The 460,940-nt window shown below is 38.9% G+C and overlaps 2 protein-coding genes and 3 long non-coding RNA genes across 9 annotated transcripts; 2 read left to right on the top strand and 3 right to left on the bottom strand.

Annotated features, from left to right (window-relative positions):
• Positions 1-113,231: 113,231 nt before the first annotated feature.
• On the bottom strand, positions 113,232-126,584 carry AQP4 (aquaporin 4). 2 transcript variants are annotated; one of them, XM_025429257.3, is made up of 5 exons: positions 126,433-126,584; positions 122,695-123,109; positions 121,637-121,801; positions 121,274-121,354; positions 113,232-117,613 (listed from the first exon to the last, which is right to left on the bottom strand). In XM_025429257.3, the coding sequence occupies exons 1-5, from the start codon at positions 126,462-126,464 to the stop codon at positions 117,335-117,337; spliced, it is 972 nt and encodes a 323-aa protein (XP_025285042.1). In that variant the 5' UTR covers positions 126,465-126,584; the 3' UTR covers positions 113,232-117,334. The 2 variants fall into 2 exon arrangements, with proteins under 2 accessions (XP_025285042.1, XP_025285044.1); XM_025429259.3 differs by lacking the exon at positions 126,433-126,584 and adding an exon at positions 125,917-126,068.
• Positions 126,585-168,686: 42,102 nt separating this feature from the next.
• CHST9 (carbohydrate sulfotransferase 9) lies at positions 168,687-410,542 on the bottom strand. Of its 3 annotated transcripts, none has more exons than XM_025429254.3 (6): positions 410,417-410,542; positions 369,990-370,197; positions 302,380-302,418; positions 279,120-279,161; positions 204,427-204,464; positions 168,687-178,579 (listed from the first exon to the last, which is right to left on the bottom strand). In XM_025429254.3, exons 2-6 carry the CDS (start codon positions 370,108-370,110, stop codon positions 177,491-177,493), a joined length of 1,329 nt encoding a protein of 442 aa, XP_025285039.1. In that variant the 5' UTR covers positions 370,111-370,197; positions 410,417-410,542; the 3' UTR covers positions 168,687-177,490. The 3 variants fall into 3 exon arrangements, with proteins under 3 accessions (XP_025285039.1, XP_025285041.1, XP_048968771.1); XM_025429256.3 differs by lacking the exon at positions 410,417-410,542 and adding an exon at positions 231,679-231,725 and having other exon boundaries at positions 369,990-370,016; XM_049112814.1 differs by lacking the exons at positions 302,380-302,418; positions 410,417-410,542 and having other exon boundaries at positions 369,990-370,312.
• Positions 361,835-365,779, bottom strand: LOC112647936 (uncharacterized). Of its 2 annotated transcripts, none has more exons than XR_003128577.3 (3): positions 365,548-365,779; positions 365,000-365,055; positions 361,835-361,934 (listed from the first exon to the last, which is right to left on the bottom strand). It is a non-coding gene; the product is annotated as an uncharacterized LOC112647936 (long non-coding RNA). The 2 variants fall into 2 exon arrangements; XR_007412094.1 differs by having other exon boundaries at positions 365,642-365,779.
• LOC125752099 (uncharacterized) lies at positions 365,741-370,607 on the top strand. The gene is made up of 2 exons (XR_004817694.2): positions 365,741-366,273; positions 370,013-370,607. It is a non-coding gene; the product is annotated as an uncharacterized LOC125752099 (long non-coding RNA).
• Positions 374,091-381,420, top strand: LOC112647933 (uncharacterized). Its single transcript, XR_003128574.3, has 3 exons — positions 374,091-374,741; positions 377,687-377,878; positions 380,745-381,420. It is a non-coding gene; the product is annotated as an uncharacterized LOC112647933 (long non-coding RNA).
• Positions 410,543-460,940: the final 50,398 nt, after the last annotated feature.

Below are 460,940 nucleotides of genomic sequence, written 5' to 3'. Positions count from 1 at the left end.
GCACTGCTTTTGGCCCAGGGCATGATCCTAGAGATCCGGGATTAAGTCCCACATTGGGCTCTCTGCATGGAGCCTACTTCTCCCTCTGCCTGTGTCTCTGCCTCTCTGTCTCTCTGTGTGTCTCTCCTGAATAAATAAATTTTAAAAATGTAAAATAATAATAATAATAATAATAATAATAAAGTAGTTCAGGGACATTCCCATCCTGTGCCGCAAAGAACACTGGCCCACAGCACAAAGGACAGCTCTGGCCTGTATAAAGTTGTCATTTGACCGATGAAATATTTAGAACAATACCAGGGGCTTGTGAGTGGACTTTACTCACAGAACTTTGGGTGCCTGGGACACAAATACTCACATTCCCATGAAAATGTGACTTTCAAGACAAACTGAGTTTTATTTATTTATTTATTTATTTATTTATTTATTTATTTATTTAAATATTTTATTTATTTATTTGAGAGAAAAAAAGAGAAAAAGAGAGAACAGAAGAGTGAGGGGAGGGAGAATCAGACTCCCTGCTGAGCAGAGAGCCCAATACAGGGATCCATCCCAGGACATCGGGATGATGACCTGAGCTAAAGGCAGTTGCCCAACCAACTGAGCCACCCAGGGACCCCCTGAGTTTTATTTAAACTCTGAATTCTGAAATAAGCACCAGTTCCAAATGCAAAAAGAGTGATTGGAGGGGAAAACAAAAACTTATTTGCCCTATAATTTCCTCCCTATCAATTTATCTCTGTACCAGAGATGACCAATATTTGTAGCCATTACTTTGGTTTGAGGCTCTCTAGAAGGTCCTTATTAAAATGCAAATGTGCTACTCATCAATTCATTTGCACCTTCACTTGGATTAGTTTATCAGATGAAGGAAAGAGATTAGGGCCCCAAGGAATGGGAGATAGGAGGTCGAGTTTGATTGGAAAGGAACAGGGGAAAAAAGTATTTTCAATAGGTCCTCTGCTGTCCTGACCCTGGACCTTTGTGAATGTATACTCTGTTGCTTTAAATGCACTCTTGCTGACATTGAAATTCAACTCTACCTCAACTGGCCACTTCAATTCTTATCTCTCTCCTGCATTTTCTAAGTTATCTGAGAAGGCATTACCTGTATCACTCTTTTGTCAAATCTTGCCTTTGTGGTAGTTTTTTTTTTTTTTTTTTCCAACCACACACAGCCTGTTTGGTGGCGTGGGCTCTCGGAGTGCTCAGGAACCGGGCTAGTGACCTACAGGAACAGAGGGAGTGGGAAGCAGTGACTGCTGCTTGTCCACATAACACCCTGGGTTCTCTCAGGATGCTTTTCCCCTGGATTCCCCTCTGGGCCTCTTCACTTTGGATCGATGACTTCCTGGTTTGGGTTCTGGTTTTATTGTCCAGATAGTCCTCAATCTTTTTTTTTTTTTTTTTTTTAAGATTTTATTTATTTGACAGAGAGAGAGAGTGAGAGCACAAGCAGGAGGAGTGGAGGAGCAGAGGGAGAGGGAGAAGCAGGCTCCCCACTGAACAAGGAGCCTGACATGGGGCTCAATCTCAGGATGCTGGGATCATGACCTGGGCCAAAGGCAGCGGCTTAACCGACTGAGCCATCCAGGTGTCCTGGTCCTCAATCTTTTGATGCAGAGGCCACACAAGGTGTTACTCATCAAGCGCTGCATCACTGCAGGGCTGTTCAGCTGGGATAGCTGCTCTGGTGGACAGGTCTGTGCGAAAGGATAGAGGTACCAGGACTACCCTGCAAGCCCCTATGGCTCTGGATCCTTGGTCATAAAGTGACACGTTCTGGTTCTGGCAGGGTACTAGGTGCCAGGTTCTGGCCTCCAGATTGGGGCCCTGCTAGAATCAGGTCACTGGAAAGTGGTCTGTGGGTAGCAAGTCTAGCTACCAAACCAATTTAAGACCTGGTATGGAGGGTATGGTCAGTAAAATTCTAGGATGATCTTCATGACCCATACCTTTATATATAATTTCTTCCCTTTGGATGGGAATAGGATCCATATGTGTTTCTGGCCAACAGAGAATGGCAAAAGTGATTGTGTATCATCCAGTGATTGTGTTACCTTGTATGGCAAAGGAGAACAAAATTTTGCAGGTGTAACTAAGGTCCCTACTCAATTGACTATGAATTCATCAAAAGGGAGATTATCTTGGGTGAGCCTGACCTGGTCAGATGAACCCTTTTCAAGACAGAAGAGGGCTTCCCTGAGGTCAGAAAAATTCTCATACGAGTCATGAAAAAAAGCAAGTCTTAATGAGTTTTACAGATGAAAGGAAGTGAATACTTTCAACAATTATGGGGTCTTAGAAGAGGGTCCTGATCCTCAGATGAGACCCAAGTCCTGGCCAGTACCTTGACTGTGTAGAGGGTCCAGCTAAACCCAAACTCCTGACTAGCAGAGCTGTGAGACAGTAATTATAATTTGTTTTAAGCTCTGAGTTTTGTAGTAATTTTTTATACAACAATAGGCAAAGAGGGATGCCTGGGTGGCTCAGCGGTTAAGTGTCTGCCTTCGGCTCAGGGCGTGATCCTGGAGTCCAGGGATCGAGTCCCACATTCGACTCCCTGCTTCTTCCTCTGCCTATGTCTCTGCCTCTCTCTGTGTCTCTCATGAAAAAATAAATAAAATTAAAAAAAAAAAAAAGAAAAAGAATACACCTTGACAGTTGTCCCACCTTTAGCCACCCTCTACTGATATTTATGTTGACCATGATGTCAAGAGAATGATGTTCTGATTTATGACACCATTGAGTGCGCCAAATTATTGTTAATAGCTAACACTCTGAAGCCAGACTAGCCATGTGATGGGGCAGGTTACTTAACATCTCTAAGCCTCAGGTTTCTCAGTGTAAAATGGGAATAATAATAGCACCCGGCTCATTGTAAGTGTGAGATTAAAAGAGATGATACGGATACAGACTATAGAAAAGGGAGTATCTTGTACATGGTAAGAATTCAGTAAATGTTACCTAATACTGTTTTTGAGAAAGTAGTCAGAAATTCCTATCTGGCTTGACACTAGCAGGTGGAAATCTTTTGTTGGCAGTTTCTTCCCCTGGTTGGTCCTTTATCAGTTTAAGTTTATGCTTGAGGTCTTTATACTGGCCAAGTGTGGTACTAACCCTATTCTCATTAACAATGAGATATGCAGGGAAATCCACAGCCGAAAGTCCATAGAATGAATCTGGACCAGAAGTCTGGATAACATCTCCTCAGTCCCTTGAAATTTAGCCCACGGTGTCAACGGAATATACGACAGAGGACACGGAAATGAGGGATGACAGGGGTTGGAGAGTGAGGAATACAGCTGGGTTATGGATTTGGAAATTAGTTCTGTTTCAGGAGATGTGGCCATACAGCCTGGTATTCTTTTTGGTGAGTTGCAAAGATTGTAGCTATGTTATTTGGAGCAAGTTGGGATGATGAATATAAATTGTTTAGCACATAATACGTGCTCCACAAATAAATGGTAGCTGTGATTATGCTGGTGGTGGTTTTGCTGAAGGTATTGGATAGAGAAGTCCCATAGGTGAGTTCCTTCATGTGTCAGGAAGTTATGTTGCAAGGGCTTGGAGCAGGAATCCTGGGAGATAGACAAGATGAGATGGAATTGGTGGTGATCCAGGGAGGATACTAACTCTACAATGATTGAGGTTTTAGTGCATCAGGGCTCATGTGGAGGAAGCTTGTGTTAACATCGAAGGGAAAGAAGGAAAGTTGAAAATCTGCTGTCCACTAGGGAAAGCCATTTCAAAAATTCTATGGGACAGAGTTTTCAGAGGAAACTAATGAATGAGGGTAATGGAAGAGCAGGCAAGGGAGTGCCATATAATCAGTGTGGAGCTCTAAGAGCTAAGAAAGAGAAGGGAGCGTAGAGAGACCATGTGGCAGCAGGATCAGCCAGCTGGTGACAGATTTCTAGGAAGCAGTGAGCTCTGCCAGGAAGCTTGTGTTGTCTATGGCTCCTTGTAAAATTTCTTACCTGGGTCATATAGCCTCTCCTTGGCTGGTTATGTACTAGATTGCTGATACTTTCCATGTCTTCGTATCTTGCTATATCAGTTAGACTCTTAGATTGAAAATCAGAGAAAATGGTGTAAGCAGATCTAACTAAAGAGATCATTTCGTGGCTTAGGTCAATAGAAAGTCTAGGGATGAAAATTTAGGTGCAGCTCAATCCAGTCCTCCTCACATGATGCTCTTAGGATCATTTCTCTCTCATTTTCAATTCTTTTTTCTGGCTTAGTTTCCTTCCCAGGCCTAAGGATGGACTCTGTCAGTGTCAAGGTTCTATGGTTCTTATGGCATAGGATCACGTAGCAGAAGAAAAATACTCTCTCTGTCTCAGCCTTAATAGCCATCCCTAAGAGGGATCCTGATTGGTCTCATTTGGGTCACATAGTCATCCATCTGTCCTGTCCAGCCTGAGTGACAGGTTCGCTCATTTGCTAGGGGAAGTATTTTCCCTTGATTGATAGCCCCTGTAAGAATTGCATAGAGTAAGGAAGAGGCAGGTCCCCAAGGAAAGTGATACAGGGCATCTAAAAAAGTAGCAGATGTCCAACTCATCCCATATGTGATTTCACATTATAGGTGTTCTACTAATATTTGTTGATAACGATGATGGAGTGTCTCCAGGAGAGAGGAGACTTGTGCTCTAAAGAGGGGGATTCTGGGCATCCTGAATGCAACATGAGGAAATTAGTACAGGTATGGGAATGGTCAAGTCTACTGAAAGGTGAGAAAAGCTTTGCTCCAAAGGGAGATAGGGGTGTCACCAGTAGTGAGGATCCAACTTCTCCTACTTCACAGTTTGCCTGGGGCTGACCTTGACTCACACAGATGTATTTGCCAAACCAAATGACTCTATAAAAATAATGTGCTTTCCAGCAATTTCCTCTTATGGGGGGGGGGGGAGGGTTGGTGACATGGCACACTTTCTGGCTTTGATGAATCATCCCAGATAGCAGGAGGCTTTAGTCTGTTTTCATACTAGATCAATTTCAAGGTCTCAAACTGTGTATATAATTAGCAATGCAGACCTCCAGAGAATAATCTCTTAGTCTAAAGAAAATATTGAGTGGACTTCAACGAGAATTCATGTAAGCAGTTTTTCCTCTTGATGTGTTTTTGGTGTCCAAGCTGAGTAAGAAAGCCCCTCTTCAAAAGGCAAGGTTTGACACTGAGATTATCTTTATTAATAAATAGACGTTAAATGGTAGGCGAATTCTCTTCGGTGAGTAATGACCCTGTATTAATTAGTCTGTAGTATCACAGAGAGAATGAAAATACAGCAATATTTTTAAGGAAGAAGGGAAGAATCTTTGTTGGGCTGATCTGAGGCATTGAGACGTAATTCTCAGACTTTTGTTTGAGCTCTCAGGGAAATGGATGCTTACTCTTCTGGTCTTGAAGGTTGAGAGTGTGTAAATTCTGGAATGAGGTGAGTGTCCATGAGCATGGAGCCAATAAGGAGGATATCAGAGTCAAGACATAAAGACAGGGACACCGAATCTTTGGTGACATTTTAGAAACCTAGATCAAGACTTGCCTAAAGTCTACTTGTGTGTACTAATAGATTTCCTTTTTTCATCAGCTAGTTTGAGGTGAATTTTCTCTCAATTTCAATCAAGAGTTCTAAATTACACACAAAATCACCTTAATTCATGAAACAGATGCTTGATAGTGAAGAATAGTTTCACGAGTTAAGACTCTTCCAGTTAAGATAAGGAGTTTCAGGGGCAGCATTTACTTTCCCCTAAAAGATGCTCTTTACCTTTTCTTGATTTTCATATAATTAGGGTCCTTCTCTGTTTGGACGTGCAAACAAGCCCTGAATGAGTAAAATCTCATGTCCGGGCTACAGTGAGTTCAGAGAGCAGTGGGATAGACGCAGGTGTTAGGACAAATGTATTTTGGTCACCTTGGGTCCAGGATTTCAACAGATAAGAGACAAGTCTATAGAAGTCGTGTGCTGGGTTAAAGAGAGCCCTGGGCAGGCGGCAGGAGAGAATGGGGTTGTGCCTCTATTAGCTTGTGACTTGGGGATAAGGAATGTAAGCGCCCAGGGCTCAGCTTTCTCATTTATAAAATGAGGAACCTAAACTAAATGAGCTGGAAGACTGTTCCAGCTCTGAAGATCTATGACTTAATGAATTGAAGCACCCAGCCAGCCCTTCCGGGACAGCGTGAGTTTCTCCGCCTCCCCGATGGAGGTGCATTTCCTTGGAAGGCTATTTCCAGGGGTGCAGCTGTCCACCTTAGAACTGGCAGGTTGAGTGCTAATTGGCTTTGCATTTACATCTGGTGGCTGTTTGCTTGATTTTTAATATTACCCAAGGTTAAGTGGACAGTCTGGCATCATATGAGAAGAGGAAAAAAAATGGATACGGATGAGTCCTGTCCACCCCATTCATTTATTGAAGGCAAAAAGTCTGACGAATTAGCCTATTTGAAAGAGCACTAAGACTTTTCTGAAGTCAAAAGGCAAGTTACTGGCCTGGCTGAGATTCGGGCTTCCTGACAAGAGGCCCAGGGCCAGCTTAGGGAAAGGACAGCTGGGAGCTGGGGAGACACATGTCACCTGCTTCCCAGGTCTGCCAAGTGCTGCCCTCTCAGCTTCTCTGCATCGGGGATGGGGGTGCCTGGCAGACTGACTTCTGCTCCCTCCTGGGAGCAGCTGAAATGGCAGGAGCTGGGGAAGCATCCTTCAGTGAAGCTCTCCCTGGGTCATGAGTTAGAGGGGAAGGGGTGCAGAATCCTCACTGTCATCTTCACTCATGGGGGCCCACTCAACCCACTCTTGTTTCAAATTGACATATCCATTGCATATCATAGAAATCACCATTTAAAGGGTACAGTTCAGTGGGTTTTGGTATCTTCACGAGGTTGTGCCACCATCACCACAGTTTAATTCTAGAACATTGTCATCACCCCCAAAGGAAACCGCATGCCTATTAGCTGTCACTGTCTCTTACACCCTCTGTCCAGCCCCCCACAACCATCCATCTACATTCTGGCCCTGTGGATGATTTGCCTATTCCGGACGGACATTTCATGTAAATGGAATCCCACAACACATGGCCTTTTGTGGCTGGCTTCCTTCACTTTGCATAATGTTCTCAAGGCTTATCCACCTCGGAGGATATATCAGTACTTTATTCCTTTTTATGGTTGAATAGTATTCCATTGTATGGATTTGCCACTTTTTGTCTATTCATTCATCATTTTTTTAAAAAAAGATTATTTATTTGAGAGAGAAAGAGACTGGGGGAGGGACAGAGGGAGAGGGAGAGAGAAAAAGAATCTTTAAATAGACTCTGTGCTGAGCACAGAGCCCAATATGGGGCTGGATCCCAGGACCCTGAGATCATGACCTGAGCCGAAATCAAGAGTCAGATGCTTAACCGATTGAGCTGCCCAGGTGCCCCTCCATTCATCATTTGATGAAGATTTGGGTTGTTTTCATTTTGGGGCTGCTATGAATAATTCTGCTATAAACATTCATGTCCGTATGTTTGTATAAAGAAATGTTTTCATTTCTCTGGGTATATCCCTACAAGTGGGATTGCTGAGTCATTTGATAATGATGTTTAACTTTTGGGGCAACTGCCAAACTCTTTTCTATGTTGCTCATCTCTTTAAACACAGGTGCACAAAGAAAAATAGAAATGACTGTCATCTTTGGACGGAAAGGATGGTGCCATGATGTTATTCTCTATGTATCTTTCTTATAGTGCATCCTTTCCTCTTGAGTTATCGTCATTAGTCAGCAAGAAGGAATTTCAGCTTTGGAATTAGAAAGGCCTGCAATGGTGCCTTCAATTTTCTGGGTCCTTAGTTTCCTCCTCTGGAAACTGAGGCCAGGATTGCCATGAGTCTTGAATGGGACAATGGCCATAGAGCTTTTGGCAAGGGCCTCGCACAAAGCAGCCACCGACTCAGCACTAATGCCCCTTGACCTTCTTCTGGAGAGGGACAGTGTCTTCATTTTCTGTATGCCTGGCACCTGGCAAGGCTTCTGACCTCAAAGAATTGCTCAGTACTTAGTTGTTCAATGAGTCTACACACGATGAGGGAATGAGGGAATGCATCTATGGGTAGCATAACACCTGCATGTAGTTGTTCAATAAATGTCAAGTGATGGAATGAAAGAATAAAAGGAAAGGAAAGAGCATTACAACTTCAGGAAACATGCTCTTCTTAAAAAAAGTTCCCCACAGAAGTATTTTTCCTGGCATTTGGGAGACTGCCTAAGATCACTCATAGACAACATATGTGCATCTGTCTCTTCCCCTTTGAAATTAATAGGTCTGAGCTCAGGCCACTGTCTATCTCTCTGTTGGGGGAGCAGCCTTATTATTTTTAGAGCAATGATCACATGACATTTTCCTGTCCATCATCACTGGGATCCCAGTAGTGGGAGAGCCAGAGAAAGCCTGTCTGTCCTACTCGAATGCTCCTCTTTGTTGCTTTTATGTGCTGGCATCCCAGGCCAGGCTGAGACGCGGTGCTGGACATGCCAGGAACAGCCTGGCACACACCGAGATAAGACAGCTGAGTTGAACGCAAACTGAATGATTCCAGCCTCAAGTCCCAATCAGAGAGATTTACTATGTTTTTAAAAAGGCACTGATGTTGACTCGACTAGGGAAAAGATGCATGGAGGACGCACTGGGCAAGAAGCCTTAATGTGAACCATGAAATAAATGTGGGTACCGATGATGGCCTGGGCATATAAATCAACCCTGTACTCTGAGAGCAAGATATGCTCTCCAGAGAGCTGTTTGTGTGTGTGTGTGTGTGTGTGTGTGTGTGTGTGTGTGTCTGTGTGTTTTAAGAATGGTGCAAGTTTTTGTTAAAAGACTTTAAAATGCACAGAAGACGTATGGACAAGAATCTGACGAAATGCCTGTTCATGAACAGGACTGATTTTTCCCTGCCATTCTACAGAAAGCCAGGCAAAGTGCAGTGCAGTTATTTAGAGAACTCAACCAGCAAAATCCTGTTGAGGGGAGGGTGGGAAGGAATAGAGGGTCGTATATTCTCACAGATGGTCTGTCTTTATTGATCAGATTCAGATGCCTGCCTCTCCATTTCTTTTTCCCCGGGCAGGTGGGATCCTATAAATTTACCACAAAATACATAGTACGGGCTGGGTATGCGTGCCCCCAACGGCAAGGCGCTGGAAGCAGGGCAGATGGTGAGAGTAAGTTGTCTTTGGAGGGGCTTGCAGGCTGTGCTGGATGGTCTGTGTGTTGTAATCCCTCGGGGGATCCCATTGGCTGTGTGAGTGAACTCAGAGCTAAAGGTGAACCGAATTGCTCTTTGTCCAAGTAGGTCACTGCCCTTTTGCTAGAAATGTTTCAGAGTCCATGGGGTCCGTATGGGACGCCTGCCTGGCAGCAGGAGAGGGAGATGAGGCTTTTTCCCCGGGGGCTCTGTTCCTTCTACATAATGAGAGCATCGCTAATCAGTGTTTTCTGAAAGGCACTCCGAGGAGAGCTAGAATTCCTCCGAGAGCCCTCCTGGGGTGTCCTGGAGCAGGGCATGGAGACAGGGGGGCCAGGCTCTGGGCCCCAAATCTCTCCTTCGGAAGTGTTTTGCTCTTCCTACCCCAAACATTGGTGCTCACTCAAAGGTGTTACTTGCAAATGAGATGGGCTATTCAAACACTGAGAAACCACCCAGCTTGCGTGTCCCTTAGGATCCCTTCTTGTTTAAAATCTGGAGCCCTGTGTTTCCAGCCGTTCCCAGCCACTGGGCTCCTTTCTCTGTGCTGGGACCAGGGAACAGCCAAGATGAGTCTTAGCTCAGTGTTATTGTGAGGGTCCAATTCTACGATTCACAACCCGCTACGGATTCACATGGTCTAAACCCATGGAACGAGGCCTGAGAAACGTGCGGGCAAGAACCATAGATCCCACACGCTCTGATGACCTCATTTAGGGACAGGCGAGCTTCTGTGTCTGTGTCTCACTCCTAAGTGGCACAAACCCAGAAACTTGTCATTCTTTTAGGGCTTCCTAGAACACTTCTGCCTGTCTCCCAAAACGGGCATCCGGGGTGGCCTGAGAAGGTTCTTCTTTGCTTAAAACACACTGCCTGCTAGCCCAAAGGCTTGCGCAGGGGGAGGGGTTGATAGGCAGCTCAGCGCCCTGTAACAGGCTGCCTGGTGTATATGCTAATGAAATGGCCATCTGCGTCAAATAATTATAAGTGGTCTCCCCTGACTGCTCTCCATGTGCTGGCACAGACCGAGGGGAGGCACCCCCTTTACAGCCACTGCAGCCTGGGGAGGAGAGGCCGGGGAGGAATCCTGCCTACTCCTCCACTTGAAGGCACACAACCTGCTGAGCGGACAGGTGCTGGTGATGTGATGTCCACGGGCAGTGAAGCCAGCCTGTCCTAGGAGCTGACATCTATATCTCCGTCCCGCTGGATTTTGAAACTGACACGACAGAGGGAATGTCACTCTCTATTACTCGCTATTCACATGCGTCTCCATCGCACGGAAGCCCTGTGAGCAAGCGACTCGGGGACAAGCGCCCTCTGCTTCGGCCTGACCTGCTGCACCCGGGCGCTGGGGCACCGGCGCGAGGGACTGACCGTGCCCGGGCTCCTGGCTGCGGGTGCTGCCCACGCTCCGCTGGCAGGTGGACACGATTAGCCAGTTGGTTTTTGTGTTTGGTGACTCTGGCCAAGTTCAGTGTTTCCTTTGTTAGCTCAATATAGTTGGCATTTAGGCCTGATATCTGTAGGCTTCTGAGCAGGACACGGTTTACCCGGGAAGGTTTTAGATGGTTAGCGTCCCTTTGGAACCCAGACTTGAGCTCGGGGCAAGTGCAACGCGGGTCTGCCCACCCAAGCCGTGTCTCGGTGTCCACGGGCTCTGCCGGCGGCTCGCGGCCTGTTCTTTCTCCTCTGGCACTTTCTGTTGTCCTGAGAAAACCTCTGGCCGGGCAGCTTCAGGCCCGGCTGAGCACAGTATCAGGTGAGTGTTTGTGCTGCAATTTCGTGTAATTAGGGGCAGAGAACCTCCTTCCATTTGCTGAGAGAAGCTAAAGAGTCTTCTGAAAATTTCAAGTATGTGTTGTATGACAGAGAAAAGACAACACATGCACTTTCTTTTGTGTTTGGAGGCAGAATTTTAGACGACCGCTCCAGGGGAGGATTCGCTTATATACTGGACTTCAGCTTCATCACTTCTAAATAAAGATATCTATAAGTATATGTAATATTCCTTTAAAAAACATTAGAAACACAAAACAACTTTTTCCTTTCTATCATCTGTATGTCTGTTATCTATCATCTATCTATCATCTATCTATCATCTATCTATCATCTATCGTCATAATCATCTCTCATCTATTTCTCATTCTAAAAATCCAGCACTAATTTAATTTGTCTTTGTGGATAAATGAACGTTTGGAATTTCCTGGAAGAGTGGGAGGCCTCAACTAGGACATATACAGATGAGAAAAATTTATTAGTGAATGAGTTAAGTTCTTAATGAGAAATCTCATATTTGGCTTTTAACTCATTCTAGAGAACACGTTGGCTTTTAATTATAGGCCTTTTATCCGGTTTCCTTTTTATTTTATTTTTTAAGATATTATTTATTTATTTGAGAGAGAGAGAGAGAGCAAGCTTGAGCAGGGAGAGGGGCAGAGGGAGAGGGAGAGGGAGGAAGCAGACTCCCTGCTTAGCAGGGAGCCCGACGCCGGGCTGGATCCCAAGGATCCTGGGATCATGATCTGAGCCAGAGGCAGATGCTTAACTGACCAAGTCACCCAGCGCTCCTCGGTTTCCCTTTTAGACAGTTCTTTTACATCATGATGCTTCGTGGTTCTTCCAACAACCTTGAGAAGAGAAGACTGTAATTTTTAGATGAGGAAACTGAGCTCTGAGAGAAACAAGAATGTGGACTAAGGACACAGTGTTCTGTCCCAAGACCTTGAAAATAACAGAACATACACACACACAAACACACTCACACACACACAAGTGGAGGCATTTTCCCAGTGGAAAGATCTTCATAGAAACTATGAAGAACCCTGGAAAGATTGAAGAAGGAAATCCCTATCTGAAATACAGAGAATACTTTTTGCAGAGGATGGGAGAGGTGCCAAGGGAATTGGCAGATACTTGAGGCGGGGGACACTTAGGGGCAACTGAGTGAGCATACCGCAGACCCGTCTGCTGGTAGGTAGGTGATGGTTCCAGGAGTGAAACCCAAGTCTTTTCTCTCTAATGCCTATGTTCCTATCCATTCTCGAGTAGGCACATAAGATTTTGGACTTGGCCAGGTCTACACAGCACAAAGTGAATAGAGATTTGGGGGCATCTTGTTAATTTGAGCACTGTGCATCAGTAAAGTGCACAATTCAGGGTTATTCATGATTGTTTTCCCTACTTGATCTCAACTTTTTTGTTTTATTTCCTTGGAAGTTAACTTTATTGCAGTATAATTTAAATGCAATAAAACTAATTTTAAGTGTATGACTTTTTAGGTTCTGACAAATATATACAGTGTATAACCATCTTGCAATCATGATATAGATATAGTTACTCAAAGTAAGCATAGAGTTAGTTATTATACAACCCAACAATTCTACTCCTGGGGATACACCCAAAAGAAATGAAAGCATATATTCATGCAAAAATTTCAATACAGTTGTCTATAGCAGCAAATTTAATCACCCCAAAAGTTCCCTTGTGTCCTTGTAGGCATTTTCCTCTTCCCCCCTCTTGTCAAACATGACAAGCACTGATTCGCCTTTTGTTTTTTCTAGTTTGGTCTCTTCTAGAGTTTCACATAAACACAAAGTATGCAGTCTTTTGTGATTAGTTTCTCTTGTTTACCATAAGTTTTTGAGATTCATCCATATTATTTATTATGTATCATTAGTTTATTCCTTTTTATTGCTGAATAGCATTCCATTGAATGAATATATTGAAATTTGTTTATCCATTAAACAATTGATGGACACTTATATGATTCTAGTTTTTAGTTATTATGAATAAAACTGCTATGAACATTTGAGTACAAGATTTTATAAATGTATATTTTAAATTTCTTTTTAATAAATACCTTAGAGGAGTTGAGAGTCATATGGTATGTGTATTTTTAACTTTATAAAAAACTGCCAGGGGCACCTGGGTGGCTCAGCTGGTTGGGCTTCTGACTCTTGAATTCAGCACAGGTCTTGGTCTCAGGTTGTGGGTTCGAGCCCCCCCCACCGGGCATGGAGCCTGCTTAAAAAACCAAACCAAACCAAACCAAACCAAACCAAACCAAACAAAACCAAACAAAACCACCAAACTGTTTTCCAGTAGAGCTTTACCATTTTGTGTCCCACCAGCAGTGAAGAAAGTTCTGCTATATCCTTGTCAGCATACTGGTCAGCATAGTTTTTAAAATTTTAGCCATCCTAGGGGTGTGCAATGGTTCTCATTGTGGTTTTAATGTGTATTTCCTTAAAGACTAATGATATTAAGCATTTTCTTCTATGTTCGCCATTTGTATATCTTTTTTGAGTAAAGTGTTTAACTTAATTTTTTGTCCTGTCTTTTAACTGGTTTCTTTTTCTTACTATTGAAGTTTCAAGATACATGTCCTTTATCCAATATGTTTTGCAATATTTTCTCCCAGTCTGTGAGAGAAAGAAGTCTACCTTATTGCTGATTTTAGGGTGGAAACATTTCACCATTAAGTATAATGTTTGCTCTAGGGTTTTGTAGCTGCTCTTTATCAGCTGAAGTAGTTTCTTTCTATTCCTAGTTTGTTAAGAGCTTTTATTGTGAGTGGATGTTAAATCTTATCAAGTGCCGTTTCCAAATCTATTGAGATGAACTTGTAATTTCTCTTTGAGTTTGTTAAGATGGTGAATTACATCAATTGGTCTTAAATATTAAACCAATCTTGCATTCCTGGGATGAATTCCACTTGGTCATAAGGTATTATCCTTTTTATGTATGACTGGATTTGATTTTCTAAAACTTTGTTAAGATTTTAATGTTTATGTTTATGAGGGAAATTGGTTCATAATTATTTTTTTGTTGTAATTCTTGTTTGGTTCTGGTCTCAAGGTAAGGTTAGTTTATGAGATAAGAAGTGTTCACTCCTCTTTTATGAAAAAAATTTGGCCTAGGATTTGTATTGTTTATTCTTTATATATTTAGAAGAATTCAAATTTTATGGAGTTTTTTCCATGTGAAGGTTTTAAACTCTGGGTTAAAATTTTTTTAAAATTATACATAAGGCTACTTAGGTTATCTGTTTCTTCTAGAAAGAGCTTTGATTGTGTCTTTCAAATTATTTTATCATTCCATCTAAGTTACCAAATTTATTGGCATCAAATTCAAAATATTATCTTATTATCTTTTAAAACAACTGTAAGATCTATAATAATATCCTATCTTTCATTCTTGCTATTGGTGATTTATGTCTTCTCTCCTTTATTTTTCACCAGTCAGGCTAGAGGGTTATCAATTTTTTTAATCTTTTCAAAGTCCAAACTTTTATTTTCATAATTTTTCTGTTTTCGGTTTTATTAATTTATACACACACACACACACACACACACACAATATGGCCACAGTATATCTATCTTGGTGACTGTTCTAGGTGCTATTGAGTGGAATGTTCTATAAATGTCCATTAGGCCAATTTCATTGATGAGTTTGTTTAAATTATCTGTATCTGTGCCGATTTTCTATTTGTTCTATCAATTACTGAGAGAAGAGTATTGATTGAACTTTCCAATTGTAATTGTGAATTTGTCTATTTTTCTTATGAATTCTATCAATTTTGCTTCATATGTTTTGAAACTCTGTTATCTGTTACATAGCTTAAGATTGTTACATCCTCTTGATGAATTGACTCCTTTACAATAAAATCTCTCTCTTTATCTCAGGTAATATTCTGTGTTCTAAAATCTACCTTGTTTAATATAGCCACTCCAACTTTTTTTTAATTAGTATTTTTTATGTATATAATTTTCCATTCTTTTATTTTTAACGTATCCATGTCTTTATTTTTTTTATTTTTATTTTTATTTTTTAAATTTTTTAATTTATTTATGATAGGCACACAGTGAGAGAGAGAGAGGCAGAGACATAGGCAGAGGGAGAAGCAGGCTCCATGCACCGGGAGCCCGACGTGGGATTCGATCCTGGGTCTCCAGGATCGCGCCCTGGGCCAAAGGCAGGCGCCAAACCGCTGCGCCACCCAGGGATCCCTATCCATGTCTTTATATTTCAAGTAGGTTTTTTGATACATACAGTTGGATTTTGTTTTTAATCCAATCTGAGAATCTCTGTATTTTATTTTTATTATTATTTTTAAAATATTTAATTTATTCATGAGAGACACAGAGAGAGAGGCAGAGACACATGCAGAGGGAGAAGCAGGCTCCCTTCAAAGAGCCTGATGTGGAACTTGATCCTGGGACCCCAGGATCATGCCCTGAGCCAAAGGCAGATGCTCAACCACTGAGCCACCCAGGCATCCCAGAATCTCTGTGTTTTAATTTTGGTGTTTGGACAATTTACACTTAATGTGATTTACTGTTTGATTGACTTTAAAACTTCCATCTTATTTGCTTTCTATTTCTTCCATTTCTTCTTTGTTCCTTTTATCTTCATCCTCTGCCTACATTTTTTTTAAAGATTTTATTTATTTATTCATGACAGACACACAGAGAGAGAGAGAGAGAGAGAGAGAGAGACGCACAGACATAGGCAGAGGGAGAAGCAGACTCCATTTAGGAAGCCCATGTGGGACTGGATCCTGGGACCTTGGGTTCACACCTTGAGCTGAAGGCAGATGCTCAACCACTGAACCACCCAGGCGAACCCATCCTCTCTGCCTACTTTTATTTATTTTATCTTTTTTAATGATTTTATTTATTTATCCATGAAAGACACACAGAGAGAGAGAGAGGAGCAGAGACACAGGCAGAGGGAAAAGCAGACTTCATGCAGGGAGCCTGGTGTGGGACTCGATTCCGGGTCTCCAGGATCACGCCCTGGGCTGAAGGCGACGCTAAACCACTGAGCCACCTGGGCTGCCCTCTGCCTACTTTTAGATAAATTTTTTTATAGTTTCATCTTTACTTTTTATCTATATTTTTCCATTTTATTTAATTTTTAAGTTGGTTTTTAACATCCTTATTGGTTTAGTCCCATCATCTCTGTTATTTCTTGTTTTGTTTCCATTTATTGACTCTTCTCTTGTTATAGAACATGTTTTCTCTCTTCTTTTCATATCATTATTTTTTTATTAGGCACTACATATTATGAATTGTTATTTGCTGGATTTTTTTTTAACTTTGTTGTGTTTTTAAAAATATTGTTGAATTTTGTTCTGGTACATCGTTAAGTGACTTGGAATCAGCTTGTCTTTTTGATTTGCTGATAAGCTTTGTTAGGGCAGATCCAGAGCAGTTTTTAGTCTAGGTCTAATTTTATCTCTTACTAAGGTAATACCCCTTCGTGGATTCTACATGATGCCCCCCCTATAACAATGTCTTTCCACCTTGTCTGGGGTGGGAGGCCTAGATTACCCCCAGCCCTGTGTGAGCTTTGGACATTATTGTTTGTATCTATATCTGATGATTCTTTTTCTCAACTCTGATGATTTCTTCTCTTGCATTTGAAGGTCAGTATTCAGCCAAGGACTTGAGGGGACCTTTCTACAGACAAATAGAGCACTCTCATTATATAGTTCCCCTACCCCTGATTCTCTTTCTTTTTCCAATTTCAGCTACCTTGGCTTCTCTGGACTCTGATCTCTCCCTCCTCAACTTAAGAGGACTGCTAGCCTCTGTACAGGTTCTCCTTCCCTGCCCTGTGGCCTGAACACTGCTTTCATCAACTGTAGTCAGTCACCATTCTTTCAAGGATCACAGTTCCATACTGCCTACTGTTAAATGTCTGAAAACTGGTCATAAGTTTTGTCCTGTTTTGTTATTGTTATTGTTGTTTAAGGCAGGAGGATAAATTCAGTTTCTGTTATGCCATCTATAAGCAGAAGTCTTGTCTTATGTGTTGTTTCCTCTTGTCAAAAGCATTTTAGGGGATCCCTGGGTGGCTGAGTGGTTTAGCACCTGCCTTTGGCCCAGGGCGTGATCCTGGAGTCCCGGGATCAAGTCCCATGTCAGGCTCCCAGCATGGAGCCTGCTTCTTCCTCCTCCTGTGTCTCTGCCTCTCTCTCTCTATGTCTATCATAAATAAATAAATAAATAAATAAATAAATAAATAAATAAATAAATAAATCTTTAAAAAAAAGGCATTTTAAAGTCAGAAAATAACAAGTTTGGAGGAAACTCAAGGGAAAAACTCTTATCTTCTATCTCTTGGCTTCCAAACAGGATCTCCAGTATAAACCCATTGGCCTCACAGAACTCCAGCACCTTTTGAACTCAGTTTTATTGACTAGTAGACTGAGAATAAAAAAAGATAGGATAAGTATATTTATTACACACTGAGTATTTAGGGTATGTGCTATTTGTCTCCAGAAACATCCCATAACACAGCCTGATACTTCTGAGGACCTCACAGAATTGGTTATCATCTTTGGTTTGACCTATCTGCATTTGTTTTTTAGAAGAATGAAAGTTAGCCTGTTCTCCCTGTGACTTCATAAGGATCCTCTCTGAGGATCTGTCTTTTGAAACACTTGACTTACAAGTACCACTGGTAGTATCAGAAGGATCCAGGAAATTAAGTTCTCAAGAACTTACACCAAAGAACCCTTAAGGGCAAAGGGAAGTGAGTATGTTCCCTCGAGCAGGATAAATCGAAGCAGCAAACTACAAACATTTTGTTGAAATCTGATATTTTATTTTATTTTTTTAAAGATTTTATTTATTTATTCATGAGAGACATAGAGAGAGAGGCAGAGACACAGGCAGAGAGAGAAGCAGGATCCCTGTAGGTAGCCTGATGTGGGACTCGATCCCAGGATTCCAGGACCTCGATCCCAGGACCCTGGGACCTTGGACCTGAGCCAAAGTCAGACGCTCAACCACTGAGCCACCCAGGTGGCCCGAAATCTGATATTTTATATTCAAAATCCATGTATTTAATTCCATATGTTTCACATTTTGAGGTAGTGTATTCTTCATATTCAGTGTTCTGGATGCAACGCAATACCCTGCTTCTCTACTATCATACAACAAACTTCAAGAGCTGGCCTGTGCAGTACCCCACGATACTTTCTCCACTTTTTGTCAACTACATGTCAGATTAGGCATTGTCTTTGTTCTCTCCCCCTTCTATCTTTAGAACTACAGTGAGACAGGAATAGACAATTTGTTATCCCATTTTTCAAAGGTTGCCCACACCTACTCTGCTGGCTTCATGAATGATGTCTTCTCTATGGCAAGATAATAAACAATGTGTGATGATTATGTCTGGAGGTCTCTTGCCTTGCTTTCAGAGGCTAGTATCATTCTAGAGACAGAAAAGACACTGAGAACTTAATGGCTTATAAAGTTAGATCAAGTTAGCTAAGAGTTCTGAGTTTTCATGAAACCATTAAGGATGAGTTGATTTCAGTTCACTATTTTCTCATTGAGTCTTACTGTACAGACCTCCCTTCTACCTCTCTGCCTCTTTTTTAAGTTGGATGGGTGATAGGAGGAGGAATAGGAGTAGGGGATAGAATGAGTAGTCAAGTCTGTTTCCTGTGTGGCTATGACAGTGGAATGAACTAAACTCTTATTTCTGCTAGCCACCCAAATGTCTTTGTGTTGAAGAGAAAGGCTAGAGTTATTACGCTGAATTTATTAATGGGAAACAGAGGCCCAGAGGGGTTAAGTGATCTGTCCACGGTTACTTGGGTGGAATTGAGAGATGAAGAAGAAGGCTGCTCTCCTAATCCTGCTTTCCTTACCATTATGCTTCCTGTGTGGTCCAAAAACTCAACTAAGTGACATCTGCTTTTTAAAACAATATAGATTTGCCTTTCTGAAGTGAATACATTTCATGGAGTGGATAAATTAAGATATTTTGTCAAATCAAAGAATGGGGCATTAGTCCTCGAGCACAACACAATAGTTGTTTACAGTAGCTTCCTCATTCTCCATGGCCACTACCTCTTACTGGAATGTTCTCTCTTTGGGGGAAAAAAAATCTCAAAGTGCATTTATCCCAGAGCAATAAATAATTAGTTTTTGTAAGCATTTATTACTGGAATTAGAAATGAAAAGAGTTAACCTTTATTTTGTTAGCAGTTTGAAGGTGTCACTTTGAAAATTACATATACAATCTCCAGTGCAAAATAAACTACTGTGGTTGTGTAGACATGCCATTTCATACACAGAAGCATTTTCCTAATGGGGCCTTGGAAACCCAAGAAGCACCCTGTGTGGTGTTTTATGATTTTTTAAAAGTATTTTGTCATTTAGCAAAAGGCAGGAAACAGTAGCTAAATCCCAGAAAAGACCCTTTGATTCAAGACTCCTCACATAGCTAATCTTTTCCATGCCATACTCAGCTGGCAATTAGTTGAGGTGTGTGCCTTTGAAGACTTCAATGGTCTACACTCAACATCTGGCAACTAGTAGCAAATGGGAGATTAAATTGCTTCCTCTCAGACTGTACATCTTTCTGTTTTGTAAGCCTACTATGGGACAAACACTTCTCATTGCCAGGCCAATCAGAAACTTTTAAATAGAGGCCAATGTTTAAATAAAGGTTATTATTGTAGCCTACAAAAGTATAGAGCTTGATCAGGATTAGGGGAATGGTTTGAACTCATTTGTTTGGGGGAAGTTCTATTCCTGTTGTTTTGACAATTCGTCTCAATTATTACATTCAAGAAAATACAGGGAGTTTGTGCTTTGCAGCTGACTTGTCCAGTCCAGAAGCCATTAACAGCCAGTGGCTACACAGCACTTCAATGTGGCTCATCCACATTGAGAGACAGGATTACTTTAGACTTTCTTCTGTATTTACTTGTCATCAACAGAAAAAGCAAGAATGGAAAGGAAGAGGTCAGCTGCACCAGATGCAAAGCACTTTTTGTGGTGTGTGGGTACAAGAGGGGACTGAGGTAAATAAGTATAGGTACACCCTGAAGTTTTTGAGTTTGGCCATCAGGGTGTTGGTGAACTTGGCAAACACCTCACCTTTGGTGATCTTTGGGTTATCTCTGTGTCTTTATCCTCTAGATGAACATTGTCTAACAGGAATATAAGTGAATCACATATATAATTAAAAATTTTCCTATAACCACATTAAAAAGGGAAAAAGAAACAAGTTAATTTTAATGATATATTTTATATAACTCAACATATACAAATATTGTCATTTTAAAATGCAATCAATACAAAATTATTAATGAGATATTTTGCTTTTTTGGGGTACTAAGTCTTTGAAATCTAATATATAATTTCTACTCACAGCACACTTCAAGTAGCACAAGTCACTTTCCAAGTGTTCAATAACCACATGCAGTTACTCTATAGGATGGCATGGACTTCTTGGCTTTAGTCAAGTAGGCAAGGGGAAGAGATAAACTGGAGTCTAGGATAGAGGTAAAATATTTTGCAGTTATGCTCAAGTCTATTACAGATCATATTAAAATGTAAGTATGGACTTCTCAGAACTTTATAAACAGGAATTGATGTTTATCTCTAGAACTATCACTAGAGGTAAAAGGGGAAAGAACCTCTATCATTGACCACCTAAAATGTACCAGGAACTGTGCTAGGTGCTTTCCATATACATCATTCATTAAATCCTCAAAGCAACACTGTGGACCTTACTCTTGGCCCATCGAAAGTTAATGAAACTGAGGCACATGGGATTAGGAAACTTGCACAAAGAAACACAGCGATGAGTCAACAGTGGAGCTGGAATTGCACCCTATCCCACATTGCCTAACTAGTTGACTGAGCTTCATTCATCCTGAGATCTTAGATCACCCTATACTGGAGATATTTAAGCTTAACATTTGTCAAGACACCTTGACCACAAAGCCTTCTAGCATAGATCGAGAAATCTTATGCACTACACAACTTCCAACAGCAGTCATTATCTTCTAATTTCTATGGCCTTTGTTGTACATCCAGGATAAAGGGTGAAGAAAAATAGAGATACCTACACATCTTGTAAATAGGTGCATAGGTTTGCGATAAATAGACTATATTTTGTAGATAGGAAATATTGTGCACACAACCACCTATAGCCTAGGTGTTGTCCTTGGATGACAACAACTAGGCAAGCTTGTCATTTATCTTCCAAAGTCTCCCTAGCTCTTGGTCAATTAATCTTTTCATTGAACACTTTTAGAGTTTTTTGTCTGTTTATTGACTATGGAACCTCTTTCTAACCATTAAAACAATAAAGAGTCTAGGAAACACAGCCATGGAGTTTGACCGTGGTTTGTTTGTTAGGTCTCTGAACCTGGCTTTCTTTTCCAGATGGCTTGCTTGGTTTCTTGCACACTGATCAGGGTCATTTTCCTAGCTGGAAATGCCCGAGTATGATGTGTCAAGGCAAACTGGCATGGTGTGTGGCTTTGTAGGGGAGAGCACGGTGACTGAGAACCTCCAGTCTTTGATGGGCTTGGGAAGGGGGCAGAGGCTTCAGAGAGAACACTACAAATCAAACACATCGAAAATAACATACAAATGAGCACCAGGTCACTTGGCGACGGAAGGTCAGGTACTGTAAGTGGTGAGCAGACATGCCTTAATTAGTTCAAGATCTTCAAAGAACAGCACAAGCTATACATCTACAACCTAACCCTGCAGGCTCTCTTACTAATTCAGAGAGCAACTTCATCCAAAGTGCCTTCCCCAGTACTTCCCCCCAAATTCAAAGGATGCAAAGATTAAAAGCCCTGGCTACATTTGGAAATTAAATATAAAGAAATGCAAACTGTTTTTCCTGGTTACAGAAAGCGTCATTATGAATCACAGTGGTCAGGTTGGACTGCTCACTCCTAGAGAGATGAATGAACCCATCCTAGAGACTTTCCACATGTGAAAGACTAAAATAATTCAAACTGCTGTGTGGTTTTTGAAGATAGCACGTTTAACTCCAAGACTGGGTGGAGGAAGACCATTCAGTGTGCCCCGTATATTTTTTTAATGTCTTAAAAATTGAGGGGGAATAATCAAAATACAGCTGAGGGCTGGTTAGTCTAACCAAGATGGATGGCAACAGACGGCGGGACATACTTATTTGTTCTAGAGGTGGTTATTGTTTTTGTATTGTGAAGTCCTTGCTGCTCTTGTAAATAAGGTCTTTCACAAGGAAAGAATAAAAACCTAGACAGACTGACCCCTCATTTGAACCAAACTGCCATGGTGTTTTGGTGTGTAAGTGGAATTACGTGCTTCACAGCAGTGATTTTTAGTCACGTGCTCTGCGTTAGATTGATTGTCAAATTTGGGGAAAGGAAAGAATTTCCCTTTGGGGTGTACTGGCAATTATTTTTCAGTTGTTTTTGCCCTGCCCTGGAGCATGGAGCCAATATCATTTTTAGGATCAGGTGAGTTTATCCAACATGATCAATTTCCTGTGATTGTCTGCTGCTGTCACTGCGGGGAGGGGAAAGCAGCTCTCCTTGATCACTTTGACACTAAGAGCTGTCACTTGGAAATTGACCAGGACATAAAACTCTGAGCCCCTAATGACAACCACAAAAAGATCAAGAGACTAATGGAGTCATGGAGAGAGTTGGGATAGTACAAAGCGGGTTACCCCTCGCCCATGCCTTTCCTGCTCCCTCTAATGAGGCGCAGCACTGGGTAACTGGTGTCAAGTAATAAAGCATCACGCCTCTAGAGTGTTGTCAGGACCTGAAGAGTAACGTGACATGACAGACACACTGGAAGATAATGAGTCAAATTCTCCCTGCTGCGGAACGTTGCCAGATAGGAATCACAGGCGCTGAAGAAGGCTGAGTGATCACCCTTTGGAGGAGCAAATGTGCTCCATGGGCACATCCAGACAGGGAGGCTTATTTGACAATTTCTTGGGTTTACTGGGAACTGGGCCAAATCCCATGGGTGAAATTGTCCTCTTGCTAATTCCAAGAGCTTTTTATCTACCCCCTGGAGTGTTACTCTTTGGTTCTATTTCTGTCCTACGGACATTTCTGCTTACTGGTGCCTTCCTTTCATCTTCCCAATTTAACTCAAGCCAAGAAACACTTACTGAGAATTTATTAGGAGCCTTCTAACTGTTGCCCATGGTCCTGCTCTCAGATCTGTGTGGTCCACTTTTCACCGATAGCCCGAGTGACCTGTAAAGACATCAGGTAAAAGCATGTTGATCACCTGCTTTAAACCTCAAAGTCTCCCCAATCCTTCCCCTCACCTAACAGGTCTTACATGATGCCATGTCCCCTTGAGTTCCAACCTCGTGTCATCCCACTTTTACATCACTCAGTACATTCCAGGTACACTGATTTCCTTTCCACTCCTTGAATATGCCTTTCTCATCTCTGCTTCGGTTCAAGAGGGTTGGGAATCATGGATGTTAAGAGAAGAGTGTTTCTAGGAGGACACAACCAACATTGTTGAGAATTATTAGAATTTGAGTACGTTGTTTAATCAGCCACACACTAACCTGGGAAAATGGTTAGAGCCTCTGACAACAGTTTTCTCTGGTGGGAGTGGAAGCTTCATCATAGCTGGTGGAGAGGAGAAAAGGAGGCAAGGAAGAGAAGGATGTCATTGGAGGCAACTTTTCCGAGGTGTTTTGCTCTGAAGGAAAATGGAGAAATGGGGCAGTAGTTGGAGGGGGGATGAGGTAAAGGACAAGTTATTTCATTTATTATAGATGGTAGATAACACAACATGCTTCTGTCCTTGATGGGCTGCCGTGGTGGAGTCTTTGAGATGCAAGGGAGAAGTGGTTGTTTAGGACAAACTCCTCCAGAAGGAAGGGGGATGTGGAGGAGAGTTTGTGCACAATATACTACGAAGAACAGGAGACTCCTTTGGTAACATGAGGCAAAGTCAACAGTTGTGACAGAATAGATGAGATGGGGTTGCTGGACATTCAAGTAGAATGAAAAAGGAATGAAGTCACCTTCTGGGATAGTGGGAGAGTGAACTAAATAAGGTAGCAGGATTTCTTAGCAGAGTTGAGCACCCACTGAGATCTGTGCTCATGTAAATTCATGAGGAAACAAGAACATATGCCTCCTGGTGACATTCAGCAGTTGGGAGCAGGCCTGGAGTAGCCTGAGTGAGAACTGGGTTTGAATCCTGACTGTTTCTCAATAGCTAATGGATTTTTTTGAAAATTCCTTAATATTCCTCAACATTCGTTTCCTTACATATAAACTGGAAATAATTTCTTGTATTATTTACATCCAGAGTGACTGACATTAGTACTTAGAAACTTGACACCGGCATTTACTACTTTTCTTAATGAATGCTAGCTGTTGGTATCTCAAGGGTAATGGGGGGAGGATGGTTCTGAAAGTGCACTGCAGAAAAACCCAGTAATGTTCCCTAGCCTTTTACACACTAGAAATTGCAGAACTAATGTTTTACCAGCTATACAGAGGACTTAGGGAGATCTTAGGCTAAATGGTGGGCAAGGGGTTTTTCCAGTGTTAAAGAGCAGTAGTAAACAGTAAGTGTCTTAGAAAGTAAAAAATAATCCAGTGTTTGACTACAAGCTCCACCCGCAAAACGACATGTTTAAATGACTTCCTTTTGGATTGCTACCTACTTTGGTTCTCTTTATTTGCATTCCATCTGATTCTTTTCCCCATAAGTGAAAGAGAAAGATGTAAAGCTGTGGAAGGAGATCCTAAGGTAGTTCACTTAAAAGCAAGAGAATTAAGGGGTGTCTGGGTGGCTCAGTCAGTTAAATGTCTGAGTTTACGCCTCTTGTTGGCTCCACACTGAGCTAGGAGCCTACTTAAAAAAAGAAAAAGCAGGAGAATTAAGTACCTTAGTTTGCAAAAGAAATGTGAAGAGCTGTTCTCTCCAGAAAAACATCCTTGTGCTACAAGGCAAGTTAGGAATACTCTCCAGTATTTTATACTGAAGAGCTTCAATCATAATATAAAAGTAGACCTTATTTGTATCATTCAGACCCCATATGCCCATCATCCAAATTCCACACCTGCTTCCTCTACTTCAGTATATTTAACAAAATGTCAGGCATTATAGAATTTTATTTGAAAATATTTTTTGTATGCTTTTCTTTGTGTATGCTTTTCTGAAAGACAAAGACTGCTTTAAAAAGCACAGTTATATTGGGCAACCCAGGTGGCTCAGTGGTTCAGTGCCTGCCTTCAGCCCAGGGCGTGGTCCTGGAGTCCCGGGATCGAGTTGTGCATCGGACTCCCTGCATGGAGCCTGCTTCTCCCTCTGCCTGTGTCTCTGCCTCTCTCTCTCTCTCTCTCTCTCTCTGTCTGTCTCTCATGATTAAATAAATAAAAAATAAAAAAAAGAAAGTATAAAAGAAACACAGTTGTAATATTCTCATCATACTTAAGAAATTTAGCCTTGATTAATTAATACTACTAAATAGCCAGTCAGTGTTTATATTTCTGTCTTGTAGTGTCTTTTTTGTAGTCCTTTTGTGTATACCGAGTTAATATGACTACATCCAATTTAGATTTAGACCCACAAGAGTTTTTACTTAACCTCTTTGATCTATTTCCTTCTGCCATTATTCTTTATGATAGAAGTTGTGGTTTGTTTTTTTTTTTTTTGTACGATAGAAGTGTTAAAATGGAATATGAAGAAGAATAGTCTACTCTAAATGCCATCTTTTGGGTGATGTGAACTTTTTGATGATGCCAGGGATTCATGGAATTAAAGTCTTGATGACTGAGACCGAGATTTCATGGTTCATGGAATAAAATTATGTGAAAGGGAAATATACCATTGACACAAGGAAACAAAATGTATTCTAAGAGCACTGGAAAGTTGTATTTTAGCTAATTTGTAGTTTTACACAATTCCACATTTTTGGAGAATGGGAAATCAATGTATCAATAAAGACAAAAAGTACCTCTGTAGTCATGTGAATCGACTCTTTTTCAATCTGTTAATGTGGTTTTGAGTATTGATGTTATTTAGTTTTAGTATTTAGTCATTTGTATGGAGAATTCCAACAAAGGTCAAAACAATTTCTAAGTAACTTTTTAGCAAGGTTGAAATCAATACATAAAGGATATTTACAAAGGGAAAAAATAGATTTTTGGAAATAATCTGCTTCTGATCTTAATTGACTCCATTGCTAAGGTTATTCAAAAATTATCAGACTATCCCATCAGTTTTAATCAGACTTCAGGAATGCACGGTGGTTCATTTAGCCTCTGTTGGTACCGTGACTCGAATGAACAATTACACAGAAGTTTAGAAATATGAAGAGATTAAAGGACATTGCGTATCTACCTGGTTTCTATTCTTCACATTCCCTCTCTCTTGGCTGTTAAGACTCCAAACTGCAGACCTGACCTCAACCTGGTCTTTAGTAGTCATACAGAACTCATACTCATAGGAGTTAGTGCTCAGAAGTGCTCATGTGTGCTTAGCCTGGAGGTGGTCAAGAAATTGCAGCCCAGCACTCTTAGATCCAGTTGGAGAGAACCTGGCATAGCACCTTTTGCCATGTTTGTACTCAAAGTCCACTAACTATGAACTTGAATATACTATTAGTGCCAGGATTTGGCTTGAAATTAGATAACTAGAACTCATTGAATAGTCTGGGGTGTGTGCCAGGTTGTATAGGGGATCTGATGATGTAGAACAGAGTGTTCCTGCCATTCTGCTCCTGATTCTCAAGTTCTATAATCCCCTGAAAAAATCTTTGTCTTTAGGGCTACTGTCTTGCTTCGTTTTTCCAGTTCCTTTTTCAGGGATAAGGGTTTTACTCTTGAATCCCAACCCAGTATCTGAGTTCCTGGGACCCTCCCTCTCCGGGGACCCTCCCAAGATTTCTCCACTGGCCTCTGATCAGAGCATTTTCTACTTCTGAGGCCTTTTGCCCTGCTCTGGGAACTCTGGGCTTCTTGAATATTAACAGGCATCCACGGACCTCCTGCCACTGTATGCCCCTCCTGGTTCTTGTGACAGTGCTCTGACTCCTCCAGCTGCAGGCAAGCACAGTATGGTCAGCCATGGCTTGAGCTATGCCAACAATGTGGAGGAGGCAAAATATTTGGGGATCTTGCCAAGAACCTGACATCTTTGAACTCAGTTCTCTAGCTTTCTGATATAGATATTACCAAAAGATATCTGCATAATGGTTTTAAAATTCTGATATAAAAATAAATAAATAAATAAAATTCTGATATAGAGTTTGATCTACTTGAGGTCAAATAATGGAAATATGGAGGCTCTACTTGGCTCTACCACTGGCTGGCTCTACCACTTGCTCTGTACACTGGCAGTATGACTTTTGGCAAATTATTCAACCTTTCTATACCTGCCAGTTCTCGTCTGTAAAGTGAAGATGATAATAGTTTTTGTCTCCCAGGATTGCAGTGAGGATTTATCCACATAAAGTGCTTAGAAAAGTGGCTGGGACATGGCAAATTGTAGCTCAAGAATGTAGCTACTATTGTTGTCATCATTCTTATTAGTTGAATTATTAGATGGATTTGTTTCCTTTAGCTATTTGGCATTCATTCAGAGCAGCTGAATGTCTCTAAAATACAAGCTTTTGGAAAAGAACACAAAAGATCAGCAGTGCTGATATTGAAGTAAGAAGAGAACTGACATTTGAGCAATGGATTTGGCAACACAGAAGTCATTTGTGACCTTCACAAGAGTAGTTTTGGTGGAACGATGGGGATTTTAGCCTGATTAGAATGAAACCCAAGAAAGAAAGAGCCAGAGCTCGCAGAGTTCTGTGCAGAGTCAGAGACTACTCCAGCCAATTGTCATCTTGTCTTCATGTAGCCCAGTCATGGCTTGCACCGTGTCTCTCCACGGGGCATAGGTTTAGGCCGTGTGGCTGGACAGATGAAGTATCCTCATGCCATCTTTCTATAATTCCTTCCCTTTTCCTTCTCTTCTTTGGTACCTTCTCTTCTTCTAGGTGCCCATTCAGAAAACATCTTGTAGAAAGTTTCCCTCTGTTTAGCTCAAGTCAATTTGTGCAGATAGTTGCCTGGAGATAAATTTGCCAGTTATGTCCAGACAAGTACCACCTTTACTGGAATCAGAAATTCCTATTAGTATTGTTGACTCAAAACTTTCTGAACAGAAGTCTCCCAGTAGGTGAAAAATAATCAGTGATTATAGACAGTGATTGGTTGCCTCCATAGGATTCACTCTCCACAAGTTTGTCTAGAAGCAGCTAGATCTTTGTTTAGGTTTTCCTGCTAAATCAGTCAGGGTCACATCAAGAAAGGTGATATATACTTGTTATTTCAAACAGAGGGCGATTTAATATCAGAGATTGGTTATATTCATGTTCATAGTTTGAAAGAGCAAGAAGGGGACATTCAGCTAAAATGTGAGATCAGGAATTGCTGAAAGAAGCCACTATGTCCAAGGCTGGAGCATAAAAGGGAACAAGTGAGGTTACCAAGAACCTAAGAGCTCATAGGACAGCCCAAATGATAATCAAGAGACATTAAAATATAAGCTTCTGCTAGAACCTATGCTTTAAGAGAGCAGAAAGTTTTGTTTTCTTTTCTGGTGAATCCCAAGTACCTGCCATATAGTAGATCCTCAATATTTGTTAGATGAATAAATCAATGAAAGAAGAAGAGATATTTCCTTGGCCATTCTGAGGGAAAAATCTCCTCATTCTTCTGAGACAGGTATCAGAAAAGACTGTGTCTTTCTTCTGGCTACTGTCTCATATCATCGTGAAGCCTGGAACTGTTGCCATTTTGCCACCATAAGAAAGTTGTTTTTTGTTTTTTTTTTTTTTCATAAGAAAGTTTTGAGTTGAAGTTGTCTGTCCTGTGGAGGCTGAGTGGAGGCATGGGAAGGACTGGATTCTTGCTTAATATTTTTGAGTTGCTTAATGAAACAGACTCCCATATCTATCTTTCCACTTACATTCCAAATATAAGAGCCAACACATTCCATGATTATTTAAAACAATGTCCTGATAAAGTGGCCTAGATCCCATTCTTCTACAGCTGATTTGGCTTCCATTCAAGTTTGAGGGTAAGTCATTAGTTTGAGAATGAATCTTGTCATGATTTAACCTTGGCTGATCAAATTTTTAAATTTTTAAATTTAAATTCCAGTTAGTCAACATACAGTGTAATATTAGTTTCAGGTGTACAATATAGTGATTCAAAACTTCCATACATCACCATCTATTCATCACAATAAGTACACTCCTTAATTCCTATCACCTAGTTAACTCGTCCCCCAACCCATTTCTCCTCTTATAACCATTGCTTTGTTCTCTACAGTTAAGAGTCTGTTTCATGGTTTATCCCTCTCTCTCTTTTTTTTCCCCTTTGCAGATTTATTGTTGTTTTTTTAAAATATTTTATTTATTTATTCATGAGAGACACAGAGAGAGAGGCAGAGACAGAGCAGGCTTCCTGCAGGGAGCCTGATTCGGGACTCAGTCCCAGGACCCCAGCATCATGACCTGAGCAAAAGGCAGATGCCCAATCACAGAGCCACTTATGCATATGAGTGAAATCATATGACTTTTGCTGATTGACTTATTTCCCTTAGCATAATACTCTAATACTCTCTAGCTCGATCCATGTCATTGCAAATGGCAAGATTTCATTCTCTTTTATGGCTAAGTAATATTCCACTGTGTGTATATGAATATATATGAGATATATGTATATATACATATATATGAGACATACATATATGTATATGAATATGTATCACACATCTTCTTTACCCATACATCAGTCGATGGACATTTGGGCTGTTTCCTTAATTTGGCTATTGCTATAAATATATTAGGGTGCATATATCCCTTTGAATTAGTATTTTTGTATTCTTTGGGTAAATGCTTAGTAGTGCGATTGCTAGATTGTAGGGTAGTTCTATTTTTAACTTTTTGAGGAACTTCCATACTGTTTTCCAGAGTGGCTGCATCAGTTTGCATTTCTACCAACAGTGCAGGTGGGTCCCCTTTCTCCACATCCTCACCAATACCTACTCTTTCTTGTGTTGTTGATTTTAGCCTTTCTGACAGGTGTGGGATGATATCTCATTATAGTTTTGATTTGCATTTCCCTGATGATGAGTGGTGTTGAGTGCCTTCATATGTCTGTTGGCCATCTATATGTCTTCTTTGGAAAAGTGTCTATTCATGTCTTCTGCCCATTTTTTAATTTGATTTTTTTTTTAGATGTTGAGTTTTGTGAGTTCTTTGTATATTTTGGAGATTAACCCTTTATCTTATATGTAATTTACAAATATCTTCTCCTATTCCATAGGATGCCTTTTAGTTTTGTTGATTGCTTACTTTGCTATGCAGAAGGTTTTTATTTTGATATATTTCTGATAATTTATTTTTGCTTTTATTTCCCTTGCCTCAGAAGACACATCTAGATAGAGGTTGCTATGGCCAACATCAAAGTAGTTACTGCCTGTGTTCTCTTTAGGATTTTTATGGTTTCGGGTATCATATTTAGGTCTTTCATCCATTTTGGATTTATTTTTGTGTATGGTGTAAGAAAGTGGTCCAGTTTCATACTTAAGCATATTGCTGTCCAATTTTTCCAGCCCTTTTTGTTGAAGAGACAGTCTTTTTCCTATTGGATATTCTTTCCTGCTTTGTTGAAGAGTAAATTGACCATATAATTGTGGGTTCGTTTCTGGGCTTTCTCTTCTGTTCTTTTGATCTACATGTCTATTTTTGTGCCAGTACCGTACTGTTTTGATGACTATTACCTTGTAATATAGCTTGAAGTCTGGAATTGTGATGCCTCTAGCTTTGCCTTTCTTTTTTATCGTTGCTTCAGATATTCAAGGTCTTTTGTGGTTCCATACAAATGTTAGGATTGTTTGTTCTAGCTCTGTGAAAAATGCTATTCATATTTTGATAGGGATTGTATTAAATGTGTAGATTGCTTTGGTTAGCATAGACATTTTACAATATTCATTCTTCCAATCCATGAGCATGGAATGTCTTCCCATTTGTTTGTGTCATCTTCAATTTCTTTCATCAGTGTTTTGTAGTTTTCAAAGGTTAGGTCTTTCACCTCTTTGGTCAGATTTATTCCTCAGTATTTTATCATTTTTGGTGTAATTGTAAATGAGATTGATTCCTTAATTTCTCTTTCTGCTATATTATTATTGTTGTACAGGAGTGCAACAAATTCCTATACACTGATTTTGTATCCTGAGACTTTACTGAATTTGTGTATTAGTTCTAGCATTTTTTTTTTTTTTTGTGGAGTCCTTTTTTTTTTGAGAGAGAGAGTAAGGGGTGGGGGAGGGGAGGGGCAGAAGGAGAAGCTGATTCCCTGCTGAACACAGAGCCTGACATTGGTGTTCAATCCCAGGACCCTGAGATCATGACCTGAGCCAGTCAGCCACTTAACTAACTGAGCCACTCAGCCTGCCCATTTTTGGTGGAGTCTTTTGGGTGTTCCGCATAGAATATCATGTCATCTGCAAATAGTGGAAGTTTTACTTCTTCCTTGCTGATTTGGATGCCTTTTATTTCTTTTTGTTCTCTGATTGCTGAGGCTAGGACTTCTAGGACTATGTTGAACAACAATGGTAAGAGTAGACATCCCTGTCTTATTCCTGACCGTAGAGGAAAAGCTCTCAGTTTTTCCCCATTTAGGAAAATGATAGCCGTGAATTTTTCATATATGGCCTTTATTATGTTGAGATATGGTACCTCTAAACCTACTTTGTTGAAGGTTTTTATCATGAATGGATAATGTACTTTGTCACATGCTTTTTCTACCTCTATTGAAATGATAAGAAAAGTTCTTATCCTTTCTTTTATTAATGTGATGTATCATTTTGATTGATTTGCAAATATTGAACCATCTTTGCATCGGAGGAATAAATCCTGCATGATGATGGTGAATGATTTTTTTAAAATGTACTGCTGGATTTGGTTTGCTATTATTTTATTGAGAATTTTTGCCTCTATGTTCATTAGGAATATTGGCCTCTTATTCTCTTTTTTAGTTGGGTCTTTATCTGGTTGTGCTATCAGGGTAATGCTGTCTTCATAAAATGAATTTGGGAGTTTTTCCTTCCTTTTCTATTTCCATTACTTTGTAATTTGAGAAGAATAAGTATTAACTCTTCTTTAAATGTTTGGTGGAATTTGTGAAACTTTCTGGTCCTAGACTTTTGTTTGTGGGAGGTTTTTGATTACTGATTCCATTTCTTTGCTGGTGATTGGTCTGTTCAAGTTTATGATTTCTTTCAGTTTCAGTTTTGGTAATTTATATGTTTTTAGGAATTTATCCATTTCTTCTAGGTTGTTCAATTTGCTGGCATATAGTTTTTCATAATATTCTCTTATGATTGTATTTCTGTGGTATTGTTACTTCTCTCTCATTTATGATTTTCTTTATTTGGTTTCTTTCTCCTCTGGTTAGAGGTTTATCACTTTTAATAATTTTTTAGAGAGGCAGCCCCTGGTTTCATCGATCTGTTCTGTTGTTTTTTTAGTTTCTATATCATTTATCATTCATTTCTGCTCTTATCTTCATTATTTCCTTTCTTCTGCTGGGTTTCAGGTTTATTTGCTATTCCTTTTCTGGCTCCTTTAGATGTCAGGTTAGGTTGCTTATTTGAGGTTTGTCTTGCTTCTTGAGGTAGGCTTGTAGTGTTATATACTTCCCTCTTAGGACCACTATTGCTGCATCCTAAAGGCTTTGGTCTGTTAGTGTTTTCATTTTCATTTATTCCCATGTATTTTTTTATTGCATCTTTAATTTTCTGGTTAACCCATTCATTGTTTAGTAGCATGCAATGACCCTCCATGTATTTGTAGTCTCTCCAGATTTTTTCTTGTGGTTGACTTCTAGTTTTATAGTGTTGTGGTCAGAAAAGGTACGTGCTATGACTTCAATTTTTTTTTTTAATATTTATTGAGGCCTGTTTTGTGATCTAATATGTGATCTGTTCTGGAGAATGTTCTGTATGTACTTCAAAAGGATATGTATTCTATCATTTTAGGATAAAAAGTTCTGAATGTATCATTAAGTCCATCTGCCCCAGTGTGTCATTCAAAGCCATTGTTTCCTTGTTGATTTTCTGTTGAGATGATCTGTCCATTGATATACATGGGGTATTAAAGTCTCCTACTGGGCAGCTGGGGTGGCTCAGTGGTTTAGCACTGCCTTCAGCTCAGGATGTGGCACCACCTTTAGCCCAGGGCATGATCCTGGAGACCCGGGATGAGTCCCACATCGGGCTCCCTGCATGGAACCTGCTTCTGCCTCTGCCTGTGTCTGTGCCTCTCTCTGTGTGTGTGTCTCATGAATAGATTAATAAAATCTTTAAAAATAAATAAAGTCTCCTACTATTATTGTATTATTATCAATAAATTCCTTTATGTTTGTTATTATTTTATATATTTGAGTGCATAAATATTTATAATTGTTGTATCTTCTTGTTGGATCATCTCCTTTATTATTATATAGTGCCATTCTTTGTCTCTTGTTGCAGTCTTTGTTTTAAAGTCTAGTTTGTCTGATATAAATATTGCTACTCTGGCTTTCTTTTGGCACCCATTTGCATGATAAACATTTCTCTATCCCCTCACTTTTAATTTGCAGGCTTTTTTAGGTCTAAAATGAGTCTCTTGTAGACAGCATATAATTTTTTTAATCCATTATATCACCCTATGTCTTTTGACACTTAATCCATTGATATTCAAAGTAATTATTGATAGATATGTATTTATTGCCATTTTATTACTTGTTTTGTCATTGTTTTTGGAGATCTTCTCTGATCCTTTATTGTCTTTCTCTCTTTCATGTTTTTCTGATTTTCTTTAGTGAAATACTTGGATTTCTTTCTCTTTATTCTTTGCATAAGGTTTCTGATATATGTTTACCATTAGGTTCATATGAAACCTCTTCTGCAAATTTGGCTGACCCATTATATAGGCAAACCTAAAGCAGTTATGCCGTTTGACAAAGAACTGAGGTTGTTCTTCAAGGTCTGTAACTTATTGGTTAAAGTCTCTTACCCCAACTGTCTCATGATAGAAGTAAAGTACCTGACACAATGTCCATTAAATATTAATTTCCTTTTTCCTCCTATCCATAGCCTTAGATTTGGAGTAATCGCTGCAATTTGAGAACTAGGGCCAATTTTCAGGATAGTTTATGCCATAAATCTCATTTTACTGTCAAAGTTGCCCCCCTCACCATGTCCCCACCCTTTATTACATTTGTTTGTCACTAGAAAGATACCATTCTTGCATTTCTTAGTATTTTCATTTAGGGGGCCACCATTAAAGGCATGAAAACATTTTGGTTAGTATAAACCTTGGAATTTATTTGTTTTATTTATTAAAAATACACCCTAGCCTGAGGGTCTCAGGGCGTGCATATGGAATACTTCAATTAGATTCAAACCAGCAGCTAAAATTTCCTGTTAAGAAATTGAAATATCCACAAACCTATCCAATATGGAACGCAGCAAAAGTAGGATGGGCCTGGTGCCATTTCTTCAAGGTCAACAAGCTGGCAGGCTGGTGACCAGGAATGGGAGGAAGTTGCCAAACAGGACTGGCCTCATGTGAGCCAAGTGTTTGTTCCATGAACTTGTAATTTAAACGAAACTGGCCATCCACTCCTCAAACTCACCATCAAAAATACAAACAAATAAACATGTATATTTTATTTTCACACTGTGTTTGAAACCTGTCTAAATAGAGTTCTTTGGGGTGAAAAATCACCTTTAAAATAAAATCATACAACCAGGGCTAATTAAAGAAGAAAGCTGTTAGTCATTAGTATTTTTTTAATTAAAAAAATTTATTTATATATTTAAATTCAATTTGCCAACAAATTGCATAATACCCAGTCATTAGTATTTTAATTACAAATTAGTCCATAGTTATCTCCAATTACTTAGTTGAGACCAATCTTCTGAGTAAATGGACATTTTATTGGAGGGAGTGGTGGGGGGCAGATTTTGAATCATGAGGCATCATGGGAAAGATAGGCCTGAGTGGGGCCATCTGGTGAATTTGAGTGGGTATACTATAGAAGAGGGTGTTGGGTACCAGGGAACCTGGGAGGCAGGGGACCAGTGCCAAGTGTGGGAGAAAAGGACAAAAATCCCTTTATTCACTTACTGGTTTTGTTTACCTTAGATTTAAAGGCCCTTCCTTTTTTTTTTTTTTTTTTTTTAAGATTTTATTTATTTATTCATGAGAGACACAGAGAGAGTGGCAGAGACATAGGCAGAGGGAGAAGGAGGCTCCCTGAGGGGAGCGTGATTCGGACTTGATCCCAGGATCCCAGGATCATGCTGTGAGCCAAAGGCAGATGCTCAAACACAGAGCCACCCAGGTGTCCCTAAGGCCCTTCCAAAGAAGCTGTGTTGGTTTGTTGCAGATTTAGTTAGGAGACAATCATAGGAAAGCTTTAGTTTCTTTTTATTGTTGTTATATTTCAGATGATGAGAGCTAATATCTAATAATCCTTAATACTCAGAATAAAATAGGATTCAGGGGCAAAGCAAAGCGAGATGGGATGACATATGCAGTAGAGCAATGGTTCTCCAGCCAGAATCTCCTAGAACACTTGCTCAAACAGTTTCTAACTTTAGTTGATCTGAGTGGGAGTATTTGCATTGCTCACAAGTTCCCTGCTGATGCTTATGCTGCTGGTCCAGAGATGGTACTTTGAGAATCCCTGCAGTAGGGAAATTTACTTGGAGGCTAGCCTCCAGCACAGAGTATTGCTGAGGAAGACAAAGCAGAGGTTGGCTTTTAGAAATTAGGTAATAATCTTTTTTTTTTTTTTAAGATTTTATCTGTTTTTTCATGAAAGACACAAGGAGAGAGGCAGAGACACAGGCAGAGGGAGAAGCAGGCTCCCTGCAGGGAGCCCAATGTGGGACTCCATCCCGGGTCTCCAGGATCACGCCCTGAGCCAAAGGCAGATGCATTTAACCAGTAAGCCACCCAGGCATCCCAAAAAAGAGAAAAAAATCTTACACTGAAGTGGAGAACACATGCACATTAGTTTTCCAGGACTGTGGTAACAGGTATCCAAAACGGGATGGCTTAAAAGAACAGAAACATTATCTCACAGTTCTAGAGACTAGAAGTCTGTGATCAAGGTGTCAGAGGAGCTATATATATATATACATATATTTTTTTTTTTTGATGGCTCTAGAAGACAATCCTTCCTTGCCTCTTCTATTTCCCGTGTTTGTGGACACTCCTTGGCGTCACTTAGTTTGTAGAGCCATCCCTCCAGTCACGTGGCTTTCTTTTCTCCGTGTCTCTTCACAGCACCTTTCCTGGTGGGTGTCTATGTCCAGTCTATGCATTTTTAGAGGGACACTGGTCATATTGGGTTAGAGCCCCTCAAACCATGTCATTTTCACCTGATTCCTTCTGTAAAGACCCTATTTCCAAATGAGATTGCATTCTGGGACTTAGGACTTCACCATATCCTTCTTCTTTTTTTTTTTTTTTTTTAACCATATCCTTCTTTAGGGGAATGCAATTCGGCTCATAACTATGTGTTTAACCATTTCCCAGTATTAAAATAATACACCGATTACATATCCATTTGGTACTCAGCAGAATAAATTAATTAGATGCAGAGATGTAATACCTAAGGTAGTCTTTGCTGATGGTAGAAAAATATGTTAGAAACACATATACAATTGAAAGAATACGGCCGGATAACCAAACCTCCAAGTTTCCTTTGGTTCTGTCTGAAATGGTTAATTGCTACTTCTGTGTGATACCACAGCACTTTCCACATATTTTACTATCAAAGTGATTACCTTCCATCATAGCTACTTATTTATGTTAATCTCTCTAAATTATGAGCTGCTTTCTGAAGGTTGGACCTGTGTTTAAATCCCTTATTTACATTCACAGGAACTGGCACATAGTAGGTATTCAATTTGGCGAAACTGGAATTTGGAGAAATTGATATTAAATTAAGAGCAGACTGGGATTTTGGCAGGTGTTTTCCTGTGTCTCTGCTCACCCTTCAGGTAGAGGAAAGTGGGCATGTACAAGTGGAGAGATCTGGTGCTGCCAGAAGCCACCCTCGACAGATGCTGAACTTCTTTGAAGTCTCATTTTCATTTAAAAAATTAATGTGGATTTTGCATTCTACTCCACAGCGCATCCGTGTTTGTTTTAATACAAAAATGTTTCAAATTACTTAGATAAAACCCTTAATTCTTTCCCCCTTATTCGATCCATCTTCATTTTGAGAAAAATTGGCACTGCTAGGAGACATGTTGTGTTTTACCTTCTGAACGGACTTACCTCCTGGCATTCTAGTAGGCACCCACTTTTTTAAAAAAGCCAAGGAATAGGGAAATCCAGTGGGTGGAGGTGAGATGGGACCATCACGGGGCACAAGGACATATGTGACTAGGTTGCAAAAGCTCTTGGGGAATCGAGGAGGGAAGTGAAGAAGACAGAAAGGATTCAGGAACTACTTGCCTTTGGAGAGGGCTAGGCAGGCATAAACATTGCTGGTGTGAGTTTAGTGTGGCTTAAGTGTGACTGCTGGGGCCCTGCATACCTTTCTTTTTTGTCCTTTTTTTCGGAGGGTGGGCGGGAGGGGTAGCAGGAGCAGAGGATAAGCAAAGGAAGTGGGGAGACAAGGGAAGGAAAGCCATTGAGGGGGTGTCCCTGGAGGGGCTTTGATATGTGGAGTATTTTGGTTATAGAATCTTTATAGAAATTTAAGGGCAGCCGGGTGGCTCAGTGGTTTAGCGCCACCTTCAGCCCAGGGCATGATCCTGGGATAGAGTCCCACATCGGGCTTCCTGCATGGAGCCTGCTTCTCCCTCTGCCTGTGTCTCTGCTTCTCTCTCTCTGTGTCTCTCATAAATAAATAAATAAAGTCTTAAAAAAATAAATTTAAGGCCCAATTTCTTGAAGGAGAGAGCAGGTCTTGATGTCTAGGGCAATGGGAAATGAATGTGTGGGGAGTTGCAAACAGTGGCCAAGAGAGCCTTTGGCAGTGACACCGCGAATCTAGGGGAGAAGAAAGTTGTAAGGGTCCAGGTAAGGGGTGAACAGTGGGCACAGCCTCTGCAGGGGTTGGGGTGCAGGAAGGTGGGGTGGGGGCCCAACCCTGTCCCGAAAGACCTTGTCCCTTCCAGCACAAGCTCTAAGCACTTCTCCCACCCATTAACATCACCTGGCTTATAACGTCTGCCCCGCCAAAAGGAATGTGCTTCTGTGTATCCATGAAACATTTACATGCTGTAATTAATTCAAGGTTTTGGTTCTAACTGCTCTGTTCCTGAAAATCAAGGAATAACATTTACACATTGGTTTATAATCAGCTGTTTAGCTATTGCCCTGGACAATCCCTTAAAAAAGAAAAAAAAAATTTTTTAAATAATTGTTTTCAGAAAAGGCAATGACGGTACTTGCAGTTTTGCTCTGCAAATTTGGCACAAGCAATTTGATTTTCCCTAATATTTGAGATGGGTTCTCAGAAAGTATCATTCCACCCCTTTAAGGCAGCCATGCAAATCAGCATAGGTCTCCAGGCTCAGAATTCAAAAGCAATCAGTCTAGTTCGAAAAGAAACCACAATATGAGGAAGAGTGAGAATTAACCAGAAATTTGGAACTTGTCACGTGACCTCTGCTGGCAGCCGCAGCTCAGGCTGTTCAATGGGATTCTGACACTGCTCGGTGGCAAGAGCTGGTTAGAACTTAAAGTATTTTATGGGTCATGAGACTTTGTGGCTCTATCTACAAAGCTGCCCTAAGGAATTGTCTTTTTATGCCTTAACTGTTCCTTCCAAAGCTCACTTTTCACTCCGAGTGGGCAACCGGAGAGGTCTTTGTCCAAATACATTACATAATCCCTGCAGGAAATGCCGTGACAGTGTACAGTTGGTGAAATGGAAACCCTGGCACAGTGACCTTTCTCCCAGATATCCTAGGACACACTCTACGCTTCACTGGGCAAACATGCCTCCTTCCAAATGGATTCAGTTCTAAAGATTTCTTCCCCGACTGGGGGCCAGGAGACACTATAGGTTCCAGAAGGAGTGAACAGGCTTTTTTTTTTTTCTTTTTTCGTTTAATATAATTGTCTACTATTTCTCCAAGCTGGAAATGCACATGTATCGCAGGGTTAAATAGGATTGTGCCCCAAATAATAACCTAGTCCTTGCCCCCAAGAGTTGAGGGAATAAATGATGCCATTTAAGAAAAGGTGGTGGGTGTCCTCCCATCGTGTTACTCTGTCTTGATTCTTGTTTTCTGTTGATATACTAGTTAAGAAAGGTACGTATTCTGATTTTCTGAAAATTACTTTTACTTTTTTTTTTTTTTTTTGCCTAGGTGTCCAATGTGTTATACTTGTGAACTTCCTTTTGTGAGAGCCATATAAAATGTATGATCTCATTCATGCAAAATTTATTTAAGCATGTTAACTTTGTGTGTATTTACCTATGAAGCCTCAGGGTTGATCAGAAGCACTAGGAAAAAAAAAAAAAACAAAAAAAACAACAACAAAACCTTCTCGCTTCTAGGGACTGTTACTTTAAGAGTAATTATCCTGCTAGTAACTGATGACAATGACTCCAGCATGAGTGCTTACTTTGAAATGACAGTGGAATCTATGTGTCCTTGAAATTTTTAATTCCTGTTAGAGTCGTCCAAAATAGATAAACCAAGATCCTGGGCGTAGTTGTTTACTTGTGGCTAATTAGTGAACTATATTCTCTCCTAAGCACAAAGGAGACAAGCTGTCTCTAGCAGATTAAAGGGTCAGAAAGTTCTAAGCCAATTTTTTCTCACACTTGGGCAATGCACCTGCTCATTTAGAGGGCAAAAAATGATTTCAGCTCTACAATATTGACTTAAATTATTTTGTGTTACAGTATTACTCAAATTTATACAATTAAAAAGAAAGTGTATTTAAAAAATTTTTTTGAGTGCGGGATTGCACATGTGCCCATTAGCTAAACATTGTCAATTATATTGTTCAATTATTTTATATATTTTTATTATTTTCTTGTCTGCTTGATCTGCCAACTACTGAGAGAGGTGTATATATAGGTTTCAGGGCTACCGTAACAAATTCTCAAAAATTTGGTAGCTTAAAGCAACAGACACCGATCCTCTTACTGTTCTGGAGGCCAGAAGTCTGAAATCAAGGTGATGGCAGGCCTGCGAGCTCTCCAAAGGCTCTAGGGGAGAATCCTCCCTTCCTCTTTCAGCTTCTGGTGACTCCAGATTTTACTTGGCTTGTGGCTGTGTCACTAATTGCTGCCTCTGTCTTCACATGGCCCTCTCTGTGTCTGTGTCTTCTCTTTTGTCTTTTATAAGAACACTTGTCATTGGAATTTGGGCCCATCCAAATAACCCGGGAGGGTCTCATCTAGAGATCCTTAAATTAATTACATCTACAAAGACCTGTTTTTTCTAAATAAGTTTACATTTACAAGTTTTGAGGGTCAGGAAGGGCATTTATCTTTTGGAAGTCACCATTCAACCCTCTGTAGTATATTAAAATTTCCCACTATACCTGTCAATTTTCAAGTCTTCATACTTCTGCCAATATTTATTTTTTGTATTTTGGAGGTGATGTTATTAGGTACATCCCACCCCCAATTGTTTCTTTTATTCATTATGGAATTAACTTCTTTGTGTTCCCCCAAGTTTTTGTTTATTTGCTTTAGGATCTAGTTGTCTGATGTGAATATAAGTTTCAAGCTTTCTTTGGTGGGTGTTTATATGTTACATCATTTTCTATTATTGTATGCTAAATTTTTGGGTTCTATATCTTTTAGAGGTGTTTTTAGAAAACAGCTTATAGTTGTACTAAAATCCTCTAAAAAGTTACTCAAAAGTAGAGAGTATAGTGCAATGAACCCCCAAACATCCATTAACCAAAATCACCATTTTCAAGATTTTACCACCTTTGCTTTTCCTAACCCTTTAGAAAGTTTCTTTCTGTTTTGTTTTCTCTGCAGAAATATTTTAAAGCACTTCCCAGATATCCTGTCATTTTACCCTATGTATTTCATATGTATCTCTACATAATATGAACATTTCCTGTTTTGTATAGCAAAATACCATTACTACATCCAACAAAAGTAATAATAATCCTTTGGTACCATATAATACTCAATATATAATTTAATTCCCTCAGTTTCTCTTGCTTTCTTACAGTTGGTAATTTGAACCAAGATCTAAACAAGGTCAACATGTCTAATTTGGTTGTTAGGTGTCTTTGGTCTCTTAGTATACAATAGTTCCCCTTTCTTTCATGCTATTGGCATATTTCAGAAACAAATTAATTCCTATAGAATGCTCTATATTTTGCCTTTTTTTTTTTTTTTTTCAGAGAGAGAGAGAGAGTACATACATGCATGCGGCAGGGGAAGGGGATGAGGGGCAAAGGGAGAAGGAGAAAGAATCTTAAGCAAGCTTCACCTGAGATCATGACCTGAGCCAAAGATGCTTAACTGACTGAGCCACCCACTTTTGCATTTTGAAGTGTGTTTTCCTTATGACATCATTTATCTTGTTCTACAATCCCCTGGGTTTCCTTTGCATAGAAATTGTTCAGTCTGGGCAGCCTGGGTGGCTCAGCAGTTTAGCGCCGCCTTCAGCCCAGGACGTGATCCTGGAAACCTGGGATTGAGTCGCATGTTGGGCTCCCTGCATGGAGCCTGCTTCTCCCTCTGCCTGTGTCTCTGCCTCTCTCTCTCTGTGTCTCTCATGAATAAATAAATAAAATCTTAAAAAAAAAAAGAAAAAGAAATTGTTCAGTTTGAGAGTTTCTGTCTTTTAACTAGTGAATTTGATTAACTTATGTTAAGAATACTAATATTTAAAATTTATTTCTACCTTCTCCTTTTGTACTTTCTGTTTACTTTTTATTCCTTTTTACCAGCTCCTTTACTTTTTTAAAAAGATTTTATTTATTTATTCATGAGAGACACACACACAGAGAAGCAGAGACACAGGCAGAGGGAGAAGCTGGTCCATGCAAGAAGCCCAATGTGGGACTTGAACCCTAGGAATCTGGGATCATGCCCTGAGACAAAGGCAGATGCTCAACTGCTGAGCCACCCAGGTGTCCCTACTTTACTTTTTTCTTTCTCCTTTTATCCTCTGTTAAACATTTGGTTTTTCTTTTTATTTATTTTGTGGTTATTCTTAGTTTTTAAAATGACCATTTGACCAGACCAAATCTATAAGTAATCAATATCTTTATCATATTCTCTAAAATCTCTCCTTCCTTCCTATCTTCCTCCCTTCTTTCCTTTCTTTTTTCTTCTTTCAAAGCTCAACTATTCAATTTTCACATAGTATTTCTAAGTGTCTGTAGGTAAAATATTTCTATACTAGTTTATTTACTACTATTTTCTAGACTTATTAAAATATCAAAATCTTTTAAAAAAATCCATGTGAATAAATTTGTGTGTGTGTGTTTATTTGCATGTACCTCTGCTTTCCTTAATCTAACTATGGCCAATCTAGTATAGGGTATGCCATGTAGTGTCTAGGTTCTCTCATCATATCATTTGTAGATCCTGTTTTAATCATTTTTTGCAAACTTTTCATAGATGTAAATATAACTGGTGATGCTAAAATTGCAGAAAGTAGTCTATTATTGTGTAATTATCCAAGTTATACTAAGTATATTTTTGAAATATTTATAAAGATTATCAAAATGGAAACATAAAATTGAAAATGATTCTTGTAGCGATCTATGGAATCCAGAATATTTGTGTGGTCGATAGAAACTGTTTTTTTTTAATTAAAAATTTTTTTTAAAGATTATTTATTTATTCATGAAAGACACAGAAACGAGAGCAAAAGAGAGAGAGAGAGAGAGAGAGAGAGAGAGGCAGAGACCTAGGTAGAGGGAGAAGCAGGCTCCATGCAAGGAGCCTGACGTGGCACTCGATCCTGGATCCCGGGATCACATCCTGAGCCAAAGGCAGACAGTCAACTGCTGAGCCACCCAGGCATCCCAGAAACTGATTGTAGAAATATTGCCCCTTGGTTTAGTCTCTAGGCAGATTTATAACTAACTGGTTTTAGAAAGTATTCTAATCTGTAGATCCAACTTAATTCTAGTTCTTCTGTGACACCTTTTATGATTTTGAGGGGGATAAAAAAAAAATTAAGCCTGTTGTATTAGTCAGGGTTCTCCAGAGGAAGGGGGAGAAAGAGGGAGGGAGAGAGAGAGAGAGAGATTGATTTATTGTAAGCAATTGATTCACAATTTTGGATGGCTGATAGCTACAAAATCTGTGGGGTAGGCTGACAGGCTGAAGACTCAAAGGACTTGCAGTTTGAATCCAAACACTATCAGTTTGCAGACTTCCTACTTGCTTGGGGAAGTCACTCTTTTTTCTATTAAGGACTTCACCTGACTGGGTGAGGCTCACCCATTATGGAGCACACATTATGGAGAGTAATCTGCTTTATTCAAAATCAATTGATTTAAATATTAATTACACCCCCCCCCCCAAAAAAAATACCTTCATAGAAACATCCAGAAAAATGTTTGAATAAATATCTGGGCACTGTGGCCCAGTTCTAGTTGACACATAAAAGTAACCACCACATTTACTTTATAGCTTTTGTTACTTGGTTATTCATGTGTTTTTTTTTGTTTTTTTTTTTTTTTTTGAGAGAGAGAGTCAGAGCCTGAGTGAGCACCAGTGGGTAGGGGAGGAGGGAGGGCAGAAAATCTTAAGCAGGCTCCACACTCATTGCAGAGCCCAGTGCAGGGCTTGATCTCAGGGACTAACTCACTGAGCCACCCAGGAGCCCCTGTTACCCATGTGTTGTTTTTTTTTTTTAATTTAATATATTTATTCATGAGAGACAGAGAGAGGGAGAGAGAATGAGAGAGAGGCAAAGACACAGGCAGAGGTAGAAGCAGGCTCCATGCGGGGAGCCCAACATGGGACTCGATCCCAGGTCTCCAAGATCACACCCTGGGCTGAAGGCAGCACTAAACTGCTGAGCCACCTGGGCTGCCCTACCCATGTGCTTTTATGTCTGCCTCACCTTGGCTGTGACCACCTCCAGGGTAGACACTCTCTTCAGTATGTATGGTTCCTGGAATTTGGTAGATGCTGGATATGTGTTTATTTAATAATTTAACAATAAAAGGGGAAATAGGGAAGGAAAATGAAATGCATTTCAGTCATCTGATCCTGAGAAAGCATAGATTTTCTGAGTTCTTAAAAGTTTATTTGCAATATTTATGAGCTTTGGTTACAAAGCCCATACTTGTTTCAAACCAGATACTTATGATACCATTAACTTTTACTGACAGGTGCTACTACATGCCAGGTACTGTTAGGTACCATCTTTTTTCTCATGGGCCATAAGGAATATCTATATGGGGGCACCTGGCTGGCTTAGTCAGTAGAGCATGTGACTCCTGATCTTGGGGTTTTGAATTTGAGCTCCATGTTGGGGCATAGATATTACTAAAAAAAATAAATAAAATAATAATAATAATTATTTTTTTTAAAGAAGCTATCTGTATAGATCAACAAACTCTTATCTCCTTTTCCTGGGCGAGAATGGAACATGATTCTTTGTGGCTCTGTTTAGTTCTGAAACTCTCTAACATAATTTCAGGGATTGATTTAGGCCTTTTTGGTGGAGGAGTAGGGGAAGCAGAGCTCTTAAATTTGTCCATCTCAAATGCATGTAACTATTAGCTCTGTGTGGCAGATAGCATTGTTTTAAAGAACTCACAGGCAGTTCTTTAACTATACCTGTCTTTGATTCTTTTTCTTCCATGCAGTAGTCCCTGTTGGGGATATTTGCATATTTAGCTCTTGTTACAGGCTGAATTGCAGCCCTTCCAAATTCTGAGGTTGAAGACCTAACCCCTAGCACTTTAGAATGTGACTGCATTTGAAGATGGAGCCTTTACAGGGTAATTAGTTAAAATGAGATCACAGGGCAGGCCCTAATCTAATATGATGACCTCATAAGAAGAGGAGACTACGACACAGACACGCACTGAGGGAAGACCATGCAAAGACACAGGGAGAAGAGAGGCAACTACAAGCCAAGGAAAGCTGGCTCAGAAGAAACCAACGCTGTGGACACCTGGATCTCAGACTTCTAGCCACTAGAAATGTAAGAAATCAGTTTCTGTGTGTTTAGGCATACTGTCTGTGTTATGGCAGCCCTAGCAAACAATACAACTGTGGATTTTTATGTAAATTTTTTCTTATCGCAATCAGATATTTCCTTATTTTTATTCCTTTTGCAGCCCAAACTTGATCCCACCTGGGCTCTCCAGTCAGTGCCCTCATAGCACTTTGCAATTTGGAGCTGAAAATAAAAGATTGAAATAACTCAAAGTCAGATGAATTTTGGCTTCAGATCTTTTCTTACCACTGTAAATGACTACAGGGTTTAGGCTAAACTATTTAAGAAGGACCTGGCACTAGTTTGCATTTGATCAGCAAAAAAACCACACGAGACAGAGGGGATATCCTGCTCAGTTTTGCTGGATGACTCTGGTGTAATTAAAAATACCTATGAAAATCTGATGGTTTGGATCTGGGCAGGTGCCAGTTAGCTGTGCTCTCCATCAGTAGATTGTACTCAATTTTTGCAGTTGCTCTTGGAAAAAGTACCATGGGCAAGTAAAGGCGGTTCCATTGCCTTTGCTGGAAACCTAAAAGCAAATAGGTTGGTATCTTGGGTGCTACCAAGTTTAATACTTTCTTTTAGTGTTAGTAATTTAATGTGAACTATGATAGGCTCCCTTTCTTCTTTCTCTATGGACTCTATCTTGTACTTTAGCAAACATGCAAAAATGTATAATCTTGTATTTTGTTTAAGAATATATAATTTTGTTTCCTTTTGATACTTAAACACGAAAAAAAAAAAAACCTTCCATCTTCAAACACTGAGGCCTTCCATATTTTAGATGATTAGAGAATGAATACGTTATATGAAGAGTGTTATGTGCTCACTCCTGAAATTCTCATGTATAGTCCTTAGTGTACTTTCTGCAAGCTTTTTTAACTTCTTGGCTCCTCTTAAACTTCAATGAGAATGTATCTCTTTCTATCCTTGATCAAACAGCTTAATCTTCTCCTGCCTACGATTTTCAATTATACTGGCTTTGAAAGGTCTGAGGACGTTGTCTGTATTAAAGACAGTGCAAACAGTCTAGCATTATTGTAAGCTGTGCAGGCTCAAATCCCCCTGGAAACCTAGATCTCAATTTATCATAACCCTGGGGCATGTCTACATTTTCTATAAACAAATTGGAATTATTTCCCCTTTTGATCTGGATACACTAAAAAAGAAATTTCTCATTTTGGGATAAAAATATGGCTTTTTTTTTTTGAAAGTTAAGGGGGTTTGTTTTTCATACAATGGAGGGATTGGGGGCCTACCAATCCTTGTTCAAGTTTTCCATCTCTCCTTTTAGCTGATGGGGGAAATACAGACATCTAACCCTAGGCCTCTCTCAGCTTAAATTCCATGGACATTGCCCATGATGGTAGGGGTAGGAGATGAGAAGAGAGAGAAGCAGCAGTATTAAGTGGTACCTCGAGGGCCCTCATCTGGTGAGGAGAACATGTTCTCTTTAGGTTCTTCCGTCCATCTCTGAGACCCATCAAGCACCTCCCCCCCCCCCCCCCCCCCCCCGCTAGTTGCTGGCAGAGGAATGTGCAAATGATGGAGTTCCGTAAGTGTTTCTGTGCCTTTCCCTTGGTACCAAAGCTTGTTTATGTTTCAGCATCTTTCACATCTAAGGTGAACACGAACTATTAGGCAGTGCTCATAAAACAATTGTTCAGTTCGATATATGAATTCTCTCACATTTTTGCAGGACTGATTTTCTCCATTTAGAACACAAAAATTTGCTGTTCAATACATTTTCTTCTCTTCCCCTGTACAGCAAAGGAAGGATTCTTGGTTATTTAGCCAAAGGTTTGCCACCCTCAAAGAGAGTACTAGGTTGAGGTGATACTCCAAAGGGAGCAGCTTTGATACAAACGAGCAACATGTTTTTGTTTCCTAGGTTTGTAAAAAGCTACCTTCTTTAGATCAGAGCCTGGTGCATGCACATTCTAAACACAAAACCTGGAATTAAAACAGGCAAACCTTTTTTACTGAATAGAATTCTCTGTACAGGTCAAGGAAATGCCAAACTTAACAGATGTCTTACACTGTGCCCTGAAGGTCAATAAATTAGAGTTTTGTTGAACCAGGAAGAGGAAGGAATTCCAGAACTTCAGGTCCCCCAATGGAAATGCCCCTTAGGACAAGTCTAAACTAGGGAAATAGCACTGGAGCTCTTCCAAGTGAGTTGGCCCAGTGTAGTGTAACTCATTTCTGGGCCCCCTGAAGCTGTTTGTTCAACTCTGGCGTCTACAACCCGACAGTGTCAAAGGGAGTTAATCATTAGCAAGTGTGAATAATGTCAGTGTAACAAGGCATGATTGCAGTTCTCTCTGTTTTGACAAAATTTTAAGCATTTGTCAGGATAAAAAAAAATAAAAATAAAAACAAAAACAAAAACATGACCCCAGAATGTTAAAGTAGCATGGGATTTTGGGAACAGTTAACTCACTTTCTAGTGCTTTAAATCACCATTCTCATGTTTTCCTAGAAAAGAAGATGGTGTGATACTCTCCAGATGATGTAGGGTTACTGGCTGGCTTGGGGTAGTCTAATCTGGCTCAAGGCAACTTGTCTCCAGAGAACCCGTCTTTGGAGAACGATCTAAAGGTTTGAGTGTAGGGCCTTAAGCCTTTCCATTCTCCTCTATCAGAGCTACCAAGTACTGCTGTACAAATAATGTAGACCCAGCTGTGATCCAGAGCCTAATGGGCCTCCTGCTTGTCCCTTGGGTAGGGGATTACAGTGAGTCCAAGACTTCTCTTTGGATGATGAGAATCACAGGAGGCCTGAGTTCTGGAACTCTGAGGGTGGGGACAGGAGGTAAAGTAACATTCCAGCAGTGTTGAAGGATGAATTTTTCTTGGGCTTATCTGTGTTCTGGTTGAAAAAAAAAAGGTGATCCCCCAAGAACACAATCAAGACTTCCAGCAGCCACCCCAAATGGCTCTGAGGTTTGAGAGTCAAGGGAATGTGGGGGAACTCAGCCAAGCTCCATGGTGGCAGTTGAGTCCTCAACACTGAGGTGTCTCTAAAATTCAGTAATGTATTGAAGTTCTTTCACGAGGTACACAGACTTCATCTTTTCCTGGGACCAGCACCCCTCAGATGTGCGCTCCTTCCATTAGTGCAACACTAGTCAACTACCTTGCTGTGCAAGTGAGAAGTCAGGGCACTCTTAATCAGCTACCCAATCCTATCTCCTACGCTCTCCAATGACCCTTCTCCTCTCTCTTTTGCTGCCATTTGCTTAGTGATCTTGTGTGATTTTCTCTCCTCCTAACTACTGTTGGGGATCTTTAAAGTCAGGCATGATGTTATTAGAGTCACCTCTTCTAAATCAGGAATCAATCTCAGTGCTGTCCTGCCTGTTTTGGGTGTCCCTTTCCAATGGATAAAGCTCGGCTGTTGGGAATGGCCTGCCATTTGCTTCCCAACCAGGGTTTTGCCTTCCACTCTGGCCCCATATCCATACTTTCCATGTTTATACCACACTTTACAGTTTTATGCATCATGGATTTTCACACCTCCTGGCTCTTTCAAGCTGTTCCCTTTACCTAAAATACCTCCATGCATGACCAACTTGAAAATGCCATTTAACTGTCCTTAAGAAGGCTGTTTTTTTTATTTTTTAAAAAGATTTTATTTATTTATTCATGATAGACACACAGAGAGAGGCAGAGACATAGGTAGAGGGAGAAGCAGGCTCCCTGTAGGGAGCCTGAAGTGGTACTCAATCCCAAGACCCTGGGATCATGTCCTGAGCCAAAGGCAGATGCTCAACCGCTGAGCCACCCAGGTGCCTCTGATACTTGCATTTGATAATAATTGTCATGATGTAAGAGGACAACCAAGACTTACCACTCTGTGCAGACAAAAATCCTCATCTGCGAGGGAATCTGAGGGAGGGGAACCAACAGAAGGATTCCTCCTTTCATACTGGACAAGATGCTCAAGTGGCAACCTGACATTAGTAGTTTATTGGTGAAGTCATTGCAGTGATGTTGTATTCCCTGTCAGTATGTCCCACAGAACTCTTGAGAGTTTCCCTTGAAGTAGGAGAGAAGGAGGAGAAACAAACACTGTCCTTTACACTTTGCTCTAAGAAAGAGAGAGGAGATGTCGCTACTTGTGGGTCTGGCTTATATCCATCCATCTCCACCCCTAATTTATTACACTCATACCAGAACACTTGAAGGCAGCAAATGAGACAGGCTGACTTTCACAATACAAATTTCAAAGAAGCAGTGCATAGGGCACAGAGTATGGTTTACTTAAACAGTAGGGATAACAAGACAAAATGCAGATATAAGTATTCCTTTGAATTTTGTATTTTCTCCAGGCTCAGTTGTTGATGATAACATTTAAGAATGGCAAGTACATATGTGGCCTTTTAAATCGTGAAAAGTTGATGTGACATAGGCTTTTTTAGGTGGAACCTACTGCTGTTGGTTTAAGGAGGTAGCTGGTTTCAGTCCCCTGATGGCTTTGAAAAGTGTCTTGGACTCTGTCATTTTCAAATCAAATGTTTCCTTTTCTAGCAGTGCAGTGAAGTCTTTCCATTCTCTTACATCTAGTAAGTGCTTTATGTAGTCAAGTCATAGGGGTGGCTCTTACTAAACTTGAATGAATGCCATTTTTAAAATACTTATGTTTGCTTTTTTGTGTGTTTAAACATTGTGGTAGGTCACTTCTAGGATGGCCTCCAATGACATCTGTCTCCTGATATTCACTGCCTTGTGTAATCTCGTCTCCTTGAGTAACTTGCTTCTATTGAATACAGTATCTAAAGGGGATTCTGATTCTGTGATCAAATTACAAGAGATTATGACTTTTATCTTGGTAGCAAACACTCTTCCTTGCAGGCTTGCTACAACGATTTGACACGTTTGGGAAGTCCACAGGGCAAGGATCTGAGGGTGACTTCCAGCCAATAGCCAGCTAGAAACTGATTCCCTCAGTCCAACAACCCAAAAGGGAATTGAATGCTGTCAGCTACCACATAAGTAAACTGAGAAGCAGATTCTTCCCCAACTGAGCTTTCAGATGAGACCCCAACCCTACCTGGCTCTTTAAAAAAATTTTTTTTAACCGATTTTATTTATTTATTTGAGAGAGAGAATGAGAGTGAGAGAGCACAAGCAGGAGAAGCAGCAGGGGGAGGGTGGGGAGAGGAAGAAGCAGGCTCCCCGCTGAGCAGGAAGCCCGATATGGGGCTCGATCCCAGGATCCTGAGATCATGACTTGAGCTGAAGGCAGGTGCTTAACCGACTGAGCCACCCACGTATCCCTCTAGCTGGCTCTTTGATTGCAGCTTTCTGAGAGATCCTGAGTCAGACAACCCAGGTTATAGTGTGCCTAGATTTCTGACCCACAAAAACTATGAGATAATGTGTTGTTTTAAGTGGTTAACTTTGTGGCAATTTGTTATCTAGTGGCAGATAACTATTATAAATATTTGAAAACATTATGCTATCATATACAATCCCCCCCCCCCCCACTTTTCTAAAGTTAAGTATGGTTGACATACAATGTTACATTAATTTCAGGTGTACAAATTAGTAATTTGACAAGTTTATATCATATACAATTCTTCTGTTGTTATAGTTGTTTGGGTTCATCTTACCTCTACAAAAACATAATTCTAGAGAAGAGAAATGGTTTCTTATATGCCTTGGCAACCTCCTCCAAGTATTTAGTGAAGGATTTGCATAGAGTAAATGCCCATTAAATGCTTATTAAATGAATGAACAAAGGTATGTTTGTTCTTGATATTTTCTTTTTGTACCAGTGTTGATATTTTCAAAAAGTAACTTGGATTCATGCCTTCTAATATTTGGCATCTGTGATTCTGCTATGTTTGTGTAGTTAAAAGATTCATGTTTATTTTTTCTCAGTTAATAAAGAAAAATTGATTTTTTTCAACAAAACACTAAAGTTATTTTTTCTAGGAATTTGGAGAATGAGCAGTGCTACATTTTGTAGGTTTAATGAAGAGCCAAATTGGAAGTACTGTAGCAAATGGGGTAAAATATATTTAGACTACAAATTTTGGGTCCTGATTATTTTCTGTCTGTCTCTGTCCACATTTTTCATACTACTCATTCCAAATGGCCATCATTTAGCTGGTTACCTAAGAAGAAGATGCATTTGTAGGATGTTAGATCTTTAGCTCCTCAAGTAGAAGAATGTTCTAGTCTTTTTTTTTTTCTTGCTATTGATATCTTTGTTAAGAAAGACATGCATCAATCATTTACCACCATAATCTAAACAACAGGAAAAAATCTGTGAAAATGTCAATATCAAACCAGTAAGTCTTATTATAATTAATAACTCATTTGCTTTTTTTCTCATCCCTCAGCCTTTTGGTGCATCTACTCCAGTTACAGAGGCCCCGGAAATGCAGATTAAAGGTAGCATTCCCATTGTTCTTTAGTGGAAGTAATCTTTGCCTTTATCTTTCCTTTATAGTGCAAGATGCCTTCATAAGATAACATCACTTCTCTGAATAGCTTCCCCATTCCTGCTTCATTGTAGTAGCATTTTGGGTTTGGACTTCCAACCTTGTAGCTGCTTGTGTTCTCACTCTGGCAAAAAGACATCCTCTCCCTCGGGCACCTTACTGTGTAACTCACTGCTTTGAACTACAGCCATATGGGTGTGTGATCAATCTGTCCTCCTCAAGAAATCCAGACAGGGGAATCCATCTGGATCCTCTGTGGCTCTCAGAGAAGTGTGGGAGAGCCTGTCAATTCTGAGCAGGCAGTAATTCTTTCCAGGTGTAGGCAGAGACCCCTCTTTAGTCTAGAAAGCTCAGGACACACTATCCTAAACCTTGTTCTATGGCCAGTTCTTTTCTGATGGGAAAATGGGGGTAAAGTTAATGGTGGTCCCATCCTCACAGGAGTGTTTCCAGTTCCAAACTATGTGCTTCCTGTAAGCATGGTACAGAAACTACAAGGACAAACAAATTCCCGAATTTCAGCAAGGCAGTTGGCAAATTCTTTTGTGAATCTGAGGGAACATGTGGGTTGGATGATCCTGTGTTTAGGCAGTATTGATGCAACCACCCGTTCTTGGGGATTGCTGATGAAAGGACATTGTCAACCTGGAAGATGTTTGAAGACAGTCTGTCTTTAATCTGTACTGTTCAGTATTTGTTATCAGTGACTTGGATGAAATCATTCATGACACACCGATCACCTTGACACACTGATTATGGGAAGCAGGGTTAGGTTAGCAAATAAACTCAAAGACAGAATAAAAATCCGGAAATAATGAAACAGTGGGTGAAATCTAACAAGACAGACTTCAACAGGGGTAAATGTAAAGTTCTACAATTCAGTATAACACACATGCTCACACGCATACACACACACATACACACCCAAGACAAGAACTAGCTGTTCTTGTCTCCTGGATAGGGAGGGTTGTCTTCTGACACCTGGATTTGAGGGTAGGGATGAAGGTGCAGAGGGCAGGGTGTCAATTTTGGGGACATGTTGAATCAAAAGCTGGTCAGACTGATCAATAGAGTAACCCAAAGAGGTTAGCTTGGAAGGAGGGAACAACTGGGCAAGCAAGCCAGCTAGATAGAGATCTGTGACAGAGAAGTCAGAAGAAGAGGGTGCAGGCAGGAGGTTGAAGGCAGAGCCTGGGGCAGTTCCTGTGCTTTACTGTTTCAATCTGTTGCAATAGCCTGAGGCATGGGCGGGGAGGGAACAGTTAAAGGCACCAGCCAGGTGTGGACAAGCATAAATACAAAAAGGGGAAACTTTGTCTAGGAGTAGCACTAGGAAAAAGGGTCAGGGAAGTGGGTTGAAAGCGACATGGGAGTTAAGATTAGAGTGTGGTTGCCAAGAGAGCTCATTTGATCTCTGGCTGCATTGATAGATGTCACTAATATTTGCAATGACTCTTGGGCTGATATCACCTAGTGTACTGATCCAGTACTGGGTAATATATTTAATAAGGATCATTGACACACCAGAAGGTAGCCAGAAGAGAGGTTTCATTCATTCTTTTATTTACCAAATATTTACTGAACACCTACGAAGTGCAGCTATTTTTCTAGACACTAGGGATTTAGCCACAAATACGACAGAAAAGGTCTGGGTTCCTAGTAAGCTCACATTGTAGTGGGGAGAGATAGGGAGTGAAATAAATAAATAATTATATATAGCAATAGGTCTTATGGAAAATTAAATGGGGTGACATGCTGGGAAGTGACTTAAGTGAAAGGAGGAGTTTGCTCATATAGAGTGATCAGAGAAAGCCTCTCTGGAGAGCTGAAATCTAAAGGATGAGTAAGAGGCATGCATAGGAAGATCCAGGAAAATAATTCTGCATATGAAAGGAGAAGCCTAGTACAAAGGCCCGAAGGTAGGAAGAAGCTGGGAGCTTAGAAAGAGGACCAGTGTGTCTGGGAAGAAATGAGCAAGGATGAAAGTAGTATGAATTAAGGTCAAAACGGCAGGAAGGGTTGGTGGTAGTTAGGGGATGCAAGCTGATCCCATTGTTTTATTATTTTGAACAATTTTGTATATAGCACTGACTATGTACCAGGTAATATTCTAACGTGCTTCACAAATATTAACTCATCAATCTTCATAAAAATGTTGGTGATTTGTAATTAAATTAAATTATAGTTCAAAATGCTTTCACAACTCTTATTTCATTTGTAACATTAGAAAAAAATTAATTAAATAGGACTTTTTAACATAGTGGCTTTATAGACCTTGAATGTGAAGCATACAGAGATTAACTGACTTGCTCATGGACCATATCCTGTGCTGTTCTCATTCTTGATGCTCTGTCTTTGAGTAATAATTGGTGAAACAGGAAATGTTTAACCCAGAGAAGGCAAACCTTAGAGATGGACACCGTGGCCATGTTTCAAGATTTGATGGGCTCTGCTCAGTGAGGTATCATCCTTGACTAGAGACCCTGTAAGTCTCCTCTTCACATGGAGTCAGGTCTAATATTTGCCATATTGATCTTTTTGACTTACTGTTATTCTTTCTTGTTTCATGAAAACCACAGTGTAGGGGCACCTGGGTGGCTCAGTTGGTTGAACAACCCACTCTTGATTTCAACTCAGGTCATAATCTCAGGGTCATGAGATTGAGCCCCACACTGGGCTTCATACTTAGCGTGGAGTCTGCTGGAGATTCTCTCCTTCCCCCTTTGTGCCTCCCCCTGCTCACATGCATGCTCTTTCCCTCTCTAAAATGAATGAATGAATGAATGAATGAATGAATGAAATCTTAAAAAACAAAATAAAACAAACCTCAGTGTACTTGAGGAATGTTTTAAATCATTCCAGTTTATGGTTTTCATCTATTGATTAGGGAAGAAGAAGTATAACATCAACATATACAAGCCTGATGCTGCTCTCATTTATCTGTTCAGTTAACAAATTTTGTTTTTTTAAAAATTTATTTATTCATGAGAGACATACAGAGAGACATAGAGACACAGACAAAGGGAGAAGGAGGCTCCCTATGGGGAGCCTGATGTGGGACTTGATTCCAGGACCCTGGGATCAGATCACGACCTGAGCCAAAAGCAGATGTTCAACCCACATGCCACTAGTTAACAAATCTTTTATTGAGTATCCCTCCTAGGAAAGACACTTCCTGGTGCTGGGTATAGAGAGGTAATGAAACAGGACAGTTCCTGTCCTTACACAGCTTATGCTCCATGAAAGAGACAGACAATAAATGATAAAAACAAATATCCATGTATTTTCAAGTTTTACTCAATACTAAGGAAGCAGTGAAATGTGTTATTGTTATTTTTGATGCATAATTCATCCTGAAATGTTGTAGCTTCAAATAATCACAGCCATTGGTTTTGCTAACTGATCTGCCATTTGGGAGGGCTCAGTGTGAATAGCTTATCTCTGCTTCACACAGCACCACCTGAGGTGGCTTGACAAGGGGGGAAAGATCTACTTCCAAGGTGATCGGCACATATTTGCCACTGCTTGTCATTTGGGAGCTCAGCTGGGGTCGTGGCTGAGGGGCTTCATTCCCTTTCTCCTTGATCCTGTCCATGCGGCTGCTTGGGCTTCCTCACAGCATGGTGGTTAAGTGCCAAGAAATTGTCAGCCTTTTTAAGCCCTGGGTCCGGGAATGGAATCAGAGTCACGTTTGCCATACACCAACGATCAAGCAGTCACGTCCACCTATATTTCAAGAGAATCTAGGCCAAGAATGGTCATAAGCCCAACTCTTGGTGGGAAGACTACAAAAATTGTGGTCATCTTCGATCACAACTTGTCATTTCATAGGTTTCTGTCTTTTAAGCCCAGTGCCTTAGAGAGTGTTTTTGTTTTGTTTTGTTTTGTTTTGTTTTGTTTTGTTTTGTTTCGTTTTTTTGCCGGCAGTTTTTTTCCTACAAGTAGGAAGTGTTGACACTGGTTTATAGGCACTGACTTAGGTGTGATTTATGGTCTGACTGATGAGGATTATGAACAAATGATTGTACTTCTCCTTGGATTATTTTCTTTAAAAAACAACCCCTTTGTTAAATATATAAAAATAATAGAGCAAGATATCAAATATAATCTCTTTGTAAGGTTAAATTTGAATTCTTACACTAAAAAATTAAAAAAAAAAATCAATAGTTCCTTAATTGGCCTTGGTTTTGTCATAAGGTTCTGAATCTTATGGGGTGTTTATATGTCCTACATTATCACAGTCATGCTAGGCTTCATGATCAGAGCCCCTCAGAGTGCTTGCTGGACTACCAGTAGTTGTCAAAGGCATATTAAGAAAATGTAGGCTTCATTTGCTTGGTTATTAACTAAGGAGCAGATTTCCTTTCTGACTCTCTCCCATTTCAGCTTTCCTCCCCCTGCTGGGTGAAGGTGGAAACACCTGGTTTAATTCCACCTCTACCACTTTCTGTGGATCACTGGTAACTTACGTTTCTGGGATTCAGTTTCTATAACCCGAAAACAGAGATAACAATACCAACTTGAAAGGTGTGTTGGAAGATTTAATAAGCTACCTTCAATGAATCATCGGGGCACCCATCAAGTGCTCCATACAAGTCAGTTTCCTTTCTCTTCTCCAGGCTCAGCCCCATTTGTGTCTTTCTGGCCTTGAGGCAAAGTTGTGGAGAGAGCAATAGCATATTTTTAACCGTCCTCCAGGCATCACTGTCTTCTCTTAATCCCCAACTAACTTTGAAACCTTTGGGGCTAAAACATGGTATTACTGATTTAAAAAAAAAAAAGAAAAACAGGCATGCCTGCATGCACACACACATTGTATTATTTCTCTTTGCTCACTTAGCAGTGAAACTAGCTCATTGAAAAACTTGTCTCTGAGTCCTGTTACAATAAAAACTAACTTCACAAAAATTTGAACAGAAATAACAGATTTTGAAACACACAGATTGTTTTGTTCACAGCAGCCAACATTTCCTTCAATTTCTTCTTTCCACTGGCCAGCTCATCTTTTTCAACCTTGCTTTCCACCCTGCCCAAGGGAAGGCATCAGAGGCAGGGAGGGGCAGCCCCCCTCCACAATCAGACTCTGACCCCTGCAGACCCTTCCCACAGACACTGCAGAGCAGCCAAGTCTATCCATTCCGGAAGGTTTGTTTATTCCGTGGATACATTCTGTTTGCAACTGGCAGATCAGGAGAGAGGAGAGGAAGGAATTACCTCGGATGGCTGGAGCGGAGAACTCATGAAGGGAAGGCTCCAGGGCTTTGCCAATGGGGCATCTGGCTGGAAAATCTGTGGATGAATCAGCATAAGTGGATGCTCGCTGTTACAAAAATGACCAAAATCGCATATTCTAGTGATCATTGCTGATGGTACCTTGGTAAGGTGAAGAAGGATCGCTGTGGAAGATTATTGGTGAGTGAGATGTAGGAATCCTGAGACTTTGCACTGAGTCCTTTGAAAGCAAGAGGCCAGTCTCCAGACTTTAAAGTCAGCATCCAGACTTTCAAATCTTAGGCTATCTCCATGTGCTATTATAAATTGATGCCATTATAAAGATGTTAATACCCATCTTTTCTCCTGGAATCATGAGAAAGACTAGCCTTAATATAGAATTGGATATTAAAAGCAGTTTCTTATCCATGTGTCCTAAAGCAATCAGTGACATCCATGATTAATTAGTGCAGGGGTGATTCCTGGAATGCTAATTGTCATTCCATGGTACAAAAATCACAACCTAGGTTCGTTCTTTCTTTCTTTCTTTCTTTCTTTCTTTCTTTCTTTCTTTCTTTCTTTCTTTCTTTCTGTGACTGTGCATCCAAATCTAAATATCATTTGCTGTAGATGATTAACATAGTCCTACCTGGCAAGTAAAACTGCCAAGGATTTTATATTTTTGTGTAGCCAAATGGCAATTCAAAGTCATATTTAAAGGGTGCAAACAGTTATAAATACATCATCACTATAGGTTACACAATTCCTCATCATTGTTTTTCTTTACAGAGAAGCCTTTGTGGTCAAAAGACTTTATTACCCTAACTTTTTAGCACTCGGTGAATACTAAGCTTTTAAAAAAGCTATTATGGTAAATATATATATAACAAAATTCGCCATTTTGACCATTTTAAGCATACTGTTCGGTGACATTAAGCACATTCACAGTATTGTGCAGACATATCCACCATCCATCTGCAGAACTCTTTGATCTTTCCCAACTGAAATTCTGGACCCTCCTGCCCCACCCCCCACTCCCCCCAGCAACCACCATTCTACTTTCTATCCCTGTAAATTTGATTAGATACTTAATAGAAGTAGAATTATACAACATTTGTTCTTTTGTGATTGGTTTATTTCACATAGCATAATGTCCTCGTTGGTCATCCATGTTATAGTATGGGTCAGAAATTTTTTTTCTCTTTTAGGACCGAGTAATATTCTCTTCTGTATATATACTACATTTGTGTATGCATCTGTTGATGGGCACTCAGGTTGCTTCCACCTTTTGGCTATTGTGAATAATGCTGCTATGAGCATGGACATATAGTATTTACACTATTGTAGATGGTAGTTGCTCACTTAACTCTCAGGTTAGTTCTTTTTACAGAAGAGTTAGTGCTGGCCACCATCCTGAAGTGATATATTTTTGTTTCTTGTTACATGAGTTATTTACATGAGTCTCTGTTTACAGGGACTGGTGTCCATGGCAGGAACCAGAGATGGTGATCCATCTCTGTTCCAGTCACTTTTAGGGAACTACTTGAGAAGAATCCCTACCTTTTAAGGTTAAAGCTTGGAACCTGCCTACTTGGGTTGGATTTGCCCAAAAAAGAAAAATATGAAAAACGAGACAAACTCCAATAAGCCACAGTGTTACTTGAGTCAGATACATCCTGTTAATATCGCTTCCACCACCCGTGCCAGGCTACACAGCACCATGTGCACTGGTATGAAACTTCCACATTGTTGATAAGAAGGGCTCTGGCGCATTGACTTTATGACTCAGAGTGCATATGGCAACCCCGGTGTTGTTATAAAGGATTCAGACATCCCAGAATCAATTTAAAAAAAAAATCTGAAAACCAGGGTTCCTTTGAGGTATTTAGTCCCAGGCACTAGTGTCTGCAGACGTGTGGCTGCTCCAGAGAAGCAATGATGTCTGCACTTCCTCATGTCGCTCCACCTCCCCAGCAGCGTGAGCCTTCTCTCCTCCTGCTGGCGAGACCTGGGAAATCTTTCTAACCTTTTGAGAAGAAGCCAAATTATCCATCTTTTGACTCTAGTGGGGCCTGTGGAGTCATCTTTTTTTTTTTTTGTGCATTTGTGCATTTGCTTTTGACCTTCAGTAGTTCTTACTGACAAAGCCAAAACAAAGCTGAAGAAAGAAAACACACAAGTTGCAGAGCACAACGAAGGAAAGACTTTAGTCATTTCCAGGTATGAGCATGCCAGTGGTAACAGGGCTCTCTGCTTACGGGGTGGTGTGCTGTGAGGAACCAGCTGAGTTCTACATATCTTATACAGTCATCTGTCACACGTTATAACATGTGAGGTGTATCATAACACACACGGCAAGCTTCAGACACCTACTATGCTTTTCTCCTAGCCTCCTCCCCTCCTCCATTTCAACTTGGGTAGCCTAAGGGACAGGCAGTGTGAACACAGGGCTGGTGGGGGCCCAGGAGTCCTTGGGCAGCCCATCTGTGGTGCTCGAGCTCAGTGTGAGGGGAAGGGGGCCCAGAGAGGAAATTCGCACCTGGCCTAGCAGAGCCCCTCAATACATGGTTATTGGAAGAATAAATGAGTGAAGGAGAAGCATCCCAGTGACCAGAGACACAAACAGGCAATCGCAATCTATTAGTAATTCCACTTTGCAGATGGAGAGACTGAGTTATGGAGAGATTAATTGATTTACATGGGCTCAGCCATCTAGCTACTTAATGTCAGGAACAAGACCAGACTTTATGTTTCCAGGCTCAGGGCCGAAAGTGTTTGTACTAGATTTATGCACTTGCTGACCGGTTCCTGCTGATGGCCACTTTGATAAATCATCTCAATTAGAAGCAGATGTTATCATGGTATACACAGAGACGCGTCTTCCCGAGGTTCCAAATGGTTGAGGTCGCTTTTCCACGGTTTCCTGTGTGTGTGTGGGTGGGTCTGTGTTTGTACAACCCTCACAAACACACAAATAAGCAGGCCATGGCAGCAGCAACAGAATGACCACAACGAGACTAACTGTGGGAGTGTCACAGTTTTCAGGAAAATTTAAGTATTAAGTCACATGTATTTCCCTAGAGATCCTGGCCAGCCTTGCCTGGAAAATAAGCTGTAAAACGAAGAGCTTGGTTTGTTGTAGAGAGTAATCGGAAATCACTCACACAGCAATGGAAGTTTCTGGGAATCTCGATCTGGAAAACAATAATTATAACAATCCTTCGTGTCTTTATGACATCTGGTATTAACCATAGCATTCTGGGAATCTTCATTTGCATGTAGAGACTCTCTTAAATCATTTCTTTTTCATTTAGTATCCGTATGGATTTTATTTTCTCATAATAATTTCCTTTTTTTTCATTCTAAACTGAATATATGTAAATTTTGCAAGAATTTGGGGGAAGATGTGTAAAGGTATAAAGATAAAATAAATTGCTTGTAATTCATTACCCAGAAAGAACCATTATTTTTTATTTTTTATGTTTTTTTTTTTTAAGATTTTCACTTATTTATTCATGAGAGACACAGAGAGGCAGAGACATAGGCAGAGGGACAAGCAGACTCCCTGTGGGGAGCCTGAGGTGGGACTTGATCCCAGGACCCCAGGATCACACCCTGAGCTGAAGGCAGATGCTCAATCACTGAGCCACCCAGGCATTCCGAGAGAGCCATTGTTAACATTCTGGAATATATACTCTTCCATCCTTTCATATTTACTGACACATACATTTTGTTGTACAACGTGCTTTCTCTTTTCGCATAAGGGTATATTGTGAGAATTTCCCCCTGCAATTAAATATTCTTCTAAAACATGGTTTTATAAGGTGGCACAGTTTTCCACCATATAGATGTACCATATTTACTTAATTGTTTCCTTGTGGTGAGTTTCAACCAACTTCTGACTTTTATTGTTCATATGCATGTGGAAAATACAGCATCTATTTTTATACCTACAGACTTTGTCTCAGAAATACATTTGCTTTGGGCAGTCAAGTACTCGATCTTAGTTTTGAATCACTCTTTCCTCCTGGGAGCTTGAAATTAGAGCAAAAATGGGAAAAGAAACAAGATAATGACTGAAGTCAAGACAAGTTATTGTTAATTGAGCTGTAAGAGCTCTTCCTTCCTTCCTCCTTTCTCCCTCCCTCATCCTTTCTTCTCTCTGTCCCTTGCTTTAACGAATGCCTACTGTGTGTCAGGCACAGTGAAGCCTGGAATAACAGGAGACAAGCTCTTGGCCCCGCTCTAATCAATGCAGAGGGTGGGGGCTGAGATGTGTAGAGGAGATTATGGGAGGGGAATGGAGGCACTGGCTACCAGAGATTGTTAGTCTCTTGGGAAAGGTGGAACAGGAGATTGCTGATTGCTGACCTGGAGGGTTTTGTGGGCACTGCTGAAGGCAGCATGGGTGCATGGGTGTGAGTGTATGCATGTGTATGTGTGTGTGTGCGTATACACATTTTAATGGGTGGCTGAGGGCCCATGGTGGAGAGAGGGGGTTGGATGAGTTGAGTGCTCTCTGCTTATGAATTTGGGACAGCTTCAGTGCTTTAATTCCTAGCTCATCCCTGAAAATAATAAGAACATAAAATTCACACTTTGCAGACCTCAGAGTTTCTTTAAAGCCACATGGCAGTTTATTCTTGGCCCTGGCTATTGCATAATGTTGCACACTTTTACCTCATTTGTCCACATGTATATCAACCAAATTGCAAACTCTTATTAGCAGACAAGTCAATAAAAAACAAGAAGGATTGCCACCAGCTGCCTTTCAATATCCTGCTTCTGTTCTCAGACCAGATTCTATTCTCCCCTGAGCATGCTGCCTCTTGGGATGGAGGTGGCTGATGTCTAGACAAAACCAGATCACATCCTGTCATGATTGTATCTCCGCCAACAGAAAGTCACAGGGACAGACTGGATCTCAGGGCGTTGTCTGATCGGGCAGGCTGCACCTGCTGTTGTGGTCTGGTCTTGGTGTCCTGACTGGAATGCAGTTCTTTTGTAGTACCGACCTCTCCCTCTCCTCCACACCCCATCCCCAGGCTCCTACCGGAACCAGACAAGCTTTCCGCTGCCCCGCAGTCGTCCATCACCACAATGGAGACTTCTTTCTTGTTGACTTGTTACTCATAAGATCTCACCAAAGGCCCATTCGGTAATGGAGCAACTGATAATCTGGTGTAGGGTGACATGGCTTAGTCTCATACTTGAGAGACAGAAACATTTCTGCTGTCATGACTTGAAGTATCCAGTACAATGACATTTTTTATTCCAGTGGTCAAAACAAACACTCCACACAAATGAAGAACTTGGTACTTAAACACATTGACCATGTTCTTTAGCAAATTTCCCATAAGCCAGTAAAGCAATTATTTTGAGACAGAGCTTTATACATGTTAATAGAAAACTGTTATAATTATCTTTATGAATCTTAAAGTGTCTTAAAAGAATGCTTTTTTAAAATTATGACTTTTTGAGCAGTTAGAATGTGCCATACACTGTGAGTTAAATTTTAAATTTCTGATTAATATATTTTTAGAAATTTTATTTATTTGAGAGAAAGAGAGAGAACATGAACAGGGGAGAGAGGGAGAAGCAGACTCCACTGAGCAGGGAGCCTGACGCATGGGGCTCTCTGGATCCCAGGACCCTGGGATCATGACCTGAGCTGAAGGCAGATGCTTAACTGTCTGAGCCACCCAGGTGTCCCTCTATTTAATATTTGAAAAAAACTGGGGCTTAGAGAAATTAAGTGACTTGTTCAGGGTTATACAACCAGTAAGTTCAAAAGGTAAAACTGGAACTGTAGCATTCACTATGAACTAGTTTGCATCTTCTAAAGATACTATTTTGCACATGAGTATGTCATGTTATTTTACTGAATCCTCATCTTAATCTTTTGAGATATCATTCTCCTTTTACTAGCAGGGAAACTGAGGCCCAAAGAGATCAAGAGAATTGCTCAATATACATGGTCATCATGTGGCAGATGAAGAACCCAACTATAAGTCTGTGTAGCCCCAGAACCTAGGAAATTTCAGTATATCGTTATTTCTTGTGGAGACTGCATGGTCTGAAATATTTTTGGTTTCTCAAAACAAGCCTACTTCCACCTCCATTAGTTTCTCAGACTTGAAGTGGAAATAAGTTGGGTTTGGATTGGGAGGGAGGAAAGGAACCAGAAGAAATCTTGGCAGAGGCAGAGAAAGGGGAATTTTTTTCTCTAGCCCAATTTGCAAATTGCTTTTGAATCACTTTTTTTCTTTCAATCAAATTCAGAGCATGCTCCATTTATTTTCAAACCTGGCTGGTAAAATTTTGTCCCAGCGATCCACCTTTTCATAATCTTCACTTAAGATCCCCAAATGCGTTTGCACAGTGTTTTGAATAGGAGGCCAGCCAGCCTGGAGTTCTCTCTCCGGTGAGGGTGGGAGGTGGTCGGGTGCTGTTCTCCCAAAGGATAGAGAAACGGAGCCATAGGAGCTCTGACACAGGAGAAGATCCAGAAAAGTAGGACGCCCTGGAGGGTATTTGGCATGTAATGAGGTTGAGTTAGATCCCAAACGAAGCAAAATCCAAGCAGCCTGGCCTCATGCTGGAGACGGGAGTCTGCTTGGAGCTGACAAAGCCCAGGCTATGGAGGGGCTTACTGACAGGAAAGGAAATGAAGACATTCTTGAGCTCTCCACCCTTCTTTTCCCCAGACTCAAAGAAACTCTATCGAATCTCAGGCAAGGTGGAAGGAACACAGATGCTGCCTGCACATGCCTCTGTCCACAGGTCATTTTGGCCCTGCCTAAAGTCCACACTTTCAATGCATCCTCAAAGGAAATCCTAAAGGAAATCTCTCCCCGGGCAAAATACATGTGTGTGCAGAGCATGTCGACGAGCATTCTGGAGACAAGGAAGCCTTGAAGGAGAAGTTTTGTTCAGAGTGCCCAAAAAGCTCCTGGCCACGAGACCTGAGAGAGAGAATCTGCGTGTGTGAGCAAAGTCCTTGCCAACTGGTTGCTGTGGGGAACTGAAAATGCTTCCTGGCCCAGAGTAGAATCTTCCAGCCAGCTCAGGCAGGGCTGGCCAAGGTTTTATATGGGAGTTTGCATTCTTCAGGCAGGCAAAGTAGTTGGCACCTAAGCAACAAAAGCATTGCCTGGTGGGACGCTACATCTTTCACTTCTCTGATGTATGCCTATGTCCAGGCTGCCCCAGATTTTATTAGGGGAGGCAATTCTGTAAACACAAGCAAGACAAACAAAAGAACAAAAATGCTGAGGAAACATGTTAATGCATAAAACACATGTGCGAGTGCACACACACACCTATCCACTTAATATTCTAATAACTTCTTAAGATGGTCTTTGCATTCAGGAATATTTTTTTACCCTTAACTAATCACATTTTGAAATTACTCTTCATAGAAACCAGTGACTCACAGCCTGGGAAGCACCCAGGGCCTCACATTTAGATTTAATTAGGATTTAATGGTTCTGGAGCAGATCTGGGGCTTGCGTGTTCTTTATTGGTTCCTAGCATGGCTCTGACATTGAGGCAGGGCTGAGAACCCCCGACATCTGCGGAGAAGCACTACAGGCCGTTCCTCACCGGCCTCATGGATCATTCCTGCACTTCCCGGAGAAGAGGATGACAGCAGAAGCCTGGGTTTAAGCCAGATTGTAATACACTCAATATTGTATTTCAAGTCGATTTCTTGTATATTTTACTGCAATGCCTTTTAGATACAGGAAATCCTTTTGACCTATTGATTTTGGGGAGCAGTTCTCCAGAAGCGTTACAACGTTCCCACGTCCCATGTGACCACATGGTAATCTTTGGGTTTAGCAGACCATACCAGCCTCCAGCTGTAACATCCGCAGGAACTCGCCTGGCAGGAGACACACATCTGAGAGAATACGTCCTCATCTTTTCATTCATTCACCTGTAAAATGAGGGGAAAAACCATCTATAATCAATGTTCAGATGGATTTCACACTCCATCAGATAGTGTCCCAGTGGTCATTAATTAGCCTTTTTAAGTTACAGTGATTATATTGTGCTTCCTGTATATTAGTTGAGAAAGTGAAAGTATGTATGTAACTTGGCCAAAGTTGTCCAGTTAGGATTGGACCAGCCTGTTACAGTTCCGGACTACAGTGAATGCATTTCCCTCCTATAGCATGGCTTTCTGTTGAAGCCTCAGGAGAAATGCGTTTTCACATAAACGACTAAGAAAACCCAAAATGTTTTTAGAACTTAGTGCATTATTGTCAGCTCATTTGTAATATCCCAGGAGTCTGAATAAAAAGAATTTATGAAGGTATGTTGCATAATATAGGAAGAATCTCACATTTAAAAAAAAAGATTTTATTTAAATATTTGAGAGAACAAGAGAGAGCATGAGCTGTGGGAGAGGCAGAGAGAGACGGAGAAGCAGACTCCCTGCTGAACAGGGAGCCCAATGTGGGGCTGGATCCCAGGACCCCGGCTGGGATCATGACCTGAGTTGAAGGCAGATGCTTAACCGACTGAGCCACCCAGACTCCCAGAATCCCTTATTTCTAAAGTATATGTTCATGACATACATATTTTATAAAACAAAATAAAAATACACCTTTCATACAATTAGTAAGGAGATAATCACATTGAATATATTATCTGGGTCCTATGAAGTTCTTACAAATTGGAGAAAAATCAATACGCATTTGTCCTAAGACATTCTAAAAAACATCCGTAGTACAGTTTTGGGCATTTTAGCCTAGGTAAGCATCATTGAATTTTATTTTAATATATTATTTTCTGGTTTTCAGATATTCACATAGTTCAATATTCAAAAAGAGCAAATGATTGGCTGTGAAAAGAATTTCCTCCCAGCTCTCTCCCAGCTACCCAGTCCCCCTTCCTTGATTCAAACGGGGCTACTAGTCTCTTGAATAGAGAACTTTTATTGATGCTATATGTAGGTAGACTTGAAGGAATCAGTAGATTATTCATTCAGAAAATAAAATTTTTATGGAAAATGGAGGAAGAAAGTGGCATCCCCTTCGAATATGCAGTGCAGCGATACTTGCTGCCAAATTACTCTTCAAAATCAATCTCTACCCATTGCTGTGCAAGCCTGGTGTCTTCTCATTAAATGCTGGATAAATATTTGCATATTTAATTAGCTGTTGATGGAATGCGCCATCCTTCCTGTGAACCTACTTCTGTTTTCCTAGCCTCTGTGAGGACCTCCTTTACCTTGGCTTCCCCTGTCTCCCCTGGCCAGCCCCTTACCTCCCCGAGCCTGGCTTGGAAACTCTACAGGTCCCCGCCTGCACCGACCCACGTGTGCAGTTCAGGTGCCGCCTCGGAGCTCCAGGTCACATTTGGTGATGCTGAGAAACTTGGAGCACTTCCTCCTGAGATGTGGGGCAGGAGAGGGCTGAGGCGCTCCTCCTGCTGCGTTAAGAGTTGCCTCCTACTTTCCCAGCAGGAAAGAAAGCCCAGGTGGGGCGAGGAAGCAGTTCTTCGGCTACAGCTGCATGTCAAATAGGGCTTCCTATTGTTTTGTTTACCTTCTCGGCTAATTCTATGATTTTTAGTTCCAGGAGGGGTTGGCCAGGTGGCAAATATTCCAGGTGACTGGGAAGGAGCATTGCAAGGAGAAAACGGCACAGGGCTCTGCTTGGACCAGTACAATCCTGACTTTTATTCTCTATGATCTTTTCCCTCTTTGATATCCTTCTTTTCAAAAAACCCAGAAGAATATGTGAAACAGGCTGTACTGGACAGGTTGAGGCTAAGAAAGCAGTTACCTTAGCAACTGCAACCATATGAAAGGCTGGCAAGTTTTCCTTGTCTCATTTTTCATTTCATTTTCTGCAGTTCCTGAAAGGAGGTCAGATGCTCTGTGTTAAGTTCACAAAGCAGTTTTGCTTGTGGTACCTTCTGTCTCAGGGCTGAGGAAAGGTAGATCATCGTGCAACTTACCGACTGCTTTTGTTTATTTCAATTAGAAATGAGCACATCTACGCAGTCACAGCTGACAGTCGGCTCTCAAAGAATCACAGAATATTCATTTTTTTGGTGAGCAGCTCAGAAAGGAAAGCGTAAAAGCGAAGGACAGCATCGGCCACACTCATATTGGCAGGTCATCGGTCTTTAATGAGAATGATTTTGGTTTGAAAGTCATACCAGAATATTTTTTTGGTAACGGCAAATAACACTGCTTTTTTTTTTTTTTAAATTCAGATTAGTCCTCTACTAATAAGATTCCTTTTCTAAAATTGTATGCAAGATCTGAAATTGAAGTTTATGGTCAATTTCAAGTTTCCAAGTTCAATTCAACAATATTTATTGCATCTCCGATTCACTAAGAACTGCAGGGGATAAGCAGATGTGATAAGATGGTCTGTGCCCTCAAGGAGTTTCAAATTTAGTAGTGGGAATAAGACAAATACGGTGTAATTACAACTACAAGGAAGAAAGTGATAAATGGTACAACGCTGTGGTTATCGACCTTGACTGCATATTGGAATCACCTGGGGAGCTATAAAAATACCAGAGGTTCTTCCCCAGAGGTTCTGATTTAATTGATCTGGGGTGCGGCCTGGGGCCTGGGATTTCAGAAAAGCTTTTCAGGTGATTCAAATGCATGGTCAAGGTGAAGAACCATTGCCAAAGAGCATCCAAGAAATGTCCAAGAGACACTTTGGATTCTTTGGGATCAGAAAAGGCTGAATTCGAGGCAGCATTGCAAAGTGGGTGTGATTCCAGTAGACAAAAGAATTTGGGAGTGAGAGGAGGTGCTTGAGAGGAGGGAGAGAGAGAAAAGCCACAGAGGTGTGAAGCTGCGGGGTGGATATTTAAGATTCATGAGCAGACCACCTCCATGTGAGCTGGAGTATGGAGTGTCCTGGAGAAGACAAAGGTAGGAAGCAGATTGAGAAATGCTGAGGTGGGGTAAGGTATGAAGAACCCCGAGCTGGAGGCAGGATCTGGTTCCATTTGAATGGTTCTGTGTTTAGCTGGGCCTGGAGATCTCTGGGGTTTCAGTCTACTTCGATTGGGAGGAGTCAAGCAGAAAACAAGAACAGGAGCTTATTATAGGACAAGAGTAAGTTCAACACCTGATGAAATTGCCATATTATCATCCCCTTGGAGATAATTCCGTTAAGCTCCTTTGTTTTCCAGTTGAGGAGGCCTAAAGGAACTGCCCTATGATGGTTATGTGCCCAGTTAGTGGGCTGCTGCCACTCTCAGGTCAGCAGGGCATCCAGGTGGGGATGTCCAGCAGGCAGTTTACAAGCAGGTCTGAGGCTGAGGAGCCAGGTCAGGAAAAGACATGCAATTCTGAGCATAATTTTCAGTAAAGTAATTAGGGCTTGAGGGCAGGGAGGAATATGGAAGGAAAAGGGAGAGTGATATTTAGATGAAAAGAGGGGAATGTGAAGCCAACAAAAGGGGCATAGAATTAGCATCAGGGAAATAGGAGAATCAGAAGAATTCAGTGATGCAGACACAGAGGAGAGTCCCACGGAGGACTCCTCTGTGGGAGGAGGGGTCCACCTGCAGAATGCTCCCTCTCCCGGGGCGGGCTGAGTGTGAAGCCTGAGGAGAGACCCCCGGAGTGTGGCTCTTCTGTAACCTGTGCCTCCTCCTCTTGCTGATGCAGTAGTGGCGCAGTGGCGGTGCATCACGAATGAATGGCGAGCTCTCCCCCTGAGCTGGGCAGTGCTCTAGGTCTGGCTTTATAGTCCCTGTTCATCCATCAACACAGAAAATAATCGCAGTGGAAAGCAGATAAGACTGGTTTGCTTTCTGAAGAGGAGGAAAAAAAAAGCTTCCAATTCTAAAATTTCAAGTGAGACTAATGAAAAGAAATAACATTCCATAATATGACCTTGAAAAAATAAAATCAGTAGCTTTAAATAAGGCCATAAGTAGTAATCTTTCCATTTGTTTAATCTGAGTCATTTACAAATAAGTACCAATAGTGATATTGAGGATAGTGAGGTGTAAGCAGTATGTAGATTATACCTATCGTTTTTGATATTACAGATGGGGAAAGGGGATGAATGAGGTGTTGTGGGCAGGGTGGGTGGTGGTGGTGGTGGTGGTGGGTGGCGAAGGAGAACACTCTGTATTTTCCATTTGGGTAGTGGAGACAGTATGCTTTAGCTGTTTAGTGGCTCTGCTCAGCAGTAAGAATACCCAAAAGCATCACACCTTCCAGAAACCCCCTTGGCTGCCCAGAAAGAGAGAGTTAATGAACAGGGACAGACGCTACCAACAAAAGAAGAAATGCTTTATTTATTATTCACTAATCTCCAGGTCCCTGTGCTACTCAGAATTAACAAGCTCTCTGGAATAAAGGTTTAACACCTTCTGGTTTGACATGGCTGTGCTTCCCCAAGTGAGCACAGTGCCCAGGCCCTCCTGGCCCTCAGAAAGAAGAATGGAGCCCCCTACTCTTCCAGGCTATGGAGGTCATCAGGTACCACCCCCAACCCAATGTAGGAACTAGCTCACCCCATTCCTGACAAGAGTTGCCTTGTCTCCCATGTTGGTAGTGATGGAGGCTCATCACCTAATAAGGTAGCCCCGTTCTGTGATCTGATTTTAGGACCTTTGGCAAGTTTTTCCATGCATTGAATTTTCCTTTCTACAGCATCTATCATACCTGGTCCTAGGTCTTATTTCTTTTAGATTCCATCATCCTCTTCAAGCTCTTTCTCTGTTGACTATCGAATTTGTTTTCTTTTACTGTGGTCAACATTTTCATGTGCTTTGTAAAATGAAAAGAGAAAAAAACTGAAAAAAAAATCATAGCTTATGTATTCAAGCTAAAATTTTTTGGTATGACATCCAGGTCCATTGGAGGTCCTTCAATCCCTTTAAAAAGTCCTTGAAAATCACCACAACATGGATAATTTTGTTTGCTCATTAATCTTAACAGAGTTTAGACTGCCCTTACTAGTTTTCCTGAATCGAATGCTCTATCCTGTGTCTTTCTATGCAGCGTCTTCCTTTGCTGTCTGCTGGACCTGTTGAGTGGAGCTGGTCTACAGCGTAGATGCAAAGGCATCAGTTTTTTCCCAGTGGTGAGCTTGAGTAATATCTGAGTTATCAGAAAATATAACACTTATCATTTACAGAGGCGTATTGACATCCAAATCTCAAAAATTTTTTTCATTACTGTCTTAGAGATGGGACTGTGCCAAATATTTTTTCAAGATAGCAAAGTACTATAGCAGTCTAGTACTATTTCGTAAATTCCTGCTGAGTTGACTTGAATGGAATCTGCTTCATCTTCCCCTCTTTCCCCTACATTAATGTTTTCCTGTGAGGATATTAGTGCCATTCCCATTCCTACTCATTAAACATGACAGGCATCTTTTGATAAGTTCTACTTCTGTGAAGTGTGTGTGGATTCTGTAGCACTTCTTTGCAAGACTAGGTCAAGAATTCTGTTAGCTATGAATTTTCTTTTAATTGATAAGACAGAGAAAAAAGGTAGTATAATCAGCTAATCAGTAGGCAGATTGGAGCAGGAATCTGTGTTAGAGTGTTCTACAGGGAAGCAGAAATCCCTACAGTCCAATATCTCCAATATCCAAAATGCTTACCTTTTTTATCTGGGTTCTTTGGAGTCTTTAGGATACCTTGATGTGATGATGGTTTTCAGTTACATTCCTTCATCAGGGAATTAATGTTGTTATTATTTTTTTTTGTCTCCAATGACTAAGAAATAATGCAAATCTGTTACAAACTATTTTTGTCCAGGCATAGTTATTCAGGGTATTTTTCCTGATTTTTCTTACATAAGTTTGAATATAGTGTGACTTGAGATGACACCAAATTTAAAGGAAACACTGTTTGCTTCATTTCATCAAATGCCCTTATCATATCCAGCTCAATTACTTCCACCCTGACAGGCAGTTCATGCTAGTGCCGCTTGGCTGGTGTGGATTCATGAATTATACTTGGGTCCCTGGGTACCCAATGCATTGGTAAGTCCCTCTCTGTCCATTCTCTGTAACCAGTCTGTCAATCTACTTAATGATTGTTCCTCTTGGCCTGTTTAGTAGGCATTTATGTACATTAACAGTAGAGGGTTTTATGTACAAATAAAATTTGACATATTTTTTAAGTGTTGGATTGGCATTTAGTGGCTACTTTAGTGCTTCCTCTGTAAATTGGAGGGCTGTTAATTTTACTGGAAGGCCAATCCTTGGAAACAAAGCCAATGGCAAAGCACCTCTCTTGTCCTCCTTAACTCTTCTGTTGAGGCACAACTTTTCCTACCATTTTAATGAAAGGACAGCTCAGTAGAACTAGTAGTCATCCAGATGCCAGGGTATCTGGAGGGGTGAACATAAGGAAAGATTGCAAAAATAGTAAGCAAGTAGTTTAAACAGAAGATGTCTGGAAGTTTTCATTGTGTAAGAGGAAAGGAGATAGGTTTGGAAAGCTATCTGACCTTTTTAGATAAGTTTAGGTGTTTTTTCTCTCTCTCTGTCAGATTTTGTGGGGGATACTTCTTGCCTCTGGTGGGATGTAACATCTTGTAGGATCCAGATGTTCTTGAATCTTCACATGTCGATTCTGATGGGTTTTGGTGAGAGCCAAAGGCCATCTTTCAAGGCCTATTTCCAATGTCATTTTTCCACAAGGTGTTCTCTGATTCCCCCAAAGATGGACTTTCTTTCTCCATGGATCTCCTAGAGCATTCAGTGCCTCGTTTTTGCCTCAAAATTTGTTCCTCATGTCCCTTGCTGAACTCTGCACTTCCTGAGGGTGGGGCTGCCTTTGGTCAACTGTGTGTCTCCTGCTGCAAGAATGCAGAGGGTCCTCTCCAAATGTGCAGTGGAGCTGGAAAGACTGGAATTGAAAGGGTGAGAGAAAGCAGGCAGGCTTTGAAAGCCTCTTACATTTCAAGAGCTGGAGCTCCACTTTAGAGGCCACCTGAGGGAAGAAACTGGCCCCGTGTCATGATGTGTGGAAGCTGCCTTTTTTGGTGGAGGGGATGGCAGTGAAACCCCACCAGGGCATTTTTTCTGTGGATGTCTTTTCAGAATCCTCAGTGCTCTCGGGCACAGCTAGGCACTGACGAAGAAGCAGACTCTGTCGGGTCATCAGCAAACATTTAACCTCAAAGTGCTGGGGTAAGGAGCGGAAGGCCTGGAGGACGAGGCCAGCTCAGGGTAACCAGGAAAATAGGTCAGAATTCTGAGGGGCATCTTGCATGTCTGATGACTCTGACATCATTCTCTGGGTGAAGGCTCCTAGATGTAGTGGGTGATATTTTCTCTTCTCTTTTATTTCAAACACACTGATCTTTGGAGTCCTTCAATAAAGGTTTTTAAAAAATTAAAAAACAATTTAGTTCTTGTATGGTTACAGTGTTATATTAGTTTCAGGTGAGACAATACAGTGATTCAACACTTCCATACATCACCTGGTGCTCATCATGACAAGTGCATTCCTAAATCCCCATCACCTATTTCACCTATCCTCCCACTCCCCTTCCCTTTGGTGACCATCAGTTTGTTCTCTTGAGTTAAGTCTGTTTGGGGCACCTGGGTGGCTCAGTTGGTTGGGCGTTTGACTCTTGTTTTGGCTCAGGTCACGATCTTGAGATTGAGCCCTACATCGGGCTCCACACTCAGTGTGCAGTCTGCTTGAGATTCTGTAAAGAAAAGAAGAGTCTGTTTCTTGCTTTGTCTCTCTCTTTTCCCTTCGCTCATTTTGTTTTCTAAAATTCCACATATGAGTGAAATGATATGGTATCTGTCTTTCTCTGATTGACTTACATCTCTTAGCTCTAGCTCCAACCCTGTTGTTGCAAATGACAAGATTTCATTCTTTTTTTTAAAATTATTTATTTATTTATTTATTTATTTATTTATTTATTTATTTATTTATTTATGATAGTCACACACACAGAGAGAGAGGCAGAGACATAGGCAGAGGGAGAAGCAGGCTCCACGCACCGGGAGCCCAACGTGGGATTCATTCCCAGGTCTCCAGGATTGCGCCCTGGGCCAAAGGCAGGCACCAAACCACTGCGCCACCCAGGGATCCCCTCTTTTTTTTTTTTTTTATGGCTCAGCAATATTCTGCTGTATATATGTACCACATCTTCTTTATCTACTCATCTATTATGGACACTTGGGCTGCTTCCGTAATTTGGCTATTATAAATAATGCTGCTATAAACATAGGGGTGCATGGATCCCTTTGAATGAGTGCTTTTGTATTCTTTGGGTAAATATCCAGTAGTGTGATTCCTGGATTGTGGGGTACTTCTATTTTTAACTTTTGAGGAAACGCTATGCTATTTTCCAAAGCAGCTGTACCGGTTTGCATTCCTATCAACAGTGTACAAGGGTTCCTTTTTCTCCACATCCTCACCAACACCTGTTGTCTTTTGTCTTGTTGATTTTAGCTATTCTGACTGATGTGAGGTGATATCTCCTTGTAGTTCAATAAAGGGGTTTTATCTCATTCATCTCTGGGCTTAGTTCAGGACCTGACACTGAATATGTGTTCCAACACTCCTGCGTGCCTGCCTCAGGTGGTTGACACAGACATGTTTTCCTTAACTTGACCAAACTTTGTAATGGAACCAATGGAGCCTATAAAATTTTAGTGTCTATATTCACATATATTCTAAAGACTCTAAGCATTGTAGTTTAAAAAAATACCAATTATTAAGATGATCAATTACCAATAATTTTGCTTAAATTGAATAAAGGATAAGGTATAACATTGCAAGCACAAAATATGTTGCAGGTTTGCCTTTTCAAGTACACATACCTTCTCAGCCCCACAGTTCCCATTCATAACATTTTTTTAAAAATAAAAAAAACATAGTATCCACTGAACATGTGGTGTACAAACATTGATGTGCAAATATTAGTTTGCAAACTAATAAATACAAGTAATAGTAATATTCTCCTTCTACTGAATCTCAATATTAGCTTTTGGGTTCAGGTGTTCTATAGTCACTCTGATGGGCAAAATGATTCTAACCTTGTGTGCAATTTTGGGATTCTGCTATACCATATGAATAAGAACCCAGTTGTATTTAGCCGGGCTGATATTTCCATTGTCAAACCAGTAACCAAAGCCAAGTTGTAACAGCATTTTTTGATACTCCTCTTAGGGACTGTATAAATAAATAAATAAATAAATAAATAAATTTATATTTATATATATAAAAATATATAAAAATATATATTTGTTTACTTATTTAATGTGACATATCTTTCAGCGGCTATATTTTTCATTTCTGGCTTTAATACGAAATCTTTCTTTTGTACATTGAGTAATAAATAAAAGAGGAAAAAAAACCACCCAAACCCATTTCTTGGATATTTTAACCACTGTATCTCACTTAAAATGTCTCTTTTAACCTGTAATGGATATATGAAAATAGGCTCCACCAAATTTCTTGGGGCCTTCCACTTAGAATCCCTTGAGGAGCATCGTCTTCGGTGATGTTGGATGTGTTCTCAGGGTGACCTCTCCTGTTCCTAATTCTCTCTTTTTATTTATAAAATATCAGGTGCTATCATGCAGACACTTCTATCCCCAGCTGGATCATTGACCTCCCCGTATCCTTGAGTACCCCGGCTTTGGAAACTCCATTTGGCCATGGCAATCCCCTCCCTTCTTTTCACATGCGACCTTTCTCTTGCCCCTCTTTCCAATGATCTGTCAGACGCTCACGATTTTTCTTTGCTGGCAATGTACTGTTACCAGTAATTGCAGAAACCATTAATAAAATGGGAGGGAGGGGGCGAGGGGGAGAGGGAAGCGAGACACAAAGGGAGTAAGTATTGTACATAGCCCACAGGCTTTTCCCTCCCACACATATGATTCACTGTTGTTCTCCTCTCACGTGGGAAAATGTTGTCCTGCTGAAAATACACCTTAAAGGCAGCTCTGCCTCAAAGATATCACATATGCATATTAATAACACACACTTTGTAGTGCCTAGAGTTGTTTTTAACGAAGCCAGCTGAAATATACCAGCAACTTTCTCATCTCCTCCTTCGTGCCGCAGAGGATCCCCAAGTGTGGCGCTGGCCCCCAGAAGAGAGATGAAAGAGGCACAGTGAGTCATTCTTTCTGACAGAGACAAGGAGAGAAGGAAGCTTCGCTGGATGAAATTAGCCCATCTTCTAGGAAGACCAAAGTGTTATTAAGAGTTGCAGCACAGGAAATGGTCACAAATGTCAGTCAAAGGGTAAGCAAATGCAGCACCCATGAGAGCAGGACCAGGGAAGGGACACCAGAGATGGATGTGGGAATGTTTGCGAGAGGGTCTTTGAAGACTCACGAGAATTTCTTGAACCCTGAGATGACTTTTTTCCCCCTCTGTCTTGTCTGCTGCTCTCCAATTGTCCTACAGGGCTTAACAGCTTGCTTATTTGAGAACAGATCGCCTCTGTTAGCTGGGCCAAATGTAAGCTTGAATTTCTTGGCACAATATGGTGTATTTTACCTATCAAGTTTGCCCTCCGTGGGGCCCATTACTCTGCTTCTAGAGAATAGCTGATGTTTGGAGGCTTGGCAATGAGCAGCCCCGGCTAGGGAATATCTGGCTTCCCTTTTGTTAGACCAGCCCGAGATACAGGTGTGATCTTTCTCAAACCCTAGTTGGCTCAGTTGCTTAGAACGTGATGCTAATGAGGCCAAAGCAAATGTTTTTTTTTTGTTTGTTTGTTTGTTTTAAGCAAATGTTTTTGATATCTCATTGTTCAACTTTACGTGGGAGAAAATCTCTTCCATGCTTACAGAATTTATTCATGAAGAGGAATAGAACTGACTGACCAAGAATGAGCCATCATCAGCACTGGGAGGACACGGCGGGGCCTAAGCTCTTCCTTGCTTCTCACAGCCATCTCTTCACTCCATTTTGGGAGGAAAGGCCCCTGGGACTTGTCACAGCTTACATCAGTGGTCTACGATTCTCAGTGTTTTTGTCTTCCCAGCCTTTAAAGAGTCTTGCACACTGAGGCCAGGTATAGCTCTCCTCATTCAAGTTTTATCAATGGGCCTGAAATTGAAACCGATTCTTTTTATCTCCAGTCTTCTGGGTTTGATCACAGATATTCCTTGTAATTTTGACTCCTAATCTTCCATATCACTCAATGTTTCAGTCAAACTGGATAATCTATTAGCCCTCAAATTCTTTTCTTTTTTTTTAAATCTCTGTATGTGTTCTTCTGATGTTACTTCTAGCTGGAATATATTTCCCCTACGTCTGTCTCTCAGAATTCTTTGATTTCAAGGCACTGTTCAAATGTCATCAGTTCTATGAAAAATGTTCCGTTCTCACAATGAAGACGCCCTCCATCCTCTGAGTGTCTCCTGTACTTAGTATGTATCTCTTTTAGGGCATGTGTGGCTTTTTCATATAGTCATTTATTCCTTCAACAAATACTAAGTACCTTAAAGTGCTAAACATTGTGGCACATGGGAGATTGAATATGAACATACATAACCTCCTTAAATTAGGTAAGATTATGCTAGCTGTGCTAAGAAAGAAAACCCACAACTTTTGGTAGTTTAACATGATAGTCAAACATGGGATTCCTGTTTGGTTGGAGGCTGTTCTCCACATATTGATTCAAGGACTTTATTAATTTTACCCATATATTTTATCTATTAGTTACATATTGCTGCATAACAGATTAACCCAAAACTTACTTACTTAAAAACAATTACTATGTCACAATTTATGTGGGTCAGAGATTTGAGAGAGTTTCAGCTAGGTGGTTCTGACTTTAGGGTTTCTCATGAAGTTGCAGTTAAGCTGTTGGCCAGGGTTACCTGAAGGCTTGGCTGGGGCTGGCAGGCTCACTTGCAAGATGACTCACTCGCAGTACCTCTTCACCTGTCCATTGAGTGTCCCTGTGGCAGAGCAGCTGGCTTTCCCCAGAGCAAGAGATCCAAGAAGGAGCAAGATGGAGCCTGTCTTTTATGACTTATACTCAGAAGCCACTGTCTGTCATTATTTTTACATTCTATGTGTTAGATAGAAGTGAGTCACCAAGTCTAGTTCATAATGAAAGGAAGCTCCAACTTCTGAGGGAAGAGTATCAAAGAATTTGTGGACCTATTTAAAAACCACCACGGCATGAGACCCATACTCTTTCCATGTTGTGGGGGCTCTGCCATCAACTAGGGCCTAGATTCTTTAACTTCTAACAGATGGAAGCTGAAAGCATGGAGAAGGTGCACCAATTTCATAAAAACATGATCTGAAAAGGAGACAGATGGCGTCCATTCTCATTCAATGATAAGTATCACAGGTGGCCACCCTGGATCCAAGGTGTGGCTGGGAAGTGTAGTCTCTGATTGGGCAGCCACTTCCCAGTGACAACACACTGTACCCCCACTCACCCCAAATGTCAGCTTCTTCAGGGCAGGGACCATTGTCCTGTGTATCTCCCATTATTCGCATAGCACAGGACTTGTGTAGAAGAGGTGCTCTTTAAATATTTTGTGAAAAAATGAATACATGAATGATGGTAGCATTATTTTTCTGTATATTTCAAAAGGTAAACCTAGGTTTGCTGCTTAATTGCAATACATGCCAACTACATTACTTAAATCCTATTTACCAGTCAGCTGTGGCATATGTGTGTATCTATGCTCAGAACTACCTAGGCATGATGGTTCTCTTGTTATTTCTTATGAATTATTTATTTTCTCCCCTCTGAACTTTCTTCAAATGGCACATACCAAAGGACTAGTTCTTACTAAAGAATATTATATAAAGGCAAGAATGTTCAAAGCTTCTCTGCATCACTACACAAACAATTCAAGTAAAATGCTGCCAAATGCTAAAGTGATGGGATCACAGGGTAGCAGAGATAAGAAATAAATTGTCATAGCAACCAGAAGACCTCAGTTGGAATGACTGTACTTCAACTGAAAGGTGTTTCTGGGAGCTTAAATACACACAAAGAAATGGCTAATTTTATAAAGATGTCATTTAAATACAAGAGAATCTCTAAACTTTTTCTGAGTGAATATAATTTGGAAGCACTGTTATGTGGGAAAATACCAAATGAGAGCATTAGTGAAGCTTCATCATAATGTTTAATAAGAACAATAATTTATATTCATTGGTAAGCACTCATTTTTTTATTTTAGAAAAAACAAGTTATTGTTCATTTGCGGATTATAATGGCAATGTACGCTTAGCATAGAAAAATTGGAAAATGCAGAAAATATAAGAAAAAATAAGAAAAAATAATACAATAAAAAAATAATTCTACCACCCAGAGTAAAGTAATTTAAAAAACATTTTTAGTGTGTATACACACTTGAAAGATAGGCTTGAAAGAGGTGGAATAAGAGAATTAGACCCAATCATTTAAAATTGAATGTCTCAGCCTTGGCTACACAACAGTTATTATCTGGGGAGATTAAGAAAAATACTCGTGTTTGGATTGCACCCTTGACAATGAAGAGACATATATATGTATATATCTTTTAAAATTGTATGTATATTAAACAAAATTGAGACTGCTTATGTATTTTCATTTAGTATGTTGATTTTTAAATTTACATTATCTTATAAACATTTCTCCATATCTTTAATATTTTTCAAAACATTACTTCTTACTGTATAATATTCCATAATTGAATAAATTATAAAATAGTTATAAATTATAAATAGGATAATTATAGAATAGTAGAATAATGATAAATTATAAATTGAGTACATCTACAAATTTATCTAAACATTCCTATAATGTTTGACATCTTGATTGTTCCCATACTTCTGGCATCATAAATAATTTTGTAACCAACATTGGGATTTAAAGAGACCCTGTCACATAGTAGGTACACAATGAATATTGATGAATAAGTTAGGAGACATAAATCTTTCTGCACATCTTTGATTATTGATATTATGTTCCTAAAAATGACTTATTATGGATTATTTGAGTATTGGGAATGAACTTGACTTCTAACGCCTGTCCTATCAACTGTTTTATATGATGTAGGAGTAATAGTTTGTAATACATGTGGGGGAGCCAGAGGATCCCTTGTGTGGCCTCTGATAAGTTACCAGAATATGTTCCCAGGGGACCTTATCCATTGCCCTATAGTAAAACATTCCCTGTGTAAGGGGCTTCACATCTGATAACACCCTCTTATATCATTAGCTGAGTTCGGTTCTCACAACCGCCCTGTAAGGGCAGTAGGCCAACTTTATTTTCCCCATACTACAACAGAGGAAAGGAAACTCGGCTTGTGACATCAAAGTTCAACCCCAGGATCTGAAGCCTCACCTGGCTTGTTTGTCTCCAGAACACACGCAAAAGCCTGGAGACCCTCTTGCATTGGCTCCCGCTTCTCAAGGCATTCCTTCAAAAATAAATTTAAGCAGCATGGAAAGCTGATAATGTTAGTTGTGGGGCCAATTTCCTATTATTAAGAGTTTCAAGGGACTTGACTTCATATTATTAACACAGTAAGGTTTTTATTGTGTCAGTAGAAGCTGTAGTTGCCACCCTAAAAACCCTTTGGGAATGATTGTGACACCAGCTTGCTGTTCTTCTGCTTTCAGGATGAGAGGAACATGGATGTAGCAAACAGTTCAAAACTTCTTTTAAAATTTTGCCTTAATGGAAAATAGACCAAATGTTATAAAATGATACGGAAACATGTTAACGTAATGAAGTCTCTAATGTTTTAAGAGACGCTCCCTCTTCTGCTAGCCATGCCACGTGTAAGCCTCAGCAGAGACTTGTGGCCACTCAGAGATTCACTTGAGGGGAGAACAGGTCTCTCTTCACCATTAATAACAGCTACTGAAACCTCAGGTTGGGCTCAAAAGACGTCAAGTGCATATGTGAATTAGTCATGACCCAGTCATTTAAAATTAGATGTCTCAGCCCTGACTACACAATAGATACATCTGGGAAGATTAAGAAAAATATTGATGTTTGGATGCCATCTTTGACAATTAAATCAGAATTTCTTGGGATGAGAGCAAGCATTGATAGTTTGTAGGAGCTCCAGGGGCCCTTAATTGAGAAACTAAGTTGAAGTCCTCTTATTGAACTTCAGTGAGCGTCTTCCGAGGGTGAATAGAGGAGTGGGCAAGAGGGGGTTCAATAGGAGAAGGGGATGGGAAGCCAATGAGTGACAACAACTCCCCATGTTACTGGGGACTATGGATTTTAAAATTTATATGTTAAAAAACTTAAAGAGCTAGGATCTGCAATCCAAGGGCAATGCAAACTTTTATATGAGGAAGAAGGTGTGAGTGTCCCTGTTGAAAATGTGTATGAGACTTTGGGGAGGCTCCTCTGAACTGCTGACCTCCTTGTCTAAGTTTCAGAGGTTCTGCTAGACAATCCACCTTGTGTTGTCATTAGCTCTTTTCCAACAAAAAAGCTTTTTACTGATGATAATTATCACATCATAATGAGTGTACCAAGGACCAAAAAGGCCCAAAATCTAAGGAAAAGCAATGAAGGGCTGAAAAGGCAAATATGAGGGCACCTGGGTGGCTCAGTTTGGTTAGGCATCTGCCTTCAGCTCAGGTCATGATCTCTGGGTCCTGGGATCAAGCCCCACACCGGGCTCCCTGCTTAACGGGAGCCTACTTCTTCCTTTCCTACTCCCCCTGCTTGTGCTCTCTCTCTGTCAAATAAAATAAATAAAATCTTTTTTAAAAAGGCAAATATTTCCAAGCTAGATCGCAAGAGCAACCTTTGAGGCAATTGATAATTCTTAAAATTCTCAAAAATGTCTTCATGGGATAAAGTCCCAAGTAAGTCCAGATTGCAGCTTGATCACCATGAGGTCCAGGGCCACAGACAAAGGCTTCTTGAGCTTATGGAAGACCATCTTAGGCTCTGACAGCCTGCTTTTCATATCTGGAAGGGCAGGAAAATAAGCTGTAACTTGGAGCAGCACCCGGTGGTGCGGCAGCTGGCCATTTGCAGCAGCTCCTCGCCAAAGCCTCTGGGGTTCAGCACGGACCCTTGCAGCCTAGCGCTGTTTCTGGAAGTTGGATGACAAATTCAATCTGTGCACCTGGCCGCAGAAAGTCACACAGCATTCCCTTCCCTTCTCCCCACGCCCCTCCCCGCCCCCTACTGGCCTTAGTTTCCTTACTTACTGGATTCATCATAATTTTCAACCAAGGCTCTGTTTTCCTTAAAAACCATTTCTCTTGCCTCTAGGGATATTGCACACAAATTTTTTAACGAGACTGTTGTGTGATGTCATTGTAAATCTCGCACATATGGGATGATTTGCTTAGCTTACAAGACACCCAGAATCTACAAAATGACTGGCAATGATTTGAGCAGTTAGCATGTACCAGTGTGGCAAGACATAGATGAAATTGCAAGGATGGAAACCCAACTTATTGTTGAGTCGCTTGCTTTTTAAGTGTCTTATGACCTCATTGCTGCAACACACTGAGGCACCAAACTTCAAGTCATTGCAGTTGCTGTTAAAGCAATTGTACAGGGATGCCTGGTGGCTCAGTGGTTGAGCTTCTGCCTTTGACCCAGGGCATGATCCCGGATTCCTGGGATAGAGTCCCGTGTCAGGCTCCTTGCATGGAGCCTGCTTCTCCTCCCTCTGCCTGTGTCTCTGCCTCTCTTCCTGTGTCTCTCATGAATAAATAAATAAATTCTTAAAAAAAAAATAAAGCAATTGTACAGAAAATCCTAAAACGAAAGGAAAAATAATTGTCTCCTTTCGTGGTTTTGCTATGGTGATCCCTTTGCCAGGAAGCAGGGCCACCATCTCTTTAATCATATTCTATTTCCCAAAACTTAAATTTTTACACACACACACACACACACACACACACACACACGGCTAATGAATATTAAAAAAAAAATCAGGGTGGCTGATTCAGAAATCATTTACTTTCAACACCTGCCAAGGGGTGGAGCTGCAGACTTGCAGACCACTGGTGGTCCTGCATTTTCCATCCTGTTCGTACTGCGTTTATCTGAGATTCAAGCTTCAGGCTTTTATACTTTTTCTGTATTTAGTATTGGGTTCTTAGCCCTTTTCTTTCCAGTTAATTTTACTCTGGTGATAAATATGATGTAAATCCCTGTGCAAGTCACCCCTTGATAGAGGAACGGAATGGGGACAGCGTGCTCAAAGAAGGAGTCCTCAAAGAATGGATCTTGATAAGGTGTGTGCATAAAATGTAAAGAAGAAAGAACTGACCAGAGAAAATAATGATGCAGAAAATGTGTTTCTTAGGGAAAGACTCTTAGCTTTAACAAGTTTGGCTTTAAAACTTTGTGTACGACTGCCACTTAGTTAAAATGTAGAACTGATGGAGAAAATAAAGATGTGGGGAAATGTAGCCTAAAACCCCTGGATTTGCAGAAATGCAGTAAGGAAGCCCAGCCCTTTTTGTTTTTTGAATTCATTAAGCCTAACAATGTACTTATACATTTTTTTTAGCTGTCATCACATCTAGTTGAATTTAATCCGAATCTTAATACTTAGAAGCAAGCATACTCAACATCTTCATTAGAGTCATAAAAACTGAAATGTAAAGCAGGGCTACTGTTTGTAACTGTCACAGAACTATGCTCTTATCATTTCACTTAGAGTGAGAAGGGAAGCTTCAGATTTTTAAAAAGTGCAACCACCCTCTTAAATCAGAAGCAACTGGTGTCACCATTAGGTGGCACACTGCAGCCACCGATCACTAAGGCTGGGTGGAAGCAAGCTGTGCCACTAAGGCAGGAATACCTGGGCCCTTTCCTCGACCTTTCTTTTAACCTCAAATTTAAGATTGCAGAAGACAGCATGCAGGCAAACCAGCAGCAGGAGTTTTTCTGTGCCTCTGACACTCTTTGTTTTAACATTTGGTCTTTAGCTGCATCTGCTGCTCATTCAGATCTTCCTTGCCCCCCTGTGGTTTCTGAGCCGCCTGCCCCCTGCTGCTTTAGCTCTTCCTTTCAGCAACAAGATTTTCATTGGCAGCTACACCCTACATGTCAGAACCTGCACCCAATTTGGACTGAAGTCTCTCTCTTTTTTGTATTTGCTACATGTGCAGTGGGTCAAGAGAGTGAGTCTAATGGGATGCTGTGTTTTGTGGCAATTGCTATTCGAGAATCCTATCCCTGCCTTTCAACATTGGGCAAACGTAGAAAAGAATAGTCGAGAAATGAAATCATGGTAATTACTGGGACTCTCAGCATCTGCTAATGTAACACTTTTCCTTTAATCATGTCCTATAACGCGTGACCTTTGCTTTCCCGGGTCACACTGGCTACGAGGACAAATGCCAAAGTGCAGTCAGCAATAATAAGGTGGCCGTCATCACCTTTGGCTCCAGGTCCTCCACCCAGTAGAATCTTAGGCCCCAAAGCCCCCGAATTGCCTGCCCTACACCTGGCAGCTTCTCACGGTGCAGACACTTCTCCTGGGAGGCCAGTATGGTTTCTTTTCACCTGGCACTCCCCTTTCTCACTCGGGGAAGAGATATGGATGTCTCTGCTGCCTGCAGTGATGTGCCACTCCCATTGTCACTTCTTCCATCTATTGCTCATATCTCAGGAGGTGCTCCCATGGTTCCCACAATGCTAAGCCTGGGCTTTCTGGATTTTTACTGTGCTTACCCTGGGGACTTGGAATGCATTCCCCTGAAGCTGCACTGGAGCTGATTTCAAGGGCAGCACCAATAATCCAACCTGCAAGTATTCCTTGCCACCAGCAAGCATGCCATTTTCTAGAATCAAACCTTAGCCCTTTGAGTCATGTGCCATGGCCTCTTCTTCCTCTAGCTGTATGGTCTGACTTCAAATCATGGCCTTTCTGCTTCCTGGCATGCCATCTTGGGTGAGTTGCCTAACTTCTCTCTGTCTCAGTCTCCTTGTAGATAATCACAGGATCACCCTCCTGTAGCTGTTGTGAGGATTGAATGATTCAGAGCCTGCAATGGGCTTAGAACAAAGCCTGGCTCACAATAAGCACACACCCAATGTTAGCTACTGTTAGGATGAGAAAATTTTCATCTTTATATTCCAGCACAACTCCTGGTTCCTCTTTTTCCAAATGGCCAGTTGAGACTTACTTTCAGGTTGTCTGATTTTTTTTTTTAAGATTTATTTATTTTCGAGATTGAGAGACAGAATGCTTGAATGAGGAGAGAGAGAGAATCCTCAAGTAGACTCCGTGCTAAGTGCAGAGCCCAATGTGGGGCTCGATCGCAGGACTCTGAGATCATGCCCTGAGCCAAAATCAAGAGTCCAGCACTTAACTGACTGAGCCACCCAGACGCCCCAGGATGTTTGATGTTTTGACCCAGGCTACCAGAATTTTAAAGGATTGCGGGCACCTTTAAGTAGCTGTTTCTACCCTCCCATGAAAGCTTCTTGAAATAAACATGTTAAAAGATTACTGATAGAAAAAGTACTATTGATTCGGTGCCAAGACTAGGAAGTAGAAGCAAAATCTACAAATCTGATTTGTATTTGTGGGTCTAGTTAGACATTCATGTATTTATGTGTTAGCCATCATTCTCACTTTCTCATTCCTAAGAGTGTCCTGAATTTCCTCTGGGAAACCACTTTGTTTCATTCTCAGCTGTGTGGGATTGAGTAGGATTAAACCTACCCTGGCTTCCAGGGTAGCACCTGATTGGACTATGCCATCAGACTACCCCATCTCCTTTGGCTGCTGTAATTGGTTCTGTGAAGGACCTCTAAATCAAAGAGGACCAAAGAGACCTGTGGAAACATTTGCTGGGGTTTCTGAGAAAGAGAAAAGCAACACTTGTTCCCAAATACTATAGAAAAAGACCTTTCCTTCCCAGTGGTGAGCATGAGGATGTGAAGATGTGAGGTCTGGAATTTGGTAATGTTAGGAGGAAATCAGCCCCACAGAGAGAACTGGGCCATTGGCAACATCTTTCCAGTCTCTGGATTCAACTTCACCACAGTTTCCTCTGGCTCGTTCAGCTACAACTCATCCAATTTCCTTTATTAAATCAATCTGAGTCTAGTTTTTGGCCACTTGCACAATAAAAGATCTGTCCCTACTGAAATTCTCTGTCACAGTCAACATTCCTATGGCAGTGAAACACCTCATGGTTTTATAAGATCACACTTGAAAGTGTTTTTTTGCCATCTCATTTGTATTGAGATGCCTCAAATGTCTAAAAATTCAGAGCTTTGTATTTTTACACATGACCTTTCTTGATACACAAATCCAGAATGGAGTCCTTTGTTAAATTGTATTTCCAGAAAGGCGTTCTATCTACCTATTAGGAAATGGCCTTTCTTGCACTTTTCTAAAGTGAAGAAATTCAATGCTTGCCACATGGCAAGTGTTCATGGAATGTTTAAGAAATGGGGTTTTCTGGTTACTTGAATTTCTGATTAATTGAAAATTAATTAGAAACTCTCCCCTCCAACACACATAACCCACCATTCCCTCTCTTTAGAAAATCTTTGTAAAATGTATGAGTGCACTTTCTTTCCTTAGTAATTACAGTATGGTGAGCATAATTGCATTTTTGATGATTAAGAATTTTACAGTGCCTCAGGGTTATCAGGCAAAGTATAAATTCTCATTGTATAATATTTTACATGGAGAAGTTGAAGGAAATTGGGCTAAGTATGGATTGATCCTGGGACATTCTCTAAAAGTTTATTTTTTTAAAATCTCCACTATCTACCAGTTTTTGTTGTCCTTTGAGTTTTGCTTTAAAAAATGGTTTGTGCAAAAAGTTTGGTCAAAATCTTGATCAACTGGATTCTGGTTAAGAAAAATGTTATATTTTTAAATAAACCCTCTTCATTCTGGCATCGGTGTGCAGTAAACTGATTAATGTGGGGCAAGACTGGAGATGGGTGTGAAGGAAACCTGGTATAAAAGGACCTTGATGTTAGTTGGCATTAAGAGTTTCAGCGATGAGGTTCTACTGGGGGTCCAGTTTGATTGTGTAAAGCCTTAGAAATGACCCGTGCTGTACTGGTGACTGTGAATCTGAGGAATGAGCTGGCTGGATGTTGATGCCAATGTATCTGACAAGTAGAAGTTATGGTTCATTCTTGTCCTGTTTCTTTTGTAGAGGGATGGCCCAGCATTTCTAGATTTTCCTGTATCCTGTGACAATAGCCAGCCCCGGTTGGTTATGTAGAGAGGCTGACACAGAGGGAACATATAAGGCAAATACATATTGTCTTGGTGTTCTTTTCTACAGGTTTATCTTTTCTCATTTCTTTTCACCACCAGTCTGATAAGGTCTTAAGAATTCAGAGATTTGGGATCAGGGTAATTTGTTCTTTTAATCCTCAGAGATGTGCTTACTTGCCAAAGTCAGAGATTAGAGAGAGACCCAATACCTCATGGAGTGTTGTGGGCTGAGTTGTGCCCACCTGCCAATTCATATGTTGAGATTCTCACCCCCAGTACATAAGAATGTCATCATATTTGGACATAGGATATTTAAAGAGGTAATGAAGTCAAAGGGAGGACATTAGAGTAGTCCTTAACCTAATATGCCTGCTGTTTTTATAAGAAGAAGAGAGAAGTACAGGCAAGTACAGTGGGAAGATGATATAAAGACAAAGAAAGAAGATGGTCATCTACAAGCCAAGAAGAGAGACTGCAGTAGAAACAATGCTGCTGACATCTTGACCTTGGACTTAGAGCCTCCAGACTGTGAGAAAATACATTTCTATTGTTTTGCCACTGTGGCAACTTTGTCTTGCTAGTCCTAGCAAAGTAATGCATGGAGTTGTGTGAGAAAGGAGCAGGCTGACCAGCAGTGTGTGGCCAAGGTTGAGATGGAGAAGTTGCAGATCAAGTCAGGAGGATGAAGGGGCCTCGGCAGCATCCAGGAAACAGATATCAGGTTGCAGAACGTGGAAAGTCACTGGCTGGGGACCAGCAGATGGTAATGAGTCCTCTCTTTCATTTCAATCCCCCAGAAGTTGCAGTTCCTGTCTTCCTACCCTTGTCCCAATGCCTTCCAGCAGTCAAGAGGCTGGGTTTGGGGATCGTTCAGAAACTAGCATCGGACAAGTGAAAAGTTTGTTCTTGTATTTTTTTCAAGCCTAGTTTGTCCTTTGTTGGAGTCATCCCTCATGTGAGTGTTGATGTTATTGACCTACTGTCAGTGGGGAATGTACGGAGAGCTGTATTTATCATAGTGATGATGAATTAAGCTTGAGTTAGTGAAACTCTCTCACCAGTCTTCCCTGTGAATATGGCTTTACATGTGGGAGAAATTACAGGGGCTTCCTGATAAGATGGTATATGTGCTGGAGGACTGGATTGGGATACAGTTCATGATGAGGGGAAGAACCTAATGGTTTTTTTATTTCCTCCTTTAAAAATCAGTTTTAACCTCAGTCATTCCTCATTAGCACCATGCTATGCTAATTTTATTATAGACAAAATATTTTACTCCCAAGCCAATCAGCCATCACTGGGCTGAATACTATGGAGACTACAGAGATGAGTTAGATAGAATCTGAGATCTCCTGAGGCTCTGACTCCCACAGGGCAGACAGACGGTGATGATTCTAACATGAGAAAGACTCTGAAACATGTTATAATAAAAGTATAAATGGATTTCATTAAGAGAAATAAAGGAAAGAGGGAATGTCCCCAACCAGGAAGACATCTGAGGAATGAAGGGCCTTGACTCTGGCCTTGGAGGAGGAGGTATAGAACCATAGCAGGAACAGACTAGGGGAAGGGCATTTGAGGAGGAGAGAATGGCCTGGACATATGCACAGAGGCTGAAGAGAGCATGGCTTGCTTCAGAGCAGAGACTGATCCAGGGAAGCCGGGCAGGACATGTGGAGGTCAAGTAAGATCAGAGAGATTGGCTTAGGTAAGACTGAAGTTGACAGCTGGGGCTTGATGGTGGATAGTTATGACTGCCAGGTTAGAGGAAAAGATGTGAGAAAGACAGTGATCCACAGATTTAGTACCTGAGGGGAGAAGGAGTGGGATAAAACCCCAGGGACAAATGTTAGCATTGGAGGACACTTCTGGTTGGATGAGGAGAAAAGGGGAAATCTATAAGAAGTAGGGAAATTTGAGGCTTAGGGAAAGATGTTTGAGAGAGACCAAATTGAGGTCATCTGTTATCTCGATGAAGTTGGTAACAAGGTATGTGGCTTGGTGGGGGCTTGAGAAGGTGGAAGAGAACTGGAAGAGCTGTAAAGAGTCAGTAGGGATCAGTAAAGACAGTCTTTGCTCAGTGGACTCAGTGCAGTGGAATTAGATGGCACGGACGTGTTGCAGATCCAATCTATTCAGTTATGTGGATCTCCCCACCCTGCCCTGCAACAATGGTCTGTGGTTCAAAATGGGGACCAAAAGAAAAACAGCTGACTGGAATTATGTGAGACTAAAAGTTACAAAAGAGGGTGTGGAATGGATGAATGGGTTCCAGAAAATCAGCGTCTTGAAAGTATGTCTGGGAAAATGGAGCAAGATTAGTAGGGGATTGAGGTAGAGATGAAGGTATGAAAAGCCTTGAAGACAAAAGACCAGGTCCAGCAGCAGCGAGAGAGGATGGGAAGGGTGGAAAGCTTACTGCATTCATTGGATTTTGTCATTCTTAATTTTTTTTCCCAGCAGGAAACACGTGAAAGTAACGAAGTTGGCGGCTTTCATAGACACCCTATAAACAACACCCCTTTCTACTTTCAGGTGGGTAGGTATATATCGCTGTTTGTGGATGGATCACAATTGAGGGTTAGAGTAGAAAGAGCTGATGGGAGCATTTCTTCTAGATCTCTGTTGCACAATGACAAGGCAGGGACATTATCCCTCATCTTAATCATTATGTTCTTTGATGGCACACTCTGGAAATAGAATATCAGCCGGAATTTCCCCTGACATTCTTTTTTCAGACATGTGCTAAATGATAGCAGGGTTTATTCTATGAGGCTCCTACTTCCCTTTCATTGGCCAGAGAGGGAATTGAAAATGGAACCTTTTATTTATTTATTTATTTATTTATTTATTTATTTATTTATTTATTTAAAAGATTTTATTTATTTATTCATCAGAGTACAGATCGAGAGAGAGAGAGAGAGAGGCGGATACATAGGTAGAGGGAGAAGCAGGCTCCATGCAGGGAGCCTGATGTAGGACTCAATCCCAGGACTCCAGGATGGTGTCCTGGGCCCAAGGCAGGTGCTAAACCGCTGAGCCACCCAGGGATCCCCAAAATGGAACCTTTAAACAGAACCCTTATTAGATGTCTTTTTAGATGTGGCACCCTGAATGTATGGGCTGTGGGTAGGCTGAGTGGTTACCATTGAATCTGAACAAGTGTGACAGTGTCTAGTCATATTTCCACCAACAAGGGGCCCAGGAAGCAGCCCTCTTTTGCCACCAGGCACCAATAATAGCGTCTGTGCTTATACCTAAAACCTGTCTAGGAGAAAGTGATGGAGCAGCCTGGGTTCCCAAGGTAGAGGAGGCAGGTTCTGTCCAGCAGCCATTAGGTGGTGCTGCCTAACCAACATTTCCCACTTAGTCTTGCCACCCTGCTGTGTCCTTTTGCTTTTGCTATGGGTTTAATATAATATGATAATCTTAAAAAAAAAAAAGGTGGAAGTGGCTGAGATTTATCTATCACCTCTCTGAAACTTATCCAATTCTTATTCTTTTTTCATCGAAAGTAGCCAGTAACTGCTCTATGCAAGCGGTGGCTGGGAAGTGGCTGCTCGTACTGTAAAGAACATTGATATTTGAATAGCACTTTCCACTTTACAAAGAATTTTCACACATCAGAGTTCCTGGAATATAGGAAGTAAATGCTCCAAAGGTTGTTGAATGAATAAATGAAGCATTGGATGGAGAGAAGAAAAGAACAAATTCTACATTGGCTTTTGTTCATGTAGAAATCACATCAAAGTTAGTTTATGAAAAGAGGTGGATGTTCCTATAGGACAACATAGGCAAGGTTTGAGAAATATGACACATACTCTACTGACTGTATTGCAGGGGCATTATAGAAGTTACCTTGTGGGCAGAAAAATGAAACAGAAATAGCAACAGCAACAATAGTTTATATTAAAAATGTACTCTCAACTTGGCCCCTTGTCTCCAAATCGGTTCTTCACTGAAGAGTAAAGATGTTGTTCTTCATTACAGACTGCTACGTAGGACGAACTACTTTTCAATCATTATGAATGGATTTGGGTGCAAGCAGGGTAAAGATATTAAAAGCAGGATGTATGGTTGTTCTTACTATTTTGGAGACTATTTTTCTTACCCATGAAATCAACAAATTTTGATTTAAATAAGCAATGAAACTTTTCAAGATATTTTGCAACCAGCTCCTATAGCTCTTCCATGTTCTTGGGAAGGAAATGTAAACTTTCATATTCCAGCTCTCGATTCTGGGGTTCACATGTGAGGCATTTGGCCTGTTGTGGCCATAAACTCCAGGAATTGTATTAGATAGCTTCTTCTCTTGGAGACCCTGGGAGTTTAGGTGAACCCACAAATTCTTGTATTGCCTTCTCTGGGGCATGCTGACTCCATACAGGGAACCCCTCTTGTGTCTAGGGCTCTTCAAATTCCACCCTAAAAACCCTTGGGATGCTGGGATTTGTGATTCCTTCCCAGAGTGAGCCTAGGAAGATTGTAACCAAACATCTACATTCTAAAAATAGGAGATGTACATAATTACATAAACTCTGAGTTATATAAATATAAATTAAAAAATATGCCTTGTTAGTTCTTCTGATTTGATTCTCTATCAGAGGTAATCCTTGTTATGCATGGTGTGTATCCCTTCCAATTCTTTCCTATATGGTTTCATTTCCTGTGGTTCTAGAAATCTTTGTCTTGTTTCCTCTGCATTTGTAACACACACATATACAGATACACATGCACGCACACCAATTTTATTTTCTTTTTTAAACCCCAAATGGCAGCATAGTATCCTATTGGATAGATGTGTTACAATTGATTTCACCATTTTTAAATTGATGCTTATTTCCTTGTAGTATTACCTTCTTCTCCTGTTATAACTGTTGCTGCAATGAACCTACAAATGCAGATATCTTTGCTGTCTCAGAACTTTTAAATTGGGTGTGCTACGCATGAGGAAAATAGCATAGGGTCAGTATTACATTGTAGATCACTCTCTGTGGTTTTGTATGGGGATTGGAGGATGATTCATCCTTCTGGCACTTTGGAGGTGTCCCTGCCCTAGGCTCCAGCTGAATATATATATTAATACCTCCGGTCAATGATGTGTGGTGGTGCTGGGGCTAGTCTGTACCTGTCCACTATTTTACATTCTGCATTCCTGGAGGTGTCTCTGAGTGTGTTAATAATAGTCATTGTCTCAAGAAAGTTATACCTATTTAATCATTGGCCCCCCCACCCCTTTTCTTCATATTTATCTTTAAAAAATTTTATTTATTTGTGTGTGTATGTGTGTGTGTGAGAGAGAGAGTGAGAGATAGTGAGAGAGAGAGAGAGATAGTGAGAGATAAAGAGAGAGAGAGAGAGAGAGAGAGATGGTGAGAAAGAGTATGAGGGGGGAAGGGGCAGAGAGAGAATATCCAAGCAGACTCCTATTGAGCGGGAGTCCAATGGGGGGCTCAACATCACGACCCATGAGATCATGACCTGAGCTGAAACTGAGAGTCGGAAGCCCAAATGACTCAGTCACCCAGGTACCCCAGTAGTTAATTTCCTTGTAGAAAACATGCCATTTTTTCTTTTCTTTCCATGCCTTCCCCTTTAAAAAAAATTTCTTCCCTCCCTTCCACCTATTTCTTCTTTCCTCTATTCTGAGAGCACAACTTATCTGTCAAGTTTCCCTTTGGAATGTTTTCAGTGGAACTATATGTTTTCCAAGGAAATTCTGAGTTTAAAAGAAAAATAAGCAGGTGGTCAATATTTGATTTCTCTGCTTTCTCCTTTCCGGAAAGCAAGGATAGGTAGAGCCCTGCGGAGTTACCAGCTCTCAGCAGAGAGCTGTCCTATAAACACTGTTCAAGATTGCCTCCTGGCACTCTACCAAGACAAAGATGACTGTGTGGGGTGGCAGGGGGCCATGGGGATCCTGGGAATCACCACCTGGATGGTGTGGTTTCAAGGTGGCTCACCTCTTGAGGTGGATCTTTCTTAGAATTTATCAGGAGAGTAGTTTGACCAAGACTGTAAAGCCAAGAAATGTGGCAGTAATTGTCACTGGTTCAATGAAACTAGAGGTATAGTAGGTATATATATAAAAAAGATGAGTCCTGAGATGGAGACAAGGAAAAGAAAGGTATTATAGAATTTTAGCCTGGATATTTCCTAATCTGGATATATCGAACCGTGTCATAACAGGATTTTATTCTATTTATGGGGAAAAGTTACAAAATGATTAACTATCTAACAACGTTGTTTTCCCCTCATGTGTCACATGTGTCACTAGTGTGACACAGGCAACTTATGTTAGGACAAACAAATCAACTTTTCCTTTGATGAGTAAGTTGATCAGATCATTTTTGGTTCATGTACTCCAGTCACCATAATTATCAACTAACAAGATTTGGTTCAGTTGTCTAATAATAAAAGATACCTGTAAGGATTGGTTATTTGGCAATCAGTTTGCAACTGGGGCATTTTCACTGTGATGGCCAGACTGCCTCAGAATCATCATCCCAAAGGTCTCTGATCTTCGACATAGAAATAGTCATGGCTTCTCTGGATCAAGATAGAGAGTGAAGCATGTTGCCATGATTTGTTTCCCAGAACCAAAGATAAAATAGATTGAACCAAAGCAATAATCAGTGTCTTTGGTCCAGTCTGTGATTCGCCTTTATGGTTCTGCAAGAGGGAAGCCTCACGTAGAAAATCGTAGCCCCTATCACTTCTCAACTTGTGATGTCTCATCTGGGAGTGGTTTGAGCCCCTATCCCTCAACATATCCTTTATGACTCCAAGATTAAAAGGCTATATTCCGTGTTATTTTTATTATATCTTTAGGAGAGGCACAAAGATAGTAACTCTTAGTAGAGAAGGGGGAATTGTATGCCATGTGAGCCGGAAATACTAATGTCAACATATTGGCAAGATCACTACCAAGGACATACACAATATTTCTGTATACTTCAATGTGAGGATATTCCTGACAATAGAAGAGAAATTACCTTGATACAACCTCAAAATACCATTTTTGTGTGCAATATAATAACATTATTCTTCTTTGACCAAAATAGAATACTTAGTTGATTGCTCAATCAAAAAAGTCAGTTAAAGAATGGAATCATAAAAAAAGAACTAGCATAAATCTTATGGGGCTTTATTTAAACTTGAAACCATAATTATAGCCTAATTCACCAGCCTTGGGATGTAGGTCAAGACCTCATCCTTGAGTGGGGACCTGCTGATTCATGTTGTTCATTGGTTCTCATGCACAGGTGACACTCATTCAGCATCATTTACAGTGTTCAGCTTCAGTTTCTTAAGTGAAAGGAGAATTTATAGAGACTTAATAGGTAACCTAGGATGAGTATTCATCTAAATTTTTATAATTTTCTCCCTCAGTTCTTTCTAGTTGTTTTACACTTAATACAAAAGCATTTTTAAAGCAGCTTATTTTTATGGTCTTTTACCAACACATTTAATGTGGTTCTTATAGAAATAGATCTTTTGATCCTTATATTCATATTAATTCCTTTTAATAATACTTAATTAAATAACATAATTACAGTAACAAGCACAACTAGCATCACTGGATTTAGGAAAAAGAACCTTCTTCTTTTGCTAAGCATCTAACTCAGGGGCCTGGGCGGAATTGTATGAGGGTAGTCATGAGTGGTCTACTGGTTGTGTGGATTTGGCATTCCATGGGCACCAACCTGTATGTTTTATAGAGGGCAATGAGAACCTCAGTTAATATTTCCCAGTTGGACAGAGGCTGCTTAAGTGAGGGGTTTTGGATCATTATTTTCAGGCACATAGGTCTTTTTTTTTTTAATTTTTATTTATTTATGATAGTCACAGAGAGAGAGAGAGAGAGAGAGAGAGAGGCAGAGACACAGGCAGAGGGAGAAGCAGGCTCCATGCACCGGGAGCCCGACGTGGGATTCGATCCCGGGTCTCCAGGATCGCGCCCTGGGCCAAAGGCAGGCGCCAAACCGCTGCGCCACCCAGGGATCCCACATAGGTCTTTGTAGATCAATGAGCAGCTCTTCCATATTTTATCGTATCAGCATGCAGAATGGTAGCCGTTAGATAATGCCTCTTTAAATATTTGCAACATATAGTACTTTAAAATCTAGTCTTAGGGAGTCAGGGAATCTTTATTCAGGTAATAGGAATGTGTAATAATGAATTCTGTATATTAGAATACTTCTGATTGGAGGGGTTCTCAAATTCCTTCTAGTTTTTTCTTTCTTTTTTTTCCCCCTAAAAGACATTTGCATTATAAATGATGGAGAATATCTATATTCAACAATAAACATTAAAAAAAACCCTCTGTAATTTAATGTTAGGAATCAATATTGTACATTCCTGGTTGAATTGAAAGGTAGAGACAAAGAGTTTTGTTGCCCCAGGTGGACTCGAAAATGTTGGTGCCTTCAAGCCTGCAGTCAGAGAAGACCCAGTCCCTACATATTTTTGTTGCTCCTAATATTTCACAGCTCTGGGCGACCGCCTCTTCTGCCTAATGATAGGGCCAACCCTGACTGGGAGCCCTCTGACCCTTCCCCAGGGGCCCCCAGTGCTTGTTCACCCCATGACATCAACCTTCAGAATATACAAAATAGTAATCTTAAAGAAGGGAGGACTGAGATGTTTCTGTGTGCTCATCTGACTAAACTCCTAACATTGATGATTAAATTTGATTTTAAGTCTTTTGGAACTCTATGTGCAACTAGGCTTTCTTTCATCTATTCTCAGCATCACAACCTTTACTACAAAGCTTATTTCAAGGGAAAAATCTCTTAGAATTCAAATTGTTCCTGCTTCATGCTAGTCTGTTTGTTTGGGATACCAGCTTGCAAAATGTCCTTTGAATGATCGCTGTTAGTGAAATCAAAGTGACTTGAGATGCAGAAACTTTGATGACTGAATATGTATTTTATATTACTTCAGGGACTCCTTTTGCAACTTGGGACAAATGTGAAAAGTGAATCATTAGGGATTGAGGGGGCTGAAGCCTGTGTTCTAGATTGTCTGCAGAACTCTAAATTAGCACCAGCAAGGCACTCAGAGGAAGAGGCTGTTCGGTGAGACTTCAGAAGAAGCCTGGAGCCAGGTCTGTGATTCAAGAATATTTTCAAATTGGGGTAATGGGTATTCTTTTTTTTTGTTATTGTTGGGTGCCTCAGGGCTGCAGCCATGAGAGTGACTGCTGGTCCTCACAAGGTTTCATCATTACTAACTTTTGGGACAGCCCTTAAAGTGACTTTGGGGAGATTTGCAGGGGTTACTCTAGGTTACTCTACTCAAAGACCCTGGCCCTCCACACTGGGCTGGTATTGAAGGTGTGAGACCTACTTTTCCCATCAGCAAGCCCTGTGGAACCAATCTGGCTCTAGTGGACATGCCTCTTCCTTGTTAGAAAGGGAATCTGCAGAACAAAACTATAGAATGATGCTGCCTTACCATAATCTTTCCATTTGAGTGAACAAATGTCTTACAGTGACTTACAGTGGTGAAAGTTACCAGATGTCCATTGGTCACCTCCGATAAAAACAATGGGCACTCACTATGGACAAGGCAGGTCATACATATATTTTCTTCAATCCTCCCACTATCTTTGGTGATTTCGTCATTTTCACTCTATGAAGGAGGGAAATGAAGTTCAGAAAGATAAAGGTTCCAGGAAAGCAGTGAAACTGGGACTCGAATGCAGTTCTATCTGGCTTCAAAAACTGTGGCTTCAACTAGAAGACATTTTGTGGCTCTCTCAGTATATCATTGTGAAGATTTATTCAGTATTATTTACTTCGAGTTAGAGAAAAGTGAGCACACGATATTCCATCTAACCCCTTAAAGTATTGGAAAGAAGAGCAAAATGAAGAGGTGAATACTTTAAATTATTATATTCTTAGATTAACTTCCATGCTGCTGATATGATAGCATATCTCGATTATCATATGAGATTTATTCAGCATAAGGAGGGAAAAAGAGAAATTAATAGTATGATGTCACAGGTAGGAAAGAGAATGGAGAACATTCTATAATCACGTGAAATACAAAGCCAAGTAAGGAAGACTGTTCTTGCCTGGGAAGCACCTGCATTTCCCTGGCCATTATGGTTGTCGGGCTCTGAGCGAACCAGTAATGGTGAAGCATGCTTGGTGAGGCCATCATACCTGGAGGGGTTCTCCTAGGTGTCCTTACAATGGGCTCCATGGCTGGCAGAGACTGGCACACCTCCCTCCATGGGCTTGCTTTCTAAAGCATCTAAAGTTCACTTTCACTGGATATTCTTTCCTTCTTTATTGACCAAAGAGTTGAGGGTCCATTTCTCGGTTACATATCCTGTTCCATTGATCTACATGTCAGTTTTGTGCCAGTACTGTACTGTCTTGGTGATTACAGCTTTATAATCTAGCTTGAAGTCTGAAATTATGATGTCTTCAGGGTTAATTTTCTTTTCCAGCATTACTTTGGCTGTGCTCACAGCTCACTTTCAGATGGGCTGGCTATCTCAAGAAATGAGAGCAATTGTCTTTTGCAAGTATTGGCCAGGGTGTGGCCTAACATGCAGAATGATTTCATATATAATTGTATGACACTGTGATGAATGTTTTTAAACAACAGATACCCCGAAGGTAGCATGGCCAAGCTCAAAAGTGATCTAGATAGTTGTTCTTACTTCTTTCTGCATCAAGATTTTGTTTATGTTTTTGGAAGGAGCTGGAGTGATTTTTATAAGCATTCGCATTTCCATCATAGGACTGGAGAAGTTCCTCTCTTATGCCTTAAAGAGCAGTGTGTGTTACACTTAAACTTGAACTGTCCGGACAGCTGTGGAGATGGAAAAGAAACACCACACTTGGAACATTTTCATTTTGTTGTGTATATTCCTTATTGTGCAGCTGGTCTGAATTCTCTCTAAAAGGATGTTGTGCAGCTGTTTCTCTGAGGCAGAACCTGAGGGCAAATATCCCAGCCCATCAACCCCAGCACATCCTTTCTGATCTTGGCAAGCCATTTTGTCCGTAACTCTGTTGTGTATAATCGTAAAAGGTTCCTTTTTATCTGAATCTTATTTAGGATACTACAATATATGAGCTCATTCTTAGAAGTTGCAAGAACCCAGCATTCTATTGTAAAAGATTTCCTATGTCTCCCCCCACCCTCATTTTCACTGTTGCCATGGCAACGTTTTGCTCTGATGGCACCTCCAGGATTATTACTATCAGCACAGTTATTTCTTCTGATTACTATTGCTGCTTATTGTCATCAACATCATTTTGACTGTCAGTTAGTCACATTCTGATCCTTAACACCTGGCCTCTGGGGAATGTTTTCTCAAAAGAGTTGAAAAGTGAAAAAATTAGAATGTAAATCCCACGAGATCACCAGTAGTGCAATTATCCTACATCTGATTTCTTTTTCTTTTTCTTTTCCTTTTTTTTTTATTTCCCCACAGTCATTATAATCCTTCTAGAATATATGTGGATAAGTTTGTCACAATATCAAGATACATGTGGTTGTTGGTACCAACACATGTTGGTACCAACATGTTGTTTTTAGAGAAGGAATGTGTGTGTGTATGCATGTGTGTATGTGCATGCACATGTGTGTGTCAGTGGGGGGATTATACCTTAAAGGTTTCTAATATTACTAATTTTTTTTCATATAATGTTGGGAACTAGTTGTTTAGAGACTGTGTTTTAATGTTTAATAATTGCCTACTGATTTTGTCATCCCTGCAGCCCACCTTGTGACCCACCTTGAGGCTGAGAGGGGAGTAGATAGTCTTCCTTTGGGGTGATACATTGGTTAGTGTGACCTGTATGTCAGTTGGGATGGATGCTCCGTATCTTTGAAACCTGCTTAACTTGGCTTGAAACACTACCTCCCAGGTCTTCAGAGTCCAGAACTCTTACTGTAATTTCTGCAAACCCCCACAGCTGTCTTTTGGGGGTCTTTCTATCTCTGGACCCCTCTAGTGTTGATGCTGCTCCTGCTGGGTTTAGTGAAACCCTTAATTTAGAATACAGTGACTGCACCAGTTTCAGGAAGAAACCCGTATCTAGCTAGCTCACCTTCTTGCCCCCCTGCTCTCTTCCTTCCTCCTTTCCTCACTCCCTTTCTGTCTCTTTTACTCATGCCTTTCTGGTAGTGGGTGGGGTCTTGGCAGATGTGCTGGGTCACTGAGAGGACTCATATCCTAGGGAACGGGCTTCCTCCACCTACCTACCAGCTCTCATCCTGCTTTCTTCCTCTCTTCCTCTTACCTCTCCCCCTGGCACATTTAATAATTTCTTCTTGTCTCATTTAGGACAGCAATCCCTGAAAGGAATTCTGTTTTCTTGGCTTCATTTTGCCCTTAGATTTATGTGTAGCACCTGCAAATCAATTCCACAAGTGCTCTCCCACATAGGGGATAAAGACAAAACCCAACACTAATTAATGTATTTCTTTAGTAGCACTAGAGCTTGCTCTGACTCACTGCCCGAAGCCTTGCCTCACTGCTCCCTAGCCATGGGAAATGCAATCTCGTATGCCTCCAGGAATCTGGGAAGTGACATTCAGAAGTCAAGGGGACCTGGTGGAAGAGACGGTATGGAGGGGGGAGAGCATACCTCTGTGTCCAGAGACATAGATCATCCAGAGGGAGCATAAGCTACTAAACTCCAGCCCTTGACTGCCTGTGAGGATGGGATTTAGGGGTGTTTTATTTTCAATTTTTTAAGGAGAAGCTTACAAAATGTTTCTTTAGTTCCAGTGTTGGCAACTTTTTTTTTTTTTTTTTAAACTTGCAAGCCAATATTTTATTGGTCAACATACCATGTGGGAGGGACAGATCTAGTCTGCAGGTCTTTGGTTGCGTCTTCCTTCCTGGACCTTGTACAGGAAGCTCTCTGTGCCAGCCCCCCTTCTGGTTTCCCTCCCCTTCTGTTATGCATTCCCTACCCTAGCCAGGCTAGATTGAGAGTATCTCTGAATTAGGGTAAATTACAAAGGATTTTGGGGCTTGAGGACTAGTCAAGTTCTTGGATTCTAACTCAGCAGCATCAGAGTTTGGGGGTAAATAAAAGACAAACAAGATTCCCAGCCTTGATTTTCTGCCACACTTTCTCCACCTTGAGGATCCACTCCCTCACCATCTCAGCTTCTAGTAGCTGGGGGAGGATGGCACCCTCCCCTCGGCCAAGTGTGAGGGGAATTAAGATGCTCAGTAAGGTTATGTCCCAGCTCTCTCTCTCTCTGTCTTTGAGACCGGATAGCTTGACCTTTGGTGTGTTTCTTTAAACCTCAGCTTCTGGAGGATTAGGATGGGGATCTCCTAAGGATGAAATTCATCACAAAGTGTCCATTCTTGTCACAAACTCCAAAATCTCCACCCCTGGCTCCTAGGCATTTCTTTGTCATTTCTAATGCTTGCCCCTCACATACTGCCACCTGGGGTGGGGTGGGGATGGAGTCTAGGGTCTGCCCAGCCCACTATGTGGGGAATACTTTGGTACATGTGGTCTCTCAGGATCTGATCAGAGCCTGGGGTTTGGCTGGTGAGCCTTCTGACCCAGAGCCTCGTTAATAAACGGACAATTCCTTTAAACATTGAAATCTTTTCTGAATGGGAACAGAAAGCTCAATGTCAACGTGCCTACTGCAGTCAAATACTATCTCACTGGTCTGTGTGAGGACGAGTCCCCTGGAGAAACAGTTTATCAGCTTAACTAAATTTTCATTCAGCAATTCACAGAAATATACTGAAGACTTACTATCTGCTGGACATTAGGAAGATACACATCTGAAACTAAAGCCTTGATGATGCCTTCGAGGAACTCAAGATCTGGCCGGGGAACTGATATATAGCCCAGCAACTCTGTGCAGCCTGAGGTGGATGCAGTGTGGACAGTGCTGAGAAGTGAGCTTTGGAGTGGAGCCTCAAGGAATCTGCTTGGCTGAAGGGTAGGAGAGGGACAGACTGAGGGCAGGAAGGTCTGCACTTGGCCATGGAGATGGGAAGGACCATACATGTTTAGGAAATGTGGCTTATGATTAGGAAAAGTGTGCAGAAACCCCAGAGCCCGGCTCTCACCATGAGAGGCTCTCACTCACTGGAGAGGTTCACAGAGTAGAGGTGACAGAGAGAGTTGGCTCCTGTCACCTGTTCCACCTGCCTTCCAGGACATGTTCTCAGTGGGGAATGCAGGATATAGTTGTTCATAGGCTTAAATGTACATTTGTTTCTTTATTTTAGTGCCAATGTGTATCATTGAATTTGTGAAAATTAAATGAAAAAACAAAGCAACTTCAAATGGAGAGAGGTCTTTTTCAAATACCTCTAGGACACCTACAGTTTGCATGCTAGATACCCTTGAAGGACTCCGTTTTGAGCTGACTGCTGTTTTAGCTCTCAAAGAATGCCTAAGAGAAACACCTTCCAGGGGTAGAAGCATAACCCCTACAAGGGCTAAAAGCATGATCTCACATGGGACAGATGTCTGGATTTTTGAATCCCGGCTCTCTCCCTTAATTGTTTTTGATGTTGGGCAGTTGCTTATCATTTCAAATGCCACTTCCATGATGAAGCCCTCCCAGACTATGACCAATCTCCTTGTAAATGATGTCACAATGTGTGATCTTTTCTTCACCACATTTCTCTTTGTGCTTATGTGTATATTTTTCATGATTTAATTCGTGTTAGCTACCTCTATACTCTTTGGTTTACCATCATGACTCATTGTTTAGGGTATCCATCACATAGAAGGTATATGATCAACAGTTTTGAGTGAATAGGTAAATAGTTAACCTCCTTTTATAAGATTGATCAAGGATTACATTATATAACACAGTTAAGCCACTTGGCACAGTGCCTGCTCAGTAGTAAGCACTTAGTACATGTGAGTTATAATCATTATCCTTATTCCTGTAGGTTTGCTGTTCTCTACTCCTATAGTACACTGAGTAATGAATAATTTGTGTGTCTTCGGCAAAGTTCCAATAGTTCCATTAGCTAAGTTTTAATGGTGCAAATGCTTTCATTAAGTTCAATATTATGCCCCTGGCTTCTACTGAGTGTTGATTTACGAAATGGAGACCTTCAGAGTCATCTGTGGAACCATCGATGAAGATTTTCTGCAGTGTGGCAGTCAGGGGCAGGAGCTTTGAGGGTCCAGGTTAGGGCTGCTTTTTCTCAACTGTTACCATGGGTGACTTATCTCTCTGTAACTTTGCTTTTCTCACCTGGAAAGCAGGGATAATAATCTACCTTGCAGTGCTGTTGTGATGATTAAATTATTAATACATATAACGAGTTTAGGATAATGCTTGGCATATAATAGACATTCAATCTATGTTAGCTATTATTTCATAAAGACTCATAGGATAAATTTTTCCTGGATTTTAGTACAAAAACTAAAATAGTGACCCTCAATGAGCTGGTATTTTTCCTTTTACATCATGGCAGATTTAATAAAGGCCAGTACATTTCTTCTTTTGACTTAATATCAGAAATTTTAGAGCTAAATTTCGTGTTTAAGTATAGCAAAACCTCATCTTAGGCTCAAAATATACAAGAATCACTCTGTCTACATCCTTTGTTATTTCTTATATTTCTCCTGTGTAACTGGATATCTATTGAATTCCACCTCAAATCCTTTTAGGAAGCAAGTGGGCATATGTATGATACTCATAAGTTCCATAATAATAGGTTAGGGGAAAAAATGCATTTTAGGTGATATTTACATCAGGTAAATTATATGTGACCCAAAATTTTCTCTGTAATTCTCTGTAAACTTCTACGCTTCTTTTTGAATAACGAAAATTAAATTGGTATTAATGTGGGAAGGATTCAGTACAGAAATTTGAATGTAATATGTTCCAAATGCTTATAACTAGAAATTGCAAAATTATTGCTGGAAGTATTTGAAAAGTCCAGCCTCTTTTCCACTATTCATATCATAGAATCATAGAATTTTAGAATAGGATATAATTTGTTTACTTTTCATGTTTCACTTGGCTGGAACAAATAAATAAGAGGCCTGACCAAGTTAATTTTCTGTTAATCTAGTTTCAATTTCTCCATAAAAATGAGACAAAGCTATTGTATTTTGACAGAAAAATGGTGTTGGGATATTCCCCAGTTGAGTATTTCATTTGACTCCTTATCAAGGACAACCTCTGAACCACTGAAAGTAGATTATTGAGCTCATGTCAAAATCTTTTGAAAAGAACTTTTAAAGATTTTCATCAGTAACTTGTCTTAAGACTTAACATTTCTGGTTTTTCTGTTTAATTTACAACTGCAAATTGAAGTCAAAACTGGTACCTCTGCTGGATAGAGAGGGGAGAAATAATAACCATTTGTTGTGTTACAGCCCCTTGTTGAAAACCAGTAATAACCAATTCATTCATTCATTCATTCATTCATTCATCAACCAAAAATACTTACAGATTGATATGTGCTAGGTTCTATTATCCTGAGTTCTATGAACCAGGGGGTAGAGATAGACAAGTAACCAAATAAAAAGAATTTTGAATATGAACTCTCTCTGCTTCTGTTTTGACTAAGACATTTATATAATAAGCATAAGAAAGCAAAGTCAACCTGAAACAGGTTCTCCTTGACACATAATTTATTAATAAATACACTGGAATTCATTCCTTAAATTTTGGATCCCTTGCCTGATTAAAGGCTGTGAGAGATGCAAGTCTGTTGAGCAGAAAGAGGGATTTCCTTGGAGAAGTTGGTGTTATAAGCCCCCAATTTTTGCCCCTAGGGGTAGGGTGGGAAGAGACTTTCTTCACCTCAAGCCTTTACTATGATCGCTCAGAGAGTTTGCTGTGTGTTATGAGAATGGGAGCCACCTTAGACTGGGGTCTAGCTCTGACATAGGAATCCAGAGGTGACAGAGTGGCGATGAAAGTTGCTTTCATGCGGTGCAGGGGTCAGCATGGAGTTTGCCAGAATAGAAGATGTAGGAATGCTTCCTATGGGAAAAAGAGCCAGGCTGGAACCATCTGTTTTGCTGCTAACCAGAAGTGGAGAGCTGACTGCAGGCCTGCCAAACAGAACACATCCCCTTTAGCTCAGCTTGAGATTTGCAGGTGAGGAGTCCCTGGGGATGGAAATCCCAAAGAATTAAAAATCAAAACAAGACAAAACCATGACCTATGAGGAAAAAGTCAGCAATGATCATTTGCCAGACCAGAGAGCTCAAAGTTACCTAACCAGTATTTTTCTCTGTTAAATCTGGCAATTCTGCTTACTTTTGCCCTCTACCCACAGCCACGTGAGCTGCTGTCAAAAGAGAAAAGGGGCATCAGGGACACACAGGGCAGAAGCTGGTCACACCCCCTTCATGGAAGTCTGGCAGCTGCCAACTGTAGAACTCAGCAAGGGAAAGAGAGAGCATTCTTAACTTTGAAGGTTGAGGGATTGCCTAATATTTTGGGCAGAAAACATTCTAGTTAGTCAATCTAGTTTTGTGAATTAAAGCAATCACAGAGTTGACTCTTTCATGTGAACAAGTAGGAAATCGTGGGGATCTGCCAACTTTCCTTCCAGGGATGGGGAAGATTATCTCCACTGAATAAAAGCTTAAGGGGACAGAGAGAGACAAAAATAAATTTGTGGTTTGGTCCCATCCACACCCACATCTACATGCCTGATGGGAGAAGCACAGGGCTTTAAGGGGGAGACTCGGCAGAGGCACCTAACATGGGCTCAAGGGGGTTCAGAGGAAGTAACGTTGTTAAACAAAGAACAGAAGGGATTTGAGGATTTCTGTGCAAAGATGGAAGATTAAACGCTTTAACTCCCTGCCAAGTTCCCCATAAAACAATTCTAAAGTGATTTTTAAAAGTCTTAAGCCCCAAAGGAAAGGAAGAAGAGAAAAGTAAGCAATACTACAAAATTTTGTAACCTGGAAAGCAGATGGATGAGAGAATGATGGTTCAGCAGAAGTGGGAGATTGAATCCCACTCAATGTACGTGGGACCCACAGTTCAGAGATGGGTACTGCCTGGAATTTGTAGGAGAGGGAGCATCAGAAGGGCTCAAATGAGGGGGGTTGGTTGAAAGTTGGTTTTGAAGTTGTCAGCTTCCTAGATCTCAACAATCAATAGCCCTGGCAAGAGAAGGATGGTGTACTTTTTCTAGAGAGAGAGACTGAGGTAAGTTGAGGATGGAGCTACCATACTGAAATAGATTAAATGAATGTGTACAATACCGGATGTTGAGATCATCTCCCAGCCCTTTTGCATTCAGCCTGCAGATGTTGACCAGCCAGGCCTTCAACTTCCATGCAGGAGACTGAAGAACATACTTTGGATAATCTGGCCAGCCTTGGCACAGAGAGCCAAAGATGGGGATATCCAGGGTTCCTCACCTAAGCTGCCAAGTCAAGTCACCTTACAGTGAAGTTCACAGCTCAGGAGCTACACTTGTGTTTGGAGGATTTGGTCCCCAGACTTAAATGTGAGTGATAGTCAAGGATAACTAGGCATCTGATGTGGTAGTACAGGAAGTGCAATATCTGAATCATAGGAGATTCAAAAAGACAAAAGGGAAAAGCGGATGTAAGGGACAATTCAAGTAAATATACTGGACTTGAAGGATCTGAGTTTGAGACGGAAAAAGCTCATTGTATGCCTGGCAACAAAATAAAGTGGATTAAAATAGGTGCAAGACATATCCTTACAAAATATCAATGTGCTGGAGAAAATTGATGTGCCTATAAACTGAGGAAAAAGGCAGGGATGCGTGGGAGATGAGGGGAGCAGGGAGAGAAGGAGAGAGAGAGAGAGAGAGAGAGAGAGAATCAGTATAACAATAGCATCATATTTCTCACCTTCCAGAAGCCTTCAAAATTTCTATTCCCAGACTATAATCAATTGTCAGGATAAATAAACGGCAATGACAACAATGACGAAGAGGAAGGTAGAGAATAGGAGAGACACGGGAGAGAGGCAGAGAGAATTCCCAAGGTGATGGTGTAGGGAGGTCCTGGGGTGGCAGAAACTTACCAGTTAAGGAGCTCCAGCAGTCCAGGCTGGATCCCGCAGAAGGCTATAGAAAAGGGTTTTTCATAAAGGTGCCATTGAGAGAATGCCTGCTATGTCTCAACATCTTAAGAGGAGATTTGGAAAACTGATGAAGGGTTTGGAGTTAAACCGATAAATACATACAAAATGAAGAAATGAACTCTGAAAGATTATTATTAACCTCAAGGGAAACAACAAAAATGGAAGAAAAGCAAAGAAAGTATAGCAATTCATGACTCAAGTGTAAAGAGCATGACTGTATATGTATTTGTGTGTTCGAAACAGAAGGGAAGACGATGAATCTGCTTTAATAGTGGCAAGTCCATAGACCAATGTCTAAAACCTCAAACTAAAAAAAAATAAGCAAGTAGCAGTACAAATCTATTATTTAGAGACATAGAAGCAATTGCCAAAATATTTAGTTAAAAGAAATTAAAGTAATTGCCTTTAGGAGGAGAGGGGAACTGGACAGAGGGGCCAGCCCGATGTTGTAGGTAGGCAAACTTCGTAGAACTATTAATATAAATGTTACAAAACACCACTAAATTATTTTGAAGTGAAAGGTAGAGTGATGGTATGTCACTTGGTATGATGGTATGATGGTGGCTTAATGGGGGCTGGACGGTGTAAGATAGCTCCCTTACCTGTCTGGGGCCTCAGCTGGGATGACTGGGATAGCTGGCCTCCCTGTTCCAAGTGGTCTCTCCCAGTTGACTAGACTGGGCTCCTTCACACGGCAGTCTTGAGGCTGTGTTCTGAAGAAGTGAGAGCTGCTACAAGGCACCTTAAAGCCTAGCCTCCAAAAGCCCACAAAACCACCCAGCAACATTCTATTGGTGAAAGTGGGTTACAGGAACAGCTCAAATCCAAGGGATAAGAAAAGGATTTGAAGAACAGTGAAGTCATATTGCAAAGGTACACATAAACAAGAATGGCAGGAGTTATTATGGCCATCTGGGAAATAAATCTATCACTGCCTCCTTTGAAGAGTAGAGAATATTTTCTCAGATGATGTCACACAAATTATTCTCAGGCCCTTTCCTAAACCAATCATAGGGAGGGCAATCAAATCACTCTGGTTGGATAAGCATAATAAAAGTTGACTCCCTGGAGCTGAGGACCCATCCTTCTCTGGAGCAAAAGGATTCTTGTTGCAAAAACATATGGGTGGGAATTTGGATAGAAAAATAAACCTCCCAGATTTTTCTAGAGGTATGTGATTTCATTTTTAAAAGATAACCTTTAAAAGACAATGATTTCATTTAAAGATAACTTTTAAAAGATAATTCTGAAATGTGATTTCATTTTTAAGAGAGAATTATTCCAGGCAGCCTAGGTGGCTCAGCGGTTTAGCACCGCCTTTGGCCCCAGGCGTGATCCTGGGGACCTGGGATTGAGTGCCACATCAGGCTCCCTGCATGGGGCCTGTTTCTCTCTCTGCCTGTGTCTCTGCACCTCTCTCTCTCTCTCTCTCTCTCTCTCTCTCTCTGTGTCTCTCATGAATAAATAAATAAATACATATATATATAATTTTTTTTTTAAAGAGAGAATTATTCCTCTTGCTTGGAGGGAAGCAAGATGGAAGATAGGTAGACCAGTTGCAGGGTTTGTCAACTTTAGCACTATTGACATATTGAGCCAAATAATTCCTTGGTGGGGGTAGAGGCCTATCTTATGCATTGTAGGATGTTTTGAAGTATCCCTGGCATCTTCCCACTGGATGCCAGAAGTTTACCTCCAGCTCTAACAACCAAAATGTCTACAGACACTGCTAGTTATCATCTGGGGGACAAAGTTACCCCTGGTTGAGAACCACTGGGTTTGGAGGGTAGTGCAATGATTTAGGTGACTATTGCATTGACCTGAACCAAGGTAGAAGCAGTAAGGATGGAGGCAAGGAGGAATGAGATCTTCAATTTGGCAAATGATGGGGAATGAACATGTGGCTGACAGGTTCTGGTCTAGACACTCTGTGGTTCGGACATATAAGAGGAGAGACAGACTAGGAGAAAAAGAGACAATTAGTTCAGTTTGGGACACATTCAGTTTGAGGTGTGTGAGGAATATAAATAAAGATGTCCAAGAGGCCTTAGAGTAAGAGTCTCAAATTAGTGATACTTGAGCCTGGTCCAATCTTATGTTCTTTGTCTCTATAGTAAAAACAAAACAAAACAAAACAAAAAAACCCCAACACATTGGCCAACATTTCAGATTTTGAGACTTCATATGCATAATTTGAAATATTAAGTTTGTCTAAAATATTAGACGATCAGAACATATGGGACCCAAGTTGCCAGATGACAAAAATCTGCTGAGCTGAGTTTGTCCCAATTGGCCCCAGTCTCCCCAAAGGCCTTCTGGACTCCATCCCATTGCTGGCCTGCTTACCCCATAAGAATTTGAGTGTAGAATCCTTGCCTTGGTTGGACCTTTCTGCTCTTTGACATAGATGCAGCTATGAGAATGATTCCCATAAGCTCCACATTATGTATCTTCTGTACGGCCCTCTGACCCATACATTCCAGTCAGACCCCCTTATGTCTTTCTAAATATGTCATTCATTTTTTCCCCTTCCTGATTCTGACAGTGATACATGTTTCTTATGGGAAACAGAAAATACAACACACCTGGTATCCCAAATCTTACAGTCCTCTTGGGTTTTGTTGCTAGATTTCCATATATACCTGGATGTAGCCAGCAGGACTCCTTTGCTGCTTCCAGGAGGGAGCCGCCTCTCTGTCTCAACTGGGGTGAAGCAGAGTTATTTTTCCAAAGTGTCAATGGAAGAAAATTCAGCAAGCTTATATTTACCTCTCTGCTTTTGTGCATTTTAAGCCCGTCGTTCGGAGGGTTGCTAAGGAAAAAAAAAAATTAGTTTTTGAAAAGCTCAAGAATTCAGGCAATTAAGTATTTTTCCAACATCAAACAATTCTGTAGTCAGAATTTATTACCCCTTGTGTCTCTCAGTGTTTCAAGGAAACATTTTCCATTCATGTTAATTTGTTATCTCAAATGCTTTTTAAAATGAGCCTTAAGTGTACTATTTGTAAGTAGGTGACAAAGTTCTTTTTAACTGCTTGAATAATAGAAAAAAAATGACATGCTTCTTAGAGAACAAAATGGGCCATGATAATGTGAGGGGGAACATGTAAGAAGGGATGTAATGGTTAGAATTCAAATGACGTCTGACAATTACTTTCAATTTGAACCGAGGTGAAGAAAATCAGAATTACAATACTCTTGTGATTAAATTTTGATGAGATGAAAATGTCATCATTGTTTGATGAGAATTTTTTATTAGAGTTCAAAGAATATGAATGATTTAACCACAATGTACCAACACCACAGGGCTGAATAATCTGTATCAGTTTTTCTCCACTCTTTCTTACTGCGGGTCACCAGAGAAATCTCAGCTGCTGTCATTCTTCCTTGTTTCTGCAACTGCTTCCATGAGATTGGCTTTTAAAACAACAAGATAAAGCTTACATCCTTTGTGATAAGTTTTGACATTGAAATCCTGGAGTAGGTTAATGTGGTGAATCATTTCTAGAAGCCATGTGCTGAGATTTAGGCTTCTAAGTTTCCGTTTTCAAAGAAATACATTTTGGAGGCTAGATTTCTTGAGGGAAATGGGGAGATCCTGCTTTCATCCTGCGTTCCTTGCTGAAAATCAAGATGCACTTTTATTCCATGGGAGGAGCCTGTTTCCCTTTGGCCTGACATTTGACAATTAAAATTGAGATGGGGGCTCAAGTCTATGGAGGACAAAGCATAGTCCAGTTCTCTTTGGGGCACTGATTCAATATAGGATGACAGGAATGTGCTGACTTAGCACAGGGACTTTCTGCGCAAGGGGCAACTGCTATGCTAGCAACTTCTGTGCTGGGGGGGGGGGTGGGCAGGAGTACTAGCAGGCCCCCCCACCCTTACTTGGCTGTGACTGTGGGATTCCTGCCCACGCTCCCTCCCTCTGCCCTGTTTTTCCTCTTTCCCCTATGGGAGCCTGAAATTGAATCAAATGGTTTCTCATAGTCGCTGGGTATACATCATTATATTCCAAAAGACTGTTGTCTTCTGAGAGTCTGAGTCAAAATATTTAGGGACTCAACCTGCAATCCTGTCTTCTGCAAACACGGAGGTGCGCGGTGTGTGTTCAGTTCTGTTTTGTGCACGAAAATCTTTCTCCTCTGTCTTTGCAGGAAAGGGAAAGTACTGGCCGCGGTTATTCTATTCAATTACTTCCCAAAGCTGTTGCCGTTGTAACGATGTTACAACTTAGCCCGCTCAAAATAACTTTTATTTTATCTTATTTTAAAAAAATGCAGCCTGTAAGGGTGCCTGGTGGCTCAGTCGGTTAAGTGTCTGACTCTTGATTTCGGCTCAGGTCATGATCTCAGGGTTTTTCTCTATCTCTGCCTACACCACCCCCTGCCCCCCACCCCCTGACTAAAATAAAAACAAAACACACAGAAGAACCAAAACTGTAAACATGGGACTCCTGGGTGGCTCAGTGGTTGAGCGTCTGCCTTCAGCTCAGGGCATGATCTCAGGGTCTCGGGATCGAGTCCCGCATCGGGCTCCTGGCAGGGAGCCTGCTTTTCCCTCTGCCTGTGTCTCTGCCTCTCTCTCTGTCTCTGGTGAATAAATAAATAAAATCTTAAAAAACAAAAACAACAGAAAACCCCAAAATATAAACCTTATAGTCTGATCTAGGGTAATCTCAGACTATTTCCAAACACCATTTTATTGATTCCCTTATTACAATTTATTTTATTTTATTATTTTAATAGCCAGGAAATTGAAGCTAAATAGTGGAAGGTATATTGTGTAAGGGATGTCTGTCATAAGCCCTGCTCAGTAAAGAAAGAGTTTTCTTGGTCCTTCGAAGTCCCTTTCAAGAACATTTTGTAAATTTAGCCGATTTATCTTTGTAGCATTTGTACTTGAATATTTACATAATTGCTTCAAAGGTGGTCAAAATGATAATGAGAGGTGAGGTCGGGAACAAATGAGAAGTTTAAACACACTGCAATCTCTATTGGATATGAAAAGTCAAAGGCTTGGAAAAAGCAGATATGAATGTTGGAGTAATTGGAAGCCTACAGTACCACAGGGAAGATACAACACAGGGCAGTGCTCAGAATAGTCTAGACAGACTGCCAGGGTTCAAATCCCACATTTACCACTTTGTAACTATTCGGCTTTGAACAAGCTACTTGCATTCCTTAGACCTGTTTCTTCACCAGTAAAATGGGGATAATGGCAATACCTTCTTCATAAGGTTTCTATGAGGAATACATACACAAGTGTGAAGTGCATGTCTGGTGCACAGTAAGTGTACAATCACTGAAAAAGCTATTATTGTTATTATTATTGAAATGTAGAAGACCTTATCAGTGACTTCACAATTAATCTCTGATTCTCTTTCCTGGACCAAGTGAAAAATACCTCAAATAGTGATCTTTATAATATTTTCAAAAGGAAAAATATCAGGGGTGCCTGGGTGGTTCAGTGGATTAAGCATCTGCCTTTGGCTCAGGTCATGATCCTAGGGTCCTGGCATCGAGCCTCTGCATTGGGCTCCCTGCTCAGTGGGGAATCTGCTTCTCCCTCTCCCTCTGCCTGCTGCTCCCTCTGCTTGTGTTCTCTCTCCCTCTGTCAAATAAATAAATAAATAAATAAATAAATAAATAAATAAATAAATCTTTTTTTTTTAAAAAAAGGAAAGATATCAATGAAAAAAAAATGTCTGAAATTATCCAAAGTATCCCCATATTCTTTTTCCTTCTTTTTCAATGAAAAAAGTCTGAAATTATCCCAAGTATCCCCATTTTCTTTTTTTCCCCATTTTCTTTTTCTTTCTTTTATTTCTTTCTCCAAGATTTTAAGTAATCTCTACACCCAATGTGGGGTACAAACTCACAGCCCTGAGCTCAAGGGTCACATGTTCCACTGACTAAGCCAGCCAGATGCCCCAACACTCTTTTCTAAGGTCTGCGATACTCCAGGTCTGTAGTACTTAATATACTGCCCTTTGTTGGCGTTGTACAGAAGGATTTCTTCTAGCATGGATAGAATATATTTCTTGCCATTTAAAGAAACATGGGTGATGGGAAATTAAACTGAGAGATTAATGGGAGAAATGGAAGAATTTTGTGTGATTTAGGGAAATAATTTAGGGAAATGGGATTAACTGGAATGTGAGATCCAATTTTTGCTCTACTGAGCATGAGTGGGGAGGGGCAGAGGGAGAAGGAAAGCCGGAATCGCAAGCAGGCTCCACACTCAGCACAGAGCCAATGCAGGGCTCTATCCCACGACTCTGAGATCATGACCTGAGGCAAAAATCAAGAGTTGGATGTTCAACAGACTGAGCCATCTAGGTGCCCTTAGTTTTTACTTTACTCTTGGGTATAATCTTGGGTAATTTACTAAATGTCATTGACACTTGGTTTTTGTCATCTTTGGAAATGAAAACGATGATAATGGTTACCCCGTTTAATAAAGATTAAGTGATTGAGAGTAAGATTTAGAAATTATAAAGCCCCATATATGTACTCATAGTTGAAAATTATTCTAATCCATGCATTTCTCCTCTACCTTTCTGACCCATGGCCATGGTTCATAAGGGAAGAAGGAATACAGGCTATGATTGCCATCTGTTCACAGATGAACTTCATATCTCCAGATTGGAGTGTTTCTTGCATTTACTCATCCATTCACTCCATCCATCCATCCATCCATCCATCCGTCCACCAATGCTTTTACTGAATACTAGCCATGTGCTATAACTATACTATGCATAAAGCTTTCAAAAATCAGTGCCATGGTTTCTCAGAGGTTTCTATGTATAGGGTAAACTCAACTCAGCTTTCTAGAGTTCTCAATGTCTCCTTAAACCTGAGGAATGAAGAGGTAGAAAAATGAAAAAAAAAATAGTAAGAGTTATTCAGGTGACATATTGTTTTGGACATTTTCCAAGCAGGATAATTATCTAAAATCAGGCTGACATTTATATCTCTAGCTTCCCATGCTTGTTAAAATACTTTTCTTGCTGAAATACTCATTGAGCTAAATTTCATCTAACATCTGGCCATTGTATAAATATAGCAATGAAAACATGTCTTGTTGCCTACTCATTAGGTATAAATTTTAGAAATCCAATTAGTGTTTTATACTTTCTGTGCATGTTTTCTTTGATTTTTCTTTAATGTTTGGTTTGAGCTAATTTCAGTCTCCTAAATGGAACTATAAGAATTCACATATTTAGTACACATCTACACAATAGCAAAAACCAACTGGATTGAGGTATTGTGCTTTGTAGTATTTCCTAATGATTGTGAAGTATTCCTTAAGTTCTTTATTCATTCATGCAATAAGCACATATTGAGCAAGATGTCAAGCCTTGGTGCTCAATGCTGAGGAAGAGGGGGGCGGGATACGGAATAAATGAAATACCATCTTAGCCCTTAAGGAGTTTAGAACCTAGTAGGGGAGACAGATACCTATGCAAACTATTTCACTACAATGTGAAATACTACTATTGCTATATTGGCGAATCCTGTCACATGCTGTAAGAGAGGTACATATCCATTGGGTTCTGAAGGCACCATTCACTACTCATCTGATGTACACACTACACACTACAAAAATGATGATCCTTAATTCTCCCCTAGGGAGCCTATGACCTCTCAAAATTGAGGAGCCCCTCGAACTAAGAACCCAAGGGAGTGTCCCAGTACTTATGGTGTCTACATTATCCATCTGGGTTGCTAGAATCTGCCAAATGCCCTGAGGATGGATTTAGCAATACCAGCCTCATCTGAGTCACAGTTGTTAAGGTCTTCACTTTTAGACTCCCTGGAATGACAGCTGATCTTCAATGGCCTATTCTGCATGGAGGTGAACATTTAGAAGTAAGCCCACTAAACACAATTTCCACTGTGTACATCAGAGCCCACTATAGTGTATACTTTGCAGCCTTTCGAAACATGCCTTTCATTATATAGATCCCACCACCGTTTCATTTGGTGTTCATTATACTCAAATAGCTAAGTCTTTGGGTCATTCTAAAGGATGCTCTTAAGATCTAACTTGGAAAAACTGTGAATGAATTTTCAAACATTATCAAATGCAATGCCTACCTTTTAAACAGTAAAAGTTTATTTGCACAGATTTAGTAATATGAGATACAACATAATTCATGGAAATCAACCACAATGCTGATACTTAATAGATTATTCCAAATATTAGACATTACAGTTTAAATCTCAACATTAGCTCTGATGTTGGAGTAACATTTCAGTTAATAAATAATTGTGAATATGACCATATGTTCAGTTTATTCTCACCAGTTTATCATGAATTACAATTGTGATTTGGGTCATAAAAGTGATAAACAATTATATTTTCATAAACTGCCTGTTTATTTAATTAATCCTGAAGAGAATCTAAAAATATATTCTCATGGGTTATATAAATTAGGTGTATTTTTTAGCTCTTGGATTTTACCATGCATGGGTAACACTATAACTGCTTTCATAGGATATGGTCATTTGCAAGAGTGAGTGGCCCCAGGTTTTGAGCACTGAATTAAATGTCTTCTATGTTTTTCAGAGAACTATGAATTTCAAAAGTTAACTGTTATTTTGGGGTGATCTATAAAGTATTACCCTACCAATGCAAACACACAAAATTGGTGGTAAAGAAAGTGAGTTTAGTTCATTACACTTTCCAGATAGTAGTCACATCTTCCTAATAATTTTGGTGCCATAAACATATTAAGAAAGGCAAAATTACTTTCAGGTATAAGATATTCTGCATTTGCACATTCTATAGGGCTTATAATGAGAAGTTATATCAGGCTTATATTGTCTGATAAGGCTCTTTTTTTGAGCTCCTACTGTCACTAAGGCAATTTGTCAAACGTTCATGACACGTGGGGATAGTAGCAACATGCTGCAACAAAGGGCCTCACCAGGATTAATTTTAGTGTTTGAATTTGCTATTCGATTTTAGAATTTTTCTGCTCTTTATTGAATTTAAACCAGTAAGTAAGTTGCCTGGCTTCTTGCCCTAAGAAGAATATTTTGTCCTATTTGGAATCAGACCTCTAATAATCAGATAGTTTAATGCCAATATATATGTTATTCGAATATTTCTAATCTCTTTGTAACATTTTCGAGACTGAGCGACAGCTAGTACCTATTAACTGCATTAGAAGAGTCAGAAAGGGTAAGAATTTATGAAAAGCATTAAATGGTAGAAACAAAGTGTAGGGCTCTTACATTTAGGCAACAATTTGGGTACCAGAAAATATTTCCTTCCAGTGTAAAAGTTTAGGACTCTGAAAAAAATGCCAACTGCAACAATGAAAAAATATATTCAAATTCTGGTCCCCCAAAGTTTAAGAAAGCCCCCAAACCTAAAAATGACTCTTACTCTTTGCACTTCTTTTGACAAACTATATACATTTTCTTTGTAGGGACCATCTTAAGTTTTGGGGCGCTTGTATTTTTCCATAGGGAAGAGATGGTTGGCATTGCTTCCTGGCTGGGTATAATTCATTTATGTCCTTCCATTTTTTTCTCTCTGATCTCTTTTCTGTATATCTGTCAGCAGCACTCTCCTGGGAGCAGCACGATGCACTTCATTAATAAGAAGGGATTAAAGGAAAAAGCCCTCGTCTCCTAATACACTTGGATAATTTGGTGCCATCCACAAGGCAATAGACCCCTGCTGCATAGATGTCATTAGAAAGGTACAATTTCATTACTTTTTACTGGCAGAGCCTTGAGTGAAATACAAAATATGTTGTCTCATATGCAGGGGAAAAAAGTGCTAAAGCTTTCATTCACTTCATGCTTCTAAAATAGTAGAATGCAAAAATATATTTTATGGTTTTTACATTTATATTGCCTTCCCTTAGTAGTCCTTGAAGTCAAGCTTTTATTAAACACTGAGCAAAATCAAGATTAAAAAGGAAATTATTTACATTCTTAAATCCTAAATGAAATTCATATTTTTAGTAACTAACACATACCTACTAAGTGTCAGGCACTCTCCTAGTTGCTGGAAAACAAATTATAAAAACATAATTCATGCCTTTTTTTAAGCATTAACATATTAAATATTTTAACTCAAAGTGAGTATGAAAGTGAGCGTGTAAGAAGTAAACCACATGGCTAAATAAAAGAGATTGTAAGCCAGTAAATTGTAAGTGTATTTGAAAAATCTGTTTAACTTTTCCTCGTTAACCTAACATTTGAGCTGACTTGTTTGCTGCTGGTTGATAGCATTATTTTTTAGGCTGACGCCCCCCCCCCCGCCCCCATGTTAAGCCTTTAGTGGTATATTGTGCAAATGTTTGAAAACACAGACATAAACCATCATTAGAATCTCACCCTACTTCCTATAGATGCTGCCCCAAACAGGAAATGATGGGTCTCACTGGTGGAGAATGTGGCTCACCACACATCTGAGCAAGGGGCCTGGGATTTAGCAATCTGCCATAAAAACCATCAGTGACACTCCCAGGCGCTGCCCTGGTGTGATGACTCCCTGGGAACCGTGCGCGTCACTTTCCTAGCACCGAAGAGAATCAGGTTTAACAGTGGTCCATTATCTCACTGCCACAGACACACACCTACCACTAACACTAAAAAGTGGCACACAGTTGAAACCATGCATGGGAGAAGAAAGCCCTTGATTATCAGCTTATTTTCAAGCCGTTCTTTGCAGTGATGGGTTTTTGCTTCACTACCAGCTTTTGTTCCGTCAAATTGACATTTGCAGCTCCTTGTCTAAGATAAAGTCTAGCCTAGATGGTTAATATGATAGAGACTGGTTTCCAGAGACCATTCTACCAACCTAAGGCACAGCAGTACAGGAAGTGCAAAATATCTTGACAAATAAATGAGTCAGTAATGAAAGTACTTAAAAGCTGCGTTGGGCTACTGTGTAGATTATCTCTGCAAATCAAAGATTGGTTATCCAATCAGCATTGAATTCAGAGTGTTCTGATGTCCTCACCCTTTTACCCTGTAACCATGGCCTTCCTTGTCTCTCATGCATTTTAATTCACTAAAGTATCATCATACGTTACACTGAAGATTATCAACAAATCTCATGAGAAGTGAGAGAGCAGCAGACATGGGGACTGGACAGGGCCACTTTACACCTTCCAGAGTGAGCAGAGCTTCATAACAAATAGTGAGGATTCGGCTAGTCATGTTCTTGTCAAAAAGTAATCTCAGCTAATGTTTTAAATATAGATAACCAAGTCACAAACAAACACCCCCCCAGTTTTGCCAATAAATTACAAATATAAGCAAAATGGTTAAGTGGTTAAAAGCTTAGACTGTTAACCTCATGGGGTGTATTTGAGGATGTGCACTGAAAACAGATCAATGGTTTGATTCCAGAATATAGATTTCCTCTTTCCCTATGATTTTTTATAATGGTAATTTTTCTTCCATTCCAGTAAGACCTTATGAGACTGTTTGTCCTGTTTTGTCATAATGTGTGTTTCTTAGGATTTGGCTGTTTTATTAGATGGAACCAATAAATATACAGGGTTTCTGAACATTCTTCAAATTTCTGGGCTTTAGGTCCACAATACCTTGGGCACTGAGGAAGAGGAAGGAATATTATGAATTGGAGTTCCGGTTGAAAGTTGGGTATTTGAAATATAAATGGAAACCGTTCACAATATTGACCCTTGTCAATATTCTCTTGCCGAGGTAGTTTATAATAAGGGACTGCCCATAAAAGAGCTGGTTATAGTTCTCTCTTGAATGTGCATGACTCTGGGACATACTGTCCCTTGCCATTGAAAAACTTGACTCAGTGGAATAAATAAAATGAGAAATGGCAATCCCAGAGTCCTGGCCGAGGAGGAATAAGCAGATAGGTATGTCTATTAAGTTCTGTCAGGCAAGACTTAACCAAATCCTGATACACATTTTTAAATCGATTATTCATAAATGGTGACAATGAACTAGATTCCTATTTGCTTTGGGGACACTTTAAGAAGACTTCTTTTTTAGATTTGGAATTCAAAATAGGTTTCTTCCATTCCTCCCTGGTAGAACAAAGAAATAGTTCTTGTCTAGACTGAATAATAAGACATGAAAAAACAACCCTGCACGTGTCTAATTTATAACAAATCTGTTTCCTTAATGGGTGGAAGGAAATCTGAGGACAGTTCTGAGGGCTCCTGTCTGTTTTCAGTGCCACCTTCTAGTCATACCGATGACAACACCTCGCCTGATGGGTCCTTCCCCTTCTTCTCCTCGCCCCGGTCAATGTCAATCACATGCACCACTCCAGGTTTTAGGATCAAGTCCTCAGTCTCCACCTGACTCCTGTTGTCCTCCACTTCCATGTAGCTCCGCTTTGTTTGCTGGGTAGCTTTGCTGAAGGCTTCTTTCAAACGACGTTTGAGTTCAACATCTGGACAGAAGACATACTCGTAAAGGCCACCAGCGAGGACAGCTCCTATGATCGGTCCAACCCAATATATCTGGGGGAAAAGATGGGAGAATTATAGAGTGAAAGTGGAGGAGAACTATTCCTTTGACCAATTCATGAATATAGAGCTTAGCTGGTTTACATTAAGAGAGCAAATGTGTTGTGCAGAAGATAGCAGGATTGAAAAGAATAAAAGAACATATACCATATGCATGTCAGAGATCCGTAAATTGCTAAATAACATTTGAACAGAAAACAGGGAAAGACAATTTTCTCTTTTCTTGCTTCCATTAATTATTTTCTTTCCATTTTCTGGTAATCCTTAAAGTCAAGTGAGCTCCTCGTTGATGGTACTGCACATTAAGTGCACTCTGAGAATTCTTCAACTAAAATAGGAAAAAATTTTCTGGAGACCACTTATCTTATTTTCTCAATATCACCATCTTATGTTGGTTTTCTACATAATCGCGATCAACATACAGATTTTTTTCAGTTGAGCCTTAGTTATTCAGCAGAGCACGAAAAATGGAATCCTAGCTCCACCACTGAGCAATTTGGTGAGTTCTTAAATCAGTTACTTAACTTCTTTTATTATTATTTTTTAATATTTTATTTATTCATTTGAGAGAGAGAGAGTACGAGCGCAGGGGTGCGGTGGGCAGAAGGACAAGCAGACTCCCCACTGAGCAGGAAGCCTGATGGGGGACTCCATCCCAGGACTCCTGGGATCATGACCTGAGCTGAAGGCAGACACTTAACCAACTGAGCCACCCAGGCGCCCCAGTTACTTAACTTCTTAAACCTTAATTTCCTCATCTGCAAAGTGGGGATTATAGTAACACATATCTCATGGGTTGTAAAAATTAAGTTGAAATAATACTTGAGAAGTATTTATTAGTTCTAATTTCATAGTGGTCAGCTCATTCCATGTTTCCTAGACCATTTAAAATTGTATGCGAGTAGGCTGGTCATCAGTCATTTTCTGTATGTTATATGCTTTTCTTCCTTAAAACCTGGCTATTTGATTTAATTGAAAATGTCATGGTTTGTTCATTACTCTTCTGGCAGAGCACTTTCATCCTAACAGTTCTAACCATGGTCACTTGGTGGAAAATAAACCAGTACTGAGTTTATGAAATGATGGTTAGTTGAGGATTAGCAACTCCATAGGATTTTTAATTCAACAAATGGAAGCTTCTTATCATATTGTTATTGTGTCTAGAATAAACTAAATCTTCAGTTTCAGGAAACTTCAACACTTGCTTGGAGCATATATATGCAGCAGAATATTAGATTCAGTGGAACAACAGAAACCTTGCTTATTGAGCCAGCTGTACTTAGACTTGTATTAACTCACATAATTCCAACAGCAACCTTTGAGGTAGATATGATTCTTATTCTTATTTTAAGGGTGAGAAAACTGACACCCTGAGACAGTAAGAAGCTTGCTTAAGACGTCATGCTTAGCAAGTGCCTGAACTGGGATTTCAGGTCTGTGTGATTTCAAACCTCCCTTTTGAACTACTACACTGCTTTCCACGATACTTCACTTTTCTCATTTGAAAAAAAATACGAGGCATGCTTCTGGCTTAAGACACTCTCGGGAAATTAATTTCACATAGCATCTTCATTGCAAAGTCTAAAGAAAATTCAAAATTTGAACTGTAGCTGAGCACATATACTTAACATGGAAACTACTTGTAGAGTGGCTGCAAGAACCAAGCTCCTTATCTTGAATGGAAAGAAACTGTGTGGAGTTGACCTTCTCCATGCCCTTTCAAAGGAGAAACGAGAGCCCTCCTCTAAATGTCTTTGCATTCTGTTCCTTTGATAAGAGCTCATTAGATAGATTCTATTCCCCATGGTAAAACTCCCAAAAGGGAGACAAGGGACTGCTAAGTAATTATAATGCATTCCTAAAACACATACGAAGAAGACATCTGGCTACACGCTCCCCAAAAAGATCAAATCTTTTTGCTCTTCCAAAACAAAGTCATTATGTACTTTAAAATGACTCTCAAAATTTGTAAAAGTAAATAGTTTTAATTGCTAAAAATACAGATAGAGATTATGAAGATGAAAATTAAAATAATGTCATACTTAGAAAATTCACCATTAATATTTAGATATTATTCTAGTCTATCAATCTCCATCTGCAAATATGTTGTAAATTAGTTTTAAAATCTATGCAACCATTACTACAGAATGGACATTTGTGTTCAATAAGATTAAGTTTGTTAAGTTTGTTATAAAACAGCCAAGAAGGGGAATTTAATTCAGTCCACAAGCTAAAAAATTTCCTACTAATCAAATTCTAGCTAGCCTACTGCAACTAGTAGGTAATTAATAAAAACGTATATTTTCATTCACATTTTAAATTCCTCATAACTAAAATTAAAAAATTGTTAGTTTTCTAAATTTTGATTACAAAAGTAGTTTGAATTTAATAAAGTTGAACTTACAGTTCTACTTTTACCATAAGCAACTATGTACTGCCCATTAAAAATTTCCATTCCTGTTAATGTGTCAAATGTGTTGAGATATAAATGGATATATCAGTGGCAAAATGACCAATCTCGTGGATGCTATATATTGACATTCTTTTCATGGCTCGGTCTAAAATCTTGCTTTTGAACACTGAGTCTCATTTTTTAATGATAGAAATTACTTTTAAAGACTCAATACTCTTTTCTTAGCAGTGAATGTCTATAGTATTCTTATAATCTGTCCTCATTTGTAATGTACACTATGGCTGAGTGGATGTAACTGGGTCAATAACCAGTGTGTGAATGAGATTAAAACATAAGTGACATGTTGTTATATTCATGAATTAAAAATAAAAGCTGTAAAATAGCATTCACAGCATGTAAATGATAATAAGAGGTAGCCCTACTTGAGGCTGGCTTACATAAGTCTCATATTTTCATTGGTTATTATAAGTTAGTATATGAGTGGCTTTAAAACTGTCACATTATTCATTTAAGGGATTTAAATTCCTTTGTTGTAAGAAACAATTGAAATAAAATTGATAGCAATATTTAAAAATGGATATCACTACTCTCTGGAAGCACTGCCACCACATTAATAAGGAGGTTAGCCATGAGACTGGAAAGTGTGCCTCTTCTGAAAGTCACTTATGTTTCCAGCTCTGGCTATGGTGATAACAGCATAAACATCTGTACCATTTATTCCTCTCCATCTGCAGTTCAAATGCTTCCAACTTACATACTATTAATTGGGTTCATGCTTTTGTAAACAAAAAAAGATAAATATTTTTGCTATGGGCAGTGCTTGTAAGCATTTCTTTCTTCTTTTTCTTTTAGTTTTTTTTTGTATATATTTTGTTATGGCCAGGAAGGCTTTACTTTCAATTATTTAAACACCATATTCACCGTACCACCCTGATTATCACTTGGTCCACACAGACAACCTCCATGTAAAATATATTCTGCAGCAGTCTATCAGATATAGTGCCCAGAGCAGTGCTTATTAAAAAAGAAAGACTATTACTAAAGGCCCCAAACAGATATAAGATGAGACATTTTAAAGTAGATTTGTGCTAGTCTCTCCTTGGTCTTTATGAAAGGTGTAGTAAAGTGGGGAGTCAAGGTTGGGAGGAAGTAAGACACCTCTCGAGGAAAGAAAGAGAAAGAGCTTCATGGGTAATTGTCCTCAACTGTAAGAGGACAGAAACTGTCAACATAATGGTTACCCAGTGGTTTTCCCAATTTCCCATGATAACTGCAGGTCCAAAGGATCTGGCGGGGTTCATGCTGGCACCAGTGTAATTGATCTGTAGGGAAAAAGAAAACAACCTCAGACATTGCTGGAACAGGACTAGTAGCAGGAAGCATTCACTGCAATTTGCTACCACTTGCCAAGTCAGTTAGAGGAACGGTCAAGATGTTAGCAGCCATATCAAGATGCTCATCATAAAGTTAGCAAAATAATCACCTAAAATGGACAGATGTGGCTAGATACTAAAGAACTACAGCTGTAAAACACATCTTTAGGCCAGCTCTAGGGTGAGGATAAATGAAATGAATCAATTATTTAAATGGACTTGCAAACTTACTGCAAATAAATGTCCAATCGCAACAGAAAATCCAATTGCTAAAGCTACTGAACCAGTGACATCAGTCCGTTTGGAGTCACAGCTGGCAAAAATAGTAAACACCAACTGAAATGTGATTATCAACTCCACCAGGAGACCGTGACCAGCGGTAAGATTTCCATGAACCTAAAAAGAGAAAAATGCTCCATCTGAATTGAAGCACAAGTGCATTTTCTGTGATAACATATCATTGTGAAAAGCATATTTCATCGCTGGAAAAGACAATGGCTAATTGGAGTCATCTGTTCCACCCCACAAGTGAGACACTCCCCCTGCATCCAAAAAAGGAGGAATAAATTTCCACTCATTTTGGGCCATCACAGATAATTAATTACTCCTACAATGACCAAGCGGGAATTTGTGCTGAATGTCCTTTTCTACAAAGGAAGCAAAATGTGCCAATGCTGCATTTAACTTACAAAGGAGTTTCTGGAGAGTCTTGTAATTTTATAAGGCAATGATTAAATCCTTTAATTAGGTTTAAATTAATTAATATATATTTCAATTAAAATTTAAACTGTGTGTAGTTTTTAAATCTATCCTGGTGCTGAGCTAACAACGGATATTCCAAATCAGTTAAGAACAAAAGTAGGATCAAATGCCAATTTATTTTTTTAAGTGTAATCCTAGGTATAGATCATTTTAATTCTCATGAACATGACAAGAAACAAAATTGTTTCTTCTGCTAGTGAGCTAACAAATAGTTGCAATAAAAATGCCTTAAGCTAAATATATAGTCTAGTATAGTCATTGGGATAAGAGCGAGAGCAAAAAAGGAACACAATTTTTGTGCCACCAAGACTTAATAATATTCAAGTCACTCGATAGCAAACAATGATTATATATGGATACATTCAATGTTGCTGGGATCAGTTGTCACCCCTATCAAGAATCATCAGAAATTCTTTGGGAAGAAATTAGCAATTTTAGGAAAGTCTCTCAGGCCACTGGAGTATTACTTAGCAGAGTCTGCAAGAAGCCTGGAGTCCCAGTTTGAAAATAAGAGCTAAAGATGCTACCGTGGTGACCCCCAAGCCCCCCACCACACTGGGAGGTGTGACGAGGTAGAGAATCCCAGCTCCAATGATGGCTCCCAGGCACTGTGCTGCGACGTAGAAGACAGACTTGGCGATGCTAATCTTCCTGGTGCACACCATGGCCACGGTCACAGCAGGGTTGATGTGGCCGCCGCTGATGTGGCCAAAGCACTGCACCATGGTCGCAATGCTGAGTCCAAAGCAAAGGGAGATGAGAACCATGTCGACAGGTAGTGGCTTTTCCGTTCCACCCCAGTTGATGGTGGATCCGAGGCTGAGGAGCACAAAGATGAGCATAGCCAGAAATTCTGCTGTGACTGCCTTCCAGAAAGCTTGAGTCCAGACCCCCCGGAAGGCCACCATGATGCTCTCTCTCTTACACAAAGGTCCACACTTGCTGAAATGAAAACAAATTGTGTCAGTCTACCAAAGCAGGGTTCAAGAATTTGGGTGAAGACTCCAGGCCTGTAGCCTAGCCCGACTGTGGGGAAGGGCCCCCTCGAAGGTTATTTGGATATCAAGAAAGATTGCTTCCAGAAAACCTTCTTAATTAATTAATTGTCTCCTTAATGGTCAAATGGTGATGCTAGCCTCCTTTTATTAAATATTCGAAGATCATCCAGTTGCATTGATTTGCCCCTAGAAAGAAAAATGTCTAAATCGAGTTTCTTTTTTTTTCCCTAAAGATTTTATTTATTAATGAGAGACACAGAGACAGAGAGAGAGAGAGAGAGGCAGAGACACAGGCAGAGGGAGAAGCAGGCTCCATGCAGGGAGCGGGACGTGAGACTCAGATCCCAGGTCTCCAGGGTCAGGCCCTGGGCCGAAGGCGGCAAACAGCTGAGCCACCCGGGCTGCTCTAAGTTAATCCCCTCAGAGCAAGTTTTTAAGTTTGTTTTCTTTCTTTCTTTCTTTCTTTCTTTCTTTCTTTCTTTCTTTCTTTCTTTCTTTCTTTCTTTCTCTTTCTTTCTCTTTTCTCTTTTTTAGTTTTTAAGTTTCCATGTACTTTTAACATGCCATTTATATTTTGAACGTAAAGCAATTTAAAAAAATAGGGAGATCTTTTGCAGTTTTGCACTTCGATGCTCCAAAATTCGCATTCTGGGCATTCTGCAAATGGGTTTGTGGGGCGTGATTCTCCTCTCCCCCAGCAGAGACTGCGGATTTAGGCGGGAGGCCAGCGAGGAGGAGCCCAGGAACGCTGAAGCCCTGAAGGCCGTCTTTGGAGCAGGTAAAGTCGTTCGGGGGAGGGGAGCTCAGGGTGACCGGCAGGGGTGGTGGCAACCGGCGGGGCCTGGACAGGGACACTCCCTCCTTCTCTCCTGCGGACCTGGACGCGCGGCGCTCGGCGGTGTCAGCCTCCGGGGCGGGTGCCAGGTGGGCAAACAGCAGCCTCGCAGCGCCGGCCCCGCCCCCTCCCAGGCCCCGCCCCCTCCCCGCCAGGCCCCGCCCTCCCCGCCCAGGCCCCGCCCCCTCCCCGCCCAGGCCCCGCCCCCGCCCGAGTCCCAGGCATCCGCGACTGCCGGGCGGGGCAAAGCTGCATCCCGGCCTCCGTCAGGCTTTTGCAGGGCTGGGGGGGGCAGCCCCTTCGTGTACCTCTCCCGCCCTCCACCCGCGAAGCTACCCCTCAGACACGCCTCCCCAAAGGGATCCTGGAGGCGGGTGTCGCGCCCCAGGCACCCCGCCCAGTGGGACGGTGGTCCTGGGAGCAGAAGCCTCCGCGCTGTTCGCCAGCGTCTTCTTGGCGGCCTCCTCCTCCTCCCGCGGGGCCCAGAAAGACGGCGGGCGCGCCTCTTCCGGGGGACCTTGTACGTGTGTGTTGGGAAGCGCAGGGGGTGGGGGGCAGCAAGACAGCCATTGCGAGGAGGCACTTGCTTCCTCCAGTCTGGTCTGTTTTCCTCTTATTGTCTGAGGATCTTTGGAGCTGAGAAGGGATGCGGCTCGAGGAATTTAATGCCAGCTGCTCGTTTGGGCAAGAAGTGGCTAGAATTCCCGACATGGAGGGCAATTACTCTAGTTACTCGATTATTCCAGGCACTTGCCCCTCTCCTTTGCCTGTTTTACAGTCGTGAGAGCGAAGAGCTGTGGAGAGGCTCTGATCACCAGAGGACTATGAAAAGGGTATTTGAACAGATTAGAGTTTTTATAGCTTTCCCCTTGGTATATAAGGAAGAGAACCCCCACCCCAACCCCACCCCCACCCCCACCCCCACGCCTTGCTGTTCTCAGGAGCCTGGGTTCTGCATGAGCAGTGGGGAAATGCTGTGCCAAAAAGGGCTAGGGGAATGCTCCCTTGACCTTTAGGATCTCAAGACAGCCTCTGCTTTGATAAGGGACTTTGCCTCACAGGTGGCAGGAGAAACCCACTTTCTGCCCAATCTGGGGTGGCTCCAGAAGGGGGACAGCCAGCCCTGACCTAGGTGTCTTCTGCTCGTGAACTCCTCCAAGTGAATCATGTAATTACAAGAAAGCCCAGCTGGGCGGACGATGACATCATATTCCCCAGAGGAAGAGAAAATAAAGAGACAAAACAGCACTTGGAATGGGGCAGGGAGGATGCCCTGGGAGAGATACTAAGAATGTCCCAAAGGGGGCGAAACTCAAAGAACTCACAGATTGGAAAAGAAGTTAGGAAGGGGGCTTTCACGCTCACCAGCAGCGCCCGGCCTCCACCTGCAGACGGCAGGGCGAAGGGGCTACCAGAGGTGCTGGTGGTCTGTGGCTGGGGGCTGTGGGAAAAAGAAAAAGGACAAAGCAGGAAGGGAAGGAGGCTGGTGGGCAGGAAGCCTCAGGTTCCTTTTCAGCAGCACAGATCACCAGGAGAGGCGGGGCCCTGGCAAAAGGCCGCCTCCTGGCCATACAGGTCTCCCTCACTTTTCCCAGTCCCCCAAGTTCTATCTCCCTGCCTATTCGCACATGCTTCTCCAGAGACCTAATTTAAGAAACTCAGTTGCTCTTTCAACTTCAAATTTTCATCAGCCAGAGAAATTAAAACAACAACATCATCATCATAAAAAACAAACAACCAAACAACCCCCCAAAACCCCAAATAGAGAAATATGCTCCGTAACAGTGCATTTAGCTTTTTTGGAAAGCCTACAGAATCTAATCTCCGTCCAGGGCAGAGCTGAACAGCCTCAGTTAGCTGCGAACCCCAAAGTTCCCAGGCAGCACATACATACCCCTGGTCTTACAAGTGCTCACCTGGGCAGGCACAGGCTGTCATAGCTCCTGTTATTATCGGCAGTGTTCCCTTATGCGTTCACACTCACTGAAAACGGATCAACACTATTTGTTTTGCTTCTTTCGCCCCAGAACAAAGGGGGTTTGTTGATGTGCCCGGGTTGTACTGAACCGGCCACATTACTTTCTAGCTGAACACATAGCCTGATCCACTTCTGGGCAGCTGAACCTCCGGGTGAGTAATTTTTCTGATGAAAAATACTGCAGATAGATTCACCTCCGTAGGGTAATTTCCCTGTGCAGGTGCAGGTCTCCAATATTTGGAGGATTTGGCAACAAAGCATCCTTCTTTTCCTGCTACTTTCTCTATGCTTCTCTTATGAATATGCCCAGGACCCAGATCTAAGAGAATCACCTACCTACCCTCTAGTTTCCTTCTAGATTCTATCTGAGACGGCACATCTATCTATAACAAAGGAGTCAAAATTTCATCTTTTGGCCCCGTTCTTTGTCCCCTGAGGGCAAAGAAGGACTTACCCCCACTGCCTTGCTGCGGGTCTGCCACTCATGCCTTCCCCGGCCAGAGTGCAGCTCTCATTGCCTGCCCCCAAGCTCTGGGAGTCAGATTACGGCCACTTGTCTGATTGGGTTTTTGGAGTGAAGGGGTGGAAAGACTCTGCACCATGTGGCAATCGTCAAGTTCTATTTGAACTTGAAATAACTTTTCTCCACCTGATCATGGTAGACACAGGGCATTTCAGGAACACAAAATGTTTGCTTACATTGTATTTCTTTAGCTGGTAATCTTTGAAAATGAGGATTTCCTCACATTTTATTTGAATTCTTCCCACCACAAAGAATTGCCGAGAGTCTGTCTTGTTCGGTTATGTGTTGGGGTTGAAATTGGGCACCCATGAGAAAGCAGATCTGTGTTATCCAGCAGTTGAGATAAATTGAGATCTGGGCTGTAGTGCATTTGCTTTTGGGAGGCTGAATATTCAGTGGGTTCTATTTGAAGTTTTTGACCTGAGAAGTGGCATTTTAAGTACAATGGGTAAGTCCATTTGTAGCCTGGGCAGCACTGATTTGAATAATAGGAAAATATGAAAAATAGCAAATAAGACTACTCCGGGGTGCTCCACTGACTGTTACATTAGTGACAATTATTGAGTAAGAAGTAGCAAATCTAAAAATGTGGAGGTTGGGTGGGGACAAAATTTTTGGAAATCGTAGGTAAATTTAATATCTGCAAACCTAGGGACAAGATTGAGTACATCATTTGTGGGCCCAGTGTGGAATGAATGCATCACAATTACAATTTTTTGCTTTCTTATCTTGTTTAGAGACGTGAGATTTGGGAATGGCTGAAAAGCTATTAGAAAGAGGACTTAAAATTTTGAGTGTGACAATTTTATTATTGTCTCAAGCATTCTCAAATAACGAAGATTAAATTTACATCTTTAAGAATGTGGTTGCACACTAATGGTTGTCTATCAGAGGGTTTGGCCTTCGTAAAATGCGCTCCCTGAAGGTAGGAATAAATTCTGAGGAGATGGGGGAAGAGGGCATTTATGTGAATCTACAAAGAACACTCAAACCTTTTGGTGTGGATTCTTAAAGCTGTTTACCACTCAGATTTTAGAGTGTGATTTAAACAAATGAATCACAAAAAGTTTTTAAAAATTTGAAAACGTTGATTTTCTAGACAGATGTGCTGATTGCTCTGACCCCAAGACCGTTGAGTCAGAAGGTACCGTGAGGTCTATGAACCCAAGGAAGGATGAGTCCTTCCAGCAGTGCTGAGGTCCTTCCTTGCGAAAGAAACCTCTGATCTTTTCCACAGGAACCCACAATGAGTGGTGCTCCCTCAGGGCTGCTGGTTGTTGAGAGGACATTTTTCAGGTCCTCTCTTTGCAGGTTGCCCTAGGCTCATTAGCATTCACTCTCTGGCCTTGGCAAGTTCCCGTCACCATTTTACAAAGTGCCAGCAAAACTTGGTTACCAGGGTTTCTCAGACTCTTTCTCTTTCTTCTGGCTGGCTGATCACTACCCTGGTAGCATATGTTGACAGTTCCTAAGGGATGGCTATTCCCACCAAGGGAAGGGCCACCCGAATTGGCACCAATTGGCACACTTATTAGTACTCTGGGCAGAGTGGTTTACAATTGACCAAGGATTAACCCTTCACCTACTGGCGGTAGTTTTTCTTATTAGGTATTAATTATTGTCTTTTTTTATATTTGAGGAAGTATTATCGATTCTCCTGAAACACTTTCAACCTTGCCCTATAATTAGCTGCTTGCTTGACTTTTCTTTGGACTCAGGACAGAGTTTCCGATAGAATTGTCTGGGGTGATGCGTGCAGGATAAAGATGGAAGAAAGCAGCTTCAATGCGTTTGTGAGGATGGTGTGGGCAATATGGGGTGGGAGCAATGGTGAATATAAGTAACAGCTTCTAAGTTGATCAGTTTTGAACCGGCCTGGGCCCAGGCCCAAATGGGATTTGGAATCTTAAATTTTTTCCCCCATTGGTAACTTGAAAAGGGCCTAATTCATTTAACAATGGAACACCAATTTACTGATTAAATCTTCTTGACTTTTTCTTTTAAAGATTCTATTTATTTATTCATAAAAGACATACAGAGAGAGGCAGAGACATAGGCAGAGGGAGAAGCAGGCTCCATGCAGGGAGCCCCATGTGGGACTCGATCACTGGGATCACAACCTGAGCCAAAGGCAGATGCTCAACCACTGAGCCACCCAGGTGCCCCTCTTCTTGACTTTCATATTGTATAGTGCTATGATCTTTGGGGTTATGGTAACATGGCACATTGATTTAAGATCAGTGTTCTAGGAGAAAAATGAGAGAAGAGTAAATGAAAAATTCAAGGGTACTCAGCAAAACTCAGCTGATTGACACACTTTGCTTCCAAATTTTTAATGTAGCACACCACACTGTTTTCTTTTGGTGCTGATGTATATCTTTGGGGTTTGTGGACTCTTTCTCTCACCCTTGCCCTTGGAACTTTTAATATTTCTTCACGTATTCAGAGATTGAAGACTAACACAAAAGCACTAAAAATGCCAGCAGTGCCTCAGTACCAGACGGGAAGTGTCTCCAGGCTGATAGGGGCAGATTCAATCGCAAGTCATAAATCTTACTTTGCTTTTCATGAATCTCAGCATCATGAAATCCCCCCAGAGCACTTATATATCAGTATGTTCATTAAAAACAAACAAATAAACAGAATAACAGCGGCAGCCACAACCACAACCCCCACAACAAAGGGCTTTAATAGAGCTTTGTTCCCTTTTCAAAGAGATGTTGCCTTACTGTTAGAATTCAGAGTGGTTTCCAGAAATATAGTTCACCACCAAAAGAGTGAAGTAAAAAAAAAAAAAAAAAAAAAAAAAAACCAGCAAGGAGCCAAAATGCTCGCCTTTGTCTCCCATTTCTCAGTTAGGTGAATCTTAGAGGACTGAGGTCTTTCCATTGGAAGTGGAAACTTTCAGAGATCATCTCTGGCCCTGCCCTTGTGCCCCCACGGATCCAGGTTTTCCCGTTTGGTACAGCAGGCACATTTTCCTTGATTCACATCCAGGCGGACTCTGCTTTGGCTGGGGAGTTGTACTCTGCTGACATTTAAGGCAGGAATTCCCTGGGAAAATAGTCAAGAGATTCTTTTGGTGCTGCTGGCAGGGCTCCAAAGGGTTTAGGGTTCCCCTCTCTAGACGAATGGGGAGGGAGGCAAAGAGAAACAGAAGGACTTTATTGAGTGACTGTATTTCATCTGAAGCTTGCACAAAAAAGCAGAAATGTGGTTGGATGACTGGATACTTTTCTTACCCCTTATCTCTTGCCCAGCTATTGTGACAGTTTGGAGTTTGGTTGGGCATTTTAAAGGCCACTTGGACATCCACAGTGGAAAATCAGCTCTCCGGGGGAAGCAAAGGACTTTGGGATCTAATGGGTCATAGCAAAATGTTTTAAATGATCAATCATTGAAGTGCAGTCTGTACGAATAATTGTTCCAACATTTAAATTAAACGTGAACAGATGAGGAGGTAAACCAATGTTTTGGTGATTATTATCACTTGTTATCATACAGGAAAGCTCAGAATCCTCATGTTTTTAATAGATTAACCAAGATATTCCAAGTTTCAAACAAAGAGCAAGATGTTTAAAATTCTGTGCACAAAGGAGCTGTAATGGGGGGAGTAGACCAAAAAACCAGGCACTTAAAAAATACTTTGGAGTAATGCTAGAAACAGAACATTTTCTAACAAAGGAGCAGAAATGATCATCATCTGTGACCACAAAAAATGTGACTGACTCTCCTAGAACTACCCTTGGATGAGACTTTTACTAAAAACTTGCTCTTGCTACTTTCCTAAATCATCATAGGTCTCTCTCTTTGAACTCCTTAATTCTCTTCTTTAACCTTCGACAACCAGAAGAAATGTACATCTGAAGAAAATCCCAGGGCCTCTTAGAGGTGGCAAGTCTCCTCATGGTTTCACCTTCCCCAAATGTTCTCTCGAGCTACAGCTCAGTCTGTGTGCCTGCCATGGGAGGCTACACCGTGGCCACAGTTTGCCAGCTCCTACCTCTAAGGAGCTAGCTCAGGTGCTTCATGCATGTCCAACCCCCTTTCCTTCTGCCCTTGCCACACAACCCTCTGATTCTTTTTAAAACCCTCCTCAACATTTATCTACTCCCTGAAACATGCCTATTGCAGACTTGCTGAGCTCTAGTCACTTGACAGAGCCCAGAGCAACTGTAAACCTCTGTGATGCTCTACAGTCATGACTAGGTAATGTCTTTGTCTCGTTTACTGGTGTTTTGGTGGTAGTTTACTGTTTGTTTCTTTCTTTTTGGGTCTAAACTGAAGTTGTGGCATATATATGTTCTGTTTAATTCCTTACTGTAACGATGCTGATGATAATGATGGTGATGATGATGATCATGAAGTGACAGCAACGATTTTGGTGTGATTTGGTGATTGTGCAGGAAGAGGGGAAGGAGTAAGAGTTGGCAGTTTGGACTCTTATCACTTCACTGTTCTTGGCTCTGGGCCACTCGATGCCCCTGAACTGCTTGTTCATCTCTGAAAAGGAATGGAGCGTTTCTCTGTCCTGTCTTTTGGCAACAGTATGGTAAATCCAGATGCCTTGCTCACCCTATACTGGTTTTGAACCACCTCTACCATGGTGTGCCTCTATAGTATCTTGCTTCCCCAGATTCCATCACAGAATTAGTCCCAGCGTGCTGGAATCACCTGTTTATTGTCTACCTCCATCATTAGTCTGGAGTCAGAGTGAGAGCAGGGAATACTCTCTTAGTTGTCTCAATGGCTAGTTAACCTTAGTAATTAATTGTTGTATCCCCAACACCTAGCGTGAATCCAAGACACATTTCAAAAAACATTGTGGGATACATAAGCAGGTGAATGGGGCTCCAGTAAGGTCATATTAGCAGATGTGCTTTACAAACCAAATTAGTCAATGAGAAGTAAGACGATGCTGTTGTTTTTGAGAAAAAAAAAAAAGTCAAGAAACTTATCCAGGCCAATCATCCTTGAAAAAGTCATGTATTCTTAATCTCATTTCCCATTTATAGAATGGAAGTTTTTCTAGCACAGGTAAGAATTTAGAAATAGTAAGTCATTAGCTCATGTATAGTTCTTTGAAATAAAGAGCTAGGTAACAGCAAAGTATTAACATTGATAATAAAATTTTATAAACTACAAATGGGCATAGATAATTCCAAGCCATACTTCAGAGTTTAAGGCAGAAATAATGTACTTTTTAAAAAGATTAATTCAAAAAAGAGATTTATTTATTTATTTGAGAGAGAGAGAGATTGAGAGCTGGGAAGGGGAGAGGGAGGGACAAGGAGACACTCCCTGCTGAGTGCAGATCCTGACATGGGGCTCAATCTCATGAGCCTGGGATCATGATCCTGAGATCATGACCTGAGCCGAAATCAAGGGTCAGATGTTTAACCAACTGAGCCACCCAGGTGCCCCAAGAAGTAATGTTTTTAAAACTTTGCTTTACGGATTAATCTAAAATGACTTGGCAAATTTTATTCAAAAACAAGAAATTGACTCATACATCATCTCCTCATTGTCTTAATAACTCTTCGGGGATGATAGTGCATGACATTTATGACTTTCACATTTCCATGCAGGCCACTGAGTACTGCTAGGAAAAATAACACCAGTGAGGATTGATAATTTTACAAATCAATCATTTCTAAAGTACACTTGCTCCTCAACATCACCCAGCAATCTCTCTCATTCTCCAATCAGGAAGGAGATGAAAATTATTGGCAAGCAGGGACCTTAGCTGAAATAGAAAATGACTGGCTTTTCCTAAGCAGAGGAGACTAGTGAAAGGATATTGAGACTCAAAAAATTGAAGGGAGGCTGGGGAACCAGCTTGCAAGTGGCCACACCCGAGGCAGCTCCAGAAGTAGAGGCAGGACTTGCATCTTGGTTTCTGGGATGGATGGCCATCAAGAATTCCTCTTCTCGTATCATGGCTTTGAGATGAAAAGTCCCAGGAGTGAGCACTTGATCTTCTATCAGGGGGAAAAATGGCTTGCTTGGGGAGAGTCACCAGGAGTTATCCTGCCACCGAGGCCACACTCGGTGAAAGGTGATATTGATGGCAGCTAACTCTATTATACAAACTCAATCCTCACCTCCCATCATTCCTGATGCCCTCTCTTTCTAGTCATTTGGGACTGTGTTAGTTAGCAGGGGCTGCCATGACAAAACACCACAGATTGGGTGACTTAAACACCAGAAGGCAAGAAGTCCCTGCCTAGATAACTTGTATTTTGGTCTTCAGAATACAATTTAAGTTTCATTTTCTCTGTAAAAATTTCCCTGTTCCTCTGATTTTATTTAGATGCCATTTCTCATTTCTTCCATAGCAGCTTCTGAAATAACTTTGTACTGGGCACCTGGGTGGCTCAGTGGTTGAGTGTCTACCTTTGGCTCAGGTCGTGATCCCAGGGTCCTGGGATCGAGTCCTGCATCAGGCTCCCTTGGGGGTCTGCTTCTCCCTCTGCCTATGTCTTTGCCTCTTTCTCTGTCTCTCATGAATAAATAAATAAAGCCTTTAAAAATAAGATAGAATACAAGAGCTTTGTACCTTTCCAGTTTTCAAGCATGTAAATCCCAAATTCCCTTCATACCTACCCTGCCCCCTCTGCAAAAGACTTGGGGTGCCTCAGTAAGGAGGTACAAAAATTAAAGGCCTTAAAGCCAGTACTTGACAATAAATGCTAGGAATCATGCATGGCGTTTCCAAATAGGGTTGCATTAGTTTTAAATACATTGCTTGGTAATTAATGGTTTTATGTCTCTGCCTCTAACTCAAGAAAAAATTCCTTAAGGCAGAGACTGTGTGTTAGTTTTTTTGTTTTGTTTTGAATGTAAAATAAAACTATATTGGAAGTTTTGTGAATGTTCCAGTTTTATCTTCTCTTTTTGTTGTTTATTTTGTTTTCATTAATATAAATTTAATTAATTTATTTTTGCTTAAAATTTTTATTTAAATTCTAGCTAGTTCACGTATAGTGTAATATTGGTTTCAGGAGTAGAATTTAGTGATTCATTACTTAAATACAGCACCCAGGGCTCATTATAACATGTGCCCTCCTTAATGCCCATCCCCTACCTAGCCATCCTCTGATATGCTTCCCCTCCAGTAACCCACAGTTTGTTCTCTATAGTTAAAAGTCTCTAATGTGTGTTATTTTTTTATGCAACCCTGGAAAAAAGAAGGTGGTCAACATTTTGGTTGGTTGGATGAATAAATGAATGGGTGAGGAGTTTACCAAAGTGGTTTCACATGTTTTTTTTATACGTTTATGAGATAAACAGTCTTATTTCCCTGGTTTAGATCTGAGTCAATGGAGAGTTTAAGTGATCTAGAAGGTCAGAAGTTAGACCAGATTTGTCATATATTATATATGTTATATAAATACATTTCCTATCTACTATGGGGCTGTTGGCTGCTTTTTAAGTACATTAATCCTTTCAGGGTACAAATGTACCTTTTCATATATTGCCCCACTTATTTGAGAGACTGAAGAGGAAGTTTATGTTTTGATTTTCTTTTGAAAAATAGAAGTATAGTTTGTAGAGAAATTGGCTAATTTGGGGTCATTTGATTCAGTCTTTTAACAAAGACAATCCTATTCTTGTTAACTGGTTAGATTATCTTTTTTTTTTTTTTTTTTAATTAGCCTTTTCATTTCCATTGGGAGAGAACTTCAAAAAAAAGTGCAGTGAATCAGTAATGTACTGAATCAGTAATGAACTAGGAGTCCCGTTGACATCTGACAGTGGCTATACAACAGAGCATTGTAACAAGATGTAAGCAGTTTTATAGATGTACTCAGTATACAGTTTATAATTTTGTTGTAATAGTATTCTGTGGACTAGTCTTTATAATCACCCAAAGGGACATATGAAAATCAAGAGCAATATAATTATTATTTATTATTATTGCTAATATTTCCATTTTCAAAATGAGAAATTGTTGTGTGGAATAAATGAAAGAACTCTACGATGTCTTGGTGCTAGCAACATTACACCCTTCGACAGCCTATTACATGACAGATCACACAGAAGAAGTATGCAGACATACTGCTCTTCTCGTTCTGCACCACATTTTTAGTGGAGAGACTGCTTCACCGAATGGCCTGTGCTCATTGGATGCTTAGAGAGGCAGAAAGAGATTGTTAGTATCAGAACTTGTCAAAGCTGTTGACCCTGACTTTAGCTGAGATGACCTCAGCTTGACCGCAGCCCAACATGGGGATATTGCTTCTCAAACACTTCAGAGTATTGTGTAATCTTCTGAGATTTTAGCTGTGACCAAAGGAGAGCAAGTGCTTCCATTGCGAGGCAGTCTGAACTTCTAAAAGTGGTCAGAATTGCCCAGTCAAGGTCATGAACCAATCTAGAGTTTGGGTTCTGAAGATTTCACTTTAATCTTGGAATTTGTTCACTTCGGACTAGGAAGCTGAGCTTTGATTTTTTTTTTTTTTTTTTGGCATCAGATCTTCACTATGTAATGCCTTGAGTCAACAGGCCATATTGTATCTTTTAAAAGAGAAAGTGAAAACAAATCCATTTAGCCATATTCCCCAGTAAAATTGTTTGCTCTATGAAGCTAAAGTAAAACAACAAGATTGTCAATGGCCCAATCTTCTAGATTTGCATTTCAAAACCAATATTGGAAGTAGAATTAAAAATTGCATATTTATAAAATCAGAATGTAAAGAGTGGACTAAACTACTAATAAAGTATTTTAAGACATTTTATAGTATCTAGAAATAAATTAGTTTAAATAGTCAGTCTGGATTGCCTCTGGCAAAACATTAGCATTGTTAAAATGGGGCTGGTGGACAGACAGCTGTTCGAGATACTGTTCTTTCTATTTTTGTGTGGTTATAATATTAAATGGGTAAGAAATTTAATAACTATGCTAAAACCAGTTGGTGGAACACTCCATCCCAGCTGCTTTGGTTAGGTACAGAGAATATTGTCCCTGGGTCAGGAATGTTCACCCCAACCCCTGTCCCTATGCTGCTTAGCCATCCCTCTCTGTACGGCTCTGGCCAGGTGGTTCTCCTGTTCTTCAGAGCTGCTCATGGGTCCCTCAAACTCTTGACCTCCCTTACCCTATCCCCTCACTTTCCACAGATGACCTCAACATCTATATGTGGTGAGAAACAAGACCTCAGATGGGAAATCCTTCAAATTCTTGCCACCAAATCCCAAATGTCTTGGCACCTGTCGAATCCTTTCCTCCTTTTTTTTTTTTTTAAGATTTCATTTATTCGAGAGAGAGAGAGAGAGGAAGAGACACAGGCAGAAGGAGAAGCAGGCTCCATGCAGGGAGCCAGATGTGGGATTGGATCCCGGGGCTCCAGGATCACGCCCTGGGCCAAAGGCAGGTGCCAAACCGCTGAGCCACCCAGGGATCCCCCTCTTCCTTTGTTTCTTATGGGAGAAATCACTTTCCCTTTGTCTCGGATGGCTTCTTCCACTTTTGCTCTGGATGCCACCCTCTCTTGCATACTCTAGTGCCATTCTTTTTCCAGCTTTCTGGTCAAACTTTTTGATCACAGGAGCTCTTTACAGTTGAAAATTATTGAACACCCAAATGAACTTCTTGTTTCTGTGACCTATGTGTACGTATTGACACTTACCATATTAGGAACTGAAACAGAATTTTAAAAAATTATAAATTAACTTTAAAAAATAAGCCCAGTACATGCTAATTAAATTGCATTTTAAATCACAAATATATTTTCCAAAACAAACAAAAAAAATAATGAGCAGAGTAATGTTATTTTCCATTTTTACAAATTTCTTTAATGTCTGGTTTAACAGAAGACAGATCCTCGGTTCTGCTTTTGCATACAATTGTGAAATGATTATTTGGTTGAAGTACAGGAAGAGAATCCTACCTTACAGAAATATGTAGCTGAAAAAGGGAGGACTATTTTATCAACTTCCTCAGATAATTGTGGATATTTTTACTTGATATTATACCAAAGCTCAACAAATAATATTTTTCTAAAGATTAGCTGCAATGTGGGTTCTGAAGTCATATTAATTAATTTTTTCATATCCTGTTACTTCAAAAATCCATTAATCTATTTTGCACTTTGAACAAACCTTTTACTAATAAGGCATGATTTTAAACATTATGCATAGTCATTTGGAAACTATTGGTTCACTGAGTTATGCAGATCTTCTAAATGTTAGCACATTTTATTTTATAATATAAAAGATGTCATTTTCATTAACATCACCGCTAATCACATCAGAAAAATATTAAAGTATTGAGAGCTGTTGAATTCACAGTGGCAGACACAAATTTTCCAAAGTTATAATTTTCACTTTGAATGCTCAAATATTACTGCCAACAAATATTGTCAGTTTTTCTTGAAGTGACAGGCTTATTTTGCTCATTTCCAAGAAAATATCCCCCAAACACTCATTTGAAAAGCCATAGTTTGTAGGCCATTTTTAAAAGTAAAAATGGTATTCCATGACAAAAGTCTAGTTCAACTCCCAACAGAGTCAACCCTGAAGACAACCATCACATTGAGTCTATAAAGCCTACAGTGTTTTCTGTGTGCTTCCCATTTCGTCATATGGATTATTACAAAGATGTGCACTCAAGGATCATGATATAGTAAAACTGGTAATTATGAGGAAGGACATTCTTAAGTTGAACTGGCACTGATTTTACTGGGTGTAATGGTGAAGAAGAGAACCACCACCATGACAGTTTGATGTCTTCATTCACACCAAAGAGCCAGCACTTTTACCAACCATTGCTTTTGCACTGACAAAATGGAAGCCATACAGTGAAAGGCAAGCAACATCTTATACTATTTATGAAAACAATTGTGCTTGCCCAGACTCCCTGACAAAGTCTCACTCTGAGACCTGTAGATAGAACTAATTCTTTACCTTTTCCTATTTTAATTCTCTATTCAATATTGTCTCTTTCTTTTAGGTTTTTGTTTGTTTCTTTCTTTCTTTTTTTTTTTTTAGAGAGAACACATGGGTGGCAAGAGGGGCAGAGAGAGAGGGAGGGAGAGAATCATAAGCAGGTTCCATGTCCAGCATGCAGCCCAATATGGGGCTTGATCTCACAACCCTGAGATCATGACCTGAGATGAAATCAAGAGTTGGACACTTAACTGACTGAGCCACCCTCGTGCCCCATTCTTTATTTTTTTAAAGATTTATTTATTAGAGTGAGAGAGAGAGAGAGAGAGCAAGAGGAAGAGGCAGAGTGAGAGCTAAAGAAAAACTCAAGTAAACCCCCTGCTCAGTGCAGAGCCTGATGGGGGGCTTGATCTGACAACCTGAGATTGCTATCTGAGCCAAAACCAAGTGTCAGCTGCTTAATCGACTGTGCCAACCAGGTGCCCCCAGGAGCCCCTTTTTCTATTAGTTTTAAGCATGCTTATGAATCACCCATATTGGAAAAAGAAACGTCAAAATAAATTTTCCCTGAACCCCAAATTATCACTAAAGACCATCAAATCCCCATTAGAGCCAAATACCCATAAAGAATCATTACCATTCGGGATGCCTGAGTGGCTCAGTGGTTGAGTGTCTGCCTTTGGCTCAGGGCATGATCCGGGGTCCTGGGATCGAGTCCCACAACAGACTGTTTGAGGGGAGCCTGCTTCTCCCTCTGCCTGTGTCTCTGCCTCTCTCTTTCTGTGTGTCTCTCATGAATAAATAAATAAAATCTTTTTTTAAAAAAAGAATTATTACCATTTATTGTCTGCTTTTTCCACGTTCCATCCTTTGGCACTCATTGCAATCTAGTTTCTCTCCCTAACTCTTCCTATAAATTGCCATCTTCAAGTTCCCAGGGTCTTTCTTGGTATGTGACTCTAGGGGACATGCTCCAATCCTTACCTTTCTTGACCCTCTGCAACACCTGACCCCACTGACCACTTGTGCATCTAATATATATGCTGGGCATCATGCTAAGTGCTTTACACAAGATAGCTCATTTAATCTATCTGGCAAGCTGATGATGCAGCTATGATTATTAGTGCATCTCACAATTAAGAAGCTCTGGAGAACTACCAAGGGTCAGACAGCACATAAGGAGAAGTGCAGAATCCTAAATGGGGCCTTCATGACCCCAAAGCCAGAGGTCTTAAGCATCATCATATACCTCCTTCTTGAAATACCTCTTCCCTTTTGCATGACATCAAGTTTGTTTTCCTACCTCTCTGGCAGCTTTCTCTCAGTCTTCTTTGTGTGTGGAAAAAAAAGCTTTTCCCATGATCTTGCTTTGCTCAAGATTCAGAGTCCCAGAAGAGCTCACTGAACTGGGCACACTGAAGTCCTGTGCCCTCTCACTCCCCAGCTTTGCCATGCTGGAGAATGGGAGAACTGTGCCCTTTGTCTGGAAGACAAAAGAAGATGCCCTTCAGCTTGTGCCCAAGGGTGCTCTCAAGTCAGGCCAGGGAAAATAGGAATAGGAGTTGGATTCTGGGCTGCCTCAAACTGATTGACGTTACTACGATCAGTTCTTCTTTTCCCTCTTCTTCTCACTGACTCCTACTCGTATTTCAGAACTCAACTTTTATACTACTCCTTCCAGGAAGCCTTCCTGACTTCCAAATCTGGGTTGGCTGTGCCTCTCAGTGCTCTGAGCTTCCCCGCTCATGGTGATTTTTATGGTAATTTGCAGTGGTTGGTTTATATTTCTTCTACTGAACTACCAGTTCTGGGAAAGTGAGACTATGTCTGCTTCTCATCTTGCATCCCTAGAATCTAGCACAGGGCCCGGCACCTGGTTGTCTCTCAGCATAGGTGAATAAATTCCTATGCTGGGTTTGGGAAACTAATGGGGCACCCCTGAGGATATGTATATCTGGAAGTGGTTAATGGGGAAAGGTGCTCATGAGAGTGATCTACAGATTTTATAATTATTTGGGATGAATAGTGCTTGAAGTTCTTAGAAAGGATTAGAAACTATCAGAGAAAGAAGGAAAAAGTGCTGAGGACAGTGCCTTGGGGAATACAGATAGATGAGTCAGTGGAGGACACTCTGGTAGATGATTTAGAGATATAATACATGTGAAACCAAAGCCATGAAAAACAAAAGAGGAAAGAATTTCATGAAATAGTTACCCTAGCATATAACTGTTGCAGAATCATTAATGAGAATAAAGACTGAAGAAATGCTATGCAATTTTGCAATTATGAAATCACTTTGGAGCTGTTGACAAATATTGTTTCAATTGAATAATAAGGATAAAAATCAGAGAATGGGGAGGAAGTGGACAGTGAAGAAGTGAATGTTGAGAATGAAGGCAGGAGGTGTAGATCAGTGGTTCCACAGGTATGACTTCAGAATTGTCTATGTAGATGTAAAAATGACAGCTCTGGGTACCATTCTCAAACTTTACTGGTTCAGTAGATCTTGAATAGGGCTGGGACTTCTCTAATTTTAAAAAGCATTATGGGTGACTCAACCTCTGCTTGGGGATCGTTAATATATATCCATTACTTTACTCATTTGGCTCATGCAGGAAGAAGAAGAAAACAGTTAAGTATTATGGACTAAATTGTATCCTTCCCAAAGTATGTATGTTGAAGCCCTAAGCCCCCAAAATGACTGTATTTGCAGATAAGACCTTTAAAGAAGTAATTCAACTTAAATGAGGTAATAAGGTTGGGAACCAAATTCAATAAGACAGTGTCCTTATAAGAAGAGGAAGAGACACTGGAGATCTCTCTCTTTCTGTACATGGTACAGAGGAAAGGTAAAGTGACAACACAATTGAGAAGGTAGCATGTGCAAGGTGGAAGCCAACCCAATCAACACTTCAATCTTGGCCTTCTAGCTTCCAGAAAATAAATGTCTGTTGTTTAAAACACCCAGTATGTGGTTATTCTGTAATGGCAGCCCTAGCTGACTAATATATAAGGTAGAGAACTTTTTTTCTAGACACTGGAAATCCAACCAAGTGAGAGGGGAGGAATGAACCAATAAATAACAACGGCTAGGAAAAACCTGAAATTACTCAATGAAAGGCACAATCAAGAAGCCAGAATCTGAAAAATGTAAGGACTGAGATTCTAGAGGGAAGGTCAGCTTTGGAGAGAAGCACATTATAACTTGTCCATGTTTTTCTTTATTGATCTTCTGAATGCCTCTGTGAGATGGGTAGATGAGGAAGCTCAGTTTTGTGGGGGTCAGATTTGTATAGCTGAGGAGTAAAAGACCCAGAATAAGAACTGTGTATCTTTTTCTAATGAGTTCTCCTATACATAGGTTTCCCAAATTTCTATAATTTCTGTTCCACCTTCATCATTTTTGCTGTATCTAAGTCAACTCCTTGCTTCTATCTTAAATATAAATAAATATATAAATATATATCTACATATTTATATATTTAAGATAAATTCAGATTATCATAAACATGTATTAATATTTTTATATATATTTATGTATATATTTAAGATTAATTCAGATTTTTACATAGCATCAATGTATGAAACAATATAACTGGCTTGACATGCTAGATTTCTATAATGCATATTAAATTTAGTAAATAATTTCAGAGCAGTCCACTCTGGGGGCAGCTGGGAGGCTCAGTCGGTTAAGTGTCTGCCTTTGGCTCGGGTCCTGATCACAGGGTTCTGGGATCGAGCCCTGAGTCTTGCTCCCTGCTCAGCGGGGAGTCTGCTTCTCCCTCTCCCTCTGCCTCTTCCCCATTGTTCATGCTCTGTCTTTGTCTCTCTCTCTCTCTCTCTCAAATAAATAAATAAAATCTTAAGAAAAGAAAAGTCCATTCTGTATATACCTTACATACCATCAGTGAGTATATGCTGGTTCCATGATGAGGAACGTCACTTTTTCTCAGAAAGGAAAAAAGGAAGAGAGGAAATGCCTTATATCAGGAGGATGTGCCTTATATCAAGAGGGAATGAAAAAAAGGGAGGAAAATGAAGATTTGTGTGTGCCTCATTTGAAGGGTAAAAAAAATGGTTAGTCCTTTAGGCTACACAGATCAAGGAATATTTGATGGAGCAGTACAGAAATCATTACAGAATTAATTACTTTGGAATAAGGGGATTTGCATTTTTCAACTGCAAGTTTAGAGTTTTGTGGTCCATGGGTACCTGTTATGTAGATCAGAGGGCGATGAAAATGGCAGCAGTGCTGTCCTCAGACCCAGGGACTGGGGTCCTGCTGGGGTCCCTGCTTTGAAAGGCTCTGCCCCAGCTCTGGGTGCACTGTCCGCCTCCTCAGGCACATGAGAACCCCTCTAGATCACATACACACCCACACTTAGCCTCCGGAGTTATTTGCTCTCCGGGCTTGGGCCAGCCTCTTCTGTTGCATCCCTCTCCCCACCTGGACTGCCCAGCTGACATATGCAGACTTGGAGGTGGCCAACAAAGAGCTGTTAGCAGATGCATAGATACAGAGCTTGGACTGAGGTGTCCACAGTCTTGCATGCAGGGCTCTGCATGGTGTAGCATGAAGCTGTGATTGGGAAGAGAAGGGGAGTGCCCAGTCATGCAAATCCCAGGAGTGGGCCTGATTACCCCAGAGTCAGAGAACTGGATAGAAGGGAGAAATGATTCTCATCAAACAGAAGCATCAGATCAAAGGGAGCATGTGCAGCAAGTGCCATCATTTGCACATTATTTGTCAGTTCCTAGTAGGAATAGAATCAGCTGGAGCTGTCCAAGTATGATGAAGAAGATTATTTAAAGCAAGAAACTTGAACGATTATGAACCAAGAGAGGGACTGCAGTGTGCAACTAGTACAGAAGCCAAGATTCTTTTTTAATTTAATTTAATTTATTTATTCATGAGAGACACACAACAGAGAGAGACTGGCAGAGACACTGGCAGAGACACTGGCAGAGGGAGAAGCAGGCTCCATGCAGGGAGCCCGATGTGGGACTCGATCTCCGTCTCCAGGATCAGGCTCTGGGCTGAAGGCGGCGCTAAACCGCTGAGGCTTCCGGGCTGCCCTGAAGCCAAGATTCTAGATGTCACCGTTGTGACCACTGTGATACAGACCCAGTTGTAACAGGGCAGGATACAGAAGAACGGTAAAAGTAGTGGAAACAAGATGACAAAAAGAGGCCTGAATGGGATGAATACAGAAAAACTTTCTTACCTGCATTTGGCTAAGATCTTCCTCAATTTATTAGAAAAAAAGAGATGGAGGTTTGTGAAGAAACCACCTTGAGTACTGTTGTTTTGGTTTCAATAAGATACATATGTATTGAACAAACTCTGTCTTTCAGGTATTATGCAAGGTACTGGTGTATGTAAAATTGCATGAAAATCCATTTCTGACGAGATCAGTTGGTAGAAGAGATTTCAGGTGGAAAAGAATTAAGATAGAGAAGATTGGGAGTAATTCATTAAGGAAGTGTGTTTAGAGAGGGCACAAGAGATACATGATAAGGTTTTGATCAGCTGGGAGTACATTTGAACTTAGCATAAATTCGTAGGGAGATCGGCAAAATTCTATAATCTTGTTTAGCAACACTCTGCAGTCAGGAGGAGGAATAGGAAAAATGAATGGAAGGGATTACATCAAGCTTGGCACAGTGGTCAGTTAAAAAAATCGTGTTTGGTGAGAGCAACATTGAAGTGACTTGGCCATGGCACCTGGGCCAATTGTTATTATGATCATCACTAACTTTTTTCTTTTTTGGGAGGGTTCTTACCAGTTTCTGTTCTTGAGTTTGCCAGTTTCTGTTCTTGAGTCTTTAAATACATGATCTCTGGCCTAAGCACCAGTCACATGACCACCAGAGGAGAGGGTTAGCAGGTTGGAGAAGATGGATGGGCAGAGTCACTCTGGGGCTTGGTGAAGTCTCCAGAAATTTGTGTTCAGTTGCTTCAGCTTATACTGGAGGTGGATGGAATTTCAGTATGAAGAATTTAATTTTAAAGATTTGACAATTACAGAATGAACACCTGAGACAGAGTATTGTGATTTTTCCTGAAGGTCATTACAAGTGGATGTATCATTTTGGCTGTTTTGGAGTATTTTATTTTATTTTTTAAAAAAGCTTATTTATTTATTCATGAGAGACACACACACATACACATACACACACACAGAGTGAGAAAGGCAGAGACATAGGCAGAGGGAGAAACAGGCTCCTCACAGGAGCCCGATGTGGGACTTGATCCCGGGATCAATAATCTCATTATTTTGAATTGAGGAGATAGATGTTCAGACACAGTAATTTGGCTGCCTGTGCTATGGTTGGGAATTGTAGCTGTGTGACAGGGTTTCCCTTATTAGGTGAAAAAAACCCTCAAATCCAGATTGGGTTCACCTTTCATTTGGTTAAAATTTGGTAACAGAGCTATATGAGGAAAACAATTTGCAATCATGCCCAGAAGATCTTAATTGGCATTTGTAATAACTAACTTTTAGACTTATGGTTAGGGGCGTCCAGAAAAGGAGACACAGATTTTAGCCCACCTGGCTTGTTTGCCTGTTTGTGGGTGTAGGACAATCTTCATTCAGATATCATGAAAGTCAGTGGGCCATGTAAGCAGAATCTTCTGTGACGCTGATTGTTCATGCACAGCAAAACTCACTTTCAATTACTGAAATCAATTTTTTCCAATGCCTCAAAGCGGAGACCATTCTGAGGCTTTTGAAAGCAATTCTTCATTTTATTTCTTTGCAAACTGACACATCGCTGTTTGCTTTGTAACAGAACAGCTGATTTAAAGCTCTTTGCTACTCTGGCTAGCTCTCTCTGCCTCTTCCACCCTAGATCCCGTGATCCTCTGTACTGTTCTGCACCACATGGTAGGAACTTGAGATGGCTTTCTAAATAGGGGATGTGCAGCAGAGTGATAAAAACTGAGTGAATCTATAATTTAACTGCAGAGAGTCTTTATCCAATATTGGTACTGACTTGATTGTTCTGATTCCTTTGTCATTTTGGTTGCTTGGAATATTGTAAGATTAAGCAAGTGGGTTTTAAAGAATTTTCATTTTCTACATATATAGGTCACCTATTCAAAATTTTATTTTCCCATTTAAATCATTTTCAAACTAATACGTTGTATCTAATCTCTCAACTGTAAGCAAAATATGTTTTTCCTCCTGGTGACAAATAGTAAGTTCACTGCATTTCTGAGAACAAAGCATTCATCACTGATAACTTCTATTCATCTCCCCAGCTCCCCTGGCTGGGATATTAGCTTATAAGAAAAGATTGTGTGTGTGTGTTTGAAATAAAAAGTAAGTCCATTTTGCTGTGTGGCTAGTCTTCAAACAACAAATTGTGCCATGCAACTGATAGTCTTACAGTACTTTGGACTCCTAAATTCATTACTATTTGCAGTTCATATTTTATAACTTTGCTGTTAATCCTGGAACTTCAGTTATAGCCTCAAATTTGAACCCTATTGAAACCACCTCATGGAGCCCACAAACAAATATGAGAATGCTCAGAAAGGTATTTCATGGCCAGCATGGAGTAGAGTGGAGAGTTGGTGGGGAAGGGGTAGTTGAGAGGAGAGGTCCAGAAAGAGTGCCTCCCTGACCACAGGCCTCATGTAGATGATGCCTCTTCTTCCTTGTCTTTATAATATCCAGGAGATGGGCGGACTGATCAGCAATTCTCCAAAACTGTTATCCTGGTTCTCAGAGAGTGTCCCTTGAGACAAATATCTTGAACATATTCTATGTGCCAGGCACTGTGCCTGAGACCTCATAGGTAAACTATAGTGATAGACTAATGACTAAAAGTGGTTTTGTATTTTATTTTTATTTTTTTTTAAGATTTTATTTATTTGTTTGAGAGAGAAAGTGAGTGAGAGAAGGCACAAGCTACAAGCCAGGGGAAGGGTTGGGGGGGAGGGGCCGACTCCCCACTGCGCAGGGAGCCTAATGTAAGACTCAATCCCAGGACCCTGGGATCAGGACCTGAGCTCAAAGCAGACACTTAACCGACTGAGGCACCTGGTTGCGCAGTTGTTTTGTGTTTTGATATTTTCTGCCATTTGGTTTTTTAAAAAAATAGGGATCCCAAAATGTTCGCATTTTGAAAAACATTACTATCACCTGTATATACCAATTTTGTTGTTGAAAATTAGTACTGATTTTGTAATTTTATTTTGGGCTCCAGGCTTGAAAAGCTCTATTTAGGACTGTAGTACTTAGGGGATCAGGACTCAGATTTATAGAATCACTGGAATTTAAATATCATCTACTCCTATTTCCTCACTTTCAGGAGATGAACCAGAATCCTAGAGAGATTTATTGGTAAATATAGAGCGTTGGGTTTTTATTTATTAATTTTTAAAATTCAAGTATGATTAACGTTCAGTGTTATATTAGTTATAGTTGTACAGTATAGTGATTCAACAATTCTATACATTTCTCAGTGTTCAAGATGGCTCAGTCAGTTGAGCATCTGATTCAATCTCAACTCAAGCATCGATCTCAGGATCCTAAATTCAAGCCCTGCCTTGGGCTCCATGCTGTGTAGGGAGACTACTTAAAAAAAAAAAAAAAAAAAAGAAGTGTACTCTTAATTTCCTTCATATGTTTCCCCCATTCCCTCTCCCATCTTGTTTCTGGCAAGCACCATTTTGTTTTGTATTTAAAAGTCTGGTTTTTTTTTTTTTTTTGGTCTCTTTTTCTTTGTTCATTTATTTTGTCTTTTCTTTTTTAAAAATTATTTATTGACTCACGAGAGACAGAGAGAGAGGCAGAGACACAGGCAGAGGGAGAAGCAGGCTCCCTGTGAGGAGCCTGATGCGGGACTTGATCTCAGGACCCTGGGACCATGCCCTGAGCCAAAGGCAGACACTCAGTCACTGAGCTACCCACGTGTCCTATTTATTTTGTCTTCAAATTCCATATATGAGTGAAATCAAATGGTACATGTCAGTTAGAGACTTGTACTTTTTTTTTAAAGATTTATTTATTGATTGATGAGAGACAGAGAGAGAGAGAGAGAGAGAGAGGGAGAGGGAGAGAGAGAGGAGAGAGAGAGAGAGAGAGAGAGAGAGAGAGGCAGAGACACAGGCAGAGGGAGAAGCAGGCCCCATGCAGGGAGCCTGACGTGGGACTGGAGCCTGGGTCTCCAGGATCACGCTCCCAACTGAAGGCGGCGCTAAACCGCTGAGCCACCTAGGCTGCCCAAGACTTGTACTTTTAATTATAGTCTTATATAAGAATTTTTCATAAAAAATTAATTTGGGCTTTGTTATGATATTTAAGTATCTTATACTTACAGTATGGAGTTTGAGGATGGTTTATTAGATCAAAAGATTGCATAGCATCTAATATATTGCAAAAAGCTTATTTCTTCCTGTTTTTTTCCTGCTTTGCTTCCATGTGCTACTTTTAGCTCCACTCCAGATGGGATCTTTAGTCACCTACCTGAGCTTGAATTTGCTCTATTTGTTCCTCCAACATCCTTGGAGCTGTTAGATAAGTTTTTGTCTTAAGCAAGGTCGTTAAATAAGTATCTACTGAGCTTAGTCTGTGAACCACAAAAGAAAAACCAGACATGATTCCTACTCATGAGATGAGATTTATGAATCCAGGTGAGACAGTGAATAATACATCTTTCAAATTATTATTATACGATGGCATAATGAAAGCCAGGTTAAATATTATGGATAATAAATAAGAAGGACATATTTGAGTTGCTTCTATCTGAGATCAGAATTTGGTTTGTGTTGATTGAACACATGGCGATTGCTTTCTTGGTTTACCCATTTGGACTAATCCTGTTGAGAAATGAAGATTGAAAAGATTAGTGACTTCATTTTATGCTGATACTTTGTTAGAGAGACCATAGGTTATGTGGCATAATAAAAATTGTGGATAGACATTTTTAAGACCAATTAGAATGGCTGCATTAGAGAATCCAAGAAAATGTCATTATCTTTACAACATACAAGTGATCTTTGTGGGGATGTGTGCCTAGTTATGGCAAGAGCTGCCTACTAAGCTGTGGTGGTTCATGGACAGGGTTAAGGAGAAGAGTGTATGTTAGGAAGCTAAGTCACATTTGAAGAAGAGGTGTGTCAAGGTAGGGTTCTGAGGTTTATTGGTTATAATCCCAAATTTGGGATGAAAAAGTTACTCTTCTGTTCAGGGTTCAAGTTGGGGGTTTGCCCTGTAAGAAAGCGTCAACTGCTGACTTTACTTGAATGTCCTTGGAAAGAGAAGAACTTAAACCAGCCATGAAGAGGAGAAGAATGCCAGGTTTTCTGGAAACATCGCCAAAGCCCAACAATTTCTCAGAATTCTCAGAGGTGCCAGAGGAGAAGTGTTTGCATTTCAATGGAAAAAGTTCTGAAAGCTCTGGAAACTATTCCCAGTTTTACTTTTTCATTAAAGGCAAAAACCATTGCTGTGAATAAGGGACAGAAGACTTGCTAGGACTTTGTTAAGAGTTAAGAAAAGGGACCTCTGGGAAATTTTAATTGTTCAATTCTTTGCCACAATGCTGAGACAAAGGAGATGGAGTCATAATGGCAAATAGAAAAGAAAAGTACTGTTCGCTTTCATACAAAAGTACCCAATGTCTGGAGCCCAAAGTCTGGAACCACTTTTCACTAGCCTGGCTCTGAAATAAAGACAGAACTTTCTAGGTTTAAAGAGATGTAGTAGCAACAGCATTGCAGTAACATAATGATGCCCCTCATAAGTGCATAGTCATCATAAGCATTTAATCTCTCAGACACTGCAGATACCCGGTTAGGTAGCTGGGAGATTATAGTACTCATGAAAGACAATCTTCTAGAAAAAGAATAATACTATTTCCAGTTGCAGTTTGGAAGGATTTTAAGTAGATTTATAGTAACAGTCAAAAGTAGAAAAACAGTGTAGTAGCAATCCAAATGATTTTTGGTCTAATGCTACTACAGCAAGATTGAAGGCAGCACTTCAATAGAAATATAATGCAAGCCACATGGATGATTAAAATTTTGTAGTAGCTACATTAAAAAAGTAAAAGCAAACAGGTGAACTTAATTTTAATACTATATTTTATTTAATCTGATACATGTAAAATATGATCACTTCACTTTGAAATTGATATAAAAATTAGTAATAAAGCACTTCACAATTTTTTCTTACCAAGTATTTGAATTTTGTAAGTATCCCATACTTAACAGGCTCTCTCCATTTGGATGGTAAATTTTCATTAAAAAATACTTGATTGGTGTTCAGAGGTCATAAAACTTATGGTTGAAAGAGTGGATTCACAAATATACTGTAATAACATCTGAGAACTGAATGGAGCGACAGTTTTTAATTTTAAACTAATTAAAATTAAATAAAATTGAAAATTCAATTTCTTAGTTTTACTTGCTCCATTTCAGGTACTCAATTGGCAACATGTGGCTAAGTGCCTACTGTATTAACCAGGACAGCTCTAAAATGTTGTTAAACGTTTCTTTTTGTTTTTTATTATGCTGCAGTGGTTTTGTTTGTTTCAATATTAGTGAGTTTTTGGAAGTGGCCAATTTTACCTTTTTTATGTAGAGATTATAGCTTTTTTTATGTAGAGATATTTGGGGCAATACTAATGTATGAGCTTTCTCCATTTAAGACTGTGCACATATCTTGGTCGAATTTTTCAAAACCCTGAGCAAGCTTGACCTGTGGGGTACAAGGAGCCACTTGGTGGTGGTGGGGCAGATGGGCGGGTGAGAGGATGAGGACATAAAGCAAGGTCAGGAGGAGGGGCATTTTCTTCCACGTTCAGAAATGTGAACATTATCTTTCAAGTCATATGACCACATATTTTCTGATTATTAAACTAATGATTCTTTATTATAAAAAATTAATGGTATTCAGATTAGCCTGAAAAGATAATAGAAACCATCCATAATTCTACCCAGAAATAACTACTGGTAACACTGAATATGGTTCTCTTTTGTCATACAAATTTACTCAAACAATGACTGCTTTCTAGGGGATTCTATGGCTCCTTAGGAGGTCCAATCATGAAGGCTGACAGGGAAAGTTTGCTCAATAATGAACAATATCTCAATCTTAAAAGGACTGACTGGTTTTCAAAAAGTCTCCTTTTACAGTTTCAAAATTCAATCTTTGCAGAGTTGAAGTTCCTATCAAGGCTAGTTTAAATAGCTCCTTTCCGTTGAACTAGACTCTGGATTTCAGTGCTCCGTATTCCAGATTTCTGCTCCTTCCCCTCCTTCTCTCCAAGGTGACAAGTGAGTGTATATAAAGCAAGTTACATGCCCTTCCAGCAGGGCACCTGAACTCTGCAACAGGACTACTCTGATCTACTCCTAATTGGTGTGTGCAAGGTGTCCTCTCCCTCTGGTCGCTTGATGAGATGTACACACTGCTGAAGCCCCTGGTCCTTGCCACATAAGTCTGTATCTCTTAATGGTCTCTTCGTCTTAGACATTGCAGGCCTTTGTTTGGTGGCCAGCACCTTTGTGGCCTTTCAATGGGCTCATGGAAACCTCTGGATTTCCTCCAGGCACTGCTGCAGGGAACCAGATGTGCTCCCCCAGACTCACCTAAGTACCTACCTTCCAGTGTTGCCTAACCCCAGAGTCACTCATGTCTTCTTGGAAAATTGCTACAAGGAGGGAGGGCATTGCCAGGAGCCCTATGGCCTCCTCTTGGTTTGCTCAGGTCACCATGTCACAGTCTTCTCCAGACATTTCCGGGTCCAGGTGACTTACTTCTAGCTTCTTTTACCTCTATCTCCTCTTGTCTTACCCTTGGGCAAGAAAGGGTAGGCATAATTTCTCTATGTCACGAATTCTCAGAATGTAACTCACAGATCTCTGGAGTCCCTGAGACATTTTCAAGGGGTCCATTAGATCAAAACAATTTTCATAAGAATATTGAGAAATTATTTCCCCTTTTCATTCTGACACTTGCACTGAAGATGCAAAAGCAATATAGGTAAAACTGTTGGCTCCTTAGCACTGATCAAGGCAGGAGCTCTGAATTCTATTAATAGTCATTGTATTGGTGACACTATACAGTAAACACACACACTCTCTCACACACACTTGAAGAGAAAGAGAAAAACTTCAAACAAAAATAACTTGCTAATTTCATATAAGAAAGTCTTTGATAAAGCAAAAAAAATGAATCTCAACTCGATACTTTGTGTGGCTAACTAGGAGGTACAAATAAAGTACTTCTGATTTATACTGAAATATGACAGTTGTTTTGAAGAAAAGCACATATGCAATTTGATTGTGAACTGAATTAGCAGTTTTTCCCATGGAACACCATTTTTTTTACTTGAAAGAACAACTGATAAACTATGATACTGTGATAAGGTGTAACAAACAGACAACTGTGATTAGTCAGACTTTGAATTTTTGGTGGACATTTTCTCAAAAACAAATGAGGTAAGACTATCATTTCATTATATTGAAAGTATTTGTTGCCAGTAATAATATTTGAGTTTTTAACCAAAAAGTAGAAGTTTGGAAAATTTGTATCAACCACCGTGAGCTTGACAGTTTCCCAATATTTACAGGTTTTTCTGAATAAGATTTGCGATGATGGTAACTGATGTAATTTTTGACATTATATAATAAAATATATCAACATTTGGAAAATCGATGTCACTATAGTAATCACCAAATGATCAATACATGATGTTTAAAATAATACATGGGTAAAAGATACATTCAGAATTCAAAATAAATAAATGGACTCTAATGTAACAGTACGAATGAATGTTCATTTATATGGTTTCAGATTCCATATTGCAGGTAACATTTAAGAAAATATTAATTGTCAAGTTTTGGCATAGTATCAGAGAAGAATACCTATAACTACCTAAAAAGACTATTAAAATACTTCTTCTTTTTCCAACTCCATATCTGTATGAGGCTGGATTTTTTTTTCCCTGTACTTTAACCAAAATAATATGTCACAAGAGATTGTATGGAGAAGTGTATATAAGAATCCAGTTGCCTTCCATTAGGCCAAACAGTAAATAGATTTGGAAAAATACAAATAATGCCACTCTTGCTTATTCTTTTAGGGTTAGAAGATAGATTTTTCATAAAAATATGTGTTCTGTGTGGTAGGTTTATTACTATCTTAGGTGCATTAATAAATAATAATTTCTCAGTTTTAATTTCTAATATGGTATCTTACTTTGGGTCACTGTAACAGAATTATCATAGGGTGAAAAGCTTAAACAACTTATTTATTTATTTCTCATAGTTCTGGAGAAGATCCAAGATCAAAGTGGCAGTAGATTCTAGTAGGTCTGGGGAGGGCTCTCGTCCTGGTGCGTAGGTGGCCATCTTCTTGCTGTATCCTTACATGGCAGAGAAGAAGTTCTCATGTCTTTTCCCATTTTTACAAGAGCATTAAACCCTTCATGAGAACCCTCCCCTCATGACCTAATCTAACTACCTTCCAAAGGCCCCACTTCCAAATATCACACTGGGGATTAGGACTTGAGCATATGGATTTTGGGGATCTCATTCAGTCCGTGGCATATAGTAACTATCAATAAATATAATCCACATAAGTAAATGTCTATCAGTAGTTAAAATAGTAGAAATTATTAGGGTCCTAAATAATTTCAAAGAGTTGTGAAGAGGTCAGACCTGGCCCCAACCAGGTAGCTGAAGCATCAAGCTAACTATGACAGATCACGGTACAAAAATGCAAGAAAAAAAATCTTACTGTGTTTCCAAATGTTATTCCAGTAATACACATATTATAAAGCATACAGTATTTAAAAACTGAAATCCTCCTGAGTATATTTATTTATAATTTGATTTGTCCCCCCCAGTTGTCATGAGCATAATCTCTCTGGAAATATTCCTCTAAAGTGTGATTTGTGGAGGTTGTATTTACTGCGTCTCCTGCCATCAGCAAGGTTTAGTCAGAGGAATGATATTTATGTTCTAAGAAGGTAATTCACATGATGATACTGAGGTTGCTCATGGGGAGATATAAGAAATCCAGGAGTCTCAGTGAAGTAGACGTGGGGGCTCCAGAGATCAAGCACTGAGTTAGGAATTGTGCTGGGGAGGGAGTGGTTGTACATTCGGGTGAACCACTGAATGGGCGGAGGGGGGTGGTGGTGGTGGGGGATGGGGACAAGATAGCGATAGGACCTCTCGTGCTTTTCTAGCATAGAGATAGAAAGACCTTTATTAAAGCTATGTAGTAAAAATAAATAAAATAAATAAATAAATAAATAAATAAATAAATAATAAAATAAAATAAAAATAAAATAAAGCTATGTAGTAACATTCAATAGGTGATGGTGCATCTTCATTCTTTTTTTATTTTGAAATAGTCAGCATTTTAATAACTGTTTACCATAAAATGTTGGGTCTACATTTAAATGCCTTCATTTGGGGGCACCTGGGTGGCTCAGTGGTTGAGTGTCTGCCTTTTGCTCAGGTCATGATCCCTGGATACTGGGATTGAGTCCTGGATTGGGCTTCTGGTGGAGAGCCTGCTTCTCCCTCTTCCTCTGTCTCTGCCTCTCTCTCTGTGTCTCTCATGAATAAATAAATAAAAATCTTTTAAAAAATAAATTAAAAAATGCCTTCATTTGCATTTACACATGATTTCTTTCCACAAAGGATTTGAGGGTAACTAAGCCATGAGCATTATAAAAATACTACTACTATTACTACTAATGCAGTAGGTAACCAGATTTGGCAACTCAGATTTACTCTGAATTTTAAAATCTTATAGTGTCATCCAGGAAAATTAAAAAACACATCACAAAAGATTGAATTTTCTTTTGTCATTTTCGATGTAAAGATGATTGCAGTTATTTCATGTTCATAGTACCAAAATTTATAATCTTAATCATTTTTTATAAACATTTTATAAAATCTGTACCTGCTAGAAATGTCAGGAATAGATAGCTCAGGATAGGTGTTTCAGTGATTTACAAAAAACAGTTTCAAAATTTTTCTCAATGATACTTCCATCATTTAAAATTAATTTTGACTTAAAAATTATTTGCAAGAAAAATAACCTCAGACTTTAAAATATTTAAAAATGTGTTTTTAGCTAGTAGGAGTATAATTATTTTATATGTAAGATGATCTAATGATCATTGATAACAATCTTTAGTATTACTATAAAAAGTCATAGTCAAGAAATCTTAAAAGAAAGAAAGAATGCCTAAGAAAACTTAGGCATTACTGTTCATTCATTCATTCATTCATTCATTCATTCTTCAAGTGTTTAATGATTCCCAAGTTATATTTCAGACTCTGGGCTAAATATTTATTATATAAAAATTATAATATCTTTCTTTAAGGAAGGACCATGAAAGGATATGGAAATCAAACAAAATGAAACAACTAGTAAGGAATGCTGTAAATACTAAAACACAGGTATTTTGGTTTCCTTGGTATTTAGGATTATTCCAATCAAACTGGGATTTGATAGAAGTAGAAATCATAGTTCTCACTTTAATGGAGATTATTATGGAGGTAAACTGAATTACTGTTCATTGGTATCTGGTACCTTTTTTATGCTTCCCCAACCCCTCGTCTTCTGGAACTAAGACTTGCAGTGATAACTTATTGTGGTTTTCTTTAACATATCTCTGATAACTAGTGGTGGTAAGCACTTTTTGGCCATTTCTAATTGGTTGTCTTTGTGTTATTAATAAAGAAAAGATAGAGCTATTAATAAAGTAAAGTAAGAGTCCTTTATCTATCTTGAATACCAATCATTGATTAGATAGATATTCTGTAAGTATTTTCTTCTAATTCCTGGCTTGCCTATTTATTTTCTTATCAGTGTCTGTAGATGAGAAGAATTAAAAACAATTATGAAATCTACTATATCTTTTTTTTTTCTTTTGTGGCTATTTACTTTCTATGAAATCTAAGAAAATTTTGCCTGTGCTCAAGTCAGAAAGACATTCTTCCATACTTCCATTAAGTGTTTTATGGTTTTAGCTTTTATGTCTAAGTTTATGATCCATCTCAAATTAACTTTTGTATGTAATTTGAGGTAGAAGCCAAGGTTTATTTCTTTCCATGTGGATATCTAGTACCCCTAGCAAAATTTGTTGAAAAGATTTTTCCTATTGGATTGTTCTGTTGAATTTGTTTATAATCAAAAGATCATATAGGAGTGGGACTATTTCATTGTGTTTCATTGATTTATCAAATCTTATGCCACTACTTCATTACCTTGATTCTAAGTCTTCAAATCAGAGAGTATATTTCCTTTCACTTTATTCTTTTGGATAGTTTAGGTCTTTTGCATTTTCATACAAATTTAAGAAACCAGGGTGCCTGGGTGTCTCCCTCGGTTAAGTGGCCTACTTGATTTCAGCTCAGGTCATGATCTCAGGGTCATGGGACTGAGCCCTGTGTCAGTTCGCATGCTCAATGGGAAGCCTGCTTCAGGATTATCTCTTTCCTTCTTCCTCTGTCCCTCCCCCTGCTCATGCATGCTCTCTCTCACTCCCTCCCGCTAAAATAAAAATAAAGAAAATTTTAAAAACCTTAAGAAACACCTTTTAAATTTTTACAGAAAACTCAGTGGGATTTTGAGTTGGATTGGGTTGCATCTATATGGGAAGAATGACTTATTTATTATATTGAGCCCTTCAATTTAGAATACTATATATACGGTTTTATTTATTTTTTCAGCAAAATATTGCAGTTCTCAGTGTGAAATTTTTGCGAAATTTATTTTTTTAGAGTTTCAGGGTTTGACATTATTATAAATGGAATTTTTAAAATTTCATTTTTCTAGCTGTTTGCTAATATTAAAACATGCAATTGATTTTTATATCCATTTATATATTGCAGTGTTAAATTTACATGCTAATTCTAGTAGTTGTTTTGCAAATACTTTGGGGTTTTCCACATATACTATCATGTCATATGCAAAAATAAACAGCTTTTATTCTTTCTTTATAATATTTAAGCCTTTTATTTCTTTTTCTTGTCTTATTGCAATAGTTAAGAACTCCTGTATAATGTTGAATAGAAGTGATAAGAATTAACATTTTTACCTATTCTCCATCTTGGAGAAAAGTATTTATCAGTTTCTGATAATTAGCTTCAGTTTCTAGTTTTCTGAGAATTAAAAAAAATAATATGTGTTGAATTTTATCAAATCTATTTTCTGCATCCACTGAAATGATCATATAGTTTATCCCTTTTATTTTATTAATATTATGAATTACACTAATTGAATTTGAATGTTAAGCCAACACATTACATCCCCTGGTTAAAACTTACTTGTTCATCAGTAGTATTCATTTTGTATAATGTTAGAGTCAAACTTGCTAATCTCATAAAACAAACTGAAATGTATTCCTCCTCCTCTATTTTCTAAAAGATTTTATATAAGAGTGAAAATTATTCTTTCCTTCAATGCTAATTGAATCTACCAGTAAAACCATTTAGGCCCTAAATTTCCTTTGCAGAGAAATTTTTTTAAAATAATAAATTCTATTTCTTCAATAAATATAGGATTAAATTTTCTATTTCATCTTTTTTTTTAAAAATTTTTATTTATTTATGATAGCCACACAGAGAGAGAGGCAGAGACACAGGCAGAGGGAGAAGCAGGCTCCATGCACCGGGAGCCCGATGTGGGATTCGATCCCGGGTCTCCAGGATCGCGCCCTGGGCCAAAGGCAGGCGCCAAACCGCTGCGCCACCCAGGGATCCCTATTTCATCTTATATTAATTTTAGTAAGTTATATTTTTAAAGGAATTTGTCTATTTTTTCTAAGTTGTCACAGTTTTCTGGCATAAAGTTGTTCATAATATTCTCCTATCATCCCTAATTTATTCTGATAGGATCTTTTATTCCTGATGATGGTAATTTGTGCTTTCTCTCCTTTTATTGATCAATCTAGCAAAAGATTTGTCAATTGTGTTGATCTTCTTTGAATAAGAACAAAGTTTTGACTTTCTCTATTATTTGTCTTCCATTTTATTGGTTTCTACTCTTGTCTTTATAATTTCTTTCCTTCAACTTTTGGATTTACTTTGCTCTTTTTCTAGCTTTTTAAGTGGGATTTTGTGTCATCAACTTCAGACATTTTTTATTTTCTGATAAAATCTTTTAAGGAGGAATTGAATCATTGCCTTTATTGCATCCCACAAACTTGGATATATTACATTTTTATTATCTTTGAGTATGCAATATTTTCACATTTCTTTTTTTTTTTAAGATTTATTTATTTACTCATTCATGATAGACACAGAGAGAGAGAAAGAGAGAGAGAGAGAGAGAGAGAGAGAGGCAGAGACACAGGAAGAGGGAAAAGTAGGCTCCATGCTGGGTGCCCCACTCGGGACTAGATCCCGGGACTCCAGGATCCTGCCCTGGCACAAAGGCAGGGGCTAAACCACTGAGCCACCCAGGGATCCCCTCCCATTTCTTTTTAAATTTCTTCTTTGACACATGGATTATTTAGAAGTATGTTGATTAATTTCTAAATATATGGAGTTTTCTTAGATATCTTATTGTTACTGAATTCCAATTTATTTTCTGTGTGGTCAGGAAATATGCTCTAGTTTTAATCTTTTAAAATTTATTGAAACTTGTTTTATAGTTTAGTATATGCTTTATTTGTGTGACAGTTTTTATGTCTATGTTTATGAGAAATATTGATCTATAGTTTTTCTTCCTTCTGATGTTTTTATCTGCTTTTGGTAATACTACCTCATAGAATGAGTTTGGAAGCTTTCCTTCTGTTTTCTAGAAGAGGTCATGGAAAATTGTATCATTTCTTCCTTAAATCTTTCATCAAATTCACCAGCAAAATCATCTGAGTCTGATGCTTTCTTTTTGAAGGATTATTAATTGCTGATTCAATTTCTTTAATAGATATGGGGCTATTCAGGTATTTATTTCTCCTTGTGTGAATTTTGGGAGTTTGGGTCTTTCAAGAAAAATTGGTCCAGTTCATCTGAGTTATCAAGTTTTGAGGCACAGAGTTGTTTGTGGTATTTTCTTTTATTATCCTTTTAGCATCTGTGGGATTAGTAGTAATGGTCCTACCTTCATTTATGATAGCAGTAATTTAAAATTAGCAATCTAAATATAGGTCATATCTTGCTTACTGCAAATTTTCTGGCTTTAGCATTACTTCTTCTTCTTTTTTTTTTTTTTTACTCTATAAAAAGTTTATAAGCCAATCAAAGCTAACCTTCCCAATTTGTCTTTTGAATCCCTCATCCTCTGCCTCTTCATGAACTTTCCTTCATTAATCCTTTTTCCTCCTATGTCTTCAACCTCTTCTTTTTGCTGATTGTATCTTCTTACCTATATACACACTTGTCTCTCTCATTTTAAAATAAAACCAAGCCCTGTAGCTACCATCCTATACTTCCCCTTTTATAACTGAAATTCTCAAAAGAGTGGTCTCTATTATCTGTCTACATTCTTTATCCTTCATTTCACTCTGAGGAGCATGAGCTCAGTCTGATTCTCACAGGTCACACACTCAGGTATGTACAAGTTACACTTTGGTTTCCTGTAATAAAACGTAACTGCTTATTTGTTGATTCTGAGTAAATGGTCATTCTGGGCTTTCTTGGTATCCCATAGGCAATATCTGCCTATTTAGGGTTCACCCATTCCTATCTTTCTTTCCAAGGTGACCTTTAAGTTCCGGGCAGCAGAAATAGCATCATAGTCTCTGGAAGGAATTGCCTGCTTCAGGGACTTCCTCTGGCTGGTGTTGCCACCTCTGAGTCCTTTACAGCTGCACCATTTCTGGTTGTTGATACCTGTCATTCTGGTATCTTCTGAGATAAATACTATTACATCATGTGTTTGTGTGTTTTGGCCCACATGTGGGAGTTGCCCTCATCCCTTTGGACCCCTTTAGGTCAGTGGCCTGCTCATTGCCTTTCCTTGTTCCTCTGGGCAACAGAGGGACAGGGGACTGTGACAGCTTTTGCACTGTTCCCTAGAGATTGGGGAGCTGTCTTAGGTTCTCTTTCCCAATCCGCCTGCTCCTCTATCATTTTAGCTCTTTTCGTAACTCCAGCAATTTCCTAATAATTATTTAAGAAAGTATATAGATAAAAGGGGATATTGTTGCTATTAGAATTGTTTGCCAACTTCTTCTTCTTCTTCTTCTTCTTCTTCTTCTTCTTCTTCTTCTTCTTCTTCTTCTTTCCTCTTTCTTCTTCTTTTTTTTTTTGTTTGCCAACTTCTTTATGGAGCTAGCATGAGATTAAATCATTTGGATTGCTGCTCTTTGATAAAAGACATCCCCTGTGATTGATTGCAGAATATCAGAAAGGAATGTTTTCTTATAATCACAACTTTAATTTCTCTAGAATAAAGTAAACCATGAGTGGTAAGAGTCACTTATTTTAAGGTTTCATTTTTTGCAAAGTCTCTTATTATTTGGCCTTAAAAAAATATTTTAGAGCTGAGAGGAAATTTAGGGATAACTAAATCTCCTGCTTTTCCATAGAAGAAAACTGAGGTCCAATGGAGGAAATGACTTGCCCTAAATTAGAGGTTAGATTTGGCTAGGTCCCCCATTTCCCAGTCTGGAGCTCTTTCTAATTCATTGTGATCCTCCTCTCTCTACGTGAAAATGCTAAATAAATCTTGTAGGAGCTCTGCTTTGAACTTGTCCTTCTCCTATTTAAAAATTCCCAGTGCCTCTCCATGGACTCCTAAATAAAGCACCAACTCCAAACCCAATTCCTTAGTCCATCCCCTCAACCTACCTTTCTTTTCCCCTAGATCCCAGTCACACATCAGCTAATCTGGAAAATTTTCTGTTATCAGAAACTACTCTGTGCTTTCTTTTGAACGCATCATTGCTTATACTGTTTGCTCTTTGCCTTGAAAGATCTTTCCCTATTTCTCCACTGTAGTAGGAACCCAGTTCAAGCTTTAAAATTCAGCTGGAATACCACTCCTTTAATATATTATTCCTGAGTTTCTCCACTCATGGATGTGATTTCTCATTCTTTCAAATTATCATAAAAAGTTCTTTAATGTTATTGTATTAAATTTATCATAGTCTGAGTTTTAAAAAATTTGCATTTTCTTTTCTGAATTATATGATCTTTAGTACAGAATCTTATTCATATGCCTATCTCCTACAGAGTTTGCATGTGCAAAGAGGGAGCTAAATAAATATTTTAAAATTAAATTAAATATAATGGGAAAATATAAAAAATAAATCAGCACAGAGTAGAATGATATAAATTACACTTAAGAGAATTTAGTAGGTTTATTTTCTCCGAGTTTGTGCCACTAATTATTCAGAAAAAAATAGATGATTCACTTATTGAAAGAGTATCTTGAATTCAATTTTAGCTTGTAATTTTAGGGAGTATGAAAAGGCTTTCAAATATTCCTATGAAAAATGAAAGACTATTGCTATATTTTTAAGAATTATTTTAGTTTGGTCTGACTTATAGGTAAGAGAATGCACTAGACATCTAAACTTGCCTCTGTTAGCTTCTCTAAATTCTGAGCCAAATGTAGATATAGCTCCTTGGTGAAGGTCATCAGCTTCTCATGAGATCACTTGCATCAGCAAAGTTGAAGACTTGGAGGCCATGAGAGATAGGTTACACTTTGTCCTGATCTCCTCCACTTCATGTCTATCTTTCCTTCCCCACTGCTTACTTTGCTTGCTTCAGGACCACTCCAGACACAGGAGCAACAGCCATACATAGACTGTTTAACCAGCTCCCAAATGGTATCAGGTCAAATCTCTATAATAAATCTCTTGTTGTGTTGTATATCACTCCTAATGGTCTGCTGTATCTGAATGTTACAAAATTTGGTACTGAGAAACAAAAACAGAACCTTCAGGATGGGTTCTCTAAATTATCCAGAATTGGTTCTTTTAATCAATTAGATTTAAAAGCATTAATTGAACTGTTTACAATCATAAGAGGAACACTGGTAGTTCATCACATCCAGTGGCAAACATTTAATTAAGTTTTCATCTGTAATAAAGTGCTCATAGACGGTATGGCTTAAGGTGATCAAGTATTTGATACCATATTAGTGGAATTAAGGAGTATAATAAGATTGGTTAGTTGCTTCTAAGTATGCTGGAGAGCTTGGGAAAGAAAATGATAAACTCAGCTTTAGATTTTCAGTATAAGATTTACATAAGGGACCTGAAAGTCTTTATGAGTGCTCCCCACCCTCCAAACTCTTATATTCTATAGCTGCCAGGGTAAGATTTCTGAAATCAAACTCAAATTCTAATCCTATAGGTAGCTGGGTTATAATATAAAATGAATTCCCCATTTCACTGCATCTCCTAGGTAAAATATTGATTGTAAAAGAGAGGGATTCTAAATGTTGGAATGGAGAAATATGGCCATCGTCTCATAGGGTTTGGGATTTTGAATCCTGTAGTCCTGCTGACACTACTCTGCCTGTACATACAGACCTTATATTCCTACCTGAGAATTTTTTTTTTTTCAGTTGGGGACATTTGGGTGATATGTATGGGAATGGACCATAGGGTGTTGGATCAGGGTGAAAGGAATATAAAGTTAGATGCAGTTGAAAAAGTCAATAGTTGATGACTGGAAGTGGTAAATGAGAAGATCACTACTTTTTCTATAATGGGAGTGATCCTATGTAATCAGTCAGTCATCAAGTGGTTGATGAGGCTAGTTAGTCACTGATATGGTGTTGTAATAGCATCAGGAGTCAGTTGGGAATAGAGGAGGATAGTGTTTTCTACTCTTGGCAGGTTTGGTATTCAGTGGCTCTAGCTAGATCTGCTGTGGTGGATAGATGTACATGTTTCTGAGACCATATGTAGCACATAACCTCCATTTCTGCCACCATGGTCACTTTTTCCATAAGCCTATTGAGCCTTTTGTTCATAAACCAGGCTAGCAGCTGACCAGATTTTCACCTCAGATTTTCACCTTCCACTTATCTGATTTGTCAGATCAGATTTTCACCTTCCACTTATCTGATTTGTGACCCATAGGTCATCTGCATCAAGGAAGATGGGGACCTCCAGGTGCCAAGAGACTGACAGGTACACATTTGTCCTGGGTTACATCTCACCCTACTGGGTTCCAGTTTGTCCTGCTCTCACCTACAGCACATGCAGTTCTATTCCCAAATGCTTTCCCTGTCTAACACTGTACACATAAATATCAGCCACCCATAAACTCTTCAACAGTTTCACACAATTGTATAAAGTGAAGTTTCTATTTAAAAACCCCTCTTTCTATTCCACTCTTAGTGGTTCTTCTTTTATGATCAAACTCTAACTGGTAAAGTCTAGGGGATCTGTTCTAGGAAGCAAGAATGAGAGATAATTGAAGCAGAGAAGAAGAGTGAGCAGATTTAATTCATTACCTAGCTAGCTGTCATCAAGGGTGATTAATAGCCTGGTACTAAGGGACTGTCACAGCCTCTGAAAAACAAAAACAAAGACAAAAACAAAACCAAAACCCAGCATCTAAAGAAAGAGAATAATTTATTTGCCAGTTCTTATTTTTCATTGGTCAGAAGTTCACCGAATGCTGTGTTTAAATTCCCATAAGGTGTTAATAAGGAAATCCTGGGGAAAGACACAAGAGACCCTGAGTGTATGCATAGGGTAAGGTGCTGTCAGCATGAGCCTATGTGAAGTTAGACCCCATAGAAAGCTGGTCGCTTCTGTAGCAGCTGAAATAGAAGGTGGGTAAGGCTGGGAAAGTCTGAAGCAATGTCTGTGAGCTTTCTGATACTGCCCACCCTTTGTGCCCCTCAGATCCACTTCTGCCTACCATTATTATATCTTCTCACACTATAATATGAGCCCCCACTTTTTAAAAAAGATTTTATTTATTTATTCATGACACACACAGAGAGAGAGAGAGAGAGAGAGAGAGAGAGAGAGAGAGAGAGAGAGGCAGAGACACAGGCAGAGGGAGAAGCAGGCTCCATGCAGGGAGCCCGATGTGGGACTCGATCCCTGGTCTTCAGGATCATGCCCCTGGCTGAAGGTGGCGCTAAACCACTGAGCCACCCGGGCTGCCCTGAGCCTCCACTTTTGTGAAAACAGGTTACCCTCACTTTCTTTCCAAGTGGGAAATTACAAATTCAATCGATCAGAGTTTTCCTTCAAAACCAAAATTTCTAAAAGAAAAAAAAATAAGAAGTTTCCCTTTTGCTGCAGGTTCTCTCAAGATCATAATAGATATTCACTACCTGTCACCTCTATTACCCATTCTAAATTTCCCCACCCTCGGCTGGAACTTTTGCTTGTTTAGATTGCTTGTCTGGTATCATGAAGTAGATCATCATTCTTCAGGGATCTAAAACATTTAGTTGCTTTATGCTCGTTGAACTGTGGTTGCTGCAACTATTAATTTACTATACTCCCTGAGAATGAAAGCACCAAGAGACATTCAAGGAATCCACAGTGTTCTAGACTTCTGTCTTCCTGACCTCATAGAGCGATAGCATCTCTAGTTTCTTATAGAGATCAGAGTCAAAATCCCTTGCCAGTGACTTTTTTCTTTGCCTTTTCCCCCAATGGCTTGAGTAGTTCAAATTGTGCAGAAAGTTAATGGGAATTTGTTGTTTTTCCTAGCTGAAAATTTCCCCTCCAGGAACCTGGAAATTGAACGCAGCAGAGTCTGTTTCGAGGATGGGAAACACAAATTCTGCAAGTCACTCACTGTGAGAAATGGAGAGAGGGAACAATCTTTCTTCCACCATTGTATTCAAGAGCCTTGTGTTCCAGTTACTGGGACACAGCACTGCCATTCAGTGTATAAGCTACATTCTGAAGGTCAGTGCCCCAACCCAGAAAAGTGTTGTTCTCAAGCTGCTGCATTAGCTGAGTCTCTAATAGGCCATTCCATCGTTTGCTAGTTATTTCTGAGTAAAACAATACATGATCAGTCTAGAGGATTCCATGGTTGTGTACACATTATCATACTTCATTTGCCATAAAATAAGCACCCTGATTGGAGGCAGTGTTTGGTGGGACATATATTGCTAGATCAGTCTTTTTCAGTGTCCTGGATAGTGGTGCTGATGATGGTGCTAAAGGCAGACCAACATTTGGAATAGACGTAGATTCTAGTAGGACAAACTGCTGCTTCCTCCATGATGGAAGAGGTCCAACGCAACCATCTGATGCCAAGTAGCTGTCTGATCTCTGCTGCAAACATACAGGGCATTCACTAGTAGAAGTAGCTAGATATGTTTTGGTAATGGGGAGTCATGCTGTCAGACCCATGCACTGTCTTCGTTCCCGCTACCATTGTCACACTGCTGGTGAGCCCACTGTTTCAGCTTTGAGGAGGTAGAGCCAAACTGATAGCCATCCTGTTCACGTGATCGTTGAGACCTCCCTTGGGGCAGATAACCTGAGACACAAGGATCTGCCTACATTGTTTGTGCCCATTCCTGCCACATACCTCCTCCATGGATCTCATGGTCTCTTAATCTCATTTTTTTAAACTTTTTTTTTTTAAAGATTTTATTTATTTATTCATGAGAGACCAGAGGGAGAGAGAGGCAGAGACACAGGCAGAGGGAGAAGCAGGCTCCATGCACGGAACCTGATGTGGGACTCGATCCTGGGGTTTCCAGGATCACACCCTGGGCTGAAGGCAGGCACTAGACTGCTGAGCCACCTGGGCTGCTCTAAATCTCATTTTTTATAGGCTTTTTCTTGAACAAAGCCAAGCCATTGATTTCTACCCAGGGACTGTTGCATATCTACCTCGCAGGTCATTCCGTCCATGTAAGATGAATGAGCAAATGAATTTTCTTCCAGCCTTGCCATCTGTGAGAAATTCCCTTTACCACTGTCCTTTAGAACAGCCCTTGAGGGGCTGTCATGGAGGATAGTATAGTTTTGTCTAAAACCACATAGCACATTAACCTACCTGTGATTCAGGCCCAGGTTATTTTCTTCTTTCTCAGTTGCTCAGAGAGAACCCACCTTCAGAGCATAAGTGTGAGCTGAAGAAGAGGCATCTATGCAATTGAAGAAGATGACATGGGAATATAGTCCACTTATTCATCACGTATTTACATGATTTACCTTCTAGAACTGCCAGCCCTGAGCCTAAATATAACATTTCTGATGTATAATGGATTGCTGCTGTGCACATCTAACCTTATAACTTTGTGGATCTGATAATACTCCAATATTAACAGGAAGGTGCAGTTACAGAGGCACTTGGTGTCCCATGGTCAAGTAGAGTTTCTATTAGGTGCCAATAACTATTTCTCAAGTGGAGACTATTCTTACACTGCTGAAGGCATATCTTTACTCCAGAACCCAAGAAGTATGTGTTGCAGCAATCAATCCTGTTGGGACTTGTCAGTAATCCTACACAGCATCTTTATCCGCCATAGAAACATCTGGTACCATCAGACATGTTGGGTCATATGGCCAAGGGGCAGAGAAGCTTGTATCCTAGCCTGGGCTTGCTTCAGAGTCCTCTTTTGATCTGAGCCCCAGTTGAACTGGCAGTATTCTGAGTGGCTCCCAACATGAGTTACACAAGTATTCCCAACCACAGTATTTGCTGCCTCCAAAATCCAAAGAGGCCCTCCAAGAACAAAGTGTCCTTGGAGGAACAGCAACTTATCATTTACCATAAAGGGAATGCCCCACATCTCCCAGACTGCCATATCTCTAGAATCTTCACTGATGTAGCAGACTCCTATATCTTCATGGGGTTTAACTCCCACTCTGTTGCACATAGTAGGTATCTTCCTAGGACATCAGGAAGAACATGTCATTTCCTGCTCTGCAGGGCAAAGTAACCTGATGTTATCAGTTTAGTGAGTGAATGTGATGATTTGCAGAATGTCAAGATAGTCAAGGTTCCTATGGACCATATTACAACAAAAAGCAACAGAATTAATATAGACTTGGAGCAAGACAGTATATATTCTATCTCTTCTGGTAAAGGTGATCTGTGTTTAATCTTTTTTATTGAAGGAGAAGAATGCCTTCACTAGATTAAAATCCACAAACTAGATGTCATAAACTGTGATATTTTGTTGCAGCAAAGACACCAAGTATGGTCAGCTATCACTTGGTTCAGATTACAGTAGCCCTTGAATAGGGATATGATGAAAATTATCACCCTTGGATCCTTTAAGTCTTTGAGGACTAATCTAAAACTACCACTAGGATGTGGTATTACTTCTGAGTTAGCCTCTTGGCCAGGGCAGGAAGCAGTTTCAGGGGATTCTGCTTGGATAGCTCTTAGTCCACAGCTGAGTGAACCAATGTGAGAATTACACCACTTCTAAGTATATCTATTCTGATTACAAACTCAGAGACAGTGGGTTTGTGAACCCACTGGACTCACTAAAAAACAGACATATGTTGGAATTTCATATACTATTAGGTCTCCATATGCCTCCACTCTAACTGGAGGATCACAGTGGGGTTTTGCACCCAAGGTGTCAATGTCAGTTCAGACTCTATATCTTACAGACCTAGGAAGCTTTGGGTATTTCCTCAATGCACAGTTACCCTAACATAGATGGTAAGTTCTTTTTAAAAGATATTGGTGAATATCTACCATATATTCTTGTAGTAGTTTTGCAAGGTTCTTCTTTGAGGAAATACAATCTTCTTTTCAAACAAAGTGCTCTGTCTATAAACCAACATAGGTCTAGAAACCATGAGCACCCATGATTTTCCACTGAGGCAACTTTCACCATTTGTTCTTTTGCTCTCAAATGTTTGATTACATAAACTGAGCAATATCTGGATCGGTTGTCCAGATATCTCATCCCTATATACAAATGATCTACTAATCATTGCCACAGACCCTGAAGATCAACCCCCTGACTACCACTCCAGCCTTCTTGCCCATTATGTAATCATATCTACCTTGTTTCAGAAAGCCAAGAACATATTTGACTTTTATCATTCTGAAAACCCACTTTTATCCAATATAGAGGTCACCTTTTCATTTGCCCCAGTCTTTTCGCCTATAGAACAAATGATACTGCCTTGCCTTCTGTCACCTGTAATGCGGTCTTTAAGAATTTAGTCATAAAGTAACTTCTGTGTAATCCTTTTCAGTCTAGCCTGTGTCAGTGTCTATGACAGAGGAAGGCTAAAACTCAGAGCTTTGTCCATTTAATTGGGCAACGTGAGTTTGCAGAGTGTTGACTACATGCTTGGTGATGAGGAAAAAAGTGAGAAATATGATGGAGACTTTCTCCGACACAAAGAATCTTCTCATTTTCCAGGGGGAACACGTAGCTTTGGGAGAGTAACTACAAATGACTGAACTGGGCCTGGGGGTCAGGAAAGTCTTTTCTGAAAACTGCTGAGATCTTAGATTGGCCCCTAGTGTTCAGACACAGGGAGCTGCCTTCAGAGAGGTTCCAAGGGAGAGAAAAAAGCAGCTTGTCTGAGGAGATAAAATTTCAGCCTGGTCAGGGCATAGAGCTAATGGAAGGAAAGGGGCTAAAGATGAATGAAGTAACAGATTTTTAGTTTATTTATTTGTTTCTATATTGTAATTATGGAGCTCGCTATTTTAAACCATTATCTTATTAAACAGAATCAACACTTGAAAGCTTGAAATTCAATTAGATGTACATTCATTGAGCAAGACATGGTCACTTTGAATCTAACAGAAGAGTTAGGACATATTTCATAGTGTTATTAAGTCATATTGTGCCTTGAGGGAAAGGCACAGTGCTATGTGAACATAGGAGTAGGTGGGTGGGATTTGTTCTTGCACTCTTTTCTTCAAGAGATATTTACCAAGTAAGTACCTTGTCTGGGGTTACAAAGATGAACAAGATAAGTTCAGTCTACTGGAGGCGCCAGATACATACATAAGTAAGTAGAATGCTATATATGTAATGATAGAGATATGCACGGGCTCTAACGGGATAATAAAATAATTTATTGAGTGCTTATGGAACATTTTACACACATTTTCCCATTTATTTCTCACTGTAACCTTATGAGGTAGGTATTGCTGTCCTAATTTTTAAGATGAGAAAACTAGCACTCAGAAAAGTTAAATAAACTAGAGAGGACCCAAAGTTTGAAAGTTGAAGATATGGAATTCAAATCCAGTTTTTTCTAATTACAAGCCCCAGGCTCTTAACCACCATAGTATACTGTCCTAGTAACACAAGGGTGCTCAGAGCAGGGCATCTCATCCAACCCAAAGCAGGGGTGGGGAATGTCTCCTTGAGTTGAGTGTAGTGATTAAAAGATATAGGGGGAGGTTGGGGTAGGTGAGTGCTCAGCAGATGGAACAATGTGAGTAAAGGCCTAGGAGGCAGGAAATCACCCAATGTTGGGGAACCATGGTCATTCTAGGTTGTTGGAGAGTAAACAGGGGGGCAAGAAATTGGCAGCAAATATGATTGGAGAAGGATTGGGATTATGGAGGATGTTGCATGGGTGTTAGGAAACAGAATTGGTAGGAAAAGCCACTAAGGAGCTTTGCGTGGAGAAATGCCAGGCTTGGGTTTACATTTTAGAGTGATTACAATGGCAGTGGTATGGAGGATGGCATGGAGGGCACAAATGGGAGAACAGAGGAAGGTCTGAACTAAGACAGTAGCAGAATGGATGGGAGGAGAGGAGAAGCTTGAGAAAAATGTAGGTGGTGGAGTTAGTGGGCTTTCCTTTGTCTGTAGGGAGTCAGCACATGGAGAAGTTTGACTTGGCTCCTTGGTTCCTGATGTAGGATACAGAGTAGATGGATGGTGAGGCCATTAGATAAGGAAAAAGCAGGTTTTGTGTTAGATAATGAGTTCAACTTTAGTTACATTGAGTTGGAAGTGCCAATGGATTAGCAAGGTGAAGAAGGCCGTCAGGAAGTTGCAAATCTGAGTCAAAGTCCACAATAGACGTGTAGTCTGGAGAAAGAGATGTGGGACCATCAGTCTATGGGTGGAGTTAAGGCAAGAAGGGTGGAAGAGAGATTCCTAGGAGAGTGGATGAAAAAAGCTGAGTGAGGGATGTTTATGGAGGAAATGTGCGGGAGTGAGGGTGAGGTGAGTGAGGGGCAGGTTGGAGAGGGCCTGTGGGGAGGTTGTTAAAGAGAGGAGGAAATGGGCACTTTAGGCATTGTGAAAGAGAATAAAAGAGGGAGGAAAGGAAGAATGTTTTCAAAGAATGTAATATATTTTGGGAGGGCTGGATAATAATGGGTTTGATGTAATTATCTGATGATATTGAGTAAGGTTTATATTGTTATGGTCCTTGAATCCAGCAATGAGAAGCTGGGAGCAGCATGATGCTGTAGGAAGTTTATTTTCAAAGCATGCAGATTTGATTGAAGGGAGGGGTTATGTGTACAATGGAATATCATTGGGACTTAGAAAGGAAGAAAGTTCTGACACCTACTACAACATGGATGAAGTCTGAGGACAGAGGGCTAAGTGAAGTAAGCCAGTCACAGAAGGACAAATGCTGTATGATTCCACTTCTAGGAGGGACCTAGGGTTGTCAAATTCATGGAGACAGAAAATAGAATGGTGGCTGCCAGGGGTTGGTGGAGGGGGCACAGGGGTTATTATCTCATGGGTCTGGGGTTTCACTTTTGCAAGATGAAAAGCATCCTAGAGATGGATGGTGGTGATGGCTACCTAACTACTCAAATGTCCTTAATGCCCCTTAGAAATGATGAGGGTGATGAGGCCCTTCTTTTTGGACACTATTTAATAGCCCAGGTGAGTGCTAATGGGGCTAGAACTGGGTAAGTACCAGTGGTGCTGTTAGCATAACTGAAGAAAGGGCTGTGTTCCTACATCAGAGATGGTCAAATGTTGGCAATGTCATATGGTTCAACCTAATAGAAAGGCAGAGGAGAGACAAATTCTTTAATGAAGTCCAAGAAAATGTACATTCTTACCATTTAAGTTAAATTGCAAAATATTTCCTGGGGCACTTGCTTTCAAACTAATAATCCAAATAGCAAATATTTTCCACTTTCAATCATCTTAGATCAATTTGAAAACAGCTTTTTTATTTTTTATTGGAGAAACTCATACTGTCTTCACTTTGTTCAGTGTCAAGTTGAGTTGCCAAAATCGCCTTCAGTTCACATTTGTCTTTTGTGTTTCAAAGAGGAAAGTTTCCATTTCTTCATTTCACCCTGGAAGCTTTCAAAAAGTTTGGGCAGTGACCAGTGCTGTTCCCATAACTCACTTCATCATTTCAGCTCTACTTCTTGCAGTTGGCAGACCTCAAATGCCAAGTTTCTGCTTCGGCGCTGGTCAAAATCCCATGGAGGACTTCGGTACCAACAGCCGCTGACCCTTCTTGGAGCTGAGAGCCATTAACTTTTTAACAAAGTAACAGAAAAAAGGGAGCAGACTTTATTATTACCCATAACCCATGGGCACTAAAAAACTCTCTCTCTCTCTCTCTCTCTCTCTCTCTCTCTCTCACACACACACACACACACACACAAAGTGGTGCTCAAACCTTGTATATGGGATTCATCACAGGAGATTGTTAAATAAGGAAAATTTCCAAGTGGCTTTTGCAGAGATTCTGATTCAGTACCTGTTGCGTGAGGCACAGGAATCTGTTTTTATTTTTTTTAAAAATATTTTAAAGAAGAATTTATTTATTTATTTATTTATTAGAGAGAGAGAGAGAGAGAGAGAGAGAGAGAGAATGAGTGGGGAGAGGCAGAGGCAGAGAGACAGACAGACTCCCTACAGAGCAGGGAGCCTGACATGGGGCTCATGATCCCAAGACTCTGAGATATGACTTGAGCCGAAGGCAGACGCTTGACTGTTTTTAACAAAAATGTGGATAACTCTGACACATGATGGTGGCCCATGCACTATTATTTGAGCACTGGATAAATCAAATCAGGGTTTATTTTTGCCTAATGATAATTACAGTCATCCTAATAATATTGCCACCTTAAAGTCAGTGGTTACACTAGTATTCTGCGTACATTTTAGTTCATAATGTTTTTGAAGAATGCTTTTCTGAACTTTAGAAATATTTTAAGGAAATGAATGGGTAAAATGAAGTACTACATAGTTTGCCACAGGTTTTCTGCTCTTTAGGGACAAGAGTGATGGTTTTAACTCTCTGTGGCCTGGTTTCTGTTTTCTCCAGCAATCTAAGCATTGATGTGGAAGGAGGAAGAGGACAGAGCCCTGAGAAGCAAAGGTAGTTAAATGGCATGGGGTGGCGAAAGTCACCCAGGATAATAGCAGAAATGGAGTGAAGAGGTGTGTTATGAGCCAGATGGAGAAATCCTCAGGGCAAGCTGGGAATTAGGTAATTTTCAGAGTTGACAAAGGTGGGTACATCTTTAAAACACGAAGTGTTTTTGAAGAAAGTTATGGAATAGCAGTCTGGATGCATTAGTGGGAATCACTTTTTGTCCTAGACACTGAGGTTCCCAGAGCATGGGAGAATGACTCCTCTCTGCTGAAGAGGATGGGAAGGAATGCTGTTGCCAGGGGGACCCAGTGGCTAAGACAGAAGGTTGCCAACACAAGGTACTGGATTTCTCCCAATATCTTTGTTGTTGGTTAGAAGAGATTTTCTCAAATAATGAAATATTTTTTGGCTATCCCACTGGGTATAAGACCAAAGCTCAAGCAGCATTTTGAATGAGGATAAGGAAACCTGGATTAACACAATAACACAAATAACACATAACACAAATGTGGTCAAAGAAAATTTTCAGGAATTGCTTTTCCTCTGGGAGAACACACACTTCAAAGTGAGGATGAAAATGTGGGGCGCTTCGGGGCCAGCCAGGTAAGGTGAATGAGAGATGATGCCTAGTGTGTGATAAAATCACAAATGCTCAACCAACTACACCTCTGTAGTTGGTTGTAGCCATGTTTAACATGAACAACAGGGGTCTCTGGCTTCCCTAAAGGGGCTGACCTTGACTCTGTCCGACTGTATTCAGGTGAGCACATACATTGCAGGGAAACAGAAATTCTCTAATATTGATTATAGAGTTCCAATTTTAAAATGTTGACAACTAAGTCAAATATTAAGTAAAATGCACTGTAAGCCAAATCAAACGTATCTGTGGCCAGATCTGGCCTGAAGGCTGCCGTGTGTGGTCTCAGCTTTATAGCCAGAGAGACTTTGGCAGAAAGCTGGCTCTGTGGCTCACCATTAAACCACTCTGACCTTGGTATTTTCACTCATAAAATGATGGGTGGAATAATACCTAACTTTTGCTTTTTTTGGGGGAAGGATTAGACATACTCTTTGTGTCACTAAATGAATGTACGTAGTTTTCCAGTGTCTGTTCCCTGTTCAGTAAATGACTTTCCTATTGACCAGAATCACGCATTTTTTTCAATATTTCCTTCCCAAACCTAATAAATATGTCATCTTAGAAATGTGAAAGATTTCTCTGTCCACAATAGCTACACTTTCAGTTATGGTGTGACTATTAGTATAGAGAAGGCATGTGGCTTCCATAACTTCTCCCAATCACCCTACGTTAGCGCCTTTTCTTCAGATCCACTGATCATATAGTCATAAGGCAATAATATGCATATTATACACTAAGAGAAGCTGTAGGGGAACCCTTAAACTATGTTATCAAAAATATTGATCAAGAACTCTTTCTTTCCATGCAGTACTTTGTTAGAAACAGTGCAAAGCGAATATGAAGGAGGATATAGCAAATGAACAAATGAATAGATGAAGCAAAAAAAAAAAAGTAAGAGAAGGAATGCGTGCATTTATTGGTAAAAGAAGGATCTGACACATGTCACATTAGGGGAAAATCATTTTGCCTTTTTCTGTTGATCGGAGAGCTCATGAAGTAATGAGACTGCAAAGCTGAATAGATTCCTTGGTGACTTAACATGGAATGAATGTCTAGATGTGAGAGAGGAGAGTATTTCAAAATAGAGTTAAGACTTGAATAGAGGTTTAGAGATGGGAAAAATGATTGCTTAAAAGGATTTGAATATGCCTGCAAGGATATGATTCTTGTGGATAAGATATGTGTGACCGGGCAACTCTGGGAACTAAATGATGTGAGGCAACAACCTTTTGCTGAGCTCCCCACACCTGGCCTTCCTCATGTGGCTTATCCCAAAGGCCTGGGAAAAGTCTGCCCTCATCTAGCCAAGCACTTGTTTATCTTAACTTTTCATGTTTTTTTTTTTCAGTTAGTTTGAGTTCACCTGCCCCTCTCTTCTTTTTTATGACCTTCCTGAGTCAGTTTAGGGTTATCTAACAACTAACCTAGTACTGGGGGCAGGAGCTCAAGAAAGAGACTATACACAATCACTTTCATCCTAGCAATATTTAGGGAGCTTTTTCTTGGGTTGACTTAATGAACCATCACCATCTTTAATGCTGATTTGGAGAAAGTTGGCCAGTGTCCTCCCCCTTTGGACTATATTCTCTTTGACTTTGCCCACTGGTGTCACGGTCTGGACTTTCTTGTCAAAATGATATTTTTGTTTTTGTTATGCTAAATTTGTTCCAGGTGCTTTTTTTTTTTTTTTTTCTTACACTGTGTTCCATGGTCAAGTTGGAATTTTAAAAAAAGGGGGTGGGAATGAAAGCTTAATTTCTTACAAAGTCTTTGAATCTGTCAGTTTAACTCAGCGGGAATACAGGGATAAGCTGATTTGAAATGTGATAATCAGATAAATACACACATGTATATATACATATATATATACATATATACTTGTATCAAAAAAGTTTCGAGATGCCAATATATATTTCTTGCCCGTAGCTGTTCTCAAACCAAGAAGAGTTTGTTGATTGGATTCATCCTGGCTCCTGACCCTAATTATCAGCTGTGACTCTTTTTCTCCTTAAAGAGTTATTTATTTATTTCAGTGAGAGAGAGAATGGGGGGTGGAAGAGGAGGGGAAGGTGCAGAGGAAGAAGGAGAGAGAAACTCAAGCAGAATCCTCACTGAGTGAGGAGCCTGACATGGGGCTCCATCTCATGACCCTGAGATCAGAGCTGGGCTGAAACCAAGAGTTGGCTGCTTAACTGACTGAGCGCCTAGGCATCCCACCAGCTGTGACTCTTTAATCACTCTGCTTTAGTTTTCTTTATTACATAGTGTGTGTATGTGTGTGTGCGCACACGTGGGCTTACATAGCATCCTAGATTGACTATAGAGATTAAATAAATGAACATTTGATTATGATTATGATCATGAGTATTAATATAATGATTATGATTGAGATTTAAAGAGGTGTGGCCCTAGAGGTAAGATTAAACTGAGTCAGCCTTGGTCTAAGGTCCTCAGGTGATTGAGCCTAAGGGAAACTATCTTTCAAATTTCAGAGCACGTTGGGGATCTTAGCCATGGACAGAATTTCTGCTTTGCCATATTCCAGAAAAGTCTAGAGGCTAAATAAAGATGCCTGGAGAGACCAAGTAGCCTCAGCCTATGAATTCCAAGTCCTACCAATTCCGTTGGTGATCTTTTCAAAGGGAACTCATATTCAAAATTCTTTTCAGCTAAACACTATATATTTTAGGAGATAATACTTTTTTGAAGAATAATTATTCATAAGTAAAGTGGAAAAGATTTTTTCCTCTTCCTGATTATAAATGATATCCAAGTAGGTCTTGAATTGCTAGATAATATTTTATAGACTGTGAAATTAGAGAATTTAGCAAGTGGCCACACATTTCCATCGACTTAATGGGTCTTTCCAAACACGTGTAAGAAAATTAGAAAGTTGGGTGTCCTGTACATGCATTTCCAATGAAGTTTATGGCAGCTCCCCAGGCACAATCACAGCAACCACACATATCCATAGATAGTTTACCACGTTAACGAACTGTAATTTTGGATTTAATTGTCAACTTTTACTCTACTAGTAATTCCAGACAGGGGAATAACAGAGTGAAGGGGCCTGCCCGGGTTGTTACTGCTGCCTATAAAAACAAATAGGATCCTTAGGGTTTAATTAGAGGACTTATAATTATACCTAAAGCATGCTAGTGTTAGAATGTGAACATTGGACATCTGGAAGATGAGTCTAGATTTGGTCACTTGCCTTTAGGAATCTAAATCCATGAAATTGTGACTGTCCAAAAGAGCAGTGATGCTCACACTTGGGGCTTGTGCACAGAGAGAAATGACAACAGTGAATGTGAGCTGGTCTGCAAAGCAGAATAATTCAGAAATGATAAATGGAAAAGGTAATTAACATCACAAAGAATCCAAGATGATGACTGGCTTCTTTGGCCCTGCCATGAACAAAAGTCATTTAAAAGAAGAGTAGGTATATAAAAAAACATATTCTTTCTTCATAAATCTCCCCCCCCCTTAAAAAATTTATTTATTTGAGAGAGAGAGAGAGAGAGAGAGAGAGAGAGAGAGAGAAAGCATGGGCCAGGGGGAGAGAAAGAATCTTCAAGCAGACCCTCCACTGAGTGTGGAGCCCCCTATGAGGCCTGATCTCAGGACCCTGAGGTCATGATCTGAGCCAAAATCAAGAGTTGGCTGCTTAACCGGCTGAGCCACCAGGTGTCCCTTCTAAAACCTTTTTAACATGTGGCCTCTGGAACTCACAGCCACACAAGGCTGCTGGTACTGGAGTTTTTTAGGAACACAATGACTGAAGGACCACCTCTGGTTACACAGGCACAGTGCAAAGGAAAGAATATACAGTGAAAGGCATAGAACAGCTTTAATAGAGAGCATCAGCCCTCTTCTCTCCCACCAGTGCCAAATAGCATTATAGATATTTGTGTGGGTGTACATACATATACATACATGTTTGTGTATATACATGTTTATTTTTGTGTGTATATATATATCTCATATATATTCCATCCTCTCAAGTTCATTAAAAATGCTAATAAGAGGGACACCTGGCTTAGCGGTTGAGCGTCTGCTCAGCGGTTGAGCGTCTGCCTTTGGCTCAGGGTATGATCCTGGGATCCAGGATCGAGTCTCACATCAGGCTTCTTGCATGGAGCCTGCTTCTCTCTCTGCCTGTGTCTGCCTCTCGCTCTGTGTGTCTCTCATGAATAAATAAATAAAATTTAAAAAAAAAGAAATGCTAATAAGAGAGAGATAGGACACTAGTTTCCATTTTTTTCTTCCAAAGTGATGAAAAGGTTTTTTTTTTTTTTTTTTTTTTGTTCTTTATAAGTAGGAATAGTGTTGAGAAAATTGCTTGTATACTTTATAGCAGATTCCATCTAAAACTAGTTTGTGTGTGTGTGTGTGTGTGTGTGTGTGTGTTTCAGTCTAGGAAGAAAATTTCAGGCTTCTTGGCATAGTTTCTATTCCCTCTCTTCCTCTATAAAAAGATAATTTCAATGTCTCCAAGTTACAAGGAATTCACTTTACATGGTACAGCAAAATTTAAATGACACGATTTAGATTATACTAGAGTAAAACTCCTTAAAAACAGAGAGCACAGCTTAAGTGTATGGTCTAGAGGCAAGAGTAAATGGAGTGGAAAGTAGTAAAAGGTTGGTTTAGAAGGTTTACTACTTATGATCTGGGAACCTGCTGTAGTTATGTACTCTTTGGGAGACACAGATGGGACAAGGCAGGCACGTGTAGAGTGAAGCAATTCATGAATACTCAACCATGAAATGGAAAATCAGAATGAAATAAGAACAACTGTAACTATCTTGGTCTATTAATATTTAAATATTAATACCTACTTTTCTGAGAGATGTTACTGAATATTTACTGACGAGAAGAGATGATCATTTGGGAAGAGGAACATGTTTGAGAGTGGCGTTTAAACAAGTTTTGAAAGACATGTGGTTTTCTTAACTCAAAGTAATAGTCAACCAATTAAAATAAGTTCCCCATCAAAATGTCTTCAAATTTAGGGTCCGTTGGAAAAAATTTCCAAAGTGCATTACAATTTTTGATAGGAGTGACACATGGTCCTAGTTTCCAAAAACTTTGATTTAATATTTGAATGCAATGGTACCTGACTCTGTTAGTATATTTAAACTTAAAAAGAAACTATTTTAATTTGTTTATGCATGCGCCTATTAAAAATGTTTCTAGGGGCTCTTGTTTTATTTACTCTCTAGAATATAACTTATATTTGAAGTAGTATACGAGTTCTTAAAAAGTCATTCCCAAGCTTAGTAATTAGACTGGAAACAAAAGCTATTCTTAGAGTACATTTCACGTAGAAAGCTATGCACATGATGCTTTGATTCAAATAATATTCTTATAAAACTTTGTTATTGTTTGAGGCCTATATTCAGAGTGGCAACTTTTGTTTTTGATGATTATTCCATCCTGAAACAATTTCCCCCCTGCCCAATTAAACCAGAATTAGGAGCACATTTATATCTGAAGAGGCTTAAACTTCTCAACTGCCTGCTTCAGAAGTGAAGACCTTTAGTGGTTATGTTCATTTTGTCTCTGCACAGAGGGCTCAAAAGAAAACAGGATCAATTCCCTTAAGTTTTTCTGGAAGAGGAATGTTGTTTTTGTTGCTTTGATCTTAGCATGTTGTGCATTTTTTATTGGCTGTTGAATATAAAAAGCCATAGCCTCAGCTGGTTTTTCTGCTATATTCTCATATTGTAAATCACATAATGCCTTCCAATCTAAAGTTAAATGCCCAGGTCCAAAATATTATTTCAAAATTGATTTATCATTGCAGTCGATAGAAAGATTTCCAGGGTGTAAGAAAACTCTCTAATGTTTCGAGTGGTATGTCACAGACTGCTAAAAATATATCCATGCACTTTAGACAACAAATTCCAGGATGTGGACATATACTCATGCTATTTTCGATCCCTTTTCCTATCATTGCAAGAGGCTGTTGAAGCTAATGTAGCAGCTGGCTAGGTTATTGCTTCTATAATATAATCCATAATGCAAAAGCAGCTATTTCCCAAACATTTTAGAGCAAGTCAAGTTGTTTACATGTCTCTTACTGTACATTTTCCTATAACTTTGTGCCAATTGGTGTCATACTATTTGGTAAAAATCTTCATTAAATCAAGACAACTGCACTTAGTCAAATTCTCTCTCATACAGAGAGTTGTAGTAAAATTACAGTTAGCTGATTTGAGGCCATCATCATGGAGTAAATACAGGGTTTTAGAAAATGAATGCAAACTACAAAAATGGAGTTGTATAATTAAACATCAAATAGTCCAAGTAATAAAAGTCATAGATTAATTGTCTCTCAGTTCTAGTCAGATCCTTTAAATATTGTCTCACAACCTGAGCATTGGTTCTTTCATCAGAAGAGTGCCTATCCTTAAAGTTTGGAAATTTCAGCTCTTTCGGAGCGCCAACAAGCTGTAAAAAGTAATTGGCATCTTCTTCCAAAGTTTCGAATTTCCCTACAAAGTCATAGTTGATCAAACAAGGATAGCAGAGTTTGCTGACCTTTTCCCAGTGAATGTCCATTCCTACTGGACGGTGGGAATCCAGCAAATAGTGGACAAACTCTTTGAATTTGACTCCAGATCCATTATTTAATGCTTCTTCACAGGCATTTGGCCGATATTTCTTTATAATTGCCTTCCCAAATACCGGATGGTAGTAGCTATTGGGGTGTTCAAATTTGTCCCTAAATGCCGACACTAATCTTTCCATGGGATCACGAACAAAAACAGCTTTGGTGTAGGTATTCAAACGAGTATATATCCCTTTTAAGTCAAAGCTATCTAGTTTTTTCAAATGCTTCCCGTAGTGAACAGCATCATGGGAGATATTGTATGCAGAGGAAGCCAACCCACTTAGTACCATCAGAATTCTCTTCCAGTTGGAGCAGCCAGCCTTGGGTACTTCACAATATAAGATTTTGTGTTTATCTTCCACATAGATCCTGGATACCATATGAAAAAGATGTGATTGAGGACGACTCACCCCACCATATTTCTTGCAAAACTCCTGAAGGAAAGACCTGCGTGTCTCCTGGGCCACATCTGTTTCCTTCCATTTGTTGTCTTTGACTAAACTTTTGTTTAAAGGGTGAATGTCCAATGGCCACTTCATTTCTCTGAACTTCTTAAAAACAGTCCTAGTTCCTTGATGTCTTTCAATCAGCTTAATTGTTGGTGGCCCTGTGATCTTACCCAAAGCTTGATCTCCTTGTGAGTGGCTGGTCTGCCTTAAGACCCCAGGTGGGCTCTCTGAGTTGAGCTGAAGATTTTCTTTTTCTTCCTTGGGATCCTCAGTTAAGTGGAACTTGGGGTCCTGTTAAAATGGAGGAGAAATGTTGAAAGCATATTTACAAATGAGGATGTACAAGAATCTTAACATTTTAGATGTTTAGATCATTTTAGAATACTCTCAAGGAGAGCACATTTTTTGTAAGCTGCCAAAACAATTTAGCAGACCATGTTGAATATATATTTTGTAGTAAGTTTCTTCAGAGAAAATATAACAATGAAAAATGGCATCCATGCATCATTCTGAATTAAAGTTTCACATTTTATATATATTTGGGTTACTTACATGTTATCATTCATTTGATGTTAATGTGCTGCATTACATTAATAAATTTTCTCATGTAAATTATCTGAGTATTATTGGGATAAAACTATGAGTATTGATTTGAGTCTTTGATCATAACAAGTCAGTTATTGTTTTCATACTATCTTTGTTAGCTGTGATTATCAATTATATAACCTTCAAAAATGTGTGTGTGTATATGCGTGCACACACACACACACACACACACACACAAGGCAACCACAAGATGGAAAGGAGAATGTCCTGAATTTTCATATTGGCTTTGCGTGTAAGACAATAGGATGTACTCCATCATCCTGTAGGTCAATGATTCTTACACTATTCAGAAGGGTATTACCTACAAGCACTGATTTAGTTAGTGCACTGAATGTAGATACAAAATGTAGCTGTATTTGGATTGAAATTTTCGTTGTTGTTTTTGGAGTATTCTATAAAGCCCAGAAGAGTTCAAAGTAATAAATTACCATTTAAAATTGTAGCAAGGGTAATTATAAAATCCCCATGACCATTTCAGTTTTCCAAGCACTTGCAAAAAGATATTTTTTTTCCTTTGGAAAGTGTTTTATTTCATAAAATTCAATTATAATAACTTAAAAACTACAATCATACAATTTCCTTCACATGTGAAACCTTTCCTCCTTCCCAAATGTAGAATGATTAGGGAATCCAGAAAAGTTTACTTGATGCTTTTCTATGTAAAACTGAATGAAAAGTTTCCTTGTCAGTGAGATTAATCAGCCTACCTACCATCTACTGTTCATCTGACTACATCCTTCCTACAGTTCTTGCAATGACTGCATAAGAGAAGACACAGAAGACAGGGTTTACAATGTGGTATCCTCTCTTAGGGATGAAAATTATAAGGACTTTGGCTTTTACTCTGGGTAAACGAGGGAGCCTTTGAAGGGCTCTGAGAAGGGAAGTCACATGATAGCACTCAGACTTGAAAAGGATGGTTGAGAAGACTGGCCGAGAGATATACATATAGGATTTTCAGCATGTTATTGGAAAAAACTAATGAATAAATGATGTGCTATGGGAATAATGCATGGGACCACCACCCTAGTGTTGGAGGGAGTGGTGGGGAAAGTTTCCTAGAGGATATCTTTTATCTGTCTACCTATTATCTATCTATCTATCTATCTATCTATCTATCTATCTATCTATCTATCTATCCATCCATCCATCCATCCATCCATCTAGTTATCACTGTATTCCCAGTGTCTAGAATGGTCAATAGTCTATAGTAACTGCTCTCATATATTTGTTGAATGAATAAATGGAAATAGGTCTTCCTAATTGATTAGGACCTAGCAAATTGAGCAAAAGAGTAGAGATATAAAGCACTGTGGATGGGAGCTATCTCCAGGCATCATGGTCCTACTGGCTGAGCTTTTATATGGGGTGGGGTGAGAGTGAGGAGCACTTCTTTCTAGTGCAAGAAGATTGTATGAGTAACCCCTGATCACCATACACCACCTTGAGTAGCCACATAAAACAGCTGCCCAAATCTTCCCTAACATTCACCCAAATGTTTATAGTTTCAACTCTAAAACCATTTGTCTCCTATCTTCTCAGAGACTGCCAGGATGACTTCAAAGCCCTAAATCCATCTTTACTTTAATGAATGATCCGAAGTTCATAAAGTTTCACAGATGTTCTGAAATTTGACTTGAGCTTTGGAAGATCATAGGGTTATTGGTTGGCTGCATGGGAAGTACTTAGCACAGGCCTGAAATAAAACCGTCAATATATTTCTGCTGCTACTTCTATTACTACAACTATAAAATAATAATTGCTATTATTATTTTATAGTAGTAGTAATAATGCTTTATCCTGGTGACCTAGTAAATTTCAAGATTCCTCAGCTGTGCATTATTATCCAGACTATAATTTGTGTGTCTCTACATGTACCCTAATTAGTTCTCTCCCTGCCCCACTGACAAGAATAAAAACGAAATCAGCCTTCCACTGTGCTCTCTGGACCTTCTGAATGTGGTCATCAAAATCCCTTTTAATCTCCAGAGACTTCTGGAATGTTTGTTTCCCATGGCTTTTTTCTACATGAAACCTGGCTGGCCCCCAAGACTCTGCTTACCTTGTACCTTCTCAAGTAGATACAACTTTATTTCCTTGAACCACTTGTCCCTCAGGCCAGAAGACAAGGAACTAATTCCTTGTACCTCACTGCTGCTTCCAGGACATGTCCCCTGGCAAAAGCTCCTGCTTCTGTGAAGTACATGTGTCCTGCTGAACTTCCTTTCCTCCTCCTTACGCTGTTGCCTGCCTTTACCCATGATCTTTTCACTTCATGCACTGAAGACTTTAGCTCCTAGCTTAGACTTTGGTTCTCATCCCCCTTCTTGTCATTGAGTGTGGTGACTCTGACACCTAATAAACTCTCAGCCCCTTGACCACCTCGCTTTTAAAAGAAGTGTTCTTTATTGCACATAGACATTGACATCACCACAGCCTGCGCCACCTCCATCATCTCTCTGCCAACCATCCTCTAACCTGGCGGCTCATTGCTACTTACAGTTTTGCAATTCTTTGACCACTTCTCACTATGTTACTGGAGCTTTTAGCAGCCAGCACGCCTGGTTCTTCTATTCTCTCTTAGGAAGTCACCTCTGTAGGGAGGTGTTCCCTGTCTACCATCTCTAAATTATGCTCCCCTTTGAGGTTCTCTCCCATATAAGGTTCCCGAATAAGAATGCTGCATATTTTCCTCATTGCACTTATTGCGATGGGAAATGATTTCATTTACTTACTTTTATGCTGTCTGCCCCTATTCCCACCTCTTTTGCACTAGAATATGACTGCAGGGAACTTATCTTTTTTTTGTTCTCTGTTGGATCTTTGGTACCTAGCATGTTGCCTGACACATGGAAAATGATCAATAAATAATTGTTGAATGACCAAATGTGACTTTTTAAAACCAGAGGTGGATTCTTTATTTCACTAGTTTCAAGATACGGTACAAAACAAATCCGTACATTTCTCTATTAACAGGATTTATTTACACAATTATATTATACTCCCACCAGCCTTTATACCATATTTAATTAAATAATAAATAAATTTACAACAAAGCCTACCACGGTGATCTTGCCAATGCCAGCTTATGGTCTTTTAAAACTCCTCCTAGACATTGATAGTGGTTCTATCTTATTGTATCATGATTACGATTTCTTCTTTTTTTTTTTTTTTAAATCAGAGAGACTAGTGTCAGCTTGTCATTCCAAATAGGAAAAACAGTGCATGTATGATGACTCCTTGCACTTAACCAAGACATCCTCCTTGTGTACACAAAATCAGAGTTGTACATGCACAGTCACTTTAAAATACAAATAATTTTTATTTGGGGTATTTTAGATTTTCTTGAAATACTAGGTGGAAGGAGAAATTCAGTTTCTTTTCAATGACTGCTCCACATTTAAAAAATCAGGGAGTGCCTTGGACAATACGGTATTCAGAAATTTAAATTTTCACTTATATTGGAGAGCAATGACTGAGGAAAAAGATTTTCACAAAAAATAGAAGTTTCTTTTGCTTTATTTCTTGCAGTAAATGTGGTTTTACCTTAGTGATGGGCTTCCAAACAATTGTTTGGAAGGAAATGAAGTTGTATCTACTTGAGAAGGTACAAGGTAAGCAGAGTCTTGGGGGCCAGCCAGGTTTCATATAGAAAAAGCCATGGGAAATTCCAAATAATTGTTTTATAACCTTGTTAACAAAAAGTGTTAATCGAAAAGTCAAGGTAAGTTAGATAAATACTTTTGTCAAGGTGCTGAAAATCTGTACTCAAACAAATCTTTGGCAGAAGAGAACACAAATAAAATAGGTACCTGTAGAGCTGTTCACGCTAAGGTAGGCGTGGAGGGCTTGCAGCCTCACCTGCCTGCCGAATCAGATTGGTTGAAAGTCACTCCCTGCTTCCTGGGACCATTGGGAGGCTTTGCTAGCAGTCTGCTTCTCAGCCTCACTGAATCTTTGGGGGTGGGGCTCCGGTCTCTAACTTAAACCAGCTCCCCAGGCATTCTGCAGGCAGTAATGGCATTTGAGGAACCACTCAACTACAGTATTGCAAATTAAAGTTAAAAAAAAAAAAAAAAGAGTTCATCTCAGATCATCCAGGAGAGAAAGACATCACATCTGGTGGGTGTGAATAGTGTAGTGAGTAGACAAATAGTGTGCTGCGGGCGGGATGTCACAGCAACCCTCACACAGACCACATGGAAATCCATGTTCCCCAAGTTACTTTCTAATGACTAGTTTGGCTAGAGAGTTAACTGCATGAGGGATAGGTTCATTGTTCATAAATGAAATTTCAGTCTCCTGTTAGTTTAGTTTTCTCAGCTCTGACTAAATCAAGGGGTGGACAAAGGGTTAATTGTAAGTAACGACATCTCAGGAGGCTTTTTGTTGGATGGCCACTTGACCTTCTCTTAGCACCCCTTATCTCACCATCACTCACCTTATAAAAACCATTATTAGGGTGTGGTGGCCTCCTTCCCTACCCCCATCTCCAATCCATTTCCCTCAATTTACAGAAAAGGCTTTCCAGGCCTGAGGGGTTTGCATTACTAAAATCGAGATTAATGGTCTTTTATCTTTTTTTAAATCAATATTTTTATTAAATTTTTAAATTTTAATTCCAATACAGTTAACATATAGTGTTACATGAGTTTCAGTGTATAGTATAGTGATTTCACAATTCTATAAATTACTCAGTGCTTATCATGTTAAGTGTACTCTTAACCCCCATCACATATTTCATCCATCCCCCACCCACCTCTGGTAACCATTAGTGTGTTCTCTGGAGTTAAGAATCCATCGTTTGGTTTCTCTCTTTTTTCCCCTTTGTTCATTTGTTCTGTTTCTTAAATTCCACATATGAGTGAAATCATAGGGTATTTGTCTTTTTCTGACTTATTTCACTTAGTATTATACTCTCTACATCTATACATGTAGTTACAAATGGCAAGATTTCATTCTTTTTTATGGCTGAATAATATTCTTCTGTGTGTGTGTATAAAGCCTCATCTTTATCCATTCATCTATCGATGGATGCTTGGGCACTTCCATAATTTGGCTATGAGATGATGTTATTTTAAATTTGAGGCTTATACAAATGAATTTCCACCACCATCATCATAATGCCGATAACAATAACAACAGTAATAAAAAGAGTAGACTCTTACATTGCCATTTTCCCTCAGGACAACTTGTTCTGCTTGTCCCCAAAACAAATGTCTATAAAGCCAAACGTATCCTGTTCCTTCTCAAAGTGGCTCCTCCTGCGCTTTTTTCTATTTCTGAAATGGCTCTATTACATTCTGGCCACCCACTCACAAAATCTAAGAGATGCTTTAACAATCAGAAAGTAAATTGGTTAATTTACATCTCATAATGTCTTTTAAAATTTTTTAAAATTTATTATCTCTTAATTGGATGTTCTTTAGTACCCTACTAATTGGGCTCCCTGAAAATTATTGCCAAATAAGTCTTCCTAAAACATTTTACTTTTCATCCCTTAAAATCTGGAACTGGCTCAACTATATATAAACCCAAGTTCGGATCCCTTAGCTGGCATCGGTAGCCTGTCACCACTGGGCTTGTCACTTTGTGCTCCGCTCCTGTCTTGACACATACTGTCTTCTGCTTGCTTCCATCGGGCTCTCACCACTCTCCACTCATGTTCTCCCCCTTGCTTGGGACTTTCCAAATCTCCTAGACTGATAGAAAATCCTGTTCTTCCCTCGAACACTACCCACGACTCCAGCAAGGGATTCTGCTCTTTTCAAAACAACGTTAGTATTTAGCCTGTACCACCTGAAAAAAGAGATTTTATTCCAGCTCACATTGTGATTTGGTTTTCTAATTGGGGAAACTCTTTTAACTACAGCTAAATTGTACATGAAGGCGGAAAGCTATAGTTTTCCATAAATACCTTTGAAGAATGGATATGTTTGCCAATTTAGTTAAAAGATAGATTACTACAGATGAAAAAATGAGTATTAAAAGAAATCCAATGGGGAAAAAAACACTGTGGACTATTCATGAACTCTGCAGTAAACTTGAAAGACTTGTTACCACACAATAGACACAGAGCCAGATGCCAAGGATGGTGGGCTGGATAAGACAAATGTGATCCTTGCCCATAGGGAGCTGATATTCTTATAGCAAAAATTACACAACTGACTAATCTACTACCACAGTGGCAAAGGCTCAGCAGCATGCTAGTAGAGCCTGGGACAGCAGGGTATAAGGACAAGTCTGACCTGACTTGAGTATTAAGTCTTTTGTTGAGCACCTTTTATTTTACCCTGGTTAGTTGTTATGGTTAGTTGCTCAGGTGACTACCTCTCCCATTTATTTTAAATATTAAAGGACAATGCACAGTGTTATAAATCTATGGAACCTCCACTAGCATCTAGAATAGTCTCTTGAGTAAACATATGTTTTAAATTTAATTGAGGTAAAGAGCAACATCATTCCCGTACTTCCCTTTATTCAGGCAGTTAACTTACATTGGTTTTATGCAGTTGATAAGTATTATACTTCTGTAAGACTTTATCAGCTATTATGCTATTAGGTATCTCAAGGACTTTGATCATTCATTCATCACACATATATTGAACTACTATTATATGCTGTGTTTGGCATTGTATAAACAAAGACAAAATAGATAAATTGTACAGTCCCTTGTAGAAGCCAAAGTTTAATTGGATTGATAAAAGTAAGCAGTTTATGAAAAAAAATGTGATAATTGCCATAATGAAAGGATACATAGGGTATTGGGGAACAGAGACCAGAGTATTTAGTTTTTCTGAAGACAGTTTTTGAGGTAAATCACACAGAGAAATGCCACCTGGGATGAATCTGGGAGGATACTGGGAGTTGGTAGGTCAACAAGCCAGGGTGGGTGGGGGTGGGGTAAAGACTATATAAGCTGGCAATGAGCAGACACTTGAGGGACCAGATGCAGTTAAAGGGAGAGGGTAGTAGGTTTGAGATTGACTCCTCATGCCCATATAAAAAGTCTAGACTTTACATTGTAAATGACAGGGATTTTCCATAAGGCAGGGACTGAGAATGAACATTCTAGTAGCGACAGGGAGGTACAGCTGGCGGCAAGTGGAATTCTTAGGAGAGGAACCCAGACTATGAAGTAAGAATGCAGAAAAAGGGAATTATTTGAGGTAAATTTAGGAAATTGATCAGACTGGAGGAGTAGAAGAGTGGAGGCAAAAAAACAAAACAAACAAAACAAAACAAAACAAAAAAACAATAAGGGATGCCGCCCCATTTCCCACAGAGGGGAAAGAGGAGTAGTAGATATTATGGGAAGCTATGGGGTGGGTGTGGGTATTCACCATATTCAGTTTCAGACCTTTGGAGTTTGAGGTGCCCTTGAGAGAGAGGGGTGTCAGTATTAGGACTCCAAAGCTAGGTGTACAGATTTGGAAGCTATTGGCTGGTGGGGGGCAGGGGTGCGAGCTGAATGTATAGGTCTTGATGGTGTTACTTAAAGCTGCCACGATGATCACAGCATCTGCTGAGTTTGAGCACCTGCCACATACCAGACCTGTAGCACACCATCATATATTGCTAGGATAATCTTCTATTTCCTTTTTACAGATAAGAAATGGAGCCTCAGAAACATTAAGTGTATAAGGCACACAGCTTCAGAAAAAGGGATATTTCATGAGCCCAATTTTTTCCCTGAATTCAGAGTGTCTACAGAGCCTGTGTCTGTTGTGGGGGGAACTCTGTGGGCCATTAACAGATAAATCTGATGATGAAAATATTGGGGATTAGATGTGCCCCTTCCTATCATTGAGTTTTGACATTTTTCTAGTTTAATTATATAATATTACTGTTAGTAATATATCTTTTGCAATTTGTCCTCAATCTAAGTATGAGTGCAGTTAGACTTCTTCATACCATCATGAAGACCTAGTTAATTCTAGTGGTTAATAAGGGTGATGAGGGCAGGGTGTGGGATGCTTGAAAGCCGATCCTTTTTGAGGATGCAAACCAGTGTGTCTCTGCTTGGTCCCTCTGTGCCACTGCTGTTCCTCTCAAATCTTAAGCCAAAGGCTCCAGAAGCTGATTGCGTAGTTATGGGAGGGGTAAAGACCCACTGCATTTCCCCAAGTCACTGGGACAGCACTGGGGGAGGAGTGTGAACATACAGTCCTAATATCCAACCCATCAGCCCCGTCTCCTCCATTCTCATGCCTTCTTCTTCCATCTTCAGTTACTCATTGAACAAATGTGTCCTGAACGCTTACTATGTGCCAGGCACTGGGCTGCATCTTGGAGGTATTGCCAGCAAGTCATAGTTGGTCTCTGCTCTTATGGGGCAGCCTCAGGAGCAGGGGAGGGGAGGGAGATACAGGAAAGAAAACCAAGAACTACCGCACTTATGGCAGGTGACAAGACAGGAAGAAGGTGTACAAGAAAGGAGCGTTTAATCCCAGCTTGGAGGGCAGGGAAGGTTCCCTGGAGAAAGTGTGCGCTGTGCAAAATCATTTCCTTCTCCTGGTCCGTGACTTACTTCCTCTATCTAGAATATTCTTCTTCATTTTGTTTGCCTAGTTAAAGGGCCAGGGGAATGGAGCAAGCCAATTTAACCACTGCATCAACCCCCAAAACAAGATATGGGTTATGTTCATTTTACAGATGAAAGACTGGAAGCTCAGCGAGTTTAGAGAACTGGCCCAAGTTAACACAGGGATTGCTAATGCTGTGCTTCCAATCTTACTCATTTGTGGCTTTTTTTCAGCGGCGAACATCTAGCAATCTACTCCCTGTTCAATGCCCATTTAATGCATTGATGTAAGTAAAGCATAAAGCATATGTCTGTCACAAGAGAGTATGGTAGTGGAGAACTGCGATTTTTCAGTCATGGGGACCTGGTTTTGTGACCCTTTCTTTCATTTTCTACCAGAGTAACCTCGGCTAACCTATTTTAGTTCTAAGCTCCAGCCTTCCTGTCTCTAAAATGGGGATAATAATAGCATCTACCTTGCAGCAGAGTTGAATTATAGGAAGTGTGTGGAGAGTGAGCAATACAAAGTATGTTCTCTAGAAGTATTAGGTATTTTAGTTGATTTATTCCTTAAATATTTATGAGCATTCTTGTCTATGTGACAAGCATTTTCTAGGTGAAGACTGCTTTCCCTCTGCTTTTTAAATCTTCTCTTCTCACTCAAAACACAACAATGCTGAGTCTAGGATGATTGCTCAAGGGGGATAAAGCTGAGAGGAAGAAAGAAGGCAGATGACAACTGAGAGATGGAAATGGGAAAAGAAAACAAATTCAATGGGAGTGGTGGTAAAGACAATGAAAGAAGGCAGAAGAAAAGGAAGCACACTTACAGTCACAGGAAGGAATAATAATACTTTGAGCTAGGGAGTAAAGAGAGAAACTACTGATTTTTAGTTCTCTCTCAGCAGCCACCTCCAAATCATTTAAGCTGCTCGAACACAAAACAACAGTTTCAGTAGTGAGGCTATTCAGGTTGATCCAACAAGCTATTTCTAGAGTCACCTCGGTTGCAAGAATTGACACTATAATTTCCTTTGCCAGTTCTTTCAATTTTGGATGTAATCCCTCTCTTTCTTTTTTTTCCCTTAAAGCCAAATAAATGTAAAATGCAAGCACAATGTCAACATGATGGGGGAGGTTTCCACTGACAATAGAGGTGTTCTCTGGTTGGGCAAAACCGTCAGGGGCCCAAAAGAAACATGACCTCAATGGATGGAAGCAGATAAGACTTCTGGCCACTGTGCTCAGAGGAGTCCATTGTGCTTTTATAGATTTATCATTTTATCTTTCTTCTAAGTTTTCTTGAGAAAATGAGGCTATTGTTTTCAAATTTATGGATCAATAAAAATACGCGTGGAATAATTTGTCCACGGTCACCCTGTGGTGGAGGAGTCAGGAACACAGTCCAGTTCTCTATGTCCATCCTAGAAGAATGAGCAGAACACTTTGCTTTTTAAAGAAACTCGAAGCTTTAATGAGGAGCTGCAACGTGGTAATGTGAAATCCATTCAGAATGTTTGATCCTCACAATGTTATTGCTGAGGTTGGCTTAGGGTGAGAGTGACAAAAACAGTCAATGATATTTACAGTACAAGAAGCAGAGTAAGTGGATGTTGCACTGCAAAGACTTTGATATTTCACCAGAAATGTAGATTTCTTTTTTTTTTTTTTTAGAAATGTAGATTTCTAATAAATGTGGAATAGGGCTCTTTAATATCTCCAAGTGGATGTTTAGTTTTCTAAAATTAGTAATTGTCACCCAGCTTCTCATCCCCTTATAATGAAGATGAACAACAATAAGAGTGTGTATATCTGAGAAGGTTCTGGGAGGGACATGGAGGAGGCAACCTTGATCCTGACACCTTCTAGACAAACAGTTGCTGGACAGCTCTTGTTCTGGTTTTCAGGAGTATAATGGGGAAGAGGGGGCCTGCTGCCCTGGGTTGGAATGTCTATTTGTAAAGTTTCCTTCTTCCTTCCTTCCTTCCTTCCTTCCTTCCTTCCTTCCTTCCTTCCTTCCTTCCTTCCTTCCTCTCTTTTGCTTCCTTCCCTCTTTCCTTCTTTTCTCTTCCTCTACTCTTGTCTTCTTTCTCTCCTTTTCTTTCTTTCTTTTTCTTTCTTTCTTTCTTTCTTTCTTTCTTTCTTTCTTTCTTCTTTCTTTCTTTCTTTCTCTCTTTATTTCTCTCTTTGTTTGTTTCTTTCTCTATTTCTCTCTCTTGTTTTTCTTTCTTTTTTCTTTCTTCTTTCTTCTTTCTTCTCTTTATTTCTCTTTTTTCTCTTTCTTTCTTTCTTTCTTTCTTTCTTTCTTTCTTCTTTCTTTTCTTTTCTTTTCTTTTCTTTTCTTTTCTTTTCTTTTCTTTTCTTTCTTTTCTTTTCTTTCTTCTCTTTCTGTGGTATCATAGATATGGATTAGTAAGCAAGGGGAATGAGTCCATGAGGCGATACTGGAATTGGGGACCCACTCAGGGTGGACCAGGGGCCAGGGAGGGTCAGATACCTGGACTGATAGTGGAGGAGGGGGCTGGAATGCTTCCATGGGATGGAAAGGTAAGTGCAAGAGAGAAGAAAGTTGTTGTGAGGCCGGGAACATGGCTGGGTGGATCCACAAAGTATAAAGAACATTTAATTTTAAGTCAGATCAAGCAGGCTCTCCACCAATTAGTTGGGTGGCTTCAGGGCAGTGTCTTTATTTGCGTTTCCCTAGAAGCAGACCTTGGGTCAAAGATGTGAGTGCAAGTTGCTAATTTGGGGTGATTCTAGCTGATAATTGTAGAAGAATAGGGCAGTAAGGTAGGGAAGAGAAGGCAGAGAGAATAGGGTGAATTTTAAAGAAAGTTAGCACAGTAGGAACTGGATCTCAGTTCCACTGGGGAACTTTCAGAGTTCCAGAGTTATCTCACCAAATCCCATCAGCCATGGTTGAGGCTCCTACAGGGAAGAGGTCTGGTAATTCTAGCCTGCTGTACAGGAGGCCAGGGTAAACTCCTTCAGGCAGTTAGTTACAGGTGTTGGCAGGCAGCTGGAAGTCTGGCCAAAATGCAAGGAAATATTAAGAGACAAGAGGATATTACAAAGGCACAGCCAGTGTTCTTACAGGAAGTCAATTAACATTCTGGTTCTGTTTCCCCATTTTTAAAGTGAGAATCCTAATATTTGTTCTTGGACATGTTGAAATGGAAACGATGGCATGGGCTGCCATCCAGGATCCCAAACACCTTGCTCCTTGGAAGTGCTGCTTGCCCTTTGGAAATGTTCACAGTGTGAGTCTGTGTATATATGTATAAAATAAGGTTGAGAAAAGAACTCCTTATGACTGGATGGAATCTCATCCTTTTGAGCCCAACTAGACTATATAGATTTGTAAGAATTCTCTTGCCTGGAGCAGGCAGTCCTATGGCCTAGAACCAACTTTGAACAAAAAAGTCTCTTTGAATCCATTTACCTAAGTCCATCCTAAAATCTCATCCCTCTGATTCTGACACTCTGGTGGCAGGAAAAAAGGAGTCTTTTTTGAGAATACATTAGATAAATGCAGTTTCAAAGTACCTAGTACAGTGTCTGCCATATAGTAGGTTTTCTCCAAAATGTCAACGTATCCTGTCTCTGTGCCTTCCTTCCTTCTCTCACTTGACATTGGGCATCTCGTCCAGAAGGCCTGCCTTCCCAGCTTCATACTGAAATGACCAGACAACCAGGCCCTATTCCTGTAAGAAGTAATAAGGTTGGACACCAATTAGGGATAAGCGCTTGCTTTAAGGGCAGCTTATCGGAGGCCAGCTGGCAACTAGTGAGAAAGTTTGGAGCAATAGCCTCTGCACAGATGTGTGGACGGTCACTAACTAAATCCATTAATTCATCTCCCATCTGGTTGTAGACTGGAAAACATGGAAAGATTTGGCTCATTATTGGCAAAAAGAAAAAAAAAATAACATCAACCTTAAAGAGAATAGCTGCATCAAGGCAATGGTGGAGGTGAGGGCATTGGCATGAGCTTCAGTCCCAGGAAGCAGCGTCTACTCAAGAGCCCATTTCTTTCCAATCCATTGCCTACCAGTCCAAAGCCACTTGAGTTCTGGAGCAGCAATGCTGTGAGAGCAACAGTGACGCTGGCAGGAACACATTCCATTTGTCTTATTTGGCTAAGCATCTGCCAGCCCCAGATCAGATTTGCCTGTGTCAGCACCTTTGAGTGACACGCAAGCCCCTCTGGCTTGCTTGCCTGCATATTTGACAACTCAGCTTTACTCTCAGGCCACAGCAGGCATCTCAGGCGTCAATGCTACCGTGGGTTATCTGGGCCCTGTCCTGGGAAGCAAGAGGTGCCTTAGGTACCAGATCATGCCATGGCGATCCTGAGGCCATGTTGGAAGGGGGTTTCTTTTTGGGATTTCAGTCTGAGGAGGAATACAAAGGGATAATGTAAGATATAAACTCACAACAAAGGAGAAGGACAGAGAGGCAAGGAGCAGTAGAATGAGTTACGAGATGGAGGGATCAGAATGAACAGATCTCTATCAAAAGAGAGTGGTAATCAAAGTGCATATTCATAGGTCTTCTGTCTTCATGCATTAAATTTTATCAGCTTTATCTTAAATATATTATCTTAATATAAATTTTGAAGTTTTTTGAGATTTCCAAAAGGAATTCTTTCTCCTGAAGACGACTCTACTTGATTTGAGATGTCACTGAAATGTCTACTAGAAGTACCCACGGCCCTGGCCATGGATTCTCCTTTTGGTCCCCCTTTCTTCACAAGGCCAGGTATGAATGGCATTGGTCTTCATCCCTTAGTTTGAGGCTGGGAGGTGTCCATACAACCTCACTCCCCAGAGCTGGTATAGAATAAGCTCCTAGTAGATGCAGGAGGATCACAGAGAGGTACCTGCCATCTGCAGCCCAGCTTCAGTAAATGCAAATGAGACACTGGCAAAGGTGAGTGGTGGTGCTGGGAGTCGTCCAACTTGTTCTGTTGCTTCCTTTAGGCAGCAGAGTCCAAGTCCCAGGAATCAACATATACCTGGGGAAATGCTTCTTCCACCACCCATTACCTACTAGTCCAAAGCTACTTGAGCCCTGGGAACAGCAATGTCAAGTGGGAGAGCAGGATTGGTGTAGATATCCAGCCACAATTCTCTCATCCCCAGTCACTGATGGATAGGATTTTCTGTCTAACTTATTTATAGAGACACTGATATCATCAAGCAAGCAAGGATAATTCTCTGAAAGACCTTCAGACATGGCATCATCGCCTCCCTGTCCTCACTACAACTCTGTAATCTGCTCCTTGGAAAGAACAAACACATCTTGGCATGCCTTGCTCAGAAATAATATCACAGCTTATTGATTCCACCGACTCCCTCACAAGAGAAAACTGTGCTCAACATGGGGAAGGAGGTCTCAGGCTCCACACCGGGTCTTCTTGGGGTCTTCCATCACTGAAGGCCACTGGTAACTAGTCTATAGCCAGTATGGTAACTGGAAGTGGATAGATTTGAGCAGGATACAACTGTGAACACCAAAGACAAGACCTGCACTTCTAGACCAGTTATCAGTCCAATGAGAAAACCCTCTTGCCTCACCTGTGACTCATGATCCATCCACTGAGATTCCTGGGGTCACAGCATCCTGAGCAAGGAGGGGCGTATTGATACTAAAGGGCTTAGGGAGGGTCAGTTTGCCTGTCCGACCCCTGCCAGGGCTCCAGTCCCCTTTAGTTAAAGGAAAGCTCCTGGACCAAGGCTGTAGGGAGAGGGTGAGTGGCAAGAGTAGGTTTTGGATGAATATACATGCTGCTTTACTTGTAATTGTCAGCTGCTATCAAACTAGTACTTTTCTACTAAATCAACCTCACTCACTGGAATAGGATGTCTAACGGAACAACCTGGTGGGAGCTGACTCAGCCTCCCATCTGTAAAACAGAGAATGATGCCTACCTAATGGAGTTGTGAAAAATAAATGAAATAAATACATAATGCGTGATATGCAGGATATATTCATAAAATGTGGCTTTTAACCACGACTTCCATATTTCTGTTGAGAGCATCACCTTTCTGCAGTAACCCTGGGGGCCTTGCATTAATTTCAAAGTCTATCCACTTTCAACTATCAACATAGAACTCACACATTTTTTTCATACCTAGACTACTGTCGCTGTCTGGCAGCAGAATTAATTAAGCTAGGCATTTATTTGAGAAGTATTTGTTGAGCATCTAATATGTGTACTGTTTAACGCCTTGGGTCCTGCTCTCGTGGTGCTTATGATCTCATGGGTGGAGGTAGATAACGAACAAATAAACAAAAGAATAAGCAAGAAAAATCTCAACGGTGGTTAAGTGTGAAACAAATGCTAAAGCAGAGTGATGTGATAGAGCGTGAGTAGTGGGGGTGGGAAATGGAGAGACTGTATGAAATAGACAGCGAGGGAAGATCTATCTGGGGAGAAGCTACTGGAGCAGAGATCTGAATGACAAACTTTACAGGCAAGGGCAGTGAGCACAAAGAGTCCTCGCGTGGGGATGAGCCTGGCCACGTGGAAGGACAGATGGTAGGGCCCATGTGGTTGTCACATGAGCAACAAGGGCACAAGAACACAAAATGAAATCAAAGAGAAGGGTGGGACCATATTTTGTAGGAAAATCAGACGGTGAAGATCATAGGAAGGATGCTGGGTCTCATCAGAAGCATAAGATTAGCCCCTGGAGATTTCAGAAAGGGCAATAACATGATGTGACTGGCGTTTTATAAAGCTCACTCTCCCGGGCAAGTGGAGAATGGACTGGGGGCCTGGTAGGAGTGGAAGTAGAGTAGCCTGGAGAGAGACTGGTGGCTGGTACCACTGGAGACAGAGCAAACCGGAAGATACAGATTACGGTTTTAAGAAAATTCCACACTAATTTTCCCGAGGTCATTTTTTAATTCCCAAAACTTCCCTGCCAGCACATAGAGTTCCCACTGGATCAAATTTAACTAACTTTGGTTTCAAGTCCTCTACGATCCTTCTCTGGCCACTTTTCACCAATTGTTGACTTCTCCGAATTCCCACAGTACCTCTGTGGGTGCAGTTAACAGCAAGTAAGCAATACCATAGTGTGTCATTCTGTGTGGCACTGAAGGCATGTTCGTCTTCTCTTCCAAGATAGACAATCCCTTCAGAAAAGGGTCTGTGCTGGCACTTTCCTCCACATCTTGTCACACCGAGCTCAGCTCCAAGCAGAGGGCATGTACTAAAATTGCTTATTGATTGATTAAAAACATACAGGAGCAGCATTCATCTCCTCCGTATTTCTTTTGTATGAGGAAGGGTGATTATCTGTCAATATTCATTGCACCATTGAGCCAATATGCAGTGCATTAATCATCTCTGAGATAACCAGATGAGGCTTTCTTGTAATCTTTCTATTTTGCTGAGATAATTTCACTTGCTTTGGAGTTTATGAGGCCATAAGTGGCTCCCATCTGTTGATGAACATATTTCTAAGAGTCATTTAGTATCAAGTATGGAATACTTGAGGGGAAGTTAAATTGTAACTTTTATATTAAGTGTCATCTTAGTAACAGAATCAAAATTGGAAGCATGTGTTCAATTTTGGTCTTTCATTTTCAAAGCTTTAGGTCAGGCAAAGAATTAATTTCATTTGTTTACAAAGTAGATTATGCCTAATAAAATCTATTTTGTTTATGGTCACATTTTAGTCAATCCATTGCCTTAGAAAATGAGAGAAATCTGATTGGCTAATCATTCAACATAGTAAATTACATTATTCCACATCCACAGAACATTGGCCTAATTTAATTATTCAGTAATAGCATGATGAAAATACTCCCCTTTAATACATTTTGAGCAAAGCGCATATCCGTGATGAAACAGTGAAGAATCATGTTTATTTCTTCCTTGTTTGATGCCTGACCACAGAATGTAACATAACACTTCTGTGGATAATAACTTTTTCCACATTAAAGATAATAAACACAAGGTAGCTTTCACTAGGATCCTTACTGGTACTCTGAATTTTCACTAGTTGTTTGTATATTTTACAAGAACAGAAATTGGTTTTCTGGTAAGTGTTACTTTACAAAGTAAAGTTGAAATGAAATTGGTTTCAATTTATGCCTAATAAAATAAATAAGTGGGATCACTTTCTCTCCCTACTAAGAGGTAGAAAAACTCTTCAGGACACTTTCTTTTATTCCTGAGATTCTGACAAAGACCAAGGAACATTTCCTCAACAAAGTGCAGTTAACATACAAAAGTTTACACAAAATAAAAAGGAAATCTCTTGATGGATATGCAGGGGATCTGCCCCAAGGGGTCTAAATCATGTATATAACATGGATATTGTAAAGTTGGTCCAGTATTAATGACCACGTCTTGTTATTTTTTTTCTTTTTTGGGCTTTTAGAAATACGTATTGTGGTCAAATGATGGAAATCGTGAAATTCAAGCTGATAACAATAAAACAGTATTTAAAGTTTTAAAATACGAAGGAAATAGCTTTTTAGAATCATTATATAGAGTATATCTGAATTGAGCAATGATAAGTATATGTTACAAAAATATTTCTGATCCCTTGATCACTGCTTCTTAAAACACAATTTTTTATGTCAACCAGACACTTTTACCCAAAATGATGACCCTCAAGTGCCTCCTTCCCACAGTTTCAGCAGACATCAAGTTTGCATTTGATTCCTTACTCAGTTCCTTATCATGAGGAGAAAGAGTAATATGGGTAAAATAGTTTAAAGGTAGACAACAAAACAAGACCAAGCCAAACCCTGTGGCTTCGAGTATATATTAAAATATGATGACAAATTGGCTCTATGGTTCATTTTGATCAAAGCTTTAATCCTATAAGTGAAACAGAGACGTTCCACTCGGAGGTGGTGTTTGAGCTGGGGAATGCTGCTCATTGTACTCCTGGCGCCTAGAACTTGGCTGCTGATGCTTGTTGCTCTGTGCAGAGAGAATAATCCCAAATGAGGGTGCTAACCATTTTGCTCATGAAATCTGCTAAGCTGAAAAATTCCCATTACCCAAGATATTCATCTTTAGCTCCAACTGCTAGCAAGGAGGGAGGGATATGATTAGAAAAGACTCAAAAGAGGGGAAGAAAAAGAAGAGAAACAGATTGATGAGAATATCATTTGTGGAATATGAATTTCACTGGCTTATTGGGTGATAACATCTTAGGTGGCGTGATTTGCTTACACTGGAGAGCAAATTAGCTATTTTTGTTCTTTTTAAGAGATGCTACATTTTTGGCATAGAGTTATAATATCCCACGTTTTCTCACATGAGTGTATATACAATGGCACAGTTATAGCTAAGAAGGAAGAACTTATAAAAGAGTTTTCAGAAGTAAGCTACTTTTCTGGAAAATAAAGGAACAAGAGAACATTTTATAGTTGGTGAGAATAAAGGTTTCTACTTCCATTCTTGTTTTATATTCATGGTGTTTCTGTTTGGGCTCTGCTGAGGAAAATTGCCAGTGGGCAGCGGATTATCCCAATGTATACTTTTTTTTCCCCTTTAGTTTTTAATCTCTTTTCAGGTGACAAAATAGTTTTTCTCTTAGAACAGATTCATTTTATTTTTCACTTATTTAATTTAAAAAGTAATTTAATGCTTAACAGGAACCCCAGAGTAGTATATGCTCATCTTGATTGTTAGAATGCTTCAGGGAAAAAATAAACTTTACCACATTGTAAATATCTGTATTCTAGGATCTCATAAACAGTTGCTTCAGCAATAGTGTTAAAACTGGGGTGCTGATTAGGGTGGTCAGGAGTGGAATCACTTAGTTAATAGAAAAACTTCCAGAGCAAGTAGCAGTAGAGACCAAAAGCAAAGAGAAAGGAATTCAGAATGATATATACTTGGATTCTGATTCCAACTTTGCCACTCACCAACTGTGTGTGCCTTTAAATAAAGGTATTTAAAGCAATACACAATGATGGCTGGTGCTTATATAGTAGAGTTGTATTACTTCAATCTTGGTGTGTGATTTTGGGCAAGCTACTGAACAAACCATGAATCCGTTGATTTGTACCTACCTCACAAGATTACTGCTGTGAGGTTTAAATGAGATAATTTTATGTAAATTTAGCCTAGTACCTACACACAGAGGGCTCGGTAAGCACCTAATAATAATGTTAGCTGTTATTGTCAATAATCTAGTGCTAAGCATTGCAGAACTTGAAAAATTACTAAATCTTTCAAGCTTGAGTTCCCACCTGTATAAAAAGGAGGTTAAAATATGTACCCTCATAGGGTTGTTGTGACAAATAAATGAGAGGGAGCATTGAGTGGCTGGCATGATCACTGGTCGCAATTATTCAGAAGCATTTTAAGTACTTGAGTGAGAACTATCTGCATATTTGATTGCTAATGGATCATGTAGTGTTGCTAATAAACAATTCTCTTAATCTCAATCATTATTTGCTTCTTAGTGTTGATGCTTTTAAAGTACCTGAGGGCCATTTTCTCATCCTCCCTCTGTCTTAATGGTATATTTCCATAGATTGCTGTCTGTCGGTTTCCTCAGACACTCTTACACAATATTTTAATTTCCTTTGCTTACAATTAAAGAAGTGAGTCCCAGCCTTTTGACATTTACACCTAAGTATTTTCTAGATAGGAAGCCATCTGACCTTTAATAAAGATAATCTCTTATAAATCCTTCTTTGTTAACCACGATGCATGCTACTACCACTTTTGGATCCTTTCAGTCTTGCTTTCAAGGATTCTTTAAAAGAGACTCATAAATTGGATAGCGTTTCTAAAGCACAACATCCAGTTCTGAAGGTAATCTGAAAGGAGAATTAGGGGGATGGGATCTTTACAAGTTCCATTAGGGCTAAACTTGCAGTGAGAAACTCTCTTTAGGTCAAAGTTGTTTCCTTGAACGCATGGCCTTTTTGTTAAGAATAGTGCAAGGTGGTAATATAATCCCACTTTAAATTTAGAAGTTGTAAAGTTCATGCTACACTGAAAAGGTATCAGTGAATGGCACTGCCATCCTTACATTCAAGAAAAAAGTCAGGTGCTCATGTATTGACCCAAGCAAACCACTTAACATTCTACAGGCTGTTATGGAATGTGGACACAAAGATGAAATAGAGGTGTGGGTCTCTCTGCCCTTCAATTCTTCCAACTCTCTGACAGTGTGACCATTATTCATAGAGACCATGGGCACTTCATAGTTTATCCTTTCTGTTTTTGCTGAGATTCCTTACTGGAGAGGGCAAAGGACAACACTTGGTTCCTGCTGTGTAAGAATTGATAACCAACGGTTTAGAGCCGTAGAGTATAGGGAGTAGACTGCCCACATTTAGCAGTCCCTTTGGCTACCAGGTTAATATTTGGTGACTGAAAAAAATGTACATTTGACCAGCAACTGGTCAGGTGATTATGATGTGCAAGGTCTAACAATAGACATTGAAATGATCCAAACATGATTTTGTCTCTTTAGGATGAGACTATCCAGTTACAAAATCATATATGGACAAATAATTGGAATGTAGAATAGAAAATGCAAGGATCTGTAGCAAAAGGGCCGAAAAAAATATGAGACCATAGAAGAGAGATTAAGTATTCTTAGATAAATTACGTTGAAGGAAAGCTTCATGGAAGAGGTGGTATTTAAGTTAGGTCCTGGAATATGAGTAAATTTTGCATGTGCAGGAAAAGAGGTTAGTGTGTTGGTGGAACAGTTTTATATAACATAATAGTTTTACATAAAGGAGCAGAATGGGAAATAAATCTAGGGAGGTGGGGAGCATGCAATCCAAAGGATTATGGGGTCACAGGGCCTTGGATTTCATACTCCAAAGCTAGCGTTTTATCCTATAGGCAATATACAAGTGGGTTCAATCTTGGCTTTTTATGAGAATCACATATTGGGTTTTAAAGTTGCAGGTTTCTGAGCAGAATCATTCCCAACATTTGTGGGGCCCAGAGCAAGAGTATGAATGGAGGCCCACATACTGTGTCTAAATATTTAGAAATTTCAAAGTAAGCAATATCCAATATATGGCCCCTCATTTCCACCTGGGGTCTACAGCCTATCTGAGGGATTGCTCGGGGCCTGGAGGCTATAGGAGCCCCACTCTCTCTGGAGTCCATTAAAGACCTGAGTGGTTCGTGGACTTCCAGGAGGAAGACAGAGCAGAAGCTGTAGTCAGGCCAGAGACTGGATCTGTTGCCATGAAGGAGGTGGATGATTCAGGCTCTTCAGATTCTTTGGTACGGGGTACAGGAGGGGCAAGGGAGGGAGGTGGGCAGTGGAGAACATAGTTCACTTACCTCACACCTCGCTTTTCTGACCTCGGGATTGCCAGGCAGTTCTAAGTACCACCTGAAACTGTACCCCTCCAAAGCAGAGAGAAGGGAAGAAGTACACTTACCTGAGGAACACTGTCTGCCTCCACATCCGCCTACTTCAGAGGATGTAGGGTGGTTACCTGGAAGCTGTAGCAGTTCCTTCCTTGGTTTCAAAGGGCGCAGGCTGATTTTTTTAATCTCTCAGCCCGATCCTATCCCACTTGATGAGAGGGCCCAATTCAGCTGATCTGTCCTGCTCCCATATTTTATGTGTGCTCCACTATCAAACTTTAAAGCATGAAACTCAAAAGAAAAAAATGTCTTTGCATTTCTGCATTGGTGATGTCGGGGACTATCTAAAGCATATGACCCCTTTTGGCCTGGTCTAAGTGTTGTGCTAGGTCAGAACCCAACTACTGACCAAGCATTTCTTGGCTTGGGGTAGGAGTGCAGTCTCTGGGTTTGTGCTCACAAAGCTCCATGTGTGAGTATAAAGCACAGGTGGGGTCATAATCACTGCTAAACATGGGGAAGCTGTTTCTGTTTGATTTTTGTTTTGCAGCAGAGGAGGGATACAGATGGTTGGTATTTTAGAAAGCAAAGAGGAGGGAACCCTGGGTGGCGCAGCAGTTTAGCGCCTGCCTTTGGCCCAGCGCATGATCCTGGAGACCCGGGATTGAATCCCACGTTGGGCTCCCGGTGCATGGGGCCTGCTTCTCCCTCTGCCTGTGTCTCTGCCTCTCTCTGCCTCTCTCTGCCTCTCTCTGCCTCTCTCTCTCTCTCTCTGTGACTATCATAAATAAGTAAAAAATTAAAAAAAAAAAGAAAGCAAAGAGGAGCAGAATGGAAGATTGTGGATGGAGGCAGGAGAGCCTCATGGAGCAAACAAGATGAGGGCCCAGAGGAAGCAGGGCCTGTGGGCTGGGCATGGGAGGAGCTGGATGGAGGGGTGATAGGAGATTACATCAGAAGTGCTTAGTGGTCAGGGGGAGAGATGGTGTTAAAGGATCAGAGGTCCCTAGCTTTTTATGGTTGAATTGTGCCCCCAAACAGGTATGTCCAAGTCCTAACTCTTGATACCTGTCAGACCTTATTTGGAAAGAGGGTATTTGCAGATGTCATGAAGTTAAGATGAGATGGTTAGGATGGGCCCTAGTTCCACCTGGCTGGTGTCCTTACAAGAAGAGAAATGATGGGGCACCTGGTGGCTCGGTTGGTTAAGCATCTAACTCTTAGTTTTGGCTCAGGTCATGATCTTGAGGTCCTGACATCCACCCCCCAAGTCTGGCTCTGTTCTCAGTGGCGAGTCAGCTTGAAGATTCTCTCCCTCTGCCCCTCCTCCAACTTGCTCTCTCTCACTCAGATAAATAAGATAAATCCTTTTCTTTAAGATTTTATTTATTTGAGAGAGAGAGAGCGCGCACACAAGCAGGGGGAGCAGAAGAGGGAGAAGCAGACTCCCTACTGAGCAGTTAGTCCAACACAGGGCTGGATCCCAGGACACCGGGATCATCACAAGAGCCGAAGGCAGATGCTTAACCGAATAAGCCACCCAGCACTCCAAATAAAATAAATCTTAAAAAAAAAGAGAGACATGTAGGGAGGATGCCACTAGCCAACAGTCAGAAATGGAAGCTGTAAGTAAGCAATGCAAAGGACCTCTGGCTGCCACCAGCACTCAGGATGAGGCACAGAGGGATCCTTTCCTGCAGGTCTTGGGGGGGAGCATGGCTCTGTTGACCACTGGATTTTGGGCTTCTAGCCTCCAGAACTGAGACAATTTCTGTTGTTTGAACGTACCTAGTCTGTGGTGGTTTGTTACCAAGCCCTAGGAACGAACGCACAGCTTTGATAGCACGTCAACAGTGCTGGCTCTCTCTGAACTGGGCATTCAGTGAAGGCAAGCCTTTGTCCCAGCCAGTGCCTGAGCGAGAATGTTCTCCCCTACGTGCACACCCTCTGCACAAGAGATGGAGCCCCTCTTTGTCACCTAGTCTTGTAGAAACAAAGTATTAATTCACGATGGTTTTCAATCATCTACTCTACAAAAAGGCATCCACGGAAGGCACTAATTTACTACAGATTTCACCTGCCTACTATAGAAGAAGGCAGTTTCCAAGTTGAAGTTAAAAGGTTTTATGTACAGTATTCCCATTCTGTACTGACCATTCTCTACCTCGGTTTCGAAGGTATTTTGGGGTAGCATTTTAAGGTATTATCCTTAATCTCCCATCGTAAAAATTATTCAGAAAACCTACAGGAGATTTCATCTCTAGAAGGAACATTTTTCAGAGAGGAAATTGTTGCAGCACTGAACTGCCAAAGAGACAGCTGAAAAAATGGGTCATGCTTTCATCCCATTCTGGGACATAAGCTGCCAAGCGGTTCACTGCTCATTTTTGTCCTCTTCTCGTAAACAAGCTGCGTTAACAAGTTACTTTAAAAAAGCATACTAATTTCCCCAGTGAATTACACAGGAAAGAATCCAGCATTCCCTCCAGAGAACTCAAATAGTTGTTTGTTCTCAGAGCTCAGGTGTGGTAAAATTGCCGTCCGGCTAAAAATGCATGCTGGCTATTGGCCAGGAGGCTGGAGCTTTCCATTCACTCCAGCCCTGATTTCTCACATTGGTGTGCAACTCGTAGCTTGCTTAATGGGGGGGGGGGGGGGGGGGGGGGGGGGGGAGGACTCGATTTTCAATTTCAATTTAATTACACAATCTATAGTGCCTAGTGGGAAGGATTTAGGGGCAAAGATTAATGCTCAACAGTGCTCTATTTTACATTCTTTTCTGATAAGGAACGCTGTATTGATTATCCAAAGTGAGTTTTCAAATTTGTTTTTTAAAAGTCAAATTTTGGCAGGCTGATTTAAAGAAGGGATGTTACTCCATGTCTTGGTTCTTTTCCCAAATTAGATAAATTAGAAGTGTAAGGTACCTTTTTGGATTGTATTGTCAGTGCATTCTTCAGAGTGGAGAGCTCTTTTCCACTTGGGAGAAGAATCGAAATTCTATTGTAAAATTAGAAATACCAGCTGCAGATACTGATTGAACAATGACTGTCCTGAGAATGACTGTATAACAAATATATTTAAGATTCTTCCTTATGTAATGAATATACTAAGACCCTTCCTTATTATGTTAAAGTCTAAAGAATTTCACTCTTTTATTGGGACTGGAAACCATTATGATTTCATCTGGCAACAAATCAATGTTTCAGATTACAAGTAAATATTTGGTGTTCTATTTTGGTCTCCACATACTGTTAGTTTAGCCAAATGTTAAAAGATGGAAAATAAAGGAAATGAAAGTCTGCCCATAAGAGGTGGCCTTAATATATGTCTTGGTCAATTGCTTTAACTTGTTAACTTAATAAAGAAAACAGGTCTGTTTATAAGAAAAAGTATTCCCTATGTGACTTAAATAAATAAAAATGGTAGCAATAAACTTTACCGGTTAACTGTTGCTCAGCCTTACCAAACCACTTGAGCACATACAAATAATTGAAAACATGGTGATCAAGAAATGAAGCTCGAAAAGCAAATAAACTATGTGAAACAGCTAACTGATTCTGTCATTGCACAATGACAGCATTTTCAAGTATTAAGATGGCTGCTACTATGAGTCGACATTTCCAATTATATGCAAAAGCAAAATGGTACCTGACTGGCATTAAATTTTGCCAATTGAACTGGCGGTGTCATACATTAGCCTAATGAGCTATTTTTAGAGCTTGATGAGTAACAGGGCATCTGGCACAGATTAGGGAAAGCTAGAACTTAATTTGGGTGGAATGACAAGACTAGAATTGGAACTTACTTGGGAGGGCATTAGAAGACTTTGGAAAATGTATCCTTGACTGGTTTAAAAGTAGACTTACCACTCTTCTCCTTGGCAAGGGTGAGTTATAATTTAGGCCAGGGTAGAATGAAAAAAAAAAAGTCATAGAGGTGCATGTTTGTGGGTGGAGTATGAGAATGATGCTGTTTTCCCTGAGTCTAGTGACAGAGGCAGCCTTGGGAACGACAGCCTCTCTGGTCTATGGAAGGAGGAGGTGGACTAGGGCAAGACAGGGTTTGGTGAAGGCATCTCTTGGTTTCATGGAAATTCCCTTGCTACATGGAGTGACTCCATGTACCAGCAAATAAAAAGAAGTCTGAAGATTACCTGAGAGATTGGGTAAGAAAATAGTGAAGCAGACAGGAAGATGTTATCTAATTCTGCATAGAAGTCAAATACCAGAATGGAAAGCCAACTTGTATGTTTCTACTGCTGGGGGTTCCACTCTAAACTGTTTGGGAGGCAATGACTTTCAGCTGGGCAAATTAAAACTTGGGAAAGTCACATAGGAGAATCACTTTAGTTAAAGGAAAAATAGATAAAATTATCTATTTGTAGCCAATGCAGAAGTCATGATACGTTCAGAGGAATGCTCATCAATCAGAACTGGCAGTCTTACTTCTCCACTGTTTCCTTCAGTGGGTGTTGGAGGGAAGGGATGAGGTGGGGAGACAAAGCACATGGTCATCCATGGATGACCAATTTATTTGTTCTCAGAACCAACAGCATGTATATTGCTCATACCTAATAATTAGTGAAACCTTTTTTTTTTCCATATTTACAAAGGCTTGACAATTAACATCTAGAGCATAATTGTACATCACAATTTATGAGAAGTGAGGAAATACCTGGTCGGTGATTTGTTCTTGGATTTTTTCTCTAGTCACTGAAAGAGAAAGCAAAAATAAATGTGACATTAAAGTGTGAAAATGAATAAAATGCAGTACTGATCCTGCTCTGTTCTCACTCAAAATTCCAAAGCAGTCATAGGCTCTCTGTGCATACACTTGTATTGTGATATAGAGCTTTACAATCACTCCGATAACTGGGAGAAGAAACAGCCAAATTCTAAATAAATCACATTAGGCAAAGATGATAGAGAATGAAGTAGAAATCCAATAAGGGTGATACCAGAAGAACCCATGAATCTTTGGCAGAGAAATGAAGAGAAGACCAGATAAAAACTTGAACAACTGCCAGTTAAAAGTTTCCAAACAATGACAACCTGTTCAAGTACAATACCAACACGGAGTTCATGGAACCCTGAGGACTAGACAAAGAGCTCTACCGTGGCAGGTGGCAGAAATGCTACTTTAAAAAGCTTTTTTCTTACTCATGTAGATAATAAAGACATTATTATACTTTGTTGTTATGGTGCTGCAGAGATTAAAGTGAAAACCAACAGTTTTATAAAAGGTGTCTTGGTCAGGACAAAAAAAAAAACAGAGTAAAGTATGAAAGATAATGGGGATATAAAGAATAAAGACACTAAAATAATAAAGCTTTGTAGTGAAAACATCCTGAAAGTGATTAATGTTGTATGTATCTTAAATAGAAGGAACAAAAATCCTTGTTAATAATAAATGATCAACAAACCAACAAATGAGAAAGAGGGGAAAAGAAGAAATTTTGTGGCACTACAGTTACTATGTGCTTGTGAACATCTTGATATGATATATACTTAATTAAATGTGTCTTTTTAAAATTTTAAACAAGATAATTGTGCAGTCACTGGCATTTTTAGGAAATAATACAGACAGATCCTGTGTACCCTTTACTCAGTCCTCCCCAGTGGTGACATCTGGAAGATTAAAAGCACAGTATCACAACCAGGATGCTGACATTGACATGATCAGAATATAGAGCATGTCCATCACCACAGGGATCCTTCATACTGTACTTTTAGAGTCACACCTATTTCCTCCCACCCCCCTTTTCTTAGCCTCAGGCAATCACTAATCTCTTCTCCATTTCTATCATTTTACCATTTCAAGAATGTTATGTAAATGGAATCATCCATTTTATAACCTCTGAGATAGGTTTTTCTCATTTTCCAGAGATTCATCCATGCTGCCCCGTGTATTCTTGGGCATTTATTGCTTTTCATGGCTGAGTAGTATTCCATGGTATGGATGTACCAAGGTGTGTTTAACCATTTGCCCACTGAAGGACAGCTGGGTAGTTTCTAGATATTATGAATAAACTTCTGCCAACATTTACATAAATGGAGATACCTGGGTGACCCAGTGATTGAGCATCTGCCTTTGGCTCAGGTTGTGATCCTGGGGTCCTAGGATCGAGTCCTGCATCAGGCTCCCTACAGGGAGTCTGCTTCTCCCTCTGCCTATGTCTCTGCCTCTTTCTCTGTATCTCTCATAAATAAATAAATAAAATCTTTAAAGAAAATTTGCACAAAGGATTTTTTTTTTTTTTTTTTTTGTGAGTGCAAGTCTATTTCTTTGGGATAATTGTCCAAAAGTGCAATTACTGGGTTGTATGGTAGTTGCAGGTTTAGTTGTTTAACAAACTGCCAAGCTGTTTTTTTTTTTAAGACAGGTAATGAATACCTGATATTTACCAATCGATTGATCAACCCATTTTACTAAGTATTCAGTACCAGGCAAGGTGTTATATGAAATACAGCAAAAGTATAAAGAGCATAAAAAATGGAATGACAGTGTTAAGAGTGGGCTATCGTGCCACTGTTACAAAATGCCTGGGGGCAATCTTGGAGTCTTCAGATAATAAGAACCAATTTCCTTTTTTTAATAGTATTGCCCAATGAGCTTATACATTTTAAAATATTTTTTTTTGTTGGATAATAAGTAGAATGTTTAAAGAAGAGGTAACATAATTTGTGGAAAAAGCTTGGCCTTTCGAATTAGACCACCAGTACTGCCTAGAAGAGGACAGACAGCATCCAGCAGAAGGAGAGCATGTGCAAAGCCATGTGACAAGGGGGAGGGTAAGGGGTCCAAGGCATGGAAAAGAAGCCATCATGGTCAGAGTGAAGAAATAAGGGTGGGGTTGTGTGGTGTAATATGGTGTGACGTAGACCACTTCTGGGAGACGTGTGATCATTACAAGAGTAGTGGGAAGTCAGTTATTAAGGAGATTTAGGCCTGGGTGGGGGTAGGGACATTGGAACGGTGTGGTCAAATGTGCATTTTTAAAAGAGCACTCAATGCTTGTTGCTAACTGCAGAATAGGCTGGAGGGGATCCTGGGGTGACGGCAGCACTACAAAACCTTAGTTTTTTTCCCCTTAGGAACCAAGGCAAATCTGAAGGAATTCAAGAGAAAAATGAGAGCCCACACAATCAAATCATCATCATCTAATAATGTAGGAGCCCACTGGACTCTAGCAAATGCAGCAGACAACAACCTGGTATCTAGTTACAGCCCTGCCATTTACTGGATGTTTGATTTGGGGCCAGGTAACTAATGCCCTGGCTGTCTGGCCATCTATAACAAAGAGTTCATAATATCTACCCTTCTCCTGATCTGTGAGGATTAGAATGAAGTATGTATGCATCTTGCAGGCAAAGGATAAGCGAAGGGCATTCCAAGGAGTTGTGACAGGAAGAACAGTCTCAGAAGCAAAAAGAGGGTGTATTTTGGATAAATCTTGAGATTTTCTGAGTGGCTTATAGAGTGGAAGCATATACCAGAGCAAGTGTGAAATGTGGGGTGTGGGAAGAGAACAGCGTTGGCCCATTGTTGGCTTGAGGTGAGGCTGAGAAGAGCTTTTCAGGCTGTGGAGGCCAGTGGAGGTTTGTCAGCAGCAGAGTGAGGCGACCAAAGCCATGGTTGAGAAAGATGACTTTGGTGATGGTGTGGAGAATGGGGTGACGGTGAGCGGGCAATAGGTGGCAGAGAGAGCAATAAGCATCTGCAGTGCTCAGGCAGGAGTGGTGAAGGTCTCAGCCCAAAAGGGAAAACAGAGATGGAGGGATGCCTGGAGCTGGTAGCCTTTCTGAGGTAGGTTCTGGAGACTGACTGAATGTGGCAAGTACAGGAGCAGGGAGCAAGGGCAACCTCGACATGTTCAGCTAGGGGAACTTGTGGAGAGTGGTGTTACCAAATGCACAGTGGAAAAAGGAACAGAATTTAAAGAGAAGTTATTAAGTGAGCTCTATGGGCTTGTCCCCATAATTAAAATGAAGATATCTGTAGGTTATGAAAACTGCCATGGCAATTACGGTAAATAGAATAATGAACCCTCCCCAAATGTCCACATCCTATCTCTGAAACCTGTGAACGTGGTACCTTACATAGCAAAGGGACTTTGCAGGTGTGATTAAGTTAAGGGTCTCAAGATGGGGAGATTATCCAGGATTACTTGGATGCACCCCATGTCATCACAAGGATCCTTACAAGACAGAGGTAGGAGAATCAGAGGCAGGGGAAAGAGGGTGTGACCATGGAAGCAAGGGTCAGAGTGATACAGTGGCTGGAAGAGGCCATGAGCCGGGAAGGTGGGCAGTCTCTAGATTTGGGAAAGAGAAAGAAGTGGCTTCTCCCTCAAGCCTCCTGAAAGTTTGCAGTCTAGCCATACCTTTATCCTAGTCTAGTGAAACATCATTTTGAATCTCTGACCTCCTGAACTATAAGAGTGATACACTTGTGAGAGCCCCGACTACAGGGAGGATCCCAAGACACAAACCTGGGCCATGTCTTGAGATGACAAGACAGGTTGGATACAGGTTTCCTTGGCAAAGGGTCAGAGTGAGTCCAGGATTTGTGTCATCTGTCCAAATGAGGAAGAGGCAGGTGACCGCTGGTGGTTAAAAGTGGCAGGAAACATATCCATGTTTTGGGTGGACTTAGATACCAGGTCAGTACAGCTCAGACAACAAGGTAGGTGCTGTGCTGGGGGACTGAGAAGGTAACCCAAGGGCTGATTCTGAAGGTAACAGGGCAGGCTTGTAGTTACTGAGGTCATTCAGTTGCTTGAGAATCACAGCGACTCAGAAACCAGACCATTTCTGTGAGTTACAGTTATTTAAATGTAAGAAAAATCATCTCCTCCTTTGAGCCATTAAAACTCCAATGAATTGAAATATATAATTATACAATTATTTTGTGGCCCTAGTGGTTATGATTGCGGCTACTGATAATTTTTTTTTCTTCCTGCTTACGGATAGTCTTAGGCTGGTGGAGATGTAAATGTTCCCTGGCAGATGCAAGAAAAAAGGAGGGAATCCCACTTAAGGAAAACCTAAGTCATTCCCAAGTTTATTCAAATCATATTTGAAAAAGAGGAATGGAATTTAGGGGATAAATTGTAACTGCATAAGCCTTTGCTAATAAAAGATTAAGAAGTATGTGGTTTAGCATCTTTTAATTATTTTTTCTAGCATCTTGAATATACAATGTTTGAAATCTCTGGTTGGATCAACATTATTTTGCTCAGAGGTTTGTGGACTTTGCATACTGATTCTTTCCTGTTTCCAAGTACATTTGCTTTTAGGCTATTTTTATTCACTTTAAAGGAATTTTAATAACTTTCTGTTGACAGCATGGACAGCTGGTCTTGAGAATTAAAGAAAATTCACTTGCTGACTGAGGAAGGAAGTGACATCAATGAGCTTCTAAAGTCAGCCCAGAGGGGGAAATTGGTTTGTGAGAGAGTGGCCTTTCATTGCACTGTATTTATCGAGCGATGCCTTGAGATGCAAATTGCTGTATCAATCAAACCTATGGTGCCTACCTCCAACCAACTTAGTGCAAACTGAAGGAACAATGCCCTGAAACTAGTGAGAGGAAAAAGGATGAGGGGTGCAGGAACCTACAGGCTAAGTGAATTACGGGAGCTCATGATCCCCTCTCTCTGGGCTGATACTTCCTTTCCTGTCAAGCCTCAGTTTCTTTGTCTAGAAAATGAGTTTGGTGTAATCTGTTGGTTGAAGTCAGTCTGTTTCTGTGACAGATGGCTACTAAGACCATGTACCAATATATATAGTGTAGACATGTTATCTCTCTACTTTGTCCCAAAGAGTGCTATCAATTGCTTTATATCCCCCACTGAGAGCTATCTGGAAAGAGGGATCCTGAGGTAGTCATATATAGCTACTACCTTGATCTCTCGATACTTTATTTTTTTTTTAATTTTTTTATTTATTTATGATAGTCACACAGAGAGAGAGAGAGAGGCAGAGACACAGGCAGAGGGAGAAGCAGGCTCCATGCTGGGAGCCCGACGTGGGATTCGATCCCGGGTCTCCAGGATCACGCCCTGGGCCAAAGGCAGGCGCCAAACCGCTGCGCCACCCAGGGATCCCTCTCTCGATACTTTAAACATCAGCATTCAATGTTTATAACTACTGAAGAAAAAGTCAGGCACCCACTGATGGGGACTTTAAATAACAATGACAATAGAAAGAATAAGTTAATTGTCATAATAATGAATGACTTAATTCTTCACCACCACCAGAGAATTTCCCTTTGGAGCTACAGTAATCCATTTTTCAAAGATACCTGTGGTGCAAAGGGATTTTGGGTGTAGTGTGGGTTGGGTCATGTAAGCATGCGTGTGAGGCTGGCAGGAAAGTACCTAGATACATTTTATGGTACCAGCTGAAAAATTAGATTGCTATTATTTACTTTTAGCTCACTTAGAAAGTGTTTGATGTGGCTATAGTCACAGTTCAGGAATAAATAATTTGAGTTTGAATTAACAATCAAGTATCAAAGCGAATTTAGTTCGGCCTAAGAGACAGATGCATTAACATTGGTTTCTCTTTCTTGTCTCGAAACATATTTGGGGTATTCAATTAAATTTTCAAATTTTATGAGTTAAATATGTAATTTGATCTATTCAAAAAATATTGGTTAAGTAAATAACGAGCTCTCAATAGCCAGTCTTCAGGCCATAGGATTTTCAGACTATCCCAAGCCTAGAGATGCTTTGACTCTAGCAAAATTCATTCATTTGATCCTACAGCAATATATATTAATGAGCATCTATTCTGGACAATATGCTCGGTGTGCTGGAGGCACAGAAGTAAAGTTGAGGAAGCAAGATGAGCACACAAAACGGCAACCACGTGAAAGCACAGAGCTGTAGGGGGTTATTAGTAAATTGTATAAGGATTCAGATCAGAGTATTTAAATTTTGATATAGTAGCAATGGTGATGGATTCGCTTTCGGGCTTTTCTGGTCTGGGCTTTGCCACTATCAAGTTGTACAGTACTTAGCAAATAACTTTACTCTTCTAGTCTTTGTCTTTGGCACATAATGACAATGTTTCAAGTACAGATGGTTTCTAAGTTTGTTTCTAGTTACTTACGTTCTTTGGCTCTAAAAAGAATGAAGGAAATGGAACATTTCCATAGAATTGGCTCCCTGAAAAAAGAGAAGAGGTCATGTTTGGAAGGGGAACCTGGGCATGCCTCATGGAGGAGACAGCATTTGATCTGGGTAGGACAGCTCCAGAAGCAGGATGGAGGAAAGGAATTTTACCCAGAAGGAAAAGCATGAGCAAAAGCACAGAACCAGGAAGTGCACGGGGCATGTACAGGGAGTAGTAAACCGTTGCCTTGACTTCAGTGGAGTCTGTAAATGAGTGAGGAGTAAGGGGCAAGGCAGAAATCTGCGTAATAAACCAATGTCACAGAGGGCCCTAAATACTTAGGGAGAGATTTTGACATTTGTTTCATCAGGGAGCTCTAGAAGATTTTTGAGTCAGAAATTGTTTAAAACTGTTTAAAAATTAATCTAAGTGCTATGGCTTGAGAAAGGGGGTGGGGTAAGAATGAAGGTGAATGTGACACACTTGGTGAGTAGAGTGGACGTAAAAATTCAGACGGGGGTGCTGGGGCAGTGGGACAGAGGGAAGAAAGGAATTAAAGATTCCTTTAGAACTTTTTTGTTCTTGCTTTGTGTGTATTTTTTTATTTTCAATTTTTTTAATCAAGTATAATTAACAAATAGTATTATATTAATTTCCGATCTATAAGTACAATGAATGATTCAACATTCTATACCTTACTCAGTGCTCAAAATTAACCAAGATCTTTAGCTTAAGTTACTTGGGAGAAGATGTGCTTCATGCAGAAGTGGAAACAAGGAAACAGAGCCAGTTTAAAGGAGAAAATTTGGTGAGTAATGGTGGAGGTGGGATCATCAGCTCAGTTCGGTGCTGGTGAAGTTAAAATGCCAGTAAGACATCCTAGGGGAGGCGCAAGGTGAGTTCAGGAAAGAACTCAGTATCAGGCAACCTTCTGCGGAGAGCTGATGGGAAGCTTCAGGATGAGAGACTCATCTTACAGCAGAGGGAGGGAAATAAATACCAAATTACTTTGGGAAACAGTTGTATTTGTATTTGAGTGGTTTGATGTCTCCTCAGGTAATGGAATTCAATGTTTACCTCATCTGCAGCCAATATGAAGAGACACTGTCTCTAGGCTAAACTAAGCTAATACACAGATTTACTATCAGGCACCAGCAAGTTAGAAGTCTGGTTTCAGAGCCTATGTTCTCACTGGTCCTGGGTCCGAGTCAAAGGCTATGACTTCTGACACCCGTCCAATGAGTGTTTTTTCTTTAACACCAAATAATTAACTTAGTTCTTCATGAATGCTGCCTGGGTATCTCACAACTTTAACTCGGTTTTGACACCATCTACCTGAAAAGAGTGTCAGATCCCATATATTAAGGGCTCAGCTCTACAAGACTACCCCTTGCCCCCCACTTTAGATGCCAGTTGTTAGTCTAGATGGTCCTCTGTGCTTTTGACTGACCAGCTATAGATGGAAGGTGCCAATAACCCCCTTCTTGCCTTCTTGAGTTTAATTTGCTGGAGAGGTTCACAGAACTAAGAAATATTATATATATATATATATATATATATATATATATATATATATTTAATAATAAATTTATTTTTTATTGGCGTTCAATTTGCCAACATACAGAATAACACCCAGTGCTCATCCCGTCAAGTGCCCCCCTCAGTGCCGGTCATCCATTCACCCCCACCCCCCGCCCTCCTCCCCTTCCCCACCCCTAGTTCGTTTTCCAGAGTTAGGAGTCTTTATGTTCTGTCTCCCTTTCTGATATTTCCTACCCATTTCTTCTCCCTTCCCTTCTATTCCCTTTCACTATTATTTATATTCCCCAAATAAATGAGAACATATAATGTTGGTCCTTTATATTTATTGGATTACTGGCTTATTGTAAAAGGATATCACTTAGGAATAGCTCGATGGAAGACACACAGGGCACAGTACGTGGGAAGGGGGTTGGAGTTTGCACGCTTTCTGGACACACTACTCTCCCTGAATCTGCACTGTTCACCAACTCAGAATTTCTCTGAACTCTGTTCTTTTTTTTTTTTTTTTTTTTTTAATGGAGACTGCACTGCATAGCTATGATTGATTAAATCACTGACCATTGGTGAGGTGCACTTAAAGAAAAATTTTTCTTTCAAATTCAAACAAGATTTTAAGCCAAACAAGATTTTTTTTTTTTAAAGAGCAATACTAAACTGGAACACTGGTTAATTCTTACTGAACTTTCAGGGTACTGGAAACTTCAGACAGCATATATGGATCTTTTCTCAATTACCTCTTTTCCATACATCAACACTTGCTCACTTAAGGTTAGCACTAGCTGAAAGGATTGTTAATGTGCTATAATTGTTGTCAATCTTGCAGCTCTTTGTACATGATGTAAACATATCTCTAGAGAGTTTGTTAGGATAGTGTAGGTTACGGTTTCTGTGGAGAGAAAGGTGAAGGCTATGGTTTTTTTCAGTGGTCCCTCTGTATGATCTGGGGTCACGCTGTGGCATGCGGTGGGTCTGTGGTTCAGGCAACAGAAACCAGGTGTAAATGGGCAGCTTTTAGGTGGCTCCATGTGGCATCATTTTCCCAGTATCAACCTACAAGATATTGTCCTGTACAATATGAACCAGAGGGGATAGATGCATGATTTTTATATTTTTATTTCATTTCCCTAATAATTTGCATATTTTTTGGCATTTGGGGAATTTTGTCATTTGTTTTTTGTTTGTTTTTTTACATTTCAGAGTTCCTAAGTATCTCTTCATCACCCCTCCTAGCCCAGGGGTGGGGGTGAAGAGTGAGGGGTTGGGGATGGGGAGGACAGTAGGAGAGCAGAGGGAGGTGTCATAAGTCAATTCTATGGTGGGAATCCTTTTTTGATACCCAGGAAATGGTGGAAATCATGAAGCTCAACATGATCTATGGCTGTACCCCAGTGAATTCTTCTTTCATCTGAGACTTACATCATTAAAATTAATTAGGGGGAAGTTATTTAATAATTATTTGAATCAAAGCTGGCTTCTTGCTTTTTGTAAGAAAAGATTTTAGGGTTTTAAAGCTCATCTTTTTTTTGTTTTTTTTTTTTTTTGTTTTTACTTAGGAAAACATGTTTATTATTCTGTTTCTCAATGGTGACAGAATAATTTTTTGTTATTTTTCCTTCCTTTTGGAAAATTTATATCTCTGGTTAAGTTTGGTTGGTGCTGTGAAAGTAATAATTTGAACAAGGCACTTACCCTCAAAAATCCCTAAACCATTTTATACATGAATTTTTATATGATTTTTTTTTTAATTTTATATCTCTCATTCTGGGATGCCTGGGTGGCTCAGCGGTTGACCATATGCCTTTGGCTCAGGGCGCGATCCTGGAGACCCAGGATCAAGTCCCACGTCGGGCTCCCTGCGTGGAGCCTGCTTCTCCCTCTGCCTATGTCTCTGCCTCTCTCGCTCTGTCTCTCTCATGAATAAATAGAATCTTTAGAAAAAATAAATCTCTCATTTTTTCTTTTTCCTTGAGAGAACAGAAGACATAAACCTTTAGAGTTTTATGGTACAGGCAAATAATATTAATTCTGCTAGAGTGCCATAGTGAGTGGTCACATCAATATAATTCTTACATTTAAAACAGTAAATAGTATACATAAGAACTTGAGATGCTAATTTATTTCCTCCCACTGTCTTGCCGTTCCATCATGTTAGGATCAATAATATTTTGGTAGTTTGAATCATCAATTACAATCTTATATAACCAGAAAGTCCCTTCTTCTTGACTTTGTTTAAATTTGCTACTTTATAGAGATTTTCTTCTATGTCTGTTAGAGAATACTTGCTATATAAAAACTAGTTATAACAGCATAATGCTGGTTCTCAAATAACCAGATATATTATGTTTATTCTGTAACAACACTGACCTAGGAAAAGTCCCTTTCAGAAAGTAGCCTGTGAATACTTCTCATTGCTACCTGAGATTTCTTTCACACACATCAGAGCATTTCCAAAATCTAGATCAGTTTTAAGAATGAGCTATTCAGCAATGATCATAGAAAGTTAATTCAATGCCCTTGACTATAAGCAAGACATTTAAAATCCATAAAAATCTCATCATGGCCATTATATTGAGATGATTTTCAGAAGGACTGGGGTAGAGGCAGAGGACAAGTGAGGACACCATTTCAGGGCCCTTGGAGAGAGACAAGGAGGTCCCGAGGAAAAGCAAGTGGTGTTGGGATGTAGAAGAAGGACCTATTCCTGAAAGGTGCAGCAGGTTAAGGTAACTATTTGACAGAGTAGTGAAAGGGAGAAATCAGGATAGTTAGCAGTTTCCAGGGTTGGTGTCCACTTGGATGGTGATGCCGTCCAAGGAGCAGTTTTAGAGTGTAAGATAATGCATTCTGATTTATAGGTGTTTTAAATATCTGTGGGACTTTTAGGGAAGAGACGTCTAGAATGAGAAGAAATGGGGTTAGATGTGATCAGAGGAAGAGGTGCTCAGAAAGATAAAGAGAGTGGTCAGAAAGGTATAAGAAATTTGACAAGGGTGTGATATCAAGGACGTTAACAAGTCAGGAAGGATCCAGTCTTCATTGCTGGCAGTAGGACACAATGACAACCCCTTGAGAGGAGAATTTGTCAACATCTAACAAAATGTCTTAACAATTTGCCCTGTGTCAACCTTTTGACTCCTATTTCTAGATCTGTCCTTGAAGATATACCTGTGCAATATAAAAAGTATATGCACATGGGTGTTCATGACAGCATTACAAAAAGTAACAAAAGACAACAAATAAACCATTAGAAACAACTATAAGGGGGTGCCTGGGTGGCTCAGTGGTTGAGCGTCGGCCTTTGGCTCAGGCTGTGATCCCGGGGTCCTGGGATTGAGTCCCACATCAGGCTTCCCTCAGGGAGCCTGCTTCTCCCTCTGCCTATGTCTCTGCTCTCTCTACACCTCTTATGAATAAATAAATAATATATTTTTTTAAAGAAATAACTATAAGTACACCCACACAGTAGAAAACTACTTATTTATAAAAACATAGGATGGAAAATCTCTCTGAGATAAGAACATGAATATATCTATATGGGTACATTTGCAAAAGAACCATAGAGGGAGCAAACCAGAGACTACTGAAAATACTTCCTTATAGGGAAGGGTGTGGGTGAGTCGGGTGGAAGAGAATATGTTTGGGAATAAGACCTCTCTGAGAACACATTTTAATAGAGTCATGACCTTTGAATCACATAAATACTTTTCATATCCAAAATATGATGCTATCAATCTACCTCTCCACACAGTGTTCTCTGCTGCGTCATGTTGGCTCCCTTTAAGTATTTGACCGTCTCTCAATACATTACTTAAAGATAGACTCCTCTCCCACTTCCTGGGACACCACAGACACTGAGTCTATTTCTACATCTTATCTTCCTCCAGCTGTACAACTTTAGTTAAGCCTGGCAGTATCTTCAAGCTTCTAGAAGTCTGCAGCCTGGTAAATCATTACTGGGACTAGTCATAAAAGCTAATGCTGGTGCTCATTACCAAGCCATTTGGGTCGATTTTTTGAGAACTCAGAGAATGAAAAGATTAGCTGCCTTCAAGCTCCCCCAGCTGTTCAAATAGAATAACTTCACGGAGCCCTAGGGTGCTGGGCGGCACAGATTCAAGCTTGTATTTTTAAAGAGCATTAAAAAAAATAAGTGAAACAACTCCTTATGTGTCTCTTCAAATGTATACACTTATTGCAACTTAAAGAATATTCTGTAATGGTAGAAAGTCGTGATTAAGAGCACAGACGTGGGTGTCAGACATATACGAGTTCCAGCACACACCTGTGTAATCTCGAACAATTTACTTAGCATCTCTAACCCTTGTTTCTAAACCTTGTTTCTCTAAAATGGGGATTATCTGAACAATACCTACCTCATGAGGTTTTCATGAGGAATGAATGACATAATGCTTGTATCATAATTAGCACAATGCCTGGCACATAGTAGGTGCTCAATAAATGTAGCCACTTTTATTATGTACAGTATCTCTTATTACAATTATAAGAAGGATAGTGGAAATGATTATATGCAACCCAAGCATTTATAGCCAGGGCAGCCAAATCCTGGTCTTATAAGAAGAAAATTTTAAATATATTTAGAGAGAAATAATAAACTTCATTTAACATAAGAATATTTAAGCAGAACTGAGATCTTAAAAAAAAAAAAAAAAAAAAGCAGAACTGAGATCTTGATGTAGCTAACACAAACTGTAGTAAAAGTTTTAGAACATTTACTCAAGTTCTAAAGTTTTAAGAACACTGGAGAAGAGAGAAAGACAAATACTGTATGATCTTAACTTCTATGTGGAATCTAAAAAAAAAAAAAAAGAAAAAAAAGAAAAGTCAGAGAAAAAAGATCAGACATGTGGCTACCAGAGATAGATGGTGCTGGTGGTTGGGGTGGGTGACTGGAGAAAGGTGGTCAGTCAAAAGGTATAAACTGCCAGTTATAAGATAAACAAGTACTGTGATGTCCCGTACGAGATGATGACTACAGTTAACTCTGCTGTATTATATACAGGAAAGCTGTTAGAAGAGTAAATCCTAAAGTTCTCATCACAGGAGAAACACTTTTTCTTCTTTCTTTTGTTCTTGCTGTCTCTATATGAGATGATGGATGGTACCTGAACCTATGGTGATAATCATTTCACAATATATGTAAATCAAGCCATATGCCGTATAACTTATACAGTGATGTGTGTCACTTATTTCATAATACAAGCAGAAAAAAATTGAAGAACACATCTAAATCCATATCATGTCCTTTATTCCATTGCTCACTTTTAATTTAGCCACTAATTAAGAAATTAGTGCGAAAATTTATAGATTTACTTAGAGGCAGCTCTTGTCTTGTATGTTTCTGTTAACTGCCTTCCCAAGATATGGGTTATACAGAGTGTACGTTCGTTCTCAACCACCCATCTGGTTCCTGGACTGGTGCCTAGAAAGGCCTGGCTGCTTCTGCTTGGGTCTGTTTCGGTCTGTTTGCACCTGTCCTAGACAGGGGGCTGGGAGGCTTTTGTGGTCAGCACCTCTGCAAAGGACAATCATGCATTCATGCGAATGCAGGCAGGGAAAGAAGGCACTTTTCTTTTTTAACCTCCAGAAACAAATACCATTTCAAATTTCAAATTTCTTTTTCCTACTTAGTATACATCACTTATATGTGTTTTCTTTTTCTTGATGCATAAGTGAGAAAAATCAAAGCTAGGTCCAGATCACAGTAGTGGACAATCCAGTGTTTCTCATGGCTGAGCTTCTCAGGAGGGCAGAGAGAAGAGGAAACAGCCATGCCAAGTTCCTGACCGCTGACCACTCCCCCCAAACCGCAGCTCCCAGGGATCCAGACCCTTGGCCCTTGCACCTCCAGCAGCCTTGTCTGCTTGCCACACAAATGTACGTGCTTTCCACACTAGTAACACCACCTTCTACGTGATGTGGAAGAGGATGGAAGCCTGTGTGGCAGAAGGAGCAGCTCTGAGTGCTGCCCTTCTAGAACACAGCCAAAGGACATGTGTAGGGCTGAACCTGTGCTTCACTGTATGGCACATGGAGGGAGCATGAGGTGACCACGTGGAGAAAGAGGGGATCCAACAGATGAATGTGCAGGGAAAGATGTAACAGGGGAAGTCTTCATGCCTAGTGGCCAGTCAAGAAGGCAGGAGCTTTCATCTGGAAAATAAGAGGAACACCTCTTTTTTCACGTTCTGAAGACTTTATTTCATGACTTATTGTCCAAAGTCAACATCTTCTTGAGAAGCTTATTTAAAACAACTTAAAACTTAATATGAAGAATCATTCCCAATTAATAGCACTGGGCCAGGCATTATTTGGGTTTAAAATTGTAGCTGTGACAAGCCTTGGAGCCTCAGGTGAGGAGGCTCACCTGGTTGGTGTGAAGTAACTCAGAGTGGCGCCTGGAAAGTGTTATTTCCACCTGCAAGAGCAGTCGTTTGCCGGGAGTACAACCAGTTGATAACTATGTGAGGACTTGTGTATGGAAATCTGAGTGAACTGGCAACATATTATTCATTTACTCCAGTAACATTCCCAGCTTTTTATAGATCGGAACCCCTGGGCAGCAGGCCATCTGGCTTGCCCTTTCATCTGACCCTGGCCTGTGGCATGGGCTTTGGCATGCACAGATCTGAGTTCAAGTTTGAGCACTGCCACTCATTAGCTGTGCCACCTTAGGCAAGTTATTTAACATCTTTAAGCCACGAATGCAAATCAGAGATGTGGAAAATAATGGGATGACTTCGGGTGTTGCATGAATAATGTGTGCCAAGGGCCTAGAAGAGCTTAGCCCACCTTCACTCTTCTCTTTACCTCCTGCAACTACAGTACAAAGTACCTGGAAAGTTAATGGTAGCAAGCTCTTATGTTAGTACCATCAGATGCTAAATACCTTCACAGGGATCAGACAGGCTTGTGGCCGGCTGGTAGGACTAGCCAGATACTCAGGTGGAAACATCTCCTAGCAGGACAAGAAAGGATATTGAAGAAGTGAACATGAAGGTAAAAAAAACCCTGCTGGAATTCTGACTCTATCAGTGAGATGAGATTGGCAACCAGAACAGAACAACTGTATATGATGTATTTCAGTCTGTTAGCAAAAATCTGAAATTTATTCATAATGCTGCCTTTATCCTTTTTAATAATTGTTATGTTCCTTCCAAAGTCTCCAGCATTCCCAACTGATGGACCCAACCGATCACTTAATGTAGGAATATTCAAATTGTTAATAATTCCTAATAAGAAATTTTTTGGAAGGTCATCTGGGTGGCTCAGTTGGTTGAGTGTCTGATGGTTTGACTGATTTCGTTGGCTCAGGTCTTGACCTCATCGGTTGTGGGATGGTGCCCTATGACTGACTCCTCCCTTCGCAGGACGGAAAGATCCTCTCTCTCTGTCCCTGTTCCCACTCATGGGCACATGCTCACTTTCTCGCTCTAAAAATAAACAAATCTTTAAAAAAAGAACTTTTTGGTAAGCTTAAGAGATGAAATACTTTATAACAACTATGATTTCTATGACCACTATTGTAAAAAAATCAAAGTTAAACTGCAATGGATAGGATACTTTCAATTTTTCTAAAGAGATCACCTGTATTTATTTTTATTTTTTATTATTTTAAAGATTTTATTTATTCATTTGAGACAGAAAGAGAGAGATAAAGATAAAATGAGCAGTGGGGAGAATCAAAGGGAGATGAGAAGCAGACTCCAGCTGAGCAGGGAGCCCAGTGAGGGGTCGATCCCAGGACCTGGAAATCATGACCTGAGCTGAAGGCTGATGCTTAACCATTTGAGCCACCCAAGTGCTCCTAAAGAAGTTGCTTTTAAACCCTTGGAAAAAATCAGGCACAGCAAAAGTGAGTCAAAGCCTTGAAAAATTATGTCTTGTCTTACACTCTGAAACAGAAATCTACATCCATTTTAAATTGCAAGAATTTTAATCTAGTACTTTGGGGATTCAAAAATTTCATTTCCCTGCCTTAAATTCTTTTAAAACAACATGATAAGAACACAAATACTGTACTTAGTATTTCTTGATTTAAACTGAATCCTTGATAAAATGCTGATACTGGTTTAGAATCTGGCTCGGCCTCACACATCCTCATCCATTTGCACGCACATGCATGGACATACACACGTACACATATATAGTTGTTTATAACTGTTTGGCCTTCCAAAGAATTAATCACAAATCTTCCTGTTATGGCAAGATGTCTTCACAGCTGTCCTATCAATTTCCTAGTCTCCCTTGGTGATGCTGGAAAGGATCCTAAGTTGGTATCAACTAAACAGGTGAAGGGCAGTTGGCTATTTTGAGGCACATGAATTATTTTAAAAGTTTAGGTTCTCCCTAGTGAGTTTTTTGGTGATCATTGGTGATAAGAAAACAAGACTTTAATTCTTCCTTTCTATGAAGGATTTATGGAAATTCCTGTACAAGTTTAAAAGATTCTGGAATGCTACATAATCTAATGCTCCAGTTGGCAGATGTCTTGGGCTAGCCTGAGGAGTCAAATAATTTTAATCTCAGGAATAATCAAGCAAACACTCCAGAAACACTGGTTGGGGGGACAGGTCAAAAGGATAGTGTGAACTAAATGTTGAGGGCTTTATTCCTTCTTTTATGAAATTCTAAAAGTAGTCATATTCCCTGTGAAAAGATTTCCACTATTAAGAAAGTATAAAGAGGAAATTAAAAGTGTCACCTTACTCCCAGTCCTGCTCCCCGCGGGAAGCACAATTAATAGCTTCTTGTACAACATTCTGAAAGTTTTGTTGCACATGCAAGGATTTTTACATCTGTCTTTTAATTTTTTTTTTAAGTAGGTTCCATGTCCAATGTGGAGCTCAATGTCGGGCCTGAACTCACAACCCTGAGATCATGACCTGAGCTGATAAGCGAATCAGAGAAAGACAGTTATCGTATGATCTCACTCATATGTGGAATTTAAGAGACATAACAGAGGATCATAAGGGAAGAGAGGAAAAAATAAAACAAGGTGAATCAGAGAGAGAGAGAGAGAGAGAGAAAGACAAACCATAAGAGACTCTTAATTGTAGGAAACAAACTGATGGTTGTTGGAGGGGAGGTGAGTGAAAAGATGGGATAATTGAGGGATGGACATTAAAGAGAGCAGGTGATGTAATGAGCACTAGGTGTTATATAAGACTAATGAATCACTACCTCTATCTCTGAAACTAATAATACATTATATATTAATTGTAATTAAATTAAAAAAAGACCTGAGCTGAGATCAAGATTCAGATGCTTAACTGACTGAGTCCTCCAGCTGCCCCTTTTTGCTTTTGAACATCAGTGCTCCTATGCTATGTGTGCTCTGTAGCTACATCTGTTTTTTCTTTCATTTAACCCGCATTTTAAACTTCTCTTTGAGGGTCCATATAGATACACCCTGTCATTTTTAATAATTGCATTGTATTCTACTGAATAGAAGACCTGTCACCTTTCAAACAGTTTAGAAATTTCATACTTACAACCAGTTTGTCAATGAACTTTCTTTTATCTTTATGTACTCATATAGGTTATTCTGTAGGTTAAATTCTTAGAGTTTGAATTGCTTGGCCAAAGGGTATGTCAATGTAAAATTCTGGTCGTTAAAGGACTATGAATATAGTTACACAAATTTACATCCCCCGCTAACCATGTATGACAGTATGTTTTTCCCACATCCTCTAGCTGTTAACATTGTTGAGCTTTGAAATCATATTGCCATTGCTAACTCATGGATTTAACTGGAATTCAAAAAATTGCAAGTGAGAAAAAAAATCGCAAAAACTATTATGAGTGAGGTTGACACTTTTACGTTTACCAATCATTGGTGATTATCTTTGAGAGTTGTCCATTTTCCACACATCTACTTCTCATCTTTTCATTTGTAATAGCTTATTGCACATCAAATTCATTTAGATATTTGTGTGCAAATTCTGAAGAATTTTTAACTCTTCGCTGTCTTTCAACTTGGATCACGGAAAATATATTTTGTGTGAATGTTTTTACTATTTGTGAAGTAAACTGATTAAATTTTCTACTGTGCTACATGCATTTCATGCTGTTCTTAGAATGTGTTGCTTAATCCACGGCTATTTTAAAAAGTCAGCTATTTTCTTCCAGTACTTTTACAATTTGTTATTTTTGACTTATCTTAAGCTTGGACATGCTTGAAATTTATTTTGGTGCAATGCTTAAGTAAAGGAGTTGAGTCTCTGATCATCTCCACTCTGTTGAGTATTTATCTATTCTTGATTGAATTCATGCACCTTTGTGTTTTAATGCTTTACTATCTAGTCTTCCTTCTTTATTCTCCCTCACCCCCATTAATTCCTAAATAATGTAAAGGCATGAAAGCCTCTATGCAGGCAGAAGGTGACGTCTGGTTGATAATATATATTTGGCAATTTTGCTTTGCAAATGAAAATGGTTTTATTCTACAAAATCGTTTTTGAAAGACTGCAGCCAGCCACTGCTCTCAACTTTGAGGACAGAGCAATGGATAAGAACGAAAATGTCCATGTTCTTACCGAGCTTACATTATAGACGGGGGCAAGGGTAGATAATCGGCAAATTAACAAATATAGAATATCATATTGTGCCAGGAAGTGGCATGAAGAAAATAAATTATGGTGGTGACACTTAGCAAGAGGGAGGAGGGAGGGATCTTAGATCAGCTATTTGGGGAAGGTTTCCGAGTGACATTTGAGCATCGCTCTAAGTTACTTAAGCTCATATCTGATTTCTTTCTCAACAGCTTGACCTTGACACTTCAGAGTCTAAAACAGAGTTTGTTATCTTTCTCTTAAAATCTGTTCCCCTCTGGCCTTCCTCATTTTGATCAGTGCTATCATTAAATCTCGAAGTCACTCAGACCCTAAAACCTTCAGGTCAGCCTGGCTTCTTTCTTTCCTTACCTAGCCAGCCTGTCAGGAGGTCTCTGGCACCTTCTCTAGGACACCTTTGACATCCGCCTCCTCCATGCTGTGGCCAGTCCTGTGGCACGTGCTTTCAGTTTCTCACAACAAGATGACTGAATCCGCCTCCAAATGGGCCTCTCTGATACAGATGCAATGAAATGTCGGGACACCTGCACCCCGATGTTTCTAGCAGCAATGTCCACAATAGCCAAACTGTGGAAGGATCCTCGGTGTCCATCAAAAGATGAATGGATAAAGAAGGTGTGGTCTATGTATACAATGGAATATTACTCAGCCATTAGAAATGACAAATACCCACCCTTTGCTTCGACGTGGATGGAACTGGAGGGTATTATGCTGAGTGAAGTAAGTCAATTGGAGAAGGACAAACATTATATGGTCTCATTCATTTGGGGAATATAAATAATAGTGAAAGGGAATAGAAGGGAAGGGAGAAGAAATGGGTAGAAAATATCAGAAAGGGAGACAGAATATGAAGACTCCTAACTCTGAGAAACGAACTAGGGGTGGGGGAAGGGGAGGAGGGCGGGGGGTGGGGGTGAATGGGTGACGGGCACTGAGGGGGGCACCTGACGGGATGAGCACTGGGTGTTATTCTGTATGTTGGCAAATTGAACACCAATAAAAAATAAATTTATTATTAAAAAAAAAAAACGGGCCTCTCTGCCCTCCACCTTTCAACCCCTGCTCACCCTGCTGTAATATTAACCACCCACAGCTTTCTGATAAAAACTTTTGAACTGCCAGTGGAAAACATTTTTGCCTACAGAATGAAACAACAGATTTCTTCCTCTTGGATTCAAGATCCTGCGAAATCTGCACAATTTTCAACTCCTCTATCCAAATTGACACCTACTCTCTGCCAGGTACGATTCTAAACACATATAATATATGTTAACACATATATTAACTCACTTAGGCCTCACGACAATGCTCTGACGCAGATACTACTATGCTTCTTATTTTACAGATGGAGCTGTCAAGGCCCAGAGAAGTTAATTGACTTGTCTAAAGCTGTGGAGCCAGCACATAGACAGCCAGGATTTTAATGGAGCCAGTCGAGCTCTACTGCCTGGCCTCTGACCAGAGTGGTATATGCTATCTTCTACAATTTCAGAATCTGTTCCTGCTTGTGTGTGATTGATGCTACTCCTCTAGGCAAGGATACTCTCTTCCTAGCTCTATTTCTGCTTGTCCAAGTCCTCAAGGCCCAGCTGGGGTAGCCTGCCATTCCCACCTCTTGCCAGCCTCATCCTTAGTGGGTGACCCCATCTGTGAATTCTCAAAACAATCCTGTGATGTCACCTACTACCACATAGTGGCACATGTGATATTGTCTACGTGTTCTGTTCTTGCAACTAGACTTCTAACTATAATAAGGCAGATGTGGTGGCTTATTTCTCTGGGCCCTTAAGAAAGACTTAGCTCATACAGTAGGTACTTAGGGTTGAATATTGTAGGGATTGGTCATAGAGCACTTTGTGGAATCCTGTATCCAGATATTATTGGCTTTAGTATGTTTAAATTTAAGACACGCCATATAAAAACTTGTGAATAAGGACAGAGAAATTCACTCAGCAAATGCTTACTGAGCATCTGCTGTGCACCAGGCTTTGTTCTAGTCCCTGGGATGCATCAATGAACAAATGAGACTCAGTCAGATGAGGCCAGGTGATGTGATAACAAATGATCACCAAGTCATAGTAGCTTAAGATGAAAGGTTTCTTTTCTTTCTTTTCTTTTCTTTCTTTCTTTTCTTTCTTTCTTTCTTTCTTTCTTTCTTTCTTTCTTTCTTTCTTTCTTTCTTTCTTTAAAACTTTTTAATTGGGTGTGTGTGTGTGTATATATATATATATATAAAATTTACCATTTAGTCATTTTATATTTAATTGTGCAGTCCAGTAGCACTAAGTACATACACGTTGTGTAACCATCACTATTCATCTCTAGAACTTTTTCATCATTCCACACTGAAACTGTATCCATTAAAAAGTAGCTCTCTATTCCCCCCTCTCATGTTTGCAAATCTTTTTAAAATTTAAATTAAATTAATTAACATATAATTGGTATCAGAGGTAGAGGTCAGCACTGGGTATTATAAGGTAGATGAATCACTGACCTCTACCTTTAAAAAGTTTATTTCTTCATTATGTTTTCTTGGTGGCCAGGGAGATTTTGCTCAACTCACTCACTCAGGGACCCAGCCCAATGGAGCAACCTCCATTTTGAAAGATGTCAGGAGGAGGGAATGTGGTAGAGAGTATGCTGCCCGTGAAAGGCTCCAACCAGACATGGCACACATCCTTTCTGCTCTTCTGTTGGCCAAAAAAAGCCACACAGCCTTTTCTGTATCCAAGTAGTCAGGAAAATAGCCTCCTACAGTGGACTTGGAAAGAGAGCCAGATGTCAGTGGATGGCTGTCACGGTGACACACAAAGATTTCTGCCTTTTGGAACTTACTCTACACTCTAGAGGGGGATGCAGACAATGAGTTATAGACACAATAGGTAAGTAAACCATAGAATATGTTAGAAGATGATAAGTGCAGGCTCCTGGGTGGCCCCAGGTTAAGTAGCTGCCTTAGGCTCAGATCATGATCCCGGGGTCCTGGGATTGAGCTCCTTAGTGAGCTCTCAGCAGGGAGCCTGCTTCTCTCTGCCCCTCCTCCAGCTCGTGCTCTCTCTCATTGGCTTGCTCTCTCACTCTCTCAAATAAATAAATAAAAAACCTTTTAAAAGAAAGAAGATGATAAGCGATATGGAGTAAGAACAGGTAGAGGGGGCAAAGGAGCTGTAGTAGAGATGGCGGCAAACTGCATGCAGTGCATACTCGGGTGTCCATCAGGGCAGTACCATTGAACAAGGACTTGATAGAGGGGAAGCAGTTAGTTAGGGCTATCCAGAAAAGAGGGTTCCGGATGGAGGGAGTAGCAGGGAGCCCACAATGACAACGTCTCTGTATCTGAAGAACAGCAATGAAGCTGGTATGGCTGGGGCAGATGGGGATGGGCAGGCGCCTAAATGCTGAGGCCAGGGCACATGGGGCCTTGGGAGCCACTGTAGAGATCCTGGCTTTTATGCTGAATGACACAGGGAGCCATGGCAGGGTTTTGAGCAGGAAAGTAACATACTGCATTTAACTTCAAGAAGGATCTGCATTAAGAAGGAACACTTGGAGGGTGAGCGGCTGGTGCAGTAATCTAGGTGAGAGCTGAAGGCAGTTCACAAGGGCCGATGGCACTTCTCCTTGCCGATCTCTGATCACAGATTCCCTTTTGGGTGTGTGCACGTTTTAAAATGCGGTTTTAGTTTCAAATGCTGCACAGCACTGAGATGAAACACGGTTTCTTCCCACGGCCCCCACGATGGCCTCTGCCTTCCCCTAGCCTCCACCTCTGACACCTGGTTCACTAACTTCCACCATGCTGGCCCCCTTTCCATCACTTGATGACCTTCGAGTTCTTTCCAGCCTCCCTGACATGCCCTTCACCCAGGGCACCCTTCTCCTGTTCAGTTCAAATGTCTCATGGGAGGGAGGATTTCCCTGACCAGGTAGCTTAAGGGAGGACTTGATTGTCCTCGGTCCCATCCCTCTGTGCACTTCTTTCAGGGTTCCCTCTACAGTCTGCAGTCCCAACAATCCATTTTATCACAATTTAACTCCTGGTTAATTGCTTCTCACTACTCGAATGTAAGTTTCAGTGACCAAACAGCTGGGACTGGGTCTGTCTTGTTCTTTTTTGTTTAATTTTTAAATATTTATTTATTTATTCACAGAGAAAGAGGGGGATGGGGGAGAGAGAGAGAGAGAGAGAGAACAAGCAGGGGAGCAGCAGAGGGACAGGGAGAAGTAGGCTTCCCACCAAGCAGGGAGCCTGATGTGGGGCTCGACCCCAAGATCACAACCCAAGCCGAAGACAGATGATTTACTGACTGAGCCACCCAGATGCCCCTGGTCTGTCTTGTTGTAAGTGGAATTCCCAGCATCTTCAATAGCACCTGGCAGCATGAGGCACCTGAGTAGGGTGTGCATGAAGAAATGAATGAATGAAGAGTCCCAAATGATAAGCTGGAATCAGTGAGGCAAAGACATAGGTGAGTGGATAAAAGGTCCTAGGGGAATTTAAAGAGATTTTCAAGTATCTTAAAAAATTCTAGGAGGTGATGCTTTAGATGGTGAAGTGTTTTTTCAAACTCCAGACCGGATGCCATCACTCTGAGCATGCTGGGCGCTTACCATAGTCTGTTTTTATGATCTGCTTTTGTATCTGTTTCCTCTACCAGGGGCTACATATTATTCTTCCTTTTATCCTGGTGCCTAAGTGCTTGACAAATACTTTTTGTACCAAACTGTACTGACTACTCATGTCTTCTTACTCTGTCATGCTGAGCCCTCTAATTAGATCCTTATTAAAAATAAAATCTTATCATGAATCTTGTAGGGCCTTTGTGGAAAGAAACTTTGCATGCATGCCATGATCTTTCAGACACATTGAGATGGTTCTAATCAAGCCACCATCTGGGCCACATGTTTTATTAGCTCAATTATGTTGTGTTCCATCAATTTGTGTCAATATTACAAAATGTGAAGTATAAGATTTGAGCTATGATCTATGACATAGATCTCCCTGCGATGTCTATTTCCCTCTTGAAGTTTTAAAGCCCAATACATTTTGAAATGAAAGAAATCTGGGACTAATTAAATGAAAATCAGGGCTAGAGATAGATGGTGGACACTGGTAGGCATTCGAGCAGGCACAGTAAAGTTCTCTAACCAGGTGGAGATGTAACTGAGACACAGAGGTCAATGTTGCATTTCTGACTTTCTCCAGTGTCTATGTGGGACACTGATGGGCTACTTAAAAGAGAGCAAACATTTAGATGAGAGAGGCCTGAGGAATGTAGGGGGAAAAGAAAGGTAGGAGGACACCAAATGTGAAATATGTTTTCTGAATCTTAAAACTCCCTTGAGTTGGGTTTCCTCTGAAAACCTAGATGTGATTTTAGTCTTAGCTTAAAAAATGAGTTTCCTTGTATCTGTGATGCTTGGCAGCTTTCAAACACTTCTACAATCCACACTGTCATCTGATCCTCCCAACAACTCATCAGTAGGCAGAGTGGGTATGATTATTTACATTTTATGAAAGAAGAAAGAAAGGCCCTGAGCTTAGGGCAACTTGTTCCAGGCCATAGGGCTGTTAAGCAGCAGAGATGCCAACAAGAATCGTTTGATAAGATACCAACTATGTCCTGTCAATTCTGCCACACAAATCTACCATTTTATAGGTGCAAGTGAGGACTGGCTCCCAGGAGAAGCTAGCAAGGGGTGGGGAAGCAGGGTGCAGAAGAATGAGCCAAACAACGGTGGTTTCAGAAGTGCCAGACTCAGCTTGATTTTTGAGGGTGGGATGCTGTAGGGCATAAATTACATCTCAGGATTTATTCCACCTCCAGGAAAAGCAGCCCTTGTTGGCCAGTCAACAAGGGCTGCCCCCCACCACCTAGGAAGAGCACCCCCTGTACTCTGAGGCAATCTTCTAAAGGGTGTCAAGCATACTTGAAGGGACTCCAATTGTATGCCCCAAATCTACACTAATCAGGAGGATTACATGAGCTACTGCACATGGGATAAGTGAAAGCAACTTGGAATTTTTCAAATACTATTTGAATATAAGAAATTATTTTATTCTGATGCATTCTTAGGGCAGACTGACTCATCTGAGCACCTTCTTTGAAATCAGAACCAGACAGAGCTGCAGGAATCTGACTCTCTTCCTAGGGAATCTGGTTCAGAGACATTCATTTAGAGAAAGGGGGCATGTTCAAAGATGGTTGTTATTCTGGGGCACCTGGGTGGCTCAGTGGTTGAGCATCTTCCTTTGGTTCTCCTGGGATCCTGGGATTGAGTCCCACATCAGGCTCCCTGCTTCGCCCTCTGTCTATGTCTGCCTCTCTGTGTCTCTCATGAATAAATAAAAATCTTTAAAAAAAAAAAGAATCGTTTCATTAAATGTATAGGAATTAATTCTATCAACTCATTCTGTTCAGACAAAAAGTGAAGCACAGAGGACAAGTGATGGTGACTCAAATCATGTAAGTGGTAAACGGCAGGCCTTGGATGGGAATCAGATCTCCTGATGACTTCTCTGGAGTCCTTTCCAGGAACCTCCATACCAACAGTAGGAAGGAACTTTGCTCTTTAGCTGGTAGGGATGAGATGAGGATCAGGAGGGCAGGGGCCAGGTGAGGGTTCTTGGATAGTCAGCAGTCCTAGAGCTTGCCCAGACCCAGAGAGAAGATTAAGTCTTTTGCATATTTTTGAAGGCCTTCTCTATCATGTGCAGACTCTTATAGGACAAGAAGAAAAGTACCCTAGCAAGTGCTTACGCATAGCTGCCTGAGTTTACAGGCTGTATCCACCCCTCCCCAGCCACCTCAACTTAAGAGGAATGGTCTTATTTGAAGGGAAGAGTGAGAGGGAAACAAGGGATGGGGAGCCTCAGGTGCCACAGAGTATGTTCTCCAGGCCCTTATCATGTCTACAGGGCTGGAATGGGCTGGAAGAAACCTGTGTAAAGTCGCAGAATTGTCTTATGAGAAGTCCGACACACACACTCCATTCTATTTTCTTAAGTTTCTAAGGAAGGTGCACATCTCTAAAGAAAATACGTTACTTATAATACATAAAACCATTTAATTTGTACTGGTGTTAAAAAAAGAAGTTTAAATGAAACCCATATGGAAGCTGTCTAAATGCTTGGGTTAGAAAGAAGATTGGGTCAAATACAATAGCGAGTCCTAAAGCAATAGCCTGCTACAGGGAGTCCAAATCTATCTACATTTAGTCTAAATGTAGAATGACCTTTCACTACCAAGCCTTGAGCTTAAAGTCGGCTACAGTTATTGGAAATCATTTCCAAAGGTCATTTGTAAAAAAAAAAAAGTATATGGATTTAAAGATGCCTTCCATACATGTAGAAAGCCAAATCTGCAATGCTAGTGAAAAATAATATGGGGAAATAAAAAAAAAATAATATGGGGAAATCACTGTTGCAGTGATGAGTTTTGAAAACAACCTAAAAAGGTCAAGGTCACACAGATAGTAATTTCGTTTTCTTTACTTATACATCAGTAGACTTGTTCCTGTGTGTGTTGCTGAACTATTTACCACCACCCACATGGATCGCAGAAAAAGAATATGCGATATTATCTAGGAGGGAGTTACTAAGAACCATTTGCTTTCACTAGATCAGGGCTAATATTACACTGAAACCATGCAGAGAACATTCTAGTGAGCCAAAAGCTTGACTCTAATTCCAAGTGGTGACATTTATATGCAGGATGTCCAACATGTCATTAGAAATTTTTCAAAGGGCATATATAGCTGAAGTCGCTAGGGCATGATTACATGTGCCACCTTAATAAGTTTTAAAAAAATTTCAGTAGCTCAGCGTGAGTGCTGAAATGCTTTCCCAGTTCATCAGTGAATGCTAAATGAGCCCCCTTTTTAGATGCAGGCAGGAGAGCAGGTGTGTGCATATGTAAGAAATAGATATGCTCTGATGATTCTCAAGGACAGTCTTTTCTCCTATCCTTCCCCCACCCTGCCCTCAGTATAAAATGATGTTTAATGTGGAATATCAATTTGTTTTTCTTGGAGTAAAACACAAATTAATAACAAACTATTCTGCTTTATTTAACTGGGAATCTCTTTGTCTCAATGTTTTACTTTTCATTCTTTCTAACTGACCCCTCCTTCTTTCTTCTGTTTCTCATATTGATGTTTATATAGAGAAACATATATATTTTATAATATACAATATATACATATATAATATTAAAAACATATAAACATCATATATAATATATCCATAATATATGTACAGATATTAACATAAACATTATATATATATATATATATATATATATATATATATAAACACATATAGAATACAACTTTGCTTTTTTGAACTTCAGCATAGACTCCTAAAGAAAAACTATCTGGATGACCTATTTAGGTACTGCATGTTTATTAAGCATTAAGTCAGAGTATTAATAATTCTTTTGTTCTTTGCCCCAACTACAACAAAAAATGTAGAACATCTATCCTGTGCTAGAACTCTTCTAGACACTGGAGCCTGCATAGATTAAAAATAAGCCACCTCATCTGCCCTCATGATGTTGGTTTGCTTTTGCTAGTTGAAGAGGAGTTGCCTACTGTTTGGTGTTTGTGAAACAGAAGAACAAACACTATATTCAGTAAGAAATCTGGATTCCAGGGTTGCTTTCAACACTTACCAGCCTTGTAACTGGAGGCAAGAAACTTCATCTAAGTCTTTCTTCAACTGTAAAAGGAGAAAAAGAATATCTGTCCTACCTACCTCACAGGGCAGTAGAGAAAAAAAATTAAAACTTTATGAAAATGCTTCCTAAATTCCACACTTTTCTGTAAACTTAAGGCACTGATGCACTTGGTCAATGGCAGATCCAGTGGCTAGCTCAGTGCTAAAGAGAATGGGCTCCCCACACAGGGATGAATCCAAGAGTCATGTCTTTGATAGTAAGAATTTAAGAACCTAGCAAGGTGACTTATGTGACATATCTTGTATCTGTGTGTGTGTGTGTGTGTGTGTGTGTTTTAGGAATGAGATGAAGTGTCAGGGAACAGAACGCTGTCCTGTGCTATTGCGTCCTGGAAATATGCCCATCCTGTTTTGTTGTGTTTTACCATGAATAGTTCCTTATAAGATGTGAATACTTTGTGCCTTTTACCCTCCTGCTGCCAACCTCTTGCATCTTTTTCTTTCATTATAAAAGCAATATGTTCATAACAGAATATTTGAAAAAAGGCCAAAAGTAGAAAACTATCACCTGTAGTACCACTGTCCTCAGACAACCACTATTAATCCTTTATATTTTGCTCTCTCTCTCTCTGTATATGGTTGGTTGGTTTTGTATAGTTGTGGTCAAACTGCACATGCAATGTTGAGTCTGCTTGTATCTCCAAATAACATTATAAAATAAAAAAAATCTATGTTTCCATCCTCTTTCTCCTCTCTTGTCATTTAAAACTGAAGTCCTGCATCATCTCCTTTTGGTAGCTTAACAAGTCCTGCTAATTTGATCACATGAGCCTCAGGTGCATTCTAATTCTAATAATAGGTCACCACCAGAGTCCATCTCTCTTCTTCCTGTGAATTAATGGAATCCTCTGTATTCCCAATTTCACCATGAGCTCCTTCACGTAGGAAGCATGTCTATTTGATTTCATGTACACAGAGCCTAGATCAGTGCCTGACACAGACTGCACAATAAGTATTTGTAGAATAAACCACCGAATGTTATGATAAATTCTTTCATGAGTTTCTACTCTACAGTCCTTTGAGTAGATGAACCATAATTTCCTCAAAAATCTCTCTATTGCTGGTTTCAATATTCTTACTACAAATAACTATGCAATTAACACTCTTCAATATAATCTTTTACTGTATTTCAGGTTTTTTAAAATTAAAGATTCAGAGAAAGAAAATTCTAGGTCTAAACATTTTTTTAAAGATTTTATTTATTTATTAATGAGAGACAGAGAGAGAGAGAGAGAGAGAGAGAGGCAGAGACACAGGTAGAGGGAGAAGCAGGCTCCATGCAGGGAGCCCGATGTGGGACTCGATCCTGGGTCTCCAGGATCAGGCCCTGGGCTGAAGGCAGCGCTAAACCACTGAGCCACCTGCGCTCCCCTAAACACTTTTTTTTAAATAGCGCTTGATATATATTGACCTATTTCTTTTAAAGAAGGTGCATTTACTTTCATCATTCCCAGGCTATATCCTAGCATTGGTCAAGACTCCATTAAGACAGCATGGATGTTTCTTTTTCCAGGAAACCTTCTCTTCCCCATGACCTCTGGCCTGTCAAGCTTGGGGACACCTCTTCTGTACTTCCATATAACCCTCCATCATAGATTTATGATGTTTTACTGCATACTCTTTCTTCCAGAGAAAACTATTAACTCTTTTAAGGCAAAAGGCAAATCTCACTAATTTTTATAATCTTCAGTGCCTAAAAGTGCAACAAATTTTCAATACATTCTTGTTGACTGCAAGTAGCTGGTGTTTATTCCAACTATATAGTGAAATTGATCCATAAATAGAGGTAATAATGGCAATGATTATTATGTACCAAACATAGAGACAGAGAATTAGTGGAATTCTTTGCTCTGGAAATCTTGAAAGAATTAATGTTCAAAGATTACTATGATGTTCAGTTATTCAATGATTCACAAATTGGAATCAGGAAGTTTCAGAACAATGAATTTCCACTTTCCATCAACTTGCCTTTACTCCGTTTTAGACATCAGGGTTCCTTCCTCTACAAAGTCTTAGGGTTTACTACTTCAGCATACAGATTCAATTACTGGTAGTGCTGCCTCAGGCAAGCAGCCCTATCAGCTCCCAATCTGTTAAAAAAGAAAGTCTAGACTTTTCCTGGGAAAAAAAAAAAGATTTTATAATTTATAACAGTTAATAATGAATATTTTACCAAGGGCAGAAAATGAGCAAAGTGATGTGAAAGAGGCCATGGAATTATTTCATAGCAACCCATTGGCTAAAACAGAAGCTGAATATTCTATGCTTAAACCGAGTGCAGAAAGCAGATGTAAAAATGAAGTGATCTTAAAGAATACAGATACGACCTTTCACTTCTTTAGTTTTTCTTCAAAATGCTGATCAACAGTCAGCTATAGAACAATGATCCTTAAACATGTAAGGAGTACTCTGTGAAGTTGATAGGAGATGGATTAAGGCCATAGAGGATTCTTTTTCCCTTCATTTTTGCATGTATCTTCATAGCAGAATTGGGATATTGCATTTTCTTCTCCTAGTTTCCCAAATTAAGAAGTGGGCTGAGAAATTGGAATTAGTTGCAGACTGAATTTTACATGTTAAATAAAGGCTTTTGGTTTTGGAAAAAAAAAAAGCATAACATAAAATATCGGTAAGAAGTAGTTTAAATGTTCCTTTTTATAGGGCCTAAAACATAAATACACATAACCAGGCAACTTAATGCCAATTTATGAACACAGTCTTGCTCATGACCCACACAGATATATTGCATATTCTTCATGGTAAGGTAGCCATCTTCATTCCATTCACAAAAAGTAGCCACTCATGTCTGGCATCAATCAGCTTGTGAATTCCTGACATACTTAGCGCAGCAAGTATTTGCTAAGTGGCATGTTTAGAGCAGAGAGGCATCAATCATTCAAGTGTTCCTAATTTCCATTGTAATGAGCACTTGAGAATGAACAGTGAGTTCATTGTTCAGGAGTACATGTGCAATCCTGCTGTTGATCACCAATAAACATGAACTCATTTTCAAACTCTCAGCGCTTGCCTCTGGCACACGGACTTTGGAGGTATGATTTCTGTGGGTAATTATCCCACTTCGTATGTGTTCAGTGCTTTGTTGTTAACAAAGGCTTCCATTACATAACCTCACAGATCCAGTAGAAGCAGATGCCTGACAATGTAATTATTACCATTAAATCCAAAGCTAACTCTAATAATTTCTGACAAGCCCCCTATCTTTGTCAGCAAATTCAGTGGGTTGAGTCAACGTAGGGAATTTCTGCTGAACATAGTCCCTTTCTACCTCCTCCCTGTTAGGACCCTAGTTCAAGTCCTCACCAGCTTTCTTTCCCTCAGCTTCAACATCTCTTTGAACTGATCGTCCATGCTCCAGTCTCCATCCTCCCCTTCCTGCCTCCCAATCAATCCTCCACACAATAGTCAGAGTGACCTTTAGAAAAGCAAATCTATCACATTATTTTCCTTCCTTTACATCATTCGATGGCTTACAGCCACCTTCAAGAGAAAGTACAAACACCCATATGGAGTAAACAAGACCCACCAGCATTTCATGGTCTGGCCTCCACCCAGAGGCCAGGTTCAGAGCCTCCAAACACCGAAGAGATTCTGGTTCCTCACTTCCTCGTCCTTTTACTCATAGGTAAATAAGAAAAAGAGAGGAAGAAACCATAAAACACAAAACACATATCCATGCTGTAGTTAAACTAATTTCTTAACATTTTGATCACAAAATTCTGGATACATTTATCAAAGGCAAACTGCTCTCACTTTTTTTTTTCCTTCCACTTCACTGGTGCTCCTAAAAAATTGCATATTTAGCCAAATGGACGATCTAGAGTTGTACTTGTCTCTCCAGCGAAGAACAGTCAAGCCCACAGAACAGTAGCAACAAACTGTGTGTGCCATTAAGTGATTCATTCATTCATTCACTTATGAATTCATTGCGCACTAGGTACTGAACTAGTCTCTATTAAGGACTGGGGACACACAGTGAATGAGATGTTGTCATAGGCTTTAAGAGCTCGCAATTTAGAAGAGGGAGTGGAAAACGGGTGGCAGAGTCCTTGGAGATTTTCTAATCTTTTCTTGAATGCCTCTTGTGACAGGTATCTCAGTGCTCCTTACTTCCTTAAAGTCTCTATTCACTGTATTCTGTTCCATGATTCCTTTTCCACAGAGGAGTCCTTCAAATGAAATATTTATTCATTTGCCAAAAACATATGTACTTCCTTTTCAATATGAAAGTCCTTTAAGAATAAAATTGAATACAACTCATTTTACTCAAAAAAATTATATTGAACATCTACCATATCTCTTCCTCTAGGAATTCAAAGGCCCTTGCCTTAAGCTCCTCATAGTCTAGTGGCAGATATAGATAAGCAGACAATGACAAATCAGTGTAGCAAGAAGAGTGACTGAGGGACTGAATCCAGATGTGTGTGTGGGCATGCACGCACATACATGTATGTAAGGACAGGAAGGGGCTGATCCCTGAGAAGGTATTAGCCGGGCTAAGGATCATGATGGGAATCCTTATCTCAATAAGCACTCATCTGGAGGTAGGTAGGACTATGCACGGTAGGTTAAAGGAAACCCTGTAGGAGGGGTGGACAAAATGTAGGCCTCAGACCAGTGTATTTCAAATTTCGCAGACCCGAAGAAGCTGTTAAAACACAATTTTCCAGTTTCCACCTTCAGAATTTTTGATTGAATGGGTCTGGGTGGGGCCCAATAATTTGTATTTCTAACTAGTTCCCAGGTGATACTGATGATGCTGGACTGAGAAGCCACACTTTGGAAACCACTGCCAGAGGCAGGTGAAGGAACAGATCACAAAAATTTTGTATATAAAAATCATATGTGCCCTCTGAGTATAAATCACAAGACTGTATTTATTCTGAAGTGGATGCTTTTTGCAATTCAGTAACTTTTTTTCCTGAGTCCTGCCATATGCAAGGCACTATTCCAGGTCCTCTTCTTTTCTGGGGTCAAGCCTTCTTCACCTTCACATTCCCAGTGGTTTCCGACCCTTTCACTCTCTTGGTTTTCACTAACAAAATGTAAATTATCTCTTTGGATAACACTGGGATTTAGGATTACCTTAAGAAAGGCTTTGAAGTCAAAAGACCTAAACTCAAAGCCCAGATTCCCAATCTCTACTAACCATGAACACTGGGAAATTAATTTAACTCATGTAATTGTAATTTTTCTCATTTATAAAGTGAGGAAACACCTATCTTATAGGGATTTTGTGAAGAAGGGATGAAGTATCAACTAATGCAATGCCTACAGCATAATCAATGCTCAAAAACTGCTAGCCCAGAAAGGATAGTCTTTTCAATTAATTATGCCCCAGAAACTGGTTACTCCTGTTTTGACCCCTACTTCATACCACAAACAAAAATTAATTCCAGGTGGATTACAGAACTAAATGAGAAGGATAAACAATAAAGCTTTTCAAAAACATTGGGTAATATCTTTATGAACTTGGAGCAAATTACGCTTTCCTAAATAGGACACAAAGGAGCTAACCATACAAAATTTTGATAAACTTGGTTATATTAAAATTAAGAAATTCTGATTGTCCAAAGAAACTATTAATATAGTAAAAAGAGAATTGATTAATAAGGATAGGATCCTGGCAATGTGTGTACCTGACAAAAGAATATATAAAAAACGCCTACAAATCAATAAGATAGTCAACTGCTCAGAAAAATGGGAAAGAACCTGCAAAGCCACTTCATAAAAGAGAATTCTTGAATAACCGAAACGTGACAAAGCTACTCAAATTCAGGAGTCACCAGGGAAAAGAAAATTCTATGCCATACATACTCACATGTATGGCTAAAAAAAAAAAAAAAAAAAAAGAAAGACAGAGAGAGAGAGAGAGAGAGAGAGCAGACAATGCCATGTACTTGTGAGGAATTAGAAAAAAGGTCTCACACATGAATGAAGGAGTGTAATTTGCATAATGACTTTGGAAGCTGGCGATCAGATTCCACTAAAGCTGAGCAGGTGCCTGTCCCATGAAATGGAAACATCATAGAAACTAAAGAGAATTTAAGTTTTAAATTTTCTTGGAAAGAGTCAGAACTTTTAAGTCTAGAAATGAAGGCGGATATTGAATGGTGTTGTTATTTGCTCGTGGGACAATGGCTGTCCTACAAAATATAACAGAAGAATCTAAGAAATGTTCTTCATATATGAATTTCTGTGCTATTACCATGGTGCCAAGATTCCTATCAAGCCACAAGTATTGCTACCAAAGCACTATAGAGGCAGTTCAATACTATCTTACTAAAGATGAGGCAAAGACAAATGAGGAAACAATATGATAAATGAGTAAGAGAAGAAAAGCTTAAGGAAGACAGAAAGATAAAGAGCAACTTAAATTATTGGTGTTTTTTGGAGAATTCCAAACAATCCTAAAAGTAGAAAGGTTAAGACTATGTCCACAGGAAACTAAAACAAAGCAATATATAACATGTATTTTGCTCTCTATGAGGTCACTGGGAAATAGTGACAATTGAAAATGTATAAAGATATCTGGTTAAAAATAACAGGTTGTAGGAGTTTGTGAGGGCTGACACAACAGAATACCATAGACTGGGTGGCTTGAACAGCTGTTTCCTCACATTTCTGGAAGTTGTAAGTCTGAGATCAGGGTGCTGGAGGGTTGATTTCAGGTTGGAGGCCTCTCTTCTTGGCTTATGAATGGCCATATTGTCCTTGTTTCCTCAAATGGCCTTTCTTTCTTTAAATTTTTATTTATTTATTCATGAGAGACACACAGAGAGAGGCAGAGACATAGGTAGAGGGAGAAGCAGACTCCCTGTGGGAAGCCTGATGTGGGACTCGATCCCAGGACCCTGGAATCACGCCCTGAGCTGAAAGCAGATACTCAACCACTGAGCCACCCAGGTATCCCTCAATTTCCTCTTATTATAAGGACACTAGTTAGCCTGGATTCAAGCTCATCCTAATGACCTCATTTTAACTCAGTCAGCTCTATAAGGACCCTATCCCCAAATATAGTCACATGCTCAAGCGCTGGATGTCAGGACTTCCACATATAAATCTCGGGGGAGGGGACACAATTCGGTCCATAACAGTAGTCTTCAGAAAAAATTTACATATTAATGCATATATTTAAAAATAATGCTAAAAAGTGTCTTTTTTTTCTTACACTTCTCAGAGTACTAAAGTATCATCCTTTATAAAAGCTGTGATCAGACAAATGCTTATTGTGTGTGTGCTGGGGAGGCTGAAAGAGATTTTTCTCAGAGATTTTCCCAATACCTCTTCTCAGTTTCCTTTTCTCAATTCCTTCTCTCTTTTGGTTTCTGACAAACAGCTATACTAGGCAGCTGATAAAAGGTCTTTCAATGATTCCCACCTTCTGGTATTCACGTCCTGTGTAATCCTTTCCCCTTAAATGTGGACTGAATTTATTGATTCCCTTCTTACAAACAGCATATGACAGAAGTATTGGAATATCACTTTTAATTTTAAGTTATAAAAGGGCTGTGGCTTGCATCTTTCTGGATTGCTCACTTCTGGAGGAAGCCAGTTGCCACGTCTTGAGGCAAAACTGTGGAGAGGCCCATGTGACAGGACTTGGAAGCAGATTTTGTGAGGTCTGCTCACATGCGTGAGCTTGGAAGTAGCTAGCCATAAGAGGACTGTATGTAGCCTTATGGAAACCCCAAGCTAAAAGACTATAGCTAAGCTGTGACTGGATTCCCAGACCACAGAAATTACGAAATATTAAGTGTCTGTTGTTTTCAGCTGCTAAGTGTTGTGGTAATTTGTTACGCAACAATAGATAACTAGTATAAATTCACCCTACAAATATCAGTCAGAAATAGCCTTCTGGAAAAAAAAAAAAAAAAAGAAATAGCCTTCTGAAGTTGGAGTCCATGGACATATGAAAAAATAGTATTTAAAAAATCAATTTCAGACCATTTTTACTAACAACTTTAAATTGAGATAAAAAATCTCAGATTAGTCTATGTCAGTTTTTAACACAAGGAACCTGAAAAGAGAGTTGCTTTGCTCTGTCTCCCTATTATTACACAAAAATGCTTTGGCAGGTATCTCATTTTTTTTTTTTTTTAAAGATTTCATTTATTTATTTGACAGAGAGGGAGAGCATAAGGAGGGGGAGGGGCAGGCAGAAGGACAGGGAGAAGTAGGCTCCTCACTGAGCAGGGACCCCTACGTGGGGCTTGATCCCAGGACCCTGGAACCAAGACCTGAGCCGAAGGCAGACTCTTAACCTACTGAACCACTCAGGTGTCCTGTATCTCAATTCTTTTTAATTTAGCTCTAGAATTATCTAGTTTAGGTTGTGTTTTCCTTTATTTCAGTTGAAATTTCAATTTTCCTTTTAAGGGAGAACTAAAAAAAAAAAATCCAAGAATTATTTAAGACCTTGTTTTTAATAGTTTTAATAAGAAGAAATTATATGGTTAATGCACAGTACCCATCTAAAGATACAGCCGGATGCTCTATGCACTGTTTACCCATTTTGTTGGCAGGGACTAGATCTGACCCAACCTTTGGATTGTCGTGCTTTGGGAAGCATTGCCTGCTGCGGTGCCCACCAGCCTGCTCTGTCCATGCAGGATTCTGTGGGCAAGCCTGGGTGACAGCTCCAAGAGACACTTCATCACACCCAGTTCCTACACCCTCACAGTGGACACTTAATGCTCTTATTACTTATACTCTGTAAGTGTGACTCTTAGCCAGCAGCTTATTTTTATATTGGAGGGCTCTAGACACAGGAAGTAAGGGACAGGAAAGGTCTGTTCTGCATTAATCCTTTTATAAGTATTGGCTAACAGTTATGGCAGCACTTATCCTATGTAGAATAAAACCAAACACCAAAGGTGAGAGGCTGAAAGGGAGGAGGGAGGATTCCTGTCTGAAGGGATGTTGAAGACTGAGCAGTTTACTAATTTCCTAGACAGGCTCAAGGATATTAGCTCAAGTAAAAGGATAGTTTAACAGGTTCTGTCTAATTGTCTCCTGTTCTACAGTGTGTGCACGTGAATGTAGGTCTGTGTGCACATGTGTGTATGATCTAAAGTCAGATATTACAGCACATGTATGTTTAGGTACCAGTCCTTTAATCTGACTTTATGTTTACTGGAGAAAAAACAACAGAAAAAATTTAACCTGATCTGATGTTTACTGGAGAAAAACAACAACAAAAAAATCAGTTGATGTAGGATATAGTTTTCTGTTGTCAACAAAAATTCTTTGTCTCTATAAATGAATTGTCTCACAACTTCAAATAAACACACAGCATTTTTTATATGTATTTTAAATATCCTAGGATAATGAGTCACTGCATGGTTCTTGAATTCTGACCACTTGAGTTCCAATTTTGCTCTACCACTTGCTAGCCAAGTGGGCAAGTTGTTTAATTCTGTGAGCTCCACTTTTTGGTTTCTAAAAGGGAATAATAGCAGATTTTACTGACAGGGCTATAGAATGTCTAAGATGGCACCGTCCGCCCCCTCCCCATAGCCATTGCTCAATAAACATCAGCAATCATTCAGAGCATGGAAGAAATTTTCCTAAAATAAGCAGTTCTCCACAATATAACTATGAACAAAATCCTCAGTAGAGAAAGTGCTATTATTAGTAGCATAATCTTTAGCCATAAAACCAAAATGTTTTGATATTATCTATTACAAGGCACAACAGTTATAATGCAATCCATCTTTCTAGACCATCTGTGAGGGTTTGGTTTCTTATTATTACATAATGGCACTTAAATTGGTTCCATGGCATGGAATTAGAGGAGGAACCACTTTATGATAGAGAGATCTCTCTGCACGGTGGAAGATTCCCATTAAGCTGCCTATAAAGGGATTGTCCCATTGACTTGCATCATTAAACAGCAGAGACCATGGAAGAGTCCCTGCAAATTGAGTCAAAAACTTTTGAGGAGGAAAAGATTAAGATGGCTGCCATCCTGTAGCCTGCTGGCCATTCTAATGCTCGAGCAATATCACTCAAAATTAACTCTACCTGTGAATTATTTTCCTTTTATATTAGCACATTACCACTTTGCTATGTTACCACCACTGTCTTCCCAACCTGGGAGACAAGACCCAACCAGCATCTTTCTGGCCTAATTGAAATTTGTGCCCAGGGTCTGGAAGGTCAGCCTACATACTTACTGCCATTAATTTTCCCCATGCAGCACACAGTTCCCCATTACAGAATATGCCTGAATTAGAGAATTATGAAAAGGCTTTGTTTTTATTTAGAATTCCCATCCTGTGTTGCTAGTTATGTTGTAACTAGCATTATTTTCTAGTGCTATCATTAGGAGCAGCAGTACCACCAGCAGCAGCAGCAGCCAGAGGCAGAGCCTGCTGATGTTTACAGGTACAGTCTGAGTTAGGGGCAAGGCGTGGCTTCCCATCTTTCCAGGTGCACCAGGAGGGTGAGCTCTACGGAGCCATCCCAGACTCTACAGGGGGTATTCAGCTGTCTTCATTGTGCCCTTGTGGCAGCCTGCTTTAACCTTTATCATGGCACCTGTACCACTGGGTCTCACCTCCTGGTTTGCCCAGTTGTCCTCCCTACAGAGAGGATCAATCCCTGTCTCTGCCTGGGTTGAACACAAAACAGATATTAAAAAAAAATACTAGATAACTAATGAATGAATGAGAAGAATAAAGAAGATAAAATAAGGAAATGGGAGTGTAAAGCAATACAGAGAAACTATTGTGTCGTTGTCTTCCATACCGAATGTAAAGAATGTCTTATAAATGCTGGAAATCCCTGATTATTGTGGGTTTTGAGGCCATGCTCTTTCCCTAGGGGACAGTAGGTGCATTGCCCAAGGCACCTGTGGGCTTTTCTCTGGATAACTGTAGGTTCTGGCCATTGCACAGTCCCCACCTTCCCATAAGTCATCCTGGTTATCATTCCATTTGAAAGAACTGGAGCTACTTTTCACTCAGGAGAACATAATAAAAATCAGTCCTTCACTGCTAAATTAGAATGGACAACCCTTCTCTTGGGAAGAAAAGCAATAACTGATCATGATAATGAGATTGTGCAACAAGCTTTGAAAATGCTTATACCACATTTATACAGAACAGTATTTGCTTACACTTCAGATATAGCCGTCGATTTACGGTTTGGAGCCACAGAGTAGGTAATAAATATGAGTATAACAACTTATTGAAACCATTTTACTACTTTTTTTAAAAAATAAAAATGCTATTTGCCTGTTCACTTCATATTAAGCTATAGTATCCAAAATATTCCACTTTGGATTTTCAAAATCAATTCTGGCAGGATTTAGCCCATAACACAATAATTCATTTTCCAAAGTAAATACCACCAGTGATGCAGTGTGCTCTCAAAAATTGTGTTCCAAGCATGACATTAGATTTTTAGTTCATGTCATTGAAACTGGCTTTACTGGGTCTCATAAAATGCATTTCCAAAAGTGATTAAATGTTTTATAAGATCAAACTCAGTATTTAATTTAAAATTTAAACAGAACAAAAATTTTAAGAGTTTATATAAAGAAAATTAAAGGATTTCATTATAGTATATCATTTTCTATATATTGAGAAAGTTGTATTTTTCTCTTTAACTTTCTACATTGTAACCAAAGGGATAAAAATGACCTACATTTCAAGGATTTTATAATTTATGAGATGTCACAGACTTAGTAGCGTATATTTAGGGAAACCCATTGATAAAATTAAAGTAAAAATTCAAAATACATGTAATTAATTTAGTTGGATACTCAGATGTTGAGTGAGAACAGTGCGTAATGATGCAAAGCTAGTTCTTTAATGGCAGATTATAAAATACATCAGTTAAAATACAAGAGACTAGCATAATGAAATGAAACAGAAAATGAAATTGATGGGGTGCTCATTTAACTCACTGACAGTTTGCTTATCAAGGCAGAGTCAGGCTGCCTTTGTTGATTTTTTTGGAGCATATTCAGAATGACACCTTCTGCCTTCCTCTCATCCCTGGCGGGATCACTTTAGACAACCCCCTTCCCAACCTCACCTCTCACCCCATTTCCAAAGTGGAAATACAAGTGTCCACACTCTGAGGATTCACTCCAGCCTTCGAAATTGTCAAACCACATCTGCCTTGCTCTTAGTTTACCCATGTAGAACTGTGGGCTTCAGCACTTGAGAAGAAACTAGTCATTGTGGCATCTTTCGAGAAAAACAAGATAAATGTGGTGGCAGAGGTGTTCACTTATGAAGGGACTGTTCAAAATTTAGCTGAGGCACGTTTTGCATCAGAAAACTTAAATGTAGGTAATCCAAAATAACTTACCTGTTCTTTCAAAATAATTTATTGGGCCAGTGATATTTGACCTGAACATACAGAGATGAAGAAATTGTGTCCTAGGAGTCCACAGACCAGGGAAGTGGTCTTAAAACGTTTCTTTGTGTAGAACTAAACTCTCTCCCCATTTATTTGTTATCTATCTATCTATCTATCTATCTATCTATCTATCTATCTATCTATCATCTATCCATCTACCATCTATGTATCTATCATCTAACCTATACCACTGTGGTGGGATATTTTGATTTCACAAAATTTACTCTATACCAAAATAGAGAACTAGAAAGATGAAATATACGCACAAATGGAAGTTCTAACATTTTCTTCCCTGACAGGTTATCTTGCATACCTCTTGAAGTATGAGCAGTCCACTTGGAAATCACTGTCCCCAAAGGACACAGATGTGTGAGCAGATAACATGAGGCATAGAGACTGAAGCAGCTAATCCAGTGGGGGAACTGGCAAGACTTTGCAGAGGGGGTAGAGGAGAACAGATATAAACTAGGTCTTTGAAGAATGAATAGGATACAAACAGATAATGTAGGATGTGAAAATGTGTGCATACATCATGACAAATGGATAGTTTTTGACAACAGTATTTTTCATATTCATTTGCTTATTTATTTCACATCATTGATCTAAACTTTATGCCATTAAAATCCTATGTGGAAGTCTAACATGTAATATAAATAAAAGCAGAATTTCTCTGGCTGAAGTGGAAGGTTGAGTCCTGAGAAAGTACCTCCTTGATGCCAAGAAGCCTCTGTGGGACTCAGAACTCTAGAGTGTATGGTTTTTGATAAAAGGTTTTCTTAAATAATGAGTTTCTCTACTATATTCTTAACATTTTTGGAAATCATAATTGTGATTTAAATTTTGGGAAAATTAAATTTAATCAATCTGTGTGCTTTGAATATGACTGCTTCCTGTGGTTATTATGGCACATGAGCTATCAGCCTAAATGCTCAGCTTTCAGGTGTCTGTCATCTCCCACTAGAAGTTGAGATTTCTCACAGAGGAAATATGCTGGAAGTAGAGATTTATGACTTAGGAGTAGATTTGGTAAAATGTGTTTCTTCTCAGCTCAAAAGGACAAGAATAAACAGAGTAATAACTCTATTTCACAACAATCTATTCATTTAAAAAACATTTTGAATGACTGCTCTGTGCCAGACACTGTGTTGAGTACTATGAATAAATTTGAGAATTCACTGTGATCTAGTGGAAGGAAGTAGACAAACACATTACAGTGGCAGATAAAACACACAAATAAGGAACTTAGCAATATGTAATTGCCAAAATAATACCACAAGTCTCTATGAAATTGTATTTTACATATATACTTTATTATATACTACATAAGTATATATTATATATTTATTCATATATGTTACTGAACAATTTTTGCTGTGTTTTATATAAAACTGAGTATCAACATTTAATATTATCCATTTCAACCACCAAAATTTCTTTTTTCTTTCAAACGCCAACCTTTTTTTTTTTCATTTCCTGCTTCCACATCCTGTGCTCAGTCATATTAGGGAGTTTTAACTCTCATTGCTTTATAAAAGCTCTTTATGTTAAGATTGTTAACTCTCGTTCTGTCAACTATATTGTGAATACAATTTTTTCTAGTTTATATTTTGCCTTTTTATATGATTATAGCATTATATGATTTAGAGAAAATTTTAATTTTTAGAAAGTCAAGTTAAAAAATTGTGTTTGTGTGCGTGTGTGATATGTGGGTGCATGTTTGTCTCCTAGTTGAATTCATAAGAGCAGTAATATGGATTGAAGAAGCAGTCTACAAAAAGAATGGCTAGCTTTTCCAGGAATCCATGGATCTTCTCTGAAGGGGAAAATAAACAGTCTGGTTGATACCATGACACCATGACTAGACTTTAGTTTCTGTTGATTAAGAGGAGGAAGTGGGAGAACTCCATCCCCTTGGAAAAGAGGCTCCACCCTCAGTGCTCTCACTTCATACCTATGGAGCAGGATGCTGAGATGCTGCAAATCCAAGAGCATCATGGGCATAGAGTACTACTGTAGGAGAAGTGTGAGGAAGCTTGTTTTGTGAACAATTTTCCTTGCTTTCCTATGAGTGCTTTTACTTTCAGAATGTTAAGACAAGATGAGATTTGGATATGGACCCAATTAGGAGGGGAAAGGAGGTTTCGTGGCTTGACTAGGTTGGAGGCCAATTGGTCTGTCTCTAACTTTAACTTGCAGAGACTTCATAGGGCTGGCATAAACAATTATGAAAATAAAGAGTGTGCCCTTGCTGGATTCTGTTTGCTGTGCACACCCTTTCTCAGAGACCTGAACATGCATTGTGAGAGGTTGATGGTAGTGGCCGCTTTGACAGGATGGAACTGGATCCTTCAGGATCCCATTTCAGACAAGAACTACTCAATGATGGAACTTTGTACTGGGTAAAACATCAACACAACATAGGAGGTGGCATTCTCTTCCATCAAAGGCAGAGGATGGCAAGGAATCAGAAATACTCATTGAACAGGTAATCCTAGTATTACTCTGAAAGACAACAAAACATTTGCTGGGCAGACAAAGGGGAAAGGTCATTGTAAGCAGAAGGAAGAGTGTGAGCAAAAGTGTGGAATCGTGAGATAGCAATCCAATCTCTCTGGCCAAACATATGCAGAGCCTTTGTGTCAATTATAAAATGCTCCTCTGGTGGGAACCTTAAAAAGGTTCCCCTTGGGAGTGACAAAATAAAGACAAGCCACATGTTTTGGGTGGAAGCATTAGAAAAAGGTGCCCCTTCCTTTGAGCTAATTCAGCCCTGGGCCAGGGCCTGCAGCTTGGAGAGAATGTTGGTGAGTTTTCAACCCCCATTCCTCCTGCAGGTCACAAACTTTTCAATCCAACCCTCACTTGGGAGCCTGCAATTGCCTTGCTAATTCTTTTATCTCACCCATGTGTCCTGGAAATCCACCTGCTGCAGCCTGCTGGATGATATTTTAAGTGCAAATTTGATCATACTCTGTTTCCCTGCCTCTTCTTTGACTATCATAGTGGTTATAAAATAGACCCAGCACTACCTTTTATAACATATTTGTGGCCAGTTGTTTGCAAACAATGCAGCAATGGTATTCCTTCCCTTCCTGTAGATGCACACCCTGGTAATGTGGCTTTGCAGCTCCTCTCAAAAGATGGAGTTTATTTTCCCATCCTTTGAATCTGGGAATCCCTGTGGCTTGTTTTGCTCAGTGGAATGCCACATAGGTGACAGCATGACAGTTTTGAATCTAGGCTAGCACAACTGAGATCCCTCCTTCTGCCATGTGACTGAGTCTAGGCTGGCCTATGGGAGCATGAGAGACACATGGAGCAGAGTGAGCAGCCCAGTTGTCCCAACTGAGGCTCTAGAGATGAGAAGAAGTCCTGCCAGTATTGGCAAAGCCTACTATCTACCTCTGAACATGTCTGCATTATCATGATGAAGTCTTGCCTAAATTATCAACCCATAGAATTGAGAGCTAAATAAATGGTGGTGGTTTGAAACTATAAAGTTTTGGGGTGGTTTATTATGTAGCAATAGCTGACACAGTTATCGTGAAATGAAATGCGCAGATGGTAAAACTTAAATGCACACATAATTTCAAAGAGTTAATGCAATGTCCTAATTATAATAAAAAAGAACCAAAGGACAATAATTTATAATAAAATAATACAAACTTCAGTATATAAGTCTTCCTGGGTAAGACTACCTAAAGGGCATAATGAAGAGTAGCAAGAGGGTTGAACCTACACCTAGAACACTGAATGTTATCGGTGATAATCTCAGACTGATACACACTATGTATTAGTGTTTCAAATGCCCAGATCAGCAGTTGGTGACATAATTTTTCAAAGGAATAACTCTTGATCAAGTTATGAACAAACTTTTAAAAAAGTTTTCCCTTGGTTTACATGGTAAACCATTTATATGGTTTAAATTTCTGGAAAATTTAAAGTCTCATGAAATCACAATAGTTTCTTTTGTTTATATCTCAAATAGAGTGATAGTCTAGGATCATCTAATTATAAAAATGATTTCAAGAACATCCCCTAGGATTTGAGGAAGCCATGTGCGACCGGGGTCAGTTCTTTGCTGGGCAGAACTGACCTGTGCACCGAATGATGTTTAGCAGTATTGGCTCCCATCCACTAAATGCCAGCAACCTCCGATTTCTGTGACAAGAAACTGTCCTCACAAACTTCCAAAAATTCTTCCCCAGAGGGCCTATACCCCCTGATGAAACCACTGCTCTGTTGAATAAAATGTTAGCTTCTGTTGTTATTATACACACTGTAGTACATTATATTGCCCTGCTTAAGGATAGTCTGTTTATAGGACACTCATGGACCATCTTGGTATAAAATAAGAAGTCAGGTCAGTGGAGTAGTGTCAGGTGGGAGAAGTCAAATGGCAAAAATGAAAAAAAAATTTTTTTTTCTGAAATTTAATTGAAATTTAACTTATTTTAAATTAATTTAAAGTAGGTTAAACTGAAATTCAAATTATAAATTATCCCTCAACCATGTGGGCTAACAGGATAGATGTCTTCTGATTTGATTTAGCTTTAACTAAGTAGAGAAATTAACATAAGCAATCCCAAAAATAATTTTAAAATAATAATTTTGTGGAAACTGACAACTGAAGTAACATTTGTTTGTGAGAATAAAAAGTTTACTTAAAGATTGAGGGCAGAGCTGGGTGCTAAGAAGGCTTATTGAAATCAAAGCTCTAGAGTAATCTGCATAACAATTACACTAATCATTTTCCTACCAGAAGAATTGATGATGTGGAGACTTTCCTGACCACATGGTGAGTCAGGGGAACATGGAACCAAATTCATGATTCCCAGTCCCAGACTACCACATCATTATTCAAGAAGACCTACATCTACCACTCATGGGAGGTTAACCCCAAGCTCACAAACTAGGTCGGTGGGTGAAGTGTTTCAATTTACAGGATGAAATGATGGGCACGGACCTGGTAAATTGTACTTGCAATTATTTTCTTAATTATAACTGCAGGGTAATTTCTGCAGATAAGGTGCATAATATAGGAAGATTTTTTTTCTCTTCACATTAAGGAATAGGGCGATTGAAGGTCTCTCATCTTTTGCTATAAGGTGTTGCTGAGATATCTAACATCTCTTAAATACAGCACTTCATGATTTTATATAGTTTACAACTTCTTCACATAACAATCCAAAGAAATGATGACTCTGGAGAAGATAATCAATTAAACTGGTTATGTGGTTGTCACATGGTCAAAAGCAAGCTTCTCCCTTGCTCCCCACACCTTTCTCTTTTCAATCTGTGGTTTTGGTCTTGTATATAACAACATGAAATAGGTTTTTCGGCTTGTGTGTGTCCTGTAAGACACTACAATGTAAGATGATATTTTTGGCTCCTTTTTTCACCCCATTTACTTGATCAGTGTGAGAAACTATTTTCCTCTGGCTTCAGATAACATGCTATCACCATCCAGTTTAGGTAAAATATCCTGGAAACACATTTTATTGATTTAAGGATATAAGGATGTGAGTGTCTGAAAAGGGGGGAAAAAAAACCAAACAAGCCAAAACCCAAAAAACCTACCAAATAGGAATAAAACTAAAGCCAGAAGTCAATGTCACAGGTAATGATAACAAAGAAAGGCAATGAAGTGGAAGAACAGAAGCTAGAACAGAGATACCAGTAGAAATAAAGACCAAATAATGAAGGGATAGAGAGGTGGGACAGATGGCCTCAGGGAAAGAGGACAGGAAGGGACAGGGACAGTGTGAAGGAGGCTCAGAGAAAGCCAAAAAAGGGACTAGGCAGGATGAAGGATTTTGTCCGGACTGTTCTCATCTTGCTTATTATTATGATTATAATATTTTTCCCTTAGCACATTTGTGCTTCCAGTGGTGAAATGCAGGAGAGAGAAGACAGGACTTCTAACTTCAGTACTATGCCCACTTTAAAGGCTCCTTCTTTAACCAACTTGGCACCTAAAAATAGTCCATCAGAAGGTGTTCTGAATTCTTATGTCTATACACAGGTATTTTTTTTCCTCCCTTGAAAAGACACACATCAGTAATCGTTTTATTTCAGAGAGTACTTTTTGGCAATGCTGATTTTATATCCCTAAGTGCCCCCTAGTGACAAGGTCCAACTTCAAAATCTCTTTCACAGTCATTTTGTTCTAAACATTTCCTTTTCCTGGTTCAAATGTGGTCATCTCAGGGACAAAGCATCCAATGTATTATTAGTTTATTTTTGTTAGGAAAGAGGAAAGTTTCTTGGGTATAAGGTACCATCACAATGAGTTATTTTTTCTTTAGAAATTAATTTCCAATTGAAGAAACTTCTAGTCTCCTATCATAAGAGCAAGTTTCCTTCAGTTGTACTATTATGAAATAAGCTATTTGGGGATATGATCAGTCATATCTCCCTCTTTCTCTGTTAAGTTGTATTAAGTCTCTCATCCTGACATAGTTTCTTTCTGTTCATCTTGTGAAACAATAAAAGAGTAGTACAGACATGAAGAATGATATGACACTCTACAACTGTTTCTCAGTTCTAATTTCTTTTGATCATTTTGTGATATTCCTAAAAACTTAGTAGGGTAGCTAAGAGGCAAAATATTGTAATCATAAAAAAATATTGTAATCATAAAATTTAGGCTTATGTACTGATTTAGTAACTTCCTGTGGGATATGAGCTATGCTAAGCAATTTCTTTAAGTGTCAGTTTTGGGGCACTTGGGTGGCTCAATCCATTAAGCACCTGACTCTTGGTTTCAGCTCAAGCCATGACCTCAGGGTTGTGGGATGAGCCCTGAGTTGGGCTCCATGCTCAGCACAGAGTTGGTTGAGATTTTGTCTCTCTCCCTCTCCCTGTGCCTCTTCCCCTGCTCGCGCACACACTCTCTCATTCTGTCTCAAAATAAATAAGTGAACCTTAAAAAAAGGAAGTATCAGTTTTATATCGGTAAATTGGGAATGATGATAAAAAACTCTTATGGGGGATTACGTAAAATATTATATGTTAAGCTCTTAGCAGCCTGCCTGCATATATTTAGGGTTTAATAAAGGATAGTTATTATTAGGATGTGCAGCTCAGTAACTGATATAAGCCAAATCTATGTGTTTTACTCTGTCTTTAAAAATAATTGGTAGAAAAAAAATCTCAGTATTCTGAAGCAGAGTCATAAAGACCTTTAAATAGACTATGGACCCTATCTACTTCCAATCTATGCTATTTTTAGATTCTCTTTAGAACCTAAGTGTTCAAGAGCTTAACTAAGACGTTTAACAGACCCAGTTCCATTGTACCATGTTTAACAAATTGAATAAAAAATACAAATGGAACATACTAAAATTTTTCTTATATCGATTTATAATTTACAGATTCCTGAATATATCATTTTCAGTTCATTGAGGAAACCAAGATGCAAAAGAGGTCCATTAGTTGGAGAAAAATGGGCAGGGACAGCTCTGAAGGGGAAATATCAGAATCTTCTGCAGAGTGATTTTCCCAGATCCACACTTCCATGCTCCCTTAGGGGCATAAGATGCTTAAGAATATAACAGCTCGGCTCTTGCAGCCCCAGAGCCACTATTATTGATGGACACGTGTTGAATTCCTTAGCCATTTCTGGGATGGAAATAAGGATAGGAACCACTGGGTTAGTAACTGATCTTGACTAAGCTCCAGTCTATTATGCTTGTATTTATTTATATTTCTATAGCCGCAAAAAGAGGAATTGCTTGTAATTTCTTGTATTTAGAAGTTTTAGCTGTAAATCCTTCTGGTTTTCCTCACTTCTACTCTCTACACTGCCCTAGTCTTATTTCTGTCACCTATTTACAGACCTAGTTAAAAGGAAAAGTGATTAGCATGAGGTGAAAAGGATCCGTATACAATTGGAATTTTATCTGATGTAATCAGAATAATGGAAAGACTTTAGCCAGTGCCCTGAAGAGAAAGAGGTTAGCTGCTCTAGGCTTTCTTAATTTTTCTTTTTTTTTTTTTTTGGCCAGGATCGAATACTCCATTGATGAATCTATTTTCAGAGATCTCTAAACCTTACACCTCAGGCATGGAGAGGGTATGTTCTATTCACAGAAGCCAATTTCAATGAATTTTGGGGCAAGTAAGTACTTTCTTTGCTCTGAAAGCCTCTAGCAACATATGGACCATGAACTGAGTTCAAAGTAGGATCTCCTGCCACATAAATTTTTATTGTAATTCTCTTTGGCCTGTTTTATCATTTAATTTTCATTCACTTGGTTTCAGGTATAGTTGAAATCCAGAGATCTGTAGCTCTTTGTCATCAGTGTCCCACTGTCACATAAACAGTAGTAACAATTGTTTCTGAAAACTATTTCCCATCTCCAGTGGCAGATCTGTTCTCTCGTACTAAAATTTCTTACCCCCCATCCCCCCATTCCAGATTCAAACAATGGATGTGATTACTTCTGAGTCTTCCTGGGATTGCTGCAATTTTAGAAGTTAGTTCTGTTCAACACAAAAACATGGAATAGCTTAATCTCACTGATCTGGACCAAGTCAGACCAGCAAAGCCAAGTTGTCTAGATAGCTTTGGGGCTGGTGAAGTGGACACTGGTGAATGAGTAGGACTCCTGAGCTGGTGGATGTGTCATGGCAATAGCAAGAACAGACTGAAAGTAGGGCACGGTATGTTTCCAGTCCTCCAATCCACACTGGGGTGTATGTGCATTCCCATTTATTCCCTGGAGCTCACCTTGACTTCTTAAAATTCCAAGTCCAACACGCACATTCTATACTTTGGGGTCAAATTCTCATGAGAAATTGACTTTAGTCTCTTGCACCTCAATGTGAATTGTTGATGATGTTACCTCTGGACTTTGTATTTTCTTCAATTATGTTCATAAAATGGCTGTCTCTTGTTAAGGAGTACTTTGGGCATCAGAGAATGGATGACCTGAGAATGGGTGGGGGAAATACATTTGTGAATGTCGGTGCCCTGTCAAAAAGAAGGCACAGGCCTCCTGCATCTAAGTATGACCTTGCCTTGGAGACCTGATGGAATATTGTCAGATTAAAAAAAAAAAAAAAGGAATATTGGCAGATTCACATTACTTTTTTTGGGACACCACTCTTCAGTAGCTAGCTATTCCTTTGATTAAATCATGCATTGACACTGTACTTGATTAGATTTGCCCAAAAGACGGTGCTAGTTTAAAAAAGAAAGCTATTCATATAATTTTTATCTAGTAAATATACCATACTTGCCATATAATTGACATCCCCTAAATTACAGTTAGATGAACAAATGGATGAATAAATGAATGATTCTCTGACTCTGTACTAGCAATTTTGTGTATATAATTTTTGTGTTTGCTCCACTTGCCCAAAACACAGTGTCCCAGAGGCCACAGTTTAGGTTCTATTTCCACGCAGGCCTGTTTGCTTTGCTTTGTTCTATGATGATTGGCTGTACTTATGTCTCACACATATATCCTGTTCAATATAAAAGCAATAATACAAAAGTGAGTGGACTTTTGAAAAAAAAAACCTATCATTACTGCAAAATCTAAATCAGTATAACATATCTATACATCTATTTATTTTGGGAGTTACTAATCCCATAAAGCTCAGAGAATCAGAAGCTGAAATATCAAAATTCAGCTGTGGGTATAGGCATATAGGTTTTGGAGATGTACTTTTGGCTACTTACAACTAAAAACATGTTTAAAATAGAACCTAAAAAGTTGAAGATGAACCAGAAGATGAATATTTATAGTATTGAAAATGAACCCCTTAATCTGCACCATATCTGTTGAAAGGAAAACAGGGACCATCAGAACTCATGAAGGCACCAACTATAGACAGGCAGTTTGATGCAGTTAAGACCAGATACTAAGTCATATATGCCACTGAGAATCTAAACTAATGGAAGTAAAACCCTTTGATACTCTCTATGAAAATAATGTAATGTATTAATTTGTATTAATTGTTTTGAATTCCACTTGTATTATTTATTATTCCTTAAGTCCCTCTTTGTAGTTTAGAAAAAAGCAGAGGACAAACTGTCTCAAAGAAAATTAGGTTAAGAGTAGGACCAAAATAGAACCAAACCTGTTTCCACTTTTCATTCAGAGTTTTCCTTACAAGATGGGAAACCTATATAAGGTAAACTTGGGAGTGACTGGAAAGGAAATTTTAGAAGACAGAAAGAAAAGAAAGAAGCTGCACATTCATTCAACAAAACTGTTGAGCTCTACTATGCTAGAAATATGCTAGCTGATGGAGGTCAGGAATGACAACAGTCTGATTAGGAAGAGATGTCAAACCAAATAACTTGAAACAAGTATATAATTACCACTGTGGTAACTGATATAATGAGTATATGGTGTTAAGTCAGCAAAGAGCAGGGAGAGCAAATCTAGTCAAGAAGAGTGACCAGGAAGATGAGAAGCGATATTTATTTATTTATATAAAGATTTTATTTATTTATTTATTCATGAGACACACAGAGAGAGGCAGAGACATAGGCAGAGGGAGGAGCAGGCTCCCTGTGGGGAGTCGGATGCGGGACTTGATCCCAGGACCCTAGGATCATGACCTGAGCCAAAGGCAGCTGCTCAACCACTGAGCCATCCAGGCGCCCCAAGGAAGTGATATTTAATCTGATGCTCCAGATGAAGCACGGAGGTGGGAGGGATGGGTGGAATGAGGTGGGGAGAGAATCTCTGGGCTTCCAGCAGGATCCACTGATCAAGATGACAGAAGGGTGAATGATCAGATGATGGCAACAGAGAGTAGAGACAGAGAGGTCGGTGGGGAAAAGGCAGATCCCATACAATCAGGGAAAGAAACCTGCATTTTATTCTCAGGACAGAGGGAAGCCTCTGAAATATTTCAACTGTGGAGTGCCACATTCAGATGTGCACTTGGTAAAACTCATTCTGGCTATGACAAGGGCAATAGAAGAGACAGAACCAGAGTGGATGCAGGGAGAGCAGGTAGGGGCTGTTCCCATAGCCAGAGAGGGATGGTGGTAGGTGGACAAGAAAGAGAGAACGTGATAGACATTTTCGAGCTAAAATGGCTAGGACTTGATAACTGAACATGTGATCTAAAGAAGAGGGAATATGTTAAGTCCCATGTTTCCAACAGGAACAATTAGGTGACACTTACTGAGATGGAGAATGCTGGAGGAGGGGCAGGCTTGAGGGAGGCCTAATAATGGCACACCCATAGCCAATTGGTTACATGGCTCAGAAGTTCTGAAGATAGCACTCAGAGCTGAGAGGCTGGTCTATAGGAGTGGATGAAATAACTGGGGAAAGAGTGTAGACTACAGAGCGGAGTGGAGCTAGGGCCAAGCTAAGAATCTAAAGTGTACAATTCTGATGAGAGAAGACTGCTTCTTTAAAGGGACAGAAAAGGAACAGAGAGGGAAGAGGAAGACCTAATTTTCAAGAAGGAAAGGGGAATAAGCTGAAGACAGACAAGTCAGAGGAACCGTGAAGTGTCTTTTGAATTTAACAACACAGTTATCATTAGCAAGAGCAAGCTGGTGGAGTGGGGCAAAAGTCAGAGTGGTGTAAACGGAAAGTGAATGGTGGGCTGTGGGGAATGATGGAGATAACTCTTGAGATGCTTAACTCAGAGAAAAAAAAATTAAAGAAGAAAAATATAGCCAAACTGTGGAAGGAGCCTCGGTGTCCAACGAAAGATGAATGGATAAAGAAGATGTGGTTTATGTATACAATGGAATATTACTCAGCTATTAGAAATGACAAATACCCACCATTTGCTTCAACGTGGATGGAACTGGAGGGTATTATGCTGAGTGAAGTAAGTCAGTCGGAGAAGGACAAACATTATATGTTCTCATTCATTTGGGGAATATAAATAATAGTGAAAGGGAAAATAAGGGAAGGGAGAAGAAATGTGTGGGAAATATCAGAAAGGGAGACAGAACGTAAAGACTGCTAACTCTGGGAAACGAACTAGGGGTGGTAGAAGGGGAGGAGGGCGGGGGGTGGGAGTGAATGGGTGACGGGCACTGGGTATTATTCTGTATGTTAGTAAATTGAACACCAATAAAAAAAAAAAAAAAAAAAAAAAAGAAAAATAGAGCATTGTGAATACTGATAGAAAGCAGCCATAGGGAGAAAGAGGTTGAAGATCTAGGAGAAGAAGTGAGTAATCCATTCTGGGAGATCCACAGGGAGATGGAATAAATGGGACCCAGGGCAGTTCCAGCATCTCAACACGAGCAGCTGACTGGTCCACTTCCTCTGCTGGAACAGAAGGGGAGGGGCAGAAGATGGGAGCAGAAACAAATTGTTTTCCAGATCTAGTGTAGGTATTTGAGATGATTCTCAGAGGGTAGCTTCTGTAACTCCTCTGAGACATGCAGCAAGGTCCTCTGCTGAGGAGGGCTGGTGTGGGAGACGGAGTTCAGGGGATGAAACTTCAAACCAGAAGGAGCATGAATTGATTATTTCAGAGAATGACCCAGCTGGAGAAATAATTTTGGAATGGCAAAGGGGTCCTCTAAGTATTTGCAAAAAGTCAATTCTTCAGAAATTAAAGCATATCAGATATGAGTCCTAACAGCATTAAGCTCCCCCACTTACACTTGTCTGTCTTAAACAGGTCTTAAAACCAATCATTTTTAATGTTCTTCTTTGCATAACTTGTAACTCTCCACAACTTATGAAATCTTTCATCTTTGAAACAGTGTGTTTGGGGCAGAAATTTCTTTAAATGGAAAACGCTTACTTGCAAAAAGTGAAAATTAATTGCAGAAAAGGTGTTAAAATAAATTCCTTGCCAGGCCAGGAGGCTCACCTTCATTCAACCTCTTCCCAACCTGGGCTCCTGGACCCATGCCTCCTCTCCCTTCCTCCCTTCCTCGCTCTCCTATTCTTCAGCAACCAGCACTGTGCTGGGCTCACAGGAGGTATACCAGCACACCGGTATTTCGAATTGTAACTTTTATGCTACCATGGAAAGAAAGAAAGAAATCTTTGAGGGCCCTTCATTCTTGAGACAGGATTGTGGCAGGCTTTTTTTTTTTTTTTTTTTTTTTTTAATTCGTCTGCTTTTTCCTTTGCCAAAAATACTGAAACACCAAATTGGAAACCAAGAGAATCACTTGGGAGCATTCCCTCCCTCTGTGCCTGTGTTTCTCTTTCTCACACATACAGAAACATACCTCTGTAGTTGAGGGAGGTTTTTGCTCTGAACATCAAGAGAGGACAGGTGTACCTATTAGGTTCTACTTAATATTTTGTCCCAATTTATGTATATGTGTAACTGATTCAGTGGTGGACTCTCAAGACTTGATTGTTGAAAAGGATCTGAGAGACGATTTAATCTCCCCTCCAGCCTGGACCACACTCCATTTTATGGATGAGAAAACTTACAATGGTGAAGCATATGGCCTGAGGATCCAATTCTGTGACTTGGTGGCAGTGGTGGTCTGTGAATAGGGCACAGAACTGACTATTAGGAGTGGGAGGAGGAGTCTGCACATTCATCTTCTCTGCCCACAGACTCTAGAATGGTGTTCTGCATGCATTATTGCTTAGGGTACACTGGGTAATTCGAATTTGTTGTTCAGGATCCATTAGTAACCCAACGAGCACAGAGTTTTAGATTAAATGGAGGTTGACAGGACATTATCATACTAAGATCTAAGTTTTAGTGTAATTTCCCTTCCTTCAGTTAGGAATTAAAATATTACAGAGAAATGGGTGAAATAATGCCAGTGACTATGGTAATAAATTTCTGACATGTGGTAAGCAATCTGTGAGGACATTCCTTCACTTGGTCCTGTACTTTGGGGAGTAATGGAGTGGAAAATTAAGTTAAATAAGCTTTTATTATTTTGTGGCTCTGTTGAAAAGGCTACCATCAAATACTTCTAAAAACATATCTTCCAAAATGCAACTTCTGAAGTTCTTCACAATTGAATTGTGAAAAGCCTTCTCTCATCTCCTTTCTGTTTCCTTTTTCCTTTCTTTTTGCCTTTGGTAGAATCAAATCCATAGTAACTTACTTTGGGTTGCATCAGAAATACACACTTAGTACCATAAGCCTTAGAGGCGAAACTTGAAAGCACGGGTTTAAATTAAAGCAGCGAAAGTAACAAGGTAATACTTTTATTGTTTTCATTTATATCACCCTTTAACCTCAGATTTCTGTGCAGGCTTATATGTCTTAGACGTTGCTGATTATTTCTATGGCTGCTAGGTTTTTTACTTAAATATAATTATATCATATTCAGTAATCAATTTCATTTATAACATGTCTAGAGATACATAATTTTCTTCTTTTCATATGAAGCAATTTATCTATGATCACAAAATGATACTTGACAGCTGAAAGCAGGACCTAGTATCCTTGGCTTTAGCCCAAGGATCTAAGTGATGTTACCTCTCATGGTCCACATTCTTTTCACTTCAACTGTCCTCTTTTAGACTATGGGAATTTCAGCAACATACACACAAAAAAACTCCTCTCTCCTTGTGCACTTGACTTGTATGAAAGTTACACAACTTGAAGATAATTGTAAAGGTCATTCAAGACAGATGTTCTCTTATGATCACCTGGAGTAACCCTGTGCTCCACACATCCAGGCAGGGCATGTGGAATGGGAGGAATGGGAGGTTTGGGGTCCCACAGCAACAAGTTCGTATCCCAACTCCACACCTTCTACCTTTGGGGCTGTGGACAAGAAAAATACTTCCTCTGAACCCCGAGTTTCACATCTACCATACACCCAGCCCAGTGAATGGCACTGTCCTCAACATGGTGTGGAAGTAGCACTATTAGAATAGTACATCTTTTATATAAATATCAAGCACAAAGCCTCAGAAGGAAGGTTGTAGATGGGAAAATATGAAATAGACCAAAATGTTGTCCATCTTTCCCTCATGTATACTTATGATCAGGCCATTAATCCAGAAGCAGATGGCAATTAAGCATCTGATGTGGCAAGGAATCATGCAACATTCATGGTATAGCCCCTTGACTCATCCAGGAAGACAGAAGGCTGAACAACTGTGGTACAATTAAATTCCATTTAGTGGCATGAGTGCAGATAAATGAGAGACCAGTGTGGACTGCAATAATCAGCAAAGCTTTATGGAAGTCTACCACCAAAGTGATAAGTACTTGTATCTTGGGGCACCTGGGTGGCTCAGTCGGTTAACTGTCTGCCTTCGACTCAGGTCATGATTCCAGCGTCCTAGGATCAAGCCCCTTGTCTGGCTCCCTGCTCAGTGGGGAGTCTGTTTCTTCCTCCCTCTGCTTTTTTTTTAATTTTAAATTTTAATTTTTTTAATTTTTAAAATTTTTATTTAAATTCAATTTGCCAACATATAGTATAACACCCAGTGCTCATGCACATCACCCAGTTACCCTGTCCCTCCACCCACCTCCCCTTCTGCAACGCTTTGTTTGGTTCCCAGAGTTAGGAGTCTCTCATGGTTTGTCTTCCCCACTCAGTTTTCCCCCTTCCTTATGGTCCCTTTCACTATTTCTTATATTCCACATGAATGAAACCATATGATAATCATCTTTCTCTGATTGCCAGGCTCCCTGCTCAGTGGGGAGTCTGCTTCTCCCTCCCTCTGCTCTTGTGCACGCTCTCTGCCTCCCCCTCTCAAATATATAAATAAAATACTTTAAAAAAATGACTTGCATCTTATCTAGGAGAACATACACAGCAGAGAGTGCTTTACCAGTGTAGCATAAACATGCTTAAAACTTCATAGAGTAGGGAATGCAGGGCCATAGGAAGTCTGGTGTGAGTGGAAGGGAGGGAATAGGACGTAGACAGAAATTAGAGTCAGAAGACTCTGATCATGAAAACTTTGAGGGCCATTCTCAGGCAGAGAAAGAACATGACAGGGGCAGTTCTGTGTGACACCCATGTCTGAGGAGTGAGCTGGGGGTTAGCAGAGCGGAGATGGCCCGAGTTGAGAAAATCCAACTGGAAGAGTAGAATAGCCACCCAGAGGTGGGGGAGTAAGGTAGAGCACAGTGCAGTGGTAGAAACAGACAAAGGAGAGCCTTTATGTAGAAAGACAGAGATGCATTTTAACTAGAATGGCTGAAATCACTGCCTATTGTTTCTATTTCTCTTATTTAACTGTTTCCAAACTTTGGCGAGACAAATAGGCTTGTCCGGAGGGTGACTCAGACGGTCTCACTGGGTTGCCTGGTGACGAGCTGGACTTGCCCACTCCCCTCATCAGTAGAGGCAGCTCATAGACTCCAATTCCCACAAGGCTGGCAGGTGTTAGCCGCTGACATCCTCTGACAATTCGCTACACACTGCTCCTAAGTATAGATTACTGGCCTTCTGATGGCAAGATACTCTGGCCTTTGCCCTCTGGGAGACAAGGGTCTAGAAAGGGCATGTTCTCCCTCTCTTGGTGCACAGGGTCACATATATCTGGCTGTGTCTCAGCCCAACCTTTCTTCAGGATGCTGGTGGAATGGGGCACACACACCATCCCTGCCTCTGATGCCAGCTAACGGCATCCAAGCTCTCAAACCAACAAATATGTAAATAAATGTATATTTGTTAGTTGCAATTGGCATAGTTCTTTACACTTTAGAGAGACCTTTAGCATGAAAATGGAAACAACAAACTAACAAAACGGAAACAGAAGCCTAGAGCTCAGAGAGGCAAAGCGAGTTTTCAAAAATCACGCAGTTAGGGTGCAAACAGATTTAGAATTCTAGTCCAGAATATTTTTTCCAAGTTCAGAATCCAAAATAAAACAAAAGAGTGCAATGATAAATACAATTTACCCTCAAACATTTTGGACATGGGGCTAAAAACTGTAGCTAGTGGCTATCTGTCAAAGAATTGCAGACTATGAAACTGTATGTTAAATTAGATTATGTGCACATGTAACTTTCCATTGCACAAGATGTTATGCTCTCCCTGTAGTTATCTGTCACCTCTGTAATACTCCTCCACAAAGCTGGAATAGCTGAGTCCTGGCTCATAAATCCAATTCTTTCACTTGGAGTGTGAGTTTGGGCAGGGTCACTTAAGCTCTGTCGTTTATGAAATTAAGGACTGTATGATCTAACTGGTAAGGACTTTCATGACACATGCAATGTATTCAACAGCAATGAGTAAGGTGGTATTCATAGTTTTCCATTCCATGAACTTGTACAGCATATGAATGACACTTACCAAGACTGTAATAAGCTAATTTTCAGAGCATGTGATGATACATGCTGACTCCACTGTTCATTTCAAAACTCTTTAACACATAACATTAGTATATTCATGAATTAAGTTGTTTATCCTTCTAATATTGACTAAATAATTAATTTAATTATATCTTTATTGGGACACCTGAGTGGCTCAGTGGTTGAGTGCCTGCCTTCAGCCCAGGGCATGATCCTGGTCAAGGACCAGGTTCTGCACTGGGCTCCCTATGAGGAGCCTGCTTCTCCCTCTGCCTGTGTCTCTGCTTCTCTCTCTGTGTCTCTCATGAATAAATAAATAAAATCTTTTTTTAAATAAATATATTTAATAAATAAAATCTTTTTTTTAAAATAAATATATTTATCATCTGATTGCTTATTTGGTATAAAAAAGTCAGCAAAAATAATCATGCAGACTTCTGGGGAAGATGGTGGAACAGGAGGACCCTAAAGTCACCTTCTTCTATGGATACAACTAAAGAACACTGGCGTTAGAATAAATGACATCATATACCTAAAACATGGTCAGGGAGGGGAGTAAATTAAGCAACTATCAACCTAACATAGACTGCTATATGCAGAAGATGTTGTATACAAAAGTAATGATAATCATAAGTAAAAAACCACTAACAGATATGTAAAGAATAAAGAGAAAGAAATCCAAGTATTTCACTGAAGAAAACCAGCAAACCATGAATAACAGAAAGAGAAAAAAGGATCAGAGAAAAACTACAGATGTAACCAAAATACAAGCAACAGAATGACAATAAATACATATCTATTAATAATTACTTTGAATGTAAATAGACTAAATGTTCCAATCAAAAGACATATAGTGAGAGAGTGGATGAAAAAACAAGACCTATCTATATGCTGCCTACAAGAGACTCATTTTAGGGCTAAAACTACCTGCAGATTGAAAGTGAGGGGATGGAGAAATGTTTATCATGTAAATGGATATCAAAAGAAAGCCAGAGTAGCAATATGCATATTAGACAAAATAATACTTTAGAAATAAAGACTATAACAAGAGATAAAGAAGGACCCTATATAATCATGAAGGGAACAATCTAACAAGAAGATATAACAATTATAAATATTTATGTACACAACATGGGAGCACCCAAGTACACAAAATAGTAATAAATATAAAGGAACTAATTGATAGTAGGGGACTTTAACACCCCACTTACATCAATGAATAGATCATCCAACCAGAAAATCTACAAGAAAAACGTGGCTTTGAATGACACACTGGACCAGATGGATCCAACAGATATATTCAGAACGTTCCATCCCCAAACAGCAGAATAACACTTTTCAAATGCACATGGAACAATCTCCAGATAAATCATATATTAAGCTACAAACAGGCCTCAACATATTAAACAAGATCAAAGTCATACTATGCATCTTTTCTAACCACAATGTGGAGACTAGAAATCAACCACAAGAAAAGTCTAGAGGGGTACCTGGGGGGCTCAGTGGTTAAGTGTCTGCCTTTGGCTCAGTCCCCCATTGGGCTCCCCACAGGGAGCCTGCTTTCTCCTTCTGCCTCTGTCTCTGCCTCTCTCTGTGTCTCTCTCATGAATAAATAAATAAAATCTTAAAAAAAAGAAAGAAAAATTCTAAAAGATGATAAATACACGGAGGTTAAATAACATGCTACTAAACAATGAATGGGTCAACCAAGAAATCCAAACATACATGGAAAATGAAAACACAATGGTTTGTAACCTTTGAGATGCAGCAAAAGCAGCTCTGGGAAATTTATAGCAATACAGGCCTACCTCTGTAGGTAGCCTCAAGAAGCAAGAAAAAAAATCTCAAATAAGCAACGTAATCTAACACCTAAAGGAGCTAGAAAAAGAAAAACAAATGAAACTCAAAACCAGCAGAAGAAAGTAAATAATAAAGATAAGAGCAGAAATAAATGATATAGAAACTAAAAAAACAGCAGAATAGATCAATGAAAGCAGGAGCTGAGACTTTGAAAAGATTAACAAAATTGATAAACTCTAGCAGACTTATCAAAAAAAAAAGAGAAAAAAAGGATTCAAATAAACACAATCAGAAATGAAAGAGGAGAACTAACCAACACCACAGAATTACTAACAATTTTAAGAGAATATTATGAAAAACTATATGCCAACAAATAGGACAATCTGGTTGAAATGGATAAACTAGAAAAATATAACTTACCAACACCAAAACAGTAAGAAATAGAAAATTTGAACGGACTGATTACCACGAAGGAGACTGAATCAGTAATTAAAAAACTCCCAACAAACAGAAGTTCAGGACCAGACAGCTTCACCAGTAAATTCTACCAAACATTTAAAGAAGAGTTAATACCTATTCTTCTCAAACTATTCCAAACAGTAGAAGAAGAAGGAAACTTTCCAAATTCATTGTATGAGGCTAATACTACTCTGATACCAAAGCCAGATAAAGGCACCATACAAACAAAAAAGAAATACAGGCCCAGATCTCTAAACAACATAGATGCAAAAATCCTCAGCAAAATACTGGCAAACCAAATCAAACAATACATTAAAAAAATCATTCATCACAATCAAGTGGGGTTTATTCCCAGGATACAGGGTGGTTCCATATTCACAAATTAATCAATGTGATATATCACATCAACAAGAGAAAGGATAAAAACCGTATGATGATTTCAATAGATACAGAAAAAGTACTGGATGAAGCACAATATTCATTCATGATAAAAGCCCTCAACAAAGTATGTTGAGAGGGAATATACCTCAACATAATAAAGGCCATAAAACCCACAGCTAATATCATATTCAATAGGGAAAAATAGAACTTTCACCTTAAGGTCAGGAACAACACAGTGATGTCCAGTCTCACCACTTTATTCAACATAGTACAGTCCTACCCACAGCAATCGGATGACAAAAACAAATAAAAGGCATCCAAATTGGTAAGAAAGAAATAAAACTCACTGTTTGCAGATAATATGATCCTATATATAGAAAACCTGAAAGACTCCACCAAAAAACTACTTGAACAGATAAATGAATTCAGTAAAGTCACAGGGTACAAAAAATCAACGTGCAGAAATCTGTTGAATTTCTATACCCTGATAATGAAGTAGCAGAAAGAGAAAACAATCCCATTTACAATTACATCAAAATAATAAGATCCCTAGAAATAAACCTAATCAAAGAGGTTAAAGACATGTACTCTGATAAATATAAAATACTGATGAAACAAATTGAAGAAGACACAAAGAAATGGAAGGATATTCCATGTTCATGGGTTCAGAGGACAAGTGTTGTTAAAATGTTTAAACTACCCAAAGCAATTCACATTTATACTACCCAAAGAAATCTACACATTTAATGCAATCCTTATCAAAACACCAACAGAATTTTTCAAAGAAGTAAAACGAACAATCCTTAAATTTATAGGGAGCCACGAAAGACCCAGAATAGCCATGGCAATTTTGAAAAAGAAAAACAAAGCTGGAGGTATGACAATTCCAGGCTTCAAGTTACAGTACAAAGCTGTAGTCATCAAAACAGTATGGTATTGGTGAAAAACAGACACATTGGTCAATGGAACTGAATAGAAAACTCGAAATAAACCTACAACTATATGGTCAATTAATCTTTGACAAAAAAGGAAAGAATATCCAATGGGAAAAAGATAGTTTCTCCATGAACTGGTGCTGGAAAAACTGGTCAGCTACATGAAAAAGAATAAAACTGGAGCACTTTCTTACACCAAACACAAATATAGACTCAAAATTGATTAAAGACCTAAATATGAGACCTGAAACCATAAAAATCCTAGAAAAGAGCACAAGCAGTTATGTCTCTGATATTGGCTGTAGCTACATTTTTCTAGATACATCTCCTGAGGCAAGGGAAATAAAAGCAAAAATAAATTATTGGGACTACATCAAAATGTACATCTGTACATTCTGCACAGAGAGGGAAACTAATCAACAAAACTCAAAGGCAATCTACTAAATGGGAGAAGATATTTGCAAATGACATATCTGATAAAGGGTTAAGATCCAAAATTGTATAAAGAACAATTACAACTCAACACCCCAAAAGACAAATAATCCAATTAAAAATGGGCAAAGGACACAAACAGACATTTCTCCAAAGAAGATATCAGATGCCAAAAAACATGCAAAAAGATGCTCAACATCACTCACTCATCATCAGAGAAATGCAAATCAAAACTACATGAAATATCACCACCTGTCAGAATGGCTGATATTTAAAACACAAGAAGCAGGCATTGGCAAGTATGTGGAGAAAAAAGGAATCCACTTGCACTGTTGGTGGGAAGGAAAACTGCTGCAACTCAATGTAGAAAACAGTACGGAGGTTCCTCAAAAAGTTAAAAGTAGAACTACCCTACGATCCAGGATTTGCACTACTGGGTACTTATCCCCAAAATACAGAAACACTAATTCAAAGGGATACATGAACCTCAATGATTATTGCAGCATTAGTTACAATAGCCAAAGTGTCCAAGCAGCCTAATGTGTCCACTTACAGATGATGAATGGACAAAGAAGATGTGGTGTGTGTGTGTGTGTGTGTGTGTATGTGTGTTGTGTATAAAATGGAATATTATTCAGCTATAAAGAAGAATAAAATCCTGTCATTTGCAAAGACATGGATAGAGCTAGAGAGTATTATGCTAAGCAAAATAAGTCAGTGAGGGAGAGACAAACACCATATGGCTTCACTCATATGTGGAATTTATGAAACAAACAAAAATGAGCAAAGGAAAAAGAGAGAGACAAGCCAAGAAAGAAACTCAGCTGTAGAGAGCAAACTGATGGTTACTAGAGAGGAGGAGAGAGGGGGATGGGGGAAATAGGTAGTGGGGATTAAGCAGTTCACTTGTCATGAGCATGGAGTGATGTACGGAATTGTTGAATCACTATATTGTATACCTGAAACTAATATGACATTGAATGTTAACTATACTGGAATTAAGATAATCAAATAAAAAAACCATAGCTTTAGCTTGAAGTTGTGGATGAAATTTAAATACATTTATAAGAATTTGAGCATATTTCACTCTTCTAACAACCACTCAAGATTAAATTCAAGAAAAGGCTCTGTTTTAAAAAATATTAGCAAAGAGTTTTACTCAAGGTACTTTGCAATTAATATCATTATATTAATATAATTATTCAGAATTTCCCTGGTTGCTCCTCTCTTTTGTATATATTAACAGCAAGCGTTGTTTAGTGTTTTACTTATTATATACATTTTATTATAGTCACTGGCACTGAAGATTAAAAATTTCATTTTGAAGCTTTAATTACCTAGATGATTTGTTTATTCTTTGAAAATTAGTCTCCTGGCACAGTGCCTTTCAAATAATAGTCATGTAGTAAATGTCAGCTAATTTGAATTTAATAAATTGGTTGTCAACTCTTGCTTTTATGTAAAATAGGTTAGGCATACCCCTGGTAATGTCAGTCCCTTGGAAGAGTTGATGAAACAAAAATTTTAAGTTGATCTGCGTTCATAGAATTAAAAAAGTATGTTTGTGGTAAGTAGTATCATAAATACAATATGTGAGTTCAGCCAATATTAAATAGTGAGATTCAAGAATTGTGCTACCATGCCATCATTCACAAGCCTGCAAGAACATGTGCACTTCATTAAAGTCAATGGAGTGTACCAGTTCATCGTGGCATTATTCATAATCGAAACATTTCAATTTTAGTTAACGCACACAAAAACTAATTTAAAAGTCAAATGAGGAAATTAGTTCTATGTTCCCATGTTCCAATTCCACAGTGATATCAACTAGCCAAATTTAGCCTTAGGAGGTATGAAAAAATATCTAATACAATGAATGGAAAACCTAAAGAATCACAGATCTGTTAAAACTAGTGTTTTTGCAACCAATTCAACAAAAACTGCATTTAGTATTGTAAAAGAGCCCTCAAACTACTCCATTACAAAACAACCAAGCTTATCTATAGATTAACTTCTAGATTTCAAAAGCAGTGAATCAAGAACTAGAGGATTTATTTATTTATATTTATTTTATTTTAGAGAGAGAGAGATTGAGAGTGAGAGGGCGCACAGTGGGGAGGAGAAGAGGGGGAGAGATAAAGAAACTCAAGGAGACTCCACAACAGGACAGGGCCAGAAAGCGGGCTTTGTCCCAGGGCCCATGAGATTATGATCTAAAACCAAGAGTTGGACGCTCAACTGACTGCGCCACCCATGCACCCCCAAGAACTACAGGATTGATGTAGGAAATATAGTCCATTTCCTGAAAAAAAAAATTAAACTGAACAATGATCGATTGAAAAATATTTTCTGCAGTCATGGTATAAAGACTGGGGTAACCTTTTCCTGTTTGAAATATCTTAGATTTATCAATTATAGTCAATATTGTTAACAGCACATTGTACATACTCTCTTGATCTTTGTTTCTGTGATCCTCTTCTTTCTTGCTTTTCTGGTTTTCATCATTTAGAGTCTCTCCCTCCTTTCCATTAAAAAACAGCTTTCTTTATCAATCCTCATTGTGCATGTCATCAAGAACTCTGTTCTTCATTCCTTAATTGCTTATCTCTACATCCAGTTATTTGTTTCCTACTGATGAAGTTCATTGTTCTTGAATATTTCCATGTGAGCTTCTCCCAAACTAGGTGCTATTGATTGTCATTTGCAAACATCCAACTAGACCCTAAGACTCAACAAAACAACAAAAAGATCCTGAAATTCCTTGACTTTCCTGATAAAACATTTTTGAAACCATTGCATTCTGGTTCTTCTGTATTTCATTTTATTTCATTTCATTTTATTTTATTTTATTTTATTTTATTCATTTTTAGTTATTCTGATACATTTCTTTCAAAGGGTTCCAGTCTCTTCAGTGTGGAGGAATGTAGTTTTTATTTTCCCATGATCAGATGATCAGCAGAGAGGGAGTTGTATGTATGTCTATGCAGGCATTAATGCACCTTTGGGGGAGGGCCAGAAGATTGCTTATCTGAGAGAAGGAAGAGCTAATGCTGCCTGGACTGTGATGGGGGCACAAAGGCAGGGAGAGGATTCTGACTTTGATCCTGCACCCAGCTCATTCATCTGCCTTCCCAGAGCTGTGTTAGCAGTTTCCAGCCATACTTCTGCCTCTCCTGAGGACTGTGGGAAAGGATACACACTAGCATATTTTGTCCATACTTCCTAATGGCAAGAAATAATTTTGAGTCACAGAGAGTCATGTAGAGGTTCCTATACCTAAATAGACTTGGCCAGTCTTGAAAATTGATAGTTGTCAGCAAATCAGGTCAGTGAACCTGATCAACTGATAGAGGTTTCTGCACAACTACTCTTGCTTTCATCTCTTTCTGTTCTTTACCACTCCACATAAATCACACAAACTCTTTCAAACTCTTTTTAGTGGAATTTCCTGTTTCTGGCTTCTCAGCATTCAGTCCACATTACCAGTGTTAGAATAATCAATAAATGGTTGGTGTACATGTTGTACATGTTGTCCCTCGCATAGTCTTATACTAAATCCTGGATATTATTTCAAGATTTTGCCTCCAACTAATCATCTGACTCCTAGTCTTCTTTCTACTTCTTCAGAATGTTTATCCTGGTTCCATACGTCCCTTAGGTGAGTTCTAAATCCAGATCCACCTGGTTCATAACCCCTTCTCTGCTTCACACTTCCATGGAGCTCTTATCTTGAGAATTTCATTCAATGAACACCACTGAGTGACTCCAATCATCCCGGGCCATGTGCTATCAGTCATCACTTATAAATAAACATGAGTTACTTTTCAGGGACTCTAAAACAAAAGATTAATTAATATCCCTTATTTTAGCTATAAACTCCTTGCACATATTTTGTGAGAAATGTGGGTTTTGGGGGTGCCTCGGTGGCTCATTCAGTTGAACATCTGCCTTCAGTTCAGGTCATGATCTCCGGGTCTTGGTATGGAGCCCTGCATCAGGCTCCCTGCTCTTGGGGAGTCTGCTTCTCCCTCTCCCTCTGTCTGCTGCTCCCCTTGCTTATGCTCTTTCTCTGTGTCAAATAAATAAATAAAATATTAAAAAAAAGAAGTGCAGATTTTTCTTACAAGGTCCTGAAAGGTAGGATAGTCTTCATCACCTTAACCCTTGACCATGGTCAATAAAGCCCTTCAATGACCTTGCTGCTACCTCTCTCTCCTATCTCATCTTTCTTCATCTGTCCTTTCTGCTCACTAATTCCTACCATCCTCATCTGAATCACACTGGCTCTCACCTTTTTAAGGCTTTCACCTGTCCTGCTTCTGCACAGACTGCCCCCCCTCCCATTATATGGCTGGTTCCCTCTCAATCCAAGTCTCTGATCAGGTGTCACCTGCCTCAGCAGGAATCCCGAAAAGAGGTCATTCTGTCACTGTCTTTCACAGTGTCCTGTAATATCCTGCAGAGTATCTAGCAAAATCTAACCTTTGTCTACTTGACTAACTCTTCTCATCTAGACAGTAAGCCTCTAGAGGTTGGTAGCTGGTCTGTTTGTTCACCACAGCATACTCAGTGCCTAGCACACAGTATGGCAATAAATATTAATCAAAGGAATAAAGTATTATCAGAGCTTTTCTTAGCTCTAGGTGATGTGACAGCATCACCTTGGTAAAGGTGATGAGAATTTTCTACATATATTTCATATATATTTAAAATATTAAAATTTTTGTATATTTAAATCAATGTTTGTAGCAAATGGTATTATTAGGAAAGTCTGGTAATTTTCTCTCATCCTCTTGCTGCAAAGATGAGGCTGAAAAATAGAAATAGCATGGTCTGGCTCCCTGGAATTGAAGTCATTGCTCAAGGACAGTGAATAATGCTATAAAATCACTTGTACTATAAAGATCATTATCTAAAGTCATTATCATACATAGGACATTCAAACTTCACATTGAGCTTTCTTTCCTAGTACTTCAAACTTGACAATTCACAAAACACCCAAATTTACTTTCTATTTCTCAGAAAAAAGAAGATAAATCAAGGAGACACTTGCAAATTAACAAGTAACCACAGATTTATAAAACTGCAGAGACAGCCCTGTGTTTCGGTCATTATAAACATGCTTTCTTATCTTCCTGCAAACTGTCATTATTATTCCCAATTTAAAAAGTAGCTATCACCACTTTTTTGAGTAACAGCAGAATATCTTCACAACTTCAGGGGGGAAAGCAGAGGTTTCTCAGGACACTACAAAGCATTAATCACAAATGAAAAAAGTAATTTATAGTTGTTTATCAAATTTCAAAATTTAAGCTCATCAAAAGGCACTTTTTGTTAAGATTTTGTTTTTTTTTTAAGTACTGCCTACACCCAATGTGGGACTCAAACTTAGAATCCTGAGATCAAGAGTTGCATGCTCTACTGACTGAGCCAGCCATGTGCCCCCAAAAGGCATTTTAAGTAAAATGACAGGTGACTCACAAACTGGGCAAATGCTTAACAAAACATGTAACTGACAAAGGACTTATATTCAGACTATTTTTTCCCAAGTTTTTAAAATTTAAATTCAATTTGCCAACATATACTGTTAACACTCACTGCTCATCCCATCAAGTGCCCTTCTTAGTGCCCGTCACCCAGTCACCACATCCTCTCCACTCTCCTCCCTTTCTGCATCCCAGACTATTTTTTTAAAAAGATTTTATTAATTAATTAATTAATTTATTTATTTGAGACACACAGAGAGAGGCAGAGACATGGGCAGAGAGAGAAGCAGGCTCCCTGCAGGAAGCCTATGCAGAACTCGTTTCCAGGACCCCAGGATCATGACCTGAGCCAAAGGCAGATGCTCAACCACTGAGCCACCCAGGTGTCCCCTTATATCCAGACTATATGAAAAGCTACCATTAACAATAGACAAGTGACTTGGCAAAAACAGGAAAAGCTTGGACAGCCTCACCAAAAAAGATACAAATGGACAAAGTACATAAAAAGATGACCAAGTTCAGTAGCCATCAACCATATGTAAATTAAAGCCACTAGAGATATCACTTCCAGCCTGCTGTTGATGAGGATAACGAGCAGCTAAGACTTTCAACATTGCTGGTGAAGTGCTAGACAGTTACTTACAAAATTAAACATTTACCTTATGATCTAGCAGTTCTACTTCTTGGTCTTTATCCAATGGGAATGAGAACAAATATTCACAAATAGACTTATACTGGAATTTTTAGAGCAATCTTACTCATAATAGTCCCCAACTAGAAGCAACACAAATGTCAAAAAGAGGATATTGGACAAATAATTTGTAGTTCAGTCATCCAATGGAATATTAACAACAACAACAACAAAAAAAAAAAAAAACAAAGCTACTGATACACGTAACAATTTCAGAAATGTTAGGGTAAGTGAACAGAGCATTCACAAAATATCTGTTGTATGATTCCTTTCAGATATAGTCCAAGAATAGGTCTAACTAACCTATTGTGATAGAAATGAGAAAGTGGTTGGTTGGAGAGTATGCAGGAGATGAAGGGGTGGGAGGGAGGTGAGGTGGTGGGGTCATGGATTGGAAAGGGCTGCAAGGTAAATATTTAGTGTATGAGATTTAATATCTTATTTTGTCCATTATACAGGGTGTATACAATTGTCAAAACTCGCCGGATTACAAGTTTAAGATTTGTGCTTTTTTTTGTATGTAAATTTTACCTCAATTCAAAATAGTAAGGGATTCTATTATTAAGCAAATTTTTAACATTTAACATCATTCAGAATATTTCTCTATTTTATAGCCATGAAAAATATTTTTAAAATTCTTGTTCTATTGAATTTAATGTACCTGGTTTACAATGTATGATGGCAATATTAATTTACCCAGTTTCATGAAATTAAGCCTCCATTTATTATAAAATTCAAAAAGGTAAAGATGAAAAATGACTCAAAGGAAAAGAAAATGCTGAAAATCCCTGCTCTGAATCAGGATCATTTCAAAGATGAATGTCATTGCTACAGTACACCAGCAAGTGGAGTAGTTACACTTTGAGAAGAATCTCATTTTCGTAACCACTGAATTATTCTACAGGGCACTTTAACCAGACCAAAAATTGACTTTTGGGTGTAGCCACAATGGAAATGACAGATCATTTTAATGCAAGAGAAAAAGATTGGAAACCTTGACCCTCTAGATTACTTTGCACCTCAATGAGAAGGGGAAAAAACACTCGCGGATCAGCTTATTAAAATATTATGTTCGTGTAATTCAGGTATCAGGAAAATATTTAAAAGAATGGCTAAATTAACTGTGGGATGCCACTTTTTCTTTGTTAATTATTTCCATGCAAGAATAATAATGTACGTCCTTTCTCCCACAAAAAAAAGACCCCAACCACTCCATCGTTTATTTTTAGAGATGTGGGAATGATCGCGTCAGTTTGTGCAGAATTTGCAAGCTCTTTGAATACTGGAGTCTGAGAGTAGGTAAGGCTGGCAAAGTGTACTTTTTTTTTTTTTAATCCTGATGCATAAGGGCTTTTCAGTTGTGATGGTTAGGCTATGAATCTGGAGGTTTATGCTGCATTTAAAAAAATATCACCATGTTCATCAATTCTTATAAGATTTGTGAGGCTTAATTCTCACATAAGCTCAGGAAGGCTGCAGAAAAGTCTCTAACTATCCCTTCCAACCAGCTTCTGTAATCCAGGGTTTACAGAAAGGAATGTTCTAGCTGATAATGGGAAGCATGTCCCCAGGCATACACAAGTGCAGGGCTGTTGGCTAGGTGCACTGACAATATAGGTAACTGCCCTGCATAAAGCTCCAACCTTAATAATAACAGCAACCTTGATTCTAACAGCATAGCACCTCTTCTCAGTTCTCTTCATCCCCTGGTGAAGCTAAGGATTCTGTGTGCCCTAGAAAATGCCCTGAGCCACACCCAGTTTGGGGCTAGAGTCCCCTCTTGTACAGAAGCCACCCCTCTGCAATCTGGAGTGCTCATGAATATGAAATGTGCTTCCTCCTTTGGAGGGGAACAAGCACAAGGACACTGGGTACATAGTGGGACAAGCAATAGTCCCTTCCAGAAACTGCACCAAGGAGAAGGCACCTACAAAATAACAAAGGTCTAGGAGTGAGCACCGTTCATGGGGATTGACTCTCGAGGGGTACCTCAGTGGTGACCCGGAGCACCTCTTCTCTAAAATCCCACACCACCTCAGCTTTTCCACACAGGTTGCCCTTCTACTCCAGGAGACAGTCTGCTGTCAATATGTGAAAAGGTAATACCCCCCGAATGTGTGTACCCTTTCGCTGGGACATAAACCTTGCATGAAGATTTTCTTCATGAAAATCCAAGGAACATTTCTCAGTTCAATGACCCTAAGAAATGATTTTGAATTACTTCCCCTCCTGAAATAGAAGGAAAGCATTTCCCCCCAGTATCTATAAATGGAGGCTAAGGGAAGTAGAGGATCCTGAGTAAAAGAATTCAAGTTTTAGACTCTGCCGTGAACGTTTTACCAAGGTCCCCAAGTCTGTGATGTTATAATCTGGACCACATTTTCGCTTGCAGGGATTCATGGGATTGTCCCACGGTGAACATCATTTCACTCCGCAGCAAAGGATTTTTAAAGAACAATGAGAAAAATATGTAAATGAAATGCTGCTGCACACATACTTCTCATTTTGAGTTTGCCACAAAACTGACATGAGGCTGTGTTCTTCCAACTAAGGGGCAAGCAAGCCAAAAAAATTTCATCCAAGGTTCACTCAACTCTGAGATATATTAAAGGGTAGAGAGGAGGTGTAAAGAGGAAAATACATAAAGAACTCAGAAATGAGAGATATGCTGATTACAAAAGGAGACAGAAGAAAGGTGTACCCAGGGCTAAAGAAATGAAATGGAGTGAAATATCGGTGTCTGTTTTTAATGAGAGGTGAATCGCTTCCTCTAGCAGATCTAGAATGAAGACTGCATACAAACTACGTAGGAATGAAAAGGATGGGTTGTAGACAGCACCCGGCAATTAGAGCACATTCAAGAGAAGGCTGAGGGAGGTGTGTGGCATGGTGGGAGAAGAGCCAGTCTGATGCCCAGTCAGTACCAGCCTCTCATGGTGCTCCCTACTCTGGAGAAGGCAGAGATGGGCTGCACGTTGGCATGGCTCCTGGTCTGTAGGGCATGTGGGGAGAGATGACGTCATATGTTCTGAAACAATCTACATATTCACAGTTTACCCCAGCTGCCTCATATAGAAAGCAGGGTGCTTAGAAGTGAATTTTCTGTGATGATCCCTGTTGGTGGTATTCACAGCAGAGTGGACTTTGGGGATCTAAGCCTGAGGAGAGAGAAGAAAAAGCTCTGGAGTTTCCCAATCCCTAATGAGTCTCTGTAGTTGTACCCTCACAGAGATCTAGAATTTTGTCTGAATTTGACAGGGTTTTCCTTATGTTTCAAATGTTACCCATGGAAGATGCCTGTGTTCATTATCTTTAAAGATCTTGGATAGTGGTACCTTGAATTTAATATATCCTTAATGAATAATTACCGAGTGAATGAATCAACCAGGCTCCCAAATGAGGAATGTGTCTTACATTAATTAAAATAGGAGTCAATAATGTGAACAATATCGCCTATATTTTCTTTATTACTGCCATTTGGCAAATTGAGGACACGCTCTAGCAATTCAAATCTCCCTCTGAGGTAAGTTTAGTAGCTATCATGATAGATTTTGGCAGCTTTCTGCTGGAGTCCCCAAGGTTCACTAAACATTTCAGGAGGACACTGGCCATTATCTTAGTGGCCAGTGAGATAACCCACTTCCACGTGTGGGAGAGAAAGTGTGGCCCTGCCTGTCGTAACCAGTGAATTCTGTACTGAGGTCTCTGGGTGCAGATGGCATGAGGGAGTATGGGCACGCAGTCTGGCTCCTTTTTACTTGGTTCAAACTCTAGTGCTAGTGTATTCCAGAGGAGGTAGAAAACTTTTTCACTGCCTTATATCTAGGGAAGAACTAAAACTCAAGCTGGGCATAGGGTGGAGAAGACTGAGAATCAAGGGTTCTCTGAGTAGTACTGGAGCTTAGATGAAGGGAGAGTATTTGACTTTGGGGTAGTTAGGCATCTCACTCGTTACTTGGTAATGATAAGAGCCTTAGAATCACAGGCAGCTGACACTGAATAGAAAAGACAGTGTTAAAAGAAAGAAAGAAAAGAAAGAAAGAAAGAAAGAAAGAAAGAAAGAAAGAAAGAAAGAAAGAAAGAAAGAAAGAAAGAAAGAAAAGACAGTGTTCTGCTGACTCAGTGTTGAGGCTGGAGTACAGGTGTCGTAGAAGCAGCAGGCCTGCAAGCTTCTCAGATCTCCACTGACCAACATTTCCAACTGTTCCCTCAATAGCATAGTCCCTGCTTTGACCTTCCCCAACTCCAGCCCATCAAGCCATGTATTTTGGCTGCCCTGGAGCTCATAGGTGTAACTATACATGCAAAGTCATGTTTTCAGAATGGACTTGTAATTCTGCTTAAAAATGTCTTTACATGGCCCCTTCTTGTTTTCATTTCCCATTGCGCTTTTCTCCTCTTTCCCAGGAGACTCCTCACAGATGATAACCATCTAGCAGCTCCCACTGGCAGAGCACCTTTGTGTGCATACGTTGTATAAATCTTATCTTTAATAATCTTGGTAACCCCTAAGAGCTCCATATTGTTATCCCCACTTTACAGACAAGAGCTCGGTGAGGTGACTCAGCATGTGTTCTGGCAACTATATCTGGCTGCTTTTCAATATAGAGTTGCTTTAGAATATAGAACATGCTTTTATGTGCATTATATAGTCCCCCAACCTATGAGTTAAATGTCATTATTGCCTCTGTTTTACAGAAGATAACACTGAAATGTAGATAGGTTATGTGACCTGCCCATGTTATGTTATTCATGGCAGTTGAGCTAGGATGCAAACTTGTGTCCTCCTATTTATTCTACAGCCCATGCTTATCTAACCGTGTAGAAAGAAAATTGAAGCTCCCACACATAAACTTACTCAAATTTCTTTACATTCACCTTCAAATTTATTTTCTTTTTACCCCTCTTCTATCTCAGGGAGAGGTTGATTCTATTCTATAGTCTTAAAACTTCTCACAGGATGTGGAGAAAGGGGAACCCTCTTGCACTGTTGGTGGGAATGTGAACTGGTGCAGTCACTCTGGAAAACTGTGTGGAGGTTCCTCAAAGAGTTAAAAATAGACCTGCCCTACGACCCAGCAATTGCACTGCTGGAGATTTACCCCAAAGATACAGATGCAGTGAAACGGCAGGATACCTGCACCCCAATGTTTATAGCAGCAATGTCCATAATAGCCAAACTGTGGAAGGAGCCTCGGTGTCCATCGAAAAACGAATGGATAAAGAAGCTGTGGTCTATGTATACAATGGAACATTACTCAGCCATTAGAAATGACAAATACCTACCATTTGCTTCCACGTGGATGGAACTGGAGGGTATTATGCTGAGTGAAATAAGTCAATGGGAGAAGGACAAACATTATATGGTCTCATTCATTTGGGGAATATAAAAAATAGTGAAAGGGAATAAAGAGGAAAGGAGAGAAAATGAGTGAGAAATATCAGTGAGGGTGACAGAACATGAGAGACTCCTAACTCTGGGAAGCGAACAAGGGGTGGTGGAAAGGGGGGTGGGCGGGGGCCTGGGGTGACTGGGTGATGGGCACTGAGGGGAGCACTTGACGGGATGAGTGCTGGGTGATATGCTATATGTTGGCAAGTTGAACTCCAATAAAAAAAATTAAAAAATTAAAAAATTAAAAAAAAATTAAAAATATAAAAAAACAAAACTTCTCGCAATTGTCCATGAATGGCCTTATCTTGTTTCATTTCTTCACCTTTCAAGTCTCAAATCTTTCATCTCCACTGCTGTTTCTAATCACCAAGTAGGGCACATTTTCTAAGCAGTGTACCTGTATTATATTCCATATACTATTCCCCCACCCCTCAACTTTCTGTAACTCATTATGTCTGCTCTGTTTTTCTGAGCACTCCATGTGCTTCCCTACCTCCGTACTTCTGCTTATATTGATTTGAAATGTTGTCCTTCTCTCTAGCTGCAGAAATTCTATTCATTCTTTAAGAATGAGCTCAAATGTTATAACTGCTATGAATATTTCCCCAATTACTCCAGTCAGATTTAGTGGTATATTATCTGTATTCCCAAAGCACTTTGCTGGCAAGGAAAACACAATCACTTATCACACCAGAAAATTATTTGTCTCCATCTCTGTTTCAGGTTATGGGTGCCAGCACAATGAAGACAAGAAGAAAATTTTATTTATCTCTGCACATCTTGAAGTAATAAATATGGCCCTTGACTGTTGAATGGATAGATGGATGGATGGATGGATGGATGGATGGACAGAGGGATGAATAGTGATTCAGTTACTACTCAAATTTTTCAACGTGCCTCAAGGGGACATGATCTGCTTTCAGGATTTCCCCCCCCTCATTTTAAACATCCTCTATTATCCTGAGAATTTGTCTTGCTTGCTTTGTGAAAATATTGGGTTTTAAATTAAAAAAAAAATGGACTGTTAAATGAAGTCATGGAGCAGGAGAGGGATGATATATCATCTTTCTTGTAAAAGTAAATATACTACTGTCATTCAAGTGATCAGTGTTGCAGATAAGCATCCAAAAAATTAAAAATTATATTTGTAAGTTTAAAAAGTAACATAATAGGAATTGATCTATTAATAAATTCTATGTTCATATATAACACAATAGTAAACTTCATTAGATTGGAATAATGAGTTTGGCGAGGTAGGGAGGAAAAGGGAGAAGCTAGCCTGAATTATGGAAGTCAGAATTTATTGGAAGCAATGCAGTTTTATTACTTTCAATACTATAACCTGCCAATAAAGTCTGTCTAAGGAGACATCTACTTAATGACATGGATCCTGACTTTATAGCTGTATCTTTTTGCCTAAAGACCACTGTATATGCAAAAGCCATGAAAACAATTACTCTCTTTAAATAAGTTACAGGTGTTCCCTCTATTTCTCTTATCAAATCCATTCCTTGCAGACAATTTAAAGGTAAATTTCATCTTATTCTAGGTTAAATTTTCAAAAATTGTGTATTAGCAATATCTGAATTAATGAGGTTTTACTACATTCATAGTTGAAGGCATTTCTGGGAATTATAGCCCAATGTCCTAGGGAAGTGTTAAACGCTTTAAAAATAAAAACAGGAAAAATGTAAGCTTTTTCATATAAGATGAAGATTAATTATTCATTAAGCTGGATATAACTGAAATCTATTTTCAAAATCTTTGGTTTCCTTTGTAAATTCCTTGAGGGCAAGGATCATGGTTTGCTTGCTTCTCTTCCCCACCTTTTAACACTATACACCCCAATAATGGCACCCAGGCTTTGCTTTCTGGTGACATTACTGCAAGAACAAGTGTTTAAAGGTGACACGAGGGATTCCTGGGTGGCTCAGCAGTTTAGTACCTGCCTTTGGCCCAGCGCGTGATCCTGGAGTCCCAGGATCAAGTCCTGCATCGGGCTCCCTGCATGGAGCTTGCTTCTCTCTCTCTCTCTGCCTGTGTCTCTGTCTCTGTCTCTCTCTGTATCTCATGAATAAATAAATAAAATCTTAAAAAAGGATCATCTTTAAAAATAAAAAAATAAAAGTGACACGATGGGGTGTTCAGGTATTCCTGTTGTTGCTCTGCTTATCTATAGTTACCTGAGACTAAACGTAAGTAAAATTGACTCACTGATTCTGGATGCTGGCTGCAGGTAATTTACTGGCTCCCATCCTGGAAAAGAAGAGAAAGGAAGTTCATGTATTACCATTATATGCAAATATATCTTAAAACATCCTACAAAAAAATTAGAGAGGGTGACAAAACATGAAAGACTCCTAACTCTGGGAAACAAACAGGGGTAGTGGAAGGCGAGGTGGGTGGGAGGATGGGGTGACTGGGTGACAGGTTTAGAGGAGGGCACTTGACAGGATGAGCACTGGGTGCTATACTAGAAGTTGGCAAATTGAACTTCAATAAAAAAAATATATACAAAACAAACAAAAAACAAAAGTGAAAAAAACAAAACAAAAATAAAAACATCCTACATACATAAAGATGTCACTGCCTCCAGTATTTTCTTTCTAGCAAAGAAAATCATGAGGTGTTGGGAGTAAGGGTCATGAAATAGAATATCTCACTCTTGTGTTTCTGGGCTACTAAAGAGGTGACAGGCTTGGTGTCACTTATCAGGAAACAGGGCATTACCTTCAAACTTTGCCACAGAAAAGACGAAGTCTTGTGCCTGTTTCCTTCTGCATCAGAGAAATGGAGTTGGGGACTGGTAGGTAAAACTGGAATATGTCCACTGAAGGGAAGAACATTTTCCTGGATTCTTTGCATTCTACTTCATTATGTGTCAGTATGTTAATATCCAATTATATTTCCTGTCTAGAATTGTGTAAATCTTTGTTTACATACAATTATATTTTCTGCTTAGATTCTTTCAGTACTTGGGACAGATCTCTTTGAATAAAATTGATATTCAGAATAGATAATGCTATGTGCATCTCCTGGAGCCATGGTGGAGTATGCATGGCTCACTGTTGGATGCCTTGATCTGTGAAGCTTGGAAGAGTAAATGAACTAAAATCTAGGATGAAAGAAAAAGGGCTCTTTGAGGGAAGTGATCCCATGGATATTAAATCATCCAGAACTAATGTTCGTTTGTTTTGTAGTAAGGAGATCTAAGAGAAAAATCTTTGAGTTTTCCTTGAGCCAATGATTTTTCATCCTGATAATCAAGAAGGACCTCTTTCTGCCAGATGAAGTTGCTAAATGTAACATAGTAAATTCCTTCTGGCTTAGTCATCTATGGGGAGAGGAGAGTCTCAACTCATTCGGAAAACAATTCTAGGGAGCTTCAAGATGGATAATTATATGACTCTAGATTTCTGTTTTCTAGACTACATAGTTCCAATTCTTCCCTTAAATAACACATTATACATATATAATATACAATGCATATTATATACTGTATTCCATATCACATTTTTACATAATATATGATTTTGATATATAGTATAATTTACATAAAAATTAATATTACATGCTAAACCATATTATTTATATATTATATATAATATATTACATGCCAAACTATGTATTAATGTATATCTTATATTGAATACATGTATACATCATGTTCTCTCTGTATGCTGTCTTTTTAAAAATATCCCTTTCAAAGTATGTTGATAATAACTTGAACAAGTACTTAAGAATGGTAAGGTGTAAGCAGTGATAGGAGTAAATCTGTTTGCTATACTGTGCCATTCAAATAACTTCCTATCAATGTAACTCATTTATGATACTCATTTTCTAATTCTACTGGCAACAAAGGTCCTATAGGTATTTACCTTTTTAACCAATCTTTCACTAATGCCATTTACGCTAAAATACACAGTTTATACTTATGTCAATTAAATAGTATTTTGCCTTTAGAATAATTTAAAAAATATATCCAAGGGCATTCTGAATTGCATTGTCATGAGTTTCCTGGTATAAGCAGCTCCACTTGATTTAGAAATTTCTGCATTTTGGATGAAGGCATTTATAAGTCATTTGTATAGTTCATCAATAAGTTATAGGCCTTACAGTACAACTGATCCCCATGGGCTGGAACTTGATATGTAATCCACTGCTTCAATCCACTTTGATGTAATTGCAACTCTATATTTACTTGTTCACCCATGTAACAGTAGCATGATTGGGATCACACTTTCAAGGCTTGGTGAGAAAATATTGTTTAGGCTAGAACCCAGAATCTTCCTCCATACAAAACTGATTTTATTCAGCATATTTTCATTGCTTATATAATCTGTTACATAAACATGGGAGGAAATTAAATTGATGTAGAAAAAATGACTATTCGAAAAGTTAAATGTGGCTGCTCCTTTATCTCTTATGATATTCTGGTAAGTTGCTTATTGATTGCATGAGGAATTGTTCTCATCAGGTTTTGCTTTTAAGTTCTGGCTTATAACGATCAAATCATTTACTTAAAAAATGTAAACACGACAGGTTCTTTTCCCCATCTCCACGATCACTCAAATATATAGGCTGTGCAAGGTCATCTGCTGATTTCTTTTATTCCTTTTTTTTAATGTATTGTGGTAAAAAACAGACAGGAGACCTATCCTCTTAACAAAATTTAAAGTGTACAGTACAGTACAGTTTACTATAAAGCACAATATAGTGCAGCAGATCTCTAGAACTTGTTCATGCTGCATGAATGAAACTCTATACCAGCTCCCAGTTCCCCTCTCTCCTCCCAGCCCCAGGAAACCACGGTCTGCCAATTTTTCTCTCTCTTTTTAAAAGATTTTATTTGTTTATTCACGAGAGACAGAGAGAGAGAGAGAGGCAGCGACACAGGCAGAGGGAGAAGCAGGCTCCATGCAGGGAGTCCGATGTGGGACTCGATCCCGGGTCTCCAGGATCACACCCTGGGCTGAAGGCAGGCGCTAAACCGCTGAGCCACCCAGGCTGCCCAAGTTATTAACTTATTTTAAGTTAATGAATTGTCTCATAAAAAAAAGCTTCCTCCTTCACCACTCAATAATGTTAATAGTGTGTATAGTTTTTAAAGATAAAGGCTATATCTTCTAAATCATTGCTATTCCTATATATTTTTTAATGTAATGACTACCTCGGATATTGGGCTCAGTCCATACAATCAATGTAGACTGACTTCCTTGCTATATGATCATATGTTAAATAACTATGAGTATGCTTACACCATCAGCTGTGAAAATGACATTAAATGTCAGCATTCAGGCTTGTTTCATGTAGCAGAAATTAATTGGGTTTTGGCCACAGCCCCTAAAATTAATAAGAGTTTAAACCTCACATCCAGTGTACATGTACTTATATTGTACTTATAAGATGGATTACGATATTGAAGGCTTAATTTAGTAGTAGAGACAATCTAATGAAAGATCTTCCCTGTCACCACATGACTTTCTTCTGAGTCATTTTCGGTGTTGGTAGTAAAGCACGTTTCACCTGTTGAAACTTGGCATAAGCACCACACTAAGTGAATAGGCCTGACGGGAAATCAATCTTAAAAAAAAAAAGCATTTCACCAATCTTTTTCCTCAGGGTTTGAGGGCTCCGTGTATCATAAATAGCACACTGAGCCAAAGAGAGCTCACACTCGAGAGAGAACACAAATATAACCACAATGCACTGTTCTCAACATAATTCCTCTGGCCACAGTGAGAAACTAATTGTGTTGTTTACCATCATCCTTACCTAACAGAGTAAAAGGAAAGGTAGGAAAATATTGGACAGTTTCCTAAGACTGCGTGGCAATTTGTTATTAAAACTTAAATAGGGTTACACTTCATGAATGAATCAGATTTTTTTCCCCTCCAACTAAACCTTGCAGAAATGCGATTATCAATACCCTTAATTTTACATACTGGTGTTCCGATACAAAAATAATCACAGTGAAGTTTAGGTTCTCTGCTGTCTAACATTTTGTTGTTGGATTTGAAAATTTATCCCAATATTTTCTTTTGAAATATTAATTTGGTCTAACTTTACCTTCTTTTCTGTTTTCTTCTAAAATTACTTGGATGCACAATTATTAAATTAGTAATAACCACAATAATATCTAGGATGTACTGAATCCTTATTAAATATCAGACATGCAAAAAAAATATCAGACATTCTGCTAGCATTTTATGTGAACTTTATCTAATTTAATACCAGACTTACGATGAGCACCAGGTGTTATATGTAAGTGACAAATCACTAAATTCTATTCCTGAAACCAATATTTCACTATATGTTAACTCATTAGAATTTAAATAAAAATTTGAAAAAGAAAAAAATTAATACCAGAAGAATTTCATGGGAACATGACCTAGATTTCTGCATATAGAATATAACTACATATTTCCAGTTCTACACTTTTTTTTACATAAGCCATGCCCATATCATCTATATTTTCTAGTTTCAATTCCATTAAAGTGTATTGAGAACTTGAAGACACAAAACAAAATCCTTTGAGATTTGAGTCTTTTCCTAATATTTAACCATTATATTCACACCTATTCTATAGCATTTTATTTTTAATGACTCAACATTATTGAGTCTTTCCAGAGCATTTTTTATAGAAATAGCAATTCTTTTATGTACCTATATGTCCTTGGTTTACATATTTTATAACTGCATTGAATAACTATACAAACAAGTATAATTGACACAGCAGGTTTAGAAACACAATTGACTCCTGATCCACATATATCCCCACGAGGGGAGGGGGTGGTGTCAGAAGTTTACAGGTAGGTTAGAGAGGCAGCCTCAGAGGCCCCAGTGTTCAGCTGGTTGTGAGCAGTGGTCAGTGGGGCACATCTAGGGAAGGGAGAGTGTTGCTTAACTAGGCAAATCATTTAAGAGAAAGCTAGTTAAAAAAAGAAAAACTTCTGTTGTATCAGAACAAAACATTTTTTGTTGTATCAAATACTTTAACTGCGTATACATCACTTTGCTAAAATTAAAATATATATATATTTTAGATGGAGAGAGAAGGAGAAAGAGATAGTGAGTTTAGGTGTTACCCAAAATTATAAAACTAGAGGTAGAACAAGGATTTGGCTCCAAAATTCTGCCTCCAAATCTACCCCACCAGTATTCTTTCCTTCTCTCCTATGAGCCTTGGGACAGAGAAGGCTGTGGTTGTGCGGCCACCCAGGAAGGAGGCTTGAGATAGCTCAAGAGTGGTCATCAACAGAACATAGTAACATAAGAGAAAACAAGACAGAAAATGATGAAATACTCTTAGAAATTTGTGAACAAGGACCCTGTGATTTTGGTTTCATTAAGTTAACTCAAGTATTTCTTGTCTTTGGGCCTCACTGGTTCAAAACAAAAAGGACTTCTGCAGACAAATTTGGCTAACTGACATTGCCAACTATTTGCAGAACTAAATTTTGCTATTCTGAAATTGAAGAAACTCTGAAAGGGCATCCCTACTCTCCAGCAAACACAGAAGAACCTCTGACCCAACAGTCCCATGGGGAACCAAGGGCAAGAGCAAGCTTGGTGGAAATCTGTGATGACACATAGCAATGATACTGAAGGCATTTGAACCTCCCCATACACTTCCTTCTAATCCTTGGGTCTTACAGGTTCTATTTCCATCAAGTCTGTCTTTGAATAAGACTGGAAGCACCAGTTTTGAAGAACTTTCTAGCCTCCTAGAAGGGATGATCATCTTATAGTAGCTGTTTTAAAATGCCTTAGAATGGATTACTATGTTTTTCCATTAAGTATTAATGATTTTAGTTTATGTTAAATGCTTTCTATGCTTCTTTCGCTGGCATTTTCCAAATTATTTTCTTTTAGAAGCAAATTAGAAAGGCATTAAGATTTCTATGACTTTATAAAGAATTCATAAAAAAGGTTAAGATCTCAAATGGGTATCCCTTCAATAAAATAATGTTAAATTGTGCAAGATGTTCATACACGGGACATCAGTTTTATATACTTTCAAAAATAGCTATTTCATTTTTAAATGATCTGGTTTCAAAAAATAATTATTGCAATCACTTGACTATAAATGTGGTTTGAGATTTAAAGCCTCCTTCATATAAAACAGTTCTCATTTCAATACGCTTTTGGAAGCATTATTATAAATAATGGATTAATTATTTAATTAACATAAGTACAAATGTAAAGACCATAGGAGTAAACCCACATATTTCATTTTTCTAAAGATTTCACACTTGGTTAACTAATTTTTAGTTAGTTAACAAAATTAACTGAAAGGAAATACAAATGAAAAAGAGAAACAGGGCAAGATCCAGTTCCACTGTGCATATTCAGTGCCCTTTTTTCATAGAGCTGCATTCTCGCTGGAGCAGCCTCTATGCACTGCGGGCTGCTGAGTGCACCTGTGCCCGTGCCAGGATCCCTGGGCATGGGATCCCACACTTTATGGCATGCTTTGTAGAAAACGGAGTACAGATCATATTCAGTGAGGTGCTGAGAAGGCTAGCCCAAGCAGCAGTCTCTGAAGTCAGAACAGCACTGAAAATGGGCCGGTCTGATTCTACATTTATCTGTGGGGAAACCAATGAACCCAGCCTCCCTGGGTCCTAATTCTCTCATCTACAAAATGTCTTAATGTTCATTTCAGCTTTGAGATTCTAGCAAATGGGGCAATCAATCAATCAATAGGCTTTCGTTATCATGCAGTCACCATGCTTTTCCTATTTACATTGTATTTTTCCTATTCACATTCCTGTTTATGTTGTATTGATTCCTTTGAGAAGCAAATTAGAACGGTATTAAGATTCCTATGACTTGGGATCCCTGGGTGGCGCAGCGGTTTGGCGCCTGCCTTTGGCCTGGGGCACGATCCTGGAGACCCAGGATCGAATCCCACGTCGGGCTCCCTGCATGGAGCCTGCTTCTCCCTCTACCTGTGTCTCTGCCTCTCTGTCTCTCTCTGTGTAACTATCATGAATAAATAAATAAAATCTTTAAAAAAAAAAAGATTCCTATGACTTTATATGACATTCATAAAAATGTTCGAGATCTCAAGTGGTTATCCTTTTCATAAAATTATAGTAAATTGTGCAAAGTTGCCAAGCGCTGAAACCAAACTCAGGAGGGATCTGGCTATGGGGTCCAGGCTCCTAAGCCTTATACCACATGATCCGTAGAGGCTTCTGTCGTTATCTAAATACTTCGTGTCACCTGGTTCTGCCACATGCAAGCTCACTAGGGAAAGCCCTTTGTCTCCGTCCTCTCTGTGCCTCTGACTAGCACACAGACACACTCCACTGGACAACCTATGAGGTACAAGGAATCGGGATAAGCAGTGAAAACAGTGGGCAAACCTCCATAATTGTCTGCCATGCTTAAAACACACAGACTCACACCCCTTCCTTCTTGATCTTTCCTATACTATGTGAAAAATGCTGGTTGCCTATTTCACAGATCAAAGAAATGGGTAATATCAATAATACAAATACTTTCTACATTTCCATGTTTCAGAATATGAGCCAGACAATGAAGACAGATCTTCCAGCACCAAGCTCTCCCCCACTCACGTTCTGCTTTCTTTTCCCTTTCTTTGCCACTGTCTGAACAAACACTTGTTTTATTCCCACTACATGCCAGGAAAACAAACCTCTGGGTGTCTGTTATTAACGTTTCCATCCTAGATGCTAAAGGACGGGGCAAGTAATATAAAGTAATATCAAGGGCAATAAAAAAGATTGCTAAAAAAAAAAAAAAAAGATTGCTAAAATTTATTGTTAACATACCAAGGCTTAGGCCCAGGGCTTGACAGGTATTACTTCACTCAATCCTCATTACAACTCTGTGAGATAATACTCGTATTATCTCCATTTGACAAATAAGGGGAGTAAGTCAATTGAGGCTGAGGTCATATGACTCTGGAAGGACAGAGCAGGGACTCTAGCCCTGGGAGTCTGAGACTATGGCCAGAACTCTTAACCTTTACACACCACCCTCTCCAGGAGTAGATTCGGACACTAGGCATTCAGAGGGCATACATGAGATTGGTTTCATTTCTTTTGAAAAAAGTCCTATAAATAGTATCCAAGCCCAACAGGAATGCTTCCAATATCCTCACAGGCTGCACCCAAAAGCAGGTGGTGTGACTTTTAATAAGCTACCGTCTCATAGCTTCATTCAATATGTTTGTAAAAAGATAATTAGAACCAAATACTTTCTAGGGTCCTCCCAGACACAGACCTTCTATCATTCTAGAGAGGCAGCTGTGGGGCAGGGAGTGTTCACTGATTTTAGAGCGACAAGAACTGGGTTTATTTGGATGTCCGGCACCCTCCTTGCAGCCTGGTTATGGGGTCAGCCTCTATCATTTCCTGCTTGTCTTCTGCTGACCTCAATTGCCTGGAAGACAATTGTTCAACCTGAATATCATCTGCAAATACAAAGACCATCCCTCTTAAATGCTTAAGTGTACAATATATTACTATTGCCTATATGTACAATGTTAGACTGCAGAACTGTAGCGCATATTCATCTTGCTTGACTGAAACTTATATGCTCATTGATTAGAGACTTTCTATTTTTCCCCTTCCCCTACTGCCAGGTAACCACCATTCCACTCTGATTCTATGACTATTTTAGACACCTAATGTCAGTGGAATCATACAATACTTGTTTTTTTTGGGTCCGGCTTATTTCACTTAATATCATCAAGGTTCATCCATGTTGCTGAATGTTCTAGAATTCCCTTCTTTTTAAAGGCTGACTAGTATTCCATTGTATGTATGTGATATATACATATCACATTTTCACATGTATGTGATATATACATCACATTTTCTTTATCCACTCATCTTTCAATGAACATTTAAGTTCTTTTCATATCTTGCCTATCATGACTAGAGCTGCAGTGAACATGGGAGTGTAAAATATCTCTTCCAGATCCTGATTTCAATTCCTTTGGATAAATATCCAGAAGTGAGATTTGCTGAATTATGCAGTGCTTCCATTTTTTAAGTTTTTGAGAAACCTCATACTCTTCTTCCACAATGGCTACAACACTTTGTATTCCCACCAACAGTGTGTATGGAGCTACCTAAGAATTCAAAATCAAAGTCTCAATTTCTAAATTCTTTATCGTCCTGTTTTATGGTCGTAGGTTTTACTCTTTGGATACGAGACTTACACTCATGTCCAATACTGACTCATTGTATTTTGGCTGAAAAGGAGCTTGAAAGGATGTATCTGATTTATAGTATTCTCTCCCTTCTCTGCATTTTTGGAATTGTTTTGCTAACCACTATGATCCACGTCAAGCCTTTTCTTTTCATCCGAAACACAATCTCTTTACGTTTTTGCACTACTAGCTGTTAGTAATCTCATCTACCTTGTTGACATTGATAACAAGTATATTTACAACACTGACTCCCAAGTCTCTAAACGGGTCTCTCACTTGAGCTCCAGTCTCAAATAAAAATGTGTTCAGTGCACATGCCTTTGGGTCTCCTGTAAGCACTAAAACCATACCTACTTAAATATGAAGTTCTCCTCTTCTCTGCCAATCACACTTCTCCCCCAGTTCTCCCCCTTGGGCACCACTCAGTCATCAAAATCAGAGGCCTTGGAATTCCTCCTGCATTCCCTCATGGCTCACTTGTCATTAATAATCAAGTTCCTGTTTATGCTTTCTTCAAAGATTTCTCGAATTCATCACCTTCCCCAAGCCCCACTGTCACTTCCTTACTTCAGGCCACTATTATTTCTCGCCTAGATCACTGCAATAGATATCCAAGAAGTGACTCTGCTTAGGTAGGTAATAGACATCTCAAATTTAACGTATCTAAAATAGAAATCTCCTCTTATCCCCAGCTCTCCAAATTGGTCCTCTCATGATTGGTCACATCCCTGCTAATAGTATTATTACCAGCTTGATCAAGCCAAAAACCTGGAGCCATTCTTTATCCCTCTTTTAGCCACCCACATCCAACCTATCAGTATTCACTGTCATTTCTTTCTCAAAAATACATCCTAAATCTGATAGTGTGTCATTACTTCCATGGAAACTACCCCATTCTAGACCACTTCATTTTTCTCCTGGCTTCCTTTAATAACTCTGGAAATGTTCTCTCCACTTCCACTTTCTTTCTGCTAGAACCCTTCCCAAGCTAGAGTGCTTAAAAAAAAAATCATTTCATTTCCTTGAATAAAATTCTGCAGTGATTTTCTATTGTGCTCATCAGATGATTGAAACTCTTTACTACAGTCTATATGGCTCCACATAATCTAGGCACTGCCTACATATTCACCCTTGTTCACTCTGCTCCAGTCCTGCTGACTTTCTTTCTGTTTTTTTCAATCCACCAAGCTTATTCTGTTTTAGGGCCTTTGTACTTGCCATTCCTTCTTCTGTCAGATTTGCTCGTGACACTCATTCCTTCACATCACTCATGATTCAGTTCAAATATCAGCTCCTGAGAGAGATCTTCCCTTACCCACTCTACCTAAAGTGGTATCCCAGTATTTAATTCTATCTTTACTTATGGATAATGACCAACTGGAAAAAAAGAAAAGAAAAACATGAGCCTACTGAAGCAGATTATTTATAATTTGAAAAACCAGTTAAAAAGTTAAAAATAGAGATGCCTGGGTGGCTCAGCAGTTGAGTGTCTGCCTTTGGCTCAGGGCATGATCCTGGGATCCAGGATCGAGTCCCACATCAGGCTCCTTGCATGGAGCCTGCTTTTCCCTCTGCCCGTCTCTGCCTCTCTCTCTCTCTCTTTCTCTCTCTTTCATGAATAAATAAAATCTTAAAAAAAGTTGAACATAAAAATGTGCAAAATTCATAGGCAGAATTCAAAAGTGCATATACTTCATGGCAGTGTAACAGTGTATATGATATAATTATGAATGCAGACTGAGTATGTGTACTGGAGGGTTCAAGTTGGTGAAAAGAGGACAAGAAGCAGCATCAGCTAGTCTGAAGGGCATAGAAGAAGTAGGAAATTTTCTTTTCTAGATAAGTTCCCAAAGCTGAAGTAGACTGGATTTCATTTCTTTTTTCTCTCCAGTTTCAGGGGGAAAAAAAAGAGGGAAGAAACCTTTCTCCCTCTGCTTGTCTGAACTGTTTGGAAGACATGATCTGACTGCCCAACCCAATAGCCACTTCTGGAAATATGATGTGACTAGAGTTGCATTGTAGGGTTTCAACAGGAGGGAAAACAAAGGCACAGTTGCCATGCTTTTCTTTAGTCTTCTGACATTTAATTACGAAAATTTTTAAACATACAGAAAAATGGAAAAGCTTCTCTTAAGATCATATTTCTCACTACTTCAGATGGAGCCAAGTGGTCTCAAAATTCCCCAACTACTGAGTGACACCAGTATTTTCCAAACCTGAGCAAAGGTCTGGACCTGAGCAAAGGTCTGGACCATCGTATGATCAGTTTTGACATTTTGGTTACCTTGTTAGTGTAATTCTACCTATAGTTAGTTAGTCAATGCTTCCTGCTATATAAAACTTGACTGTTTCCTTTAATTAATTAATTTAAAATTTTATTTTATTGTAGTAAGGTTAGTTAACATGAATCTACCCTTTTAGCAAATCTACCCTTTTAGCAAATTCATAGCAGAATACTGGCACAACAATACAGTAGTATTGTTTAGGATGGGTACCATATTGCACAACTGATCCCTAGAACTCACCAGGGGCTGAGGGCGGGGGAGTGGAGAGTTGATAAACAGCTGCTTTGCTTCTGATGGTTTATGAAGCTCTGAATTATTTCACCTTTAAGTTACATCCCTGAAGTATGTAGATCTTCTCCAGAGATCTACACGTGTGTCTGTCCTTTACACAGGCCCTCTATTAAAGCGTACTGATTATGGTGTCATTCTGAGTACTAAACTGTACTGTGTCATACTACTTATGCAAATTCTGAAGTCAAATGTCAAAAAAAAAATCTAAAGTAGTGACATCTTAGCCTTGGTGTTTACATTTCTATCAGCAAATACAAATTAAAAGTTCAGCCCTATATGCCATCTTATAGGCAAATCTTTTATTTTTCACACAGAACAAAGATCTTCCTTTGACATTATTTTATGAGTTATAATGTTATAGTTGAAAACTTACTAGTTGAAAGAGTATGATGCCTAAGTTACACTGTACTAGATCCTACTGTGTGGATACTGGACCCAATGTGATACTCTTTGGAGAGAAAAGAAAAAAAATGCAATGTGACCCCAGGCATCTGTTTGCTTTATCTATTTCTGCCAACAATCACTATACCTAACTGAAAAACAAGAGGTAATGGAATCCATCTTTCAGGCCATTTAGTTTTGTTTGTTTGATTTTTAAAATCTCTCAAAGACTCTGACTACTGCCAACTTAAAATGCTTTCTGAAAAGTTCAGTGAAATTCAAATACTGCAATTATAATCAGAACACTAAGAAAAGGACATTACTGGTACTTGAACGTGGAACCAGGAACTAATCCAGTTGTGTTAGGAAGTTGTTACTTAAAGACTTCTGCTATAAAGTTAAAAAGTATTCAATTGGTTCTCTGTCTTTCAATTTTCTTCCTCATATGGAGGAGGAAAATGATTTTTTCTTATTTTCTTAACAAATGCCAGAAAGTTAATTTTTAGTAGTGAATTTACATTTTACTTTTCAAAAAATATTCTGCACATTGGCATCAGGTTAAATAAAGAACAAAGATGCTAACTCTTCCATTTATTCAAAAATCAAAAATATCATAATATTCCAGTCATGGAATGAGTAAGTCACAAGGATAAAAGGTACAGCATAGCAACTATAGTCAACGGTATTGCAATAACATTGACAGATGGTACTGACAGTTTTGGTAAACACAGCATAACATATACACTTGTTGAATCATTATGTTGCCCCCCTGGAACTAATGTAATACTGTGTGTCAACTATACTTCAATAAAAAACATTTAAAAATCATAATAAATTATATAGTCATAACTTTTTGCATGTTTGGTACTTTCGGCCAAAAATTGTTTTAGATAAATCACTGTAATGATTTTTAATGTCATTTATTAATATTTTAAAAACTATAATTACATATGAATTAAGTAGAAGTTACATATTTTTAATATGATGCATTTATTTTAACCTTATAGAAGTAGTGCTACACACATGTTGATTAAGGATACTTTGAATGCTATCGCTTGACTTTTCATAAATGTCCTAAAAATTCCCAGGAAGTCAATGCACATCTGTCCCACTGGCACACAATGACCACTACTGTTCACTGCTGACATGGCCTGGCTAGCTGCAAACACGAGGAAGGCATGCAAACACTTGTTCGGTTCGCTTTGCAATAAAAAAAATAATCAAACATTCCTTGACAAAATGGAGAAATCGTCACTCATATCCTATTATTTTCTAAAACTTAGAGGCCCCTATATTAATGGCAAATGAGTTACTGATAAACGTGTTTGATTGCAATTAAAAGAGATGCAACAAAGAATTGCACTAAACGTATGAGATAAATGTGAATGAAACCCTGTAATCTCTTCTCAGTCCAGTCCCCAAATCACTTCTAAATGTTGACTCCCATTTCCATGAGCACATAGGCAAGCAGGATAGAAATGCTGTATGCAAATAATTTTCCTTGTACTTACATACATATTTTAAAAATCATAGCAGAATACTGAAAATCGACAGTGTAATGACAGAATTACAAAAAAAAAAAAAGGAGAGAGAGAGAGAGTGATTTTTGTTCTTTGTTTATAATGCTGCAGTGACACTGAAAAGGTAATATTCATTATCTCTTCAGGCAAATAGGCTTATTCCAGGGCAATCAAGATTCATCAATCATGGATCTAAAGGCAAAATTCAGAAAATACCATTGAATCCTCTATTTCCCCTCAATAATCAAATCAAATATATATATTTTTTTATATCCTTGAGATTTCTCCACATCTCAAATATAACTTTGGTGCTTTGCCCTTGACACAGAGTAGCAAATAATAAATATTCTTTTAATAGTTCTCCAATAAATGAATGAATAAATGAATGACTTTACTTCCAAATTGAATTAGAATGCAGAAATTTACATGCAGAATTAATAGGGTTTTCAGTATAATTTATGGATAAGGAAAGGTTACAGCTCTGGGGTTGGATGGAGAGAATTCTTTGTGCTTTTTCAGAGGCACAGTCATGAGTGTTCATCCCCTTCTCATGTATTTCCATTTCTCTGGTTTTCTCCTGTTCTATCTTTGTGATTCTCTCCCATCATTCTTAGGGACCTCTTTCCTCATGAAACTCACAGGGACATTTTCTGTGTCTGATGGTTTAACAAAGCCACTTGCTCCTTCGTTTGTTGAACCAATACTTCCTGAGAGTCTGCTTCTTCCAGGCCCTGGGGGAGGCACCAGGGGCAAAACAGAACCACAAGGGCACCTTCTGTCTTTGTTTTCACTACATTATTCAATTTCATTAAAACCTAGCTTAGAAATGAAGCAAACAGAACCTGCAAAGACATCAGTCTCCAAAAAAGGCATTCCAGAATGAGGCATGTTGCTGAGAAAGGCTCACTCTGCAGGGCTCCATAGCCATGTACTCCATTAATTTCTATTGTAATACACATGTCTGGCAAATGCATCGTTTCTAGCATTTTATTTACAATTTTTTATATTGTTCATATTTTGAAATGATAATACTTTAAATATACTTGGTTAAGTATATTTATATGTTAAGTATATTTAATATGATTAAATTAATCTCATCTATTTCTTTTTAGTTTTTAAAAGGTGGCTACTCAAAAATTTAAATTTACACATATACTTTGCATTATATTTCTAATGGTTTGCTGGTCTAGAGGAAGGTAAGAGGGAAGAGGAAAAAAATACCAAATAAGCAAACAAATTATTATGAAATTTAATGTGGTGTTTTGTTTGTCTCAATGTATCAGTGAAACCTAGAGCTGTATGTTCTCGGAGAAGGCATGGGTAGAATTGCATTCCAGGGACCTTTTTAAGGAAGAAAGGATCACATTTGGCTGAGAAATACAGTTGTTTCTGTGCAGTGAGAAATATATTAGAGATTTATAGTCATGCTAATAACTAGGGCATAGTGAAGATGTGTAAGCAAATATAGACAAGCAAGCAGAGATAGCATTCAAGAGACATTCTGAGAGGTTTCTAATAAGGCAAAGATGTTTAAACAAAGGCATGGACTGTTAGAGCCACCCTCTCCTGTAAATAGTTCAAATGGAAGCCAAGACACCCATGATATCATTGAACAAAATTTAAATATGCTATCATGAATTAATGTATTAATTCACGGCCATTCATTAGCCCCTCAGTATGAATTAGTTGGTCAGGTTATGCAGCTGCTTCTGAGAGTCCCCTGGTGCTTGATATTCCTCACACTGTGTAACCCCCCTGACCCCCTGCTTTGCTAAGTAAGGCTCCACCCCTTTCAGAATTCCTCCACTCAAGTCATAACCTCATTTATGGGGTGAGCAGACTTCAGGGCCTTCTTGTTTCCTTACAGTCTCATGGCTTCCCTCCTACCCTGCCAATCCTCTTATCTGGGAATTTGCAGTGAAATAATAGGACAGTTTATGTGATCGATTCCTGTATTGCTCAGCTCAAATGACTTACATTCACTTTAGAAGGTTTTCAGTTACACAGCGTACAAGTATATCATTTACAGTTGATTAAAATGTTTGTGGTCATTTCTATGAAAAGAAAAAAAAAGTTGGGCATTTGTTCCTTGGTTAGAAATACAAGTTCATTGTTTTCTCTGTGGGAAAATCAGGCACGACTTAAGACTCCTTTCACAAGAAAGCCTGAGGATCAGCTATCTTCAATTTCTGTGGGCATTTTTAATCCTTTGTTAGTAGAAGTGCCATTTTTAGCAATCAAAATACGCACTTACCTAGAATGCTTCATTCCCAATTCGCGTCAGATTAAAATTTAATTACTATGACATTGACTAATATATATATACACATAGAATGCCCTTTGATGCAACTTCCACAGTACATTCAAACTAGCATGAGCCTAACTTTGTGGGGACCTGCTTTGGTCTGTGCTGCCTGAACGAGATCTATCAGATCTGAAAGTCCATTTGTATTTGTGTTACTTTCCATTTTAATTGGGAATTCCTTATAGCTTTTTTCTTTTTTAAAACAGAATATTTAATTTAAGATGTAAGCTTGAAATAATTTTTGACTAACAAATTTACCAAACTTTTTCATTTCTTCACCCCAGTGAAAGCAACATATATATGTCCTGTGAGAATCAACTCAGGTAAGTTTCTTTTTCAGTTATACCAGGAGGTATGCTGCTTTAGGCTGAAATCTATTATGATGCCCCTAAATAGAATACTTCTCCCTTGCCACCTAGAGAAACCATTTTCAAGTCTCAACTGTGTGCAAATAAACCCTGCCCCAGATGCCATAATAGCAACCCAGATTAAACACATGGAGAGAAGTTCGGGGGTATGTTTTCATATTTGCACTTTGTGTGGTCAGACATGGTGATTTCTCCTCCATTAACTACTTACCATTTCAGATTTGTTTAGTTTGCATCAAGGCACTGTTTTAAATGCAGTGCTATACAATGGCATTTAAGGTATTTTCGAAATAATGTGGCACAGCTGTGTTGTTATTCATTCTCTATCATAAATTTGACTGGCTGGAAAATGAAGTTTGTTTAAAAATAACCTCTTCAGGACTTCTTTTAATGAACAGTCTGTATGTAAGTCTTCCATTTTGTGGGTGGAAAAATGCATCTAAGATACTTTATTTTGCTCAATAATAAATATTGTTGTGAAACCATAAACCCAGAGAAAATTGGTTATTTTTTTAAAAACAGAATTCATTAACATAGTTCAGAGAGCCAGTTCTTCAGGAAAGCTATTTTAAAAAAGCAAACACACCAGAGATGGATTGCCTGGGAGGCCGAGGCAGAAAATTGGTACCTTAGAACTGGAAGATAGATAAATATGAGCCTTCATTTACACCAACCTGGGCCATCTGGGGATAGAAGATGAGGAAAGAATATTTCACTTATCTTTTCAGTAAAAGCCCTGAGGCCTGTATTGGGCTGGATGTGGGCTACAGGTCTGGATTCAAGTCTCAACTCTTGCTCTCTTTTCGCTAACCTGTGACCTTGGCCAGATCACACATGCAGGGCAGCAGGAACTGCTTTGACTTTGCTCTCACACGAACCCAGATCCAGCCATGCACTGTCAGTGTGTAACAACCTGCTCTCTGGGAACAAATGAATCAACCAACCCTGGCTTGTAATGTCTGTCAATGTCTGTGGTGTAAATACTCCCACCATGGCAAATTTAAGCTACGTACATGAGCTCACTGGATACTGAACTGGGAAGAAAAGTGGGCCACCATTCTTTCCAAATTATCTCCCAGATAGTACCAACTAGCTCCAGCAAATCACTGTCTCAATTCCATTTCTGGCCCCACCAGTTAATATGGGGGGCCAAAGGCAAGTTAATTGATTTCCTTACATTTCAGTTTTCTGATTTTTAAAATGTTGACCATAAACAAGCCTTACGAGCTCATTTGGAGGGTAAAATAGAAGGTACCAAGCCCAGAGCCAGAAATAGCAGGTCCTCAATAAACATCAATTTCCTAACTTGATGATTTCATGATTACGTCTCTGTCTCTCTGCCTTCCCCTTCACAGATAAACTCTCTGAGAGAACAGGTCTGCATTTGTGTTCATTTGTTTATAACTCCCTCATTCAACCCATTGTTATCTAGATTGCATTTATAGAACTCCTGAAAAATCATTTCTCCCTGGTGACTAACAGATTTTTCCTCCAATTCCAATGGATATTTTTCAGTGCCTATTTTATTTGATTTCTCTGTGCCATCTGTCATGGTTGACCAATCCTTCCTTCTTCTGAAGCAAGATGTACTATTCATCTCATTTCTTTGTCTGGAAACCTAGGAGTCATCCTCTTTTACCTCCTGTATCCAATCAGACAGGCCGATTCTATTTTGTATATATATCTTCTTTCTGTTTCCCTAGCTCCCTCTCTGATGCCACTGTCTTAGTAAAGACACCTCAGACCTTCGTCTTTTCATTCTTAAATAATTAAAGTGGCATACCAACCTGATTTCCCTGCCCCAATGAATTTCCTTTCCAATCCATACTTCCTCTGGAAGGATTTCTATAAAATGCAAATAGATCGGGTAAATCCTTGCACTTCATTAGCTTTCAACAACTACTGAATAAAGTCCCAACTAGGCATAGTGGCCTCTGTTGATTTTGGCTCATGCCAACTTTTCTGGCCGCGTGTCCTGCCTCTTGTTTGCTTATAACTGTGCTCCGGTCTTATTAAACCACTGACTTCAATAGGCCAAGTTCTTTTCTTGTCTTTGTCTCTCTGGACAGCCAGCCCTTCCCCTTTTCTACCTGGTAAACTCTAATTTCTTTAAAGATCAACTCAAGTCACCCCTCCCTCCCTTCCATGAAGTCTTCTTTGACATCCTCATGACACCCAGTAATTCTCTAAAAGGCACTCTTCACACTGTATTATAATCATCTGTCCTTGCTTTTCTTCCCCAGCTGAAAGTAAACAAATTGAGTACATAAATGCTATATCTTATTCACCATCACATCTACAATATCAAGCACAAAGCCTGGACTACAAAAATGTTCAGCAAACCGAATATATCAACCTACAAATGCTTAGATTCCTTCTCTGCCCACTTTGTGGCACCAAATAAGATAGGGTCAAGACCAGCTTTTTTTTTTTTTAATTGAGATATAATTAGCACTCAACATTGTATTAGTTTCAGGTGCATAACATAATGATTTAATACTTATATACATTACAAAATGATCACCATAAATCTAGTTAACATCTGTCACCACCCATAGTTACAATTTTTTTTTTCTTATGATGAGAACTTTTAAGACCTACTCTGTAAGCAACTTTCAAATACTCAATATAAGATTGTTGAGTGAGCAGACATTTTGTAAGCTATAAACAAGTTAGGATGATACACATTTTCAGACTTGATTCTAACTGGAAAAATGATTCTCATTATTCTTAAATTATAGGCTTTTAAATAATGATAATTTACTCAGATGTATTTGTCCCAACATGATTTGCTTGCTAACTTCATAAGTTTAATGTTGGTCATTCATAATTATTTTTTTTAAAGATTTTGTTTATTTATTTATGAGACACACACACACACACACAGAGGCAGAGACACAGGCAGAGGGAGAAGCAGGTCCATGCAAGGAGCCCGACATGGGACTCGATCCTGGTCTCCAGGATCATGCCCTGGGCTGAAGGCAGCGCTAAACCACTGAGCCACCTGGGCTGCCCGGCCATCCATAGCTAAAACAAGAACAAATTAGGTCTTCTCATACTTATTTTTGAGGGTTTTTTTGTTGGTGTATAGGAACCAAGGCAAAAACCACTGCAAAAATAGTGATAGTATGGAGAAAAAATGCTATGTAAGAATCCACTTGAAAATTTGCATTTAATAAATGAGTAACACAAGAAAGTGAACATGCTATTAATATACAGATGGAAGAATTTATTAAGTCTTTAACTTAAAGAAGAAGAAGTCTTTAAATGACTGCATGTTAAATATGCATTAAAAGTTTTAAAACTGAGGTGCTTTTGATGTTTTAGGACATTTCAAAGGAGGGAAAATCAGAGTCAAAAAGTAAGCAAGGGACTAAGATCGCAAAGCAGATACTCTACCAATTGCTGAATTTTTGTTAATAAATTTCACTTTTTGAGTTGAGAAGAAATAACATTGTTCTTCTTTACCAGTAACGTTTTACAAATAATGCAAATGAATAAAATCTCTCCAACTTTAGGGATGATCTAATGTCATAAATGAAAAGTATGCAACTTCATTTTACAATACTCATTATCATCTCTACCTATACTCCATTCTATGGCCCACTGGGACTCTTCTTTACTTAATACTTAACTAGAGTTGAAAGTGTTCTCCTTCTTGGAAAAATCTGGAGCAATATATATTTAACAGATGGTGTCTCTATAGTCTACCTTAGAAAGCCTTCTAATTAGTATATCTTTTTCTAAATAATAACTTATGAAGCGCATTTCTCTATGAGAATTTTTCTTTGTATTTTTAAAAAGATTTTATTTATTCTGTATTTTTTTTAATATCAAGAGTTCCTTGATCCAAAAAGGGGTCTTTCTTCTGATACGTTAAAGTTCTTCAAATTCAATGGAGTTTTTATATAAAATCTGTGGAATACAGCTGGTCATTTTTTCTTGTTTTTCTGGTAAAGAAATTGGGTCCTTGAAAAATTTAAGGGCAAACAGATAATTGATGATATTGGGATGATGTTTTGCCTCTTTATAATCATATCATCATATATTTTTAATATTCTTTACCAACTCAAATAACCAAATTCAGCTTTGATATTGTTGGCCGTGTTGTATGAATTTGACACAGATTTCTGAGCTCAGTGTTGAGAGGCATATGCTTTGAATTATTTTTCCACAATGACTAAACTTACCAGGTTATTCATATTATCTTGTGACTTATTCCTAGCTTATCAAAAATAACATCATATTTGAAACTACAGCCAGGATGAAACAACTTTCTCCTCAAAAGAAGCTAAATTGACTATAGAGATATATTATTCTATTGTCTTAGCCCCATTGGCTATATGCTCTCCTGAGCAACTCAATCCAAACCAACTTAGCTTAAGCTTTGGAACATGATTCACTTAGTTATATAATGAAATGTGAACCATTTAGAACTGTGTGTGTGTGTGTGTGTGTGTGTGTGTGTATGTGTTCATGTTGATTGAGATACACAAAGTAGAGCCATTTCATTAAAGTAATAATAGTAAGTAGAATCATAGACACAAAGTTGGAAAACATCTTAGGAATGATCTCATCAATCTCTTCATGAATGTCTCATCACCATTCCTTACAGATGATGGCCTAACCTCTGTACACTTTTACCAACATAATCTCATTCTTTCCAGTCCCAGAGAGGTTTCCTTATTAGGAAGTTATTTCTTATCCTGAATAAAAACTTACCTCCATAACTTTCATCTTAGTCCAAGATTCTATAAACAAAGAATTAACCAATCTTATCAATCAAAAAGTGAGGGTCCTAGAAGTTCCTGTTTCAATGGGTCATATTTTTGTCTACACTATTTTTTTCTATATTCATTGGTTTCTATCATTAGTGCAACAAGATGTAGTAGATTGAAAGAGTCCAGAAACTAATACTGATCTCCCTAGCTGGGAGATGGGCCTGCTCTAAACAAGAGGGTGTGGAAGCATTGTCTAATTCAGCAGGTAGGACATAGAATCTGAGCAGAATGGACAACAAATGATAAAGAAGTCCTAGCAGGACAGTAGAAGGGATTCCCATGATAGTCTTGATATCTAAAGATGCATATATTCAGACTAGCATCATAAACTGGAGGTAGTGATATTTATGACTACACCGGCAAAAAATAGATCCCAATTTTAAAAACTCAAACTACCTTTACAAATACAGATTTTGTGAGGGCTGGATTTGTGTTCTTTGAAATAATAAGGGGTCTCGAAAACTTCTCCAATAATTTGAGCACTGTCCATTAGCTATCTTTGACTTCACTTTCTTATAGAAAGTTTCTTTCACTTTCTCATAAAAATCAGACACACTGACAAGCTGTGAATCAGTTGAGGTAGATTAACTCCATTAATAAAAGGAGTTTCCTCATAACCTTGGTGACTGGTGTTCCTTGCAAAGATCCCATTGCCTTAAAAAGATTTTGCGATTTTTGAAAAATATTTTATTAAGCTAGAAATTCAACACAGTACCAAAGTAACTCGCACTTTGATTTGAAAGAAAGGTTAAGATGATGAGATACTGGAAAGAATAAGGAGTCAAGGAACTAGAGTTCTTGTTTTGCCTTTGTCTCTAGCTCTCTGTGTCACCTTTGGTCACACAGAATATTGGAGTCCATGAGTAGAGAGGAAACTTAAAGAGGCATCTGGTTTACCACTGTGGCCAATTTAGCTTTCTCTCAAACTATAAAGTTTCTTTAAGGCAATACCTATAGGATCATAACAACAACCTTTTAGAAACAGTATAAATAATCTTTCCTCAAGGAGCAATTATGAAGGTAATCACATCTGTGAGGAAAACAGACATTTTCTTGCCTTCACACTTTTTTTGTATTAACGATCAGGCTTTTAAAGAATGCAAACAACATTTAAAAGGCAAGTCATACAGGTAGTACATTACTCAGTTGTCTGAGATGAATGATAAGGTTGGAAGGAAAAAAGGGACAGGGGAGTAGGTTGTTTATACATTTTTGATTAATTCAGATTCTTATCTATTGACTACATTGTTTGTAAACACACATTACAAACAAACAAATTTTGTCTTGCTACCAGACCAAAAAAAATGCAGTGAGAAGAAGATAGTGGTTGGGAACAATGTGTCTTTATGTTGGTAGTTCTTTCATGTTACAGAATAATGGGTTGGTAGATATTTGGGAAGGGTGGGGTGCACAGCTGTATATGCCAAATTAGAATTCTCTAGGATTACTGGCAATTTTAAGGCACTGGATGCTCGAAGATTGCCCTTATGCAAAGACTTACTCAGTAAATGAAATTTTATCCTACCACAGGACTTTCAGCTAAAAGCCAAGTCATAAAAATATGGAAATTTAAAGACTTATTTTTGTATTAGTCAGCATATATTAGCCCCTATGATGTACAATGGCACTGTGTTAAAACATCATTTGCTTCTGGATATATACTAGAAGTTAGGAATGGAATAATTCTTAAAACCTCTCCAAAATGTAAAGCTTCTTTTTGGTTAAGTAGTCAAAACTGTCCTGAAAACCACCAACTCTACAAGTGGTTTTAAGAAAAATAATTAAGATTCTCAGATATTTGGGAAAATAAAATGGTTGTCAACCGTTACAATCTATTTTTTTTTACAACCTGAAATTTTTTAAAAAAGATTTTATTTATTTATTCATGAGAGACACAGAGAGAGACAGAGAGAGAGTGGCAGAGACACAGGCAGAGGGAGAATCAGGCTCCATGCAGGGAGCTCAATGTGGAATTGGATCCCGGGACTCTAGGATCACGCCCTGGGCTGAAGGCTGCGCTAAACCACTGAACCACCCGGGCTGCCCTATAACTTGAAATTTTTAATGTTGGTGTTCTTAAAACTTACTTTTTAATGGGTAATGATGAAAAAAAATCACATTCTACCTCATCTTTCAAATAGAATGATACAATGAGAAGGACATGACTGATGTGAAAGTGAAAAAGCTAAACGTATTAACTTATTTTAATTAATTTAATATCAATCAACTGTAGGACCATAAACTATTACTACTTTTCTAATGTGAGTTTTGAATATTAAACTGCAAATAGATTCTTTTTTAAGATGAAAGTAAAGAAAGAAAATAATTGGAGCTAATTAGTCCAATTCTTACCTGGAGTTGCTTTTTGTTCTCTTTTCTTCTCCACTCTCCCTGAAATGAGAAGTGGCAGGTCAGTTGCAGAGTGGGTTCATTAGAACAAGATATAACTAAGAGGAAACCACAATTTATGGCAATTTCCAAATGCAATCACTCCTTCAGCTGTGTCCAACATGCTTCTAGAGATGACTGGGCACAGTTTAAAGGGCTGAAAAATGCTCTCAAATCAATTTATGTGAGTCAAAAGTAAATGAGGATGCATTAAATATGCTACTGGGTTTTAAAAATCTTGTTAGTAAGAGTCATTTATTCAACAATAAACTTACAAGGTACAAATCCCCACAGAATGAACTGTGGTGATAAACACCTGAATAAAATAAGACCAAGGCCTTTTACAACCTACTTGGGAAGATAAAGGACAGACAGTACAATATGAAATGGGATGTGCCCCAAAAGGTACAAAATGTTTAAAGAAGATGAGAGGACGAAGTGATCATTTTAAGAAATAAAGGGATGTCCACGAAGTTATAGAGAAAATGATATTTGATCTGGACCTTGAAAGATACATGTGATCTAGGAAATTTGAAGCAGGGAAAGTGTGGATTCTCATCAAAAGAAATAGTATGGGCTACGTCGGACAAGGCTATTTGAGTAAGAGCCATGTTTAGAGCTTGCTTTAGTAACTATAGTTTTGCATGGGGAGAGGGCTATCCCAGAGTTTAGGCAAGAGGTCACTGAGCACGGCAACAGGAGTAGGGAGGTAGGAAGGCAGAACTTAGAAGGCCCAGGGATTTACAAAATGTAAAGTTCAAGGAAAAAGGAAAAGTCAAGATGAATGGTTTTATAGGTGACTTTGGGCATGGTGATACAATTTGGGGGAAGTGGTAAAATGTGATGGGGGCATGGAGATGACGAGTTCGGTTTTAGACTTAACTGAGTTTGAGGTGTTACAGGACAGGAGCTTGGGAGAAAGAACTGAATTGAAATTACAATGCGGTAAAAGTCCATCTTGAGAAGATGGCAGGGGCTGAAGCGGGGAATAGGAACACAAAGGCAGGTGGCACACAAGACTGGGCTGAGGAGAGTGACCAAGAGAACAAAAGTGCTACTTCTATTTTGTGATGTAGGACATTAGAAGGCAGAGAAGCAGAGATCCACAGAGATCCACAGAGCATGGAGTTGTGGGCCACAGATAATTTTAGGAAGTATGGTGGGGACCCACAGCATCTGACTCTTCTGGGTTCACTTGGTTTTTGCTAGATTGAGAGAGAGCAGGTTTAGCAGAACAGGGGCGGGAAACACAAGAGACACTGTGAAAGCCTGAAGAGTAGTGAGTGGTGAGGAAGATGAGGTTGAGGAAGTGGCTTCTTGCTCATGAAATCTGGCAGTTTGTAAATGAATGAGACAGGGCAATAGCCCGAGCAGGAGCAAACCCCACATTTCTGGTGGGGCCCATTTCTACCTGCCACTTCAGTGTGGTTACAGGTTTAGGTAAGACACTGTACCAGGGTGCTGGTGTGTGGAAACACCATGGTGGAGGTGAGAGCTTTGGTTTCATGATGGCACCCTTCTGGCCACCTTGTTCTAGTCAGCTTTCAACGTTTCACAGATGCAGCTAATTACTGAGAGTTTATGCACCACATGCCAGCTGCATGTAAAATTTATCCAAGTTTTTCTACTAGATCTTCTGGTCTTTTAAAATCATAAAATATATGGTGGAGAATGTATCAGTTTTTCTCATGCAGCCACCAAAAGTATAGAATGCACTGGCATCTACTTAATTGATGCAAGTGGCATCTTTTTTTTTGTAATAATAAATTTATTTTTTATTGGTGTTCAATTTGCCAACATACAGAATAACACCCAGTGCTCATCCCGTCAAGTGCCCCCCTCAGTGCCTGCCACCCAGTCACCCCCACCCCCCATCCTCCTCCCCTTCCACCACCCCTAGTTCATTTCCCAGAGTTAGGAATCTTCCATGTTCTGTCTCCCTTTCTGATATTTCCTACCCATTTCTTCTCCCTTCCCCTCTATTCCCTTTCACTATTATTTATATTCCCCAAATGAATGAGACCATATAATGTTTGTCCTTCTCCGATTGACTTATTTCACTCAGCATAACACCCTCCAGTTCCATCCACGTCGAAGCAAATGGTGGGTATTTGTCATTTTAATGGCTGAGTAATATTCCACTGTATACATAAACCACATCTTCTTTATCCATTCATCTTTCGATGGACATCAAGGCTCCTTCCACAGTTTGGCTATTGTGGACATTGCTGCTAGAAACCTCGGGGTGCAGGTGTCCCGGCATTTCACTGCATCTGTATCTTTGGGGTAAATCCCCAGCAGTGCAATTGCTGGGTCGTAGGGCAGGTCTATTTTTAACTCTTTGAGGAACCTCCACACAGTTTTCCAGGGTGGCTGCACCAGTTCACATTCCCACCAACAGTGCAAGAGGGTTCCCTTTTCTCCGCATCCTCTCCAACATTTGTGCATTTGTAGCAACTGGCATCTTGATTAATGGCACATTATACTCATTTGGGTGATTTCCAGAGGTCTTGTTTGATACAATTTACTTCAATGATTTAAACAGATAAATGACATGAATAGTCCATTTAAAGGCTTCATTCATTACCAAGTGTGATGGGGTAACTCCTCATTTAAGTTTTTTTTTTTTTTAATCAGGCAAGCCACTGTTTACTATTTGCTTACAAATTTTGGTATACTAGAGGCCTCAAACATTTCTACAAATTTTAAAAAATGTCATTCAAATTCTGAATCGCAACATGTTTAAAGACAAAAATTTCTTTGTAATGTCTTTAATTTGTATAAGAATGAATCTTAAATCCTGAAAGTTGACAATGGAAGTATTGGAGATAAATAATATGGTATGGTAGTCAGTCTCCAAGATGCTCCCAATGCTCCTTGTCTTGCCTCCTCCTAGTAATTGTGTCCTTGTGCAGTCCCCTCCCACACTGATTAAGACTGACTTGTATTAATCAATAGGCTTTTGCAGAAATAACGGACTGTGACTCCCAAGGTTGGACCTTAAGAACCATCATTCTTCCATCTTGCTCTCTTGAATCACTCTCGCCAAGGGAAGCCAGATAATGTATTATGGGGACACTCAAGTAGCCCTACAGAGAGGTCCATGTGACAAGGAACCCAGGCCTCTTATCAGCAGTCAGCATCAACTCACCAGGCACACGACCAGTCTGACCGCCAGCCTCAGTCAAACCTTCAGATGGCTGTGACTCTGGCTGACACCTTGACTGCATTGCATGGGAGGCCCTGCCCCAGAACTATCCAGTTGGCCACATTAGAAAAACTGTGTAAGATGATAAATGCTTATTGTTGGTTTCTGCTGCTAAGTTGTGGGTAAACTGTCATACAGTAATAGATCATTTTATTATGAAAGTCTGGGTTAATTTATCACTTAATACACCAACAGTGATGTGAGTTGTGGCAAATCAATCCATCTCCCTGACTTTTTCTCTGTAAAGTGGGGATCAGAGCCTGCTTATCTGGAATGCGGTGAGAAGTAAATAATTTCACATGCAGAGCTAGCAAGAAATGGAGGAAACTTGTACAAAATTTTGGGGTTTGATGTTCCAGAAGGGGGGCTGGAGAACGTTGCTATAGTGTTTTTTCACTGAGACCTAAAGCAGTGTTCTGCCCTAGGTTACATGCAAGGGCTTTGTAAACTGTTGAGTGCTATACAAATGTTATTTATTAGTTTTATTATGCTGTTAGTTCTGTTACAGGGATCAACTTAGATTTTTTGTCTTAGTTACATATACACAAGATAGCAAATTAGAAAAATAAAAAATAGTTAAAGAAGACAATAGGATATTGATTAAGGGACACAGAGGATGCACTGCTTAACTGGGGATGACTCACTAGGTTTCATGTTGAGTCCCCTCATCTGGCTCTGAATGAGGGTGATCTTGTCTCTTGTTCTCCCGGTGGCTACCTTCATAGGAAGAGAAGGTTCTGAGACCCATATCTCTAGCTCTAAAATATACCAAGATTTTCTGCATCCTGGAAATCTCCCTCTGCATTTTCTACCACACTACCATACATATCCTTTAGTTAAATCACTGTATTTCCCTGCAAAATTGCTCATCTTTAGAGTTGTCCACTAGTCCCTCAGGCATCCAAACACGAGGCCTCAGAGTCATTGGCTTCTCCCTTCCACACAATGTTCATGCTGAATATGACCCTCAGACACCCTATTCTCTTTTCACAGGGCCCTTGGGTCTATGCTTTTCTTTCTCACTGTCATTGAGCTAGTTCACAAATTTAATATGAAATTTCTCTCCGGGGTGATTTTCTACATGCTCCTCATTGATTTTGTTGATTTTAGGGATGGCTTTCCTGTCCCTGAGTTGGATCACTCCTGAAGATTGAAATCCACGTGCCCGAATGTGAAATTTATGACCCTGGAAGGCTTGGCCACAACCTATCTCCTTTACCATCCCTCAACCACCATACACAACACTGACCAGTTATGCCAAGAATCCCATCTCCCATCCTCAACGCCATGTGCAAGCTGTTCCTGCTTCCTAGAATGTCCGGATGTGTGAGTCCTGCCTATCAAAAATCTGTTCATCCTTTAGAGCTGAGTCAGATGCCAGGCCTTCTGTGAAGCCTTTTGCTTTGTGCCACCCCCAACTCTCCACACCCTGCAGAATTAATCACCCTTCTGCTGTGATCGTTTACCCCTTTATTTATACCTCTGCCAGAGTACTAACTCCAATGTTTGGCTCATAATTAGTCACAAGTTTGTTTCCCCAACTAGATTGTGGCCTCCTTTAGGGCAAGAAGTGTGTGCACTCCATGCCTCTCTGTCTCCTCATGCCTCACAGAGCCTTGCACACAAATGATTGGGATTGAGCCAACACACACTGAGAGTTATGAAATGCCCCAGCCCTCCTTAAAATGCTAGAGAACAACAGGTAAATTTTAGTACTGCTAGCACTGAGTGCAAGTACAACGAAGAACAGAGCTTTTACCTGGTATTTACATTACAGCTGACACCCTGGAAAACTATTATATTAGAAAAGCAGGTGATAAAATAACAGAGAGGCTTTCAGAATAATGAACATGCATTTTTCCCTAGTTGTGCTTTATTTTATCACAGATTCTAGTTTAAAAACAAAACATTAAAGTATGGTTTGCACCTTACTTCTCTTTTTTTCCCCCCTTACTTCTCTTTAAACCTGGATGCAGCACTCCTCCTGTGAGAACAGAAATGGACAGTAATCTCATAAAAGTGGAATTTGTAGGGAAAAACTTTTCTTCTGAGAAAATGTATTTAATTGAACATTAAAATTCCACCTGTCATGACTACTTATTTATACAAATTGAGCATTGATATTTTTAAAAGCTATTTTAGGCTTGAGGCTGTTGATATTGTTCCATGGAGGAACACTAAATATATATCAATTTCTGCACCACAATACAGAAGCAGTATCTTAATCACAATGATTGTTTCTCATCTTTTTAAAACCACAGGCACATAAATGGTAATCCAGTGATGTCTCTCGCCAATAATGAGGAGGGGTGTTTGTCTGACAGCTCAGTATTTTATGTCACTTCTAATGGAAAGGACATTTTGCACATATTTACAAATATATATTTATATATATGTATATGCACATATATGTATTATATGTATGTATATGCGAATAGGTACATGTATATAAACATGCATTACATTCATGTATATGTGATATGTATATACTGTATTTTTACACTCAGATATAGTCTTGTCTCTGAAACACACTCTTCTACCTGCTCCCATCTTTGTATAATAAAGTCTGTCATGGAATCTTATCAAGCTTCCTTCACTGCACTACCAATTTCTCAGTAGCCAATTCTGAGTTTGCGTTCCCTCGCAGGCATTTTATCTGCCCTGCACTGAGAGGTATGATTAATCACATCCTGTTGCTAGGATACCTGAGAATGTTCATTTATGTCCAATGTTGCTTTGGCAAAATGCGCTATGAAGAAGGCATAGACTCATGACAAGGAAAATTACTGTGCACATGCTACTTATTTAAAAAAAGGTGGTGGGGTGGGGGTGAAGGAGAGAAATGTAACTACCAGATAATATAATGCTAACTCCCATGAATTTTTTAATATCATTTTTGTTTCACCTGGATTTTAGTGGAAAAACATGGGCAATATTTTGGGGTAATAAGAATCTGTAGCACTTCTATACTTTTGAGTTATAGGAAAAGTAGAAGGTGGTAGGGTTTTAATTCAGTTTACTTTAAGGGGTCTAAGAGCGGAAGGGCCTTTAAGATTTACTCGCTTCAAATGCCTCAATCACCGACAGGTTAATGAGGTTACAGTGCTAATTGATTCCCAGAGCTGATCTAAAACCCAGGCTACCACTGCCATGCTTAGCTATTTTAATGTGAGACTTAGGAGAAAAGTAGTCCTTGGAATGTGCTTTTGGGTAATAAGAAATGTCTTTATCAATATCTTAAAAATTACTGCTGATTTGGGTATTAATATACCAAAGATTCCTGCTTACTGACTGCAATGAGAAAGAATATGAATATATAAAGTCCACCTAAATGCAAAGTTTTCTTAGTCAATCTCTTTCAATGGAGAACAGCATGATCTAGTGAGAGGAACAAGGACTTTGGAGTTAGATGGATTGACTTCCCATCTTTCCTACGGGTACCTATGAGCTGTGAGACTGGGATGAGGCACAGAGGTCTTCTCATTATAGGCTTCTTTTGGATCTCCTTCTCCTTCCCTTCCTTCTCTCTTTTCTTCTTGTGTGTGTGTACACAAGACACAGACATATATAAGATATCTCTCTCTCTCCATCTATCTGTGATATTCCAACTGAAAACAGAAACAATTTGAGTTTTACTTATTTTTAAAAATATTTTATTTATTTATTTGAGAGAGAGAGAGAGAGAGACAGAGGTAGCAGACCCTGGGATCAGGACCTAAGCCAAAGGCAGACACTTAACCAACTGAGCCACTTGGGCGCTTAATCACAATGTTTCAGGAGCAGAATGCCAAAAAGACCTTCAGACCTTGTATTTTTTTTAGTATTTTAGCATTTATTAAGTAACTTGAGTTGGACACTATAATGACACCTAAATATTATTTAATTAAATCTGCAATAACTCCAATGAATAGATGATAATTACTTCCATTTGTTGGTGGAGCATGTAGGCTCAGAAATTTTTTTGTAACAGTCACAAGTTTCTGGTCTTGTGAATGGCAGGGTTGGAATTCGAACACAGAAATTTTTACCTTTTCTGAGTTCTCTGGCTGTGGTAATTAGGGCAGTTCTGTAGAGCGGTGAAGAGCTCAGGTCTGTAGCTCTTGCCACTTAATCAATGTAGGATACTGGGCACATCATTTAACCTCTTTAAATCACACTGTATTCATTTGGAAACAAGGGTAAGAGGAGCTCCTATTTCCAGAGGGTCACTGTGGGGGTTATATAAAATGATGTATTTAATAATTATCCCAAATATTTTGAGTACATGATGCAATCACATGTATAATGCCCTCACCTCAGTGCTTAGGACACAGCAACATAGAGTACTGCTATGATAGTGCTCTTTCTAAACATTCCATGTCAGGTGGTCCCTAGTAACATATGACAATACTTAGTATACTCAAGGTGAATGGCTACATTTACACAAATATTATAAAGTTCAGGCTTTGAGAGTTTCTTGATATATATACCATAACTTCTCTCTCTTGCCTTCCTTTAGAATTTTTAAGAAAGAAGTGGCTTTCCATTTTAAAAAATTCCTTTCCTTTATCCTTCATGTCTTAACACTTTCCAAATACAACTTGGTTTGACAAAACACAATTTACATGCAAACTTCTCTCCAGTTATGAATTAAGTTGATATGATCTTAGAATCCTGGGTTTGCGTTTTGAATCCCTACCTGCATTTTGTAGTGAGCAGCAGCAATGGAACTGCCCACAGTGTGACATGTTTTAAACAGAAAGGGAGAGCTTTTCTACAAATCATAATATCTCATTGCCAGTTCTTACTCCTTGCAACAAATGATAGGACCTTGAATAAGTAACTGGACTTTTCTAAGATCCAATGGCCCTTTTAGTTAGTAGATAGATAGACACTATAGTCCAAAAGAAATCACATACATAGGGCTGTGGGGAATTGTTAAGTCCTGTAGAGTGGGAACAGAGAAGCTTAACAGGGCCAATTTAAAGGCCAACTGGTCTAAAAGTGGTCTGCATAAGACTACAGAAACTGCATAGCTTCTGTTCCGTCAACAGTATGAAAAGGCTGCAGCGTTTATCATTTATGCCTGGATTTATGCTGATGTTGAAATGGCCCTGGTCTCAGCCGACAACAGTGATGAGCTTCTGTATGGTTGTGGGTCCTCACCCCCTCCTGCAGGTTTGGATAAACTCCACTTTCTCTCCTGTCTGCTTCTATCTGGTCAGTTGATGTGCTGCTAGGCTGCTTATGTGGAGAGAGTCATTACGAGCACACTGCACGCTGTGAGCTCCAGACAGTGTGTACTGAGCTACAGTGCCTGGCCCTTCAGAAACATATCGCTACAGCTAGAGCAAGGCCTCCAAGGTTGACCATCTGCCTTGGCAGAGCGGACGCTCCATCTGCACTCTCAGCCCTGGGGTCTGCCATCCGTCCTAGCGAGTAGAAAGCCTAAGAGGAACCGAATGCTCAAAGATTTTTCCTGGGCTGACCCCTCTGCAAAAAGACAGCAAAACCAGTATGAGAAATAGCAATTTTATGTTGTCTTGGAAAGTCTCAAGCACAGAATTTCTTCCCACTTAGATCCACCTGACAAGCACATAATTAATGTGACAAGCATCCGTTCCTTTCGGATTCCCTACATTGGCCTGGGTGAATTAAATCTTAGAGCAAAACGTTTGATATTCAGAACCTCATTCTGAGGCAGTCATTTTTGGCAGAGAAGTTTTTTGGAAGATCTTTAGATGTTGAAGTCAGATTGCGGGGTGGGGTAGGGGGTGGGGGGCAGTGGTGGGAATACCCAGTGATTGCCAGATCTTAAAATCTCTCTGCAAAATGGGAATGGTGGCTTTACTGATGTATGCCTTACCGACCAACAAAAGCAGGGATGTATATATTTGTATTTTGCATTGTGCAAGAGAATGTTTCTAGTAAGTTAGGTGTGAATAGTTATTTTTAAAAATTTTTTTATGAATAGTTATTTTTTTAAATTTTTATTTATTTATGATAGTCACACAGAGAGAGAGAGAGAGAGAGAGAGAGGCAGAGACATAGGCAGAGGGAGAAGCAGGCCCTATGCACCGGGAGCCCAACGTGGGATTCGATCCCGGGTCTCCAGGATCGCGCCCTGGGCCAAAGGCAGGCGCCAAACCGCTGCGCCACCCAGGGATCCCATGAATAGTTATTTTTAAATGACATAATCTCCTAGATGTCCTTGGAATGTTCGCTATGCAAAAGAAACAGGAGTGAATTATTTTGTAAAATAAAGAATTGTTTCATAATATGTTTATTCAATTCTGTGTTAGAATAAAAATGACCATATGTTAAGAGGTGGAGTTGAATTCCCTTCCTGCTGAATCTGTCCAGGCCTTAGCAACTTGTATAACAAATTGAATGTGCTAGAAATGCCAGTTTTTAGGCATTGAAACTATATGGACCTTGAGAATCAGATTGCTTCCATTCCCTGGATCTTTGCTCGCTCTGGGAGAAGCTGGCCACAATGTTAGGAGTCAGACCACCCTGAGACCACCATGCTGTGAGGAAGCTCAAGCTAGCCACACATGGAGGTCACATGGAAAGAGAGCTGCCTGAACTGTATAAGACCAGCAACTAGCTGTTCTTGCCATCCAATCCAGGTGCCAGATGTGTGTGAATGAAGAAACCATCTGGAAGTGGACCCTTCAGCTCCAGCCACCTCAGCAGATGCCATGTGGATTAGGGACCAAATGCTTGGCTAAACTCTTTGCAGATTCCAAACCCATAAAACTGCAGGCAAAATAAATATCTGTTTTATATCATTAAATTTTGGTGTACATCCATATGCAGCAATAGAGAGTAAAAAACAACTCCCTTTTCTGTTTTTGTTGTTAGAATATTTATTGATACATCTAGCAATATATATATACATATATATTACTACTTTTTTCCCCGAGAAGGCACAGTTCTCCTAGATTCTTTCTTTCCTAAAATGGTTTGATCAAATATACCTATAAATAGGTTCTATTACCCAGCATTTTAGCATGTAAACTTATTCCATTTCATGAAAAAGAATAAAATCTATTATTATCAAGAGTGTGGTCAAAGCACAATCTCTGTAGATGAATACATATTTTGGATTTCTAAGAGTATTACAATATCAGCCTATGTCCACGTTACCAGTCAAAAGGAAAGCAGAGACTTGCCAGTTAACTAGCATCTTAGAACTTGTAAATCATCAGCGTGGGTATCCATTTGAAAGAACAATATGTAAATTTTCACCCAGGCTTCAAAGACTTCATTGCTTATGGTTAGGATGATATAGAAGCCCTCTGAACTGAAACACTGAAAAGATTCAGTAGCAATTTCTGCTGAATAATTAAAAATTACCTTATTTTCCCTGGGTAGATTTACTTTTAAAGGATAAATTAGTAGAATCTATATTGAATTAAGAGCGTTAATATTATTTAGGGTTAATTTTCTGTATGAAGGCAACAAGGGGAAACATTTCATTACAGAAGGTAATGATATGAGTCCAATCAGAATCTATGCTTGTGAAGTCAGAGTTTGTTCACTTTAAATGGCAATTTATTTGGCTAACAGACACACAATCCTGTCCAGCTTTTCATCTGGAGGAAATAACCACATTTCATTGCTCTCTCTCCCATGCTCTTAATCATCACCTCATTAGCTCATGGAGAAAGCTGGTGGAGGCCAGAGGTGAGCTGGAATTTATTCTTTGAGATATCAGCATGGTTTTCATTTCCACTAGCCCCAAGTTTTTCCTTTTTAAAAAAATCTTTAAAAAATACTCATCATACTCTTTTTCCTTCACATTGACCAGCATCAAAGATGTGGCCCTTAGACATTTGGGGAAGCTCTTATTTCATGGGCTGAAGGAAGAAAATAAGGAAAGTGTGCTTAGATCAGTGGCTATTGATTTACTGCTTTCAGGTATTGCAATGCTCTGAGTAATATTGTAAAACTACCCTCTGAAAACCAGTTGACTACCTGAGTTTACTAGAAAAGTTGTTCATTACCTAGTATATTTTAGGTATAGGAGAAGAGGCTCAGTGCCATTCAGATCTTTAGGAGAAAGCAGAAAGCCAATGTTGTTGAAGGCCTATTACCCAACAGGTAGAAAAGGAAGCATTTTACATCTACAGTGTGACTGTGAAGAGTCGACAGAAACTTCACAGTCAAGGGCAGGGCTGTAGAGGAGTCTGTAGACTGGCTCAAGGAATGAGGCTCCCAGTGGGGGCTGGAAGTGTGCCTTTATCTAATAACGGAGACAGAGCGGGAGACACTCAGGAGGGAAGGGAAATAAGTATCTGAAGGCCTAAGGCAATAAGCTATTTGCCGGCAAAATCTTTTACTGGTGTTCAGAACAGTGTGAGATGATGATTTCAGAAAAAGCAAACCAGGCACTGACACACTACAGGGAGGAGCTCCTTCGGATTCAGCCCACCCAGAAAGGCAGGAAGTAGAGCACCACAGGGGTGGGTGAGGTAAGCACAGGAAGGGAGTGGGAACACTGAGAAGACTCTCCCAACAGTCTCCAGCTACTGGAAGCTTAGAATTGCAGAAACCTTGGGGGCAGTCCGGGTGGCCCAGTGGTTTAGCACCACCTTTGGCCCAGGGCCTGATTCTGGAGACCTGGGATCGAGTCCCGTGTCGGGCTCCTTGCATGGGGCCTGCTTCTCCCTCTGCCTGTGTCTCTGCCTCTCTCTCTCTCTCTCTCTTATGAATAAATAAATTAAATCTTAAAAAAAAAAAAAAAAAGAATTGCAGAAACCTGTATGTGGCATTCAGGGAGAGAGGGAGCAACTTTCTAGCTTCATTGGCCATGGCAGACATAGCTGAGTGCATACCTCTAGTCATTTCTCCTCTTATTCCAAGCTGGTACCCAATGCTCCTCTCACAAGACACCAATGAAATATGACTGGTGTACGCTAATCATTGTGGTCCCATTCCCTCGCTTTTGGTGGTTGTTGGACATTTCTGGACAATGACATGAATTCTGTTGGAGAATTTCACCAAAAGATCTTTCTTGCCAATAAAAAGAGACAGATGAGAGAAAACATTTCCTCTTCTTTCAGTGGGTGTTGTCACATCCAGATATGATGCCTAGAACATGAGGATGAAGCCAACATACTGTAAAGATGACTGAAGGGACACTTCAGGAGAACGTCCCTGAGGTTCTGAGCTACCACAGACCCACCTTACTTCAGGATTTCTTGTTAGGGGTTATTTAACTCTCTCCACCCTTTTGAAAGCTAGAATTTCTAGTTACTTGCAGCTGAAAGCATCCTATATTCCATACAGGCCAACCACAAAATAGAGTTATTCTATGCTAAATAAGCTGAGAATGCTAAGTAATTATTTAGTTAAATGTATCATGCTAAAAAAACAAAAAGTTAAACTGAAGGAAAAAGCACTGCCTTTAACATAGTCCCAGGAATTGTGGGGTTGAGACTACTCCTCAGCCAGAGGCTGCATTCAGAAGGTGCACTCTTGCTGTCTTCCAGACACATCACCTCCACCTACGGTGGGGAGGACCAAGGTGTTCCCCCTTGGAGTCCCTGTCTTACCTAGAGCATGCACTGAGTATTCTGGATATCAGAATTCTCTGGCCAATCATCCCTGAGGCCATACAGGGTCTGGATGGGCCTTCTTCCCAGATCAGATCTCTAGAAGTGGGTGTACTAGATCAGACTGCACCATCGGTGTGAGGCATTACAGGGTGTTCAAAGGATGCCTGGGGCTTGGATGTGTGTGCAGACTGGTGCCAGTTCATGCACACGAAGCTCCTCACAATGCAGGAGGGGATGCAATGGAGGTAGTGAGAAAGGGCGGCTTATACTGGTTCTTTTGGCCCAGGCCCAGCAATTATAGGGGCAGATCTGTCGCAACACATACACCAAAGGTAATTGCTACAAGGATGCCCCGAAATGATGGGCAACATACATTGCTTCACCGGATTCTCACATTAGTCCAAGGAAAGGAAGGGGGAGGTATTTTATCCACAGTTTATAAACGAGGAAACAACAGAAGCTCAGACCTCACCCAAGATTACCCAGTAAGTGTTAGATCCCGGATTTGACCCCAGGACTTTCAAATATCTCATTGTTTACCACATGTACTCCCTTAGATTCTCTGTGATGGTGGTTTATTTTCTGTATGAAATTGAGAGACACAGATGGATTTAAGTTCTCCGTTTTATTTGTGCAGTCTCCAGTGTCCTACTTCAAAAACACTTAGCAATACTCACCCTCAAGAGGTTATATATAAATAAATACAATTCAAGTTTCTTTATAAGTGAATCATTGTTACACTTATTTGTATATTAAAAAATTGAAAAACACATCATGAAATACCATACTGGCATAAAGTAAATAAAATGGGTCAGGGTTAGCCTTTCCTCTTCTCATGGTATTATAGGATATAGATGATCCACTGTCATTTGTATAAAATGTTCTCTGAAGTCTTTTAGAAATGGGTCAACTCTATTCTTTTCACTTTGTTGTGCAAAATACAAGGTTTTTTTTCTTTTACATAAAATTATGTGAACTGGCTGTTTAGATAGCCCCAATCTGTCACTTTGATTTTAAATTCCTCAATTCACTATTTGCTACAGATTTTTAAAAAAGTCATAAGGTGATTTGCATAATATATATGTATATATTAATTTCAGTTTTGTCCTCCAGTTGAACCAACTGTATTTAAATCTGAGTGAAGGCAGTGGAGGGGAGGCTAGGAGGGTTATAGACCTTTACAGCATTGCTTTCCATCTTTTCTGTGATACCTCTTTAAAGAGGAGATGTCAATCCCAAATGTGTATGACCCATTTATATACCCAGGGACACCTAAGAGATTTCTCCCATAACCCTGAATGTCTAAGGGATACTCTTTGGTATATAGTCTTTGCTATATACACATTTTGAACTATTGTGACACTGCCATATATTTTGGAAAAAAAAATCAATACTGAGCGTTAATAGGCAGGTTGATCTCAGTTCTCTAAAAGCTGGTAGGAAATCCTGGAGAAGTGATATAGATATATACAGAAGACAGTCATTTTGAAGGGTGTAGTATAATGTTACAAAATCCAGATCACACACTTGGAGCAGCTAAGCCTTTAGGGTGAAAAAAAATGTAGGTTATTAGCTTTGTCATTATTTTTACCGAGTCAGCATGATGGAGCTTCCGGTTTCTATTTCTGGCTTCCAACAGTATCTACCCATCCAGACGCCACCATGATCAACACAGGCATAGAGCACTCTGTTGCCTACTATTCAGAGCAGTGACTTTTATTTTGTAATGGAAAGGTACTATTTGGGCTTTAAACAAAACAGCAAGGTTAGCTTCAACTCAAGATAGTTCAAAATTCAGATTTTGTTCCTTGGCGTCCAAATGATGCCCCGGTGGGGTAAAATGTGGTAGGTGCATATTTTTATTTTTTGCCATTTCAGAAATATCTGACAGAATTGCATGTAACACTGGAAACATTTGGAAGAAGTGTGGAATGTAGAGGACTCTTCTGTTAAGCTGATCATGCCTCTGGTGATGATGGGTACCTCGTTCTCTGGCTAGCCCCCAGAGACTTTCACTTAATCCTATATTCAATAGAACACTGCTCGCGGGGTGAGGTTGGCACTCGTTGGTGCATGCTTCACCCTACAGTGCACACACAATTTGAAATAGACTGCCAGTAGCTCAGGGCAGGAGGGGAAGAGGCCGGACCTGCTGGGCTATTTGTCATCTCAAACATTTCAAGCATTGCCTACCACCTCCCTAGCAAGGACATGGGAATATCCTTGGCAAGTATCCCGTGGCAAGATCTTTAGTCTTAGAACATACAAATAAGGACTCTAAACTATACACTTGGAGGGAGAGAAATAAGTCTCACCAGTTGGAACTTTTCTTCCTGTGTTTAAGTGACAGAAAACTCTTCAATAAACATCTTAATATTTCATCTTGAAGCTGCATAATTCATATAATGGAATCAAAATACATACATATTAAGGAAGTTTGCCTGTTAAGAACACTTCACAGCCAGCTATGTTCCGTCGGACTCAGGTCTGTTTTCAAAGAAATGCAAGGGTGTTTGTTTGGGTGTTTTTTTTTTTTTTTTTTATTCTAAAAACCCAAGAATTTTTGGTTTTACATTTGTCATTCTGCTATCTCTCATAACCACTATGTGAAAATAAATGTGTATCTAAAGTACGAATGTAATGAGAAAGAAAATTTGCTATTAAACACAAAACAAAAAGTAGCAACCTTTTTGCCTTCTAGGAAAGGGGCAGAATGCCATTTCCAGGGAAAGTGGTTCTTCCCCCGGGGGTTACGAAAGTAAGACCCCTGGGATAGTCTGAGGCTGCGGAAAAAGGAAAGGTGGATTTTTTGGTATAATGAGATAAAAGGAAATGTGGAGATTTTTTTAGAGGTTAAATGGCCCTGAAAAAAAAGTAAAGGGAAAAACGGTCTAAAAAAGGGAGGGAGGGGCCCATGAATGCATGAATATATGATCAGTTGGAACCCAAGGAAAGATACAACTGGTAAGAAATCCCATTCAAGGAAATGGCCAACAAATGTTTGGAATGACAATAACTAATCTAATATTAAGTTGTTTCCAACTCTGTGCTGAGCTGAGCCCCATTCTATGAACCAACCCCATATGAAAAAAAATTGGTTAGGCACAATAATGTTGAGGGTGGCATATGAACTGTAGTTGAACTAATAGAGGCTGAAGAGTGTTTTCATCTGGGAGATAAAACACAAGGTAGGATCAAGATTTTGGCATAAATAGGGACACCTGGGCAGCTCAGTGGTTAAGCGTCTGCCTTTGGCTCAGGTTGTGATCCCGAGGTCCAGGGATCGAGTCCCACATCGGGCTCCCCACAGGGAGTCTGCTTCTCCCACTGCCTACATCTCTGCCTCTCTCTGTGTGTCTCTCAGGAACAAATAAATAAAATCTTTTAAAAAAAAAGAATTTGGCATAAATAGAAGATGAAATATAAGATGACCAAAAGAAATTATAAGCCCCCTGCGGAAGGGGGTAGAGAATACTGGACTTTACATCGGATGAGGGAACTGTCTGTTTATTTGCCTATTAAAATAATGGGTGACTCAAGAAGATTTGGATCTGGGCAACAAAATCAAAAGACAGAAGTACTCTATAAGACTGCCATTAGTCATTTGCATGTTTTGAGTATTGTTAGGACTTAACATGGCCAAGGAGAGGGAGGGCCTGCATTCAGATTCTTATTCTTCCCCTTTGTAATTATATGATCTGGGCCAACTGCTTTCTTTTCTGTATTTCCAGCTCCTCATATTCAAGATGGAAGCAACAGGAAACTATTAGGGTGATTATAAAAAATTTTTTTAAATGTTGACTGTTATATTCTCAATAAATGCTGAATATTAATTCACAACTTTCAAGCCACAGTAAAATAAAAATCAATATGATGCTTTAAACCTGTCAGGATCACATTCTCTCCAATATGCCTAAATTATTCACATATCTCCTATATTCATTAAGTAGTGAAGTGCCTTACCTAGTTGGGATATCATATATTTTCATGTAAATCTAGTTGTCTTTTTTCATCAATTATATCTCATTATCTATCCCAAAGTATTGGGATTTCTTATGTATATTTATTTGCTTATTAAAAAGATAATTAAAGTCATTTCTAAAAAGATTAACTAAATAGGCCTCATTAAACTTTGTAAATATCATGACTTCCAGGAAATCACCATGTTAGGTAAATATCTTCTAGTCCTACTAATAATTATTTCTAATAGAGCCTTTCCTTTCTATAGTGGTTTCCGTTTCATGTATATGATCTCAATTGCTCTTAATGCCTCTGAATTTTTTTATTAAGACAGAATTTTTTACATTTAAAACATTAAACTCAAGTAGTAAAACCCAATTTTTTAATTGCCTTCTTGAAAGTAAAGTGGTATCATTTATCATTGCACTACCCAATCAATATTTTCATAGTTAAGCCTAAGTTTCAAATTCATACACTCACCTATGGGAGTGTGTGTAGTTGGTTATTTGGCTGGTAATCTGTACTGGCACGTTACCACAACAGACTTTTTTTTTTGAAATCCATTCAGTTCAATTTTGTTTAGAAGATTAAGCATCTCTTTGGAGAGCAAAATACCTAGATCAAAACTGACATTGCATTAAATTTACAGGGCGATGCTTTCTGGTTTGGTAGTTATGCTTTAATAATATTTTGTGGCAGTAACAGCATACTACTGCCTGACATTTTCCTCCTCTTTAGAAATTTAAAAAGAAAGAAAGTAAAAGGAAATAAAAAGCTTTCCTGCCACAGGTCAAAGGAATTCAACTACTAACACAATTCTGTCGATTTCAGCAGAGGGGTATAGCACCCACAATATTTCTTTTCCATTTATCTACTTCTAGGAAGAAGTGGATTATTTGAGTGTTTCTAGCCCTACTCACTCCCTATCTTCATTTTTCTATGGTCCCTAAGTACCCCTTATAAAAGTAGAATTTTAAAAAGGGTGGTTGCCATGAGTTTGGAGATGTTAAATCTAACATATTTAGATTGACAGGCCATCTATCTGATTACTCTGGGAATACCTATCCAGTTTTTAGTTTACTAAAGCCTCTTTGCCCCTTCATCATTTTATTGCTATGGCATGGTCTGGGTACTGAAACACAACGCATATATATTTTTTAATAATCTGTGAGAAAACAGGCTTCAAGTTATAACTGTTGCATATTATATTACTTTGGGGACTCTTTTTAGAGGATCCATTTTTCTTCTCTCTTATACACAGAAGACTCTCAAATGTCTCCTTTCCCAACTTTCACTGCCAGTTCTCCACACCACCAACTTAATCTTGTCCCTACAAGGGATAATAATGAAGTGATGATAAAATCCTATGTCCAGGACAAATATTTTGTGGAAATTAACCTGGAGAAAATAAGAGGAATAAAGAGATGCAGGGATAATTTCTTCATGAAATACAGTTCCAACCATTCCTTTTTTTAAAAGATTTTATTTATTCATGAGAGAGAGAGAGAGAGAGAGAGAGAGAGGCAGAGACACAGGCAGAGGGAGAAGCAGGCTCCATGCAAGGAGCCCAACATGGGACAGGATCCCGGGACCCCAGGATCACACCCTGGGCCGAAAGCGGCGCTAAACCGCTGAGCCACCCAGGGATCCCCCAACCATTTAATTCTTAAATGGTTCTTCACTGAGCGCAGACTATCTAAAGGCTGAAAGACTCCTTCTCAACAGCTTCTTGGCAATATTTACCACGGGGGAGGAAATGGTTTAAGTTAGTAAGAGGACATATATGATGCAGGTTGAAGTTGCTGGCCTGGGTGCTCACATGCATGACCTGTTACAAAGAAACAGCCTTGACACTCTGCCCCACAGATAGGCCAGTCCTGGTTGGCCAGATATTCAGCCTCACTTGGATCCAAACCCAGAATGATGAGATTTAGGAGGTCTTACCACCCCATCCTAGCAGAGAGGCACAGTCCTTTTCCTAACAGATGCAATGGGCTTTGTGGCTCTAGCCCAAGCCTTGGTGGAAGACCCAAAGCAATTGATGGAATTAGTGGCTGGTAGGTTTCCATAAGAAGAGCACCTACTGCTCTCTTTCTGTGTAACAGGTTCAACCTAAATCTGCTGAGATTCTAGTAACTCAAAGTATGGAGGAAAGTATATTGTCATTACCTAGGAACTCATCAGATGTGAATAATCTCAAGTCACACTCCAGGAACTACTGAATCCAAGTCATCATTTTAGCTAGATCTAATTTGCATGAACACTTGGGTTTGAGAAGCCCTGGCCTTAGCCACCAGATGAGTCACTCAGAAATAGCACCTGGGCCTCCTGTCACTGGCAATGGGAACTCTGTGCCTGTAGGTAAATATCTCACTGGATGAGGAACTAGAATTCACACCACTGTGTCTAACAATGTTCTGAGAAATTCAACCAGAAGTGACTTGGCAGAGCCAGAGCATGAGTATTTGAAGGGCATGGCTAGCCGATCGGAGGGCAGACCTCGTTGAGAGATTTTCCATGATCTCCTCTGGAGATGGCCACAGCCTGAGAATGACATCACTGCTGGGCTAACAAGTTAGGCTAGTTCCTGGTAGCAGGCACCACCGTAGCCATTCCCCGCTGCTCCCTCCATGGCCCTCCTCCCCAGGAAGCTATGTGCAGCTTCTGACATTTAGTATTTTACTTACTTTTTACAACTAAATCTATTTTGTCCAGTATATTGAGCAGTGTATCACTCTTTCCATTTCTCTGGGTTCACAATTATCTCGTCATTTCTTTTTTTTCTTTTTTTCTTTTTTTTTTAATTTTTTTTTTTTTATTTATGATAGTCACACAGGGAGAGAGAGAGAGAGGCAGAGACATAGGCAGAGGGAGAAGCAGGCTCCATGCACCGGGAGCCTGACGTGGGATTCGATCCCGGGTCTCCAGGATCGCGCCCTGGGCCAAAGGCAGGCGCCAAACCGCTGCGCCACCCAGGGATCCCTATCTCATCATTTCTTACCTTTCTCCAATCTCCGTTGTGCCCACAACTCTGAGGACATCCAGGTATTATTCATCCTTGAGAAGTTGAAACTGAGCTATGACTGTGACACAGAACCACTTGTTTCACCTCAGCTAGCATATTTGGTGACAAAGTTAAGAACAGAACACAGGTATTCATATTTTATCCTAGCACTTTTGAATACGACATCTAGCTGTTTACCATTCACTTCAAAGGTGGGAAAGTTGATAATACTAACATCCTTAAGTTATGAAGCACAGAAGCAACTTTCTCCCAAGAAGTATGTGATTTTGGAAACTGCATTTTATTTTGACAGCTTAGCACAAAGGATCTTTTCTCCAATTCATTTCATTTTCTCTTTCATTATTTACCTCAAGTATCTGAATCCACATGTCTACTATCTATTCAGTAACCAACGGAGTCTCTAATGGTTGGTATGCGTTTCTAAACAAAGACAAAACTATAAAAGTGCTTTTAGGTTAATGATAGTGTCTTACAAATCAGCATTTAAAAAATAGCTGGAGGGTAAAGGTTTTTATGTGTTCTTTGTAGAGTTGAACAAAATGGAATCTACTAATGTTATCCTTTCTATGTCTGACAAATTATGATTTTCTTTGGGAGGTGATGACCACAAAAGATGATCACCTTCTTGACCCTATCCTGGGCCGCCCAAATCCTGACACTGACATAGAGCTATCAGCCTGCCTCTGGAAATAGGGTTGGGTGGTTTGTGTTCCAATCTTGGTATTCTATTTGGACAAAGCATAGGCAATATGTTCTGTTTTTAGTTTTGCATAAGCAACCATTATTACACTCTGTTTTTTAAACTATTGCTGAGGTTAGAAGACAGCACATCAATATATACGACTTAATATATATTAAATCTCAATATAAGATAAACAATATTAATACATAATAATCTATAATTTATATAAAAGAATATGACTAATAAATAATTTATATAATTATATAAATATATATGCTCCATAATACCTAACATATACAAATCATATATTTACATACTGAGAATGCACCAACATATAAAATTTGACAACTATAACATAGTCACTGAATAGGAGTAATAAAAATAATGCTTTAAAGAAAATGTTTCTCCACCACATTTTTTTTTAATTTTTAGAAGCTTGGAAGTATAGACTGCAGATCATTAACAAATAAAAATGAAGCGTCTCCAAATTGGTCCAGCAGCTGCCTCCCTGACTACCATATATTGCAGGTCTTATGAGAAGTAGTTTTTGTTTTTTTTCTCTGATACATTTCATTAGTTTCAAGGAGCTCCATTGGCAGACTCATGTCTGTCACACTGTTTACAAACTTGTCCAATCAGATAGCAAATACACTAGATTTCCACTGCTTTATGAAAGCAAAGTACTCAACACACACACACACACACACACACACAGGAAAAAAGAAATTCTTATTTCCAGAAGGATATCAAAAAAGGAAGGATAAAAACAAACTGTGGGTTGCCAACTGGTCTTATCTAAAAGTATCACTCATTCTCATTTGGCCGCTGATTCAATGTTGGGAAAATACATTCCATCTGACGCCAAATGGTCTGAAGTTACAAATTTACTTCACTGATCCTTTTGTGGGTAAAATTCACGTGAATATAGATTACTGGACCATGACAACATGTAAAAGTAGACAAAACTAGGAATGCTTTTTTGTTTATAACAAAACTTAAAAATCTCAGTTACTAGGTGTCAATGACTTACGATGAACTATTTCTTCCACATAATACTCCCACAATTCAAACCTTCTTGTGTCTGCTCTTACAGATGGAAAACATTCTTCTCAAGGTACAGAGTAAAAGTGATGAAAATTAATTACCGAATACTTAAATGTTTAAAGGTCTATTTTTAATAGATAAATATTTTTAGGAAGTTCTATGGTACCTATAAGATTGTCATGGATGCCTGAATCCAGGCAGCAAATTATTAAAAATTCCAAAAGATCAAACAATTTTAACACATGTGCAAACTCCATGCCCCTTTGACCCAGGTCCTGATAAAGATGTGAAGTTCACAGAGCTGAAATCTGAGTAGCCTCTGGAGGCTGCCATGCCACGGTAACATAATTTACCATGTCATTACCACTGTTACCATGTCTTCAGCTTCAAAGTATGTGGTATCCAGGTGATAAATTATTAAATCTGACATTTCTCAACATTCGTGAAGTACTTTGGTAAAAGGACTCTGCTTCCTTATCTAAATATGCAATTTAAAGACAATAGGTTCTACTTGAAAAGGATTAAATTCCTGAGAATTTAGTTAACTGACATAATTAAAAATTTGAGGCTTTTTCTGATATGGGACATTCCAGAAGCAGTGGCAGTAACTGTTCTTAAATTAAATTAAATTAAATTAAATTAAATTAAATTAAATTTTTAAAGGGACAACTTGTTTTTAATGAATGTGTGTATATGTGTGTGTGTAATATTGGTTCACTTCAGTAGATTCAGATTTTTGAGGTTTCTAAGGTTCCATTTAAAATTATTTGCAAAAGGGGAACTCTCTGGAACACTTTAGTACCTTATCAGCAGTGAACCCTGGGATAAGTGTGAGTCGGTGTGGCAACTGAGAGCCAAATGCCAAAAAGTTCAGAATGAATATGCACAGTCTTTAGGTCTGCACCCTGTTCCAACTCTTTGTTTAAAGTCATCTAGGGGGGCACTTGGGTGGCTCAGTGGTTGAGCAACTGTCTTTGGCTCAGATTGTGATCCAGGGGTTCTGGGGTTGAGTCCTGCATCAGGTTCCCCACAGGGAGCCTACTTCTCCCTCTGCTTATGTCTCTGCCTCTCTCTCTCTGTGTCTCTCATGAATAAATAAAATCTTTAGAAAAAAAATAAAGTCAGTTAGATTTTTGTTTGTATTTTACCAGAAGAAGCCCAGAATAGACTTCTTGTCTGCAGTTAACACCAGGGACTCTTGCTTTCCCCCCACATAATGTTGGGGTCTTGCCAATGTAATTATATTGAGGATATAGATCATTTGTATGAGCTTTGAGTCCTGTGCATCACTCTTCCATCCACAATCAGGACAGAAAACTTAGTATAGGGGTTGTTCCATATTTTCTCCATACAGTAGGGAAAGGAGACAAGAGCTACATGCCCAATGAGGGGGAAAGGAGGTGTACGGGGAGGATAACCAATCACTTAAACACATATTTAGCCCTTCAGAGAGGTGATCTGTCAAATGGATTCTCCTGGCTTGAATACATAGCATAATTGCAAACATTGATCAGGGAATTCTCACTCTACTTGAAGAGGCAGTCCATCTATGTTTTAAACCATGTTCTTATAAGGTGCATAAAATTCTGAATTTATAGCTTCACATGGTTCATTTAATTCACCAAGCTCGAGTTTATTGACTCTGCATGGGAACTTTAGAACAATTCTTTTAATAGTTGGTGCTAGTGGTGTTTTTTCTTCTTCTTTACCAATATTTAGAATCAATCATATTGATAGAAGTGAGAAAAGTGATTATAATTTTGGTTAGAACATAAATAAAAATCAAGGAAAATGCCAAGTGGCTAAAATGCTGATCAGCAGATTTTTCAAATTCTCTTGGAATGCTTTAAGGTGATAAATATATAGTTCCAACTTACAACATACATGCATCTTTTTTTTACCATATTCTTTTCTTATTCTTCTTTGTATGTTCACTTGTTTCATCCCCCACCCCCCACCTACCCAGATGGTATAAATGTTCTGGTGAAGAGGAAATATGACTGCTCTATCTAAATCTTCCATAGCACTCAGCACAGTACCTAATAAATCTTTGTTGAATGAGTCTTGAAAACAAAAACTCCATTTCATAACAGATAAATGTTGTGTGTGGGGGTGTGAAGGAAGCCTTGGTGTAGGTATTTTTATTGCAACAAAGAAACAGACATCTTTGGGGGAAAGTAGGGAGTGAATAAAGTGATTCCATCTCTACCAACTCTAGATATTTTCAATCTATGGCTTTGGAGTGTCATACTGTAGGAAAATTTGTAACTTGCTAAAATAAATAAGCAAATAATGTGTCTTACTCATATAAAGACAAGAAAAGATATGACATGGTAGAAGGGATTCATGATTGTGTCCGTTATTGTTTCTACAAGTGAGAAACAAGGTCCTAGAGTATAGTATGTATAGCTGTCCTATATCACTAACACATAATAAGCTCAGCCCATGTATTTCCAACTGAGGTTTGTTATGGATGTTTTCTAAGTGGCAGTGTGCCCAGCTCTAGCCACTCTTTAAAATAATTCACATGGAAACATACAATTGATTCTCATTATTTGTGGTAGTTATATTCCATAAAGTCACCACAAACACTCAATTAACCAACACTGAACACTGCTCCTAGAGGAAGAGTGTGTGTGTGTGTGTGTGTGTGTGTGTGTACATGTATCTTATATAGATTAAAATCTTAAATTCCCAAAACAATCATCCTGATAGAGTCTATTTTTCTTTATTTTACAAAAGAAAAATCAAGATTCAAAAGTATTGGGTGACTTACTAATGACTCTTACTACTTAAAACAGTAGTCAGAGTTGGGACTCAAACCCCATCCAACTGGCCCCAAAGTCAAGCCTCCTGTACTACCCACTGCTGGCCCCTACTGTCTCCATCCTCTGGTCACCTCCATAGGAGAGCTGAAACCTGAAAGTAGAGCATGGCCTTCTTTGATCTCAGCTGAAAACACATGCTGGGTGTTTTGGGTGACACACATTTTTGTCACTCTGTGCGTGTCCATGTATGCCTGTCAAAGTGCAATGAGTATTGATTTGGGAGTTATAAATAAATTTTGGCAAGTAAGCAAATCTGCAAACCCAGAATCCACAAATAATGAGGACGGACAATATTTGTAAATCTTGCATCAGCACAGATCACTTAAGGTTAGGAATAAATTCTGGGTGGCTCAGTTCCTAGACCAAAGTCCTGAATAGGTTTGAGGTCCCCCATGTACTTGTTTCTCTACCACCTGCTACTGGCGATGCCTGTGGGTGTCCTCTGAGAATGCTCCTAGACACCTAGTACTGAATGTTTGCACTCTATACCACATTTCATCCAACGTCATTGTCCAGCAACACCTATCACAATGGATTATGGATTTTCTTCTTTGATAACACAGAGAGGCTTGCAATGCACACAAAATACTGTCTTTGTACTCTAAATTATAGAGCTGGTTAAAGATAAATATAGAATGGCATTTTGTAGGAATTTTAGTAAAAACTCACATTTTCTGAAAATGGCAGCAAAAATTTTTCTTGGAATTATATTCCAAAGTAAAGGATATTCTTAGTTGAAGAAAGTGGCTTTATCACAATATCTGGAATTTCTTGTTCATTTTATCTCTGATGACTAAAACTTGTATGATGAAAATTTCCTTTTTGTTTTACTTTATCACAATCTACTGGCCACTACAGAGCACAATCTAGTGGCCGCTACATTTTGGATTCCTTCTACAAAGATTTAAAAAGTGATTCTTAACTGTCATGCTAATATACAAGAATATATTGAAATCATGTCATGAATCTATACATTTATAAATATTAAATATTGTAATAGCTTTATATTAATCCTGTAACATACTATCACAAACTTAGTAGCTTAAAACAACACAAATGTATTATCTTATAGTTCTGAGGTCTAAAATGTGGGGGCAGAGTTGCACTGTGTCTGGGGGTTTTCAGAATCCATGTCTGGCCTTTTACAGTTTCTAGAAGGTATCCACATTCCTTGCTCACAAAACCTCCTTCATCTTCACAGTCAGAAATCACCTTGCTCTAACTTGTTTCTGCTCCCATCTCTCTTTTTTTTTTAAAGATTTTATTTATTTATTCATGTGAGACAGAGAGAGAGAGAGAGAAAGAAAGAAAGAAAGAAAGAAAGAAAGAAAGAAAGAAAGAAAGAAAGAAAGAGAAAGAAAGAAAGAAAGAAAGAAAGAAAGAAAGAAAGAAAGAAAGAAAGGAAGGAAGGAAGGAAGGAAGGAAGGAAGGAAGGAAGGAAAGAAAGAAGAAAAGAAAGAAAGAAAGAAAGAAAGAAAGAAAGAAGAAAGAAAGAAAGAAAGAAGAAAGAAAGAAAGAAAGAAAGAAAGAAAGAAAGAACGAAAGAAAGAAAGAAAGAAAGAAAGAAAGAAAGAAAAGAGGCAGAGGGAGAAGCAGACTCCATGCAGGGAGCCTAATGTGAGACTTGATCCCAGGTCTCCAGGATCAGGCCCTGGGCTGAAGGTGGCACTAAACCGCTGAGCCACTCGGGTTGCCCCCATCTCTCTTCTGACTCTGACCCTCCCACCTTCCTCTTATGAGGATCTTTGTGATTATCCAGGGCTCATCTAGATAGTCCAGAATAATCTCCCCATCTCAAGGTCCTTAACTTAATCACATCTGCAGTTTCTTCCACCATGTAACATAATCACATGGACATCTTTGGGACCATTATTTAGCCTACCACAAGAGTAAACTGGGTCCAGGTGTTACTGTGAGTTCAAAGACAAGTGTGACATGGTCCCTACCCTTAAAATCTGTCATCTTTTTTTTTTTTGAAATCTGTCATCTAAAAAAAAAAATCTGTCATCTAGGCAGGAGTTGGCAGAGACTTCAATAACCATTCAACAAGGCAGAGTAGCTTTCCAGTCCTATGGCAGTTCAAAGAAGGGAGGCATGGGTTACTAACTGAAAATCCTCCATCTGCACAGATCCACAAGGTAATGTATGCCCTTGTCCCTATCTGTCCCTCACCTGGAAATGCCATTTCCTCCTTTTTTGCTTGTTAACTGCTACTCATCCTATAAAATTTGAGTCACTTTTTTCTTTTTTTTTGGACATATTGTTTGATGCCCTAAGTTGAGATGGTACTCCTGTCACATTATATTTTTAAAAATAATTTAATTCTGTGCATCTCTCATTAGAAAGGACTCTTATCTTCTAAGAAACTCTTTATGTTTTTATTTTATTTCTTATCCTCAACACCTCAACACCTGCTGATTTGCATATAATAGTAAATATGTGAATGAATTCATGTGGGCAGGCACTGTGCATAGACAGCACAATGCCTGATTATCTAATTTTGGGCCCTAAGGATGTTATGTTGAGTGTAACAGTAAACCACATACTGGATCTGGGGTAAAGAGGGCTTTTGCATCCCAAGTAACTGATGTTGGGATGTTGGTGGGAAGAAGTGGAAAGAAGTGGGGAGGAAATCCTAGAGAGAAGGATGGACTTCTACTTTGAAGCCTGGGTGACCAGCAAGATGGCCATGACTGTAACAGAAGTAATGCATACATAGGGAGAGTTTTAGGTTTGGTGCAGAGTGATCATGACCTCATTTTTGGTTTTGTGATTCTGAAGAGTTTAAGACAACTGGCTGAGATGACCAGGCGATAAAGAGATGGAATTTAGGAGAAAAATCAGAGCACCATTTGGAATTAGTTTCCTTAAGAGTGATAGTATGAGCCACAGGGTGGTTTGAAGGGAAAGACTGTCAGAAAGAAAAAAAGACAAAAGAATCAGGGACAGAATATTGATGAATATATTCAGAATGAGTCAACAGAAAGGATTCTGTAAAGAATCAAATCAACATCAGATGAAAGAGCAATTTTTCTCAGAGGACGGTTTCTCTGACCACAGGAGAACAGTGATTGCTTTCTTCTCTGAGCCTGCAGATGGCACAAAGTAGTGTATCTACTTTGCATTTTTGTTATTTGAGGATACATTTGTCTTCCCCACTGGCCTAGAAGGTATACTTTCTGAGGGCAGGGGCTTTATGTTACCTTTGTGTCTCCCAGCTGTTGAACTCTGCTTTTCACACTTAGTATGTTAATCAATAGAGTAACCAATTAGTGAGATTCAGATGTGTGACGGTATTTCTTTTCCTTTTTTTTTAAAAAAAGATTTTTATTTATTTATTTTATTTATTTGAGAGGGAGAGAGAGAGAAGGCGCTTGCAAGGTGGGGGGGCAGAGGGAAAGGAAAAAGAGGATCTCAAGCAGACTCTCTGCTGAGCACAGAGCCTGCTGGGGCTCTCAATCTCAGGACCCTGAGACCATGCCCTGAGCTGAAACTAAGAGTTGGACACTCAACCGACTGAGCTACCAGGTGCCTCAGTATTTATTTTCTTAATATTACACCTCATTTCCTCTAGATTTGCTTAAGGTCTTGGAATGAAAAAAATGTTACTAGTTTGCTGAGAGACACTGCACAGAACAAGGTCTAAAAGCATATCCTGTGTTAATTCTCTAACTGCATGAAAAGAGCTGCTCAACTGAAATTTCTGCTACATGATACTTCTCAAAGGTTCAAATAAAGGATAAAGGCTGCACTTAATTAACAGTATAAACGGGATCTTTCTGTCCCAAGGTGAGATTTAATCCTAAAGTCACCTGCGACATGTTTATTAGTCATTCTGACCCACTGCCCCCCACTGCAGGGTAACTGGCACTTAAGTTGCTAGAAATGTAGCTCTAACAGAAGATCACCCAAGTTTACCTTAAACGTGGATCCCCAAAATATGTTATATACAAACACATTTCATAGAATACAATTTCAAATGAATCAAGACAAAAGACGTCCATATATATTTGAAATTATTTAGGTAATGAAAATATGCTTTTTAGTTGGGCACAACGGATATTTTAAAAATCCATCAAAATATTCATATTCTATATTTAAAAATGAAAGGAATGGCAATTTATTAATTCCAATAAGTTTTCCTACTATCAGATAATTCTCAGATTTAGCATTCATTTACATAAAGGAAAATAGTGTAAGGAAAAACATACAGTGTGCAGACTGTGTTTCTAACATACCCAAGTAAATGCAAGCTCCTTTTTAGCCATACAGCCATCTTTCCACGCATGTTCTAAGGCAATGACCATCCAGCTGGTCCATTAGCCTTTTTAGCTGATTCTCCCATCCTCAGTGTGATACTTGCCCTGCCTCAATACTGCGAATGACAATAAAACTGAAAAATAAAATTAATGGGTGAATTACTCTACTCTGGAACTGGGATTAATTTTTCAAAGCAAGTCAATTTCTAAGAAAGACTTCTGAGTAAAAATTTCAAAAGCTTTTCACAGCTGGTTCCCACTGTCATTTACTTGAAGTTTTGTCAATACGCAGAGAAAGACAACCTCCGGCATCCTTCTGCCTTAGGGAGCACGATGACAGTGTAAGAGGAACATACTTAGGCTTTGATATGTCCAGTTGAAAGGGCACTCAAGCTCTAGAAAATGTTCTCTAAATGCTTATTTTGAGTGCTGTGTGCAATTTGTTAGGATTAAATCCCTGTAGGAACCAGGAGATTTTCACACATCTTTTAGAAAATGGATACTTTTCAGGGTGAGACAATATCATGCTTCACTGGTAGGTGTGTTGGCTCTAATGTTAGAAAGGTTATTAAATAATATGATGTTGCTCACCCATTTGCAACCTAAATGAAGGCACCATAAAGAAATAGAGGACTAGTATGACAAGATAGCTATAAGAAAAGGTGTTAAATTTACTCTGATGAACAATAGGTTTATATACTCATCAACTCCCATTTAGCTCAGAATTAAGCTCACTTAGGTAGATATTGGAAAAGAAGTAATGTAGTGTCCTATTTACCACTTATTCTCATATCCAGAATTGTGAACAGCCTGTTATACATGATTAAAATTTAGCATCAACTATAATTTATTTTGCCACGAGTTGCTTGAGGTGCATTCAGAGGAAGATCTGAGCTCATGAAAACTTTGTGTGGGGTGAAAATTTCTGTCTGTATTACAAAGTTGATGTATATGTTCACTCATGATTTGATTGCTTCTAAATGTGGATTTTTGTGAGAAAAATTAAAAATGTTTATTTTTCTCTAGTTATAAAAGTAGGCCTCATAGAGAAGAAGGCCAATTTGCTAACTGACTACACAAAGCCAATTCACCAAAAATCAATTCGTCAAGTGATCAATTTGCCAATTTTTTCCCAAGTTTTAGTTTCACCACATCTTTCCTACCTCTTTTCCCTCTGGCTTATCAGTTGGGGTTAGCTAATACCAATTTGGCATGTTTCAAAATTTAGATGCCTAGGATTTCTGGAACTTCCTCTGGTCTTATCGTGGGTTCCCATACCCCCTCTGCTCTTGTAACTAATCACCTCTTATTCCTGCCTCAACTCCTATCTCTGGCTGCTCCAATCCATCCTGCACCTGGTTTGAATCTATATAACAGTTTGAAATAATTTTTCTTTGACAGAAAATTTGGTGAATTGGCCCTTGTCAATTATTAGTCTGAGGAAAATGGTTTTTAGCAAATTGATTTGGAATTCTTGCCAATTATTAGTTTGAGAAAAATGGTTTTTAGCAAATTGACTTGGAATTCTCCAAAACTATCCCCCAAATCTAAGAATAATGGTATCTTTTACTGAGTGCTTTCTTTTTTTTTTATGATAGTCACAGAGAGAGAGAGAGAGAGAGAGGCAGAGACATAGGCAGGGAGAGAGAGAGAGGCAGAGACATAGGCAGAGGGAGAAGCAGGCTCCATGCACCGGGAGCCTGATGTGGGATTCGATCCCGGGTCTCCAGGATCGCGCCCTGGGCCAAAGGCAGGCGCCAAACCGCTGCGCCACCCAGGGATCCCCCTGAGTGCTTTCTTTATGCTTCACACTTTACCATCTCATTGAATTCTAACAGCAATCAAGAGTTTTCTAACAAATAAGGAAACTGAGGATTAAAATGATTAAATAATTTGCTCAAGGTTTCAGAGCTATTAAGCAGCAGAACTGGGATATGAACTCAGTCTAACAGACTCTAAAGCTGGTGTGCTTTATATTTAACCAAACCACATTCTGAAATGTTGTGTTTTTAATGAAGGTAGAGATTACTTTAAAATGAAACCCATAAAATAACTGCTGATTTATTTCCTGATGGTAAGCTCTGAAGAAGCCTAAAATTGGATAGAGTACAGACAATTTCAAAGGGTCAAGGTCTTTTTTTTTTTTTAAAGATTTTATTTATTTATTCATGAGAGACAGAGAGAGAGGCAGAGACATAGGCAGAGGGAGAAGCAGGCCCCATGCAGGGACCCCGACGTAGGACTCGATCCCGGGTCTCCAGGATTACGCCCTAGGCCGAAGGCGGCACTAAACCGCTGAGCCACCCGGGCTGCCCTCAAAGTCTTAATAAACACTCAGATAAATAAGATAAGATTCTAATGAGTTTCTACAAAGGCCTCTATAAAGTAAGGGAAGGTGTTGGAACATGAGACCCAGATACTCTTGTTTAATCAGAACACGGGGTCTCTTAAATGAGCTGGTCTCTTAAACTCTCTAACAAATTTGAATAGAAGAGAAAGCAGAATCTTAAAAAATGACTCATGGATGGCAGAATGACTTTTATGGAGAGATACAAGAAGCAGAAACTGAAGTGTGTGTTACGCTGTCTTGAAAGTAAGTCTATAAAGAGAGTGAGAGCCCGCTATGCTTTCTATTGTATGGCTCTAATCACACAATAATAAAACTGCAGAACAGTTGCTGGGATATCTGAAAGTTAGCTTTCTTGGATTGGCCTCTCTTCTCTTCCCCAGAGGCTGTTCTAAAAATTTATGTTTATTGACATCAGAAATGTCAGTATGGAGCTAGTAGGAAAAGGAGGAAAAAAATACCCCAGAAAGGTGTCAGGAAGCCTGGTTCTGTCTCGTCATGTCTGCTGTCAGTATCTGTCATTTTCAGTGCTCGTCTGGACCCAACATTAGCAGAAACACGGGAAAAATCACCTTTCTAATTGCTCTTCTTTGCCCTTTTGTTGAGTACCATTGCCCTTTTGGGTGGTTTTCCCAACAGCAGACTGCAGCAAGTCATCCAATCATTCATTCTTAATATTTACCGAGTATCTTCTTTCATAAGGAAAGTGTATTAGGCATATTTCACTTCAATATTCTTAGTAGATCCTGCTTGGCAAATTTATAGGAATTTAAATGTGCAGAACCGTAACTCATAGGGACTATATCTTCATACAAACCTGCCCTCCTCCCTCTTCCCCACCCTTAAGACCCCACTAAACTGGTAGGGACATTATTCCACAATGGCTTTTTGGATTAAACCACGAATATCTAATAATCTTATAAATTAATAACTACTAAGCAGATCTATCTTCCCAAGGCATCTAATGTGCACACCAGTCCCCTGGGGATGGCATCTGAGAGACGAGATTCTGCAGAGGAAATCCCAGACAGTGCCTAAAGTGATCTTTGTGTTAATTAACAATCACCTGAAAATTTCAGATACTACAGGACAATCATGTTAGTGGTTCTTCACCACTTCAATTCTTCCTACTTGGTGACTCTTCACAAGGACAAGTCTTCATTTTCAAAGACTCGGGAAGGTTTTAGAAACTTATATGTCCTTTAAGGATAATATTATATTATAGGCTCCCACTTTATAATAGTGGTCATTCCCCCATCATCTCAGAATATATGAGATCCAGGAGTTTGCAGATTACTGTGTATACAGTCTTGGACTCCATAGTAAATGGGAGCAGGAAGGAATTTACATATGGCCATAGGAGAACTATAGGAGGAGCAATGAAGAGGTTGCAAAAGAAGGTCTACTGAGAAAAAGCTAAAGGACACAGACGCCCGAAAAATATCTTCTTTACATTCAAGTTACATTTAGCCATAAATTCCACCTTTGTCCCTTACCCATGGGATTTCCCATGTGGCTAATATACTGAGCTACAACCATCTGTGCTGCATTTCCAGCTACTAATACTTAAAAAAAAAATGTCCATATGCAGGGAAACTTCCCTTAGGAATAGAAGGAGACTCTGTGCAAGTTGCTAGTGAATTTAATGCCATGTCTGAGATGCACGGGTTTAGGAACATGCTGCAGAGCTGCCAGGTGTGGTCTCAGACACAGCAGCAGTTTAGAATCCTCCTGTGGAACACATAGGACAGTGGGCTGGTAGCCGCAGAGCCGGCCCGCAGAACCTACACGTACTAAGACGAGAAGAGGCTGCTCCTGAGCCACTATGGCAATAAGATCTTGTCAGTTTATCCAACATTGAAGCATTTCTCTTAATAGTCTGGCTAATTTTCCATAGTTTCTAACTTCATGCTATTTACAACACTTACACCAATATTCCACATAAGTGTTAACGAAGAGCCTCTTCATCTTTTTCTTTTTGTTTTTTTTGACCAACGAGGCTGTGACCTGATTAAATAATGCTCTTTAAACATAAAAGGCTGATGCCCTTACTCTTTATCTTCATGTTAAGTCAGAATCAAAGGTAAAGGAGCTTATATTGGAGCATGTAGATTTTAGGTTTGACACATGAAATGGGATTTATTGTCATATTGGGAGAAGTGAAAGATGCTGTAGAAACTAATTTTTTTTTAAAGATTATATGAGAGACACACAGAGAGAGGCAGAGACACAGGCAGAGGGAGAAGCATGCTCCATGCATGGAGCTTGACATGGGACTCGTCCCGGGTCTCCAGGATCACGCCCTGGGCTGAAGGCGGTGCTAAACTTCTGAGCCACCCGGGCTGCCCGAAACTAATTTTTTTGCACTTTTATTTGTATGCTTTTCACAAATATATACAGGGAACTATCTATCTATCTATCTATCTATCTATCTATCTATCTATATACAGCTTCTCTCTATATATAGATAGATGATAGATAGATAGATAGATAGATAGATAGATAGATAGATAGATAGATATACATACATACACAGTGGCAAATTCTTATCTGCTCTAGAAGATGGTGTGAATCAGGCTGGAGGGGTCATAATTATCAAAAACAGACCACCTGACAGAACTGAAACATCTCATCACATTCACTGTGCAGGTGTGGAGTAGAGGCCAAAAATGACCAAGCATTTGATAAGTAAAATAGAAAATCTTCTTCAAGGAAAATACTCTCCCTTGTGTGTGTTTGTGGCATATATAAACTAAATAAAACCTTGTTATATGCCAAGACTCATAATAAATGCTGACATCAGAACAATTTAGTAGCCTTGTCTGTTAGATGATAACATTAAAGTGGTATCATCAAAATGCCTATGACTGAGTTCTTAATTTTCTGTCATGAAATTGTTAAGTAGGTTTAGCAATCTCTTCTTTATAGTTATTTTTAAGTATCGATGTGTAAATTTAATGAAAGGTTAGCAATGGAAACTACAGATGACATTTTATTTTTATTTCTAAAGGTTTATTTATTTATTTATTTTACAGAGAGTGAGAGAAAGAGAGTGCTCAGAGGGGCAGAGGGGGAGGGAAAAGGAGAGAAGTCAACTTCCTGCTGAGCTGGGAGCCCGAGATGGGGTTTTGATCCCACGACCCATGAGATCATGACCTGAGCAGAAATCAACAGTCAGAGGCTCAACTAATTGAGCCACCCGGGCGCCAGATGACATTTCATTTTAAATACAATAGATATAAAATCCAAGAAGTTAAAGATGAAGGAATAGGAAGGGGAAGTATATCAAGTCTTATGCTCATAGTATAAGCCAGATACAACGCTTGGAACTTTGAAATGTCAGCTATCCTTCATGGCAACCGATGAAGTCCAAGCTACAACTCCAAATTTATAGATAAGGAAAATGAGGCTAGAGAGGTTAGGTGGCTTACCAAAGGTCACACAGCTAGCCAGTGTCTAAGACAGGATTCACACCTCTGTTTTCTAATTTAAAACCCACGATTATCTCCAAATGCCATGTTGCCTTCTTTCTAAAGATGATATAATTGCACCCTAGTAAGATGAAGTGATTTGTACTATTTTTACAGCACAATTAAAACCCAGGTTTTCTATTTTCACCATCTGCAACCTATCCACTACATTAACATATAGAGGTTAAAAAAATATTTTTTGGGGAGGAGTGGATTCTCTTTAACATAATGTTCACTAACTCACAATTTTAAGGAATATATGGAATGTGGAAATCTTGTTTTCCTGGCATTAAATAAGCATTGGATAATTAGTGGGACAAGGAGTTTTTGAATGTGTACTACATATTCACTGCTAGGAAACAAGAGCTACTTGCAAGGAAAAGCCATGCATGTTGTATATTTCCTCATGATCCTCAAGACTGACATGAATGCTAGAGAACAGTCTTTTAACTAAAAATAAGTTGAACAGAATTCAGTCATAAGTGGAATGGCTGATGTGTATTTCTCTGGGCAACAAACATGAAACCATGGCATGATAAGGAAATCAATATGGTGGCCTCACATATCTTTCCCACAACTTTAGATTTAAAATAATTTCATATAAACTGAACAGTAAGGAACCATGACAGGCCATGCAGATCTTTGAGTTATGGGGTTTTAACAGCAACCAATACATTCAAACCCATGCTATGGTCCAGGATTCATCCCATTTTAGCATCTCCCATTGGTTGGTATGGAGGAGATTGCTGCTAACAACCTTTATCAGCCAAGTCAGGTTTATTTTCTTATCTGTGAAGTACACTGCTTGCTTTAATTCTCTTCTTTAAAGAATAGTTTGCACACTTGTCAGGAGAACTATAGGAAAACTTGGTTCCCAGACACAGATAAACTCTTGTTCTACATGCCCTAATCTCTGGTGATTTATTAATGCAGAAACCTAAATCCCCGAAAAGCCAAATATAATTGATTTTCTTTGCTTTCAAGTAATTAGAAAACAGTAATCTCTAAATTATTTTTAAATCCAAAATACATCAGTATGTAAGATGTAACCCATCCCACAAAGTTTGTGACTCCCCCCAAAAATATTTTTAGTTACAATATTTGGGAGAAAGAGCTAAAACAAAATTACGTTGTTCAGAGAAATGCGGAATCTGTACTGAAAACTCAAGAAATTATCTTATTTTACATGAATAATTATTTTCAAATACCAGAGAGTGAAGCTAACATTTCCAGAAGTTAAAACATAAATTATCTTTCTGGCTTTAAACACTCTCTTCTTCGATATCTGTGCTTCTGTCACACGGGTGATAATCACTATAAATGACATCTTTGCTATCAGGATTCCCAAGGGTGCTCACTATGAGTGCAAATGCTTTGAATTACCTTTCTGAGAAAGTATATATTCCAATGTATTATTGCAAAACTATATTAGGTACGGATATTTTTATGTGGAGGGTACAAAATATTTTTAGTTTTCATGTCAACTCAAAATAGTTCCAAATTTCCAAATATTTAGTAATCTGATGTCACTGTATTTAGAAACTCTACTATATAGTTGGTCCTATATAGCCACAGTTGCTCATAATCATTTATTGATTAAATTAGAATCTACTGGAAATCATAGGTGGCTTCACTAGGGAAATTTGAGAAAACTACTGAAACGCAGAGATGTTGAGTTGTAACTGAGCTTATGCATCACCTGCTTGAATTGAAGAATTTTTCCAACAGCATAGTTTGTGCACCTATGTCTATATATGAGACCATGGAGTATGGTCGGTGTTTCTCATAGTTTGGTCCTCAAGACAATGTTAGGAGATATACAGGCGGCTAAGTTTTATTGAATAAATATACTACAATTTTTGTACTAATTTATGGATATCTTTGTTTAGGGTGAATCTAAGTAAGCATCTTTTAAATCAACTTCAGGAAAAGTATTAGTAATTTACAGTACAGATCACACTTGGCTATGGCAAAATTTATGAAGGTGCTGTGATGATTAAAGCTTGAGGAACAGGGATGCCGGGGTGGCTCAGCGGTTGAGCATCTGCCTTCGGCTCAGGGAGTGATCCCGGAGTCCCAGAACTGAGTCCCACATCAGGCTTCCTGAAGGAAGCCTGCTTCTCCCCCCTGCCTATGTCTCTTCCTCTCTCTCTCTGTGTCTCTCGTGCATAAATAAATAAAATCTTTTTTAAAAAAGCTTGAGGAACAATGGCTGTATTTTTCTCTATCTGAGGATTCAGTGTACTTTTGTCCAGTGACACAAATTACTGGAAATTGGCTACTCTCAACCATATAAAGGATATGAGATGATATTGTCATTTTTCCTCCATTCTGAATAGTAGGATTTGTTCTGCAAGTATGTGTCATTCCTTCTTGACAAAATATAGAATGTTGTTCAGTTAATAATTAACAACTTCTTGGACAATCATTTATGAGTTCATAAAGAATTGTTGAAAAATATTGGACTCCTTACATGGGAGTATGTAGATGCTTTTGTTGAGTCAAGCCAAGAGGCTTTTTGTATTTATGGATTTCTTTAATTCATCAACTACTAATCATTACAGACTTCAAGGCAATTAATTGTAACAACCAATCACATCACCAAAATTAATTTTTTTCTTGCTCTCACTTTTTATAATGGTTGTTTATAAATACTAGTGTAACGTGTACAAAGAAACCAGAGGCTCTGAATTCTCTGAACATTAGGTGATTTCTAGGAATTACAGATACATTACTAATTGATACTACCTGATGCAAAGGGATGAGAATTCAATTTATTTTAAGAAACTCTGAGGGCATACTAAGAAAAATGCTCATTAAAGAACACAACCTGGCATTTAAATATTAATATTTTCAAAAACTAATAACTACTACCTTACTACTATGCCACCCATCATAATCACTATACATTGCCTACTAGGAACCAGGCAGTACACTGAGCACCCAACAAAAAAGCTTCATTACATGTAATATAACTAAATTCCATATCCTTCCAAGGTGGTCTTTTAGACTGCAGACTCTGTACTGAATATACTGGAATATGCAGGCAGGGCATTGCTGTGTTTCTTCATGGTATCTGAATAAGGGATTGTGTGTCTGATGTACAGAGGCAAAATTTCCCATGTTCTGCTAACCTCATTGCCTGGTTGTCATGGTTAGAAATTTATGTCAGAAGTCATTCCTTTTATTTTCTGTGTAGTAACAAATCAGCCTTAATGAAGACCCTTTCCTTGGGTTCTTACTAAAGTGAATTTTGTTCAGGCAAGAGATCCTATTGGGAAGTATTAACTCAGCATAGAAGAGGGGATTCTTGGACTATGCCATCAGGATTGTTTCAAACACTGGTTACTGACTCAGGTGGCTGATTACTGACTCAGGTGGCTCATCTCTACAAAATAAGCAGCATCTTTGCAAAGCTTTTGATTTGGGTTATTTGAACTCTAAAAAATGATGGATGGTACTGTTGAGGCATATACTTTCCATAATCTTCCAAATCGAATTTTGTAAACTCAGGAAAGCAAGGGGCAGAATAACCATATTAGGACAAATAATTATATCCCAGAGATTATCTAAAATGTGGCATCCTTCTTTCCTATGCTTTCACTTTGTTTCTTGAAGAAAAATGAAATTTGTCTAGCATTTGAGCATCAGGAAGCAGGATACCTATTCAGTGCCTGAACCATGTTAGGCACTCAAGAAACAGTTGTTAAATGGATAAAGAAGCAAATGCTTGTATTTTTTAAGCACAGCCACTGTCCCCTTCCAGTAATTTGTGGGAATGAGGTTTCACTAACTCTAGTTTTCGATCTTCCCTCTCTCTTTTCTTCCCTCCTTTCTTGGCTCTTTCTTCGTATTTCCTTTCTTTGCTAATAATGTCTGGCAAGGAGACAACCTTGGATACCTTCATAAAATAAATCAATGTTTTAAAGAAAAAAAATTATACTGAAAATATAACATAAAATAAAATAAAAACAAAATGGGCTTCCACTTCTTTCAAACCACCAAAGTTTGTGTGATAAAGACAAAATTAATTAATTCTGAGTTTTTCAAGGTCTTTTATTTCCTTTCCCTCTTCTGAAACCACTCACTGTACTTGTAAAGTAAGTAAGAAAGAAAGTGATTGGTTTCCTCCCTTTGCTTTGTCTCTAAGAAGAATTCTGTCTTTGCCAGACCAATTTGAGGACTCTCTGTGATTCAGAATCTGGAGAATAGATGGAGAGCCTCATGATAAAGAAGTGAAAGGAAGGTGACAGGCAGAAAGGTTATACATGTTGTCTATTGGGACAACGCTGTGGAGGTTTGGTGTATGAGAAACTAAAGCAGTCACAAGGTAGAAAAGAAGAGAAGGGAGGATAAAAAAGTGAGGAAAGGAATTTTTAAGAAGTAGTATTAATTAGCACCTTTCATGTTTTTCAATTCAATACCAAAGTTTTAATTTTTTTGGCTACTCTTTTGAATATGATGTTATGCAAAACCGGGTCTATGTGGCATTATGCACGCAGTCACAGAAACTCCTGAAAGTCTTATTATTTGCACAGAGATGTTCTTTAGCCCTCTGCCCCCTCACAGGTAATGATCTGTATTTCCAAATTTCATGAGCTGGTCAGAGTGGACAATTTAAAATCAGAATGAGATTTTAAGATACTAAAGATAAAACATTTTTTTTTTAACAGCCCAGTCTTTATTTATTTATTTATTTATTTATGAGAGAGAGAGAGAGAGAGAGAGAGAGAGAGGCAGAGACACAGGCAGAGGGAGAAGCAGGCTCCATGCACCGGGAGCCCGACGTGGGATTCGATCCCGGGTCTCCAGGATCGCGCCCTGGGCCAAAGGCAGGCGCCAAACCGCTGCGCCACCCAGGGATCCCTAAAGATAAAACATTTTTCAACTGTAGGAAAACTGCAGAACATTAACAGATACAGGTTTATCAAAAATATATCTGCAAACTTTAGCATTCCAGTTCACTTTGTAAATTTTATATTTTACTTCAGTAGAAGCAGGATATTTTACTCATGAGACAACAACAAAAATTGAATGTCTGGAGGAAAATTTCAGCTTTCAGGGATAGAAATTCAAATTGATTTCTGAAAGATTAATCAACGCATAAACAGCCAGGAAACACAGTCACACATTATTCTTAATAATTGGTTGACATCATCACCCAAAGTATTGACAGACTGAATTGTTTATTTTTTCAACTGGTTTTTTCGGCCTCTGAGGAAACAGAGACAGTACCACACTAAGTGTAAAATTAGCTGAGCTTAAACTTTGAACAGAATCATTAACTAAGGATCATTCTTCTTAGTCTCCCATCTTAATGATTAGCTCCATTTGAAAACTAGCCCTCTTGTTTTGTTAGTGCTATTATTGGATTTGGATAAATTCACCTACTAGCCTAACCAATTTGTTCCCATTTTGTTGTAATTGCTGTCTTAGAAACAGTTTCTTATTCCCTAAGACTTTGCATATGACCTGAGGAAAATACGTTCATAACTTGTATAATAAGAACTCACCTCCTAAATTTTGCATATATAATAATTTATTTCCAACTATGCTGAATGACAGTTTATTTAATATTTATAGTTTAGTTTCTAGCTAATGGTAAAAAAATGTAGGGATAAAGCTTAAAGTAAAGCATCACTTATTTTCATAACATAACACATCCTTTTACCATGCAAGGTCCATACCAAAAAACTGCAATGATGTGACATGAAAATTTTTGATGAATTCCATGATAGACAATTTATCAATTATCTAAAGGAGTTGACAAATTTGTCTACCTATTCGATACCCTATTTCTATATAATGACCTTTTTTTATTAGCCTACATCTTTCTCATAATTGAAAAGAAAAATAATAATCCCTGGACTTTCCTAATACACATGATGTATGTTCTTGAGTGAATGGGTGTGTATTTGAAGACAAATACTTCGTACTTTAGGCAGTTGGTGGCTGGTATGGCTAAAAGCAGCATTAAAAGATAAAGAGGGTTTCCATGGGTGGGAAAGACCTTTGGGAAGGAAAGGCAGGGGATCCCTGAGGGGACTGAAGGGGTCCCACGGGTAAAATAGTAGATGGTCTTGAAAGATAAGTTGTGGCTACACTTTGAATTGTATGAAATACCTGCCTATGGAGTTTGAGTTCTATAGGCAGCAGAGAGTTACTGGAGTTTTAGCCAGTGGTATGATGGAGACTTGTTTTAGGAAGACAATTTTTGCAGCAGTATCTTTCTTAGACCAAGAAAGAAAAGATCTGTTCACAGCCCTTTGGCTATGGTCACCCACTTTCACTTCATTATATAGCATTCGGTGTGGTACCATCTTGTTCCCATGGTTTTCACATATAAACAGTATAGAGGGCTCACACTGAGAATAATCTAAGGTCTCATTGTTGATGAGTCAATTTTGTCAGTTACTCTCTGAAATTACATAAGAAGGGAGCTGTCAGAGATATGTTTATAACTGATGTGTAGGTTTCAGTAATGAGCTGGGATAAAAAGGCTGAAAAACTTCAGATTTATAGTGTCTCCTAATCAAGTATCTGTTACTGCTCTGGAGTGTACATGGGCCTGAGCCCCCACTTCTCATAGCACTGGCGGAAATGAAAGATGTCTCCATTGTCATCTTCGAGGAACCAGAGACAGCCAGACATTTCCTGCTGTCAGTATAAACTCACCCTGAATTGATAGGGTATCTCCAGAGCTCTATTTTAATTGTCCTCCAAATGTGCTATGTTTGGTGGATGGAAGTCTGGATGAAGGGCAATTGAAAGCAAGAAGGAAGCCGACTGCATAGATTCTCTACCAGTTGCTTTTCTGTTTAGGTTGTAGTAGGTTCAAACTTCATATCCATATTCTCACTCAGGGCTCATTTCCCTCTTGGTCCCCTGCCTATTTCTCCAGCTTTTCAGAGACAGAAGCCTTTCATTACTCTAAGCAGTTTTCTCTGAAATTTCCTGATGTTAACCATCTACCCACCTAGATGCTTACCTATTTCCTGTTCCCAGAGTCTCCTACTAACCTGCCTTCCCTGTTTCTGGAAAATCCACCAATTTTCCTTATTAGATCTATATTGATTCTCTTATAATCATATTTCACCTAGCTGTTTAGACTTTCCCTCACAGCTATGGCTGGAAGTACTTCCAAATACATGTCCCTGCTCAGATGGTGTCTTGAGTGCCAAGACTCAGCATTCCCAGGTTGTTGTTGTTTTTTTTTTTTTATCATCAGTTAAGTTATAGTTCTTTATGACCTTTGAATATAACATGACGCAAGAAGATATATTATAAAATAACCAAATGAGTTTTTCCTAGTCTAAGCATTTAAATTATATGTGAATAACACTAAGTGATGTTTCATTTTGACAGAGGGTTTTTATGATAAATACAGACAGTCCCTTTAAGAGATTGAGTGTTTGGATTGCACATTTACATATTTACCGATATTGGAAGACAGATGAGGGAAAGGAAAAAATGCATCTAAATAGCAATATGTGTTTTTCTTTTCCAAAGAATACTTTTCTTTTTCAAAATAACATTATTTCACTGTTTACCGAGAAATACTTGAGTAATTTGGGAGGAGTTGAAAGGAGAGTAAGGGGTCATGGGAGGTATTGAAAAAATTATGCCCTATTATCATGTCTTATCCCACCAAACAGATAAATCAACTGTCAATCATAAAAATGGTGTAACATAAAGATACTATAATTCATATTAGGGTATATAAATCTTTCATTGTTTTCAATTCTGGTCTTTATTAGAGCCAAGGGGGCAGAGACTTCATTTTTCTGGAAAATTTTAAACTACAATATCTTACATTTTTTTTTTGTTTTTGTATAATGATCATCCTAACTCTTCTATCTACAGTCCTCACTACACAGGACAATGATGTCATGCATTCAAAGACACACCAAAATATTATAATTCTCAAGGCAGTAAGGGATAATTACAGGATAATGAGGTCAGAAGTCTTGAGTTGTATTCAAAATTAGATGCCAATAGTGTTTCTAGAAAATCCCACCACACAGCAAGATTTATGTAGCAAATAAACAGAGCATGTGAAAGCAGGTAGCACTGCAATATCAAGACTCCGAGCCCACACTTGGGATAGCCTCCGGCCACCAGGGAGCTGGATCTTATTAAGTAAGTCCTTAATCAAGGCACTACTACCTTTTTTTTTCTCCTACAAACCCATGGGACACAGCCTATTGGTTCCTGGGATTTACTGTCCCCATTTTACCCTGGAAAGTGGCATTTGTTCATAGTCTGAAGAAGCTGGGTTATTTTATTTATTTTTTATTTTTAAAAATATTTTATTTACTTATTCATGAGAGACACAGAGAGAGAGAGAGAGAGAGGCAGAGACATAGGCAGAGGGAGAAGCGGGCTCCCTGCAGGGATCCTGACCTGGGACTGATCCCGGAGCTCCAGGAAGGATCACGCCCCGGACTGAAGGCCGCGCTAAAGCCACCGGGGCTGCCCAAAGCTGGGTTATTTTAAATTGTGCTGAGAAGTTGCTCATTTTTGCTTTGGGTTTTAGACAGCAAAACACTGAGTGGATCTACCTGCTGTCTTGCACCTAGAAAGAAATGGGCAAAGAGTATGCAAACTCTGACTAATCTGAGATCTGTATTGTAGCTAATTGTTCAGCCCCTGTGTAGCTGTGACAGCCTATTTATTCCAAGGGAGCGCGTGGCCGTGTGTCCTCTGGCTCCTCCAGTGCCATACTCTAATTGGTGCTGACGCCAGCTGCTTGACTTCCAACACTTTCTATCTGAATCAGTTCATCATCGCCACTTCATGTGTCTGACAGTGGCTCCTAGTGAATTTCAAAATTGATTCTGACAAGTTTTGTTTTTAACCTCAAGGCTGTGCCCTGGTTACCTAGGTGAGCTTGACAATTTGATGTTTCTCTTCATAATCAGGGATGGTCCAGGACAGCCGGCCTCTGAGCCTTTGGCACCTCTGAGAGAAGTTAGGCCTCCATGTCTTATCTATTAGTGGGAGGGGAAGCTCCTGGCTGAGCAGAGAAATAGGGAAGTCTAATTTTCTTTATTTAGGGATAAGCAGAGTTGAGTAATTTATTACCAGGTTGGTCTGGGAAGGCAGATGGAAGAAGACAGAGCTTTTGCCTCAGGGTTTGAACACATTAAAATAAATCCTACTGCAAAAGTGTAAATGTTCAACGTAGAGTTCCTCACTAGAGTTTTATAGCTGAGTTTTTTTGGTCTGGATTGTTTCATTTCTGCCACCTAGAAAAGGTTTTGTTTTGGTAATTTGCTACTGGCCTTCACCTCATTGCTTTCTCTCGCTTAGTTCAATGTAAGGTTCTACTGTTTCCTGTTGCTTGACACTGCGTGTCTGACATTTCCTTGTTTGGAAGTGATGGGTTTGTTTTTCTACCGAAAATCTTTCTGTTCCCTTATAGGTTTCAGGTTCTCTGACATTCTTGTGTTAATTAGGATACTTTGGACTATAACAAACAGCAATTTCCACCTCAAACTGGATGAAACAGTAAAGATATTTTTCTTGCATAATTAGAAGCGCAGGCCCTAGGCCAGGTACCATCAGGGCCACTAGTCATCACAGGCCCCAACTTCTTCCAGTCCCCTGCTCTGGCCAGCTGTAGAGTCATGATGACACATGTTTCTTCATGGTCACAGATGGTCACAAGATAGCCACTGCTGTTTCTAAGCTGCACACCCAAAAACAGAATGTCCCAGAGGGAAAAAAGATGGGGAGCAGTGAGGGGGCACTGTTCATTCCCAAATCAGGTGTGCCATGTCTTTCAGCAGATATCCCTTCATGCTGCAGGGGCTAAATTTAGGTCATAGGCTCATTCTGTCACCCATGAACCGCTAGAGCAATGGTGACCTTAGACCAGAGGTTCCCAAACGGCAGTGACAGCCCAGCAGCATCAGCATCACCTGGGAATTTTCTAGAAATGCCAATTCTCAAGTCACACCTAAGACTTGTGAAATCTGAAACTCTAATTGGGACCCCGTCTGTGCTTTAACAAGCTCTTCAGTAATTCTGATTCAAGTTCAAGTTTGATTTCCAATAATCATCTGGGGTAGAATGGCTCTCAGGGTCTACTAATATGACCTCTCCTACATCTCTCATAGGACAGGTAAATTGCTAAGTTATCCTGCAAATAATGGTTTGTCATCAGTTTTGCGTTTCTTTTATTACATACACCCCAATTATATATCTTATTCTTTTTAGTGTTACTATAAATAGCATTAAAGTATTAATAGTCCATTTTATTGATGAGAAAGCAGAGGCTCAGAGAGCTCAGTATCAGGGAGTTTAAACTCCACAGACCGAGTGGGATCTGAACCCAGGTTGTCAAACTTCAAAGCCAGACTTAAAAGCTCTTTTCAGGTAAGAGTACTTACCAAAATACTTTAGAAAGAGATTTAATAAGCAGAAAACAAAATGATACCAACAACCTGTAGATCTGCAGTTGGCTCCGGGTAATGAAGGCTACAATTCCTATGAAGGCCTCTGAGGCCATGCTCATCTGTGTAGCCCAGACCCAGCTGCCATGGTCTTGGGATACTGTCTCTGCTACTAGACCCCTCTGGTGGCTTCCTTCATGCAGCCACTGAAGGGGCTCTCAGTTCCTCCAGAGGATTCCCACTGCCTTGTCCACTATTCCTCAGAATGGCCACTACTCCTCTTTACCTTTCCACCCCCACCCTACCCACCCCAAAATTATATAGTTTTCAGGCATAATGAAAATATTAATGATTTCTGTTCAGTAATCAATGAAATCAATTGAGTTATGATTTGTATGCATTTACATGATCATGCATTGATTTTGATTTAGCTGTTTACATTTATAATATTTACATGTAAATGCATATTTATATGCATAAATAGATATATGCATATATATGTACACACACACACACACACACACAGGCCAACAACGATGTCTTTCAGCACTTAAACATTTGCATGGGTTCTTGAAAAAAATCACAGACTCTGGATATGAGGCTGATGAGAGTTGCCTCTGGAGAAAATCAACAAACCCATTTTACCTCCTCTTGAACTCAGTATTTCTCAATGGTTGAATGGCCAGACCAGCTACATTCACTTCCTCATTTTAATCAATAATGCACACCCATCACCTCACAGTGCCCACGTGACTGGAAGAAACACAAAGGATTTCTGTTTCCTATTCAGTCAGCCAGCCACATTACAGAGAAAGAGAAGCTTCACTGGCCTTTCGGAAATTTTGAACATAGTTTAGGAGCTCCCAGGATTCTGAGCACCAGGGATATGGGGACTTCCATGTGGGGGCTACTGGATAAGTGTTATTAAAAGTCTTTTGTAGTTGTAACATTTTGTGGAAAAAGCAACAATAACAAAATACTCCCAAGAACAGCAGATTCAACTGTACTGGAATTAGCTCTGTCTCCCTAGCAAATGAATGGCCTGCTGACTTGCCCCTTTCCCATGGGTCCCTGGCCATTTTTGCAGCTTATGGCTATTTACTTATGCCTACACTGTGATTGCAGGTGATAACTGCCTCCTTATCAGCTTTTGCTGCTTGTTCTCTAAGCCCTAAGTTTTTCCCAGCCTTTCTTCACTTTTTTTTTTTTTTTTTTTGAGAAACTCCATTAAGGGGTGGGTGGTGTTTTCTTAAAGATCTTTTCTGATTATTGGTGACTTCTTAAAGGAGTCTACCCATTCATTCATCTAACAGAGAATTATTAAATATTTAATATGGGTCAGGAATAGTGTAGAATATAGCACTAAATAATCAAATATGGTCACTCATTTATAATTTAGCGTGGGATTCTGTGCTTGACTATCAAATGGTCACACAAGTAAATTAACATTTGCAAATTATGAGAACTGCTACAAAGTGTGGATAGAGATTATATCTAGGGAGGCTAACAGAAACAGGTAGGTCAAGGAAGGCCTCCTAGAGGTGTGATACTGAACCTGGGAACTGAAGCATAAGTAGGAATTAGATGAAGGGAAGGGTAAGAGTATTCCAAGCAGAAGAAAAAGCATTTAGAATCACGTGGGGGTTTTACATTTCACATTATAAAAATGATTGTCGGTCAAAGAAAAAACGTGTTTTTTCACTATGGCTGATCGAGAAAACAGTTGCCTATATTAAGATTAAATTTTGGATACAGGTAAAGAAAGCAATGATTGGAGGAGAAAGTGCTCTTTTCCTGATATAACAAACAGGTTGTCACAAATTATACCAAAAAAAAAGTTATTTTTTTCTTATTTTTTTTTTTTTACTATTGCTTATCCTCTAACTAAAACCTTATGGCCCTTTGCCATTCTGCTTTTTTTGTCTTGAGATCAGGGGCTCTTGAGCCTGATTACTCATCAGAATAACTTTGGCCTTCTCATAAACTGTAAGGTCCCCCAACCAATTCCACAACTACTGAATTGGGATGTTGCAGATAATCCATATTTTTAGAAAAGCTTCTCAGGTGACTGTGATCTGAAAAGGATGGGAAACCCTGCTTCACTTCTAGCTGTATGTCCACGAGCAAGTTGCTTATCCTCTCTGTGACTCAGTTTCCTTCACTGTAAACTGAGAATCATAATGGTGTCTATCTCATGGGGTTGTCATGAGTACAAAAAGAGGTAAACAATGCTGACTTCATGTAACATGTCTGAAGAGGAAAGAGCCACTGAAGGAAATAGTGGTTCTAGGGACTTCAGAAACTCAGGATTGTCCTAGAGATAGGAAGACTCCCACAGAGTCATTTCTGGTTGTGAATTCTGAAGTCACTTGGTGAGTTCCTTCAAAAGCTGGGCGACTCCACCACTATCCGACTGGATGTGGTATCATGGATGTCAGGTACAGTTTTAAAACCTTCCTTCATGCCCTTTTTTTGTGGCACAGCCTCTATGCTTCCCACCCCCTTTGGGGCATAAAGCTGTCAATTGTCACTTACCATGAGACACAAGAAGGTCTGTAACAGGCTGGGTCAGAATATTTATTTTCATTAAAAACAAACAAACAAACAAAAAAACTAGTATGTGGGTTAGAAGACCCCAGCAGGATGGATCAGAGTCCATTTTCAGTCACTAATATAAGCATCAGGGGATAAAGAGTCCCATCTTTGCAAATACTATCCACAGGATAGTAAAAGCCTGGACTTTCCCCTGGATATCTCTGCCATCAGATTCAGGAGCCTGCCTACGATGGTGCTGTGCAGGAGGAAAGCACAGCCAAGTGAGGAAGATAGCAGTGGAGAGAGTCCAGATAAGGCTGCTGCTGGAAGTTTAGATCTAGCCATTTCTGAAACCACTGTGGACTTTCTAGTGGCTGCATGATGCTAAGAAAGTCTCTTGTTGAAGGCATCTATTTATCTATTGGTTTAACTTTCCATGGAGATCGATTTCTGTCACTGAAAACCCACAGTTTTACACAATACCTCTCAGTGTTTTTCTAACATGTTTGTGTCAATATGGCTTACTCCTGGGTGCTGGGAAGTTGTGTTTGAGGAGAGAACCAAAGATTATCACTCTCTAACAACCCAGAGAAGTAAGAGCAGAGGATAGTATAGTCAGATCCACTGCTTTGGTCCTCCATGTGTTATAATTACTGAAGAGCAAATGTTTTAATGTGTTGAAAATGAATGAATCAGATAAATTTATTATAAAATGTTTAAAAATTGATCTACCATCCCAAACTGCTCAGAAATTTTGCTACTGCCAAGATATGATCCCAGATGGGGGCAGGCCTGTCCCTTTCATTCACTGAACTAATCTTAATAAAAATGTTGTTCCTACAACTTCAGTAAGAACCTTTGTCTTATATTAAAGCTGTACAATATTGTGTTCTATTGTGAGTGGAGCTCTATTCAAAGCTCTCTCGCAAAGCCAAATGCAAACTGGAATAGAGTTACAAACAGCATAAAAAGTTAATGAAAAATCAGCCTGGTATATGCAGAACGATAAAAAATAGTCAAAGAAAAAAAAGTAATTATGTTATGACTAGTTATAGTTAAGACTTAGGTAATTATTCTGAATTTGAAATTTATATAATTTCCCTCCCTCCTTGATGTAATTATCCATTAGACTTACGAATGCACATTTTTCATGTCAAGCTAGCAAGAACTCCACAACGAAGAGGTGAGGCTTCAAGAAGAAGGGGAAAAGGCGAATTTGATGTACATGGAAACAAAAGAGTGTAGGAAAATATCAGCGTTTATTGAACAATCGATCACTGAAAATGTGCAGGCGTGCCAAGGCCATTTTTATTTGGTTAGAGAATAACTTTATTTGGTTATTTGGAAATAGATATGAGCCCAATATATCTCCAGTTTGACTACTCAAGGAAAAGAAATGCTGAAAGAAATGAGTTGTAAGTGAATCAAAATATCAGCATTTTTAGGGCTGAAAGGCAACCCGAACAATTGTATAACTTCCTTATGTTTTAGGTCAGGAGGCACATCCAGGTGGGCCTCAGGCCTCAGCCAAGGCCACAAGCTACTCATGTGAGCTCCCTTGGTGGTCGTCAATCATTATTTTCCTCTCTAAGATATATATCTGTTAGGAAATAATGTACAGTTTTTGGGTAAAGTTCTTTCCTGATACCTATTTCTTAGCATCCTCAACGTGGAAATTCTGCCAAGGGTTAGGTATGTCTGTTCCAATTACGCATCCTGGAATTGGAGAAATAACCACAGGATGGGCTCGAGATGACCCACTCGCTGTGACATGGACCTGAGCTACAAACATCATTCATCACCCAACCCCCTACTCTGACAATGACATTTTAAGTCTTCTGAAATTAGTGTTAATTCAGAACCAGTGTCCTGTAATCCCCACAAAGTCTGATTATTTCCTTTTCCCCAAGGCATAGTCACCTGGCAAAAGGCTTTAGTATTCAGTCGCACCCTAGTGAATCTTTTAGAATTATGTGGGCTGTTTAAAATAGAAATTACCTTTGTTGAAAAGATAGTCTACAGTACCACAAAGACAGAATAACATGTCCTGAGTTTAGTTTAACTAAACTGCAGGAACACAGCAAAATGAATGAAGAAGTCTGGGGGAGGGCTAAGAGGTAATGGGGAGAAATGTCAAAAACAAGGGAAGATTTACTCATTTCCCCAGGACACCCTATTAGTTCTCAGAATTGCTGGTGAGCAGCTTGCTCCGAAGTAGACATAAATATTGTGGCAATAGAAGATGCCATTTTTATGCACTGACATCAAGAATATGGTCTGTTAGGATCTGGCAAGATGGCCAGAGTCGGGCAACAAGACTCCTCTTTGCAAGTCACCACTACCATGACATACCTAGGATCTTTGTGTTTCATACTGGGCCAGGCAGGTGAAATATCATGTTGCCTAACCACAAATCCAGTTCTCAGGAATCCTCTCTCCTTTCTGCAGCCCTTGGCCATCAATTACTCACATGAATATTCAGAGAGTACAAATGTGGAAAGATGTATGCCTTTATGAAGTTATATGAGCCTTACAAGGGAGCTTTCTGGAAGGAATGGCAACACAGTTGTTTGAAGTCAATATAATGATTCATGTAGTAGTGCTATTCGCTGTACACACAAAAAAATATAACAACCCAAAGGGTCCCCATGGTCAGAACTGAATAAATGAATATTTAGGAATTCCAGATGCTAAAAATACACCTGAGATCTCATTTTCTTCTTAATCAGAAATTGCTTCAGGGAAGAAGGCTCTTTGCCTTCTGGAATCTAACATCAGCCAAGTTAACTTGGCATCTTGGCAGAAATCAAGGACAACCTGATGCTCGCCAGTTGTAAACAGAAAGCATGAAATTTAAATGCAAGAGATACAGAAGAGAAAAGCTGCCTACCTGTTGCTGTGAACTAAAAAAGACTTATGATATTTAAATTTCAATGGGTATTGCCATAGTATAATTTGAATTTGTTCAGATTTTTTCAAATGCACACCTGCTATTACAAGCTCAATCAAGTTGATGTAAAATATTTCAGAAGGATGAGAAATAGAATTAAAACCTATTAGATTTTTCCATTACAACCCATTTTCTATTTAACTACATCACCATTTTCTCAGCCATTCTAGATTGCTCATAACTCTTTATAGCTTTTCCAAAAACATAGCATCTCACTTTTTGAATACAGGATTTCAGGCTGCAGTTATGTCTTTTTCCTTGGCTGTAGGTTATCGGACATACCTTTGATCCAAAGCAAACTGGGAGTCTCTACCTAATTTTCTGCCAGTGGTTCAGTGAATGGACTTCTGATTTCTGTTGATTATTGAATTGCTTCTGGGGATGGATCTAAAATGCAGGCACTGACCCTTAATGTCAATCATAAAATCCTGAGTCCAAAATTCAGAGGCAATTTCATTGTTTACAGTGTATTTCTGGCAGCGTGATCATAAGCAGCCTGACTGCTTTATGGATTTGTCTCTCTCCTGAGCAAACTTAAAAGAAGGCTTAGTAAAACCTACATTGGTTTATTGAGTGTGTGAAAGCTGGCTGCTATTCTTTTCTCCTACTCCTAGATATTCTTTGGCTTTGTGCATCTAAAGATTTTTTAAATTGAGAATTTTAGTGTCACCATGTCTTTCTTAGCTAATTATTATGCAGCAGTCAGTTAGGAAACCACTGCAAATATCTTATGATAAAAATCATTTGTATTTTTAAGTATATTTCGCTTTATGAGAAATAAATAGTTGTGTGAGCCTAATTTATATGAACTAATAATTCATGATAAATCAGTTATTAAAATAATTTGAGAGATGTTCCTAGGACTATACAATATATAAATATTTATGTCTATTGTTTTCCATCTGCAAACAACAACTATTAATTGTGACTTTGCCCACACAGTATACAATAAGCATTCTGGAATTCTACATTTATCATTGTAATGTTTTCATTGAGAGCACATTTAGGCATTTCCACGAGCACTGCGTGCAGTGCACAGCCACAGCATGGAAAGCTGGACATTTTGCCTCTCCGTCGCTTCCTCTCTGAATATATCTAAACTATTTTTGATGTCGATATCTGGCCTTCTCAATTTTTGAAAAATTAATGAGGAAAATTCTCCCTCCATCAAGATTCTTAACTAACTATGTAGCCAGCAGCCGCCCACACAACAGCTAAATGTCATCTGAAAGAAGAAAATGGCATCTGCACAGGATGATTTTGTTCTTTCTCTGAGATGGGGTCCAAACAAATGGGAAACATCCAGATATGATAGCTGTCTGTGTCACTGATGTCAGCTCTGCTCCCACATTCTTCTTTATTGGCTTTTAAAAAATCACTGATATTGTGGATAATAACTTTTTAAAAAAATATCTGTTTCTTTATTTTAGAGAGAGCATGTAGCACAGGAGCAGAGGGAGAAGGAGAGAGGCAGACTCTACTCTGAGCACAGAACCCAACTTATGGCGACCATTCTGAGGTCATGACTGAGCTGAAATTGAGAGCTGGATGCCCAACTGACTCACCCAACCCAACCCCGTGGATAACAATTTTGTGCTGTGTGCCACACAGATGGACTCCCCTCGTGAGTGTTCTGGAAAACAAAGAAATTTCAAAAGGGTAAAATTGAGAAAATAAGAGAAGTGAGGGCACTGAGTAAAAGAACAGAAGTGTAATAACTAACATACAAGTTAAACCCTTTTTTATTAGATAAAAGCCATAAAATTAAATTGTACTAAAATTTAACTACATCATCACTAAAATGATGCATTATAAAGTTTTGCAGAAGCATGTCGCCATGACAGCGTATGATCATGAACTTTTCTTTCCATGGTATCCTATGGTGGATTCTCACAGGCACTGACGGAATATGTCATTTTCATGGTTACACAAGCTGAGAGGCTGACATATATGCACCTGAGAGAGAAGGCATGTCCTAGTATTTTTTTTTTTTCCAAAATCTCTTACTCGATTTTTTCCACAAGTTAGCAAAGTCCTACCTACCCTGGCCAAAGGAACCACATTCAGGGCACAGCAGATGCAGCAGGGAACAGGCTGCTACTGCCACTCTCATAGATCTCATGGACTAGTGGTTTAAAGGTGGCCAGCACGGTAACAAACACTCCCAATTCACCACCATGAGTGCTTTCATGGGGTAGTACAGGGTGCACATGGGATGAGCCACTTAAATGTCTGAGACACAGGAAATGCTTCCAGAGGCACATGCAGAGGCCTGGGATTGACATGTCTGATGGCCAGTTCAAGAACAGGAAGAAATGTAATACAGCTGGAGAATAAACAGAACATGAGCAGACATGAACCTAGAGAGGTAAACACGGGTCATTTCACAAAGAGCTTTGACAGCCAAATCATGGAGTTTAGGCCCAAGAGCCCATGGGGCAGGGATGGGTGGGTGGGGGGAGAGCGGAAGAGCCTTCACTCAGGAGGAGGAATAAGGAAAGTGGATGCATCCCAAATGGAAACATAGTCTTTAGGGGAGGCAACTGCCTCAATAGTGAAATGGGACAGACATTGGAGAAAAGTGAAGAGTTCGGCTTTGTATATACTGAGTTTAAGGAATCTGCAGGGCATTGAAATACAGCTGCCCAGGAAGCAGATGGCCCTGTAGAAACTGTGGGGAATCAGGTTACAGATGGAACTATACAAGAAAAGTATGCAGAGTGACAAGAAAAGAAGGCCAAGGGTGGGGAACATCCACATCTAAGGGGCAGCCAAAGAGAGAACACAGCCAGAGAGAGGCAGGAAAACTCGAAGAGTCTGCCCTCATGGAGCTCAGGAGAAAAGTGGCATTTGAAGGCTGCTACTATCTCATGCTGCTGAGAGCCCAGATGAGGACTGGGTAGGACTTAGAGGATGGTATGGCAGGCAGGTTACCGGGATTAGTGGTTGATGGGGGCAGACCACAGTGAGGGCAGGGTGAGGAGAGAGAATTAAGTGGAGATGGTGATTCCACAAAATTCTTTAAATAAGTTAAAGGGGAGGAAGTAGACTAGGGGGAGAGAGAAACTGTGGTTGAAAGACTAGACATCTGACTTGTGTTATTTTAGATGGATCAGATTGAACCATGTAGAAATACAGATATAAGGATGTGATGGAGAAAGCGATGAAGACACTGGAAGAGAGAATACATAGAGGACAGGGGAGATCACTGAAGAAGCAGATGCACTGGCGGACAGAATCTGAGTGAGATGAGAAGGAGGAAGATGGAGGAGAGGGATAAGGAGGAAGTAAGAAGCTGAGAGAAGAGCCAGAGATGGCATGGAGGTAGAGAAGCCTACTTCTGTTAGTACTACTGTTAGAAGGAAGCTCCGAGAGTTTCCTTTGATGCTATCACTTTTCTGTGAAGGAGGAGGAGGGGCAATCTGCAGAGAGACATGGGGAGATAATGTGCTGGGGGGGGGTGGCTAAAGAGAAAGTAACATTTCGGAAACTGTCTCTCTGGAAAACAGGAGAGAAAAAGTTTAATAGGGAACATAGGATTGCCAGGCATCATTAAGAGCCCATCCATTTATCCTGTACTAAACTGTCTCACGTAATTTTCTATCACAATCTGTAGTTGCCAGAGATAAAAACAGACAACCAGACTGATCTTGAGGAATGACACCATGAAATGCAATCCTTTGTGAACAGTTAGTTGATGAGGCTTCTTCACAACCTGAGCAAAACACTCCCACAAGAATATTTAAATTCATTATGTGACTCGATGAAAAGTGTATTTTTTTCCCCCAATACTGAGCCTAGAAGAGTTGGAGAAGTTTGGCCAGTGCATATAACTATTCTGTTGGGAAGATACAACTCCATTAATGTGATAATCATTAATTAAATGATTTGGGGGTTATACATATATCTCTATGTGACTGTTTTGCATGATAGTCACTCAAAAGTTGTTTGATTCTTCAAAAGAGGCAAAATGAAATATCTAGAGCTACAAAGTTCACAAACAGTACTGGAAGGTTATGATGACACCAAAGATGGATGTGTTGTGAGTCCTGCATAAACTGTCTGCTCTTCTATGTTTTTGGAATCTCATTCCCAATTCTTTCCATTGAAGTCTTAATTGGTGTCTCCTATGCTCCAGGCACTGTGGTCCTGACCCCCAGCGGGCTTCCAGCTGGGGAGATGAAAGCAAATGTTTACAACCTATGTGATTCACTCCATGAGACATGGAGCTAAAAGATGGTGAACAGTAAAGGGGAGACCAGCGATTAATTCTGTTTGATTAGCACAAACATATTTACTTTCAATCTCATAAAAAATTCAGTATCACTTTTGATAATCTGTGACTCAGGGAAACAAGAGAAAACACTTAATGAAAACTAAATCATTTTATTTAGAAACAATCTCTGCTTCTTAAGTCTTACAGCTCTTTAACCTGTGATGAACTGGATACCATGAAGCTTTCCACCCAACCTCTTAGTTGCTTGATTTACTCTTGAAAGCTACAGTTGAAAAGCAATGTAGAATACAGTGCTCCCAAAGACATTGGTTCTGCTCTGGTGAACTTTCTTTAGAAGTCTGGGGTTGTTACAATACTAAAGGTTTTCTCTTGCTCAGGCAGATTTTTCAATCCAGGAACAGAAACCATATCCTTGCTCCTGGTGATGCATCCGGTTGCTGGACTTCTCTACTGGATTTTGGAATGGCTATGTCCAAGACACTTTAGGAAAGAAACGAGTAATTCAAGTATCATGAGTCCTCTTGGATCTCAAGGGAAAGGCAGGAGGAAAAAGCCAAAAGGGAAAGGGGAAAAGTAGAGTATGGAAAATATGCAGTTATCATGAATCATGTTTTAGTGCCAGTTTTGTTATTTTCGGCTACACAAAATTAAGCCTTTCAGTTGCTCCTTTATAAAAGGAGGAAGCTGGGATGAGATGATGTTTTAGCAGTTGAGTTTATTTTTATTAGGAAAATGAGAAATTTTGGACTAGGTGATATTATATGCCAAATCAATACCAATAGGAGTTAACCTGCCTGTCGCCATTAATTATTTAGTGAGTGAGGTCTTTACACTCACACTCAAAGTCCACACTAATGACCTAGTAATTATTTTAATTGATTCTCAATGAACTGCTAACTACTCTGTTGGCATACCAATAAGCAAGAAGCACTGTGAGAACAGGCTCTGGGCTCTATATTTGTATCTTTCTATCCATAATTCTGAACAGAAATCTGTGTATCCAAATTAATATTTCTGTATCTATTTTACAAGATTTATCATTGAACATTAGTGGTATTTTAAGAAGTCCTAATTTTCATTTGTGTGAAAAGAGAGGATATAATATGGAATCACAGAATCTTGAAGGGGATGTTATTTTGAAGAACATGCAATTTGAGCCCTTACAGAAAAACTCTCAAACATGCAAACAAAGATTTCATACAAGAATGTTCTTAGTAGGAAGTTTTGTGATGGCAAAAAATTAGAAACAACTTTTATGCACACCATTTGGGGAATGGACAAATCAATTACGGCATATTCACATGATGAAATATTATATGGTAGTTGGGTTAATGAATTCGAGGTGTAATATGTAAATATAAATAAATCTCAGAAACCTCATATTGAATGAAGAGGCACATTGCACAAGGGTATAGCCTCTCCAAGCCACACATTCCTAACCTCAAGGAAGACATTCCAGGATATCCCTGGAGAAAATCTCCACTAAACCAAACACTGTAACTTCTGAAAAATCCAAAATTAAGTGCCAGCCTCATTTGCCTTCTAAGTTCAGTTGAGCGTGGCTCTTGGTATGGGTTGACTCATTCAGCAAGGACTTGTTGAGCATCCACGACATGCCAGATACCGTTCTAGACACTAGGGCACAGCAGTGAATGAGGCAGCATCCTGCAGTCCATGGCATAAATGCATCAAAACAATGAAGGAGGATTGTTCTGTGCCACCTGCCCCTTTGCCCTCCCCTTAGAGATGAATAAAGCTAATGGGGTCCTTCATGAGGTTCCTTTAAGCTCCAGTTCCCATTTTGAGAAAGATGGCTACTTACTGAGGGTGGGAAAGAAGATGAAGATGTGAAAGCCAGAGTGGATTTGTTAGGACGGTTTGAGCCACAAGTGACAGAAATCCAATGTGAGCCTATAGAGGTTCACAGTATGTCACCCCAAAGTATGCCACTTTAGTATACTGACTATTTTGAATTAAAACTAACATATGGAACAGTTGGCGCTACAAAATTGTCACTATGTTGTATACCTGGGACTAATAACATTGTAGGTCAGCTATACTTCAATTTAAAAACGAGGAAGAGAGCAGCCCAGGTGGCTCAGGGGCTTAGCGCCACCTTCAGCCCGGGGTGTGATCCTGGAGACCTGGGATTGAGTCCTGCAACGGGCTCCCTGCATGGAGCCTGCTTCTCCCTCTGCCTGTGTCTCTGCCTCTCTCTATCTGTTTCTTGAATAAATAAATAAAATCTTTAAAAAAAAAGGAAGAAATAGCTGGTGCAGGAAGGACTTTCCACGGTTTCCCTGAAACCAGAAAATATAACTCCCATGCAAAAGGTACCCTCCCTGCACCAGGAGGGTAGAAGTCACCCTTACCACCAGAGTTAGGGAATTTAGGGCTGAGAAGATCATATAAACAAACATTGTTACATCTTCATCGATTTACTACCCGAGGCCCAAACCCTTTTCTCTTGTCAATTCTTCACAAATTTATTGTCTAAGTTATAAAAGCTGCCTTCTTGATGCGAGGTACACACACACACACACACACACACACACACTGGAATATTACTCAGCCACCAAAAAAGAATGAAATCTTGCCATTTGCAACAATATTGATGGAACTAGAATATATTATACTAAGCAAGATAAGTCAGGGAAAGATAAATACAATATGATTTCATTCATATGTGGAATTTAAGAAACAAAACAGATGATCATAGGGAAAGAGAAGGAAAAATAAAACAAGATGAAAATAGAGAGAGAGGCAAACCATAAGAGATGCCGAACTCCAGGAAACAAAATGAGGGTTGCAGGAGGGGAGGTGGGTGGAGGGATGGGGTAACTGGGGGATGGGCATTAAGGAGGACACTTGATGAAATGAGCACTGGGTGTTATATGCAACTGATGAATCACTAAATTCTACCCCTGGAAATATCACACTACATGTTAACTAAATTGAATTTAAACAATTTAAAACAACAACAAAGAATGAACTTAAAAATAAAGCTGCCTTCTTTGGTCATTTCTTTGAGTCTCATATTTTTATGGGGTTCTAATACAGATGAAATTCAATTTTTTTCTCCTGTTAATCTCTTTAATGTCAATTTAATTATTAGGTCAGCCAAAGAACCGAGAAGGGAAGAATAGAAAAAGTCTCTGCCCCTACAAGCCATCTGAAGTACACCAGGCAGCAGCAGTGTTGAATCTTGGAAGAAGCTAGTTCAGGAACCCAAACACTTACTGAGGCTCTGTCTACAACTTACTCTTCTCCTCCTGACTGCTTTTTTCTTTCTCTCTCCAGCTTAGTATCTTCAGCTCCTCTGGCCCATGTGGTAGGGAATAGTCACATACACTTCTGAATTTTGTATCATACGGGTTAGGCACTTGAGCCCATTCTTCTGGTATTGAAAACTGAAATCCCAAGAAAGGGAATCATTGTCCAAGCTCGCATCGGCCACCCATCCCTTGGACTAGTAATTTGCTGTCACCATGATGTGTGGTATACTATAAATGATGGACCCAGCATCGGCTAGGTGCCTGTCAATGGACAGATGAAGTTCCATTGCAATATTGCAGTTTCTGCTATAACTCCATAGATAATGTAGGAGAGGAAAAGGAGCCCCTAAAAGAAACAGAAGCAGGGGACAGTACTCTGAAGAGGGTAAGTGCTAAGCTAAAGCAATAGCATTATTCTTTACCTGTGCTGAAAACATATTTGGAAACAAATATATTAAACTTATTACTAGATTTTTAAACATCTATGATGTTGATTCAATTGACACTGTAGCAAAGGTTGGCCACTGAATATTCAATTTCAGAAAATTTTAAGCAACTGTGACAACCAATACTGCTTCATTTCTAGTAGTATGGCTTCTGGAGTATAAGGCAAAAGCACCCAGGAATACAGGAGACTCAGAAGGCTTGGGTTAAAAGGCCAGGCAAAGTCCCCTGGGAGAAGCAGGTTACAGGGAGTGGGGTGAATAGGAATAAACACTGAATTTGGAGGGCACTAAGGGGACATAATGAAGTGAGGACTGAATCAGGACCTGAAAGGTAGGGAGAAGGGGTAGAGATACCCTGGTGACCAACATATAAGTTTCCTTACCTCAAGATGCTTATACCTTATTGAGAGAAGTAGACTATATGTAAAAAACATAAAACATGACTACAGGTGGGAAAAGTGCCATAAAGCCACATTACAGAATAATAAACACAGGGCTGGGAGAGAAAACATTGGAGGATATCTATTTTACACAGGATGCTGAGGGAAGGTGATAGTTCAACTGTACCCTGAATAATAATAATAATAAAAAAGCCAGCAATGGAAACAGCCAAGGAAAACATATTTTAGGAAGAGAGAACAGCTAACACAAAGGCCTTGAAATGGGTAAAAATCACATAAAAAAGACACTATACGGGGCAGCCCAGGTGGCTCAGCGGTTTAGCACCGCCTTCAGCACAGGGCCTGATCCTGGAGACCCGGGATCGAGTCCCACGTCAGGCTCCCTGCATGGAGCCTGCTTCTCCCTCTGCCTGTGTCTCTGCCACTCTCTCTCTCTCTCTCTGTCTCATGAATAAATAAATAAAATCTTAAAAAAAAAGACAGTATACGGAGGTATCCAGAGATGAGCAGAGGGAGCATGTGCTCATTTGATTTTTTAAAAATGGTTGTAGGGGTGCCTGGGTGGCACAGCTGGTTGAGTGTCCAACTTTCAGTTTCAGCTCAAGTCACGATCTCAGGGTCCTGGCTCCTCTGCACTCTGCATGGAGTGTACTTGGGATTCTCTCTCCCTACCCCCCTCTCTCTGCCCCACCCCATTGTGCTGCCATCCCCCTTAAATAAATAAATAAATAAATCTTTAAAAAAGTGGTTGCTATCCTCATCAAAAGTGGAAGAAGTAAATCAAATGAATGATTTTTTTAAAAAAAGAAAAGCAATTTTATTTTCCTGAGTACATGATTGACTGTAAGCATAAAGTCATTCCATGTTGTAAGTAGCTTTGCTCCATCCAGTTCAGGTATACAAAGATCCCCTGGGAGAAAATACAATTTCAATAGAGCAACATCACAATCAGGATGAACAGCTTGATTGGAAGAAAAGAATATACTTTCTCATCAGAGAGGCTCCTGAGAAAAGAATTATGTCAATCCAATCTAGTTTCAAAACTTTATATGCCACAAAATATACTTAGTTTGAAAAAAAGCAAGATCAAGTCTCCTTAAAAATACCAAAGCATGAGACCAGTTTGCTTATGAGGTCCTAAAGCAACTGTCAGAGAAAAAACAACAATAAGGTGGCTCTACTTTGCCTGAAACCAGAAGCTTGTAGCTACTATATTCTACTTTCATACACATGTACAAGGGTTAAAACATAACCTGGACCTAATGGTGTTTATTGTGCATTAGCAGAAGAAAATATTAAAAATAGCTATTTGTTTTGGCTCTGGTGCCGTTGATAGTAGCATGTAGGATCAGAACAGAACACTGACCTACAGGAAGTCCACATCACTGACCAAAAGGAACATACTTTTCAAGCTAAGTATATTGGATATCAGTCCTACAGAGCCTGGATTGGTGACCATGAGTTTTGAGAAGGTGGGATTATAGCTATATGATTCCTTCCTATGCTAGCTATGATAATTCATATGTTAGCTATGATAATTCTTAGATTAGATGCTAATGTTGAACCCCATACTAAATTCAGATATCACTACTTATTTATTTTCTTATTTTCTGTAAATCAGAAAGAAATTAGTAGAAATCAGAAAAAAATGTCTACTTAAAAGTATGATAGAAAAGTCAAACAAGTTTCTGTTTAAGGTAATCATACAAAAATACTACCAATAGAAAGTCAAGAAATTATTGGTCTTGGCAAAGCCATCTTGAAAAAGAAAAACAAGGCTAGAGGCTTCACACTCCTGATTTCAAACTATATTACAAAGCTAAAGTAATTAAAACAGTATAGTACTGGCATAAAAACAGACACATAAATCAATGGAACAGAATAGAAAGCCCATAAATAAACCCATGCCTACATGGTTGATTAATTCACAACAGAGGAGGCAAGAATATATAATGGGAAAAAGATAGTCTCTTCAACAATTGGTGTTGGGAAAACTGGATGGCCACATGCAAAGGAAAGAAACTAGACCACTACCTTACACCATACACAAAAATTGACTCAAAATGGGTTAAAGATCTAAATACGAGACTTGAAACCATAAAACTAGAAGACAACAGAGGGTGGTAAGCTCCTTGACATACATCTTGGATGATTTTTTAAATCTAACACCAAAATCAAAATACAAAATAAAAATAAACAAGTGGGACCATATCAAATTAAAAACCTGCACAGCAAAGGAAACCATCAACAAAATGAAAAGGCAACCTACTGGGGCACCTGGGTGGCTCAGTGGTTGAGCATCTGCCTTTGGTTCAGGTCGTGATCCTGGGGCCCTGGAATTGAGTCCTACACCAGGCTCCTTGCAGGGAGTCTGCTTCTCCCTCTGCCTATGTCTCTGCCTCTCTCTCTGTGTCTCTCATGAATAAATAAATAAATAAAATCTTAAAAAAAAAAAGAAAAGGCAACCAACTGAATAAGATAAAATGCTTTCAAATCATATATCTAATAAGAACTCCAAAATATATAAAGAACTCAAACAACTCAATAGCAAAAAAAAAACCAAAAAAAAAACAAAAAAAAAACAACAAAAACAACAAAAAAAAAACCAATAATTTAAAAAATGGGAAGATCTAAATAGACATTTTTCCAAAGACATACAGATGGCCAACAGACACATGAAAAGATGTTCTACATCATTATCCTCAGGGAAATGAAAATCAAAACCACAGTGAGATATCACCTCACAACTATTAGGATGGCTGCTTATAAAAAGTCTAGAAATAACAAGTGTTGGCAAGGATGTGGAGGAAAGGGGACATTTGTTTACCACTGGTGGGAATTTAAATTGGTGCAACCACTATGGAAAACAGTATGGAGGCTCCTCAAATATTTAAAAATGAAATTACCGTATGATCCAGCAATTCCACTTCTGAGTATTTCTCCAAAGAAAACAAAAACATTGGTCCAAAAAGATACATGTACCCCCTTGTCCACTGTAGCATTATTTACAGTAGCCAAGGTATGGAAAGAACCTAAATATCCAACAGTGAACGAATAAAGTATATTCCTCAGCAATAAAAATAGTGAAATCTTGCCATTTGTAAAATGGATGGACTTTGAAGGTATTAAGCAAATGAATTAAGTCAGGAAGAGAGAAGTTAACACTATATTATCTCTCTTATATGTGGAATAGAAAAAAATTAAGAAAAACCCAAACTCACAGATACAGAGAATAGATTGGCAGTTGTCACAGTTGGAGGGGGGGCTGCAGGGAGAAAAGAGTTAACTGGTTTTGTTTTTTGGTTTTCTTTTTAGTTTAAATTTTTAAAAAATGGTCCTGAATACAAAATGCTCAGAAGTTGTTTAGATAGATTTTTACAATGTTGGATAAATCCAGGGAACAATTTTAATTTGGAATAGATGAGACTAAATTTGATTCTGGAAAATCTCAAGAAAAGAAATAACATAAGCTATTTGGTAGGATCTGTTTGATTTTCATTACGTTGCATATTTAAAATATGTATATATAACTTCACTATTTCATAATGGATTGCGGATTATATTTCTAACACAGGTTTCATAGAAGAATAAGGTACATCATATTTTAAAAGAAATAAAGAGTAAGTGTTAATGGTTCAGAGAAGAGGGACCTGGATCATCTTCTCACAAAGTAGTTAAAAAAGCTAGGGTTTCATTTGCCATAAAAATGATCTGGCCATGTCATGGAAGCAAGGTGAGCCAGTGCCAGCGACACAGCTAGGATGAGTAAGCATAACTTAAGGAGACAAGTTCTGACTTAACATATGGAACTTTCTAAGGAGGTGGCTATAAAGTTGAGTGGATGTCTTGAGGAGTAGTAGATTCTTTGTCCTCAGAAATACTCAAACGCAGTCCATGTAGTCCTTTGGCTGGATGTTGAAGAATCAAAAGAAACGTTATGTATCCACCCCTACACCAAAACTACTGAGCACCTACCATACACATGTCCCATGCTGTGGAATGGGGACACCAAGGTCCCTGTTTCATGGAGCCTGTAAAACAGCACCCGATGCAGACAATGAACACGTGAACAAATAACAAAACGAGGCAATTGCTGCTTATGATCATTTCTGTGATGGAAGTGAATAAGATGGGGTTCCTGACTGATTGGCTATGGGGGTGCTTGGCTGATTGGCTGCTTTGATCAAAGCAGGTGACATCTGAGCTAAGCCAGGACAGGTGAGAGTTGGGAGAAGAGCATCCCAGCTTCTGAAATGGTGAGAGTTGAGAGCTCGGACTTGGCAAAGGGTTTGGTGTGCTGGGAGACGAGGGGTGACACCGGAAGCACTTTGAGGGGAGGGTGAGGCAGTGGAGGCAGGCAGAGCACACAGCTCTGTGGGTCCCAGGGAGGATTTTTTTGTTGAAAAGAATGAGATATAACCAAAACATTTTAAACAGGAGAGCTATATAATCGATTTATATTAAAAAAAATAGATCATGTACAAGATGATCTATAAATTCTTTTCTAAAGCTGAGATTCTGACCTTGTTATGATAGGGTCCTCACCACATCTTATTGCACATACAAAACACTTATGTACTGTGCCTTTAGGTATTCTATTTAGCACTAACATTCTACCTAGAGGAAGAAGGCACCAAATTGCAGATTTCAACAGTTAGCTGGTGGAAAGTGACCCATTCTTGTGATTTATCCTGAACTGGCCTTTACCATTACCACATCTTTCCTGTAGATATAACTGTTCTGCTCTGGGTCCTCTGTGCCTGCTAACCCTGCCCCCACCCCTGCACCACCCCTAGTGCTTCTATTAGGTCAGCAGTTCCATAGCTGACAAGTGATTGGGCCCAGCTCATCACTGCCTTATAATGGAAGGCCTGAATCTTCCATCACAATGGACTGTCCTTTTGTATCAACACCTTGGCCTGCACTCAAGACCATTTTCTCCCTTATAGTCCAGGAGACTCGAGTCTCCTTGAGAACAGGGGTTATGGCTGGTTCCTCACTATATCTCAGTATTCACCAGTTTGGCACCTACAATTAAGTCTTTAAAAAATGCTACTGAATGAATGGATACCCTGACCTCAGAGGCACCCTACCTATATCAGAGATCCTTCTGGACACCAACTCTCCTCTTTACATTCAACTGGATCAGCTTCCTTCCAATTCCTACACTGTGAAACACGTTGGCCCTATGCTGGTTAGACTCTCCTATTTTAACTGGAGCTGGAACTGAGTTTTTTTTTCTTAATCAGGTAAGGCACAAGCTTAAGATTGTTTTCCTGAATTATGGCTGAGTCTTAATAGTGATAATTCCGAAAAAGCTAGTCCTCAAATGCTCTGCATCATTTTCAGAATAATAGAAGTTCGTATTCATTGCTCATTGTTCACTACTACTTGCCAGACACTGTGCTAAGTCTCCTTTAATCCTCCCTGCCACCCTGGAAATATTATTATCCTGCCACATGGAAAATATTATTATCCCCATTTTACAGAGGAGGAAATTGCAGCACAGAGAGGCTAAGTGGTTTGCCTGGGGTCACACCGCTAACAAGTAGATCTGAGATTTTCAAGCTTCTTTCAAAAATGAAATTTGCACTCTTAACAACTAGGGAAAAATTTATAAGCTAACATTCATAATACATCCACATTAGCATAAGGAAATGCATAATCCAATTGGTGAGGTCTTGAAAAATGGGTGTTATTATGGAACTCTCTGTTGTATAATTGGATAGATTTTACTTTCCTTGTCACTCATATTTCCTTTTCAACTCCCAAAATTTTGTCTATTCATAATCTTTACTAGCATATCAGAGCATAGTTAAGAATTTTTTTTGTGTGATTCTAAAGCATTTTATTTTAACAGAAGAACCCAGGAAAACTACAAAGGCTTAGAAAATAGTTCAGATCTTATTAGATTTTAAAGGTCGCATATACAGGCTCTGAAAAGAACCTAAGAGTTCTCATACACAACTGAAATGTATTTGAGATCAAAAGCATTCTGAGTTTTAAAATCTGCTCTATTTACAGAGGGTCTCAGGAACCAAAATAAACTCATCTTCCATAGTTCTTTGAGTGACAGTTCTAAAATGTCCAAAAGACAACATTTTCATTTTTAACGTAACATAAAAGCACACATTCAGATATTTTCTGATTTAAAAAGAAACTTCCCCTAAAAGTGACTGATGCTTCTGATGTTATCTAAAATACATAATACAATACACAAGTAATAGTCTACCTGGAAAACTACAGAATTACAACCCAGGGCACTAACTTGGAATGAGGAAGAATTCCAGATGGAAGTCTTATTGAAAAATAATAAAGCTTTTCTTCAGTAAGATACTTATCTAAAAGAATCTTGGTTCTAACACTTACACTCACTATCACAAGTAGATCGTGAAATATTATACAATTTATGACATATAGAGAATCAGAGAAAGTACTAGCAAATTGCCAAGCAATTTAAGAGAATAAATAGTATTTATTATTATTTATTATAGTACAAGCCCATTTTAACTGGGGAAAATGATTTCCCAACTTGGAAAAGTTATGAACTCAATTAAAAATCCAGCTTGCAAAAGAGGTTACACATCTATGAATTTGTGAATAGCTTAGGCTTACAAGTCAGTATCCATACTGATACTACAGCATTTATTATTTGTGTATCTTATATGCCTTTTTGGTTAGGAGGTTCTTTGAGGGCACATGACAAGTAGGAAAGTCTGGGCATGGGTCTCACTTTGGAAACTTAGCTGTTGCGCCTTTGGACAAGTCACTTGGTTTCTAGGTTTCGGTTACTTCATTTGTACTCTAGGAGGCAGTAATACTCTTTTACTCTGTCTTTCCTGACCACCCCCCCCCCCACCCCCCACCTTCGTGAAGCAATGTATAGCAGAAGAAGGGCATGGACTTTGCAGAGATACAACCAGACAGCTTTCCCTCTACACCTACACCTGCACATGTGAGGTCTGGGATAAGTTCCTTACCTACTCAAGCCTCAGTGTCATCATCTATAAACTTAGAATATCACACCTAGGAAGATGTCATTAGGATTAGAGAAAATATATGTAAACATTTGGCACGTACTAAGCTTTAGTAGCTACTAATGCTTGGGGCCCATTTTGTAAACTGCATTATATATGTAAGGTATTATTCTATGATCTGTTTCTTCAGAAATCATGCGGCTTCTTAGTTGACACACTAACCATAACATTTCTCCCATAGTCTTTATATATGAATATATTTTCTTTTATGGATTGGAAACCCATTGTGATACTGTCCTTGTGAAATTTATTATGAGACTATGAAATTAGCAAACCACCAATGAGGAGATCTCTGATTCTTCCTCCTTTGCTGCATTCTAGTCTATAGTCTGCAATGAGTTTTCAATCTGTTTATTCATATCTTTATAACTCATTCAACAAACACCTGCCAAGGGCTTACTATGTGACAAAATCTATGCTATGAGAGAAGTTAGCCTCTATATTTTATTACAGATGGTTTCATGAAATATTATGACAAATTGCTATCGTAATATAGCAAACTTAGAAAATCTTACAGTTCATGTAACTTATAATGGGAATTAAAAATACGTTTTGACAATGTTACATATTCTCTAGAAAATAATTATATGCAAATTCTTTTCACAAAAGTTACTATACAAATTTAATAGATCCAAAGTGTTTATGAAGATAATCCAAGGAAAGGGATTTAGAAAAGGAAACAACTTTAATATTATCATATCTGTGACTCAGTATTAACTTTCAGAGTAGTTTTTTAAAAGATTTTATTTATTTATTTATTTATTTATTTATTTATTTATTTATTTATTTATTATTTGAGAGAGCAGGGAGAGGGACAAGCAGACTCCATGCTGAGCACAGCGCCTAATTCGGGCATGGACTTGATATGGGGCTTGATCTCATGACCCCAATATCATGACCTGAACTGAAATCAAGAGTCAAAGGCTTAACCAACTAAGCCACCAAGAATCAGAGTAGATTCTAAAGGGTTTTATATCTAGAATGATTTAAAACTAGGCCACAGTTGGAAGCAATTAAGACATTATTCTTCTGTTTTACTTCATTTTCCTTAAAAGTCATAAGCCATAGGCTATTTCTACTAATGGAAAATAACTGAATTTCACAATACATATAGGTATGTATTTTTGTGATGTTCTAAGACATCTCCTTTAATCATTATAAACACAATTCATCCCAACTATCATTATAAACATAATCCATTTTAACAGAAATTGATTGTTTCCAATGTGTGGCAACAGCAAACTGGAATGATGAAAGTACAAATATAGAAGGGTTTGGCAAACTACTGCTTGTGGACCAAATCCAGCCCAATACTTGCTTTTGTAAATAAAGTTTTATTGGAACACAGCCAGGTCCATATGTTTACACATAATCTATGGATGCTCCTATGGTATGTTGGCAGGCTTGAGTAGTTGTGATAGAAATGGTGTGGCTTACAAAACGTAAAATACTTTCTACCTAATTTACAGACAAGGTTTGTGAACTCCTGCTTCATAGTAAAGGTAATAAAGAATTTCCATGCCAATTTTGAGTACTGATACAAAAATTAAGAAGGGATTAAAGGAGATATTTAGTTGTATATTTAGTTCCTTTTAGGTTTGCGCCGAATGCTTACTGGACACACCAGAGGTAGGACACATGCTACACATTTGAGTAGACAAATTCACCACATGCAGTCCTTGCTGAGCTAATGGGCTGTGCTGCTCCCCCACTGATACAATAAAAATTCCAAGTGTTGTCCCATCCGTGACAAATGCCCACCAGAATTGCATAATCATCCTTCTTTTTTGGGAGCTGGGGATTTTAGTTTGTCTATTTTTTGTTGTTATTGGAAATATTGTGAGATTCTATAGTTCTGTAAACACTGTAGTTCATTTAATAGAAAATGACCATCATAAGTAAAATAGAAAAAAAGAACTGATTGTTACCTGTATGTTGTTCTTCAATCCAGACTTGCAAATACATGAAGAGGAGCAGCCCTGCTACTCCAAATATGAGCACCGAGAGGAAGACTTGTTTGGGGTTCATGACCATTTCAGATGGCTGCATTTCTCCTCGTTTCTGAAGACCACATGATTTGTTTTTCCATAGAGATTGGATCTTTTGTTCTATTAAGTGCTCATTCCATGAAGTAACCTAGAATTTTTAAAAAATCCACATTGTACCTTGCTCATGATATTTCTTTCCCAATATAGCATAAATAAGCAGAGATCAATGATAATGAAGACGTACGTGAACTGGAATGTTCTAAAGACAAAGACTGTAGGAGATTGTCCCTAGAATGGCAACTTTCTATCATAATGTAAGGAAGATATCATCCCATGGTTAGTAGATAACACCCTCACATTTAATTAGGTACAGTATAGTCAGACTTAAGCCACCCTATATTGGAAAGAGTAAAGTAGGTTCAGGTTATCTTCAAATGATTGTGAGGGGAAATAAGACTATCAGAGTAGACTGTTGAAGGAGTTTTGAAAAACATGTTCCTAGAGTAAAGGGGGAAAAATCACTTCCTGACCGAAAAATACATAAAGTTCAAAAATGGAGAGTTAAATCTATCATTTCTCTCTCGTGTAAAAGTAATAGATTTCTCCAACTGAAAGGGTACATTTAAAATCCTTCCAACGCACAAAAGGATAAATATTAAAAGGTCAGATTTAAAGGGCTTCTCCCACAAGAACATGGCAGTACAGAAGTCAGGCTCCGATTACAGAAATCTACCTCCATAATGAAAGATTTAAAGAAATATTGAAATGACTTTGTTTTAGAACAGTCTCATTTAATGCAATCCTACCCTTTTACTTTTGTAAGCCGCAGCTACATTTGAGAATCTATTGAAAATGCAAACCATCTTGTTAGACAAATATAAACACACACAAAATCTTGCATAAAGAGCAGGATGCTTCAGTACTGTCACTGGAACCCAAGTTAAGAAGCCAGCTTCCCATGAACTGCCACGCAAATACGCAGCAGCCTGCATGGTGAGCTCACATAGTCCAGCTAATGAGGCCAAGGTCACTGCGTTGTATCTAATGCTGGCCAAAGACCTTGGCTCTGTGCTTTGGCCACGGACCACACCCCCTCTTTGGATGAGCTGAATGTTTTCTCCCTGTGAGGACATCACATCCACTGCTGTGTCTAAAAATGATCTCTTTTTTCTCTAAATATGTCTCAAAAACTTCTGGGAGAATATTGATCTAGCTTTTTTAAGAGGTGCTTGGTGAGATGCAAGGTAAAAGTTAAAAACCTGCTATGAGGAATTTTGGGCTGGTAAAAGGATAAGATTTAGCTGTTCTTGGCAAAACCAATTGGCAAACCAATTTTCATGTAAATGGTGGGCTTGAAAGGTAACCTATGAGATCAGCATCATAAGGAAATGTAGTATGGTGATCACTTGATTAGGAAAAAATTCAGGGGTGCCTGGGTGGCTCAGTTGGTTAAGTATGTGCCTTCATTTTTTTTAAGTGTGTGCCTTCAGCTCAGGTCATGATCCCAGGGTCCTGGCCCAGAGTTGGGCTCCCTGCTAGAGGGGAGTCTGTTTCTCCCTTTCCCTCTGCCCCTCCACCCAACTTGTGCTCTCCTCTCTCAAATAAACAAAATCTCTAAAAATGAAAGAAAAAACAAATCCAGCAAATAGTTAAAAGTGTGTATGTAGAACAACAAAAAGTCATGTTATAAATACATTTTTTCTTTATATTTTTATTATTACCCAGAAGGGGCCCAAGGAATTGCAGTGATTGTCAGTATTAACTGAAGAGCTTTCTAGAATCCACTTGTCTGAATCACCTGAGGAAGGGGTTAGTGTTAATATATTCCTGAGGGCTTTTGAGCATTTCAAGCATTTTCTCCACTTTGCCAGTAGAGTAAGTTTTTAAATAAGTAGAAGAGCTGAGAGTATCGTCATATTGCTATTTGATGGGTGGTGCTTTGCTCTTACATTGATTCAAAACTAGAATCTCATGGGCTTTCCAAACATATGCAACACAGAAGAGTTCCCGAGGGAGATCTGCAATTTGAGGTGTTCCAAGATTGAGTCCCTCAAGGAACTACGAAGAGAAGCCAGCTTTCTCGTCTTGACGCTGCAGTTAAACAATGAACAGACATAATTCCTGGGTGCACAAGAAGATTCAGATAGGAGAAACCAGTTAAACAAAATCCAGTACTAACAGAGAAATAGCTGTTTACAAGAAGAAAGAGACTTTTTACAATCTGTCTACATAATTAAAACTTATCTCAGAAGAAAGAGGATAGAAGAAAATGCATAAATCAGAACAGAGCCACGAACCTGTGGGAATAGTAGATGTGAACGCCAAAAGAGGTACTCCTTGAGGGTTTGCAGAGGAAAATTATTACCTACGACGCTGGAAAGAGATGAAGAATTTGCCCTTCCTTTCTTCAGGAGATGTTGCTCTACTCTGACATATCCTCCTGGGTAAGAAGTCAGGAGAAAACCCATAATTGTTATTATGGCAGATGTGAGTAGGATTGAGTGATTAAAGCCACAAGGCAGAAAGGCAATCTGGTGTAAAACGAAGAGATACGTTTGATTTTCTCCCATCTCAGTCCATTAACCCAACGTTGGCATTAGGAAATGGCTCTCATTAAACAAAGGTGAGGCAGGAGGAGCAGCAGTACTGCTTTAAGCAAACCTGAAGGTCAGTTGTGATGGGAAAACACACCTATTTGGAGATCGTACATCTACCTCTACGCCTGCAGGAAAAGTGCAGACTACTGGAGACTGAAATTACTTGGAATAATGCTATTTTATGTACAAGCATTATACATTTCTACGGTCAGAGGCTTCCTGTATTTCATACAACTCCTTCCTCTCCCCAGTCTAAACACAGTACCTTGAACCTAACCAGTACTCAACAGTGTGCACTGCACTGAACTGAATTTGGAGCTCTAATAACAAAATACAGGTAAATGAACTAGTTTTCTAGTTGTACTTATAAATCCTTAGTCCTAACTTCCAAATTAAATCATGAAAGAGGAATCTATGTGGCTTTGTTAAAAGAAATACATATTTATTTTGATTTGCATATCCTATTGATTTATCCCAAACTAACACAAATAGATATATAAAAACAATGGTTTCACTACATTATCTATTTTCCAACACTTTAGAAATTATCCTTTTAAGATGCTCAACATTAGGGCAGCCCAGGTGGCTCAGGGTTTAGTGCTGCTTCGTCCCAGGGCGTGATCCTGGAGTCCCAGGATCGAGTCCCATGTTGGGCTCCCTGCATGGAGCCTGCTTCTCACTTTGCCTGTGTCTCTGCCTCTCTTTCTCTCTCTCTCTCTCTCTGTGTGTGTGTGTGTGTTTCTCTCATGAATGAATGAATAAAATCTTTTTTAAAAAATTGTTAAAAAAAGATGCTCAACATCATTAATCATCAAGGAAATGCAAATCAAAAGCACAATGAGATATCACCTCAAGCCTGTTAGAATGCCCATCATCAAAAAAGACAAGAGATAACAAATGCTGGCATGGATGTGGAGAAAAGGGATCACTTGTACACTATTGGTGGGACAGTAAACTGGAGTAACCACTAATAGAAAATCGCATAGAGGCTCCTCAAACAATTAAAAACAACTACCATGTGATCCTGCAACTCCACTTCTGAGTATTTATCTGGAGGAAATGAAAATACTATGTCAACGAGATACCTGCACCCCCAATTTCGGTGTTACTTACAATAGCCAAGATATGGAAATAACTTCAGCGTCCACCAATGGATGAATGGATGAAGAATATTACTCAGCATATTCTTACTATTCTTAAGGTGCCATGCATATCAAACTTACATGGTGCTGTATGTCAGTTATATCTCAATAAAACTGGGCAAATTATTTTAAATAAGTATGGTTACCAATAGAAGCATTTTAAGACTTTAGTATACTTATCAGATTGAGGCAATTTATTTGTTTTATTTTTTAAAAATTTTTTAAAGATTTATTTGAGTGAGAGACTGTGTCAGTGGGGGGAGGGGAAGAGGGGGAGGGAGAGGGAGAGAGAGAATCTCACATTCACACGGGGCTCAATCTCATGACCCTGAGATCATGGCCTGAGCTGAAACCAAGAGTTGGATGCTTAACTAACTGAGCCACCTGAGTGCCCCTAGAGGCAATTTATTTAAAAGGAAATCATGAGTTGTCCGGTTGGACAGAAGTCTATGATTTTAGGGAGGGAGTTTTGAAATGTAGAGTATGGTTTGGAACAAATTGGCATAAAACATTCTGGCAAAGAACCTCAAAGTCAGGAGATCACCTGTCCTTACCCTCTACCTTAGGAGGACCTCAGTAGTCCCTGTCATTCTCTATCTCTTTCTTATACTCGAGAGAGTAAGAGACCATCAGGGATGAACTTCCTCAATTTACCACCTGCTCTCACAAAGTTTACTACCATCTGTTTCTGCCCATAATTCTATGCCTCAATCACTTCCAGACTACTGTGAAACTCAACTCCATAAATACTATGCCAACCTGGGTCTTTTCCTGAACCTCTTCCTCCAGTGACTTCCTCTATAACTCCTCCAGCGACTGCTCTACTGCTGTCATTCCCAGATGAGCCTGAAGACAGCACTCTGCCCTGGCTGTCTCAGATGCCTCTTTTCCAGACATCTCTCCACCCATAGCTGTCCAGGAAGCCAGAAGATGTGAGGAGGCTCACAAGTTGTGTAGGTTCTGAAAGTTTATAATTCCCTGGGGTTTTACTTTGTTTTGCTTTTTTCCTATTCTACTTACCACCTCTATGAATTTCCTGCTTCTATCTCTTCCTCATTTTTCTTATTGATGTGTAGTTCCCTTTGCATTTTGGATGGCAATTCTTTGTCAGTTATAGACATTATAAAAATCTTTCTTTTTCTTTCCTTCCATCCTCCCCCACTCCCTTCTTCTGCTGGTGGTGTGGTTGTCTTATCATGAAGAGGTTTTAAGTCAAATTTTGTCATATTTTTCCTTCTTGATGTATCAGCTAGAGTCTTGAAAGAAAGCACAGAATATACTCAAGCTCATGAAATTGTGGAGAGGTTAGTAATAGGACAATTTCCAAAGACTGATCAGCATTTTGAGAAACTAACAAAGAATTGAGTAGTTCCCAAGGGTCAGTAACAGCAACCACTCTTAGAAGCCAAGTCAGGAAGTAGACAGGTATTCTTGGAGGGGGTGGAAGGAGAAGGCTGGCTGATGAGAGCTGTCATTTATTGCACAGAGACATAGACAACATGATCTACTGGGTGTTAAGGGAACCAGAAGAATCACTCTTCTATCCTCAATTCTTCCTGGCCTGAGGACCTTGTTAGTGACTCCTGTTTGGCAAACCCTGTTGAAAGCCTATTTGGCAACCACTGTTGAAAGAGGAGATCCTGCCATTTGGGACAACACGGATGAAACTTGAGGACATTCTGCTAAGTGAAAGAAGTCAGACAGAGGACAAATACTGAATGACCTCACTCATATGTGGAATCTAAAAAAGTCCCCTAAGCCCCAAAACTCAGAAAAACTTTTTATGCAGCACATTCTGGTAAGCCTCCCAAATCACAAAGCAGGGTAGGGCATGGTAGAGATGGGAGATATCAATTCTGTGTTCTTTATGAATTTCCCAAGATAATATTCCTTATCCTCAAATATTAAAATTATTCTTCTGTATTTACTTTCAAAAGTTACAAAGTTCTGTTCCTCATATTTAGTACTTGAATCCACCTGGAATTTATTTTATGTACGTTGTAAGGCATCCATTCCATACAGATACCACTTGTCCAACTCTTAATTGAGGTTATCATTTCACTACTGATTTTTTTTTTGTTACACTACTGATTTCTAATGATTTTCTTATATTTCAAATTCTTATATGTTTGTTACTGCTTCTAGATACTATTCTGTTCTATTGGTCCAATGTCATATGTTTGTATGAACATCTGGGCCTATCTTGGAGGGATGGAAAATGAATCTGATTACTGATTTAATTTTCTTAATGGTTATTTGTTTATTCATTCTACTTTTTTGAGCCAGCTTTAGAAAATTACATTGCCCACACAATTATCATTTCCTTTGGGTTTCCAAATGTACCAGCATAAAGTTGTTCATGGGATTTTATGATTTTAAAGATCTTTCATAGCCTTAGGTAAGCCACCTCTCCATTCCTAATATTATGTACTTGTGTTTCTTTTCTTTGATCATTCTTGCTAGAGATTTGTCTGTTTTGCTTAAAAGTATATTGCAATTCCTCTCTCTTTTTTTTCTTGGTTTATTTGTTCTGTTTCACTGATCTCTTCTCCTATCTTTATTTCTTTCTTCATTCTACTTCTTTATGGATATCTGTTGGGTTTTCTTTTTAGTCTTTTAATTGAAAATTAATTCATGTATTTTAGAACTTTCTTTTTTATAAAACACATTTACATAAGGCCACGAATTTCCTACAAAACTACTTTAGCAGCAAATTGCATTTTTTTAAAGATTTTTTTATTTTTTATTTATTCATGAGAAACACAGAGCAAGAGAGAGAGAGAGAGAGAGAGAGAGGCAGAGGGAGAAGCAGGCCCCATGCAGGGAGCCCAATGTGGGACTTGATCCCGGGTCTCCAGGATCACACCCTGGGCTGCAGGCGGCACTAAACCACTGTGCCACCAGGGCTGCCTGCAAATTGCATTTTTATGTGTAGTACTTTCATTGTCATTCAGTTCTAAATATTTTGTAATTTAAATTGGTTTTGTCTTTTTTTAACGATTTTTACTTTCTTGTATTTCTTAGAATTTTCCTGAAGTTATCTAATTTTCTCTGTTCCTTTATGCTTTCTCTGAATCCACAGATTTTGTTAGCTAAGCTGTACTTTAAATTAAAAAATAAGACTTTCTTAGCTATGAATTTTTTTTAAGATAATATTTATTTTTTTCATGAGGGACACAGAGAGAGAAGCAGAGACACAGGCAGAGGGAGAAGCAGGCTCTTTGCAGGGAGCCCGATGCAGGACTGGATCCCAGGATCCTGGGATCATGACCCGAGCCAAAGGCAGGTGCTCAACCACTGAGCCACCCAAGCGTCCCAGCTATGAATTTTTCTAATAGTTTATAGTTTTCATAGGAACTTCGGCATGCTTTAAGTAGACACTGAATTATTTCCTCATCCTAATCATGTTTGAGATTTTCTATTTAAGTTCAATTATTTAAAGGAAATATTTATTTATTATCAGTTATTAAATAAATACAATTGTTGGCATTTTATCATCTGTTCAGTGTTAATTTTTGAGTGCTACACCTTCTTAGTTCACTTTCTTTCTTATTGAAATATAGCCTTAAATATTTCTTCTAGTGAATATCTGAGAGTTAAATTATCTTTGATTTTGTATGTACAAAATTATCTTATTTTTGTCCTCATTCTGGAATGATAGTATGGTTAAATACGAATTCAGGTTAAATTATTTTCTCTCAGCACTCTGAAAATTAATAACCATTCTTTTTCTTTTAAGCTATAATCGGGGTTAATTTTTCTGAGCAATTTTTCTAATTTACCAATTTCTCCGTTTTTGTCTATTCCAGTGTTTATTCTATTGTATTTTTTCCATCACTTTTATAGTATCTCAATTTCTCCTTCTCCATATCCATTTATTCTTGTTTCATTTTGTTAGCCAGGATGCAGTAGGAAGTTACTCAAATAGGAGGGCCGAAAGCAGGGAAGGATTGCGTTTCGTTTTACAGAACCAACAGTTCCAACCAAGGAGATGCCCAACTAAGTGTTACATTGATAGCGCCCTGCTAAATGAGCCTGTTTGAGGGGCACCTGGGTGGCTCATTCGATTGAGCATCTGACTTCATTTCAGGTAAGGGTCGTGATGTCAGGGTCGTGGGATTGAACTTGTGTAGTGCTCTGTGGTTGGTGAGGAGTCTGCTTGAGATCCTCTCTCTCCCTTTCTCTCCCCTCTTCCCTGCAGGCATGTGCTCTCTTTCCCTAAAATAATAAATGAATCTTTAAAAAAGAATGAGCCCATTTAGCTGGAATGGAGCTGAAGACCTGTGCAGAAGCTCCCCTAAGTTTCTTGAAGTTACCTTTAGGTCATTATAATACTAAGTATGGGCAAGTTTTCTGCCATTTTCTGAACATGTGACGTAGGTATTAGCATGTTGACCTGCTCGGCATGCACAATTGAACTAAAGTGTTTGTGTTTATTCAGTGTCTGTTCTCTAATACACTGAATAAAAGCTCCCTGTATTAACCCCATGTAGAGACAGTGCTTTGAAAGCAATCTCCTAGTCACCATACTTAGAACAAATAATAAAAAGTTCTTTCCTTTCAACATTTCTTTGGGTTGTGTTCAATTTGGTGCACCCAAGTGGTGAACCTCTCTCGAGTTTGGCTACATATTTTCTCTGCTTTTCTAGTTTGTGAGATTGTTATTTAAAATAAAAATATATATATGTTTGGTCTTCCTCCCTGTTTCTCACATAGGGCTGCTAAAATCCTTGACATTTCCTCAGTGATAAGTGATAAAGGTGTCTTGTTATGTTAACAAGGTGACTTGGTCAAATAAGGATGGATGCTGGTTGCCAAGAGAACTAACCTTGATAGGGAGTTGAGACTTTCAGTCTCAACCCTTGACCTCTGGGGAGAGGTGAGGTGCTGGAGGTTGAATCAACCACTGGTGGCCAATGATCTAATCAGTCATTCCTATGCAATATTAGAAGCTTTCATAAAACCCAAACCCACAGGGTTCAAAGAACTTTCAGGTTGGTGAACCAGAATGCATCCATATTAATGTGATACATTCCAGTTCTGTTGGGACAAAAGTTCTTGAGCTTGGGACACTTTTTTGCCTTATGTAATTCATCTGGCCATTCATCTATATCTGTTATAATATTCTTTTATAATAAACCAGGAATCTAGTAAGTAAAATGTTTCCCTGAGTTCTGTCAGCCTCTCTAGCAAACTAATGGAATCTGAGGAGGGGGTTGTGGCATCCTCCAATCTACAGCCAGTTGGTCAGAAGCAAGGTGACAATCTGGACTTGTGACTGACATCTGAAATGCAAGACGGGGGTAGTGGGGTGGTGGTGGTGTGGATAGCAGGAGGGAGAAATCTTGTCAGACTGAGCCCTTAATTTGTGGGATCTGATGCTATCTCCAGGTAGATGGTGTTATAACTGAGTTAAATTTATGTGATGCCTGGTTAGTGTTCATGGAGAACTGGAGAACTGCTTGGTGGTATTGGATAAATCACACCTACCAGAAAGTTTTATACACTTTTACTAGAAACTATCCTTTACTATGAATATTTTATATGTATTTTAAAGTTTTTGTCAGACCATACAAAAACTTAAATTTTGCTTGTAATTTTGCTCATAAATGTCTTAGCATTAGATTTATTCATGATCTTGGAATGCTTATGAATAAGCTCATGAATAAGCTCATTTAGGATGGAAGAGTTTTTAAATTTTTATTTCCCTTTTTCTCTCTTTCCCCATCTTCTGCCTCTCTGTGCCATTCCTTCCTTATCAAGTAATTCTGCAGTGGCCTCCAAGTTGTACCTTGGGCTCCTATCCAGAGCTAAGGTTCATCATTGTAGGCTTAGTGTTTCTGACCTAGGGTGACACTGGGGCTATTGTAAACCAGTCAATGAACCTAGCTACTAGTTCCCACATGGGAGCTAAACTCCCAGACAGCCCAGCAGCTTCCATACTCAAAGCCTAACTGACTCATAATTTCTGCCTATTTCACCAGTTTTGTTTTTTACTTCTGTTTATGATATTGAGTATGGTTTAATGTTTTTCTTTTTTTTTTAATTCATCTTCCACTGGCCTGAATGGACTAGGATACTAAAACATTAACAGATGTCCTTTTCTTGACCAGAAATCCCATGTAAACTTTTCAGACTTAATTTTATCTGTAAAGATGGGACAGTGAAATCTGTACTATGCATCTGACAGTTTTAGAATATATTAAGTTAAACAGAATATGTGATCTTTTAGAAAAGTATAGATAAAGTGTAAAATTATAAAGCATTTTGCCTATCTGGTTTAAGGAAATTAAAGTTTTCATTTGCTAGGTATTGTGGGCATATAAACTCTTAAAAAATATATTGGCTTTATCAACCATAGTGAGATTAGAGTGTGGTATGTAGTCAAAGGATATTTTGTCAATTATGGACAGTGTTTTACTTAAAGGGAAAAAATGTAGATAGCACTCACCTTATTTAGTTATTGTAAATGCATTATCAGTCATAATACCATAAATCTTGACTGAATTACTCTTAATTGAATGAGAAATGTGAAAATTATTTATATTTATTACTTAATGTTTTTACTATTTTGGATGTTAAATAACTTAATCCATTTTATTATTGTGCAAATTCTGAAATTCTATAGGCAATTTCTATATATGTTCACTCAATCCTCAAGCAATTTTTAAAGCTATGGTTTTGAAATAATTTTAGACTCACATAAAAGTTGCAAAGATAGATTCCCTACCTACCCTTTACTCAACTTCCTCCAACGATACCATTTTACATAACCATAGAACAATTTGTCAAAGCCAAGAGCTTGACCACAGTACATGTGGAAGGCAGACTAATGCCCCCTTCCCCAAAGAGTCATCCCCTCCTCACTGGAGCCTGCAAATATATTATCCTACCTAGTGATGGGGAATTAATGCAGATGGAATGAAGGTTTTGCTAATCAACTGATCTTAATTTAGGGAGACTATTCTGGATTACCTGGGTGGGCCCAATGTAATCACAAGGGTCCTTAAAAGTGTAAGAGGGGAGCAACAGAGGAAGTCAGAGTGCTGTGATGTGAGAAGAACTCAACCAGTTCAGTTAGCTTTGGAGATGGTGGAGATGGAGGAAGGAACCATGAGCCAAGGAATGCAGGTGGCCTCAAAAGGACAAGAAAGAAAATGAATCCTCCCTGGAGACTCCAGGAAGGAACATGGACCTGCGGACACCCTGACTTAGTCTGTCACACTTCTGAACAAAGAACTGCAAGATCATACATCTGTGCTGTTCGAACCACTCAGCTAAGATCTGCTAGGATCTGTTAAAGCTGCAAAGAAAATACAGTACAATACATTATAAAGTAACATTTTAAAAGGAGACAGTTTGTGAAATTGCTATGAATGGGTAAAATAATACTGATCTTTTCAAATATTTTTCACGTGGTTTCTTAAGCATAGTGTTTTTTGGTCTATTTCTGTGATGGCACAATTGTTCAATTTTTTTGTTCTGTTTTGTCATGCAGAACACAGAAACATATTCCTTTACTAGACACTAATTTATAGGTGCTTCCTTATGTATTCTGTTACTTTGATTTCCTGTATAATTTATTTAACGGGTACCTTCCACTTTTAGCTGTTGTAATTAAAATTTAATTATAATTAAAGTTTTTAACAAGACAAGGCTTTGCCCTTATATTCTTTGTTTTAGATGAAGTAGTTTTAAACTCACATTTTATATCCTCGTGTTCAGTGCAAAGTTGTTCGTCTGCTTTTAGGCAAATAATAGTCTATCTTTATAGACTACACGAGACTAAAAGTAAAAGCCCTCGCAAACATTTAACACAAACATTTGTGTTGGGGGGGAGACCCCTTATAGAGATTATTGTTAAATGAATTATTCATCTCATCCCTTATGTTTACTTGTTCCCTATTCTAATGTGTTAAATACAGAGAACACAACAATGTTATATTTTACATTTGTTTAAGCATTGTCACCAGAATTTGTAGCATGCCAGCCAGGAGTCATCAGGATCACATTAAGTAACACAGAGATGGCCAAATTCTACTTTATCAAAGGGATCTATGAAGATAGAGGAAGGCCTGGAAAAGTTCTCTGGAGTCCTGGGATTTGGCCAAGGTGGTACAAGAACATGGCAATTTGAGTGGTCATGTCTGAGACGATTTGAAGCAGTCATCGGCAAGGGCTTATATCAGATAAGGTGACGGAGTTAGCAAGTCCAATGAAACAACTGGGTGTTAGTTATTAAGAGTAGTTAATAATGTAACCTAAGGAGTGCTACATGAGAGATGGCTTCCAGTTCACAACTGAAATCAACTGTGGTATAAGTAACAGAAATGGGTAGGAAACAAGTAAGAAGCAGAATTAAAGAATAAAGTGGGTGGTGTGGTGCCTCCCTAATGTTCCTTCTGGTTGTCTGTATGGAAGCCACACCATTTAGGACAGAGTCCTCACCTCCAGCTCCAGTGATGGGCCCGAAATAGTGTAAACCTAACAGGAAATTAATCCTAAACTCCTCGTCAAAACAGTTGGTTCAGGAATGGCCTGCTGTATTAGTTTCCTGGGGCTGCCATAACAAATTATTACAAACTTGGTGGCTTAAAACAAAAGAAATTTATTCTCTCATGGTTCTGGAAGCTGGAAATCCAAAATCAAGGTGTAGTCAGGGCCATAATCCCCCTGGAGGCTCTAGGGGAGAATACCTCCTTGCTGCTTCTGGCTTCTGGTGGCTCCAACCTGTTTCCACTTTCACACAGCCACAGCCTTCTCTGTGTGTTTTATAAGGATACTTGTCATTGGATTTAGGGCCTGCCCAGATAAACCAGAATGAGTTTATCTTGAGATCCTTAATTTAGTTACACCATCAAAGACCTTTTTTCCAGATCCGATCCCAGGTTCTGGGAGTTAGGTAACCCAGGGGGTGAGCTACGCAGAACAAAACTTTGGTTGGCTGGTCATGGGAGGTGATATTTTTCTCTCGCCATGAATGTGACTAGGAAAGCACATAGTTCATGCTGTTGCTGGAAGCCTCTGGCTTCTCTGATGGAAGCTGGCCTGAAGAACAAGGCAGCACAAAGGAAGGCAACCTGACACCTGTAGAGAAAACAGAAAACTCTGACTGGCCCCTGACTGCGTTCACTTGATCTCTGTATTTGTAAATTAGGAGAGCCAATAGATTTCCTTTATTTTTCAATCTATTACAAAGCAAGTCTAAGTACAGTAAGAGAACTAAGTAATCAGCTATATTTTGAGTGTAACAATTTTTGCAGGATATTCAGAAATAAATGGAAATAAAAGTACTAACATTTATTTATTCAACAGTTATTATATGCTAGGCACTATTCTAAGCATTGATTATTTAATTTAATTTTCATAATAATCCTTTTATCTTTCCATACAAGAAATCTGCAGGACAAGTTTATGTAACCATACAGTCTGATGCAGAGTTCAGTGAGAGATGAGGTGAGAGGTGCAGGTTGAGACACACCACAGCCTTGATGTCAACTATGGTGATCACACTTGTCCTGTGGACATAGAAGAACATAAGACAGGTCTGAAGGGAGTGGAATGATCAGGCTTGCACTTTGGGAAGATCACTTTATGTGAAGACTGGACCAATAGGCCATTGGCCAAGAAATCCCTAGAACGGAATTGGACTGGGTTATATTCCATTCCAAAAATCCTCTTTTTGTTTATGAACATCCTCTAGTCTTTCATTACTGGAGGCAGTTTACTATAGCCTAAGTTAAGTATGTAGTTACTTTCTTTGTTTTGTTTTTGTTGTTTTTGTATTTTTTAATTTAAATTCAATTTGCCAACATATAGTAGTATAACATCCAGGGCTCATCTTATCACATGCCCTCCTTAATGCCCATCACTCAGTTACCCCATCCCCCCACCCACCTCCCCTTCTGCAAACCTTTGTTTTCCAGAATTAGGAGTCTCTCATGGTTTGTCTCCCTCTCTAATTCTTCCTCACTCAGTTTCCCTCCTTTCCCTTACAGTCCCCTTTCACTATTTCTTATATTCTGCATGAGTGAAGCCATATAATAACTGTCTTTCTCTGATTTGCCTATTTCATTCAGCATAATACCCTCCAGTTCCATCCAAGTAGAAGTAAATGATAGGTATTCATCTTTTCTGATAGTCGAGCAATATTCCATTGTGTATATATTCACATCTTCTTTAACCATTCATCTGTCAAAGTATGTAGTTACTTTGTATTACATACAAAATATATACTATCCTACATCCATACTATGTTATTATGTAGTGTGTGGTAGTTAAGTAGGAAGATTCTAGAGCCTGAACGCCTGGGTGCAAATCACAGTTTGAGGATTTCCTAGTTCTGTGATGCAGCTTATTATGTAACCTTTGTGTGCCTCAGTTTCCCCACATCTAAATTGGGGTAATAAAAATACCTACCATGTGAGGTTGCTGTGAAATAACTTAATATGTGCAAAATATTTAGAAGGATCCTTGGCCCATAGAAGCAATATTAAGATGTTAATATCTTTACAGTCTGTGTGCCCAGCATGGAAACACATGTACTATACCTAATCTACAGGTATCTGTTGAAAGATTGGGTATTTTTACTTTAAAAGGCAGTCTGTTTTTGCTGTTAGGTTCAGTCTTTCAATTCCAGCCAATTCAATCCTACAAATATACATCCATTAGGTTCAAATACAATCATGGCCCTGTATTTAGTGCCAGACACTGTATGCAAATCCAAAATGTGTAAGATTCAATCTCTGATCTTTATCAGAGAATATCTGAACCTATTTACTCATAATTTGTACAAGTTCGTTCTGGTAGAGCCTTCAAGAACAACTCATAACAAATCTGTTCTCCTTTACATGACAGACTTTCCAATTATTGAAAACAATTATCCTGTCTACTCTTAATCTTTTTTACTCCAGGATAAACAATAAATAAATACACACAATTCCTACAGCCATTCCTTACAGGACAGGGTTTAGGAGCATTCAATCAATTTAATCATCCTCCTCCAGACGTATCTGAGTTTGTTAATGCTTTTCTTTAAATGCAGGGCTCAGAAGTAGATACAATAATCTGAACATGATTGAATAGATGGATAATGTTATGAGGATTTGTACCATAAAAATAATAGCTAAACTTGAGTGCATCCACAGATAAAATGGGAGAATAAAACAGGTTATAGGTTAGAGCCTTAGGGATTTCCTTTAGTCCAAATAAAAGTGGAATAGAAAGATCTTCTAAAACAAATTTTAAAGAAAGGATTGTGAAATAAATGCCATAGGGAGTATGCAATTATAAAGACAAGATATTATTATATGGTAAGCAATAAATAAAGAATATTCATTTAATAAATACACTTAAGGAAAAGATTTAAAAAAGAACAGGGACAAGCATTAACTATGAAATACAGTCCTCCCTGAAAGTGGAAAAAGTTGAGACCAGAAAAGATGATCCGGTCAATGTGGAAATTACTGAGAAAAGATAAAAAAGGACCAAAGGATTTTGAGGAGAAAAAGTACAAAATGAGAATTTACTATTCTAATCATTGTTTTCAAATGTCAGAAGAGAACAAGACTTCAGTACACAGTAGGGAAGGATAGTTGTTATACATACAAATGTTATTCATAAATCCTTGAATAATAATGAACAACACCCTTAAATAATAATGAAGTACTTTGGGTATTATGTAAATAAGCCATATATGCTAATTTTTTTCTCTTTCAATGACAGCAAGACATGAGTATTTCATGTTGATGAACAGAGTTGCTTTTCAAGGAGACAGTCCAATGTATACAGGAAGTACATAATCTAGTGAGTTTGGAGGGTCATTATAACTGGAAAAGTGATATAATCCAAAAGTAGGATAATGCAAGAGAAAGAGAGAAAACAAAGCGGGGGGGGGGGGGGAGGAAAGTGAGAGAATTTTAAGAGCTCCATGGTGACGTATCTACTCTCCAAAACCTCAAAAATCTCAAAAAAAAAAAAAAGAAAAGAAAAGAAAAGGCAAACAAAACCTGGTAGAATTTAAGAGGCAAGAGGCAATAGAATATTAGGAAGGCATTTTAATCTTTCCATTTATTTCTTATGAGTAGTGGTGGTTACAACTAGTATGTTAGCTACAACTTGAAACGGGTACATTAAACTGGGTTTCAAATGTTAGTTTTTATAGTAAAATAGCAATATTTCCACTTAACTAACATCAAATAGTTAAAACTACTTCTAGCACAAAAATTCTTGTAATAAATAATTTAGACAAAAGTTTGGCATTGCTCTATATTCAACAAAATCTAGATATATTTTCTTTTTTAAAAGATTTATTTATTTGAGGAGGGAGGAGCTGCAGTGGAGGGAAAGGACAAATAGACTGTCGCTGAGTGCAGAGCCCGAGAGAGGACTCAATCTCAGGACTCTGAGCCAAAACCAAGAGTTGGATGGACACTTAACCAACTGTACCACCCAGGCGCCCGTAGACATATTTTTAAGTAAGTATTTTTATGGTAAGACAATAAAACACAGATAAATACTATTGTTACTAGTTGCCAACTAGACAAAGTGTCTTTTATATATCATCATGTTACTGCCATATATTACATTTCTAAATCCCCCCTTCTGCTCATCATAGTAACAATGAAATCCCTGTAAAGGTGTCGTATTTGTAAATTATCCTGCTTCTGTACGTCAGATATATTGGGTAGTTATTTCTGTTAATGATTAATTAGGTTAGACAGTCAATATCTATTTGGAAGATTGATTTTTTTCTTCATTATATATTATCTGGACATCTGATGTGTTCCTTTTGTACAACGTCTCTTATAGAAAGGATAATACTGCTTCTATAGAATAGGAAAATTCAATGGTTAACATAAAGCCTTCTAAAACACTGGAAATAGATGTATATTTTAAAAGGAATATGATTTGTTTCTTACAGATAGTAAAGTTTGTAAGCCAAGCACTCATGGCTAGCTCCAAGCAATCTCATGCAAATATTTATTAAATTCTCCTATGTGCTCCCTCTCTTTCCTCTTGTTTCACATTCTAGCCCATCTGTGCTTATTAGCCTGCAACCATTTAATAGAAAAATAACATGAAAAAAAACAACAGAGGTGCTAATCTACAAATCTTGCTTTAAAAAAGGAAAATAAATCTGCAAAAATATCTACTGATGAAAATCATATAGTAGGCTGGTAAGGCATTTTCAGAGAACACACCACAAAAATAGTGCTCATATTACAATATCAAAGTGACTGCCTAAGGTAGTTATTGAAATAAGTACAGATACGTTGGGAAGCCTGAAATGATGCCAACAAAGCAAAGCAGGAATTATATATAACTGAAAATTAGCATTCCATAAAAAAGCAGGAAATACAACAAAACATGTAAAAAAATTGTGAAAAAATATTATGAAACCTCAAGGATAGTACAAAATTATGAATAATTTGTGCTGCTTTTAATGCTATTATTGTACTGGTTGGTTTTAATTAATTTAGTTAATTAGTCAAGGAGGAGGATGTCTATATAAATAAGGGCAGACTGGACTCATGTATATTCCCTCTTCAAATTCCTCTAAAATAAAAGCAAAGAAACTAGAAACAAAATATCTACAAAGACAGATAAAGAAAGAGAAGATAATTACAAAGCAGAGAAAAAAATAAATTTTTAGAAAAATGACATGCAGAAAGCGGAGGCTAACTTAAAAAATCATAAATGCTGAGGTCAATATGTTTTCATAGATACTAACAAGAAATAAAGTGCTATGTGTTATAAAACCCAGGAAAGGTGCACTAAGTTTCCTGGAAGAGGAAAGGCAAGAATGAAGGTAATAGATAACCAGAAGAGAAGCAAAGTAAAGAACAGGGGAAAAAACATAAAACAACAACAAATTCAAATGAACTATATTTTATATCCTTAGATAAATAAGAAAACAGTACCATCAAAACTAGACAGGACTCCATATTTAATAAAAAGAAAAGAAACCAGAGAGAAAGGGGAAGGAAAGAAAAAAGAAAACTCTTCTAAATGAAAAATATAGCCAAAATGAAAACCCAACCTACAGGTTAGAAGATAGGTTAGGATACCTTCTTGGAAGGCAGAGTAAAAGGACAAAGAGATGGGAAATTGGACAGGAAAAAGAAAAGCCAGGAAATATGATTCATCTACAAGATTCAACAACTGAATAAAGGAGTTCCAGACCGAACTAGGAAAACAAAATGAAGGAGACTATTAGTGATGTATTTCAAGAAAATTTCAGGGAACTTAAGGACATGAATTTACAGATTTAAAGGGATCATTGAGTACCTTAGCACAATGGATATGAAATAAGCATATCAAGGAAGATCATACTGACATTTCAGAATGCTAGGAATAAAGAAAAGATTCCATGTGTTGTCAGAGAGAAACAAATGGGTCATATCCAGGGGATCAGGAATCAGAATTATGTCAGACCTGGAACACTGGAATCCAGAATAAGGCAATGGAACAAGAATGTCTTAAAAATTCTCAAGGAAAATCATTTTCGTTTAAAATTCTTAAATGCTATCAAATTCTATAAAAGTCTCAATCAAAGGTGTGGATAGAACAAATATTTTCAGACAAATTTTAAAAAAAATTTACCTCTCCAAAAACTGTAGGAGGACTTGATGAAGCAAGGGAGTAAGATAAGAAGAGGAAATGGGATACAGAAAGCTGTAGATCAGAAAAGAAGAAAGATAACATGAGAGAAATTTCTGGTTAGTAGTGAAAGAATAAAAGTTGTGGAACAGGTGTAGAGGGTAAGCAGTTCAAACTAGAGCAGAACAGAGACTTGGGAGAAACTTTTTGTAAATACCATCAGATTAGCTGATTTGTCTGAACATCTAAGAGGATATTTAAGCAATGATGAAGACTTTGATCAAATCAGTGATAACTTAGAACATTAAGCAAATGAAAGAGCAAGACACTATTAAATTCAGGGAAAACAGAAAATGTAGGAAAGGAAAAAATAAATTGAACTGCATGGGTAGGCTATGGATAGCATACACACAATCATGATAAAGAAAGCACTGAATACATATCTAAATAAAATGCTATCACTACATTGTGAGGATAGAATGGTTGGGAAGTCAAGGATCAATATGTGTCATAAAATGAGGAAGGAAAAAGGAGTAGGATAAACTCTTTGATCACAATGGAAAGTAAATGGAAAAAGCCTAAAATTCAAATACCAAGTTCTAACATGTAGATATTGTTTAAAGACAAGGAAGTAATTACCAAAATATGGAAGTTCATATGACTTATAATAGGCAGAACCAGAATCCAAATTTAGTTTGTCTGTCTCCAAATTACATTCTTTCTACTAACCTTAAGTGTACCCCTCAAATACAGTGATGCCAAAATTGTGAGATTCATTAAAATTTGCTCAAAAAGAGCTCATTTACTTTTTTATTACCAAAAGTTACTGAAAATCAGAGTTGACTAAATAAAGTGAAAACCTAAATAAGATATAAGGAGCTATTTGTCTTAAGAAAATATCACCTTTACAACACAGATACTTTTATATCATTTAACCACATCTCAGGAACTCATAAAAGTGGATGTCAAAGCTGAAATATAATGATCATGTATTAATCAGTTGTCCAGGCAAACACAGAGGACTTCCTTTTTATGGCTACACTATTTCCTTCTTGCTATTGCAAAATATGTCCTCTGTATTCCTAACCATTTCGTGCCACTGACCTGTTGACCATTCTGAAAGGTATCACCTCTCTGGTTCCTATGGTGATGGTTGCTTATTTAACCTTTAATAACCTCGCCCATTTCTGTTTTTTCTTTCTTAGAGTTCTATGTTCTTTTCTCTGTTCAGTCCCCCATGAAACGATCTAATCTCTGTAAAGAAGAAAAGGTAACTCATGCTCCAGTTCTAATAGAACTCTCTTTTGCTCTCACATTTTTAAATGTCTACTGGATATTTCCATTACATATTCTACCATTTCTAACACTTCTTAACTGTTCCAAATTTCTTATAATGACAAACAAAGCCCTTTCTGATGTAGCTCTTGATTACTGCCTTAGTTTTATCACACATACCTGGATCTCAGACTTTACTCTTAAGGTGGGATAAATTATTTAAATTCTTAATAACTAACTGCATTCATTTTTGCCCCTGGGCACATGAACGTTCTCTCCTTTCATTTTAAAATCTTCTGCCTACCTCAAGCTGGTCCTTGTCTGTTCTTTAGGACTCATCTTTGAAGTGATGTTCATACCAAACACAATGCCATAGACATGGTGAGTGGAATACAAAGATGCGTTGAATAAATGAACAAAAACTCTTGGTAGGTAACTTATCTCTAGATAATCTCTTTAATTTATCAGTCTTTATTAAATACTGCTGATTAAGTAATTTTCCTTTGCTTAAAAACACATTAGATCTGGGGCAGCCCGGGTGGCTCAGCAATTTAGCGCCACCTTCAACCCACGGCCTGACCTGGAGACCCAGGATGGAGTCCCACATCCGGCTCCCTGCATGGACCCTGCTTTTCCCTCTGCCTGTGTCTCTGCCTCTCTCTGTGTGTGTGTGTGTGTGTGTGTGTGTGTCTCATAAATAAATAAATAAATAAAATCTTTAAATAAAAACTCATTGGATCTTTTTTTTTATTGTTGTTTATTGTTTTATTGTTGATCTAAAATGGAAAACTCTTCTGTCTGCCTTTTAGGCTCTACATAAGGTGGTCACTATACCTCTACTGCCCCCCTAACAGAAAGCCTCCTTTCTAGCATACTGATTCCTGAGCACCCCATGCCCATTAGTACACCAAGCAGGTTGGTTTTTCTCTTTATGATATCTATCCTGGAACTTTCTTCCTTTCTAATCTCTATCCTATAGGATAGTAGTTCAAGGCTAACTTCTTTCATAAAGTCTTTGAACTACTCTAGCCCATATTGATGATAATAACAACATTTTAGTAATTTATCAAATGTATTTTGAGAATCTGTTATTTGACAGACATTGTTTAGATATTGGGACATAAAAGTAAGCTGGAGAAAAGCAAGAAAATAAGTTAAAACAAATTAAAAATATGATTTTAAATTAAAAATATGATTACAAAGTGCGAGAAATGCTAAAAGCAAGGGGCAAGTTAGAGAATTGCTGGGTGTAAGCAGTGAGTTAAATATGCAAGTCAAGATCTTTAAGGCAGACAGAATTCTAAGCTTAAGTTCAATAGGCCCACACCTACATAATTCCCTCCCCTTATGTGGAAATAAGATCTGTAATTTGCTTCTAATGGATAGCATGTGAAAAATGTAGACATTTTATAGAATTAATGTCCTAAATCAGTTGCCTTGAATTAATTAGAAGAAAGATTATTTCAATCATGAGAAAGAAGGAAATCCCACCACTTGTGACAACATAGATGAACCTAGAGGACACCATGCTAAGTGAAAGAAGCCAGACCAAGAAAGCCGAATACTATACGATCTCCTTACACAAGGAATCTAAAAAAAGACAAAAACAAAAACAAAAAAACGAAACAAAAACAAACAAAACCCAAACCAAAAAAACAAAACAAAACAAAAGAACTCATAGAAACAGAGAATGGTGGCTACCAGAGGCCAGGAAGTTGGGAAAATAGAGAGTTGCTAGTCAAAGAGTATAAGCCGTCAGGTATAAGATAAATAAGTTCTCGGAATGTAATGTACAGTACAGTGATCATAGTTAATAACACTATATTGGGTACTTGAAAATTGTTAAAAGAGTAAATCTTAAGCATTCTTACCATACATATACAAAAAAGGTAGCTATGTGAGGTTGATAAACATTATAATTAACCTGACTGTGGTAATCATTTCACAATGTATATTTATCAAATCATGTTGTACACACACACACACACACACACACACACACACACGATAAAATGAGTATCTTGAGTAGGCATAACTTAATCAGGTGATCTGTTTAAGAATGGGCCCAGGATATCCTTAGAGCTAGAGATGCTCTCCTACTGGCTTTGAAGAAGCAAAAAGCTAGCTATGAACTTCTTATGCAGAAGGGTGGCCCTTAGGACTAAGTGAGGGTCTCAGTCTTAAAGCTGTTATAAGTAAACTCTGTCCCTAAACTCAATAAGCTTACAAGAAGACCCTGGGCTTCAGATAAGAATGCAGCCCAGCGGAAGCTTAATTACAGCCTTGTGATACTCTGAGCAGAGGATCCAATTAAGTTGCTCCTGACTTCACAACAAAGAAAGACATCAGAGATAAAAAAGGGGCATAACATAATGGTACAGGAGCAATTCTCCAAGAAGATGTTAACAAACCTTAACATATATAACAGGAGAGCATCAAACTATGTGAGGCAAAATTGATCGAACTGCAAGGAAAAACAGATAAATTCACCATTATAATTGGAGACTTCAACAACCTTCTATCAGAAATAAACAGATCCAGGGACATCTGGGTGGCTCAGTCAGTTAAGAATTTGCCTTTGGGTCAGGTTATGATCCCAGGGTCCTAGGATCAAGCCCTGCATCAGTTTCCCTACTCAGTGGGGAATCTACTTCTCCCTCTCCCTCTGCTCCTCCTCCCTGTTCATGCTCTCTCTCTCTCTCTCTCTCATTCTAATACATAAAATCTTAAAAGAAAAATAAATGCAACAGATCCAGCAGGCAAAAATATAAAAAGATAAAACATCAGTGAAGGCATAGTTTTACTCAATAATATGATCAGGAAACTGGATATAATGGTTAGCTATACTACTTCATCCAATAATAGCGAAATATACATTCATCTCAAGTGTACATGGAACATTTACCAAGATAAACCACATTATGGGCCACAAAATAGGAGTTAAAATTTTTAAAAGAATAGAAATCACAATGTCTATTCTCATATCACAGCAGAATTAAACCAAAAATCAGTAATAGAAAGATGGCTGGAAAATTCCAAAGTACTTAGAGATTAAACAACACACCTCTAAATAATACATGAGTTAAAGAGAAATTGCAAAAGACATATAAAAATATTTTGAACTAAATGAAAATGAAAAATACAATTATCAAAATTTGTGGTACGCCACAATATCAGTGCTTAGAGAGAAACTTATAGCACTGAATACGTATACTATCTAAAATCAATCACGTAAGATCTTAGCCTAGGAAATTAGAAAAAGAAGAACACATTAATTCCAGATAAGTTGAAGAAAAGAAAAAATAAAATTACAACAGAAATCAATGAAATTTAAAATAGGAAGTCAATAGAGAAAATCAACAAAACCACAAGCCAGTTCTTTGAAAAGACCAATAAAATCAGTCTCTAGTCAGACTAATTAAAAAAAGAAAAGGAAACAAATTGCTAGTATCAGAAATAAAAGAGAGAATATCAGTACATATCCCATGGAAATTAAAAGCATAATAAATGTTATGAAGAGCTCTATGCCTACCAATTTGATAACCTAAATTAAGGGGACCAATTCTCTGAAAGAATCTGCCAAAATTCACACAAAAATAGACAATCCGAATAGGCCTATATTCATTAAAGAAACTGAATCAATAGTTAATAATCTTCCAAAATAGAAAGCACCAGACCCAGATGGGTTCACTGGTGAATTCTACCAAATGCTAAGGGAAAAAAATGTACCAATTCTTTATATTTTCTTTCAGAGATAGAGACAGAGGAAATAATCCCCAGGTTGGTCTACGAGGTCAGCATTACTTTGATACCAAAACCAAACAAAGTCATTACAAGAAAAGAAAATTATAGACCAAAATCCCTTATGAACATAGATGCAAAAAATCCTCAACAAAGTATTACCAAATCAAATCCAGTAAGTTATAAAAATAATTATACACAATGACCAAGTTGGATTTATCCCATATATGCAAGGCTGATTCAACATTTGAAAATCAATTAATGTAACCCATCATATCAACAGACTAAGAATGCAAAATCAACAATCAATAACTAAATACTTAGTTATATATAACAAAATATGTGCAAGATCTATAAAAAGGAAACTACAAAGTTCTGATGAAAGAAATCAAAACACTAAATACATGGAATGATATTTTATGTTCATGGATAGGAAGACTCAATATTGTTAAGATGTTGGTTGTTCCCAATTTCGCCTATAGATTCCATGCAATCCCAATCAAAATCTCAGTGAGTTCTTTGTGTGTATCAATAAACTGATTCTAAAGTTTATATGAGGGGCAAAAGACAGTCAACGCAATATTGAAGAGGAAGAACAAAGTTTGGGGATGGTGACATTACTTAACTTCAAGACAATATAAAGCTACAACAATTAAGACAGCATGGTATTGATAAAAGAACAAAAAAAATAAGTCAATGGAACAGAACAAGAAGCTCAGAAATAGACCCTCGTAAGTACAGTCAACTGATCCTCAACAAAGGAGCAATTCAATAAAGCCAAAATAGGGTTTTTTTTAAACAAATTGTGTTGGAATAATCGGACATCCACACGTAAAAAAATGAATCTAGATACAGAACTTACACTTCTCACAAAAATTAAAGTAAAATGGACCACAGACTTAAATGTAAAGCATAAAACTATAAAACTCCTAGACGATAATTTGAGAAAATCTAAGGAGACCTTGGGTATGATGTTGACTTTTTAGAACCAACACCAAAGGCATGATTCATGAATAAAAGAGTTAATAAGCTGAACTTCATTAAAGGTAAAAAAAAAAAAAATTGCTCTGTGAACATCATCCTGAAAATGAAAAGACAAATCACAGACTGGGATAAAATATTTTCAAACGATATATCTGATAAGGGACTATTACCTAAAACATAGAACAAACTCTTAAAACTCAATGACAAGGGAGTAAACAACTCAATTAACAATGGACCAAAGAACTTATCAGACACCTCACCAAAGAAGATACAAAATGGTAAATAAGCATCAGTGAAATGCAAACAAGATGACAATGAAATACCATCTATCAGACAACACATCTTTCAGAAAGGCCAAAATCTAGAACACTGACAACATCAACGACTAATGAGGATGTGGAGCAACAGAAATTCTCATTCATTACTGGAGGGAAGACAAAATAGTAGTTACTTCAGAAGGCAGTATGGAAATTTCTTAGAAAACTAAACATACTGTTTAGTACTGTTACCATAGAATCCAGTAATCACTCTCCTTGGTATTTACCTAAAGGAACTGAAAACTTTGTTCTACATAAAAACCTACCCATGGATGTTTAAAGAGCCTTGTTCATAACTGCCAAGACTGGAAGCAAACAAGATGTCCTTCAACAGGTGAAGAAATAAACTGTGATCCATCTAGACAATGGGATATCACTCAGTGCTGAAAAGAAATGAACTATAAGATATGAGAGCCAGAGAAGAAACTTATATGCATATTACTTGGTGAAAGAAGTCCATCTGCAAAGGTTATAGATTATATGATTTCACTATATGACACTCTTAAAGAAAAGGCAAAAATATGGAGACAGAACGACTAATGGTGGCAGGGGTTACAGAGGAGGGAGCTATGAATAGGTGGAGCAGACAGGATCTTTGGTGCAGTAAAATTACCCTGATGATACATGATGCCAGACACATGTCATTATAAATCTGTCTAAACCTGTAAAACAACACCAAACTATGGATTTTAGGTGATACGTGTCAATGTAGTTTCATCAATTGTAACGAAGGTACCACTCTGGTGGAGGAAATTGGTGATGGGGAAGGCTGTGTGTACATTTAGTGGTACGTGGCAGAGTGTGGGACGTAGACATGGGAAATCTCTGTACTCTTCACTCAATATTTCTGTAAACCTAAAACTTCTCTAACAAATAAAGTCTACTTGAAAATAGTGAAAAAAAGAACTCTATTTTCAATTAAACAAGAGTTACCAATTCAAACCATTAACTAAACCTACCAAATTCTGTAAAATCTAGAGAGGAAACAGAGAGGGTAAGAATTGGCAGATACACTCTCAAACCTTGAGCTGGATATATATTTTCCTAAACGTACTATCATGGTTCCAAAAGACTGTCCATCATAAGTAGGGGCATAAGTAGGCTATAAGGAGTGTGGATGTTTCCCTATTAAAACTCAGACTGACTGGGGATGCAGGACTGGTGAAAATACCATGCCCATCTACTATTTTTATTAGTTATGACATGGTCTCCCAGCTGAGGGTACTCTGGGAGAAAATTTAAGGGAAGCCACAACTACTATATCACAACATAGAATTAGAGGCTTGAATTAAACTTGAAAGCAAATGGAACAAGCTGAGTAGGACAAGATGTTCTAGGCAAGAGCCTGGAGCTGTAGATCGCCCCACTACACTAGCTCCTGCCATTCCACATCATTGCCCCCATCAAGTATGGGGGAGGGGAGAAAAAAATGGCTTATGGGCTAGAGACACAGGTGCCAGGCAAGGGGACAGGGTGGTGGTGTTGGTGGAGGGATAGAGATACTCATCAGGCAAGCAAAAATTCAGGAAGTACAAATCTGCATGAGCCCTACTAGAATAAATTCTTTGATAATAAAATCTAGCCAAGCACAAAATGAATCAAAATAACTCAGAAAGAGAAACAGTAATGAAAGGACTGTTTGAGCACTGATTTCATTTAAATATGAAAATATAAAATTTGACATAATCATAAAAATGTAACAAAAATTTTAAATGAGGAAAGGGAATTGTAAGGATCCTTCACTTCATGTTTATTTTTTTAACAAATAGTAAAATTGGCTTGAAGTGGGGGGAGGTGCACAGTTCCATGAAGTGTTAACAATGTAGATGGTTAATAAAGAGAAGAGTATTGTCTTCTATATTTTATTTTACTACTACAATGCTTTTTCTAAGTATCCACTCAGTGGTGGATGCCACAAAAGCAAAAACCAGTTAATCAGTAATTCCAGCATGCATTGACAGGGATTCTTCTCAGGTAATGATTAGGTTTTTATTCATTTCTGATAACTGATTTTGAATGTAGTTTAGTTCACTTCTGGAGAAAGGTTTCATGGTTCTCTTTTGCTATTTCTTCTATGATTGCAATGTTTTGAATGTGGGTACAAATGGAACAACACTATTTTCCATTGTTTGTTTTATTTATCCTTTCTGAGACTTTAGGTAAAATGACCTATTAAGTATCATGAGTGAAAAATAGTTACATACTTGGTCCGGAGTTCCGCCTTCTGTGTGCAGGAAATTCAAATATACTTATAACATCTAGAATTATTCCCCAAGGCACAATCTTTTACATGGATTTATTATCAAAAGGTTCTATTTGTGTAAAGTCATATTATCATATGTGTATATTCAATAAACTTGGAGTACAAATAGCTTCCAGCCAATAATTACCTACACAAATTGTTCGCATAGCTGTTTTCTTTTAATGCCAAATTCTATATGGAAGTCTGTTTTCCCTATTGCTATAAATTCTAACAACTTTTAATACATTTTTCATGGTCTTGGAACTTTTTAAAAAAATATGAAATAAAAATATATTAAGTTTACTAAGATCACAAAATTCAATTTCACCCATTCACTCAAGTCTTATACTTTTCAGTGGTATGGTTATCCATTGTCTTGATACTAATATAAATGCAAGCTATATAGTAGCTTGGGATGAGAGAGAGAGGGATAGTGGTACAAAAGCTATTATTGACTTTCTTTTAAATTTTTATTTATTTATTTATGATAGTCACAGAGAGAGAGAGAGAGAGGCAGAGACACAAACAAAGGGAGAAGCAGGCTCCATGCACCGGGAGCCTGATGTGGGATTCGATCCCGGGTCTCCAGGATCGCGCCCTGGGCCAAAGGCAGGCGCCAAACCGCTGCGCCACCCAGGGATCCCTATTATTGACTTTATTTGAAGATAATCGAGACTTTTAAAGAACCAACTCACTCCCATAACAATTTTTTATTGTTTTCCCCTTATTAAGACAATGCCAAGTTCAATATTTTTCATTACTATTTGCCTAAATATAAGCTGAAGATGAATTACAACTTATTCTGGTGAGGAGTTCCTATTATTGTGACACTTAGCTTCAAGACACTATATGCTAGAAGTATCAAGAAACTTATTTTTCAGATTTTTCAGAAACTCTAATTTCTTTGCTATAACTTATAATAATTCATAAACTATCTTATGAAATATAAGGGGAAAGAAGTCTTAGTATTTGTACCTTTGGCTTATTGTATCTTAAGATATAAGAAGGTCTAGAAGTTCTTTTTACCATTATTATTATTATATTGTATCAAGAAGCACCACTTCCATTGTTCTGATTATGTGAAAGGTACATCTCATTAGTAGCCCTAAATGTTATCTTAGGGCCAAGTAAACTATTCTTACAGGGACCTGAGTACAAATATTATATCATACACTTTAATGGTAGGAGAAATATTTTAAATAGTTATTTTGAAGCTGAATTTTTCTAAAGAGATAATTTGCTACAAATTTTGTATTTTTTAAAAGATTTTATTTATTTATTCATGAAAGACACGGGGGGGTGGGGGGCAGAGACACAGGCAGAGGGAGAAGCAGGCTCCATGCAGGGACCCGATGTGGGACTCAATCCCGGGGCTCCAGGATCAGGCCCTGGGCTGAAGGCGGTGCTAAACCACTGAGCCACCTGGGCTGTCCACAAATTTTGTATTTTTAATTTAACCCAATTGAACCCCTTTTACTTTGTGCTTCATGGAGAACAGCCCTCTTTACTGATTAAACAGCTTTATTTTTTGATAGTTGTAAATATCTGGTACTGTGCTTTAGGTACCTGCTTCTAATACATAAGCGCTAACAGTGCTTGCTCACCTTCCAGACACTGTACAGTTGAGAATCACACTAGATCCTAAATTTTACTGGTGCCCTGGCCAGATCTATTTTACCCTGCACACTAGTTTGCTATGTTGTGCATCTTGTAGTGAGAATAATCAGTAGTTTAATTGTTTTACAGCGAAACACAAGAGGATACATTGTCTCCTACACTGCCTAAAACATATTCTTTTAAGCATAGCTCCTTTAAAGTGTTTAAATATAACTTACAAAATATTGTGGAATGATAAATGAAGATATTTAGATACTTTGAAAAGGATACTTTACTAATAGACTAAATGACTTTCAAACATGCTAGCTCACTTCCATACAATGTGATAATGATCTCATCTGTTGCATAGTTGGCTTAAAATCAGAGTACTTTACTCAGTTTTTATTTTGAAAAACATGTAACTTACAGAAAAGTAGCAGTAATATAATGACTACTATATAATCTTTAATCAGTTCACATTTGCTTCTCTCTCTCTCCAACACTTAAAACAGTAATTTTGCTCAACCACATCAAAGGAAGTTGCAAAGATCATGAGATTTCAACTGTAAATACTTTTAAATATATCCTTTGCCCCAAAAGACATTCTCCTACACAACTCCAATATGATTATCACACTCAGGAAACTTACCATTGATGTTATACTATTCTATGATCTACAGCCCAAATTCAGATTCCTCCAACTGTCCCAGTAGTACTCTCTATAGCATCCCCCCCACCCCCATCAAGAATCTAATCAAGAAGGATGCCTTGCAATTAGTTGCCATGTCTCCCAATGTCCTTTAATCTTGAACAATCTTCCAGGATTTTGTGTGTGTGTGACAATGACATTTTTGAAGTGTCCAAGTTGATTATATTAAAGAATGTCCACCAATTTGGAGTTCTCAGATTGTTTCCTTATGATCAGATTCAGATGAAACATTTTTGGCATTACAACTTCACAGGTGATTATGTATCCTACTTCATGTGTGTATCATATCAAAAGGTACATGGTGTCAATGTGGTGATGTCAAGTGTGCTTACTTGGTTACGCTGGTCTGCCAGATTTCTTCCTATAAAGGTATCCTCCTCTCTTTGTAATTAATAAGCAATCTGTGAGATGACATTTAGAGAGAGCATGGATATCATGTCCCTAAAAACCATTCACCCAATGCTGAATTATCCTTTGATTACTCTTGTAATAGTGTTGCAAAAAGGTGAATTTATAATTCCAGCATTTAAAAAAATTATTAGCTTGTATTTTTCAGTAAACAGCTTTTTCATCTACCCACCACCATCTGCACACTACACACACACTATACACTCATGATTCTTTTCTTACTCAATGTGCTCTAATCCATTACATATATTATTACTTTTTATGTTCAAATGATCCCAAGTTGGGCCTTCAAGTGGAAGTCCCTAAAATCTGGCACTTATGTACTTCTGATGTGTCTCCATCAGTTTTGAGCAATTCCTTATTTTCTGGCACAAAGTGTTCCAGATTAGCAGATTCTACTCTAAACTAGCCAAAGCAAGAAGGCTTTAAATAAAAAGAAGACTAACTCAATTTTAAAACAGCATCTGGAATTTAGGTACAATATTAAAACAGTATCTAAACACAGTAAGTGCCAAGTGAATAAGGTAGGTCTTTTCCTTAACTATTTCAGCATAGTTTGAAGCCTCTATGCAACGCTTAAAAATATGAACTTTTACTTTATAAACTAGACTTTTATGTTACTCTCTCAATTTCATATATTTATTCTTATTTTAAGTTTTGTTTTTCTTCATCTCATGTATCTCCATACAGGAGCCATAGGGGCAGGTAACCTCCAAAATATTTTTTTTCTCTTCTCCAACATGGTACAATCTTAGATCATTGTCAAAATATGCCAAATGGCACAGCATAGAACTCTCACAGAGTGAAGCCTTTTAAAATTACTGTAATTATTAAGAGATTTCACATGTCAGAGGAAATAATGTAAAAGAATGCTTGAGCCTTTTTGTGTGTGTGTGGGGGGGGGGGTAAGAAATTCAACAGATTAGCTGTACTTTCTAAGCAAATGTAGCACTGCTCAAGTCACCTCTGAATGAATCACAGATAGGGACAGAAGCAGAAGAGGAAGGACTGTGATTTTTGGAGAGATGACAAAGAAAAGAAAAAATGTGGGGCTTGAAAGCTTACAAGTTTTTATTTATGTGTTTTCATGAGAATGTGAGGGTGGGTGTGACTGGCTATTTCTGTGTAGTATATATGTATGCATGCACACATGTGGGGTTAAAGCCAAGGATGATCAGTAAACATTTATTCCACAAATATGTTTCACACCCCTGCTATGGGCAGGCTCTGAAGCATTTTCTAGGAATATAAAGACCATCAAAACTATACAGATTTCTACCTTAGTGGTTGATTAAATAATTACCCAAGTAAACGTGAATTTGCAACTATTTGGGATGAGGGATATGAATACATAAATATGGATGCATTTATGCATACAAATAAATATGTGTGTATATATGATGGGGAAGAAATGGCTCATTTGAGGAAATGGGATTTGGGTTGATATTTGAGGTGCTAACTAAGAGTTAACTTGGCAATGTTTGGGTATTTGTGCTCATGGGTGTGGGGATGGGAGGGAGCTTGATTAGTCAGAGCAACTGGAAGAAAGCCAGCCAGCTCAAGCAAAGGGAAAGAGTGGAGACATCAAAAAGATGAGACTGGAGGAGCCTGGCATTGCTGGGTTTCAAAAAATCAGGTGCACAGCTTTGGGCTTTACTATGCAATGGTAACCCAGGGAAGTGGTGTGTGTAGTTAGAGCTGTGAGTATTACATTTGCACTGGAGGATGGAATAGTAATAAACAATATAGGATGCCAGGAGACCAGTGATTGTGGTTTCCTGCACAGGGGAGGGTTAAAGCTTAGACTAGGGTGATGGCCCGAGGCAGATGTGTAATATACTTTAAAAATGTATTGTTGAAGTATAACTGACATACAGTGTTATAGTAGTTTCAAATATATGATTTGTAACACACTTTGGAGGTAACAATCAACACCTAGGTGTAGGCTCTGATATGGGGTTAAGGAGAGGGGATCTCAAGGATAAAATCCAGATTGGGAGCTGGGGAATACCAGAGGTTGGGGTGAAATGGGTAGAGATCACAAATTTGATTTTGACATGTATCATTTGAGGTTTCTCTTTAAGACAGAAAATAAGAAATGCCAAATACACAGCTGGATCTATTAAGTGGGGAACTCAGAGGGACTTCTTGAGCTTTAGATGTGTTTTACAAAGTTCTTTGATAAAATATATGCCAGTGATTTCAAGGAATTCTAATTGGATACTACTCAGTGTATGTATGTTGGGAAAATTCATGGTGAACCAAAGTTCCAAGATACTCGATAATCTCTCCTACTTGGGAGTTCAGTAATTTGCAAATCCATTTCCACTCAAAATGCTGTTATAATTCCCTGAACTGCAAAATCTGAAAATAGGACTTTGCTAGATTTTTTTTAGCAAGTCACAAAAGTGATAATGTAAGTACAGGAGTAATATCAAAAATATTTAACAATCAGTACAAGTTGGGTTCTGGCCACAAATAACGAGTAAGACCAAACTAGTGCATCCAGCTGACTGCCAGCCCTTTCACAGTAATGGAGTCTCATTCTGTAATGGTAAAAGTTCCTAATTGAAAATTAGAGTGCAAATATTAGAAAGTCAAAGAGCGTTAATGGTCACTGCTTTTAGTGCAATAATGTCACTCACACATAAGCATTTTTTAATACTTTGGGAAAACTGATTTGGGGGGAGGAATAAATTACCGTCACTCTAATCTGTTCAAAGAAGGTTGTGGGAAAATCAAATTTAATTAGAGATATGTTTCTAAAAAATTGTGCCTGCATTTCAATTTTGGAATTTCTTTCTTAAAGTAGATAATCAATGCCATCATCTTGTGTAAATCTTCACAAACTATATTTGCTTCAAGTAACCTGTAACAATAGGTCACAGCTCCAACTCCTTCTGTGATAAAAAAGAAAACAATAAAAATGACTACAAAACTGAGTGAGTTCTGAGCTACCTGCTTCTGAAACTAATGGAAAAGTAAATATTACATTCTTCATTTGAATTGACAAAATTGTCTTCTTTGGTTTTCCCATTTTCACATATTTGTAGAGGCTCCTGAAGTTTCTTTCACTACATTGACTGGGTATATTCTTCCTTTTCTTAACTACATTCTTCAGTGTGTTAGATTTCAGTTTAGAGTAGTATTGAAGTAAAAGGGGACACAATGAGGCTAGTAAGTGGAAGAAGTCACCTCTGTTTATTCTGGAAAAAAAAAAAGTTGTTTTGTTTTTTTTTCTGTTGTATGGTGGAATTAACAGTGCAAAGAGAGAGGAGGGCTTTGCTTTCACAATCTTGCTTCTATTACATACAAGAGTAAAAAGCATAACAAGAAAAGGTAGATTTCCAATAGAATTTCACTGCCTACACAGACCTTTGTGCTGCTCAAATGAAAGAAACTCCTTATTTTCCTTATCACCTCCACAATCCAACACCCTCAATTTCATCTTCTCTCAATTCCCACCGCACCACTACACTCTTATTAGAAATTGTAACAAAAGTAGACCAAATAAAGTTAGGGGTCAGTCTGAGGTTGAGTGTTGGGCCATTCAATTGACCAAGAAGCTTCCAGTAAGAATGAACAATATGCAGCAAAACAATCATGGCTCAAATTGTGTTCTGTACAATTGCTGCATTCCCTCTGTAGGAAAAGCCATCTCTCATGATTCGGTAAACTATGCCCTTCTATGTAGAGAATCTTGTGATTATGTCAAAACAATTGGTTATTTGCGTGCATGCGCACACACACACACCTATGATTTTCATCTTAACTGTTAAGAGTTTACATTAAAAAGTCTCCTTCTTTAAAAAGAATATTATAAAATGTTTATGCAATGTTATAAAAGACATCTAAAATTGACCTGGAGTCGAAAGTAACCTAAGAAAAAAAACAATTCTTACTTACAATTTGGAAAGTTCAAGATGCTTGCTGTAGCTAATAATGAAATGACATTTCATATAACTCTTAATTTTCAATAGCAAGTCTTATGTTATGGTCTGCTAGTCCAAACATTAGAAGTGAAAATTTTGAGTTTCCCTCTCAATCCCCTCCTCGTTTCTAGGGTCTCATGCTCTCCTGTATGTTGCATATACAAGTAATCTTCAAAACCCTCTGATCTCTCTGCAAATACTCTATATTTTGCAAAGAGATGTTGATGTGCTTCTAGTGAGTCAACAGTGCACAGACTACAGACATCTAAGACAGACACTACAGTTGTCTATACATCCCCTCCCAGCCCAACTCCTATATGCTATCACAGGATGCCTTTATTTTAAGGAATTAAAAAAAATCTAATACAACAGTTTATTGTGTCAGTAACAGATTTTGGCCTCTTCTGTGGCATACTTCACAGCACTATTTTATGGTGTAACTTCCAATATTGAACGAGTGCAGTTGTTTGCATAAAAATGTTTCAAGGGCATTCTAAATACAATCTCAATACCTTCTTTCTTATTTTTCAGTGCCTGAAATTACATGTATGTATGTACACACATAGAACATGTGCATATACACATGCATATACACATATACATATACACATATAATTATAAATTACTTTAAAGGTCCTTTCCAGCTCTATAACAAAATGCATAACTTTGATTCTAAGACTTAGGCACTGATCAAAAGAAACTGATTTCATTAACAAATGTATATAAAATATATGTATAAACTGTCTCTGTCTATCTGAATGCCTTCAATGTTTTTTGGAGACATGCATCTAAACAAGGTTAAGGCCTGGAAGAGTTAAAATACTAGCCAGCCTGCATATTAGTTTGTCAATACTCATAGTCACCCACCAAAGAGAGATTTCTAAGAGAAATGAGGATTAGAAGAAGTAAACTTTTATAAAGGTGCCAGTGACAGAAGATCAGAATGTGAGCTTGATTTTGATGGTCAGAGAGTCTGTAATCCTAGTCCACTGAAGGCAGGAGACCAGCAGACAAGCAGAACAGTCTCATTTAAAAAAAGGGGGGGCGGCAGGTAGATGAGTAAGGGCATGAAGAATAATCCCATGTAATCACAAAAATCTTATTTCTCTAGTCGTGTGGCTCTCTTCAGGGTCAGATCGTCGCTAGAGAACATTTTGGGAAGGGTTGGGTACACTCTGGTTTGTTACTTACTGGGACAGGAGAGTGTGGTTGGCTTTAGCGTGGAGGAACAGCCTTATTTAATGAGGAATTTTCCCAAATACCTCATACAACATGCAATGTCCCGATGAACTAAACTTATAGGGAATATCAACCTATAGAATCTGGCACATCATTGCAATGTAAGCATTTTATAAGAATTTCCACTGAAAGCCCAGAAACTGACAATTAAGGTTGCTGCGGTGAATAATTTAATCATTCTATGCGGTCTGTCTCCTAACCCTGGAATTGATAGACTAAAACAGCAGAGGCAATATCAGCACTAAATCGATAATTTTCATTTTAGAAATATTTTATCTGCTATTACAGATGATATGGCGGGCAACCTGCAGACTCCTTTGAAATAGAGTTCATACTAGTAACAACAGCAGGAACATGTTCCACAAAACAAGTTTGGAATTTTGGTGGAAGTTTATTAATAGTATTTATTCTCTCATTTGCAAAATATCACACTTCCACATTTTCTCCACTCTGCTAGTCTTTAATTTGACTTGGCATATTTTCCTTGGAACGATTCCCATTATATTCTTCTTTACCACATATGAATAAGTCTGGCTTGTAATTCTCCTAACATACTTTTTAGTCTACCCTGTTTTTTTCATTTTCCTGTACTTCTTGTATAGAATGCCCTCTGATGTTTTCTATTTGCCTTAATCGAAATTTATTCATTATATATACATAAAATCTTTTGCTTCTTTAATATGTGTTCCAGTGAGGTCATCCCCAGAGACTAGTATAGTTATTATTTACAAATTAACTTGTATTTTATCCTTCTTTTCATTTCAGATATATTCAGTAATTAAATTATTGATGAGTTACATTTCAGGATATGAAGGGGGAAACAAAATATTTGCAATTAAAAAAAGAGACTAAGAGGGTTGAGAACCATGGTTTGGTCTGTGGTGACCATTCAGCGGACAACAGAAGACAGAAAAGTCATAGGCCTTCTACATCTAGCTCTGTACCATTTTGTGACTATCACATGGAGTTGATACCTTGATGGCCAGAAAGAGTTAACTTCTTCTATCTAACTACCCTACTTACTACACAGGAGCTGAATGAGTCAGGAGATCAGGTTTCTAGTTTCTGCTCTGCCACTAACTACCAGTGTGACCTTTAGCTGTTCATAGTGATCACTGTGGGTCCCCATTTCCTTAACTGTAAAATGAGGGCATTGGAATAAATTACTTTAAAGGTCCTTTCCAGCTCTATAACAAAATGCATAACTTTGATTCTAAGACTTAGGCACTGATCAAAAGAAACTGATTTCATTAACAAATGTATATAAAATATATCCTGTGGGTCTCAATTATATTTCCAACCACAATATTTCTTTTAAAATATTCAATCTAAGGACTCAAGTCTTAAAAAAAAATGCCGTGCCCTATAAAAAATTTAAAAAAAAATGTTTCCTCAAAAAAGAAGTACCCCTACACTTGCAGTAGAGAGCACATTTATTATGAGAACATAGTCACCACTCTGAAGGGGACGTCTACTTTATTACCATTCTGCTCACTACTGTAAAAGTTACAATTTTTACTTTTTGCTTTGAATTCTTGAAATAAAAATGATCTTATCTGCTTTTCTAATCATATATTTTTTGCAGCTCTAACCTTCCCCACAGAGGTTTCCTAATAGTGCATAGAACTAACAATTCAACAAAATCTATATACAACCGAACACTGACTATAAACGAGGTGTTTAACAGCCAGTGCTATGGTGTGAATCAACTTCTTGTTCAACTAACTATTTCATCCACAACCAATTTTGCCCTAGAGCTTTTGAAAAACACAATAGAAATCTGTTAAATTGCCAGTCTTGCTGAACTTCAACTATTTTATCTAACCAGGTCCACGGTAACAACAGATACTTGAGAGATTCTTTTCAATGAAATATACTTTGATTTGGAGCAAAGGTACTGAGATCAAATGGACCAAACCCCTTATTCTGGTAGCATCTTGCTGTTTCTTCTTTAGAAAGTACCTATGTAAGGATTTCACCTTAATACATACACATTATGTACGTATGCTTTAGTGAAACTTCATGCTTACAGATTTGGCTTAATTAGATTTATCAATCATAATATTTCTGTTTGGTTTTCAGGAGTAGCCCACTATCATTTAAAAAAACCCATATCAATCACCTCTTTTACATGTGGAGTCGAATCGAATTTCTCAAATTTTGATTGAAGGATTTTTATTTTTTCCAGGAACATGTCTAACTCTTAAAACATATTCATTAAATAGATATACAATCAAGTCTTGATTATGTTCCTGTGAATTACATATATTCTACTGCAAAGTTGCCATACCAGGTTTGCTTATTTCTATTACCCAGCTTGTTTCTGGGCAGGATGCCCATCTGCACCACCTCCTTATAAATCGGTTTTGGTGTTTGAGGTATATAAACTTATTTAAAAATTAACCTAAACAAAACAAAATAATTAGAAAGGCAACTTGCCCACAATAACAATGAAAATCTTTTTTAATACAAACATGTAATATGTTCCAAAGACAAAAACAAATGACTTTTTAAATAACCATGATTTTGGATTATATTTGCCTCTATTCTTCTCATTAACATGAATAATTCAGAGTGCTTACTATACATAGTGAAACTGTATCCCCTCAATAATTCATTTTTAGTATACAGAAAAATAAGATCTAACACATTCTTATGTATTTCCAAAGGTTTAAATTAGACCATATTTTTAAAGGCAACTTAACTTTCAAAATTGTCTATAGTTTGGGCTCATTCTCTTCAGTGCTATCATGATAGTAAGGAGAATCTTACACTTCCAAGGCAAAAGCAGTATAGTGCAGCATAGCAGGTCAGAAGGCAGAAACCTCACCTTTCCTTGGTTCTTGATATTCTTCTAGTACATATCAATTGTTTGCAAAGTATGGTCAAGATTGCCAATACCTTTTTCCTTAACAGTATGAAAGTGTTTTTGGAATATTACACCTAGGTTTGAATAGAAAGAATTTCCCAGGTTCTGTTTCCACTACAGGAACAACATATTTATTATGCAACTTAATTTTGGGTGAGAAAAATGTTCTAACATTCCAGTTGTAGCTATAGCAAACATCCCTAAATGTGAAAGCTTTCTTGGATTGGGGGTTTAGGGGGAGACTGAAAACCCCAAATATTGCTCTAATGATGACATAAACAAAATGAAGGGTATGAATCCATCTGCTGATTACATACAAACTCATCCGAGTTCCCAAACACAAATATAAAGAATACTACTTAGACATGTTATTCTTTTTCTATGTAATATTGATAGCCAACGTCTGTGTGGGAAGTGTATGTCTTCGGTCTACTTAATTTGGTGTCTGGGATATTAAGTTAGCCTCCCATTTTGTAAATTCTTCATGGGAAGAGGTTATATCCTTCTGGAACCATGCTAATTTTCTGGAGTCATGAGGCTGTTTAATGCACTGCTTCAGAGCACCAAATGCTACCCTTGTGACCAGGAAGAAAGGGAAAGAATGTCATCAGGAGGAGCCTGCAGCTGTACTAATTCTCAGCTTCTCTCTCTCAATCTTTTTTTTTTTTTTTTTTTTTTTGTTGTTGTTGTTGTTTTTCCAGCTTCTCTTTGGTAACAAAAAGGTGGGAAAAAAAAAAAAGCAATCAGATTTCACTGGAGTATATAACATCAGTTTTGTCCAAAGGCTTTAAAAGTTTTTTGATTTCTTCTTTCATTGAAAATAAAAGGAGAGGAGCTTATAGTGTAACTAGCCAAACACAACAGTTGCCAAACTTAGGTCAACATCAGATATCACTGCAGCTTTCAGGATATTCATGGAAATGTAGGAAATGTGGATGTATGTTTTGATACCTGTGAAAATAAAAGACTGCGCCTTAAGTGAGTGGGAGAGAACAGATGGTTGGTAATGATTTAAAACATTTATGTTTTTGGACTGTCACCAAGCCTCTGTATTAAAAAATGTGGTGTTTAGTCAGTACATACCAACATCTATCTGCAAGGTGCTCATTTTCTGGAGGATGCTACTGTAATAAAGGATATAAAACTCAAATGAGGCACGAGGAAAATTCTTCTTGTTTTCTCAGGGCATTCAATGTGTGCTATTTCTTATTGACTATATTCAATCAAAATGCTTTCTGTGTGATGAGAGGATTTTAATATTTCTCCAATAACCAGTCAACTATAAGTGTCCAGGAATTGTATTCCTTTCGAACGCATTGGGTGGAATTGTAATTTTGTTCTGTATATTTGATTCACTTTGACTGAAGCCCTTAAAAACCCCTTAAACAATAATAAAATCTGGTAGTCCAGGGTTGTCCTGCACATGAAAAACAGCAGCATTCTCCTTATCCTCAATTTTGTAGGCAGGCATATGGTGTTATGATGCTGTACTGGAATTGGCAGGTGCCAGACCACTGAATCAGGAAGACAGACAAATATTGAATATTGTCACACTGTATTTTGGTGTGTGTATGTGAGTCCGAAAGAAGCTCTGGTCTTTCAAACCCAGTGACACAGTGACAGCAGAGAGAACTGCCTATAGAGGGATTAATGCAATGTCTGGAGATAAAGTACAGAAAAAGAAACACTGTAAATAGTACTCTTAATTACTATAAAAACTGCTGAAGGGGAGTCCCATTAGACATCTCCAGTGTCTTGATTTGGTTCTGATAACATAATGAGGGAAAAGTCACGCACACCACAAACTACATTATGTACTGGCCCTCGTCCCTTTCAAAACCCTGGGAAGGATTCAGAACAGTTTCCCTGTGGGAGGGAAGTCGGGGGCGGACCCGCAGGGAGGGGAGCCAGGAGGTGCAGCGGCTCAGGCTTCGCACCTGTGAACTTAGTTGGAAATAACTCCTGACGGGCATCAGACGGAGCAAGCACCTTTCAGGCCTCTGACAGAAATACGCTGATGAGGATGTGCAAACCGGGCAGAAGAGGGAGCGGGTAACCGCGCCGAAGTAACAGCAGCAGCAGCAACGAAACAACCGCGCGCTTCCTGCGCTCCCCGAGCCACCTCCACCCTCCTCTCCCCTCCGCGGGGGCCCGAGCCACCCCGGCACGCCCCGGCACCCAGTCTCCTGATTCCCCTCCCACATCGTCCTCAGCCTTCGCAGGAGCTTTTAGCAAAGGTCCTGGAGTTTGCGGCCCATGCCAAAGAGGCACCCTGCAGAGATGCTCGTCTTTCTGCCAAACCAGCCGGAGGACCGGATAAACCGGCATCAGAAACTCAATACCGGGCCTGGCGGTGTCCTCCCTCCAGCCCCCGCTGGCGCCAAGTCGGGGGGCTGGCACCGCACCCCTGGAGCCAGGGCGCCCCGCCGGGCCCGCGAACCCCGCGAACCCCGCGCAGGTGGGTCAGTTCAGGCGCCCGGTCCCCTCCGCCTCCCGGACACGCCGCCCCGCCAAGCCAATAAAGTGAAGGGAAGTGGGTTCAAATATGGGGCAGGGGGGAAGGGGTATTAAGAAAAAAAAAAAAAAAAAAAAGGAAAAGAAAGATGCCTCCCTCTTCGGGCAGAGGCGAAGTACCTGAAAAGGTGAGGCTGCACCTCCCCGCCCACGCAGACCCCTCTCCCGCGGGTGCCCCGGCCCCCAGCCCCGTGCGCTCACCTGGAGAGCGGCCGCCCGCTGCTCCCGCTTTCCCGGGAAACTTGCCCGCGCTCCGGGGCCAACTCGGTGGACTCCTCCCCGCCGCGGCCCGTCGGGTGCGCGGGAGCCGGGGCTGCGCGCGGGGGCGGGGGCGGCGCGGGAGCGGGGGCGGCGCGGAGCCCGCCGCTCGCCCTCGCCCTCGCCCTCGCCCTCGGCCTCGCCCTCGCCCTCGCCCTCGCGGGTCCCTCCGGCCGCCGGTCCGCCCACCCGCGCGCTGGCTGCCGCGCCGCCTCGGCTCCGGCCCCCGCCCCCGCCCCCGCCCCCGCGCCCGCCCCGCGCCCGCCCCGGCGGCTCCGCCTCCCGCCTGTATCTCCCCCGCCCCGCCGAGCTCTCTCTCTGCCCCCGACTCTCCGGCCGGTGCCCCCCGGCCCCTCGCCCGCCCCCCGCCCGCCCTCCCGGTTGATGCCTGGTCCGGCCGAGCCCGGAGAGCCACCCGGTCTCGGTGCAGGAAGTAATCACCGTCGCCCTTTCCTAATCCACCTTCCCCTCTTCACCCCCGCCCCGGCTCGGGTGTCTTTCCCAGGTGTTCTAGAAACAGCTGAAGGACGGATCAATAGGTTAGCGGGTTATCGCAAACATCGACGCCCAACTCTCAGAATTTCTTTTGCTTCGCGGATTACACGCGCACACGCGCCCATTGATGATGGTAGGTCAGGAGGTGCAAGACAAGTAGAAGTGCCTGGGGTGAATTCAACAGCAGGTTTGTGCAAGGCAAGGGCTTCCTAAAAAAAAAAAAAAAAAAAAAAAAAAAAAAAAAAAAAGTGCAGAGGGACCATTTACAAAATTCCAGACGTCTGAGATCTCTCAGGCCACGCATTTTCAGCATCGAACAAGCTGAAGTTGGGAGCTTGCAGAGGGCGACGGTAATTACAAGATTAGGATAGATTTTCAGACCGAGATTAGGATAAATTTTCAGACCGAGATTAGGATAAATTTTCTTTGATCGTTAAAGAAAATGAATGGGTCACGGAGATTTTAAAAGATTGAATCTGTGACTTTGAAAGATTTAAAAATTAGTTCCAAACATTATGCCAGCGACAAATTTGACTGAACCAGAGCAAATAAAATGAATAAAACCCTTGATTGGGCATTGATTTAGGCAGTTTTTTACCAACTGAGGTAAAACGTTTTTAAAAGTTGTAAGTAGCTAAATCCACACCACCACATTAAACTGTATATATTTTTCCAACCGAGCTGTTACTAAGTGTCTGCACTTTCAGTAGGTCTCATTCTTACTGGTGGCTTAGAAACAGCATATGAGAGAGATAGTGGGGAACTTCGCTTCCTTGACGAAACACTGTTGATAGGAGTTGCTTTCCCAATTCCAGTCACTTTGGAACAGCCTGATTATTGCTGTTGTAAGAATCTTATATTTAATGTATATGTCTGCTGGGTTGTTATTAATATTTAGCTTAGACAATGTCTGTTCTCCATGTGGTGAAGGTTCTTATTCCACACTAGAATGAACCTCTTTCCCTGCATTTGGACTTTTAAAGAAACAAGGTGGGGGCCCTTGAGCTGTGTTTGGTAGGCAACTGAAGAGTGCTTGTTGAATGAATTAACCAGTTTAACTTAGTCACTCTCAGTTGGTTCCTATGGGTGTCGTTCCATGTTCCATGAAACCTTGGATCACTACATAGAGCAGTGAAGAAAGAGCTGGACTCTGCATCTTAGCTCCTGAAAGTCCTATAGCTTTTGGGACCTGTGCCTTCTCATTTGCAAAATAAAGGACTTGAGCAAGAATATCATTACAACTCTATTATTTCTAGATTCTTAAAGTTTTTGTAGCCAATGGGGGAAACTGGGCATGGTCAGGTCAACCTCTGATTGAATTTGCTTGATTGATGTGCTGCTGGGTATTGCCAGTCCATTGTTGGATTAGAATCTATTTCACTCATCCATCATACCGAATCAAACACTTAGAAGTATGAATTGTCTTCTCCTAATCCTCTGTCCAAAGCCATTAAAAATATTAATGACTAAGAAAATTGAATTTTGTTAATATCCCAGGTTGATGAGTAAAGGTTCAGAGTCACCTGGAAAGTATATACCAAGCATCAGCATTAAGATACATTTTCTCATGGCATTTGATTGGGAGTTAACGTGGTTAAATGAAAATACTGCTTTTTAAAAATTTTGTAGTTAAACTAATTTAATATTTACATAGTGAATTATTTCTGAAACATTGATTCACAGCTTGTTTCTAAATTCTCTAGTCTATTAATTGTGTTTAGTCCTCTGAATTCCTTAAAATGTTTAACTATTGACTGTTTCTAGGCAAGTATGAAGCTTCTGGATCATTGATCCTTTAATGTATAGGTTAGTAACAATTATAGTCATAAAAGGAGTTCTTGCGTCAAATCATGAGTGCTTTTGTGAAAGGAGGACTTCACCATCACAAGGCAGATGCTATTGAACTAAGCATAAGAAATGCAGTCAAACTTGACTTTGAAAATATAACTAATAGTACAAAAAAAGAGCCCAGCAAATTTCTCATATTTCGTGAAAGATCTGTGTAAGGGGAATAGGGGCAGAGGGGTGGGAAGAAAGTAAGGAAGTATATTTTTCTGGTATCTGTATGTACAAAAAAGGTACAAAAAAGCTACCTTAAGGTGTGAGCACAGCACTATTATGAGATGGCTCTTAGTATTTTTGAGTTTGTGCTTTTCTTTAATCATGCACTTCTCAATGATGACTGGCCTTAATGAATGGCCAAAATCAAACTTCGGAAGAAGTTCATTAAGCACAACGTACAAGGCCATATGAGGGTTGCAGATACCTCTAAACCATCTTATTTTTAGCTCTACTTTGCTGAGGGAAAGCAGAGATATATTTACTTGGAAAGAAATACTTTTACATGAGTCAATAGAGGACAGTCCAGTACCTATAGGAACTTCTCTTGCTCTTATTCTGTACAGCAGGAGTAATACAAGAAAAAAATGAAAGAACATGATTTATGTTGATTCACAAGCAAGGGAATATAAGCTTTCCCACTAAGCCAGAAGGGAAGAATAGTAGAACTCTTGGAGTAGATGATAGAAGACACTCGATACAGACTTTTCTGGGGGGGCGGGGGGGCGGGGAATAAACAAATATTAAGGAAAAAGAGGTTTAAACCTGTTTTTAAAAAGCTTAAGCCAGTGGGATGAAAAAGAAGAGTGCTGGTGAACAGGATTTAGATCTATGAAGATGGTTAGTATTTGAGGTAATTGAACTGGACAGGTCCTAAGGACCCTTCAAAACTTCAAAAACTTCCACCATGTCTGGTCATGAGCACTTATTTTGATCAATCAATATTCAGATCATTGTTCTATTTCACATATCAATTTTTCTGCATAGTGACATCCAAAGGAAAATCTAATCAGAAAATAAAAGGCTGGAATAGACTTTTTTTTTTTCAGTAGAAAAAATTCAAAACAAAAATGAGAGCCCACTAGAGAAATGTGGTACTGATTATCTGAAGTTGATATACAGGGTGCAGAATGTGGGTATTGTATGAAGTCGAACTTCCTCTCTGAAATTTAGGAAGAAAGCATTCTATTTTCATATCAGGAATAAATAGAGCAAAGGTCAAAGCCTTAAAATTCTACAGTTGAGGAGGAGTCTCGAAGTATAATGATTTACCTCCTGCTACAGTATAGTAAAATTTGCAATTTGAGGGAGACCAACATTATTAGGTAATGGGGTAAAAAAGAAAAGGGATTTGGGTCTGTGAGCTCTATCTTTTTTTAAATATATATTTTATGTATTTATTCATGAGAGACAGAGAGAGAGAGAAAGAGAGAGGCAGAGACATAGCAGAGGGAGAAGCAGGCTCCATGCAGGGAGCCCGAGGACGTGGGACTCCATCCCGGGTCTCCAGGATCAGGCCCTGGGGCGAAGACAGCGCTAAACCAGTGAACCCCCTGGGCTGCCCATGTGAGCTCTAGCTTTAACATTTTTTTTAGAGAAGAGATTTATTCCTTAACAATTAAGAAAAATATCAAGGATCAGATATATATAAGTAAAGCACAAATTAAATATTCAGAAAAATAGCAGGGGCAGGGGATGGAATGCACAGGGAAAAATACATGGAGAAAGCATGAGATTAATAGTAAATGAGGAAGAACTATGATCCCTGAAGAATGAAAAACTTTATGTGGAAAAAAAAGTTGGTCAAACAGAGAAACTAAAAGATAATTATAAATAAATAAAAATGAAACAAGATGTGTTGTCATTATTATTATATATCTGCTACCCAAATAAAGCAATGATTCAAGGTCAAATAAATTAGAATAGTCAGCACCTAATAGTAGTCAGACCTAATAGTCTTAGTAAATAGAGCAGGTCAATAAATATGTATCGATTGGTTGATTGAATAAGAACTGCTTGCAGTTATTTTAGGAAAACCAAAGTCTCTAGGGAAGTTATGTATGTTGTTTCTTAAAATAAGCAAGTCTGAATTTCCTTTAAAAACTAACATAAGACAAACTCTTTCCAAATAGTCACTTTTAAGTCCCAAACAAGGAAATTTTATGAAAATTTGTATAATGTCATGGTTTACACATAGAAAAACCTAAATTGGAAATTTATAAAATGTGGAAATACAAATGGGCCTGAATAAATAAATTATATTTTACATCTTTGATGATCTTTTGATAGGTATTTGGAATGGCAAGAATTTTATGTGAACAATTTACAAAAAAAAAAAAAAAAGAAAAAATCTTTCTCTAAAATTTTATGTGGACACATACGTTTTTTATTTTCTATACTGGGTCCAGGTTCTGATATGGGTGGTCAAGATATTGACAGATGACTTCAAGACTCTAAGTAAAAATAAAAAATAATTTGCAATGGTCTGAATTGATGAGCAGCCTGCCATACTGTATGTTTCAACAGGATCTAGGAAAGAATGAGTCATGGAGCCTTCCTTGAGGAATATTTTACTAATTCATTCACCAGGCATGGCTGTCTAGTCAGTGTGGGCACTCCGTGTTGGTGCCCTGGATACAAAAATTAATAAAATGGATTCAAATCACATATCATTAAATTTAGAAATGCTAAGCTTACAGGAAACAAGGGAAGATTTGCTGGCAGAAAAGAAAAGGAAAAATCAAAATCTCTTTAGATGATTTCTATTCAATGATGTGTGTGTGTGTGTGTGTGTGTGTGAATGTGTTTCAAAGGGAAAGAAAAAGCAAGCAAGCTTTTAAGAGATTTGATGAAATCAGGAGAGTATGTCAATGATGTATCCTAGATAAAATATGGCATTTGAGGACAGAGAGTAATTCTAAATCCACCCCTCCCATGCAATGAAATATTTCCTTGTCCAGCACTGGGAGTATTTGTGATATACGGTTCACCTCACCAAATCTAATATCATTTCAGCCCTGAGGGATACAGACCCTGGTGAGTGTCCTAGCCTTTCTGAAGACTTTTTGTTGACTGTTCATTCAAACTGTGAATTGTTAACAGGAGGATTTTTTTTTAAGAAGTGAAGGTAAATAATGATTTTTGAAAAATTAATCTATAAGATGAAAAATTAGTGTAAATTTAAGAAATCTTACATTGGGTAGCCTCATAAAATTTAGTATATAATATCAGCAAGTTATTAAAAATATTACTTTCTGAAGTTGATACTCAAAATAGCCAACAATAGAACAAATTCAGGGATCATTAGATTCATATTATCTATTTAGTTATTTGCATCTGAATCTATGTAATGCATAGTTATTCTAAACACTATTTGCCTATTTGGCTTATTTAAAAGTCTTTTTTTTCCTTTTTATTAAAAGAAAGGAATTAAAAAAGTTCTTTCCCAGTTCTTAGAAAAGAGGAACAGAAAGAAATTAATATCTAATAGATATTTACCTTCTTGTTTTTGTATTTGTGAGAGGTAATGATAATGGAATTTAAAACTTGAAGGACTGACTTGTGTTAGTGAGCAAAGGGTATTATTTCTGGTTCACCATTGTGAAAGCAACTTGAACCTTAGGTATTAAGGTAAAAGTAAGCAAGTTCTGAATATGATCTCTTGCTAAAAATCTATCCTTCAATACATATGAACACATGTTGCCATCCAAGAACAAACTTTTCAAGGGGGGAATGGTCTTTACACAACTCCCTCCAAAAGTTATCATAGTTAAGTTCATGGGGAATCATAGATTTAAGCATTCATGAGTTAACTATTAAAATATTAAAAATAGGGGCACCTGAGCGGCTCAGTGGTTGAGTGTCTGCCTTTGGCTCAGGTTGTGGCTTAGGGTCCTGGGATCGAGTCCTGCATCAGGCTCCCTGTGGGAAGCCTGCTTCTCCCTCTGCCTATGTCTCTGCCTCTCTCTGTGTCTCTCATGAATAAATAAAATCCTTAAAAAATATTTAAAATACCTCCATGATATGATATTGCCATTACCTTGGGATTGCTTATGAGCTTCATCTCTCTCTTCTCTTGGTTGGTGTTCTACATTCTAGCCACAGTGCTGAGCACTTTAATTCTTAATTTCAAAATACCAATATTATTTTGAAATGTCCTCCATGCATAGAGTAAATCTGTAGTATAGTTATTGATTTCCTGTAATGTCTCAACGTTGAATGACTATTTTAGAAGCTTTCACAACATCACAGTTGATACATCTTTTATGTTTTATTTTTCATTTTGATTGGAGGGACTACTTAACGAATTTGCACAGAAATGTTCAATCTGCATTTTTCAGACACGTTTGACTACACTTCATGAAGTACTAAATCACTTATACATTATGCAAATGTCCTGAAAGTATAGAACTCTCCTGTTATTTTTTTTTTCAACCGCCACTGAAAACAAAGGACTAAATACCAGTATATTGTCTTTTGAACACTGTCTGTATGTTTGGGTTAGAAGTGGGTTAGATCTTCCCCAGCTTAGGAGTTTGTCTGTGTCTGTTGTCAAGATTACTGGAGACTTTCATAGGAGAGAAAAGTGACGTGTTTGAGCTTGATGAAAAAGTGGAACATAGGGCAGCCTGTGTGGCTCAGCGGTTTAGTGGCACCTTAGGCCCAGGGTGTGATCCTGGAGACCAGGGATCGAGTCCCACTTCGAGCTCCCTGCATGGAGCCTGGTTCTCCCTCTGCCTGTTTCTCTGCCTCTCTCTCCCTGTGTCTCTCATGAATAAATAAACAAAATCTTAAAAAAAAAAAAAAGTGGAACATAGACATATATGTCCCAATTTGGCTACTGTAAATGTGGTGAATACCAGGCATTAAAGCATAAAAATGGAATGTTCAACAGGCACTCTTTAGCTGTAAATAAGCTTTTGAATCATCTTTTACCTTAAATGCTATATTATGGTATTACTTTTAACCATAATGAATTACCAAAGGTGGTGAACACATGAATGACTATAGCTTCTAGGATGAACAAAGCGTAGCAGGGAAATGATCTTTACAAACAATGAAATAGCATTGAGATAGGAAGAAAAAGAAAAGTTCAGCGTTTGCTATTTCCATTATTCTGAAATATTTAGAAAGCTTATCTGTTGATGGAAAGAACTAGCAAATATTTATAGGTACCATTGCCTACCTTAGGTAGTCTACCATCTACCAGATTAAAATGGCCTCTTTTAAACATTTGTTTTAAAATTTAAATTGGACCTGCATGACAAAAATGTTTGTTCTCAAACCATCTCTTTCCTGCTGTATCTTTCTTCCTCTGCAGGAAAGTAAAATAGAGGCCCAAGTAGGATGTGGCATAATCATTTATGACTTTTATCCACTGTATACATATAAATTGTTGCTAGGAACGTAAGTTAATGAAAACAGAACTACGATACCAACAAAATTAGTGGTGTGGACATTTGGCATCGCTATCTCCAATTTATCTGTAAATTAGCCTTTGAGGGTAGGCTAATCCTAAAAAGATTCTTACCAGTCGTTCTGCCCAATTCTGAGCTACATAATCTCAGGAAACTATGGGAAATGGAAAGAGAACTGAAAACAACATAGTCACATCAAATGCCTGGCACACTGAAGGCAAGCATGATTTATTTATTAGCAGAATCAAATTAGACTTAAAATGAGAGCTATTGAAAAGACCAAATACTCTGTTTGGTCACTATTTAAGTTGTAACTTCCAAGTTTTTTTTTTTTTTTTTAATGAAAAATGTTTTAAGGACAATGGGCTAGATTGACAGCATCCAGGAGTATATCATATTGCACATATGAAAATCACGTTTTTTGTTCATTTATTTACCAAATATTTATTAAGCACCCTCCCCATGCCCACAATTGCTTCTAGGGATCAGCATGTAAACAAGAAAAATGAGATCTCCGCTTCCATGCTGTTTACACTCTGGTAGGAAAAGGACACGAAATACATATACAAAATAAACAGACATACTAAGTAAAGGTTGAAAGTTTCCATGAAGGAAACAACTAGGATTATATGATAGTTAATAGGGGAAAGAGGGTGCTGAGGTTCAGGAAAAGAGATACTATTTGAACTGAGACCTTAAAGATTAGAAGGAGTAAACAAAACCAAAAACCTAGGGAAGAGTGTTCCAGGCAGAAGGATCAGCATATGTAAAGGCCCTAAGATGAAAGAGTTTGGTGCAGTTAGGGAATAGAAAGGAAGCCAATGGACTGTGGCAGGTGAAACATCATGAACTAAGGCTGAAGAAGTAGGAGGGCCCAGTTCATGGAGGGCTGTGGCACATGGAAGGGTAGTCACACTTTCTTTAGGTGCAGTGAGAATCCACTGAAGGTTTTAAACATAGATTTATATTTATTGATAGTGAATGTAAATAAACAATAGTTTGAATTAATATAGAGGTTGTATTACTGTTTCATGGGTTGGAACACCCCTTAAAATAGAATGATTTCTCCTTGAGGAGGGGTCTCTATCTGGGCCTGCTTCTAGGTGTGTGGAGATAATTAGCTTTATTTATCACATCGTGAGGACCCTTATGTCCATTTTACACACACAAACACACATACACGATATAGCAAGTTTATAGCTTACATCTTTTAAGGAAAATTATAAATCATCCTGTAGGTGTATGATGCAATTCAGGATCTGTCCTATAATCAATTCTGGAGAGGTTTTTGCATAGGATTATGAATGAATCTTTCATTTGGCAAAAGTGTTCTCCAGAGGGAAGATTTCTCAACACCTCTTCTGTTTTTATGATTGGCATTGCCACCAGTGTTGCGGACCTCCCTGGAATTTTACACCTTGAAAGAAAAGCTATCTCAGGGACTTACTTAATTTTACTATTTGTTAGAGAAAAGTACCCAGCTGGAAATTCAACCTATGAAGTGGATCCCACAGACTCTCTGATGACAGGAAACAGCAGGCCTTAGCTCATCGCCTAAAGAATGCTGGCTGTGTTCCTGGTATTCGGGATCCTTTTCACTATTTTGCTGTTGTTCTAATCATGTTATAAAATCCTGGGCTGTCCAAAACCCTTAGAAGCGACATAATTCATGGGAGAAATTATATCCTAGAGTTATGTAGGAAATTCATAGGCTTAAAATTGCAAGAGATATGATAGAGGGTGTGTTGGTTGGAGTTGCCATAACCAAGAACCTCAGCCCAGATGGCTTAAACAACAGATACTTATTTTCTTACAAGTCTGAAAGCTAGAAGTCCAAGATCAAGATGCTCGTAATATTGAGTTTTGAGGCCTCTCTCCTTGGCTTAAAAATGGCCATCTTCTCCGTATGTTTTCCTTCTGAACTATCTGTGCCTCAAGCTTCTCTTCTTTTAAGGACACCAATCATATCAGATGAGGGCCAACCCTGATTTAATTGCCTTTTAAAGGCCCTATTTCCAAATATAGTCATCATCCGAGGTCCTGAGTGTTAGGGCTTCAACCTATGAATTTAGAAGGGGGACACAATTTAGTCCATAACAGATAGTAAAAAATCTAAAAATTAAAAAAGATATTTAAATTTATATTTATGCAAATCAAAACTCATTGAGCCCCACTCAGTCTTGACCTCACAATTTTATGCAATCTAGACTTACAGAATCCCCTAGTCTACCCTATCTAACACCCCTAGTTTCTTCTATTATATAAATAAACTATAAAGTTTGCGATGCCCATAATGTAATTGCAACGTTTGCAATTTTCTAGAATATAAGGACGTAGCAGTGGTTTCAAGGAAAGTGACTTGAAGGGCAATGGAATTGCATTACCATATGGTGTTTAGATCGGGAATGAGAAGATTACAAACATGGTAGAAAAGGAGTATATGAGGCAAAGTAATTTTAACTTTTGCATTAGAAGATCAGATTATTTTAATGTTGTCAAAACTCACTAATTATAATACTTGATCCCATCTGGTTTTTCTCTCCATTTACTCAGAATTTTGCCCACACAACAGTTCACTGTCCTGGTGCATTGTTTAAAAAAAAAAAAAAAGTGTTACTATTTGCCAACTCTCAGTATATTTTATCATTGTGGTGAGTATTTCCTGTTTGCCTCGCCACATCCAAATGTCACCCTCCTCATTGTGCTCTGTGTAAGAGCGCAGACCCATATGAGATGTTATCTGCAGGGCTCCTTGTCCTCTGGCCTCCAGTGAGGTTCTGCTGATGGGATACTGACCCAGGAGTTCACAGAGCAAAGAGGAGGGAGGAGAGGAAAGGTTTATTTCCTTGGCTCTCTCTCTTCCAGGTTGGCTAGGGGGCACTAAAATGTTCTTCCAAAGGTCAGGGCTCCTGGGAGCTACCCCACCCCCAACAGCCTGCCACCTGCTCTGGGCCCTAGAACCTGCTCCCCTCCAGGCCTGCAGGTGCTAACTCTGCAACCTTTCAATTGCTCCCACTGGCCGTGGGGTTCTACACTATTCCCAGATTATTTTCTTAAAAACTGCCCACATCTTTGTAAATAGTCTGCTTATAAAACTTTCCTCAATGGACCCAATTTTAGTATGCCACTCTACCCAAGTCCTGTCTAGCTAGACAGAAGTCATAAAGCCAGGCTTTATCTATGAAAGAATAGATCTATCTCCAGTTCAATCACAGTATTTAACAGATAAGAAAGTAGAGTCCCACCCTGATTAATTTATTTCATCATATATTTCCCACTCATTAATCATATTTATTGGGTGTCTACCATGCTCCTGGTACCATTTCGGTGAAGGTACAAGGTGACATACAAGGTCAGAAAAAACTGAACATCTGCTGGAAGAAAGCAATGAGTGGGAGTTCTGTTTTAGTAAGAAATGTTAGAAGGAGACAGAAGGGATGATAGAGAGAACCAAGGAAAGTTCTAGAAGTGCCAACTGAATTCACATTTGAAAAGTGGGATGAGGAAGAAAGAGGAGGAATGAGAAAAAGGGGACTTTTTTTTTTTTTTTTGTCATAAGAAAACATGCTGAGGAGGTCCTGGAGTGAGACAGACCGTGGCATGCTTGCAGAACAGGCAGTAGTAGCTCAGTGTGGCAAGAGCATATAATACAGTGAGAAGGTAATATGAAGGCGCAAATGTTAGCAGGAGTCTCATCTGTTGCTTTATGGAATCTCAACTTTATTCCAAAAGCAATGGTGAGAATCAGAATGTAAGTAAAGGAATAATACTTTGGAAAGCTCAGGCTGGCTGCAGTGTGGGAAAAGGTGCAAAACTAGGTGAGTGAGGGGCTGTTGCTTTCATTTTGGCGAGAGGTGAGGATGGCCTGAACGAAGGCCTGAGCCATGGAAAGGGGGAAAATGAGGAGCATGAAGAGTCGTAAGAGAAACTTGTCAGTCCATAGCCCCAGTTGCACTTGATATAGAACTGAAGTTCAAATTAGACACAGTTCTTCTTATCGATGCAAAGTTGAACATCTTTAAACTTGGCATAACCTTTCAAGAATTTCAGTTGAGCATTTTTATTATTGCTGAAATACCAATTGTTAGAGATTTCATAGGAAGATTAATGTTACAGTTTTTATAGTGATTTGAACCTGGCCTGTCAATATGGTTTGCCCAAAATAAATATTTGCCCTGTGAATTCATTCACTGCCTTTTAAAAATAATATACCTTTAGTGATAATAGATTTCTACTACATGCTTTGCAAATTCACTTTCTGATGCTAGTCTTAAGCAAGAATACAATCATATAACTTGATAATTAAAAAAATAATAATTTGCAACAGCCCCTGGTGGTAGGTATGGTATTCCAGTAATGCTTCTGCAGAATTGCTCTTTTTTACAAATCTAAAATTCTTGCAAATGTTCTTTATCTTCCTTAGCCCCTAAATATGTTTCCCTTTATCTGTTTTCTAGACATTCCAGTCTGCATTGAACTAGGAGTAAGACATTACATTATCTTTTGGCCAGTGAAAACTGCTTAGCACAAAGAAATGTATTATTATTTCTTTTTTTTCCTTAGGACATAAGGATGTCATTTACTAAATTACTAAGTTTTTGCACTATCACCTTGGTGACTTGAAAAAAAATTGCACTTATTTTAGAAATGTCCAAAAAGAATTACTAAAAGCACAAAGGATCATTAAAAATATTTTTTAGTAGAAAGAAGGCATTTAGGGAAATAAAATTTTTAAAGATGTTTAAGATATGACAGCAGTAAAGACTTTTAAAAACCACTTAAATTTGAGTAGGATCATAAATTTTTTTTGACCAAGTGAATCTAACTCATTAAGTTATTAATCTTCTTCAAATCCCAAAGAGAATAGATGGTCTACTGAGGACTTTTAGATAAGATTAAGTTAAAATGACCCTTTGTAAATTCCTGTTATCGCTTTCAATTGTAGCTGCCATAGAATGATATATGGCTCTGTGTCAGTTTTAATGTTCAAATGTTTGTAGGTGGTTATTTCAGCCCCATTTTCTCTCTCTCAAACTTATTCTGGGCTATCTTGGTGTGTTCATAGGTCCCTAAATAGGTTTAATCAGTGAATAATGTCTAATGACATTATTTTTCCTATTTTTTACTATCATAAAATACTGGCAAACAATGTTTATTTTTTCCATATATTAGTAGAAAAAAACATTTATTTTTCTCCCATTTTTCTCTTATCTATGAATGTTTATGTCTTAAATAATTATATCCTGGGAGTAGTAGTTCATTATTGCTTTCATTCTTTTTTTAAAATTGTATTTATTTATTTGAGAGAGAGATTGAGAGACAGCACAAGTGAGGCAAGGAGCAGAGGGAGAAGCAGACTGAACAGGGAGCCTGATGTGTGGCTTAATTCCAGCAAGCCAGGATCATGACCTGAGCTGAAGGCAAATGCTTAACTGACTGAACCACCGTCACCTCAATTGTCTTTATTCTTGATGATATCGTTGTTCCCTTATGTATGCCCTTATTTACATTGGCATCTAAAATATTCCTCATTGAATAGTTCCAACAATAAATAAGGTAATGTACTGAATTAACATCACTGAATACTTCTTATATGTTTAACTATAACCCCAAATATACATGTGATGTAGAGTTATAGACCATATATAATATATTTTAGAAAAGGAAATATACAACTTAAAAATTATCAAATATATTTATGTGTGTTTATATGTACACAAAATTATCCCAAATATATAGGCCCAATGGACTAGTTCTATGATGAAATAACCATTTTTACCAAAGCTTTCAGATAAAGTTTTTATCCACTCAATAAATGAAAAAAAAATGGTTTGTAGTTTATGTCCAGTGAAGAGACAAGGTCATGGTTTCTCTTGCCTTTAAAAATGAAGTCTTTGGGGGCAGCCCGGGTGGCTCAGTGGTTTAGTGCCACTTTCAGCCCAGGGCATGATTCTGGAGACCCAGGATCAAGTCCCACGTCGGGCTCCTTGCATGGAGCCTGTTTCTCCCTCTGCCTGTGTCTCTGCCTCTCTCTCTGTGTGTCTCTCATGAATAAATAAATAAAATCTTAAAAAAAAATGAAGTCTTTGGGAATCATCCCAAGGGGTACAAGGCCTTCTATGGGAAATACCATGGATTCAGCTATACTTCTTACATTCTCACATGCCCTATTCCATACGTAGAATTCAATTCTGAACTCAAATTCTTCACAATACCTTTAAAAAGTAAACTGGAAGTCAGACTCTGTAGAGTTTGCATAATATATTGATAGACTTGTTGAACAATAGACAAGAACTAGTTGGGCAATATTCTATTGCTGCATGACAAATAATCGCAACTTTAACAGTTTAGTACAACACCCATTGGTTAGCTGGCAGTTCTAAATGTCAGAAGTCTGAGCCTGGCATCATTGGGTTCTCTGCTCTGGGTTTCATAAGCTGAGAAGATGTCAGCCAGGCTGCATTCCCAACTGGAGCCCAGAGTCCACTTCTATGGGAAGAATTCAGTTCCCTGTGCTTATAGGACTAAGATCCCCATTTCAAGTTGTTAACTGGGAGCCACACTTAACTTCCTAGAGGCCACACATATTCTTTGCTTGTGTTCCCTTCCATTTTCAACATTAGCATCAGAGACTTTCCTTACATTAATTCCTTATCACACATCACATCTCTCTGAATTCTGTTGCTCACCTCTGGATTCCTATTTAAAGGGCTCATATGATTAGATCAGTCCTACCCAGATAATCTATCTTAAGGTCAACTGATTTTTGAGCTAATTACATCTGCAAAGTCTCTTTTTTAGTAGCACTTCAATTGGTGTTTCATCAAATTACTAGAAGATGGTATGTGTATACTAGGGACTGGGAATCTTGTGAGCGGTCTTAGAGCTCTGCTCACCACAAAGAACAAATGGATTGAAATGCTGCCCAGCAAATGGCCAGATACAACATGGATGAATAGCAAAGGTGGTTGATTTTCTTTTTCATTCCCAACTGCTTCAAACTAATTGTGTTTTTGAGAGTTGTGCTATTATCAAAAAAAGTGATCAAAGAGTACAGATCTTCAAAGTAATAAGCAAAATTGGGGGAGAGCACCAAGCCTGGAAAGTGTTTCTCTCTCTGCCAAAATTCAAGGAGCTCAGTCCTTAAATGCTACAGGCAGTTTGTGGAAATGCTATCAGCATTTCTGTAGAATATGCTTCATGGAAACGCTGCACAGCCTTGAGTTTCAGGTTTTGAAGCAGGAAATATTAACAGAAATTGTGTAAACAGGGATAGGGATTCTATAGGGATAGAATGATTCAGACATGTAAAGTTTAGACGTTACAGTCTAAACTTGAAGCACCTCAATGATTGGAAATGTTCAACAATTATGTCACTTTGATAACAGGCAGCTAACAAACCAATTTGAACTGACTAGATCCTCAAGGACATTTGCTATGACCAACATATAAAATATGATTAGATTCCTATTATTCAGTGAAAGTGAAAAACATGACTAGATTAGGAAAATTACCTATAGAAAAGCAATCCTAATCTAGGAGTGAGTGGGGATTCCAAATTATTAGTATTTCACATGTTTTGGGATTTTGAACAACTGGTATATATTTACTGGCATTTTTTAAGATTTTTTATTTATTTATTCATGAGATACACAAAGAGAGGGAGAGAGAGGCAGAGACACAGGCAGAGGGAGAAGCAGGCTCCACGCAGGGAGCCTGACACAGAACTTGATCCTGGGACTCCAGGATCACGCCCTGGGCCAAAAGCGGCACTAAACCGCTGAGCCACACAAGGATCCCCTGATTTACTGGCATTTTAATAAGATGAATCACAGAAGCTTTAAAAAATTTATTTGTTGATTTACCACTTGCATGATTTCATTCTTCAGGTAGCATGACTGACAGTAGTGGTATGGGCAATGTATGCAGTTTCTAGTTTGAGATAAAGGAATTTGTATTTGATTCTCAATATTTAGGAGGTTAGGTTGGTACATCAATGCCATGGTATATTTTTTAAAAATATTTATTTCTTTATTAAAGAGAGATTGAGAGAGAACAGGAGCAGGAGGAACAGAGGGAGAGAGAGAGAGAATTTCAACCAGACTGAGCACTGAGCACAGAGCCCAATGTGGGGCTCCATTAATAACCCTGAGATCACAACCTGAGCTGAAACAAAGAGTCAGATGTTTAATTGACTGCACTACCCTGGTGTCCCTGTCATTGTGTATTTTACTGACCTTTGAAAAATTGGAAAGTGGGGCACTTGGGATCTTGTTTTTATGCTACTTCAACATGGGAGGTGCCAATAGAGCTACTTCTTCCCAACTCACACCTCAATCCCGGAGAGAGGAACTCAGCCTGCGCTCAGGCATTGGAATGGAAGCTGACTGAGACTGAGGAAGAGAAAACATGAACAACAGGAGAATCTCAGACTGTACCTTTTCTTTTCTTTTTTCTTTTTCTTTTTTTTTCATTTTAGAAAGGATGTGGCCTTTGCATGGGATGTAGAGCAAGCCATCCTACTGTCATTCTGTTACCATGCTGGCAACTACTACCATTTACTCCATGAGTCTTTCACTGATGCAGAGCAAGTGCTGTCTTGTTCTTTCCTCCAACCTAGCAGTCCAAAGCCAGCAAACCCAAGGCTATGGCTTCTCTGACCATATGGTTCCTTACTCTACATCAGGTAGCCAGGTCATCTCACTTATATCTCTGACTTCTAATTTTTGTTCTACTTGGTTAGATTTTTTTTAGCATAATTCCTCTGAACTTTTCACTTAGCCTGAATCATCAATTTTACCTCATTCTTAGCCAAAGAACATGTTTGCAGACTGCGACAGGAATGCATGGGGGAAAGAAAGGCTGTGAGCCAAACACCAAATGTCTGGGAGATCAGTAGGAGGCAGTGATGAGAAGGGATAGAGAAAGGATAGAGGTATGGACTGATGCTATGTGGTATAGCCTGATGGCTCAGCTTCAAAGACACACAGGATATACCTGAGGAAAAATAATATCGGTCTGGAAATATAGTTCTATCTCTGTCTTCATCTGTATATCAATATCAGTATTGATATATACACAATAAATACTTTATATACCACATAGGTAAAATCAGACTGCACCTTTTAGAATGCCATTATTTGAAACTACCATCATCGTTGTACTAGTCCTGAGATTGCCCATACAAATATTTTTTTTCTTGAGTGTATCCAGAATTGATAGATGGTGCTCTTGTAAAAACTCAAATGTAATTTTATTTTTCTTTTTGCTTTTTTTTTAAGATTTATTTATTTATTTATGGTAGACAGAGAGAGAGAGAGAGAGAGAGAGAGGCAGAGACACAGGAGGAGGGAGAAGCTGGCTCCATGCCGGGAGCCCGACACGGGACTCGATCCCTAGACTCCAGGATCGCGCCCTGAGCCAAAGGCAGGCGCTAAACCGCTGAGCCACCCTGGGGATCCTGGGGATCCCCTTACATTTATTTTCAACAAGAAATGCAGCTGCCCAGACAGAGTGAAACCCAAAGCTAGTAAAGTGTACAAGGTAATTCATGCTATTTTCAGAGTTGATGGCAACTATGGAAAGAAGCAAAGCAGTTTATTTACCTACTAACTCTCCCTGTGGCTAATACTGCACTGTGAGAATAGATTTATCCATCTGTAACAAAGAAATCTATCTGACAAATAGCCCTAATCATGTGCATAGGTTTATCAAATGCCCTCTTCTGGGGCCATTATTAAAGGCTTAAATATAAAATTTTTAGACTTCTTCTCTTTCCTTTCCCTCATCCACTATACTTTGCCCCTGAATTCTAGGCATATCACCTTCTTTTACTGACTCATTCTGTTTTCTAGATAGATTAATATCATCGATTAAGCTCCAGCAACCTCTTCTACCAATTAATCCTAGTCATGAATGGTAGATACACTTATGGATATGAGATAAGTTGTTTCCCACATCTCTTCAAATACACAGTTACGACCGATTACCATGTTCTGGGGCATCTTACTATTGCCTTCCAAGTTCTGGCTCTGATACTTTGTTAATTTAGCTAGAGTAAATTATATGGTCCATTGTGTGAGCTGAAATTTCTAATAGTAATTTCTTTTAATGTATTTATAAAGTTCCCAGCAGGTATCACTTACAAGGTAATGCTATTTGACCTTAGGAAGCCTGGACATCATTTATACTGAAGACACAGGTCCTCAGAGAGGGCAGAAAACTAAGTACCTTTGTAACAAAAAGGCATCTGAAGGAGGTATTTTCCCAGTTTGGGTCTGGCACGTACTAAATTTTGCCCTATCCCTCTGCATATGCTGAAGTTTTTCATATTTAGGAAGGCAGTATAGTTTCATGGAAAGAGAAATTAGATAAAACTCTAGCTTGGTACTCTGAAAATTAGAATTTTGCTGACTTTTCTCTGAGAGACTTATTACTGAAATTAACATGGCACAGAGAAGGCAATCATGAAATATCTAATGCGGGTAAACAATTACCCATTCTCTTGATATTCTACCAAATTCTGGCATGGCTATACTACACAAAACACTTTTACATGTTAAAAAAAGTAAAATATATTTTTCTGAGTAATGAATAAGAAATCCCACACCTATTTTAAAAAGATAAGAGTGCATGGTTTCCTTAAGAAGCAAAATTCTTTTCTCCTATTAATCTTAATTGGGAATCACAGGGCCATTTCCAAGGAATAACTTATTTCTTCTATTTCTCTTAAGCCTTTTTTTTCTTTGGTCGGGGGGAGAGAGAAAGAAAAACATTTTAAGGGTAAGAGGATATATGAACAAAAACAAAACACAAAATATCTCAATATTTTATATATTGCTACAAATTATTTATCCCTTTATCAAATACTTAGAACTAGCTTATGTGATTCCCATTTGGTATCTTGGGAAGTCTCTCTGTCTCTATTTATCTTGTCTCCGTGTCTCTGTCTCTATCTCTCTCTGTCGTTAACTTCAAAACAGGACTGCAGGATTTGAAAACAAGTCATAGGAGTGCCATGTGTCATATCCATGTGACATACCCAGATGAGGGTGGGCAAAAAATAAAAAAGGACATTTATTTAATGAAACAATGAAAGTAAAATTTGAGCAAAGCTGGAAAATAGAACAAATAAGACAAACTAAGCTTTGATTCTCACTTGCTCTCCCTTTGTTTTTCATTGTAATCTATTTATTGACAAGTTTGCCTACTAACAAAGGCTGGCATGCATACAAAGCATCAGAACAAATGCCTCAGGATTTTGATAATCCATTGAATGGCATTGATCATTATTCAGCTTTCCACAGGTCTTTTCCTTCTGAATACATAAGTGTGAATATTTTTAACTATTTATCTTCTAATTCACCCAGTGCAACTCTTCTGAATTAGAATTCTTTTCTTCTTTTTAGAGGACAATAAGATATTTTATATGCCAAAAAAAACCCCACTATTCTCACTGGGTTATATTCTGCTATTCTAAATACATGTATTTATCTTATATTGTTATTTTGTTATAATTCTTAGTAGGATAATTAAAAATTTTGCTAAAATTAATATTTTTGTTTTATATTCTAATTTTTATAATCACATGAATAGTATATCAAGTATTTCTCTTATTGCCTTCACCTTAGCTACAGAGGACAATCACATAGAATGATACCCATTTCTTATAAGTGGCTTTGTGGCTTTATGTATACTAGTCGTGATGTTATGTGATGGATGAAGGAAAAGTCTCCATCCATAAGTAAGTTTCAGTAAAATCCAAATCCACTGACAAGGATGTGGCTTCCACTCCAAGCTAAAAGGTGTATACTTCTCAGAAACTTGATTAATATGATTAGTAACTTAATTTGGAGCTACACTCCTAATTATAAAGCCAGAGAAATTATAACCAAACCGGTAGAATAAATGAAAATAGCAAATGACCAGCAGATGGGAAGAGGTTGTTGGTATCTTTTAAGCCTTTAGCACAGTTTCTCCTGTCACTTCATAGCCCTTCCAGGAGACAGTAGACCACATTCCTTTTGGTTTTGGACATGTTCTAGGAGCCCTGAATGTCCACTAATGGACATTGTTAGTGATTCCATTTTAAAAGAAGCCATGGGTGGCCAAGGAACTGTGTGCCTTACTCCCTTGCTTCCCTTCTGGGGATGTTTGCTGCTAGTCAAGGTTGAGGAATAGAAAGTCAGAGGCCTGGTTTGAGAATATATTTCTAAGGCCCTAGTTCCTATATATTTGTGCTTTGGACAGATGTCTTCCTGAAATATGGGGCAATTCAGAACCTCCTATAGGCATATTTCCTGTGGGAACATGGATTCCTCTACAGAACTAACTTCCTGACCTATACCTGCTTACATTTGCCTAAGAGGGTCTAAAGGGGAATAGGAACAGCTACACCTCCTCCCCTAGGATATCCAAGTGATGGCCTCTGGATAATAAAAGAGTAATAGTGAATGTTCTTATGATGAGATTCATCACAAAATTAGAGGAATCCTAATAGTGGTGGTGGAAGAATCAGAGGAAAGTGGTCAGAAGGTATAAACTTCCAGAAGGTAGGAAAGTTCTGAGGATGCCATGTAGAACATGGTGACTATAGTTAGCACTGCTCTACAATGTATTTCAAAGTTGTTAAGAGTATAAATTCTAAGAGTTCTCATCACAAGGAAAAAGTATATCTTTTATATCTATACAAGGCGGTGCATTAAAGTAAGCTTATTGTAGTAATCTTTTCATAATATATAAGTCAAGTCATGGTGCTACACACCTTAAACTTACATAGGAGTGTACATCAATTATATCTCAATAAAACTGAAAGGAAAACAAAAGTGTTTCACTCTGAAATAAATATCCAGAATTCCTTTTAAAAAGAAGGGAAAAAGGAGAAAAAGAGGAATCTTGGAAAATCTCTAGCTTATTTTTTTTCATTTTACAGAAAAAAAATTAGTTCAAGTTATATGTCTACTTCTAGGGTGTGTTTATACAAGCTACAACTCATGAACAATCTTGACAAGAATATTCATTTGTATAACTGCTTCCAGAGAAAAGACTGAGCACTTTATTGAATACAGCAATTTTTTTCTACTGGATTTGATTACATCATATGTACATTTTACATCTGTACTATTTAAGCATCCTCTTAGTGATTGTTTATATTGGTAAAGTTAAAGATGTTCAATTATTGTTCACTAAAGTTCATAATATGTCTCTGAGAATAAAAGATTTATTTCTTGAAGTGATACTGATTTTTCATTAAAAACATGTACATTATTAGCTGGAGAATTTATTTCTTGAAGGAGAAATATCATCTCTGAGCTCAGCGTAGTTGGACCCAGGAAGGAGCCTGGTTTCATCAGCAATAAAATAAGAATCATAATCTAATTTACCATAAAGTGACATCTCTCATCTCTGGAGGTAAGCAAGCTGTCCCTAACTGCCTCATCGTTCTGTTGAAAGCCTCTTGAAGAAATGCATTAATCACAAAGATTACTTGTTTCCCAATTTAATTAGAGAAACATTTAAATACACATTAACTACCATTGAATAGTTAGCATCTTAAAAATGCAAATAACATTTTTAACAATTGGGTTTTATTTTTTTTTTATTTTTTTTAATTTTTTATTGGTGTTCAATTTACTAACATACAGAATAACCCCCAGTGCCCGTCACCCATTCACTCCCACCCCCCGCCCTCCTCCCCTTCTACCACCCCTAGTTCGTTTCCCAGAGTTAGCAGTCTTTACGTTCTGTCTCCCTTTCTGATATTTCCCACACATTTCTTCTCCCTTCCCTTATATTCCCTTTCACTATTATTTATATTCCCCAAATGAATGAGAACATATAATGTTTGTCCTTCTCCGACTGACTTACTTCACTCAGCATAATACCCTCCAGTTCCATCCACGTCGAAGCAAATGGTGGGTATTTGTCATTTCTAATAGCTGAGTAATATTCCATTGTATACATAAACCACATCTTCTTTATCCATTCATCTTTCGTTGGACACCGAGGCTCCTTCCACAGTGTGGCTATTGTGGCCATTGCTGCTATAAACATCGGGGTGCAGGTGTCCCGGCATTTCACTGCATCTGTATCTTTAGGGTAAATCCCCAATAGTGCAATTGCTGGGTCGTAGGGCAGGTCTATTTTTAACTCTTTGAGGAACCTCCACACAGTTTTCCAGAGTGGCTGCACCAGTTCACATTCCCACCAACAGTGTAAGAGGGTTCCCTTTTCTCCGCATCCCCTCCAACATTTGTTGTTTCCTGCCTTGTTAATTTGCCCCATTCTCACCGGTGTGAGGTGGTATCTCATTGTGGTTTTGATTTGTATTTCCCTGATGGCAAGTGATGCAGAGCATTTTCTCATATGCATGTTGGCCATGTCTATGTCTTCCTCTGTGAGATTTCTGTTCATGTCTTTTGCCCATTTCATGATTGGATTGTTTGTTTCTTTGGTGTTGAGTTTAATAAGTTCTTTATAGATCTTGGAAACTAGCCCTTTATCTGATATGTCATTTGCAAATATCTTCTCCCATTCTGTAGGTTGTCTTTGAGTTTTGTTGACTGTATCCTTTGCTGTGCAAAAGCTTCTTATCTTGATGAAGTCCCAATAGTTCATTTTTGCTTTTGTTTCTTTTGCCTTCCTGGATGTATCTTGCAAGAAGTTACTGTGGCCGAGTTCAAAAAGGGTGTTGCCTGTGTTCTTCTCTAGGATTTTGATGGAATCTTGTCTCACATTTAGATCTTTCATCCATTTTGAGTTTATCTTTGTGTATGGTGAAAGAGAGTGGTCTAGTTTCATTCTTCTGCATGTGGATGTCCAATTTTCCCAGCACAACAATTGGGTTTTAGATCTTTGGCTGTTAAAAAGGTAAAGAAGATGTGCCTTTTCTAGAAAATCCCCACATCAGATCTCTTCTACTCACCTGTTCCCCCTAAAGAAAAGAAAATGTAGAAGCATCCCTCTTCTTTGAGACTCTTTTTATGATACGAAACACTATTTTGTAAATAGATGTTAGGCTTTTGTATGCAAGTAGACTGATTCCTTTGTATTTTCTTCAGTATAAAAAGGAACAGAGATTTCTAGATTTTTATAAGAACACACACTGTAAATTTATTTATGGAATTTATACCAAGAATACAAATTTGGCATTTATTGCCAGAAGTACAAATAGTATTTGATCTGAAATACTCTTCCCTTCATGTAACTCAAGGTTTTTTTGGCCACAGGATGCTGAAAATATTAACATTCTGATTGGAATCTTTACTACCCTTCAAAATATCTACAAAAACATCTAATGCATAACATGATGACTATAGTTAGTAATATGCTATAATATATTTGAAAGGTGCTAATAGTAAATTAAGTTCTTATGACAAGACAAAGTTTTTGTAGCTACATATGGTGATGGATGTTAACTAGGCTTATTGTGGTGATTGTTTCACAATAGATGCATATATTGAATCACTCTGTTGCACACCTAAAAATAATATAATAAGTCAATTATATCTCCATAAAAATTTGAAAAATCTAAAACTTAAAGGGCAGTTGGCCAAGGAGAAATAACATCTTAGTAATGAGCATTTGGTCAATGGTAAAGGTTCCACAGCATGACTTATAGAAAAAAATCCTTAGGTACAATTTCAAAAAAAAAAATAAAAATTAAACCTTACTGTGATCTGTTGAAAGCCTCTTTCAAAAAATACGGCTTCAAAACTGTGGAAGGAGCCTCAATGTCCTTTGACAGATGAGTGGATAAAGATGATGTGGTATATATAAACAGTAGAATGTTACTCAGTCATCAGAAAGGATGAATATCTATCATTTTCATTGACCTGGAAAAAACTGGAGAGTATTATGCTGAGTGAAATAAGTCAGTCAGAGAAAGACAATTATCATATGGTTTTATTCATATGTGGAATATAAGAAATAGTGAAAGGGACTGTAAGGGAAAGGAGGGAAACTGAGTGAGGAAAAGTTAGAGAGGAAGACAAACCATGAGAGACTCCTAACTCTGGGAAACAAACAAAGGGTTGCAGAAGGGGAGGTGGGAAGGGGGGATGGAGTAACTGGGTGACAGGCATTAAGGAGGGCATATGATTAGATGAGCACTGAGTGTTATACTATATGTTGGCAAATTGAATTTAAATGTAAAAATAATAACAAAAAGAAAATATGACTTCAGAGTTGTCTAATCTTTGAGATTGAGAATTAGGACTGGGTTGAAATATCAATGTTTCAATACTCAATGCTCCAGTGAAAACTTAGAAAAATGGACAGGAGATTATAACCCAAAAGGAAGTGGGTGGATGCTTTTTGAAATTGTTTTGAAGCTGTATAAATTATTCTGCCACGATATGCCTGCTAGCTCTGCTTTCTACGAACAGCCAGTGTGGCCAAGCATAAAGCTGCCCATCAGAAAAGGGCTAATTATTTAATTAAAAGGAGAAGCTTTACATGACTGCACCATTAACTTGATGATAGTTGAGTTAAACACAAAGCCAGATGCTTTTGTGTTTGTTGGTTGTATTTGATTTTCATGTTTGTTCATTGCCATGCTTAGCGTTATTGGGCTGCTGTAGTCTAGAAGACAAAATCCTTTAATACTCTATTTAGAACTACAGGAGATGAAACTTGATCAATACTTTTTATGAATCTGTAGTCTATTACAGCACAGCATGTTCCCACAGACTTTCCCCTGGTGACATGGCTATATTATTTTGGGGCCAGAGGCCCAAGCAATATTGAAATCCTGCTTGAATTCATCTTCTACAGACCATAAAAGTGACAAGATCCCTAAAGATTTACATTTTTTTTATACTATAGATTAATCAATCTCGCAGGTGGAAAAGAAGGATTTTGGTGTTCATGCTATAGACTATCTATTCAGCCTGAGGAGAGGGTAAGAAATTAATTTTCTTTTTTCCAACAGAAGTGGATAGTGAGGGTGACTTGTCTAAATCAAAGAAAATGCAGTTAAAGTTTCCCTTCACCACATGCTTTTTGATAGATTCTGACACTGATGTCCACAGCGTCATACGGAGAAACTTCTGGAATGCATAAATTTACGGAAAAGAATTCTTCAGCAACCGCAAAGTAGCAACTGATTTCGTTGTTCTTGTTAAACTCAGACTCAGATACTGATCAAGAAATGAGTCTGTTCAGAATAGTTACCAATTGAGGTATTTATTATTGATGTTCAAAATATGAGGGTAACACTGATGATTTTATCCCACAAAACAATTACATTGTCTGTCAGAATGAAGATGTCAACATGGGCTTCCTTTGTTTTTAAGAAAAAGCTGTCAGATTTTTCCATATTTCATCCTCTTAAAATATAATTGTTTTTTCCAAGGATCTTATCAATTATTTATGCACAATAGCAGGTAAATTATTTTAATTTTTTCCTTGGACAGTTCTTTCGCATAAAAATGCCACCGACAATTTCAAAATGTCATCGGGTATTTTACAGACTAAGGATCTTTTCTAGAAGTGTTAACTCACCCATCCCACCAATTTAAAGAAATTAAGATTTCCTTACAGAAAGGAAGAGTAATGGGAAACTCATTTTTAGAGAGCTCTAGTTCATTAAAACTCTTGGAAGCACAACTTGGCAACAGCCATCAAAATTAAAAGTGCATCCAAGCCTTTGACACACCACTTTTACTTCTAGAAATTTATTTTATAGGGTAGTCACACCTGTGGATATACTTTCTTTTATGTAAAAAAAAAAAAAAAAAGCTTATCTTTGAAGTTATTCACAGAAGAATCTTGGCAATAACAAGTGATGGAAAACTAAATGCTCATTTTTGGTAAATTCCTTAACATGCATTATGTCCAACGATATATCAAATGGCTATGCAGCTGATACACTGATGTACTGGTATGTTAGAATCACCATGTTGTTGGGTAGAAAAAACCATGATACAGGATAATGTATATTGGTTTTTGTTTTGTTTTGTTTTGTCATTCATGTACAAAGAGGGGAGGAAGGTAAAACATATTTTTATATGCAGTATAATCTCTGGAAGAGTATATTTGAAAGTAAGTATATATTTGAAACAAGTAACAGTGGTTCCCTGTGAGGGATTAGGTGGAAAATAAGTATCTGAAGAGAGAAATGAAAAGAGCTATTTCTGTGTCCCCATTTAAACTTTGTTATATTTCTATTTTAACCATAGGGGTAGATTTGGTATAAAAAAAGTGAATAATTTTTAAAAAAAATATTAAAAGTATGTACACATCAGTCTCCAAAGAGAATAAGATCTATTGGATAATTCAGGTCTTTGAAAATTCTAGTACACTGTGTGGAAGATGCACTTATGGGCTATGCCTCTCTCCTCAGGTGTCCCTGCATCAGTGTGAACCACCATCTCCCAACCGCCAGCATCGCTGCTGTGCTTCATAGTTGGGCAGACCACAAGTGCTGGAGAATTGGTGCTTCCTCTGTGTCTACAACAGCTCTCAATCAAATACCGAAAAGGGTTGCCGAATCAGTATTCTAGCTCTGTAGACCCTCAGTAGGTAATCCTGAGGCCTGAATTCTGGAATTAAACTGCATCACTCAAGGTGGTAACTTGTCTGCTAATCCATCCTTTGTTGGTTACCTTCTTTTTTTTTTCTCTCCTTCATTTCTTTTCAAAGTCCCTGAGATCACTTCCTAAATAAACTACTTGCACTCTAATGCCTGTTGCAGGGTTTACTTCTGGAGGAATCCAAATTAAGACAGTTGGTACTAGAAGTTGGGTAGTAACTCCTGGTGTGCCATAGCACCACCATCACTAAGACTTCAGCTGTGGAATGAGATTTAAGCTCAAGGGGATGAACTATCTTATAAAGTATCTCTAACATTCTGAGAGAAAAAGAGACAATGATAATGGTAAATTGTGACATTAGTTGATTATTATTAAGTTTAAGTGAAGTAATGAAGGAAGCTTCAGGTCACACATCTATCACCTCAAGGCCTGGCGAAATATAGGAAGTCATTGTGCTTATAGAGATCTTATATCTCTTGCAATTGTTGAAAAAATCAAACCAGGATCTGATAGAGTAATTGTATTAGCCAGAAACTCAATTCACGGCCTTCTACAGTAAGATAAGAACTCTAGTAAAGGATACCTGGGACCTTGAGACCTGGGATGGGGACATTTAGAGGATACACTTGAGGACCTTGCACTGGAGAGTCCCCTGAACTCTCTAAGCTGGGAGAAGTGGCACTGTCCCCCTTGCTAGAAAATTGGAACCCTGCTTCATGTGAAGATCATGCAGAGGCAGCTGACTTTCAAGATGATACAAGTCTTCCCCCAGATCCGCCCCTACACCTTTGTCTGTTTCTATATTAATCACTAGGGCCACAGCACAGCATGACCTACTGTGGGAGAAAATTTACTAAAAGAACCACAGGATCTAACTAAAATGCCCAGGATGAACCAGAAGAACATGTTTAGGAAGGGAATCTTGGGGGTGCTGGACTGTGGTGAGGAATGGAATATAAGATTGAATAAAAGAGGGTTTATTGCCACGGGAGTACTCCCCCACGACTGAGGATTTAAGATCCTGGCAAAGATACCTGCCTGTACTGTGGAGACGCCTCCTCCCAGCTTGGAGAAAACAATGGAAAATATACATAAAGTGAAGATGGCAGAATTTATTTGGCAAAATATTGAAAGGATTCAAAGGGCTCAGAGAGCTGGTCATGCTAGAACAAATGTTATGTAAGACCCGAGATCCCACCAATTGCTTCTATCTGTTGGGAAGATCCTGAGGACACTCCTTCCTCTGTAGGTGGAACTGCCAGATAAAACACAAGGTGCAATATTGGGGTTACTTTTGCTAAGAAATTATTCACTGTTTTTCTGAAAGTCAAATTTAACTTGACATCTGTTGCCTGTGTTTTTTTTTTTTTGCTAAATCTGACAACTTATCCCACTGGCCAAGGTTGATAATAGGGAATACCACTATGGAAATGGGTTCCCTAGAGTCACAGGAGATGAAAAGATTTCATAAGAGTAGTCACCAGGCATCACAGTCAAGCAGAATGGGATTCTGAAAAGGGCAGTCCGGCTAGCATGGCAACCAGGATTCTGAACAGCAGAGACCTGTAGCAATGGCCAACAGAATGTGGCATTCCAAGGAGCAAGACCAATAAGCAGCCATTGAGAGGGATATTTAACCAATATGACCAAAAATAAATATGAGCAGGGGCAGCCCGTGTGGCTCAGCGGTTTAACGCCACCTTCAGCCCAGGGAGTGATCCTGGAGAGACAGGATCGAGTCCCTCGTCAGGCTCCCTGCATGGCGCCTGCTTCTCCCCTGCCTGTGTCTCTGCCTCTCTGTTTCTCTGTGTCTCTCGTGAATACATAAATAAAATCGTTAAAAAAATATGACCAAAAATGATCAACAGTGGGTGATTTTTTTAGCTACTGTAATAGAAAAAAATTTTTTTTAAGATTTAAGATTTATTTTGGTTGGAGGGACAGAGGGAAAGAGAGAGAGTCAAGTCCTAAGCAGATTTTGCACTGAGCATGGAGACTGACATGAGGCTCGATCTCATGACCCTGAGATCATTACCTTAGCCAAAATCAAGAGTTGGATGCCTAATTGACTGTGCCACCCAGGTACCCCTGCAATGGAAAATTTTGACCTCTGCCCAGTTTCCAGACCTCGCCAGCTCTCAGACCAATTAAATGGGAGGCCATGTTCTTTTAGGAAAAACTGAAACATTTAGAAGGCATCAGGAACAATTTTCCCACCTCTTTCTCAAAGGGATCTGGTACTATTTCCACGATAACTGAACACTAGGGTAAAAGGAAGTACTCAAATCCTTTTTAGACTCCTGGTTATAGCATTTGAAAGAAACTTATACCAGGGTACCTAGAACACCATCATGGTTTTTTTTTTTTTTTTTTTGGTGGAGCAGGGCAGGAGAGAGGTTGGAGGAGTTTCATAGAAGTCAGATAATAAATGGATTCCTGGCCCAAGTCTGTCTGACTGTGGGTCTAATGTGTTTATAGACCCACGTGGATGGTTTCCCTACACCCTGAGTATATAACTGGATTTGGTATATTTAGTAGTCAGAAGAAAGCTCAGATTAATTATCTGATCTGTGAGCTAAGAACTACAATGATAGGAAAGGAAGGCCAAGTGGAAGCCCTTGAAACTTCTACCTCCCTCCAGGCCAAAAAAAGACATTGGAAGCAAAGCTGTACCCTAAGTGCCCTGAGAGAAATAGCAGGAATAGAGTCATCCTTAAAGACTTAAAGGATCCTCATTACATCCCTATTTAATTCATCAGTCTCACTATGGATAAAAAAGGTGCATTGTGGTAGGTGACAAAAGACCTGTAAATTTAAGCAAGTATTAATCCCAATCTCAGCCCTAACACAAATGTACTATCTTATAGAACAAATGATGCTACTACTGATTTGGTGATTGAGCTCTTTCATTTCAGTAGGAAGGAGAACCAGGAGCTTTCATTCACTTAAAATTGACATAAGTACCTTTTGGAGATCTTGTCCTGGGTTTCATTAGCTCTCCCACTCTCTTTCACAGTGACGTCCAAAGGAAACATGATCATCTGGACATTTCCCCCCAAACATCATGCTGGTCCACCAGCATGGCATTATTAATGAAAACTGGAAAAAGCAGGAAGGGGCAAATACTACAGATGCCCTGGTAAGGAAACATTCATGCTTGTGGTTAGAAGATAAACCCTTCAGAGATAAGAAGCAGGGTACATAGTCAAATTTTTGGAGGTCCAGTTGTCTGAGGTCCAAGGACAGGTGTTACACCTTGCACCTGCTACTACTCAGAAAGAAGCAGTATTTGATAAGCTCTTTCAGATTTTGAAGATAAGGCCCATTGCACTGGGTGACAAGTTGATTATATTGAACCCTTGCTCACCCTGGAGGGCAGCAATTCATACATGTGTGGACTGATACATATTCCAGGTAGGTTTTTCTTTCCTCTCCACAGTGCCTCATCCAGCACTGCTTTCTGAGAGCAGTGGAATCGCCTGTAATATTGTGTGGGCTGAATGGACCCACTTTATGAGAAAGGAGACAGAACAACGAGCACACAACCATGGGATTCACCAGTCTTTTCTATTGCACCAATCACATCAACCACAGTCAGCCAGAGAAATCCTGAGTGGGCTCTTCAAATGCTGCCTCTTCTCTGCTATATCCCACTTATCTACTTTCCGGGCAGCATGTCCTGGATCACCTCCCATAATAAACTATTTGCACTGGAATCTTCCAGTCTGTGCTCAATTCTCTGGTTGAGGGGTGGGGTGGGGGCCGCAAGCGCTATAGCTTGGGTGTAATGACTGTACCAGTTCTTGTCAGTTTGTCAACATCATTCTTTCTCTTCTAAACATGCCTGCCTTGTTCCACTTCATTTACAGGGCTGGGATAGCAAAAGGATTTGTCTGCAGCCAGCATACATCACATTTTCCCGCAGACACCAATTCTTATAATCAGGACACAGGATTTATTAAATTTATTTCAGACTCTGAACTTGACTTTCATTAAGTCTGGCCTGATTTATTTTTAGTGCCTTGAGCCAGTGCTTTCTTCCACAGGAAAAGGCATATGGTAGTAAATTAGGCCGGTTTTATGGAGGGGGGATACAGATAGTCTTGGGTTTGAATCTTACGAGTTCACTTTTATGTTTACGTGGGGTGGAATGAGTTTGAGTATCATTAACTCTGAGCTAAGTTTCACCCTCTATTCTCTGAGAATAATAATATGTATTTTGCAAGGCTTTTTGCAAATGTATTTAAAGCAAGCACATGTATTTAGAGCAAGTTGCTCAGTGCCAGCTCATAATGAGTCCTTAACAAAAGCTCATTTTCCCATACTGTTCACCCTAGCTTTGTGAGTCTACTTCGTCTTCTAACCTTGAAACATTTATAATATAGAATAGAAGTGCTGTCCTTGAGGACTAAAGGACAAAGTAAGTGAAGCACTTATCCACAGTAAGTTCTCCATACATGTTAGCCCCTTCCCACATAGCGCTATTTTTGTCTGCTGAAAATTTGCAAACTTTCAAACTTTATCCAGTCATTACTGGGGGAGAAGAAGAGCATATTCTTTAAGCAGACCTCAGTTTTAGCCATTTATTTTCTAGAGCAGTGATTCTCCCACATAATCCCTTGACTCTCATTACAGATTTGTCTCTGCACCTGGCTTGGTGTGATGAACACTGTTTCTATCCCTTCACCCCCAAAACAAGCAATTTGGGAGGCTACTTCCCTACAAAGCAGGCAATTCCATTTTTATGCATTTCTCTTAGAAAGGTGGGAGTGAAAAAAAAGAAGAGATGGGGAAGCCAGAGTGAAGACACAGTCATGACAAGTCTCCACGGATACCAGCATTCTGGCTTTCCGGAGAGTGGCCCAAGCTCCAGAATTTCTAAGCAGGATGGGCCAGTGGCTTAACCAAGGTGAGTACAGTGGGAGCAGCTCACCTACCTGCTGGCAATAAAGAGGTGCACTGTCTGTAGAGAATTTAAAAACAATTATAAAACTGACCAAAATTTGGCCTGCTTTTTTAATTTAAATCACCACATGGCAGCAATTCTAACATTAATGCTAAAAACTTGTCTCTGAAAAAATCTTTCATTTGAGGGCTAAATAATTACTGTGGGCACTCTCAATTTTTTAAATTACTTACCCTTTAATGAACATTTCATTCTACATGGAAGTGAGTTTGTTGAACAGTTGCTCTCATCCCCAGCCCCCCCACACACAGGGAGGCCCTGCTATATGCATTTAGTTCAGCATCCTGTCTCCACCCTGGTGCTACTTTGTGTATTCCTGTATCTATTCCTGCATTTAAACAGTTGATTTGAAATAAATATGTAGTGCAGGAAGATTATAAAGAGGAATCAGAACTAGTTATTTCAATTCTGTCATTCTAGGTGACCATTTATGTTTAAACTTTAAAACACTGAAAGAATAAATGCAAACTGTATCATTTATGTCAATAAGAACAAATTTTGTTTCACAGGAGAAATGTATTTATGTTATTTCAGGATTACTATTGAAAATAACTTTGTTGTACAGACAAAAGGGTATTTTAAAGATGACCTGTTTTTGTGGGGCACCTGGGTGGCTCAATCAGTTGAGCCTCTGACTCTTGACTTCCACTGGGATCATGATTTTAGGGTGAAGGGTCATGATGTTAGGGTTGTGAGATCCGGAGATTGAGCCTTGTTTGGGGCGCTGCACTCACCAAGAAGTCTGCAGAGGTTCTCTCCCTCTCCCTCTGCCCCACCCCACCTCTCTAAAATAAATAAATAAATCTTAAAAAAAAAGAAAAGATAACCTATTTTGGGTGTCAAATATATTACCAAGGCCACTGGGATGGCTTTAGGGTCACAATAGTGGGGTTGGGGGGAGAAGAGGGGACTAAGGGTTTTATTTTTAATCATCATTAGCATAGTAGTTTCCATATTTTTATATGGATCATATTTAACCTATTGATCAAAATGTTACCTAAAGTTGCTTTTACTCCCACTTTACATAGGAATGAGAAGCAACTAATTTCCATAATATCAAAAAATAATAATGAAAACATGAAATAGCATGTATATGTAAGATGTCACAATAATGATCAGTTTGGCCTGAGTTTCATGATGTATAACAAAAGCATGTGTCATCTATTCTACTCTCAAAGGAAATAAACAAATAAGGCTCAGATAACTGAAAAGTTAGGGAAGTGCTTTTCCTCTACGGTGTAGGAAGCAAAAGCATCATAATACATTGAACCTTCAGATCTTTGCCTTCTTTGGATTTGTAGATAGAGCTAGGGTATCATTTGCTTTTCTATTACTGCTGCTTTCTGCCACCAAGTCTTTATCCAACCCTAAATGACTGGATTAGTGGTCAAAATCATCCTAGTGTACACCATTGCACTGGGTGGGGCATATATATCTGGGAAATTTGGGACTTCATGAGTCCCTCTCCCTCCCCAGGCTTGGCACTAGCTCTTCTCTCGTATCTGGTGCTTTACTGTTTGGGTTTTGAGGCTAGAATTTAGGACTATTGAATTCTTTTTCTTTTTTTGGATCAAAAATAACACTATTTTCCTTAGACGTGGATCTGCTGATGGCTAACCCAGAAAAAAGTTCTTTAAGAATAGAAGGTACACAAGGCTCCTGGGGAGAAGAGCAAAGCAGACGTGAAAGCAAACTTGATTTATTCACAATTTTTGTTATTGTATTTTCACTTCAGCTTTTTTCTTTTTGCCTTTGGGGATCTGCTGGTCATCTAAAATGTCTTTTGGGGCTGCTCATTGTCACCACTTTAAAACTCAAGCTCTCATCAACAAAGTCAGGATTGTCTGTTTATCTCCACAAAGATCTCATGCAAATAAAACAACATTTACATCTTAGTAGTTTTTAAGACAGCCCTAAAATGTGGTTAAATAGCTTTTTGTATAGGGAAAGCAAATGTTATTACAAACTAAAAGTTATCTGGGCAATTTCCTTTTTTGCTTTCTCTATTCCTGAATATATTTATAATTCTCTAAGCACAAAAGTCCCCTCTCAGCCGCTCTGGCACTTTTCCTCAGAGAATTCTGAATGCCACGGTAGTGATTAAGATAAAGTAAATACATAAATAGCATAATGGCTTCACTTCATGAAGAAGTAATGGTCAGACTTGGTTTCCACATTATAATACCATTGAGTCCTTTTTTTTAAAGAAATTTTGCAGGGAAAAATGGATATTTATAGAGGAAGAGAAGGTTGAAAAATTATCTACTATCATTTTTATTAATGTTATTTTTATTAGATAAAAATAATTGGAAATTAGATTGAACGACTGGGAAGGCTTATTCTCAAAAATATGAATCTTTTAAGGTATTTACATGCTTTTTTTCAAACTAAAATGTTCACAATGTAATAAAGTTATTAGAGTGTGATATATTTTTAAAAATACCATGTGCTTGAGCTCTATCAAATGTCCAAATTTTCCCCTGTTCACATGCTAGCAGGCTCTGTGAATGGTGGTTAAGCATCCAGACTTTACAGTGATACCTCCTGGATGCAATCCCTGTTCTATTACCTAAATAAATTCCTTGTTGTACTGCTCTGGGTAAGATACTTAACCTCTCTGTGCTCCTGTTTCTCAAAAATAAAATTAGCATAATAATATCTCATAGAGTTTTTATATTTTAAATATGTTCGTACATACAAAGAACTTAGGGGAGTGCCTGGCATATCATAAATATTCAATACATATAACATGAAAAATGACAAAAATTCGAGGCTACCTGAGCACCCCTACTTGACTCCCTCTCTCCCCAGAGTAATTGTTACTCTCAGTTTATGTTTTTCATTTCCAAGTATACTTTTATGCCCTTACTTATAAAAAAATGTGTCAATAAGTAATATTTATGGGTTTTTTGTGGTTTCCAAAGTTCATATTAATGGTATTGTACCCTACATATTATGTAACTTCCTCCTCATGACTAAGCCTTAGACAGGTTTTTATTAATTTATTAACAACTACTTCAGTTGTGACCACTATTTATTTTCCAGTTGAAGTATTTGGAATTGTTCCAGTTCTTTTGCTCTTAAAATGATTCAGTGAACATTCTTTAAATGCAAATATCTTTGTATACTTACACCTGCGTTTCTCTAAAGTTTATATTTAGAAATTGAATGGCTGAATCAAGGGAAATGAATCTTTTCTTTATTATCGGCCATTGCCAAATTGCTCTCCAAAGCAGTGCCTACCCACGGAGTTCAGAAGTTCCACTGTGTTCAGCCTTACTGACACTTGGTATTAAAACACCGTAAGACTTCTCCTGGTCTGTTGTTATGACATAATCTCTCATTTTGCTTTGCTTATTTCTAGTTTCTAATTAAGAGGAACCCCTTTTCAGAAGTTTATTGGGCACTTACACTCTGTTTCTATGAATTTTCTGTTTATATTCTGTGTTCATTCCTTTACTAAACTGTCCTTTTCTGATTGATGTGTAGGCATTTTGTTTTGTTTGGTTAATGTATTTTGGATACAAATCCTTTGTTAGTTATGTGTCTTGCAAATATTCTCTTCAGGTCTGTGACTTGTTTGTTTCATTTTGTTGTTGTAGCTTCATTTATGAATAGTCTTGCTTTCTTATAAATTGTCAAATTTACCAATCTTTTCCTTTATGGTTGTGCTATTTTGATCTAATTATTTAAGAAGTCTTTCTTATTCCAAAGTCCTAAAATATTCTCCTTAAAAAAAAAATTGAAGTTTTAAGGTTTGTTTTTCGTACTTAGGGTTTTAGTAAACTTGAAATAATATTTTTCCATATGATGTGAGATAGGAATCTAATTTTACTTTCCACATGGATAAACAACTGTGCCAAAAATGTTTATTGAATAGTTCATCCGTTCCCTCGTTGACTTATGTCATATTTCAAAACTCCTTACATGCCTCTGTCTGTTGCTAGGCTTTCTATGCTGTTCCACTGGTTTATTTATTTGTCTCTTTGCCAATACCCCACAGACTAGCTTACTCAAGCTTTGTGATATTCCTTGCCCATCCTCAAGGGCAAACCCTCCTCCCACTTCTACACTGAACACTTTTGGTTTCTTTCTTCTCTTTATATTTTAAATTTTTATGTACATATGTATATATGTATTTATGTATTTGAGAGAGAGAGTGGGGAAGGGGCAGAGGGAGAGGGAGAGAGAGAATCTCAAGCAGGCTCCACACTCTGGATGAGGTGCTTGATCTCATGATCCCGAGATCAATTATCAGACACTTACCCGACTAAGCCACCCAGGTGTCCCTGCTCTTTCTCTTTAGATGCTTAAAATTTTTAAGTGTATGTTTTTGGTCTTATACTTTTCCCTGTTAATTTTATGATAGCTTCTCCAGCTTGCAAAAAACTATGGGAAATTTTGGTTGAAATTGCTTTATTTTTTATTTTATTTTATTTATTTTTATTTTTATTTATTTATTTATTTAGTATATTTTTTTTATTGGAGTTCAATTTGCCAACATATAGTATAACACCCAGTGCTCACCCTGTCAAGTGCCCTCCTCAGCATCCATCACCTAGTCACCCCATCCCCCCCACCAAAATTGCTTTAAAAGAAGAGATTAATTTGGGTGAAATCCCATATTTAAAATTCAAATCTTCCAATTTCTAAGTATACAATATCCTTCCATATTTTCTTTTACATTGTTTGATAATAATTTGTTATTTCCCTCCCCAAATTTTTGTTTTGTTTCTGTTAGATTTATTTCTAAGTTCTTTATGGTTTTTGTTGCTATAATTGATTGTGTGTCCTAATATTCTAATAAGAATAGGAATATTATATACTTTTATATGCTGATATTCTTCTAACAGTTTTGCTGAATTAACTAACATGTTTCATGGGTATTTATTTTACTAGTTCTTATGGAGTTTCTTTGCAAATAATTCTCTCTTGAAAATCAAACTGTATGCTCCTTTCTAATATTTATACAGTTAACCCTTGAACAACATGGGTTTAAATTGCAGGAGTCTGTCTGTTTATGTGCAGATTTTTTTCCAATAAATACAATACAGTATTATAAATGTATTTTCTCTTCCCGATGATTTTGTTAACAACATTTTCTTTTCTCTAACTTACTTTATTGTAGAAATACAGTATATGATATATATAACATTTAAAATATGTGTTAAATTGATAGTTTATTAGTAAGGCTTCCAGTCATTGGTAGGCTACTAGTAGTTAAGCTTTTGGGGAGTCAAAATTATACATGGATTTACGACTACATGGGGGTCAGCACCCAAGCCCTCAGATTGTTGAAGGGTCAACTGTACTTACTAGTTTTTCATCTCTTGTTTTGTTGTCTCAAAAATCTGTTATAACGTTTAATAGAAATGAATGTAAAAAATATTTGTTTTCTTGACTCTTACTGGAATACTTCTAAAGTTTAACCATTATTTTATTAAATAACTTTTCTTTATCAAACTTCTCTAGTTTGATAATCATTTTTATTTTGAATGAGTTTTGCATATCTGTTTCTTCTTTATTTCTAGTTCTTAATAAAGTTATTGTTATTGGGAGAGAGAGGATCTTAAGTAGGTTCCATGCCCAGCATGGAGCCCCATGCAGAGCTCTATCACACAACCCCAAGATCATGACCTGAGCCAAAAATCAAGAGTTCAACACCACTGACTGAGCCACCCAGGCTTCCCAACGTTACTGACCTTTTGATGCTAATTAAGTGTATTTGATTTTCTCTTTGTATTTTATATATCACTGCTATATTTTTGGATCAAATAGGATTGTCTAAATGTGTAATTACCATAATTTCCTGTCTGATAACTTCATAATCACATTTTTTTTTAAAGCAGGCTCCACTCTTGGGGCACCTGGGTGGCTCAGTCGGTTGCATGACCAACTCTTGGTTTTGCCTCAGGTTGTGATCTCTGGTTGTGAGATCAAGCCCCATATCAGGCTCTGTGCTCAGCGTGGAGTCTAGTTCAGATTATCTCTTCCTCTCCCTCTGCCTCGTCTGCTCATGTTCTCTCTCTCTTTCAAATCAATCAATCAATCATTTTTTTAAAATTTTTATGTTTTTAAATTCACTCCCAATGTGGAGCTTGAACGAATAACTCCAAGACACAGCATCCTATGCTCTATGGATTGAACCAGCCAGGTGCCCTCATATTCACATTTTTATAAAGAGAAAAATCATGGTCATCAAGTAATCTGTTTGAGATATTAAAAGATGGCTTTCAGAAAACTCAAGTCTAACAAATTAATTGTGGTATTTTTCAAAATCCTAGGTGTTTACCATTAACTATTTGTTTTTATAGTGTCATGCTGGGTTAGGCAAACATTGAATTTGAATGGTCATTTTCTGAGGGTCTAACTTTTATTGTTCTTTGATAATAGAAAAATCATTTACTGAGTTACTAAATTGCTGGAGTTTTGATAGTCTATAGCAGCAGTTGGCAAAGTTTTCTATAAAGGCCCAGATAATATTTTCAGCTTTGAGGACCGTATGGCCTCTGTCAAAATTACTCAATTCTTCTGTTGTAGCACAACCATATACAATACATAAATGAATGGATGTGACTGTTCTGCTAAAACATTATTTACAAAAAGAGGCAGCAGCTGAATCTGCCCCACAGGCCACAGTTTGCCACCTCTTAATCTACAATAATTTTTAGAAGTAAGTTCTAAATTAGATGCTCAAGAATATAAATATTATCATATAAAAATATTAAATTCACGAATAAAAAATTAAGCATACTTTTTTCATAATCATGGTAATTAGAAAAATGAAATATTAATTTTAAAAGGTTCAGACTGTCAATGTCATTTTTGAATGTTAGACTCAAAATGAACAAGACACATACTCAGAAAATTAGATGGGTACATTTATTTTTACTTGGTCATTGCTGATCAATAAATATTAATTAGTCCATAATTTATAATTCACTAACAATAGTAACAGTAATTAATATCTCTAGGTTTATAAATTATAATTCTTGGAGATATAGTTCTATGAGAACCCAATGTAAAGCAATAGTTCCCTCTGATATTTAAATGATTTAAGGATGTATGTCTCATTACTAGAGGTGATACTAATAAGACTGTGATATGGAAAGCAAGAAAGAAAAATTAAAAATAAAAAAAAGAAAGCAAGAAAGACTGTGAGTTACAACATAACACTATGATGTCAAAATATTTCTACATGCTCTCAAAAATTAGCTACCAAAGAAGGGGATAAATAATTTTCTATCAGTAGTATGGAAAGCTGTCTGGCAAGTATTGTTCTTTTCAAAAGAATTAAAATCACAGGGATCAGACAAAAGCAAAGATGAGAAGCAGGTTGTGAGTTTCATCCTCAGCTTCCTTTTTTGTCCATAGGATGCCAGTTTCTCTCACCTGAAGTCTCCCATAGGGTGATGTGCCGTCACATCTTGTCACCTTATGAAAATTTACACACCAGATGGCATCTAATTTTTATGGTTATTTGCAATTCTTTGTAAAAGTGTTTGAATTTCCAACTTAGCTTTCATTGTGTATTGGAAAATAATTCATTCTCTGCTAAACGGCATCCAGGGAGTTGTGAAGAGTTTTGGCAGTAAAGGGATGGAGGGAAGAATGTTTTGGTGATGAAATGGCAGCCATCTCAGGGCTTCTGAAGTCATGCCTTTTAGGCTTCTTCCTGTTTGGATGACAAAACAGGTCAGTCCCAGTAAAGATGTACATGGATGTGATGAATACAAAATGGGGCTTTTGGACAAAATTCAGAAAACAAGCCAAAGCAAGAAATTGAAGAAGCCACAGTAGCCACAGTGCACTCAATCACATAACTGCTATCATTTTAGCTTTATCGTAGTAATGTTTCCTTTTTTTAGAGAGGAGCAGAGAAAGCACATTGAAGCTCGGAAATTTATATTATTAAAGGATACCCAAGTTTATACATGGGAGCAGAAAGCTGATCCAAATGTATATTATTCAAGGATTCTAAGTTGAGTAGAGGTTGTGGTTTAATCCATTGTAAAGAATTATGGAATGAGCCTTAGAAATTGGAAATATTTGGGCACCTGACTGGCTTATTTGGTAGAGCATGTGACTTTTGATCTCAGGTTGTAAGTTAAGACCTATGCTGGATGTAGAGAGTACTTAAAAATAAAATCTTAAAAAAAGAGAAATTGAAAATATATGAGGAAATACTGATTTTGGGAATGTTCACCTTAAGTCTGAATAAAGATCTATCAAAAATCAGTATAAGATGCATAATGTAAATGACTTGATTGATGAGATCCATCACTTTTGCTTCATAAGACAGTATTTTTGGCAAAAGAAAGGGTCCTCAATATTAAAACTGAGGAGGACTCCTTGAGGAAGGCTAGAAATGCACTGTTTTCAACAAAAACATGGCTTCTGTTTGGTAATCTGTGTGGGGAGAACATTTGTGCAGGAGACATCTCCAGTGGAAATGTTGGGATCAATCATCTTGTTGCTTTTCCTGTTGACTGAGATTCTGAGAAATAAGACACATGGCAAGGGAAAGCCATACTATTGCTTTCAGAGGCCAAATGAAATGATACACTTCAGGGCACTTCAAAATAAAAATAAAAGTAGCAAATATAATTTAGGCATAGAACATTCCCAAACTAATTTAATTGCATATTTCTTCAAAGCAGACAACCACCTGGAAACAGTCATAACGCAACAGCAAATCGATTTTGGTGAGCAAACTAAGTTAAATATTAAGATCTAATAATATACTGTCTTGGAAGCAGCTGTGAGTTTATTTATTTCCTTTTTTAGAAGAGTGCTAATAGTTTACAAACACAGCATCTTATCCTTACTGAAAACAGAATTATTGATTTCTACTAAAAAAAGAGCATAAAATAAGTATAGGTCTGTAGGTTTATAGGAATTATGTAGTAATATCAAAGATATTACTGAGAACTCTTGAGTTTTTGTTTTTTTCTGAAAAAGGCTTTCAGTACTTCAAAATGACATAAATCGAAACATTAAATATGTGTATCTTAGTATTTGTGTTGTCTATTCAAAAAACTTGGTTTTTGAAGCAGGTGTACATCCTATAGGCACCCCAAACTTTGACTATCTAAAAGTTTAGAAGTAATCCGTAAGATTCCTGCAATGAGTCCATATCAATTATCAACTAATTAATGATTTGCTAGAGCCCAGCATTCTGGTAATATTAACTCTGCTCTAAAACAATGCTTAATAACTTCAAAGGAATTCCTACTTATGTCAGGAACAACATTTTTTTTGGAAGATTTTATGTATTTATTCACGAGAGACACACAGAGAGAGGCAGAGACATAGGCAGAGGGAGAAACAGGCTCCCCACAGGAGCCTGATGTGGGATTTGATCCTAGGACTATGGGATCATGACCTGAGCCAAAGGCAGATGTTCAACCACTGAACCACCCAGGCGCCCCAGGAATAACATATATATGTTTTAAAAAAAACAAGGATATTTTACATTCTTCTTAGTAGTGAAAGAACAAAAATTCAGAATTAACTTTGCATCACATGAACAGTTCAGTTGTTAAAGGGCCCAAGTATATACTTCCTAATATTATGGATGAGGGCTAATTCATAGTCAAATCACTCTCCCGTAAAAGAGTGTGACATTTTCTTCTTAAAACTAAGTTGGAAATTGATTAAATGATTTTTCAGGGGAAAAGATCAATTTTCTATTCTTATTTCAGTTTGTGGCATGTGAGTGAAGTATGGTACTTAATATCCTGAAGATGATGAATCAGAGCTGTGTCCTCCGCAACACTTTTCTGACCACGTGATAACAGGCATTTTTGGCGATCTTGTAGCCATTTCACTCCTCCATACCCATAATGAATTATAGCTTGCCATTTTCAAATCTGCTCTCAGGTATTATTTCAATGGCATTAGCATTAAAATACATTTCTTTAAGATAAATGAATTCAACCTAAGGAAGACGAAAAATTAAAAAAAAAAAACACTCTAGTTCTAGAACACGTCCCTCTTTAGAGTTAAGATTAGCTGGCATCAATTTGCCCCATTAGTTGCTAGAAGCAAATTGGTCAAATAGCATTTGATTAATATTATGAGATGGCAAGCTCTCTTTTAATGACTCTGATTATGTATTCATGGACTATGTGCATGTCCTGCTTTATTGGTCTACAGATTACATGTGTAACATATAATCAATCACACTATATGGCATGCACACATATCCCTCTGCCTTTTATTAACTCTTATTTCTCTCCTGAAGACATTTTCACATATCTCAACATGTTTGATCAAGTCAAAAGAGACAGGCTGAATGGTGAGTGGTTAATAATTGAGTGTACCAGATATGTCAGGTATTAATATAATCAAACATGAGTTTGTAGGCTGTGAATTTTCAGAATGCCAGAACAAAACATCTTGGAGCAAATAGACTTGGTTAAATCTAATTGTTTTCCCCTACAATGTAACACTGACTAACCGTATGCCATCAAATACAACTTCTGTTTTATTGGGACAGTTTGATTGCTTTTCATGTCAAGTGGAGCACAAAGTTCCCTAGATTAATCTATAAATTGAGAATACCCAATATTTTTTTTAAAGAAAAGCATTGTGATGTGTGGATAATAAAACTTACCAATGTAGAACAAGTGGATAACTCTCAACATCAAGGGAATCCACATGAAAATAATGTGATTATAAGATTGTCAAACATACATATCCAACACTACACCCCTGAAAAACAAACTACTATACTTTTTCCCAAACAAGATTATGTTTCATATGAATCATTCTCACTGTTTTTAAATTACTTTTTGGAATGCCTATTAAAGTGCGGGAGACACTAAATTAGCTATTGGGAGGAATGGAAATCTGATAGTTGACAGAATGTTACCAGAACATCAGAACATCTCAGAATTGGAAGGAACGTTATAAGCCTTCTAGAAGGATTGTTTTCTAAACTTCAATTATTCAAACGTTCTCACAATCTTTGCCTCTCTATATACCCTTCTATTTTAGTTCCCTTTTGCTGCTGTAAAAAATTGCCATAAATTTAGTGGCTTCCACAATACAAATTTGTTGTCTTTTATGTCTATAGGTCAAAAGTTGGACATAGCTTTCATAAGCTAAAATCAAGGTTTGGCAAGCTTATGTTACTTCCTGGAGGCCATAGGCGACGATGCATGTCCTTGCATTTTATATCTTGTAGAGACCACTCACATTCCTTGTCTCATGGCCTGCCTCTACAGTCCTCAAAGCAGCAATATTGCATCTTTTGGACACTTCTTCCACTCTCTTGTCTTTTTCTGACCACAGCTGAGAAAAGTTTTCTACTTTTAAGGATTCATGTGATGAGACTGGGCACATTCAAGTAATTCAGGAGAGTCTTCCAATCTCAAGGTCCTTAGCCTTAATCCCATTTGCTAATTTTCTTTTGCAAATAAGGTAATGTACATGTAGATTCTGCAGATTAGGATGTAGACATCTTTGGGGGAGGTTCTGTTTTTCTGTCTACCATACATTTTAACACAAATTAACATTTCTTTTTTTTTCAAATTAACATTTCTACTTAAGTTGACTCACTTATTTAGTTAGATGTATTTTATAAGAAAAATTTATTTCACTGCTGTAAAAAGAAATTTATCACTGCCATAAAAGGAGATCCAAAACCACAATAAATTCAGTGAAGGTAGAAAAATAATATCAGATCTAGTTCAATGGATATTATTGCCTCTAAAACCTTAGAACCTACTGCTTTCTTGGTTGAAAGGTGGCTTAACATGTTTCAGTAGTATTAAGGATATATTATATTGGCACATAGCTGAAGCTTCCCCACTAGGCAGTAATGGAAGGATTAAAACTATAAATGAAAAGGGAATCAAAAGGTCTCTTTAGGCATGTTAGTGATTTTGAATACTGTGCCTACATAGTGTTGAAAATCATTTTGTGATCTGCTAACGGTTCATTGACCTCCAAAATTTGATGTCCCACATTTTGAGAAGCTCATGGGTCCCCATTAGTGTAGTGACCCCTTGGTAAAATCCTTTCCCCATGCCTATGCAGTCCCCAGCATGGGCAGTTTCTGGAAGATTTCTGATTGAATAGGAAATTCATTCATTCATTTTTTAAAAATGTGGTACTTCATCTGGGGGTCAATCTTTTCTTAGGAGTTTCTACCCATTTGTCCTAGCTCTGCATTCTGTAGCAATACAGAAGAAGTTCAGTTACACAGCAGAGTAGATAGATAAAAAGTATATAGTTCTAATCAGATGATCTGGATTCAAATCACAGCTCTGCCACTAACTCGCAATGTGTTTTGGAACAATTCTGTGGTGTTTTGGGGGCTGAAGAATGGGGAATAGTATAATAATTTTCATACAAACCAACTACACGGGACTTTTATAAAGATCAAATGTCCTGATGCTATGAAATCTTCCTTTAAACTATAAACATGGTGAGCAGATGATCATTGATTGTCTAATTTGGAATATTTTGAGAGCGAAAGAGAATGCTGTTTAGAGCTGTGTTGCAACAACAGGCATGAACCAGGACTGCCCTGGTAAACTAGGATTCAGGTTCATACTAAACATAGGGGATTTCCTGCATATTTATAATTACTTTCTGTTTTACATGGAAGCTCTTCTAAATGTGAAGTCAAATGATCATATCACCTCTGTTTCTTGGTTTGTTTTCAGCCTAAATCAGTCCATTTCTTTCAAAGATATCAATATGATATGTTTCTTAGAATTCTTTTCCTGGTCAACCTCATACAGATGGAGCATAGTTTTTTAGAGTTTTGCTTTTGAAAGGTGGCAGATTGTAGAGTATCTGAGTTCAGATTTCAGCCCTGCCCAGTTTGGGCACATTTCTTGTATATCCCAATGTTCATATCTATGTGTCTCACATGGTTGCAATGAAGATTAAGGAATTAATATCTGCCTATAAAGGACTGGCACATAGAAACACAATATAAGTGTTGTTAAATGGAATGAATAAATGAGATTACTGGATCTGGCAATATTTAGAACAGCGGACTCCAATTCTTTGTGAGTGCAGCATTCGACACTGGAGATAAAGCAGTCAGCAGTGCAGGGACTGTCCCTGCCCTCAGGGAGCTTAAGGGCCAGCAGAGAAAATAGATGTGAAACCAGCAATTGCATAAATTAGTGAGCTGCAAGTGTGACGAGTGCTGTGAAGGACAAAAGCAAGATGTGATGAGAGTGGGATCCCTGGATGGCTCAGTGGTTGAGTGTCTGACTTAGGCTCAGGTCTTGATCCTACGGTCCTGGGATGGAGTCCCATATCGGGCTCCCCGCAGGGAGCCTGCTTCTCCCTCTGCCTATGTCTCTGCCTCTCTCTCTGTGTCTCTCATGAATAAATAAATAAATTCTTAAAAAAAAATGTAATGAGAGTGTTTCATCTCCCAATTCTATTTGACCAATGGAATCTACGGAAGCACAATTATGTCTCCAGTGCTGACACCAGAAGCATATTAATTAATGGAGGAATTCACTAGCTTCTAAGCAGTTGTGTCACATTATGAGCTCTTGCTGAACTTGTGGTCATTAGCACACTCAGGTCCTTTCCTTGCCTGAGCTGTTGTTGAATGGATCCCCCAGCTCTGTACCTCTTAATTGAGTTTTTGAAAAACCTAAATGGAGAGACACATTTATTTCTAATAAAGTTCATCTTGATGTCATTGGTCCTGTTCTAGTCTGTAAAAATAATTTCTAGTTTGGGTTCTTCTTGCACATGTTAACTCACATTTGCAGATTATGTCTTTATTTTACTCTATGATATCTTTAACTTCAATATGCATCCTCTCTACACCTTATGAAGATATTTGTGAGTTCTACTTTCTATATCGTTTCAGTTTTTTTAGACATTTATTATTATTATCACATTTATTTATTATTATTTAGACATTTATTACTATTTTACCACAAATCAATAATTGTTTCTAATACAAGGTGTAGGGGGAAAAGTTTTAAAAAATTAAAAATCTCTGTCATATCTCCTAATATTAATACTATGAACATTTTATGAAATACCATCGCATTCTTTCTCATTTGAGGAAAATATACTGAAGAAATCAAGAGCATATGGCATATATATTTTTGAAGCTATGCAACACACACCCATGTCATTAAATTTTCTTTCACAACACAATTTTAAAAGATTATGTAATTTTTTTCCATCCACATTTTATTTAACAATCTCTTCGGTTGGGGCTTTATGTTATTTCTACTTTCTTGCTATTATAAGAATAAAGCTGTGATAAATATTCTTGTAGATAAAACTCTAAATACATTGGAAGCCAGGGATTTTTCCATCTTTCTGAAAGAGACAGTTTTCCTCCCTTGTAAAACAGTCACTTCCAAAGTCTTTGCTCAAGGAATCTTATGTTCTTTCATCATTTGGTTTAAAATCCATCTTCTCTTCCTCCCTAGGCACAGTAACTCCTTGGTACCTTTCTCTGCCTTGTTTTCCTCAGAGCAGTTATCCCATTTTAACACATAAACTAATTTTCTTATTTGTTTCTTTATGGTCTCTGTGCCCTTCACTGGAATGCAAGCTCCATAGACATTTTGTGTTTTGTTCACTGCTGTGTATCTGGCACCTAGAACAAGCATCCACATCTTGTAAGTGCTGGGTAAATGTTTGTTGAAAGAATGAGAAAGAGTCTAGGTTCTTAGGCATATAAACGCTAGAACAACTCAATGTACCCCTTGTTTTCTGTTGACAGCTTGCATCATTCCTTTTTCTGCAATAATAATCATCTGCACTCACTTATTTGTCTATTTGGCAAGGGATGCTCCCCTCTCTTTTATTTCTCTGGGTTTCAGGAAGACATGAGGCCACACGAAAGCTTGTGTGTGTTACCCATATAATATGTATTCCAATCTTTCCAACAACCGTATTGTTAGTTTTTTTTTTTTTTTCATTATGCCAGTGGGAACAAGGGGATCCAGGGAGGTTAAGAAATTTGCCAGAGATCTCCCAGTTAGTGATAAAATGTCCTTAACAAATTATGACACACTGCTTCTCGGTAACCAGCTGAGTGACTCTGGGTCAAGTATTTAATCTCTCTGAAACTGTTTTCTCATTTATAAAATTAAGAGGCTGAATCTGATCTCTGAATCCAACACTTAAATTATTTTGTAACAAGTATGACCCATGGACCTCCTAAAGGATTATTAATTGTGTTCTGACACAGGGACTTTATCCTTTCTACCAATACCTCTTTTAAACAAAGGAATTTCTGCAGGACCTTTTCACCTTGGAATTCTAAAAAACATAGGCAGAAGTAATTGGTTGAATATTACATTTTACAGTGTCAAATTAGGCAGTTACAGTGTAAAACTGTCATAAAAATACTGACCAAATATACTAAAATATTGTACCATAAACCCTGTTTCTAGGTATTATATATAAAAATTGTAACCATTCCTTTTTTTGTATGAAAATAATACTCAATTATTTCTGTAAGATGAAAACAATCATTGAGCATATAATGTCAAGTGGTTCCAGACCTTTTGATGTGTTAATTATTTAATCTTCCCAACAATCCTGTGAGTTATGGAGACTTCTTATTCCCATTCTACAGTTGAGGACACTTGAGTACAGAGAGTTTAAAGGAAATTGTCCAAAGTTATACAGAATAAGTGGCAGAATCAGAATTTTGACCCATTCAGTATAATTTCAAAGCCAACATGTGCAGAAATAACACTATATTACCCAGTGCCTAGAGAGTCTGTTTAGGAATAATGTACAGCCAAGACGGGGGGGTGGGAAGGTGGGGGGGCGGAGAAAAAGGTAGATTAGTTCTCTGAGATAATATAAAACTTTATGGCATGTTTTAAAACATGGAATTCTAAACATGCATACAAATAAGAATGGGATTATAATGGAATATGTATGATAGAAAAAATATACACATAGAATAGAATACAATTCTATAGAATACAATTGAATAGGATTCTTTTTTTTTTAATAGGATTCTACTATGTTATTCTGCACTCTTCATCTTTCTCCCTTTTACTTTAAGTTATTTTACCAATCTTCCCTACTGAAATACATAAAATGCATTCTCTTTTTTTCTTTACCTCCAAGCCATAGGATTACATAACCATAGTTACAAAAGTATTGTTTTGAGGAAATCAGTCATAATATATTAACGTCTTACTTTAGTACTACTGTTACTGTTTGGTGACCTAAAATGTGAATGTGTCAACCTACAGGGAAAGTGATATTCTATAGCATTTGAATTAGCTGCTTCTGCTGATAATTAGCTTCTCTTGCAGTTATGTCAATTCTAAATTGCTTCACTCTGATAAGCTGTGATCTTATTCCTGTCATTTAGGAGGTTACTGTTATCCATGTGGCTGTTAGGAATGAAAGCCACCTAGAGGAAAAAAGAACATGAAGAACAATATCTCATAGCATTCATGTATTTGATAAGTAATCATTCAAATTCATTCCACAATAGGAGACCTGGTTCCTGTCTTCATCTGCAGTGAGTTCTCAGTTCTAATCCTCAGATATAATCTTGGCTGGTAGTCTAATTATAAAGTATTTTTGTTGTTGTCACTATTATCCCTGAGACTGGTATATTCCAGAGCTCAATTCATTTTCACCCCATATAAGAGAAACCAATTATTAGCAGAAGCAACTCATTCAAATGCTACAGAATGAAACTTTCCCTCTAATTTAAAGGCTGACATGTGGGTCACTAAGTAGTAATGTGTGTTAAAGTAAAAAGTTAAATATACCATTACTGTTTCCTTGATACAATTCTGTAACTATGGCTATAGAATCATCAGTTGTTTTTAAGTAGAATTGATGGAGAATTACCACAAGTCTAGATGCATAGAATTCACACAAATTAAATGTGTTTGCCAGTATACATATGCACAAATCTAAGAAGAATTCTTAAAAAATATGCTTAAATCATTGAGGAATTTAATATCTGCAAAGAATTGTTACTTTAGAATTATGTATCTCACACAGTGTTAATCCTTTCTACATCTGAATCTTGCTGAAACAGATCTCATTTTATTTATTATTATCTTATTACTTTTTGAGATATAATTAACACATAACATTATATTAGTTTCAGGTGTACAACATAATGATTCAATATTTGTATGTATTGCAAAATGATCACCACATTACATCTACTTAACATCCATCACCACACATAGTTACAAATTTTTTTTCATGATGGGAACTTTTAAAATCTACTCTGTTAGCAACTTTCAAATGTGCCCTACAGTGGTATTAACCATAATCTTACTGTTAAGTAAACAGTCTTAACTGTTTTTAAAAAAAGGATTTTTTATACATCTTTATATAAGCAAAATGTATCACACATTAGAGTCATTCTCTTAGTAAAGTTAACTACTGTCACTTGTAATATGAGTTTTGCTACAGTTTCTACTTTAACAAGCCAAACTTGACAAAACTAAATATTGGCACAGATTGTCAGGTCAAAAATGAACTCTTAATGCAATAACTGAAGTGAACTGTTAGAAAACTTGGCTGTCAAAACAGGAGTTATGGCTCTGTAATGTGAACACAGTTAAAAGTACAAGCTTCGTAGGCATCCATCTGTCAAAAGACAGAGTGTGCGTGTCCTGTGGCGCTCCACTATGTTCGCTCCTAAGTTTAGGGGCCAGGAAGATTCTGGTGAAAACCTGAAAAATAAGAGGTTTGGTGTTAAATTGTACTTCCAGATTTTAATGTTTTGTGTTTTCCATGTTTCTTATGGTGATAATCTATTATTTTTACCTTGGTAAAAAGTTCCTTTCAATGCAAATGATAAGTTTCTGTTCTAAAATATTCTTAAAATCAAATTTTTATTCTAAGGAAAAAAACAAAGAACCATTTGTAAAATTAGTTATGGAAAGAACTAATCATTTTCTGGTTCCTTCCAGGTAAAGAGATAAATTTTAGCACTCTCTCTGGTGTAGCACTGAACCAGACACTGGGGATGGGTGCCTGCAAAACAAAATGTATATAGATTTCCACCATGAGCTATTTCAGGAAAGATTCTGGAAGAACAATGATGATTAACATAAATAGAGTCCAAAGAGGCAGAAATTATAAATCCCCAACAGTTAAGAGGTAGCATAGAACATAATTGGGAAATCAGCTTTTATAAAACCTAAAATCTTAAATCTAAGCAAGTGACTCTAACCACACATTTAACAATTTGCTACCATCAATTAAACATCTATTATGCATTAAGCACAAATATACATACTTAACATATGTCATCTAATTGAATTACACAAATGCAAAAGGGATTGCCAGGGGAGAGAATAATCAATCCCAAGAGCATTCATTAAAGAGATTTCTAAAGAAGAGAAATATTCTTGAAAATAAAAGGAGCCAGCATGAATTACAAGTCATACTAGTTGTCAATGGCATTTGGGGAGGAGTCCAGAATTTTTCTATGAACTTTATTCTGTGAAAACAAGCACACTAACTACTTTTCCCCCCTTCTATTTAGTGCACTGTTTTTTGAATTTGACAACCTCCTGCAGGGATGTTATGAAAGACAGAGATATCTTGTCAGAATTATAAATGTCCTTGGTGGATGAGGCAGAAAGGGTTGACTGTGTAGGACGTTCCTGACAAGTCCTCAGGATTTGAAATGGTAACCATCTTTTTGGCAAGAGTGATTTTTTCTTTTCTTTTTTCCCTAAACTTTCTTTTCTTTTTTTATCTCTTTTCTATTTTTTTTTTTTTTGGATGAGGGGAGATGTTTTAAACACAATGAAGGACAGAACCTCTCAATACGGTTACCTGTAATCATGTGGAAAAGGACATGTACACAATTAAACATATGGTAGGTGTTCACTATGTATTTATTTTATCTAATCCCCTTCTCCCCCATCAATGCTAACAACGTCTGGGTTAAGAGTGGGTTGCTGACTTGAATGGCTGCCAGATGGGGCATATAGGATTGCTCAGTCCCTGGACAGCTAGTCTATGCTTCCTCTCTTTCTGAGGAGAGCCATTCTTCCAATGTGAGCCATGCTCCTGCTGTAGTCCAAACTGAATTCACATACTGACACATAGATGCAGATAGATAAATAGCCATAAGTATGTGTTTCTGTGCATTATATACATAAATATATATGTGTGTATACATGCATATATATGTATGTGTGTGTGCACACACACATTTGTGTTTGGTATATGTATTTGCCAATTCCTTACCATTCTTT

The sequence above is a fragment of the Canis lupus genome, chromosome 7 (assembly GCF_003254725.2).
Source record: "Canis lupus dingo isolate Sandy chromosome 7, ASM325472v2, whole genome shotgun sequence".
Taxonomy (NCBI): domain Eukaryota; kingdom Metazoa; phylum Chordata; class Mammalia; order Carnivora; family Canidae; genus Canis; species Canis lupus.
The sequence above is the reverse complement of the archived record's forward strand: the minus strand, read 5'-3'. Positions and strand labels throughout refer to the sequence as shown.

Excerpts from the sequence above, each read along its gene's own strand:
- AQP4 (XM_025429257.3), bottom strand. The coding sequence starts at position 126,464 with ATGAGTGGCAGACCCGCAGCAAGGCAGTGGGG. Across the intron at positions 123,110-126,432 it reads CCCGCAGCAAGGCAGTGGGG|CAAGTGTGGACCTTTGTGTA; the intron begins GTAAGTCCTTCT and ends TTTTCATTTCAG. Across the intron at positions 117,614-121,273 it reads GAAATTGGGAAAACCACTGG|ATATATTGGGTTGGACCGAT; the intron begins GTAACCATTATG and ends CTTTTCCCCCAG.
- CHST9 (XM_025429254.3), bottom strand. The coding sequence starts at position 370,110 with ATGCAGCCATCTGAAATGGTCATGAACCCCAAACAAGTCTTCCTCTCG. Across the intron at positions 279,162-302,379 it reads AGAACAAAAAGCAACTCCAG|GATGGGAGCCAGTAAATTAC; the intron begins GTAAGAATTGGA and ends CTTCTTTTCCAG. Across the intron at positions 178,580-204,426 it reads AAGAACAAATCACCGACCAG|GACCCCAAGTTCCACTTAAC; the intron begins GTATTTCCTCAC and ends CCATTTTAACAG.